The 410,243-nt window shown below is 43.6% G+C and overlaps 12 protein-coding genes, 1 long non-coding RNA gene, 2 other non-coding genes and 1 pseudogene across 61 annotated transcripts; 8 read left to right on the top strand and 8 right to left on the bottom strand.

Annotated features, from left to right (window-relative positions):
* Positions 1 to 2,771: 2,771 nt before the first annotated feature.
* Positions 2,772 to 33,107, top strand: OLFML1 (olfactomedin like 1). Its single transcript, XM_081540903.1, has 3 exons — positions 2,772 to 3,346; positions 6,088 to 6,376; positions 29,645 to 33,107. The coding sequence occupies exons 1-3, from the start codon at positions 3,218 to 3,220 to the stop codon at positions 30,433 to 30,435; spliced, it is 1,209 nt and encodes a 402-aa protein (XP_081397029.1). The 5' UTR covers positions 2,772 to 3,217; the 3' UTR covers positions 30,436 to 33,107.
* Positions 33,108 to 34,429: 1,322 nt separating this feature from the next.
* PPFIBP2 (PPFIB scaffold protein 2) lies at positions 34,430 to 209,226 on the top strand. Of its 44 annotated transcripts, none has more exons than XM_081540849.1 (29): positions 34,445 to 34,514; positions 65,817 to 66,086; positions 68,109 to 68,202; positions 89,139 to 89,353; positions 120,641 to 120,733; positions 125,037 to 125,150; positions 136,575 to 136,706; positions 145,511 to 145,693; positions 148,932 to 149,024; positions 154,174 to 154,285; positions 156,651 to 156,712; positions 158,048 to 158,123; positions 159,243 to 159,346; positions 161,412 to 161,479; positions 163,039 to 163,096; positions 164,045 to 164,086; positions 168,682 to 168,820; positions 169,951 to 169,983; positions 170,398 to 170,536; positions 171,187 to 171,315; positions 179,079 to 179,229; positions 179,518 to 179,629; positions 179,840 to 179,928; positions 180,220 to 180,342; positions 181,538 to 181,663; positions 182,326 to 182,514; positions 183,425 to 183,601; positions 185,657 to 185,722; positions 186,784 to 188,313. In XM_081540849.1, the coding sequence occupies exons 3-29, from the start codon at positions 68,139 to 68,141 to the stop codon at positions 186,853 to 186,855; spliced, it is 2,961 nt and encodes a 986-aa protein (XP_081396975.1). In that variant the 5' UTR covers positions 34,445 to 34,514; positions 65,817 to 66,086; positions 68,109 to 68,138; the 3' UTR covers positions 186,856 to 188,313. The 44 variants fall into 44 exon arrangements, 35 of the variants coding, with proteins under 35 accessions (XP_081396992.1, XP_081396990.1, XP_081396975.1 ...); XR_014068677.1 differs by lacking the exons at positions 34,445 to 34,514; positions 65,817 to 66,086 and adding an exon at positions 34,541 to 34,876 and having other exon boundaries at positions 186,784 to 187,527; positions 187,895 to 188,313; XR_014068681.1 differs by lacking the exons at positions 145,511 to 145,693; positions 164,045 to 164,086; positions 169,951 to 169,983 and having other exon boundaries at positions 34,430 to 34,514; positions 65,972 to 66,086; positions 186,784 to 186,883; positions 187,314 to 187,527; positions 187,895 to 188,313.
* Positions 103,264 to 107,006, bottom strand: LOC145526091 (uncharacterized). The gene is made up of 2 exons (XR_014068689.1): positions 105,454 to 107,006; positions 103,264 to 105,193 (listed from the first exon to the last, which is right to left on the bottom strand). It is a non-coding gene; the product is annotated as an uncharacterized LOC145526091 (long non-coding RNA).
* On the bottom strand, positions 124,112 to 124,183 carry TRNAW-CCA (transfer RNA tryptophan (anticodon CCA)). The gene has a single exon. It is a non-coding gene; the product is annotated as a tRNA-Trp (tRNA).
* CYB5R2 (cytochrome b5 reductase 2) lies at positions 193,926 to 203,657 on the bottom strand. 4 transcript variants are annotated; one of them, XR_014068688.1, is made up of 9 exons: positions 203,531 to 203,657; positions 201,565 to 201,708; positions 201,273 to 201,345; positions 198,058 to 198,164; positions 197,656 to 197,785; positions 196,981 to 197,064; positions 196,192 to 196,277; positions 194,992 to 195,087; positions 193,926 to 194,120 (listed from the first exon to the last, which is right to left on the bottom strand). XR_014068688.1 is itself a non-coding variant. In XM_081540906.1 (9 exons), exons 2-9 carry the CDS (start codon positions 201,631 to 201,633, stop codon positions 193,948 to 193,950), a joined length of 822 nt encoding a protein of 273 aa, XP_081397032.1. In that variant the 5' UTR covers positions 201,634 to 201,708; positions 203,233 to 203,657; the 3' UTR covers positions 193,926 to 193,947. The 4 variants fall into 4 exon arrangements, 3 of the variants coding, with proteins under 3 accessions (XP_081397032.1, XP_081397033.1, XP_081397030.1); XM_081540906.1 differs by having other exon boundaries at positions 194,992 to 195,091; positions 203,233 to 203,657; XM_081540907.1 differs by having other exon boundaries at positions 194,992 to 195,091; positions 201,273 to 201,420.
* Positions 209,227 to 217,825: 8,599 nt separating the features above from the next.
* Positions 217,826 to 217,932, top strand: LOC145528021 (U6 spliceosomal RNA). Its single transcript, XR_014070100.1, has one exon. It is a non-coding gene; the product is annotated as a U6 spliceosomal RNA (small nuclear RNA).
* Positions 217,933 to 224,850: 6,918 nt separating this feature from the next.
* On the bottom strand, positions 224,851 to 245,275 carry OVCH2 (ovochymase 2). Its single transcript, XM_081538292.1, has 14 exons — positions 245,188 to 245,275; positions 242,266 to 242,375; positions 240,510 to 240,601; positions 238,855 to 239,027; positions 238,414 to 238,509; positions 238,024 to 238,175; positions 236,444 to 236,641; positions 235,305 to 235,320; positions 233,518 to 233,608; positions 232,746 to 232,870; positions 231,845 to 231,985; positions 231,339 to 231,469; positions 225,765 to 225,858; positions 224,851 to 225,029 (listed from the first exon to the last, which is right to left on the bottom strand). Exons 1-14 carry the CDS (start codon positions 245,273 to 245,275, stop codon positions 224,851 to 224,853), a joined length of 1,686 nt encoding a protein of 561 aa, XP_081394418.1.
* A 20,976-nt stretch (positions 245,276 to 266,251) lies between these two features.
* Positions 266,252 to 267,190, top strand: LOC145526831 (olfactory receptor 5P4-like). The gene has a single exon (XM_081543443.1). It carries the CDS (start codon positions 266,252 to 266,254, stop codon positions 267,188 to 267,190), a length of 939 nt encoding a protein of 312 aa, XP_081399569.1.
* A 12,055-nt stretch (positions 267,191 to 279,245) lies between these two features.
* On the bottom strand, positions 279,246 to 280,181 carry LOC145525838 (olfactory receptor 10T2-like). Its single transcript, XM_081539692.1, has one exon. The coding sequence runs from the start codon at positions 280,179 to 280,181 to the stop codon at positions 279,246 to 279,248; it is 936 nt and encodes a 311-aa protein (XP_081395818.1).
* A 12,775-nt stretch (positions 280,182 to 292,956) lies between these two features.
* LOC145527168 (olfactory receptor 5P76-like) lies at positions 292,957 to 293,899 on the top strand. Its single transcript, XM_081544703.1, is given in 2 exon segments — positions 292,957 to 293,867; positions 293,869 to 293,899. Coding segments are annotated over 2 exon segments (942 nt in total).
* A 7,341-nt stretch (positions 293,900 to 301,240) lies between these two features.
* LOC145527102 (olfactory receptor 5P1-like) lies at positions 301,241 to 302,173 on the top strand. The gene has a single exon (XM_081544537.1). It carries the CDS (start codon positions 301,241 to 301,243, stop codon positions 302,171 to 302,173), a length of 933 nt encoding a protein of 310 aa, XP_081400663.1.
* An 8,375-nt stretch (positions 302,174 to 310,548) lies between these two features.
* On the top strand, positions 310,549 to 313,694 carry LOC145525253 (olfactory receptor 10Z1-like; annotated as a pseudogene).
* Positions 313,695 to 319,439: 5,745 nt separating this feature from the next.
* On the bottom strand, positions 319,440 to 320,370 carry LOC145527169 (olfactory receptor 5P6). Its single transcript, XM_081544704.1, has one exon. The coding sequence runs from the start codon at positions 320,367 to 320,369 to the stop codon at positions 319,440 to 319,442; it is 930 nt and encodes a 309-aa protein (XP_081400830.1). The 5' UTR covers position 320,370.
* Positions 320,371 to 330,343: 9,973 nt separating this feature from the next.
* Positions 330,344 to 331,276, bottom strand: LOC145527166 (olfactory receptor 5P80-like). The gene has a single exon (XM_081544701.1). The coding sequence runs from the start codon at positions 331,274 to 331,276 to the stop codon at positions 330,344 to 330,346; it is 933 nt and encodes a 310-aa protein (XP_081400827.1).
* Positions 331,277 to 376,024: 44,748 nt separating this feature from the next.
* On the bottom strand, positions 376,025 to 377,033 carry LOC145526373 (olfactory receptor 10A3-like). The gene is given in 2 exon segments (XM_081541787.1): positions 376,025 to 376,768; positions 376,770 to 377,033. Coding segments are annotated over 2 exon segments (1,008 nt in total).
* Positions 377,034 to 384,787: 7,754 nt separating this feature from the next.
* On the top strand, positions 384,788 to 393,211 carry EIF3F (eukaryotic translation initiation factor 3 subunit F). The gene is made up of 8 exons (XM_081545337.1): positions 384,788 to 385,186; positions 387,561 to 387,631; positions 387,861 to 387,940; positions 388,370 to 388,507; positions 389,847 to 389,938; positions 390,319 to 390,455; positions 390,586 to 390,699; positions 391,078 to 393,211. The coding sequence occupies exons 1-8, from the start codon at positions 384,805 to 384,807 to the stop codon at positions 391,153 to 391,155; spliced, it is 1,092 nt and encodes a 363-aa protein (XP_081401463.1). The 5' UTR covers positions 384,788 to 384,804; the 3' UTR covers positions 391,156 to 393,211.
* The last annotated feature ends 17,032 nt before the right edge of the window (positions 393,212 to 410,243 follow it).

Genomic DNA, 410,243 nt, shown 5'->3' with positions numbered 1-410,243 from the left:
ACCACCAGTGATGAAGATGGCAAAGAATTCCAAGAGGACTGGGAAACTGAGTGAGATCAGCCTCAGTGGGCTGGTTAGGCTGGGCAGCAATGTGTCCAGTTCTGACTTGTCACATAAGGAAAAATAGCAACTCAGGGCTGGGCTTACAGATCAAGGACTAGTGACTCAGATCTAGCCACACTGGGGACATAGTGGTGGTTGACAAGGGTTTAAGTTTCCTCTCTCAGGATACCAGGGCAGGAGAGCAGAAGGATCACAAGTGTTAGTAGCTCAGTCGTGCCTAACTGTTTGTGACGCCATGGACTGCAGCCCACCAGGCTCCTCTGTCCTTGGGATTTTCCAGGCAAGGATACTGGAGTGGGTTGCCATTTCCTTCTCCAGGGGATCTTCAGTTGCAAAGAAGAAAAGGGAGTCACTGTGCTTGGTCACTGTCCTCCCTAAGGAGCTTATTGCAGTAGTCAAGGCCAGAGATTAAATGTCAGGGAGGCCGAGGAGCCAAGTGAATAATTTTATCCCAACAGCGGGCTGAGGGCACCAGGCCATCTTTTTCTTTCCATGGAGTTAAGGTCTGCTCTGAATAAGAAAGGCCACAGCTGGCCACTGTATATCAGTCAAAGCTGTGACTATCTCCAAAGTGAGTTTAATTTTCCTTTGTGAGATTTCTGGTCACAAGAACATGAGGGTTTCCACTCTGGTTCTGCCTCATGGCTCATCAATCCTAATGGGTTAGGGGTTCCAGCTGCATACTTTACTGCCTTGGGAATCACGAGAGTAAAGCTCACCAAGCAAGACCAGGTGTGGGCAGTTAGAGGTCAGAGGCCAGGTGTGTCTCTACGAAGCAGGTGAATGAGGAGAGAGCGTGTGGGGCAGAGAGGGAGTGTCTGGCACGACTGAACTGAGGGCCTCTGAGGCCAAGCTCTTTGGAGCCCCTTTCAGAGGCATGTGGACAAGGGCAGCCTTGGAAGCAGCCCAGGGACACACACATAGTACAATAAGGCCTCCTGCTTCGTTCTCACTGAGTCTCCAATAATCCGCTACGTGCCGTTAGTATTGAATGTATGTGTGCTCATCTGTGCTCAGTCTTGTCTAACTCTTTATGGCCCCATGGACTGTAGCCCATCAGGCTCCTCTGTCCATAGAATTTCCCAGGCAAAATTACTGGAGTGAGCTGCCATTTCCTATTCCAGGGGACCCTCCCAACCAGGGATCAAACCCACATCTCTTGCATTTCCTGTATCGGCAGGCAGATTCTTTACCACTGTGCCATCTGGAAAGCCCCTAGTATTGAAGGTATATTTCATTGTAAAAATAATGTAAGCATGCTATAGAAAACCAAGAAAAAGTGTACCCCAAGAAAATGCCGCCTCCTAAAAATTGTGTTTCACCTCCACTGGATCTTATCCATCTTAGTTCACTATCTCACAGTTAGAAATTGAGGCATTCATCAAGAAAATCAACCAGAGCACTGTTGGTATAAGACTTTATTTTAAAAAGGCAGGCATGAGAGGTTTCCAAAAGAGCCTTCTTACTTGGGGAAGGAGGCTGAGCAGGGCAGTGTTTTTAATGAGAATTTAAGAGGAAGGGTCAGCAGAACTTCACCTATTTCAGAGAATTTCTCTGCCCCTTGATGTCCACAGAGAATTTGTTCTAGGACCAGCCCGTTCCCCATCCTGCATCCCAAAGACACCAAAATCCCACAGTACTCACATCCCTTATATGACATGACTTAGTACACTTACATCCATAGACATAGGGGCCTGAATGTCATCAAAGATAGTTCTTAGAAATAGGGATTGTCCTTAAGGATGAGGAACCGTTGTCTGCGATGATACCAAGAGGGTGAGGAGGGACAGTTAGGGGCTAAAGTCACTTGAAAGAGAGGTAGAGGAACAACTAATGGGAACAAGGACATGCAGGGGCCACGCTGGAAAATTCTTTTAGTGTCTCTTGCAGGGATCAAATACAAACCCAGGTCTTCTGACTCCTGGCCACAGTTCTTTTCACTTCTCACAGATGCCCCAACATTCTCCACTTTGGTTGGTGATTGAGAAAGAAACATGAGTATCCTGGACCCAACCACAGAAGGAGAGGTTAAAATAAGTAGGCCTGAACAGAAAAGGCAAAAAAACGCAAGATTTTACCACTTTGTACTAAGGATGTGAGTTGAGTCCTTTGTATGGCTGGCCTGTTGCTTCCAGTGAAGGGAATTCTGCTACTGGAGAGTGAAAAAACTCAAGGACCTCCTCACTGCTGCTGCTGCTGCTGCTGCTGCTAAGTGGCCTCAGTCGTGTCTGACTCTGTGTGACCCCATGGACTGCAGCCTACCAGGCTCCTCCGTCCATGGGATTTTCCAGGCAAGAGTACTGGAGTGGGTTGCCATTGCCTTCTCCGACCTCCTCACTAAGGAGTTCCATTCCTGATGGTTTGGCTCTGAAAGTGTCCCTGTATCAGTAATTGTTTGGTTCTTAATGAAACGCTTCTGAGCTTGAATTTCAGATTCCTCAGCTATCTACCTGGGTGGCTAGGCCTGTGGCCCATTGCAGCTCTCTTCCCCAAGGGGCAATGGGGCCTGTGCCCTGCCTGCTCAAAGACAGAGGTATAAGAGAGCTTTCCTTTTTTTCCTTGCTGTGCCTTTAAGAGCTGCAGGAATGCGAAGAGAGTCTGGAGGCGGGGTGGGGTCTCCCAACAGGACTTCTGGGAAAAGGATCTCGGGAATTTTGGCCAGAAGCTAAAATGAGAGTCCAGCTCTGAGAAGTTGGGGGTGGTGTGTATGGGGTCAGGGCTGTGATTGGACTGCAGAGTTCTCTAGGGAGGAGGAAAGCAAAAGTAAAAAGGAAAGAGTGGGGGAGAGGGGAGAAATCCTCCCTGCCCCCCTCCCCACCCCATGCATACTCACTCATGCCTGAAGAGGGGGCAGCCACTATCTGCAGAGGGTCCCCTTGTGTCAAAGGTGATGGCAGCAGATGCTGGACCCAGGGAGCTCTCTACCCCGAGTTGGCCTGCAAGGCCTCCGGGGACGGACTTGCCAACAGCTGGACTTGATCACCAGCTTGCAAAGTGAGATCACGCATCAGAGGGAGTAACCAGCAGACTTTGCTGTCCGGCTGTTTTTGGAGATTTTCTCAGCAGCGGCTAGAAAGCAGGAGACCACCACCTGGACCCTTGAGTCTTCGAGAAGCAGCAGCAGAAGAGATTCCCGCCCTAGGTGGTTTGCAGGATGATGCAGGCTCTTAGGCGAGTTTGTATTTTCAGGGCTCTGGTCTTCATGGCCTTCCTGCCCCCACCACAATGCGCCCAGGACCCGGCCATGGTACACTATATCTATCAGCGCTTTCAAGTCTTGGAGGTAGGTGGCATCCATGCCCCTGACCCAGGGAACCTGCCTCCCAGAAGTCACTTTATCTTACCCACACTTCCCTACCTACTGGGATGTGTTTTTCCAGATAGTGAATGATAAGATTGCTAAGGGTACACTGAATATTTTTCATTGTCTAGTGGTTTCTTGAGCAGGGCTTTCCTCTGTTGTCTGATCTGGCAGTTTTTCTCATCTGTAAAATGGACCATTAATAGAATTTACCTCTTACTAATATTCAGAAGATTTAATAAATTAATTCCTACTCAGAACATTGCCTAGCATGGTAGTAAATGTCTAAAATATTATTATTCAATTGCTCAGTTTTTAAAATAGGAAAATTAAACATTTTGGTCATGTTTTCTTCATGTTTTACTATATCAGGAGGATAGCACATTTTAGTTTTCTTTGTATCTTTTAATGGTGAGACTTTAGATCACTGTAAATAGTCATGATATTGGCTTACTGGGAAGCTCGTGCTTCTTTTGCTAAACTGGATTTGGTTTTAGAAATGAGCAGGTTTCAGCAGTATTAAACAGAGAGGAAGTTTCAGGGCCTTTTTCCCAAGTGTTGTAGCTGCCACTTCATTAAAATTTGCAAAACCCAACATTTTTGCAGCAGGGACAGACTCCCTGGGGCAATTGTAACCCTCTGTCCTAACCTTTGACACACCCTGGCATTGACATCAGCTATTTCATATGTCCCGCCTTGCTTTTGTACAAGTTAAATTTTGATAAATTATTTCCCTTCTCTGAAAGACACGCTTATCTCTGATATTTATTTTCTATATTTTCCTGAAAACTCTTTAAGTCCAAACTATTTGGTTACAGTCAGGGTAGAACACTTCCTCAGAGCAGGCTGCACTGGGTTTCTGAGGTTCAGTGAACCGAGGCCTAGGGGCTACAGATGGAATGTTCCCAGGCCAATGGCCTCTTGCTGCTGCCTCGCTGGTTCTCTCCTCAGAGACCTTCCCAGTCTCACTTCCTTACGTTTGCTAGAATTATACTCAACTGTGGTCCCTCTTCATTTACCACAGACCTGCCTTGGGGTTCAGTGCCAGTCTCATCCCTGCAAGCTTTCCACAAGACTTGAGTCTGCCTGCAGACAAGGGTATTGAGTACAGATGGATACTTTCATAGCTATGAAGGTGGACTGAAAAGAACAGGGTATGATTTATGTAGGTCTTCCCACCCTGACTGTAGTGACCTTAGTAGGACGCCAAGTCACAGGTGGCTCCACTGCGGGCCAAGGCAAACACGTGCAAAGTGATGCGATCCCACATCCAGGGGTTTGTGTGGGGTGGGGGTGGGGTAAGAATAAAAGAGGATAGATTTTAGACAATTTCTCTCTCCTCTCTCTCTTCGCCTCTCATCCTCTCTGTTTATCTCTGTCTGGCTCTCCCTCCCTCTCACACACCGTCTCTCCCTACACCTTTCTCTCTCTCAACCTCTCTCTCTTTCATTCTTCAGTGAACCGTCTTATATCCTGCTGTTTGAAGTATGTATTTTTACAGCTTTTGTGGAGAGCATTTTGGTAAACCACCAAATGGTCTTTAAGTATACATCCTGACCCAGAAACCCATCCCATTTCCATTCTTCATTCACTTATTCCTTTTCTAAAAATATATTTTTTAAATTATTTATTTTTGGCTGCTCTGGACCTTTGTTGCTTTGCACGGCTTTTCTCTAGCTGGAGCTAGTGGGGACTACTTTCCGTTGCCACGCACGGGCTTCTCCTTGTGGTGGCTTCCCTTGGGGAGCACGGGCTCAAGGTGAGCGGCCTCAGTACTTGCTCCACGTGGGCTCAGTAGTTGTGGCACACAGGCGTAGTTGCTCCATGGCATGTGGAATCTTCCTGGACCAAGGATTGAACCTGTGTCCCTGCAAGTGCAGGCAGACTCCTAACCACTGGACCACCAGGGAAGACCCCTTAACTTATTCTTTTATTCAGTAAGTTCATATTAAAGTGTGACTATGTGCCAAGTGCTGTGCAGGTGCTAGAGGTGGAGCTTATATCTGGAAATGTATCCTAAGAAAATAATCTGAGAAGTACAAACATGTAAAGACAAAGATTTTCTTCACCATTGTTTGAGTGGCGGATCATTGAAAACTACATAAATGTCCATTATGTTTATGTGTATGTCAGTCGCCCAGTCATGTCTGACTCTTTGTGACCCCATGGACTCTAGCTCACCAGGCCCCTCTATCCATGGGATTCTCCAGGCAAGAATACTGGAGTGGGTTGCCATTCCTTCTCTAGGGAATCTTCCCAATGCAGGGATCAAACCTGGGTCTCCCACATTACAGGCAGATTCTTTACCATCTGAGCCACCAGGGAAGCCCAATGTTCATTAGAAAGACTCTAATGGAATAGATAATGGGATATCAATTCAATGGAATTGTGTTATTAAAATTATGGTATAAATATATATTAATTGGTACTGAAATTTGTTCACAATATGTCAGCAAATTAAAAATGTTATAAAACACACATGTAGCAAAATCACATTAAAATGTTTATATGTGTATGACTAAATGCATAGGAAAACCTAAAGATTTGTACATTAAAGTGTCAATAGTCCTTTGAGTTAAGGAATTATTGGTGATTTTTTTCAATTTCACCCCCTCTTAGCTGTTTGTATTTTAAAAGCCTATTTCTATGAATGAGAGATATTGACATTACTTGGGCAATTTAAATAACTGGAAATAATTTGAGAATTTATTTTCTGACTGAAGCAAGGACTGGAGAAATGTACCCAAGCAACAAGAGCATACATTCAAGATTTCCAAGAGTTCTCGAAAAACATATCCGTTATGCTGGGACGATGTCAGACCTACACGAGTGAGTACAAGAGTGCGGTACACAACCTGGCACTGAGAGTGGAGCGTGCCCAGCGGGAGATCGACTACCTGGAGTACCTGCGGGAAGCTGACATGTGTGAAGAGTCAGAGGACAAGATGCTGGCAGAAAAGCTCATCCAAGAAGCTGAGGAAGAGGAAAGGATCCGGACGCTACTAAATGCAAGTAAGAGAACTGCATCTTTACCACCCCTCTGGGCACTTTCAGAACACAGACCTCACACAGGTAGGGAGACTGACCAAGTAAGAACTGGATGTGTGTTCTTGTGGGCACGTGCTAGGAGAGAAATCTTATCAAGGGACAGGTATCCAAAGGAAAATGTATTCTCAGAAAGCAGCTTTCCCTTTTCCAGAGAGTTCCTAAAACCTCCATAGAAGATCAGGGTGATGGTGTCAGAAGTCAACCCAGGAAGGGCTTGGTTTGGTAGAGGTGTGTGGTCCCACCCTTCCATGGAGAGTGGCAGGTGGGTGGATTCTCTCAGTGCACTGGGAGTAGGGAGAGCGTGCCAAGAAGCAAGATAAAATTGGAAATGGCAACAGCCAATCCTCAGGGCCAAGGACTACTGTGAATTATTATTGTTTGTGGTGTTGGGATGGTGATATATTCAAGGGATTTGTCTCCAATCTTGGGATCCATTAGAATCACTTCTAGGCCATTAAGAATAAGGATTAGGAGCTCAAATGATAATAACAAGTATCAAGCAACAAAAACATAAATGAGAAGGAAAATTTCCTGTGCATGAGTCCATCTCATTAAAAACAATGAGGAAGACAAGTCCCTGCCTCAGAGGCTGTATTCTGAGATGGTTTCATTGAAAATAGGAAAACTTTATGTGCTAACTATGCCTGCCCAAAATATGAGAAAATTCCATCAGATAAACAAGATATAAGCAGCTGAATGCTATCTTTAGGCCAAGTGTTTCATGTATCTTTTCCATGTAATCCTTGTAAAAGCACCTTCAGTCATTTATAAGAAAGGTCTTCCAAAATGAGGTGACTTCTGATCTGAGTTTTGAACATAGTAGTTAGAGAAGGATGAGCAGAAGCCAAGTCAAGTGAGAGTGGCAGCAGATCAAAAGCAAGTAGCACTTCCATACATAGATCTGCAGGGATGGCTGAGTGGAAGCTGTGTGGGGCAGGAAAGTGCTGGGGAGCAAGGCTGAAGGGTCCAGTAGCATCCAGATAGTGAAAGACCTTGCTTGCTAAGTTCAGAGGGTTGAACTTGACTAAAGAAACTATTGCAAACCATTGAACAATTTTTGAGGGGTGTTTAAGATTTTCTTTTCTTTTTCTTTTTTTTAATTTTATTATTGGAGTACAACTGCTTTTCAACATTGTCTTAGTTTCTGTTGTACAACATGAGAGAATCAGCTATATGTTCAGTTCAGTTCAGTCGCTCAGTCATGTCCAACTCTTTGTGACCCCATGGACTGCTGCAGCACGCCAGGCCTCCCCGTCCATCACCAACTCCCGGCGTCTACTCAAACTCATGTCCATTGAGTCAGTGATGCCATCTAACCATCTCATCCTCTATCATCTCCTTCTCCTCCTGCCTTCAATGTTTCCCAGCATCAGGGTCTTTTCAAATGAGTCAGTTCTTCGCATCAGGTGGCCAAAGTATTGGGGTTTCAGCTTCAACATCAGTCCTTCCAATGAACACCCAGGACTGATCTCCTTTAGGATGGACTGGTTGGATCTCCTTGCAGTCCAAGGGACTCTCAAGAGTCTTCTCCAACACCACAGTTCAAAAGCATCAATTCTTCAGCACTCAGCTTTCTTTATAGTCCAACTCTTACATCCATACTGGCTACTGACATACTCACATCCATACTGACTACTGGAAAAACCATAGCCTTGACTAGACGAACCTTTGTTGGCAAAGTAATGTCTCTGCTTTTTATTATGCTGACTAGATTGGTCATAACTTTTCTTCCAAGGAGTAAGCATCTTTTAATTTCATGGCTGCAGTCACCAACTGCAGTGATTTTGGAGCCCCCAAAAATAAAGTCTGTCACTGTTTCCACTGTTTCCCCATCTATTTGCCATGAAGTGATGGGACCAGATGCCATGATCTTAGTTTTCTGAATGTTGAGCTTTAAGCCAACTTTTTCACTCTGCTCTTTTACTTTCATCAAGAGGCTCTTTAGTTCTTCTTCACTTTCTGCCATAAGAGTGGTGTCATCTGCATATCTGAGGTTATTGATATTTCTTCCAGCAATCTTGATTCCAGCTTGTGCTTCCTACAGCCTAGCATTTCTCATGATGTGCTCTGAATATAAGTTAAATAAGCAGGGTGACAATATACAGCCTTGACATACTCCTTTTGTTCCACGTCCAGTTCTAACTGTTGATTCCTGACCTGCACACAGAGTTCTCAAGAGACAAGTCAGATGGTCTGGTATTCCCATCTCTTTCAGAATTTTCCACAGTTTATTGTGATCCACACAGTCAAAGGCTTTGGCATAGTCAATAAAGCAAAAGTAGATGTTTTTCTGGAACTCACTTGCTTTTTCGATGATCCAGCAAATGTTGGCAATTTGATCTCTGGTTCCTCTGCTTTTTCTAAAACCAGCTTGAACATCTGGAAGTTTACAGTTCACATACTGTTGAAGCCTGGCTTGGAGAATTTTGAGCGTTACTTTACTAGCATGTGAGATGAGTGCAATTGTGTGGTAGTTGGAGCATTCTTTGGCATTGTCTTTCTTTGAGATTGGAACGAAAACTGACCTTTTCCAGTCCTGTGGCCACTGCTGAGTTTTCCAAATTTGCTTGCATATTGAGTGCAGCACTTTCATAGCATCATCTTTTAGGATTTGAAATAGCTCAACTGGAATTCCATCACCTCCACTAGCTTTGTTTATAGTGATGCTTCCTAAGGCCCACTTGACTTTGCATTCCAGGATGTCTGGCTCTAGGTGAGTGGTCATACCATCATGATTATCTGGGTCTTGAAGATCCTTTTTGTATAGTTCTTCTGTGTATTCTTGCCACCTCTTCTTAATATCTTCTGCTTCCATTAGGTCCATACCATTTCTGTCCTATATGTATGTGTATATATACATATGTGTGTGTATGTATATATATCCCCTCCCTCTTAGGCCTCCCTCCACTATTGAGCAATTTTAAGCAGAGCCATGAGAGGCAGGAACAGGGCAAAATAGAGAGAGGACACTAATCAGGGAAATGCTGCAGTAAATGGACAACAAGTGATAGTCTCTGCATGAAGTGTCAGTGAGGTGGAGAAGGACAGATGGATTTGAGAGTCATTGTAAGTCGGCATACGCATGGCTTTGTAACTGATAATTGAATGTGAAAAATAAGTGAGAAGGGTAAGTCCAAGTTGCTTCCTAGGTTTGGGGCTTAGGCCATTGGGTGGTTGGTCTGAAATATGTTGAGATAGGAAACCCAGGAGACATTTTGGAGCGCTTACTACTTCACTGTTTTTTGGGTTTTTTTCCTGGAGCACTTTTTACTCTGAGGTCTTCTAGTTCATTTATTTGCTTGCTGTTCATTTTATGCCTCCCCATCTCATATAAGAGCCTGGATCCTGCATTTCGTGTTCAGTGCTGAGTCCCAGTGCCTAGAATAATGTCTATGTTCAATAAATATTTGTCAGTGAGTAACTAAGTGAACAAATGAATGAATGGACAGAGGGATTGTTAACATGGGCAGAGGAGTTATTAGGTTTTGATAGAAAAAAGAACATCTTATCTGTGAGTCAGAAGACAGAGAGGAGAGTGCCTTATCTATAATAAGAAGCACTTGGTCAAACTGGTCAAGTGAGTGGTCCTTTTCAGCCTTGTCTTGAGATGAACCTCCTCCTTCTGAGAGGAAGCGTGTGTGCATGCTGAGTCACTTCAGTCATCTCCACCTCTTTGTGACTCTGTGGACTCTACCCCTCCAGGCTCCTCTGTCCATGAGATTCTCCAGGCAAGAATACTGGAGTGGGTTGCCATTTCCTCCTCCAGGGGATCTCCCCAGCTCAGGGATGAAACCTGCATCTCTTAAACCTCCTGCATTGGCAGACGGTTCTTTACCACTAGCACCATCTGGGAATACCCTGAGAAGGAACAGCTGAGAGTAAACATGGGTGGAGGGATTAGGCAAAAGGGTAAGGATGAGCCAGTGGAAAATGAGCAACTCCCTAAAAAGCTGACCAGGAGGGAGGATTGGCTGTTAATGTAGCCTGAGCTAGAATGTGCCTGAACTTTCATGCCGAGGGTCAGGGAGGACCCCAAGCCTGAACCGTGGTGCTGGATTGGATCCCTGAGACACTCTAAACCCCTCAGGCCTTGAGGTGGCCCCTTTCTACTCCAGCTAGAGCTCAACAGAGGTCCTGAGTCTGGACTTTTTTACAACCCTTATCCTCTGTCTCATCCCTCACATCCTAGATGCCTAAAATATTCCCTCTCCCAGCTCCATGGTGAGTGAAAACTCTTTCAACTTTTTAGGAATTGCTGCTTCCATGCCTGTTGCCTCGGGAGCCCTCTTTTGGTGATCTGTCGGTTTATGATTCAATACGCACTTTTTGCCCCCGACTCTTGGGTGGGCCCTGTGCTCATAGCAGGGACAAAGGAGCAAGCAGAAACACACCTGTATCCTGCGCTGGCTTTCTCACCACTTCTCTTGCTCTGGTCTTGCCTCCTGCTGCCGTCTGCTGTCGCGTACATCTTCCCACAACACACACAGATGCTCTCACTCCTTGGTGTAGGCTGTTTTTGTTGTTTGTCATCAATTATCAACAGCAACAAAAAAATCCACTCAAATTTCAGCATTTTAGATGGGAAAGGCCCATCACAAAGTGGCCCGAGCTGACGTCCTTCTTCTTTCCCCATAATTCACCCACATGCAGTAGCAATTTTTGTGCATATATATATAGGGTAACCATTCCCTTCTCCAGGGAATTTCCTCGACTCAGGGATCGAACCTGGGTCTCCTGCAGTGCTGGCAGATTCTTTACTGTCTGAGGCCCCAGGGAAGCCCTGGTGGGGAAGCCACTCTAACATATATAATAATTTCTGCCCACCCTTTATGACTCAAAATTGCTGTGGATTCTCCATGAACATTTCTGGGGCCCCCACCAGACGGGTTGGCCCCTAGTGCTCCCAGAGCACCTCATTCAGTCTTCTGAGGCAGCACTAACACTCACTACACACATCTGTGTGTATTTGACACTTCAACCAGACTGTGAACATATCTGATGTCTTCATTCCTGTACTCATAGATCCAGGGTCAGGACTTGCTGAGAAGTCTGTAAAAATTGTCTATGGAAGAGACGCTGATAATGGCGCCCCTCAGAGCTTGGTTTAGGGAAAGATGTAAACAGTCACAGCTGTGTGGTTAGTGCTCTGACCTATTGTTTGCAGAGGTTCTGTGCCCAGGGATGGACTTTGGGATGCCAGGGTATTCCCCTTCCATGCACTGTTTGTGTTTTACATATTGTCCCCTCCCCCATTGCTTGGGCCGTTTCTCTTAGTAGCTTTGCTTATGTTAGTTATGCTAATACTGTGTAACAAATTACCACAGCTTTAGCAGTCTAAAATAGTATAAATTTACTATCTTAGAGTTTCTGTGGATTCAGGAGTCCAGGTACAGCTTATCTGGACATTTCGCTCAACAGTCTCTCGTGGGTACAGTCAAGGTGTTAGCTGGGCTACATTCTCACCTTGGTCTTGGGGCCCTCTTCCAAGCTCATTGCTGTTGACAGACTTTACCTTCCTGTGGTTGTAGGATGGAGGTCCTCAGCTTCGAGAAGCCATGCCTCTCCACAGGCAGCCCAGAATGTGGTTGTTGCTCCTTCAAGGCTGAGAGGAGAGTGCTTCTCTTTGGGAAGTGCTCAGTCCCTGTTTTTCATCTGACTTAGGTCAAGCCCACCTATAATCATCTTCCTTTTGATTAACTCAAAGTCAACTGATGTGGGACCTTTAATATTTTTTTTGCTGCACTGAGTCTTCATTGTGGCACTTGGGCTTTTTCTCCAGTTGCAGCGCATAGGCTTCTGATGCGGAACATGGGCTCTAGAGCATGTGGGCTCAGTAGTTACAGTGCCTGGGCTCTGCAGTTTGTGGCACACAGGTTCTCTAGTTGCAGTGTGCAGGCATGGTTGCCCTCAGACACGTGGGATTTTAGTTGTCTGACCAGGAATGAAATCCACATCCTCTGCAATGAAAGGCGGATTCTTAACCACAGCACCACCAGGGAAGTCCCTGGGACCTTAATTACATCTACAGAATTTCCTTAGTTTTGTCTTGTAATGTAACCTAGCAGAACTGTCCTATCCACAGGTGCTGCCCTCACTCAAGGGAAGGAAGTTTGTAGGGCATGAACCTTAGAATTCTGTGCATCCCAGCTGGTACTGTTTCCTCTACCCACCTTCTTCCCACATCTTCCTGTCTTCTAACCTTGGCCGCTGGAACTGTGCCAACTCTGGAACTTCCACTGGAATTCTTAAGACTCAAGTCAGAACCCTTGTGTAGCCAAATATGGGATTATGGGCTAGGGAGGGTCACTAGAGGTCATATTAAGAGTTTTATTCATACATACGTGCAGTCTCAGAGAGTGTCTTTGAAAAACTTAGAAAGATAGGATATTATAACTTTCTTGGAAAGTTCAACATTTTGTTTTAGGAGATTTCCTAAGAAATTTCAACCATTAGTCTAAATGGGATGCTAGGGATAATAAATAAGGTAGAGTTGCTTTGTAATTAAGCCATTTTTTTCTAGAGGTGTCCTCCAGTCTTTAGCCTTTATTTAGAAGTAATCCTCAAATGATGTTCATGTGAGGCCCACAATTCCAGTGATGTTTGGGGCTAAGGTAAAATTCTTAGAATCTTAACTCGAACCCATATAGACTCTCCTCTTTTTCTTTCTTCTTTTTTTTCCCTCTCTCTCTTTTTCTAACACACAATTTAGAATGCAGTGAGTGAAAGTTACCTGAATACAATTTAACTTATAGTTTAAAGTCACTCCGAGTCTTTGGTACTATAATTGCTATAAGTAAAAAAAGAAATTTTGCATTGCACTTGGCAACTTATGGCAAAGCACCACTGGCTCAGATGCCCAGATTAAGAATTTATCTAACTAACAGTCTTTGGCAGATTCCACAAGCTGCATTCTTGTGTGAATCAGAATAGTATTAACCTCTTTTTAACTTGTAAACAGCTTGTAAAGAAAAATTCTCAAGGCAATCAAAACAAGTCATTATAGCATTATTTTATTTCCTGTTTTAGTCCAGCTCCTTTATTTGCAAGGATGCTTGCAAATAACCTCCAGCAACCCTCTCCCTACTGAAGTAAATAACTTGTATCTTTTGTTAGAACATGTTTCAGAGAAGAAAGTGTATTGCTGCAAATTCACATGCCTCTGGGATCCACTCAGGTAGTATAAATTTGAGTGCCTCACATTCAAAACCGTTAAAAATCAAACAAAATAAAACAAACAAGCAAAAATCCCACTGGAAGCCAAATAAAACATATTTGTAAGCCAACTCCCAAGGTCCATTAGTTTGTGATGAGTGGAACAAAACGTTAAGAGATGTATAGCTCTTAAATTGTAACAGAGAAGAATATTTCCCACAAAGGAGTATACACAGGTGTAAGCATAACAGAGTATGAGAGTACTTGTGTTTGTGTTTATGTGTATTTGCACACACATACACACACACAGAAGCTGCATTCACAGGGCAGCAATACCAAAAGTGTAGGTCCAGCTTATTCTATGCTGCCTACTGGAGAGTACCATAGGTCGCTGTGCTGCATTCAAAAAGGCCAATGTACTTCTTGTGTATCCAAATGGAAGGCCTGCGATCTATGAGGATACCACTAGGACCATCACATAGGTATTAATAGAAGGTCCCAAAATTGTTTTTTTTTTAAATAGTTATTTATTATTTATTTGGCTGTGCCGGGTCTTAGTTGCAGCACACGGCATCTTCAGTCTTCGTTGGGACATGCAGGTTTACTTAGTTTCGGCATGCAAACTCTTGGTTGCAGCACATGGGATCTTAGTTCCCTGACTAGGGGTCGAACCTGGGTTTGATCTCACATTGGAAGCATAGAGTCTTAGCCACTAGACCACCAGGGAATCCCCCCTTAAGTTGTTTTATCTGATGGCTTTTGGATCCAGTTGGAGTGAACCTCCCTATTCATTCTCTCTATGACTCATTCATTTATTCATTCACTCAACAGAAGTCTAACTGAATTCCAGAAATACGTTGGCATTATGCCAGGCATTTGAGATGGAACTTTGACTAGGATAACATTCTTGTCCTCAAGAGGAGCCAAATGGGGAAACCATCTAAACCCAGAATAACAGATGGAGTGATGGCTGCTCTGATGGAGGGTGTCACAGAAGCACAGGGGCAGGCATTAGTGTGTGGACACAGCAGTCGCAGGGCGAGGGCTTGGTTGCTCTGTGGCATGTGGGATCTTAATTCCTTGACCAGGGATTGAACTTGCATCCCCTGCATTGCAAGGCAGATTCTTAACCACTGGACCATCAGAGAAGTCTCAAGCTGAGTTTTAATGTTGGAAAAGAACTGATTAAATGGAGAAAAGAATAGAGGGCACTTCAAGCAAATGACCAGCATATGGAGGTGCAAAGGCCTAATCGGGCTTAGGGTTCTGCAGACGTCTGGTGTAGAGGGAAGTGGTAGAGAGGAGATGAAAGAAACAGACAAAAGCTAAACTCCTTTGTGCTGAGCCTCTTCACCTTCTAGCTGTGGAGGATGAAAATATGATGAATAACAGTAGTTAATAGTTATTGAGTGCTTGTGATGTACCTTGTAATCTTTAAGTATTTAAAGGGTTCTTATTGGATTACATCAGGTAATTCTCACAATAAACCTATGTGATAAGTATTAGAATTAGTCCCCATTTTATACATATGGAAATCAGGGCACTGCGTGAATAAATCATGTGTGAACTGTGAGGAGCTAATCCCAGAGGAGGATTCAAACCAAGACAAGCTGACTCCTACATATACTAACCATTCCCACTGTGCTGTTTTGCTTACTCCTATGTAAGCATGGGAGTGTCCTGGCTCAGGTAGGTGTTTTTGGAAGATCATTCTGGCCCCAGTGTTCAGAATGGACTGGTAGTAGGGGAGTTTGGGTGCTCATAAGAGGGAGAGACTGGGGCCAGGCAGGCCATCTCCAGGGCTGTCACAGAGGTCCTCAGGTAGAAGCTCTCTGCTCTGAAACTAAATGCCTGCACCCAGGGGCCTTATTATTGTGGGACATGCATGAACACCATGTCACACCTCTTGGTCTTTATTTGATGATTCCTACTCATAAACAAATTGTTTTAAATCATTCTTTCAAATCCTGGCCAATAAGGGTCAATTCCCCTCTCCCTCTAACCCTTGGTTTTTAATTCCCTGCCTTTTCTTCACTTATTTTTAAACAATGAAATTCCTTTGCTTTCCCCCTGTTTGCTCAGTTAACAGAGGAGGCCCAGCACACACTCCTGTGGTGGAAATCTCAGGTGCATTCCTTTGGGCCTCATCTGATAAGTCACCATATCCAATAGATTCTTCCTTCTGAATATCTCTCAACTTTATTCTTTCCCTCTACCCTGCTCTCTCATCATCTCTAGTCCTGATTATTGCACAAGACTCCTAACTGATCTTCCTGTTCCATGTTTTCATCTTGCATTGCTACCAGGGTTATCATTGCTTTATCATCTTTCAAGGCAACTACAACCTACAGGGTAAAGCAAACCCCATAAAATAACATTAAGTCCTTTACAACCGACCCTGATCTAACTTTCTTCAAATAATTTGTTTTGTTATTCTCTCTGAAAGTAATATCTGCTGATTAAATAAAAACTATGGACATAGTATATACTGTATCTGTTATATTTACTGTTTTATAAAAGTAGATAACAAGCCAACAGTTGAACACAGCACCTTTTTTTTAGTTTTTTTAAAAAATTATTTTTTTTTTATTGAAGTATAGGTGATTCACAGTGTTTCAGGTGTACAGCAAAGTGATTCAATTTTATACATATAAAACTTTGGTTATATGTCTATATTCTTTTTCATTATAGGTTATTATAAGATATAGAATATAATTCCCTGTGCTGTAGAGTAAATCCTTGTTTTTTATTTAATACATATATTACTGTCATATCTATTAATCCCAAATTCCTAATTTATCTCTCCCTCCCTTCCCCCTTTGGTAACCATAAGTTTTGAACACAGCAGCTTTGAACATTTTCAGCTTAGTCTTGTCCCAGTACTGTCTAGCCCCATCTACCTGATTCTCTATGCTTTGTTGAACCTGCTATTCTGAAAGCTTACTTTCATGTAGTATACTAAAGTATACTCCATGCGTCTCTACACTGTTCATGCTCTTTCCTCAAGTCTAACACAGTACCTGGCACAGAGTATGGGTCAGTATTTTCTGACATTGAGGAGCAGTTTATTGGAAAGTGGAAGCAACTATTTACCAGGGATTCCATTAAGCCTCTTTTGTCTGGTATGTTGTCCAATACCCATGACAACTCAGCTAGGTAGATACTACTATGACTTCTATTCAGATGATGAAACTGTGACTCAGTTTCCTGCTATGTTGAAGAGTAAGCACCACCCCCTAGATTCATCTCAGTTTCCCTATCTGCCCACAGTTCCCATACCCTGACCCCTGCACCAGGTATCTGCCACAACAGTGCTATATGACAAACCACTTTGAAATTTAGTGGATTAAAACAATCATTGATTATTTCCCAGGAGTCCACAGGGCAGCTGGGCAGTTCTGTTAGCCTGGGCCAGTCTCAGCTGTTCTCAGCAGACTCCCTAGTACATCCACAGTTAGTGGCATGTTCCCCAGTGGATGACCAGCTAAGGACGGCCTCAGCTACAGTGGCTTGGTTCTTCTCCACGTGACATCTCATCTTTTGGAGGCAAACCTGGGCTTGTTTTCATGGTTGAGGAAGATGTCTAAGGGAGAGAGCACAAGCATACCAAGAGCTGGTTGCTTTCATCAAGTTTTTTTGGCCAAAGCAAGTTCACGTCTGGCTCTGGAGCCCATCCTTCCAGCAGAACTTCTAATAACATCTGTATGAGACTTTTGGTCTTGCTGCTATTGGAAAGAGGCAGTCATCAAGATGAGTTTTTAAGTATGCAAATGTCTCTATGAAGGCAATGGATGGAGCATTAATGTGACTGAGGGGAGACTGAAGAACCTGTCAGAGGGCTGCTGCAAAGTTTAGGATGAGGTAAGCAAGTGCTACAACAGCACACTTTGAGAAAGGATAGAACAGCGTCAGTATGGACTGATTGCATAGGAAGAATTCATGGCAAAATGTCAAAATGATTCTGTTTTCTAGCTAGATAAATGGGAGAATGGCAGTATCACACCTCGACATTGAGAACATTTTCATCCTTTTCAGTTTAAGTAAGAATATTAAAGGAAAAAAAAAAATAACCCACTATGCAGAAACCAAAACCCAGCTTAGTCTTTAAATAAAAATTAAAATAAAAGCAAAAAGTTCATAATTATAAACTTGAAATGCTTAAGATGTTGCAACAGTTAGATAACTAATGCAAAACAGAGGCTGCTTGATCAGAAATTCCCTGGAGGACTGCCCAGTTCCATGCTTCACTTGTGCATGAGTGTTAACCAGCCTGGATCCTCTAGGACAACAGTTTTCAAACTTTTATCTCAGAAACTCATTACATTTAAAAAAAAATTATTCAGGACCCTAGAGAGTTTTTGCTGATATATGTTAACATCTCTTGATATTTAACATATTCACAGTTAAAATAGAGAAATTGTAGTATGTGCCAGATGCTAATCTAGGACAGGATATCTAGCAGTGAACATAGCATATTAGACAAAAAGCCCTGCCCTCATAGAGTTAATATTCTATGAGGGGAGTCAAACAATAAATATGTTAGCATGAAAATTTACAATATGTCAGAAGTTAAATACTACAGAAGAAAACCAGCTAAGGTAAGGAGGTTATGGAAAGCTGGCCTCTTCTGAAAGGACACATGTGAAGGAGGTTGGCTGTGTTGAACTCCAGCTGTAGAGACTCACAGTGGAAGCTGTGAACTCACTCCTGCTCACAGGTCTTCCCAGCTTCCTCACACTCCATGCTGTCGAGCAGCACAGAGCCATACAAACCAACAGCCATGCACCCTCTGTTTTCTTTCTCAGACTCGATGGCTAATCACCAATAAAGGGAAGCTGGCAGGGCTCTGTACTGGGTGTCATGAAATACTTTTAGAGTTGGGAACCTAGATAAACCTTTAATGTGGTTTTGCTAGGCTTCCCAGGTGGCGCTAGAGGTAAAGAACCTGCCTGCCAATGCAGGAGACATAAGAGACACAGACAGGTTCAATCCTTGGGACAGGAAGATTTCCTAGATGAAGAAATGGCAACCCACTGCAGTATTCTTGCCTGAAAAATCCCATGGACAGAGGAGCCCGATGGGCTATAGTCCACAAGGTCGCAAACAGTAAGACATGGCTGAAGGGACTTAGCATGTGGTTTTGCTAAAGAGTTCTGTGAAACTCATCAAAATACATAGAGCATGTATTGTACGCCAGGCTCTGTTTAAGCACTCACCCTGGATTCACAGCCCTTCTGCAGAGCCAGATCTTCCCGTGGCTCACTGAGTACCATTCCATATAAGCTGGTCCTCCTGCCCTCCTGCCTTCCATCTAGTCAGGCTTTCTAGACAGTGAAATAGCACTTGCTATTGTCCACATGTACCTCTTGTTATCTGAATCTACTTGATTTCTAAGTTGGCCTAGCATGCATTGGGGTAGCACCTGACTAATACTACATTATCTGAATCTAACTGATTCCTGAGTTTGGACAGTAAGCAATAAGAATTTCAATAGTGAGTGAGATATGTACCATGTCCCAGGCCCTGTGGATAAAAAGACAAATAAAGCATAGCTTCTGCCTAAAATGCTTGCAAGGAAACAGTGAGGAGACAATTCCAATTCAGCCCCAGAATTGCCCTGGAAGAGGACTGCACAGAATGCTTTGGACACACAAGAAACAGCAAGTAGCTGCTCTGCAAGAGTCACAGATATTGTTTAAAAGGACAAGACGATGCATCCCAAGTTAGCGAAGATGAGCTAAGGAAAAGTAGAGGCAAAGTCTCAAACTTGTGAGAGGCCAGGGCAAGCTTGGTGATGACTAATTAGTCGAGTGTGGTGGGGAAGTGACAAAAGAGGTCAGATGAGGGACCCTGGATGCTATGCTGACATATCAGAAATGTATTCTGTGGGAAACAGACTCACAGAGAATGAACGTACGGTTGCTGGGGGAATGGATGCGGGGAAGGGATAGTTAGGGAGTTTGGGATGAACATGTACACACTGCTATATTTAAAATGGATAACCAACAAGGACCCACTGTAGAGCACGGGGAACTCTACTTAGTGTTATGTGGCTGCCTGGATGGTAGGGGAGCTTCAAGGGGAATGAATAAATGTATATGTATGGGTGAGTCCCTTCACTGCTTACCAAAACTATCACATCATTAACATTGTTAATCAGCTATACCCCAATACAAAATAAAAATTTTAAGTTTTATATATATATATATATAGGAAAAAGCATAACTGCCACTAATTTCCAGGACACACTAAACAACTTGAAGTTTTATAATTGACTACTCATCTGAGAGCTGTCATTTTTGACATCCTCATGTAACTGTCACTTTCTAGGTACTAACAAATGTTTATTAACAATAATACAATTCAGGTGGTTGAAGGAGTCCAGATTTATTTATTTTTGGTTGCACTAGGTCTTGCTTGCTGTGTGAGGGCTTTCTCTAGTTGTGGTGAGTGGGGACCTCTCTTCATTGTGGTACATGGGTTTCTCATTGCAGTGGCTTCTCTTGTTGCAAACCTCAGGCTCTAAGCACGTGGGCTTCAGTAGTTGCAGCACATAGGATCAGTAATTGTGATTCGTGGGCTTTAGAGAGCAGGTTCTGCAGTATGTGGAATCTTCCCAGATATTGGCAGGCAAATTCTTAACCACTGGACCACCAGGGAAGTCCCAAGAAGTCAAAATTTTACCTTTTATTGGTTGACCTCAGCACTGTCATGGCACAGGTGGGTGTGCCATTTAGCTTGCTGATGTATTACAATGAGTGTATAATGAGGGTCAAGGCCTAGTGGAAGTCAAATCTTATGCCATCTTGGGCCTGGTCAGTTCTAATCAGTTTTTGTCATATCCTCAATGTCATTCTTTTAAAGGTTGTGCCCTGTCCCCTTCCCTTCTGTCTCACAACCTGGAGTCTGGCTTATCACTCAGTTCCCACAAACTAATCAGTTACCTGACCTCTCTTTTTCTATTTCTTGAATCTGTGCCCATTTTTTCACTCCCATCACTATTTAGATTTTTCTCACCTGGATTATGCTTATAGACTCTCCACCTGTCTCCCTGTATCCCCTCTCCTCCACCTCTACCCCCAGTTAATTCTCTACTAATAACCAGCACAGTTTTTATTTTTTATTTTTAAATATTTATTTGGCTGTGCCAGGTCTTTGCTGTGGCATGTGTCATCTTTAGTTATAGCATGTGGAATCTAGTTCCCTGACCAGGGATCAAACCCCGGCCCCCTGCATTAGGAGTAGCAAGTCTTAGCTCCTGGAACACCAGAAAGTCCCACATCACTGTTTTTAAAATATAACTCTGATTGAGTCACTCCCTTACGGAGGGAAAAGTCTCACCAAGTCTGGAGAGTATTACTATTAAATAAGGGGAAAAATATTAAGAACATTCAAATAAGTGATATTTATAAATGAATTCACTCTGAGGCCTTGGGCCAAATTCTACCCTAATTGCTTGTCTACAACTCTGCCTGAGGGGTAAACCACAGATTCTCATTCTCTGGTTTGCAAAATGTCAGTATCTCTGTTAAATAATTTGCATCTTGGCTGGACTCAAAGGTTTTCAATTTATTTCCTATCCTTCCTCAACCTTTTACTTCTGTTAATCATCTCTTCTAAGAGAGGCACAGCAAGGAGTTTTAACTTCCCCTGCTACTCAAACATTGGAAGTATATTCTTCCCAAATTCCAAAAGAAGAGGATTTTATAAAAAAAAAATTATATAATATTCACCTGAATAAACTGTACAACATTCAGGCTAAACCTCTCATTTTACAGGTGGAAAAGCTAAAGGTAGATTGACCAAGCCGCTTTTAGGGAGTCACATAGAGAACCAAATGGAGTCCAGACCACTGAGATCTCTGACTCCCGGGCCCAGGTTCCAGCTACAAGGGACAGGAGAAAGCTGAAGGAAGCACACAGAGGAAAATTCTGTGCTTTCTTCCCCAGAACTGTGTTTCCATGATTAAAACCATCTAGCACTCTCTTGTTTTGCTATTTCTTCAAGGATTCTATATTAGAAAAGAGGAGTAGAAAGAGGAAGAAGAATGTTTGTATTAATTATTGCTATATTATATTATTTAAAAAAATATTTATTTGGCTGTGCCAGGTCTTAGTTGTGGCAGACAGGTTTAGCTATGGCATGTGGGATCTAGTTCCCTGATCAGGGATCGAACCCTGGCCCCCTGCATCGAGAGTGTGGAGCTTAACCAGTGGACCACCAGGAAAGTCCCATTTCTGCTATATTTTAAATGAATATTTTATCACTGATGAGACATGGATTGTGCCTTGTTCTTAGCCACAGTCCCTCATAGCTGGCTGGAAGTCTGCTGACTTTCCTCCAAGAGGAATGGGCAGGCTTGGAGCTTCCTAGTCAGGGCAGATATCTTATCACCCTGCTAATACACCCCAAGGAGTCCATTGCCCTCATCTCGCCCTCTCTAGGCATACCCAGGCTCACCCATTCTCCACCCCTTCCCACCATGTGCACACGCCCATCTACCATGTCCCTTGGGCTGGCGGGGGGTGTCCTGGCTAGGAGTGTCCTAGCTGGCCCTGCCTTCCAGCTCAGATTGAGCTCAGAGGCTCCCTTAATTGGGTGATCTATCAGGTTACTTATTCAAACCTTTGTTTTTTTTAGTTGGAAGATAGAGATAAAATATCTACCACTTACATGAACTATAAGATCTAGATAAGCAAAGAAGCACCTAATCACAGTACCAAGCATATTACATGTATTTGTAGGAATTTATTAATTTTTCAAGCTTTTGGACTTGTTCCTCAATAGGGAACAGTTTCTGAGCTTCTCTCATGGCCCATGGGACCACCCCTTTCCCATTAAAGGTATCTGTGATCACGTATAGTCCTAAATCCTTGTTCGTTCATCATCTGTCATCACAGAGCTTGTGGGAAGAGTAGAGCATTCACATGAGACAGATTCAGCTGGTGAAACTGAGAAAAGGTATACTGAGCCTTGGCAGAGATAGGTCCTGGTAAGCAAGGCAGCCCACCCCTCTCTCTTCCACACCACAGCTCATAGCCCTCAAAGTTCAGCATGGAAGGGGATCCTTCTGTTAGCTGCTCCTGCAATGCAGACAAAGGACCTTGAGTGCCATGTTGAGATATTTGAAACTTATTCTAAGCTTCCCAGCTGTCCCAGGCTTCTCTACCTTTCCTAGGGATTTGATCTCTATAACCCAGGCCAACCAGGATGAAGCTGACCCAGAGGCCATAGGGAAACAATCCCCTAGTCTGGTAAAGCAGGTCAGTAATGGGACATGGTGGAAACTGTTGGCTGAGAGACTTCCATAATGATGCTGAAAAGTCAGCCTCTGTGTACCAGTGTAGAATTAAATCTCAGAGACAGAGTTTTGGGTGAAGTAGAAAAGAATAGCTTTATTGGTTTGCCAGGCAAAGGGGACACAACTGACTGGTGCCCTAAAAAACTGTAGTCCTAACCTGGGAGGATTTGGTGGTTCTAGGGCGGTAGCTGATAAGAATCAAGGTGTGTGCAGGGCCTGCCCTCCTTTAATACAGCCTCAGGTGGTCTCTTGATGAGCTTCTCAAGGTTGTCAAACTGTGACCTTCTCTTGAATGAAGAATGCTAACATCTTCCAACCTGATCAACCTAGACCGCATGTTAAAAAGCAGAGATATTACTTTGCCAACAAAGGTCTGTCTAGTCAAGGCTATGGTTTTTCCAGTGGTCATGTATGGATGTGAGAGTTGGACTATAAAGAAAGCTGAGTGCTGAAGAATTGATGCTTTTGAACTGTGGTGTTGGAGAAGACTCTTGAGAGTCCCTTGGACTGCAAGGAGATCCAACCAGTCCATCCTAAAGGAGATCAGTCCTGAATATTCATTGGAAGGACTGATGTTGAAGCTGAAACTCCAATACTTTGGCCACCTGAGGCAAAGAGCTGACTCATTGGAAAAGACCCTGATGCTGGGAAAGATTGAAGGTGGGAGGAGAAGGGGATGACAGAGGACAAGATGGTTGGATGGCATCACCAACTCAATGTAGATGAGTTTGAGTAAACTCCGGGAGTTGGTGATGGACAGGGAGGCCTGGCATGCTGCAGACCATGGGGTCGCAAAGAGTCGGACAGGACTGAGTGACTGAACTGAAATGAACTCAGCAGCTTCCATTTGTTGGGGATTTTAGTTCTTCAGGAGAGCTCAAAGATACTATTATATGTATCTCTTGAAGTCAACCAAGACCCTGCCCCAAGGCTGCAAGATTGTTTCTTGACTTGCCTCCCTCTTCCCTGTTTAGCAACTGTTGCCTTTGCTCTTTGGAACTCAGGGAAGGTCATGGAGGCTGGAGTCTATTCCCTAGAAAAAGGGGACACAGAAATGCTTTTGAGCCCAGGAGCTCCACAGGGTTCTATTCAGTTTCAATAGATTACCCCAAAGTTTGGTCCTGGCCATGATGTGAGCCATGCAAGTCCTCTGGGAGCAGCCACAGATGGCATGACTATTGGAAGGACTGACTCTCTAGGACGTGGCTCTCCCCAACCACACCCCTGCCATATACTGCCTTGGTGACAATATTGTGTCACATTTTTAAGTAAAATAATGCATTTGAAAGTATTATAAAAACCCTAAAGTGCTTTACAAATTATTATTACTTAAGACAGATCTGCAGTCAGAACTCTGGGTGTGCAGCCCTATTTAAACCCTAGAAAAACATCTGCTTGAATGAACCTACCTTCCTTACTAATTCAGTAGATGTTTATTGAACCCACAGAGCTCTCAGGCAGTGGAGTACAATAGTAAACATGAACACAAAGGCCTTGTTTTGTGGATCTTATAGTCTAGTGGAGGAGAAGGACAGCACAGTAGTAAATAAAATAGATAACATAATTACAAAACTCAATAAATGATCTCAAGGAAATAAGAGAGATACTACAGTAGATCACTTTAAATTTAGATACAGTAGTCACAGGAAGCCTCTTAAGGAGATGAAATTGAAACTGATATTTGAAGGATGAGTAGGATCAGACTGTGGAGGATCAAAGTAAAGAACACTCCCAGCAGAAAGAATTTCAAGTGCAAGAGTCCTGAGGTGGAAACAAACTTGACAGCTCCCAGAATAGCAGGAAAGCCAATGTAATGTCCACACAGTGAGGCAAGGTACAGAGAGGCAAGGTGGGAGTGTAGGGAGGGAGTGGAGGATCAAGTCCCAGAGACAGGGAGAAGCCAAATCAGATAGATGTTTTAAGCCAAGTTAGGATTTTATTCCAAGAGTGGTAGGGAAAAGCATTTAGCAAGTCAGTCACATAATTTATGTTTTTATACAGATCACTCCTACTGCTTTGTGGAGAACATTCTGTAGATAAGCAAAAGTAAACTCAGAGAGACAAATTAGTGGTAGTGGTCCAGGCAAAAGGTGAAGATTCATAGAGTGCAGGGGGAAAGGAGGGGGTGGAAAGAGGAGGATATAGAAATATATTGAGCATTTTAATTTAAGTATAACATCATAATTTAAAGTTAGGTTTACTACCAGCACTTGCCAGTGTGGAGAGATGGAAAGAAAGGAATCAAAGATGACTTCTGGGCAGGTAATTTGATTGATGATTTTTGCTTGAAATGGGGAGAGGAAGAGAGTTTGGGGAATAAAAGCAAGAGTTCTGCTTTGTACAAAGGAAGTTTGAAGGTAGCCAAATAGGAACATGGAGTAGGCTGTTGGATGAAACAGTTTAGGGCTAAATAGACATCTAGATAAGATGTCATTCCAGATAGAAATTTTTATTTATTCATTATTCAGAATTTACAGTGCTATTCAGAGCCATGGGAAAGAATGAAGTTACTTGGAAAGTTATTGTAAATAGAGAAAAGAAAAGGTCTGAGGACAAAACACTTAAAGGTAGATGATGATAAGGGACCAGTCATGAATGCCAAGAGAAAAAAAATCCAGAAAGATAGGAGGACAAAGAAAAGCAGAGGTGTTCTACAATGAAGAGAAGAAAGAGTTTCAGGGAGAAGTAGCAATCAAGTGATCAAAGTTAACTGAGAAGTTGATCACGATGAAGACTGAGAATTGACCGTTAGATTTTGCAACATGAAAGTTGTTGGTGACCTTGAGAAAAGCTGATCCAGTGGAGCAGGCAGTGGAATTTAGACCTGTGGAGACCTGGAGCTGATCTGAGTAGCTTAGGGCATAATTGGAGGTGAGGAACCTCCTCTTTTAAGGAGTTTTATTATAAAGTGGAGCAGAGAAATGGGGTCACACTGGGAAGCTTCTAGGATGATCTTATAACCTGGTTGTTTACAGAGGGGGAGGAAGAGACTGTTGGGCAGGAGAACAGAGGTAATTTCAGGTGCTAAGTTCTTGAGTTGGTGAAAGGAACAAGATTCACTGCAGAAGTAGAGAGAGCAGGTGGGAAGGCAAATAATATGGGTTCATGTGCAATTGATTGGTTAGTTGGAAAACTCGTTCATTCAGCAAACACTGGCTTCATTGTGGGTGATGAATTGATTAAAGAACTGTGGTAGGGTTCCTCACCTCCAATTATGCGCTAAGCTACTCAGATCAGCTCCAGGTCTCCACTGGTCTAAATTCCCCTGCCTACTCCACTGGATCAGCTTTTCTCAAAGTCACCAACAACCTCCATGTTGCAAAATCTGAGTCAATTCTCGGTCTTCATCCTAACCAACTTCTCAGTAAACGTTGATTTCTTGATTGCTACTTCTCCCTGAAACTCTTTCTTCTCTTGATTGTAGAACACCTTGCTTTTCTTTGTCCTCCCATCTTTCTGGATTTTTTTTTTCTTGTCATTCATGACTGATTCCCAAATAACTGGCAGTACATGCAATTTGCTAAATGCTTACTCACCTCCACCTCTGGGACTTCTCTGGCCATACATCTTTCTTCCTTGTGTCCACTCTCTCTCCTTTCACCATATTTCTTTTCCTCTGACTCCATTTGGCCTCCAGTTGGCCTGCTGGAGAACCTATGTATTTATTAAGAACAAAATAACAACCCACTGGCACACCTAGTTTCTTATATTGAAGCTTTTGGAAGGATTTGCGGAGGCCCTTGGAATGTTCAGTTCTCCTCAAGAGACTGTTATATATTCAGCAGTCATTCCACCACCTCACCCTATTAGCAGTCAGTGAGGGAGACCCAGAGACTTCCTGTTCTTTTCTTAAGACTTTCCTCTCCTACCTACGATATAGACCTCGGCAGGATTTGAGGGAGACGTACAGGGTTTCTCATGCTTTTAGTCAGGCCACCACACCCTGCCTCTGTGACACTGCTTACTTCATAACAGACTTTCTAAACAGGGCAGTCCCAGCAACAAGCTCATGACTGGAACCGATGACCCACTTTTCCTAAAATGACGAGTGGCATTCATCTAATCTTGACCCACGTCTCTCTCTAACTTGTTCACCATGAGAATTCCAAGACCCTAAGGTCTTCTTGAAGATAGCATGTGTAAGGGCCAGGTGGAAAGGGCTTACACCACTTCTGTCCACATCCCACTGGACAGGACATAGATCAATGGGTACAGCTTATGTACAAAGGAGGCTGCGAACGTGTGACTGGAGAAGAGGAAAATGAAATGGCACTTGATGAACACACACATTTGTCTCTGTGGTGACACAGAGCTCAAGGGAGGGCTTCTCTGGTGGTTCAGTGGTAAAAAAAAAAAATCTGCCTGCTATGCAGGAAGCAGGGGTTCGATCCCTGATCCAGGAAGATCCCAGATGCCGGGAAGCAACTAGGCCTGTTCACCACAGCTATTGAGCCTGTGCTCTAGAGCCCAAGAGCCAGAACTGCTGAGCTAATGTGCCACAACTACTGAAGCCCGTGTACCCTAGAGCTCACACACTGCAACGAGAGCGTAGCCTCGACTTGCTGCCTCTAGAGAAAAGCCCGCACAGCAACAAAGATCCAGCACAGCCAAAAAATATATTAGAAATAAGTAAATATATACATATTGTTAAAAGATCAAGGGAGAAAAAAATCTTCAAGAAGGAGGAACTAATCAATATTGCCATTCTACAGAAAGATCAGCTAAGATACGGACATAAAAAGGTTAAGTTTTCAGTTAGGAAGTCCCTGGCCAAGTTATAAAGGGTCATTTTTGTGAAGTTATGGTGAAGTGAAAGAATGGGAGGTGAAGAAATGGGTGCAGAGAGTACAAACTATAGGAGAATCTAGTTCTATAAAATGGTAGAGTGAAATAAGTTGAAAAGGGTGTCTAATTGTGAGAGAATTGATATTTACAAGCTAAAGAACTAGTAGTGAAGGAGAAATCTGAGCTAGAAAGGGGAATGATTCATGGAGGAAATCTAGAAGGCAGGAAAGGATGAGACAGGAGTGCAGGTGAACTAATTAGTCTTCACAGGAGGAATGGCATGGCCGCTTCGAAGATGTGTGGGAGGGTAGCCAGGTTAGGAGTTGAAGAAAAAGTCTGTAAGTGAGGAGCAGGAAGTCGAGAAAGTTCATGTCTAATAGTATTTATGTTTGCGAAGGCATTATGAAGGATTGATGGGCTAGTTGTGGGGCAAAGGGAGGGCTTTAAGATAGCTGCCGTGTGGAAGATGGGCTGAGCATGGAGAGCAGTATAGTATTTAGGGCTCAGTTGACTCTGGAGACCCCTTAGTGTAATGACATCAATAGGCACCAATGTGAGATTTTCTCCACCAACACACAGCTCTCAAGGGCAGAGGCAGATCTTTGAATTAATCTAGGATCAAAGAAGGAAGGGTTTTTTGAGAGAGTAATAGTCTGAGTGGCAGTGAGGAGCTAGAGAAATGTAGGCCCCTTCTTTTTACTTCATCTTCCTCCACCTAGTTTAGACCCTTTCATCTGTTTGGATTATAGAAATACCTTCTGCTTGGTTTCCCTGATTTTAGTCTCTTTCCTATGTCTCTATTGTACATGTGACTACCAGCTTAATTAGTCTTGTAGAACAGCTTGGCCATGTTTCATTATTATTCAAAAGCTTCAGTAGCTCCCTACTTTCCTGGAGAATTCATCCATATTCCTTAGCTCCACCCTCAAGGTTCCAGGCACAGAACAGGTTTCAACTAGTTTGTTTTATGCATCTAGTTTTATACACAAAGGATTTAGCTTATACTGGATGAAACTCTATACTACTTCACCAAGTTTGAAGGACTTTCCCAAATGCAGTTTTGTTAACTATTGGGACAGTTTCTCCCACCCCTCTCAGAATGTCCTCCAAGGTGTCTTTCAAGGACTAACTCAAAGGCAGGTTCTCCCCTGTATCAAATGATATGTCTCTTCTCTGTCCTCTTTTTTGAAAAAAAAAATTCATTTTAAGCTTTATATCTAGAGTCATGCACCTATTAAGCAAGAACTGTATGTAATTTATCATTGTACCCCAGTCCATTGTACCCCCAGCTCATAACACCTAGCTTAGTATCTTGCTTTTTGTTGGTATCCAAAGTCGGCTGACTAAAGGCATGCATGCATTCATCATGAGTAAATGAGTAATGAGTCAATGGATATGAATTTGAGCAAACTCAAATTTAGTGAGATAGTGAAGGACAGGGAAGTCTGGCATGCTGCAGTCCACGGGGTCTCAAAGATTCAGACACAACTGAGCAACTCAACAACAACAACAACAGTGTTCTAGTAGGGTTAAGAACCAGAATCCTTCCTGGAAGGTCATCTTCTCAAGTTGTAGGGTTGATACTATAATTACTATCCTTAGTACTTAGACCTGTTCTAAGACAGTACTATAAGCTAAGTTTACAGCAGAACCCTAGTAAAATCTCGGCAAACACAATCGGATTAGGTGGTTCCATTCTCAGTGTGTCACCTTGAAGTGCTCTGGAGAGTGAACAGGGCCTAGGACACAGCAAATAGTTGTTTATATCTTGATTTGATTAACTTGACTAATGAATACTCTTATAACTGGACAGCAGGTCCCTTCACAGAGTCAGTTATTCTTTAAAATCTTTGATTCATTGAATCCTACAATCATTGACTGATCTCTGTGTGATAATTTAATATTAGACACTGAAGGAAAAAAAAAATCTGTGAGAAAAGCAGACATCTCATATGTTCATAAAGTAACCTCTACTTTTTCTCCTTTGTGGCCAGGCTGTGACAATATGCTGATGGGCATAAAGTCTCTGAAAATAGTGAAGAAGACGATGGACACAGATGGCTCTTGGATGAAAGATGCTGTCAGTGACTCTCCAAAGGTTTATGTCTTCATTGGGTCCAGAAACAACACTGTCTGGGAATTTGCCAATATACGGGCCTTCATGGAAGATAGCACCAAGCCAGCCCCCCGGAAGCTGATGCTAACACATTCCTGGCAGGGAACAGGCCAAGCGATCTACAAAGGTTTCCTATTTTTTCACAGCCAAGGGACTCCCAATGAGATCATCAAATATAACCTGCAGAAGAGGATTGTAGAAGACCGGATGCTTCTCTTTGGAGGAGCAGGAAGAGCCCTGGCCTATCAGCACTCCCCTTCGACTTACATTGACCTGGCTGTGGATGAGCATGGGCTCTGGGCCATCCACTCCGGGCCAAGCATCCACGGCCATTTGGTTCTCACAAAAATTGAGCCTGACACGCTGGGAGTAGAACATTCATGGGACACTCCATGCAGAAGCCAGGACGCTGAAGCCTCATTCCTCTTGTGTGGGGTCCTCTACGTGGTCTACAGTTTTGGAGGCCGTGGCCCACATCGCATCACCTGTGTCTACGATCCTCTTGGCACCATCACTGAAGAGACTCTGCCCAACTTGTTCTTCCCCAGGCGGCCGAGAAGTCACTCCATGATCCATTACAACCCCAGAGACAAGCAGCTCTATGCCTGGAATGATGGAAATCAGATCCTTTACAAACTCCAGACCAGGAGAAAGCAGCCTCCCCAGTGATGCATTACAGCAGGGAGGGAGATGGCCAGGGATGCTGTGTTCCAGGATGAGGGGCCAGGGCCCCTCTGTAATATCCTATAGTTTTAATATATTAATAGCATCCCACTAATGGCACACAGGGAGATGAGGGGATGTGGGGATGCACACACATCCTTTTCTGGATGGTACTGCCTTCAGTATCCTCTAAGAGCTTAGATGACGGTCTGTCATTCAGGAATTTTCAGCAACTTCCATTATCCATCCCAACGCCCTGGTGCTCAAGGCCTTCCACGTCCTGATTCAGCTTACTTCCAACCTTTTCTTTTTAGTAAAGCATTTTAGCATGTGCTTTGATAACTCTCCCTACCCTCACCTTCCCAGCCATTAGAGATGTAGGCCACACCCTCATACTCCTGGCTTTTCTCCCCTCTGGCCTTTGCCCAAGTTCTTTCCTCTTTTACAGTTGCCTGTTGATATTCTCCTGTTATTCACTGCCCAACTAAAGTACTGTTTTCTTGGATTAATTTTTATTGGAGTGTAGTTGCTTTCAATGTTATGTTAGTTTCTACTGTACAGCAAAATGAATCAGCCCTGCATACACACGTATCTCCTTCCTTTTGGACTTCCTTCCCATTCAGGTCACCACAGTGCATTAAGTAGAATTCCCTGTGCTATACAGTATGTTCTCTTTAGTTATCTATTCTATACATAGTATCAATAGTGTAAAGTAATATTTCTTGTTGATGTTTAATTTTGATTTCCCCTGGTACTGTCCCTATACCAAGCAAGGTAGTCGTAATAAGAAAGTGAAAATATTACCATTTGAATACCACTTTCCAGTTATAAAGTGTCTGCACCCGTGTTAGAACTCATCTCACCCTTACGAGATAGACAGGACAAGTCTTTATAGACAGAGGGTTTTGGTGAGCCATTCAAAGTACCAAAGCTACAAAAGGAAAGAGCTAGAAAATACCGCAAAGCCCATAATCTTGTCATTGTCCAAGGAAGCATCAAATATATATATTTGTTCACCCAACCTTTTCTAAGCAATTTGTTAATCATTTCAGCCTAAAAATAATGTCCTGCCCCTTTAGCTAGTTTCATGCCTGCACAAGACCCTCCTATAGGCCTTTGAAAAGCTACTTCCTCCAGAAAACCAGCTTAAGGGTGAGGACCCCCCTGTAGACTTATCTTGCCTTACCTTCCCCTGCTTCTTTCTTCTTGCCTGAAACATAATAAAAGTGACACTAAGCAAATAAACCTCATCAGGTTCTATTTGCCTACATGCCCTCAGCATAAAAGTCTCAGGGAGTGCTGCCTGTGCCTGGATTTACTGTGAACAATCCCCAGCCCACTGAGGCCTTCAGTAAGTATTCTGGAATCTGGATGGATGCCAGACAGCAGGCAAGGGACTCCCTGCCACAGCAGGCGTGCCACGTGGCACAGGGGACAGAGACCACCTGGGCCCGTCTGGAGGGGCTTCTTCAAACTCTTTCCCACACATTTGTTCACTGCAGGCTGGTTCGGGTCACAAGTGCAGGCTGTGGTGCCAGTCTGTGTCATGTGCTGGGGCCTCTGTCTTCCCAGGTTGGTCACATGAGAGGGTTTGCTCTGTGTGTTTGCAGCTGTTTTCCAACTCTGCCAAGACCAGGCTGGAACCATAGGCAGTGAAGAGAGGGGTAGTTGTTTTTTTCTTTTTCTTTTGCGTATTTCTTTTGCATAGCATTTGAGTAGCTGTTTGGCAGAATGGAATTGCTAACCCCATGGACATAGCACAGTTACCCACAGTTCTGACAGAGTGATACAGAGAGCTCAAATCCATTGTGGAATGAGGCAGGTATGAATAAATAAATGTGGTGATATTACCCATTCCATGGTTTGGGGGCCATTTGCTGCCCCATGGGTAAAATAACATTACCTATTTCACAGGGAAAAGGAATATGCCTCACAGACGAGGGTAGCAGGGGAATTAATCAGAGTGGGATTACACTTAAATCCTGCATACACGGTTCCTTTGGAGGCGCAAAGAGGCTGCCTGTGATGCGCTGTCTACCATTCATCTGTGATATGCTTTGCTTTGACAGTTATGCAGGGCACACCTGCCACTAACAACCCACTCTCATGCGTTAAATTTCTGCAGCTAGAATCACCTTTTTAGGTTAAGACATTTTCTCCTGGAAGCCCCCGTTAACGGGGCACTTTGTTTCTTGGGAGCCAGGGGTAAACGTGTAGATCTGTGGACACTTCTTGGGCTTCTTTCAGATGAACTTTAAGGTTCTAGTCTCTTGTTGGATTTTACTGAGGATTGAAGCTCCTAAGACCTAGACCAGTGGTTCTTAAACTTGACTGCACCTAAGAATCACCTCAGGAGCTTTTAAAAATCCTGATGCCAAGCCATACCCCCAGACCATTCAATCAGAGCCTAAGGAGGTGGGACCAGACAGTGCTGTAATTTTTAAGTTCCCTCCCTTAAAATGGTTCCAAAGTGTGAATAAGCTGGAAAGTCAATGATTTACATCATTTTTTAAAAATTGAAGTATAGTTGATATACAATGTTGTATTAGTTTCAGGTGTACAGCAAAGTGATGCATTATACATATATATTCTTTTTCACCTTCTTTTTATTATAGGTTACTACAAATATTGAGTATAGTCCCCTGTGCTATACAGTAAATCCTTGTTTATCTTATATATATATATGTATTAGTGTGTATCTGCTAATCCCAAACTCCTAATTTATCCATCACCCCCCTTTCCCTTTTGGTAACCAGAATTTATTTTCAATGTCTGTGACTTACACCATTTTTAAAGATGATTTTTAAAAAGTAATTGTATAGTTCTAAAGAACAGACTAGCATTTTCTGACGACTGCGGGTCCACTAGGGCAATAGCATGTGGGATTTGGAAACACCCATGAACTCCTGTGAACCATGGCAGCCTCCTCTATAAAGGCCTCTGAGCTGCTATTTTAAGGAAGTGAAAGATAACTGAAGAGTGTCGTGTTGTAACACAACTCTTGCGGGCCCCAGCCTTCCTCTGCTGGCTTTGCCCTTGGCCTGCCTCTGGCCAGGTTCCTGCAGTGACCAGAGTCTCATGTTTGCCAGGGTGGCTTAAGTTTTGTTTGCATGTACAAGTCTTCTGTGCACACTGGTAATTTCAGACCATCAGGATAATATAAAAAAAGATGTGGAGTTGATCAACAACAATCCAGCCTGTAGAAATGTAGATAAAAACTGAGGTTAGGGAGGTAGTGACTCCTGCCAGAGCTGGGGACTATGCCAGAGTCCTTGGTGTCGATGCCATCTGAGGCCCACAGGGATTTTAATCCGCTGAACCGAGCAACCAAGTCTTGTGGGCCCAGACAGGGCAACAATCTAGCAGTACCACCAAAGGGGATTCACGCCCTACACCGGGGGAAGGCCTTGGACTAGGTCCCCAAAGGCCCAGTCCTGCCCTGATTCTACAATCCATTCCTGCGCTCAGCAAAGCTTTTCTTGTGCTCCTGTGGAGCCCCCGCCTAAATGCTGGGCACAGGACAGGACTGCTTATCGCCAGCTGTTCACAAGAACGGGTGCCTGCGCCTTTGATTGGCGCTGACCGCTAGAGGGACCTCCACTCCAGGTCGCGGGGTTCGAAAGCGGCCAGATCCTAGGGTGACTCAGTCTTCCGAACTGGGGGCGGTCAGAGAGAAGAAATGAGATTGCCTTCAGGCCAACCTCAATTTGAACTAGATCGCCTGGGCTCAGAAGTCCGCACACCCAACGGTTGCTGCGCTGGGACTGCCTCTAAAACATTCTCTCTATGACATCTCTTTTTGCAATTCTCGACACAAGTTCCCTTTCTGCTTTTCGCTTTTATTCCCTATGGCCAAGAAACGGTGCTCAAGGGCTAGAGAAGCCCAGGGAACAGGGAGCTGAGGACCACCAGGCGTCACCCGGGGCCGGAAGGGTGCTGGAGAGGGAGGTGACAAGAGCGGGGGCGTGGCTCAGATGGGGCGTGGCCGCCAGAGAGAGGCGGGGCTTAGGGGACGATAAAGTCGGCCTAGGAGGCGGTGCCAGAGCTGGGGCGGGGCTGGGGCTGGACCGGCGAGGGCTAAGCAGGTTCGAAGGGGCGGGGTTGACGGGTCAGGTCTCTAAGGAACTAGGACTCTTGGCGGTTGGGTCCCTGCGGGCTGCCACGGAGCCTAGAGGGAGGCGGCGTGGCAGAGGGGCGGTCCCGGGGGAAGGTGGGGCGGTCTGGGAACGGGCGCTCCGGGACGAGCCTCCAGAGTCTCCCGTGGGTCCCCGCCCCCGTCACGTGGGCTCCGGACTCGGCCGCTGCCGGTCGGTCCGCTGGTTGGTCGGTTAGTTGGCCGGTGGGTCAGTGGCCTGCTGCTTGTTTTTCGGCTCTCATGTTCGGAGGTGGGGGGGACAAGTGAAAGGCCCGCACACCTGAGCTGTCCGGAGAGGAGCCCTGCACCCAGGTCAGTGGGTTCTCCCCACGCCCCCGGGGCCCGCTGCGCAGGCTGAACTGGGAGCCCCCTCAGGGGAATTGCCTTAGGAACCGAGATCCCCTAGTGTGTCCCAGACGCGGGGGCGGGGACCCTCCTCCCCTTCTCTGGCCAGATTTGGAGGAGAATATAACTCGTGGGGATTTGCTCCGCGTCTCCTGCCAGTCCTGTCCGGAGTCTGCGGACTGTCCGCGCCCCTACAGGTGCCGGGATTGCCCTGGAGATGCGCAAGGTGGCCAGTCATCCCAGTTGTGTGTAGTGAGTGTGTCAGAGCTCTGCTCAGTCGGTTGGAGCAGCGGCGTAGTCTAGAGAGAGAGCCCAAGGTGGTCGGGAAGCTTACGGTCCGTTTTGCCGAAGCAAATCGGTGTTCCACAGAGCGTGCGTCCAGCTACAGCGCCTTAGCCGAAATCAACTCTGTACTGTAATTGGAAAAATGCAACATGCTTTTCCAAACCTCAAGCCACTGCGTCCCAGTAGACGGCAAGACGGGGATGGTTCTGTTTGAAAGAGGGCTCCTCTCCTTCATGACATCCTGACTCCAGACCTGCAGTTGTTCCTCAGATGAAAATAAGATTGTATATTTAAAGACCAAGACTTCCAAAGTTTGCATAAGACCAAAACAGGCACTCTAGCCCGCATTCATTCAGTCCTCTTAAAAAACAAATCCAGAGTATTTTTACTTTTAGAGCAGCTGGATGTTTAGTATAGATATGTCTCCCTTTGCATATTTTCGTTCACTTCCTGTCTCATATCTCTTTCTCCCAGTTCCTTAATCAATTGTAATACAAATCTGCAATGTTTTCAAATTTTGTGTTGCATTCTATGAAGTTTAATGCCCAACAAAGGCAGTTGGCTGTACACAAAATTCATCTTCTGCGTGTTCAGTCTTTGATTATTATTTGTACTACATGAAAAAATACTTGATAGAGGTTATTTCTTTTTGGCTTGAGGCTTAGGTAGTCTATATATAATCTGCTTAAATTCATATTTAGATGACTTTGAAGTGGGAGATGAGGGGGACTGGTGAGCTTTTACTACATTCATTCATAATTTTTACTTAATACATTATTGTTAGTATTATTTGAGATTCAGTGATGTGCCAGTTACTAGTGTATTGCTGCTGCAGAGATAAACAGCATCATAGTCTCTTTACTGGGGTAGCTATGTGCTACAGGTGCCTGACAAGTAGAATGAAATAAATACTATGAAGGAGGCAAGAGCAAAGCATTTTGGGAATTTGCCTTTCATCTGACTGCGTAAAACCTGGGATAATTTCAGGAAGAGGGTGTCACGTGCATGTTGGACCTCGAAAGATTTCTCTAGGCAGAGGTAGGTAGAGTGTGACCTGCCCTGTGAGAACTGTGTAGGCAAGCAAGCACTTCATAGCCTGAGAAGTGGCAAGTGGCCCAGTTTGGCTCCAGTGGCAAGTGAGAGACAATAAAGCTGGTGATGAGGAAGAAACCTGTTCCCAGCGGGCCATGAAGGCCAGGTGGAGAAGTCTGGGCTTTGAAAGCATGAGCCTCAATAATGGCTTTTAAGCAGGAGATTGATTGATGGTTCTCTGAATTTAAAGTCTGGGACCTTGGCCCTTGACCCTTTCAGCCTCCCAAACCTCTAGCCCAGGGAGAAAATCCAGTAAATATTTGTGGAATGAATGATCTGGCAACACTTGGTAGCAGTGCTTTTCAACCTTTAACAAGCTTAAGAGTCACCTGGAGATCTTGTTCAAATGCAAATTCTGATTCCCAGGTCGGGGTGGAACCTGAGTTCTGCATTTCTCGGAAGTTCTCAGCAGTGCAGCCCCTTCACTTATCATAGCAAGGATTGAAAAAAAACAGTAGTTTGCAAACCTGGCTGAGCCTCAGAATCGCCTAGGGAGCTTTTAAATTACTCAGATTAAGTAGGTCTGGTATGTTTTTTACCGAATTCCTCTGTGATTATGATGAAGGCCAAGTGGAAACTGCTGGGTAAGAGACCCTGGGGTTGGAGAAGCCCAGTGGAAGATCAATTAAGATAGAAGTGACTAGGGCCTGTGCTGGAGCCCAGAGAGGATACAGGTAGGAGAGATGAGAGAGACAGAATCTATGGGCTAAGGGGCCAGATGGCGAAGTGAGGAGGGAGGAACAGTCCTGAAAGAATTGCACTTTGGACAATGAATGGCATAGCCTTTAGACTGTCACATTTGCGGTAATATTTGGAAGCTGTTTTTCACTTGGCTATCAAAAACATTTCCTTCCTGATACATAGATTTGTTCATGACACTTCTGCTTGAAATCTTCTGGTGGATCCCCTTTTGCAAAACATGGGAAGGAATAGCTAATATGAACAGCCCCGTTGAGGCAGTTAAACGTTGAAACAATAAACTTAAAGGTTTATTAAGTTCCCAGACTGAGCACCCTCATTCAAGAAGTATCACTCAGGAAAAAAAAAAAAAAATGTCACATTGTCATCACTTGGTGTGGGCACAACTAGGCTGAAACTCTTGGCAGCTTTGTATTTTCCTGAGTCACTATTTTTCCTGCTTCCTCCTTCCTCAGAGCAGTTCCACTTGTTTTCCTAGCATCATTCTTTGGTTTCAACACTATGTGTCTCAGTTTTTGCAGAAGCCACTGCTGGTCCCAGAAGGGTGGGCTGTATCCTTTATAGATTCTGAAAGCCAAGTCTTGCAGATCTTCATGAGGGCCATTCTTATCTCTCATGCAGTGAATACTCAGCTAGGAGATGCCATCTTAGAGCATCTGTTTACCTTTAGACCTAGATCTCCTCAAGGCTTTGAGAGTTCCAGGGCGCTGCTCACTCTCAGCTTTATCTTTGGGAAATGTATGATTTCTATTTAGTGCTCCTAGGTAATCCTTACTATGGTGCTTCCTGGTAATTCTTTGATTTCCTCTCTCAGTCACAAACACATTTACGCACACGAGAACCCAGTTTTCACTGTGCACAGTGCTTTTAGTCATCATGTTCCATGTTGTGTAGTAATCTTGGCTTCTGTAACACATTTGTAGATGGAAGGTCTAGACAAGATGGGATAGGCTTGCCTCTGAAAAGGATAAAGTATACCATCCTTGTTTGGCATTCAGAGTTCCACAGAGGCTGGCAATAATTTGACTCACCAGCTGCATCTCCACTGTTCTCCAAACTGAGTAGCTTAACAATTTCTATATTTTGTGCCTCTCTGCCTTTACATACACTATTTTCTCTTCCTGGGAAGTCCTTTTGTCTCTGCTCTGCAAGATGCATGAACTCTTTGCTAATCCTTCAGGAGGCAGATCAAAGTCTTGAAACACCTCTCCCTCCTCAACCCCCAAGTCATTTTTGTCATATACAGATCTCTGCAATGGTACTTAATGCACATCATTTGCATGTCTCTGTCCACGCCCTCTCCAAACTCTGAGCTGCCCTGGGGCTGCATCAGCCCTCATGTTCCACCCAACCCTCAGCAGATGTTGAGGAAGAGTTTGTGGCAGACAAGGGCCTTGAGCTGGCTGGTGTTGCAGTGTTGACTTCAGTAAAGGGGGAAAAAGGCAGATGGTTTTGTGCTGGAGATAAGGCGAGGAACAAGAGCAGACTCTGAAAGACTAGGACAAGCATGATAAGTAGCCTGCAGGGCTGGAGTCACAGAGTGGGATGGGGAGGGGACTCTAGGAGAAGTGAGGCTGGAGTCTCAGGCTGGGGAGATCCTGGAAGGTCTTGAAAGCTGAAGTTAAAGAATTTAAATGTAATGTCGATGACCTTGAGACTAGGTGAAGGCTGTGCTTTCAGGAGGATTCCAGGCTGAGAAGGGCAGGTTGGAGAGACAGGGAGGGGTTTATGAAAATGTGCTGTTGGAATAACCCTTTGTGGTAGATTAGGACCTAAATCAAGTCAATGGGTGGAGAGGAGGGAACAGAGGTGAATGAGCTTGCCAAGAAATCCTGCAGGATTTGGTGACTGATTGGATTTGAGGGAGAAAGAAAAGAGTCAAACTGGACACTGACATTTTGTGCTAGTTTGCTGGGAGAAGAATGAAGCAATTGTTAGCAGCATGAGAGCATGGAGGAGCTCCTTGGAAGGGGGAAGGGAGATGAGGGTGATTGACTCCCTTTGGAGTCAGGAGGGAGCCTTGGGTAGTTTCTTGCATGCTCCCTATATTTTACCCATGAGGATGATGACATCCAAAGAAACCTACCCAGGGTCACCCAGCTGCTGGTGGCAGAAATCAGGCCTTCTGGGCCTCTGGCCCTGGGTTCTGTCCTATGGGTTTGAACAGATGAGCACTATCGGAAAGTCCAGATGGAGACTCCATTAGGCAATGAAAAATGAGAAAGACCAGGTTTGGGGCAAATTCAGCCTGCAGAACAGCTAAGGCTGGAGACTTAAAGGTCAAAGACTCAGAGGGAAGTGTCTATAGCAGCCAAAGCCGCTGGGGGTGTGAAGGCTCATGAGATCTTTCTGTTATGTGGTGATGGGAAGTAGGGAGTGCTTTATGGTATCAGCACTCTTATACTTGTTAGTGCTTAGTGCAAGTACATGGGTATTAAATGGTTTTTCTGAGAATGCAAGCATCAATCCGTCAGTTCCATGGAAGATATATTCCAAGGGCCCAAATATCCCCCACCCTGCCCCCTCCTTATTGCCCACAAGTTTTAGGGACACATCCAACCAGTTATGAGAAGTTGCCTGTGTAGTATTGGAGTGAGGATGGCGGGGACGCCCATCTGGGGAAGGCAGTCAACTTTGAGAACCTTTTCTAGGCAAAGACCTGTGTGTGGGGCCAGTGTCAGGGATTTAGGTGGTTGAGTGAGGGACACAGCTGTCCGATAAGGAGGGAAGGCCTTGTCTAGAATCTGCACTGCTGCCAAGAGACTCAGTGGCCCTGAGGTTGGATTTCCTCCCCTTCTTATCTTTCCCTTCCACACCTCTCTACCTGGCCAGGCTCCCTAGCCTTCCAGGATGAGTCCTACCTTTGCCGTGACACAGTGGTTACCTTGGTTTGCTAAGACAGAGCTGGGTTAACATGTGTGAAGCCTTTAGATGATTGCCTGGCATATGATAATTGCCAATAAAAACAAAGACACAAGAAATGCTGGGATTCAACTTTGAGTCAATGGAGAAGGCAATGGCACCCCACTCCAGTACTCTTGCCTGGAAAATCCCATGGACAGAGGAACCTGGTAGGCTGCAGTCCATGGGGTCGTGAAAAGTCGGACACGACTGAGCAACTTCACTTTCACTTTTCATTTTCATGCATTGGAGAAGGAAATGGCAACCCACTCCAGTGTTCTTGCCTGGAGAATCCTGGAGACGAGCCTGGTGGGCTGCCGTCTATGGGGTCGCACAGAATCGGACACGACTGGAGCGACTTAGCAGCAGCAGCAACAGCAACTTTGAGTCAAACTTGCAAGCCTCTTAGTTCTTTTGAATTATGTAGCTGGGTCTGACAAGTTTCTGTTTCATCTTGTTTTGAGTGTGTGTGTGTTTTACTGAGACCAAAGTGTGTGCATGGGCCTGCTCACCCATGCTAAAGTATCAGTGACAGCCCTAGATTGCAGACTGGATATTTAAATTGTCCCTGTCTCTGAAACAGCTTATTCAGAGTCAAGTGGGTGGCAGGCCTACTAACAAACCTCCAGTAAGAGGTTGTCAACCCAGATGAGGCTATGGGGAACTGGTCCTATCACAGCCACTCCCTCACCTCTCAGGGCTGTGCTCTTGAGCACCTCTTGTTTCCTCCCAGGATGAGGACAGGTGTAGGCAAGGAAGTGACCCAAATCCCAGGATTGCTCTGCTGGCTTAGGGACACCAGTGCCTGCTGGTCACTGGGCATTTTTGGTGGGCATAGTCAGAACCCCCGCCCAGACCCCCAGCTAAAGACATAAATCCACAGTGCCTGTGAGCATGGTTGGGATGGCCCACTCAGCTGTGGCTGGGCAGGGAGCACTCTGACCAGGAGGACCACTCTTACGACTGCAGTGGGGTGTCCTGGGAGGTCTTCTGAGCAAACATCTCCAATGTGCTCCTGATAGAAAGATCCAGAGAGCCCAGCAGAAGGAACTCCTTGGGTTGACAGTATGTGTGTGTATGTGAGAGAGAGGGAGACAGAGTTGTGTAGGAGCCAGGAGATCTGCTGTAGGGACTAAGGGAGGAGAGAAGGGCAGAGCCACAGCTCAGGTTTGGAAGACCAAAAACAGGTTACTTTTGTTCCTTGCATGCACACATGACAACTCCTCTCTTCAGGGCAACTGTTTCCTTCCCGCAACAGGCTGTGTTTCCCCAAATCAGAGGTTTTTGCATGAACAGCTAGCTTGACACTGAACTGCTTCCTGGATGAAACAGAGCTGTATGTAGACTGGCCTCAGAAAGCTGCCTCCAGAGGGAAGGCAGAGAGGAACTTCTGGCTTTGGTGGGTTTTACAAAGGTCTACTCTCCTGAGGCGGGCAGTGTTATTCCCATTTATGTGAGGGGAACAGGTGCCAGGGAAGGAAAGTGTGTGCGTTTTAAGTTTCCAGAATATTCAGCTTATTGTCCAAACTGGGACTCTTCTGAGAGCGAAAGGAGGAGGCAGATGCTGAGCTGGATGGGATCCTGGGATGACCGGACTGTCTCAGGCATCCTGGGATGTATGGTGTCAAACTCCAAATTCAGTAAATAACTGGGAGAGGGGACAGGGGAGTGAGAGTTAGTGTAGGGCGGGAGCGGGGAGAAGTTAGAACTCAAATTCAGATGAGAAAGGAGGATTCTTTTAATTCAACATTTTACCAAAGCAAAGGAGTAGTTCTTGGCTCTGACACCTGACCTCGGCTGCTTGTCATGAGAAAGGTTTATTACATAATCTCTTACCGCAACCAGCCAAGACATCTGGTTCTTCGATGCAATGCGGCTCTCCCGGTAACAGCAGGCACCACTGCCCTGCACGGCCGGCTAGGTTTTCACTGCGTGGCTCACTGGAGCTGCACAAAGCCTCTGACAGAGGCGTTGCCCTGCTGCTGGAGACAAGGAAACTGACTCCTCACCCACCCCCCTGACAAGGGTATGGCGGGTGGCGGGTGACTGCCACCCTGGGGACTTGGCCTCCCTTGTCTCTGAGGGCTCTGCTAGCTCAGACAGTCCTTCATTTAAATCCTGGCTCTTCTCAGACCTGCTGTTGTTCCTTTGAGCCAGTCTCTCCCTCTCTGAGCTTGAAATTCCTCACCTGTCATATGGGAACAATAATAGGTCAGTTTCATTTGGATGTTGTGAGATGATGATGTGGATTAAGTGTTGGCTACAGTGTTTGGCTCATCATAAGTACTAAGTGGCATTATTATCCTCCTCGGCTCAGGAAGCCTGGCAAATAGACTTTGTCAAGAGGAGTGGGTTCCATCACCCAGAGGGTTTATTATGAAATTTCAGGGGGCAAGTAGTATCGTCTGGGCCTCCAGGTGTGACCCCTACAGTGGAGGTGAGCAGGAGGTCCAGGAGGCAAGAGTCCATGGCAGGGTGATTGCTGATGGCCAGTCACCAACGTGCAGGACAAGGACAACAAACAGAGAGAGCTCAGAGCCCAAACGAGCTCGATGGGAAGTGGCGAAGTAAAGGCAAAGTCCTGCCCTTAGGCTCCCAAAATCAATTAGTGCATTTTCTACCCAGCCTCGTGGAAAAGCCCACAGAACTTGGCTTGGCTTGGCTGCATTAATAGAAGTCCTGGCTTTAGACATTGCTGGGGAGGGGGTCGTCCTATTTTTCCCTGAAGTGGCCAGGGCAGGCCACACCTGGAGGTGGTACCCTGGGCACCACACTTTGGGAGCAGGTAGAGGAGAGCCCCTTACTGCATCAAAGCTGGAATCCCTGTCTTGTAAGCCCTGTAAGGTCCTAGGACTGTGACTGTGAATTTCAGCTGCCATCTGCTATGTTGCTCAGAGGGCAGGACTGAGGAGTCAAGGTGGTGACGGTAGAGAGGATTACAGAAGAGGCAGGTTTCAGTTTGATATGATGTAAGAAATTCCAAATAACTCAGGCTTCTCTCTAGGGCCAGGTGACTGTTTTAGAGCATATATTGGAATCTACCTGTAGAGGGTATTGTCCAGCCAGTATTGACTAGAGAAGAATTTGTAAAATAACAGGAGGCAGACTTTGCTGAAAGTTTGGAGGTCTTACTAAAAGTGCTATAGGATCTGGAGGGATGAATGCTGTCTTCTGAGCAGAGAAGCAGTGACTTGCAGCCAATGTAGGTGGTGGGGAACCAGGGTGGAAAGCTGGGGAAGGGTGGCCGTGAAGCTGTGAAGAAGCTTCTCCATAGGCTGAAGGTCATAGACTGAAGTCTCACCCAGTGCAGCAGTTGGGAGACTGGAAAGTCTCTGAGGACATGCCTTTGTGGGCTGAACTTTTGAGGCCATGATCCCAATGTGATTGCACTGTGTGTATTCCCTGCTGATGCCTGCCTTGGCCTGACCACCTGACTTGGGCCCAAAGGCTCTTACAGACTCATGGGCCCTTCCTTGAAGGTTGTGAGAACACAGAGTCCTGGTACCTGGAGGACCAGGGCCACATGGTCTAAGACACTGAGCTCATAGCATCCTAGAGGTAATGGTGGGTGTAGAAGGGAGAGGAGGTCCAGGAGGGCGGTGGGCACAACACTGGGAATTCTGACCAGCTGTCTGCAGCCTGGGCCACAGAGCCAGCTCCCAGCCCCGAGAGGAGGCAGGGAAGGGCTGTGGGCAGCAGGGCCTTCTTCAAGTAGGTTGAGGTTTTGGGTGGGACATGCGGTGGGACAATGGAGAGTGCTGTGGTTAAGCAACGTGGATGCCTGACAGGCACACAGTCCCAGCCAGGGTGGCAGGGAGGGGAGCCTGGTAAGGCCGGTAGGAAGCCAAGGAAGCCCCTAAATGAGCATTGTCCCACTGGATCTAGGAAAACTCTTTTAGCTGCAGAGATGGAACATAATTCCTAAGTACCTAGAGTCAATAGACTTGTGACCTCATTTATTATTTCAGTCATTTTTATGATTTTTTTTAAAATCATCTTCAATGTGGAGAACTGTTATAGTGGGAACACATGATGAGTAAGAACATGTCCCCTGCCTGGATGGAATTTAAGGAATGTACCCCCCACTCAAAGTAGACAGTAATAACGGCAGAGAAAGCACAATGGATGCTCAAGAGAAAAGAGAGATTGAGGCACCTGGCTTGCCAAGGGGAGGGCATTTGAGGCGTGTCTTGAAGGAAGGTTGAACCAGAGACACCCCTTTCTATGGAGGTAAAGGAGGGCGTTTCTAGTGGAGGGAAAGGTGATGTACAAAGATAGACATGGATGGTGAGTTAAGGGGTGTGTGTAAAACAGCCAGTGGTTTGGTTTGGCCAGTGCTGGAGGGGTGAGGGAGGTTAGTGAGGGATCCGGGGACTGGAGACTGTCATTTACTAAGCGTGCAGCGTGCATCAGGTATGCTCACTTACATCTCATAGGAGCCTGTCAGGACTCTAGCTGAGGAGGACACTGACTCAGGATAAGTGCCTTTCCCACGGTTCCCTGGCTGACAAGTGGCTGAAATAAGACTGATGCCCAATCTACCTGATCCTCAAACCCGTGATCTTTCCACTGTATTGTGCCACCACACTGAGAGTTCAGATTATTCAGAGCCTTAAGTTTATCAGGAAGATCAGCTCTTCATGTTGAGGCAGGAAGGTGGTCAGACGGCATTAGCCTGTGAGAAGCACTTGGCAGACAGGGCCAGGTTGCAGTGATGTATACTGGCCCCAACATAATATATGCACATGCTTGCATGCACACACACATTTATAAATTAAATCTCTAAAATAGCAGGAGGTTGCACAGTTGTACATGGTGTCACAGAAACTGATGTTTCCTGAGCACCATTGGCACTTGCTGATTTTCTGGCTGAATTCCTCTATTTTCTCTCCCACTCAAAATATAATCCAAGATAAGCCAGAATCTTTTCTAGTTTATACAAAAAGATTCTTGACTTTAGCTGCCTTATCATTAGTAACAAGTTCCTTATACCCCACCTGTTAGGACCCCTATGGTGTCAGCTGTCAAGGGATGTTAAGCAAGATGGTGGGTTGGAAGAGTGGGGTGAGGGTGAGAGAGAAACCTGGGTGGTAGCCTAGGTGGAGGTGTGGAGGTGGAGAGGAGAGGCCGACTATTCTGGAAGCGTTTGCTGGGAGCCTGCCTGTGCAGGGGTGTGGAGTGGGCACTGGGGTACCTGCGTGAAAGGAGAGCATTGTTCGCACTGTTCCCATAGTGTCATGTTCAGGGTCTGAGCAGGTGGGTGCTGGTGGTGGCTGCCTGCTGAAGTTGGGAGCTCGCTCTTATCCTGTGTTCTGTGGAGTCAGCTATCCTCACTGCTGATCAATCAGGCTTACACAGGGCCGCTCCTGTCCAGTTCGGCCTCCCTCCTGGAGCTGAGAACCCAGACCCAGCCCTGGCAGCCACACCCAGCTTTTGTCCTCAGGGCAATCCTGGGGTCCTTCAGGCTTCTAATCAGAAGGTTTCCCTCAGCCTGGGGAGGAAGCCAGAGAAGACTGCCTAAGAAAGCTGATGTGCTAAGGAGGGTGTATGTGGGCTGCAGTGTCTTGGGATCTCGTGTTAACAGGGCACTAAAGGGGGGACAGCGCTCTACCTTCATGTCCTGTCTGCTCGTCCTGAGCACTTGGGAAACTGGTAGGGGCTGCTCCAGGGTTACAAATCCAGGCCTCAGGTGTCATAATTACTTACATTTCAAAGAAAAGTTTACTCTTTAATTTTTTGGCCATACTGTGCAGCTTGCAGGGTCTCAGTTCTCAGACCAGGGATTGAACCTGGGTCCCAGCAGTGAAAGCCTGGAATCCTAACCGCTAGGCCACCAAGGAACTCTTGAAAGAGAATTTCAAATAAGCCTGGTTAATCAAGTGAGGAATGGGATTCACAGGAGGATTCTACAGGCCACGTGAAGCGTGCGTCTCATTGCATTCCTGTCACACACGTGTATGAAAACCATTCCTTGTGACTTGGGAGTGTTGCCTGTTTGACTCTAGGTGTCTATGAGAGTGCGATGTCCACTGGGAGCAATAGTGGGCCTCTCTGGGACACTAGTACAAGTTGGCTGTCTCCTTGCAAGGCCACTTCTGAGTTACTAAGGGCTCGCCCGACATCAGTACCTGGGGCTGGGGACCTCCGGCTCCGTGGATATGGTCAGGATTTGATCCTTCCTCTTCTCAACCCTTGGAATTCAGCCTCCATGTTTGGGATCCCCCAAGTCCATCTCCCCAGCTGTGACTTTGACAGATGCATGCCTCCAGAGGGCTCTTGAACATCATAAACTCTGCCTCTCCCCCCTCCCTAAGCTGAGTGCCAGGTGGGACTGGCAGAATGGCTGAGGAAGGCACCAAGGTGCCATAAGAGTGAGCATGTCATCAACAGGAACCTTACCTTCTGAAGGCCCTGCTAGAGAGACCTAGAAAGCCCAGAGCATGTGCCCTATGTTGTACCCCAGGGTCCCCCTAATTAATTGCATGCTGGCCTCAGGAGATTTGGCAGTTTCTTAAAGGGAGTCAATGTTGCATATATATTTTTTCTTGATCCCAACATTTAGGCCCTGCTAAGGAGTCTTGGCTAACTGGAACAGTGCAGTGGGGACACGGTCTCCAAGAGGAGCCAGGCTCTGAGCCAGGTGGTTGACTCTGTGCTGCTTCCTAACCCTCTGACCAGCCCTGTGTGAGATACCTGGTAATACCTCCAGTACACAGTAACCTAGAGGTTAACCTGTGAACCCAAGGTCAGAAACTAGCCCAGCTCTAAGTAGTAGAGCCAGGATTTAAACCCAGGTCGGTCTGACTCCAAAGCCTGGACCCTGTCGCATTGTGCAGCAAAGACCTGGAGCCCGTATTGGGCTGGGCAGTGGGCCTCTGGTGTCAGGACTGCCTTCCCCTTCTGTGGCCACTTTGCAACACACAGGCTTCCATGCCTTCCACTTTGAGACCGAGGAACTTTTCGGGTGTCTCCCATGGGGAAGTAATGGCCCTGCTTGATGGAAAAGAGCGGTTCAGAAAGATGGAAGAGAGGCCCCCCGGAGCTGTTATAGGTGCTCCCACTCCCCTGCCATCAGACTGACAGACTTCCGGGAGCCAGACCTCATGGATGCCCAGGGAGGTGACACCTCGTGCAGGGCAGTCCCCAGCCGGCTGGCCTGTGAGTGTGTGTGCAGATGGGGGATTCCTGGATCGCTTTTCTTAGGAAAGTCCCTGAGCCACTCTGGCCTAAGTGCCCTTAAGGGAGGGAAATGATCTGAGTGGCAAGTGTCTTGTGACTGGTGAGCTGAGGTTAGGGGACTGGCTTTGCCCCTCCCTTCACCCATCAAACGCTGGATTGTTGAATTGCCTTGAAGAGAAGAGGGCTGGGCTCAGGGCTCGTGGCTCCTTGAATGCAGCTTGACAGCTGGTCAAGCTGTGAGGTCTTTGGGTTTCCTACCTACAACATACCAGTGGTCTCACTGAATGGTCTTCATCCCCAGGCATGACTTGACTCAGAGCTGACTTACAAAGAAAAGAGAGAAAGCACTGCTAGAAACTGTGCTTCTCTGGATATTGTTTAAGGTCTGGAGATGCAAAGCCATCTCTCTTAGACTGAGAGGGAAGAGAAAACCAGTGGATGAGAACAGAAACCCATGACTCTGGAGAGGAGACTGCCTTCTTCCCCTAGGTTTGCCCAGTGTGCTTCCCAGATCAGATGGGGGCGTGTGTCAGTTTATTAGGGCTGCCGTAACAAAATAACCACAGACTAGGTGGATTAAGCAAGAGAACTTTTTCTTCTCATGATTCTGGAAGCTGGGAGTCCAAGATCAAGGAGTCAGCAAGATTGGTCTCTTCGGAGGCCCCACTCTTTGGCTTATGAATGGTCATCTCCTCCACGTGTCTTCACGAGGTCTTCCCTCCGTACCCGTCTGTGTCCTTATAAGGACACCAGTCATAAGGCTCACCCTAATCATGTCATTTTAACTTAATTACCCCTTTAGAGGTCTTATTTCTAAATACAGTCACATTCTGAGATCCTAGGGGTTAGGGCTTGAACATCTGAGTTTGGGAGAGGGGGACACAATCCAGCCCATAACAGGGTGTTTCCCATATTCTCAGTGAACAAGGCCAGGTGTCATGATGAGGGTTGGGGAGGCATCACCGCCAGTCCTGCCAAGGGACCAGAAGAGGCAGGTAGACTCGGCCCAGCTAGTAGAGGAAGTGTGATTGGCTTCATCCAAAGGCTCAGCCCAGAACAGGCCAGGCCAAACTATTCCCTATATGCTCTCTGGCAGCAGTGGGTTCTGCGTGGTGTCCTCACCCAATTTCCATGTACCCTCAGACCTCCGGGGAAGACAGAGCTGCTAACCCTCTGCTAACACCCTCTAGCTGGGCCCACAGAGGGAGCCCCCTTCTCCGCTGACCGAAGCCAGGGCCAGGCTGTTGCTGGTGCACATGTCCTGTCTTTAAGGAGATCTTTGGTTGTCTCCTACTGGTTTAAACTTTTTTATATACAAAAGGAAAGCTATTGCATTGTTTCAAAACTAAACTCTTTAACACATGTTGAAATGAAGGTTCAAAATACAGAATAAATGTTGATTAATTCAATTAGTATTTACCAGGAGCCTGCCAAAATTCTGGGGCCTGTGCTCCTCCCCAGGCAGCTTGGGAGGCTCGTAGGAGGTAGCTGGCTGAAGGCGAAAGTTACGCATGAGGCCTCGAAACGCTAGATGATAGAGAAAACTTGCCAGTTCAGATCTGTTTATTTCCTTGTTGCTTAGCACTCTCAAATAATAGAATCAAGAGAAATGCCTGGTTTTATCATCCATTAAGGGAAGTTACATCTTCTTCTCCCATTGGTGCTTTGTGACTATAATTGCATTCATCAGTTAGCTCATGCCAACACCAACCGTGGCCAGGTTCCTCTTATGGCAGAGCTGCTTTTGCCTCTGAGTATCAGACCACAAAGGAGGGGCTTCAGGTGTGGTGAAAGTAAGGAAGTGGATACTGGTTGTGGTTCTCTGAGAGAAGACAAGTGAATAATAGCACATCCTCCTTGCTCTCAAGCATCTTAATTTGGAAGGGGAGCCAGATATATTGAGAAATCATATAAATAGAGCTGGAAGGGAGATGATAAAGGGGAGTGCCAGTGTGTCAGGAGCAGAGTGGAGGCAGTTAGCACCTTGGGGCCCTGGGGGAGGGGTGTCAAGAAAGGCTTCTTCAGATTGGTGCATTTGTATAAAGACTTAGAATGGGTGAGTTTTGAAAGTACAGATGGAGAAAAGCGTCCCAAACAGAGGAAATAGAGAAAAAGAAAAACCTCTCTGTATTGAGGGAGTAGAAAGTGACTGAGAGGTGGCTCAGTGGTAAAGAATCCTCCTGCCAATGCAGGAGATGCAGGTTTGATCCCTGGGTCTGGGAAGATCCCCTGGTGAAGGAAATGGCAACCCACTCCAATATTCTTGCCAGGAAAATCCCATGGACAGAGGAGCTGGTTGGATGGACCACAGTCCATGGGGTCACAAAAGATTCGGACACAATTGAGTGACTAAACAACAGCAAGTGATGGAGAGCGTGATGAGAAGTGCAGCTGGGGAGGTGGGTCTTTTCCGAGAACTTTGATGGCAGAGCTACAGCATGAAGCTTTGTTCTGAGACAGTGGAGAGCCATGAGGGTCTGAGAGCAGAGGAGGAATGTCAGGAGCTTCGGGAAACTTTCCCTGCCTTCTCTGGGAAAGATGGGTTGAAGAAGGGTGAACTAGAAGCAGGAAGTTGAGGGAAAGCAGCTTTGGAAATCCAGACGAGAGACAGTGAGGGTCTGGACGGTGGTGGGTGAGAGTTTGCTCAGATGTGAGGACTTTCAGGGAGGCTGAACGGCCCTACAGAAGGAGCATCATCTGCATTGTCAGAAACTTAGGTTCATATCTCAGTTCTGTTAGTCCCCAGCAAGGGAAGGTAGAATCTGGTGTCACTCTGTGGAAAAGTTCAGATCCCTAAGTGGTGGATTAAAGAAACAAGCAAACTTGTGTTATTTTTAAAAAAGCCTCAAACGTACATACAAGTGGAAGGAATAGTTTAATGAATCTGCTTACCCAAAACCCAGCTTCAACACTAACTTCTCACTGGTTCTGTTTTTTAATGGGGTGATCTTTGAGATAAAGCTTTTGAAAGTATTCAAGCTGGCTGTGTTGCAGCATGTCTCTGAATCTGAAATGACTTGATGTCCATTTGTCTTTCTGGGGCCTAAATTTGTGTGCACGTGTGTGTGTGTGTCCATTTTCTCTGCCATGAGAGGAACTGAGAGGGTAGCTGTCTTTGAACTGTGTGTTCTGGGGCTAAGCAAACACCACCCACCCCCACCACCACCAGAGGCTTCTGTCAGTGGGGTAGAGTTCTGTCTGCCACGGGGTCAGGTGGGTGTGGACCGGGGAGAGGACAGAGATGAGGACGGTGTGGGAGGTCAGTGTGCTGGGTCAGACACCCTCATCTTCCATTCATCGGAGGCTACTTGTGGCCTGGGGTCTGATTCATGCTGACCAGACTGACAGGGCTGGGCTATAAACCAGACACCAACAGACTTATTTGCTTTGGCCGATGTCATCCAGTGGCTACTACGAATGCCTGTATTCCCAGACCGCCTTCCTGGCATGACCACAGCTGGGAAAGTGAATTACCAGGTCATCTGCAGGTGGCTGGGGAGCCAGGCTCCCAGAGAGAGGGCACCCTGTGGATGGTGGCATGTCACCCCAGGCTGCCATGGGGCTGCTTTGTAGTGATCACTGCTTGTACCCCCAGAGATGGTGTATCTGTGCCACAGACCAACCCTGACCAGTCCTTCTGTGGGCACTGTTGCTTCATCCTTCACTGAAAGTGACACTGGTTGTCAGGGTGGAGGTGTGTGTGGTAAGTGTACCACTTAAATGCCCTCTGAGTTTGGCATTAATTGAAAAATAAGACCAAGAGTCAGACAAGTGGAGACCAAGATATCAGTTATAGGGCTAATAAAGGTGTTTAGAGAATGTGACTAATAGCACTCTCAGTGTATCTTTTTTTTTTTTAATGTAAGTTTGTTTATTTGTTAATTTTTGGCTGTGCTGTGGCTTTGTTGCTGTGTGGAGGCAGTGTGTGGGAGCTACTTGTCACAGCGAAGTGCAGGCTCTAGGGCACGCGGGTTTCAGTATCTGTGGCACACGGGTTTAGTTGCTGCCCAGCATGTGGGATCTTCCTGGACCACTTCCCTCTGGCGAGGCGGCCCTGGAAACAGAGGGAAGGATAAGGCTGGGCTGCACGGCTCAGTTCCCTCTTGCATTCCCACCAACCAGACACTCAGTTGCCCTCAGTGAAAAGGACCAGGAGAGATAGACTGGCACAGTCCTCCCCCTGGCTGCCCCCATGGCCACACTAGATGGACACTGCATGAAGGTGCGAGCATGTGCTCTGGGTCTCAGCAGAAGTTCTCTTGCACAGGTAGTGGTGGGAATGCTGTCTTAGAGGAAGGAGAATCATCTGGACCTTAAAAAATTAGTTCTGTTGGACAGGCTGGAGAAAGGACCTTTAGCTTGAGAGGACAACATGAAGGGGCCTGGCAAAATGAGAGTGCTCTCCTGTGGCTGGAGTATCAGGAATTCAGAAAGATGTAGCTGGAAGCAACCAGGCGTGGAGAGGAAGTGCTGCAGAATGATTAAGAACATGACCTTGGAGGGGACTCTCTGGCAGTCCAGTGGATAGGACTCTGTGCTTCCAGTGCAGGGGGCACGGGTTCAATCCCTGGTTGGGGAACTAAGATCCTGCATGCCACATGCCACGGCCAAAAAAAAAAAGAATGACCTTAGGATCAGACTGCCTGGGTTCACATCCCGTGTCATCTGCTCCCTGGTTGTGTGATTCGACCATGGCGTTTAGTGTCTCCAAGCTTCAGTTTCCTTGTCTATAAAATTTGGATAGTAACAGTTCTGACTGTTGCTGCTGCTGCTGCTGCTGCTGCTGCTGCTAAGTCGCTTCAGTCGTGTCCGACTCTGTGCGACCCCATAGACGACAGCCCACCAGGCTCCGCCATCCCTGGGATTCTCTAGGCAAGAATACTGGAGTGGGTTGCCATTTCCCTCTCCAGTGCATGAAAGCGAAAAGTGAAAGTGAAGTCGCTCAGTCGTGTCCGACTCTTAGCTACTCCATGGACTGTAGCCTACCAGGCTCCTCCGTCCATGGGATTTTCCAGGCAAGAATACTGGAGTGGGGTGCCATTGCCTTCTCCTCTGACTTTTGAGATAGGAAGTAACATATACTTGCTTAACTCAAAGCAGGGTGAATGCTCAACAAATGGCAGCCATTATTATTACTGTCCTATGTCTAGGAGAATTTGGGATCAGGCTTGGATGCCAGACTCCTGAGCTTGGACTGCCGTGGGAGAGGCCAGATACTGCTCAGGTGAGAGGAGGCCCTCCAGTGTCTAGTTCTAAATACCTGAACCCCAGCTGGGCCAGCTAGAGTGGGAAGGTTGAGACGGAGAAGTGCACCCTTCAGAGAGCGAGCCCCAGGGACGTGGCCTCTGTTTGAAAGCGCGGGAGGCAGAGGGGAGAACCCAAGAAGTTCAGGGTATGCAGTTCCAGGAGGCTCAGAGCTCTCAAGCGGGGGCAGGACCATGCTGAGCATTCTGATCAAGCTGAATCTCAGGGGCTGCTAAGATGTAGCCCGAAAGCTGATGAGTATTTGGGTATTTAGGTCTGGAGCTTATAGGAACATTCTAGTGTTATATGAGTTATAACCACAGAGATGGAATATGGTCTGTCCAGGGGGAAACCATAGAAGGAAACAAGAATCAGCAGCCCTCCCACCCCGCCCCTCTCCCTGGGCAGTGAGAATAGTTGAAGTGTAGGACATTCAGTGAAGGAAGGACCCCGAGAACATTTGTTCCCAAATGCTAGAGGGGGAGAGTCCCTGGGGTTTGCCAAGGAAGGCAATCCCAGCTGATGCTGACTGATCACTGGTCTCATTTAACTTTCACAACCACCTTTGAGGAAGTCTTTTTATTATTCTCATCTTCTATATGAGGGAGCGGAGGCCCAGAGAGTGGGTGTCCTACCCTAGGACTTGTGCATAGCCATGAGGGTCGGGAGTGGGTATTCTAACCCAGGCAGTCTGGTTCTCCAGCTTGTGCTTTAACCTCACCCTGCACGTGCTGCCCCTCAGGGAAATCAGAACTGAAAAAGCTCACGGATGAGAGAGCCCATCAGGCGCGAAAGTGGAAATCTCATCAAGGAGGGAGTGGGAGGTGAGCCCTTTGGCAGCGAAGCAGAGAAGGAGCATGAAATGGTAGCTGTGGGATGTGGGGCCCAAGGAAGTATTTTAGGGTGGCAGAGGCTTTGATGTCTGTAGGGTTTAGGAGGAAAGAGCAGAAGCGGGGTAGAGATGAGGATTCAGCCCAGAGATGGAATAATTAAGAGGTTGAGCCTCAGGGGTGACAGATTAGGGGGTCAGAGGGGGTGCAGGGGAGGTTTGAGGTGGAAAGGGAATTGAGGGATCCCGTTTCTAAAGATGCATGGCCATTTGCTCAAGAGGAGTCTGAGAGGAAGGAAGTTCGAGGTTAAAGATCGGGCGCAAGAGTGTCTGAAGGAGCTATATGCGTGGTTTCATGTCGGAGAGCAGGAGGAAGGGGAGACACCTGGTCTCCAGCTCTCTCTGCCTTTCTGATCACGACTTGTCCTGACTCCCCCCACCCCACCCCCTTCACGTCTGGGAGGCAGAGTGAACTGGGGAACAGGTTTGGTGCAGCTGGGGGTGTGGGAGGAGAGAGGTAGGCAGAGATTTAGGGGATGGTCCTGTATGCTGACTGCAAATGGGCCGGAGTAAGAGGCCTCCATCCTCACTGTCCAGAATGAGGGTGTGGCGAAAGGGGAAGGTGAGTCAGAGAAACTGGGGAGAGTGTTAGAGGATTCCTGAGGTGGGGAAGGGGAGGGAACAGGCTGCCATAGCCTGGTTTACTCTGGAAGGAGGCTTCCATTGAGCCCTGAGAGCTGCTTCTCTGAGAAGGATCCTTCCCCCAGGTCCTTGCTTTTGTTGTTGTTCAGTCACTCAGTCGTGTCCGACTCTTTGAGACCCCGTGGACTGAAGCACGCCAGACTTCCCTGTCCTTCACTATCTCCCGGAGCTTGCTCAAGTTCATATCCATTAAGTCGGTGATGCCATCCAACCATCTCATCCTCTCTCATCCGCTTCTCCTCCTGCCCTCAATCTTTCCCAGCATTAGGGTCTTTTCCAATGAGTTGGCCCTTCACATCAGGTGGCCAGAGTATTGGAGCTTCATCTTCAGCACCAGTCCTTCCAGTGAATATTCAGGGTTGATTTCCTTTAGGATTGACTGCTTTGATGATCTCGTTGCTGTCCAAGGGACTTTCAAGAGTCTTTTCCAGCACCATAATTCGAAAGCATCAATTCTTCTGTGCTAAGTCCTTTTTATGGTCCAACTCTCACAGCCGTACATGACTACTGGAAAAACCATAGCTTTGACTCTATGCACCTTTGTCAGCAAAGTGATGTCTCTGCTTTTTAATATACTCTCTAGGTTTGTCATAGCTTTTCTCCCAAGGAGCAAGTATCTTTGAATTTCATGGCTGCAGTCACCATCTACAGTGATTTTGGAGCCCAAGAAAATAAAGTCTGTCACTATTTCCATTGTTTCCCCATCTATTTGCCATGAAATGATGGGACCAGATGCCATGATCTTCGTTTTTTGAATGTTGAGTTTTAAGCCAGCTTTTTCACTCTCTTCTTCCACTTTCATCAAGAGGCTCTTTAGTTCCTCTTCACTTTCTGCCTTAAGGGTGGTGTCATCTGCATATCTGAGGTTATTGATATTTCTCCCAGCAATCTTGATTCCAGCTTGTGCTTCATCCAGCCTGGCATTTTGCATGATGTACTTTGCATATGAGTTAAATAAGCAGGATTGCAATATACAGTCTTGGTGTACTCCTTTCCTTGCTTGCTTCTGCATTATTGCTGGAGAAGAACAGGCAGCTTCTAGGTAGCTCCTGTCAGTGGTTCCCCATGTCTGATGGATAAAGGCCAAGTTCTAAGGGTGAGATCCTGTGAGAGGCCCTTCACAGGCTAGTCCTGGGCTCATTTGCAGCCACTCTTTCCCAGTTGTTCTCTGGCCACATGGAGCTCTATGTATACCCACCCCTCCCCATACCTTGAGGGTATGCTCTTTAGTCTTTCAATGTATTTGCACCAACACCTGCAGTCCACCTGGAGAAATCTCACTTCCTCCATGAAGCCTTCTAGGATTTCCCACACTGCACTAGTCCTTCCTTCCTCCTGCTGCTGCCCTCCTCTGAGCCTGCTGAACTTCCCTCTCCCAGGAGCACACCTCCTGCTGTGTTGTTGCTTTGTGTGTGTCTGTCTGTCTGTCTGTCTGTCTTTCTCCCTGGAAATCCCCAGGGTCTCCATGGTGCCAGGCACCCAGGAGCTTCCCCCTGGATGTTGATCAGCTTGAATGAATGAATGACAAGGTGAACCTCATTGTCCATAAGATGCTCAGGAAATGGCTGATTTTTGCATTTCCACTTGTGTTTGAAACTAATACAAACTTGCTTGTTGAGCTAGTGACATCGGAGAATTGACATTTCACAGTTAATTGCCATCTGAACTTAATTTTAGAGAGGATGGGAATTTCAGGGAAATGATGTTTTTCTTCTCACAAAAGCATACCATGCTGCTTTAAAATTAGACCATTAATTTATGAATTTCTGAAGTCTAAGTTGGCAAAAGACAAAATTTGTTAGCTTTGGCTCACAGATCCCAGATAGAGGCCAAATTCTACACGAAGCCTTCATGGTCTAATTGACATGGATGAGAGATGAAAGATTTGTGGTCTGGGGGAGATAAATCACATAGTCTTAAATTCATTTTTTTTTTCCTCTCATAGCATCTACCACAGTGTTTCACTGATGAAAGGGGGGGAGGGGAAGAGTATTTGTTAAATAAATAATCCAAAAGAAATAATATATTGATTTTGGGGGGGGGTCGTACATTTTTATGAGAACTGTTTTCTGTTCTGTGTGTCTTTTCTCAGATAAGATATTGTCTTGTAACAGAGTTGGAGGAGGGCAACGGGCAGAGTCCCCATGAAGAATCGCAGAGCAGTGATTAGTCTTGTGTCTGTAGGTGGTTTGAGCTCTTTTGGTTTGGACATGGAAACCAACTTTGCCAGCTTCCAGCTCTTTACTGCATTGAGCAAATCAGCAGGATAGGGCAGCGTGGCCGGGAGAGCAGGTGCGGACTTAGGTGACGAACAGGACCTTGTGGGTAAACTTCAGCCATGTGACCTGGGCACTATTTTAATATCTTTATGTCTCAGGTGCTTCTTTTGTTCGCGGAGCTAACTGCACTACATCCCTCACAGGATACTATATTACCAAGAAGATTAAATGAGATAATGATGACAAAGTCTGTTTACAGGGGCTGCTGCCTCTGTAAGAGGGAGGAAGGAAACCCTCTGTGAGTTTCCAGACAGGTGGCTTTTACAGCTAGATGGAGACTGCACGAGCGTGGTGGGAACTGCCATCGTTTGATGGACGGTGGCCAGCCAGCAATGGGGTCTCAATTACATCTCCCATGGGGGAGCTGTTTGTTGTTTGGGCTGGTCCTTCACATCCAAGCCTTGAAGGGGACACCCTCAGACAGACTCTTCCTGAGACTCTTGGAAGGAAGGAGAAGAACCTCCCATCCTGACTTCTCTGGGTGGCTGTAGTGAGGATACGGATGTACTTGTCTTAAGCACAGTGTTGAGGAGCAAACTGATGGGGGGCTTGGTGATGCTCTGCCCGCTGGACACTGTCCAGCTCCTCATCCCACTCCTCCCAAAAGCTCAGATTCCTGCCTCATCACCTGGTCTCCCAATCCCTCTCCTTGATGGAACACCTGTATCCTTTGTCCTTTGAGATCTACCCAAGCCATTCGTTGGCAGGCCCACTTTAAGGCCCATGGCCTTGATCCCTGAGATTGTTGTGGCCTCTTTACCACACTAATAAATCCTTGAATTGGGGAAAAAGACCAGCTTGGGGGCAGAATCGGAGAAGGCAATGGCACCCCCACTCCAGTCCTCTTGCCTGGAGAATCCCATGGATGGAGGAGCCTGGTAGGCTGCAGTCCATGGGGTCGCTAAGAGTTGGACACGACTGAGCAACTTCACTTTCACTTTTCACTTTCATGCACTGGAGAAGGAAATGGCAACCCACTCCAGTGTTCTTGCCTGGAGAATCCCAGGGACAGCGAAGCCTGGCGGGCTGCCGTCTATGGGGTCGCACAGAGTCGGACACGACTGACTGACATGACTTAGCAGCAGCAGGGGGCACAATGTCAAGAGCAGAAAATGCAAAGTGAGAACAGCCAGGCAGGTAAAGCAGAAGCACTGAAGGAAACTCAATGTCGGCTCTCCCCGTCCCTTGGCCTGGACGGTCCGCTGTGCTGTCTGGGTGTGAGCCTGACAACCTCTCACCATCTCACACCAGTTTCCCAACCAGGCCCCTTGCTCCTCCTTGTGGGCGGGGCTTGTGGTGTCTCATGCTCCTGTCTTTGGGGTGGTGTTTCTCTGAAGAAGCCTGCCATTCCAAGGAGAGAAGCATGCCAGTCCTGCGTCTGGGGAACAGCTAAGCCGAGGGGAGTCAGACTCTGGTGTCTGGAGGTGAGGTTCAGTACCCGGTGCTGCTCATTCCTTTCTTCAGAGAATAATGTTCAGCTTTGGGACTGAGTCCCCTATGACACATTGGTGGAAGAGCTGTTTGGGATCATGCAGCCCTATTTAAAGGGCTGTGGTTTGGTGAGAAGGGTGAGTGCTTTTTGGGTAAATGCTAAGTGGAAGCATCTGGGTTCAGACGTGCCAAAGGAGGCTGCTGGAGGAGCAGTGACGTGTGACAGGAGCTGGGCAGGGCTTTAAATGGAAGGGCCAGAAAGCAAAAGGACTCCTTCCTGTGGGTTCAGCAGAGCCGGGCTCCCGCACAGATATTCTTAGGGATCTTTTGGAACTCGCCCAACAGGGAGTGGCTGGGAATGCCCAGTGCACATAACTCACTAACCTGGTACAGCGGGAAAAAGACACTAGGCAAGAAATATTGCATCCGTCCATTGTTGCCAGCTGGCACCACCAGCCTGCACCTAGGTTTAGGACCCTTTGGTGAGTCTGTTGGATCTTGGCACCCACTGGGCTCAGCTTAACTGTCTCACTAATTTGAAAAGTCTGATCTGTTTAGGTGGGAATGAGAAGCCTTGTGTGTGAAAAATGTTTCTGAAGCCAAAAGCTTTAAACAAATGCTTGTTATTAGAGTGACTGATACCATGATTAGACGGGGACAAGTTAAACGTGCTTGTTCACCTTAAGTGGCATTCTTTTATTTTCTCCTGTGCAGTTTTTCTTAGGCTGTTTAAGCTTCTATTCACTGATGAAAGAAATCAAGGCTCCACCTCTTCGCTTTTATTGGACTCAGAAAGGCAGTTGCCAATTCTTTCTCAGTATCCTGGTCCCTCTGCCCTGCTCTAACTCCCCTGGAGTGTCCTGACAGGATGTCTCTCTGTGTCTGGCTCCTCTGTCCTGGTGGAAAACTAATGGCCATGGCCTTGTCCTTGGGTCCTGATACTGCGTGGGTGTCTGTGGGCCCTGACATGGCCCTACAGCCAGGTGTGATGCTTTTCTGCACCATCAGGCTCGTCCCCTTGGGGACAAAGACCTCAAGGCTGGACAGGACCTCAGCTGGCCTCAGGGTCCCATGTGCAGACTTGCCTGCCATCCCTGGAGCCTCTCAGCTTCCAGTCAAGACTAGTGACCTTTATTTCTTCCATTTTTTCCCTTCTGGAATGGGAATGTCTATCCTGTCCCTGTCCAGCTGAATTTTGGAAGGAGACAACTTGTTTCACTGATACACAGACAGAAAGGAATTTTGCTCCTGGTCAGCCTCCAGCTGCCTTCCTCAGATAGATGTGTGGTTCTCTTCATCCATCCAACAAGTGTAGCTGACTGGCTGCTATGGGCCAGGTGCTGGGCCCCACTCTGGACTCAGAGACACGGCTCTGCCCACTAGGAGCTACTGGTCAGACAAAGGACCCCACATGGCTAGTGCTCTAGAGAGTTCTGTGAGGAAGTCTGGCATGAGCATGGAGAGGGGGACCAAGCCTGGGCAGTCACTTCTATCTGGGGGAAGGAGAGGATCCTGGAATCAATGATGCTGGAATTGGGCCTTGAAAGAGGAGAGGGAATGGAGCAGGTGGGATAGGGGGCTTGGCCAAAAACATTGCATCCTGAGCAAGCCTTAGAGTAAAAGCAGTGGGGGTAAAACTAGTTTGGCTGTTGTATCTAAGGAATTTTAACTTCTGTGGTTGTAAACTCTCACCCAGTTACATGCAAAGTACTTCCACATGCATTGTCTCATGGAATGTCCACAGTCCTACCATATGTATGTTCCCACCTACATTTTATAATAGGGAAATAAGCTCAGCGTGTTAGGAACTTGTCCAAGGTCTGGCCCGTGATGGGAAAAAAGAGGGCTCAAACGGAAGCCTGGCTACAGAGCACATATTCTTGACTATCTCCTGGGTTCTTAACTTCCTCTGTGGGTGGTTTCCTGGGTGACAGGAAGCAGGTGAATTGTTGTACAAGAGCTGAGGTGCTATGGTTAGATTTGTGGAAGACCCAATGTGGAGGATGAGCAGGGCGTGGGGGTGTAGCTACAGGCAAGAAAACCAACCAGGAAGCCATTGCAGCCATTCTGATGGGAGACAATGTGGCCAGAAATCAGACAGGTGAGGATGAGAGGACAGATCAGAGAGTGGGTGAGGAAGGAGACTTTACTGGACATGATAACCAACTGGATGTGGGTGAGGGGCGGGAAGGCAGGGATGACTCCCAGGTTTCTGGCTTGGAGACTGTGGTGGCATCACTGAGGCGGTTTGGGGAAGACCCTATGTATTGGGGCCTGCTGAGTGTGAGGCCAAGAAGCGGGGAGGTGGTTATCAGGTGTGGGGGAAAGGGATGGGCCACCTGCTGCCACTCCTCCAAGCCCCCACAACCTCCCAGGCTTTAGTTTCCCGCTGTTTTATGTTTGTTGTTCAGTTGCTAAGTCGTGTCCCGCTCTTTGCAACCCCATGGACTATAGTCCGCCAGGCTCAGCTGTCCATGGGATTTCCCAGGCCAGGAGGGGGATGCTCTCAGGGGCCCAGGCACATGGAAGCCTTGCGGGGAGATGGCTGCGCACAGCTGCCCTCAGCCTTTTCCTGCAAGATCAAAGATGGGAGGATCACATTTAGGTGAGCAGGTTAAGCGTGGTGCATTTTGTAAGCCTGTAAGGCCTGTGCTTGCCCAGCTTCAAGACCTAAAGAAAGAGCCCAGAGTCAACAATAGAGATACAGACATGAATAGTTAAATGGAGTAGCTTACATGTCTGAAGCAAGATCCTGGAGTGACACCCTACCCTGTACAGCAGACAGCAGGCAGGACATGGTGGCAGTCTTTGCTCCCAGGAGAAAGAGAGATTACTAATTACAGGGGGAATTGATGTCAGGTGGGCTCATTAGTTACCGGGAAACCACTAGAGGGACACGCCCCTCACCATCCCTTTGATAAGCTATCATTACCTGGGGCCTGGGGCAAGTACATAGGCAGGTCAGTCATGTACTTAAGATAAGGGTGAAGCAGGCACTGGTTGGGCAGAGGCTATACAGAGAGCAAGAGAACAGCCATCTCAAGTGACCTGACTGTACACAAGGTTTTCTGGAAGAGTTGGCTCAAAGAGAAGATGGAAAGTTAGCCGGCAAGGGCATAAAACCTAGAAAGCTGCTGGATTCAGTAAGTTAATGCTTAGAATCTGCCTGCTGATGGTAAGACATTGGTTGGCATGGGGCTGAGGTTTGCCATGGTGTATGATGGACACGTAGAGTTGCATCTGAGTAGGTTGAATCAACTTGGCAAGAAGCATAATTCTACCCTGGCTGGTGGTGGGCCCCTGAATCTCTCCACAAGCAGTTAAGTGCCCAGTTGGGAGCTATGTTTGCATTCTGTCAACTTTGGTCAGTCTCAAGATCACCTGGCCCTCTTCTTACACGAGCCTGGGCCTCTTGCGCCATTAACTCTCCAGGTGCCTCTAACAAATACCGAGGTTTGAGGAGCGTTGAGTCAGTGAGCCTTCAGTGCAGAGTGAGTGAAGAGGCTGTCTGGAGGCAGGGCAGTCAGTCAGGCTCTTGCTGTCCAAGGTGAGGTAATGCCGAGGCAGGTGACGTTGTGGAGCAGGTGAGATCACCCCCAGCAAGTCTCTGGAGAGAAGATGGCCTCTGGGCTGACTCAGCAGCACTTGGCACCCCTGGTTTTGTCCTCCGCCTCGAACTTTTCATGTGGTTTATAGTGTACCCCCATCCCAGTTCTCCTGCCTGTTCCTCCTCCATCCTGTTCATTGGTTCTCCTCTCTGACTGCACACTTGGAGTGTTTCAAAGAGTCCTGGAGCCTCTTTTTTTTTTCGGTCTTACACTACTTTTTAAGTTACTTCCTGCGGTTGTTTAAATACTGCCTTTATGCAAACGGTTCCCAGAATATCTCCAGTCCAGATTTCTCCAAATATCTTGAATTTCCAAATGGCTACTGTACTCAGCATCTCTCTCTAGGTGTCCCTGGGCATCTTAAACTGAATATTTCCAAAACCAACCTCCTAATTTCACACCCTTCCCACCCCACCCCCTCCAGCATTGTTGGCTCCTGCAGTTCTCCCCACTCTCTCAGAAGCTCAGAGCAAAAGCCTGGGTTTTCACGCTCTCCTGCCCACGCCCAGCCTATCAGTAGAGCTTACAAGCTTCGCCCTCAACATATATTAAGGATCAGAACATATACCACAAGCATTCTGGTCCAAGCTACCTTTATCTCTTGCCTGGTTTTCTTGTGTTCACTGCTGCACCCCTCCCCACCCCTTCACCCCCCAACCCCAGTTTAAGCAGCAGCCAAAATAATCCTTTTAAAAGGTAGGTTAGACCCCTCTATGCTCAAAGCCCTCCACTAGGTGGGTTCCTGCCTCAGAGGAAAAGTGGAAGGAAGGGAGGAAGAACAGGGCGAATCCTCAGGCACTTTGCATTATCTGTCTGTAAAAGGGGAGACTAATTCCTAAGTGGCACGTGGGAATTAAGAGAATGTTGGATAAACTCTTAGCAGGCAGCTACAGACACTTGCCTGATATATGGTAGCTACAAGGAGAAATGAGCACCCAGTAATCAAATCTCAACTCGGTGCCAGGCACACCACACACATTCTCTCTTTTAATCCTTCTGATTGTTTTTTTTAATCACTACTATATATATGCACGATGTGAAGGCTCAAATAATCGTATACGATTTGTTAAAGTGGCCATCTCCCCATCTACACACCCCTATTGCTCTTCCTCAGGTGGAGCCACTTCAGACTCTTAGTATTTTTATCCATGTTACTAGAAAAAATGCTTGTTCTGCTACTTTATTTTTTTTTCAGTTGTCATTATCTAGTGACTTCTGAATTCCCACCCTGGAAGATGAATCAGCTGTCTCTCCGATTTTGTTCCCATCACTCACAAGCACTTTTCCATCCCCACATCCTGTCAGTGCCATTTCTGTTAAATCGCATGTATGCGGTGTTTTGTTGCAAGGACTAAGATTATTTTTACTTTTTGGTTTTCTCGGAGTTCTTTTGTCATTGCTTGGTTTGCATTTTCTTATCATGGAATTAAATTCTTCAACTTTATAAATTTCTTAAGCTGTTTAGACGCATTAGATATTCCGTTAATTTATTACTGAAGAAATCTCTCAGAGCTTTTGGAAGCCCTCCCGTATGGACCAACTGCCCTTTCCTGCTTGCTGCATAGCTGTTGCCCTGGCATCTCCTTTGTGATTCTTATCACATTCTCCATGTCCTTGTGGGTTTATGTCTTTCAAAATGAATTCCTCTACTATTGTTTCAGTGGGTAGCTAAATTAGATGTTTGACTTCAATCTCCTGTATTTTTCTGAGCTCTGTCTCTTGTTTACTTTCACCCATAACAATGGTGTCGGTTTTATGTTGATTTTATAGATGAGACAGTTGAGGCTCAGAGAGGTTAAGTAATCTGTCTAAAGGCCCACAGTCATCATGCAGCAGAGCCCAGGTTTTAACTCAAGACTGTCAGGCTATAAACCCTACGTTCTTTCTTATTTGTCCTTTAAAAAGGACGTTAATCTTGGTTGATATGGGATGTGATAGAGAGTGTAGGCACTGCCATCAATTGTCTTTGTACATCATCCTCCATCTTTATTGTTATCATTATTTTTTAATGCTAAAAATGGCTTCTTGCTCTGTTATCCCAAAGATAAAAGTTTCCCATATACTTTTAAGAAGCCGTCTCCTCTGCTTAGGAATAAAAACAGGTATTCCTTTAAATGACCATTTGAAGAGCCAGCCACTGTGGTTTATGGATGACCAGTAAATTGTGGGGAAAGTCTCTGGTTTGTGGTGATGTGGTGATACTTCTTTACCACCTGTTGGCCACTGAAGGCTGGAAAGGTCTGAGTTGAATCTGAGTTCAGTAGTGGTGGATTCTTTGCTGAGGGTTCCTCCCCAGGTCTTGCTTTGTACAGGGATGCTGGAGCTTGTCTGGCTGCAGCTGTGAGGAGTCAGCAGACCCTGGAGGGGCCAGGACTCCAAACCTATTCCTGATTCCTCCATCCGGGACACTCTGAGCCTGCCCAAAACACTTGGCATCTCTAACCACCTTTACTGAGAGAAAAGTGGTTTACTAAATGGAACAGCAGCTTGCATTTCAGCCTGGATGGAGACAAGTTAAGATTTACTTGCTCAAGACTTACCTTAGTCAGCTGTTCCTGCCTACTTCTGATCCTCCTTTGCTGAACACAAAGGTAGTTAATACCGTATCTAAGTAACTGCCTTGGAGGCCACCAGGTGTTGGGTGGCTAATTGTGGCTCACTTTCTAAACGTCACCTAACCCTGCCCATTATTCAAGTTCAAAGTGCCAAACAGGCCTTTGTGTGGTGCAGATCACTTGACTCTGACACCTATCACAGCTGGACTCACAGCTGCAGGGTTGTTGTCTCCCTGGCTGGTAGCAGAGAGGAGGGTCTGTTGAGGGGAGCCCAACATCGGGCACCATGACAGGTAGGAGAATGACAGCGTCTAGAGAGGCCTGTGGGAGAAGAGAAGGATGCATGAGCGATGGACCACACCTTTTCTTAAACAACATTCCTTACCTTATCTCTGTAGCTCTGTGTGAACCAATTTCTTGGTGTGAGAAGACTGCCTGCTCGTCAGGGTCAAATGCAGGGCTCTGTTAATAGTCCAAGTGTCCAGAGAGAAAGAAAACTGCTATTGGCTGATTTAGCTACTGTCACTAGACAGTAGACAGTGTTAAGAGCACTGTGTCCTCCTCTGCCTGCACCTCTCTTTCTTGGGCTTGTGGGGGTGCCTTTGAGTCCCCAGGGCACACCTTCAGTTCCTCTGCCGTCTAGCCTGAGTGGCTGTCGCAGCCTGCTCTCATGGGTGGAGAACACGATTTCACTTCCCCTCCCCACCACCTGCTTGGGGGCTGTCCTGCGTTACGTGCCCCTTTGGTGTTGCCCTGGATCTTGCTCTTCTTCCTAGCCCTGGGTTTACTGCCTCTTCCCGGTACACCCTCTTCACCTTGCTTCTCTGCAGGGTCCTGCTCACCAGTAGCTGCTGGTGCTCTATGCACTTAACCCCTACATCCCCGATGAATCCAGGTTCCTGGGGAGGTGCTGTGTCACTGTGGGGATGAACAGACACACTGAGTTCAGCTGGATGACACGTTTGCTTCCGAGACCCCCAATTCCATGAGAGCAGTTACTGTCCCAGGGTGCATTGCTGATGGGGAGCTCCAAACTGATGAGGGGAGAAAATGGCTGAGGCTGCCAGAATGAGAATGGTTGGCAAATGGAATCATGGCTTCCCTGTTCAGAGTGTCCGTGTTCACAGATGGGCCTGGAGGCATCACTCCTGTGGTGTGTTTGGCCCTTCAGCGGTTCCCCTAGCACCCCACACCACTGACTCCTCACAGGGGCTGGCAGAGTCTGTTCTCCCTGCATCCTGCCATTACCTCAGACCCAGGACTGAGTTCATCAGTCACCCAAAGCAGGTTCTGGCTCCTGAGCGCTCCCAGTCTTACTGGCCCAGGTTCTGGACTGTAAAGATGATACACCTTTGACTCATGTTTCACTTCTTGCCAACTCCCACGGATCCACCCAACTTGCCATCTGCCAAGTACAAACTCATCCTTGGGTAGAGGGCCCGTGGGTTTTTATGGTCCTTCTGTTGCAGGTGTCCTAACCGGGCCGTCTGGGCTTGGCACTTTCTAACTGACCTCTCACTTTGCACCCCAGGACTAAGACCCCCAATGAAGCCAGTCTGCTGAAATACAAGGTCTTTCTCTTAAAAACTCTCTATCAAGTTTATATCTGAGGCCACTTGAGCTGCCAAGCGCACATCCAGATCCCTCATGCTGTGGGTGTGATTCCCAAGCTCCTCTTGTTGAATTGCCCTAGTCACGCTTACGTAAATCCCGTGGAGGGCTTTGACTCATAGTGAGCAGTTGGGTGCTCCTGTATAATCTCGCCAACCGTTTTGACGTTTGCCACCTACATCTTGTCTTTACACGCTTCCTTCCCTTTCACACACTGCCCCCCTCTGCCTGGAATCACCCATATGTGCTGAGAAAGTTCCTCCTCAGCCCTTACAGCCCAGGGAAACTGCATACCAGCCTCTATCAGCATACCTCACATTGTGTCCTAATTATTCCTAATTCTGTCTTCTCCACTACACTGCATGGTCTGAGGGAATAGGGTTGAGGTCTGATTAATCAGTGTCCCCTCCGCCTCCAGTGTCCAGAACAGCAGGGTTTAGGCAGTGTTGACCATATGGATCCATCATTTATTCACAACTATTTACTCTTAAGTTTCCTTGGGCCAGTCACTCTGCTGAGCACACAAGGGCGAGCAAGGCAGACAGGATCGCCAGCTTCCAGGCAGAGGGTTTGCAAGGCCAATCAGCAAGGAAACATAGATGGATGAGATACTTTGGAACCACTGTGCTACCAAGGGGCTGCTTTAGATGCAGATATGCAAGGAAGGCATCTTGGAGGAGAGACTTCAGAACTGAGGCCTGAAGGATGAGGACGGATCAGCTGTGCAGAGACCCGGGAAGGTGATCTCGGGGCAGAGGAATGGTAGGTGCACAGTTTCAGGGGAGGCAGAGGGGCTCAGAGTGCTGGGGGAGTGGACAGGGCCTGAGACTGCCAAAGCAGGAAGGTCAAGGGGGCGGGCCTTGTGGGGTTGTCCTGTCCAGATCCTGCCAAGCTGCTTCTGCAGGTCACGGTATGGACTTTGGATTTCTTCCTGGGAGCAGCTGGGGAGGCCTTGGAGGGTAGGATGGATTTCACACTTGTACTGTCTGTATGGCTAAGCAGGTGAATGTGCTGAAACCGGCCCTCTTCTTTCCTCCCCTTTTCCTGCTGCCTCTTCTCCAACCCCCACCCCTCAGCCTCGTTTCCACTCAGACCCTGAGACCTACACCTGCGTGTGCTCTGAGCCACCTGGCTGCTCCTTGATGCAGCCTACCTGGCTCCTGCCATGGCCCCAAGGTGCCAGGGAAGCTCCCACCCCTCCACGAGCCCTCGTTCTCACTCCCCTGAGCTGAATGCACCCTGGTTCTTGCATTTCTGACCCTTTCTTGGCCTTTGCCCTTGTGACTCAGAGCCCTCACCCTCCCCCTCCAACTTGCTTACCTTGCTTTGCTGTGCCTACCTCCCCGACAGGGCCAGCTTCTTGGACATACCTAGGTTCCCCCTCCCTAAACCTGACCCACTTTAAAGTTCCCTCATCCTGTGAGCTATCCTGGCACAAATACATCATTTAAAAATGGCTAATGTTTATTGAGCCCTTACTACATGCAAGGCCTGCATTTTTAATGAAAAGTTAATTACTCATTTAACTGTGACATCAGCCCTATGAGTTTGGTACTGTCATCCTCCCCACTTTACAGAAGAGGACACTGAGGTTCAGAGATCACACAGGAAATGGCAGAGCCAGCTTTGAACCCAGGGTATTTAACTGTTCCTGCCTGGTGCCATCCAGCTTGGTTCTTTGTGGTCTTGACATCTTTATCTACACCCTCTCCAAACCACTTTCCTGTGGTTGCTCACATTCCTCTCTTCACTCTGAAGATGTAACTCTATGGGGGAAAGGAGCAACAGATCTCCTGTTGCCTGACCTGCGCTACCCACCCTTGGATATAGGAGCCCTGCCTCTCTTCTCCGCAGCACTTATGCCCATTGGGCACACATGTGGGCTCTGCCGAATGAGCAGACAAACAATAGCACCTGCCTCCAGTTTACAGATGCTAATTAAGTCTCAGGATTACAACTGCTCTTGTAAGTCTCTGCCTGACACCCAGGTAGGGTGTGGGAAGCGAGAAAAATGAGATGAGGCTGCAGGAAGACAGTTAAGCTTAAAGACCTTGCTGAGAGGCAGAATTGTCTGGAGATGGAACCAATTGCCACCTCTCTCATTAGAAGGGAGGCTCAGCATCAGAGGAGTGGCTAGATAGTGTATTTTTGGAGAAATTCTTCCACGCCAAGAAGATGGGATTCTGTGCCTTGAATGGTCCTGGGTGGAGTAGGAATGACTAACATGGTAAGAGACTGTGCTCTCCCCGCAATAGCGTGCCTGAAACCTTCCTTGATGGGGCCCACTGGCCCACATGAGAAGTGAAAGTGGCAGCTGAGGCCTCTCAGCCTGGATCACACCTGCCCTAGGAGAGCACCGCAGGAGTGGGACAGATGCGGGTATAAGACCGCAAATGCCTGCTGTTACCCAGGGCTGCAGGGCACGTCCCGATGGAGTCCTAGCTAGCTGTGTGCCTTCTGCAGCCCTAGGGGAGCCTCGAGTCTTCCCCAGGGTGGCTGCAGCTTCTGGAGCCGGGACTGTGATGATGGTGGCAGCGGCAATTGTCGCCTCCCTGCCGCAGGTGACCCTGGAGAGCCCCAGTGGCTTTTCATGACAGAAGCAAGTGGGATCACCTGCTAAAGATCCATGGAGTACCCGTGCCAGGAGGTGGCAGAAACCCACTGTGGGCTACTCAGATTCCTATGAGAGTGCGGTTACCATGGTGGAATGAGAGGGCTCAGTGGTCTTGGGTATGTAACATGAAATACTCTAATTTTTCCTTTGTGCTGTGTTTGAATCTTCAGTAGGAGGAGACGAAGGAGAGAAAAGGACTCATGGCTTCTGACGCCAGTCACGTGCTAGAAGCTGCCCTGGAGCAGATGGACGGAATCATCGCAGGTATGCTCAGGGGTCCTGGCGACCTCCACACCGGGAAACCGTTTTCCTCTCATTGGACTTCTCTTTTGGGCACTGAGACAAGGCCCCTGTTGGATTTCTTTTATTTGACTGTGTTGTGTGCTCTTTTTTAACAGTACAGACTCAGATTCTTTGATAGCTGGTAAGGGTCTAGGTCTCTGCTAAGACTACGGCTGCACCATATATTAGCACGTGAATAACTGTCCCACTTTGGATTCTGGCTGCAACAGGTGCAGTGGCACTGATTTTATTGTGAAGTGTTCAGAGTACAGCGTGGTTTCAGTCGAGCTGAAACTTGCAGTCTTGCGGACTTTGCCCTCTAACACCGGTGTCATTTCCCTTCCCTGGCTGGTCTCCAGTATGTCTGTCAGGAAGTGGTTTTGTATTGATTCACTTAATCACCTGAAGAATGTTCTTTATGCCATATTGTTGCAACTGTTTGGCTTCATGTTTGTATGAGCCAGTTAGGAACCTTCTCTTGAAAAGATCCAGCAAAACTGTTTAATTGGAAAGGACTGCGGTGGGCAGTTTGGGCTGATTAACTCCTTGATGGGGGACAACTGAAGCCCGTACTGATTGGAACAAGCTGTCATTGGAAATTTTTCCCTGCAGGCCCCAGGCCTTCTTTCTGTCCTTACCTGATACAAGTCAGTGACCTTATTTGCCGACTGGGCATTTCTTTGGGACTTTGCTCCTCGTTGTGTGGAGCTGTGGCTGCAAGAGGCATGTCTGGGCTGAGTGTGACTAGAGCCCAGGGTGTGCACAGGGCGCCTGACATTGCCCGGTGCATGTCCTTCCATCCTGCAGAGACACCCGAGGCACTGAGGGCTCTGGGTGTTTGCGCCTGGGGCAGAGGACGTAGGTGTTCCGTGTCTTGAAACTTCTGCATGTGGTGGTGCACTGTCAGGTGTTCCAGCTGTCATCTGTCAGGCTGTTAATTTCTCAGTCAACAGAAAGGGTCCTCAGGAGGCCGACCACCATCCGGGTTTTCAGAGACTCCGGAGATTGGGATGTCCTGCTCCAGGTTAGGGTCCCGGAAAGCCCTATTGAGAGGAGATGATCAACAGTATGGGTTTCCTGGCAGTCTTTTCAGAGAGTCTCCCCTGGAAGTTTCCAGGGCCTCCTGTGCATCGAGATCAGAGTCAGGCTCTCAGACCAGCTCATCACAGTACAGCCGAGCCCCCAGCCCAGGGGCAAGAAGGAGACTGTGAGAGCCCCTGGAGCAGGCGGGGTGCTTAGACAGCTGGGACAGGTGAGGGGGACACCTCCTAAAGAAGGCAGCCTGTGTGGGGTCACTTCCTCCTCCTGCCTCTGAAGTTCCCCATGCAGACACCCCTGAAATGACAAAGCATCTGGCACAGTCCCCTCTGTGAGTGAGGACTATGGGTCTGAATACTTGGGGCCTTGGCTTGGTCGGGGACCTACAGTGGGTATGGTTCCTGGAGCAGATCCAGAGACTCCCATCCTGTTTCCTTTCAGCATTGCATGCTTCCCCCTTCTCCTGTTTCCTTAGGCCTCCGCCCTGGCAGACTCCTCCTGGAAGGGCTCCCTGGGCGTCTCTGGAACAGATGCAAGAGTTTTGCTGGGAGATGGTCTAAAACATTCCAAGGAGTTCTTTGGTTGGAGGAACACCTGTAGCCAGACTGCTTGTTTCAAATCCTAGCTGTGCATCAAGTTACCTGCATGATATGTGCTTCAGCTTCCTCATATTTAAAACGGGTATAATAATAGAACCCACCTAAGAAGGTTGCTGTGCTTACACTTGTAAGGGCTTAACACAGAGCCTGCCATGTAGTAAGCAGTATAAAATGTCAGCTCTTGACAAATTGAGTTCTCATGTATTCAGGTCCTTATTTCACCCATCTGTGTGCTGTGGTTTTCATTGTCTAGCTAAGGCTTATGCATGCCTCTTAAGCTTGCCTGGGGTCTACAAGATTAATGCAGAGTCTCTGAGCGGGTTCTGCTCTGCTCTTGCCCCCTTGTAGACGTCTTCCACAGAGCAGCGGAGGAATCAGATCACACCACTCTCCCCACAGCTCTTCAATGGCTTCGCATTTCAGGATAAACATCTGAAGTCTCCATTATAAGCAGCAATGCTGTATGCAGTTTGGCCTTTGGCTGCCTGTGTGGCTGCACTTCCTACACCTTCCATCTGGCTTGTCTCGCTTTAGCATAGGCTGTCCCTCTGCTGGAGTGTTGTCCAAGTACACTGAGGTCAGATCTCTGCTGAAATGTCACCATGCAGAGGCCTTTCCGGACAGTCTCTCATGTAGCATCCCTACATCCCCTCCCCCCAGCCTCGCATCCTGTTTTTATTTCTTTATAGCACTTACTACCATCTGACCCATTAGGTTCATATTCATCTGTTCATTATCTGCCTCCTGCACCAGAATGTAAGCTCTGTGACAGCAGAGGCTTTGCTGCTGCATCTCCAGTGCAACACAGAATACGTGTTTAATAGATGTTTGGGTCCCATGTGTATTTGATTTACTTTTGTGAATAAGCTCCCCTTTTCATTTATTAGGCAGCAGTTACTGGTTTCTGTACCTATCCCTTGTCTGTCTGCATGCTGGACTTCATTGATTATTTTCTTTCTTGTGTCTTTGGCTCATTCTTGTGGAATAATATATCACTTTTTTTTTTTTTTTGAAGACTCCGTGGTTATCATGTACTGTGAGCCATCTCTTAAGCAGTAATTGGCTCACCCAGACATTTGACAGGATCTATTTGGCAGATAATTCAACACTGAGGTTATTAGTGAGTGTCTGGAGGGCATATGTTCTATGCCATTTGCGAAGAAAAGAATAATAATTAGTGAATGCTTTTGTGTGGGATACTTTTCCTCAAGATTATTAAAGCCATCCTTATTTTCAAGTTGACTGGGCCAAAGATCTTAGGGATTTTTGTGGTTATTAATGTAAACTGCAGTTAGACTGTTGGAGTTCGAATCCCAGCTCAGCCACTTATTACTGGCTGTGGAGTTTTTGGGCAAATTGCTTGATCCCCTGAGCCTCAGTTTCTTCATAGTGTATAGACAGTGGTAATAACAGTGCCATCTCATGTTATTGGGAGGATTAAATTAAGGTAAAGAAGGCACTTAGAATAGTACCTGTTACCTAGTAAGTGCTCACTGGGTCTAAGTTACCTTGGTTTTGTTGCTATTACTATTGACATTATTTTTGCCACCCGAGCTATAGTGCTGGTAAATGACAGAACTAGGATTTGAGTCCAGGATATCTGAGATCCAAATGTCTTCCTGGCTCCTTTCACTCCTGGGTTGATCTCATGGTGATGTGATGTGCAGCAGAGCCCCTGGGGTTCTGCAGGGCCATCTAGGGAGTTCACTGGGAGGAGGGTCCAGTCCTGTCCTTGTCCCCAGTCTGTTGGTCACAGTGGCTTTGCTCTCTTCCCTTCTACATTCAGCTTCCAAGTAAGAGCTCGTTTCCTTGAGCGTAGAGCTAGAAGGAAGTTGAAGACTGTGGTACCAACATCATGAACCATAGATTCTGTAGAGGTTATGTCTTTGTGTGAACATTTATGTTGTCCTTTCTTTATTTCTATTCTGTTGCTAATTTGAAGTCGAAGGGTGTCAAGTGCTACTTCCAGCTGGTAAAGGACTCAAACCACTGTATCCTCTCACTTTATGAAAACACAGTTATGCTTATCTTAGTGAAGAAGTTTTTATGGGCTTCCTGTGTGCCCTAAATAGCAAGCATTTATGTAGAAACAAATGGATTCCTACTCAAATGGACACAATTTCTTTCAGTAATGATTATTAATGATTATAACACTGTATAACCAGAACTTTCCCTTATTAATTATTCTACAGTATGACAGGCTACTCTTCACTTTCCAAAACTCTTTCCAAAAGAGTTTTCAGAAGAGTGTACTTAGGGCATGTGATATCAATGTGTATATAATTAAGCCTTTAATGCAAAAAAAAAGAGTGCCCTCTTCTTCTGATCAATGTAAACAGTACAGATGATGCAAGAGATGATCACTCACAGAAGCAACCAGGCCAGGAAAACTCAGAGGACATCCTGATACACAAGTGCCAAATACGCCCTTGCAGAGGCAAGCATGGTGACCCTCATCATCGCCAGGCATTCGTCTGCTCTGGAGGCATGAGACAAAAGAAATGCCTTCTAAGCAGAAGTAGGAAATGAAGCAGAAACATGAAGTGAAACTCCTTGTAAAGCTGAATTCTTGAAATCTGAATGGGTGTATCCCGGGTATGATTGTATTTAATTAGGACCCGAGAATTTTATAACAGAAAGTTAGGACAAGGTGACTTAGAAAACCCAGAACCTTTGTCCAAATGAGTTGTTTCTAATACAAAAGACCAGTATTATAAGTTCCAGTAAGATGTTAACCTTTGATCTGGTCTTCCTCTTGATTAGTCCCTGTGATTCAGCCTACAAATAACACCATAATTGAATTACACTGTTGATGATTGAAATTAAACACTGTGCTGCTTAATTGCATCCCTGTGGATGACCCTGAGCAATGACCACATACACTAATTTTGTGTAGGACTTCATCTGTGGTCAGCGGCTGCTCCAGGAGGCTGCATGTGTGTGTGTGTGTGTGACCAGAGAACCCCTGGTCAGGACACAGAGGGCCACTTATTTCTCTTCACTGTGCAGGAGGTTACTCATGGGGTTATCTACAAGCTATACCCATTGATGGAGAACAGTTAAAAGGAATCTGATAATGACAGTTGAACAAAGAGGTTGCTCTGTCTGGGCCTTTCTTCCAAACTCTTTTTTTCTTTTTTAAAGATTTTTTTTGATGTGGACCTTTTTCTTTTTAAAGTATTATTGAATTTGTTACAATATTGTTTTTGTTTGGGTTTTTGGCCTCAAGGCATGTGAGGTCTCAGCTCCCCAGGCAGGACTGGAAACTGTACCCCTTGCACTGGAAGAAGTCTTAACCACTGGACCAGCGAAATCCCTCTGCCAACTCTGATTAGTGTCCATTTTTTGGTTTTTTTTGTTTGTTTGTTTTCAAGATTTGTGAGGGCAGAGAAAGTTCTGATCAAGACTGGAATTATTCATGTTGGCCCATGAATGATTTTAGCTGTGGCATTCAAGACTGATGATGCATCCACACTCTGAACAATTAGTTGGCCTTATCTCCAGCCTCTCCAAGGCCAATCAATATGGAGTGGTCATCAGTAACAAAGTCACCTGTTTCCCAGTCAGGACTCAGGTTGAGAGTCCTCTGCTCTGACACTGACCCAAGGAGAGTCAGGGCAGAATTTTGGAGGTGTCTAGTGGGCTGAGAGGAGAAGGCAATGGCACCCCACTCCAGTACTCTTGCCTGGAGAATTCCATGGATGAAGGAGCCTGGTAGGCTGCAGTCCATGGGATCGTGAAGAGTCGGACACGACTGAGAGACTTCACTTTCACTTTTCACTTTCATGCATCGGAGAAGGAAATGGCAACCCACTCCAGTGTTCTTGCCTGGAGAATCCCAGGGGCAAAGAAGCCTGGTGGGCTGCCGTCTGTGGGGTCGCACAGAGTCGGACACGACTGAAGTGACTTAGCAGCAGTGGGCTGAGATGTCAAAGGCTGCCCTTTGTGTAAAGAAGTTGAGATGGCTCACAGTGGGGCTGGGAGCCCTGTTGAACAGCTACATTCTGTTTTTTACCCTTGCTGGCAAAGCCTACCTCTCCAGCCTCATTTTCTATTCTCTGAAAGTGTGTGAGTAAATTTGGAATTATCATTTGTTCATTAAATACTTGCTTATAGTTTAAATTATAGGAACTGACCTGCAAAACCATCTGGACCTTGTATTTCCTCATGTCTTTTCTTAATGGTTAGGGATAGTCAGGTTTTAATTTTTTCTCTATTGAGTTCTGGCATGCTGTATTTTTCTAGATATTTGCGTATTTTACCAACATTTTCCATTTTGTTAGCATATGGTTGTCTATTGTATTTTATCTTTTTAAGGTCTGCTACACTTGTTATATCTGTTTTTATTTCTGGTATTGCTTATTTGTTTGCCTGCCCTTTATTTTTTGATCATTCTTGCCAGAGACTATTTTTTAATGTCTGTTTTCAAAGAATTATTTTTGTGGATCAATCCCCATAGTAGGTGTAAATATTATTTATTCTATAAATAGATAAATGTGTGTATGTATTAGCCCACGTTCTTCAGAGAAACAGAACCAATAGGGGTGTGTGTGTGTGTGTGTGTGTGTGTGTGTGTGTGTGTGTGTGGAGAGAGACAGAGAAAGAGACATTTATTTTAAGGAATTGGCTCACATGAATGTGGAAGTTGGCAAGTTCAAAATCTTCAGGGTAAGCCAGCAGCCTGGAGGGCCAGGGAAGATCCAGTTTTGCAGTTCAAATCCAAAGACCATCTGCTGGCAAATCTCCACTTCTTCCAGAGAAGTCAGTTATTTTTTTTTTCCTATTAAGATCTTCCACTAATTGGGTGAGGCCCACCCATGTTATGGAGGACAGTCTGCTTTGTCAAAGTCTACTGATTTAAATGTTAATCTTATTGAAAAATATATCTTCACAGAAACATCTAGAATAATATTTGACTAAATATCTGAGTATTGTGACCTAGGCAAATCAACACATACAACTAACCATCCTTATATATATATATATAGACATTATGTATTTATGCTTTATATATGTACATATTTAACTTCTTTAAATATATATTCTTTATCATTTTCTGTTCTACTTACTTGAATCTATCTGTTCAACTTAACAAATCAATAATATATAATATTATGTATTTACAATTGACTGCTAACTTAATTGTAGTGGTTAAAGTGGTTTCTGGTCCTTTTTGGAATTTATTGATTCTTGCTTTGTTGCTTTGACTAGAACGTTGTCTGTTTCTGTTTTGTAAATAAGTTTATTTGTATCATTATTTTATGTTCCACAATTTAAGTGATATCATATGGTTTTTGTCTTTCTCCTTCTGACTTACTTCACTTAGTATGATAATCTCTAAGTCCATCAATGTTGCTGTAAATGGCATTATTTCATTCTTTTCTATGGCTGAGTAATATTCCATTCTGTGTGTGTGTGTATAGAAAATCTTCTTTATCCATTCTTTCATCTGTTTATGCACACTTAGGTTGCTTCCATGTCTTAGCTATTGCAGATAGTGCTGGAGTGCCTGTATCTTTTCAAGTTACAGTTTTCATCCTTTCCAGATATATGCCCAATAGTGGGATTGCTGGATCATGTGGTAACTCTATTTTTAGTTTCTCCATTCTGTTCTCCATAAGGGCCCCACCAATTTACATTCCTACCAACAGCATAGCAGAATTCTTTTTTCTCCATACCCTCTTCAGAATATATATTTGTTGACTTTGGATGATGGCCGTTCTGACAGTTGTGAGATGGTATCTCAAGTAGTTTTGATTTGCCTTTCTCTAATAATTAGTGGTGATATTGAGCATCTTTTCATGTGCCTGTTGGCCATCTGTATATCTTATGGATAAAAGGCTAGGTCTTTTACCCTTTTTGGAATGAGTTGTTGCTTTTTTGTTATTGAGTTGTATGAGCTGTTGGTATATTTTGGAAATTAATCTGTTGTCAGCAGTATCATTTGCAAATATATTCTCCTATTCCTTAGGTTGTCTTTTCGTTGATGGTTTCCTCTGCTGTGTGAAAGCTTATGTTGACTAGGTCTCATTTGTTTATCAACTATTTTATTTTTTGATTTCTGCACTTCTCTTTCTGCACCCCCTCTTTCTTCACTTCTCTTACCCTTCTTTTAGTGTTTGAAAACATAGAATTGTTTATGTGTGTTCATATTCCAGCATCAAGGCCAAGTTCAGTGGGTGATTTTTACTAGTGATAGGCTGAGGGTATTGCCCTTTGCTTCCTGGCTTTATGCAAAGGTCTCCCATGTGACCTCTCCCTTTGCTCTGCCCCTAAACTTCGTCTCCTGTCCTCAAATGGCCCATTCAAGCCCAGATGTGTGACGGAATTGACCTACAGCAATATCAGCTCAAATGCTCTTTTTCTCTTGAGCTACTGAGCTCTGAAAATTTCCTTCAGTTCAATTTCTTTAAAAAGTATGTGTGTTTGTGTTTTTTAATTTTAGGGTGTCCTTTGGGATTTTTCTGAGTACAGCTAGTCTGTCACAGCCTGACCTATTGCAGCTGTAGTACCGTCACCTTCCTTGGTTCACAACCCCTTCCTCCATCTTCAAAGTCAGCAGTGGCAGGGCGAGTCCCCATGTCACATCTCTCTGAGCATTCTTCTGCCTCCCTTTTCTGATTTAAGAGCTCATGTGATTAAAAATCCAGGATAATATCTCCATCTCGTGATTCTTAGTCACATCTGTAGAGTCCCTTCTGCTATATTAGGTAACAAACACATCCATAGTTGCCAGGGGACAGGATTGGACATCTTTGGGAGGGTCATTATTCTACCACAAAGGTAATAACTAACATCCCTTACAGTGTTGTAAATCAACTATACTTAAATAAAAAATTTAAAAAGAATGGCATCCATTTATTCCCCTGCTTACTTTGGTTCTGCTTAAGGAACAGACAAAGGAGTCAGATAGAAAGAGATCAAAGTATCAGCTTTATCATTAGTTTAACTGACTAGGAACTTTAACTTGACCTGAAGCCACAATCAGGATCTTGAATCCACTCATCCTACACACATCCTTGAATTGAACTTGAATCCCAAACTTATAGACTTCCATCTTGCTGGGGGGCGGAGCTGGCCTCAGAAAGCTTCCTTGGAAGATAATGCCTTCATATGGGGACAGGCATCTCTAGCGAGAATTCCATCTTTCAGTTCTGTCTTCAGAAGGGGTATTCCTCTGTTGAGGAAAAACTGAGCGAGGGGAGATATGTGGAAACCGTTCTCTCCTCCCACAGAAATATGGAGACTGGAATAGTACCCATAATAGCAATTCTTTATTTTTGTTAAGATTTTCTGTATGGCCTAATCTATGGTCATTTTTGAAAAAAGGCTTTATATGTGCTTGAACACAATGTACCGTCTCTAGTGTTTAGCACATAGTTCTTTATATGTCTTTTGCTATGTATTTTGCTATATCACCACTAAAGTTTTTATTTTTGGGTCTGCTTGACCTGTAATTTCCCAAGGGAGAGGGTCTTTTTTATACAGTGTGGGATTTGGTTTGTAAATTTGTATTTAGGATTTGATATGTAGGGCTTCCCTAGTGGCTCAGACAGTAAAAAATCTGCCTGCAATGTGGGAGATCCAAGGGAGAGCGTCGTTTTTATACACTGTGAGATTTAGTCTGTAAATTTGTGTTTAGGATTTGATATGTAAGTTCATTAGTGAGAAGGCTTGTAATTTGTCTTCGTAATACTCAGAGCTGCTAAATTATTCAGTTACAGGGGTCACCATTCACAGTCTGGTCTGTAAGTTGTACTGGCAGCTATCCTTATTGAAATAGTTTGAAACAGTCCCTCTTTTTCTATACTGAACGCAAGAGTTAGATGAGAATTATTCACTTCATGAACATTGGCTAGAGCTAACTTGTAAAAGCATGTGGCCTGGTATTTTTGCTGTGGAAAAATATCAAATTATGGTTCCACTTTTTATAGGTTTGTTCAAATGGTTTTTTTAATCATTTTATCCAGTGATTGTGTGTATGTGTGATTAGTCTTAATATTTTTTTGATCAAAAGTACCTACATCAATGCATAAAGTCCTTAGTTTTATCTTTTGAATACTTCAAATTTCACTCATTCAGTGTCATAATTTTTGTATGTCTTTCTTAATATCAACTGGATTTCTTTTCCTATTACTTATATTTTTGCATTTAAATAGGTTAGTTTAGTGCATTAATAATTATAATAGTTACTAGTATATAGGTTTGTGGTTGTTCAGTCTTAAGTTGTGTCTGACTCTTTGGGACTTCATGGATTGCAGCATGCCTGGTTCCTCTGTCCTCCAATGTCTCCTGGAGTTTGCTCAAATTTATGTCCATTAAGTTGGTGATGCTATCTAACTGTCTCGTCCTCTGCCACTCCATTCTCCTTTTGCCTTTAAACCTTCCTAGCATCAGAGTCTTTTCTAGTGAGTCAGTTTTTGCATCAGGTGGCCAAAGTATTGGAGCTTCAGCTTTAGCACCAGTACTTCCAATGAATTAAATATTCATTAATTAAATATTAAAATAATATTAAAATATTAAAATAATAAAAATATTAAAATAATATAAAATAAAATAATATAAAATATTATATAATGTATATTAAATATAATATAATATAAATAAAATATAAAAATAATATAAAATATAAAAATATTAAATAAAATGAATTAAATATAAAGGGTTAATTTCCTTTGGGATTGACAGGTTCTATGTCCTTGCTGTCCATGGGACTCTAAAGAGTCTTCTCCAGCACCACAATTCAAAAGCATCAATTCTTCAGCACTAAGCCTTCTTTATGGACCAAATCTCACATCTGTACATGGCTACTAAATAAAACATAGCTTTGACTGCTGCTGCTGCTGCTAAGTCGCGTCAGTCGTGTCTGACTCTGTGTGACCCCATAGATGGCAGCCCACCAGGCTCCTCCGTCCCTGGGATTCTCCAGCCAAGAACACTGGAGTGGGTTGCCATTTCCTTCTCCAATGCATGAAAGTGAAAAGTGAAAGTGAAGTCGCTCAGTCATGTCCGACTCTTAGCAACCCCATGTACTGCAGCCTACCAGGCTCCTCCATCCATGGGATTTTCCAGGCAAGAGTACTGGAGTGGGTCGCCAGTGCCTTCTCCATAGCTTTGACTAGATGGACCTTTATCGGCAAAGTCTCTGCTTCCGAACACACTGTCTAGGTTTGTCATAGCTTTCCTTCCAAGGAGCAAGCATCTTTTAATTCCATCACTGCAATCACTGTCTGCAGTGATTTTGGAGCCCAAGAAAATAAAGTCTATCACTGCTTCCACTTTTCCCCCTTCTATTTGCTGTGAAGTGATGGGACTGGATGCCATGATTTTAGTTTTTTTTTTTTTAATGTTGAGTTTCAAACTAGCTTTTTCACTCTCCTCTTTCACCATCATCAAGAGGCTCTTCAGTTCCTGTTCATTTTCTGTCATTAGAGTTTCATCATCTGCATATTTGAGGTTGTTGATATTTCTCCTGGCAATCTTGATTCCAGCTGGTGATTTATCCAGCCCAGCATTTCACATGATGTACTCTGCATATAAGTTAAATAAGCAGGGTGACAATATAAAGCCTTATCATACTCTTTCCCAATTTTGAACCAGTCTGTCCTTCCATATCCATTTCTAATGGTTGCTTCTTGACTCGCATACAGGTTTCTCAGGAGACATGAAAGTGGTCTGGTACTCCCATCTCTTTAAGAATTTTCGTGATGTGAGAGAATAGCATTGAAACATATACATAACCATATGTAAAACAGATAGCCAGTGGGAGTTTATTGTAAGATGCAGGGAACCCAAAGCTGGTGCTTTGTGATAACCTAGAGGGGTAGGATGGGGAGGGAGGTGGGAAGTACGTTTGAGAGGAAGGGGATATATGTATACCTATGGCCAATTCATGCTGATGACACAAATGACATGAATGTGATGGTATGACAGAAACCATCATAATATTGTTAAGTCAGTTCAGTTCAGTCGCTCAGTCATGTCCAACTCTTTGCGACCCAATGGACTGCAGCATGCCAGGCTTCCCTGTCCATCACCAAATCCCGGAGCCTACTCAAACTCATATCCATTGCATTGGTGATGCCATCCAACCATCTCATCCTCTGTTGTCCCCTTCTCCTCCTGCCTTCAATCTTTCCCAACATCAGGGTCTTTTCCAATGAGTCAGCTCTTCACATCAGGTGGCCAAAGTATTGGAGCTAAAGCATCGATCCTTCCAAGGAGTATTCAGGACTGATTTCCTTTAGGATTGACTGGTTGGACCTCCTTGCAGTCCAAGGGACTCTCAAGAGTCTTCCCCAACACCACCAGTTCAAAAGCACCAATTCTTTGGCACTCAGCCTTAAGTCCAACTCTCACATCCATACATGGCTACTGGAAAACCATACCCTTGACTAGATGAACCTTTGTTGGCAAAGTAATGTCTCTGCTTTTTAATATGCTGTCTAGGTTGGTCATAGCTTTTCTTCCAAGGAGCAAGTGTCTTTTAATTTCATGGCTGCAGTCACCATCTGCAGTGATTTTGGAGCCCCCAAAAATAAAGTCGGTCACTGTTTGCATTGTTTCCCCATCTATTTACCATGAAGTGATGGGACTGGATGCCATGATCCTAGTTTTCTGAATGTTAAGTTTTAAGCCAACTTTTTCACTGTCCTCTTTCATTTTCATCAAGAGGCCCCTTAGGTCTTCTTTGCTTTCTGCCATAAGGGTGGTATCATCTGCATATCTGAGGTTATTGATATTTCTCCCATCAATCTTGATTCCAGCTTGTGCTTCATCCAGCCTGGCATTTCACATGATGTACTCTGCATATAAGTTAAATAAGCAGAGTGACAATATACAGCCTTGACGTACTCCTTTTCCTATTTGGAACCAGTCTGTTGATCCATGTCTAGTTCTAACTGTTGCTTCCTGACCTGCATACAGGTTTCTCAGGAAGCAGGTCGCGTGGTCTGGTATTCTCATCTCTTTCAGAATTTTCCACAGTTTGTTGTGATCCACACAGTCAAAGGCCGTGGTGTAGTCAATAAAGCAAAAGTAGATTTTTTTTGGAGCTCTCTTGCTTTTTCGATGATCCAGTGGATGTTGGCAATTTGATCTCTTGTTTCTCTGCCTTTTCTAAATCCAACTTGAACATTTGGAAGTTAACGATTCACATACTGTTGAAGCCTGGCTTGGAGAATTTCGAGCATTACTTTGCTAGTGTGTGAGATGAGTGCAACTGTGCAGTAGTTTGAACATTCTTTGGCATTGCCTTTCTTTGGGATTGGAATGAAAACTGACCGTTTCCAATCCTGTGACCATTGCTGAGTTTTCCAGATTTGCTGGCATATTGAGAACAGCAGTTTCACAACATCATCTTTTAGGATTTTAAATATTTGAGCTGGAATTCTGTCACCTTCACTAGCTTTGTTCATAGTAATATTTCCTAAGGCCCACTTTACACTTCAGGATGTCCAGCTCTAGGTGAGTGACCACACCATTATGGTAATCAGGGTCATTAAGACCCTTTTTCTTTCCCTTATCTTCTTTCCTCGGGTGTTTCTAAAGCCTTCTCAGACAACCAATTTGCCATCTTGAATTTCTTTTTCTTTGGGATGGTTTTGGTTACTGCCTCCTGTACAGTGTTATAAACCGCCATCCATAGTTCTTCAGGTACTCTGTCTACCAGATCTAATCCCTTGAATCTATTTGTTACTTCCACTGTATAATGATAATGAATTTGATTTAGGTCGTACCTGAATGGCCTAGTGGATTTCCCTATTTTGTTCAATTAACCTGAATTTTTCAATAAGGAGCTCATGTTCTGAGCCAATCAGTTCCAAGTCTTGTTTTTGCTGACTATATCAGCAAAAGATGAGCTTCTCCATCTTTGGTTGCAAATAATATAATCAATCTGATTTTGGTATTGACCATTTGGTGATACGATCATGGTATCCGGTCCCATCACTTCATGGCAAATAGATGGGGAAACAATGCAAACAGTAACAGACTTTATTTTGGGGGGCTCCAAAATCACTGCAGATGGTGACTGCAGCCATGAAATTAAAAGACACTTGCTCCTTGGAAGAAAAGCTATGACTTACTGAGACAGCATATTAAAAAGCAGAGACATGACTTTGCCAACAAAGGTTCATCTAGTCAAAGCTATGGTTTTTCAAGTAGTCATGTATGGATGTTAGGGTTGGACCATAAAGAAAGCTGAGTGCTGAAGATCTGATGCTTTTGAACTGGTGGTGTTGGGGAAGACTTGAGAGTACCTTGGACTGCAAGGAGATCCAACCACTCCATCCTAAAGGAGATCAGTCCTGGGTGTTCATTGGAAGGACTGATGTTGAAGCTGAAGCTCCAATACTTTGGCCACCTGATGTGAAGAACTGACTCCTTGGAAAAGACCCTGATGCTGGGAAAGATATGAGGGCAGGAGGAGAAGGGAATGACAGAGGATGAGATGATTGGATGGCATCACCGACTCGATGGACATGAGTTTGAGCAAGCTCCATGAGCTGGTGATAGACAGGGAAGCCTGGCGTGCTGCAGTCTAGGTGGCCACAAAGAGTCAGACATGACTGAGCAACTGAACTGAATTGAACTGATTTGGTGATATGCAAGTGTAGAGTCATCTCTTGTGTTGTTAGAAGAGGGTGTTTGCTATGACCAGTGTATTCTGTTGACAAAACTCTGTTAGCCTTTGCCCTGCTTTATTTTGTACTCCAAGGCCAAACTTTCCTGTTATCCCAGGTATCTCTTGACTTCCTACTTTTGCATTGCAATCCTCTATGATGAAATAGTCATCTTTTTTTTTTTTTGATATTACTTCTAGAAGGACTTGTAGGTCTTCATAGAACCAGTCAATTTCAGCTTCTTGGGCATCAGTGGTTGGGGCATAGACTTGGATTACTGTGATGTTGGATGGTTTGCCTTGGAAACGAACCAAGATCATTCTGTTGTTTTTGAGATTGCATCCAAGTACTGAATTTCAGACTCTTTTGTTGACTGTGAGAGCTCTTCCATTTCTTCTCAGGGATTCTTGTCCACAGTAGTAGATATAATGGTCATTTCAATTAAATTCACCCATTCCTGTCCATTTTAGTTCACTGATTCCTAAGATGTTGACCATCTCCTGCTTGAGCACATCCAATTTACCTTGATTCACGGACCTGACTTTTCAGGTTCCTAAGCAATATTGTTCTTTACAACGTTACTTTACTTTCAACATTGTACTCTACTTTCACCTCTAGACATATCCACAGCTGAGCATCGTTTCCACCGTGGCCCAGTGGTTTCATTCTTTCTGGGGCTATTAGTAATTGCCCTCCAGTCTTCCCCAGTGTTAACTCTTTGCAACCCCATGGACTGGAGCTCACCAGGCTCCTCTGTCCGTGGAATTCTCCAGGCAAGAAAACTGGAGTGGGTAGCCATTCCCTTCTCCAGGCAATCTTTCTGACTCAAGTGTTGAACCTGGGTCTCCTGCATTGCAGGTGGATTCTTTACCACCTGAGCCACCAGGGGATATACTGGACACCTACCAATCTAGGGGATTCATCTCCTGGTGTTATATCTTTTTGCCTTTTCATACTGTCCTTGGGATTCTCTAGGCAAGAATAGTGGGGTGGGTTGCTGTTCCCTCCTCCAGTGGACCATGTTTGTCAGAACTCTTCGCTGTGACCCATCTGTCTTGGGTGGCTGCAAGCGTGCTCATCGCTTCATTCAGTTACCCAAGCCCGTTTGCCAGGACAAGACCGTGACCCTTGAAGGGGAGTATATAGATAGGTATGTGCTTGTTTCTTCATTTTATGTTTTTGTTTCTTTTTACCTTTTTTTTTAACTTGTTTTTGGTTTTGCCTTGCTGGCCTCTGTTGTATTGCTCAAGTTGTTTTTGTATCTCTGTTAGGAAATCAAACATCTATTTCTGTATTTTTAAAGCTCACCCTTACATTTTTAGCATGAATCTTTACCACAGAGGTGAAATACAAATATCTTTATAGAATAATAATTCTGTCTTCCTCTTCAGTAGTACATGAGTCTTAGAATGCTTTAATTCCCATCACTGCCCTGTCTTCCATAGTTTTGCCTTCTGGTATCATCTTTATTTATAGTCCCCTGAGTATTATGCTATTTATTACTATTCATTGAACATTTATTTTTTATCAGATATCATAATGCATTATTTTACCTAATCTTTATGAAAATTGTGAAAGATAAACAGTGTTGCCATCTCTTTTTTACAGACAGGAAATTGAGGCATAGAAAGATTAACTGGAAAGCATAATCAGGAAAAAATACTAGATCCATTGGGTCTCAAAATCCAAGTTTTTTTTGTTTTCCCATATTTCATAAACTAGTCTTAGCTCTCAAAGAAAAATGTTGGAATAAAGCCCTTAAGTCTGAGTAGTTGTTAGAGAATGTACAGGCCATGCAGTCCAGTGGTCTCCATTCTGGGTCTTCAGTGGAGGCGTCTGATGGTGCCCAAGGGGCTGCAGATCTGAGGGTGAAGCTGCAGCTCCTCTTTCAAAGGCTCCGCCTGAGTAACAGCTGTCTATAAATTCTCCTGTCTTGTGCGTTTTGTCATACTTGTGTACCACTGAAGAGCAGCAAGAAGAAATGGAAAATAGTTCTGGAGGCTGAAAAATCTGAGATCGAGGTGCCCACAGGGTTGATTTCTGGTGAGATCTCTCTAACTGCTTGTGGACTATTTTCCTCTCACTGTGTTCTCACATGGTCTTTCTTCTGCTTGTCTTGGAAGAGAGACGGGGCGGCTGCAGCTGGCCCTGGGGAAACAGACCCTGGGTTCAACCACTCTTGGGAGCTGCCCCTCTCCCCTGCCATGTGTGTTTTTTAAACTGACAGTATTTATTTTGTTTAATGAACAATTTAAACAACTTCTCGGACATAGTTGATTCTTTTATCCCCCTCCTTTTTGGTTGGTGCATTTTTTCTGCTTCATGAAGTAGATCTTTTAAAATCACTTCAGAAATACTTTGCCAGTAATAAATTGCATACGTCATTTATGTGAAAAATGTCCTTATTTTATTCTTAAATCTTGAGTGGTAGTTTATCTTGTACAGATTATAGGTTGGTAGCTACCTGAAGATATTATTTTGTGGTCATTGGGACTTATTGCTGATGAGAAGTCTTTGACAGTCTAATTGTAGAATATCTTTTATCTCTGGTTGCTTTTAAATTTCTTTTATCTTTGTTCTTCAGTTTCACTGTGTTGTTGCTAGGATTTGTTTTAATGTATCCCTTTGGGGACTCAATGTGTGTCTTTAAACTGAGAAGACTGAAAATTTTTTTTTTTTTTTTTTTTTTTGGCTGTTCTGGGTCTGTCTTGCTGCGAAGGCTTTTCTCTAGTTATGTTGCACGGGCTTCTCGCTGTGGTGGCTTCTCTTGTTGCAGAGCACAGGCTCTGGGGCCCTTCAATAAGTGCAGCATGTGGGCTCAGTAGTTGTGGCTCCCAGGCTCTAGAGCACAGGCTCAATTTTTGTGGCTTAGTTGCTCTGCAGCACGTGGGGTCTTTTTGGATGAGGGATGGAGCCTGTGTCTCCTGCTTTCGCAGGCATCTTCACTACCACCGAGCCACCAGGGAACCCCTAATGAAGATTTTATTGGTGACAAATCCGTAACCATTTTTTCTTTCACTGTTGCCTCTGCTTCAATAGCTCCTTCTCCCTTCCACTCCAGTAATTCTCTTATCTGTTGTTTAACCTATGCACTTAATTTTCTAACCTGAGTAACTGTATTCTTCGTGTTTTGGTTTCCAGTTGGTTCTTTTTCAAATTTTCCTGTTCTTTTCTCATACTTTCATGTCTTTTCATTAAAGTTTCTACATCTTCCTTTTTTACCTTCATTTATGTAAAACATATATCCAAAATATATTCCCAAATAGGCAAGTACTCATAATATTGATTTAGTCACATGTGTACTTACAGGCATTTAATTGTAAAAAATTATGAATTTTTTGTCTCACCGGGACATTTTAAATAATACTTTTATTCAAGCATTTTACCTTTATCCGAACATACTATTTCTGTCATTATAAGAGCTAGTTTCTGAATAAAAGTGTAACATCCCAGAGCAGTTAAAGAGCATTTGGGGATGTCGATAAAATATAGAGGTGGGCCTGAGAGTCTGCATTTGCACCACACTCCCAGGTAGTGCTGGAGCTACCGACATGCATCACTCTTTTGATGTGCAGAGTTTTAGAGTCCATATTTTTACTTTTAAGTTGTTGTAAACACAGCACTTTGAAAATTCACATACAAGGCTCTCATCAGTTATTTCATCTCATGTCGAAGAACCCCATTTGTATGATAAAGATCATTTTTAAAAAGTTTACCTTGAATGTATGTATTTCTGAATTGTGTAACATATATCATGTAAATGAAGACAGGCTAAGTCGTCATGCTGCAGTAACAAACAGTCCCACAATATCAGTTGCCTTGAAACAGCTTATACCACAAGTTCCCCCACTGCCCCGGGTCTGCTTAGGGCTTGGTCTATGTCATCATCTCTTTGTAACATGGGTAGATTCAGTTCCCACCATTGCCAGAGGCCAGAGCAAGTGAAAGAGATAAAAGGAATTGTGTTCTGGTTCCTAAAGACCTTCTTTTAGAAGTGACAATGTCAGTTTTCATGTTTATTGGTCAGAGGAAGTCATGTGGCTGTGAGTGGCTTCAAGGCGCAGAAGTGTTGTCCCAGTATGAGCTTAAGTAGAGGAGATCCAAAACATTTCTGAATAATCCTAATAACTGCTACACATACTTAGGTGCTTTTGAACATGACCACTGAAAGGCTTTCAATAAAATCCTATACTTGCATTTTAGGTTGTTTCATCTCCCCCCTAACAATTATTGAATCTGTATTAAATTTGGGTTTTAACGTGCTTCAGATAAAAATTATCAGGGGTGTCCTCTCTAAACATCAACACTTGGAATTGATTAATTTGATTTGCTAGCCAGTGGTTTCCACTTAAGCTGTACACTGGAATCACCTGGGGAGCTTTTTTGTTATCCCAGATCAGCCTCAGACCAATCAAACTGGAACCCTGGAGGTGGGACTCTGGCGTCTGTAGAGGATTTCAATGTGTATATAAAACTGAAGCCCTTTGTATTAATCTATCTTCTCCAAAGAATGCTTTATTGTTCAAGATAAAGTAATTGAGAGATTGCCCCCAAAGAGAATCTCTGTTAGGGCTTGAACGGGAGGTGAGCTACTGTTTTCTGAGAGGCATTTTAGGGCTCAACACCTTGCCTTCTGTTATTGTCACTTCTGTATTGTTTTGTTAAACCCAGGTATGAGGGTATGCATTTTCTTATTTGTTGCATCTGATAGTCCTGTTTTTGTGTGTTTCCCTCTGTGATTGTAGTTTTTCCATAGCAGTCAGTTGGCTGTAGAGAATCTGTGTGGCGTGTGGAACTGAGTCTTCTGGGTAACTGTTACTTTTGCTAGTGCTAGGACTAAGGAGTTTCACCATTTTGGACTATTTTCTGAGCCTGTGTTTTGATGTAAATTGTAAAGAAATAGAAATTAAAGTCTTTTATGTATGTACACATTACATGCAAAGATGGACACAGATACACATGCACTCATACACCTTTACACACACATACAATATGTGAATAGTAAGAAAAAATCCCAAGGCTTTGGGGGCAGGGAGGGGCCCACGGAATGGGAGGGACTTGTCCAAGGCCTCACTGATAGAAAGTGAATGAAAATCTCAGTCTTCCCACATACTTCTGGCCTGACTTATCCTACATTTGTAAATGTGTGTGTGTTGGAGTGTGTTCAGGATGGAGAGGCATGACTTAGCATTTGTTTGGAGATTGGGGGTCTTGCCCTACTTCTGTCCATTTTCTTTCCTGAAGTTTTTGACTGTGACCTTTCCTAGGCAACTTTTAATTGGATTTGTACAAGCCAGAAAGTGCTGAGCACACATCAGAGTGGGGGTAACGGGGCCGTCTCCTAGCTCCCCAGAGCCATGGACTTGTTTGTGGATTGTGATCCACAATTCCCTCTAACCTGCACTTTCAGAAAGCAAACCAGCAATCTAAAAGTAATTGTTTCCTTCTGTGTGGATTTCTCTTTCCAAAGACTGCCATGGCAAGTAGGAAGTTGGCTTTGAAAAGAGTAGAGGAACCTGGAATTAGACGACAGGCCTGCAGTGTAACCGTGGATGTGGTGGCCCTACAGCCCACATTTTCCAGCAAGAGTCCTGATTTCAAATATTTTATTCTGTTGGCTTTATAAACAATCCAAATGCCCTGGAAATTCCACCATGAACCATATTTTCTAAAATGTTTCTTAACTGATGAAAGAAGCACAGAAATCCTTTGTTAGACTCTGTTGCCCCAGTTTTGGTTTAGAAAATATATCACCATCTATGCAAAGAAGACTTTTTTCCCTTCTTCTTCTCTTTTAATGGTGGGGTTTAGAAAGGCAAACACAGTCCTACTTGGGACATACCAATTTAGAAAAAGCTGACCAGTATCCCAGATCTCTGTGGAAATCCAGGCATTTTTCCTCTTAGCTATTCATCCAAGCATAGGTACAGACATTCAGCCAGTTCCCCCTCAGTCTACTGGGCAGGGGGCATGATAACTGTTTCAGCCAATGATGACAGAGGCTCTGCCCTCAGAGACTTCATAGTCCATGACGGGAGATGAAATATGGATACACACAGTGATAAATACAAGTCAAAGGTGTGAGTGTACCAGAGGATATAGAATCGCCCAACTGGGAAGACCTAGAAAGATTTTGATTGACTCCTCCTCACCAGATCCCACACAGCATCACTTCCTCTGCATCCTGTTGATCAGAGTAAGTCACTAGGCCAGCCCAGGGTGAGGATCCACCTTGGGGTGAGGGGGGTGGAATGCGCACACAAGAATGTGCAGCTCTCTGTGCATACAGTTTACCACATTAACTTCAAAGAAGACAGGTTTATTCCTCTCACAGCTGGGGCCTGTCATCTCACTGTTTCAGCACACAAGCACTTGATTGCAGGTGAGGTCTGGCTGTGCTCTCCCTGTTGTCTGAGCACATGAGCTTCCCCCAGCCAGTCACAACGGGCACAGTCATCTCCTCTCTCATGCCCAACCCAGGATGAAAGAGGATTTCTGCAAAGTTCACTTTGTGAGTGATTCTGCTGAGGCAGAAGTGGTCATCGAGGCTTCTGATCCGTCCCTCTCCCCTCCCCTTTCACTAACTTTGCTCTCTACCAGTTCCTTGCCCATGGCATCTACCATTCTCATCCAGGTTCCCACCTTTCTCTTGTTTCAGGAACTAAAACAGGGGCAGATGTTAGCGATGGTACCTGTGAGCCCGGACCGGTCTCCCCAGCCGCCTACATGAACCCCTTCCCGGTGCTCCATCTCGTCGAGGACTTGAGGCTGGCCTTGGAGATGCTGGAACATTCTCAGGAGAGGGCAGCCCTCCTGAGCCAGATCCCGGGCCCCACAGCTGCCTACATAAAGGATTGGTTCAAGGAGAGCTCGGTGAGTAGGCCCATGGCCTGGGTGGGGGAGCACAGTCATGGAGCCCGTGGAATGCCATCAGTTTTATCCGAGGTGTCCTAGCTCCTCCCCTTCAGGAGTTTGTCGATAGTCACATCCGCATGCCTTCCTCTGAACACTGATGAACTCTTTATCATGTTCATGATATGTGTTGTTCAATGTTTTCATTACATAGGCTGTCAGCTTAGGGTTCTGTAACATGCCCATGCCAGTGTGGTAGGGAGAATGATGATCCTCTGAAGATGCTTACATCCTGATTGCCAGAACCTGTGAATAAGTTTCCATACATGGTGGAAGGGAAGGAATCAGGTGGAATTAAGGTTGCTAATCAGCTGAATTTAAAGTGGGAAGAGTGGTCTGAGTTATCCAGGTGGGCCCAGTGTAATCACTGGCGTCCTTGTAAGAGGAAGGAGAGGCAGAAGAGTCAGTGTTGGAGTGATGGGATGGGCGAAGGACTCACCCCCCCAGCCGCCGACCACTGCTGGCTTTGAAGGTGGAAGGGCCAAGAACCAGGGAACACAGGCAGCCACCAGGAACTGGAAAACTGGCCTCTCCTCCAGAAAGGAAAGCAGTCTTACCCACAGCTTAATTTTAGCCCAGTAAGAACCATTTCAGACTTCTGACCTCCACAACTGTAAGATAATGAATTTCTGTCATTGCAAGTCACTGAGTTTGTGGTAATTTGTTATAGCAGCAACCGAGATTGCCCACAGAGGGAGGTGAAGGCTCCTGGGTGGGTCTTGGGTGGGCCTGTTACAGTTTTGGTTTGCAGACCAGCTTCTCATCCCTCCCCCACATGAAGGTGGTTCTTGGTGGTCCTCTCAGACTGATGATAGAAGTCCCCGCCTGCTTCTCCACAGGCTCTTTTTATTTATTTATTTGCTTCTTTATTTTTGGCTGTGTTGGGTCCATTGCTGCGTGCGGGCTTTCTCTAGTTGTGTGTGTGGGCTTCTCATTACAGTGGCTTCTCTTGTGGAGCACGGGCTCCAGAGCGTGTGGGATCCATAGTTTTGTCTCAAAGGTTCTAGAGTGAGGGCTCAGTAGTTGTGGCTCATGGGCTTAGTTGCCCTGCGGCACATGGGATTTTCCCAGACCAGGGATCAAACCCGTGCACTGGACTACTGAGGAAGCCTTCCACATGCTCTTTTAACTAGGTTGGAAGTTGCCAGGGAATGGCTTAGGTAGGTTAGTCCTCTTTTTCCCCAGCAGAAGGATCCCCTTTGCCTCCCTAGAGAGGCACTCTCTGGCTGTTACTGTGTTTGCTTTATGATGCTGGTCCTGGCTTCTGCCCTGTCATGTCTGACCATCTTCTGCTCACCTCTCCATGCAGCTGCGACTCTCTAGCTCACTTTACGCCTGGCATGGGCATCTATCCCTCCTTGTAATCCTGCTAGTACCGACTCAGGCTGCAGTGTTTACAGAAAATTTTATGAAGCCTCAAGGAAATCAAATCAGACTATCAATACATAATTTGCAGTGACTATGTATATTTACCTTGTACAGATGTGCCTGAATTTATGTAGCCATTCCTCTAATATTGAATTGAGGTATTTTTTAATCTTTCACTAATAACGTGGCGTTGCTGCAGAGACTGTCTTTGTCTAGAAATATTTATCTAAATATTTTCTTCAGATGGATTCGTGAAAGTAGAATAATAGTTAAAGCAGGCTTAACAGATAAAATGCAGAATGTTCCATTAAGTTGGAATTTTAGATAAATAATTTTTAATAAGTGTGTTTCATGCAGTTTGCTAAGTCTGGCAAACTCTGATCAAAGGTATTAATATCTTTAAGCCTTGTGACACATTTTTTCCAAACTGCTTTTCAGAAAGATTTTACCCATTTATATTTTCATTGGCAGGGCTTGAGGTACATCCTGATCAACAACAAGCACTAAGATTGAAAAAACAGCTAATTTCATAGGAAAAAGTTTCATTTTATCTTTCCATTTCTTTGTTTAGTAGAAAGGCTGAATTTTTAAATAAGCTTATTAATATTTATTCTTCTGTATGGTTTCCAAACTTTTGATCTCGTACCCCAATATGAAAAAAAAAATTCATTCTCCAAATACACATATTCATATATGGAGAATTGTCCTAATATATGTAAATTATAAAACAGTCCCAGATAGAAGATCCTTTTTAAAAGACCGGTTAAGAAAATAGTTCTAATATTTTCTTCACATACACAACCCAGCGATTATTTTGAGTCTCTTGGCTGCGGCTGCTGTAGTCTGGTCTGGTAGCATTCTGTATTCTTGTCTCCCTGACCCTATTTGGGTTTTAGTGCTTTTCTTATATTTAATGACTGTTTACCAGCTCTTTGCTTTGTGGTGTTCCTTTTCCTCACTTTTGTTTTTAAATGTTGTTTTTGGTGGGGTTTTTTTTTTGTTTTTTTTTTTTTAATTATATAAAAGAATTGTAATTTTATCAATCTTTCCTGTTTGAGCTTCTTTTCTTTCTAGAGAGTCCCCACCTGACCGCAGATCAAATAATATTTACCTGTATACTCTCTCCAGTAGGTTTATAGTTTGATTTGTATTCATCTGCAGTCTTTTTAGTGTGTGGTATGAAATAAGGATCTAACTTTTAAAATTTACCAAAAGAGATTCTTAAAAACTGTTTTGGATCTAAAAGCAGTCGTGGTGGTGTTCGGTTCTGCAAGATCCATCCCAGAAAACAGCTTGCTTTCAGATTTGCAGATCTGTTTTGGTGGCTGTTTACAACAGTTGGGGAAATGCTTGCCTTGGGATAGATGTTTCTAAAAGTTGTTGGATTCATAAATCTTTTGGAGTAATTACGGCCATCAGCAACCTATGAGTGGTGTACTTTGATGGGGGTGGGGCAGGCGGGGGGAGTCAAAAGTTCACGTAAACATTCCAAGATACCAGGGCTGGTTGTTAAGGTTTTGATTCTGGACAGAGACCACCTGTGTGTATTTTCGTTTTCCCAAATTTAAAGTCATTTTACAATCTGGTGCACACACAGTCCGTAGCAGGTATTATCTGTATGGAAATAGAATTCAAGGCGGTGAACAAACCCACAGCTCCTCTTTAGATTAATTTTAGATTGCCTTAGGTTAGTACTTTTATTTATTTATTTAAAATTTTTATTTATTTATTTTTGGCTGCACTGGGTCTTTGTTGCTGTGTGTAGGCTTTTTCTAGTTGTCGTGAGGGGGGCTACTCTCTAGTTGCCATGCGCTGTCTTCTCATTGCGGTGGCTTCTCTTTTTGTGGAGCCTGGGCTCGGTAGTTGTGGCTCACGGGCTTAGTTGCCCCGTGGCATACGGAATCTTCCCAGACCAGGGATCAACCCTTGTCCCCTGCATTGGTGGGCAGATTCTTAACCACTGGACCACCAGGGAAGTCTGGATTGGTACTTTTAATTAGAAGGTATTGCTGTTCAAATTGTAGTCTGTGGACCAGCAGCTTTGGCATCCCCTGATACTTGTCTTAAAGAAACGTTAGACCTTGCCTCTCCCCTCCCCAATCCACTGAACCATTTCCAGGTGATTCATATTCACTTTAAAGTTTATAAAGCACTGCCTTAAACCACAGAGACTCACGTGAATTATTACCTGCCCCCCCAAAAAAACCACAAAAAAACACACGTGACTCAGAATTGGAACTAATAAGATAGCTTGAAGCCAGGCTTGTGCCTTCACACTTCTCATTCATGGTATCTGTGCATCCCTTGGATGTTTGCACTGTTCCCCTTCATCATAAACCTCAGTTGTTATAATCTGGCCTAGCATGACCTAGCGCTGCCTCATGACATCTGTCAGTGGGGATTCTTTCTCAATAAAATACAAACAGTAAGGAGATTTATATGTCACTAACGTTATATATTATGTTACTAACATATAACTAATATATATGTAACTAACATATAAATAATAATACATGTATTAGTTATATGTAACTAATATATGTCCAGGGGATGGGTGGTCCCAGAGTTAAATCAGTAGCTCTGGGATGACCTCAAAGACACGGACTTTTCTTATCTTTCTCCATCCCCATCCTCAGGGGTTGGTTTTCCCTCAGGCATGTCCCCTAACACAGGGGTCCCCAACCTCCAGGCTGCAGACCAGTACTTCCTGTCAGATCAGCAGCGGCATTAGGTTAGAAATAAGGGGCACATAAAGGTAATGAGCTTGAATCATTCTGAAACCATTCACCCCACCCCCACCCGTGTAAAAATTGTCTTCCATGAAATTGGTCCCTGCTGCTAAAAAGGTTGGGGTACTGCTGCCCTAAGAAGTAGGGCAAGAAGGCTACTTGAAGCTCTGGGCAGCCTCCCTTCACACAGATACAGTTGTGTCCAGAGGTAGAACATGTCCTCTTCTTATAAACTGGGGAGGAAAATCTCTCTCTGAAACCTCCCAGCAGCTTCCTATATGGTCCCAGTGGTCAGGATTTGTTCGCATGTGCATATTCTAGCTGCAAGAGAGGCTGGCACTCTCATCACAGTGGAGGGGAGCCTCTGTCAGGGAGAAACCAAGAAGTGGGGGAAATGAGTCGCCCTTAGGAAGAGGGCTCACGGTGACTGCCACACATCCTTTAGCTTTGATGTTAGTCTTCTTGTTGATTGACAAGTTCATGTTTTCTGTGTATGTGTGTTAACCCCCAAAGGAGAGAATCTCATTGACCTAATTCAGAGTTTTTGGAAGAAATGTTAAATGCAAAAGAAATAGAAATTAAAGACATTTTCACTTACACTCAGCTATGGACTAGCTGCCTTTGGGTCAAGTGTCCACCCAAGGGCCAATAATTAGCTGTGGTGAGAAGGGAGAGGATCATGTGGTAGGAATCTCTGTCTTCTGTTCATCAGTAGCTGCAACGGGGGTCCTCAGGCTCAGATGATGGCGACTGTAGTGCACAGAAACAGGGGCTGCTGAAGGGGCCATGGCGGATGTAGGGGAGTGGTTGGTGGTTACAGCAAACAGCAGACTAGTCCTGGGCCCCTGCCCTTACATTTTAAGTGGTGAGGGAGCTCTGGTCCTAGTGCACTGTGGTCAGAAAGACTGTTTGGGCAGCTGTGTTTCTTTACAGTGGGGCTGGTTCCTCCTCTGCTGGGTGCTGGCAGGGGTGGACACAGAGTGGCCATCAGCAGCAAGGATCCTTGGCCTGGAAATAGTTAGAAACAGGCCAGACTTGTGGTAAAGATACAAGTGGAACAGAACTGCCCAGGATTCAGGGGTACTGGATTGTGAGCATATTTCCAGAGCTTTGAGGCCTAAATAGGATCCTCCCTTTCTGGGCAGCCAATAGAATGAGGAAGAGTAGGCTTTAGGTCTGGAAGGGTGTGTATGGGGGCTCTCTATGCTGGAGACACCCTCTGGGGCTTCAGTGATAAAAGGAACAAAGGGCCTGGATTCCCTTGTTGTAGGAGCAGTGCATGCTCAGTAGGGTCTGACTTTTTGTGACCACATGGATTCCTCTGTCCATGGAATTCTCCAGGCAAGAACACTGGAGTGGGTTGCCATTTCCTCCTCCAGAGGATCTTCCTGACTCAGGGACTGAACCTGTGTCTCTTGCATCTCCTGCACTGGAAGGCGGATTCTTGACCACTGAGCCACCAGGGAAAGGAACAGTACTGTTACCCAACCAGATCTGTTTGTCTGACACACAGCAAGTCAAGCACTGAAGGACCTAGTTTACAGCCAAGAAAGAGTTTATTCTCAAGGTAGCCAAGTGAGAAGACATAAGAATATGTCTCAGGTCTACCTCACTGAAGGTGAGGGAGTTGGAGTATTTATGGGATAAGCAGGGTGGTCTTAGGGGAGAGGTGACTGTGAGGAAATCCGTGTTCTGCGCAGGTGTGTTTGGGTTCTTATTTCCGCATACTGGAGACGGAGACCCTTAGCATCATCTGAGGGTGGAGTTTTCCAATCCTCTGACGTCAAAAGGCCATTCATTCAGACATCTGCACAGACTCAGCTTTAGGGTGGTGCCAACCAGCCCCTGCCCAGCTCATGCTGGTCAGGTAATGACTCCAAGTAATTGGAAAACAGCTGGGCTGCGTGAAGCTGGAAAGATATGCTATTAAGGGGAGGAAAATGGAAAGAAAGAAAAAACCAAGTGAGCTTAATCAACAAGGGCAGTTTATAAGCAAAAGAGTTTTAACAAGTTATTCCCTTATCTGTTGTTCTATAAGACAAATTCAAGAATTTCTATTACTAGCTTCTATAAACGCTGTGGGGCACAGTTTCAGTATCTGTGTCTGAACTCTGGGCTTATCCTCAAAGTTGGTGGCACACCAGGGAGCTTTGGACGGGGCTTTTGTACAGGAAAGGTTCCTGAAGTCCAAGGCAAGCAGGCTTCATGGAACCTGGCCTGCAGAGCAGCATCAATGAGGCCACGCTTTGACAGTATAAGATTGAGCCCCTCTTTCATGGCTGGCAGACCAGGCCAAGCTCAGGGTCAGGACTTGCAGGAGATGAAGCTGAGGCCCATGCCAGAAGGCTGCAGCATCTCTGCTGTCATGGGAATGCAGCCGAGTTCCAAAAAGGGGCCGCCTCTTTCCCCTCCCTACAGCTAAGCTTGTGGTGACCTGGGGGTGAAACTCTTAGGGAGAGTGGAGCCTGTAAGGGGCTGGAAACAGCCAACTAGTGAGAAGCCAACCAGTAAGACCCTGATGCTATGAAAGATTGAAGGCAGGAGGAGAAGGGGACGACAGAGGATGAAATGGTTGGATGGCATCACCAACCTAATGTCCATGAGTTTGAGCAAACTCTGGGAGTTGGTGATGGACAGAGAAGCCTGTGTGCTGCAGTCCATGGGGTTGCAAAGAGGCAGACATGATTGAGCGACTGAACTGAGTGAGAAAGGGAGGGGTGATTAGACCTAGTGAGCCTGGTTCCTAGGAGATGCCCAAGCGATACCAGAGCCAGCAGAGTCTCCAGATGGAGCATCTCTGGGGGCTTCTCTAATAGCCGGGTACACACATTCTTCATCCACAAGGCACCAGACTGTCCCATTGTTTAATCACTTCAGATGTGGGTCTATGGGATTTTTGGTGAAGACCTGAGGTTTCAGGGGCTAAAGTCTGAGGAAAGACAAGTAAACCCAGAAGCAGCAGAGGGGAGGGCGGGTAAGGGGAGAGCTTGGCAGAGACCCTCCAGAGGGACTGTATTCTGTGCTGCTTTTTGGAAGCAGGGTTCACGGAGCAGGCCTGGCCTCCCTGGGGAACCCAGGCTCTCCTTGGCCAGGCTGCAGGTGTCCTGCCCTGCGTGTTCAGGCAGGTGGTAGGGAACGGACCAGGTGAGGCAGTGTGGGAGGGAGGGATGAGCCAAAAGGCCAGCTCTGTGCCACCCGCGTGTGGACGTGGGTGAACCTCGTTTCCCTCCTCTGGGACTCAGTTTCCCTACTGGAAATGACAGCTGGTTTGACAATCCCTCTGTAGGATCTGGCCACGCATTCCAGTCGTGCAGTTTAAGGGCTTTAGAGCAGCCCTCTGGTAGCCATCAGTCCCTGCCTTCCTCAGTGTGGACTTTTGTTAAAAATATATTTATTTATTTAGCTGTGCTGGGTCTTAGTTTCGGCATGCAGGATCTAGTTCCCCGACCAGGGATTGAACCCTGGGCCCCCTGCATTGGGAGTGTGGAGTTTTAGCCCCTGGACCACCAGAGAAGTTCCTCAGTCTGGACCTTTAAGTTTGCAAAGTAGAGACAGGTTAGGGAACCTCTCTTGGTATAGCTGCTCCATGTTCAGGGCTCAGCCAAGGCCATCATCTCTGGAGTGGTGAAATGGGATGCTCTGACCGGGGAGCCTCCTCTGAGCCTGCCCGGCTGGTCCAGGGAAGTGAACCCCATCTTGGGTCTCACTTCTGTCAGTCTATATATCAGATATTCATGTGCCCTCAGTTACCTTCTTAACCAGTCTCTCCACACAAGGAAATAGACCAGGCCCAGGAGGGCTCACGGCCACCCCCCGCCCCTCACCCACTCAGCCACCTTGTCACAGATGGCGGCTCCTCAAACAAAGCCCCTGCGTTCCTGCCAGAGTTGGCCTGCAATCTTTCATTCTGGCCAGAGGAGCAAATCTGTTCACCATATTGAAAAGCCAGAGGAGTTTAGGGAAAAAAAAAAAAGGTGGGGAGAAGCTGTTTTCTGAATTATAAGCCATCAGCTTGAGTTTCTCGTGCCCTGCAATTCTCTGTATCTCTGTCCTCCACCCAGGGCCTGGAGTAAGAGATGGATGGGGTATTTGTGTGGCAAACATGTTCATTTTGAAAAGTTACAGGCAGGAGTTTTATAGGAAAATGTTGGCATTCTGGATGTTAGAAAAGGGGAAATTTGGTGATTATTTTTCATTTAAAAAAAAATGAAGGCTTTGTGAGTCAGTTTCCAGTGTGTGTCCCTCTATAGGTGTGAACTTGAGAGCTTAGACTTGTAGGTACTTTCTCTCCTGTGCTTCTCTCTCCCAATGGACTCACGCTGGGCTGGTGTGCTGGTTGGAGGAGGGCCTTTGTCTCTGTGCAGTACTGGAAAAAGCCACTAGGTGGGAGTCAGGGACAAATGCTGGAAAGTCTAAAGCTCAAGGAACCTGCTTTATGTGAGAAAATAGCTGCCTGCTTCCCCTCACCCCCCGCCCCCCCGCCAGCCACGTTGAAAGAGGACATAAGCTCCTCTCATTAATGAAGCTGCTGGACAGTGTACCTGAGTCAGCTGGCAAAAAGAATTATTTTCCTTGGAATCCAGTGGACAAATGGTAGGCCTGGGATGCCTTTACTGCTTGTGCTGCACCACTTCTCCTGGGGGGAGGAGACCAGAGGGGTGACTGCTGGTCCCGGGAGCACAGACCTGACCTTCCATTATCAAAGCTAAGAAGCTCTCTCCAGACACCTTTAATCCCAGTGCCTTTTACTGGCACACTGTTAGTTAGGATGGCTCTCTATTTCCCATTTCCTGACCTGGGTTTTTCAGGCCTTGTCCTAGAGAGGTTTCCTGTACCTTGGGGATTTTGAAAGTATTTTTTTTTTTCCTGGCATAACACCCCAAACTGGGGGCCTTTGGCCATTGCAAACTTAGCAGTTTTAATTTTCCTCACTTTGGGGATTTTTTTTTTTGTTTGCCCTCTAGTAATTGTACCTTACTAAAATTCTGGAGATCTGGATTCTTTCAGACCTGACTTGAGACTGGTTCAGTCCCTAAGAACCAATGTTTATAAATGAGCAAGAATGTGCAAACACTGGTGGAAGAGCAAATAAATCCTTCCCCACTCAATTTCCTGCTCCGGGCCCAGGGGAGATGGTGGGCGATGTTGCCGGGTTAGCATGACCTGAGGTCTGAGCATGTAGACACCCGCCCACCCTCCGCCTGCAAACAGGGCATGCCAGAACCACAGCGCTGGGTGTCCTGCCCTTTCAGGCAGGTAGGAAGGCTCAGGAGGAGTCATACTGCCAGGCAAACTGCTCAGTAGCCTGTGCTCCAAGGAACTTCTGAAAATAGTTTCCTATTACTCCTCAAATACGGTCGTTAAGACTGGCAGGATGAGCATCACTGGGGAGACTGTTAGCAATGCCCAGTCTCAGGCCCGATTCCCAACCTGCTGGGCCTGAATCTGCATTTTTACAAGAGTGCCTCTGTCCCTGGAGATTGATTATAGAGAGAGATACATCATCCTCACCCGAGGGTCCGCAATCTAGGGTCTGTATTTGGCCTGCTGCCTATCTGTTATTTCCTGAAAGCCAAGCATGATTTTTTATGATTTCCAGTGATTGATGAGAAATCACAAGAAGACTAATTTGTGATGTGAAAATGATGTAAAATTTAAATCTTACTGTTCACACACACACACAAAAAAATGTCACTGGAACACAGCCACCCTCACTGGCTTCCACGTTAGCTGTGGCTGCTTTTGTGCTGTAAATGAGAGACTCGACTGTAACAAACCATATGGCCCGCAAAGCCTGAAATTATGTTTGCCATCTGGCCCTCTACAGGCAGAGTGTGCCACCCCTTCTGTTACCCGTTTTGGAGATGGATCTTCACTGTGGGCACCTGGGCTGTGGGGCCAGGATGCTGTTGCACAAGCAGGACCTTACAGCCCAGAGGACCGGTGTCCTCAGGCCATCCCTTCTTCTCCCCAGAGGTAGGCTTACGGTGCAGCGTGCCTGGTGAAGGACATAAGCCTGTATCTGACGTATCAGGGTGTCCTGGCACCTATCACCATGGTCCAGAGGCCAAGGCTCAGCCCTGAGCTGGAGCTCAGGATGCAGGCGAGAGGTCAGCTGACTAGCTCGTGACCCTTCTCGGTCCATAGTTGTGCCTGATTCCTGACCACCAGCAGGAGGAGCAAATCTCAGAACTCCATCCACAGTCATTCCCGCATACATGGGATTCCAGCCAGATAAGCAGCTCTCCTGAGGCCTCCCCACTGGACCCTGGGACAAGTTCACTGACGACTCTGGCCTCTTAGGTGTGTTTTTACTCCCGCAAATGATCAGATGCCTGCTCTTTGCCCTCACTGGCTGCCTCATGTTCCAGACAGTAATGAGTTGAGTCTCGCTGATCTTGAGTTGCTTTTGGGAAGGCTCTGAGGGCTGTAGGTCACTATAATGAATCTTATTGGTGTATCCTGTGTGGCTCCTGAAGACTTCTCTCTTTAGTGATGGATCCAGGGAGTCCCTGAGGCTCTACCTCACAGGGCAGTGGAGTAGAAGTGGGACCATCCCAACCCTGCTTAATAAGGGCAGCCTAATCCTTTCCAAATAACTACTTAGATGGGATAAAACCCAGGCTTTCAATCTTTTGGGAGTCATGGATCATTTTGATGATCTGATGAAAACTATTTCAGAGAAATAGTGATTTATACATACTCAGAGTGCTTTGTATACATTTTACGGACGTAGTCAAGGGCCTGTCCGATCCCCCAAAGCCTCGCTGTGAGGAGCCCCTGGCTGGGTGGCCTTCTGAGTGAGGGGGTGCAGCTGTGGGTTTGATCCTAGGCCTTTAGAGTGCTATTTGTGCATTGAGTTGACTACAATATAAAATTTAGGGTTTCAAAGGAAAAAAAAAAGAACTGAGGTAAGAATTGCTACTTGAGGGTACCATAAAAATATGTCAAGAATTTAGCTGCAATTTGTCTGGATTTCCTCCCTCTTCCTTTCCGCCCTCCTCTCCTCTCTCTTCCCCTCCCACCTCCTGTCCCTCTCCTCTCCTCCCATTCCCTCCTCCCCCCTTCCCTCCCCTTCTCCCTGTCCCCTCCCACTCCTCCCTCCCCTCCCCCTCCCCTCCTCTCCCCCTCCCCTCCCCCTCCCCTCCCCCCACCAACTTCCAATTCATCACACATGAGTTTAGCTAATAGATGAAGTTGACCCTATCTCTCTCTCCTCTCTGAGTCAAGCATCTTTACCTCTGGGAAACTCATTCCCTCCAAGTAGTTTCAGACTTATCTTGCCAGTTTCACTATTTGAGCCTCATTCTTTCATTCAAAGATCATTGAAGTTGTTACCGTGTGCTAAGAATTGTGCTAGGTGTAGAAACTAAAGCTGTGAATCAGAGCTCATACACATGTCCTCCTGTCTGAAATGGGAACAGGTGTGGTTGAGTACCGCAGGGCAGGCAGTGATGTGGGGAGAGGCATGGGTACCAGGGAGCCAGCCCCCCACGGGCAGTGGGAGGCAGCTACCTTGCTGCCCAGCCCCCTCTTTTCTCCTCTCACACTGGAACCTTCCAAAGGATATCAGTCTTTCTCCAAGGGTGTACAGGCCTTTCCCCATACAGACCCTCAAACTGACTTTGCTTCTTCCTCCCCAGCACCCCAGAAATACCTTTATTACGTGCCACATGTAAATACTTCATTTGCCCAGGTTAGGAAGTTGGTTTCAGTTGCTTTGGATGCTGGGCAAATGTGTGTTGACCAAAATGAACACTTTGCCAGGTTTTTAGACAGAAAAAAAAATAAAAAGCTCTAGCTACCCCTGCAACCTTAGGGATCTTGACTAGCACATCCTGCCCTAGTCCAGGGCAGGGGACCTCGGTGAATAGGGCCCTCGCTGCACTCTGGAACTGGGCCAGAGGCCAGAAGAAGGCTCGAGAGCTCAGGGCATGGGCAGCTGAGCCTGCTTTTCCTTTCTGGCCTCTGATCTGGGTGTGTCTCCAGGAATCTACTCCTCCCCCTCGTGCCAGCAGCTGGCCAGAGCCCTTCTCCTGCCGCCTCTGTGTTGTCTGTGGACAGGGCCAGCCTGCTGGATACTGTGTGTGTTTTCTGGTTTGTCCTCAGGCCCTGCTTCTGGGCTGTGGACAGCGAAGATACCATGATAAGCAGCATGCCTTCTCTTCAGGCTGGGAGCTCCAGGAAACCCCCTGCTGACCCCCAAGGTGTGCAGGGAAGGCACACGCAGTCACAAGATGCGTGTCTGCAAGTTATTTAGGGCAGCGGAGCTCAGAGCCCTTGCGTGTAACCACAGTTCCCCTTGCACCCACATCAAAGACCGCTTTCATAACCAGTCAGAGCCAACGGCCACACGTTGCGGGCTGGGCAAGGGAGAAAAGCTGTTTTTAAGAGAGCTCTCAAAGGAGGTGGGAATGTGAAGAGGAGGGGGGCAGCATGTGGGGGCTGCTGGGGAGACCACCCTGGAAAGCCAGCATGGGACCTGTCAGTAGGAAGGCAGGCCCAGCTCCTCGTTTCTTCAGGCTACTGCCTTCCCAGGACTCCTACCTGGAGCGCTCCCTAGACCTCACGGACACACATCTGGGGTGGGGGCCACCAGCGAGGCAGGCCTGGGACTCGCTCCTTCCCACCTGTCCCCGTGCAGAATGCGGCCCCAGGGAGCCCTGGAGCGATGGCTGGCAGCAGAGGTCTCTAAGGCAGCAATACTGGATGGTGCCGCCAGCGCCCAGGATGGCAAACCCCCAGCCGGGCCAAGAAGCTGAACTGGAGCTGGTTCTGAATCTTTTCTTTTTTGGAAAGGATCAGCTTCCCTGAGGGCGCAGCCCGACGCCAGCCTGGAAGAGAAGGGGTAGGCGTGGGCTGCTGGGTGGGGGTCAGGCTGTGTGTGGGAACCAGCAGTCCTCCAAGAGCTGCACTTATTTTTAGTCCTCTCCCCAGTCCCAGATAAACCAAGAGCAGCTGGGAGCCTGTGGGTAAATGCAGAATGGAGCAGAGACAGGAAACCGGGGTCTCTCCCTAATGAGTTCCAGCCACTCCAGAAGGGGGAAGCCAGACGAGGAATTTTCTTCAGGACTGTTTCCCTCTGGCAGCCTCTGGTATTATCACCAAAAAGAATGTTCCCGTGTGTGTGTGTGTGTGTGTGTGTGTGTGTGTGTTTACGACTCTTGTCCAAGTCTGTCTTTCTCCCCCACCTTTTGCTAGGTTCCCTCGCTCTGCAGGCTCCGCGTCCCAGAGCTGGTGCCTGTGTGCGTCTGTGGGGGCGGACACGGGAGCAGCACGGTCTGGTCTGAGCTGCTGTGTCTCTGAAACCTCTCAGGGCAAGGCTGAGGGACGCAGGCCAGGGACGTGGGGAAATCTGAACACAGCTTGACGTTCCTGAGGGGGAGGGGGCAGAGGCAAGAAAGAGGAGAGAATTTGGTATCTGGCCAGAAAGAGGGCTTTTTCAACCAAGGAATCTAACTGCTGACATGGGTGCCCAGCATGGATGGGGACATTGATGTTTACAAGCATTTCGCGTGGCTGAAGAGGGTAAGTGACTGACTGCTTTGTGTGGGTCTCCGTCGAGATGAGTGAGGAGAGAAAGACTGTGTGTGTGTGTGTGTGTGTGTGTGTGTGTGTGTGTATTGAGGGGGGAGGTGTTTGTCCAGCGAAGCCCTGTTGGGGCCAAGTTCTCCATGAGAATCTAATTATAGAAACGAGGGGAGAAAACAGTCAGCTGTCTTTGTTTCTCCTCTGACATTCTAGTGAATGAGTCTCTGTGCAGAAAGGCAACAATGAAGTGAGGAAAGTTCCTTATTTTTGACTCTGGCACTTGAACAATTGGAGGGCCCAAACACCATGACCAGAAAAAGGCATCCACCGCTTTTTAGTGTGAGGACTCGGAGAGGAAGCCGCTGCCTTTCAACCACACAGGGTTCACAAGTTATCGGGCTTCTCCCCGGCTCGGAAGTTATCCAGCGTGGAGATTAGTCAGCTGTCAGCCGAAGGAGCTGCCACGTTTCCGGGGGAGGCCCTGGGGAGTTCTACATGTTTTCCAGCGGCCGAGGGTTTGGGTTTCAAGTTGCTCCTGTTGACTTTTTAGGGAGTGAGCATGAGTGTGTGGGGTGAGCGGCAGTGGGCGAATGTTAGGGGCTGGAGTCGCATCCACGTTCACAGAAACCATGCTCTTGCTTTTTTTTATCACCGTCTCTGAACTGGCAATGGCAGCCCACTCCAGTATCCTTGACTGGAGACCACATGGACACAGGAGCCTGGTGTGGGCTATAGTCCATAGGGCGGCAAAACTGTCGGGCACGACTTAGCGACTAAACAACTGAACTGGCAGAGATGGGTATCCATTTATTTTCACATGGAGGCTGGATGTTTCCAGAAGCAGGAAGGGCAAGAGCAGCTGACAGATAAGAGATCAGACATTGTAGAAGACCAGGAGGGACACGAAGTGCCCGGCTTGGAAGGTCCCCGACCCCCTCACCCCAACACTGGGCCTGCTGGCTCCTGTGGGCATCCTCTGCACCTCTCACTCAGCAAGTACTTACCCAGTTCTGGGTGCTGGGTGTCCAATCGTGAGCAAAAAAGTAGAACCAGTCTCTGCTCTTGTGGATCTTCCATACAGTGCTTGGGAAATGGCAGTTAAACAGTCCCCAGGAAATAAGCCTGAAATTTACAAGTTGATAGATACAGCCAAGAAGAGGAACTGTTAAGTGGCCATCCCAAAGGACTGTTACTGATTGAGAAGGAGCGGTCAGGACACTCTGTGGAAGTAACACTTCACTGAAAAGTGAAGGAGAAGTAGGAGTGAGTCTGGTGAAAAATGGGGTGAAGAACACATATCTGAACTCAGTGATGGAGGGGAGACGTGGGCGGGTCCCGGAGCACACAGGACAAGGACGGTGGGCAGGGTTGTGGGGGACATGGTTTGTATAATGGGAGACTTGCTGCTTGGAAGTGGCATGAGATACGTTGAGGGATCTAATTTGTATTTTGAGAAAATTACTCTAGCTGTGATGTGGTGTATGGTAAGCTGTGCTGCAAAAGCGAGGCAAATGAACCAAATTAGCTCAAGGGTTTGTTGGGATCAACTAGTACAAACCCCTCATTTAAAAAAGCCCGAGAGGCTAAGAACCTCATGGCTATTAGTGGTGCAGCCTGATCTTCAACCTTGTTCTCTGTCTCCCAGTCCAGTTCTCTACCCTCATTTCTTCGACCAAGTATGTAGGAAATTATGGGTTTAGAACCCAGCAGGAATCTTGTTTGTGCTCAGCCCCTGTCCAGCTTTGGGATGGGGTCATTGCAGCCACCAAAGAGTGTGCTGAGGTGACCAGACATTTTGGCAAAGGTTCACATCATTGTCTTAAGAATTGTAAAAACCTCACTGAAGAGGTTTTGGAGGAGATAAGCAAGAGGTGCCCTTGCATCACTTCATCTTTATTGTCCTGTATCCAACTGAGGTTCTTTATCCAGGAGGTCTTCCAGCTATGATGTGCTTGGGATCGCGCCATGTCCCAGCTGCTGGGATAGATGTTGTACCTTGTGCAGAAGTTCTGTCTTCAGAGAAATGAATCTTGCATGTGAGGCAATGTAAGAAGGCCCTTCCTGTCCTGAGGCCCAGGCTGGCAGCTCTGGCTCCCGTGGAAGGGAAGGGAAGCGCTAGGTGAGGAGACTTCAGACCCCCCATGGGTGACTCATAGCAAAGCATATTTTTCTTCTAGTTTTAAGGAGCATTTAAAAAAAAAAGCACAAAGTGTTAGATATGTCATAGGCAGTATAATTGGTATCTTTCCTATTTTCTATCTGAAACACTATTGTCAGAGTTTTCTTTTTAAAATCCCCTTTTAAAAAAAAAATTCCCTTTCATCCTGTGACCCTGATCATAAGCCCAGGACTTGCCCTTAGTCTGAATGAGAAAGCTCAGAGTTTTCTGCCTGGTGGGCTTTAAGACACTTTTTTAACCCGGCCTCAACTTACCTTTCAGTTTCATCTTTTATATCTACTCTCATGAGCTCCGTATACTCCCTGCCTTCTCTGTCCTTTGCTGACCTCATCCCTGTACTGCACCTAGTGGACTCCAGCCCGAGTCTCTAGTACTTTTCATTTGCCTGGCTCACCCACCGCTTCTCACAGGCTTTCTTAAGCCTGGGTGGCTTAGAGAGCAGGTTTCTCTTAGCCCAGGTTTGTTTTTTTTTTTTCTATTTGGCTGCACTGGGTCTTCATTGCTTTGTTGTTGTTGTTGTTGTGTGGGCTTTCTCTAGTTGCAGTGAGTGGGGGCTACTCTTCTTGTGGTTCTCGGGCTTCTCATTGCGGTGGCTTCTCTCATGGAGCACAGGCTCTAGGCGTGCAGGCATCAGTAGTGTGGCACGCAGCTTAGTTGCTTTGTGGCACGTGGAATCTTCCAAGACCAGGCATTGAACCTGTGTACCCTGCATTGGCCGGTGGATTCCTATTCACTGCGCCATCAGGGAAGTCCTTAGCCTAGGTTTTTGAAGGTGGAAACGTGCTCTCTCTTTCATGTTCCCATGCAGAAGGGGTGGTTATAGCAGAATAGGTACCTGGATGAGGTGTGACCTGGTAGGAGCGTAGGAACACTTGCTCTTGCACCAGTCCAACAGGGTAATGCCTCGGAGCAAGACAGTCTTTGAATTTGGAAGCTGTGAGGGAGATGTTTATGGCCAAGAATGCACTGAGGTAGAGGAAAACATTTGTGAGAAAAGAGACATTGTCTTGTGGCCTTTAGGGGATGGGATACTGCATATTGTTTTAGTTAAGAACATGCAATTTGAAGTAAAGCCTAGGTTGAGCTCTTGGCTTTGCTGTGTGATTTTAGGCAGATCACCTCAAATCTTAGATTTCTCCATCTATAAAATAAGGAAGATAAAAGTGCCTGCCACATACAGGTTTTATGAGGATCAAGTAAGATAATGCATGTCAAATGCTTAGCAGAGTACCATGCACGAGGGAACATTCAATATAAGTTAACTGCTACTGGCCATAACCAGGAAGGGAGATCTTGAACAGATGAGATGTTCGCCTCTCTCCTCAGAGTGCATCTTAGGCCATCATTCCTTCCATTTAGGGCCCCTTTCCACATTCTTGGTCAAAGTCTCAACCCAAAGCCCTATGGGATGCAGCTGGGACCTGGCCCACCGTGAGTAGCCAGAGGCCCCAGTGGCTACTGCTCTGGCCAGCTTGGCTATGGCTACTGAGAGAAGGCTGACCAGGGCTGGTCCTCCAGCTCCTTCCCCAACAGGCAGAGCCCTGGGATAAGGTAATCTGCCACGAGCATCCAGAGGGCCTCTACTGTTCAGCTGTCTGGTTCCTGACTGACTCACAAACCGTTCACACCTGCCCTCCTTTGAGATCAGTGGCTCTAACCCACATAGTCCTGAAAGAGCCTCATAAAATAGCTACAAGCAGGGTCTGTGGGGTTCACCCACTACCCCCTGAGCAGGAGCTTTTTCCCAGGAACAGAAACCCCAGCACTTGTCAGCATCTTCACACTGCTGCTGGTTTCTAGAACTCTGTTGAAACCGAATTCCAAACTAAAGTCACAACCCTGTCCACCACCCCTCCCCCCCCCCAAAAAAAAATGTCAAAAATGGAATCACCATGACTCCTCCATGCTACTGGCTTGGGTTCTGTAGTAGAATGTGGAATGAGGTCAGACTGTTAATGTAAGACTTTATTCTGTATCATCTGGTGCTCAAATGGTTGATCCAGTAGCCTGGCCACTTGGGCCAGAAGAGCTGGGAAGACATCCTGGCCCCAGACTTTGACTTGTCTTGCTCTCAAGTCAGACTGCAATGAAGGTGAAGTAGGCAGCGGCTTCTGTGACAGCTGCTCCTACTGGCTGAGAGCACAGATCCCTGCATCCAACTCCTTGGGTTCATATCATATCTCAGCTCTGTGTGACCTTGGATGATTGATTAATCTCCTTGATATTCAGCTCTCTTGTTTGTAAAATATGGATGTGATTCAATCTCTGTAAAGCGCTTAGAAAATGCTTCATAGGTGTTACAATGATGATCACCTTGACCACAACTGACAGCTTCTGGTTATTCCAGAGTCATGTGCCCAGCCTTGATTCTGGACAGAGAGGTATTTTCAGACCAGAAGGAGGGTGACAGAGGGAATGGCTACCCAAAGGTGGTTCTGTGCTGTGCTTAGTCCCTCAGTCGTGTCCAGCTCTTTGTGACCCCATGGACTATAGCCCTCCAGGCTCCTGTGTCCATGGGGATTCTCCAGGCAAGACTACTGAAGTGGGTTGCCTTGCCTTCCTCCAGGGAAAGGCGTGTCCCCTGTTCTAGCTGTCCCCAGTTTCCCAAGGGTACATCCCATTTTTAGCCAATGCGTACCCACCCATCATACTCCCCTATGTAATTTAGGAGCTCAAATTCTGCTATTTCTGACCACCAGCACCTGTGACTCCTGAGTACCAGCTGTTTGAAGAGGCCCTCATGCCTCTTTCCCAGTAGGGTTTAACAAAGTGGCACCATACCATGATCATTTGCTGAGCAGCTTGCAGCTTCTCCAGAGCAGTGCAGCACTGGTAGTTCTGTGAGCTGACAACAGCACTTGGGGGTGGGGTGGGGGTGGCACTTGCTTCCTCCCTGCATTCTCCGTCCACCTCACCCCTGGATCAGCTCTTTCATACTTTTCCATCGGTCCCCAACCTTGACCCCCTCTCACTTGATGTCACCACCTACTAAGAAATTTGCCACATATAGATGAATGTCTCATCTTCCCTCCCCTTCACCACAAAATGTAACAGTGTTTACAACCATTATTTTTTGGCTTCCTTTGATTTCATGGGGCAAGAGTCCCTTCTCTGCCAAGGCCATCCCAGTGTCCTGTCCTCCTGACCCAAAGCCATTCCGCATCCTCTTGTTCTCTGAGTGTTTCTTCTCTTTATTTACTCTGCCCTGCCTACTTGTCCCTTGTCCTTGGCAGAAAATGCCTCTGTAATTCTTAGAGAAAAACAAAACTCTCTCTGACTACGTTCTCTCTCTATGCTGCCTTTTAGAACTTACGTTCCTTTCACCATCGGGAATCTTGAAGTCGAAAGCAGGCTAAAATCTCACCATCTGTACTCCTTCCTGGTTACTTACCCCCAAACCCACTTCACACTGGCTTTGTCCCTAAGACAGCTTTCAAAGTCTTTCTGTACTGTTCTTATCGCCTCTAGTTCCCAAGCAACATTTCTCATTCATTTCCCCCAGAATTCATTCCCATTTGGGCATCTTGTAGGGCTAATAAAATTCTTGTGACCAAAGGACCAGCCCCTTACTTTGGCCTTTACCCACTCCCATATTTTCCACCTGTGGATCTTTCATGCCTGTTTGATTCTTGGATTGTCTGAACCTTCTATCTGAAGAGCCAAGAAGCATCAGGCAGTTTGCTTCTAATGATTCCAAGTGAATCATTAAAACAGTCACAGTGCCCCTGCTATCCCCAACCCTGACACCTGATGCTGCCCATCTCTGACAGGTGTTTTTAAATAATCATGAGTTAGGTTTGGAGTTAGCAAGATGAGGAAAGAGCACTACTCAAAGAGGCTCCTGTTTTTACTCTGCTCCTGGCTTTAATATAATCCCTTTGCAAGATACCAACACACTTAAAATTCCACTTCTACAGTCAAGTGTTGTAGGTTCCTTATGCATCCAGCCACGTGATCAAGAGAACTGAGCAGAGACTAACCTCATGCAAGGCTATTATTTTGGAACAAGATCTTGGTTAATCAAATGCATTCCTCTCTCTTCTCATCCTACTTTCCAGGATGATCAGTTACAAGCCTTCTTGTACATCACACCAGCTCCTTGGTTGGAAAGCTTCAGATAGTCTTCAAGACATCCTTTGTTTTTTGTGTTAGTTCTGGGACATCAGAGTAGCTGAAGTGTGGCGATTGTCATGGCTTCACGGATAGCCTAGCTGTATCAGGAAGACTCTCTTCAAAGGTGCTGTCCTCTCTTCTCCTGAGGGAATTCCTTCATTGTTTTCAAGACAGTCTTTCAAGTGAGGATGCCACTATAAAGCCTCTCCACTCCCTTGAAGGTGTTATCAATTTGTCCATCCTCTGTGCCACTGCTGCTGGCTTATCACATCTAACTGTACAGCTACAGAGCTTTCTCAAGGCAGGGACTGCCTAGCACAGAGCGTGGCACCTCATAGGTGTTCAGGATATTTGAGTCACTGAATAGGTAAGTGAATGAAACATGATTGCATAAACATTGGTTGAACCCCGTATTTAATTTGCTATTAGTGAATTTTGCTTTGCTCTTCCCTAATGGTGAAATATTTGATAGTGACGACCCCACCAGCAACCCCCAGTCATCTCTTACAAAATTGCAACCAAGGGCATAAGGAGGTCAAAGTCAGGATAAGATCTCTCTTGTTGGACTCCTGGTAGCTAAGGATTTGATTGTGCTCTGTTCACACTGCATTTCTAAGAAGCTCTGTGCCAAAGATAGTGGATTGGCTTAGCTGTTCCTTATCTAGAAAAAGTGGTTTTATAATAACTGCCAGAAGGCCCTTAAACTCCTTAACCAAAATATTGAGGAGAGGTTTTCCTTTTTACAAGTACCTGCCTGCACTCATTCCACTTGGTTTCCTTGCCTGTTATACCTGAACCATGTAATAGGAATTGTAGCTTTTATGATCTACTTTTCATTTTTAAATTTTTTGGTTTCCCCCTTTTTAATGTATAATTTTATAATTTTTTTTAATTTATTTATTTTTGGCAGCACTGGGTCTTTGTTGCTGCACGCATGAGCTTTCTCTAGTTGAGGTGAGCAAGAGCTACTCTCCAGTTGTGGTATGCGAGCTTCTCATTGCGGTGGCTTCTCTTGTTGCAGAGCACAGGCTCTAGGGTGCCCAGGCTTCAGTAGTTGTGGCATGTGGGCTTAGTTGCCCCGTGGCATGTGGGATCTTCCCAGACCAAGGAGTGAACCAATGTCCCATGCATTGCAAGGCAGATTATTATCCACTGGACAAGGGAAGCCCCCTCACCCTTATTTTTTAAGGTCTACATTTTCCAAGTTTCTAAAAAGCTTGATATGTGAGTGGTGGCCCTAAGCTTGAAGCATAGCCTTAGTGACTTTGACATCTCCCTAGGTCTGGCAGCCATGGCTCCCTTGAGATGGGTTTTCTGGATTTGATATGATCCCCTTGACTAGGCAGCCTGGAAACAGAACTGGAGCTGTCTCACTGGGGAGCTGACTGCTTCAGGCTTTCCCCACACTCCATGCCCACATACCAAATGACACCCCCATGTGACCTCTCCTCCACCCCACTTGACTGTTCTGGAACCAGCTCTTTCCTCATATTCAGTGAGGTGCCATACTGATAGGAAGTCCCCTAGGACATGCCCCAAAGGAATGCTGCAGAACTGCCCCCACTCAACACCCCTGAGAAGGTACCAGAGCACAGGAGGAAGGCACACCCTCCCAGCAGAGGCCAGCCAGCCTGTGAAAGAGTCAGACTCCTGGGGATTCCTCATGGCCTGCATCTGTGGCACTCACCCGCTCCAGAACTCTGTAGAGACCTAATATGGCCATCGCTTGGCCAAGCTACTCAGTACAATGGAGGGACCAGGCCAAGAGTGAGCAAGCATCAGGGAATCTGACGGGCCACTAGAGTCAGGGTGATGACTGTGAGGAGGCTGCCAGGGGCTTGGGTGGGGGTTCAGCTGGAAAACTCATGTTTAACTAATTGGCCTGAGTTTCAGGTTGGAACAGAAAAAAAAATTTAGTATTTATGATCGGTCATTATTAGCTATTGAAATTCTCTTTGTGGTGATCATAAGCATGTATGTAGCACCGAGGACTTAGTGTGGTAGTAGGATGCTCATAGGAAAGAAAGACTGTGGCCATGTAGATATGACTCTGAACGTGGGCATGTTTTCAGGGACAATGGAAAGAACAGGTTCTCAGTGTTGGCACAGGTTCTCAGCTGTTGGCACCGCAGGCATGATTCCAGAGCTCTTAGCTTACAGTGGGTTCTATGTTGTTCCTTAGGCACTTTGTTTCTTTCCAGCCCCAAAGCATTTGGGTTATTGTTCCCTTGGGTTGTTTGTTCAGATCTTTAGATACTTCATAGATGTCTATGGGAAATGTTGCCTTTTTTTTGTTCTCTTGTGCAAAAAGAGTGAGTTAGTTAAAGCCGACAGTGCAAGGGATGAGCTGTGTCTAACTATATTTTGGTCTTTTAGCTTAAACAAAGCCATTTAAATGAGTTCCATGTTTCCGCGATCATTCAAAAACTGTTTATATTACACAGAGGAAGCATTAGAGCATCTTGCTCTAAAGAGCACTATGCACATTTATTCCCACACATCTTTGTGTTTAATAACCTAACTGACCCTCTGTGTCCCTCTGTGAGGTATGACTTCCTCTATTTAAGCTTGAGATGAGGTGACCTACCTGAGCTTGTGCATGGTTAGTGCAGCCCCGCCTCCTGATTATTCCCAGCTGTCATTCTGCACAGGAGGTCCTGCCTTTTGGAGGAGGAGGCTGTAGGAATTCTGTACATGAATATGGAAGCCCCCTCCCAACAATCTCCCCAGGGAGCCCCCTGCCTTGAAGTCCAGATGAGCAAAGGGTGGGAGCAGGGAAGCTGCAGCTTTCAGACCTGGCATTTGTACAGCTATATAGGGCATATTATTCTTTCAACATAACTTCTTAAACATGTTGTTAGGTATTTTATGTTCTTTTTTTTTTTTTGGCTGTGTTGGGTCTTTGTGGTGGTGCGTGGGCTTTTCTAGTTTCGGTACATGGGTTCTGCAGTGTGCAGGCTTAGTAGTTGCTCTGCAGCACGTGGGATCTTAGTTTCCCGACCAGGGATCGAACCCACGTCCCCTGCATTGGAAGGCTGATGCTTAACCACTGGACCGCCAAGGAAGCGCCCCTGTTTTTGTGTTCTTATTGCCCTTCATTTATTCATTTCCCATCCACACTTACGTCTCTTAGCCCTATTTTAGCTTCCTGTTTATTTTTGTTGTGCTTTAACCTGTTTTTCTTTATTTCATCTCTCCTCCACACACATCTAGTTGATGCCCATGGGCCTAATGCATCTTATATTATTCCCTTCTTAACCTTCTTGCTCTACTGGGAAAGTAAGAATGGAGGCAAACAGGTAGTGGACGTAAAGTCATCTGTTTCACACACGAAGGAGAATGGGTGCCTCTTTCATCCCCATGCATCCCACACAGACACACCCTGTGCTACAAAGCAGATCCCTGTTAGCCCTTGACGATAATCCTGGTTTTAACTATAGTTGGCTCTCAACTGACAATTCTTCCTTAACAATTGCCAGTTCAAGCAATTCAGGAAACAGTAGGCAGAATCCCCTTGTAATTCAGTACTATATCCAAGTAGCAGGAATGCTTTCTAGTAAGTGTGTTTCCACAGGAGTAAATTTCACTTACTGGACTGATCACCATTTGAGACAAATGCTTTACCAGGATTTTGGTTGCATGTAACTAAAACTTGGTTTGAGCCACTACAGGCCAACAGGGGACCAACAGGAAGGGGAGGGTTATATCATTGTCTTTGGACAGCAAGAACCAGGGTGAGAATGCCACCAATCTCTTTCTTGGCTTTCATTTGTGTTTCCATGAATGCTGGCTTCATAGCTGACTCCTGTCGCAAACCAACTTCCTCCACTGACAACCTCAGAAGACATGGCCACTGACAACCTCAGAACCTTCTAGCACAACTGCTGCCATTTTCTGTTCCTCAGTTTAAAAATTCAGAGGAAGGATTCAACCATCCAAGCTTCGCATCAGAGGCTGGGAGGGGTGAGAAAATCTCCAAGAAGATGGCAGCCCTCACTTGTGCCCAGTAGTTACAGCGAAGGTAATGATCCCAGCCTGTTGCTTTCTCTCAGCAAGAAAGGAAGAGGGAAACTGAGGGTTTTGTTTTTGTTTCATACAATTAATGATGAGGGTTGAGGGGGGGCATCTTAAATATCCTCTGATAACTCATCCCTAGTAAAAATGCAATACCCCCAAGATATGGAAAACCTATGTTATTTCTCAAGTCTGCTAGCATCCAGCTCTTGGTGCGTGAGGAACTTAACCAAGGGTAAACCCTTTATTCACTGACCCATGGAAGAGGTAGAGGGCAGGACTCAGATTAAGCTTTGTGTAGCCGCAAATGACCTTTCTATAGAGACTCTGTTCATGCTGGAATCTTGGTTGTCAGTCCTATGCTCCCTGGGCCCATACAGTCCTCTCTCCACCCTCCCACTTCTCTCCTAATGACTGAGGCTGATTAGCTAGCATGCTCAACTCCATGACCCCTAACCATAGATCACCCTGCATGCCTGCTTCCTCATCATGAAGCCTCTCTCTTCCATCTAGAGATGGCTTAGAGCAGAACCCCATTATAGGCTGTTGACTGCTGGAGCTGTTCATTAGGCCTGCCCAGTCCCAGCATCAGTAGCATGTTGGGTCTTTTGGAAGGAGAGCCACAGCCTGTAGGAGTCAAGATGCTGTATTGTCTCTGTTCCTGAGGACTCAGCAATACCATTCTCTCAAGGCCTGGGAAATACTTTTTTTTTTTTAATTGAAGTATAGTTGATTTTATAATGTGTTTCTGTTATACAGCAAAGTGATTCAGTTATATAGATATTCTTTTTCATATTCTTTCATAGGTTATTACAAGATTTTGAATATAGTTCCCTGTGCTATACAGTAGGATCTTGCTGTTTATTGGTTTTATGTACATTAGTGTGTGTATGTTAATCCCCAATTCCTAATTTACCCCTCCCCCCCCTTTGGTAACCATAAGTTTGTTTCTATGTCTGTGAGTCTGTTTGTTGTTGTTCAGTTGCTCAGTCGTGTCCAACTCTTTTCGACCCCATGAACTGCAGCCATGCCAGGCTTCTCTGTCCTTCACTGTCTCCCAGAGCTTGCGCAAACTTATATTCACTGAGTCAATGATGCCATCCAACCATCTCATCCTCTGTCGCCCCTTTCTCCTGCCCTCAATCTTTTCCCAGCATCAGGGTCTTTTCCAGTGAGTTGGCTCTTCACATCAGGTGGCCAAAGTGAGTCTGTTTATGTTTTGTAAATAAGTTCGTTTGTATATTTTAGATCCACAAGTAAGTGATATTATATGATATTTGTCTTTGACTTGCTTAACTTAATATGATAATCTCTATGTCCTTCCATGTTGCTGCAAATTGCATTATTTCAATCTTTTTATGGCTGAGTAAGACTCCATTATAAGAATATGTCACATCTTCTTATCTGTTCATCTATTGATGGACATTTAGGTCATTTCTATGTCTTGGCTAGGTGTACATATATCTTTTCTCCAGATAAATGCCCAGGAGTGGGATTTCTGGATCATGTGGTAACTCCATTTTTAATATTTTAAGGAACCTCCATACTGTTTTTCGTAGTGGCTGCAGCAATTTACACTCCTATCAGCAGTATTGGCGGATTTCTTTTTCTCCACACCCTCTCCAGCATTTATTATTTGTAGACTTTTTGATGATGGTCATTCTGACCAGCATAAGGTGGTACCTCATTGTTTTTTTCTTTTTAAATTTTATTTATTTATTTAAGTCTATGCTGGGTCTTTGTTGCTGTGCCCAGGTTTTCTCTAGTTATGGTGAGCAAGGGCTATTCTCTAGTTGCAGTGTGTGGACTTATTGCAGCAGCTTCGCTTGTGGAGGGTATGGGGACTCGGTAGTTGTGGCACACGAGCTTAGTTGCCCCGTGGCATGTGGGATCTTCCCAGATCAGGAATCGAATCCATGTCCCTTACATTGGCAGGAAGATTCTTAACCACTGGACCACTGGGGAAGTCCTCATTGTAATTTTGATTTGCATTTCTCTGTTAGTGATTTTGAGCATCTGGGGAAGACCTTGATGTGGTATTTCTGAGTTGTGTTTTATATTTCCCTTGAAGTGATCTTGGTTTTACAGGATGGATTCCTTTATCCAAGACTTTGCCCAGCTTCTTGATAGCAAAGCTTTGATAGAAGCAAAGGTGGCTTGGCTTCAATAGTCGGCTAATGTTTCTGTGTTATTGACAATATACACACAAAAACACCCGATGCTGATTCATTTCTGTGATATAAGAGAGAGTATATACTTCACTGTGGCATCCTTCAGTAAGAGATGCAAGAGGACATGGCAGTGGCAGTCTGTAGTTGCCACTGCACTTCCATAGTGTACACAGATCCCTTGCCTTCACAATATCTCTTGGTCCCACAAAATATTATATCAGGTAACTCTCATGAATTGTAGTTTTAAGAATAGCTCTGATCATGGAAAGTTTGGATAAGAAGATTCAGTTTTCCCCTATGTCACATTTGTAGAAATAACCATCAAAAGAGAAGAGGAGAAAATTTGATCAAATATATGTGTATTACACCTTAGTACATCAGAATTTCATTGTATAGATCCAGCCTAGGGGCTAACAATGAGTTATCTCTTTTTTAAAAAAATTATATTCATCAATGGGATGAGCATCCTTAATAGAGTAGAGCTGTACAGAACTCTCTTGAGATCACTTGCTGTCCCAGGTGGGGAGGAATAGAAACTTAGCATTTTCTATTAGATTCCTTCAGAATTCAGTGGGACTTTCTCCTTCTCAGTGAAATGTTGACATGGTTCTCTCTCTCTGACTTCATGCATGGAGAGCTGGGCAACTGCTCCACCACAGATTTACCTAATAGAGAATATGGACCAGACTTTTCAGAGACTCCCAAACCTTAGAATCACTCAGGGATCCAGTTGATGATCTCAGTATTGATCCAAACCTTCTACTGTAATGCCACTGTTAGAATTAAGGAAGCAGGTGTACCCTCTGACAAAGCAAGCTCTTCTTAAAGTGGGGCAAAACAGAGTTGTGTCCCAACTCTGTCTTTTTAATTGTTTTTCAATAATTTTTATAACCATCTGGCTTTTTAATGCCCTGATGATACTGACATTTTATAATCCAAGAATGATGCCAACAAGTGACTCAACTTACTGCTCAATTATTGGAAGACAGAATGCATTTATTCACTAAAGCTCAAATCCACACCTTTGGCTGATGAATGTTGGCATTCAACAAGGTGATTCTAAAGTAATCTTCTTGGCCCTGTTCTCAGATGCTTTCCAGGTTCTTCAAGTAGAAGTGGTATTTTATCCTGGTCTGTGCCTGGTTAAGGCTTGTGTGCAGTTTTCCTGAGAGCTGTCAACCTTATGTAGGAGAGAAAGCACAGGACCCTAAACTTCACCAAAAGCAAAGGATGATAATACAGCAGATTTCTGTCTGGGACATTGTCTCACTGCTGTTTGCTGCTGCTGCTGTTTAATACCTTTTAAAAACTTGCTTGAAAAGAGCAGTGACTTTTGCACGCTGTATGAGAGGAAGATGTCCTGTTCCTCTAGAATGGTGACTTGGGTTGAGGGAGGGACCTTGCTGCCACGAGCAGCAGTTGCACAGGCAGACCTGCCCACAGAGGACATGCCCCTCAAGTCTGCTGTGCGTGTGTGCTCAGTCACTTCAGTCGAGTCCAACTCTGAGACCCTATGGACTACAGCCCACCAGGCTCCTCTGTCCATGGGATTCTCCAGGCAAGAATACTGGAGTGGGTTGCCATATCCTCCTTCAGGGGATCTTCCTGACCCAGGGATTGAACCGGTGGTTCTTAGGTCTCCTGCATTGGCAGGTGGGTTCTTTACCACTGTGCCACCTGGGAAGTCATTCAAGTCTGCTAGGGGAGGAAAAAAGCTCCTAGAACTACTACTCTAGTTTCTCAAACAGTGCTTCTAGACTTTGAAATTTATTTTAATTACTCGAGTAAATATATTTTTGTAAAAAGCTCAAATATTATGGTTAAAGTAAAAACCAATCTTGACCAAACCTCCCGGTCCCAACTACTCATAGCCTAGAAATTTCCCCAGAAGAGAGCACTGTTAAGGGTTGTTCTGTAACCTTCCAGACACTTGATTTATTTTCATACATATATCAATACTTATGGAACTGGATAGTATTTTTTTTAATGTTTATTTTATTTGGCTGCGCCTGGTCTTAGTTGCAGCATGTGGGATCTAATTCCCTGCCCTGAGATCGAACCTGGGCCCCCTGCATTGGGAGCACAGAGTTTCAGTCACTGGAGCCCCCGGGAGGTCCCTGGATAGTATTTTTTCTAGTATCACACTGTATGATTCTTTGACTCTTGCTGCTTTCGCTATCCAGTGTGTCTTTTATTTGTCGGATGGATCATAAATACTTGCCTCATATGTTAAGATGCTACAAGTTGTACATAATATGGGTGAACCGTAGTTGTTTTTTTTTTAAATCCACTCTTCTATTCATGAATATTTAGGTTCATAGAGCATTTTTAAGTATTATACTTTAAGTGAACTTTCATACAATCCCACTGTATGAAACAAAATTTATACTGATCTCCTCAATTAAGCCATAACAGCTGCTGCTTCTAAGTCGCGTCAGTCGTGCCCGACTCTGTGCGACCCCATAGACGGCAGCCCACCAGGCTCCCCCATCCCTGGGATTCTCCAGGCAAGAACACTAGAGTGGGTTGCCATTTCCTTCCCCAATGCATGAAAGTGAAAAGTGAAAGTGAAGTCGCTCAGTCGTGTCTGACTCTTCGCGACCCCATGGACTACAGCCTACCAGGCTCCTCCGTCCATGGGCGTTTCCAGGCAAGAGTACTGGAGTGGGGTGCCATTGTCTTCTCCGTAAGCCATAACAGAGAGCTTACTAATTTAATATGTAGTAACTTAGACAAATAATCTATTTGTGCCATGTCCATATACTTTGTGCCGCAGTTTCTTTCAGTGTAAAATTAGAATAAAAATGGGACCCTTTTAGCAGAGTTGTGGGAAGGATTAAATGAATTAGTATATGTAAAGTGGTCTCAACAGTGCCTGGTGCGTGGTGATCTCTGCCTTACTGCCTGCTTTGTGTCTAGAGCACAGTGCTTGGACCACATTGTATTAGTTTCCATGGAATTGCTTTGATCTCTGGCCCATGAATTGACTAACCTTTGACCTATTTGAGAGCATCGTAGGAGAGCAGTGAGATCTGCTTGGCTCTGTTTACTGTGAGGCTATCACCATGAATGTTGTTTATCCCACTACACAGAGTCTTTCTGTGAAAAGAAGGGAAATTTCTCCCTTCCTTAGGAAGAGTTGTGCTTCTCCTAGAGTCACCTGGAATTTATCATACTAATCTGTGCATCTTTTAACTCAGTTGTGCTTCCCTTTTTCCATTGGCTGCTAGACTAGATTCAGATCTTTTTTTAAAATCTACTTCTATGACTCTCTGGCATGCAGTTTGTGTATTAACTGAACTTAATGATGTCAACTTCCTGACTTTTTTTTTTTTGGTCAACTAGCTGCTTCTCTGGGTGATTGTGTGGGTAGATCTTTTACTGCATGAACACACCACTCCATCTGACAGAGGCCTGTGTGGTGAGGTAGTTTACTGGAGTCTTGTGGAAGGAGCCTTCCCTTCACCTCCTGTGGGACAAGTGACAGCTGCCAGTGCTGGGTGGCCCTGTGCACGTGCTGACTTTGGCGCTGGGTTTGAACATGCATAGCTTCACTTGGATGCCTGGGTCCTTTCCATTTTCTCTCTCCTCTGAAAATCGCCATCATGTGGGTTCTTGGACAGAGAAGCAATTGACCTGCTGTTAAGAACTATCTTCCTCTCTCGTTAGGGTCTGAGAAAATGTTGGTTATAATTATATCTTTGAATACTAGTCAGTGTTTGACCATGTGATGACTGAAATATTGATTAATGCAATAATAAAAAACTGCCGTCAACACAGAGAAGCCTTTGGTGATTGTCAAGGCCCTTTGTTTATGATATGAAAGAGCATCCATAACAATGAACAAGACGCAGACTGGAGAGGGGCTGGAGGAAGAGGCAGTGGAATGGCAGGGGCGCCCTTTCGGTCTGGGCTGTGTCTGGCATAGGCGCCCTGGGAAATGGCCCCTGGGCTTGCCCTCCCACTGCACCTTCAACAAACAGCTGGTACTTCTCTTACAAGTGACACTCCAAGGCTTGAATAAAGAATCCTTGGTCCCTGTTTCTTTTTTAGAGCCAGGCCTGGTGCCACCACCTGCCCTCACCTAGGCAGTGCACTGGGGAAGGGGCAGGACAAGGGAAGGAAGGTGATGTCTTTTCTTAATGAAAGAGGATTGGAAAGCTCATTCTGAAGGTTGGAATGTGGTTCTGATTTGGGCCTTAAATTCATTGTGGAGGAAGGGTGTGTGGGAGATGCTGGTCTAGTTCAGTTCCATTAGCAGCTACCTCTCTCCTCCCTGCCTACAACCCGGACAGACACACCCAGAAGGTGACTGCAGCTCCTGTCTCTAGCTCAAGACATTTTATAAGATTTGCCTCTCCTCTGCTGTATCAAACGTCCCTCACCTCTGATTTCTGTGGCTTCTGGCTTCTTTGTATTTCCTGTGTTTTCCTTCTGCTTGGCCCTGGAGACTCCTCTGGCTGTCCTTTGGGTTCGTCTCAAAATGTTTCATCTTGGCTTACCTCTCTCAGCTCTAGCACTGCAGCAACCCCGTGTGCCCTGGCTGTCACAGCCCTTCTTGAGGGGTGGGATTGTCCGCTCCTGGAAGGGAACATGGGAGTAGATGAAGAGCCTTGCGGTTGACATCCCTCATCTTTCGTGCTCTCTGCAATGTTCAGGATGGGCCTCCACACTGTAAGGTGTGCCTCGGCTTTGGAGAACCCCGGCAGGAGAGTCAGGAGACGAGGTCTGTGCCGGAGTTGTTCCCACATGGTTCCTTGGTGGATGCTATCAGCTCCCTGGTCTCCTCAAAGAGGTGGACCCTTATTGCTGTTGGTGCAGCTGGTAGGCTGTGCCTCCAACCAAACCAGACCCAACATGCCCAGTCAAGCACCGCCAGGTCTGGAGTTCCATGAGAGCCTCTCTAGCCAAAGGTGAGGTCATCCAGGGGGTGGTTTTGCCAACTTTCATGGCACACCTATCTCTGGCATCTGGTCTGGTCCTCCTTGAAGTGGTTTCGACATCTTGTGGTTTCCTGTTGAGGTGGGTTGTTTTGCGTAGATAATCAGTGAAACTGTCCTCACCAGCTGCATACATCATTTGGAAGTTGGTAAGATGTTTTGCCAGTCTTTTAAGTGTGTGTGTTTTTTCCTTTTCCCTTTAGTCCCAGGTAAATCACCACAGTGCTGCCAGTAATGAAACATACCAGGAACGCTTAGCACGTCTAGAAGGAGATAAGGAATCCCTCATATTACAGGTGAGTCCTTTCTGGTGGGAATCACTTTGTTCTGTTACCTCCAACTCTGTAGCTGCTTTAAGTGGGAGGGAAGTACTAAGGATTTTCTCTGTGGGGTATCTCCTGTTCCCAGAGTGTATGTTTCTCAAAAGACTTTTCCTGAAACAAAGCAGAAAGTAACTGGGGGCACAGTTTAACTCTGACCTTGGGTTTGGGAGGCTGTGAATGGATTCATTTATTTATCACAGACTATAAGAGTACTTGCCTCTATGCACTGGAAGCTCTGTGACCAGGCTGATTAAATGGGGCCCTGTCCTCCAGGAGTCTTGCAAAGGAGATAAGATGTGTCCTCATGTCACTAGTAAAACAAAGCCTCTTTAAAAGCCCCAGGATGGATGCTCACAGGATCAGCCTCAATTCATCTGGAGTTGGATCCAAACTGACCACTTTGAGGCCAAACCCCCTGGAGCTGTTAACATGGGTTAATAAGCCTTTGATGACTCTCTTACTTTGAAGAAAAGTGAAAGTCGCTCAGTCATGTCCGACTCTTTGCGACCCTATGGACTATAGTCCATGGAATTCTCTAGGCCAGAATGCTGGAGTGGGTAGCCTTTCTCTTCTCCAAGGAATCTTCCCAACCCTGGGATAGAACCCAGGTCACCCACATTGCCGGCGGATTCTTTACTTTAAAGAAAGGAACTCCAAAACTTTTCAGAAACAGAGTCAAAGATAGTTTCAGGTCTGAAAACTTGCTTCGCATTCTGAAAAGCTGAGTGCTGTTCACGCATCAGACACTGGGACTGGTGATTTGGAGAATAATAAGACTAATATCCTAATTCCAGCTCCTAAAAAAACTTGGAGGGTGGTGGTTAAGACTGACAGTGGAACAAAAGGGAGGAGGCAGGTGTGGGATTCTGGACAGAAGGGAGGAGGCAGGTGTGGGATTCTGGGCCCCTCCCTAGACTATGGGCCTTAGCTTAGAGCGCTATAGTTAGCACTAGTGTGTTTAGAGGCCACAGTATGTTTGGCCTTTTCCCTTCTATTTTACCTTATTTCTTTATTCATTTCACTTTATTTTATGAATGGAAGTATTGATAGAATATATGATTATTTTAGAAACTTTGGGACGTCAAAAAGAATTTAACACGTTGGCCCTTTCTTCCAATCTTTTTATTTCTCCTGTCCTGCCCCTATTTAAAAAAAATTAAGCTCAGGCCAAATATACAACTACACAATTTTGCATCCTAGGATTTTTTTTCTTCACTTCATTGATTTATTAAAAAATATTTGCATGCCCACAACTCAGTAGACACTGGTTTTAGGTGCTGGGGAGGTAGCTGTGAAGAATATAGACCAAGTCCTTGTTCTCAAGCTTCTATGCATGTGTGTGTGTGTGCGTATGTTCAATAAACCAATTCACAAAATGTTTCTGGTGATGATAAATACTGTGGAAGAAAATAAAGCAGGATAAGGACTGTGTAGTCAGGGAAGACCTCCCTGATAGGAGGAGACCTAAGGAGCTGGGGAGGGAGCCCCATGGAGCCTGGGAGAAGCACATTCCAGGCAGAGGAGGTGGTCCATCCAGCTCATACCCTGAGGTGGGAGTGATCTTGGTGTGTGGGAAGAACAGGAAGGGCCTGTGTGGCTGGAGCTGGTGACCATGAAGAAGCCTGGGAACTGCCTTCAGAGAGGTAGCAGGAGCCAGCTTATATAGAGCGGTAGAGTGCAGATGTTTTGAGGGGTGTGTAATTTTAACCTCCATCCTAATGACATGACTAATGAAAGTGTCCAATTTTGCTACAAACGGTATGAATTGCAAGCTATTGAACCAGGAACCTTCATGGCTGAAATAAGACACTCCTGTTTAGAGGACCTGGAGAAGGAAATGGTAGTCCAATTCAGTATTCTTGCCTGAGAAATCCCATGGCCAGAAGGAGCCTGGTGGGCTACAGTTCATGGGGTTACAAAAGAGTCAGACATGACTTAGCAACTAAACAACCACAACAATTTAGAGGACGACAGTTTAATACAGAAGTACTCTCTTTGATAGTTTTAAAATCCAAAATTCTTGAATAATCCTTATTAAAATAATTCTAGCATAGTCAGGAAGCTGCTTACAAGAAAAGTCAGAAGTGGATCGTTGTTGTTCAGTCCCTGAGTTGTGTCCATCTCTTTGTCACCCCATGGACTGTAGGGCGTCAGGTTCCTTCTGGCCATTGTAGTGGTTTCTATTCCTCCAGGAGCTGGCTGTCAGCCTTGCTCTTACGTGCTCACCACTGTCTCTAGAGGCTCCATGGAACAGACATGACCCCCAGCATGGGAGAGCCTTGGTTAATTCACAAAGCAGCTCAGCCAGACCCAACTCATTGGAGCCCTTGGTCCAGAATGTTCTCCTGGGTTTACCTGCAGAAGAACAAGGGGAATCAGACAGGGCAAAATACGTTGCTTCCAGAATTAAAAGCAAATAAAACCAAAATCTTTTACTAATATATCTTCATTAGAATGTAACTTCTGAATGCAAGGATTATCATCTTTTTTTTTCCTTCTTCTACTTTTATATCCCCTCGGTTTCTAAAATTATTCCTAGCATGTAGTAGGGGCTCAAAAAATATTTTTCTTGAATAAAGGTCACATTTAGAATCTTTACATATTTCATCCCAATTTTCTACCTCTTCATTCATAACTTAGACTGAGTATTCATGTTCAGAGTATTCGTAGCCCTGTGTATCTTGAGTCATATGAGTAGCTGGGCTGTAAGCTATAGGGGGCCAGAGACCATGCATCATTCTTCTGGGTACCCCAGTGCATTGCCCCACAGTTGGGTACAGACTCTCTGGGTGTCAGTCTTCACAGTAAGATTAATCACAGCATATCCTTCCCAAACAGAAACTCTGGGACCCAAGGAGCAAAGGCCACCCCTGGAATGCTACTCTTTTGAAAGTAGAGTAAGTAGTTGGAAAGGCCCGGACTGCTGATCATGTTAGGCAGCAAGGATAAGGTGCCCATTTTGGGATTATAATTGAAATGCCATGCAGCAGCTCCAGGAATATGTTTCAATAATTCATTAATCACTTAGGAACATAAAAATGAAAGGCTTAAAGCAGCCATATTTATTCAGATTAGTTCCTCTGTACAAGGGAGCCTTATAATTCATAACATTTGTTTAAATACTCATAAAGGAATTCACACTAAGGCTCGTGCTCCAGCTATCTTTCCTTTACAGACTGAGAAATAATTTACCATCATGTATATGTAAATAGTGATGAGTCAAAGGGAAGTCGCTCAGTCATGTCCGACTCTTTGCGACCCCGTGGACTGTAGCCTGCCAGGCTCCTCTGTCCATGGGATTCTCCAGGCAAGAATACTGGAGTGGTTTGCCATTTCCTTCTCCAGGGGATCTTCCCGACCCGGGGATCAAACCCAGGTCTCCTGCATTGGAGGCAGACGCTTTAACCTCTGAGCCACCAGGGAAGTCTCAGTGATGAGTCAACCATTGGTTAAAAACAAGAAAGCTGTTGAGGGTCTCAGTTTACCAGTTCTTGATTTCTTTATTTTGGCAGAGATTTTTCATGTGCTTTCTTCCTCTTTCTGCTCTGAGTCACCTTTTAATAACAAACAAGGAAAAGAGTCCTGAGGCTGTTTGCTGATAGAGAAGGCCATGAAAATCCTCGGGTACAGTTTAAATGACTTATTGTAAATGGACTTTTATGAACTAACAATTCCAATAGACAGTCTCACTGTTCTTCAGAAAGACAGTTGTTTTCCTGCCACTGTCTATGCAGTGTGGCTTGTATATATTTATGACTTAGAGTCATGTTTTGGCCTGTGAAGCGCAAAAACCTCTCTGCAGCCAAGTGTTGTCAGTGCTAATACATGCCCTTTACGTCCCACATTCCTTAATTGCTTCAGAACCCTTGCCTGATAGGTGAGCGGTCCTCACACCCTGATGAGAGGGGGAAGGTCATTGGCTCGTCTGTACAGAAGTTTGGATTGTGCTTCCACGTGAGGTGGCAGAAGCCCTGGCAAGCCAGCCGAGGGAGCCCTGTGGAGGCATAGGGAGCCAGAGTCCAGCCCGGAGGCCACTCTTGTGGCCGCTGGGTGTTTTCCCCCTGAGTCTGTCAAGAGCCGGAAATGTGACCGACCTTTTCAGGGTGGTGGCTGAGACTCCTGGCCAGGTAAGAAAATAACCTGGGTTTCCTTCATCTAGGATATTTCCACCACCTGCCACCCGCCAAAAAGAATAGCCATTCTTCTCACATCCAGAGGCAGCGGTGTGTGGGGAGCCAGTCCTGATCCTCCACCTGTGCTTTATCTCTTGGGACAGGTGAGTGTCCTCACAGACCAAGTGGAAGCCCAGGGAGAGAAGATTCGGGACCTGGAAGTGTGTCTGGAAGGGCACCAGGTGAAACTCAATGCTGCCGAAGAGATGCTTCAACAGGTACGGGCGGGTGAGGCCCAGGGCCTTGGGTCCTGCAGCCGCTCACGTGGGTGAGCCCCTTTCTGGGTCCAGGTTAAAGAGCTCCCTGCTGCCTTTCCAGTCCTGCCTGCAGGGACGGTTGGACGCCCAGCTTGCGGTGTTTACACAGCAGGTGAAACCAGAGGGGGAGGGCGGGGAAGGGCAGGCCTGAGAGGAATAACCTGTCGGGCTGGTTCCACAGATTCCCAAGGCACTTTCTCCAGGCCTGGTTCAGTGAGGAGCTCTCCGCTGGCAATTCCCCCTCACTGTATCATGCCAATCACATGGGACACACGTTAGCTAACTCCTCATGACCAAGTAGCCCACGGTTCTGGCATGGCTCTGCTACCGCTTTTGTCCTATAAGTGGCATCGGGGGTTTTTGAAAGTCAGTTAGCTTATTTTGTGCCTCTTTCCCACCCTCACTCTTTCCCTACTTGCTCTGTGTGCCTTTCTTTGATAAAATTGATCACGTATTACATAAATAATATTTTAATATAGTTTATATCAAAATGAAAAAAATTAGCTGCTCTTTTACCATTCAAAAACATCTCTTAAATGTCTTCTTGTTTCTTGTTGGTCCTTTTTGCTGTGTGTACATATGATATACAAAACATATTTGCACCAGAGATATGCTTTAGTCCTCAGATTTTCTATGCTTAACATCATAGAGGGATTGTGTTTTTCCCATTTTTAAATGTTGTTGTGTTGTTGTCTTTACTATCACTTAAATATTTTTTTTTGTAAAAATATGATAGTTAATTGACTTCCTGAACAATCTGACCCCATTGTAAGTAATGAGCAGCAATTTTTAGGAAGAGGTGTTGAATTTCGGTCAAGTGTTTTCAGAATCTGTTGAGAAGCTAATTAGAAATTGTATTTTGTGAACTCTAGTAATGTGATATATCTAGTTAATAGGTTTACTTAACTTGCATCAATTTTTGCATTTCAGTTATTTTGAAAAATAAACCATTACTGAAGTTTATGTGTGTATACTTTGTAGCTCTTGGTATAGTACCTGGCACATAAAATGTGCTCACTAATTATTTAAAGAATGAAAGTCCTTCTTTTAAAATGAGTAGGTTCAATTAGAAGACTGCTTATAATCTTTTCCCCCAAGTTTTAACTTTTTTTTTTTTCCTGGTCAGCATAAAATTCAAATTATTTCTCTACAGAATGGTAATGAACACAGGCTTTGAATATAACCTCTGGTCTCAGGATAAGTGTCTTACTTCCCAGGTATTTCTTAGCTTTGAGTGCATTTGAGGAACTTAAAAAAAAAATCAGTATTTTTATGCAAATGTCTCTGTAGAAACTAGTTCCAACAGCTCTGAAACTGTTTTTAGTTTATCCTTTCATTGCCGATTAATACGTTACCATGTTCTTGGCTTCATTTGATTTTCTGTTTAAATTGTGTGCCATTTCTCTTGCTCATCATATTCCCTGGAAATCTGAATGACACTAGTTCTTTTTATTTTTAAAAGTTGAATCTTCCTTTTGAAGACTCAGAAAAAAAAAATTGCCTGGTGGAAAAATCTCAAATAGCAGAAAAGCATTTTCACGGAAGTGCATAGGACAACCTACTAGATTATATTTTCAAGAAGGCAGAAGGTGCAGTTCTGGGACTGGGACGGGGACCAGGGAGGAAGATGATGGAATGCTGTAAAAAAAAAAAAAAACAACAACCTAGACAGACATGGATCAGGAAAACTTGCATGTGGAAGGGAACGTGTCAGGAAAATGGCAGAAGGTTAATGTTTCAGGAAAGTCGTGCCTGGTGAGTAACCAACCACATAATCGGAGGTCAGAAAATGGTCCATTGTGGTACCTGAGCTCTCTGATCACCGCCCTTCTGCTCTTCCAGGGCCCCCCGACGCCCCTCTCATGACAGTGTTTCTGCTTCCTTGGTGAGTCTCTGTACCAAGGAGTTTGATGTTGGCACCCAGCCCCACCTCAGGGAGGTTGCCTTGTCCTCCTAAGCATTATCCCATAGGCTGGATTTTAGACTTTTTAAAAAAAATTATTGTTTTATTATTTTTGGCTGTGCTGGGTCTTCATTGGTGCACAAGGGCTTTCTCTGGTTGCAGCGAGCAGAGGCTACTCACTAGTTGTGGTGCTCAGTCTTCTCATTGTGGTGGTTTCTTTCGCTGCGCAGCACAGGCTCTAGGGTACGGACTCAGTAGTTTCAGCTCTCAGACTCAGTAGTTGTGGTGCATGGGCTTAGTTGCCCTGTGGCATGTGGAATCTTCCCAGACCAGGAATCGAACCCTTGTCCCCTGCATTAGCAGACAGATTCTTATCCACTGGACCACCAGAGAAGTTCGGATTTTAGACTTTAAAAAAAAGTCGTCAGCTCAACTACCCCTTTCATCATGTTTATATTCTAAATCTTCTTTCTTTTGTGCTGTGGGTGAGGTAGCAGTCATGTGGTTTGCGTGTACCATAGGTGGATGTCTTGGCTTGGTAGATTTTAGAGGGTAGTAGCTCTTATTTGCTCCCTCTGGGGTTGAAAGATCTTCTTGAACTTAACCAAGTTATTTTTACACCCATAACTTTGACCATGTTCTCTCAGCCCTTCAAGGGTAAATGAAAGCAGTGTGCTATTGCACTCCTCTCCTGGAGGATTCTGAGTTCAGTTCTTGTGGGGCCTCTGAGGCATCGCTCCCACTGATGTGTTTGCTGGGCTTGGTGGTGCCCGAACTGGAGATGGTTGGGCTGCCAGCTCTAAGTCCCACATTGAATGTTCTGCACATGCTAACGCTTCTCTGAAATCTACTTGATGCTGTTTGAAAAGATACTTAATTCTTGCACCACAGTGCTGATGTAATGCCATTTATAGCTTGGAGTGCGTACATAAGAGTCCTCTTAACTGGGGACAGGCAGAGACTTGCCTGATCTGACTGTGATATCCTGGGCCCCCGGGCTCATGGTTGAAGCAGGCATGACTCATGTCCTTGAGGCAGAAAATGGACGCGAACAGTTGCCTCTTTCTGCCAGCCCTCGAGACCATTCTTGCCTGAGCCAACCTGGCCTCCTGCTAAAGGCCCAGGAGCTCTGAAGGAGCATGGGGCCTGCTGACTGCACATGGACACTGCTTCCCTTGGGAATGTGTTCCTAGCAGCCCTGTCCTTTGAACACGTCCTGTCTGGAGTGGCAGCTGACCACCCGTGGATGCCCAGTGTTGCTAGATATTCCAGTTTTCACAAGAAGCTGGGAATTCACATATAAGGATTTAAAGATTGATCTTTCTATTTTAACATCTTACTGACCAGAGACATATTAATATGTCTTTTGTTACCTGAATGTTATTGACTGGAGTGTTTCAATACTCACTAATATAACCAATCAGCTGCAACAGGTATTAGTGTCTATAAAAATCCCCAATAATGTGTTAAAAAAATTAGCAACCAATTTAAATGGGAAAAAAAAAAGTTTGAACCACACAATATTTACCATCAGGCTAAACTTGGCCCATGGACCTCTGACCTGCAACCTTGATTCCAGACTTGGCCCCTTGGGCCAGCTGGAAGACCACTGTTGAGGCAGGGTAGACTTAAGGAAACCCATACTCAACCACGTAACCCAAACCCTGTGCATCCATGAGCTCTAAACCCCACTGTGCTATCTCTCCCCACAACTATTCTCCTGACCAGTGTCAGCCTCCCTCCAGGAACTCAAGAGGGAAGAAGTTAATTTCACATCCGACTTGTGAGCCAAGGACCGCTCAGCCTGGTTTGGCCTGCTCCCTCTCCTAAGTACTGAGCTCTTTGTTGTTGTTGTTCAGTCACTAAGTTGTGTCCAGTTACTTATGACCCCATGAACTGCATCATGCCAGGCTTCCCTGTCCTTCATTATCTCCCAGAATTTGCTCAAACTCAAGTCCATTGAGTCACTGATGCCATCCAACCATCTCATCCTCTGTCATCCCTGCCCTCTTCTTCTGCCCTGCCATCTTCTCCTGCCCTCAATCTTTCCCAGCATCAGGGTCTTTTCCGATGAGTCGGCTCTTCCCATTAGGTGGCCAAAGTATTGGAGCTTCAGCTTCAGCATCAGTCCTTCCAGTGAATATTCAGGGTTGATTTCCCTTAGGATTGACTAGTTTGATCTCCTTGCTGTCCAGAGACTCTCTCCAGCACCACAAATTGAAAGTATCAATTCTTCAGCACTCAACCTCCTTTATGGTCCAACTCTCACATCTATACATGACTACTGATCTCTTAGCTCTCATCTGTTTTCTTCTACACACTTACCCATCTGGTCTTCAGAAAGGGAGAGCATGAAGACCTATGGGGATAGACAAGTGAACCAGGACCAAACAGAATCAGCACAGAGACAGGGCCACGTGAGATACACATCGATTATGGATACATTTGAGGGCACAATACTTCTTATCTGTATTCTGTTGCAGAACATAGAGTGGGAACAGAACATCCATAAGTACCCCTTGGGACTGCCTGTGATAACACCTACTCTGGTATGGTCTCTGACTCACTGAGCATGTCTAGATTCTCCAGGGAACCTTCCCCATTAGGAAGAGACATTTCTCAGGAAATGTACAAGTGGGTCTTCAAAGGGCCACAGCCTGAGTCTATTTTCACTGGTCTGAGTATGGAGCCCACAGGGCTCAGATTTTCCCCTTGGTTCCTTAAGCAGGTCATGAAGTCCCTGGTGGCTTTTTCTAGAGTGGCCTCCATGGGTTCTCTGGGAGGTTCCTCTGCCTCTGATTGCTGACTCTTCTCCAGAGGGTGATGATTTCAGGGAAGAAGCCAGTGCATTCAGTGGAGAAGAGCTTTCATACAGAGCTGGCAGCCAAAGGGAGTACTTTCCAGAGACTGGCCAACAGACTGATGTAATCAGTGTCAAGAACAGAAGCCACGTTTAGTGCCAAGAAGAAGAAAGGATAAGGAATCCGAAGTGAGAGGAGGAAAGGCTGCAGAGCTCCTTGGAAGACACGGTCCAGCTTTGGGGAAACTGGGAAGGACCCCTGGCTCTATATCAGGCCTCCTACCTGACCTGGAGCTCCAGGCATCAGGTAACCTCATCTGTGTTGGCTGCCTTTTAGGTGAGGTGTGTGCTATGCTTAGTCACTCAGTCACGTCTGACTCTTTGCAACCCCACGGACTGTAGCCCGCCAGGCTCCCATGTCCATGGGGATTTTCCAGGCAAGAATACTGGAGTGGGTTGCCATGCAACTAATTTGAATTAAATTTAACCCAGGGATTGAACCCAGGTCTCCTGCACTGCAGGCAGATTCTCTACCCTCTGAGCCACCAGGGAAGGTGAAGGGTGGAGAATGACAAATGGAGGGGATTTGGAGTCTGCAGACATGACTTGCTGCAGATTTAACACTTGAGATTGATCTGGATAAGTCAGTGAACCTATGTTCTTATTTATAGGGAATGCGGATGACAGTGTGGACTCTGTTCTGCCCACCTCTTAGAGCTGTAGTACAGTTCTTCCAGTTTTGTAAAAACTGGACCATCACAATGGCCAGGGGAGTGCAGGACCCAGGCCAGCTCCAGCCCCTGGGTCAAGTGAGGGACCAGTGTGCCCAGATGTGTGAACACAGCAAAGCGTCGTCAGCACCCAATTTGTAAATTCCTAAAGAGCACCTTGAGGAAAGTATTCCTGCCTCAGAAAGGACATTAAGCAGAGCTATGCACATGCTCCTGTGGGAACACAAATCTGTCCAGGGGGACGGGGCACTTGAGTCATGAGTGAAGAAAACAGGGATTTGCCAGTTATTCCCTAAAATTCCCCGTGGGAGATTCATGAGGCAGATAACTGCTTTCCTCAGGTTTATCTCATTTGCTGTTGAATCTCCAGACCACAACCTGAAGTAGGTGCTTTACACCTTTTTACAGATAAAGTAAAGGGACTGAGGTTCAGAGAGATGATTAGTTAGTGGGGACTGAGTCAAATCCAGCTTGAGTACGAGCCCTTCTCCCTGAAAGAGACTTCCCGGCAAGGCTTTGGCCTCTTACCTCAAAGGGCAAAGGGACACATTTTTCCTTTCAAGTCTTTCCATGGCCGCACTCTCATTCTGGTTTCAGGTTGCCAGTCTGGCTACAGCCCTCCATCATTGGTCAGTAACTCCCTGGGTCAGGTTCCACACTTAAAGATGGAGGTAATTGCTTCAAGATGTGGCCCTTTAAGGAGAGCCTAGTTGAAAGGCAAGCTCTTTTTATCAGCCCCACTCAGACTCTGAGCTTTGGAAAAAGGAAGTGACAGTTTGCTCTGAGAGGGAAGTTTTTTTTTCATCTCCAAGAAAGGAGATGTATTTGCCCTTCTGGAAGAGATTACTGGTCCTGGTGAAATGAGGGGGGTGGGTGATAATTTTGTTCATTGGTTTTCTTCCTAAAGTTTCATTATCCAGTTTCACGGCCCTTCATAGTAAGAAACACAAACCACCCTCGTCTCATACCACCCTCTGTTTATCCCCTGCCTTCTCTCATTTATACAGGCAGCCTTGAAACAATCAGGAGAGCAGACGTTATGAAACCTTTGTGCCTCATCTCCAGCCCCCTGCCTGCCCATACTGCCCCACCCCCACCCATTATAGTAGCTGTGTGATTGGGATAGATCCCAGCAGCATCCTGCCCTGTGGGTCTGAGTAGGTGCCAGACCTTCTAGACAAATAGGCTGGATCCAGAAATCACTCCAGTCTTGGGTATGGGCGCTCAGGATCCAAGAATGTTATTCTCAAAGGGTAACCAGGATAAAACAAGCTAGCAAATGAGAGGAAAAAGAAAAAAGGAAAGGTCAGGGAAATGGAAAGGGAGGATGGGCTGACACTGATGAGAGGATTCAGGGTGAGTCAGTGAGTTGAGAGCTGGGAAGTGAAAGTGCGCGCGTTGGTCCCCAGAGCCAGGACTGTTTCTGTATTCTGCCTGCTGAAGGGAGAAGCCGAGTTGCAGGTGTGCAGACGTTTTCTTGAGAAGTAACAGGAAGATGAGGAAGAGGCAGCAAGAGTAGGTTATTCTGTTCAGGGCTTGGCTGTGAGGGGAAGAAGGGAGTGGAAAGAGGGAGGGCCACTCACACCTCACACAGAATATGCCTGCCTAGTCCAAGCACTAGGGAGCTGATGGTGGTCGCTGGAGGGGAAGGAGGTCAAGAGGGAAGTTTCTTTCAAATGTCAGAAATTTGATCATGTTTATAGCCTGAGGGATGGAAGCTGATGGTGAGGGAGAGATTAAATGCCTGTCAGATCGGATGATTAATGGCCCTACCCTAGAGTAGCCCAGACTTGGTGGGAACTTCCTCTAAGGCAGTACAGAGGTGAGGGAGGGCCCAGGTCCCTGTGAGCAGGCTTCACTCTGCTCTACCAGCTAGAGGGAGAAACAGGACTAGGACTCAGAACAAAGCCCAACGCTACTGATTAACCAGGGAGTAACCTGAGTCTTCGTTCAAGCTGGGTGAGGATGGCATGGAGGACTGTTCCGCCACAGGAAGGTGGGTCAGGTGGGGCAATTCAGAAGAAAACTCTGGAATTGGTGTGTCTTTTAACATATGCTTTTAATATGCAACCTGGAAACCTACTGGGCTCAGGAGGCATTCTTTTCTTTTTTTTTTAATTAATTTATTTTTTAATTGAAGGATAATTGCTTTACGGAATTTTGTTGTTGTTTTCTGTCAACCTCGGAAACAGTTCTTAAGATGGTAGAACCTCACAGAGGTTCTGACGGTTGCATTCAGTCATGTCACACTAGCCTTGGAAAGGAGGTGTGGGCTTGCTTTCTCTGGGACATGATTCAAGAGAGAGAAATGAGGGATGATTCCAGGAAACTATGAAACAGAAGGACGTAAGTTCAATGACTGATCAGATGATCTTTAAAAATCTTTTCAGTAAATATGAGGAGAGGTTATTTGAGGAGAAGAGGGTGGGGTTTAGAGCTCAAAGAGAATGGAAAAGATTTGGAACAATCTCTGAAAGAAACCAGCCAGAGATGAATACAAGTTTTGCCAGGCAGTGTTGGAAGATCAGCTGTAATTAGATAGAGTAAATTTGTGTGGAAACAAATTGGCATCATTAAGTGACTTTTACTAGCAGTTCTCAGGCCGTGGGGAGTGGAAACATAGGCAAAAGTCTTTGAGGTTTGGCACGGACTGGGCACTGGTGAAGCAAACACACTTCAGACCTAGGGGCAAGAATGAGTTGGAGGGAGAATTTTCTGGTGCAGAAATGGTACAATGGAAATGATAAGCCTTAAGGTATACGGTGGATATGGAGGCAAATACTGCATAAAGGAAGTTGATAAACTAGGAAAATAGGGAGTTATTAAGTAACTAGTAGCCGCAAAAGTCGAAATTAAAGATGTTTTGAGTAAGTAAAAGCGCTAGTTGAAAGGTCAGAGGATTGTGGCTAGAGGAGAGAATTTCAGAGTTGAAGATTTTAGAAGCAGAACACATTCATTCTGGATCAAGATGAGGGTCAGGTAGTAGCTTAGATGGTAAAGAATCTGCCTGCAATGCAGGAGACCCAGGTTCAGTTCCCTGGGTTGGGAAGATCACCAGGAGAAAGGAATGGATACCCACTCCAATATTCTTGCTTGGAGAATCCCATGGACAGAGGAGCCTGGCGGGCTACAGTCCATGAGGTTGCAGAGTTGAACAGGACTGAGTGACTAAGCACACACACAACTAGGATAGAGGTCTTAGTACATAACAATGGCCGGAGGCCGTGCTGGGCCTGGCGGTGAGGAAGTGGAGCTGGGTTGGGATAAGGCTGGCGAAGGCTGATTTTGAGTTCAGGGACTAGGATGATACTTCTCAATATTAATGACAAAGACTGGGGTGATGATATGAAAGGGAGGAGCACATGCTGATAGATGCAAGCTACTTTACTAACAGTAGACTACGTGAAATTAAGCCACCCCAGGTTTCTAATTAAGGCTTTGGTGTGTCTAACTGAAATGTCCACTTGGAAGGTTAGTATGACCGATCAGAACCTGGCATTACCAATTGGAATGCTACTGGAACTTTAATGCAACCAATTTGAACATTATGTTTGTCAACTTTAACATTGGTATGACCAGTTACAATCTGGCGGTTAAAACAGCCAGAGGGGTTTTGGCAATAAAGGAAGCAGAGTAGATTCTTATCTTCAAGAGAGAGGCCTTCTGAAGCTTTTTTGAATCCTACCTGTCTTGGTAGGATTGGGTCAAGATATTGTATATTGGGTCAATATCTAGGTCAAGATAAGATATTGTCTTATATCTTGACCGCTAGTCAATAGACGACTGCATAAATACCATCTTAAAAGACTTAAGCACTCCACACTCAAGCACTGTGTTTTTAACTCTCCTATCTCTAGGCCTTGGCATCTATCTGAAAGTTGAACAAATGATTGAAGTCTCTTCCATCAAATGATGGAAGAAAATTTTCTCAGTTCTTAGCACTCCAAAGCAATTGTTATTATCCTATGGACCTGGAGTTCTATAATCATCCCTTTTTCCTTTTGCACTCCTGGCTAGGATATTCACACACATTGTACTCAATCTCTAGCTGTGAATAGAACTTTCAGTTCAGTTCAGTCGCTCAGTCGTGTCCGACTCTGTCGTCCCCTTCTCCTTCCACTTTCAATCTTTCCCATCATCAGGGTCTTTTCCAATGAGTCAGCTCTTCGCATCAGGTGGCTAAAGTATTGGAGTTTCAGCTACAGCATCAGTCCTTCTAATGAATATTCAGGACTGATTTCCTTTAGGATGGGCTGGTTGGATCTCCTTGCATTCCAAGGGACTCTAAAGAGTTTCTCCAACACCACAGTTCAAAAGCATCAATATAGATAGATTGATCATCAATAAAGAATAGAAATTTAGGGTCTGAGTTTTATGCCAAAAATCACTCTGGCTTCATCTTTCCTTACCTGCTTTAATTTTTACAATTTATTTTTTAACTTGAATTGTCTATTTGCAAACTGCCTCAAGTAGATGAAAGGACCAGTAAATCTTAGGCCTGTTTCTTCATCTTGAAATAGGGATGATAATGTTGACTGCCGAGTCCCTGGGTAGGGGTTTATTGAGACAATGTATATAAAGCACCCAGCAGTGTTGAGCACAGAGGGAGGTACTCAGTGAATCTGTGTCCACCCACCCCTGCTCTCAACACTGGGCTCCCTTATCTGGCTAACTCCTCATGACCAAGCAGCCCCACCTTTGCTCCATAAGCCAGCTTCACATCTGGCTGGCTCAGGAAGAGCTGGGCTCCTCAGCCCAGTGCAAAGCTCATTTTGCCAAATTCTTTGGGTTCTAGATACTTACTCCCTCAGATTAGCAAATGGACAGTTTATAGCCTGGCTTTCAGCGACACTGACGGCCTTTGGCCTAGGAAATCATCTTGTCCAAGTTAAAATCTGTGTCTCGTGTGGTTTGGTTTTATGAGTTGATGATGGTTCAGAACACATGAAATTGTGGCTGTAGGGGTCAGATTGTTGATATCACCATTCTTCTTGGGTTGCTTAAGATGACACAGAAAGTTCAGACCATGGCAGGATGTCCTTTCCATCTGCTCACTTCAGTGGTTACCTTCCTAGGGCCTCTGAGGGCCATATCATAGTCTCCTTGCCAGGACTTGTGTGTCCAGTGTCTGTCGGGTGGCAGGATTTGGGATTTCATGGAACACTGCCTTTTTGCCCATGGAGAAATGTTACCCCTGGACTATGGGAAATCCGCCTCGCTTTTGAGATCCTTCATAATTCCTAGTAGTGCTGAGCAGGTGTTTCGCCTATCACCTTTGTTTTTCACCTTATTTATGCTTATTAAGTGCATGCATTAATGGCAGGTGGTTGTCTGCTGCTATTTTAGGCTTGGCAGGACTACTAGGAAAGATACATATCACAGAAGATTCTACTATAACCATTCAGGAAATAATCACTGAATATCTGCTTTATGTCCTAGCTCCCTTCTAGGTTCATTGCAGTGAGGTCTTACGGTGAGATGTGTGGAAGACTGGGCTGAATATTGAACTAAGCCCAGGAGATGATATGGAGACTTTGGTTTTGAAACATATATTATTAACATTAGCTTGTTTTTTATTTGTTTGTTTATTTGGGGGCAGAGAATCTGCTGCCTTTGCTTTAAAAGTAGACATGGAGAAATTTTGTTCTCTGAGCCGACCCACCTATTTTTCTCTAACCTGGAAATAATGAATAGTGGTTTCTATGGACAAATGTATTTTTTTTTGAGAAATCTAGCTCACATTGGCTCTCAGAGCACAGAGGGTAGCATCAGGGACTGTGCAATCCCTGAGTGACCCAGCATCAACCCAGGCCTGTCCCAGATAGAAGTGTGGCTCACATGTAACGGTTTCAATGTATGATGTAGAGACTGCCTTATGTGTTATGAATGGAGTTACAGTTGTTCCTATTGCCATGGAAGTTTATGATTTTGAGATCTGTTTTTGCCTGCAGGAGCTACTAAGTCGTACATCTCTTGAGACCCAGAAGCTCAATCTGATGACTGAAGTGTCTGAGCTGAAGCTCAAACTGGTGGGCATGGAGAAGGAACAGAAAGAGCAGGAGGAGAAGCAGAAAAAAGCAGAGGTGAGTGCGATAAACCACATTCTGGGGAGAACCCACACTGTCCTAAGCTCAGATCAGAGGAAGGTATCCTAATGTGGCCTCAGGCTATCTGGTCAACCCCAAGCCTGACAGCCACTGAGTGCCAGAAACATCTGTGCATCAGAGATTCAGTGATCTGTTAATACCAAGTTATCGGGTTTTGCTGTGGCTGCAGATTTCAGCAGTGCCCAAACCACCCCGTTTTGGCTCTAAGGCTTTATCCTCTCTCAGGCTGCTGGCAAGGATGGAAAGGATCAGACAAGACTCAGAGGGACACGAGAGGTCTTCTGTGAGAGATGACCATGTGCTAGGATGGCCACTGTCATTGTTCATGGAGTCTGGAGACATTCTTTAATATGCATTTCAGTGACCCAGTTGCAACCCCTAGATTTTGTGTTTCTTTTCTCCTGATGGCTCCTGTGGGTGAGCCTCGTACACAGGCTTTCTCTTAGAGAATGTTTTCCTGTGATTTGTTTTGGTTTTATTTTCTCAGGCTTCATATGCCATTGACTGAAGCATGCCAGATACTTTTCTTTATTTTGGGATAAATGTTTTGAATAAAGTTTAGGCTCAGAGCTGAGAACAGTCTGCTTTAACATAATATAACCACCTTCTATGTGTCTCTACCCACAAGCCTCTCTATTTGTATACTGTGCATTCTGAGATGTGGCATTGTGAGATGTGACAAGAAGAGTAGCCTTTAGGTTTAGAAATGACTTGGCTCAATTAACTGACCTAACTGATTAATACCTCTTTGAATTTCAGCAAGTTAACTACTTAATCTCTCTGAGCTTCCATTTCTTTATCTGTAAAATGGGTAACTGTGTTATGAAATCAGAAAAAAAAATAACAAAAGTTAAGTCTCTATCATATGATCTGGCATCCTTGCTTCCATTCAGGCATATCTAAAATCTAAAGATGGATATTGTTCCTTTCAATTAAGCACCAACATCATCGTCCCCTGAAACCTGGCACATTTGTGTTTACTGGGTAAACACTGGCGATGGAGACACTGCTAATATGTGGGGCATATTCCTTGCGTTGCTTTTGAGAACATGCTCATTAGTAAGAAGTATAGTTGCCAAAAGACAGTTTATCTCCATTAAGCTGAGGACACTATCTTCCAGTGATTAAGAGTTCATGCTCTTGAGTCAGATCTCTTGACTGTAATCCAAGCTCAGCTACTCAGTAGCTCTGTGATCTTAGAAAAGTAATTGAACCCCCCCAAACCTCTGTTTCTTCTTCTGTAAAATGGAGATTAGTAATACTTACTATTTGCTCAGTAGTTCTGAGGAAGGAAGGAGATCATGTGTATGTATAGTCCTTAGCATAGTGCTGGATAGCAAGCTTTTATTAGTTACTCACTGATTGTGTTGTTGAGCATGTTAGAAATGGAAATGTAGACCTAACTACATTATTGACCTACTGCAAAGTTCACACAGACTGAAAGCTTATCTGTGTGAAGTGTCAATTGAATAGACTATACTTCTTAAATGTTCAGAGAGAAGCAACCGGATTTTCTCCAGATTTACAGTTCTTTTACCAATATTTCAAGACATGTGATCGCATGTGGATATACATTCAGGCTTGGGGGCGGAAGACTTAAAATCATAGAGACAACTCAAAACCACAGAAAGAAGGAAGGGAAAGAAAGGAAAGAGAGGGAGGACTATTAGGTCACACAACTGGAACAGTCTAGGGTTTTAAAAGCTGATCACATTAGATCCAGCTGGCTTCACCATGTCGTTAGAAATCAGGTTTAGTGTCTCATTTGGTTCTGTTTCAGCCTTGTTCTTGGCTTCCCAGATGGCTCAGTGGTAAAGAATCCACCTGCCAATGCATGAGGCATAAGAGATGCAGGTTAGATCCCTGGGTTGGGAAGATCCCCTGGAGAAGGAAATGGCAACCTGCTCCAGTATTCTTGCCTGGAAAATTCTGTGGACAGAGGAGCCTGATGGGCTACAGTCCACGGTGTCGCAAAGAGTTGGACACGAATGAGCATGCATGCACCAGCCTTATTCTCAGGACGGCTCTCCCATGTGTGACGAAGGTGGCCAAAGGTAGCCTTAGATCCTACTAGCCTAGCGGCCTGTGCAGAGAGAGAGAGATTCTCTTCCAAAGGTTCCCCAGAATTGCATCTCTTTGGGCTAGTTTGGCTCAAGTGCTTTCTTCTGAACCAGTCACTGTAGTGGGTGTGGGCCCACGTATATGGGTCTGTATGCATGAGCCTTAGAGTCAGTTCATGGCAGCAGAATGCTGGGTTAGCACTGAGCTGGATCAGCTCAGCTCCTTTCTGGAGAAGGAAGGGGAGCCCCCACTTCTGGGCCGGTACCACTAATGCAGTCATTTTACTGTTTGCTTTATTTTTTCTTTTCTGAAGAATTATTTTTCAGTCTGAGTTTTAGTTTTTGTTTTCCATTAGGCTGTTAATATATGGGGCACCATAAGCCCTAAGCCCCTGGCCTCAGTCCTACCAGATAACAGCCCTTCCCAGCTGCTAGTACAAGCATTAGGTTTCCACGTGGAGGAATTTTTCAGGCTGTTGAAACTTGTGATATTCAGTGAACAGACCCCTGACCTGAAACAACTTTCTCATTCTCATAATTGAACAGAATCTTTGCTGGTATGTTCAGACCCAACACTACTGTCTGTAACTATCTGGAGTGTCTGAGGCTCAGAGCCATGCAGAGGGCTGCTTAAGCTGCACTATTGTCCTGTGCATGAAGGTGTTTATTTTGTGTGAGATGTTTGGCCAGCTCAGGTCACTGAGGGTGTAGTAACATGATTAAACGGAATGTTGCTTCTCATCCTATGCTGCTGCTGTTTTTCTAGTGAATGTACTTAGCCTAAGGCCTGATTGCTTGTAGTTTGAAAGAGGCAAGACTTTTTTTTTTCTTTTGAGGTATTCAGATCTGAACAAACTTTCTCTGTGTAGCTCAGGATTTATCCTAAGCCAGTATCCTGCTGACCTATAGTTAGTTATAGAAATGATTACAAATATCCATATATAAACCCGAGGACTTTGAGGTGTAGGTTTCCTGTTGAACACAGACAATCCTGACGGCCAGGCTCACTCAGGAGTCACTGGTGACCCTTATGAGACGTGGGTGAATACTGGGTTTCCTGTTTACTGTATCTTTTCTTCTGAGCCTTTTGCAGTGGTTTTGGGTCATTTTAGAGGGCCCATGTTTGAGCCTGTTAGGTTTATGACTGAAAAGTAGGAAAAGTGACCAATGCTAAAAGTCATACTACAATTAGAAGGATGGGACATGAAAGAAAGCGATCCAGAGACAAAACCTCTGGGTGGCACACCTATCAAAGTCATGGCCCTTGGAAAGATGTTCCTTGGAGAAGGGCATCTGACTCCAGCATTGAGTATGCAGGGAGGCCTGCAGCTGCATCCCCTTCTGCGTGTAGTACCAGAGCAGCCTTCCAAAAGGGGACCAGGGACCCGGGACATGCTGGGAAATGGAGTCAGCCCGATGGATCAGGAGTATCACAAAGAGAGCCAGAAACAGTCTCTAGGATTTCCTGGCAGAAAATGGAATATCTTATAGCACAGATGCTGTTGTCATGCTTACTTTCTTCCTATGGGTGGGACCTTGGAAAGGAAGGATTCTGATTTCTGAAATGGGGCAATCGGAATGATGGACTTGGAGTGCAGTGCAAAGGCTGGGATGATTGTGTTTGCTCTGAGAGGCGCTAGCCTGACTTAGAGTTTTACTATTCTTGTTTTTATTTTACATATTTTATTTTGTTTACTCATTTTTATTTGTATAGAAAATATACTCTAACAATTCAGAAATTAAAAGTTCAGAAAGGTATAGCAGCAAAATCTCTTCTTCCATGCCTGTTCCCCGGCCAGCAGTCAGGCACCAGTGTTGTCTCTTTTGTGTCCTTCAGAGTTATCCTATGTATGGATAAGCAAATTTAGGTGGATAAATTATTTTCCTCATTTTTACACAGATACACATTACTCTAGATCTTTCTCTTTTTTAATGAGCAATCAGAGTTTGTTTCATATCAAGCACATTAAAAGTTTTTTTTTCCTCATTCATCTTTATGTTTATTATTTCACTCTCTACCCTCATTGATTTAGCCATTTCTCTCTTTTTGGGTGGACATTTGTTTCCAAATGTTAGCTCTTATAAGTAATGCTGTTGTGAATAAATTTGTAAATGTGTGAAGATATTGAAGTGAAACTGAAGGGTCAAAGGGTACATGCATTTGACCTGACAGATGTGGAGGTGGTATTCCCACCCTGATGTGTCAGAGTGCCAGGATGGTACTAAACTGAGCATGAAGGAAGAGGGAGGAAAACAACTAAGTAAAACTGAACAAGTTTAACAGGTAGGATAGGATGAGAAAGACCAATTGGGGAACTGCCCAGTAGTTTCACACAGAAAAGTACCATTAAAAAAAAAAAAGAAACTTGATGGTTAGCAAAGCAGGAGTAATAAACAAAATGAGCTAAGATTACAGAGTAGTGATTAGAACCTCATAAATGTCACTTGGACTTCATGACATGAGGCCCGAGAATGGAAACACTGCTACAAAAGGCTCCGCCATATGGGGGAGAGACAGACCTGTTGAGAGAGGAAAATGGGCTAGCTCTGAAAATAAAGGATTTTAAAGTACATTGAAGTGCCAGGCCTGAGGATGGACATACTGGAGATCACCACTGCCAAATGGATAGGAGGTTTAGAGGAGAGTGTTCCGTAGTTGCTGGGGTGCACCACGTGGTTACAGGAAGCAGAGGAGGAAAGTAGATGCACTGCTAATACAGATCCCCAGACCGATGGAGGCAGACAAGGGACAGGAATGGGAGGGAGTGACAATTTGGAGAGTTCCTAAAAGACTCCTCCAGGCTTCCCTAGTGGCTTAGACAGTAAAGAATCTGCCTGCAAGGCAGGACAACCACATTCTGTCTCTAGGTTGGGAAGATTCCCTGGAGAAAAGAATGGCAACCCACTCCAGCATTCTTGCTTGGGAAATCTCATGAACAGAGGAGCCTGGCGGGCTACAGTCCATAGGGTTTCAAAGAGTTGGACACGACTGAGCGACTCACACCTTTACTTTCCAAAGATTCCTCCAGCTAAACACCTAAGTATTGAAAGGCTGCTTTTTGTTTTTGTTTCTTCCCCACCCCTCTTGTTTTTAGTTTCTGCCCTGAATGTAGATAAACCAAGGAAACTCCCACTCTGGCTCTAACGCTAAAGCAAAGCTAGAGACTAGTTTACGAAGTAGAAATGAAGAGTGTCTTGGGAGCGAGTGGCCACTGTTATTTTGAGAATTCATGACAGTGGAGGAGGGGAAACTCACCACAGACTGACATACACTGTAGACTTTGGTAAATCTTACCTTTGAAAGTTCAGACAAAGAAGAGATGACTCAAAAATATTGAACTACTTAGAAATATAATTATTTCTGACTGTGGAACCTCACAAATAATACCAATGAAAAGGAGAAGCTTAGAGATACCTTGAGAGAAACTAGTTTTCAAAGGGGCTTGTACAAAAGGTCGAAAGGACAAATAAAAGTGCACCTGTATGAACAGTTATAGGGAAGGGCAAATCCCACTCAAAGGGACAGTGCCGAGGGCAATAGGAAGATTTCCCTTTAAAGTTACATGTTCAGTGAGAAAGTCAAAGAATGGGCTTGGTTCCCCTGATGCTTTGCACAGGTGCACAGGTGCTTGCTGTGAGTGAATTTTAAGGAATCGGAGAAATCAGTGAGTTGTTGAAAAACTAGAAGTAACCATTTTCTCCTCCTCCTCTTTTTTTCAAAATGGCAAAGAAAGAAGGGTTCTACAAAATTCAGTCTGTTGAGTTTGAAGTCAACCCTGTGATGGTTTGTGAGAAGCTAGAAGACAAAGTAGGGGGTCTGTGTCTGTTAAGAGTGAGTCATGTCTGATGGGCCTCACTGGTTTGACCAGGAGTGCATCTTGCAGCATTAGGCCTGGAAAACCCCCACTTTAGTGAGGCATCACATGTGGAAACACTGCTTGGGATAGTCTTGTGGATAAGATAGAGGAATTTAGGATGAATGCCAAAATAGGCATCAGTTCAGTTCAGTTGCTCAGTCGTGTCCGACTCTTTGCTACCCCATGGACTGCAGCGTGCCAGGCCTCCCTGTCCATCACCAACTCCCAGAGTTTACTCAAACTCATGTCCATTGAGTCGGTGATGCCATCCAACCATCTCATTCTCTGTCGTCCTCTTCTCCCACTTGCAATCTTTCCCAGCATCGAGGTCTTTTCAAATGAGTCAGTTCTTCACATCAGGTGGCCAAAGCATTGGAGCTTCAGCTTCAGCATCAGTCCTTCCAATGAATATTCAGTACTTATTTCCTTTAGGATGGACTGGTTGGATCTCCTTGCTGTCCAAGGGACTCTCAAGAGTCTTCTCCAACACCACAGTTCAAAAGCATCGATTCTTCAGTGCTCAGCTTTCTTTACAGTCCAACTCTCACATCCATACATGACTACTGGAGAAACCATAGCTTTGACTAGATGGACCTTTGCTGGCAAAGTAATGTCTCTGCTTTTTAATATGCTGTCTAGGTTGGCCATAACTTTTAAGGAGCAAGCATTTTATTGGTACCCAAATGATAATGAATAGTGCCTTAAGATTCCTACTAGGAAGATTTTTTTGTAGAGAGTCATGTCATCTGCCCTTAGTCCTCCTGCCTGGTGAGCATTTTTAGTCCATAATTTGGATGCTGAAATAGAAGGCCTTGAAGTTGTGATGACAGGAAGCCAAAGAAAAGCTAAATGGATCAGTTGACATTAGGATTCATGAAGACCCACACAGGCTGGAGTGATGGATAAGTTGGCAGAAAAGAGTAAAAGAGAGGCCAGAAGAACCTAAGTAGTTCAGAACTGCTGAAGGTAAGGAGTAAAAAGAGAGAGCCACACAGCTTGAGGACAGAGAACACGTGTATGGGTCTATCTGACCAGGAGGTGGGCACTGACCCCTTGTGTGGTGGAGACAGAGCTCCAGCTCATTTGCCTGGAGACTGGGGGTGCGGATGAGGTGATGAAAATCAGAGTCGGTGGGCCTAGACCCCTTACTTGAGAGAGATACCAATGAAGGGAACAAGAGAAGAGTGACGGCAGCAAAGTTCTTGAAACTTACATAAGAGAGAGAAGAACAGGTCTGAAGACAGGCGGGGCCAGTGACTAGGAGAGACTAAAGGTTCTGGAAGAGTGGCCAGTATGGGAAGCATGCCTGGGCTTTTGTTGTCAGTGATCAATGTCACGTGGGCCTTCACTATGTCCCGTGACCTTGAGATGTTTTTGATTGCTCTCCCAGTTCCTCTCCTTCATTCCTTAGGGGTCAAGTACTTGGTGGCAAAAGGAAAAGCATTGGGGGAAAGTGAACTCCCATTTATCGAAGGCCCCTGTGTGCCAGGCACCATGTGAGGTGTTTACCATAGTCAGCTGAGCCAGGGCGGCCCACCTTCTGACGCTGATTCTGGGTGAAGACAGTGTGGGGCCATCTCCAGGCTGATTTAGGTGAGCTGGCTCCAGGGCAGAGTGGCTGGGAGGCCAGGGGCCCACTTACAACAGCCATGCCTGCAGTGCAGCTCCCCGAGTTCAAGTGGAGTGGCTGGCATAGGGCCCTAGCCCAGTGTCCTCTCAGCCCCAAGCTGCCACCTGGACCCAACAAGGTTGGGTAAAGAAAATACAGTTTCTCCTGGGGATGGAAAACCTTGCATGCCTGGGCAGGTACCAAGGGGCAGACCCCTCAGCACAGTGCTTAGAATGTCAGTAAAGGTGTGCAGAGAGGGGCTAAACACTGTAATTGGCTGCCACCCTGACCACCCTAGGCTCTGTTTAGATCTATTGTCAGCCATCTCCTTTACCCTGCCCACAATCTTCCCCAGCCTCTTGGGTATCTTGTTGATGTGAGCAGTACCGTCATCCACCATATTTCCCAGTCCCTGACTCATCTCCTTTACCCCCACCCAGGTGAGGGGTCTATAATGTGCATACTTGACATCATAAGATTCATGACATCATGAGACTCGTCCCATCTCTGACCTGACTGAGGCAGAATTAGTCCTTCACCACTCTCTGAAAGCCCCGCCGTCTTCCTGGCATAGCACTTACAACCATTTGTGATTTTTATTTGTGTTTCTCCTCACTCACCCGTGAGTGCCACTGCTTACTGTGGCCGTGGGTCCCTGCAGAATGCCACTAAATGTCTGTGGAGTAGATAAAGGAAAGCCCAGTGGAGCTGCTAGTCCAAGAGATTCAGAACTAAGTAGGTATGAATTCTAAAAGTTGCAGTATTTTTCCAAAGTTGACATAAAAGGCCAAAATGTTCTTGAGGCTTCAGAGGAGTCAGGTGAGGTGTTGGGTGTGAGGGAGTGCTTAGGATTGGGGACCTGTGAACATGTTGTGTGCTGTATGTCCCTGATACTAGGTGTTGGTATGTTTGGGGAGGGAGTTGGTGTGTGTAGAAGGGATGTGTCCATACGTATGCCCATCTCTGCTGTTGCTGGACTCTGCACCTTGGACGCGGACATGTAATGATGGCCCCCAGTATGGCACGAAGGCACTGCCGGGGGGTTGTTCAAATTGCAAGACAGGCCTGCGGATGGGGCAGGTGAGGGAAAACACATCTTCTGGTTCCTGTGAAGAGAGCAGGTGGTCGTGGACAGTGACCCCCGGGTGCCCTGCTGCACACTTCCATCCTTCTGTTCTGCTTTCCCAGGGAGTTCCGTGTGTGAGTGCAGACTGACCCTGAGTGCTTTTTTCTCCTCTCTCTTCCTCCCTACAGTCGGTTCTGAATGTGATCAGTGAGCTGCAGGAGCAGATGTGTAGGCTGCAGCTGGACATCCACAGGCAGATGCAAGAGCGCCTCTCTCTCAGTAGGGACTACCCCGAGGAGGTGGCGGCCGGCGACGGTGCAGCCCGGCCCCAGCCCTGCGGCCAGGACTGTGCCCACGGGGAGGGGTCACCTGTAGGCACCACACTTAAGTATATGGGAGCATGTGTGTGTGGGGCGTCTCATGGCGGAGGGACCGGGGTTATCTCCTAACCAGAACTGTGTGCGCTATCTTAACATGGATCTGCAGTCACCTCTGGGCAGAACTTGGGACTCCCCTTCGGGGGACGTGAGCTGAGCTCTGTGACCCTTCCCCAGCAGGGTCTGAGCAGGAGAGGCCAGTCCTCTGACAGGTGACTGCACTCATCTCCCTCGGGGCCGGGAGTGAGGTGTGTCAGGTGCCCAAATGATGGGGCATTGGTGTAAAAGGAAGCTTCAAGAGTTCCCTTCCCAGGTCTGACTCAGACACCAGCTCTTCCCCCTGGGCTGGGAGATTAAATGAAGTTTCGTTTCATGTGATTTCTTTTTTTTTTAATTTAAGAAAAAAATAGCATCATGAAAGAATCCTTTCAAGTTTATATTTAAAGGGATTTATCCCCAGTGAGAAAATAGAACACAAGTTTCCATATATTTGACAACTGTCGTCATCTCAGTTTCTGGGGGAAATTCTCCCACATGATCACATTTGAGGGATCTCACCACCTCTGGGCCTGTGGAGTGTATCTGACTGGGATTCTGGACTTGACCCCTCACAGTGGTGTCACCAGTGTTTTGTGATGGCAGCTGCACAGCCACGAGCCTGTGCCTTCAGTAGGGGGCCTACTGAAGAGGACCGGGAAGGTCAAGGTCACGATAGCCATGCCTGTAGGAAGTTGCCGTGATATATTCAACTATGGGACGTGTTGAAAATCTCTACTCTAACTTGGGCGTGAGGGGGCAGGGCTTGGTGGGAACAAAATGAGAGTCAAGATAAGGTGCAGATTTGGAAAGGGGAGCTCTGATGAGGTGCTGGCCCCATGGAGAGCAGGTCACCCCAGAAAGACTTGTGAGAGAAATGTGAGGGGGCAGCAGTGTTTATATCTCATGATGGGCAACAAATAGCTGAGGAGAAAGAGACTGGGCCCAAGAGGTCACCAAGCCTGGAGATGGTCCTGCTCGGTGTCCCCACAATGGCCGCTCCTCAGCAGTAACCTGTACACTTTGGGTTCTGCCATCAGCAGGCCTGGCGTCCCCCTCAAGCACAGCTAGACTCAGAAAATGATCTTGGATCTGTTACAAGTCACAACAGGCCTTAAAGTCTAATGTTGCAGATCAAGGAGGCAATAATCTTAGCTTGGAAGACTTTTTTTTTTTTTTTTTTTAAGGGCAACAAAAAATGTTCACCTCAGTTATAAAAAAAAATCTTAGTAAATATCCCTACAAAGTTCAAGTGGAAGCGATGTCACTTTCCGGTGGATTGTCTCAGAATGCGAAGAGCTCCAGGCCAGTTAAAAGATGGCTTGAGTTGCATGTGTTCATTCATCAAGAAATAATGCATACTTGACTAGGTGCCAGAGGTTAGCAAAGCTCATGGAGTTCACAATATAGGAGGAGAACTAGCCATTAGCAGTCACACTGGTAAATGTTTAATTGCAGATGATGTAAAAGACGATACAGATACCACAAGAGTATAGAAGGGAGATCTGAGGAAGTGTGGAGATTGGGATAGCTTTGCTCAAGGCAGCCTGAAGGATGGGCAGGGATTAACCTGGCAGACAGCTCCAGACTGAGGGAGCTGCAGGTATGAGGACCCAAGTCAGATGGAACTAAAAAGTACGGGTGTGGCTAGAGTATAACTGGGGAGAGATAGTAATACAAGAGGCAGGCAGGGTGCAGAGTCAGGCCAGGCTGTGTTGGTCATGGGTTAAAGTTCATGACCTTTGAAGAGCAGGGAAGGCCAGGATCAGATTTGTGCTTCAATCGTATTGTTCCCCTGGATGCCATGGGGCCAGTGGATTCAAGAAGGGCAAGACGACAGAGGACCAGCCAGCAGAGAGACTGTCCAGGCTGTCAGCACTGACTGCTGGATCAGAGTAGCCACGGTAGAGTTGGAGATAAACAAGAGACTCAGCCAATTTCCTTGAAGGTAGAATTTACAAGGCTCTGTAGATTACGTATGTGGGGGAAGACCAAAGAGATGTCAAGGAGGGATCCTGGGTTTCTGACACAAGATGGAGATGCCATTTAGTGAGACAGGGATATCTAAAAGGGGGAACTGAGAGTTCCACTTGGGCCATCACAGTTGGAAGAGGCCCAGATGCCATCCATGTGGAGATGTTAAGTGGAAAGTTACATGAATGTGGAGTTCAGAAAGTCTATGGAGGTAATCATTTTATGTTAATTTTTCTGAACGAAACCAGTCAGCAGGACCATTTGTCTGTTAAAGGACCCTAGGTTTGGGACAAGGGTGCTCAGTGGTGTCTTTACTGAAGGGGTACTATAGAAAGCAGGGGTCCTGGGATCAGAAGATAACAGGCCTGATTTCCAGCTCCCCCATCAGCAAGTTGTTTAAATGTCACCTTCCCACTCAGCAACCTTCAGTGGCTTCCTTTAATACGATCTTAAAGAATGGCTTCAGAATTCTTTATATTCTCATCCAACAGCCTTTACAGTAAGGCACCACCTTATCTCCTGGCTTCATTTCCCACTAAAAGCTGCCCATCCTCTGCTCCAGCCCAACAGGCTGTCTGCCTTCATGCTTCCTGTCTGCCCTCTCCCTAGACGCCTCCCCTCTTCCTCCTCTCTTCAAGCCAACTCCCTCCTCTGAACTAGAACACCCAGGCCAGCCTTTACATTTCACACTTTAGCATTTGTCCTTGCAGTGTTTGATTTCTATCCTCCTGGCTTGTCACTTCCTCCCTGACCCTCCTTTAGGTTCCTTGACTCGCCCGGCAGAGAGATGCTCCCACTTAGCCCGCTTCCTGTCCCTTTGTCTGTAAGAAGCTGCCTCGTTTTTTGTTTGTTTGTTTTTTGCACCTCTGTTTTTCTTGCTCCCAAACCCTACCTCTCCTGTCCTTTACACATGTGTGCATGGTTTGGGCACCCCCTACAGGGAATGCAGATGTTAGAAAGGTGGGGGGGAACAGGTTCTAAAAGAAAAAGTTTTCTCTCCCTTATGTCTGAAACTCCAGGCCTTTGTTTTGTAACGGGCACACAGCCCTTCCTGAAACGAGGACCGGCCATCTTTACAGATCGGAGCCAGCCACAGCGCGGAGCCTGATGTGGTGGCTCCTGCCTTGCCGTCGTCCTCTATGCATGTGCTTACGCAGGGTTGTAGATCCTGGCAACACCCTGCTCTTTAACCATCAGAATTCTGTCTTCCTCACTCGTCTAGGAGTTACTGCAGGAGCTCCGGCACCTCAAAATCAAGGTAGAAGAGTTGGAAAATGAACGGAATCAGTATGAATGGAAACTGAAGGCCACCAAGGTAAGAGGCAGTCCTGCTGTTTATGGAGAGGCTTTGAGCCCAGTGGGGAGGGTCTGTGTCCAAGCCTGGGGTGTGCAGTAGCCTTAGCTTGAGAAATGTGAACTGACCCCACCGTATGCACAGGCAACAGTGTGCAAATTGTGTAAGCAGATGGATCTAATCCAGGAGGGCTCTTCCCCTGGAGAAAGCCCCCGAGGTTATGAGTTGCTGAAGTCACAAAGTCTCTGTGTCCCACAGCAACCCCCAGGCTGAGGCACTATGAGTGATGAGTTTTAGGGCAGATGAATGCCAACATATCTTGGCTGCATTATTTTAAATTTAGCAATCCCTCTAGTAATCAGTTTCTAAAAAGAGGCATGCTTTATTTTTAGCAATTCCTAAGAATATGTACTTGTCTTTTTTTTTTTAAACCAAACCATATTTCTATTGAACTGAGGAGCTTGCTGTTTAAAGGATACCAGTGCTATATTATTTTTGTAAAATAAGTGTTATCCTTCCCTCTTTTGTTTCTTCCTTCATTTTCTCTACTAGTTGAAATGGATTCAGCCCACACATTTATTATCTTGGCCAGAACACTGTATTTTAAAACTTTGAATTAGCTTGCACTTAAGCAATAGGAAATTTCACATTAAAATACAGAGTTAGACTTCCTTGGGGGCAGAGGAAGGACGATCTGGGGTTGAGGGAAGGAAGCCTTAAAACCCTGAAGCAGCTTTCCTGCCTGAGAAACTGGCCTGGGCTACCTAGGGTGAACACACGCATGCCTTTCCACCAAGAGGTCTGCAGCGCCACCCACAGGTGTCACCGGGTAGTCCCACAGGCATTTTCATCTTACTGTTCAGTGAAAGTCGCTCAGTCGTGTCTGACTCTTTGAGACCGCGTGGGCTATACTGGAGTGGGTAGCCTTTCCCTTCTCCAGGGGATTTTCCCAACCCAGGGATCGAACCAAGGTCTCCTGCACTGCAGGCGGATTCTTCACCAGCTGAGCCACAAGGGAAGTCCAAGAATACTGGAGTGGGTAACCTATCCCTTCTTCAGCAGATTTTCCCAACCCAGGGATCAAACCCAGCTCTCCTGCACTGCAGGAGGATTCTTTACCAACTGAGCTATCAGGGAAGCCCATTTTCATCTTAGAATTTTTTTTTTCAACATCTAGTTGATACTTTGTTTTATTTTTCTATAACTTTAAATGATTATAAAAACAATAATCACTAGAGATAAGTTTTAAATCACAAAAATTTAAAGAAGTAAAAATCACTCGTATACCACCCAGGAGTTAAGCACTATTAATATTTCCTTCCAGGCATTTGTCTTGTTTTGGAGGAGGGGGGTCTCTCTGTTACTTTTTGGTGTTGATAATTTATTCACATACTGTTCACATACTTAAAAAAAAAAACTGAATATGATGTTGATGTATATGTAAGTGTAAATAATTTTCTTAACTACTTTATTGATGAGGAAACTTAGGCACAGAGGAGTTAGGTAAGTTTCCCTAGATCTTATAGCTGGGCAGCAGCGCTGGGCAATCTGCTGGTTCACTCGCTGCTCTGTCTTTATCCAAGTGTCCCTTGTATGCTCTGTGCGTCCTAGTCCCCAGTTCTAGAAGCAGCGTTTCTCTAACATCTCAGAACCTCCCATCACCATGATCCACTCAAGCAAGTCCTGTCTTGGTGAAACCTTTGAAGTTATACACCCCGCCTTCTATTATAAAACCAAGTAGCTCTTAAATCACCAAAGCGCTCTGCCTTGCCACATACACCTTTGAGATACTATGGGTGATTTAATAACCACCAGGTCTGGAACCCCTCTTTGTGCCAGGATGTGTCAAGCCCTTTGCACATGTTTTCTCATTTGGGCCATAAAGTAATCCAGCGAGGTCTGTTGATTTATTATCTTCATTTTTCTGCTGAGGAAACTGAGGCTCAGAGTGGCCAAGGTGAGGTTTTGATCTGGGTCTGTGTCATTCTGTCATCCTAACTCCCTGCAATTGAAACCTGTCTTGTTTGTTAAAGGTCTTTAGTTTTCTGTGCAAAGCTTCTCGGTCCATAAATGTAGCAGTGCAGTGGCTATAGGGCCTGGTCCCTGGGTTTAATTAAGGGAGATGGAGCCCCCCGTCTCTTCTTGGCGCCGGTCTGCATGACTTTGTCCCAAACCTCTTGCCACACAGCTCCAGTCTCAGTGGCCATGGAAATACCATATTTTTTCTGATGGTCAGATGCAGGGCCTCTGCACTGTTGTAGACTTCCCAGCTTTGGAACAGACACCTCCCTAAGCATTAGAGAGCACCTGTCATTTCTGGCCTATTCTGTGAAAATTGGCGTACAGGAAGGGGCACGCAGCCAGTTGGTCTATAGAGCTGTAAATAAATGACCTCACCCAGATGCAGGCCTCAGAGAGAAGAGCCTGGGCTCTGCCTTGATAGATAGGCCCCTGGACATCACTGATGTCCACTGTGGGGCCTGCAGACAAGAATCAGGCATGCGGATTCCTAGCAGAAACTAGCTTTCACCTTATCTGCAAAGAAGGGGAGAAATGGGTGTAGAAGGTACAAGAAAAGTTGAGAGACTATCTTCTAAGATTAGTCTGGCCCTTATAGAAATGAGACAGTGAAGAATCTGCCTGCAATTCAGGAGACCCTAGGTTCAATCCCTGGTTCAGGAAGATCCCCTGGAGAAGGGAGAGAATGGCTACTCACTCCAGTATTCTTCCTGGAGAACTCCATGGACAGAGGAACCTCAAAGGCTACAGTCCATGGGGTCACAAAGAGTTAGACATGACTGAGCTAATACTTTCATTTTTCACTATAGGAATGAGAGGCATCTGGATCGAGTCCCAGGGCTAAGGGGTTTCCCAGGTGGCGCTTGTGATAAAAAAAACCCACCTGCCAATGCAAGAGATGTAAGAGATACAGGTTCAATCCCTGGGTCAGGAAGATCCCCTGGAGGAGGGCATGGCAACCCACTCCAGTATTCTTGCCTGGAGAATCCCATGGACAGAGGAGCCTTTCGGGCTGCAGTCCATAGGGTCTCACAGAGTCGGACACTACTGGAGCGGCTGAGCACCCATGCACACAATGGTAATGTTTTCTGAAGCCACTGTCACCATTAATTATAAGCCCATGGGCTCCAAGGCCCTGAGTTAGCTGTGAGAAGCTGCCCCCTGACTGCAAGTCTCCACAAACCGTTTGGCACATCTGGCCTCGGCTCTCCATACTCTGTGGGTGGAAGCCAAGCAAAGGGACAGTACTCTGAAGGGACTTAGGTAAGGAAACCCATTCCTTGCCACCTCTTTGTTTTTACACGGTCCCAATTAGGGGACATTAAGGAAGGTTTTTCCAGACCCTTGGAGGTAGGCTCTGGGTGCCCTAGCCCTGTAAGAGCAGCCCTCATCTACCTGTCCTCAGTCGAATCCTTCCCTGCTCCTGCTTTCTCCCCAGTGATGTACAGGGATAGTTCTTCATCCCTTGGTTTCCCGTGAGGATTGAGTGAGGGTTGATGTAAGAAGGCAGTGAGCACGGAGTCAATGGAAAGTGGACACTCAGTCCATGAGTCCTGAAACTGAACACAGGAATGTTTGGTGCAAGAGCCACCAACAGGCCAGTGCTCATTTGGTTACTTGAGTCGTTCAGAGATGACCTCATGAAACGACAAGTCCATCCCATAACCTTGCAGAATTAAGGTGGGACACCACTGGGCTACCATGGGGAAGGGGTGCTCAGAGTAGAAGCTGTTGCTGTGTGTGCTGTTGTCTGGCTGGGAGTCAGTTCTCACCCCTTTTCTTAGTCTGGCTTGATGCTCAGAGAACTAACTAGCTATCCATAAGGGAAGGAATAGGATGAGAACAGCAATAGAAGTAGTACTGACTGAGGACTTACTGTCTACCGAGCATGAGGCTAAGTTGTTTGTAACCATTATCATATTTACTCCTCACTACAGTCCGCGAGCTAAAAGCTATTCTCCTGGCTTTGTAGATGAACCAAGACTCAGAAAAGCTAAACCACTTACCCAACTAGGAAATGAGAGAATCCAAGTTTGTTTGACCCCAAAGCCAGTGTACCTCTTAGGATGGGACCCACCCAGTTCTGATTTTCTCATGAGTATGAAAGGCAGGGACAACCTCATTTGTGCCTGCATGCTCAGTCATGTGACCCCATGGACTTCAAACTGCTAGGCTCCTCTGTCCATGGGATTCTCCAGGCAAGATTACTGGAATGGGTTGCCATGTCCTCCTCCAGGGGGATCTCCCTGACCTGGGGATTGAACCCATGTCTACCTGCATCTCCTGCATTGCAGGCGGATTCTTTACCCACTGAGCCACCTGGGCAGCCCCAGGAACAACCTCATCTCCTGTTATGTGTGAAATTTAATCTGCTATACTCAGTAGAGACTTGGGGTACTGGCCGGTGCAGCTGCCTGTATGAATGTGTGTCCGCACCTGTGTTGTACTCACATGCTTGATTTACACAAGTATGTCCACTCAGCACACCTGAGTGCTTGTAGGTAATTACATTTGAGGAAAGGAGCATCGGTGCCTGAGGTTGGGCTGAGGCATTGGCTGTGCATTCAGGGTGGGAGAGTTTGAGGGAGGGAACTCTTGGCTAACTCATTATCTACTCGTGGTGATTTGCTTTCCACTGTATTTCCTGTATGGGGTGGAAAAATGAAAGATGCACATGCTTGTTACAGTGGTGTACATATATGCTGTCGCAGGAGTATCTTAGGAGGAAGAAGACCATGTCCAGAAAGAGAGTATTCATCTTTGGACCAGGGGCAGCCCTCCGATTGCTCACATTCATACCTCCTCAGGCCTCAATGGTGTGTGGACTACAGAAGGCAGGGGAGGGGAAGAGTCCAGTCCAGTAAGGGAGGAGGAAGCAGGAGAAAGAGCAGCTAGGATGGTCAGAGCAGGGTGGAGAGGTGAGGGGAGGGCCAGTGTCCAGAATGGCCAGGAAAAAGCACGTTCATTCCCCAGAGCGCCACCCTGTGGGGAGGGCGGTGAACACCTCTTACTGCTGGCCTCTGGCAACTTTGCTCCGACCTGTTAACTTCCTAATGGGTCCTAGGACCCGTGGGCCCTGGTCTTGACTGGAAGTGCCTTGTCATGGTCTGGTGGTCACTCTGAGCTGGTCAGATGTCTTTTTATCTTCCAGGCTGAGGTAGCCCAGCTGCAAGAGCAGGTGGCCCTGAAGGATGCAGAAATTGAGCGTCTGCACAGCCAGCTCTCCAGGTCAGCAGCTCTGCACAGTGACCACGCAGAAAAAGGTAACTGGCTAGGCCGTGACAGTGCAGTCGCCCCTCGGCCTGGGTTCTCTCTTATAAGTGGGCTTGTCAGTCTCTGGGTATGTGAACAGCTGTGTGAGGAGGCACGCGGTATGCACGTACATGTGTATGTGTTTGTGTGTGCACACACGGGCCTGTAAAGCCCAGCTCTCCTGTGGAGCCGCGGCCATGAACTCTTCCCTGTTCGAGGCCTCACCCCTGGAGGCTTTCCTCAGATGCACCGTCAGCACTGGAGCTCTCTGTGCCTCCGCCTCTTCCCCTTCAGTGAAAGGACTTGTCTTTGTGTCATCACCACACAAGGGGCTTTCGCAATTCATTTGGTCATGGAATGGATCCCCGCCTGATACACACTCAAGGGCTTGAGTGACGAAACACATCCGTCATTTCTTGTCCTTTGGATCTCAGCTTAAGTGTTACCTCTCGGAAAGACCTATCCTGGCCATCCTACCTCAACTAGGTGCCCCTACTTTTCTCAGACTCAGTATTCCTGTTGTTTCTTTCATAGCATTTATTATAACCAGTGTTGTGTTTTGCAAAGTCCCTTTGAATAGACTGTCATCCTCCCTTGGTGGCAGGGACTGTGTCTGTCGTACCTGAGAGCATATCCGCAGAGCCTCACACAGCATTCAGTCCATAGCCGCCAAGGAATATTTTTTGAATAAATGAAAGGATAGTGAATGGTCCCTAAAGAGTTCAAGTCTTGCTGATTAAAAATAGAGGCTAAATCCTCAAATGTTCTTATTAATGTGTATTTGATATTTGCAGCTATTTGCTTTGCATACAAAATGATCACACACCTTCCAGCTTCTCTTGCCCTGCAGAGTGTTGCTGGAGGAGGTCATGTGGCCCTGTGAACTGGCTCCACTACTGACTCTCCTCTGGGCCTCAGCACCACTTAGCTTGGATCCCTGGCTGGGGTGGGGAGCCATGCAGTCCTGAAACAGTGGCTTAGGCTTGAGAAGGAAACAGTGACACATATGCTCATCCCTCCACCAGCCTTTCTCAGTGTCTCTACCAGCCATTGAGTGTGTCATCTATTTCCCATGGTCTAATGTGGAGGGTGCAGACCACTAAGACACTCTAGACTGTCTATGATGCTAAATTTGGATAGAGAACTCCCCAGGCCATGATTTCAGGTCAGGCAGGCTTCCCCCTGCACCCTATGCCTCTCCACAGATCACACTTTCCAGGCCCTGCCTTGGGTACCTCCCAGAGCTGATCTTTAGGGCCTTGTTCCGATTAGGCCCTGCCCAAAGCATCAAGATTTGCAGTCTTCATCTGGAGCTTACCACCCTCCACTCCACAAACCCACCAAGAGCCTAAGACACCAAGCAGCAGTCTATACCTTCCTCTGAAAAATGAATCCCTACGTCTATTTACACAAAGTCCTTAAATCCATTCTTCCTGCTCTTGTTGGCTATAGCAAGCATGCTGAAGGAGATGGCGTGCCCATTTGTACCTTTGTCCCCTTGTCTCCTGTACTTCACTTGCATAGACATACCTATTCTATGTAGAACCCAGTTTGTGATAGGTATGGGGCTTTGTTTTGGAAAAACTATGTGCTAATTCCTAGACCTCCACATATTTGGCAGAATGACTCCCAGCCCCTTTAGGCTTTGTTCTTTGACCTGGCTCTCCAGACTAGTTTGTGAAGAATTCCAGAGAGTCTCTGTTGGGTCCAGAGTGGGAGAAGGCCAACTGTCATCTACCACAGACTGACAAACACCCGTGCGCCCATAGGGAAATTCTGTAGGTTTGTGATGAACTAACATTGTTTTCCTTGACTGTAGAGTTTGTTTCAATATAGTTATAGATCCAACTAAACATTGTTAGTCAATTCTGACTATGCCATTCCTAATTGAGCCAAGTACCTGGCTCTTTTTACATAATCATTCTTTTCCTCTCTCCATTTGGCTGGAGACTCTTTCTTCTCATTTTAAATTCTCCTCTGGTATAATCCATGGAACTGTGTGATTCTTGATTCTCTCTGAAACTAGTTAGCAGCCCAAGTACATGCCTACTCAAGTTATAAAGGATAAATGTCAATTTTCTTCTGGGATATCAGTTGTAAAAATTTGGGGGTTCTCCTACGACACCCTTGAGTAAATGATGTTTTGTCCCCCCCCCAATAAACTGTCTATAAAGAGAAGACAAAATACCAGGTTAATTTGTTCAGTTCTCCAACAAATATTTAATGAGACTGTGTGCCAGACACCATCATGGGCTCTTTGAAGAAGTAAGGAGTGATGTGTAATTTATTCGCACAGAAAGTTGTAGCATCTTAGCAGGTAGAACTAGTTGTCTGCATTTTATATAAATAATTCTTCCTACACTTAAATTCTTTTAGACCAAGAAATTCAGCGTCTGAAAATGGGGATGGAAACTTTGCTTGTTGCCAATGAAGATAAGGTAAGATGGCCACTGAGCGGCCCTGTCCTTTCCCTGCTGACTTTCCTGGTTCTCTTTGGTCCCTACTGGTCTCTGATACTTCAGGCAGGGTGGTGCCCATCAGGGCACTGACTCAGGGAAGTGTCAGGAGATCCGCCTCTGCTTCCTGGAGACTCGGCTCAGTCACCTGCTTTTGACTTTGATGCCTGGGAGTTTTGCCTAAATGGAATCTCCAAAAGGCAGAATAAAGCCATGTCTGTTCAGGCTGGTTTAGGGAAAAAAATACACTGAGGTTACTGCCTATGTCATAGCTATTGCTCAGACTCCTAGCAAAACTTGAGAACCATCCACCAATCCCCCATGTTCATGATCTGGTGATAGACCCTTCATAAAACTGGCGATAGACCCATCAGCCTTCTTTGTTCTTCACACTGAACCCCTGCACAATCATAACATAGCCACCTCCATACTACAAAGTACCTATCTGGCACAAAGGTCAGCTCTAAGGATCACAGCCCTGCATTTTACAGACCAGGAAACCGAGACTTAAAGTGCTTGAGTAGTGTTCAAGGTCAGGTAACAGCAGATAGCAGAGCCAAGGTCATACCCAAGGTTATCTAACTCTGAAATTTGTGTGTCCTCTCAAGTCCCCAGTCTTTGCTGGGGAAGAACTGATTCCCCTCTGGGAATTTCCTCTGCTATGTAAGGAATCTCAGACTCCTAAGGTATTGAGATAAATACGACAGCTTTATTTTAGTATTTTTCTTTTTGCATGTAGTTCCCGAGGACAGTGGGCTTCCCATGTGGCTCAGTGGTAAAGAATCCACCTGCCAAGCAGGAGACATGTGTTCAGTCCCTGAGTTGGAAAGATATGCTGGAGAAGGAAACGGCAACCGGCTCCAGTGTTCTTGGCTGGGAAATCCCACGGACAGGAGCCTGGTGGGGCTACAGTCCACTGGGTCGCAAAGAGTCAGACATGACTGAGCGACCAAACAACAACTAGAGGACAATACTCGGACCAGGAGGCAGATTCAGTGGCTACATCAGGAGGGTAGGGAGACAGTTTCCTGCTTCAGGAAATGTTTGAGCTGTTCGAAGGCTATGGCAAACAGGGATTGTTTTATAAGTAGAGATTGGACTCATAGCCTTCAGGGAGAGCAGGAGTGCTTACGGCGGCCGAGGAGGCAGACCAGTGAGAACCCAGGGCCTGGACACTCTGTTTCCCTTTGAAATGTTCTAGAGGTGCCACATAGCTTGTCATTTCTGTGTGCCCAGAACATAGCTGGGGCTCCAAATGAAATCACCTCAGGTGCCAGTGTTGTTGTTTACATGGAAATCTGTCTTGCCCTGTGACAGGACCGTCGGATAGAGGAGCTTACTGGGCTGTTAAACCAGTACCGAAGGGTGAATGAGATCGTGATGGCAACCCAAGGTAAGAGCAGCGGGGAGCTCACCATCTTCTCCCCGAGATATTCCATCTCTACTGTGTTAAATGCCGGGCAGTCCTGCCAGAAGAGTTTTCATTTTCATTTGGAAAAATGCTCTCTGGGAAGGTGGAGCTGGTTAGACTGCCCTGGATGGTGGGAAATTGGCAGCTCTTGATTTCCAGAAATTTTGTCAAATGACAGACAGTTCAGGACTTCCAGGGACTAAACTACCCAGATCATCAAGAAAAGAAAGCCTTCAGCTTGAACCATTGAGAACCCCACCCTCAGGAGATCTATGCATCTCCCTAGCATACTTCTTAGAGGCAGTGAGTGCAGTCAAACCTGGATCCGAAGGCAATTTAGTACCTTCACTGGGAGTTAGAGCCTGTCCACCTCCTGGAGAATCTAAAAGCATCCCTAGCAGTTGCCAGGACACTTGGGGGGCCTTCTTTGAGTTTCTGGGTACTTGGGTTCCCATAGGAAGTCACAGGGCAAGGAGAGTTGTTTGTGTTTCATACTTGCTGCCCAGACTGAATGCAACACTCAGGCAGCATCCGTGTTGTGTGGGCACCCTGGGGCATATACCCAATTGCCTGCCTTGTTGGTCACGCAGTTGACCCGGGCTCCCATTACAGGTCCCAAGGAAGCAGCTGTTTCACAGGAGAGGGCTGCTATGAGAGTGCTCAGGAATCTATCATTCAGGCTGAGCTGGTGCTACGTCTTGGGGAAAAGCCAACCCCTAGTTTGGGTTGTGGCTGACCAGTTGTCACCCAAGGGCCCCCACCAGCCCTGCACACATGTCACAGGCTAATTTCCTCTAATCCTTTTGGATCATGGATCAGGTCGTGGCCTGAGTGCCTGTGGCCAAGGATTGAGAAGGTTGGAGGGGAATAATTGGGAGGTGGGGACTTCTTTTGGTTCCCCAGCATGAGCTTTGACCTTGAAACAGCCTCCTGGAAGCCCTTGCTCAGATGCTCCAATGAATATTCTGAATCACACTTTTAATGTCCCTTAATGTTTTTCTTTGTCCCTCTTAATGAAGGAGAGACGTTAGAATTTTGTGGTACAATTATAGGTTTCTAAACAAGCCATGTGGTGGTAATGATCTGCATTAATGCTTCCAGGGCCTTCAGAAAGAACTCTCTCAATCAATGAGGAAGAACTGGAGGGAGGTTTCAGGAACTGGAACACTACAAATAAAGGCCCCGAAGACCTGTTTAAATCAGAGGTACTGTGTTTCCGTTAATGATGCAGGGTCTTGGCAGGCCCCAGGAGCTTGCCCTGAACCTGGCGAAGGCTCTAATCGGGAACCTGCCAGGTATAAATCTTGACAGGTAAAAAAATAAAATCAGTGGAGTCGCCCCAGAGGCTTTGGGGAGACACTAAGGGTGGGAGGAGCCAGGGCACAGGCCTGTGTTCCTGTTGGGGAGAACAGCATAGTGGATACTAGACTTCTGAGGATAGGAATTTTCTTTTCTCTTTTCTAAACTTTGCTTTTGGCCGTGCTGGGTCTTCGTTGCCATGAGGGCTTTTCTCTAGTTGTAGCAAGTGTGGGCTACTCTCTAGTTGTGGTGTGTGGGCTTCTCTTGTCGCGGAGCACAGGCTCTGGAGCGCATGGACTTCAGTAGTTGCTGCTCCCGGGCTCTAGAGCACAGGCTCAGCAGTTGGGGTGCACGGGCTTCGTTGCTCTGTGGCATGTGCAGTCTTCCTAGACCAGGGATAGAACCCATGCTTCCTGCATTGGCAGGCGGATTCTTTACCACTGAGCAACCAGAGAAGCCCCAACTTTTCTTTTTCAATTGGTTTCCTTGTTTATTTTTGCCTTTACTCTCTGGAATATGAGCATAGACCAAAGGGGTATTTTTATTTACCACTGTCTCTCCAGGATCTGCAGTGACGCCTGATAACCCAGTAGGATTCAACAGATACTTGTTTAATGAATGAATGCATCTTGCACATTTGGAGGGATAATGAACTTTTGAAGTGATACATTCCTATTTCACAGACAACCTCTCTTCCTTGTAGCCAGCATACAGATTTCCTTTTCTCTTGTTTAAAGTTTGGTCCAATTCTATGGCTGTCTCTGGACTTAATCTAGAAACACTGGGCAAATAAACTTGTAGTTACAGATCTCAGATGGAGGAAGGACTTCAGCCCAGAATTTAAAAGGTTCTTAAAACTCCAGAACAGTCACACTGAGGAGGGTCTTAGTCCAGCTCAACCCTTTTGATTAAGGGAGGGGCAAATGTGTCACCTGGTGGCCCATTTAGGTAGTCAGAGCAAGCACCCCACATTGCTGACAATAATGGCAGTAACTGATATCCAGTACCTCTGAGTCACCTCTGTGATTAGGACTGTAGTTAACTCACCTCATTTATGCCTCATGACACCCACCTTGGGATTCTTCTTTTATTGTGCTGCAGCTGGGGCTCAGAGAGGGTAAGTATTCTGCTCTAGGTCACACAGCAAGTAGGTAGCAGAACTTGGACTTGAACCCAAAAGCCCAGGCTTTTAACAACACTATGTACTATAATACCAGGGTTCTTTCTACGAAGACCTAAAAGATACTGGGCTCTAAAGAAAGACAGCCCTTAGAGTCAGTGAAGACATTAAATTGCGTCCTTCTCTACCACCATTAGCTTGCGTTCATTCCGCCTGTGATACCCTTGCTTTTCTGACCTCCTTGCTAAGCCCATTCTCATCTCAAGATTCAGCTTAAGTTTCTCCCCTCTGAAGCTTCCCTGACCTTCCCACCAGTGAGAAGAGTCCCTTCCGTTCCCATACTATTAATATATTATAGGACGTGTTGCATTGATCTTTCATCCTAATTAACTTACTACCTCCCTGATGGCCTGTCAGGCAGTAGATGCTGCTCCTGTTTGTTGATTGACTGTATGAATTACAGTGCTGCTCATTGCCAGCAGAAATCCACTCTGGCTGAGTTACACCAAGGAATGCTTTTGAAAGGGTGCACAGTGCCTCACTGAATGAAGGGAAAAGCTCCAAACCAAGCTCAAAAAGGGCAGGGCACAGGGATTCAGATGTCAGGACTCTACTGCAAGGATGTGAGCTTGGGCCCTAGAAGGAAAGGCAAGTTGGCCACTGCTTTCAATATATCTTCCTTGTTGACATCTTAAAAAAGCTAGGCACCAGTATTGTTGTGGTCCCTGTGGCTATACCCAGGGCGGGAGATGTACCTCCCCAGGAGGAATTGTCCATACAAGGGGAAAGGAATGTGACTGGTCTCTAGGCAGTAACTGTTCTTTCCAGTGACTCTTCTGGTTCCCATGCAGGTGTCTCCAAGAGGCAGCTCTCCCACGGCGGGGCCGCCCCCACTACCGCAGAAATCACTGGAAACCAGGTAGGAGGCCCAAGCGTTTCCATGGAGCTGCTGTGCCCTCAGGCCCCTCTCGGGGCTCCAGACGAGGCAGTGATGACAGCCACCAAGTCCTGGGCCCACCTGCCCTCGCATAGTCAGGGCAGCACTCCAGGCCCCAGCAGTGGCCACAACGTGGCCAAAATGGTGGCACGATCATGAGCCACGCCCACCTCCCCTGGCTGCAGAAGGGCTTCCGGCCCCACAGGCTGAAGGTCTGGGTTCTTGTCACTGAGAGGAGACCTGGCCAGGGCTTGGGGCCCCAGGGAGGAGGAGGCTGCACCTCAGAGCAGAGAGCACCCCGCGCCGTGTGCCTGTCATCCCCACCAGCCCCCCTGGAACGTCCTTCCCGCTCTCAGAGGGAGCCCAGCCCTGTCACAATAATCCACTCTCTCTCCAGGGAGGGCCTTTTCTCCTCACAGGGAGGTTGGTTCAGTTGCTTTGAGGAAGCTTCATGTAGCAATGGGCTTATTGTGGGCTGGCCTATGTGGTCACCAACTGCCTCCTGACTGATACCCTCGAAAATGAACCTACTTCTAGTTACCGATGTCAGCTCTTTAGAACACGTTTCCAAGGAACTGGGATCTGGAGCTCCACTGCCAAGGGCAGGCTGTCTTTCAGCCAACTGATGGGAGTTTTCCTAGAAGGGTTCCGAATCTCTGGAGCCTAGACACTCAGAACCCCTCATTTTCCATAAAGCCATTTTTCCTGAGCTTTTAGCCTCAGAGGAAAGCAGTCATGTTAAGGATGGCGACTGGCCAATTCTTAGTTTTGCAGAATAAGAAATTTGGTTGATGAGTTCATTCAGAATGAAGTCAACATTGAGTGACTCACACTGACTAGACTCATAAGAGACTAATGTACCAACAGATGCTGATTTATTCATATGAACTGAGAAATATCACTGCCAAAGAGACTTGCCACAGGTAACCCTTGTGACCATGGGTGGTGTTGCTGCTTCTCTATCCAATTGGTTCCCTTCTCTGCAAAATAGTGCCTGAGAAAGTCGATTCCTCTGAGCAGACTGCTCAGGGCTCACAGAGTTGGAGCAGAGGGACAGAGGATCCTAGCAGGTGATGCTTTGGAGCTGTGGCTGACGTGCTCATCTCCACTCCCAGGTGGTGCCGCCTCCCTCCCTGGGTCACTCTCACACTCACAGACAGGGCAGTATTGGCCACTTTTCCTCTCTTTTGACTCCACAGACATTGGCCTTCTCTTAGGACCACACAACAGCCCGTGCCCATTGATGCCACTGAATTGTGTATTCTTGTTTTTTGAGGACTGTCAAGAACTTTTGATTTGGATTTCAGTGATGCTCTCATGCATTACCAACACATGGTCAGACCAGGCCATCCCCAGAGTGGGCCAGTCTCATCTTACATGTAACGGTTATGATGAGAGGGTGTTGAGTTTTTTCCTGACCTTGACTCTGAGCCCAAGATAGAATACCAGTTAAACGTTGAAATGTCCTCTGCACAAATGATACTGCGTTCCTCCTTCTCCAGTAACTATTTCCTTTTTTATTTTCTTTTGTGTTTTTCCAGGACTCATAAAAAACTCTCCTGTAGTCTCGAAGACTTGAGAAGTGAATCTGTGGACAAGGTCAGTCCATCAGTCTATCCATAAAGATGCCTGAGTTATTTCTTTGAGATCAGCACAGTTCTGGGACACACAGACCAGGCGCTGTCCTTAGCTCATAGAGGCTTTTATCAAGTTGCTGGGGAGGCAGGAATTACATGAACATTTTGAGAAAACCGGTCAGCTATGGCCCAAGGCATCCTAGAGTCAGGGTGAGTCAGAACACGGTGCCTGGAGTTGATGAGAAAAGATGTTGAGGTGGGCATGGGCAGATTTGGGGAAATGGTTTGGGGAGCAGGAGGAGGTAAGGTCAGAGGCGGGAGTCAGATGGAGCCAGAGTTCTTAAATCCTGGCCCTGTTTCTCCAGGGCATTTGGAGTATTGCAGAGGTTTTGAATGAGGATATAATGTGGATAAAGGAGATGACCTTGGGAGTGGGTTATGGAATACAGTAGAAGATTGGAGAGGAAGCTTCTTAAAGAGTCTAAATAAAGACATGAGGCGGGTTTTGTGGCTCCTTATATGGGGGTAGCCCTTGACCACGTGGGTGCCCCTGTGCTGGAGAGGAGGGTCACAGATTCTCGGGCAGCGAGGTGGTTGGACACACAGGGGTGCTGCCCTGCAGAGCATCCCAGTGGCCTTACTGCATAGATCCCTTGGGGTCCAGCAGCGGGCCAGGCTCCCTGGTGATACAGTGGAAAACCAGGAAGGCCAGAGCCCGCAGTGGCCTTGTTCCATCACGTGCCTCAGGCTCCCTCCGGTCAGACTGCGGCAGCTGCCTGGGATGTCTGTCCATGCAGTTGGACAGTGACCTGTGTTCCCTCCACAGATTGTGTTGATCTGACATAAAATGGGGAGGGAGGGAGGGGTGAACCTTGCAGATTCAGGCCAGCAGGTGGCCCTGAGTTGCTGCCATGACTAACGCAGGTCTCTTTCTCTCCACATAACTGAAATCCTCCTTGCCATCCCATAGTGTGTCGCTGGGAACCAGCCCTCCCCAGTGGTAGAACCCAAGGTATTATACATGAACCGCATGTCCCTGTTGTCTGTATGAGGCTGCGCTGTTTGCTAGTCTTTTCATTTAGCAAGTTACAGCTTTAGTAACCTTAAAATATGTTACCTGTAAGGGGTGAAAGGAAAGATGAAACTTCCTCTCCCGCTTTCTTCTTCCATGCCCTCAGCTGGATCCTGTGCTTTCATCTCCCTTATCTGTGCAATAGGACTTCTTCTTATCTCCCCCATCTTATAGACTCTGAGAAATCCATCTTTAAGGCAGAGTTGTTCTGATCTCTGGAGGGAGATGTTACGATCTCAGCACACAAGCAGAGGACTGAGACAGCTCTCATCCTTTCTGTAGTGATAAGCCATGGTTAAAACACCCAGGGGCACACTCAGCACAGGGGCATGGATCCTTCTGCAGTGTCCCCGCACATGGGTGTCTGGCCTTTGCTTTCTGACTAGGAGCTCGTGACGTTGTAAGACACCCTCCGTATTCCTCTCCAGCCCCGTTAGATGCATGTCTGGACTTCCCTAGAATGTGCCTCCACTGATAGGCTCTCCCTGTGGGGTCCATGCAATGAGTCAGCCTCCCCTGCTCCTGACAGCTCTGGAATTGGAGTCCTTCAGGCCCTCTCTCAGTTATCACCTTCCCCTGTGCACAGCTCACAGACCCTTAAAGGTTCTATTCCACATCCTTGGAGCGAGCAGTGAGTCCTCTGTGTCATGCCAGGACCGCACTAGCGCCTGATGTAGATGGGTTCTGCCCCTGTCTTCCTCGCTCCAACGACTGATCTTGTCATTACTGCTGTCACTGTAGACCTCGGGTGTGTGATATTCTCTGTGCCTCTGTGTCCTCGTCTGCTAGGCCAGGGGCAGGAATTGTTAGTCTTTGTTTAGAAACAATAAAATTGAGGTTCTGAGGAACTAAAGAGAAAGAACTTGGCCCAAGTTGGTCTGACTCCCAGCCTAGGCTCTCCTGCTCAGATGCGCTGCCTCTGTGCTCTTTCAGGGCAGCGGGGTCATCAGCCATCCTGCTGCTCCTTGCCTGGGATTTCCATCCCCCTAACCAGGGTCATTCTTCTCAGAGACTGCAATGCAGGACTGGCTTTGGGCATTTCTGTTCCCCCTGTGTTGTGTCCTGATGTTGCATCGCCTTCTCCAGCAACGAGTACTTCCTTCCCAGCGTCTCTTCTTGGCTGAGCACAGCTGAGAGCCCTTTACAGTGCCCTTGCTTCTTTTACTGTCTTTGTCACGTGTCTGAGCTGCCTTTGAAGCCATCTTACACAAGGTTCTGCCCTCTGTAAGTCTCAGTTCCTCAGCGAGCTCCTAGGGCAGCCCACATGGGTATAGCCTTGGCTGTCTCTGCCCTGTCTTAGAGGAATGTGTATGATGATACGACAGGATGTCTCTTTCTGAACCCTTCCACACTCCTGTATCTCCTGTATAATGTGGAACTTGGAGTCATAACCTTCAGTTCTCGGGAATTTGTGAATGCCGCCTTCCCCATGGTCAGTGGTTCCCGGGTCTGACTGTACGTCAGAGTAGTCTGCTGCTAAGTCGCTTCAGTCGTGTCCGACTCTGTGCGACCCCATAGACGGCAGCCCACCAGGCTCCCCCATCCCTGGGATTCTCCAGGCAAGAATACTGGAGTGGGTTGCCATTTCCTTCTCCAATGCACTAAAGTGAAAAGTGAAAGTGAAGTTGCTCAGTTGTGTCCGACTCTTCGCGACCCCATGGACTGCAGCCTACCGGGCTCCTCCATCCATGGGATTTTCCAGGCAAGAGTACTGGAGTGGGGTGCCATTGCCTTCTCCGAGAGTAATCTGAGATGCGTGTTAAAAACACAGACTCCCAGGGTGCACTCCCAGAGGGGCTGATTCGTGGGTGCGGTGGGACCTGGCTTTTTATATTTACAAGTGTCCCAGGTGATTATGAACCAGCCCGTGTTTGGGCTGGTATTTGGAAACTGTTGCTGTTTAACATAAGTCTTAACAGGTCCAATCTGTCCCTCATGGCTCATCATGAACTTAAACACTGTGTGGTCTCCATCTCTTCAAGTTCCAGTTATTTCTCCACTACCAGCCAGTTCCTTCAGAATCCCTTGAAAATTTAGCCCACTATTCACATCTCTCTCCTTTCTGAGCTGATTTATATAGGATTAGTATTCAGGTTTCAATGACTAAATTGAATTTCAAACAATTTCTAAGGCATGCCTTTATAAGGAAACTGAATTCAGAAATTTACTGGGCACTTGGCTTTTAACTAAATGAAAGATGTCGCAGTCACCGAAGTCTCCCACTACTCTTCTGACTTGTTCGTTTTGAAATTGGTTTCATCTTTCTTCTTTTCTACTTCTGCGTCCAATCAAATTATCCACAGTTGATTCCCTTGGTAACATTGCTTTAATTTCTCTTAAATTTCACTCAGATGAATTTACTACTGTGTTTCCCTCAGGTTTGTGGGTTCCAGTTCAGTCGCTCAGTCGTGTCCGACTCTTTGCAACCCCATGAATCACAGCATGCCAGGCCTCCCTGTCCATCACCACCTCCCGGAGTCCACCCAAACTCATGTCCATCGAGTTGGTGATGCCACCCTGCCTTCTCATCCTCTGTTGTCCCCTTCTCCTTCCCCCAATCCTTCCCAGCATTAGGGTCTTTTCCAATGAGTCAACTCTTCGCATGAGGTGGCCAAAGTATTGGAGTTTCAGCTTCAACATCAGTTCTTCCAATGAACACCCAGGACTGATCTCCTCTAGGATGGACTGGTTGGATCTCCTTGCAGTCCAGGGGACTCTCAAGAGTCTTCTCCAACACCACAGTTCAAAAGCATCAATTCTGTGGCGCTCAGCTTTCTTCACCATCCAACTCTCACATCCATACATGACTACTGGAAAAACCATAGCCTTGACTAGACGGACCTTTGTTGGAAAAGTAATGTCTCTGCTTTTAAATATGCTATCTAGGTTGGTCATAACCTTCCTTCCAAGGAGTAAGCATCTTTTAATTTCATGGCTGCAATCACCATCAGCAGTGATTTTTGGAGCCCCCCAAAATAAAGTCTGACACTGTTGCCACTGTTTCCCAATCTATTTCCCATGAAGTGATGGGACCAGATGCCATGATCTTAGTTTTCTGAACATTGAGCTTTAAGCCAACTTTTTCACTCTCCTCTCTCACTTTCATCAAGAGGCTCTTTAGTTCTTTGCTTTCTGCCATAAGGGTGGTGTCATCTGCATATCTGAGGTTATTGATATTTCTCCCGGCAATCTTGATTCCAGCTTGTGTTTCTTCCAGCCCAGCGTTTCTCATGATGTACTCTGCATATAAGTTAAATAAGCAGGGTGACAATATACAGCCTTGATGTACTCCTTTTCCTATTTGGAACCAGTCTGTTGTTCCATGTCCAGTTCTAACTGTTGCTTCCTGACCTGCATACAGGTTTCTCAAGAGACAGGTCAGATGATCTGGTATTCCCATCTCTTTCAGAATTTTCCACAGTTTATTGTGATCCACACAGTCAAAGGCTTTGGCATAGTCAATAAAGCAGAAATAGATGTTTTTCTGGAACTCTCTTGCTTTTTCGATGATCCATCGGATGTTGACAATTTGATCTCTGGTTCCTCTGCCTTTTCTAAAACCAGCTTGAACATCTGGAAGTTCACAGTTCACATACTGTTGAAGCCTGGCTTGGAGAATTTTGAGCATTTACTAGCGTGTGAGATGAGTGCAATTGTGCGGTAGTTTGAGCATTCTTTGGCATTGCCTTTGTTTGGGATTGGAATGAAAACTGATCTTTTCCAGTCCTGTGGCCACTGCTGAGTTTTCCAAATTTGCTGGCATATTGAGTGCAGCACTTTCACAGCATCATCTTTCAGGATTTCAAATAGCTCAACTGAGTTTAGGGCCCATTAAATCCTTCTTGACCAAATAAGTGCAATTCTTCTTCATCTCTAAATCAACTTTTCTTTTTGGGACCCTTTCCATGGCCAGAGTCTGAGCACAGGGCCCACTGCCCTGGGGCTGAACCTCATGCAGACTATGATCCCAAGTTCCCAGGGAACTTCGTGCTGGCAGGTGGCCCTCTGACCCGCTTTCTGTTGACACCTCCCCTGATTGTGTGCTTACCTTCTCGCTTCACCTTAACCTGCTATCTTTCAAAATAACTATTATTGTAATATATAAATACGATCAATAGATAATATTATCTACTAAGGTAAAGCAATAGGTGTAACATTTATTGGAATTCTGGTTTGTATGCTCAGAGAGCTTTGAAGGGTAATTCTCGGCTGTTGATTCCTTAACCTCTGAGCACAAGGCCAGACGGCAAAGGCTTCGCCTCCTGTCCAGACATGGCTTCCGTCAGCCCTCGATGCGAGCTTGACTCTGTCCCCATCTCGCTGTGCAGCTTTGGGCAAGTTTCTTTCTTTCTCGGAGCTCTGGTCCTATTGCCTGGCCAAGACTAAATGACCTTTGAGGGGTCTTCAAGTTGGCCTCAATTTACAAATGGTTCTTGGAGAACAGGGAGTTGTTCCTGCATCCAGAGATTTCCTAACTGGGTTTGAGGTGGAGAGTGACAGCTAATTCAACATCTTGCTCCCTCTCCTTCCCTTAGGATGGCCCTTTCCTGGCGGAGCACAAGTACCCCACGTTACCTGGGAAGCTTCCAGGAGCCACGCCCAATGGAGAGGCTGCCAAGTCTCCACCCACCGCCTCCCCACTGGATCCCGCAGGGAGCAGCCCGCTGAGGCTGAGTGAGTGTCCAGACGCCAGGCTGGTGCCTCGGCCTTGGCACTTCCATTGTTGCACAAGGTCCCTGCACCCTGCCCACCACAGCCCATAACTGGAGAGCAGTGGGGGTGGGCGGATGGGACAAGTCGTACCGCAGGGTGGTCCCATGTCCAGAGACGATGCCTGTCTTTCTGGGCTCACTGTTCCCTTCCAGAAGCACCCCAGAGCCTTCTTTCCACCTGTAATTATTCTACCCCCATTTTCTCTTCTCCTCTGTTCCTCCTCTCTCAACTCCTTCCTGACCTTCCTATTTTTCCTCTTTCCCTCCCTGCTAGACACCACACTCCACCTTCCCTGGCCCTCCCCATTCCTCCTCTGTCCTCCTGATCTCTTTCCTGTCTCTACCTTCCTCTCTGCAGCCTCCCTCTTACCAGTTGGGTGATGATATGTGCTCTTCCAAGGAAGAGCATTTCCTTAGAGAAGTGGAGTCAGTGGTCAGTGGGCAAGGATGCCAGTCCAGCAGTAGCCTTTTGGTGCTTAGGATCTGATGGAGGTCTTTGCACAATAGGCTCTATTTCTGCAGCAGCAGATTGGGGTGGGGGCGGGGGTGGCTAGAAGGGAGCATTCTGGTCCTGACAGAGCTTTCCCCACCCCTGGGCCCTCATCCCTGGCTGAGCCAGCCAATGTACAGGCTGCTGCCCTTGTCCAGTACTGCCTTTGGCTGCAGAAACTCCAGATAAGCCTTTGAATGAATGTGTCCTAGCGACACTCAGACTGTGGACTTTCCTGCAGCTTCGGATCATTGTAGTCTGATCTGAGTGAGCTCTGTCTGGCATGTGCACAAGAGCAGTGGGCAGCCTGGCATATTCGGCCCCCACAGCTGCCCCCTCCCTCCATGTGTGTGGATGCCTTACCTGCCAGGAAGTGGCACCAGGAGCGTTTGGTCCCCTCTCACTGCAGTGACCCTGCAGGTCAGGCTCAGTCACCCTTCACCCCCATCCTTCCTTGTGGGATTATTTTTCTTTCTGTTTGAGTTTTTCCCTCTTGCTCGATGACTCTTGTTTATTTCTTTGCTTCCCTGTAACTCTGTTGGGCTGGACTTTGGCCTCTCTTGCTTCTTCATGTGGCTTCTCTGCTTCTTGGTTGGCTGGAGACCGTGGCCGGAGTGTCAGTGCCCCCGTATTAGGTACTGTACCCTTCCAGGTGAGGTGGAGAGTGAGATGCCCTTGCTTGCCTCCCGGGATACCCTCCCTTTCCCAAATATTCAGCCAGGTCCCCTTGCTGCCTGCACTCCCATGTCTCCCTGGGGGGAGAGAGAGGAAGCTCCTTGCTGGAGTTATCCTGCAAGTTCTGGGACCCCATTTGAAGACATTTTCTCACCCAGATTTGAAGCCTTAAGCTCACTAACTCCCCAGACAGAAAACCTGGAGTGTGCCTGAGCCCCTACTGGTCTTCGAGATCTTGCTGTAAAGTTCTGCCCTGAAAGCAGGGCTGGGCAGACTATTCCCGACTCCCACCGAGGGAATGGCCCAGGCTCGGGGAGAAGGTTTGCAGAGGTCAGGTTCCTTCTTGTCATGTCATTTCATTCTTTCAATCTCAGGAGACACAGAAAGTGGCTGGGATGACACTGCCGTGGCCAATGACTCATCCGTGTCATCGGGCACCGAGTCCAGCCCCCAGTCTCCCCTGACACCAGATGGTAAACGGAGCCCCAGAGGCATCAAGAAGTTCTGGGGAAAGTAAGTTGGTGGTGATGATCATTAATTACATTGTTTAGAATTAATATTCTTGGCTGAGCAAAGTGTCTCCATAACCCCCCTGTTTAATTAGATGTTGGAACAGCAGTAAGCACAGAGTGGTTACACATAGAGAGAAGACTTTGAATTATTTTTTAAGGCCCAGAGAAGGAGAACTATGAAAGGCACCCCTTAAGTATAGCCAGTTGCCTTACATGTCATTCATTTTAGGCATCAGTCCATCCCACAGACCCTGAGAACATCCTCTGCAGCTTATGCCTCATGTGCTTTGGAGAGACGCATGCATGAGACCGATTTCTTCCTCCTCAGGGCTCAGTCTGTGTCTTAAGCGATCTTTGAAGATAGAGCGCTGAGTCTTTGCTGGCCTTGCTGACCCAGTCTGCAAAATAAGGCAAAAACTGGGGCCTCCTCCCAGGCAGCAACCCACACTTTGACCCCCCAGGGTCCAAAGGGAGAGAGGCCCCATCCCAGAGGCAGGGTTAGAGGTGAGGCTGGGTCTTGATGCTGGCACTGGGAAGCAGGGCCATCCAGAGCCCTGGGTGTGGCTTGTGAGGCCCTGTGTAGGGGGAGTGCACTGACCTCGGGCTTCCAGCCTGCCCTCTGATGGTCTCCATGGATTCCTGTCCACATAGGATCCGAAGGACTCAGTCAGGAAACTTCAACACTGATGCCCCAGGGGTGGCCGAGTTTCGACGAGGTGGGCTCCGGGCAACTGCAGGGCCAAGACTGTCCAGGACCAGAGACCCCAAGGCTCAGAAAAGGTAAGGCTCCCTCCAGTCCATCTGCAAAGAACCAAGTAAAATCCTGCCAAGGATGGAGTGGGCCCAGAGCCTCCAGAGATGGAAGGCAGGAGCCCCTAGCCCAGAGCTTCTTGGCCTATCCCTTTGACAGGTGTGGACATTGCTCATGCTTATTTCTAGGTGCACTGAGGCAAAGGCAGGGGCTGCCTACAGCCAGGGTGTGGGGTGGGAGGCAGCGCTCTGACAAGTGCTTGTGAAAGTTCTTATGAGGCTCACATGAACTTCTACACATTTAACCCTGGCATCAGCTGGCCACATTCAAGGGTCCCCTTCCCCTGGGAGACTGGTGGAAAGAGAGCATGGCCTGCCTCTGGGACACCCCCTCCTTTCACACAGTCCTGCAAAAGGGTGCGGGGGCAGCAGGCAGATCTGCCCTGATCCCTCATGATACACAGTACCAAACCTGCCTGCAGGGGCAGCTTGGAAGGGCTTATAAAAGGATCAGAATGGGAAGTTTTTTCATGGCTGTTCCCATCACATCCTAATTAAAAAAAGCATTAAAAAAAAAAAAGAAACTTTTCCAGAGATCGCCCTGGTGGACACCCTCTCGCCACTAGCTTTATCCCCCAACTTTCCCCAAATCTCCCTGCTCAGAGAAGAGCCTCTCCCTTCCGACCTGCCCAGGTAAACCTTTAGTCCTGTGTCTTAGGGAAACCCTTTTCCATAACCTCTGCTCCCATCAGATGATCCCCACAATATATCATCTCCAGCGGACTATCTCCTACTAAAGTCTGAGTTTCTCAGTCATGAACAGGCTCCGGGGGGCCTTTCTCAAGATTAGACTGTGACATTTTAAATTTAGCCAAACAGTTAAAAGTAAGGATTTTTTTTGTTTTTGGCTGTGCTGGGTCTTCATTGCTATGCGCGGGCTTTCTCTAGTTGCAGTGAGTGAGGAACTACTCTTCATTGCAGTGCTCAGGCTTCTCGTGGTGGCTCCTCTTGTTTGCTGAGTACAGGCTCTAGGTACACGGGCTTCAGTAGTTGCGACGTGTGGGCTTTAGGGTACACAGGCTTCAGTAGTTGTGGTGCGTGAGCACAGTTGCTCCATGGCCTGTGGGATCTTCCCAGACTAGGGCTCCAACCTGTGTTCCCAGCATTGGCAGGTGGATTCTCATCCTCTGTACCATCAGGGAATTCCAAAATTTAAGGTTTAACCCTCTTAATTTTCATCCCCTTGAGATTGCCAGACACCAGTGCTAAGTGTACGTAATGACTAAGATGTGCACAACGTGCATACTAATTCTAGTTACAAGAGTCGAGACCTTAGTGAAGGGAGAGTGATGTTTCCCTGGTATAGCATGCTGTTCACAGACCTGCACCCCTGTGGAAGGGAGCGAGTGTGGACGTACCCTGCTTCCCCACCCAGCCCCCTCGGGTTCCCAGGCCTTGCCAGGCTCTCCCATGTACACTCTCAGGACCTTTGGTGAGTGTCCCCAGACCCATCCTCCAGATGTCTTGCAGAGAAAACGCGAGGATGCATAGCCCTCCTGGTCCTGCTCTGCAAGGGTCGTGGATCCGTGTTTACCTTCCTAGTCAGAAATGTAAATGCTCAGCAAACGTTAGTTTTTAGAGGTTAGAGAATCTAAGGATATGGTCTGAGAAGGCAGAGACCACTTCAGAGCCATTAGAAAATGAGCCACAGGAAGTTTTTCCATTTATTCCATGGGTGTTCTAATCTACTTGGCAGTCTTCTGACCTTAGACATTAATGGTTCTGGGATGAAAAAATAAAGCCATCATAAGCTTGAATGATGAAATTTTGTTCCACTTCTGGCTTTCCTGTGGATTTATTCTTCAAGAGGGGATCATTGGTTGGGTGTAAGAACTTCTCTAAGACCCTTAGGCGTTTTTCCTTAGAGCAGGACTGCGTGGTTAAGGGGCCCATTTACCATCTGCCAAGTCACTTTGGTGTGGGGTGGCCAGTGTGGGGAACTTTCTCTGCCAAAGGCAGAACTGCAGTTCCAACCACAGAGTTGCTTTGTTTGGATGTCTTTGTGCTTTGTTAACAGTAACAATGGATGACAAGGAGAATGGGAATGAAGGCCTGATGAGACTGTATGTTTATCACAGCTGTGCTTGTGGTAACAAAAATGAGCTTGCTGGTGGGAAAGAAAGGCCTTTATTACTCTTTAACAGAAATGTGATATAATTATGTGCTAATACTCTCTGGTATTTATAGCTTATAGATATTTAGGTATAGCCTTTAAAAAATATTGTCACCAATATTCCTATAGGAAAAGTTCATTGTTACTGAAAGTCTCCAGCCCCAATCCTTTCTTTTTTTTTTCCAGTGGAACAGTTGTTTGCTAATATAATATTTGATAATGACATTTCATAGGAACTCTCAGGTTATAGAAGAATCCATGTTTAAACATTTTCCTGTTCTGCTGATTTACATTCCAATGGACAGAGGAGCCTGACTGGCTGCAGCCCACGGGCTCACAGAGTCAGACATGACTGAGTGACTCACACACACACAGCACCGCTGTACAGTGAGTGCTTGTTGCACCTACAACCTTGTCAGCATTAACTATTCGCAGCTTTTCTTTGTTTAAACTTCTAGTTTTATAGGCCTTCCCAAATTACATTGTTAATTTTGTTTACATGTTTATTTCTTTTGTGAATTGTGAGCATTTCTGCCCATTTTTATTTAGTTATGAATATATTTTAATTAGTTCTTTAATTTCTATTTGTTCTCTATACAGTATAGTAAGATATTAATCCACATCTAAAAATTGTGATAGATCATTTTTCAGGTTTGTTGCCGACTTTACTTTGATATATGAAATTTTTAGGTTTGTGTACAATAAGTTACCAACTTTTCCTTTGTGATATCTTTCATTATTTTGTTTTAAAATTTTTCAATGATTATTTTTTTTAAACTGGTTTTAAACAATGAATTTTTTAAAAGTCATTTTTAAAAACTTCAAAAGTCATCTATTTGGAGATTTATTTTGGTGTGCAGTGACAGAGTTCTTTTTCCTCAAGAAAAAATAGAGTGTAAATGTTTAAGTCAGCCAGACTTTAAAGCCACATGTCTGGCCCCCGTCTCTGGAGGGGTTTTTTGAGTTCATCTACAGAGTGTATTGCCTTAGTGACTCTAGCTTATGAGGAGTCTCTGATCAGAGTGCTTCCCTGCTTCAGACCCCATTTCACTGCCTTTGTCCCAAGGTCATTTACTTGTCTGGGCCCCTGCCACAGTCCAGAGAGGGTCCACCCAATGTACCGACAAAGCCATGTGTTTTGAAATTTTTTTCATAAGTAAGACATTTCAAACACAAACAGTTTTGAGACTGCTGACTCTTTACTCCAACTTTCCCTTGGTCTACACTTAGACTAACATCAGATGACACTGGAATAGCCATGGGCATTCTTGGGATCTGACTTAGGGGAAGTTGAGTTGGGAATCCATTTAGTTCGGGTTTGGTGGAATTATGTTTATGTGGTTTGCAGTCACTTCATGTTTAGTTTACTAAGGTTTCATTAATTAGTTGTCCTACTATAAAAATGGCTTCCAGTGTGCCCAGCACTGTGACACAGAGACTCAAAGTCAGAGATCTTGTTCCAAAACGAACTTGTCCCCTGGCATTTGGTTTCAGAAGTATGGGGTAGTGGGAAAAGAAAGAACATTTGAAATATACAAAACCGGAAGCTAGTCTGTGGAAAGTCTTTCCAATCATCAGATTGGCAAAATCCTAAACAGGAGATTTGGTTCTCTTGGTGCTTATTCAAAACAGAAGTCCTCCCTTTTCAGAAAAGGACTAATGAAATACATACAATGACAAGGGCACCCCGTGTTCTCCGTCTACTATGGGAATGGCCTGTTTGATAAGTTGCACTTACATCATTTTAACTGCAATTTGGAAAGATGTTTTGGCACATGTCAGTAAAACAAGTGGTTTGGCTCTATTTGAAAGGTACTTTCTCTGTCATCTCTAAATCACTTAATACCATGTTCAGCTCCAGACAAGAGTATGGGAGACCCTGGCACTGACAGAACCCCAGGAGGTGAGAAGGTTGGGTTTGCTGCTATGGGAATACCACAGGCTTAGGAGAGCAGAGACCATTCACCAAGCGAGAAATGGGAAGGTGATTAAGGGTAGAGGAGCATGTCAGAGCTCTAGGATGTTTTGAAAAGGTCTACAGGACAGAGGCATTCAAATTACAGTCTCAAAAACACTTATTTCACCTCAGAACTAAAATCTGATATGTAGAACATTTGTTTCTTCCCAATTCCCAGAAACTTAGAAACTAAAATTAAAAGCTAACAGAATGTGAAATAAAAGTGATAAAGTGAGCACTGAAATTAAAAGAAACTATTCTGATATTAAGAAAAATATATGCACAAAAAATCCCAGATCAAACCAAATGCAATATTTCACCAAGAGCAACAGATAAATTCCAAACAAAAATAGTGAGTTTTGTTGTTGTTCAGTTGCTAAGCCATGTCTCTTTGCGACCCCATGAACTGCAGTTCACCAGGCTTCCCTGTCCTTCACTGTCTCCCTGAGTTTGCTCAAACTCATGTCCATTGAGTCAGTGACACCATCCAACCATTTCATCCTCTGTCACCCCCTTCTCTTGCCTTCAATCTTTCTCAGCATCAGGGTCTTTTCCAGTGAGTCAGCTCTTCGCATCAGGTGGCCCAAGTATTGGAGCTTCACCATCAGCATAAGTCCTTCCAATGAAATATTCAGGGTTGATTTCCTTTAGGATTGACTGCTTTGATTTCCCTGCTGTCTAAGGAACTCTCAAGAGTCTTCTCCAGCACCACAGTTTGAAAGAATCCATTCTTTGGCACTCAGCCTTCTTTATGGTCTAACTCTCACATCCGTACATGACTACTAGAAAAACCATAGTTTTGACTAGATGGACCTTTGTCGGCAAAGTGATGTCTCTGCTTTCTAATACGCTGTCTAGGTTTGTCGGCTTTTCTTCCAAGGAGCAAGTGTCTTTTAATTTCATGGCTGCAGTCATTGTCGGCAGTGATTTTGGAGACCAAGAAAATAAAGTCTGTCACTGTTTCCATTGTTTCCCCATCTGTTTGCCATGAAGTGATGGGACCAGATGCCATGATTTGTGGTTTTTGGTGTTGAGTTTGAAGCCAGCTTTTTCACTTTCCTCTTTCATTTTCATCAAGAGGCTCTTTAGTTTCTCCTCGCTTTCTGCGATTAGTGTGGTATCACCTGCCTATCTGAAGTTGTTGATATTTCTCCCAGCAATCTTGGTTCCAGCTTGTGCTTTATCCAGCCCCACATTTTGGATGATGTACTCAAAATAGTTAATAGGTTCCTTGATTGTTGTTCAATAAAGTGAATCATATGAACACATTGGCAAAAGATGAAAATTTCTTGATGATTTTACGTGATATACTAACTTTGACCAAGATGATGTTGCCTAATATGCAACAGCCACAGGGACATTAAATAAACGTCAATTCAAAAAATATTTAAGATAAACACTAGAAAGCTTGAATGCTGTGGAATTTTATAGCTTGTATCTAAAGGACACTTGATAGTTTTCCTAAATTTAATGATTCTAAAATTGTATTTAACAATACCATTTTTAAATTGTGAAGCTGAAAGTTTTTTAAAAAAACTATCAAAATAACAAATATTGGTCCATTGGGCTAGAAGGAAGGTGAAATTAAGCTTCTCACAGAAAATACAGCCCTTCCCCACCCACAGATTCAAATAACCACAGATCAGATTTCTGCTGGTTGAATCCATGGATGCAGAACTCACAAATACAGAGGGCTGAGTGAACTATGCCATTTCACCTAAAGGGTTTGAGCATCCCTGGATTTTGGTGTCTATAGGGTCCTGGAATCAATCCCCTAGCAGAATCAGAGGGACAGCTATGTTACTGAGTTGTTGACATATGAAGCAAGCAGAAATATCAAATATGAAGGTAAAGCACCATAAAAGTGTATTTGGAATTAATAGAAACATTATTTTTCTGGATTCCATGATATTTTTCCGTTTTAGTTAGATTTGTAACTTTTGTGATTTTTTTTTTAATTCTCAATATGCATTTTGTTCCTAATTTTGTATTCAAGTTGTGTATTCACATATTCCATCTGCATTCAATTCTTAAAGAGGTCCTGCCCCAAATTTTATAAGTTCCAGGTCTCAAAAAACCTAGATCTGCACTTATTTGTGATTCATTAAAAACCTAGGCTCCAGGCTGAGCGACCAGCACTTGCTCTAAGGTACACATCATCTCCTGCACTTGTTGTAAAATGGTGCTTTCTGGTCTTCCTGACTCTTTAAGAAATTCACTCTCAAGGAACTTTTAAATGCCTCATGCAGGCATTAAAAAAAAATTTTTTTTAACCAGCATTTTAGAAGTACTTTCTTAGAAGCAATCTTTTGGAATAGCCAGTCTTCTATATTCTGTGAATCCTCCTTTATTTAAAAAAAAATGGATATACAGTTGCTTTGTCAACACCCCCCCCACCCCCACCCCCTACAACTCAACTGGGATTTGAGTATGCCATTATATTCAGACTTTAAATGAAAAATTGATGTCTTTAAGAATGGATGGCTTTGTAAACCCCAGGCTTCCTGTCTAGCAACATGATCTAGCTCTTCATTTATTCATGTCCTTTTGAGATTGCTCAGTTGCGTGTCATAGTCACCACCTCCCCCATCCCCCCACACAAGGACCCACTCAGTTCTCGTAAAGGCAGCTCTTAGATATTTTATAATTTTGGTTGCTATCAGTGGGATTTAAAATTATTTTAACAAAAATATTAGTGTCTGTACATTGGTATACAGAAAATTATGTATGTCATGTAAATATTAGGAGTATGTGTATTTTATAATTAGCCACCTTACCGAGTTCTCTTGGGTTTTCTAGGTGGACAATCATGTCATTCTGAAAAGAGCAGCTTTATTTCTACCTAATAGCTATATTTTTGCTTTTTATTTGATCTCTTCTTATACTCACTGCAACTCTGACCACTGTTACTAGTGTGATAAAAAATAGTCTTTTTATTGACTTTAATGTGATGCCCCTAGTATTTCGTTAGTAAATAAGATTTTAACTATTGATAATTGGAGTTTTTTTATTTTTCTTTTAATGTTTGAGTACTGATAGTCTTTCTCTAGTTTTCTAAGCATTTTCGTAAAAATGATATTAAACACTGTGTAAAACATGATTCAGGTGTGACTCTAAATCCTAATGGAGCTGTGACTCTTGGCTTTGGTTCAAGTGAGTATGTACGTGGACTGCATGTTCATGTGAGCACAGCTTCCTGTGTATGTGTGTGTTAAGTCCCTCAGTCATGTCTGACTCTTTGCAACATCATGGACTGTAGCCCTCCAGGCTCCTCTGTCCATGGGATTTTCCAGGTAAGAATACTGGAATGGGTTGTCACTTCCTATCCCAGGGGATCTTCCCAACATAGAGATCAAACTCACATCTCCTGTGTCCCCTGCATCGGCAGGCAGATTCTTTACCACTGCGCCATCAGCAAAGCTCTTGAACACAGCTTCCTGAGGCGTGTGTAACTGCCCCAAGCTCTCAGCAGCTGCAGATCTGAGGTTCCCACCAGATGTTATCCCAGGAAACTCAAGAGTCTATCTTGAATGAGTATGTTGCGGTTCAATTGGATCCCATTACGGGGGTGGTTTGTTTAAACCTAGTCCCTTTTCATGAGGCACTATTATGTTCAGATGGAGCCCAGGCTCTCATGCTAACAGGGTCATTTCCTGCTTCCAGTGACGCCAATGCCCCCTTTGCCCAGTGGAGCACAGAGCGTGTGTGCACGTGGCTGGAGGACTTCGGCCTGGCTCAGTATGTAATCTTTGCGAGGCAATGGGTGACTTCTGGCCACACTTTACTGACAGCTACCCCTCAGGACATGGAAAAGGTACGGGCTGAGCCCTGGGTGAGGAGGCTCCTACTTCTCCCCAAACCAGTGCATGGGAAGATGAATTCCCCCCCATGCCTTCCCACCCACCACCCCGACAACATGCCCACACGTAGGAAGATGGGCAAAGGAGGCCAAGATTCTGTCACTGCAGGTTGATCCCAGGGCGGTGGGCAGAGGTCCGCTGTTATGCTCCACCCAGTGGAGAATCTCCACCCAGACACAGGAGCCTCTGAGAGCTGGGCTGCCTGCTGAGATTTCACATCTGTCTCCATCTTTCACTTTCAGGAGCTGGGAATTAAGCACCCTCTTCACAGGAAAAAGCTGGTTTTAGCAGTAAAAGCCATCAACACCAAGCAGGAGGAGAAGTCTGCACTGCTGGACCACATTTGGGTAACACGTAAGGACAGGCAGATGTGTGTATGTTTCTGGCAGCTCCCTGGGAACGTGTGCCTCAAAGGCAGTTGTCTCCTTGGGATAGGCAGACAGATTACTAAACTTTAGGGGAAACACAGCTGGAACTTGAATGATAATTTGCTGCTGCTTGCTATGTTTTTTTTTGCATCCACAGTCTCCCATTTTCACAAGTCTCACTTCCCCATTTCTGTAGGTTGGCTTGATGATATTGGCTTACCCCAGTACAAAGACCAGTTTCATGAATCCAGAGTCGATGGACGAATGCTGCAGTACTTGACGGTGGTGAGGACCCTTCCTCCAGTGTTTCAGTTGTCCCTATGAGCACCCAGCTCAACGCAGGCGTCCCCATGGAGGTTATTTGACATTTGATTCCACCACCTCTGGCATATCCTTAAGGTCTTAAAACAGTGTCATCTGTCACATAAGACGCCCCCAAATAGCAAAGTACGAACTACTGTGCCAAGGAGAACTGTTGCCGTGTCCATGTTGTATTGTATGGTCTGGAAGGGATCCTCATGGTGTGTTTGTTACTTCAGAAGCTCTGGTTCATGCACCAAAACTTTGCTCTTCCAGAATGATCTACTCTTCCTAAAAGTCACCAGCCAACTACATCATCTCAGCATCAAATGTGCCATTCACGTGCTGCATGTCAACAAGTTCAACCCTCACTGCCTGCACCGGCGGCCAGCTGATGAGGTAAGGGCAGGGCGCTACCTGTCCAGGTGGCGCTGAGGCAGGACACCTGTAAGATAGGGTGTTAGAAAACCAGGACATTTTCGTCACTAAGTGGCTGTGTTTGGGACCACGGTGCTGTGGATTCTTCCCTTTGCTAGGGCTTCATGTGCCCCAACATGCCTGTGGCCTGAACTCTGTGTCCCATCGCAGCCACTATACTTCCAATGTCCATCTCCCTGGGGGAGATACATTCTATGGGCCGGAGGGCAGTGGCAGCAAGTTTTTTAAAGACATTATAGTGATTAAAGGGGATGAGGAAGGTGGAGCAAAGGAGAGAGAGGGGAGAGGAGTGAGACAAAATGGAAAGATGGTGTCAAAGTATGCAGAGGAATGGAAAAGAGCCTATGAGGAAACCAGGTATTTCAGAACCTCTGGGTAGGCAGAACATTAACTGACCTCCAGCTCCAGATTCACAGGGAACCCATGAGCATGTTTTGCTAGAGAAGAAATTAGTAGAGGTAAACACAGCAACCCACATCATGGGGAATTCCCTGATTATCTTCCGTGAACTTCAGAGTTCTTCTACAAGATTGTCAGTAATACCCTGCCTCTTGTGTTCTGGGAACTAAGTCTAACCCTGCTTTAAGAGTACCACTCAGCTTCCCAGGGGATTGAAAACTCCTATCTGTACTCTCCATCCCCTCTTTTCTCCCTGTTCAACAAAGCATGTTTTGAATGCCTTCTATATGTCAGGCACAGTGCTGGGCATTTTGAAGACCCAGATGCCACTTGAGGGCCCTTAGGTATAAGTATCTTAATGTATATTCTAAAACATTTGGCCATGCCAGTGAGATCTTTGTTCTGTAACATACTCAGCTCATAACTGGCAGTCCTCTTTTAAAGTGCTTCTGAATCACTGAATGAATAACTCCATGCATTCATGTGTTAGTCTCGAAGTAACCAGAGAGTCAGGGAGTAACAGGATTCTGGAATTAGACATCTCCGAGTAGAAGATCCTGCACATTGAGTGAGAGCTTAATTTCTTGGAAACTAGGCAGGCTCTCAGGCATCTGGCATGGAGGCCTGGGTCAGTAGGCATGAGGGTTGGCCTGGGTGAGGCATCTAGGGCTGACTGACTCACAGGGGCTGGCTCCACAGAGGAGCCTGGTAGGACCTGGAGGCCTAACTTCTCCACTCTCCTTCTCCCCTCTCACAGAGTAACCTCTCTCCGTCAGAAGTTGTGCAGTGGTCCAACCACAGGGTGATGGAGTGGTTGCGGTCCGTGGATCTGGCGGAATATGCGCCCAACCTTCGTGGGAGTGGTGTCCATGGAGGGCTCATTGTGAGTGGTTCCTTTGGGCTAGTCCACTTGCCTCGGTGCTCCTGGGGTATTCAGGAACTGACGTCTAAGGGCTAGACATGCATCCCAGTAAGAAGGTAGATACTTCATCTGAACTCCTTGCATAAATTGAAATCTCAAAGTAGAATTTGATCCCTTGTGGCTGAGACTTAATAGGCTTTATGGAAATAAGATGGGCTCTGGAAAGACTTTCCCAGCTACAGGCCCAGAGGAGTCCAGGACAAGGGGTCTGCATGAAAACTGCCCATTAACCAGGCAGCTCCACCTGCTCCTAGAGGAACAAAGGGCTTGGGAGGGAGGGAGCACCTAGATGTCACCTCCTGCTTGTCATGGGACAATCCGTCTCAGCACTCAGAACTATCAAGAGGCAAAGTTAGCAGAGAAATGAGGAAGGGGGGTGGCTTGGACATCATCTAGAGTGGACCCTGGATGAGGAGGGATGAGAAGGGAGACAGCCTTGGCTAGGAGGGCAGAGCTCTCCACTGGTCAGTCTCAGAGTCAGGCCCCATGCCAGGAAGCAAGGTGGGTGGGGACACAGGACAAGTGCCCTGGAGGCACCCGGGTCGATGAGGGCCTGTTTCTCAGTCTCATCACCTGGAACCACTGGTGGTCATCACTGGCTGATTGGTCTGGTTTCTTCTTAGATCCTAGAGCCACGCTTCACAGGGGACACCCTGGCCATGCTTCTCAACATCCCACCACAAAAGACGCTCCTCAGACGTCACCTGACTACCAAATTCAATGCCTTGATCGGCCCTGAGGCTGAGCAGGAGAAGCGAGAGAAAATGACCTCACCTGCTTACACACCACTGACCACCACAGCCAAACTCCGGGTGAGTTGCCAGGTCCTTTCTGAGGTGGCCACAGGGACCTGCCTTCTGGCCCTTAACTTGGGCAGCAGATAAGCCAGGACCTGGTGCCAAACCCAAGTGGGCTGCCTGGATGAGGAGGCTCTCATGATGTCTGCTTTGGCTTCTACCTTTGGTTTGATCTTATATTACTCTTTGTTAGGCCAGTTCCCGGCCAATCTTGAGTCCAAGGGTGTGCAGGTTAGGTTTCTTTACACAGAAATGATGTGCAGGCAGCATCTGGTCCTCTTTTCTGATGCTACCTTGACTCGTTTTGCAAAGCAGACAAGTTCCCGAGTGTGGGTGCCCTGTGCCAGTTAGAGCTGTCTTACCAACTCAATGAGTGGCCCTGTGGGCAGCCAGCCCTGGAGGTGGCCAGCACACAGCTATCAGAGGTCCTGAGGTCATCTAAGCACCAGCACCACTCAGTGGGGCTCTGAATCTCACACATGCCCCCTGCCTGAGCTGTCCTGCCAACTCAGCACAGCTCCGGTGCTGGAGCAGGCAGGAAGGGCTATCTGTGTGGCTGCCCTAGGTGCTGTGAGAGGGCGGGGAATACTCCCCATGTGATGCCAAGTCCTGTGAGCTTGGCCTCTGTACAGACTGCAGCATCTTCAGGGAGTCCCGAGTCCTCCCAGGGAACGTCAACATCACGGGGCAAGAGTTTTGGGCACGGAGCCTTGGAGGAGCAGCTCTGCTTGCTCAGGACGATTGATCTGTTGGCCTCTCCCCAGCAGGCCAGTTGCTTCCAGGAGTGCTATTTTGTGAAGAGTTTTTCTAGAAGCAGTTTGCCTTATTCCTTCCCTCACAGGCCTACTCTAAAATGTATTGTCAGGGTAGCTGCATACCAGCTCAGTCACTTCTTTCTCATCATCTTGCATCTGCTGTGTTTTAGCCGAGGAAGCTGGGATTTTCACATTTTGGAAACATAAGAAAAAAGAAGTTTGATGAATCGACGGACTACATTTGCCCAATGGAGCCCAGCAACAGTGTCGGTGATGGTCACAGGGCTTACAGTGGCACCCGGGGCCTCAGCACACTTGATGCCCCTGAACTGGACGGGTTGGACCAGGTGGGACCAATTAGCTGATGCCTTTGTCACCTGTACTGTCTGTGCATCCTGAGAGCTCACAGTAACTCCGTGTGTGTCACCATGTAACTCACCTCACCCCCGCGTATGCGCATGACTCTCAGAGAACATTCCAGCCATTGTGCACCCCTGGGCGTCTTTCTCCGAACCCTGCGGGTGGCCAGGTATGCAGCTGCATCTTTGCTAAGGGGCCAGACTTGGGGACTCAGGAGGAAGGACACTTTAGGATGCTTGTACATTTTCGGTAAGTCTGAATGTCCACCTATAGCACTGGCGGCCACGCCTGAGCTTGGACACAGGTCCCGAGACCGCATACAATCCTGAGGGGCTCAGCTCTCAGGCCCCTCAGCTGCTCCCCCGTGGAGGGCAGTCCCAAGAGCCTTGGGCCTGTGGCCAGAGTTTTGGCTACAGGGACAGTGGAACTGTCATGACTTCATTCAGAGGTGGTCTCTGCTTTCGGTAATAAAAACCATATTTATGTAGAAAGCGAGCAGCACAGCATATCTCTAACCACGTCCAGGGGAGTGAAGTGGGCACATTGAGAGCTGCAGTGCTGCTCGAGAGCCCACACTGCTGAGCCGGGCTGTGATTTGCGGGTGTCCCGGGAGAGGGGGATGGGGCAAGGAGGCACCCCCCAGCCTTTGGAGGAGCCTCTGGCCTCACTTCAGGGTGCACCACCCAGTGGGAAGCCCAGAGGCATTTTGCCTCTCAGATTCTGCTGTCGTGCAGACCCTGAAGCTGGTTTCGGTCCTGGCCAGGGGAAACCAGCCTGCCTTGCTGGCAGGCCTCTGTTCTTGCATGTGTTGTGCGGGCTCCGCTGTGACTGCCCTCCCTGGGCCTGTGTAGGGGTTGCTCTGTATTGGTGGAGCTGGAACAGACCTGTCCTCCTGATTTAGAGGCTGACTGACTGAATGTGGGTCTTCCAGCCGGGCCTGGTCTGGCCAAGGACAGGGAAGGGATGCACCTGCCAGTCTGGGCTCCTGCTCATGAAATCCCAGTTGGGCCCAGTGCAGCTTTTGGCTCCACTGGGTCCCCTGGGCCTTGTCTGCAGAAACCCGGCAGCAGCATCATAACTGGTGGCCGCAGCAGGGCCTCACGAGCCCAGTTTGGACACTCTGGTTCTGTCCCAGATGTAGGCGATGCAAAGTACCAGCAGCCTCAGGCCATGGCCTCCCGGCCTCCTTTGAAGTCCAGTTAGCAAGGAATGTGGGCACGGGCTTGCAAGTTACTAGCACAGCTGCTGTTTGATCCCAGGGCTGGGACCACTGACAAGAGGTGCTCCCTGGGGCTGATAGCTGGGCATGGAGGTTTAGCGCTGTAGTCAGGGCAGGCGTTACCCCTTGTTCCTTTCTTATCGTGTCCTGGTGGGAGACTCTCTGCATGTGCCTGCTTTCAAACCCTGCATGGGACTGCGATGTCACTAACTCTCTGTGCGGCCTCAAGCAAGTCCTGTATCTCTTGATGGGGCCCAGTTTTCCCACCTGTAAAATGATGGGTTATATGCAATGCCCTCAAAGGGCAAATCTACAAAGTCCACAAAGGTTTAGGGGAGGAGGAGCGGACCGGCATTCCCTGAGCAGGCGGGGAGGGAGGTTCCTGGGAGTGAGGATACCTGACTATGCCTACACTGGGGCATCAGCGTCTGAGGTCCTGCTGGTGCCAGAAACTGTCAGTGTGTTCAGCATCAGAAAGGCCTTCATCCCCCCTCTCCCTGCTCCTGGAAATAGCTGGAATGCTGCACTTGTGCTGAAGGGCTACCCTGAACAGGCCCATCTCTGCCCTGTTCCTGTATCCCCTCAGAGCTGGCACTGAAGTGGGGACGCAGGAGTGTATGTGATGGTGTGGGTCAGTGGAAGCTCTGCCTTTCCCCAGGCGCGAGCAGTGCGTGCTTCACCCACGTGTCGCTCCCTAGGGCCTGGCCCACTCCTTGCCCACTCTCCCAGGGGGCAGGCCCAGGCAGGATAGGACTTGCAAGCCACGTCTGCGAATCCCGAGCTCAGTCCACGAGCGCTGACCAGGCCACTGCCCGTTTTACAGATGGCACCTTCGGAAGGCACCGTGACGCAGATAGGGCTCCTCTCCCAAGACATTCACCGCCTCACGGTAGGACTGTGACCCTCTCTCCATAGTAGGACCCATGCTGGGGAGGCCCCGGGAGTTTGGTGTGGGGCTGGCTTAGCCCCCCTGCCTAATCCAGAGCCTGTAGCACCAGCGCCCCTGCTGGGGGAGAGCAGACGGGACTGGGGGCTGATGCCGGAGGTGAGCCAGTCCTGAGGCAGACAGAGGCCCAGAGGCCTTCTCCACTGGCCTGCTGCCAGTCTTGAGCCAAAACCAGCTAAAGTGTCCTAGGTCTCAGGCCCTCTGTCCAGGCCTGGGGCTGGTGAGGAGACCAAGATACTCAGCAGTCTGGGTCACCTGCCTCATCAGCCCAAAGCCCAGGCCTCACCCCTGGCCTGATGGACAGGGCTCTGTCCTCTCCTGCCACACCTCTGACTTTACGGACATCACAGGCATGAGTCCATCCTGGAATGTCCAGTTGGGACAAACTGTACCATGTGAAGCAGCTCAGATCCAGGGGAGAGGAGCCACTCTGGAGGGAGACTGACGGTCCCTGTCTGCGACCTTGGGCAAGTCACTGTCTGTCAAGCAGGGCTGATAACGTCCTCCTTGCCAGGCCAGTAGGCAGACCGGAGCTGGCAGAAAAAGGCCAGTCAGAGAACAGAATCACATTGGTGAGGCCCGGTACCTCCCAGGGCCTGACAGTTCTGGACTGCCACAGCATCCACCTCACTGAGGTTTTTGCTGGTTGTTTGAGCAGATTATAAAGGCTGAACCCAAGGCAAGACAAGGCTGGGGGTGTGGGGGTTCCCCTGAGTCCAAACAGGATCACTTTTGTCAATTTTTTCCTTGGCTCGCACACTGAAATGAACCCACCCAGCCTTACCCTTCTCACTTCTGATAGACCTTTGGTGGCTGTGAACTGGCACCTTTAAAGGTAGGAGGAATCTACTGTTGATAGTGTTGGCGTCCCTGGGACACCATGAACTTACAGGGCGCTGGTGTCAGGGCCAACCCAGGACCCTGCTGCTCCCCAAGGAGCAGCCGCAGGGCAGCCTTGACCTGTTGAACACTGTTGAGCGGGGTGTTCGGCCATGTCCTTTCAGACGATGCTGAGCCAGGACCAGCTGCTGACCGACTCCCGCCTGGCCACTCCCAGATCTGAGGACTGGAGATGACTCTCTTCATGGCTGGCAGCCCAGAGAGGCACGTGTGTGGGTCCCGAGTCCGCTTTGATGGGAAGCTGGCCCACGGCCACCCACAGAGCCCAGACTGGGCCCCAGGGCATCCCTGACGTGGGTGCTGACAGGACAATGTGAGGCTGTGGAACAGATGTCCACAAGGTGGCCTACAGGCTTTCAACTGTGCTGTGCTCTCCACCACAGCTTTTGTACCTTTTGTACTTTTATACGTGGACTGTAGAGCGCTTTTGCAGGGAGGGCAAATGAGATGCCTGCACACACTCAATGACTCACGCCATTTCTAGTGACAGCCGGGGGCTCTTAAACCAAAGGGGAAGGGTTGTGAGTCACAAAAGCTTTGCTGGAAAAAAAAAGATTCTGAATGTTCTGAGCTGACTGAAGCCCCCTCCCGGGCTGCTTCCATATGGAAGCTTGTAGTGCATTTCCGTTCCCAGGAATCTGGCTGGAGTGACAGCAGGGAAGGAGTAATGGACTTCCTTGACAAGGCTGCCATTTTCTGCAGTGGGGTCTCAGGTTCTCAGGCCTGCAGGGCCTCCCAGCCTCTGAGCAGACATCTCTGCGGCCTTTCCTTCATCAGCCTCAGAGGCAAGTTATCTGATCAAACAGCTCCCTCGAGTGGAAGGCCCTTTCCACTGCAAGACATCTCAGGTATGTCCTACCTCAGGGAGAGGCGCCTGCTCAGTGGCCACACAGTTGCCCTCCCAGCCAGTCCTCCCCTGAGCAATGGCCCTAACTCCTCCCTCTGGCAGCTCATCTCTCTAACTTCCTGGTGGGGGGGGGGGTCCTCCCACTTGGTCCCCTCCGGGTGGTCTCTGCACCATCCCTGCAAGTACCCTCCCAAAGCACTGTTTTCATCTGGCTAAGAACTCAGTTCCACAACCACCACGGGTTAGCATTCAAAAGCCTTAGCACCTAAGACCCCTCTGAATCTTCAGCATTCGTGAACCCATGCTCTAGCCTTTGCTCCTACCTTTCCCTCACCAGAATGTATTTTTCTCCTGCTCCCTGTCACAAGGCTGAATCCTGTCTGCTGAGGTTCAGATCAGCCCCAGCCTCTTTCAGGAAGCTTTCACTGAGGGTTGGAGGTCTCCATCCACGGTGCTGTCTGACCTGAGTACTTCCTGGCTCTCCTTGAAGTATTGCGTCACCTTTCTCCCCTTCTATGCCCATGCTCAACACAAACCCACTGAGCACCCGCTATGGACAGGTTCCTGTACAGACAAGAGTAAGACCCTTCCCCATCTTCTCATTCCCTCATATGTGCAGGTTAAATACCTTCCATTCTGGGCCAAGGACCACTGGGGATACAGGGATGAATGTCAAGGTCTTTGCCTGTGTGTATGGATGGTCCAGTGTGGGAGTACAGGTCTGTGTTAGACAAGAGCATGTGCTGAACGTTACAGATGCTCCAATAGAAGTGTCGACAGCCCCAAAGAGCAAATTGTCATTTTTAACGGAGGGCTGGGGAGGGGGACTGAAAAGGCTCCAAGGAAGAGATGATTCTTGAATTTTGAAAGATGAGTCAGGGCCAAGTATGCCAGAGGGGAAAGGCACTCCAGGCAGATGGACCTGAACCATCCCAGCACGTCCAAGGAAGTACCTGAAGTTGGTATGACAAGAGCAGAGCTTCTTGACCCCTGTACTGCTGTCATTCAGGGCTGGTAAGTCACTGTGCTGGGGCCATCCCGTGTGCTCGAGGGTGTTTAGCTGCATCCTTGGTCTCTCCCTCTAGATGCCAATAGCTCCCCTCTAGTTGAGGACCACTGGGCCAGAGAATTGGGTCAAAGAGGGAGGCCCAAGGAAGGAAGGATCTGGTGAGGTCAGCTGGAGCCCAGATCAGGAAAGGCTTGGTAAGGCAGCCTCCTGGAATTGACCTTGGAGGGACTACTAAGAGCAGTGAGAGGTTTAAAGCAGGGCACGGGCATGGTATGATTTGTGTTTAAAAGAAATATCTGAAGGGAGGACCTACCTTACTCATTGCGCAGTGCCCAGCACTGTCTCTGAATAGGGACCTCACTGAGGATGAGCTCAACAGGGGGATGGATGAAGGCTAAGCTGCCACCATCTCCCCAGGCCTCACTAGCTCTCTGAGAGACTGACCTGTTAAGCCACCCTGTGGGGACTGCACCACTGTACTTCATAGCTCTCTCCAGCTGTCTTCCTCTCTCTCTCTCCTGTATCCCTTCACTCTGCCCCGCTACCCACATATACACTTGCGTAAGAAATCCAGTGACACCAAGTTCAAACAATGCTGCTACTATGCCAGTTTTTGCAAAAAGCGAACAACTTGGGGTTAAACTCAAGTTTGAAGCCCAGCTCTGCCACCTGCTGGCTGAATGACCTAGGGACAACAGCTTCATGTCTAAATTTCCACATCTGTAACTTGGAGAACAAAATCCGCATGGGATTTGTCTCAGCAGCGGGGAGAGCAGCCAAGATGGCAGAGTAACAAGACCCAGAACTCACCTGCTTTCATGAGCACACCAAAATCACAACTATATCTGCAGAACAACCATCATCAAAAAAAGACGGTAGCCTAGCATAAGAGATCTTCTACAGTTAACAACATAAAGAAGGAACCACGACGAAACAGGTAGGAAGGGTGGACTTTTGCAATACAATCAAATCCCATACCACCTCCCCAGGGTGGGTGACCCACAGACTAGGGAATATTAGATTGTCTCACAAGAGCAAGAGCTCTGAGCCTCACATCAGGCTGCCAAGCCCAGGGCTCCAGCACTGGTCAGATGAGCTCTCCAGAGCAGTTGTTTCTGAAGCTGGTGGGGCTTAACTGCAGAAGCCCCACAAGCCTGGGGGCAAATAGAGACTCCATTCTTAAAGGCACATACAAAACTCCATGTACACCGGGACACAGGGCAAAAGAAGTAATTTGTTAAGAGCCAGGGCCAGACTACCTGTTGGTCTTGGAGAGTCTCCTGCAGAGGAAGGGGTGAGTGTGGCTCACCCTGGGGACAGAGACGCTAGTGGCAGCCATACCCGGAGCATCGGGAGCTTGAACATGGTTGATGGTGGCAGCTGACGGCTTAGTAGCTCAAGGACCACACCCTGCCCAGTGGCCTACAGGCAACAGTACTGGGCCACCTCAGGCAAACAACTGAGTGGGGACCCGGCCTCACCCATCAGCAGACAGGCTATCTAAAGAACCCACAACTGCCTCTGGGTTCACCCCTTAGCATAGCCCAACTCACCAGAGGGCTAAGACCTGGCTCGTAAAGCAAGAAAACTACAATTCCCCAATGCAGGCCAGACTGTACTGTGGGACCAGGTGGGCCCTGAACACTAATAGGCCAACACAACCTTCCAGGACACCGCAGGTCCCATGCCCAGCTGCGTTAGGAACCAATGATCGCAAGCTCTAGAGTCCTTGGCCCTACAGTCAGACTCCAGGAACTAGCTCTGCCTGCCAGTAGTCTGGCACTAACCCCAGGAACTCGCTTCACCTGTCAGTGGGTGGGCAACAGCCCCGGAGACTTTGTGACCTTGATTGTGACCTTGATTCTGCCCACCAGTGAGCCAGCACTAGCCTTGCGGCCTCGTTGGGTTACCACACCCAACCAGACCAGGGGGCCAACCAAGCCCAATGGACCACAACATAAAGACCCATGCTGCCCTCTGAGGGAGAACCCTCGAACATATAGCTTGGGTAAGGAGAGGAATACACTGCTAGGATGCTTCCTACACAAGGCCACTTCTCCACGGCCAAGAAATGTAACTAACCTACCAGTTAGAAATAGCAACTCAGACAAGATGAGACAGCACAGGAAACCACCACTGCTGAAAAGAAAAGAGAAAAGAATGAAAAGAAATGAGGTGAGTTTGAGAGAACTCTGGGACAACATCAAGCACACTAATATTTGCATTACTGGGGTCCCAAAAAGAGACGAGAGAAAGGGCTTGAGAAAATATTTGAAGAGATAATAGCTGAAAACCTCCCTAACCTGGGAAAAGAAATGGTCGCCCAAGTCCAGGAAATGCAGAGAGCTCCAAAGAGAAATATACCAAGACACATTGTAATCAAAGTGACAAAAATTAAAGCTAAAAAGAGAATACTAAAAGCAGCAAATAACATTAAAGAGAACTCCCATAAAACTATCAGCTAATTTTTCAGCAGAAACGCTGCAGGTCAGAAGGGAGTGGCATGATATATTTAAAGTGTGAAAGGTAAAAACACAACCAAGAATACTCTACCCACCAAGGCTGTCATTCAGATTTGAAGGAGAAGTCAAAAACTAAAAGAATTCATCACCAAACTAGCTTTACAACAAATGTTAAATGTCTCTAGCGGAAAAAGAAAAGGCTGCCAGTGTAAATAAGAAAATTATGAAGTGAAAAACTCACCAGTAAAGGCAAACATACAGTAAAGGTACAAAATCAGCCTCCCGCAAAGCTAGTAGGGATGATAAAAAACAAAAGTGGTAAAATCATCTCTATCCACAATAAGCAGTTAAGGGATATACCAAACAACTAGATATAAAATATCAAAAAGAGTAATTGTGAGGGTGGGGAAAGTACAAATGCAGGGTATTTGAAAGAGATCAGCAACTTAATCATATATACCTACAGACTGCTATACAAAAACTTAAAGGTAACTACAAACCAAAAATCTATAATAGAAATACACACAAAGGGCTCCAAACATTAACACTTAAGATAGTCATCAAGTCACAAGGGAACAAAAGGGGAAAAAAAGACATTTAAAAACAAATCCAAAACAACACAATGGCAGTAAGAAAATATATACTGATTACTTTAAGTGTAAATGGTCTAAAGAAAAGACACAGACTGGCTGAATGGACACAAAGAGAAGATCCATGTATTTGCTGCCTACAAATCTAGGGACGCTTACAGACTGAAAGCGAGGGGAGGGGAAAAGACATTCCATGCAAATGGAAATCAAAAGAAAGCTGGAGTAGCAATACTTATAGACCAAGTAGACTTCAAGACTGTTAAAAGAGACAACCACCCAATGGATCGCTGAAGAAATCAAAAGGAAATAAATACCTAGAGACAAATATGAAAACACAATGTTCTAAAACCTAAGAGATGCAACAAAAGCAGTTTTAAGCGGGAAGTTTATAGTGATACCAGCTTACCTCAGGAAACAAGAAAAGTTCTCAAACAACCTAACCTTACACCTAAAGCAACTAAAGAAGAATGAACAAAACACAAAGTTAGCCGAAGGAAAGAAATCATAAGGATCAGAGCAGAAATAAAGAGAGACTACAAAAAAATAGAAAATATCAATGAAACTAAAAGCTGGTTCTTTGAAAAGATAACACAAAAATTGCTAAATCTTTACCAAGACTCATCAAGAAAAAAAAAGGGAGACGCCTAAATCAGTAAAATCAGAAATGAAGGTTACAACAGACACCACAGAAATGCGAAGGATTACAAGTGGCTACTTCAAGCAACTATGTGCCAACAAAATGGACAATCTGGAAGGAATGAACAAAGTTAGGTACGATCTCTCAAGACTGAACCAGGAAGAAAGAAAATATGGACAGACCAATTACCAGTACTGAAATTTGAATCAGTAATTTTAAATCTCCTCCAACAAACAAAAGTCAAGGACCAGATGGCTTCACACATGAACTCTATCAAACATTAGATAAGAGAGAACACTTACCCTCCTGAAACTATTCCAAAAAATTGGAGAGAAAGGAACACATATGAAACTCATCCTATGAGGCAACCATTATCCTAATAACGAAAATCAGACAAAATTATCACAAAAAAGAAAATTTAAAACAATTATCACTGATGAGCATAGATGCCAAAGTCCTCAGCAAAATACTAGCAAACCTACAACAATCCATTAAAACGATTGTACACCATGATGAAGTGGAAACTATCCAAGGGCTGCAGAGATTTTTTTCAATATCTACAAATCAATCAGTGTGATACACCACATTCACAAACTGAAGAATAAAAACCACAGGATCATCTCAATAGATGTGCAAAAAGCTTTTGATAAAATTGAACATCCATTTGATAAAAATTCTCCAGCAAGTGGCCATTGAAGGAATATACATCAACATAATAAAGGCTATGCATAGCTTTTCATGGCTAGGTACAGCTAGCATACTCAACAGTGAAAAGCTGACAGCATTCCCTCTAAGATCAGGAACAAAACAAAGATACCCATTCTCACCTCTTTTATCCAACTGTTTTGGAAGTCCCAGCTGCAGCAATCAAAGAAAAAGGAAATGAATCCAAATTGAAAAAGAAACTGTCACTGTTGCAGATGACTATAGAAAGTACTAAAGGCAGGACCAGAAAGTTACTGGAGGTCATCAATGAATTCAGTAAAGTTGTAGGATACAAAGTTAATATACAGGTATTTGTAGTAACCACCCCTAACCCACCCACCACTCTAGAATAGGACTTGGCATTTAGACGCACCTCTTACCTCCATTTGTTGTGCCAAGTACAAGGAATCGAGGATTCCTGGAGCCCACCTTGACAACTGGCCTGATGTGTATTTTTAACACCATTCGCATTTCCAGGGTTTCCTACAAAAGAGGGAAGAGTGCACGTGGAGGGTGCCTGAGCACTCTAATAGGTCTGACTCTAAAAACCACACTCTAGAAAGAAGGGGGTCAAGAGAGATGATCAGATGTGGACGTGACCCCACTTGGATTCTCCTGGAGTTCTGCCCCAGCATTTTTGACAGTTCTAACCTCCCAAGGACACAAGATGCCAGTTCACATGTGGAGCAAGCCAAGGCCTTCTACCTGTCTAGCGGGTCACTCTCAGACCCACACTCACGGGCTATCTGCCTTGCACTGAAGTTTATCTCACTAAACTATGGGAAAGACACTGAAAGGGAGTTCCTTCCAATCTTACCAGGCAAGGAGACCCCAGAAGCCCCCTCATCTCCAGCCTCTAGAAGAGTTGTCTTAGGCCCACACCAAAAGAGAGGAGTGCCAGCGTACCCGAGGGTACACGACAAGGGTCTTTGGATACTTCTCAGTTTAACGTGATGAAGCTGAGCTCGCTGTGAACCATGAACAGGACCAGGCAAATTTGGAAAGAGCAAGAGAGGCTTTAGTAGGTGAAAATCATGTCCTTGGTATAACCCAGTTTCTTCAGGTTAGGGTGCGCAGCCGTCTGGATCAGGGGTGGTGGGCCACACACCAGGATGAGCGTGGACCTCCCAGGGGCAGGGAGGTGCTCCTTGATCATGTCCTTGGTAATGAAGCCTGTGCTGTACTTCCAGTCTGAGGTGAAGCATAAAAAAGCTGTTGGAGGAGCCAGTTTGCATCCTTGACCCCAGGCCTCCTACCCTCCCTCCCTTAAGCCTGGGAGCTTTGTTGGCCAAAGCTCAGACATCTGTGCTACTGTTTTCTGCAGAAACCGGAGAGTAGAGGATATGGGTGGGTCCAGGCAGCCCTCTTAAGTATTTACCCCAGATCCCAGGCTCACTGCTGGGATTCTGAGTCCCTGGCTGGTGTCTGCCGGCTGTAAGCACTGATGAGGGTGAACAGCACAGCACCCACGTGTAGTGTGAAGCCAGGCAGAGAGCAGGAACTGTGCCCGGCAGAGGGCGCTGTGGTGTTTGGGGGCTGGCTCAGTTGGGTGGCGCCCTCTGCTGGCCAGTGAGCTCTATGACAAGGCAGGCATAACACCGCTGTGTGGGAGAGGCAGCCTGCCAGCAGGGTGAGGGCTCTGTGGGGTGCGGTGTGCACTGCGGTGGCTGGGTGCTGGCTGGGGCTGCGGCCGCTGTCTGCGGTTCAACTTGTGAGGACTGCTGTCCTATAGGTGAGGTGAACGGTGCCAGGTGAAGGGGTAAGTGGCCATACTGGATGCAGTGAGTGATGACTCTGTGGGATGCTGTGTGGAGTGGGTGTTCAACGTGACCCAGGGATCCCTCTGAGGTCACAGGGCAGTGTGTGGAGTGCCGCTGAGATGTTGGACACCTACCCTCTCCTGCTCTTACAAACAAGTCAGCCCAAATTGTCTCTCCATCAAATTCCTGCATTTCCCAGTAGGGACATAGCCCAAGGCCTCAGCCACCAAGCTCACAACCAATCAACCAACCAGGGACTGGTTCTTGGCTGGGTCCATGGTGGGGACGAAAGGGGACCCTACCAACAGGAGGCCTGTCCAGTGTGTACCACAGGTTGAACTGCGTTGGATGAGTTCTGGCAACTTCTTCAAGCTCGCTTCTCATCAAGATATCCTCCTCTGTCTAGGAAAAAAAAAAAAAAGCAGCGTGAGCCATTCCCTTCCAGGGCATCCTACTTGTTCCCCGCACTGAGCACGTGGGTCCGCACATTCCTGCGCCATTCATCCAGTTCTAGCTTGAGTGCTGCCTGCAGACTCTGGGGCAACAAGTTCTGCTGAGGCTCCGGCAGAACAGACACCCCCTCTGGTGGAGGGAAGCGGTGGGTGACTGCCTTCCACCTGGAAGGCTGTGTCTGAGCACTGGGCATCCAGGCCCAGCTCCTGCACCCACCCTGAGTGCCAGGCAAGGCAAACTCGAATGACCCAGGATTTCCTGCAGGGAACGCGAGGGGCTAAGGCAGTGATATGTGACACTAAAGGTAATCTACAGCTAGCAGAGGAAGACAGAGGCTGTAGCCTCCACTGGGGAAAGTGAGCAAAGCCAAAAGATCTGTTGCAGGCTCAGAGATTTGCTGCACACGAATCCTGGACCCTATAACTCGTCACAATCCTTGTCCTAACAATTTCACGTCTAGGATTCTGTTTAAGAAAATAATCTAACTGTGATCAAGCCTAGGCACAGTTATTCATCACTGTATCGTTTATAACCGTGAAAACTGAGAATAGCCTGGAGAAGGAGATTTAGTAAATGATGGTACAACTTGATATAGACTGATGAAAATATTTACAAAGAGTATTAATTAATGAGAAAAAAATGCCTGTGTGGTAATGTTGAGTGGAAAAAAATGAAAAACTATAATTGTGACTATACAGCACATATAGGACAAAGACAAAAAAAATGAAGTAAATTATTTATATGCTTCTGTATTTCCTGAAATTTCCACTAAAGGCATCTATGATTTTATATTGGGGAAAAGCACAGAACTAAGTATTAAAGAAGGAAAGCTTAGTGCTTATGGTTGGTTGGGGAGAAGAGTTTAAAAAACAAACAAAAAAAATGGAAAAACAGGCCTAGACTCAGTTTCTCTGGCTGCCAGCGGCCCTGCTTGAGCCCAGTAAGCCCTTCCACAGCCGCAGGCACAGGGTAGCGTGAGCTCGGTGAGCAGGGAGGGGCCACAAACAGCAGAACATTCTTTCCCTGTTCAGGGCTGACTCAGAACTGACCTGGTTGGCGAAGATGAGGGACATCACGGTCTTGTCACTGGGCTTCCTGCTGATGCAGCGGATGAGCTGCAGCATGGGCGTGATCCCTGGAACACAGTTAGCGGGCAGGCTGGCTTCCCCTCCCCCTCTGATGCTCACAGTCCCTGGTCTGCAGCAGCTTCACAGGTTTCCTTGATCTCGATTACTTTTCTCACTTCTGTGCCCAGAACTCAAAAAGTGTGGAAATACCCTTCATCTTAGTTTTCTCTTCTAACACTATAGTCCATCAAAATCTCTTCTCATTTTCACATGGTAGCATCAGCTTTGAAACCAGACTGCATTTTACGTTCAGCTCCCTCACTGTCTGAGCTTTTTAGTGTCCTCGTTTGTAAAACAGAACCAATGACAAGTAAATGTGATGTTTTTTTTTTAAGAAATGCCCGTTATGGTGCCTGGCACATGGTAGTTCACATTACATGATTGTTCTCCTTTCAGGCATTCATTTTCAAGAGATAGGAAGCATCAGGCTTGAATAGGATCCAGGAGCCCTTGGGAGCCCATGTGTGGGCTGGCCCAGCCTGCCCCCCCAAATTCACCTTAGAAGCTCCAGGGGCTCTTGGTGTAGCCACCATGTTGGTTAAGGGGAGCAGGGCATCAAGGGTCAGAGTCAAGAACTGTCATTGACTTTGCATCGCTATTTCAAACAGCCAGGGGGAGAATCTCTTACATCACCTCTTCCAGAACCATGACTCCAAAGTGAGAAAGGTCTCAGGGTTCACCCTGTGGATGAAGCCTCCAGTAGCCTCTTACCTGTGCCCCCAGCAATCATTCCCAGGCGATGCACCAGTTTAGTTTCAGGCTCACTTGTTTTGTATGGTTTGAATACAAACTTCCCTGAAAACACAAGAGGGTACGTCTGATGCCTACAACTTTTGACTTGCACAAACATCATCTTGGGCCTCCCAGGAAGCAAGTCCACCTAAGGGAGTGGCTGCACTATTTTAAACTAGAGGAGCAAGGCAGGGTGGCCTCCTCAGCCAGCCCTGGTCCACCAGGGCCCAAAGCAGGAATAGAACTGGGGCATTCTTGGGGAATAACTGTACCTTTTCTCCTGAGGAAGGAGGAAGGCACGCTGAAGTTAACATGGAGCCTCACAGAGCACTCTCACCCATGCTAGTGAATGAGTAAGTGATGAGTGTGTGAGCAAATGGAAGAGTGTGCATTCCTTCCATCCATCCACCCTTTATCCATTTTTCAGCAATAGCCAAGTGCTCCAGGCATTGTGCTGGAGATACAGTGATGAGGAAACACCAAATCACCCCCTTACCTTCATGAACCTTATGATTTCATAAAGTGGGCATGTGAATGAATGTATGAATACTTCAAGGACAAGTCCATGTGACTCAAATCTTAGGAATTTTCTAGAATGATGCAACAGTGGGGGTATTCCTCCCAGCTGGAGGCCTAGTGTGAAGCTCCCAGTACCTGATCCATGATAGAACAGGCTCCCAGATGGCCCTTGAAAAAGGATGGTGTCCCCAATTTTCATGTTCTCCAAGTACTGAGTCATCTTCCCCCCTTCCGGGTGATTAGGATGTACATTTTTGAAGTAGATCTGAAAAATAAAGCAGCATGGTTTTCACACCTTCAGACCCGAGACTGCAGCCACATACATCTCAAGAATATATTTGCTACCAGACACTGAGGAGCAAATCCACCATGCTCATGGTTCGTCTCAGCAAGCCCTGAAGACTTCACTAGGTCAACAGCTTCACTGTTAAATGACACTGCCAGGAAGCCCTGTCCAGGGCATGCACCCCTTCTCCACCCACTACCCTGAACAGGCTTGTGACAGTGAGGCAGCTGGACGCGGCAGGCATCCTTTACCTTGATGATTAAGTCCACAAAGCCTAGGTCATCATCACTAGACACAGGTGTGTAAGCCCTGACCACCAGAACACCATCAATTTTGGCCAAGAGATGAACATAGTTACCTACAGAAAAGATACCAGATGTTAAGACTGAGCAGGGGCCAGCCTAAACAGGACCAAGGATTTCTCTAAAGCAGCGGTCCCCAACCTTTTTGGCACCTGGGATCGGTTTTGTGGAAGAGAAATTTTCCACAGACTGGGGCAGGAGAGTGGCTCCTATGGGAATCTAATGCTGCTGCTGATCTGACAGGAGGCGGAGCTCAGGCAACAATGTGAGCGATGGGGAGCAGCTGTAAATACAGCTGTAAATACAGACAAAGCTCCACTCGCTGGTCTACCACTCACCTCCCGCTGTGCAGCCTGGGTCCTAACAGGCCATGGACCAGTACTGGATCATGGCTGGGGACTCCTGCTCTAAAGGATTGAGCTTTGAGGGGGGGGTGGGGGGGGTGCATAGTGTGGCAGGGTGCATGGGAGGAGGACCAAGAAGGGAAGGAGTCCAAGTCCAGGATGCCTGGATCCTAGGCCTGCCCTTATCACCACATATGCAACCCTGAACGAGTCACTTCGCCCCATACACCTGCCCTGACTCTGTCATAGTGTAGTTGTGAGTTTCACTTACCAGAAACCTACTGTCGTCGTGCGCTTACTGTGTCCAAGTACTCTGTGGAGCGGGAAGAGCTAACTAAAGTTGGAGGCTGAGTATTAAAAATTATACAAAGGTGTTTCCTTTTTAAAGCAAAACATGCTGCCTTCATAAAGTCATTTCTTCCTAAACTGGATGTATCACTGGGGTCTATGAATGAATCACAGCCCCCTCATCTGTATCCTGCTGCCTAGCATGGAGCAGACCTGGGCTCACAGGTATGTGGAGCCTCAGGATTTAGATATCCATAGACCATGAGTTCCAGCAGAAGCACTGTGTCTCCCTGGCCTGTGGCTCTGCTGAAGGGCAGAGTGAAGCTTTGAACCATGTAATTCTGCCTCTCCAGGGTAGACATGAACGGACCACGGTGGCCAGAGTCCTATGGATCCAGCATCACATGATGAGCTGGGCCACTCAGGTTTCTGTTGGATCCAACCTGGGAGACTTAAGTGACTAAGGCAATTAGTGGTGAGGGCAAAAGCTGCAATCAAGAGATGGCATGAGGCAAAGACAAGAGGAAGTTCTGTGCCAGAGTATCTGAGGGAGGAGAAGCTGTGTGTGCACAGGACAGAAGGAGAGCATATGCAGACAGAAGCAGAGATCCAGGGAAGAGGAGGAGAAGGGAAGGAGGAAAAGGATGGAGGGGGCATAAACCAACGTCTTGGAGGGCCCTGAAGCCTGACTATGGGCTAAGAAAGAACAGGCTTAGGATGGATAAGGAAATGGCAACCCACTCCAGTATTCTTGCCTGGAGAATCCCAGGGACAGAGGAGCCTGGTGGGCTGCCGTCTGTGGGGTCGCACAGAGTCAGACGCAACTGATGCGACTTAGCAGCAGCAGCTTCCTGTATAGCACAGCACACTATATTTAATATCCTGTGATAAACCATCATGGGAAAGAATGTGAAGAAGAAGAAGATATAGAACCGTAACACTTTGAAATTAACAGAACATTGTAAATCAATTTTACTTCAATAAAATTTAAAAAAGGACAGGCTCAATGTCTCTGGCCATGGCCTGGTTGCACACCAGGGATACCCAGGAATAAACACCAGCCGCAGCTTCCTGCTGAGAACTCATTTGATGCTGGAAACCTCAGAAAGGCTCTTTCAGATGCAGACAACCTGGGCCTGGCGTGGCAGCAACCTCAGAGGAAATGGGTCCACACAACTGGTCCCAAGCCCCCATCTCTAGCCAGCTTCATTTCAGCAGAGCTGGGAAGCGTGAGCACTGCCTGAGTCTTCATAGCTGACTCTCCCAGAAGCCTCGAAACTACTTTTTCCACTAACTGTGCACTACCCACACCAGGACCGAGGAGAATGGGTCATTTCTTAGAGTTTCTAAGAAATTCTACTTGTCAAAGGTTTTCATTCTTTAGTTTTCTTGCCAATAGCAGTGGCCTCAGAGGTCAGGCAGAGGGCTGGAAAGCAAGCTGACACTCAGCTCTTAGGGGTGAAGAAGAAGAGAGGGAGCAGCAAGGAGGCTCAAGGGCCAGGCTGGCTGCCTGGTGGGTCATTTCATCACTTGAAGAGGTGACATCAAGGTTCTGTCCCCTGCACACAGGACAAGAACGCTATGGATGAGGAGCTCCACCAGGAAGGCAAACAGCACTAGCAGTTTGTACAAAGGTTCAGGCTCTGGGCCTAGCAGAGACTAAGACTGGCTCAGCCGTCTGGTGGTGGTACAGACTGGTGTTGCTGTCATGTCATGTCAGACTCAGTTGCTCGGTCATGTCTGACTCTGTGTGACCCTATGGACTGTAGCCCACCAAGCTCCTCTGTCCATGACATTTTCCAGACAAGAATGCTGGAGTGGGTTGCCATTTCCTACTCCAAGGGACCTTCCTGACTCAGGAATCAAACCTGCATCTCCTGTGTTGGCAGTGGCTTCTTTACCGCTGTGCCCCCTGGGAAGCCTGGTGGTACAGATTAGAAACGGCATTAACTCAGAACTCTAGGACTGTTCAGGCTCGTCCCCACAATGGGTACTCTTTGTGTGCATGAGTCTGAAGCCCCTGCTGAGAATCCATGTAGTGGGGTGGGGGGGACACTAATTTCCTTCTGCCTCTCCAAACATTCAGAGCCTTTCTCCTTACAGTAGGGGAACATCAATTCTTCCCATCCCTCCCAAGTACACAGCACTTTACAGTTTGAATTTCATATCCATCCATCACTTCTCACAATACCACCAGTAGCAAACAGGCCTGGGAAACCCCATTTTATAGACAGAGGCTCAGAGAGGTGAGGGACTTGCCTACAGTTGCCCAGCAAGGAGCTGACAATGGGATCTTAGCCATTCTGACTCTAGAGTCACTTCTTTTCAGTGCTCATTACAGTATCAGTTTTGTGTCAGCCCAAATGGAACAATGAGAAAGGGAATGGATGTCCCCGAGCCCATCGCCCCACCTCTCTGAGCTTATGTGGCTGAAGAAAGGTAGCAGGGTAACCTCTGCACCTCAGCCGAGTTTCTGATAGGAGCAGAGTGCCTGCAACACCCAGGTCCTGGTGGTGACAAAACCCCACTCACCTACAGGAAGCCCTAAGACATGGTCCAGGGAGGGCAGTCCAAAGCGAAACCTCCGAGTGTTGTGGCTGATTTGCTGATAAAGTAGAGACAGGCTCTTTCAGCTTTCTGGAAGTCTTGCTGGGCAGCTCAGGTGCCTGGGAAAGGAGCTCTCCACACACATACACAGACGTGTATGCTGACGTGTATGCTCTGCCCTGGCCTCCCCAGCCACCACATGCCCCAGCACCTTGTCTTCCTCTCACATCACCCCACCCCCACCCCTGACAGCAGAGGGGGAGGGCTGCCCCATCACCTCTTTCTCAATCAAAGGCAGCGGGTACTTGGTATCAGAGTTCTGTAAGGTGATGTGACGACTCTTCATCACATTCTTGCTCTTCAGGGCAAACAGGAGCACAGTGATCCCAATAACAGTGACAGCCAAGAGCAGGGACGGGTCCTACCGGACACAATGTGAGTAGGCCCCTCAGGTGCTGCCTGCCCTGGGCAGGACAGCCCTCAGGCACGGCGGAACCCTCTCCACACCAAAGGCATGTGTGAAGCTGGACTGTGCCTGAAAGAAACTAGGCAGAAGTAAAGGTACCAGAATGGAAGGCAGGCTGAGCCTCTGGCGGACCTGGCGTGTGGGGAGGGGCCAGCTGTAGATCAGGTTTTAAACTCCCAGCCAGATGGCACAGGAGTGCTAATGTCACCGGACCTTTCAAGCCCATCTGTCTCTATTTTGGCTACAGTCAAGGGTGCAAGCCCTGGAAGTCTCTCCCTTGAGGTGGAGGGGGTGCTTCTAATACACAATTTGGAATGAAGGCATCAATCCTCAGGGACAGAGCTAAAGAAGGGGGATTAGCTGTTGACATCTAAGAGGTATAGGGCTCCCCTCCCCTACTCCCTCCTTCCAGGTCCGGCTAAGACAGATGTAAGCGTGGGGTGAGTACCTCTGGTGCCAGAGCTGCTCCAGGTCTTTGCTCAGAATCCACCAACTCCCACCTTTGGCAACAGTGTCCTTGCTCACAACCCTCCAACCCCCATCTAAGTTAGCAAGAGTGTCCTTGCTCACAACCTGCCAACTCCCACCCCACCCACCCTTAGCAGGACAAATCTTTCAGTTGAAGGGTTCAGAGATAAAGGAGGTTATATGCACACATAAAAGGGAAAAAAAAACCAGATGGAACCAGTTGAGACCACAATGGCAATGAATCTGACCTCCAACAGACCCTGAGTCCTCATTTTACTATATGAGCATATTAAATGACACAGCTATTAGTAGCTGGGCTCCCCTGGTAGCTCAGCTGGTAAAGAATCCACCTGCAGTGCAGGAGACCACTGTTTGATTCCTGGGTCGGGAAGACCCCCTGCAGAACGGATAGGCTACCCACTCCAGTATTCCTGGGCTTCCCTGGTGGCTCAGAGAGTAAAGAATCTGCCTGCAATGTGGGAGACTGGGTTTGATCCCTGGGTTGGGAAGTTCCCCTGGAGGAGGGCATGGCAACCCACTCCAGTATTCTTGCCTGGAGAATCCCAACGGACAGAGGACTATAGTCCATGGGGTCGCAAAGAGTTGGACATGACTGAGCGACTAAGCACAGCACAGCAACTGGTAGCCAGGACCAGACATTAAGGACCAAAAATGGATAAAAAGTGGGTAGCACCCCACTCCCTCATAAAAACCCCTGCCCCTTCCCCATAGACTAATGCATTTTATCGTTGTTACTCTTTAAATACATACTGCCAGGTGGGCAAGGAGTTGATCTGTGAACTTAGTTCCCTCTTCTCCATTCTTGGCCACTGAATCAAGCTTGTGCCTTATACTCACCTACTCAAACTCGAGTGGAAAAGGCACTCTCCCTGCCACCAAGCGAGGGCCCCAACTGAATTCGGTAACAGCTGATTTGGGATACTCCATTACCTTAGCACCCAGGATACACCCACACCCTTCGAGGCAGACCAGTGAGGCCTTGGCACTCACCTGCCAGGGACTCCGCGGGGCTCCCACATCCGCCCCCCACCCACCACCCCTCCAGCGAGACGCCCGCCGGCGGGTGGATTTGGGAAAGGTCCTCCCGGCCCTCTTCTCACGCTGGGGATCCCCGCCCCGCACTGGGCCTTCTCCGGCTCCGCTCCGCCCAGTGTCGGCCCCTCCTAGGCCGGCGGGATGACACCGCCCCGGGGCCGTCAAGGCCTGCGGGGTCCGGTGGACTCTGCCCGGCTTCCGCCCTGTCTTCTCTGGCCTCTTCCTGCCAGGTCCCCCGCTGCTGGGAACCCACCCGGAACCAGCCGCCGAACATGTCCAAGGGGCGCTGTCTGGGAGGCGGGGAGGACTCCGGGGACCGGAGCTAGGCCGGGAAACGGGCACCCGGGACGGGCGGTGGGCCCCTCCGTCGCCCCCACCCTGAGCCGGGGTTCCGAAGCTTCTTTCTCGCGCGGGATTCCGGCTCTGCTCCAGCCCTGTCCCCAGGACCCCAATCCAGGGGCTTCCAGGGCGGAACTGAGGCCCCGCTGGGAGCTGGGGGCCGCCTCGCTCCTAGTTTAACATCCCTTGTTTATTACGTCGCTCTTTCTGCATCCTGGTCCTCTCGGCCCACACTCTGAGCAGCTCTGGTGGAGAACTTCCTCTACTTGCTTGTTTACACTTGTGGCAATGGTGGAGGAAGGCTCTGCTGATCAAAGAAATGGGAATCCACTCCAATTCAGAGAGCACAGAAATATATATACAGCAGACATCCATAATGAGCTCCTACTCTGAGCCTAGTCCTTGACCAGGTGTTTGGAGGGGGCGGGCGGTTATTGAGTTAAAGAGGACAAAGCATTCATTCATTCTCTGCTGGGAGAGATGATAGGTACCCAACACAAGCCCAAAGACGGTGGAGAATGGCAGGCATAGATAGCTTTGGGGGGACTTCACAGCAAATTTCAGAACCTTGGTGGTCCCCACCCCCATCAATTCTCCCATTGCCAGTGGCAAGGGTAAATCCCTGCCTCTGGGGTCTGAGTAAGACAGAGAAGCCAAGAAATGGACTCCACTCCCAGCCCCACACACCACCACAGGCACATGCATAATGGAAGCCGCCCACCCCAACACCTGCGGGTGCCAGCCTATCATTGTCAGACACTTTAATTTTTGGCAATCTATTAATTGTAAAATGATGGCTTATGAACTAATTTCGTTACCTAATTACTAAGGAGGTTGAGCATCTTAAAGTTTTTTTTTCTCATGGAGTTTCTTTCTTTGAGAAAAAATGCCTGCTTAAAAAAGTCATAACTTTTGCCCATCTTTGTATTGAGTTGTCTTTTCCTCGCTGATTTTTAGGAGTCATATATATTTTAGAGATTGCTTCTTTGCCAATTATATCAGTTACAAATGTTTTCTCCTGGTCGGCAACTACTCTTTCTTCTTTTCTTCCATAGTGGTTTTTCTTTCTCCCTCCATCTTTGGATAGAAGTTTGTAATCGTAATGTGGTCAATGTATCAATCTTCAATCTTTTTCCCTTTATGGTTAGTGCTTTTTGTGACCTATCTATTCCTACCCAAGGTCAAGATATTCTATATTTTCTTTGGCAAGACTTAAAGTTTTTTCCTTTTAAGTTTTTCAGTCACCCAGAATTGATTTCTGTGTACGATGTGAAGTAGGGATCCAGTTTAATTTTTTCTATATGGATTATGCATCATCTTGGTAACATTTATTGTATTGCTCACACCTGATCACTAACCTGCAATGCCACTGCCATCATATATCAGTTGTTACATATTTATGAGTCCGGTTCTGGCCTCCCTGTTCTCTTACATTGATCTAGTTGCCCATCTCCTGTGACAATGTCATAGTTCTCTAATTTGAATAGTTTATAACAACTGTTTATATCTTTTACTCTTATTTGGGTCTCAGTTCAAATATTACTTCCTTAGAGATGCCTATTCCAATGCCCCAATTTAAGGAGATGTACATATTACATTCTATTCATAGCTGTTGACTTTGGTTTGTAGCTGCTATTTCTGAGTATTTAACTGTTAAATATCTGACTCTCACATTAGTCTGGAAATCCCACTATGGCAGAGATTTTGTGTCCCCAGGGCTTAGCACAGTGACTGTCACATAGATAACATTTAATAAATATTTAACAAAGGAGTGAATGCATTCATCTCTGCCCCATAGCATTTAGCACACTGCCTGACACAGAGTATATACTTATAAATACAATGCATGGTAGATGCTCCAGAAATACTGAAGAAAGAACCAATCCTTTCTGAAAGTACTCTGTATGCCTTGCTTGCTTAATTTGTCTCTGTAAGATGTATTACCAGATGATAAACTACATATCTTACCTACTAGCCTACTGTCTTTCTCTTCCTGCCAGGATATAAGCTCCATGAGGACAGGATTTACTTTGTCTGCTTTAACTCCTAGGGCTAGAACAGTGTCTAGGATTTGTTGCATGAATGAATAAATGAACTTCATTTTTTCCCTTTGGTTCAATTAAAAGTCTTTATTGACTTTGGAATCTAAATATGCCTCACTTTGTTCTATGGCTTTCTTAGTATTTTGCTTTTACCCTCTATTCTCTCGTCTCATGTTCCCTGCATAGCATGGTCTCTCTGTGTGACTAGAGGGGCAGATGGCACATCTTGCTTTCCTTAATCTTGGGGCAGGATGAAAGTGAAAGTGTTAGTCACTCAGTCATGTCCGACTCTTTGCAGCCCTATGGACTATAGCCCACCAAGCTCCTCTCCAGGCAAGAATACTCAAGTTTGTAGCTATTCCCTTCTCCAGGGGATCTTCCAGACCCAGGGATCAAACCCTGGTCTCCTGCATTGCAGGGAAATTCTTTACTGTCTGAGCCACAAAGGCAGGCATTTATCTGGGCTCCCAGTAATTTCAAGAGGGTGATGATTCCTGTGTCTCCTCAGTTCTTCTACACACTTTATACATGTCCCTCAGATGCTCGTGTGTGGCCAGATTTTGGTTCATCTTCTACTCATTTCCTGAAATAGGCCATGAGCACATATCTCACTCCCCACATCCCCAGCTTGGTAAGAGAGCCCAGCAAAGAGAAGCCCTTCAGCAAGTGTTTGCAGAAAAAAAAAGAAAGAATGAACATCTGTTGTCACTATTTGAGCCTATATAACAGTACTGAGCCTCTCTCATTGCTAAGAATTCCCTGGGGTAAACCGGTGCTCTGACTAAGTTGATGTTTGGAGTATGTGCTTCTTAAATCACCAGCTTGTTGTGGGCTGTTCATTAGCTTTTAACTTTGAAAATGATTTATTTCTATTTTTTCCTTCGAACAAATGAGCGACTCTGGCCATTTTAAGCTTAAATTGTGGTAGGCTCAGTAAGAGTCACCCAAATGTACCGCATCCCAATCCTGCCTGATCCACCTTATAGCTGCAGTGAAGTTAAAGATTTTGGGTTAAGACTATCCTGGACTGTCTCATGGGCCCACACAATCATGATATTCTTTATAAGAAGGACACAGGAGGGAATTTCCTGGTGGTTCAGTGGCTAAGACTCCATGCTTCCAATGCAGGTCTTGGTTTGATCCCTGGTCAGGGAATTAGGTCCCACATCCTGCAACCAGGGTCCTGCATGTCACAACTAAAAGATCTCGTATGCCACAGATAAGACCAGCGCAGCCAAATATATATATATATATATATATATATATTTTAAATAGAAGGACACAGGAAGGGACAGATAAGAAGGTGATGTGATGCCAGAAGCAGCAATTGGAGTGACATAGTTTGAAGATGGAGGAATGGGCCAGAAACCAAAGAACACAGGCACCACTAGAAGATGAAAAGGGAAAGAATTTTCCCCTTGAGTTCTTTGAAGGAAGCATCTCTACTGATATCTTGACTTTAGCCCAGTGAAACTGATTTTATAACTCTGGCTTCTAGAACTGTAAGGGAGGGACTTCACTGGTGGCAGAGTGGTTAAGAATCTGCCTTTCAACACAGGGGACACTGCTACGATCCCACATGCCATGGGGCAACTAAACCTGAGCACTGCAGCTAGAGAGGTCATGTGCTCAAGAGCCCACATGCCACAATGATTGAGCCCACACACTGCAACTACTGAGCCCTCAGGCCTCAATGAAGATCCTGTGTGCTGCAAGTAAGACCCAATGCAGCCAAATGAATATTAAAAAAAAAAAAGAACTGTAAGAGGATAAACTTGTGCTGCTTAAAGCCAGTAGATTTGTGGTAATTTGTTACAATAGCAATGGGAAACTAACACACTGAATGAACTATTGGTTTTGTCTCTTGTTATTCAGTTGCCAAGTCGTGTTCAACTCTTTGCGACTTCACGTACTGCAGCATGCCAGGCTTCCCGGTCACTCACCATCTCCCAGAGTTTGCCCAAGTTAATATCCACTGAATCAGTGATGCCATCCAACCATCTCATCCTCTGCCCCCCTCTTCTCCTTCTGTCTTCAATCTTTCCCAGCATTAGGGTCTTTTCCAATGAGTCAGCTGGCCAAAGTATTGGAGCTTCAGCTTCAGTCCTTCCAAAGAGCGTTCAGAGTTGATTTCTTTTAAGATTAACTGGTTTGATCTCCTTGCTTTCCGAGCACTCTCAAGAGTCTTCTCTAGCACCACAGTTCAAAAGCATCAATTCTTCAGCGCTCTGCCTTCTTTATTGCGCAGCTCTCCTATTTGTACATGAGTACCGGAAAGACCGTAGCCTTGACTATATGGACCTTTGTCAACAAGTCGCTTAGGACTTGTTCATTTATACTTAGATTTACTTAAAAATGTATTTCCTGTAATTTGGATAAGAGAAGGCAAGAGGTGGCACTCCCCTCTGATCTTGATGTTCTCCTTGCTCTAATTATGGGTATCTTTCTTTTTATCTTAGCAGCCTCCTGCTGCCTGGCCACAACTTCAACTTGTTGTCTCTGCCAGGCCACATGAGCAGCTCACCCACTCCACCACTTCTTCTTCATCCTGGCTCTCTCCTGTCCTCTGTGCATTGTCCAAAAATGTCATCCTGAACAAAGGACCTTGGCAGGCAAATTTAGTTGACTAGGGTGAACTTTATAAGTGAACACAGATGGAGAACTCAAGCAATCAACCATGACATAGGCAGAATACTACTTGAATTGGAGTTTCCTTGGTTTTCCTCTTGAAGGATTTTAAACTAAAGTATATTGATGCTGGGCTTCCCTGGTGGAGCTGTGGTAAAGAATCCACCTGCCAAGCAGGAGGCCTGGGTGTGATCACTGGGTGGGGAAGATTGCCTGGCAAAGGAAATGGCAACCCACTCCAGTATTCTTGCCTGGGAAATCCCATGGACAGAGGAGTCTGGTGGGCTATAGTCCATGGAGTCGCCAAAGAGTTGGACATGACTGAACAACTAAACAGCAACAATACTTATGCTACCTGATCAGAATCCAACACTGAGCACTGCAAATGGACATTAAACAATGGTAATGCTTGGCTTTCTGGAATGTTTCAACCTGGACTTGTAGAACAGAAATGTGGCATGAAAAACTTGGCAAGCTCCTGGCAATTTGGTGCTGACACAGGCCTGACAGGATAAGACTTAATAAAGACAAAAGTCTTGAGACCCTGGGAGTGACCAGAATTTGCCAAAAACAGTATCTTTGGGAGGAATCAAAAGAATAGCTTGAGACAGTGTCATGAAATAGAAACAGTCATGGACATAGAGAACAGACATGTGGTTGCCAAGGGGGAGGGGATTGGGGGTAGGATGGAGTGGGAGGTTGGGGTTAGCAGATGTAAGCTTTTATACGTAAAATGGATAAACAACAAGGTCTTACCATATAGCACAGAAAACTATATTCAATATCCTATGATAAACCATAATGGAAAAGAATGTATGCGTATATGTAAAACTGAATCACTTTGCTGTACAGCAGAGATTAGCACAACATTGTATATCAACTATACTTCAGTTAAAATATATATATAGAGAGAGAGAGAAAATAAAAACATTTCAAAAAAGGAGACTAGCTTGAGTAGTCCTTTTCTAGTTGTCCCTCCCACACCCAGAAGAATCCTCCCTGAGCAGCTTTGTGGGCAGAGCTTCACCAATGATGCTAGTCAAGTTCCCCCCAATGTTTATAGCAGTTGCTTCAGCTCTTCCCAAACAGCATCTGTTGTGGCAGGGCTGAGGTAGAGCCTCCAGAAGGTAGTGTGTAATTGTGAGTTCACAGCTTGGGCTGTGGAGACAACAGGGAGTAACTAGGACAGCAAACACAGCTTCCAGGGGTGGAATTCCACCTGCACAGACAGGTGTGGCTGCCTGCCTGGGCTGGGAGCCTCAGACCCATATTAGGAGAAAGGCTGGTCTCCAGCAAGGGAGAAGGGGAAAACGTCCCAAAGAAAGATATGAAAGAGACCATTCCTGTGTCCTAGTTGAATACAATCAGCAATTTCTGTTTTGTTTTGTTTTTTCTGTTTTTGAAAGCAATGACAAGTGAAGATGGAACAAACCAGGCTAAAGCTTCCATTCTGAGATCATGATAAAACATTCTTTCTCATGGAACTGTAGGGTTTACAAAGCATTTCCCAAAGTGGAAGATATCCCTCTGAAATTATTGTGATCCTTTTACGACCACTTTAGTTTGGAAAAAAGAACCTCCAAGAGATTCCATGTCTTGTGCAATGTCACAAAGCTAAGACACAGGGCCATGTTCCTGAATGCAGGTCTTTCCCCTATACCATGGCAACCTTTGATACAGTCAATGCATAAAAAGCATTTTGTTCATGAGCCATACAAACTTAAACTCAATTCCTGACTTCAAATTTCAAGAAACCTTCCATTTTTCAGCTGCCAAACTGAAGCCCAGAAACGTCAAATGATGCTTTTGGAGAAAGGGTTGTAATTGGGTCATTTGTACTGAGATTTCAGTCTTTCAGAGCCTGTAATTTGATTAAGAGCAAGTGTAAATTTCTTCCATGTGAAAGAGAACTCAGATGGTATAGAAATGTAGAAAGGCATCTTTTTTCTCTGCCTTCCCTCCTGTTACTGTGTTTCACCTGCCATGTTCCCATCTAAGTTCTCTTCCCCTCTGATCTGTTAAGGAACATTGCCCCAGCAACTCTTCCATCTTTTCCTTTCAGTATCAGTTCCTGCTCTCTGCTTGACAATTCCTGGCACAGTACATGTTGTCTGTAATTTTTCTCATGTTAAAAAAATTGGTGATCCAGTGGTTGAGAATCCACCTGCCAATGCACAGGACACACCTCTAGAGCCCTCAAGCTACAAATACTGTGTTCGCATGCTGCAATTGCTGAAGCCCATGCCTAGAGCCCATGTTCAGCAACAAGAGAAACCACACAACGAGAACCCTGTGCACCCCAACAAAGAGTAGCTCCCACTCTCTGAAACTAGAGAAAACTCATAGCCATCAATGAAGACCCAACATAGCCAAAAATAAATCAAATTTTTAAAAAGTCATAAATCTCTTGACTTCCATACCTACATTGAGATGCTATTCCATTTTGAGTTTCCAGTTACAATAAAATTTCTTGAAGGAGTTACCTGTACATGTTATCTTCAATTCTGTCTATCCAATTCTCTCTTGAGTCTACTCCAAAAAAGCTTTCACTCTCGCCACCATTGTTGAGATTTCAATATGCCAATGGTGCAAAACCTAATGATCAGTTCTCCAACAATTCCTTCTCGTTTCTACCCCCTGTAAACATTGAAGTGCTCCAGAACTCAAATCTCAGCTTCCTTGGCGATCTTGTCCTATGACAGTTTAAATATCAACAATATGCTTATTCTACATATGCAGGCTGGACCTTTCCCCCTGAATTCCATGTTCATATATTCAACTGTCCACTTGATATCTCCTCTTGAATGGCAATAGGCAATTCAGACTTAACGTGATCAGATACAAAGTCACAATCCTCCCCCAGAATCCTGTGCCTTATAAGCATCTAAGGAAGTTATCTCAGGAGGAGAACATCCAAGATCAATATAGTAATATGTAAATAGTTCAGATCCTTTCTTTGCCATGTTGGTTAGTGTACATTGTTCAAAACATCTCATTTCAGGAAATGGCAGCATTGTACTGCCAGTTGCTCAGGCCAAAACCACTGGGGTCATTTTTTACTTCTCCTTTCATACCTTAATTCAATCTCTCTGGAAGTCGTGTTGGCTCTTAGTTCAATGTCTATCTACTTTTCACCATGTCCACCGCTTCCACTCAGATGTCAGTTTTTTTACTCTGGTTATTGCTATAGTCTCCCAACTGATCTCCTTGCTTTGTCCCATGCCTTCTCCCAGCAGTCTAGTTTCAACATAGGAGCAAGAGTGAACTTGTTTAAATGGGTTGAGGCCCTGCTTCTCCACTTGATGTCTTTTCACTTGGAGTAAAACCCAATGTCTTTTCACTAGCCCATAAGGTCCCACACAAGCTGCTTTCCTGCCTAACTTCTCTGATCTCCCTGTGTTCATGCCTCTCCTGGCATACTGACCTTCTGGTGGGTTTCTGTATGTCTCAGACATGCTCCCACCTCAGGTCTTTAGCACTGGCCATTCTCTGTGGCTGGAGTGCTTTAGTCTCCAGATATCTGCCTAGCCTTCACCTCACCACCTTCAGGTCTTTTCTCAGATGTCTCCTTATCAGTTTTCCCTGGACCATAGATTTTTTTAAATTGCAAACATCCTTCTATTTGGCATTCACTATCGCTCGTCCCTGATTTATTTCACTCTATCATTTATTACCAATTGCTATATATATTTTTTTATTTCTTTATTGTCTGCCTCCCCATCTCCACTAGATTTTTGTCCCTTTTGCTCACTGAAGTATCCCTTGTGACTAGATACGTGGTGCAGATAGAGCCACTTACCAAATGCTGATTGATTAAATGAAGAGAGAAATCTAAGAAGAGCCTAAAGAGCACCCATATCCTATCAAAAAGAAAATCCCTACTATCCCCTTGCAATACATTATTTTAGAGTTCTTATTCTGGACATTTATATTATGAGCTGGGCAGGAATTAGTGGCATAAAAGCAAGTCAGCCTCCCCACCCCTTAAGTTAGGAAAAAAAGACCAAAACTTTTTCAAGATATGAAAAGATATATGAAATACTCCAGAGTGTATTAAAATTATTGATAAACAGCAGTGGTTCGAAATACTTATTTTTGAGTAAACTTATTATTTCAAATACATTGTCATGTTCATAATCTTATTTCAAGTCAATTTGATTTCATTCAAAACAATTTGGAACCATAGTCTTGTTGGAATGGGTTTTCAGGATGCAAACACCTGAGAACAATACAGTCGTGTAACAGTAGTTCAAATCTTCCTTATTCCACTTTTGTTAATGTATATTGTCCAAAGCAAATATTATTCTGAGAAAACTAGAATGCCTACTATGTGTGTTGGTTGTCTACAGCGGCAAACTCATGTGGCCCTAGAACTCCCAAGGATGACCTGAATTGACGCATAATGAGCGAGACTAGCTTTCTGTAACAGGTGGCACTTTATTAACCATCATTGAGTGTCTACTATATGCAGGCACTGGGCTAGTCTCATTACAATCCAGGACACTGTTTATAAATAGATGATTGTGGATATTAGGGAATACCCGAATCTGATCACATTGTGTAGGGTGCAGTATACTGTGCGTAGCATCACTCTGTGTCTATGGTTATACAGTCTATCCTGAAGACAGACTGTTAACATGAGACAGGTAGTCATGAGGCCTGAGCGAAGGGAAGTCAGAGAGCAGGGCTCAACTCTGGTGTTTGCTACCCTGCTTGGCATCAGAGCGTTCTGCTTACTGGAAGGGTGACGGGGCTGCCCCTGAGGGTGATGCCTGGTCTCTGTTGTCCTTCAAAAAAGCTTGGCAGCAGAAGTTGGGAAGAGTGGATGTGCATATCTCATATCACATATTCTATTCATTAGAAGTGAACTGCCCCAGCCCTGCATTAACACCCACCTTTGTGTTTATATATCCTTCTGTTGATCCTGGAACTCGTTTCCGAGAGCCTCCTCACCAAGAAAACCTTGACACAGTTGAGTTTCTGGTCTGACAGGGCTGAGGACCTGGACTCGTTGGGCACCTCCAGGACTTCGTTTGAGGAGCCAGACACCCTCCCTGAAACAGAAACATTTCTTTCATTGGCTCTTAAATCAAGCTTCAACAGGCATTAAGAGCTTTTTTCTTGCTTCTTTCTTCTTACTTTTTGATCTTGTGCCCAGAATCTTGTGTGTAACATAGAAATTAATCCCAATAATTATGGTGTATGGAGTATCTATAGGACATAGTTAATTTTTTTATGTAGGAATGGGTTTCAGCTTGAGTCCAAGTGGTTGCAGACTCTTCCAGGGATGTTTGAACAGGGGTGGGATGGAATTAGCAGACATCTATTTGCTTAGGGCTGAAGAGATTCCCGAGAAAGAGTTTATATTGAGAGAGAATGATTCAGGTATAAAAAGTCTGAGGAGATGACACAAACTTAATCATTTTAAGGGGTCAATTTTGAGACATTCATGGTGTCTTCCATTCTTTTTTTCCAATTAAAAAAATGTAGTAAAATACACATAACATAAAAGTTACCATCCTAACCATTTCAAGTGTACAGTTCAGTGGTATTAAATACATTATTATTGTGCAACCAACATCACCATCCTTCTCCATAACTTTTTTTCATCTTGCAAAACTGAAACTATATAATTTTTAAACAATAACTCCCCATCCCTCCCTCCCTGCTCCCAGCTCCAGTAAACTGACCCAGGGATAGAACCTGCATCTCTTGCATCTCCTGCATTGGAAGGTGGATTATTTTACCACTGCACCACCTGGGAAACCGCAATTATTAACATACAAATTTTACATATGTTAATAATAAGTCTGGTGAGAATTATTCCAATAAATGCATGATTTATTGACTATAGTCTACCTCTCCAAATAGGATGAAATAGATCTTTTGAAGCCATAGATTTGCCTGCCCTACTCTGTGCTGCAATCAGTAGTGATCTGATTCTGGAAGCAAGGAGAAAGAAAACTGAAACCCTGAGAATATAAAAGGAAGATCCTTTTCCTTATTTCCTATCTGGAGTGGGATGTTTCTGAAAATCCTAAATAAATGCTTTTATAAAGCACTATTCCATTCTCAAAAGAAGATCCTTAAAACTGTCTACAGAGGTTCCCTGAGCATCCTGAAGATTCTAACCTCCCAGAGTTCCAGCAGCTCCACCAGAGGCCCCCTTACCAAGCCACTAGGTGACAACCAGAATCTTTCCCACAGGCTGCCAGCTCCCCAGTCCCCCCATGAGCATTGTGAGAGAGGAGAGAGATGGTGGGTGGAGAGCGTACCAGCAGGAATCCTTGCCTCCCCGAGAAGGGAAGCCAGCTACAGCGCTGTCCACAGCATCCATGGAGAGAGGGACACACAAACGCCTGGCAGGCTTCAGAGGCAAGGATGACGATGCTAAGCTGCAGTAACTTGGACTTCTCTCCACCTTGAAGGCAAGAAATCTCTTTGCTAAGAACAATTTATGTCTAGAAAAAAAATGGCAGAGTACATTTTTAGGGGATATTTGGGCATTTTATTTGTAAAGACAAAGGGAAAGAGGATTCTACTGTGTGAATTAAAAGGTGTGTGATGTTTCTTGGCAAGCTGTCAAAGAAAATTATATTACCCAAAACATTTATAAGAAGTGATCGCTGTAAGAACAAGAGAGAGGACCTACTACATGATTTTAATACAGTCCCTTCAAAGAGTAAGGCTGAGAAATAAGTGGCTATTAGGATCATGCTAGTATGCTAGTCTACATCCATGAATCCTGAAGCCAGGAGCATCAGTAGCCCAGAGACTAGCCACTGTACTTGGAGACCATTCTTCAGAAAGGGAAGTCTATCTCTCTTGTGGCTTCTTTGTCAGCTCCTGTTTATTCTCCTTCTTGAGCCATCAGACCATGGAATCTTGACTTACTGAGATTACCCACAAGCTGCCAATGGCCAAATCAAAAGACCTCTTTCCCCATTCTTACAGGACTAGGTTTTGTCCAGCATTTTACATTATTGACCTTCTTGAAACCTAAGCTCTCTCCCCAGCTTCCATGCTCTGTCCTGCTTCTCCCTTCTGCTCACTCCTTCAGCTCACTCCTTCAGCCTTTCCTCAGCTTCCCCTCTCTCCCTTTGCTCCTTTTCCCTCTGAAAATAGCCTTTTCCAAGGCTGCAACCCTCACCCTCACCCGTATCTGCTACCTCTCAAATCACATCACCCCTGGCTGTTTTCCTAATCCCTAGACATCTGTAGCTGGACATCCCACAAGTATCTTTAAAGTTACCCGATACAAACTTAATTCATCTGTACCCCTCACACCCTCCCCACATCTGCTTCTGCTATGATATTTCTTTTTTGGGCCAAGAGTACATGCAGAGGCAGTATAGTACAGTGGTTAGGAGCACCAAGTTCTGATTTCAGACAGTCCTGGCTTGGAATCCCTATTAGGCCACTTACTGGAGCAAAGAAATTGATCACTGAGCTTCGGTCTCTTCATCTGTAAAATTAGGGTTAAGAATAGTACCAATTTCTCAGGTTTACTGAGAGGATTATATGCACATAAAGGGTTTGGCCCAGAGTAAGGAATCAATGCCAACTATTATTATGGTTTGAGCTTCCTGGGTGGCACTAGTGGTAAACAACTATTATGGTTAGCTTTTATCTACACAATCACTTGAGTCAGGTACCTGGAAGTTATTTGAGTATGTGTGTGACTTTTTCTTTCCTCCATTTTAAGCATTACTGGTCATCAAATCTTATTGAATCTGTGGACACAATGTTTTTTGAAACTATTTTTTCCTTTTTGTCACCCTTGTAGTCCTCAGCATATTTTATTTGGGCTCTTACGTCTATGCATCTTCTCTACTGTCAGAGTAGTTTTTCTTTAGTACAGGTCTTTCCACCCCCCTGTGCTAGAAGGGCAATAGTTTCCATCTCTTGACTACAAGATAGAGTCTAACATCTTTAGCACCAACATAAGACTCTTTACAACCAGAACTCAGGCTGTAATTTAAGGTAATCTCCACTCAATTCCCCCTGTCAAAGCGCTAGATTCATAGGACTGCCCCCTTTGCCCTGACTATCCCTCTGTGCAGCCTTTCTGACCCTTTGTTCATGCCAGTCCCTCTGAATGGAAAGCCTTCCCTTCTGTTTCCCTAAATATCTTCTGATTCTTTTAAGACCCAGTATAAGTGTCTAATCCTTAGTTAAGCCTTCCCTGATAGTTCTAGGAAGTCACTCCCTTCTCTTTGTTCCCTCTGAACACAGTTCTCACATATGTCACAGCGTTTATCACCTTGTACTGAGGACAGTTGCGCACCCTTCGTAAACCCTATGCTAGAAATCACGGGTTGTTTTATGTGCTTTTGCATCCCCAGAGCCTAACTGAGAGTCCGGCAAAAAGATGGCGCTCAGTGAAGACTTGCCCATGACCAAGGAAAATAATGAATGAACAAGGGGTCAGTTGTGGGGTGGGAAGGGTGGCACAGCACCAGGGCAGTGCGGAGTCAGTCCCAAAGCGGGGCCGTGCAAGGATGCCTGGGCCTGAGCTGAGCCTAGTGCAGGCTCTGTCTCTGCAGCTGTCTGACTCTGTCACTTCAACTTTATACGCCTCAGCTCCTTTTCGTGAACACAGGGTAAGGGTCCTCACCTGTTCACACGTCAGGGGCAGTGTGAGAAACGCTGAGAGCAGGTGTGCAAGTCAGGAGTCCGTGAAGGGCTGTGGGGATGGAAGGTTCCTGGGACACTCGTGTGAGGCCGATCGCAGACCTGGATGAGGGCCCCCATCCTGTAGCCATGCCCCACCCTGGAAGCAGCTGCCCATCGCCTCTCTCAGGCACTCGGACTAGAAGAAGGTGGTGATTCAAGTGAAGCAAGTCTACCAGCTGTGGTGGTGCCAAGTCGTAGTCCACAGGGGTGCTGCAGGAGGCAGGGTGGCTTGCGAGTTATGTGACAGACCTTTTTTAATAAGACAAAAGGAGTGTTACATAAACCCATGGAAGGAGGGAGGCTCATGGAGCTTGGGTGTTTGAATTCCCCCTGAAAAGGAAGCAGCATGAAGTGAGGGTACCTGTTCACCACGTGGGATGGTGCCAGACTGCCCCTTGTAAGTGCCCACATGGCTCCAGGCAGACAAGGGCATCAGGGAGGGATTCCTAAATGACTGTGGCTTGGTCTACAGTCTTAAGGGGCAGGAAACAAGGGAAAGCTGGCCCGTGGGCAGTGGAGGATTCCCAGGAGAGGAAGAGGGCCTCGACTGTGAAGCTAGACGCTATTGACAAGCTTGGAATGGGCTCTTAAATCCTGTTTCTCTCTTTATAAAAAGAAGGAAGACTCAGTCCAAATCCTGTACTCTGTGCCAGAAACATCTATGAATGACCAACCTCTGATCAATGCTGTGGGAGGCCCATGATCTGTGGGGCTGCGGCAGTCACAGTGATGCTGGTGGCCAGGCTGGCTGGAGAGAAGGGAGGCTTCAGGCCTCTTACCTGAGGGGAGCCATTGGCCAAATCATGGATGCTTGCTTTCACCACCCAGGTAACTAGAAAGTGAGAAGAGAAATCACAGACATGGTGCTCACTTTGGCAGCACATATACTAAAATTGGAACAATACAGAGAAGATTAGCATGGCTCCTGTGCAAGGCTGACACACAAATTTGTGAGCCATTGAATCACCAGGGAAGTCCCCTAACCGCATATTTTCTTAATGAGGCCATATCTGTGATTTTTTTATTATTAATTATTTTAATTGGAGGATAATTACTTTCCAATATTGTGATGGTTTTTGCCATACACCAACATGCGTCAGCCACGGGTATACCTGTGTCCCCCCTTCTGAACCCCACTTCCACCCCCCTCTCCACCCTATCCCTCTGGGTTATCCCAGAGCATTGGCTTTGGATGCCCTGCTTCATGTATCGAATTTTCACTGGTCAACTCTATGACACATTCCTGAGAGAATGGGAGTGAAAGAGGATGATATGTCTTAGTATTACTATGAAAGTGTTAGTCCCTTAGTCATGTCTGACTCTCTGTGAAGCCACTGACTGTAGCCTGCCAGGCTCCTTTGTCCATGGAATTCTCCAGGCGAAAATACTGGAGTGGGTAGCCATTCCCTTCTCCAGGGGATCTTCCCAACCCAGGGATTGAACACGGGTTTCCTGCATTGCAGGCAGATTATTTACCATCTGAGCCACCAGGGAATTCTGGGAAAGATTGAGGGCAGGAGAAGAGGGTGACAGAGGATGAGATGGTTGGATGGCATTACCGACTCAGTGGATATAAGTTTGAGCAAACTCCAGGAGACAGTGAATTACAGGGAAGCCTGGCATGCTGCAGTTCATAGGGTGGCAAAGAGTTGGACACAACTTAGCAACTGAACAGCAATTACTATGAAAAGCATTTTGACCTTGCAGACCCTCTAAAAAGATCTTGGACAGCCCCATCAGTCTCCAGACCACATTTTAAGAACCTCCACTGTAAGTCAATTTCAATTATGAATGTTGATGCAAAAATCTGAATGAAACATTAGTAACAGAGCCCAGCAGTACATTGAAAGATGAATGTATCATGTCCAAGTGTGATTCAGAATTGTAGGAATGTTAAATCTGCCAGGCTCCTCCGTCCATGGGATTCTCCAGGCAAGAATACTGGAGTGGGTTGCCATTTCCTTCTCCAGGAGAAGTTCCTGATCCAAGGATCAAACCCAAGTCTCCTGCTTTGCAGACCAGCTCTTTACCATCTGAGCCACCAGGGAAGCCCTTAGGAAATCTATTAACATAGATTTAATATACTAATAAGTCAAAGGAGAGAATCACTTAGTCATTATAATAGATGCTAAAAATATTTCACAAAATTCAATATTCATTTCTGATTTAAAGATCTTAGGAAGAAAGATATAATAAAATATATCTCTGTCCAACAACAAGCCTCCTGTTTAATTAAAATATACTAACTAGAAGCATATTTTAGTGTGAAATAGTGTGAAGGGGCCGAAATTTCCCAAGCACTCGGGAACTCAAGTTCTGACAGGGAAGCAGATTGCCTGTGATGGTGGTGAATGGGGAAGCAGCAGCAGACCCTAGTGGATGTCCGAGATGGTAGCTGAAAAATTAATGATCAATCAAGTTAAACCATGAGCTTCCACCATGCTCCGTTCCCCAGGGGTTCTTATGTATTGGTGAAGCAACGAGCAAGGGTGACTACCTGGTCTTCCCAGCAATGCTTGGTGGCAATCTGCACACTGACCTGCTATGGCCAAGAACTGACCATGGCCTCCTGCCTCCCACAGTCTGGCTGGGAAGGGACCTGGGAAGGGGAGAGAGAGTGGCTCTGCAAAGCCCACCTGGAAGGGGGCCAACAAAACACAACTTAGCTACCCATGAAACCTCCTCACCATCAAGTCCAGGTCTGAGCATCTCCCTTGGACTGGGAACCCTAATAATACCTGGAAATAATGAGAAATGCTTATTGAATTCTAGAAATTACATATATACACACACACACACACACACACACACACACACACACATATAACTTATATATAACTAGAAATGTTGTTTTACCCAAGAGTAAAATATCAAGCTTACTCTTGACTTTTTTTTTTTTTGGTCCCACTTATCAAGTCTTCAAACCCTTTAGATCCTATATTCACAATATATCTTGAATCCACCTTTTGTCTTTGGGCTTGGATCTTCAACACTGCTCACCTGACCTACTCTCCCTGGGGTTAATCTTTCCCTGTCCTCCTCTCACTCCCAAATTAACCATCAAACAGTGCTTGTTTTGATTACATCACTCCCCTGATTACAACCATCCAAGGGTTCCCTACAGTGTATGGAATAAAGTTGACATCCTATTTATCTTCATCAAACAGCCCCAGTCAAACAGCAGTGTCCTAATCATCTCAGAATTCATTTCTTGTATTTTCTGGTATTCAGGATTTTCTTGTATTGTGGTTTTTGGTGCACATTTCCCCATTTGTTGTCAACTTTATTAAAGTAACATCCACACAGAATACTCAAGTAATAAAACACTTTAAATGAATTTCTAAGAAGTACAGCTGGAGTCCAGATCAAGATTTAGACTATTAGAATCTCTAAAGACACTTGAGGAGTCCAGTCCAGTCACTATGCCTCCGAAGCATAACTGCTATCCTGACATCTAACACCATCTATTAGTTTTGAATGCTTTTAGTTTTACCTAAGTCTACTCTATTCCCTGACATAGGAAATGGCAACCCACTCCAGTGTGCTTGCTGGAAAATTCCATGGACAGAGGAGCCTGGTGGACTACAGTCCATGGGGTTGCAAAGAGTCAGATATGAATGAGCACACACATACTCTGTCTCTGTACATGTAACTTTCATTATTAGGATATAAATCCCTTTAAGATATCTAGGTTAGTACCTATGTAGTTCTCTGTACCTATCTCCCCCACGCCCTGGGCTCTGGTACAGAGATTTATCCAGAGAGGACACCAAATCAGTATCAAGACAGTGTGACAGAATGTCAACTGTTGAGGAATATATACAGGAGTTCATTGTATTATTCTTCCATCTGTTCTGTAGATTTGAAAAATTTCAAAATAAAAGTGAAAGACAAAATAGCTTATTGGACAACTTATGCAATCCAATAGAGGTGTGCTATTTAAAACAGGACACATGTAAACTCTTTATCTTATCCTTCGTAAGTTTTTATGTGTATTTGTATAAGGGAAGAAACCTCCAAAAGTAGGTGTGAGTTCAATGAGAGGGAACCAGGAAAGCCTCTCTTACTGGGCTTTTTATCAGGAGCTATTTGTGGATTATTTAATTTTATTAATCAAATATTTATTTGGCATTTCCTGTGTCCTGGGCACTGTGATAGGTGCTGGGAATAAAATGATGAATAAAATCTAGCCAAGAGTAGTAATGAGACTCCTTGGCAGATACCCTGTGTAGTTCAGGCTGAGAGGAGACTTTGTTGAGTATATCTCCCCTGGTGGCCAAGAGCAGGAACCACTGCAGACACACCCCAAAGAGGTTCCACCTGGGGTTTCTATGACTCATGCCGTCCAAGAAGCCAAAAAAAACAAAAAACCCCCCAAAATCAAAATCCAGAAAATTCAAACAGCTTCTATCCCTCCTCGTTAAAAGGAATACTCACCCACCACACTTTGTTTTTCTGTGCTCCATGTGTCAGATCATTTATAAAATTTAAAAAAAAATTTAGTTAAAAATAAGGTGATTTTTCTTTTGACAAAATATCAAAATGGCAATCTGAAAGTTCCCTTACCCTCAGCCTCTACTGCCCCCTCATCACGTTTCCCACAGGGACCTGATGTCACACGTGGGTGCCAGTGATGTTACAGAGGAAACAAGGAAAAAAGAAAGAACAGCTCCTCAATGCTTACCTGCATGCAGACGTAGCAGTTCATTCACTTTGTTTCCAGCGGATGGATCTTGTAAGTCAGATCAGAGCTGGCGAACTATTTACCCAACCCTACTGAATGAGTCACTTGAATTGAGAATTTGATTCTATGACTGAAAGTACTTCAGTGCTGCTTTGAGCAAAGGGACAATGACCACATCCCATCCAGCTCTATGTGATGGCTTTTTTGATGCGGCAACTTGGCCAGGCTACAGCCTCCAGTTATTCAGTAAAACATTAGTCTAGATGTTGCTATGAAGGGATTTTGCAGATGTAATTAAAGTCCCTAATCAGTTGACTTTAGGTAAGGAAGACTGTCTTGGCTTGTCTGAGTGGGCCTGACATCATTAGTTGGAAAGGCCGTAACACAGAAGCCTCCCCAGAAGAGAGAAGAAACTCAGCTTGTGGAGAATGGCCTCAGCCCACATCCATGAAATTCCAGAGTCCTGTGATCTTCCCTTTCTGACAACCTGCCTTATAGACAGACTTTCTTAGTCAGCCCCCAAATCCTGTAAGCCAGTTCCTGGTGAATTAGCTTGCTAGATCTACCATAATAAAATATCACAGACAGGGTGACTTAGACAAAAATTTATTGCATCACAGTTCTTGAGCCTACAGGTCTGAGATGAAGGTGTTGGGAGGGTTGAGTCCTTCTGAGGATGAAGATGATAATGATGGACAACCTGCTCCAGGCCTCTCCTCTAGCTTCTGGTGTTTTGCTGGCCATCTTCAGCATCCTTTGGTTCATAAAAGATGCATCACTCCAGTCTCTGCCTTCATGTCCACATGGCGTTCTCCATATGCGCGTATCTCTCTCTCCAAATGTCCCCTTTTATAAGGACATCAGTCATATTGGATTAGGGCCCATACTAATGATATCATTTTAACTTGATTGCCTCTGTAGTGTATTTAACACTATCTCCAAATAAGGTCACAAAACGTGTCCTTAGGTACTGGACATTAGAACTCCAATATTATCTTCTGGGGGTTCTTGGTTGAACCCTGGGCTAATACACTGTGTGTGCTTCTCATGGTCATGTTCTCCAAAACAGCTAACCAGAATCACTGGATTCTTCAGGTGGTACATTCCATGTCTCCTGAAACACGGATTCATTCTCTAATCCAGAGATGTTAAAATCTGGGTATAAGCATAATACAATTGCTCAGATCATGCAAACAAGGTCAGTGTTTAGAATTTATCAGAAAATTATTATTGTGAGAATTCTGGGGCATCCCGTCAGTTGGATTCTTTGGGTATTTGAACTGGAAAGTGGAGTATTTTAACTATAACCTGGGTTTGCTATAAGCAGCTATTTATCACTTAAAAAGAATGAACAACTTGAGAAGCCAATAACTAGCTTTCCAGGATTTGGAAAGAACGCTCATGGATGAGAGAGCTTGGAAGGAAGCTGAATCTTCTGGTGTCTAGGGACCAGGGGTTGGTGACAATACTTCATCTCTCTGAGCCTCCCTCATGAGTCACATGAGGTTGGCTTCTGGCCAACCATATCTCATCTGATTTAATCCTTACTACATTCTTACCATGCGTTTATTATTCTCGCATAATAAGACTGAGGAGGATGAATCTGAGAGGACACTGAGATCACACATCTAGTAAGGACAGGCCAACATTCAGACATACAGTCGATGTTCATTCTTTGTGGATTCCGAATTTTCAAATTCACCTACTTGCTAACATTTATTTGTTAATTCAAAACCAATCCTCCTGGTACTTTCACAGTCATTCTTGGACATGTGAAAAGTTTGAGTTACTTGAAGCTTGTGTCCTGGCTGAGGTCTTGGCCACACTCTGTTGTCTTGTTTCAGCTCTCACACTCTAAACAAGTGTCCTTTCATTGGTCTGCTAGCACCACTTTCTGTTTTGTCTTGCTTTTTGTATTTTTGTACTTTTATTTTTTCATTTTCAGGCATGCTGGTGTTTTTATCACCTTAATTATTTACTTTTAAAAAATGTTTTACTTATTTTTAAATGAATTTTTATTGCATTATAGTTGCTTCACAATGTTGTACTAGTTTCTGCTGTACAGCAAAATGAATCAGCTATCTATATCTATCTATAGTACATACACATACACATATATGTGAGAGTTGGACTATAAAGAAAGCTCAGCACGGAAGAATTGATGCTTTTGAACTGTGGTGTTGGAGAAGACTCTTGAGAGTCCCTTGGACTGCAAGGAGATCCAACCAGTCCCTCCTAAAGGAGATCAGTCCTGAATATTCATTGGAAGGACTGATGTTGAAGCTGAAACTCCAATACTTTGGCCACCTGATGTGAAGAACTGACTTATTTGAAAAGACCCTGATGCTGGGAAAGATAGGAGGAGGGAGGAGAAGGGGACGAGAGGATAAGATGGCTGGATGGCATCACCGACTCAATGGACATGAGTTTGAGTAAACTCCGAGAGTTGGTAGTGGACAGGGTAGCCTTGTGTGCTGCAGTTCATGGGGTCACAAAGAGTCAGACACGACTGAGCGACTGAACTGAACACATATATATTTCTTCTTTTTTGGATTTCCTTTCCATTTAGGTCATCGCAGAGCATTGAGTAGAGTTCCCTGTGCTATACAGTAGGTTCTCAATTAGTTATCTATTTTATACGTAGTGTATACATGTCAATCCCGATCTCCCAATTCATGCCACCCCATCCCTCTTGGTATTCATACATGTGTTTTCTCCATCTATGTTGCTATTTCTGCTTTGCAAATAAAATCATCGGTACCAGTCTCTAGATTCCACTTATATGCATTAATATATGATATTTGTTTTTCTCTTTCTGACTTACTTCACTCTGATAGTCTCTAGTCCACGTCTCTGCATTTTTGTGCTTTTTTCTGGTTGAAATCGCCCTAAACACAGTGCTTCAATGCCACCTAGTGTCCCTAAGTGCAAAAAGGCTGGGTTGTGCCTTACAGAGAAAATACATGTGATAGATAAACTCTCTTCAGGCACAGGTTACAGTGGTATTGGCTGTGAGTGAGTTCAGTGTTAATGAATCAACAATTTACATTAAATAAGGTGACCTGAAACAGAAATATAAATAAAACCAGAGGCTGATAGGAACCTAACTCCTCTGCATTACCCCAGGAGCAGTGGTTCAGGGTTCACAGATTCAGTGAATAAAGAGTTGACTGTACCAACGCTGAGCTCTAAAGGTTGCCCTGTTTACATCAGGAGGATGATCCTCGGAGTTGGTACGTCAGTTCTCTTACCTGTTTCATGAATGAAGGAAACTGTAGCCTGGAAGCCTCTGAAGGTCGCGTTTTCATTGGACTGGAAGCTGATGGACATTACCCTGGTGATGCTCACCAGGGGGGTGGGGACAACAAAGCCACACAGACGAGCTGGTTCAGGCCCAGCCCAGGCACCACAGGGTCAAGGGCCCAGCAAATAGACGTGGCAGTGGATAGAAGAAAAAAAATTATCCTTCAGGTAACTGTTAAGAAATAAACTTTTCCAGTGGATGTCACAATTCATTTTCAAAGTGGAAATGGCAGACTGCTTCTTTGTACTACACATTTAACCCTGCTAACATTTCAATTCTGTTTATCTCCCAAACACTTCCATGGGGAAGGCCACTAAGAGAACTAATTCCAGCCACAGGGCTTATTTCAATGGCACTTTCCCCTCTGACCCCTAGTCTATGTGGGCCTTCCACACTTTCTAATCAAATGGTTCTTTAATTTTCCCCGAAGCTCTCCCCGCTCTCACCCCATGCCTCCCTCCACAACTGGGGAGAAGGAGGAGAGGTGATGAGAGCACAGGGAGGGATGGAGATGATGCGGGGAAAGGAACACGGAGCCACATCCCTTTTATTCCCTAAAAGGATTCCCAAGAAGGACCAGATCCAGATGCAAACTAGGGAAGCCGAGGCTCCCAGGGAACACAAACCTATTTCTTTGTTTTTTAAAATTTATTTTTTAATTGAAGGATAATTGCTTTACAGAATTTTGTTGTTTTATGTTGAACCTCAACATGAATCAGCCATAGGTATGCATATATATCCTCCCTTTTGAACCTCCCTCCCATCTCCCTCCCCATCCCACGCCTCTAGATTGATACAGAGCCCCTGCACAAACCTATTTCTTTCTTTCTTTCTACATCCCTGTGCACGCTCACATAGTCGGAAGTGCAGTCTCCATTTTCTTCTATTTTTAGGTCCTGAAATGAAAGCTGAGAAAGCTCCACGTTACATTCAGAGTTAACAATATGAATACATTAACTGATTTTGATCAAGCAGAATTTCAATTGCTCAGCTTGCTCTGGAGCAAGATGAGAAAGGTAACGGGGCATTCGTGAATGAGTTATATTACTTAGGAAAAGATGCTAAACCACAGGCTCCCAAACCTCTCAAAACATGTAAGTACTCGATTATGGGCCAAATATACGGGTGGGAAAACACGCAAATATTTGAACTCCCCAGCTGCCTCTTTAGAGGAGCAAAGAAACTTCAAAGAACAATGTTCAAGCAATCTGATATCCCTAACTAATTGAGTTTAAAGAGAGGAGCAGTGGGAGAGAGAAATGATGAAGTAGCAGTCTAGATTTTATACACGCAGGTGATGGGGATTCAATGGATCCTAAACATTCAGCAAAAGACACAGAGGCCTGTATGTCTGGGACAAAAGTGGAGCCAAATGATGATTCATGGTAACAAGACATGGGGTCAAGGAGACATGTCAGAAATAGGATTCATTCAAATATTTCTTAAATCCTTCCTGAAATTCTTTCTGGAAACATACTTTCAGTTACTCTGACCATTCTGTCTTATGGAAAGGGGTTTTAAAAAAGGAGGAAAATTACATAAATCTTTTTTAAACCAGAAGTTTCCCACACAGGGGATCTATAATCCCTATAATAAATAACTTAAAGGAAATTCAAAATATTTCTAAAAGTGAGGGGGTTGCAGAGGCTGAGACAGTTACATAGCATCACTGACTCTATGAACACGAGTCTGAGCAAACTCCGGGAGATGGTGAAGGACAGGGAAGACTGCTGTGCTGCAGTCCATGGGGCTGCAAAAAGTTGGACATGACTTAGAGACTGAACAATAACAACAAACCTACTTTGTTTAATATCAATAATATTTAAAATTTAGAATTTAAAACGTTCAGAGTTGGTGAACATGCAGAGCAATAAAACTTATGATGAATAATAAAAATAGACTCTTTTCTCTTTGAGTCAAATGATATGCACATAGTCATGACCTGTCATACCAACTTACAAACGACGGTCTCAAATGGGTCCTGCAGGGTGATGCTGCCGCTGGCCGGATGTGAGTGCATCTTTTCACTGATGCACAGCACTCAGTGTACTTGGTTGCACAGGTGTTTTTGAATCACTGCTAGCTCTTGCATGTTTAGACTTTCAACTGAATTTTGTCTTCTTCTCTTTTTGGAAGTATGCTCATACTTAATATTTCCTCCTCTGTCACTATATGGTGGTGGTGCTTTAGTCACTAAGTCGTGTCTGACTCTTGCGACTCCATTGACTCTAGGCTGCCAGGCTCCTCTGTCCATGGGATTCTCCAGGCAAGAATACTGGAGTGGGTTGCCAGGCCCTCCTCCAGGGGATCTTCCCAACCTAGGGATCAAACCCGGGTCTCCTGCATTGTAGGCAGATTCTTTACCAACTGAGCTATGAGGGAAGCCCTGTCACTACATAGCTTCCCTTAATTCCACTTCTTCCTGAACTGTCTGCCTGACTCTGCTTGGGTTTCAGGAAATTTTAGGAAGACAACAGCTACATTTGCCTTACTTACTCTATGTCTTCTCACATGTAAAACCTGTGTGATCTCGTTCTACTACTGACATCTGACTTCACTTGACCTTTCAGATGCTACCACCTCCACCTCCTTTCAATTGCCCATCTCAATTATTCTACCTTCTTTGTGAGGGGTTGAAGTGGGGACTGGATAACAGGTGCTCAGTCCTCCTTATTTTTTAAAAAAGTTCTGTCTTTTCACTTTGTTAACATTTAAAAACACATCTGAAAAGAACAGGTTTCAGAGCTATACGATGGTTTGTCTGTGGCAGGGAGAGAGAAAAGAGGGAAGGAGATCAAGATCTATCAAGAGAAGAGGTGGTGGAGGGAGAGGAAGGCGAGTTAAAGAAGGGAGGAGTCCTCCTTCTCTTTAAATTCTAACTTTGTGGGGGAAATTCAAGCTATTGGCCATACCTTTTTGTTTGTTTTGGTTTTTGTTTTAAAAGCTCTCTTCTCTGGACTGTCTTAACGCTGCACCAATTTGGCTCTTCTTCTAGGTCAGATCTCTTTCTTTTAGCCTCACGTATACGAGAACTTTGAGGTCTTGTTCACCCTTGCTCCTTCCCCATTGTTTTATAATCTACTTTGTCTCCTTCATATACTTTCTTGCTTTCAATAATTAAAGAGAAAATGTTCTAAATAAATGCTTAATTCCAACCTTACCCTGACTGCAGTACCATCTACCTGAATGCATGTCTGCAGACAGCATACTAGTATTAAGTGAACAAGCATACAAACAGATGGCCAAAACGCTGCAGTCGAAGGCTGAATATATTCTGTATCCTGACATTTAAAGCCCTCCATACTTTGATCTCAGCCTCGCCTTCTATCACCCCTCCTCCTACACATTATGCTAGTCCCTGAACCTGTTCTGCACTACATTTTTGCACTACATTTTGCACTACACATACACCCCACAATGTGTTTCGGTAACAGTTTAATAAGGAAGAAATGGTTACTTCTTGAAAGGACTAGACATTGATGGAACAAGTTAACCTGGTACAAAGGTAAAGGCAGCTTCTAAACAAAAAGTAAAGTGCACAGTTGCCTCTGCAACTCAAAAACGACAAAAAGTAAAGCGCACAGTTGTACAAAATGGCAAAAAGTAAAGAACACAGTTGCCTCTGATCTCAAAAATGAATGAATGATCTCTGTTTGTTTCCAAGGCAAACCATTCAATATCCAGTAATCCAAGTCTATGCCCCAACCAGCAATGCTGAAGAAGCTGAAATTGAACGGTGCTATGAAGACCGACAAGACCTTATAGAACTAACACCCAAAAAAGATGTCCTTTTCATTATAGGGGGCTGGAATGCAAAAGTAGAAAGTCAAGAGATACCTGGAGTAACAGGCAAATTTGGCCTTGGAGTACAGAATGAAGCAGGGCAAAGGCTAACAGGGTTTTGCCAAGAGAACACACCGGTCATAGCAAACACCCTCTTCCAACAACACAAGAGAAGACTCTACACGTGGACATCACCAGATGGTCAACACCGAAATCAGATTGATTATATTTTTTGCAGCCAAAGATGGAGATGCTCTATACAGTCAGCAAAAACAAGACCAGGAGCTGACTGTGGCTCAGATCATGAGCTCCTTATTGCAAAATTCAGACTTAAATTGAAGAAAGTGGGGAAAACCACTAGACCATTCAGGTATGACCTAAATCAAATCCCTTATGATTATACAGTGGAAGTGACAAATAGATTCAAAGGATTAGATCTGATAGAGTGCCTGAAGAACTGTGTATGGAAGTTTGTGACATTGTACAGGAGACAGGGAGCAAGACCATCCCCATGGAAAAGAAATGCAAAAAAGCAAAATGGCTGTCTGAGGAGGTCTTACAAATAGCTGTGCAAAGAAGAGAAGGAAAAAGGGAAAATATACCCATTTGAATGCAGAGTTCCAAAGAATAGCAAGGAGATAAGAAAGCCTTCCTCAGTGATCAGTGCAAAGAAATAGAGGAAAACAATAGAATAGCAAAGACTAGAGATCTCTTCAAGAAAATTAGAGATACCAGGGGAACATTTCATGCAAAGATGGACTCAATAAAGGACAGAAACACTATGGACCTAACAGAAGCAGAAGATATTAAGAAGAGGTGGCAAGAAGACACAGAAGAACTATACAAAAATGATCTTTATGACCCAGATAATCACGATGGTGTGATCACTCACCTAGAGCCAGACATCCTGGAATGTGAAGTCAAGTGGGCCTTAGAAAGCATCACTATGAACAAAGCTAGTGGAGGTGATGGAATTCCATTTGAGCTATGTCAAATCCTAAAAGATGATGCTCTGAAAGTGCTGCACTCAATATGTCAGCAAATTTGGAAAACTCAGCAGTGGCCACAGGACTGGAAAATGTCAGTTTTCATTCCAATCCCAAAGAAAGGCAATGCCAAAGAATGCTCAAACTACTACACAGTTGCACTCATCTCACATGCTAGCAAAGAAAGCTCAAAATTCTCCAAGCCAGGCTTCAACAGTACATGAACCATGAACTTCTATATGTTCAAGCTGGATTTAGAAAAGGCAGAAGAACCAGAGATCAAATTGCCAACATCTGTTGGCTCATCAAAAAAGCAAGAGAGTTCCAGAAAAACATCTATTTCTGCTTTATTGACTATGCCAAAGCCTTTGACTGTGTGCATCACAACAAACTGGAAATTTCTTGAAGAGATTGCAATACCAGACCACTTGACCTGCCTCCTGAGAAATCTGTATGCAGGTCAAGAAGCAACAGTTAGAACTGGACATGGAACACCAGACTGGTTCCAAATCGGGAAAGGAGTACGTCAAGGCTGTATATTGTCACCTGGCTTATTTAACTTTTTTGCAAAGTACATCATGTGAAATGCTGGGCTGGATGAAGCACAAGCTGGAATCAAGATTGTCACAAGAAATATCAGTAACCTCAGATACGCAGATGACACCATGCTTATGGCAGAAAGTGAAGAACTAAAGAGTCTCTTAATGAAAATGAAAGAGTGAAAAAGCTGGCTTAAAACTCAACATTCAGAAAACTAAGATCATGGCATCCGGTCCCATCACTTCATGGGAAATAGATGGGGAAACAATGGAAACAGTGTGAAACTATTTTGGGGGGCTCCAAAATCACTGCAGATGGTGACTGCAACCATGAAATTGAAAGATGCTTGCTCCTTGGAAGAAAAGCTAGATAGCATATTAAAAAGGGAAGACATTACTTTGCCAATAAAGGTCCGTCTAGTCAAAGCTATGGTTTTTCCAGTAGTCATGTATGGATGTGAGAGTTGGACTATAAAGAAAGTTGAGCACCGAAGAATTGATGTTTTTGAACTGTGGTGTTGGAGAAGACTCTTGAGAGTCCCTTGGACTGCAAGGAGATCCAACTAGTCAATCCTAACAGAAATCAGTCCTGAATGTTCTTTGAAAGGACTGATGCTGAAGCTGAAACTTCCAATACTTGGGTCACATGATGTGAAGAACTGACTCATTTGAAAAGACCCTGATGATGGAAAAGATTGAAGTCAGGAAGAGAAGGGGGTGACAGAGGATGAGATGGCTGGATGGCATCACCGACTGTCTGGACATGAGTTTGAGTCAGCTCTAGGAGTTGGTGATGGACAGGGAAACAGCTGTGCTGCAGTTTATGGGGTCGCAAAGAGTCGGACACGACTGAGCCACTGAACTGAACTGAAAGCGCACAGTTGCCATCTAGTGGCAAGTGCGGGTAGCTGCAGGACAGAATATGCCGGTCTGATATCAAGTATTTATCAAGAGATTTGTGTGCCAGGTGCTAGGTTCTAGGTACAAGGGATACAGCAGCAAATGCATCAGATAAAAACCTCTGCCCTCATGGTGTCCATGTGAGCGATTCTGTGGAGATCCACAGCCAAGTAAGGGTACCTTAACTAGGTAATGTTTGGGGGCTTGAAAGACCCAGTTGCAGCTGGCCATGTCACTGTAGTCTTCAGGATAGTGAAGACTCTGTATGAGGCCTTCTTCAAACAGGATCGTTAAAGAGTCGCAGCCAGAATCTGCAATACAAGGGAGAAGGTCCAAGCAGTGGCATCACCATGGACTGAGGGGACCTCTTTGTTCTCACCCTTTTGTCCCCCACGAGAGATGCCTGAACTGACTCTTCAGGCAGAGCCATCAAGAAGGAGGAGGACTGTGCACTGGTTCTGGAGAAGTCATCAAGCTCTCTTGGCTCACGTGGGTGGGCAACAAGCATGCATTTGCAAGACTGCTTGAGGAGCCCCTGTACCCCGTGTCTCACTGACCTTGGGCTCTTCTTTGCTGTGGAGCTCAGTGGGCCTTGGGTGGTCTCCCTACCCATCATCTAATTCTTATGGGGCCTCAACTTCTGCAAAAGGTCAGCATAGTGTGTGATAAGAGCAAACGGTTTTTACCAGGAAGGTAGTTGGGTTTAAGAGCTTTATAGGTGAGATTGAACCCAACAGCATAATCTGTGTCATCAGAGATGAAGCTCAGCCTTATAGCGTTGGAGCCAACAAGAACTGATGAAGCCAGTCTCTCTCCACAGAATTTTGCTGCAACATAAGAAAGAAGAGTCTTTGTTCAGAGCCTAGAAAACAGCACCCATTAAAAGACTTACAGGGACCTGAACATTCATGATAGTGCAGGCTTGTCTGAATCAGGGCTTCTCAACCTTGGCACTACTGATGTTCTGAACTGGAACGTTCTGTGTGTTAAGGCTGTTCTGCACATTGTAGGATGTTTTGCAGCATCCCTGGCTGCAGAATTGTTTTGCAACATTCCCTGTAGTTGTGACAGCCAAAAATTGCTCCTGAGACATTGTTAAAGGTCTCCTGGGGGAAAGTGGGGATGGGCCATATCATCTCCAGTGATGGAGATGTGTGCCTCCATTTCTGTTTCTTACATAAGTAACTTTTGTCTCCTACTTGTGGTTATCTGTTGCTGTCTTCCTTCTGAGCTGGATGAGGCAGGTAAAGGTTATTTTCATGCTCAGGAGAGCAGCATTCTGCCTGAGAGGCCCTGAGAGCCACAGCTGTAGATCTGCATTTTACTCCCGATGGGCTCCAGGTCCGGCAAATGAGTCTAGAAAGCCTGGTTTCACGGGAAGCAAAGGCAGTAAGTAAAATGCACTGTGCCCTTCCAGCCCTCACACAGGCTCAGATTTCATTCTTCTCCACCATGAACTCTAAGTCTCAACAGTGGAGACAGGAAGTGTGCTGTTTATAGATGCCTTGGGGCCAGACATATTATAACCAGGCCCCGTTAAGTCTTCCTAGCATTACTGTCCATTTGACAATGTGAAAATCCACTCACCAATAAGTGTGTCTTCTAAAGAATATATCGACAGGTAATTATGGTCACAAGACTCTGCATCAAAGTGGGAGAAACTGAGGAGCACGTGCATTCCCTCTGGTACCAACAGGGTCCAGGCACACTGTCTGCAGGTAGACACATTGAGAGGGTGTTATTTTCAGATAGAAAGTGGTTGTCACAGTCCAGTGAGTGGGGCAGAGTTAAACTGGAGGTAGGACAAAGGAATGGATAAAGAAGATATGGTACATATTTATGATGGAATATTATTCAGCCATTGAAAAGAATAAAATAATGCCATTTGCAGCAACATGGATGGACCCAGAGATTGTCATACTGAGTGAAGTCAGAGAAGTAGACTATTATATGACATCCCTTATATGTGGAATCTAAAAAGAAATGATACAAATGAACTTATTTACAAAACAGATTCACAGAGAACAAACTTATGGTTGCTGGGTGGTAGGGGGAGAATAGAGGAGAGGGATAGTTGGGGAGTTTGGGATGGACATGTACACACTGCTATGTTTAAAATGAATAACCAACAAGATCTTACTGTATAAGCACAGGGAACTCTGCTCAATGTTATGTGGCAGCCTAGATGAGAAGGGAGTTTGGGGGAGAATGGATACATGTATACGTATGGCTGAGTCCCTTTGCTGTCCACCTGAAATGATCACAACATTAGTAATTGGCTATATTCCAATATAAAACAAGTTAAAGAAAAAAACTGGAAGTGGGAGTTGGGGCAGGGGTGGCAGCGGGGGCTACTCACTGCTTGCTCTCATAATATAGGAAGGGGCTTTCTGGGAAGTGCAGCTCCCCCTCAGATGCTCTGAACACACGATCCTGCTCACTGCACGTGGCTGGGAGGAAAAGCCATGAGAATTAGGACTAACAGTGACGGCTAGCCACAGCAGCCCTCTCCCTCCAGAATATACGCAGACACTGGGACCTCTTGACTCTTCTTCATGCACCCTTCCTTTCTCTATGAAATCTTTCCTGTCTTGGCTTCTGTGATTCTTTATTCTTCTTTTGTTCCTTGTAGATCTTGCTTAACTTTGAGATTCTCTGATTTCTTCTCCTTTACTCTTCTTTCTCTGACCCCATAAATCCACTCTACAGATGCAGGTATTTCCTAGGTTCTGTTCTGAATTTTCATTTCTCTCTACATGAGCCTTCTGACCTATTTCGTTCACACTCAGTTTTAATTATTATCTCTACCTAAACTTCTGATTTTTCAACCATCTCCTAGGTCTCTTCCCCTTAAACTTAACATGCTACAAATAGAATTCCTTTGGGTCTGCAAAACTGCTTCCACTTCTGATTTGAATACATTTTGTGTTCTATTCTTAGCTTTTCATGCTCAGAGATTTGCTGTCACCCTCCACTCCTTTTTTCTCACCACCCTTAACTTTAGTGACTATCCAATCCTAGTTCATCCTGTTTTTATGCCCTCCTTTTCATTCTCTGGCCATTGCCCTAAATCAAGCCTTATTTTCTTATCTCTTGAACTAATGCATAATCTCATAATTCCACTATGCATTATTTCTCCTCCAGTTTATTCCCTATGTACAGTTCTTACCGCACTTCAATATAGCTCTAATCTGTTTATCTAGTTAGTCAACTCCTATTACTCAATGAAGTACCACTTTTGACTGGTGTTCAAAGTTTCCATAATTTGGTCTCAAGTTATATGTTTAATCTTCTTTCTCATAAAACCCCTCACATAGCAGCCACTTCAGCTGCTTTGACTTACTGGGTCTCTATTACACCCTAAATTTTCCTATCTTCATCTTTTAGTATCCATCTTCTGATAAGAATGATTCCTTGAGCTGGAGTATTTTTCTTTACCTGTATCCCATCCCCACCTGACAAAATTCTATTCATCCTTTATTCTCTAAGGTTCAGGTTAAAAGATGTCTGTACTCCAAAGCCTCCCTTGTCTTTTTGTCTTTTTTTTTTTTTTTTTTCAGCTAGAAGCAGCCATTCTCTCCACTGAGCTCTCAGGGTACTCTTTGCCCACTTTGCTCTTTGGAGTTAGTTCCACAGACTCACAGAACTGCTGAGCTAAAGACGCCTTTGAGACCATCTGGTCCAAACTGTCTCCTTTTTGGATAAGGAGACTCAGCTTCAGAGGTGGAAAGGAGCTTGCCCAAAATCACAGACGGAATTCACTGCAGACTTGCAATGTAACCCTGGGGTGGGTTCCCTGTGCTTTCTGAACAAGCTGAGCTCAAAAACCTGACCACATCTGTACCACCTCACCTCCTCCCTCATGCCTGAGATCCTAATTGAGAATTTGACAACTGTTTGTTGAATTGAACTGGAGCTCTGGATTGACAAGAAGTGAACTGGGAGGGAATGTGGGGCTCCTGCTGGTGAGGGTGTGCCCTCACTGGCTGGGGATGAATGATTGAGTGCTCCAAGTGACGTTTTTATACATAGTGAGTATGGAGAACTCTTGCAGAGGAAGACTTTTGATTACAAAGGGAACCAATATTCAGAAATAGTAGAGATTAATTCATGCTCCCAGAAAAGCAGGCGATGAAAAATACCCACCTCTGGAGCTCTTTCTCTGCTTCCCTGGGAAAGAAAAAGAAAGATGGGATTCAAGATTTGTGGCATCTTGAACAATATTTCAAGAAGTTAGCATCTCCCTGGCCCAAAAGTGCAGAGGTTTTTAAGTCAGTTTGCAACTAATGAAAATATAATCTGTGGAAAGAACAGAAGGAATAAATTGACAAAGCAGCAGAGGGGTCTTTGTGTTTTAAGAAAATGATTCACTCTCTTTATTAAGTGTGTTCATTGGCTTGGGGATTACACAAAGCAAGAAGTCATTAGGGCTACCCTTCTAATTTTCCATGAAAAGAGAGACTGGAGATGGAAATAATGTACCCACAAAAGAGTTGCTGAGATAGCTACAACTTAAACTGAGGACTCAAATACCTGCCAGTGTTCCATATACTTGAACACCATCACAAGTTTTTCCTGAACTAGTTTGAATTAATCCCTTTGGGGAGAAGTAGAAGTCCTATTGAGGTTGGAAGCCACCAGTTAAGTTGGATTTGGAGGCAAAAAATGAAGTTTCAATTAACACATTGGTCAGTCTAGTAGAAGGATATATACAGACTTTGGCCTTTTCAGATTTACAATACCTGGCTCTGTGTCAGGCCTTCTCAGCCACAGCATTATTAACATTTGGGGCTGAATCCTTCTTTGCTGGGTGGGAGTGGGGGTGCTGTCCTGTGCATTGTAGGATGCTTAGCAGCATCCACGGCCCCCTACCCATTAGATGCCAGTGGTACCTCTCTCTCCTGTTGTGACAACCAAAAATGTCTCCAGTCATTGTCACCTGAAGGGGCAAATCCCCCTGGTTGATAACCACTGACCCATGCTAAAGCTTGCTGAATCTTTCTAGCACAGTGAGTGAGAAGTAAGTGGTGGAAACATATCACCAGCTGAGACAGTTTCAATTAAATGCAAATTTGACAAAGTCTAGGATGGATGTATTCATGTTTCATTGAATAGTAGTATGCTGTGCAAATCATAGTTTGTTCCTTTTTTAGACTCAGTAAATACCACAATGCCTATGTGAGACACGAAGAACGAAAGCAGAGTCTGTCTGCTCAATGGTCTTGCCTTGCCTAGACTCTGCTGATGTTCTCTTTTTCCCTAGCTTCTTGACCTTATGATTTGGCTTGATTACCAATTCGGATGTGTTTGTGGATCCAAGGAAGCACTTTAGTAAGATCTGTGAAGATCCCAGGGGATCCTTGATCATCTTTCTGCAGATTGTTTTTCCAGCCTCTACCACAGCCCAAACCCCAGGAAGTCACACCAGCCAGAGTCCAAGTCCCTTTCTTATTCCGGCACATGAGGGAACCTCCTGAGTCTCCCTGTAGGGAGAAAAGATCTCTGTTACCATCATTGTCAGTGGCTGTGTCTCACAAAAATGCTAGACAAGGATCAGTGAATTTCTCTGCTTCTAATACTTTGGACTCAAGGGCCTGAGAGAACAGGCAAGTACAATTCACATTCACTCTTGAAATACCACTGGAGTCCACCAAATCCACCTCCTTCTTCCCCATCTGGGGCTTTTATCAGACATCAGATTGTTTCCTTCTCCTGCCTCATCCTACAGACTCAGAGAAGTTCTGTCCAGTAGTTATATTGACCTTAGTTCTTGGTCAGCAGGAGGGATGGAGAGAAAGAAAAGCTCCCTTTATACACAAACTGGAAATCTCTAAGTAGGAAGAAGCTGCCTATCCTTCAGGTTGGAGAACTCTGAGTTCATTGTCGGCATCATCTTCAATATTTGGTCTTTTGGAAAGAGAACAAGACCTCCTCTGAAATCACAGTCCTGGCTAAAAACAGGTTGTTTAAACTGTCCCTTTAATTTTTTTTGTCTTTTCAAATCAGTTATTTATTGGTGATAAATAACCAAGAGATATCACTGACAGTCATCAAAAAGTTTAGAAACTAGGTATTTGATAACATATACACATTGGAAGGAGAAGGCAGTGGCACCCCACTCTAGTACTCTTGCCTGGAATATCCCATGGATGGAGGAGCCTGGTGGGCTGCAGTCCATGGGGTCGCAAAGAGTCAGACACGACTGAGCGGCTTCACTTTCACTTTTCACTTTTATGCACTGGAGAAGCAAATAGCAACCCACTCCAGTGTTCTTGCCTGGAGAACCCCAGGGACGGGGGAGCCTGGTGGGCTGCCGTTGTTGGGGTCACACAGAGTCGGACACGACTGAAACGACTTACCAGCAGCAGCAGAAGAAGCAGCAGCACAAGCAGCAGCACACATTGGAAATATCATTATGATGTCACTAATAATTATGAATACTTTTGATATTTTAAACAGATTTATAATCTTTCTGGAGCCTGAGGCTTTTTCTGTTTTTTTGAACTTTTTATCTTGTATTGAGATATGAAAGTAAAAGTCACTCAGTTGTGTCTGATTCTTTGGACCCCATGGGCTATACAGTCTATGGAATTCTCCAGGCCAGAATACTGGAGTGGGTAGCCTTTCCCTTCTCCAGGGAATCTTCCCAACCCAGGGATCAAACCCAGGTCGCTGATTAAAAATGCTGTGATAATTTCAGGTGAACAGCAAAAGAAACTGTCCCTTTGACTTGACCTCCCTTCTCACTCCTGATCCTTCTTCCCAGAGTCTAGTCTTTCCTATAGCCTTATTTCAGCCTCTCATCTGATGACAAAGCTGAGGGAAACTCTGTCTGGGACCTGTTAACCTGACCACTCCCACCTACCTGACATGCATCTCTTCCTCCATCTGGGAAGCCTGTGCAGAGAAAGGTCCTCCCACTGATGGGTTTCTCTAGGGTCAACAGAGCTGTAATACACTCATCCTGGGTCAAAATGGGCAGGTTCACTTCCTGCAAGACTTGCGGAGAGATGCCATCTAGAAAACATGGACATGAGAACCCCAGCAAGGTGCTCTTTCACCTCCCTGCACTGAAGATGCCCCATTCAGGCTTGTGTCTTTTGGAAAGATTTGAATTTTTAAGTACAATGTGACATTCTCTATTTTCAAAAATGTTTACACACTGTCTTTTACAAATAGATTAAAAATTCTATTTTCTGATTACCTACCAGCAAGTTCTGATATCAGATTAGGAGCAGAGCATGGAAGTTCTTACTTTCATTCAAGCGGCCCCAGCCTGCAGTTGTACAAATAAATCCAGGCTTAAATCGTTCCCCTGGCTCTGGAAGACACACGGGCCCCACAAACTGACCTGAAGAAAAAGAGCAAGGCAGGGCTCGTTTCATTCACGGAGGAGAGACACCACAAGCCACTCACCAATGGGCTCCCCAAAGACCTTGTGATGTCTCTGACACCTCCAGGGGTCTCCTGTCAAACAAAGAAAGACCCTTTCCTGACTCCACTTAATTGTATCTTTAAAATCACAAGCAAAATGAGTTTCAGGTAGGGGAACCCCACCTCGAATTTCAGTCTCCAAGTCCGTGATCCAGAAATGTTGGGCACATGCTACATAACTTATACTTTAGGAACTGTGCTATGGAACAGAAGTTCTGGAGAACATGGGGTGGACAATTCAGAGAAAGTTTCAAATGTTTACCAAAATGGAAAGCTCCAGCCATCTTCAAAAGAGCGATATCATAATCCATTGGTTTCTTGGTAGAGAAGTGTGGGTGTATGATGATGGTTTCAATGGTGAGGGTCTGCTCTGCCGGCTCCACATATCTCAAGTCATATTCACCAGCAGTAACGTTGAAAGTTGATACAGTATTTCTATGAGGAGGAAAGAGTAAAAGGGATAGATTTCATTGAAGCTGAGTACAGTTGTAATGGTTGACAAACTGACCTCTTCAAAATGAGATGGATGGAGAATGCACGTATGCAGCTGCTGAACAGAGAAAGTAAGAATGATTCCAAATGTTGAGGTTCCCAGTGTGAGTGGGGGACTAGTGAAAGTGGCCTCATGTGGAACTAATAATAAGATAAACTGCATACTTTGCAGTGTTATTTGTTAAGTGTCCAAGGGTTTGTGTATGCACTGTAACTCAGGGATCTAAAGCTACGCAGATGGTTGACTTGGTCTCAATATCGCTGATATCCTTTGGGAGTATTTGGTGATTCTCCATCAAGTAGTCTGCTTTAATATCAGAGATCTAATACATAATGCATACCATGAAAGACATAATAGCATCATAACTCTGATATCCCAGAGAGTATGCACACTCAGAGCTTTGGGACTGATTATAGCAATGGGAGGTGGGGATCTTCCCCTACTTCCTTCGTGTTTGTATTTTAGAGATCTAACATGACATAGGAAAGACTGCAGACCTATACTACTTCTACCTGCTGCAAAGTTATCTGAAAGGAACTTGAAAGCATGCATTGAGGTTGATTAAGACCTTAGGGATCTAAAAGGGGATCTCTGGGGATCCAAATGAGATGATTTAATACAACATTGGAAAAGGCATCATTTTCTCTTGGTATACTTCCCTGGCTCTTGGCTATACTAGCTACCAAACCCAATGCAAAGCGTCTCTCTAGCCTAACCACATGCCACACTGCAGTGAAATTATCAGTTGACTCTTCTTTAAACTATCCACTCTCGGAGGGCAGGATTCACGTCTGAGTCATCTTTGTATCTTTGATAGCTATTAGTGTACAGCTTTAAGGAAATATCCTGGAGATGTTTGCAGACATGAAACGAAAGAGGGAAAATAGGGGGACGTGATCTTGACTGCTGCTTTACGATTATCAAGAACATTGGCAACAATAGAACATTTGGAGCACACAAGAAAATGGATAAAAGATGGAAATTGTTAAAGTTCAGAGAGCCAGGATCAATAGGAAGGAAGACACAGAAGCCTTCTTCATGTTTTATTGGCCTTCTTTTGTTTTCTTTTATTCATTTATTAAGATGCATAATGAGCTGGATGATTTTTTCATTGGAATTTAAGGAAACTAAGGGAGAACTTTCACAATCTATCTTTGTGATCCTTTTTTTCCTACTTGGATATTATTCTTTATTAATCCAATCATTTTAAATATTGAAGTATTCACTCCTATAAGGAATGCATGTTTTCTATCAAGTTTAGTGCCCTTGACAATGTCTTTGAACACTATTTATATTATGCAACCAACATGTACTCCCCTAAAGCATACATTGCACCATCCCATATTTTAGTAGAGTTATTGCTGCTGATTCCCAGGAAGAAGAAAGGTAATCTGACCTTTATCAATTGGCTGGACTTTCCTTACCTGTTTGCAACGCAGTGAGCAGCCGTGATCACCCACTGTGGGGAGATGATGGTCCCACCACAGACATGCTTCTGCCTTCGTTTCAGAGACACCTGAGTTGCAAAGACCTTAAATGGGAGCAAGTTAATGCCCTGGGATCCCCCTAAACCTGGAGACTGTGCATATTCTGAAAAAGAGACCCAGATATCTTACTCATAAATATCAGAAATCATGAACTGTGGAGTGGTAGACCAATCACACTATAGTTCAGAAAGAAGAGCAAGCTGGACTCAGAATATTCCCACCCCTGGTCCACAAGAGAGGTAGTTAACTTGAGGCTTTAGTAAGTTGGTAGCAAAAATTGTGGGTATTTATTTATATGATAATGCTGAGCCAGTCTGTTACTCTAACAATATGAATGATATCTGTGACTGAAGAGAGAGAAAAAAAAAAAAACCCATAAGATACAGCATAGACCAGATGAAAAAGTTTGGGATAAAGACAAGATGAGGGCTAAGGGAGTCTTCCAAAGCCTGTTCTAATTCCTCTAGGCATCCTAGAGAAATAGTTTGGATTTACTGCTTTCTTAACATTCTTTAACTATTTGACCTTTACAACTTCTTCAATCTTATTTTTAAATCTATCTTTACAGTATATTTTCTTCTTGTCTTATCCTGCTCATGATACTTGGCTTGACTCCAACATGACTTAGAGGATACAATAAATACTTTTACTTCCATTGTTGGAATTAGAAAAAAAGCAATTTTTTAGAATTGTCTCCTTTTTGATCAAAAATTTTTCTATGAGCAATTAAAAAAATAATACAGAGAAAGGGCTAATAACAGAAAAAAGCACAAGTAAGTAAAAGTCAGTGAGTCATCCCTGACTATGATTTAAATGTCAGCTTCTGAATTGACTGGCCAACTAATTGACCAAGTAAGAAACTGATAACAAACTCTTCAACCAAATAATTAATTCATCAGTTAATCAAATAACAATGATTCAGCCATTCCATCAACCCACTGAACAAAAATTCAATCAACCAATAGTTGCTAAATATCCACTGATATAAAAGTTAGTATGACTGACTCAAGAGAAGTGAAAATAAAAACTATCAGTCTACTTACAAAATGAAGAGACAAGAATATAGCATGGGTGCCAGGGTAAAGAAAATTGGGAGACTTTCAAAGACAGTAAATGAGAAAACCATAGTCTAGGGGCAGAAACACAAACTCGTTTCTATATGCACAGAAGGACCAGGAAATTATATTGACACAGAATTCTTAGGATACTAACTGTACACTAAGGGGACTAACTATATATTATAAACTCTTGATTGTTCCCTGAAGGGCCCTATGATATAGGTATGAACCTTACATCCCAAACATAAAGTAGACCCATGGATATGACACCTTTGACTTCCCTCATCACCTTTAACTATAACAAGATAGGTATATTTTAAATATGTTTATTGAATCAGAAAATTATTTTTTAAATTATAAATTTGAAGTGGGATTTTTGTCTTAGGGACTGAAAGTTTGGGATGGCATTTCTAAATTTTGGAGTGAGCCTATAGTGCTTGTAACTGTTCTGAATCCACCTTTTCTAGAAGTCAGCTAATGAACATCAGGAGGGTCTTGGATCCTTGTACACGCTCATGAGATCTCTGATGATGAACTAAGCAGAGTAGAGCATACTGATCAGCAGCATGGGATTCTGAGGGATCCAATCTTGAGGCAGCTCATAATCCCACCAGAGAAGGTTTCCTGAGACTCACCTGCCAAGGGTAGGAACCCTTTGTCACTTGCCTTCCCCCAACGATGCGACTGAAAACGTTCAGGTAATTCAAAGGCTGTGACTTCACTGGACTCTGCCCACAAGTGGGAACTGGGGAGGGGAAAGACAAATACTTAGAGATTCGATAGCTCTTAGTTCCGAGGTCTACAGGGAACTCTGCCGAGAAAGAAATACTGTAAGACATAGAGCATGTAGAAATGGTACAAAATGGCTTTAAATTAATTGTGGGATTTACCGTGATTTGCAATATAAGCAATTGTTCAGCTTTTTCACATAGAACCTGCATATCGTGAAGATCTACTTTTCTGATATGAAGATTTAGGGCCTCAGAGGAATCGTGCCTTAGCATCGTGCCTTAGCACGAACAGAGGCCCCTTTTGATTCTGAGCCATCTGGCCCCTTTGCGGCTCCACAGAGTGCTCTGTGCTTCTGTGCCATTTATCACATTCCATTGTGGTTATTCTTTCAAAGCCACTAGACTGCTGCACAGAAGTTGCTCAATTAATTGGTTGAATGGGTGATACTATTGTTTGCCTTAAACTTTTTTTAAAATAATTTTTTAAATTTATTTACGTATTTCTTTGGCTGTGCTGGGTCTTTGTTGCTGTGTGGGCTTTTCTCTAGCTGTGACAACCAGGGGCACGCTATCTCTGGTTGCAGTGCACAGACTTCTCATTGCAGTGGCTTCTCTTGCTGTGGAGCATGGGCTCTCGGGCATGTAGGTTTCAGTAGTTGTGGTGCATGGGCTTAGTTGCTCTGTGGCATGTGGGATCTTCCTGGATCAGGGATCAAATCCATGTCTCCTATATTGGCAGGCAGATTCTTTACCACTGAGCTATTGGAGCAGCCCCTGTAGTTTGCCTTTGATTGTATTTGTGTTAGCATCTTTTCCTCTGCTTGACCCAGGAGATGAAGTCTGTGATCATGGTCAGTGGTGCCTGGCACAGTCAAATATTAGATTTAATTCTAAGAATGGAAAATAACAGATTGTTTAATAACAGTGGACTAGAAAGGAGACAGTGTCCTAATTCACATACCAGAATGGTGTTAGGGTAGAAGGGTTGCCAGGTAATGGGAGAAAGAACTCTTTCCTTTTTATGGAAAAAAATTTTATCCTTGAAAAAGCTGCATTTACTTAGTTACTCTCAATGTTTGCTCCGCTTTTTTTTTTGCTTTATTTTGGACTCCTCAGCTAAGAGATGGGCTAGATTAAGATGCTTAAAATGCATTGCTAATTTTTAGTTTGCCTAATTATCAGTGACATCAAATTTTTCAAATGTATTTACTAGTAACTAGTGTTTATTTTTCCATGTATTGAAGTTTTGTATCCTTTGCTCATATTTCTACTTGGCTGTTAATGCTTTTACCCTTTTGTGATGGAAAACTTAAAATCTCTACAAAAGTAGAGAGAACAGTATAAATGAACCTCCATGTACTCATCACTCTGCTTGGTAATCAGGGAAGATCCAGCTTCTGCCCCTACTGCAGGTCATTCTTTCCTACATGTTCTCTAGGAAGGCCTAGAATGCCCTGCCTCAAAATTGCCCCACTTCTTTACCTAGTTGAATCCCCTAATCCCTATTCTTCAGCTTGGAGATTACTTCAGTTGAGACGTCTTCCTTGATTTCCTCAAACTGTATGAAGTGTCTCTCCTGTGTAAAACCTTTTCCTCTCCCTTTTTATAGCTTTCACCATGAAATAGCGGGATAGAAAATTCTTTGCCTGTATCCCTCGTTTACTATTTGAGAGGAAAAAAATCTGTTTTATTCATCTCTACATTTCCAAGGTTTAGCACATTCCTAGCACACAGTAGACACTTAGAAAAGTTGGAAGGATGGACAAATGATTTTTCTTGAGAAAATATCCTTGAAAGCATAGCTATTTAGATCAATATGTTAAAATATACAAAACTTTTTCAAATAGCTTCTCATTTAATTTCCATTCTCTGCCTGTAAATCAAGCCCTATTATCCCCACATTACAGACAGGAAAATGAAGAATCAAAGAGATGCACAGTTAATTAATGACAAAGCATGGAGGTAACACTGTCTTTTGATTTTGAATCCAGAGCAGGCATAACACTGAATCAAAAGCTTATTTTCTAGCTGTTTCAGTTAACTGAATCATAAATACCTTTGTATACACAAAATTTAGTATTTCCTGAACTTATTGAAGCAAAGATAGAAAATACGATGATTCTTGAGTTACAAATCTATGAAGAAGATTGCCAAGAACTGTTCTCAGCTTATGTTACTTGAAGAAAAAAACATCATTTATATACAAATATACTGTAGTAAACATGCTTTACATCTACTATTTATAGCAGTATACTGTATACAGTAAACTACAGTAAGTGAAAGGCACTCAGTCGTGTCTGGCTTTTGCGACCCCATGGACTATACAGCCCATGTAATTCTCCAGGCCAGAATACTAGAGTGGGTATCCTCTCCCTTCTTCAGGGGATCTTCCCAACCCAGGGATCAAATCCAGGTCTCCCACATTGCAGGTGGATTTTTTACCAACTGAGCCAAAAGGGAAGACCAAACTACAGTAAAAAGCAGTATAACTTTTCAAAAGATTACAAATGCTTCCAAATTTATGCTGATTTCTCAAATTTGTTCCATTAAAGGAGATGGGATTGTGGAATGTGTTCAAATAAATGAATAATTCCAGTTTTTTCCAGATCAGTGCAACTTACCCAAGTTGTATTCCATAGATGTTCTATTCAGTTTAATACGATGATTGCAGGAGAGAAGTCCAAATTAATTACATGAAACTTAATTAGATCTCCAGAATATACTTGCTTCTCCTGTTCTCCCAAAGGAATATGAAGTGAAACTGTGATACCTACTGCCAGCAAAGATTATTTCTTCAAAGATAGTAATAGACTTCCTAGAACTTACCTTTGGGGAGAGAGAGAGCTGTAGATTTACTCTGTTCCAAAAAGATTATTCCAAATAGTAAAATGAGCTTCTTCTTGCTTATACGCATTTTGAAACTCAGATTTTTTTCCCTGAAATTTTAGAGAGACTGAAGAGAACCAAAATAGAAAGCCTTGTGAGAGCAGAAATATACCAGCTTAAAAGAAGTTTACTCATTAACAAAGACCTGAGGCATTCAACCATGTCCAAATGATGTTTCTGAATGTGGTTTCTTGCAAAGATCTTTGCAAGATGTGGGGAGTCAACCACAGAAGCACAGTCTTGATCAAGCAATAGTACATGTCCCTTTACACCCACATCAATTCACTGCTTCCCCCAGAGTTTGTCTGGCAAGCCAAGAGGTTGGTGACTTAAGGCTTCCATTTGCAAACAGTACTTGCTTCTTGGGACAGGTTACCATCAAAGTTGTCCTCATTTGTAGACTCTCCTACATACTTGCAAATAACCTATCAGAATATCCTGAAACATCTGTCTTTCTCTTGTTTTCCAAATGTAAATGGATGGTTATAGCCATGTGTTAGAGGAAAGATAATTTGGTAGCACACTCAGGAATTAGGATACTATCCATTGAGGTATTTGTGAACTGCATTCGTTCACCATTTTTTGTATTTGTGGAAGGCAGAATTAAATTACCTTGGTTTCTACACCTGGTAGATGATGCGGCACAGGGAGGTGGCTCTGATTATATCTGTCTTCCTTTTCCTTGGCTGAGTTTTTAGGATGCAGTCAGTGTGTAAGAAGCACTTGTGGACTGGCCAATGCCCTACATGACCACATAACAATATGAAAATTTTTCTATCAACTCTTACAAACTACCTGCCCAAAACAGCAACATCAAACTAGAAGTCTCTTTCATGCGGCAACGTATACCCATCTACAAAATAAGTCTATAAAAACATTACAGACAACTAATACACATGCAAACAAAGACTTTTTAAAACCTAAAATTTGTGAAAACTGCAAATTTAGGGAGGAGTCAAGACTTCCTCACGAAAAGAAGGACGTTCGAACATCAGTTGAGGCTTTATCCACAAACAGTAAGAAAATAATGTTTTCAAAGAGCTGAGGAAAATGACTATTAACCTAGAATTTTATGCCCAACTAAGTGATCGTTTAAGAATAAGAGTAAAATAAAGATAATTTCCAGGGAAAAAAAACGCTTAAAAGGATTTAATATCGGCAATCATTGATAGGAGAGCCAATAAATGAAGAAAGTCCAGAAAGAAGGAGAGGGATGTAAGAGGCCATGATGAATAAAGAAAAAACAAGTGGTAAGATATATATATAAATATAACCAAGCATAAAGTAACAATAGTAATGAGTAATCTGAAATTATAGAGTGAAGTTTTCTGGTTGTATACACAATGTATATTCACCCCCTTTTTTGGTAACAGAACCCTGATTTTGTTGGTTTCTTCAAAGTGCCTAATTTAAACACAAAACTAATGACATTTTCCAGCTTCCTCTGTATACGAACAGGCCTCGTTACTGAGTTCTTTTTGTTGATTTAGGGTTCAAGGGATACTCTAAAAAAGTTTAGATGGACTCAGCTGACATAAATCTTTTGGCTCTGGACTCTTCCCCTTCCTCCTTCCTGAAAAATAAACAAAATGGTCAAAGCTGGAGCAATCATTCTGTGGCCCCAAAGCAAGGTAAGGATAGCTGAGTGGAAATATAGAAGTCTAGGTACCTAAGACATTATGGAGCTGATGTATCAACTTTCTCATTATGTGCAAAAATATAACCTGTACCATAAGTCACAACTGTTAATTTTTAGTTTGCCTAATTATTGATGACATCAAATATTTCAGATGTATTTAATGGTAATTAGTATTTATTTTTCCAATTATTGTAGTTTTGTATCCTTGCTCATATTTCTACTTGGTTGTTTATCCTTTTAACTTTTTATGGTAGTAAACTTAAAATCTCTTTAAAAGAAGAGAGAATAGTGTAATAAACCTCCATGTACCTATCACTCTTCTTCAACAGTAACTTACATTTGGCCCATTTTATATCTTTTACAACTCTATAATCTTATATATATATTTGAAGTATAGTTGACTCACTATACTGTATTAGTTTCAGATGTACAACATAGTGATTCAACATTTTTATAGATTATACTCCACTTAGAGTTACTATAAAATATGGGTTATATTACTTGTGCTGCACAATATATCCTTCTAGTTTATTTTATACATAGTAGCTGTACCCCTAAATTCCTTATCATGCCCCTTCTATTTTCCCTTTCCCCACTAGTAACCACTAGTTTATTCTTCATATCTGTGAGTCTGTTTCTGTTTTGTTATATTCATTTGTTTTATTTTTTAGATTCCACATATAAGTCATAACACACAGTATTTGTGTTTCTCTGTCTGGCTTATTTCACTAAGCGTAATATCCTCTAAGTCCATTCATATTGTTGCAAATGGCAAAATTTACTTTTTTTTATAGCTGAGTAATATTTCATGGTGTGTGTATATATATATGTGTGTGTGTGTGTGTGTGTATATATATATATATATACCAATTCTTCTTTATCCATTCACCTATTGATGGACACTTAGATTGCTTTCATATCTTGACTGTTGTAAACACTGCCGCTGTGAACACTGGGATTCATGTAACTTTGTGGTTAGTATTTTCATTTTCTTTGGATATATAACCACGAGTGGAATTGCTGGATCATAGAGTAGTTCTATTTTTAGTTTTTAAAGAAACCTCCAAACTGTTTCCACTGTAAATTGGCTGCACCAATTTACATTCCCTCTAACAGTATACAAAGGCTTCCTTTCTCCACATCTTTGCCACAATTTGCTAAGTGTGGTCTTTTTGGCTATATCCATTCTGACAGATGTGAGGTCTTGATTTCCATCTCTCCAATGAGTAGCAAACTTGCACATCTTTTCATGTCCCTGTAGGCAATCTGTCTACATTTGAAAAAATGTCTATCCAGATCTTCTGCTCATTTTTTAGTTAGGTTTTTTTTTTTTTTTTATGTTGAGCTGTATCAGCTGCTTACGTATTTTGGACATTAACCCCTATCAGTCGTGTATTTTCCACCATTCAGTAGGTTGTCTTTTAATTTTGTTGATGCTTTCCTTTGCTGTGCAAAAGCTTTTCAGTTTACTTAGGTCTCCTTTGTTTAATTTTGCTTTTGTTTCCTTTGCCTTAGAAGATAGATCCAAAAAAATATTGCTATAATTTATGACAGAGTGTTCTGCCTAAGTTTTCTTCTGTCAACTTTATGGTTTTCAGTCTTCATTTAGTTCTTTAGTCCATTTGAGTCCATTTTTGTATATAGTATGAGAGAACGTTTTAATTCTCTTGTATGCAGCTATCCAGTTTCTCCAGCATCATTTATTGAAGAGACTATCTCTTCCTCATTTTATTGTCTTGCCTCCTTTGTTGTAGATTAAATGACCCTAAGTGAGTGAGTTTGTTTCTGAACTATTTATTCTGCTCTATCAATCTATGTGTCTGTTTTTGTGCCAATATTACACTGTTTTGATGACTGTAGACTTGTGGTACAGTTTGAAATCAAGGAGCATTTGTATCTCCACCTCTGTTCTTCTTTCTCAAGATTGTTTTTTCTGCTTGGGGTCTTTTTGTTGCCATACAAATTTTAGAATTATTTGTTCTAGTTCTGTGAAAAATGCCACTGGCATTTTTATAGGGATTAAATTCAATCTATATATTACTTTGGTCAGTATGATCATTTTAAAATATTAATTCTTCTAACATATGAACAAGGTATATCTTCCATATGTTTGTATTGTTTTCAGTTTTTTTGTCAGTGTACTATCATTTTCAAAGTATAGGTCTTTAAACTCCACAGAGATTTATTCCAAGTTATTTTATTCTTTTTGATGCAATGGTCAATGGGATTATTTTCTTAATTTCTCTAATAGTTCATGGTTACATATAGAACTGCAACAGATTTCTATATATTAATTTTGTATTGTGCTGCTTTACCAAATTCACTGATGAGTGCTAGTAGCATTTTGGTGTGTCTTAAGCATTTTCTATCTACAATCTTAATTTGAAACAAATCCCAGGAATTATTTTATTTCATCTACAAACAATTCAGTATACATCTTATAAGGACTCATAAAAACATGACCTCAATAGCATTGGTAGTGGTGGTTTAGTTGCTCAGTTGTGTCCAATTCTTTGTGACCCCATGGACTGTAGTCCACCAGGCTCCTCAGTCCATGGAATTTTCCAGGCAAGGATACTGAAGTGAGTTGCAATTTCCTTCTCCAGGAGATCTTTCCAACCCAGGGATTAAACTCACATCTCCTGCATTGGTGAGCAGATGCTTTACCACTGAGACCCTGGGAAACCAATAGCATTACTAACTCCCAAACTGATAATTCCTTAATATCAAGTATCTGGTGTTTGAGGGACGTCCCTGTGGTCCAGTGGTTAAGAATCCACTGTCAGTGCAGGGGACACGGGTTTGATCCCTGGTCTGGGAAGATCCCAAATGTTGTGGAGCAACTAAGCCCATGTGCAACAACTGCTGAGCCCATGCTCCGAAACAAGAGAAGCCAATGCAATGAGAAGACCAGGCACCATGATTCAGTCCCCACTCGCTGCAACTAGAGAAAGCCTGTGCTTTCAGCAATGAAGACCCAGTGCAGCCATAAATAAATAAGTCAATTTTTAAAAAAAATTTGGTGTTTGAATTTCCCCAATTGTCTTACAATTTTTTTTTACAACTGTGTTGTTAAAATCTAAAAAGGCTCTTCTCATTTCATTTAGTTGTTGTATATCACATCTTTTAAAGCTATAACTTCCTTTTCTCTTGTTCATGCAATTATTTTTGTTGAAGAAAAGGCTATTTAGTCCTCTAGAACCAAAGGCTACTTAGTCCTTTAGATGGAGAAGGCAATGGCACCCCACTCCAGTACTCTTGCCTGGAAAATCCCATGGACAGAGGAGCCTGGTAGGCTGCAGTCCATGGGGTCGCTAAGAGTCGAACACGACTGAAGCGACTTAGCAGCACCAGCAGCAGCAGCGGTCCTTCAGAATTTTCTACACTATGTGTTTCACTGATTGCATAGCTATTTCCTCAAATGTGTTCCTATGACCTCGGTGTGACCTGTGAACTGATAGGCACATCCGGATAGAGTCTTAATCAGATTGAGGTTAGATGTTTTTGGCAAGAAATTTTATAGTAAGGTTGTATACTTCCTATTGCATCATATCATGAGGCACATAATGTCTGGTTGTCCTTTCTATGATTTTAAAATTAGTAAGTAGCTTCAGACTCATTCAGTATAAAGTTCCTCGTAATTTTTCATTTAATGATTTTAAATAACACTTGATAATCATTGTCTAGTTCAGTTCAGTTGCTCAGTCGTTTCTGACTCTTTGCGACCCCATGAATTGCAGCACGCCAGGCCTCTCTGTCCATCACCAACTCCCGGAGTCTACCCAAACCCATGTCCATCGAATCAGTGATGCCACCCAACCATCTCATCCTCTGTCGTCCCCTTCTCCTCCTGCCTCCAATCTTACCCAGCATTAGGGACTTTTCCAATGAGTCAACTCTTCACATGAGGTGGCCAAAGTATTGGAGTTTCAGCTTCAACATCAGTGCTTCCAATGAACACCCAGGACTGATCTCCTTTAGGAAGGATTGACTGGATCTCCTTGCAGTCCAAGGGACTCTCAAGAGTCTTCTCCAACACCACAGTTCAAAAGCATCAATTCTGTGGTGCTCAGCTTTCTTCACCGTCCAACTCTCACATCCATACATGACCACTAGAAAAACCATAGCCTTGACTAGATGGACTTTTGTTGGCAAAGTAATGTCTCTGCTTTTAAATATGCTATCTAGGTTGGTCATAACCTTCCTTCCAAGGAGTAAGTGTCTTTTAATTTCATGGCTGCAATCACCATCAGCAGTGATTTTCGAGCCCAAAAAAATAAAGTCTGGCACTGTTTCCACTGTTTCCCCATCTATTTCCCATGAAGTGATGGGACCAGATGCCATGATCTTAGTTTTCTGAATGTTGAGCTTTAAGCCAACTTTTTCACTCTCCTCTTTCACTTTCATCAAGAGGCTCTTTAGTTCTTCTTCACTTTCTGCCATAAGGGTGGTGTCATCTGCATATCTGAGGTTACTGATAATTCTCCCAGCAATCTTGATTCCAGCTTGTGTTTCTTCCAGCCCAGCATTTCTCATGATGTACTCTGCATATAAGTTAAATAAGCAGGGTGACAATATACAGCCTCGATGTACTCCTTTTCCTATTTGGAACCAGTCTGTTGTTCCATGTCCAGTTCTAACTGTTGCTTCCTGACCTGCATACAGGTTTCTCAAGAGACAGGTCAGATGGTCTGGTATTCCCATCTCTTTCAGAATTTTCCACAGTTTATTGTGATCCACACAGTCAAAGACTTTGGCATAGTCAATAAAGCAGAAATAGATGTTTTTCTGGAACTCTTCTGCTATTTCGATGATCCAGTGGATATTGGCAATTTGATCCCTGGTTCCTCTGCCTTTTCTAAAACCAGCTTGAACATCTGGAAGTTCACGGTTCACATATTGCTGAAGCCTGGCTTGGAGAATTTTGAGCATTACTTTACTAGCTTGTGAGATGAATGCAATTGTGCGGTAGTTTGAGCATTCTTTGGCATTGCCTTTCTTTGGGATTGGAATGAAAACTGACATTTTCCAGTCCTGTGGCCACTGCTGAGTTTTCCAAATTTGCTGGCATATTGAGTGCAGCACTTTCATAGCATCATCTTTCGGGATTTGAAATAGCTCAACTGGAATTCCATCACCTCCGCTAGCTTTGTTCGTAGTGATGCTTTCTAAGGCCCACTTGACTTCACATTCCAGGATGTCTGGCTCTAGGTGAGTTATCACACTATCATGATTATCTAGGTCATGAAGATCTTTTTTGTACAGTTCTTCTGTGTATTCTTGCCACCTCTTCTTAATATCTTCTGCTTCTGTTAGGTCCATACCATTTCTGTCTTTTATTGAGCCTATCTTTGCATGAAATGTTCCTTTGGTATCTCTAATTTTCTTGAAGAGATCTCTAGTCTTTCCCAATCTGTTGTTTTCCTCTATTTCTTTGCATTGATCACTGAGGAAGGCTTTCTTATCTCTCCTTGCTATTCTTTAGAACTCTGCATTCAGATGGGAATATCTTTCCTTTTCTCCTTTGCTTTTTGCTTCTCTTCTCTTCCCAGCTATCTGTAAGGCCTCCTCAGACAGCCATTTTGCTTTTTTGCATTTCTTTTCCATAGGGATTTTCTTGATCCCTGTCTCCTGTACAATGTCACGAACCTCTGTCCATAGTTCATCAGGCACTCTATCAGATCTAGTCCCTTAAATCTATTTGTCACTTCTACTGTATACTCATAAGGGATTTGATCTAGGTCATACCTGAATGGACTAGTGGTTTTCCCTACTTTCTTCAATTTAAGTCTGAATTTGGCAATAAGCAGTTCATGATCTGAGCCACAGTCTGCTCCTGGTCTTGTTTTTGCTGACTGTATAGAGCTTCTCCATCTTTGGCTGCAAAGAATATAATCAATCTGATTTCGGTGTTGACCATCTGGTGATGTCCACGTGTAGAGTCTTCTCTTGTGTTGTTGGAAGAGGGTGTTTGCTATGACCAGTGCGTTCTCTTGGCAAAACTCTATTAGCCGTTGCCCTGCTTCATTCTGTACTCCAAGGCCAAATTTGCCTGTTACACCAGGCAATCATTGTCTAGATCCACTGCTTAATTAATGGTTATAAAATATGATGATCTAATTTTATTTTTTCTTCTGTGTTTATCAGCTAGAACTATTTATAAAGATTTTTCTTTCATCAACTTTCTAAGTACCTCACAGTATATATGATATAGGAAAGTTAAGACAAATACTTGTTTATTTTTCTTTATCAATCATTTTGAAGAATAATGAGTCATTTTCTGGCATCCTTTAAAGATGATTAACTAATATTTCTAGTATCATTGTGAAGTAATGTAACATAGTACAATCTAAATAATCCCTGTAGCATATTATCCCACTAGATATTCAAGAAAATCCCAATCTGGTTTTATCCATATTTTACAAATATGGAATATAAGATTCAAATAGACTTTCCCAAGGTCACACAATTAGTTGAATGCTGGAGTGTTGATTTCAATTCATGTCTTTTGATTTCTGGTCCTCATAGTGCAATCAGACTATTATGTCAACTAAGCCCTTGAAAGTTTCCTTATGTACCTTTTCTGTTTTTCTCTGGCAGACCAGAAGGATTCAATCTCCTTTCTGCTTTCCTTCCTTCCTCCCTCCCTCACTCCCTTTTATTTCTTTCTCTCTCTTTTCTTTCTTTTTTGGCTTTCATTAATCAATTGTCTTCAAATTTGCACAAAAGCAAGATGCATTTGCACAATTACTCTCTTTAACCAGACTTCTATGGAAAAACAATACAACCTCCTTTCTCATTTTATGCTTGTGAGAATTTTTATTTGTTGTTCTAAACTACTCTTTCTCTGGCTTTCTCACTAACCTCCATATTTTTTAGTCCTCTTCCTCTATTGTTGCACCAAAATTTCATGTTCATAAACAGTGGTATCTAGGAGAAAGCTTTCTGAGTTAGAAGCATAACACATAAAGTTTTCATCTTGAATTTTGGAGCTAGTTTTGTCTCTTCTACTTGCAAACACAATCTCTGTCCAGCTTCCTTTCCTCTACCTTCATCTTTCCAGTGTGTTAAATTTTGCTTTGCAGCCTTGCCTTGGGCAAATCCATATGCCATTTCCCCTTTTCTTGTCATACTTCTGACTTCCTCACTTTCGCCCAAGTTTGTTTCTCTGCTATACATCCCCTATGTCTATTACTTCTGGGAACACCCTTCCCACTCTTCCTTTCCCCAATATTCCTGAAATTCCTGGACATAATTAAACCTCTCTCCTCCCTGGAATCCTCTTATTTGTATTTTAAAACTTACAGTGTGAAGAGAGGGAAGCACGCCTTCCTTTTTACAGTTTCTCTCCATTAACATCTCTTATTTCCAAATCATTTCTTCCTTTTTAGATTGGATGTTTTGAAATAACAGCCTCATTGTATTTGATTGCTCTTGTTGCATTCTCTGTTTGCCCTTAATTATTTTACAATTTGTCTCACAATCTCCCTTTTTCACTTGTCTTCAGGGTCAAGTGTCCAACAGGGATTAAACAAAACATCTATAAAGACAGAGCCCATGACTGCCACCTATGGATTGGATTAAAGTGACAGCCTGAGAACATACTGTAACTTCTTGTTCCTGATCCAAATTCATGATAAGAAATGAGTATGAAATAAGTGAACTAAGAGCAATTCTAGAAAACCAGAAAAAGATATTTAATGGGTCCAAATTATTAGTATTCCTAGAAAGATAAAAAGCAGATGAAACTGAATTGGAGCAAAGTTAAGGAAAAAACTGCTGAAAAAGTTCTAGAGTGATAGAGCTTTGGAGGCAGTATCAAAGGTGAGAAGAAGAAATCTACTGGACAATAAATAGGGTCATTTTCTGAGGTTTCACAATAGAAAAATTAGGCACTTTTATCTGTTCCACTCTAACTTACTTCAAATGGGAATCTGTTTCAGTTTTTTCCCCAGAGAGGGAGATGCTAAGGATTATTTGGGTCTAAGTAGCATGGAGAAGGCAATGGCAACCCACTCCAGTACTCTGGCCTGGAAAATCCCATGGATGGAGGAGCCTGGTAGGCTGCAGTCCATGGGACCACAAAAAGCCAGACATGACTAAGCAACTAACTCTTTCACTTTTTATGCACTCAATATCAAAACATCTAAATGAAACAAGTATTGATAATCCTGAAAGGATAAATTGACAATACAATCATAGTATTTTTAAATACTCCAGGTTCAATAATGGATAGAACACCTGGACAGAAAATCAGTAAAGAAATAACAGATTTGAACAATATTATAGACCAAAGAGGGGCTTCCTTGGTGGCTCAGTCGGTAAAGAATCTACCTACAACTCAGGAGACCTCTTGCAATACAGGAGACCCGGGTTCATTCCTGGGTCAGGAAGATCCCCTGGAGAAGGAAATGGCAACCCACTCCAGTATTCTTGCCCGAGAAATCCCATGGATAGAGGAGTCTGGCAGGCTACAGTCCATGGGGTCCAAAGAATCAGACATGACTTAGCAACTAAACCAACCAACCAAACAGACCAAATGAGCCTAACAGACATACTCAGGACTTTTCACCCAACGGCAGAAGGAAACACATTTTTCTCAAGCATACACACTTCAGGACTGACCACATAAGAGATCACGAAATAGTTTTTAACAAAATTAAGAAAATTGAAGTTATACTAGTTATATATAATTATCTTTTCCAACCACAATGGAATGAAACTTGAAATCAATGACATCAAGAAAAGGAAAAAACTCATAAATACATGGAAGCTAAATAACACACTCTTGAACAAGCACTGAGTCAGAGAATATCAAAAGAAAATATATAAATATCTTGAGATAAATGAAAAGGGAAATGCAACTAACAAAACTTATGATATACAGCTAATGTAGTACCAAAGGGAAGTTTATGGTGATAAATGTCTACATTTAAAAGGAAGAAAAATTTAAAATGAAGAACTGAACTGTATATCTCAAGGGACTAGAAAAAGAAGAAAAAACCCAGCATTAGCAGAAGGAAGGAAATAGTAAAGATCACAACTGAAACAAATCAAAAAGAGAATAGAAAAATAATTTTAAAATTCTGTAAAGTTAAGAACTGAATTAAAAAAATAAATAGACAAATCTGTAGCTAGACTAAGAGAAAGAGAGGGCTCAATAAATAAAATCACAAGTGAAAGAAGAAACATTAAATGGATGCCTCAGAAATAAAAAAGTATCATAAGGGATTATATAAATGTGTGTGAACAAATTGGATAACCTAGAAATATACATAAATCCTAGAAGCAAACAACTATTAAGACTGAATCAAGAATAAATAGAAAGTTAAAACAGAACTATCATATGATTCAACAATATCACTTCTGGATATATATCTGAAGGAAATGAAAACACCTCAAAGGAGATACATGCATTCCCATGTTTACTGCAGCATTATTCACCATTTCCAAGACATAGAAATAACCTAAGTGTCCATCAACATATAAATGGATAAAGAAAATGTAATATATATACTACAGTGTTTGTGTGTGTGTATATATATATATACACACACATACAGTGTCAGACAATTGACAATTGTATTGGTCTATACAAAAGAATCAACTCAAAATGGATTAAAGACTTAAATGTAAGACCTAAGACTGTAAGAATAAAACCCCTAGAAGAAAACACAGGGGAAAAAAGATTCATGTCATTAGCTTTGGCAGTGATTTCTTTAATACCAAACAGAAAGCACAGGCAATAAAATAAAAATGGACACATGAGACTGCATCAAACTATAAAGCTTCTGCACAGCATGGAAATAACAGAGTGGAAAGACAATTATAGAATAGGAGAAAATATTTGCAAACTATACATCTGATAAGGAGTTGATTTGCAAAATATGTAAGGAATTAATACAACTCTACAGCATACAGGGGACGACAGAGGATGAGATGGTTGGATGGCATCACTGACTCGATGGACATGGGTTTGGGTAAACCCCGAGAGTTGGTGATGGACAGGGAGGCCTTGCATGCTGTGATTCATGGGGTCGCAAAGAGTCGGACACGACTGAGCGACTGAACTGAACTGAACAGCATAAACACTAATAACTCAATTTTAAAATGGGCTAAAGACTTGAATAGACTTCTCCAAAGAATACATAGAGGTAGCTACCAGGTATATGAAAAGGTGCTGAACGTCGCTAATCATTAAGTAAATACAAATCAAAACCAGAATGAGATATCACCTCACAAGTATCAGGATAGCAGCTGTTACAAAGTAAAACAAAACCAAGACAACAAGTACCAGCAAGGATATGGAGAAGGAGGAAAATCTTGTACAATTTTGTGGGAAATGAAAAATGATGCAGTTGGTATGGTAAACAGTGGGAAGGTCCCTCAGATAATTACAAATAGAACTACCATATAATCTACTAATCCCACCTCTAGATATTTACCTAAAACAAAACTGAAATCAGTATCTCAAAGAGATATTAGCACTCTCATGTTCACTGTGGCACTATTAACAGCAGCCAAAAATATGGAAGCAATGTAAATATCCATCAACAGAGAAATAGATAAAGAAATTTTGGTAGACATGGAATAATAATAGACATGGAATAATAATGGAATATTGTTGTCTTAAAAAGAAAGACATTCTGTAGTATGTAATAACATAGATGAACCTGGAGAACATTATGCTAAGTGAAATAAGCCAGTCATAGGACAGGACTGCATGATTCTAATTTATAAGGTATCTAAAAGAGTCAAGTTTACAGGAGAAGCTACAACAATGGAATGATGGTTCTCGGAGGCTGAGGTTCAAATGAAATGAGGAGACATAAATCAATAGACATAAATTTTCAGTTAAGCAACATAAGTAAGTTGTAGAGATCCACTATAAAATATTGTACCTGTACAACAATATTATACTGTATACTTTAAAACCTATTAAGAGAATAAGTCTCATGCTAACTGTTCTTATCACTATAAAATAAGCATTAAAAATGGATTTATTCACTCATTCATTCATTCATTCATTTAGTACTGCTAGGTACCAGGTACTGTGCAATATTCTAAAAATAAAGTGTTGATAAAGGTAGATAGGACTCGTTTCTCGTGGAAGTTGTAGGACAGTAGGTAAAAAAGACATTATGCAATTATTCACTCCAGTATCTAAACAATAAAAAGTGTGCAAGTGCAAAACATATTTCAGAATTCTATGAAATTGCCTGCCAGGAGAATATGACTTAGTCTAAGGTATCAGGGGAGGTTTCAGTAGTGAAATAAATATATTTAAACCTGAGATCTAAGGTGACTAGAAGTTAGTCTTTCACTGGAAGGGGTTGAGTGATGGATACAATTATAAAATGGTTTGTAGTTGGCTAAAGATAGAGATGTAGGATTATCTATATTTAAGTCACAGCACAGTGTATGACACACAGAAAGACTTTTTAAAAAATTGTTGAACACTAAATTAATAAATATCTATTTACTTCCATCTATATTCCCAAATCAAATCCAAGATGGTGGAGTAGAAGGATGTATACTCATCTTCTCCTGCGAGAACTCCAAAATTGCAATGAGCTGCTGAACAACTATTGACAGGAGAATGTTGAAACCCACCAAAAAAAGATACCCCATGACCAAGGGCAAAGAAGAAGCTGCAGTAAGATGGTAGGAGGGGGGTTTAAAATCAAACCTCAGACCCACCAGAGATGGTTGGAGGGCACAAACAAAACCATGTGCACACCAGGACCAAAGGAAAGGAGCAGTGACCCCCAAAGAGACTGAGCCAGACCTGCTTTTGAGTGTTTGAGGGTCTCCTACAGAGGCATGAGTGAGCAGCAGCCTGCTGCAGAGAAAGAGGCTTCAGCAATAGCAGTCCTGGGAGGTGTAGTGTGTAGCATGTCTTTTGAAGGAGGTAGCCATCAGTTCTACTATAGAGTTGCTGAATGGGCGACTCACAAACTGAAGAACAATCATACCAAAGAAGTTCTCACACTGCTGCTAAAGTTCACAACAGACTTCCCAATCTGGGGATCTGGTAAAGGGACTGAGCATAGCCAGGGAATTTGACTTTGATGGTCAGCAGGATTTGATTACAGAACTTCCACTGGACTGGGGAAACACAGACTCCTGCAGGACACAAACAAAACATTGTGTGCACCAGGACCCAGGAGAAAGGAGCAGTGACCCCATAAGAGACTGAGCCGGACTTGCCTGTGTGCGCTTGGGAGTCTATGGCGGAGGCATGAGTCAACAGAGGCCTGCTGCAGGGCCAGGGGCACTGACTCCACCAGTCTTGGGAGGCCCAGCCTGCTGGCATAAGTCCTTTTGGAGTAGGTCACCGTTACCACCATTGCCCCTACCACAGTTTGGCCTCAGGCCAATCTACAGGGAGGGAACACAGCCCCACCCATCAGCAGAAAATTGGATTAAAGACTTACTGAGCATGGCCTGTGCACCAGAACGAGACCCAGTTTTCCCCACAGCCAGTTCCTCCCATCAGGAAGCTTGCACAAGCCTCTTATTCTAATCCATCAGAGGGCAGACAAAATGAAAACCACAATCACAGAAAACTAACCAAACTGATCACATGGACCACAACCTCGCCTAACTCAGTGAAACTATGAGTCATGCCATGTAGGGCCACCCAAAATGGACAGGTCATGATGGTGAGTTCTGACAAAATGTGCTCCACTGGAGAAAGGAATGGCAAACCACTTCAGCATGCTGCTGAACAGTATGAAAGGACAAAAAGAAATGACACTGAAAGATTATGTTTCCAGGTCGGTAGGTGTCCAATATGCTACAGGAAAAGAGGAGAGAAATAGCTGCAGAAGGAATGAAGAAGCTGAGACAAAGCAGAAATATGCCCAGTTGTGAATGGGTCTGGTGGTAAAAGTAAAGTCTGATGCTGTAAAAAACAATAATGCCTAGGAACCTGGATTGTTAGGTCCATGAATCAAGGTAAATTGGAAGTGGTCAAACAGGAGATGGCAAGACTGAACACTGACATTTTAGGAATCAGTGAACTAAACTGGACAGGAATGGAGTAGCCCTCACAGACAACAAGAGTCTGAAATGCAGTATTTGGGTGCGATCTCAAAAACAACAGAATGATCTCTGTTTCCTAGGCAAACCATTCAATATCACAGTGATCCAAGTCTATGGCCCAATCATCAATGCTGAAGAAGCTGAAGTTGAACGATTCTATGAAGACCTACAAGACCTTCTAGACTAACACCCAAAAAAGATTTCCTTTTCATTATAGGGGACTAGAATGCAAAAGTAGGAAGTCAAGAGATACCTGGAGTAACAGGTAAGTTTGGCCTTGGAGTAAAAAATGAAGCAGGACAAAGCCCAGTGGAGTTTGCCAGGAGAACACACTGGTCATAGCAAACACCCTCTTCCAACAATACAAGAGATAACTCTACACATGGACATCACCAGATGGTCAATACTGAAATCAGGTTGAATATATTCTTTGCAGCAAAGATGGAGAAGCTCTATACAGTCAGCAAAAACAAGACCAGGAGCTGACTGTAGCTCAGATCATGAACTCCTTATTGCCAAATTCAGACTTAAATTGAAGAATGTAGGGAAAACCACTAGACCATTCAGGTATGACCTAAATCAAATCCCTTATGATTATACAGTGAAAGTGACAAATAGATTTAAGGGATTAGATCTGATAGACAGAGTGCCTAAAGACCTATGAACAGAGGTTCATAACATTGTACAGGAAGTGGTGATCAAAACCATTCCCAAGAAAAAGAAAGGGAAAATGGTTGTCTGAGGAGGACTTAAAAATAGCTGAAAAAAGAAGAGAAGGCAAAGGGAAAAAGGAAAGATATAGCCATCTGAATGCAGATTCCAGAGAATAGCAAGGAGAGTTAAGAAAGCCTTCTTAAGTGAACAATGCAAAGAAATAGAGGAAAACAATAGAATGGGAGAGAATAGAGATCTCTTCAAGAAAATTAGAGATATCAAGGGAATATTTCATGAAAAGATGGGCACAATAAAGCACAGAAACGGTATGGACCTAACAGAAGCAGAAAATATTAAGAAGAGGTGGCAAGAATACATGGAAGAACTATACAAAAAATATCTTCATGACCCAGATAACCATGAGGGTGAGATCACTCACCATCCTGGAATTCAAAGTGAAGTGGGCCTTAGGAGGCATCACTATGAACAATGCTAGTGGAGGTGATGAAATTCTGTTTGAGCTATTTCAAATCCTAAAAGATGATGCTGTGAAAGTGCTACACTCAATATGCCAGCAAATTTGGAAAACTCAAGAGTGGCCACAGGGCTGGAAGAGATCAGTTTTCATTCCAATCCCAAAGAAGTTCAATGCCAAAGAATGTTCAAACTACTGAACAATTGCACTCATTTCACTTCCTAGCAAAGTAATGCTCAAAATCCTTCAAGCTAGGCTTCAAGAGTATGTGAACTGAGAACTTCCAGATGTTCAAGCTGGATTTAGAAAAGGCAGAGAAACCAGAGATCAAATTGCCAACATCCACTGGATCATCGAAAAAGCTAGAGAATTCCAGAAAAACATCTACTTCTGTTTCATTGACTATGCGAAAGCCTTTGACTGTGTAGATCACAGAAAACTGTGGAAAATTCTTCAAGAGATGGGACTACCAGACCACCTTACCTGCCTCCTGAAAAATCTAGGTTGAGAGGCAACAGTTAGAACCAGACATGAAACAACAGACTGATTCAAAATTGGGAAAGAAGTATGTCAAGGCTGTAGATTGTAACCCTGCTTATTTAACTTATATGCAGAGTACATCATGCCAAATGCCAGGCTGGATGAATCACTAGCTGGAATCAAGATTGCTGGGAGAAATATCAATAACCTCAGATATGCAGATGACACTACCCTTATGGCAGAAAGGAAAGTGGAATTAAAGAGTCTCTTGATGAAGGTGAAAGAGGAGAGTGAAAAAAAACTGGCTTAAAACTCAACATTCAAAAAACTAAGATCATGGCATCCGGTTCCTTCACTTCATGGCAAATAGATGGTGAAACAATGGAAACCGTCACAGACTTTATTTTCTTGGGCTCCAAAATCACTGCAGATGATGACTGTAGCCATGAAATTAAAAGATGCTCCTTGGAAGAAAAGCTATGACCAACCTAGACAGCACATTAAAAAAAGAGAGACATTACTTTGCCAACAAAGGTCCATATCATCAAAGATATGGTTTTTCCAGTAGTCATATACAGATGTGAGAGCTAGACAATAAAAAAGGCTGAATGCCAAGGAATTGGTGCCTTTGAACTCTGGTGTTGGTGAAGACTCTTGAGATTCAGTTGGACAGCAAGGAAATCAAACCAGTAAATCCTAAAGCAAATCAACCCTGAATATTCATTGAAAGGGCTTATGCTGAAGCTGAAGCTCCAATACTTTGGCCACCTGGTGTGAACAGCTGACTCATTAGAAAACACTCTGATGCTGGGAAAGATTGAAGGCAGAAGGAGGAGGGGACGACAGAGGATGAGATGGTTGGATGACATCACCAACTCAATGGACATGAGTTTGAGCAAACTCCAGGAGATGGTGAAGGACATGGAAACCTGGTGTGCTGCAGTCCATGGGGTTGCAAAGAGTAGGACACAACTGAGTGACTGAACAACAATATTCCCAACACTGCATCGTTAAAGAGGGATACAAAAATAATTAGCCATAGACATTGCATTGTCACTTTAGGGACAGAGTAAGATCTTCAACTATAATGAATATTAATCAAGTGATGTGAACAAAATATTAGGAGGAGGGCAGGGGTGAAGGGAATTTAATTCTTCCAGATGTTATCTGAAAGGTTTTTGTATCTCCTATCAGCCACAGTTGGGCTTTCTTAATGCCTAATTAAGACAGATGGAACCTTGCAGCAGGTCCACTTCCTAACTTGTTGGAGTAGAGGTGTTCGAGCTGTTAGAGCCTCCTTATGTGGATTATCAGGCTTATATTCAAGCCCACAGTCAAAGGAACCTGATCTTCAAGCTCGAGAATGTTCAGCTATATGGCCATGATCTAAGAACACAGCCAGAATCAACTGTGGCCCTGTATCCTGGACAACCTGCTGGTCAGTGTGGCAGCTGTGATAAGAAAATGTGACAGAATGATAAGAAAAATGTTAGTGTGAACTTCATCGTCCTATTAGAAAGCACATGTGTTGGTAGGTCATTGGGGAGAGAGAAGACTTTGCATGTGAGCAATGTCTACTGCCAGGAGAAGGAAATGGCAACCCACTCCAGTATTCTTGCCTGGAGAATCCCAGGGACAGAGGAGCCTGGTGGGCTGCCATCTGTGGGGTTGCACAGAATCGGACATGACTGAAGTGACTTAGCAGCAGCAGCAATGTCTACTGCCAACAAGCCTGGTGTGTATCTCAAGTGCCCTAGTAAACCTATAATACATATGGAAAACTTATATGACTTTTAAAAATGTGTGTCACTTTTTATGTTGATAACAATACTCCAATTCCATTAGATGTATGTTTGTAAACTAAACTGTACTAACAAACCCAAATTATCTCTAAATACAGGTGATACGAAAATCTAGACCACTGAATATAGCCACATTTCAGAACCACAAATTGTCACAACCGTATTAGTCATGTTGATCTAATAATCAACTTCAAGGATAGTAAAATGTTATGTTTTTCAATTAAATGAAATCAAAATTTTCATTTTTTTCCATTTAACCAAAAAATAAATGGAACCTCAAGGTATTGAGAAAATATTTTATTCATACATTTTTACATAATTATGTTTACACATTATTTTTCTGTCCCAGTAGATGTATACCTATAATTTCCCTATCCCAATGGATTCTCAAAGTAGATTTCCAAAACAAGTGAAGTAATTAATTAATAATTACAGGTGACATAGGTGATTTGGGCCTTATCCCAAATGACACCAATCTTATTTAAATATGCCTTGCTGTACAGCAACAAATTCTTGGGGACTATCGCTAGTGTTGCAGTGGATATATCACTAGTGCATACTTGTTCTTTTTTAAGAATGCAGAAATATTTGATTCTCTTCTATGTATCAGAAATTACAAGTTATTTATTTCAGGTCAATTATTAGTAATTGAACATTTATTTGTTGTATAAACAGTGCTAGGAGTAATCACCAATGTCATGTGGTCTAACCCAAGAATCTCATGATGTATATATTATTTTCTCATTTTCACAGGTAAGGAAACAGAAGAGCAAACATTTCTTATAACTTGCCTATGATTTAATAGATAGAGGCAGAGCTAGGAACTAACCCTAGGTCTGCATGGCTCCAAAGTCCATGGTATTCTGCATGTCACTTTGCCTTCCACATTGGCACGCATATCTAACTTTCAAAACTTTTGTGTCTTTCATACATCTATTTTCTTTAAACATACACAATTCATTTCAGGTTTGGGTCTTTGTCTAGTTAAATGGCCAGAACTTGATCATTTATTTACATAATCCTTCCCTGGTGGTTCAGACAGTCAAGAATCTGCCTGCAATGTGGGAGACCCAGATTTGACTCCTGGATTGGGAAGATCCCCAGGAAAAGGGAATGGCTACCCACTGCAGTATTCTTGTCTAGAGAATTCCATGGACAGAGAAGCCTGGCGGGCTACAGTTCATGGAGTTGCAAAGAGTCAGATGCAAATGAGCAATCAATCCTTCACTTGTACGTAATCTTAGTACTACTCATACTATAGCATGCCATTGTCATGATTCACAGGCACTGAGTAAAATGTGTGTGGTTGCTCATTGTATGTATATACATTTTCTTGTTTTTGTTCAGTTGTTAAGTCGTCTGACTCTTTGCTACCCTATGGACCAGAGCACGCCAGGTTTCCCTCTCCTTCACTATCTCCCAGAATTTGTTCAAACTCATGTCCGTTAAGTTGGTGATGCCATCCAACCATCTCATCCTCTGTCACCCCCTTCTCCTCCTGCCTTCAATCTTTCCCAGCATCATGGTCTTTTCCAATGAGTCAGCTCTTTACAACAGGTGGGCAAAATATTGAAGCTGGAGCTTCAGCATCAGTCCTTCCAATGAATATTCAGGGTTGATTTCCTTTAGGATTGACTGCTTTGATCTCCTTTCAGTCCAAGGGAATCTCAGTCTTCTCCAGCACCACAGTTCAAAAGTATCAGTTCTTTGGCTCTCAGCCTTCTTTATGGTCCAACTCTCACATCCATAGATGACTACTGGAAAAACCATAGCTTTGACTATATGGACCTTTGTCAGCAAATTTATGTCTCTGCTTTTTAATACACTGTCTAGGTTTATCATAGCTTATATGTTTTCTTAATCCTTAAGATAGAGGTTCTTTAAAAAACAAATTATTAATAAGAATATGTTGATCATTAAATTAGAAGAGTCATGGAAATGACTGAAGGTAATTAATATTCTCACCTGCCCTTGATCTGTGTGATCCATTTTGAAGTAAGGGAGCAATATTCTGAAGTTCTAATCTTTCAGTCCAGTTTCCTAGCTTTCTTTACTTTCTCTCTATCTCCCTAACTACCCTTTCCTCTCATCCTCCTCATATGCCCCTGCTTCTTATTTCTCTGTAGTTGCTTCATAGAACTGAAGAAACCAAAACATAATTAACCCAAGTTTCCAAATCTTTCAGTTTTCTTGCATTTAATCCTTGCCCATAAAAATATATAGACTCTTTGTATTGCTTCATACAATCCCATAAGTATAAAAAGGTATGGTATAGAAGTTAAGTCCTGGAAGATTTTGCAAAACATCTAGGAGGTTTTGCTCACAACAGTAAAAGTTCTACTTCCATTTTTCATCTTGAACATGGACACCTTTTAGCCCTTGCTATCAAATATTTTTTTTTATTCCAGGAAAAAGATCAAGGAAGAAAGAGATGTCAAATTTAACATCATATTTTTTGGCCTGATCAGTTGGATAAACGGAGACAGCATTTACTAAGACAGAAATTACTGACCAGAGGTATATTTGGGATGGGGCTGCAATATCAAGAGCTGCTCTTTCTATGAACATTCACGTTATTTACAGCTCATGTTATTGCAATCAATATAGCTATAAACATTCCTTTGCATATACCCCTTGCACACAAGTAAGACTTATTCCATGGTCTACACATAGGAATAAAACAGCTGACTCCTAAGGTAACTGAGGCTTCAATTTTAATATTTTCATGGAAACTGCAAAGAAAGCTTATGTGCACAAAGTGTTCTGTAAATAAGGCAAATTTACCATTTGAAATATGTATAAGATTATATTTAGGTTATGCTTAGGTGTGCATATAAAATGTGGGGTCATTCCAGTCAATTTAATCTCCTCTGGTTCTGATTTCAATAGGCGCTGTTAAATGAATAGATGGAGGCTGCAAACCGTACAACAGTGACAGAGTTCATTATTTTGGGATTAACGGATAATGTGACACTATGTGCCATCTTCTTTGTGATTTTTCTAGGAGTTTACGTAGTTACCATGGTGGGAAACATCAGCATAATCATCTTAATCCGAAGTAGCCCACAGCTTCACACGCCTATGTACCTTTTCCTTAGTCATTTGGCCTTTGTGGACATTGGGTATTCCACATCAGTTACACCAGTCATGCTGATGAGTTTCTTAAAAGCGAGAACTGCCATCCCAATCCTTGGTTGTATAGTCCAGCTTGCCTCTGATGTTGCCTTTGGGACTACAGAGTGCTTTCTGCTGGCCACCATGGCCTATGATCGCTACGTGGCCATTTGTGCTCCCCTGCTCTACTCCACCCAGATGTCACCAGTGGTCTGCTTCCTCCTGCTGGGGGCCTCCTACTTGGGTGGTTGCATGAATGCTTCATCATTTACCAGCTGTCTGATGAATCTCTCCTTCTGTGGACCAAATCAAATCAATCATTTTTTCTGTGACCTCTTCCCACTCTTGAAGCTTTCTTGTGGCCATGTTTATATTGCTGAGGTATCTCCAGCCATCTCCTCAGCATCAGTCCTCATAAGCACACTGTTTACCATAACTATGTCCTACAGCTACATCCTCCACTCAATCCTGAAGATGCGCTCCACTGAGGGGAGGAAGAAGGCGTTCTTGACCTGCACCTCCCACCTCACTGCAGTCACTTTGTTTTATGGGACGGTTTTATTTGTTTATGTGATGCCCAAATCGAACTATTCAGCTGATCAGGTCAAAGTGGCATCTGTAATCTACACGGTGGTGGTCCCCATGTTGAACCCACTCATCTACAGTCTGAGGAATAAGGAGGTGAAAGAGGCTATGAGAAAACTAGTGGCTAGAATACACTGGTTTTTCTGAATTAAATCAGATATAAATCTATAGATAACAAACTATTCATTTGGGGGATATTTTTGCTGGATATTTTCATTGATATTTATCATGACTGAGTGACTAACATACATACACATACATACGTCACTAACTTTATTGCTTTTATAGTGAGAAGCTTCTGTAAATATAAAAGACCAATGTTTCCATGTATAAAGTTAAGTGTATCACTAAAATGGGTGTCTTTTTGGTTAAAACTATAAATATGGATTCTTCAAGTTGAGAACACCTTTGAAAAATAATTTCTATTTAAAATCCCACTTGCCAATTATAGAATCCTATTTAAATGGAGAGAGGCCTCAAAGATCAAATTTAATTGTATACCATCTTGTAAAATAACATTTGGGAAAGAAACTTCTCATCAACAACATGTAATAGACAATAATGTTGGCAAGTCAGCAGTTCAGGGTACACCCTTAAAAGCGCTGTCTTGCCTTGGTAAAGGAATAATTCAACTTTTGGAAACATTGGTGTTAGTGTCTCAGAAAAGCTTTTGTTTATTTTTACTTTACTTGAGCCAGAGCAAAGATCATGAATCCTCTGTTTGACAATTAAGAAGTCCAACCCAGGTAGCACAGAAGAAACTGTAAATTTCAGCTGATTCCTCTCACAGCCCGTCTTAGCAGATGGCTACTAGAGTAAGATTTTGGACACTGATATTTCTTTGGAGTGAGAGACTGGGTTGTTGGGACTTTCTTTTAACAACAGTTGATAGATAAGAGATATGAAATCATGGTTTAGGCAAAGAATATATGCCACCTATTTTGTACCGTTACTTAAGGAGTTGTCCACTGTCACTACTTCCATTGCCCTTTTCAAAGGTGCTTATGTTCTAGTTTGGTTATGGCAGCTGCCTCTGAACCAATTCCCTTCCTCCTATACTCCTTTCACGATGACTTATGATTAATATTTTAGATAATATATTTTATTTATATCATATCGATAATGTCAGACAAATTCTGTGTGACAGTATCCCTATCTCCAAATACAATCTTCCTTGGAGGATCAATGAACTTCTTCACTGGCCTATTCTCCAAGACTCTCAAACTCAGTGTTCCCTCACTGACTTCTTCCCAAAACTGTTTCTTCTCCTCTGTTCCTTCCTCAGTAAATGACAAATCTTTCTGAGGTTTAGTACTCCAACAAATTTGGAGTGATCCTCACTGCACACCCATCAAAATGGTCAGCTCCCCCTCCATTCCTTTCCTTCTACGCATCACACATTGACCTCTTCCTATCTAAGTCTCTTTGGGTAGACCCTTAAACACTCCCTGATAGATTATGGTAAATCCATGCAGAGATTTTTCCACTCTAAGGGAATTCAAACACTGCAGTCATCCAGACGTAGGGAGTGAGGTGTAGTACTGCTACAGTCTTTATTGGAGAGGATATACATTGATACTCATCTTCTCCTAAATTCTAAATCAGCTAAGGAAATGACAAAAAGAGAAGATATATGGGAGAGCAAAATATTACCTGTATGAATGAAAGAGTTATATTAGAGAATGGGGTACATATGTGTGAACACATATATTTTTGTGTCCTGAATCCCAGAATTTGACCCTCTTTCCTTCTCTGTTACTGGCAGTAATGGAAACAGATCTCCCCAGTGAGTTTAGGCCTTTAACCATTGGCTTATGGATGACCAAGAGCAGCCAAGGACACTGAAGCCAGGCTCAGTCGCAAGAGAAAGGGTGAAGGAGGAGGGCTGAGAAGGTTATGGGTTGAACTGTGTCCCTCCAAAATTCATATGTTGAATTCTAGCCACCAGTACCTCAGAATTTAACCTTGACTGGGAACAGGATTCTTTCAGATGTAATTAAGATTAAGTCATATTGGAGCAGGCTGGGCTTCTAATCCAATATGATTGATATCCTTCTTTTAAAAAGAACAATTTGGACACGGACAACAGACAGAAAGAACATCATGTGGAGATAAAGGCAGAAATATGGGTATGCTTCTACAAGCTAAGAAACTTCAGAGATTGCCAGCAAACCACCAGAAGCTAAGCATGAAGTGAAGAGCAGATCCCCCAGTGCTTGGAAGGAACCAACTCTGCTGACTCAATCATCTTGGACTTCTGGCTTCCAGAACTGTGAGACAATATGTTTCTGTTGCTTAGTCAGTTCAGTTGCTCAGTCATGTCCGACTCTTTGCGACCCCATGGACTGCAGCGCCAGGTCTCCCTGTCCATCACCAACTCCTGGAGCTTGCTCAAACTCATGTCCATCGAGCTGGTGATGCCATCCAACCATCTCATCCTCTGTTGTCCCCTTCTCCTGCCTTCAATCTTTCCCAGCATCCTGATCTTTTCCAATGAGGCTTAATTCTGTTAAGAATTAAATCTTAATTTTGTTGCTTAAGATAGCTCATTTATGGTATTTTGGTACCACTGCCCTCACAAATGAATACAATTGCATATCTAGTTTTCTTTTCAAAACTTACCATCAGCTAATTTACTCCTAGAGGAAGAAGTAGCAAAGGCTTAGATGTCAGGAGCGTTATGCTAGTGATGTCTCTCCAAAAGTGGGGGAAAGTATATCAGGAATGGTAAAAAGTGTCTTTCCTAAACAGTGTGCCCAAAACTAAGGATCAAGGACACCCCTGTGGAAACAATAAAAAAATCCTTTGCATGATTTTTTGGGGGAAGTTTCCTACTTACTGTGGGTTGTAGATTGTTACATATTAATAAAAGGCAGGATTTGAACTTGGAGAAACTGTAAAAGATCCTGAAGTGTTCTGATATTTAAAGACACTTAGCCTATATAAATTTCAGGAAGATGTTCATCTGAAGTGGATTAGAACTTATGAAATTACTGACATTTCCCAGATTCCATAACACACTTATCTGTAGTGGAGTGTTAGAGAAGACTGGAAGCAAAGGGGCAAGAGATACTTCCTTAGGGATGAGGAAATCACTGTATATTGTGACTGAGTTGGTGGTTTCAAAAGTGTATACGTTTGCCAAAAGTCATCAACCTATATACCTAAATTGTGCATATGTAAATTATACTTCAATAAAGTTTCTATTTTAGGTTCTACAAGAGGGTATTCTTTCTTTTTTCTGTTTTAAGCTGAGGCCATAGAAGTGGTAAGACAGTATCATCATCTACCTACCCATGTAGTTTCTTAATTATTTCTCAAAGCTATTCCTTCACCTAGGGTACCTCCTCTAGATTCCTATATATTTATTCTTTTTGGTGTCCTTCACTCCTTTCTTTAAACCTTACATTAGTTTTACTACTGCTTTTAAAAAAACCATTATTTTCTCTTTTAAGACAAGTTTGCTGGTGATGAATTTTAACAGATTTTTTTTAATCATAAAATGATCCTTATTGAACCCTCATTTTTGAGAAAGATTTCTATTTCAGGTAGAATTCTAGGTCAGTTCAGTTTAGTTGTTCAGTCGTGTCCAACTCTTTGTGACCCCATGGACTGCAGCACACCATGCTTCCCTGTCCATCACCAACTCCCAGAGTTTACTCGAACTCATGTCCATCGAGTCGGTGATGCCATCCAACCATCTCATCCTCTGTTGTCCTCTTCTCCTCCCGCCTTCAATCTTTCCCAGCATCACGGTCTTTTCCAATGAGTCAGTTCTTCACATCAGGTGGCCAAAGTATTGGAGTTTCAGCTTCAACATCAGTCCTTCCAATGAATATTCAGGACTGATTTCCTTTATGATGGACCGGTTGGATCTCCTTGCAGTCCAAGGGACTCTCAAGAGTCTTCTCCAACACCACAGTTCAAAAGCATCAATTCTTCAGTGCTCAGCTTTCTTTATAGTCCAACTCTCATATCCATACATGACTACTGGAAAAACCATAGTCTTGACTAGACAGACCTTTGTTGGCAAAATAATGTCTTTGCTTTTTAATATGCTGTCTATGTTGGTCATAACTTATCTTCCAAGGAGCAGGCGTCTTTCAATTTCATGGCTGCAGTCACCATCTGCAGTGATTTGGAGCCAAAAAAAAAATAAAATCTCTGTTTCCACTGTTTCCCCATCTATTTGCCATGAAGTGATAGGACCAAATGCCATGATGTTAGTTTTCTGAATGTTGAGTTTTAAGCCAACTTTTTCACTCTCCTCTTGCACTTTCATCAAGATTCTCTTTAGTTCTTCACTTTCTTACATAAGGGTAGTGTCATCTGCATAACTGAGGTTATTGATATTTCTCCTGGCAATCTTGACTCCAGCTTGTGCTTCCTCCAGCCCAGTGTTTCTCATGATGTACTCTGCATATAAGTTAAATAAGCAGGGTGACAATATAGAGCCTTGACATACTCCTTTCCTGATTTGGAACCAATCTGTTGTTCCATGTCCAGTTCTAATTGTTGCTTCCTGACCTGCACACAGATTTCTCAGGAGGCAGATAAGGTAGTCTGGTATTCCCATCAATTGAAGAATTTTCCACAGTTTGTTGTGATCCACACAGTCAAAGGCTTTGGCATAGTCAATAAAGCAGAAATAGATGTTTTTCTAGAACTCTTGCTTTTTCGATGATCCTTGTGGCCACTACTGAGTTTTCCAAATTTGCTGGCATAGTGAGTGCAGCACTTTCACAGCGTCATCTTTCAGGATTTGAAATAGCAACTGGAATTCCATCACCTCCACTAGCTTTGTTTATAGTGAGGCTTCCTAAGGCCCACTTGACTTCGTATTCCAGGATGTCTGGCTGTAGGTGAGTAATCACACCATTGTGATTATATGGGTTATGAAGATCTTTTTTCTATAGTTCTTCTGTGTATTCTTGCCACCTCTTCTTTATCTTCTGCTTCTGTTCGGTCCATACCATTTCTGCCCTTTATTGAGCCAATCTTTGCATGAAATGTTCCCTTGGTATCTCTAATTTTTTTGAAGAGATGTCTAGTCTTTCCTATTCTACTGTTTTCCTCTATTTCTTTGCACTGATCACTGAGGAAGGCTTTCTTATCTCTCCTTGCTAGTCTTTGGAACTCTGCATTCAAATAGGTGTATCTTTCCTTTTCTCCTTTGCGTTTTGCTTCTCTTCTTTTCACAGCTATTTGTAAGGCCTCCTCAGACAGCCATTTTGGTTTTTTGCATTTCTTTTTCTTGGGGATGGTCTTGATCCCTGTCTCCTGTACAATGTCATGAACCTCCATCCGTAGTTCATCAGGCACTCTGTTTATCAGATATAGTCCCTTAAATCTACTTGTCACTTCCACTGTATAACCGTAAGGGATTTGATTTAGGTCATACCTGAATGGTCTAGTGGTTTTCCCCACTTTCTTCAATTTAAATCTGAATTTGGCAATAAGGAGTTCATGATCTGAGTCACAGTTAGCTCGCAGTCTTGTTTTTGCTGACTGTATTGAGCTTCTCCATCTTCAGCTCAAAGAATATAATCAATCTGATTTTGGTATTGACCATCTGGTGATGTCCATGTGTAGAGTCTTCTCTTGTGTTGTTGGAAGAGGGTGTTTGCTATGACCAGTGAGTTCTCTTGGCAAAACCCTATTAGCCTTTGCCCTACTTCATTGTGTACTCCAAGGCCAAATTTGCCTGTTACTCCAGGTGTTTCTTTACTTCCTACTTTTGCATTCCAGCCCCCTATAATGAAAAGGACATCTTTTTTGGGTGTTAGTTCTAGTAGGTCTTGTTGGTCTTCATAGAACCGTTCAACTTCAGCTACTTCAGCATTATTGATTGGAGCATAGACTTGGATTATCGTGATGTTGAATTGTTTGCCTTGGTAATGATCAGAAATCATTCTGTCATTTTTGAGATTGCATCCAAGTACTGCATTTCAGACTCTTTTGTTGACTATGATGACTACTTCATTTCTTCTAAGGAACTCCAGTTCTTCTAAGAAGAACTCCATTTCTACTTAACACCATACACAAAGATAAACTCTAAATGGATTAAAGATCTAAATTTAAGACCAGAAATTATGCAACTCTTAGAGGAAAACATAGGCAGAACACTCTATGACATAAATCACAGCAAGATCCTCTATGATTTGTCTAGAAAGATGGTACTGATGAACCTACTTACAGGGCAACAATGGACTCACAGACAAGAGAACTGATTCATGGACATAGCAGAGGAGGGAGGAAGAAGAGGGTGGGATGTATGGTGAGAGTAACATGTAAATGTATACATAACCGTACGTAAAAATAGATAGCCAATGGGAATTTGCTGTATGTCTCAGAGAACTCAAACTGGAGCTCTGTAATAACCTAGAGGGTTAGGATGGGGAGGGAGATGGGGGGTAGGTTCAAAAGGGAGAGAACATAGGTATACCTATGGCTGATTCATGCTGATGTTTTGCAGAAACCAACACAATATTGTAAAGAAATTATCCTTCAATTAAAAATAGATAAGTTCTTTAAAAAAAGAAACATTTTAGAGGTTCTAGATGAGCTAATCTTCTTCCATAATGTATTCAATTTTATTCTGGCAGGAAAATAAAGCACTAGCTTGATCCCTTTGAGGAAATGAAAATATAGTGCCCAAAAGGGTCATTCAAATAAAAAAGGAACTGATGTCTCCAAGTACAGTATAATTCCGGAGCCTTTTATACAGAGTGAAGTAAGCCAGAAAGAAAAACACCAATAAAGTATACTAACGCATATATATGAAGTTTAGAAAGATGGTAACGATAACCCTATATGCGAGACAGCAAGAGACACAGATGTATAGAACAGTCTTTTGGACTCTGTGGGAGAGGACAAGGGTGGGATGATATGGGAGAATGGCACTGAAACATGTATATTATTATATGTGAAATGAATCACCAGTCCAGGTTCAGTGAATGAGACAGGATGCTTGGGGCTGGTGCACTGGGATGACCCAGAGGGATGTGATGGGGAGGGAGGTGGGAGGGGGGTTCAGGATGGGGAACACATGTACACCCGTGGCGGATTCATGTCAATGTATGGCAAAAACCACTACAATGTTGTAAAGTAATTAGCCTCCAATTAAAATAAATAAACATATTAAAAAAAAAAAAAACAAAGAGAAAAAAAAATAAAGGTACATCCTAACAGAAAGTGGTGGTGTTTCCAGTGTAGGTTGGGTGTTGTGCTTTGCTGAGGATGATCTATTTCTGGTTTGACCTTGTTCCTAGGATGTAGCAATTACTCCTAAGGTGTAGTATTTCAGGACTCTCAAAAGTATACGGTGCTATGGGTCCCCTCTACCTTAAACAGCCTATCTACCAAACTCTATCAAACCAATGCTGCAAAATGCCCAAATCTCTGCTAAGATCTTCAAGTTCTCATAAGCTGATTTCTGCTTGGTGCTTGATATCTCACCAACCCATGTGCAGCTTGGAAGTAGTCAAATTCCATGATGAGAAATTATACATAGAATTTCAGGCTCACTGCTCTATAGTTTTTGTTTTTCTTTTCCCTCCCCAGTGTCTTGGCCTCACAAGTCTTAGGTATCGTTGACCTCCAAGTTCTATGTATACCCTACCTCACTACCAAAAGCCCCAGGTTGTATCTTTTTGCTCTGTCTCTACTTCACATAATATCATTTGGCAAATGCATTTATTTGTGAAGCTCAAGGAAAGCTTTACTGGGGAAATGATATTTAAACTGAGACATGAAGGAAAAAAGGAGTTAACTGGTCATTGAGAGTTGGAAATGCAGTTGCAGAAACTTTGGTGGGTGGGTAAAAGTAGTAATGTGGGAGGTTGAACTAATTATCCTTAACTCAAAGTACAGTGTCTGGTACAGAGCAAGCATTCAACAAGTATCTGTTGGTTAAACATTAATTCTAATCTATGAATTATTTATTTAATGTCTCCTTTATTCCTAGCACTAGCTTATGAACTGAGGAAATAAAAGTTGAGTATGTATTTTTCACAGCAATCAAAGAAATGTTTCTTAAAAACACAATGGTTTCCATTCAAGTGGTATGATATAAAGTGCTAGTTGCCATGTTCTTTTTAACCTCCAAAGCAATTTTAAGACTTTTAAAATAAAAATTTTATGTGTTTAAAGTGTTCAGCCTGATGTTTTGACATACATATACATAGTGAATTGATAAATACAACCAAGCCAACGACTTGATGGACATGAGTTTGAGTAAGCTCTGGGAGTTGGTGATGGACAGGGAAGCCTGGCACGCTGTGATCCATGGGGTCGCAAAGAGTTGGACACAACTGAGTGACTGAACTGAATTGAACATATTCATCTCCTCACATCTCCTTATCTTTTTTAGGTGTGATAGGAGTAACTTAAATTGACTCTTAGAAAATTTCCAGCATAAAATACAGTGTTATGAACTATAGTTATAATACTATACGTTCAATCTCTAGAGTTTATTCATCCTACATGACTGTAACTTTATACCCTTTGACCAACATCTTCCCGTTCCCTCACCTCCCCAACCCTGGTAACTACCATTCTATTCTCTACTACAATGAATTTAACTTCCATTGTCTCCAGATACATCCATGTTGTCACAAATGGCAACATTTCCTTATTTTTTTAATGACTGAATAACATTTCATTGTGTGTATATATCATATCTATTGACCTGATCATGCAGTTTTAGCTTTCATTCTGTTTCTGTGATATATTACATTGATTTTTCATATGTTAAACCAAATTTGCACTCCAGGGATAAATTCAATTTGGTCAAAACTTGGGGACTTACAATAATTAATGAAATAAAACATATACACAATGGAATATTACTCAGCCATTAAAAAAAATACATTTGAATCGGTTCTACTGAGATGAATGAAACTGGAGCCCATTATACAGACTGAAGTAAGCCAGAAAGAAAAACACCAATACAGTATACTAATGCATATATATGGAATTTGAAAGATGGTAACGATAACCCTATATGCGAGACAGAATAAGAGACACAGATGCATAGAACAATTTTATGGACTCTGAGGGAGAAGGTGAGGGTGGGACGTTCTGGGAGAATAGCATTGAAACATGTATATTATCATATGTGAAACAGAACACCATTCCATGTTCGATGCATGAGACAAGGGCTCAGGGCCGGGGCAATGGGATGACCCAGAGGGATGGGATGGGGAGGGAGGTGGGTGGGGGGTCCAGGAAGGGGAACACATGTAAACCCATGGCTGATTCATGTCAATGTATGGCAAAAACTATTACAATATTGTAAAGTAATTAGCCCCCAACTAAAATAAATAAATTTATATAAAAAAAAAAGAAATAAAAACTTCAGATAATTATATGAGGAGTTAGAGATTTTTCACACTAACAGGGAGATTTGTGAAAATGCAGTGATGAAGTTTGTGAAATGGCTGGTTAGAGAACCTCTAGCCAAACTTTAATTCAATGTTGAGCAAAGAACCACAGACCCAATAGTCTCTGACACTACCTACAATCAATGAAACTGTGATGTGAATCCCAATTGCAAACCATTTGGGAGCTCTTTTCACCAGTACTCACTCATATACAACTCCCTGTTTTGTCTCTTCAAAATTCTCTTTCCTTGCTAAGCTTTCTCCTATAAGTTTAACTTTGATTCTGAAATCTTCTTTCTATTCCACCTATCAACTTCTCACAAAGCACATGATCTACCTCTCCATCTAAACCAAACCTAGCTATCCAAGGAGGGGACTTCTCAGCTCTACTGAAGAGAAGTTGCTCACTTCCCAATTCTACAGACACCTGCGCACAATGTTGATATTCTCCTAGCCCCTCACCACATTGCTAAATCATTTACAGGCAATCTTCATGACATAATGTTTCACTTATTGACACCAATACTATCCAGCAATGAAAAAAATATACCATTTTTTCCTCAGAGTCCTTTACTAACCACTCAGTTTCTTCTTATTTATTAAGGACTTTGCCACCAGTCCCTTGATTCTTTCTCCCATCTCAGTCCCTCAGTCAAGCTACAACATTGGGAATGTCACTCACCATATGGATGTGCTATTAGACAACGTGGCCTCAGATGCCCAGCCCTCCCTACAGCCTCTCCCTTATTTCAAGTGGCCTCAGATTCAGTTATTTACAACACCATCCACCTCTGTGGTTTGTATAAATTCAAAGGTATTTATCTTTGTCTATGCTCTAACTCAGAATTTCAATTATTTGCTTTTTGAGGACTTGTGGAAGTCCATTATGAAATCATCTAGCATACTCTTTTGTTGGGGTTGAAAAGAATAGCTCTTTGACAGGTATCTGTATTATTGCTCGAATTTGACGTGCTAAAAGTGCATATTAGTTTTGAAGTAACTTTCATCACTTTATTTTTTCAGAAATACATCTGTTCCCACCTAGTTTCCTTATTTCTTTGAATAAAGTTAAACAAATATTTTCTTTCTTTCTTTACTTTTTTAAAAAAGTTTTTTAAAATTAATTTTCTCTGGGCATACACCCAGAGAAAACCATAATTCAAATGGACACATGTATCCCAATGTTCATTACAGCACGATTTACAGTAGCCAGGACATGGAAGCAACCTGAATATCCAACAGCAGAGGAATAAATAGAGATGTGGCATATATACACAACAGAATAGTAGTTATAAAGAGGAACAAAATTGGGTCATTGGTAAGGACATGGATAGACCTAGAGACTGTCGTACAGAGTTGAAGTAAGTCAGAAAAAGAAAACAAATATCGTACATTAACACATATATGTAGAATCTGAAAAAAAAAAATTAGTATAGGCAGTCTTATCTACAAAACAGAAATAGAGAGACAGACAGAGAGAACAAACGTATGGATACCAAGGGGGAAAAGGCGATGGGGTGAATTGGGAGATTGGGACTGACATATATATACCACAGATACATAGAAAACAGGTAACTAGTGAGAACCTACTCTACTCAGTGCTCTGTGGTGACCTAAATGGGAAAGAAATCCAAAAAAAGGGAGATATTTGTATATGTATAGCTGTTTTACTTTGCTATACAGTAGAAACTAACAGAACATTGTGAAGCAACTATACTCCAGATTTTTTATTTTTATTGGAGTATAGTTGTTTTACAAGGTTGTGTTAGTTTCTAGTGTACAGGTAATGAATCAGCCTACATATACATGTAGCCTCTCCCTTGTGGGATATTAAAATGTTTTAAAATTTCTCTGTATTGTGGTCTTTCACTCCTTTCAACACTAAATTTGTGTGTTTGTGCTTTCTCCCTTTTTGATTATGTAAATTACTGATCTTTCTCTTTCTTCTCTTTCTCTCTCTTGCTCTCTCTCCCTCTTTCATTCTCTCTTATCCTTTTTAATATAATTTTCTTCCTTCTCCAAAGGAAACTAAAATTATGAAAATATAGTATTCCCAAATCATCTATACCTGAATAAAAAAAGAAAATACAATATTCTAAAACATTTTGATACACTTACTACATACATATTTGCTTGTGTGTATGCATTTACCTGGGCTTCCATGATGAGTCAGATGATAAAGACTCCACATGCATTGCAGAAGATCTGGGTTTGGCACCTGGGCCAGGAAGATCCCTTGGAGAATGGAATGACTATCCACTCCATTATTCTTGCCTGGAGAATCCCATGGACAGAGGAGCCTGGTGGGCTACAGTCCATGGTGTTGTAACGAGTCAGACCAACTGAATGACTAAGCACATACGCACACACATGCATATATATGTGTGTATATGTATGTATACATATGTATGTAATAAAAATTTTTAATGTTTTGTTTAAAAATATTTTAAAACTACATCTAATTTTACAGCAGAAAAGGAGTAAGACCAGAGCATATTAGTCATTAGAACACATTTTAATTGCTTTGTATAACAAAGTGATGATTTGTATTGGAAGTACTCCAACTGAAGGCAAAAGGAGAAGAGGGCGGCAGAGGATGAGAGGGTTAGATAGCATCACTGACTCAATAGACATGAATTTGAACCAACTCTGGGAGACAGTGAGGACAGAGGAGCCTGGTGTGCCACAGTCCATGGAGTCACAAAGAATTAGACACAACTTATCGACTGAACAAAAATAACTTCACTTTCTCTACTTTTATTTATCAATGCTTGTGCTATAAAAATTTTAGAAGTGTTCAGGGCCCTTTTATTTACTATCTAAGGGGAAAACCTACATATATTGCCTAGTACTTTCTTTAGGGCTGTTTGCATTTCTTTGTTTTTTAGACTGTAAACAATGGGATTAAGCAGAGGTGTCAGCACTGTATATGTCACAGCCATAAGCATATCTTCACGGAATGAGTCACTGTTCTTGGACCTCAAATAGACAAAGCCAGCAAATCCATAGTGTATGCACACCACAGTGAGGTGGGAGGAGCAAGTTGAGAAGGCCTTATACCTCCCCTTGGCTGAAGGCATCTTCATAACTACGGACCCAATGAAGACATAGGAAATCATAATTAAAGTAAAGCTGCCCACCAACACAAAGGCAGTGAAGGCAAGAAGAACCACTTTCTGAAAAACGGTGTAATCACAGGCAAGGGAGACTACAGGTGTAATGTCACAAAAAAAATGCTGGATGATGCTCGAGTCACAGAAAGACAAGTTGAATACTGTGAGGACAAGGCACAGTGACACCACAACCCCAGTAATGCAAGAAGCCATCATCAGCTGAAAGCAGATCTTATGGGTCATGAGGATGGAGTAGCGCAGTGGGTTGTGAATAGCAGTGTAACGGTCATAGGACATGGCGGCCAAGATGAAGCAGTTGTTGGTTCCTAAGCCAAAGAAGAAAAACATCTGTGTGGCACACTCAGGAATAGAAATGGACTTACTGTCTGATAGGAAGTCCACCAACACGCGAGGGATGATTACCACAGTGGTACAGGTTTCTGAAAAGGAGAGGCCACAGAGGAAAAAGTACATGGGAGTGTGAAGGTTGCGACTGAGCTTGACGGCCACCATTACGGATGTGTTTGCAGCTAGGATGGTCACATGGGAGAAGAAAATCATCACAAAAAGGAAACCCTGCAGGTCTGAGAGACTGGAAAATCCCCACAGAAGGAATGTGCTCACTGTAGTATGATTGCCCATTCTCTTGGTGTATGTAGCAACCCTCCTCCAAAGGTACAGAGGTTCTTGGGGTTAAGACTCTGATAAGACTGCTGAAAGTACTGAAGTACTGATGCCTTTAATCATAGACACTGACAAGACAACTCTTAACAAAAAAGCCTGAGAAATGGAAGTTAAATGTAGTTGGCTTAATTCTACGTCAGGACTCAGAGTGATGAAGAAAAAGATTCTCATAGGAGAATATATATAAATTCCATAGAGTAGGCCCAAATATATATTTTATGAGCTCCCTAATTTATCACCCCTTTCCAGCTTCTACAATAAGAATCTTCATGAATGAGAGAAATATGGAAAATGTTTATTTGCTCACCGACAAGAGTATGAGGAGTAAAGGATGTAAAATGTTTTGTGTGTGGTCTAATCATAGCTTGGCATAGAGAAGTACTTAACAATGTTGACTGAATCAATATTAGAGAAGTAAGGAAAAATTTTTGAATAGCTTCCAAACATTCTTGGAAAATAATTCTGTCCTTAGAGGTGCTCCCCAAGAGGCAGTGGCTGCTTGGCTGACAATTATGCCAGTGAATGGACTTAAGAATGAATGGGCTTTCAAACCTATGCCAGGTTAAAATGTATACTAATTTTCTATACATAACTATAAGCTGAACTAGAGTTGTTCAATAATTGTCTGTCATTCAGGCAGATCACGGAAGCAAAATAGTTATGGAGACTATTCTCATCCTGGATGGCTCATCTGGTTCATGATGCTCTGATCAATTCTTGAGCTTTCAGGAAAACTTCCAGGATAAAGCTAACTGATATCCTGGTGGACAGGGCTTCTTTGCAGCATAACTCATAAGAATTCAATGATCTCAGGTAGTCTTCATCTGTTGTTAAAATATCTACTCTCTGTTTGAGATGACAGCATGAAAGTAACATACAGGTGTTCCAAATAATACGGAGCTTGGTTTCAGGCACTGTTGTTAGGGAATGAAAGAAAAACAGTGAGAAGACATTGGTGTGGAGTTGTAGATTGGAGACAGGCTGGTAGAGACACACGGGAGAGTATTTTTGCAGGATCCACAAAGCTTGAAGAAAAGAGAAAATATACCATTATCTGGAAAGTTTGTGTGTTAAGTACTGAATTATTGGCAAAAATATACAAGGCGGTGATGTAGGTAACCAGTGTTTACTCATAATTTCAAATACACTGGAAAAAATTCTTTGTGTTTTTCTCACTAGATTTCTCCCAACAGTTATGTGTGGTAGTATTTCAATCCTGATGTTACAAAAATTGAAACCAAGATATGGGTTGCTTAATTGACTATCTAAAGTCAATGCACTGATTCCAAATATATTTAGTTACTGTATACAACATATTAGTCAATTCTCTGCATGGGAAATATAAGATAAGACACATATGACCTTTCCTATCTCAGATAGAGAAAATGCCATGAAGAGAATAAAAGGAAAGTGATATAAAAGTGAGGGACTGGGTGGCTACATTGGACTGTGGAGTCAGGAAAGCCCTTTCTATGGGACTGACATTTTGCGATTAGAATGTGGTAAGCATGTCTCATATAAGATCTAGGGGTAAAACATGATACATGCAGGAAACAGCTACTGTAAGAATCCCATGTTGAGAGTAGTTTGACATGCTTAAAAATATCTAGATATCCAATGTATCCAGAGGGGCTTCCCTTGTGGCTCAGATGGTAAAGAATCTGCCTGAAATGCAGGAAACCTGGGTTCAGTCCCTGGGTCTGTAAGATCCCCTGGAGAAGGGAATGGCAACCCACTCCAGTATTCCTGCCTGGAGAATTCCACAGACAGAGGAGACTGGTGGGCTACAGCCCATGGGGTCACAAAGAGCAAGTGAGCGACTAACACACACACACACCCCAGTATGCCTGGAGAATTCCAGGCAGGCTACAGTCCATGCGGTCACAAAGAGTCAGACGTGATTGAGTGACCAACACTTTCTAATGTACCCAGAACACCTCTTTCACATAACCTCCTAAATACCTTACAGGATAAACAGTAGTATTGTGTCCATGCTTGAGATAAGGAAACTATAGTCTAGAGAGTTACTTAATTGTGAAGGTGATAAAATTTGCTAAAGGAGGAGCTGACATTTATACCCAGACAGAGTTATTCAGGTGTAGATCTTCTGAACTGGTAGGTTAAAAAGTGTTCCTGCAAGTGCCCTAGCATGGCATTCAAGGTTTACCTGTCCATCTCATCTTCTGCCACTAAATTCCTCTACGTGAAAAGCATCCCATTGTCCCCCAAGCATGGAGTGCCCCTTGGTGGCTCTCCGACTGTGTACACATGTACACATTGTTTCTCTATTTGCAATGCTCTTCCTCTGCACTTCGTAAACCACAGTCTTTGTTTCAAACCCAGTTTAAATGTCAACTCCCTAAATGTAAATTGGTGCAACTATATGGTGTGGAAAACAGTATAGAAGTTTCTCAAAAAACTAAAAATAGAACTGCCATATGACCCAACAACTCTACTCCTAGGAATATATCCAAAAAACCCAAAAATACTAATTTGAAAAGCCACATGCACACCAGTGTTCATAGCAGCACCATTTACAATAGCCAAGATATGGAAGCAACCTGAACGTCCATCAACAGATGAATGGATAAAGAAGATGTGAGATACACACACACACACACACACACACACACACACACACACACACACAAATGGAATACTATTCAGTCATAAAAAAGAATGAAATAACGTCATTCACATCAACATGGATGGACCTACAGAATATTATGTGCCAAGTGAAGTAAGTCAGAAAGAGAAAAACAAAGGACTTCCTTGGTGATACCATGAATAAGAATCGCCTGCCAATGCAGGAAGCACGGGTCTGATCCCTGGTCAGGGAAGATTCCACATGCGTCTGAGCAACTAAGCCCATGTGCCACAACTACTGAGACTGGGCTCTAGAGCCTGCGCACTGCAACTACTGAGTCCATGTACCACAACTCCTGAAGCCTGCACATTCTAGGGCCTGTGAACCACAACTAAGGAGCCCCTGTGCCACAGCTACTAAAGCCCATGCACTCTGGAGCAAGCAAGTCGCAACTACTGAGCCCTGTGCTCTACAAGAGAAGCCACCGCATTGAGAAACCACAACTAGAGAGTAGCTCCACTCTCCACAACTAGAGAAATCCTGCATACAGCAACAAAGACCCAGTGCAGCCATAAATTAATAAATAAAGCATGTCTCTCCCCAAAATAGAGACAAATATCATATGATATCACTTACAGGTAGAATTTTTTTAAAATACAAATGAACTATTTACAAAAAAGAAATAGACTCACAGATACACACACAGAAAATAAACTTATGGCAACCAAAGAGGGAGGAATAAATTTGGAGTTGGGGATTAACAGGTACACACTATTATATATAAAAATAGATAAAGACTCACTGTATAGCACAGAGAATTATATTCAATATCTTGTAGTAACCTATAATGGAAAAGAATCTGAAGCTGTACAGCTGGAACTAACTCAATATTGTAAATAAACTAGTTTAATTTTTAAAAAGACAAGCAAAATAATAGGGAACTAGAAATGAATTTAGTTTAAATAAATTCAAGACTCAGCAAAGAAAAAAAGTACATACGAAACTATTTAATACATGCCTGTTTAATGAATAAAGTGTATTTCATATTTCTCCCTGGCCCCATCCTCCCCAATCCCTCTAAATTCTAGGAATGGTTTGCTTGGAACAGAGCAAAAAGGATTATTGCTTTCAGACCTGGACAATATATTTCATTTTCTGTGGCATCAAATAAGACACAGTTGCCATAACTGCTCCTGGTGGCATTAGTGGTAAAGAACCCACCTGCCAATGCAGGAGACATAGTGTAGCAGGTTCGATTCCTGGGTTGGGAACATTCTCTGGGGGAGGGCATGGCAACCCACTCCAGTTTTCTTGCCTGGAGAATCCCATGGACAGAGGAGCCTGGTGGGCTACAGTCCATGAGATCTCAAAGAGTCTGACACAACTAAAGGAACTTAGCACACACACATGCATGCTTCTGTAGTACGGAGCATATCAGAATCACCAAGGGAGCCTTCTTGAAAGTTATATGACCTCTTTCACATCATCCCAAGTTTCTATTAGATCTTTCCAAGAAGGGGAAAAAAAAAACTAGAAAAAAAATTGGCATGTCTAGAGTTTGATAAACTCCCACTGTGACTCTGTTACTTCCATTTCTCATTTATACTCATTAAACCCACTTTTCTCATAACACTCAAGGGAGCCAGTGATTGAAAACATGTCAATATGACAATATTCCCATTACTTCTGGTCACTCTCCAAGGGACAGAATTTGAGGGAGTTCTTTTCTGGCCCAGCATTTTGTGATAAATTCATCCTCCTTGGGCTAGACCACTTCTATAGACTAAAAGGGACATAACTAATTTATTTACCTGAAAAACCAATTTACCAGTTTGTCCATTACCCATCCTTGCAGAGAGATCTAGTGGATTTAGTTAAGTCTAATTTCTTTGAGATGGCAGTGAGACTTGCAGAAATTTTAAGGTTCTTTCTTAAGTCACCTTTCAGACTCTCTTGTTTCATCACCATATCAAAATCCTGGACAGTGGACCCTGTAAACCAATATACCTCCCAAGATGTACATCAAAACCAAGGCCAGCCTGGGGGCTTCTGGAACCCCTATGTCACTCCTCGTTCCCTTCCGGGCTGAACTAGAGGAATTTTCTGGCAGTTCCACTTAATTTCTGTTCATAGGGTAGTGTTTAAAGCTGGAGAAACAGGAAATATTTACCAACAAGTCTTTAGAAAAATGCATTTAACTTTATTCCAACCCAGTTAAAATGAAAGTCAATTTTGAGTCAGTTTTTCTATAATTTTCAGGAAAAATACTGATATTTTAAATGAGAAGATCAAGGAGTATGCTTTATTGAGTAATAGATGTGAATTTTGATAGAAAATTTAACAAAATTTACACAATTCAAGTTTCATGATGCTTATGCTTTTTCTAGTTATAAATGGCTTTTGTAGATAGAAGAAAATTTATTTCCTTACTTCTTTCAATGAGCCTATATATTAGACCCACAAAAGGAATGCTTGTTGCGTTACATAAATCACAGCTACTTAATTATGAAACCAAATGGCCACACTGAGTAGCCAAAGGAAAAATGGAGATGGGGGAGGCAAACACAAAAAATTCAATTGCCAATGGTTTACAGTAAAATTTACAATTAAATAATGGAAATGACATAGGGATTTTATACATGTTTTTCTTTATTCTTTCTTGTTTAACTGTATTGATAGAATGAAATCACTTAATTAGCCTTGAGATTAGATCTAGAATTATACAGGAGTGTATTTTTGAAAAGGGATAGTTGATAGAGGAGAGTTAGAAAGGCCTGTGATCAAATCCAACCTCTGCTTCTATTACTTACAAAAGTGCATAGTTCAGAATCCCCAATGAGCACTTCTTTCCTCTGTAAATGGCTTTAAATATACCTCCTTGCTCAGTGAAAATGTTGTGCATATAGACCTATCAGATGATAAGTATCCAGTTCCTGCTAGTTCATTTACTAAAACATCACATGCGGGTGCTCGGCAATACTGACCTGTTCTCACACGGCCTTGTAATGTGGTACCTACTCTTCTTCTGAGTTAGCTGTGTGAAGTCAGTCTTTCTCTGCATACTTCACTTTGGTCTGAAGTTTGCAAACTGTTCTCAGTTTTCAGCTTTCTAACCTTCTCTCATTGCTATTGTCCATGTGGAATAGCAAAACAACAGTATTTATCTCCAGTCCATTTTAACTCTTAGTATTTTCAGTATCTTCTATTAACACATACATCTACTTGTTTATTATTAGTGGATAGAGCACAATGTTTATGGAAAATAAAGACATAAAATAAAATCCTACCTTAATGCCAAAGAGGAATCACTGTCAATCTGTTAAAAAGAAGAAAACATTAAGTTGTATGAGGAAGTCACAGCTCCTTCACATCTGTCTACAGTTTTTTTTTTTTTTTTTAATAAATTTATTTATTTTAGTTGGGGGCTAATTACTTTACAATATTGTAATAGTTTTTGCCATACATTGACATGAATCAGCCATGAGTTTACATGTGTTCCCCTTCCTGGACCCCCCACCCACCTCCCTCCCCATCCCATCCCTCTGGGTCATCCCATTGCCCCGGCCCTGAGCCCTTGTCTCATGCATCGAACATGGAATGGTGTTCTGTTTCACATATGATAATATACATGTTTCAATGCTATTCTCCCAGAACGTCCCACCCTCACCTTCTCCCTCAGAGTCCATAAGACTGTTCTATGCATCTGTGTCTCTTATTCTGTCTCGCATAGAGGGTTATCGTTACCATCCTTCAAATTCCATATATATGCATTAGTATACTGTATTGTTGTTTTTCTTTCTGGCTTACTTCACTCCGTATAATGGGCTCCAGTTTCATTCATCTCAGTAGAACCGATTTAAATGTATTTTTTTTAATTACAGTTTTTTTTTCTAACGTCATTTAGGGGTAAATTTTTAGATCACTTTGCCCTTTGAATGTCTGTGATGCATTAACTCTACGCCTGAAATTACAGAGTGTCTTATAATAGTACTGTGGAGTCTTCTCTATTCCTCATGGCTGGAGCTAAGTTTCACACACACTCCAATAAGAATTCTATGGTCACCTGAGACCATTGCCCCTTGACATTACTTGGGAGTTTCTTCCTTTCCATTAAATATCAGGAAGATTGTTCTCTGAGGACCCAGAACTCATTGTGACATTCACAAAACATTGTTTTTATTTTGAGGTAGCATCTTGATTATTCAATAAAGTTTGTTCTTATTTGTTTGAAAAAAAATCAAGTAGTTGAAATTCAACTTCTTGAAATATATTTTGGAATGTGGATGATTATATATATTTTAAAAAGTCCTACTTAACACCAAGTCCCACAGGTATTCTATCCTATATACAAGGCTAGGGAAAGGGCCAATCATACAGGATATTGCCTAGGGAATCAGTCAGAAGAAAGATGGAAAAGAAAAAGAACACATAGAATGATTCTGATGACAGCATTCTCATGAAGTAAATCTATAGAAGGCCTTGCTGAAGAGGAAAATCCATTGTAATTGAAATCTCCATTTACTGCAGTGCCACTCAAAAATTTTCCCAGCACTTCATGAAATTTTGAAGACATAAAGTCATTCTGAAACAATTTTACTGTTAGCATCTGTATATGCACTACCTAGAGAGTTTGTAGTATCTACTGTTGTATAAGAAAGTGTTGCAGGGAGGAGCCAATTCTGACTCCATGATGGATCTGTTTCACTGACTTTAACCTTTGTTTTTTGCTGTTTTTATTACTATAATCATACATAATGGTCTGCTTCAGGGAACCCTTCTCTTCCACCTGATTGGTTTTTTAATTATAATTTAAAAAATTTTTTAATTGGAGGAAAATTACTTTAAAATGTTGTGATGGTTTCTTCCATACAACAATGCAAATCAGCCATAATTATCTCCCTCTTGAACCTCTTTCCCCTCCTCCCACTCCACTCCTCTAAGTCATCATAGAGCACCTGGCTGGACTTCCTGTGTTACACAGTAAAATCTCACCAGCTATCTATTTTACACATGTAGTGTATATATGTTTATTCTACTTTCTCCATTCGTCCCACTCTCTCCTTCCCCCATTGTGTCCATAAGACTGTTCTCTATAGTTGCCTCTCCATTCCTTCCTAGTAAATAGGCTTATCAGTTTTATTTTTCTAGATTTCATATACATGTGTTAATATGGAATACTTGTTTTTCTCTTTCTGACTTACTTCACTCTGTAAAACAGGTTCTAGGTTCATCCACCTCACTAGAACTGACTCAAATTTGTTCTTTTTTTTTTTTTTAATGGCTGAGCATTAGAGAAAAACATAGGCAGTACACTCTTTGACATAAATCACAGCAAGATCCTCTTTGTGTGATTGTTAAACTAAAAGTTCCTTTGTTTGGCTCACAGGGAGATGATCTGAACCTGCCCACCTGTGAATGGCTATAAGAATCAGTTCAGTTCTGTTCAGTCGCTCAGTCATCTCCGACTCTTTGTGACCCCATGGACTGCAGCACACCGGGCTTCCCTGTCCATCATCAACTCCAGGAGCTTGCTCAAACTCATGTCCATCGAGTTGGTGATGCCATCCAGCCATCTCATCCTCTGTTGTCCCCTTCTCCTTCCACCTTCAATCTTTCCCAGCATCAGGGTCTTTTCCAATGAGTCAATCCTTTGCATCAGGTGGCCAAAGTATTGGAGTTTCAGCTTCAGCATCAGTCCTTCCGATGAATATTCAGGACAGATATCCTTTAGGATTGACTGGTTGGATCTCCTTGCAGTCCAAAGGACTCTCAAGAGTCTTCTCCAGCACCACAGTTCAAAAGCATCAATTCTTTGGCACTCAGCTTTCTTTATAGTCCAACTCTCACATCCATACATGACTACTGGAAAATCATAGTTTTGACTAGATTATAAAATAAAGAGGTTAATACATCCCCTCCCCAAGGTTGGCCATTCCAGGAGAATATTTGCAAGATAATGGCCTTTTTACTTTGCTTTCTCAACTCCTCCTCTCTCTCTGGCATCTAAACCCCCTACAAGATGGTTGTTTTGAGAAGAACCTGGCATCTAGACCACCCCCCAACAAGATGGTTATTTTGAGACTTTAGTCTGCCATCTTCTTGGTCAGCCAGCTTTCCAAATAAAGTCATATTCCTTGCTTCAACACCTTGTCTCTTTATTGACATGTCATACAGATTTATTGGCCTGTCGTGCAGTGAGCATAGCGAGCTTGAACTTGGTAATAAACATCTTAAATGGGGATTCAGCCTTTCTGCATGTGCATGGTGATGGATTCTGTAGGTGAGCATTTCATGAGAGCCAAGTGCACACCATACCACCTTTTATTCTCTATTGCACTTGCACTACATTCTTTTCATGCAGACATTTTTGCAGTATTATCTAGTTTTAGGACATTTAAATAGATTCCAACTCTTGATGGGACAGTGACAAAGTTCTGGAAGAGCATCTGGAACTGGAATGACTGCTATCATTATTTTGGAAAACACGTTAATATTTTATTATATTTGGTTTGTTTCATCTTCTTGTGCTTTATCCATCTATTAGTTCATCTGACTTTATGACACATGTCAAAGGAAATTACAGGTATCAGTACACTTCTTCATAAGTACTTTTTTACTCATATAAATAACTAGAGTTCAATAGTTTTTACAAGTTATGCTTTATCCAATTTTACAGAAATTTACATAGAGTGAAATATGCTAATCTTAAGTATCTAATCGATATATATTGGTGAATACATTAAGCTGTGTAACTCAAACACCTCTCATCATATAGAACACTACATCAGCCCAGGAAATTTCCCCATAACCCTCTTCAGTTAATTGGAGATCCCCCATATAGAGGTATTCATTATTCTGATTTTTTTTCACCCAGGCTTAGTTTTGCAGGTTCTAAAATTTCATACAAATGAAATTATATGGTATGCCCTGTTGTTTTGTAAGGCTTCACAGGTTGGTTTTTTTTCCCCAGTATATACAAAGGCAACTGATTTTTTTTCATATTTGGTGGTATTTATTGGTTCTCTCTCCAAAATGGAACAATAAACTTGACAAAACTGTCATCAGAAACAGCCACCAAGCTCAGCCAAGCTCATCTGACGTCTCTATGTAACTAGTACTCCACAGCTGGTAGCAAAAGGGAAAGACCACTTTCAAGTGGAAGGAAGGACAAGCCAAGACCAGACCACTAGTGTCTATGAGGCATGGAAGGCAGCTGATTTTTTGTATGTTGATTTTATATCCTGAAACTTTACTAAATTAACTTATTGATTCTAACAATTTTTTTGTGAAGTCGCTAGTATTTTCCACATATAAGGTCATGCCACCTGAAAGCAGAGACAATTTTACCTTTTCCTTTTCAATTTGGATGCCTTTTAAAATTTATGATTTAAATTTTGTCTAATTTCTCTTGCTAGAACTTAAAGGATTATAAATTGAATGGGATTGGTATGTATAGGCATCCTTGGCTTTTTCCTGATATTAGAGGAAAATCTTTCAGTTTTTCACTGAGTATGATTTTAGCTGTGGGCTTGTCATATGTAAACTTTTATTATGTTGAGGTACATTGCCTCCATACATAATTTGTTGAGAGTTTTAGATCATGAAAGGATATTGAATTTTGTTGAATGCTTTTTCTGCATCTATTGAGATGATACGATTTTTATCCTGCATTCTATTAATGTAGTGTATCACATTATCAATCAATAAAATGAAAAGGCAACCTATGGAGTGGGAGAAATACTTGCTAACCATATATCTGATAATGTACCAAATATATAAGGAAATCATAAATCAGTGGACTTCCCTGGTGGCTCAGTTGGTAAGGAATTTGCCTGTAATGTGGGAGACCTGGGTTCAATCCCTGTACTGGGAAGAACCCCTGGAGAAGGGCATGGCAACCCACTCCAGTATTCTTGCCTGGAGAATCCCCATGGACAGAGGAACCTGGCGGGCTATAGTCCGTGGGGTCACAAAAAGTCGGACATGACTCAGCAACTAAGCACATAAATCAGTAGAAAAAGAAAATTAAATAATTTGATTAAAATATCATTAAAGGAATGAATAGGCATTTCTCCACAGAAGATTTACAAATAGCCAACAGCATTATGAAAAGGTGCTTAATTTCATTAATCATCAGGAAAGTGCAAGGTAAAACCATAATGAGATACCACCTCACTCCTTGTATGGTCAGGGCACTCAAGATAGCTGTTCTCTTGTTCTCTGTACATCCTCTGTTGGATCAATGTCTGCCTCACCTACACTCTACTCATAAGACTGACCTTCCTGTGTACTTGCCCCAGGATAAAGTTACTACTTAATATTTGATGTTTAGTATTACTTGACCTTAAATAGCAAAGTAAACTTTTAATCAATATTTAGCTTTAAGATAATTCATTACTTGTATTTTCAATAACTACCAGGTGAAAGTGCACAAAAATTTAATAAAAAGAAAAAAACAATTAATTCAGAATTGACAGAAACCTTAAAGATTACTTGTTTTTCTTTAAAGTAAACTGTTTTATACTCACTTGAGAATGTAATAATGACCTCTGGTGCTTTTGAATTCACATTTGAATCTCTAGAATCATCAGAGACTTATCCCCAATGACAAGCAGTAATAAAAGATAGGATGGCTGCTATATAACAATGACTCTGAATTTATTGCTACAAATGAACAAATTCTTATTTCAAGAGGTAAGACTTTGCTTTGTGAATTAATCTGTTGTACTGAGTTTCATTTACCATTTGAGAATATTTTACCCTAAAGTTGCATCTGTACTCACAAACTCGGGCAGAGATAGAGCAGCCAGCTAGCAAGTAACATTAGCTGAATTAACCAAAGTTTCTACAGTCTATTTAGTGAGTACAAACAAGCATAATTCAAGGTACTAGGATTCATCATTTTCCACCTGTAAGATCAGAAGCTCACATGGTCTTTCGACACTATCTACACTTGGCACTCAGTCATTAAACTAATAGATTCACTAGCTTTGAGATGCTTTGCAGATTTACTGTTTGTAAATATCTTGTGGAAAGATTTCCTTGGTTTATTGTTCTGTAGACTTTAACTGACAGGCAACCAGAGACTTTGGACAAAGTCAACAAAATGAATCCAGAAAATCTGGAGATGATTTTCAACCTGGCCACTCACTGGATGAAGCTGGGTAAACTTTTCAGGCTGTAATTTTATTCAGCTGTATATCATGTTGAAACTAACACTGTTTTGTTTCACAGTACTCCATGGGCAAAGGAGCCTGGTGGGCTCCAGTCCATGGGACTGCAAAGAGTTGGACGTGACTGAGTGACTGAGCACAACACAGACCTCATTCATAACTTCAATTTGAAATTTCTATTTCTTCTATTGTATTTCTCCTTTCAAAAGCATGGTCTTGTTTTGATAGAAAATGTAAATGTTGTGACTAACGAGGCACCTTGTTTATACATGAGCTGTCAGAACGTGGAAAGGTAATTTGTTATCCATCCTTATCCAAGAGATATGACTTCATCTTAAGTATTGCTTAATTTCATTTAGAGTGTAGTTTCTAAAGGAATGTACTGGCTTCAAACTACCTGAGATCCACATCTTGATTCTACCACTTGATTCTATAAACTTAGGTAAGTTTCTTAACATTATCAGTTGCTTCTTCTAAAAATAAAAGTACTTAATATTATTTCATGGAAACTAAAAATAGAACTTAATATATAAAACTCTTATTATTGTGCCCATCATTTATTAAGCATTTCATAAATATTAGCTATTGAGTCCCCTTAACATAATCCTATATGTATTTTTACATTTTAATCTTTGTTATACTGATCGTTCCTTTTTGCTCTTCTCATAAGTCTTAATTTTTTAAATCTTTAGCTTTAAAGTCTCTTCAGTATATAGTATAGGGGGAAAGAATCTACATTATTTGAAGCAGGTTTTTTTTTTTTAGTGTTTTTGCTAAAAACAATTTTTTAAATATAGAAGACACACAAGTATAAAATGTAGAATCTAAAGTTTAAAAATCCAAGCTTAGCTTATATAATTTATTTGCTTATAATAACTTCTATATGTATTTATGAAAATGGAACCACTGAATTTACAATTTCTTTAATGCAGTGTTTCATCTAGGTTCATTTTGGTAGCAGCTACTTTATCTCATGGATTCCCTGGGGGAGAGGAACGATACTGCGATGACAGGGTTCATTTTACTGGGCTTAACAAATGATCCAGTCCTTCGAATCATCCTCTTCATGATCATCCTCTGTATCTACCTGGTGACCATATGTGGGAATCTCAGTACAATCATTCTTATCAGAATCTCATCTCAGCTCCATCATCCTATGTATTTTTTCCTGAGCCACTTGGCTGTTGCTGATGTGGGCTATTCATCTTCTGTTACACCCAATATGCTTGTAAACTTCCTGGTAGAGAAAAATACTATCTCCTATCCTGGATGTGCCATCCAACTTGGTTCAGCTGTTTTCTTCGGGTCAACTGAGTGCATTCTTCTGGCTGCCATGGCATATGATCGCTTCATAGCAATCTGCAGCCCACTGCTTTATTGCACCAAAATGTCCACACAAGTCTGTGTCCAGTTACTCATAGTGGCTTACATAGGTGGTTTTTTCGATGCTTCCTCCTTTACTATTTCCTTCTATTTTTTACTCTTCTGTGGACCAAATCGAGTCAATCATTTTTTCTGTGATTTTGCTCCTTTGGTTGAACTCTCCTGTTCTGACATCAGTATCCCTGCAGTTGTCCCCTCATTTACAGCTGGCTCTATCATTGTGGTCACGGTGACTGTCATAGCTGTATCCTACCTCTACATCCTCATCACCATCTTTAGGATGCACTCCACCGAGGGGCGCCACAAGGCCTTCTCCACCTGCACGTCCCACCTCACAGCAGTCACTCTGTTCTATGGGACCATCACATTCATTTATGTGATGCCCAAGTCCAGCTACTCAACTGACCATAACAAAGTTGTGTCTGTGTTCTACATGGTGGTGATCCCCATGTTGAATCCCCTTATTTACAGCCTCAGGAACAATGAGATTAAGGGGGCTCTAAAGAGAGCTTGCCAGAAAAATACTTTCTTAGTGAGGTCTGTTATTTCATAGGATTTAATACAATAATACGCCATAGATATAATAATAAGAGGAAATTAAGTGTCTGTGATTTAAATATACCCATCCCATATCATTATCCTGGTTGCAACCTTTTAGTAAAGGTAGGGAGGATTTTCAGATACCTAATTGTAAGTCAGAGACCCATAGTAAGTTTCCTTTAATAAAATTAAACTTACAATTAAGAAAAAGATTGGTTCACATAAAAAATTTCATCTCCTGAAAATCATTTTAAAATGTTATTCGTATATATTTTTCCAAAATTGTACTCTACCGTAAGAGTATTGTATCTCCAAACATTTAAGCCTGTGTCCATTTTCTACTGCAGTTTATTATGTAATAAGGAAGATAACTATACATTTGCTAGTGAACATTCTGAGAGGAAATGACAAAGTGGAATCTGAAAGTTTCTGGAGATGTTCTTGCAGGAAGCTTATATGCTGAGCATGGACTTTAAGGATCCATAAATTCTGACCTATGTTCCTAGTCTCTGGCTCCAGTCACCACACAGAGGTTCCCCAGGGAAGAACAGAAGTCTCTGACTGACTTGTGAATTCTGTCAGGTTCAACGGTGATTTCTCTCTAGGAATTAGTAGGGTCCTGCTTGGTGTGCTGCGGTCCATGGGGTTGCAAAGAATCGGACACAAATTTGTGACTGAACAACAAAAATCTCCTCAGGGACTGAGTGGAACAACCTCTTGGAGTGACTTGTTCATGGTCAGGCTTACATCCTTCTCAGGAAGCTGGAAGGAACTGGATTGTTCCCCCTGAATTTGTGACTGTTTCCTGGAGATGCTCAATCAACCTCTATGTGTTGATGACAACTCCATTTGTTGACCTTTCCTGTCCCCCTTTTAATGTTTTAGGCACAAATTCTATATTTTTGCTCACAGAGTCATGGGGCATTAATCACCTCCTTCGTTCACTTGTTCTTTCATACATTCAAAAAGCATATTGAGTTACTCTTGTATTCCAGAGACAGTCACAGGCCAATGGAAATAAAAGTTACAAGCACCTAATATATTTTCTATCATAGTATTTATTTCATAGCATAAGCATAATAATAAAACCAACAAGTTAGTGATTCAGACTATTTGAAGGGGGTAGTGGTATGGAGAAAGAAAAGGCCGACAGAGAATGGAGCTTAACCTTCCAGGGCAGGAAGTGTCAGTGTTGACCTCATTGGGAAGATAACATCTGAGCAACATCTGAGGTAAGGACACTCACTGCCTATTGTATATGATGTTATCTGCGTACATTCCTGCAAGTCTAATATTCCACTCACATTTACCTTTAGGGTTATGACAGGGTTGGTAATTTGAATCAACCCCACAGTGACCACAACAAAAACAAATGATAGGATGCTTAAGAGATCTTAAATATCACAGAAGAGATTACAGTATAAGGAATTGCTAATGCACTGGGATGACCCAGAGAGATGGGATGGGGAGGGAGGTGGGAGGGGGTTCTGGAAGGGGAACACATGTACACCCATGGTGGATTCATGTCAATGTATGGCAAAACAAATACAATATTGTAAAGTTAAAAAAATAGACAAACTAATTTAAAAATAAATAAATAAATAAAATTAATACATTATAAATCAACCATACTTTAATAAAAAATAATAAAGTTAAAAGTAAAATCTTTAAAGGAAAGAAAAGAAGACATCCAAATAACCAACGGTAACATGAAACATGCTCTATGCTAATTACCAAGGTAATGCAAATCAAAACCACAATGAGATATTATCTCACACCTCTTAGAATGGCTATCAACAAGATAGAGACAACAAGTGTTGGCAAGGATATGCAGATAAGGAAATCTTTGTACACTGCTAGCTGAAATGCACATTGGTATGAAAAAATTAGAACTATGTATGATTCAGCAATTCCACTTTGGGGTATATATGAAAAAGGAAATGAAAAGAGGAGTTTGAAGAGACATCTGCACTCTTAAGTTTATTGCAGCATTACTCTACAATAGCCAAGACATGAATACAAACTGACCATCAACAGAGAAGTAGAGCTGAGAACAACTTGAAATTGATTCTTAACACAATCAGTCAAAAGGGATGTGCAAATTAAATTGAAAGACTTCATGCTACCCACATATTAGAATAGCTTTTTTTTTTTTTTTAACTGACAATAGCAATCCTGGAAAGGGACCAGAGCAAATAGAACTTAAATACAAACCTGGTAGGAATGCAAAATGATACAGTCATTTTGAAAAAACAACTTTTGCAGTATCTTATAAACATATACTAACCATAACACACAGCAATTACAATCATAAATTTTGTCAGAGAAATGAAAACACACGACTGCACAATGTCCTACATAGAGATATTTAGAGAAGCTTTATTCCTAATTGCCAAAACCTAGAAAATGTGCCACTGACTAAACAGGTAAAGGTGCTGCTTTCATGCAATGACTATGTTTGAGAGAGTTATAACACAGTCCAGACTCTATAACATGTCCTTCACAATAGCCAGCACATCATTCAAACTTGCTGACAAATTACAGATAAGAGAGGGGATATGTTGTCTATACTCAAGATACAGATGGAAAATGAACCTCAGGAAAGAGTGAAGCCAAAAATATAAGCTTCCATCTCAGGAAGTTTGAAGAGGAACAGCAAATAAATAAGAAAAAAACATATGGAATTCCCTGGCAGCCCAGTGGTTAAGACCCATGTTTCCACTGCTGGGATCATGGGTTCAATCCCTAGTTGGGGAATTAAGATCCACAAGCCACACAACATGGCCAAAAAAAAAAAATATGAATAAACATAAATTAAAGAAATAGAAAATATGTCCCATAGAGAAAAGATTCATTGAAAAGATTAATAAAATTGAAAAATCCATGGGAGTATTAATTAAGGAAAAGGTAAAATATTAATTATTCAAATAATACATGCAAAGAGGGGCATAGAAACACATTCTGCCCACATATTAAGATGGTTAAAAATGGATATTATGAAAAATTTATATCAATAAATTTAGTAATTTAATTGGATTGCATCACCAACTCAAAGGGCATGAGTTTGACCAGGCTCCAGGAGTTGGTGATGGGCAGGGAAGCCTGGCTTGCTGCAGTCCGTGGGGTCTCAAAAAGTTGGACACGACTGAGCAACTGAACTGAACTGAAATTTAGTAAATAATGAGAAGTAAATATTTTCTAGAGAAACACAGTTTGTGGGACTGAAAAACATCCCTGTCATTCTGCAGGCTGGAAGGATGGACATTGAATAATCCAACAACAAAATTAGTAGAAATCATTGTTACTTCAACTCTTATGCAGCAATTTTAACAATGTCATAATGATCTAATTTTTCAGTAATTACTGTTTTCTTATCAACAGTATACCCAAACCTGAAATGTTCTCACAAACTAATACAAGAGACATTCAAATGTTAAATTGTCATCATTTTATGGTAGCTTTCAACCTCAGATTAGTCCCTCCTCTTAATCTCACCACTGACAGCAACCTGTCCAGAACTGAAGCCCACGACACCTAATCCCTCTTTGGTATCCTTCAATAAGAACCCAATCCTTTCAAAAGGCATGTGCCTTCTCTCCATTGTCAGGATACATGTGATAATTATTTGGAGTGTTCTCCCTTGCTGTGCTGACCCAATAAACTTGATTTTGTTGCACTATAGGTTTATATCTGGTGGCCTTTGGCTGGTTAAGCTTTAACATGGTCATTACACATGTTTACACTTAAGTTGTGGAACAAAAAAGACAATTAGTGAAATTTATGATATGAATATGATAGGTTTCATGAAGAGACTATGCATAAAAGTTATTGGAATCAAGAAAGTAAAAGAAATTTGAGATCAAGCTGTCAGTTGAGATATTCAAATGATTAGAAGTTGCCATTGCTCGTGACAAAGACAGAGATGGAGAGGAAAATGGTCATGCAAGTGCTAAACTTTCAGGGGATGAGCAAACAGAGATCAATTAGGGTTAGGAGCCAGAGGTGCCAGAGTTGGAATGTCTTGAATCTCAAAGGAGGAGGTATCTGGGACTGAGCATAAAATAGAGTAAGTGGCAAAATGTAACACATCCAGGAGCTTTGTCCCATTTGTCACATATTTGAGACACAACAATAACTTTAGGTAACTTGTCTAGATAATTATATGTTAACCCTTTGAAATCTCATGAATAACCTATAAAATGTGAATTATAAACCCCATTTTACAGATCATAAAATTAAGTCACAAAGAGGTTAAAAACTTTCACTCAATCCATCCACCTCAAACTGACCCCAGGTCTCCTGGATACAAAAGCTACATCTAGTGTTTCTTAAACTATTTAAATAAAGGATCACTTCTCCCCGAGTGTCCATGGGTCAATACTTATTAGGAAAATAGTAAAATGAGAACTACTAACAAAATAAGAAAAACTAAAATACAACAGAATAAATCCATTTTAAAAAATTATTGGAGTCAACACACTTAAAGTTACTTTCTCAAATTGCTATAAAGAGTACAAATGGTTCCCCACAAACACTGTACTTATTTGGACCTGGACTGACAAATAGCTTGCCAGCCAGCACCTTCCCAGGGACTATTAGTATACTTTGAGTAAGAGTGGACTCTGCTTTCTTCCACTTACTTTCTGCTAAGTGACTCATAGTACTCCAGGGCTTTCCCCACTACCTGATGTTCTCAATTAAAGAAACTGTTTTGTCTACAGAGAGGAAATTGGAGCCCTGGTGGCACTGACTCTGGTCCCCATCTCCCACCAAATTTCTATTTCGACAGTTTTTCCTCCAGGTCTCTGGACAAAGCTTCCATCAGGATCTTCAGAAATATATCTTTTGTTAGGAACTGGACCTTCCATTTATGCCACCTTAATGAGATACCTGGCTCCATGAGTCACTTCTGGAGAACAGTCCGAGGAATTTATCTCAAAGGGGCAAGCAGCAACAGCCCTAGGGGATTCTATTAGAGCCTTTCTTTTCCTCCCAGCACACAAAAAGGAGACTCCATCACAGAATGTGTGCAACTATGTTCTTAAATGGAAGAGAGCATTTCATGTTAATATTGTCAGGTAGTCGGTGCACAACTGCTGTAAAAGTAAGTGGAAAATGTCTGCTTTCTAAAATTCTCTTTGAAATTCAGCAACAGCAAATCTGGCTCTAAAAGGTGAGTGCAGTAATCATGGATTTTATTTAAATAATTTAAATTTTTGTTTGTTCAATGAGAAATTAAAAATAAAAGAAACTCAATAACTTTGTTTTGTGACCCCTGAGGAAACTGTGGCCTTAGCAAGGTTTACGCTACAGGGAATAGAGACACAGACATGGAGAATAGACGTGTGGACATAGAGGAGGGAAATTGAGGGTGGGGTGAATTGAGAGAATAGCACTGAAACATATATACTACCATATGTAAAACAGAGAGCTAGTGAAAAGTTGCTGTAGAACACAGGTAGCTCAGATTGGTGCTCTGTGATAACCTAGAGGAGTGAGATGGGGTAGGAAGTGGGAGGAAGGTTCAAGAGGGAGGGGTCATATATATATATGAATGGCTAACTCATAAGGTTGTATGCAAGAAACCAACATAACATTGTAAAGCAACTATCCTCTAGTTTTAAAAAAACTTTTTTTAAGGAAAAATAATATACATACTGCAGAAAGGTCATTCCAGGCACGCAAAGCAGACTTCCTAGAAGATCTCAGAAAAGTGTGGATGGTCTATGGCAGCCAAGCTGCTGCTAAACTTGTTTAACTGCAGCTATGAAAAGGAAACCAGGAAGAAACCACCTGATATTCAAGTTGCATGAGGCTCTTCGCCTTATGACCCCTAATCATCAACAAATATGACCCAATCACTGAAGGAAAGGATTGGGGAGAGTCAGAATCTGAAGCATGAATGGGATGCCACAGAGCTCTAGAAAGATCCCTAGACTGTCAGTGGAGAGGAAGGGAAAGGCAAGAATCAGTTGTCATATTATGCATATGATTATTAATGACATGGTCCAGAACTAAGAAACCATCAGATCCTATACTTCCTGACTTCTTTTGGATTTGTGAAAAATCTCCTGATGTGTTCAAAGAAAACTTATATTCTCATAAAAATTTTACCTAATTGAAAATCTATCCACTCTTCATTTTTACTTAATGAAAAACTCTTAGCTCTGATGTATGACAAAACACCTTTAAATACTTTGCAGCTTTCATTTCTTTTAATCTCACAACAAAGATATTATATGGGGACAATTGTTCCCATTTTACAAATTAAAAAAAAATACTGGGAGTCAGAGAGATTCAAGTGTCATGTACCAGCGAAAATAACTGGCCACTGGGAGGATCTGAAATTTCCATCTCCAGTCTCCATGACTGCTGTCAGCACAGACTGAAGCTCACACTGTGTGCACAGTGAGTGCAGGATTTGCCCCCACTTAACCCTGCTTGAGTCAGAAAGCAAAGAGCACACATGCTGCTCGGTGCTTGGCTCAGTCTTCAACTGAGAGTATGTTCAGAAGCTGAGAGCAGAGCCGTGAGGGTTCCGGAAAGTATGCCACAGGTGGAATGGGCAGCTGACCTATGAATGTTAATTTTGGTAAAGGGAAGGCAGTGGAAGTGTGCTGGATGTATTCAAGTATCATTGCTTTGGTACTGAAAGGAGATGGTTTGTGTCATTAAACCCTGAAAGGAGATGGTTTGTGCCATTAGACTCGTAGAGAGCAATTGAGAAACCAAAAACAGATGTTTTTTTACATAGAATTCATAGAATTAACACCCCTGGCACTAGAGTGATTTAAGTGCACTTAAGGAAGATCAATCAAAAAGCTGGAACATATTCTTTAATGAGCAGTAGGTTCTCAGCTGTTTGTTCAAAATACCTCCATGTTTCAGACATGAGCGATTGTGTGGATTGTGGATTCCACAAACACAGGACAGGAGGAGTGGTCTAATGAAAGGATGAGTTTGGTCTGGAGGAGGCTGAGTTTGAGGTACTCGTGGGATTTCTAACTGGAGACTTCCAAGATAACTGGAACTATAGACCTGGATCTTGGAAGACAGATCTTTCTACAAATAAAGTTTGGAAAGGGGTTTTAGAATAAACATTAGATAAATAAAAGAATATAACTGAGTTCCCAGAGAGTGAGGTTGAATCATTCTTCTTTTGTGTAAAGGGACAAAAGAATCCTGTACAACACCATATTTACAGCTAGGCAGAGGGGGAAATCATTATGAATAAGTGTAACGAATAACCAAAGAACACCAAGAATGTGTAGAATGAAAACATTTTTTTAAATGAATTTTAAAATTTCCCTCAACAGGAACAATTCCCAGAGGACATGAAGTTAGGAAACCACACCAGCGTGACAGAGTTCATCCTTTTGGGGTTAACAGAGGATCCTACACTTTGTGTCATCTTTTTTGTGATATTTCTAGGAATCTATGTTATCACCTTAGTAGGCAATATCAGCATAATTATTCTAATCAGAACCTGTTCCCAGCTTCACACCCCCATGTACCTTTTTCTAAGTCATTTGGCTTTTGTGGACAGTGGGTGTACCACATCCGTCACACCTATGATGCTTATAGGATTCCTGAAACAAGGAGTGACCATCACTGCTGCTGGCTGTGAAGCTCAGCTGTGTTTTGTGGTCATGTTTGGGTCAGCTGAGTGCTTCCTGCTGGCTGCCATGGCCTATGACCGCTATGTGGCCATCTGCTTGCCCCTACTCTACTCCACACACATGTCCCCCAGAGTCTGTGTTCTCTTGATTGGGGTATCCTACCTGGGTGGGTGTGCCAATGCTTGGACATTTACTAGTTGTTTATTGACTCTGTCTTTCTGTGGACCAAATCACATAAATGACTTTTTCTGTGATTTCTCCCCTCTGTTGAAACTTTCCTGCTCAGAAGTCTCCACTATTGAAATTATCCCCTCCATCTCCTCTGGCTCTATCCTTGTGGTCACAGTGTCTGTCATAGCTCTCTCTTACATCTGCATCCTCAACACCATCCTGACGATGCGCTCCACTGAAGGGAGACACAAGGCCTTCTCCACCTGCGCCTCTCACCTCACTGCAGTCACTCTCTACTACGGAACGATTACCTTCATTTATGTGATGCCCAAATCCAGCTACTCAATTGACCAGAACAAAGTGCTGTCTGTGTTCTACACAGTGTTCATCCCCATGTTGAACCCCCTCATCTACAGTCTGAGGAACAGAGACGTAAAGGAGGCCCTGAGAAAGGTAAGTGTCCGAGTATATTCTTAGGATTTGTTCTTAACATTTCTGATGACCTATAAATTTTTGTTTACCAGTATCGCACTTAGAACCTACTAAATACTGCTTTACTGGGTGCTTAAACTGAAATCATAATATTTCTTATTCTCAGTTGTATATACTTATAATCAGCTGGTAGACATCTTGGAATTAGTAATAATGATAACAATTATTTTCACTATTACATATTAACACCTGTAGATGCCTAAGACTTTAATTTATTTAGCAAACAATAATTTCTACTTATAATATGCCCTATTCTAGCACAATGGTATATTAGCTGGCTTATTTCACATAAAAACCATGTAGTCGTTGTTCTATTATTTCTATTTGACAAATAAATTATCTGGTACACAGAGAGGTTAAGTAGATGCCCAGAATGATGCAGCTAGAAAGTTGTACAATCAGTCTCTGAATTCTCACAAAATCTCATGATGCTGATTATTAACAATTTACCTCAATTTTACAGATGAAACTGCTGAGTCTGAGAGATATTCAATAGCTTGTCTTGAGAGATATGGACTCAAGTCTCTGATTCACTTGGAATCAAGTCCTCTGATTCCATGCATTTCTTCGGCACTGTTACTAGTCTATAGAATTTGAATAGGACAAGCAAGCCTAAACCTGTGCTTTTAAATCAGTCTTCTGAACAAACTCTACTACCAAGTTAGTCTAGATTGTAAGGACTCCAAAAACAGGGATGAGAATGGGAAACCTTATGGGTTTATATCTATAGAAATTAAGGTCTAGACACCACAATTACATGATTTGACTGGAAGTCTAACCATATTTAGCTCAGATGGTAGAGAATCTGCCTGTAATGAAGGAGACCTGGGTTCAATCCCTGTGACGGGGAGATCCTCTGGAGAATGGAATCCAACCCACTCCAATATTCTTGCCTGGAGAATCACACGGACAGAGGAGCCTGGCAGCCTACTGTCCATGGACTTGTAAAGAGTTGGACATGACTGAGAGACTAACACTTTCTTCTAACGATATTTAAGGACATGTTACAAATACTCCCATTTGGCGTAATGTAGCTTTCCTTAGCTGTAGAAATTTAAAATGGTATCTTTGAAATCTAAGCATTGCAATTAATATGCTAGCAACATTCATGGTTCCATAACATAGATGTATAAAAATTAATACCCATTGATTAAACTAGAAGTGTTGCCAAAGATTGTGGTAAATGTATTTCTTACATAATAATCTACCCTTATTTACATCATCACCTGAGACTGGAAGGGTGAAGAGGGTTTTTTCTGGAGTTCAGGAGCTCTCAACTCAATGTAAATATTGAGACAACTTTTTAGAGCATCGAAAGCAGGACAGATTATAAAAGTCCTTGACTCAGTGTAATGGGGTGAAACAAGTAAGGATTGGGAAACATAGAAAGAAGCAAATGGGATGTTATTTATAATACATTGCTAAGTTAATTCTTCTAAGTATTGAGGCTTTTGAACTGTGGTATTGGAGAAGACTCTTGAGAGTCCCTTGGACAGCAAGGAGATCATACCGGTCAATCCTAAAGGAAATCAGTCCTGAATATTCGTTGGAAGGACTCACACTGAAGCTGGAGTTCCAATAATTTGGCCACATAATGCAAAGAACTGACTCATTGGAAAAGACCCTGATGCTGGCAAAGATTGAAGGCAAGAGGAGAAGGGGACAACAGAGGATGAGATGGTTGGATGGCATCACTGACTCAATGAACATGAGTTTGAGCAAGTTTAAAAAACTAAAAATAGAGCTACCTTATGACCCTACAATCCCACTCCTGGGTACATATCCAGAGAAAAACATGTTGCTAAAGGATACGTGTATCCCAGTGTTCATTGTAGCACTGTTTACAATAGCCAATACATAGAAGCAATCTAAATGTCCATTGACAGAAGGATGGATAAAGATGTGGTACATATAGACAATGGAATATTACTCAACCTTTAAAATGAAAGAAGTAATACCATTTACAGCAACACTTATGGACCTAGAGATTGTTATATTAAGTGAAATAAGACAGTGAAGAGGAAATATCATATGGCATCCCTTTTGTGTGGAATCTAAAAAGAAATGATACAAATAAACTTATTTACAAAACAGAAACAAACTCACAGACTTAGATAATGAACTTATGGTTGCCAGGGGAATTAGGGGAAGGGATAGAGAGTTTGGAGTGGACATGTACTCACTGCTATATCTAAAATAGATAAATAACAAGGACCTACTGTATAGCACATGGAATTCTGTTCACTGTTGTGGCAGCCTGGAGGGGAGAGGAGTTTGGGGCAGAATGGATACATGTATTAATATATACAAGGCTGAATCCCTTCACCGTTCACCTGAAACTATCACTACGTTGTTAATCGGTTATATCCCAACACAAAATTTCGAGTTTTTAACATTTTTATGGTGGAGTCTTATGGTTTTCTTTATATAATATCATATCATCTGCAAACAGTGACAGTTACACTTCTTCCTTTCTGATTTGGATGCCTTATATTTCTTTTTCTTGCCTAATTACTCTGGGATTCACAATTACTCATAATCCTATCAATATCCACCAATCTGTACTTATATCCATTTTTACCTCCCTTGTATTGGTTATTTAGACTTTCTATTCTTAAAAAAAAATAGCACAATAAGTCCAATACATCACCATAAAAATCAAATATTTAGCATTTTTGGTCCTCTCTGTTGTGTGGTTGGTTTTGTTTCAAGGACCTACAAATGGGTTCCTCTTATTTTTTTTTTTGTTTTTTGTCTGTTTGTTTTGGTCACTGTGTGGCATGCTGGATCTTAGTTCCCTGACCAGAGGTTGAACCGATGCCCCTTGCAATGGAAGTGTGGTGTCTTAACCACTGGACCACCAGGGAAGTCTCTGTGTGTTGATTTTTCATTTAATATCTGCTATTAGTTTTACCATTTTTTCATCCTACAATCCTGGGTTTTATTTTTCAACTAATGAAAATTAACACAAATGTTACTGACTTTAATTTTTTTCTTGTCTAGTATTTCTATTAAAAGTTTCCTTCCAAAAAACTGATATATCTGTAGTACAAGTTTTATAAGTTTTATATGTATGATTCAGTTGTTTTCTAATTTTCATTTGATTTTTTCTTTAATTGAGGGGTTCTTTAATGGTGTGCTAATTCATTTCCAAATATATGAGTGATTTCTAGTTGTCTTTTATTATTGATTTCTAGCTTTATTGCATTACATTTAGAGAGTGTTATTGAAAGCTATTAAAATAAATTGAGTCTTGCTTTATTTCCTAATTTCTGCTCAATTAAATATACTGGTAGCATATAGAATTGTGCTCAATATGTTATGTGGTGACCTGAATGGGAGGAGAGTTTGGGGGAGAATGGATACATGGGGATGTTTGGCTGAGTCCCTTAGCTGCTCACCTGAAACTATCACATTGCTTGTTAATTGGCTATACTCCAACACACAAAAAAAGTTTTAAAAAATATATACTGGTTCTTGATTAATGCTCTGTTTCCATTTCTAGGAAGATGGTTAAAAGTGTTAGCTTAAAAATCTGATGTACACATTTCCTCATAATTGAGAAGAATTACATGACTGTAGCTCCATTTTCTAACAGGAAATGACGCTGTTATTCCTATTACCCTTCCTGTAGCTAACTTACATTGCATTTGAAAGAGTAGTGGCTGAAAATAACAGTAAAGATAGACTAATGATCTAAATAGAGAGACATAGAACAGCCACAACATGCAGCCTCCTCTGCCTTCAGCAGATCATATCACAGACATCCATAGAAAATCAGTTATATTAACTCAGAATTCATAACTGTCCTCTGAATAGATGCATAAGAAAAAAGTACCAACTCTACTAATCAGAGCCATTTAGCTGGAGGCAGAAATCCTAGCACCACAAAGGACAGACGCAGTTAGTCTCATAGACAGATATTCAGTCTGTATGACTATATGACAGGCAATGATAGATAAGGGTTTCAACCAGCTCCTCACTGAGAAGGAATCTGGGCCAGTAATCAGAAAGTAAAGTCGCTCAGTCATGTCCGACTCTTTGTGACTCTGTGGACTGTAGCCTACCAGGCTCCTCTGTCCATGGGATTCTCCAGGCAAGAATACTGGAGTGGATTGCCATTTCTTCCCTCAGTAATCAGAACCAAATGCTTATACTTGATTGTTTTTAAAATTTGGCTGTGCATAATAAAGGGCCTGCCATCCTCATTTCTATGTATGCATTGAAACTGTCCCTGGACAAAATTCTCCAAAAACAGAGCCTTTGCCAGCAATTGTATGCAAGTTATTTGGTGAGGAATAATCTCAAAGAAAAACTGTAAGGAGGAGAGAAGCAGGATAGGTAAAGGAATTTTCACACAGAACAGACTTCAGAACAAGGTGTAGAATTTAATCAGGAGATGGTGTATTGAGTGGCTTGCCACAATTTTGAGGTTATGAGAGCAGATATTGGAGATAAGACTTGATAGTACATTAGGCGGAAGGTGGTAGGGAAGACTCTGAAAGCCAAAGCGGATGATAAAGGCAAACAGGAGCAATTTGTGGATATCACAATTGGCAATCCATAACTGAGGATTTTCTTTTCCAACAAGGTCTTTCCCAGCAGAGCTGCCTCATTAGAAAGTGCTCATACTGTGTTCATTCTCTTCTACTCTCTTTTTTTGAATGTTCCCCCAGCAATAGCTTCTCATGCCATGCCATTCCCTTGCCCTGTGTATTGGGAAGAGGAAACCTGAGAGATGGCAAACTTTCAGAATTATAATATAAACAATATTGTGTAGGAAGCAAAATATCCCTGAGGGAATCATCTACATCCCAAGATTTTTTCTTTTTTTAAAGTTGAGTTTCCATCACTTCAATTGTTATTCAGAATCGTAAGTGCAAACATCATTAAAAAATTCTCTATGGTATGTCAGGATTTAAAAAACATTTTTGACAATATCACATGAGATAACAGATCGACAGAACACAAGATGCCTGGTAGCTAAAGCTGCTGCTGCTGCTAAGTCGCTTCAGTCGTGTCCGACTCTGTGCGACCCCATAGACGACAGCCCACCAGGCTCCCCCGTCCCTGGGATTCTCCAAGCAAGAACACTGGAGTGGGTTGCCATTTCCTTATCTAAAGCAGTAGTCTCAAAATAATGGTCTCTGATGGCCTGAGGAATCTCTTTAAAATCTTTTTTAAGGAGTGGAGAATACAACCTTTATGTTATAGGGACTCTAATGTCAGAGGGAATACTCACAGACATTCAAAGGAAAAAAGCAGCCTTAAAACTTCCCCCTGAATTATGGAATACATGAAATCACAAGAACTGCAGAAAGCCACACCTGAATTGTGAGACTGTCAGTTCTTCCTTCAGTTTAATAAACTCATAATTTTAAGGGGCTAGAAGGTGATTATCCTGCTGTGAAAGGTGGGAATTTAAGAGCTTTTGCTCTTTAAAATTATTGTATATCTTCTAATTTTTATTCTATTGAAGAAGAAAAGTTAAAATTTTGCATAATCTCCTTCTCTTTCTGCCTCTGTAACTCAGCTTGCCCCTTGCAAAGTCTAGGTCACATAGGTCACGTAGTCTCAGAAAGTGGGGACTTGCAATACTAGGGACTGGAGTTTATCTCACTCACCCTTGTCCTGCTCTTTGCAATCGTCTGGCCCCTGCAAACTTGCTTGATCATGCCTGTCTGTGCAAAGGTCAAGCATCCCCTTCCCATCTTGACTGCTGTTCGCGTGCACGCGAAACTCCTTAGTTTAAACCAGCCTATTAAAAACTAGTGTTACCCACTATAGTCTGTCTATAAAAACTCTGTAATCCCTTTGTTCGGGGCTCAGAGCTTGGAGTGTTAACTCCTCTGGGCCCGCCGGTGTAATAAACCTGAGTTCTCCAACTCTCCGAATGTGGTGCTTGGTTTCTTGAGTACTGGTTTCTGCGACACTGTATCTTCTAATATTCTATATCTTCTAATAATCAAGTACCCATTTGGTATTAACAGCCTGTTACATTAAAGAAACTATAAGCACAGATAAGCTGGAAATTTACAGTGTTGAAATTTACAGTGTTTACAACTCCCTGGAAAATTACAGGGAATTTTCAATTCCCTCCTCCTGGTAGAGATAGAACCCAGAAAACTGCATGGGGGAAGCTTTCAAGAACAGAAAAGAGAATAGAATGGTAAACTCAAGGCAAAAGCCAGGTGAATACAGAGGGTAAGACTTGGTTAAACAGAAAAAAACATGTTATCAGCATATTTGAAAATAAAAGCATGATAAAAGTCAAAAGTTCTCAACCAAAATTAATACAGATTATGCAGGGTACCTAACCTTCATTCTGCAGACATTTCCCCTTGGAGAGGCTTGCAAAAAACTTGTAACGAATATGGGTGGAGATGCACTGTTTGCATAAAGCTTCCCTAGCCGTTCTTGCTATGCCCCTTGGTGATGACCACTTATAGAGGTCAATTGTAATTTCATACTACAGTAAATGGGATCATGTATAGAATTCAGAAATGGTAGTTTCTTTCTCCTAGATTTTAAACAACCATAGCTGGAGTTTTGAGAAGTGGTTATAAATTAAGTTCAGCAAGAATGCAGAAAGCATCTATACATGCGTTCATGATGCTACGTGATAGTATTCTTAAAACCACTTAGAGAGAAACCAACTATCTTTAGTACTAAGTAGAGCAAGTGGTGTATTGAAGAGGGGTTAATAAATGCACCGAAGTATAAGCATGGAGGCTTTCTGGAGAACATGGTTGTTCCCTGACCCACACTGCCCCCAACCCCCGCCCCGGCCCCGTAGCCTCTGAACTAACCTTAGTGAAAATTCTACTATCACTAGGCTCTAGATGCAGTTGGGGCATACAAAATTTTAAAATAACTCTCTGCTCTGTCTAAGCATACATGCACAAACCCCAAAGAGCAAAAACCTAACCTCTTCACAATAAACTGATGAGAATCTAGAAGAAGAAATGACTAACACACTTAGGAAGGTTTGAGGAGAATTTCAAGGGAAGTGACATTTTAACTGTCTTTCCAAGAATGCTCTTTTAGCAGTCAGAAAAGGGCAGGAAGAACACTATAAGAAAACATGTGCATAGTAGAAGAGTCATGAAGCATATACAATTTTTTTTTTTTAAACAGTGGGATGGTCCCCATGTAGGAGAGGTTGGAGGCAGATGAGGTGAGGGCATTTGCACTGAGGCAAGCCTAAAAATCAATTAGCCACACAAGTAAGTGACTCTCTAGGTTCTCACTGCCTCTCTGTGTTTATGAACTACATGTGCACTCACCAGCTGTATCACTTCTGGTAAATTAAGTAACTCTCTAAGGCCATAGTTTCTTTACTACAAACATCATAATAGCAGCACTTATCTCTTAGGATAGCCATGAGGATATATGAGATAGTATAGCTGAAGCATGCAATGAGGTTTAGAAGTTATTAGTATTACCTAGTTGGTAAGCAGAAGATACCTAAAAATCTAAAATGTGATGTACAGTGATTACAGATTGAACATAGAAAAGCTGGTAAGAGGTGAAGGACCAGGAGAGGGAAAGAATAGAGGCTGTGGCAAAAATCCACTTGAGTGATGGAGTAGAAAGCAGGAGACATTTTTTAGTTAGGCTCCTGGAATCTAGGAAATGTGGACAACAAGAGAGGATGAAATATCAAAGTAATTCAAGCTAGTTTCTGAAAAATGAGTAAAAGTCTAATAGAAGTAAAACAGAAGAGGGAAGACTGAGGCAGAGGGGACACCACGTGCAAAGACACAGCAGCATGAAGGATCGTGATGTGTTTGGAAAATAGAGGGCATTGCTGTCTGGTTTGAGTGTAGGGTACGCAGAGGGATGTGGTGGAAACAGCCAGGAGTGGTATCTAGGGATCCATTTGTGATGAGCATCAGATATCATACTGGGGTGTTTGGCTTTCCTCTTATGTGTGTATCTATTCACTATTTTTGATACCATTAGTGCCTTAATATATCCTCTGTTTAGAAATTGAATATCTGGTCATGATGCAGTGGATAAAAATGCAACAAATTTGTGACTAATGGAAAACTACCTAGGTATCATATTTACCCTATTGGATAGTTCCAGGACAAGAGCAGAGAGAGTGAAAACAAACAGCAACAACAGAAAGGTGATGGCAAAAGGACACCTGGAATTTTGGCAATGAATTTAAGTGCAGAAATATCAGAAAAAAACCAAAACCGGGGTCTGATGGTAGCTCCTGATGTTTGCAAGTAACTCAATCAGGAAGTACAGGAGGAAACTCTGACATGTGGGGGAAATATGACCAATTCTGTTCTGAAAATCTTACATTCAATACATAAAGGACATTTTGGCCTGGAAATGTGTCAAAGGAAATGGAAGCTTCCTATACGGTAGAAGTGAGAATTAGAGAGTCACACAAGGTAAGTGATAGTTAAAGCAATAAAGGAAAAATGTTTCCTTTAGAGGTAAATAGACAAAAACCTTCAGAGGAGAGTGGAAGGGTCTCAAAGACAAGCCATTTGGGTCTAGAAAGATTGCTTGGGTAGATGAGTTTCCCATCTTAGGGTCTTTGAATTGGTTGTGAACCATGCGGTTAATGCTCTCGAGGGCTTCCTTGACTCCACAAACGAAAGTAGCCATTCAGTTTTTCATCATAGAAATCCTATGTGTTTGGTTACATTTTGTGTCTCATGTGTGTAAATTGCCTGGCCCATCATAAGCATGTAGTCAATATGTGTTGAATAAATTCACAACTTCCATAATCACTTAACCACTCTAAAACTCACTTTATGTTTATAAAATCAAAATAGACATTCCAAGCTCCCAGACTTGTAAGGACTATGCGAAGCAGCTCTGTCTAGCCTCAGCATATTGTTTGACATATTATGGGTATTAAGTGGGTGCTGGTTACCTGTCCTGACTCCTCTTGTATTCTTTGCCCATAGCTACAGTGCAAAAAAAAAAAGTAACTCTTCAAATGTGTTAGTCTTACAGAATAATTTCCAGTTAGTGTTTCTCTATTTCTCTTGCACACTCCTTCATTTTCCACCACCAATTCCTCCCTTTTTTTCTTCTCCTTCCCCTTCAACAATGACTGAAGTTAAAATCAAAATTCTACAGAGTGTTTTCATGTCTGTCTTCACCTCTTATGAGAGCAAATGTTTAATGAAAAACTGAAATAGAAATATTATTTACAAAGTTGATCTGAGGAATTTGAGTCTATTCCATTCAGGTCTTCACTTCAAAGCAAACCACTTTGCTAGAAAATGTCCTGGAGGTTTTGCTTAAAAAGCCAAAATTTGATTAGAACATTATGATCAGAATATGCCACTCTGAGACATTGCCTTCAAAATCATTTTGACTCCAAGCTAGTGCATTAATATTTCATTAGGCATCTGGAAAAAAACCTTCAATTAGAAATTATTAAGAACTTAAAGTTACTGATATATATTTGATATATATTAAGAACTAATGATATTTTAAATCTCAAGTTTTAAATATTACCATGAATGGAAACCCAATAGAAGTTACAATATGTTAAATTCATTTATGTGGTTAGGTCATTGTCACAATCATTACTTTCAGAGCTACTGCATGGTGAAACTGATGGGAGAGGATTTCATTGAAGGAAAACTCAAAGTTCTTTTGGAAAATTTTCACTTATCTCCATATTTTTTTTTAAAGTTATATTTTAAGTGATTTAAATGATTGAATTATTCGTTCAGCAGTGATAGTTTATGAAGCACTCCTGAGTGCCAGGTTACCATTATATCTGACAGAGCATTTGCAAAATGTAGCATTACAAAATCCTGTGGGTGCGAACAAAATAATTTTACTATATTTCCCTCTTACTTGCAGATACATTTTAGAAAAGAGAGATAAGAATGCTTTTGTGAGTATAATCCGAGAAGACATTTGGGCTCACTCTGTCATTTATCCAGATTCCCACACTAGAATCATTCTCACTGTTCTAATTCCTGAACTTGACCTCAGTCAACTGGATTTAGCATCACATTCTCAGACTCTCCCACAAAGAGGTGCACTGAAGCTCAGGTCCCTCACCTTGATTGAAGTCTAGGTGACATTGGTATATAAGGATAGTTTATACTCATCTCAGAGTTTTCATTTCAATAACCTTGTACCTTTGGAGGAAAGCTGCTGTGTGCACCAGGAGGATGGGTGATCATACCAAGCTGAGCACATTCCTTCCGTGGGGAATTTCCAGTTTCTCAGACATGCAAAATCTCCTCTTTGTGATAACTTTCTTCTCCCATATGACCATCCTAGCTGCAAATGCATCCATAATGGTGGCCATAAAGCTCAATCACAACCTTTAAACCCCCATGTATTTTTTTTCTCTGTGGTCTCTCATTTTCAGAAACCTGTACCACTTACACATACACAATGGAATATTACTCGGCTATAAAAAATAATGCATTTGAGTCAATTCTAATGAGGTGGATGAACCTAGAGCTTATTATACAGAATAAAGTCAGAACAAAAGGCAGACATTATCTATTAAAGCATATATATGGAATCTATAAAGATAGTACTGATGATCCTATGTGCAGAGCAGCAAAGGAGACACAGACATAAAGGATGGACTTTTGGACACAGTAGGGGAAGGAGAGGGTGGGATGATTTGAGAGAATAGCACTGAAATATACACATTACCATGTATAAAATAGATAGCCAGTGGGAGTTTGATGTATGACGCAGGGAGCCCAAAGTCAGTGCTCTGTGACGACCTAGAGGGATGGAGTGGGGAGGGAGGGGACGCATGTGTACCTATGGCCAGTTCATGTTGCTTTATGGCAAAAACCATCACAATATTGTAAAGTAATTACCCTCCAGTTAAAAAAAGTTTTTAAAGAAACCTGTATCACTACGGTAATCATCCCCTATATGTTGGTGGGCTTGCTATCAGACAGCAAGTCCATTTCTCTTCCTGAGTGTGCCACACCGAAGTTCTTCCTGCCAGGCAATAACTGCTTCCTCATGGCTGCCATGCCTACGACTGGTACACTGCTATTCACAGCCCATTCCACTACTCCATCTTCATGACCAATAAGATCTACTTTCAACTGATGTTGGCAGATGGGGTAGTGGTTAGGTTCCTGGTTTCTGTGTGCATCGTCACCGTTGTATTCAACTTGTCTTTCTGTGACTCCAACACAATCCAGCACTTCTTTTGCGACGTCTTGCCTAAGGTCTGCCTTGCTTGTGACTATACTCTCTCGTGAAATGGCTATTTTTGTGCTCTCTGACTTTGTGTTGGTGGGCAGTTTTATTTTAATTATAATTTCCTACGTCTTCATTGGGTTCGTAGTCATGAAGATGCCTTCTGCCAAGGGGAGGTATAAGGCCTTCTCAACTTGCTTCTCACTGTGGTGTGCATACACTATGGATTTTCTGGCTTTGTCTATTTGAGGCCAAGGACAGTGACTCCGTCTGTGAAGATATGCTGATGGCATATACAGTACTGACACTTCTGCTTAATCCCATTGTTTCCTTTTAACTTCAGTGATTATGTTTTTCAGATCTAGAAATTTCCCTTGGTTATATTTTATATTTCTTTGCTGAAATTTTTTTTAACAAAGAAATAAAATTTCAATGATTGCTTGTTGAAGCTTTGTTTACTGCTGCCTTAAAATCCTTGTCAGAAAAAAAAAAAAAAAAAATCCTTGTCAGATCATTTCAGCATCCTTTTCATTTTGATGTAGGCATAAATTACCTTTCCTCATCAAACTGTGATTTTTTTAGTTCTTGGTGTGACAGTGACTTTTATTGTAACAGAGACATTTAGGATATCATATTAAGAGACTCTGGGCCAGATTCAATCTTTTTTAGGAGGATGTCCCTCATCACAGCAACTACTAGGGTGTGCGTGTATGTGTGTGTGTGACTTCAGCTTCCTGCTGAGCACACAGCTCTGGCAAAAAATGGAGTGCTGACTCCCACTGCCTCCTTGTAGTTGAGTGAGAGACAAGTTCAGCTTTTCCCACTGCCCTGTTGTCTCCTTCCCCATTGTAGGGTAACACCCCACTGCCTTGCACACCTCCTCTCTTCCAAGTAAGGTCAGTTCCTCACTGGACCCCCTGCCACTAGGGAAGGGAGGATGTGGAGAGCAGGTTCACACTACTCTGTTGTTGAAGGTAGTGGTAGAACTCAGATCCCCATTGGGCCCTCACTTACAAGGCTGGGGTCATCATTATAGGGAAGTAGAGTACCAACTAGTACCCCCTCACATTCCCTCATTGTCTCGTTGCTGCCAAATGACCAGGGGAGGTTCATTTCCCTGTTGGAACCCCCATGACAATACCCCAGCAGACGAATCAAAGGTTGGGGAGGGGGGTACTTGACCCTGGTGAATCCTGCAGGTAGGAGACAGGTATGGTTTTCCACTCTTGCTTGTCTGCAGTGGGGCAGGTATTGCCAAAAGGTTTTCTATTCTGTTAGGTCACCCTTTCCCCAGTTCCTTGGCTAGAAGGAACAGACTTATCTTTGAACTCTTTTGTCTTTTTGTGTCTCTTGGTGGTTCTGGGTTGGAGGCTTGTGCAGCATCCTGTCCAGGATATATGGAAGCAATAAGAAAGCACAGGAACTCAGGCCTATAGGATTTCCTCAAGTGTAAAGTCCCTACGAGTCTGCCTTCTTCTCCATCTTATATACAATCTTCCTAAGCTTGTTTGTTATTTTATCTAGGGATGTTTTTAATAAGAGGGAGAACCTAAAGGGTATAGAGCAACTTCATCTTCTATGAAATGAGAAGTCTATGCCTTCAAATATTTAACAATATTTTTCTAGCTTATTGATTTTGTGACAGAAATTTGGTCTAATACAAGTTTGCCTGACATATCCAGATGTAGAAGTCTGCATACTTTGAACAGAAAGGAATGAAATGTGTCACAAATGAAAGTCCCTCTAGTGGTAAAGTATTTTCAAAGAGCCCCTCATTCTGCCTGACCACAGAGAGTATGTACCTTAAAAGAAATCAGAGTATTAAGAGGATATTTGTAACCCTGAACTTTTGCTTAACTTTATGTGTCTCAGTTACATCTTCAGAAAAGGATGAATTAAAAAACACCTTTTGGGGTTATTCTGAGGATTAATTGGGTCACTGTTTGTAAATTACTAAGAACTGTAACTGGAAGGTAATGAACAAACTCCTATTGTTAGCTCCTTTGCTAACATTCTTGTTATTGCTATGTTAACATTTGTCTTGTACAAGTTCTAACTCTCCTCTGTGTCTCCAACCATGCCAAGACAAAATCGAGACACTACTCAGCAGAGTGATTACATAGCTTTTACTAAGACAGGCTGAAATGATAGTTGCCACTCTGTGTTAAACAGTGTCAAGGCACTGGTATGATCGCGGTGAGCATGGGTTTGTGTAAAGGCCAATTATAGGTATAGCAGGATCTGACATAAACATTCAGTCAATTTGTATCAGGGTGACGTTCAACAGATTCAAAGGCTGCCAAGTCAGTGGTTCATGCTAGAGCAAAAACTTCATTCATCCATTCATTTATTAATGTTTTATTCATACATTTTAAATATACATTTATGCTTACTATGTTCCAGAAATCATGTAAGAACAGACACAGAGGAAAAGCAAGACATTAAAGGTGTCTGTATGAGGAGTCCAGCATTTTGGAGAAAACAAATACTGAATCTGTAGCTGCAAGTGCCCTGGATATTCTTAAAAATATGCAGGGTGCTTCAGAGAGGTAACAGGTGTATTTAATTTGGTCTGAAGCCTGAGGAGGGTTTCCAGGAGGACGAGAAACATTTAAGTGGATACGTGTGGCCTAAGTAGATGTTACCCAGGTGAGGGGGAAAATGCATTCAAGTAGAGTTACTGCACGTGAGAGGGTCCTATGGTGGCAAAGAATGTAGACATATTTATGGTTTTTAAAAGAAGACCAATAATACATAGAGTCTGAGAGTCTGGGGAGTGCAGGAGAAGTGTTGAGAGAGAGAAATGTAACAGGGGCCACATTCAGGACTTCATAAGACATGTTAAGAATTGTTGCCTTTACTTAAAGTCTTTGGGGGATATTAACAAAGGAATTAACCTGTTAGATTTATGCCATGGTTGGTATATGGAGAATGAGTAGTAAGATAATAAGAGAGGGGAAAGGAGCGATGGTTAGAGTTCTATTAGCTGGGATTATCCAGAGAAAACAGAGTCACTGTGATGATGGTCGTGGTGCTAGTTGTTTTAAAGGAACTGGCTCACACATTTATGGGAGCTGACAATTCCAAAATGCAAGGGACAGTGCAGGAAACTGGAAATTCCAGAAAGTTGATGTCACAGTCTTGAATCCAGAGGCAGCCTGGAGACAGAATCCCTCTTTTTAAGAGGACTTAAGTTTTTTCACCTAAGGTTTTCAAATGACTGGATGAAGGCCACCCACATTTTGGACAGTAATCTGCTTTATTCAAAGTCTAAATATTAATCATATCTAAAAATTACCTTCCCAGCAACATCTAGACTCATGTTTGAACAACTGGTCACTGTAGCCTAGCAAAACTGACACATAAAACTAGGCTGTGCATTTGACCACAAACAAGTCACTTAAATAGCTTGTTTATCACCCCCTAGGAATTCAGGAACCCTGCTTATTTCCACAGAGAAATCACCTGTTTTTGATCTGGCAGAATTCACAGCAGGTTTGGTCAGGGGTATCTACTCTGTTCTTTATGAAGTCTCCTATAACTAGGCTGGAGTCAGACTTAAGAACACAAAACAGATTTTGGGGGGGTCCAAAAAGACCATCACCGACAGATATCCATGCAAAAAGAATGTCTCTAATAATTTCACTGTCTGGTTCCACTTGGTTGTCTCCTCTCAGAATATACTCAGTCATAACTATAACTATCGTACTCATTCCAGGACAAGCTACTTTTGAAATGGACCCAGTCTTAAAGGTTTGACAGTCCAATAGCCTTCCTTGACTTGTACCAGAATACAACTTTTGAAAAGATATGAATAAAACTTAAAAGAATTTTCAAAGGATTATTTTTCATGTTAACCAGTTTGGGTTACTAATTAAGAATTAAATTTCAGTTTATTTAAGGGCCTCTAGTTTACTCTCTGATATGGGAAAAATCTAGCCCTGACATTTACTAAGAGCCTTCACATTAGCTAATAACACATAGACCAATATATTTTGACCACAGACACCCTTTGTTCTTTAGTTATTATTTTATGGTACATTATTATATCAAATACTAAAAGAAAGAACAAATTAAGAACACACATTTCTAGCAAGCTCTCTCTTTACCCCCAAGCTGAGTTGCTGGCACAGCAGGAACTGTGGTCTGAAGTGCTAGGTACAAGGTCTCTGCACTGTAAGTAAGTGAAGATAGGCTAAGCACAGAGGAAAACAAAACAGTCTTCATCACACAGGAGAAGATGACTTCAAAGGTCATTTTGACCTTAGGGAGACCAGCAGGACAGCAAAGTAAAAGGACCCTGAGCTCACTTCCATCTCAGGAGCACACCAAAATCACAACTATCTGCACAACAACCATCAGTGAAAAAGACTAGAACCTACCAGAGAAGATCTTCTACAACTAAATACATCAATATAAAGAAAGCACCAAAACAGGTAACAAGGGCAAACTCAAAATATAATCAAACACCATCACCCCCCAAGCTGAGCAACGACCCACAAACTGGAGAATAATTATATTGCAGAGGTTCTCCCACAGGAGCGAGAGTTCTGAGCCCCAGCTTAGGGGTCCAGCACCAGAAACATGAGCCCCCAGAGCATTTGGTTTTCAAGGTCAACGGGGTTTAATTGCAGGAGCCCCTCACGGCTAGGGAAACAGAGACTCCACTCAGAGTGCCCACAAAATTCCACAGGCACTGGGACCCCAGTCAAGAGCAATAACTGTAAGAGCCTGGACCAGACCTACCTGCAGATCCTGGAGAGTCTCCTGGAGGGGGTGGGGGCAGCTACAGCTCGCCCTGGGGACAAAGACACTGGCAGCAGCCACTCCTGGGAGCAGAGTCTACCATGTAGATGCTGGTGCTGGTAGAGGCTGATGCTGGCAAGCACCATCTTGGAAATTTTCCTCCAGCTCATTAGCCCAACAGCCTACAGATGCTGAGACACCTGAGTACAAGCAACTAGCTGGGTGGAGACACAGCCCCAGCCTTCTGCAGACAGGCTGCTTAAAGACTAAAGAGCCCGCAGCTGCCTCTAGATGCAGCCCAGGACACAGCTCCACTCACCAGTGGGCAGACACTAGCCCCTCCCACAAGAAAGTCCTGATAAGCCTCTAGACTAGCCTCACCCATGGGGACAGACACAAGAATGTAGACCAGATCCTGACCTGGGACAAGCTGGGCCATGGCCCTGCTCACTAGCAGACCAATGCAACCTTCAGGACTCCCAAATCCCCCTACCAATGATTTGAAATCAGATCCAGGACCCCTGGACCCTGGAGTGTGGCTGCCAGAAGACCAGCACTAACCCAGGGCCTGGCTTCACCCCCCAGCAGGTGGACAACAGTCCCAGAGTCTTCAGGACCTTGGATCCACCCACCAGTGAGCTATTGCTAGCCCTGGCGTCCCATTGGGTTCCACAACCAGCCACTTCGTGACCAGGCCCTGCTAAACAGCAGCCAGCAGCCTCCATACAAGGCTGAACCTGGCAGCCAACCAGACTACTGGCATAGTCAGCCCACCACAACAGAAGGACCCACACAACCCTCTTAGGGGGATTCCTAGAGCATATAGCTTGGGGAATGAGAGGAGAGTTTACTGCTGGGATGTGTAGGATGCCTCCTACAGAGGGCCAGTTCTCCAAGGTTCAACCACAGATATGGGCTTCCCAGGAGGCACTAGTGATAAAGAACCTGCCTGCCAATGCAGGAGACCTAAGAGACATGAGTTCGACCCCTGAGTCGGGAAGATCCCCTGGAGGAGGGCATGACAACCCACTCTGGTCCCATGGGAAAATCCCATGGACAGAGAAGCCTGGCAGACTATAGTCCATAGGGTTGCATAGAGTCGAACACGACTGAAGGAACTTAGCATACACACACGTACTACAGATATAAAAACATAAATAGCAGCTTAAAGTGAGGCAGCAGAGGAATATGTTTCAGATGAAAGAACAAGATAAAACTGCAGAAGAAGTGATGTGAAGATAGGCAATTTACCCAAAAAAGAGTTCAGAGTAATGATCCTAAGAATGATCAAAGAACTTAGGAGGAGAATGGACGCACAGAGCAGGAAGTGAGTTTTTTAACAAAGCTCTCTCTTCAGAGCCCCCTTAATCTCATTGTTCCTGAGGCTGTAGATGAGGGGGTTCAGCATGGGGATCACCACCATGTAGAACACAGACACCACCTTGTTCTGGTCAGTTGAGTAGCTGGACTTGGGCATCACATAAATGAATGTGATGGTCCCATAGAACAGAGTGACTGCTGTGAGGTGGGACGTGCAGGTGGAGAAGGCTTTGTGGCGCCCCTCGGTGGAGTGCATCCTAAGGATGGTGATGAGGATGTAGAGGTAGGATACAGCTATGACGGTCACCGTGACCACAATGATGGAGCCAGCTGTAAATGAGGGGACAGCTGCAGGGATACTGATGTCAGAACAGGAGAGTTCAACCAAAGGAGCAAAATCACAGAAAAAATGATTAACTCGGTTTGGTCCACAGAAGAGTAAAAAATAGAAGCAAATAGTAAAAGAGCAAGCATTGAGAAAACCAGCTACATAAGCCACTGTGAGTAACTGAACATAAATTTGTGTGGACATTTTGGTGGAGTATAGCAGTGGGCTGCAGATTGCCACAAAGCGATCATATGCCATGGCAGCCAAAAGGAAGCACTCAGATGACCCAAAGAAAACAACGGAACCAAGCTGGATGGCACATCCAGGATAGGAGATGGTATTTGTCTCCACCAGGAAGTTTACAAGCATATTGGGTGTAACAGAAGATGAATAGCCTATGTCAGCAAAGGCCAAGTGGCTCAAAAAAAAATACATGGGATGATGGAGTTGAGAAGAGATTCTGGTAAGAATGATTGTGCTGAGATTCCCATATATGGTCACCAGGTAGATACAGAAGATGATCATGAAGAGGATGATTCGAAGGACTGGATCATTTGTTAAGCCCAGTAAAATGAACCCTGTCATCGCAGTATCGTTCCTTTGCCCCAGGGAATCCATGAGATAAGGTAGCTCCTATTGTAATGAACCTGTGATGAAACATTACATTAAAGAAATTTTTTATTGAATGGTTTCCTTGTTCTTAATACACACAGAAGTTATTATCAAAATAAACAAATTATTCAAGATGGTTTTGGACTAATTTTTTTACCTTAGAGTGAAAAAAATATATTCTTTTATTTTTATATAAATTTTAGAGTAGAAAAGTTTATTTATTTATATAATGAATATTCTATATGCTAAACATTGTTTTCAGCAGTAACACTGGAAAACCTGCTTCAAATAATGTGTATCTTTTTCTCTTTATATAATATAATAGTTAACATTTATTGAATATTTACAAAATGGCAGGCCTTGGGTTAATAATTTTCTATGTAGTTCTATTTTAATTTATATAAAATAATAGTATGTATTTTTATCTCATGTATAGATAATGAAACTGACTTTGACAATATAACAGCTAAGTTTGCACAGCAAGTGGTAAAATCAAGATGTGACTCTCATCTTGGTAGTTTGAATCCGGTCCATTCCTTCAGTAACTATATAGTATGCTATAAATGAAATTAAAGAATAGTTACTATGAAGTCAAGTCTCTTGGATATGGGTGGATAGCAAATTACTTTCCTACTTTCAGAAAAGTAAAGTATAAATGAGATACCTAGTTAATTACAAAGTTTACAATTTCTCTCAATAATACAAGATCACGTTTTTAAAAGGAGAAATACAATTTTCTTAATAGGACAAAGAAGAAATGGAAAGGAAACTTAAGGTTATAAATGAAATCAGCTATTATAAATGTATTATATTTATTTAACATTTATAATTAAATACTCTCAATTAGTTTGAAACATCAATATAATCTCTATGCAAAATGTTACATGTTTAATATCTAGGACATAATTAAACTACACACATTCAAAGAAATCTGATTATTTCCTAATGTCATGATGTTACATTGGAGTAAAATAGAACAAATAATATTAGTTTCAACATAATATACTGCTGAATAAGTTTCCAGTTTAGATAAGAAGTTTACTCAGTTTCACCCAGCAAGTTGCCAGGTTGAAACTCATCTGCAAGTTTTTTGGCTTTATATTTCCAATTTTGTCTAAAGCCTCTGGTTGCCTCTAAGCTTAAGTCTTCCGAACAATAAATAAAGGAAGTTTTTCCAAGATATTTACAAACAGTAAGTCCTCAAAGCATCTTAGTTAGTTAGTGAATTTTATCGTATAATACTTATTGGTTAAATACCAAGTTTAAATATCATTGAAAGACTATGTAATTTTCTGGTCTTATGGGTGAAAAAATGAGGAATCATTATCACTTGAATTAAGCCTATTTATACACTAAGTGGGCTTCCCCGGTAGCTCAGCTGGTAAAGAATCTACCTGCAAAGCAGGAGACCCTGGTTTGATTCTGTGGTAGGGAAGATCCCCTGGAGAAGGGATAGGCTACCCACTCCAGTATTCTCGGGCTTCCCTGGTGGTTCAGGTGATAAAGAATACACCTGCAATGTGGGAGATCTGAGTTCGATCTCTGGGCTGGGAAGATCCCCTGGAGCAGGGTATGGCAACCCCAGTATTCTTGCCTGGAGAATCCCCGTGGACAGAGGAGCCTGGCGGGCTACAGTACATGGGGTCTCAGAGAATCGAACACGACTGAGCGACTAAGCACAGCACAGCACATACACTAAGTAGACTATTGAAACTTAGATTAATTCAGCTAACGTTATTTGCTGGTCTCCCTGGTGGTTCATCTGGTCAAGAATCCACCTGCAATACGGGAGACCTGGGTTCAATTCCTGGGTTGGGAAGATCTCCTGGAGAAGGGAATGGCCACCCACTCGAGTATTCTGGCCTGGAGAATTCCATGGACTGTATAGTCCATGGGGTCACCAAGAGTCGGACATGACTTAGCAACTTTCACTCAAGGTTATTTGCTACATTACTGCTGGATAGCAGCTGCCCAATTTCTCCACTGTGACTTGTAAGTACAGATACAACTTCAGAGAGTAAAGTGTTCTCAAGTGGGTATTGAAAAATCAGTGCATGCATGCATGTGCATGCGTGCTAAGTCAGTATAACTGATTAACCTACAAAAGCCAACAATTTTACCTCTAAAAATGAGAACTCATTCAGTTCAGTTCAGTTCAGTCGCTCAGTCGTGTCCGAGTCTTTGTGACTCTATGAATCGCAGCACACCAGGCCTCCCTGTCCATCACCAACTCCCAGAGTTTACCCAAACCCATGTCCATCAAGTTGGTGATGCCATCCAACCATCTCATTCTCTGTCGTCCCCTTCTCCTCCTGCCCCCAATCCTTCTCAGCCTTAGGGTCTTTTCCAATGAGTCATTGAATGAGAACTCATTCATCTTGCAATAATAATTCAAACTCATTGTTGTAATATAACACCTGTGCTATCTCATTATTTGCCTTTGAGGATAAATCTCTGAAGATTCTCGAGATTCAAATGTGAATTCAAAAGTACCAAGGGTCATTATCACATTCTCAAGTGAATACTGAACAGTGCACCTCACACAAATGTAACTGATCTTTGAGGGTTCTGTCAATTCTCAAGCAATCGAATTTTTTGTTTGTTTGTTTTTACCTAGTTGTGCACTTCCATGTGATAATTATTAGAAATATAATAAATTATCTCATAACTAAATACTGGTTCTAAGGTTAATATATCAGGTTAAGAACAAAACTTCAAATATAAAATGGTAGAAGAAGGTGCAATCAACATAGCAGATTAGGAAGACACCAAGCTCACCTCCTCCCACAAACACATCAAAATTACAAATACAAATAGAGCAATTTTCTCTGAGGGCAACTTCAAGACTAGAAGAATTACTCTATGATCAAACAAAGAACCACACAGAGTCTAGTAGGAGAGAAATGCTCAAGTTGGGACCCACACCCCCAGTGGGCAACCCAGAGGGGGAAGAGACTATCACAGGCTCAGGGATTCTCCCTAAAAAGAAAGGGGTTCAGCCCCACATTGGGCATCCCAGCCCTGAGGTTGAGCACCAGGAAGGTAAGCCCCATTTCCTGGTTTTGAAAACCAGGGGGGCTTACCAGAAGGCTGTAGAAAACTGAGATCTGCTCTTGAAAAGTACACCCACAGACTCACTTGCTCTCCATCTCAGTGCAAAGGTGGAAGATTGAAAAGTTCCTGGTGCTCTGGCTAACCTGCCAGATTGCCCCAGAACATTCCACCCCAGTATCCAGCTACAGCCTCTCTGCCAACCCCCCACCAGTGTGTGACTGCCAGCATGTCTCAAGACTAGATGCAGCTTTCTCTAGGCTGCAGTTTAAGCCGCTCTGGCTCCAGTCATATCGCTACCAATGCAGCAACTGCCATCAATCCACAGGAGAATCCATGGTTTACACCAGGCTCTGATTTCAGCCCCTCTGTCTCCAGCTCTAATCCAAGATGATGGCTGCCAGGAGAAGTCACGGTCCTTGCTAATTTCAGAAGCCACTGAGTACACACAGACTGCAAAGGGATGCTCCCCTAGAAGCACATGCCTTCAAGACCAGGATAGGTAATGTTTTACCTAATTTCATAGACAAACAAAGAAAGTCAAACAAAATGAAAAGATGAGGAATATGTTCCAAATGAAAGAATGAGATGTGTTGTTGTTGTTCAGTCGCTCAGTCATGCCTGACTCTTTGCGACCCCATGGACTGCAGCATGCCAGCCTTCCCTATCCTTCACTATCTCCCAGAGTTTGCTCAATCTCATGTCCTTTGAGCCAGTGGTGCCATCCAACCATCTTGTCCTCTGTAATCTCCTTCTCCTCCTGCCTTCAATCTTCCCCAGCATCAGGGTCTTTTCCAATGAGTCATCTCTTCGAATCAGTGGCCTAAGTTTTGGAGCTTCAACTTCAGCATCGGTCCTTCTAATGAATATTCATGGTTGATTTCCTTTAGGACTGACTAGTTTGATCTCCTTGCAGTCCAAGGGACTCTCAAGAGTCTTCTCCAGCACCACAATTCGAAGGCATCAATTCTTCAGCACTCAGCCTTTTTTCATTGTCCAGCTCTCAGATCCATACATGACTACTGGAAAAACCATAGCTTTGTCAGCAAAGTAATGTCTCTACTTTTTAATACACTGTCTAGGTTTGTCATAGCTTTTCTTCCAAGGAGTAAGCATCTTTTTTTTTTTTTAATAAATTTATTTATTTTAGTTGGGGCTAATTACTTTACAATATTGTAATAGTTTTTGCCATACATTGACATGAATCAGCCATGGGTTTACCTGTGTTCCCCTTCCTGGACCCCCCACCCACCAAGGAGTAAGCATCTTAATTTAATTCCATGGCTGCAATCACCTTCCACAGTGATTTTGGAGCCCAAGTAAATAAAGTCTGTCACTGTTTCCATTGTCTCCCCATCTATTTGCCATGAAGTGATGGGACCAGATGCCATTATCCTAGTTTTTTGAATGTTGAGTTTTAAGCCAGCTTTTTCACTCTCCTCTTTCACCTTCATCAAGAGGCTCTTTAATTCCTCTTCACTTCTGCCATTAGGGTGGTGTCATCTGCATATCTGATGTTATTGATATTTCTCCTGGAAATCTTGATCCCAGCCTGGTATTTCTCATGATGTACTCTGCATAGAAGTTACATAAGCAGAATGACAATATACAGCCTTGATGTACTCCTTTCCCTATTTTGAAACAGTCTGTTGTTTCATGTCTGGTTCTAACTGTTGCTTCTTTTTTTTTCCCCCTTTTTTCTTTTTAATCTAATTTTATTTATTTATTTATTTTAATTGGAGGCTAATTACTTTACAATATTGTGGTGGTTTTTGCCATATATTGACATGAATCAACCATGAGTGTACATGTGTCCCCCATCCTGAACCCCCCTCCCACCTCCCTCCCCATCCCATCCCTCACAGTCATCCCAGTGCACCAACCCTGAGCACCCTGTCTCATGCATTGAACCTGGACTGGAGATCTATTTCACATATGGTAATATACATGTTTCAATGCTTTCTCTCATATTATCCCACCCTCGCCTTCTCCCACAGAGTCCAAAAGTCTGTTCTTTACATCTGTGTCTCTTTCGCTGTCTCGCATATAGGGTCATCGTTACGATCTTTCTAAATTCCATATATATGCATTAATATACTTTATCGGTGTTTTTCTTTCTGACTTACTTCACTCTGTATAATAGGCTCCAGTTTCATCCACCTCATTAGAACTGATTCAAATGCTTCTTGGTATGGACACAGATTTCACAGGAGACCTGCAGACAGGTCTGGTATTTCAAACCACCCAACATAGAAAGGGAAAGACTAGAGAACTCTTCAAGAAAATTAGAGATATCAAGGGAAAGAATGAGATAAGACCCCAAGAAAAAAAACCCTAATGAAATGGAGATAAGTAATTTACCTAATAAAGAGTTCAAAACAATGGTCATTAAAATGATCACTGAACTTAGAAAAGAATGGAGGAGCATAGTGAGAATTTCAACAAAGAACTAGAAAATATAAAAAGAACTGATGAGAATTGAAAATACAATAGCTGAAATGAAAAAAACACTAGGGAGAATTAATTGCAGACTAGGTGGTACAGGGCTTCCTCCGAGGCTCAGCAGTAAAGAATCTGCTTGCAATGCCAGAGCCTGTCTCTCTCTTCAGAACTGTGATAGGTCTAGGAGAGATAAGACTATTCCCACCCAATTATCTATCCTAGAAAATACTCTGTGTACATTTGAGAAGAGTGTTATTCTGCTACCATAGAATGGTATATTCTATATATGATGATGGTGATGATTTAGTCGCTAAGCCATATCCAACTTTTGTGACCCCATGGACTGTAGACTGCCAGGCTCCTTTGTCCATGGGATTCTCCAGGCAAGAATACTGGGGTGGGTTGCCATTTCCTTCTCCAATATTCTATATATGTCTTAGTCTATGTATGTCTGTTTAACCTAACATATGGTTCAAGTCCAATGTTTCCTTTCTGATATTCGGTCTGAATGATCCATCCATTGCTGAAGTGGAGTATTGATCTTGTACTAGTATTGTATTGTTGCCTGTTTCTCACTTCAGATCTGTTAGCACTTGCTTAGTGTATATTTAGGTGCTCCATGTATACTTATAATTATTACATTTTCTCACGAATTGATCCCGTTATCATTATATAGTGACCTTCTTTGTATCTTGTTATTATTTTTGTCTTAAAATCTATTTTGTCTGATAGAAGCAGAGCTACATCTGCTTCCTTTCGGTTTCCTATTGCATGGAATATCTTTCTTCATCCCATCACTTTGAGCCTATGTGTGTCCTTAAATCTGTAGTGAGTCTCTTACAGGTGGCATGTACTTGCCTATTATTTTTTTTTTAATCCATCTAGTCACTCTGTGCCTTTCATTGATGAATTCAACCCATTTACATTTAGAGTAATTATTAACATGTAAGGACTTGGTAATGTTCTCTTATTAATTGCTTATGGACACTCTTGGAATTCAGTTGTTTATTTTTTCCTTTGTTTCTGCTTATCCTTATAAACTGGTGCTTTTCCATGGCGCTTTTCCATGTTCTGTTTTCCCTTTCTCTATCTTTTGTGAACCTACTCTAAGTTCTGCTCTTTAGGTTATCATGGAGCTTATATAAAACATCTTCGATATATAACAATCCACTTTAAGCTGATAACTTTTTTTACATTCATAAATTCCACCGTTTATTCCCGACTTTTATATTTTTGATGTTACATTTTACTTATTTTTATATTGTGTATTCACTAACAAATTATGTTAGATTTATTTTTAATAATCTTTTCCTTTAACCTTTATCCTATGCTGCTGCTGCTGCTGCTGCTAAGTCGCTTCAGTCGTGTCCGACTCTGTGCGACCCCCTAGACGACAGCCCACCAGGCTCTGCCGTCCCTGGGATTCTCCAGGCAAGAGTACGGGAGTGGGTTGCCATTTCCTTCTCCAGTGCATGAAAGGGAAAAGTGGAAGTGAAGTCTCTCAGTCGTGTCTGACTCTTAGCGACCCCATGGACTGTAGCCTACTAGGCTCCTCTGTCCATGGGCTTTTCCAGGCAAGAGTACTGGAGTGGGGTGCTGTTACCTTCTCTGCTTTATCCTATAGTTGAGTGGTTAACACACTATCATATTATAGTTGGAGTTTTCTAAATATGATTGTTTACCTTTACCAGCTTGTTTTATATTTTCATGTGTTTTCAAGTCACTAACTGATGCTTTCTCATTTTAGCTTGAATTCCTTTCAGCATTTCTTGCAAGGCAGATGTAGTGGTAAGGAACTCCCTCAGCTTTTGTTTGTCTGGGAAATTATCTCTCCATTTCTGAAGGACAACTTTAGTAAATAGAGTATTCTTGACTGGCAATTTTTTCAACACTTTGAATATATCATTCCTTTCTTTCCCGGATTGTAGGGTCTCTGCTGACAAATATACTGGAATGAGGGTTCCTTTGTAGGTTACAGTCTTTTTCTCCTGTTGTTTTTGGTATTCTCTTTATCTTTGATTTTTGACACTTTAATTACAATATGCCTTGTCTTGTACAAGGTCTTTTTGCATTGAGATAATAGGGCGCTCAATTAGCTTCGTGAACTTGGATGTCTACATCTCTCCTCAGGTTTGGCACATTCTTAGCTATTATATTTTAAAGTAAACTTTCTTTCCCCTCTTCTCCTTCTTCTCTCCTTTTGGAACTGCAATTATTCTAATATTTGTACATTTGATGGCATCTCAAAGATCACATCATCTTTCTTTGTTCTTTGTCATGCTTTTTTCTTTCACCTCTGGATGGATTGTTTCAAAGTTCCTGCTAGCTAGATCACTTATTATGTCTCCCATTTGGTCTACTCTACTATAGATGCCTGATGCCCTCTATAGCATTATTCATTTCATTTATTGAATTATTCAGCTCCAGAATTTCTGTTGGATTCTTTTTTATATAATTTCTATCTCTTTGTTAAGACTCATTTTTTCATATATTATCTTTCTGTGTTTTTTAATAGCTTGTTGAGTTTCCCCAAGACATGTATTTCAAATTCTTTGTCAGATTTCTGTATTTTGTGCCATTGAGTTCAGTTACTGGAAGATGAATATTATTCTTTTGGTGATGACATACTTTCTTCAGTCTTCATGTGCCTTGTAATTTTACAGTGATGGTTTTGCATTTCCTATAATATCTGGGATTTTTCCCTGAACTTGTATGGATATACCTGCTCCCAGAGGCTTGTAGACTTCTTGCTTAATTACTGAATACAGTCAGCTTAATTGCCTCCCTTTACTGTCCTTTAACATTCTTATCTGCTACTTTTCTGATCTTCTTCCCACCCCAGTCATGGAGGTATTGCCTCAGTGACATTTTTTTAGATGGACTTCTCCAGCAGTGTCTTGAAATGCCAGGGAAGACAAGCACTCACTCACTGATATCCTTTTCCTATGCAGGAGAGGACACTGCTTGTGAGTTCCGCCCCAGGCACTGTTGCCTTGGGGAAACAGCAGTAATGGCAAAGCTGCGGTCTTCACTGCATCCACACTCACATTACTATTATTTTTCTCCAGCCGCATGCAGGAATCCTTCCTCTGGAAAGCTACATTTCTACAGTCTCTCTGATTCATAGGTTTCTGCCCAAGTCTGCACTCTCCAGGTTTTTCTTGGTAGGGGCCAAGAAGAATTGGGGCAAATTCACTGACTTCTGCTGGTTTTGAGGCCCATACTGGGGTCTTTCCAACTATTACTAGACGCATAGGTGGTCAAGATTCCTCCAGGATCCCTTGGTGTGTGGTTCTGGATCCCACAAAACCCACTGAGGCACTTTGTTGATGTATGGATGCCTGATTAGTTGTTTAAAGAGGGGAGGACAAAAAGGAGAGATGTCTCACACTACCGTGAAGCTAATCTCACTCTGGACTTAATGTAGTGGACAGTGGAAATATTGATTATGACTAAATAAAAAGATCACGATATAACTTGTATTAAGATTAGTCTGGTATTTATATTTATTAAAGGAAAAATAAGATTCTTAAAAATATTATCCCTTTTTATTTAAAAATATCCACATAGAATAAAACAACTGGGAGAAGAAACACAAAGAGGTCTATAAAAATACAAATAATTTTAAATTCTATAAGGGAAACCATCTAGTTTAAAGAGAGCATTTTATGGGCTAATCCAGAAGTTCCAATGAAATTATGTGCAAGAAATCTGAGAATTTCAGTATAAGAAGCAACAAGACTAGGAGGGAAAGAATGGTTTAACACACCCTATAGGAGTACGCAGCATACATTTGACAAGATTGAAACAACCTTAAAAAAAGAAACCTTACTTTCTGACCTAGAAAGGAGCCAGGTCATGTCAATTAGCCCCCAGTAGTCTTTCTTCTGGAAAGTCTTGAACATATTTTTGAGAATAGATCCCTGAAAGGGAAGAGCTAAGCTAAATGGAACTTTCAGACATCCTCTGAGATAGCTTGCTGAGACTCACCTGCAGAGGTATTGTGGGAAGAATCCTGTTGCTCAGATCACAAAGCAGCAGAAGCTTTACAACTACCAGCATCACTGATTTCAGTCCTTAGATTATCTGTACATCATGGACACCATCTCTGTCAGATGACGAGATTATGGATGGCAACACTGCTCTTTATTTCACACTCAAGGAGTTTCAGGTGCTTTCAGCAGTTATTCCCAACATTACATTCAAAGAGCACAGAATTTATTTGAAAAGATTGGTACTTGTAGGGGCAAAAAATGGTGGGTAAAGTAAGAATAAAACTTTTTTTTTTTTTTTGCTAATGTTCCTATCTTGGTGAATGTACATTTATTTTTTTACACTGAATTTTTTTCTTGGAATAGCATAATGAAATTTGTGAGTCTCGAATACTATGAATATACACTGAAATTTACTTAGTATATTATTTATTCATCTGCAGGAGAAGTCTTCATTACACAATGTTTATTATTAAAAATCAGATTACTTTAGGACTACCAATGTGTTCTAGCCATTAATTTTCTCATGGCCTCTTTAACCTCCTTGTTTCTGAGACTGTAGATGAGGGGGTTCAACATGGGGATTATGACTGTGTAGAACACAGATACCACTTTGTTTTGTTCAGCTGAGTAGCTGGACTTGGGCATCACATAAATGAATGTGATGGTCCCATAGAACAGAGTAACTGCTGTGAGGTGGGATGTGCAGGTAGAGAAGGCTTTGTGCCACCCCTCAGTGGAACACATCTTCAGGATTGAGAAAAGGATGTAGATGTAAGAGAGAGCAATGATAAACACAGTGACTACGATAATTGAGCCAGAAGAGATGGCTGGAATTATTTCAGAAGTAAAATCATGAGAACAAGAAAGTTTCAAAAGTGGTGAATAATCACAGAAAAAGTGATTGACTTTATCTGATCCACAGAAGGACAGGCTTAACAAACAGCCAGTAAATGTCCAAGCATTCACACACCCACCTAGATAGGAAGCCCCCACTAAGAGAATGCAGATTCTGGGGGACATGTGGGTGGAGTAGAGCAGGGGCAAGCAGATGGCCACATAGCGGTCATAGGCCATGGCAGTCAGCAGGAAGCACTCGGCTGTCCCAAATGTGACCACAGAACAGAGCTGAGCAACACAACCAGCAACACGGATAGAGGTTCCTTCCCTGAGGAAGCCCATGAGCATGACAGGTGTGACTGATGAGGAGTACCCGATGTCCACAAAGGCCAAATGGCAGAGGAAAAGATACATTGGGGTGTGGAGCTGAGGGCTGCTTCTGATTACCATGATTATGCTGATATTGCCCATTAAGGTAACCAAATAGATTCCCAAAAACACAATAAATAAAATGGCACAAACTGTAGTATCCTCCGCTAACCCCAAAATAATGAACTCTGTCACAGTTGTGTAGTTTCCAGTCCCCATCTATACTGAGAATGGTGCCCACTGAAAGAAAAACAAGCCGATATTAGAAGAAAATACTATAATCTGCATACTTAGTTTTACAATCGCTATATAAGAAAATACTAACATATACACTCACTGTAAATATTTGGGGAAAATGTTTTCACACATGATATCTTGCATAAGTCTTGAAAATATAAATGTTCATTGATATAAGGCCAGGAATGCTCATAAAAATCTGTTTTTTTAACTTAACACATTCAAGTCACATTTGCGTTGTGTATTTGGTTTAGGTGGTCCGTGAGGAATAGATTCACATGAGCACATCCTAGACAAGGCCACCAGACAGTATGAGGGACCCAATAACTGTATCTTCTAAGCGAAAGACATGATGAAAGGGAGTAGAAATGTTGGAATGGGCCAGGACCCATGGGAAAGAACAACTGTTCAAAATATGTGAGGTATCATTTCTTGTATGAAAGAGGATGAGCAACTGAATTTAAACTGGTATCACAGTTTTCAAGCACAACAAATATCCAGGAGGTTTGGACAGAGGCAGGATGTAGAACAAGGTGCTCAAACCATGATCAAGTCAACCTGGAGAGACTGAGTTTTGGAAAAGGAGATGGTATCATGTTAGGATCAAGTTATCTGATTCCTGACAGTGAGTCAATCCAGGTAAAGGGGACCAGACACGTTGATCAGATTACTCCAGGAAGATTCCACAAGTGCCTGAGACTTTGGATAACCTGGGGCTATGGCTGTTAGCAAAAAGGTTCCAGCTTCCTACTTCCCACAGGTACCTAGCCCCACGTGAATAGCACCTGTCTGTGAAAAATCACACCTTTAGGTCAGTTTCTAGGAAACTCTTTCCCTTATCAACTTGTTTGAGAAAAAAAAAAAAAAACATGAAAAAACAAGAAAAGCATGAGAGCTTTCTCACCATCACAGAATGCTAAGCTTCAAAATGCAGCCCCATCCATTCCATCTCTCTCATTTTATAAGGTTAGAAACTGAGATCTAAAGAAATTGGGTAACTAATTTTAGGTTAAATGTCTTTCTTACAACTGAGCTGAAGTCAAATTTCATTCCTGGAGCCTTCTAACTCATTACCACATTGATAAAACACAAATATTTTCTATACTTTCTAAAGAAGAACATAGAATATCATAATGTATATTTGGTTCATTTATATGTTCAAAAAGTTTTTCAATTACATTAATACATAAGTAATATCTTTACTCGTAAAAGGATGACTTTGAAATCTAGTAATTCATATAAATAAATGGCTACAAGGTAATGACAACACTGTGAAGCAGATGATATATGTACCCAGTACCCCGATACAGAAAATTGATGTGCTCTTGTGTTCAACTGGACTATTAGGGGTCCTTGGTAGGTAAGAAATCAAATTTAACTAGGATTTTTTTGGAGAGCAATAAAAGAGATAGATATGACGTTTGAGGGTAGATGCAAGGTAGAGAGTGAAACCACCATTATTTAAGCAGAGCATTTAAGATGAATGAGTACATGAGATGGATAAAGCCAACAAAAAAGAGTCAGGCCCCTAGGGAAATGCTTTAATTATTCTACCAAAGAGAATGAGCTAGAAAGACAGGAGATGATGATAGTTACAGTTTGAGATGCTTAAATGAGATTAAAAGCTGCAGTTATTGGCAAATGACACTGTCTAGTAAATCTGACAATGGAGTGACTGGATACAGTGGGGGAAAAAAAGAAGATCTTTGGAGGGGAAATCAAGAAACTAAGGGACCATAGTGTTCAAAGGATCTTCTCTATGAAGATATCAAAACCACAATTCCTGTCCATCAGGAATTGTGACAGGAATACCATTAAGAGAGATAGAGCAAGCCAAAGCCAAAAACTTTCCAAGGATGAGGAAGCATAATGCTAGTTAGTAGGTGACTGCAAAAGGTGGAGGAGGATAAGGAGGATTAGTTATAGAGTGATGATGTAAACTCAACTATAAGTGTTTGTAGTCCAAAGAGAAACAATGTCTGTAAGTGGCAGTGAAGGAAAAGGAATGCCATCCTCTACCAGGCCCAGGGGTATTAAGAGTAAGAGAAAAAACATATATCGCTTGAGAAGACTGTAGTGAAAAAAAAAAAAAAGTCCTTAGGGTTAGCAAAGCATTAATATCTATTGAAAAGAAGAATGAAGAGAATGCTGCTGCTGCTGCTGCTGCTGCTAAGTCACTTCAGTCGTGTCGACTCTGCGACCCCATAGACGGCAGCCTACCAGGCTCTGCCATCCCTTGGAGAGAATAGAATGCTCGAAAGAGATACTGAAGACATGAGATTTTGTTGATAATTGTGAGTACATGAAACATAGGAAAAAGGTTTCAGGAATTAAAGAGAGATGGAAGCAGGACCTCTTGATTCAAGAGAAAATAAGGAGACTTGAAAATAACCTTTCTTAACTCCAGTTGAATGGAGTTAACGTTCAAAGACCAAGTAAAGGAGATAATTTGAAAAAATAATGGATAATTATTATGTTGTGTTTAACAGCTGAATGAACAAAAAAGGTAATGAAAGCTACTCCCAAAATTGTGGAGGAGGGGTAATGGGGAAAATCAGAGCCTATTTTGAATGTTAGTAATGGCATGGACCAAAGCATTGTAAAGATATGCCATGAGCTTTGCAGCCATATAGGCCTGGAATCAGATTCTAGCTTTACCACTGATTATCTATGGAATCTTAGGCAGTTTATATAAGTTCTTCAACCCTTCATTATTTATTTGATTCTTTAAAAAATACTTCACATGATTCTTGTGTTAAATAAGATGATGTATATAATAATACAAAGTACTGCTCATAGAAATAAGTGGACTTAGGAAAGGATTATTTCCTTGAAGTAACCCAAATCTTAAGTTCTAATACAAAAATGAAAAATAAATATTATTGTATCAATAGAAAAGGAAAATTATTACCTGCAGATGTTGGTACCTCAATGATAAGGACAAATGTCAAAAACTCATTGTAAAGCAAGGCTATATTTATGAGATTCAGGGTCTTTGGGGATGTAATCCCTTGAGTACATTACATGTTTGTGAAAATTCCACTGGAAATCTATCAGGACAGAGAAAATTTCAGGTATACCTGCTCATGTAAATATGTGTCATCTCAAGAATATCTACAAACACTTTTTGTCTGTCCATTAGAGTTTTCAAAGTGAAAACTTTTGATGCATTTCTAAACTAATTCTAACTGTATTGGAACATGCAAGGAGAAAAAAAGATACAGCGTAGGAGATGTTAATTTCAATTCAAAATAGAAATCCTTCTGGGAAAAAGAAGTGCTGTGTGTGCATGTGGTGAGGGGAGGGGTTGGCTGTGGCTAGGCAGTGAATATCAAACTAATATGAAAAGAAGGGACTCAGGATGCTCATGGTACATGGTTTAAAATAGTTAATATCATCTGTGATCACCTAAAATAAAGTGCCCACTGAAGGCAAGTATTTTGATGATATAATACCCTAGACAGAATGAAGAGTTTCAGAAATTCACTTACAGTGGTGTTGGATCATCTCTTCTAATCATTCTAGAAACCTCACGGAGAATTACAGATTCATACTTGTTAATCCTTTGCCTAAATAATGGAGTGAAACCAAGAGCTATCAATGACTAAGTTGTAGTTCCTAGAGCAAACATTGATTCTGTCAGTTGATATATTACAACAACAGTGTTCAACATCTCTGTAGATATATAATGTGGAATTTAAACTTTGATCAGAAAATAATAGAAATGAGGATATACTGGAAGGTTTTGATGACTCAAATTACCCTGAACCTCTGACTCTCCTGGAGAGTTTGCCAGACAAAGAAGCTCCTCTTTGTCTGTATGGTGAGGCTGCTCCTACCTTGTTTGAGGACACTTTAGTGACTTCACCTGAGGAAGTTACCTTTCAAGGTAAATAAAAACTCCTTATGCCTCATCCTTAGTTGTTTCTTTCTCTTTTTCTTTAAAGCTCCCAACATACGCAGGAGACATTAAGTCAAAGCTGAGAATATAAGATTTACATATCAAAGAGTTTTAATATTTTCCCAATTTATTTCATACTAGTGTATAGGAATGGTATGAAGGTACCAAACTGAGGGAAGAATATACCATTAGAGTATTTGAATTTATGATGTACAGTTGACCCTTAAGCAAAGCAGGGGTTGGGAGTACTGATTTTCCATGCAGTAGAAAAATCCGTTTTTAATTTATAGTTGACCTCCCTATATAAGGTTGCGTTCTTCAATTCCGCAGTTCTGGATTCAACCAACCACGTCATGTTGTATTGTAGTATTTAAAATTGGAAAAAATCTGTGTATAAATGAATTTCCACAATTCAAACTTGGGTTCTTCAAAGGTCCACTATAATTGCAACCACCAGAGATTCTAGATATTTTAGCTAGAGTGTGTGGACATGGTTCTGTTTGTTTATTGGTTAACTAGAACCTAAACTGAAGGATTCCCTGAGTAAAGTGAATTTGGAAGCCAGGAAAAATTGCCTGGTATATGCTGCTGCTGCTGCTGCTGCTAAGTCGCTTCAGTAGTGTCCGACTCTGTGCGACCCCACAGACGGCAGCCCACCAGGCTCCTCCGTCCCTGGGATTCTCCAGGCAAGAACACTGGAGTGGGTTGCCATTTCCTTCTCCAATGCATGAAAGGGAAAAGTGAAAGTGAAGTCGCTCAGTCATGTCCGACTCTTCTCGACCCCATGGACTGCAGCCTACCAGGCTCCTCCGTCCATGGGATTTTCCAGGCAAGAGTACTGGAGTGGGGTGCCATTGCCTTCTCCGCCTGGTATATGCAGAAGTAATCAAATGTTTGGAAAGATATGGAAAGATGACCTAGGTGTATCATATGCAGCCCATTGCCCATGTATGCACCCTCCAAGAAGAGTTGAGAAGCATCTTCTACTCCATGACACTGAGAAATTCATTGGTGAAGGAGCATAATTATTTTTAAGAAGAAATGAAACAGCCCAAAGATGTGGGTGCATTCGTGTCAAGTCACTTCAGTCATCTCTGACTCTTTGCAACCTTATGGACTGTAGCTTGCCAGGCTCCTCTGTCCATGGGGATTCTCCAGGCGAGAATACTGGAGTGGGTTCCCATGCCCTCCTCCAGAGAATCTTCCTGACCCAGGGATCAAACCTGCATCTCTTATGTCTCCTACACTAGCAACAGATTCTTCACCACTAGTGTCACCTGGGAAGCCCAGAGATGTGGATGGGAGACATCAAATTGGAAATAAGATCAAATTTTGAATACCATATTATAAATAATTGCCTTATCAACATTGGTGTGGTGCTCTGAACACATGTATATGGTTGCTGCTGCTTCGAGGTTTTGGTAGCAACCACATGCATGTGTTCAGAGCACCACTCCAAGGTTGATAAGGCAATTATTTATAATTTGGTATCCAAAACATCTGGGATCTTCAGGGGTAGCTAATTAAGCATGACATTCTTAAAATCATGGATAGACAGCCCAGCCACTAATGTTTCAGGCTCCAGAATTCCATTGCAGTTCACCAGTCAGAGAGGGTGCTTATAGGAATCTTGTTGTAAGTGGAATTTTGACCTATTTTCACCTCATTGTGGGCCCAATATCACCCTGATTTATTATACATAAATAACTGAAATACATCTGGGCAACAACTGCCCCATTTAGGCCCCCACCCCATTTAGCTTTCCAATCCCTGGAAAAAGGCTAATTTCACTGCAAGGTCCAAGTGGAGACTCCTGAAATCTACTCCTAGCAGCCAATATGGTAAATCAAAGGAACATTTCTTTCTTCTGGAAAATAAGAGATAAATACATCCATCAAAGATGCAGTGTAAGACCCTGGAAGTATTGCTGAGGCAGCAAGATCCAGTTTCTGGGGCAGCAGGGAGGTGTCTTTCGTGTCCCGCATGCAGCAGTGGTTGCGCTTACAATACACGCCGAGGTCCTGATGTTGAGCAGCACCTCCAGAGGGGTGCTCACTCGCTCAATTCCTTGCAGGGGTTTGGGGCAGAGCTTTCAACCGGATGCTACTGTCTTCCTGGTGGCTCTTGATCTGCTGAAAATATAGGGAGTCTATTTTTGTTGCTTACAATTGAAAACTGTCACTGGTTCATATGCATACACTATTAGCATTATTTTTCTAAGTTAGAAATGCATGAGAATAGCAGCAGGATTGCTCACTGGAACAACAAAATTGATTAGAGTTTTTATTTAGATGGCGTTCATTGAAATAACGTGGCTCAGACGGTAAAAAGTCTGCAAGGCAGGAGACTTGGATTTGATCCCTGGGTTGAGACGATCCCCCAGAGAAGGAAATGGCTGCCCTATCTAGTATTCTTGCCTGGAGAATTCCATGGACAAAGGACCCTTGTGGGCTACAACTGAGCAACTAACACTTTCACACTTTCATTGAAATAACACCATTACATATGTAAATATGATAATATAAATGAATATAATATAATGTAGATGACATCAGGATAGTGTTAAGGAGAAAGATCTAAACTCTGGGCTCAGATTACTTGTTTCAAATTCCACCTCAGCCACTCACTTGCTTTGTAACCTTGGCCAAGTTACTTAACTCTAAATACTCATGTTCCTCCTCTATGTAAGGAAGACAGTAGAACTGTTAGAGATTAAGTGAGATAATATCTGTAAAAGGCTTAGAATAGAGTCTAACATTCAGCATGTGCTTAGTCTCTCAGTCACGTCTGACTCTTTGCGACCCTGTGGACTGTAGCCCGCCAGGCTCCTCAGTCCATGGGGATTCTCCAGGCAAGAATACTGGAGTGGGTGGCTGTGCCCTCCTCCAGGGGATCTTCCCAACCCAGGGATTGAACCCAGGTCTCCCACATTGCAGGCGGATCCTTTACCATCTTAGTTACCAGGAAAGCCCAAGAATACTGGAGTGGGTAGCCTCTCCTTCTCCAGGGGATCTTCCCAACCCAGGAATCAAACCAGGATCTCCTGCATTGCAGGTGGATTCCTTATCAGCTGAGCTACCAGGGAAGCCCAACATATGGCAAGTACTCAATAAATATCAGATACCATTAACATCATGAAAACAATAACAGTAACGCAAGAAACTTTTAGTTAGTTTTAGCCTCTCAACAACCCACTGAGAAGCATTGCTATAATCCCCACTTGACAGATAAGGAAACAGAAGCACAGGAAGGTTAAGTAATTTGCCTAAGATCATATGATTAGTAAGGGGATGAGCTTGGACTCCAACCCTGAGTAGTATGGTTCCAGAATTTTCACCCTTAGTCACAAAACTAGAATTAATTTACTACTGCTACTACTACCTACTACCTGCTACTCTTATTTTTTATCATTGTTATTCAGTCCTACTAACAGCTGACTCTGATTGAAACCATGGCTGACATCGTATTACAGTCATAAACAAACATATTTTCAAGCTCATTAGAGCAATGACTTACTTTTGATGTGAAAGTTGTTTTCCTGAAATCAGACTTGGGTTTGGATTAGTCAACTCAGAGTAAATGGTTTTAATGACTCCTTGAGGAGCAGAGCAGCCTTCCCTCATAGACAATTTTGGAGACCATGGCAAGTCTGAAGATTAGTCCAGGGATTCACATCTCCTATATCTGTAACTGAAACTGAGTTGCAAAATTTAAGACTAGCTCCAGAGGACTCATAGGTGAGACACCATCTCTGCCTCCCCAGCAAACAAATCTGCAAGTTATGCTACATCCTCAGATAAAGGGGGCATGTCATTACTCTTATCCCCAGAGTACAAGGGATGTGATTAATTCTTAAATATATATACGTATTCAAACAGAAATATAAATACTAGAGAAATACCCCTTTTTCCCCTTTGGGGACTGAAACTACCTAACTTTTTGAAATTTAACAAAACTGGCATTTTTTTATAAAATTTCTAAAATCTCTACTAATTGCTTTGCTGGTGACTGGTGACTACTGACTGAATCTGTACTTGCCCCACCACTGAGAAGGCTACTGGTCAGGTTTCATTCGAGGGTCAACAGGCTTCAAAACAATCTCCTATATGAGTCGCATTCTGAACTAAAGTGTGTTATAGAGAATGTTGACAAAGTTAAGTTTGAAGCTTTGCAAATTAAGTACTTGGGGGAGGACCATCCAAACAAATAACAGTGCAATGATAAATGCAAAAGCAACATGAAATATGTGCAAAAAAATGAATCAAAAGTTTCAAATCAAACATAAGTAAGTACCTGGACAGAAGCAAAAAGACCTTTTTATTCAACTATATGCAGTTGTGAATAAGTTAAAATAAATCAGAAAATAGAAGGGAGACAGTTATAGAATCTACTATGTAACAATAGCTTTGAAACATGAATACATTAATTAATGCTATAGTTATATTATATAGTATTATATATATATTGCCGGAGTTCCACTCCAGCTGGTCCAGGGGTCCCCAAGGGATGAACGGCGTTGGCGAAAGGAAAAGAGACAGAGAGTTTTTTTTGATGGCCCAAAGACCACACTCTTTATTGCTTTAGTCTCTATTTATATAGCATATGATCTTCTACGTAATGATTCTTACAATATTTTTCCATTTAGATCAACATCCCCTGATTCTAAGATATGTTAAAAGTTTTTTCCTAGTCTATTGTCACATTTTGGTTACATGTTTACCCCAAAACCTATTTTTATTTTACTACAACATAATCTATAAATCATATTATTCCATCTGCTTATTTTGTACAGCCTGCTACTACAGTGAGTAGAGCGTCTTGCTTCAGTGACTAAAAACTATAGCGGTGGCTAAGGGCAAAGTTTTTCATAGTACAGCCATTGTCAGTGGTGGCTTGTTTACCATCTGCCCACATACCACAAGACTATTTCTGGCAGGGGGAAGTCTTTTGCAGTTCACCTAGAAACTATTTACAATACAATTTATATATATCTTTTCCGTTTATGCTTAGATTTTGAGGGGAAAAGGCAATTGGCTTAATTTCTGTAACTTTCCCTGATACATGACCCAAGTTTTCCAGTCATCAATAACAATTTCCTCATGAGGCCAGGTCGCAATAGGCTTAGGGCTTGTTTTCCAAATGATCATGGCCTTATTCCCTGGCTGAATGTTAGGGGCCCACCAGTCAGGGGCCTCAGTAGGTTTAATCATTTTTGGAATGTTTCTCTGGGGCAAGGGATCATTTTTCTTTTTATTGGACTCTCATGATCTCATCATGGAAGCCCCTACAACTCCAACCATCAAAGAATGAAACAGAGTTAGCCACAACAAAAGCATAGAAACAGGAAGGAGGGAAGGTTCCGATCCTGGAGAGAAACTGCTTTGCAGTTTCTTCTTGAGTGGTGCCGTGACTTTGTCATCCGGCAGTAGATCCAGAACGGCTCCCAACAGAAAGAAAGAAACACAGCTAGCTACAACAGAAGCATAGAAACAGGAAGGAGTGAAGGTTCCGATCCTGGAGAGAAACGCTTTGCAGTTTCTTCTTGATTGATGCCGTGACTCTGTCACCCGGCAGTAGTTCCAAAACGGCTCCCAACAACCATCATCGCATTCATATCGATGCTCTGCTGGGACCACAAACACAAAATCTTAATGATAAAATTGATCATCTACTTCACAGCTGACTTCTGCTTTCCACAGTTTTATACAGCAGGCTTTCCCTCAGTCACCTGAGTTCAAAAAAACTATAATTACTTTGACCTCTCCTTATCATCTTCACATTTCAAAAAAGAGACAAGATTTATCCATTATTTATCTGTGCATTGATGCAAGATTGCTTGTATTAATCACCTTACTTTCCATTCCTATTACCATCCTTATCATTACTTTGCACCTGGACCTCCCTGTGTCTTTGCTTCGAATCTCCCAACCTCAAAGATGCTCAGTAGCTTCACATATATATAAATATGGTGCATGATATCAGCATTTCAGACCATTAGGGAAATGATAGACTTATCAATAGATTAGTGCAAATGCAAACCATGAACATACTTTTACGTCATACATCTTGTATCAAAGTAAATTCAAATTAACCTGATTTTAATGTAATAAATGGAAACAAAAATGTTTAAACAAAATATATATGAATATTTGCTGGTCTGGGAATAGGAAAAGCTTTTCTAAGAAAAAAACTAAGGTCAGAAAATGTGAATAAAAAGTATGACAGTTTCAGTTAAATAAAAATTTTAAATTTCTTTTACAATAATCAGTAAACACAAACATCAAATGAGAAAATATTCACAATGTATATATGACAAAATTAATACAGACAAATAAGATAAATCAATGAGTGCACATAAAAAATGTAAATAGCCTAAAAATGAAAGATGTTCAATTTCATTAGTAATCAAGGAAATATAAATTAATACAATAAACAGATCATTTTTCATCTATCAGATTGAGAAAGATATTAAAGAATAATAATGAGCAGGTGATAGTGTAGGAGAAGAGGCATACTTACAGGGTGCTTTTGGGAGCTTAAATTGGTATAAAATTTCCAGAGGGCAATTTGATTATATTCACCAAAAGACTTAAGTTAAACCTTTTTGATTCCTTTTGATGAAAATGCTCCAAAAAATGCACAAAATATCTATGCATTTTACAACTGACTATGCTAAGCTAAGTCGCTTCAGTCGTGTCCAACTCTGTGCGACCCCGTAGACGGCAGCCCACCAGGCTCCGCCGTCCCTGGGATTCTCCAGGCAAGAACACTGGAGTGGATTGCCATTTCCTTCTCCAATGCATGAAAGGGAAAAGTGAAAGTGAAGTCGCTCAGTCGTGTCCGACTCTTAGCGACCCCATGGACTGCAGCCTACCAGGCTCCTCCGTCCATGCGATTTTCCAGGCAAGAGTACTGGAGTGGGGTGCCATTGCCTTCTCCGTACTAGCGTGTGAGATGAGTGCAGTTGTGCGGTAATTTGAGCATTCTTTGGCTTTGTCTTTCTTTGGGATTGGGATGAAAACTGACCTTTTCCAGTCCTGTGGCCACTGCCGAGTTTTCCAGATTTGCTGACATATCGAGTGCAGCACTTTCACAGCATCATCTTTCGGGATTTGAAATAGCTCAACTGGAATTCTATCACCTCCACTAGCTTTGTTCGTAGTGATGCTTTCTAAGGCCCACTTGACTTCACATTCCAGGATGTCTGGTTCTAGGTGAGTGATCACACCATCGTGATTATCTGGGTCGTGAAGATCTTTTTTGTACAGTTCTTCTGTGTATTCTTGCCACCTCTTCTTAATATCTTCTGCTTCTGTTAGGTCCATACCATTTCTGTCCTTTATTGTGTCCATCTTTGCATGAAATATTCCCTTGGTATCTCTAATTTTCTTGAAGAGATCTCTAGTCTTTCCCAATCTGTTGTTTTCCTCTATTTCTTTGCATTGATCGCTGAGGAAGGCTTTCTTATCTCTCCTTGCTATTCTTTGGAACTCTGCATTCAGATGGGAATATCTTTCCCTTTCTCCTTTGCTTTTCACTTCTCTTCTCTTCCCAGCTATCTGTAAGGCCTCCTCAGACAGCCATTTTGGCTTTTTTGCATTTTTTGCATTTCTTTTCCATGGGGATGGTCTTGATCCCTGTCTCCTGAACAATGTCACGAACCTCTGTCCATAGTTCATCAGGCACTCTGTCTATCAGATCTAGTCCGTTAAATCTATTTGTCACTTCTACTGTATACTCATAAGGGATTTGATCTAGGTCATACCTGAATGGACTAGTGGTTTTCCCTACTTTCTTCAATTTAAGTCTGAATTTGGCAATAAGAAGTTCATGATCTGAGCCACATTCAGCTCCTGGTCTTGTTTTTGCTGAGTGTATAGAGCTTCTCCATCTCTGGCTGCAAAAAATATAATCAATCTGATTCCGGTGTTGACCATCTGGTGATGTCCATGTGTAGAGTCTTCTCTTGTGTTGTTGGAAGAGGGTGTTTGCTATGACCAGTGTGTTCTCTTGGCAAAACTCTATTAGCCTTTGCCCTGCCTCATTCTGTACTCCAAGGTCAAATTTGCCTGTTACGCCAGGTGTTTCAATATGCTTTAGCAAAAAGATGCTGGATCTTTACACACCCAACACAGAGCCTTGAACATAGCAGTGATTCGATGTTTTTAAATGGATGAATGTGATTTCGTGTGATCCTTGTTATAGTCAGTTATATCAGTGCTCTATCCAAAATATTTTCTGGTGATTCCAAGAAGACTCTAATGGAGGCAGTGTGACACAATAGAAGCATTAAAATAGGAATCATGAGACTCCTTTTCCCTGCCAACTAGCTACATGTTACTTCATATTTTCCTCTGCCCAGGAGTTCTCTTGTTCTGCATAGGAACTTAAATGCCACTTTTTCAAAGAAGTCTTGCCTTACTTCCAGGTCTCAAGAAAAAGAAAGAAGTCAAGTCCTCTTGTACTTATTTCTCTAGTTGTTAGAATTCAGCTGATGCCTAGAAACTCATAAATCTCTGTCTTACCTGTCTGGGCTTACTACCAACATATTTAATTTCTTTATCTTGGATTGGACTTAGGTAACATAAAGAATACACCAAGAAGTCTGCTCAGAATATCCTGCAATATCAGCTCAAAAAAGCTAGTCCCCTATCACAGGTCTTAGTCCCTGTACTTAACATACATTGGACTCTGCTCCCCTTCAGGCACTGCAGGAGATGTATGCAAAATGATTTGTTTACATGGGAATATTTTATATCATCATCACAATAACAGATGCTACTATGACTAACCATAAAATAGAAAAGCAAAGCAGAACCTAGAAAAACTAAGCGACATATCCTAGATCACATAGTGTGTGAACAGTGGAGGTCAGATTCACCCATGGAGAGGAGATGGGTCATCTGCTGTTACTTACAGAGGTGCAGGCACTGCTGTAAGATCTGAAGCACTCCTGAGAAGTTCTATAGCTTTCTTCACCAATTTTTTTTTTCACTTTCCTTTTAAGAAAAAAAAAAGAGAGAGAGAGAGAAACACAGTGACCTGGCTGGGATGTTATTGGAGCGGGGACTGGATATAGCACAGAAGCCTTCTAGTTCATGCTGGGTGTCTAAGTGATGGAGCTGGATTTGGAGGCCAAACTTCTCAGAGGTGCTGTAGTGGGCTGTAACCTATTGTTCCTATGCCCACCAGGACTGAACTGCTTCCCCACTGTTCTCACCACCGGGAAGCCCAGAGCTGGGATTAGCAGGAGAGTCGAGGACAAGCTGGCCTGGATGTCAACTGTTCACAAGAGTTACCCTAGCATAGCAAGGCTATTCACACTCAGTCTGCCATCAGCACCAGAAGCCTAACTTGCTTTTGTCCAAAGTGTTCTCAGGTTCAAAAACGTAACAAGGAGCAGAATAAAGCACATCTGTAGGCATCTGATGACTTTACATATTCTCTTCCAAACAACACACACTTAAAGGCTCCCAAGGGCAAGAGATAGCTCTCTTTCCAGGGGCTATGCTGGTAAACCATTTGCATCAGAGTAGATGTCTGAGCCCCATAATTCCTTTTACTTCAATATTCTCTATATTCTTAAACTACAGGCTCAGATTACTGGCATGATTGAAAAATCATTAGAGTGGACTCAATATTTTTGACAGTTCAAATTCTATCTGAACCTCTCAGTTTTGTAGTGAAAACCAATTTTTGAGATGTGATATATGAGGACCTAATAATTGCTAAAATTCTGGAATAAGAATAAAAAAAAGAGGGAACAGCCTCTAAAATCTTACAAACCTTTGCTTGATTAGTAAAAGAGGAACAAATAATTCAGAAACCCCTGCAAAAAAATAACTAAGAAGAACCATTTTAATTAAGAACCTCTAAAAAATAATGTTCCCCATTAAAATATCGTAAAAAACTTTGCAGAATTCAAGCATGTAATAATAAAAATATTGATTTTTAAATATTGCTTTAAAACTCAAGTTGAACTAACCAGTTAGATGTACTACACATGCCTTTTGATGATCTCAAGTCCAACTTTTTAAACTTTCTTAAGACAAATTTAACACATGTGGATTATCATTTTTAAATACTTTTCAAAAATATCTGAGGCTTTGCCCCCAGAAGTCACTTACTTGCATATCTTGTCACCAGGTTCATACTGTGGTATAAATGGGGGCAGTTTGTGGAATCTGAGTTTTAAATAACTTGAGAAAATGGGTTCATGCAACTTTCCCTGGGGATTTAATACTAATCCTGCTATTGAGAAAATTACAATGATATTATTAGGAAAGTTTACAGCACATGTACCCCCTTGAAAAAAACTGAGAATTATGGTTATAGCTTAGTCTAGGCTTTTCAGCCTTTGTAAACTCTATATCAGTCACATACTATTTCTGCTTTCCATAGATGATTTTATTTGTGTACCTTTTTTACTTATAAAAGCAGTGATAGCCTAAAATTACAAACCTAGAATAAGTAATACAAAAACAAAAATTTTAGGCCATGCTCAAAGGAAATTGCTATCGTCTCTTTCACAGGCTTCCTCCACCGCAACCAACACCTATGTTGAAAATGGTTGTTAGGTATCTTTTGCTGTCGCTGGACTATAAGCTCCTTGAGGACAGGAAATGCATCTTAGTCATCTCTGGATGCTCAGCTTCTCTCATTTTGGTTGGTGTCCATTTCATTTTCCAGTTATACACTATGGTCCTGGTTTTTGTAGAATAGTACACAGGATTCTTCATACTTCATATTCACAGAACAATTTAAAAGGAGAATGTGTCAGCAAAGGAAGCAATAAAGTTGGCAAAACAACAGATAGCAGTGCCATCTGAGAACCAGCCATGGGAGAGGGGCCCTGTGGGTTCAACCCAAATACCTGGTCCTTCTGATTTGGAGAATGGATGCACCAAGACACCAGAACCTTCTGCTAACCTTTGCGGCAGTCAAACACCCCTACTCTGATTCTAGGTTCACTAGATAATCAAGAAAAGGAGTGCTACTAGATCATTTGAACTTAGATTTCTAATTTTTCTTATTATAATTGAATAAAGTGGCATTGGAATGTATCTATAAGTCCCTTGTGAGCTTTGTGAGGGTGACTCAGAATCTATGAATCAGATCAGCTCTGGGACAAAGAGAGAGTTTCTATGCATGGATGAGGCTGAAGTCAGAAGATGGCCCCTCTTGGATGACACATCTACCTCTAAACATTCACTTTTGCATTTTCTCAGCCTGAGGCTTGGTGCTGTTTAGACAGGCTGAATTAGACATGACCCCTGGCTACAAGACTTTCACAGTCTAATAAATGAAAAGAGTATGGCAGGGTGGGGAGCAGAGAAGACTATAGTCCTGTGTGCTAAGACAGAAGATTGTATGGGCACAATAGGAGCAAAAGAAGGGAGCTATCAGTGCTACGTGTTGTGTCGAGGAGGAGCCTTGGGTGTTATGGGAGAAAGCTGTGTTTTCATAAACATCCTCTAGGAATGGGATAACATTCATTAGAAAGCAAATGGGAGGAGGCACTAACTAAAGAAAATATCAGGGAATCTTGAGGTTGATCGACTTTATAAGTTAAGTAATGTATTTACGAGGCTGTCTGATTGAAAGTAAGGACTTTAAATAACAAGCTGGAATCAAGATTGCTGGGAGAAATATCAACTGCCTCAGATATGCAGATGATACCACTCTAAATGGCAGAAAGTGTAGAGCAACTAAAGAGCCTCTTGATGAGGGTGAAAGAGGAGAGTGAGAATGCTGGCTTAAAACTCAACATTCCAAAAACTACAATCATGGCATCTTATCCCATCACTTCATGGCAAATAGAAGGGAAAAAAGTGGAAGCAGTAACAGGGTTTATTTTCTTAGGCTCTAAAATCACTGTGAATGGTGACTGCAGCCATGAAATTTAAAAACACTTGCTCCTTGGAAGGAAAGCTGTGACAAACCTAGACAGCATATTAAAAAGTAGAGACATCACTTTGCCAACAAAGGTATGTACAGTCCAACCTATGGTTTTTCCAGTAGTCACACATGGATCTGAGAGATGGACAATAAAAAAGGCTAAGGGCCCAAGAATTGATGTTTTCAAATTGTGGTGCTGGAGAAGACTCTTGAGAGTCCCTTTGACTTCAAGGAGATCAAACCAGTTAATCCTAAAGGAAATCAGCCCTGAATATTCATTGGAAGGATTGATGCTAAATCTCCAATAATTTGATCATCTGATGTGAAGAGCTGACTCATTCGAAAAGACCCTTATGCTAAGAAAGATTGAAGGCAGGAGGAGAAGGGGTCAACAGAGGATGATATGGTTGGATGGCATCACCAACTCAATGGACGTAAGTTTGAGCAAACTCCTATTTCAATTTCATAAAATAGGGTCAGTGATAGTACCAACTTCATAGGTTTACTGAGGATAAATGAGGCAGTATGTATAAAGTACTTCCAGCAGCAGCTGGCACATGATAAGCATTCAAAAAATGCCCATGTAAGTGTGGCCACTCCAATCTCGCAGATTATAGAATAAGAGATCAAGCAATTTAGTGCATGGGCACTGATTTAGTGCGTGGACACTTTCTTTTCTTTCTCACTCACTGAGGCTCTTCACAGCCAGAAAATGGAATGGAATGAAGGAGGGTGGGAGGAATGGCATGAAAAGAAAACATTACAGTGCAAGTGAAAAGAAAAAAGAATCAAACAAAGAAAAAGGAAAGAAGAGAGAAAGGAAAACCAAAACAGAGAGTAAAGAAGAGAAATGACCCAAACTCACTCTGAGTGGGACAAAAATGACGAGCGAGGATTGTGCAGTGACAGAGGCTAAAGAAATGCCTTTCCTCTTTCTTCTTGGCTTTACCACACCCGAGCCCCTCAGTTACTCTGAATTCCTCTCCTATATTTCTCAAAGTGTTATCTCATAATAGTTAACCATGCTCATTAGAGAACACTTGAAAATATCAGAAAGTACTTCAAATGATATAAATGACCTGTAATCTCATCAGGGCAGAATAACCCATTGCAAATAATATTGAGTCATTCCTTCCATTTTTTTTCTAAAATATGTATATAACATAAATAAAATTAAATTTACATTTCTGGTACAACATTAGATAAAATCAGCTGAAAGGAATTTTATAAAATTAGTAGTACATGTTTGGAATAGTCAAATTTAAGATATTGACTGTGTGGTTCACATAAAATTCACTTTTGAGTGAGTGACTGAGCTCAGTTTTAATCAGAGGAAGTGACTGTCAGCTCTAAGCACAGATTAGGTGACATATAAATTTATGTACTCTTTTATATCCTGCTATATTACTTTACATTATCTTGTGAAAGTGAAATTGTGAAAGTTGCTCAATTGTGTCTGACTCTGCAACCCCATTGGAGAAGGCAATGGCAACCCACTCCAGTGTTCTTGCCTGGAGAATCCCAGGGACGGGGGGAGTCTGGTGGGCTGCCGTCTATGGGGTCGCACAGAGTCGGACGCAACTGAAGCGACGTAGCAGCAGCAGCAGCAGTATAGTTAAAGAGGGAAAAATCTACTTCTCTGAAATGACCAATATTTGGGACCTCCTGGGCAACTCTGCCCAAGGGATAATTTTAGAAAAAAGAAAAGGAAAAAAGAAAAGAAAAGAGATGTAGAAAGACAGAGGAGAAAGCACAAACACAATTAGAATGAGGAAAAGATACATAAGCAGAGATAAAAATAAATCACTAGTTTCAGTATAATACCATTACTATTTTGTAATTTTTTTAAGAAGGGGGTTATTTTCCACATTGTTCTAGAGTAGTAGTTTCCAATCTTTTTCACATCATAGAATATGTGATGTAATTTTAAATTAACATGTTAGTAACATAATGATGTAAAATATTTCACTTGTGCCAGTAGGCACTAGGCATCAAACTCTGGACTTCTTAGCATACCTGTAACTCATTTATGGTATACTGGTTGCGACCTGTGTTCCTGAAGTCCCGGTTAAGGCAGTATTCCAAGGCCAAGAGCCAGGTGAAACAATGAGTAACGAAATGCAAAAAGGAGTAGACAAATGATTAAAATTATCGTTTTTGTGGATAGGGTTATCTAATTATATATGATAAAGGGAAAAATGGGGAACACCCCAAGATAAAACCATAAGCAGAAGAGTTAAAAAGTGATTCAGTGCAACTCTAAGTAATTTGGGATCAGTGAGTGATAACGATTATCAGAATTATTAATGGGGAAATCTCAACGTTGACCAGTCCCTTTTCCTCTGCTTATGCTGAGCAGTAGGCTACAATCTCAAGGCTAGAGCAGAGAGTGTTAACACTGGGGATAGAGATCTATGACAGTTTTCCAAGTAGCTTAGAAAAACCAAGATGGATGCACTGTACCAACAATCCAAAAATTTATAAACCATTGACATACTCCACGTGGCAATATGTTCTACTCCTTCAAACAGTAAAAAGAAGCTCATCAGAAACTATATCATAGATAAGTACACAGAGATTTTCAACCCAAAAGAGAGGTGACAATCAAGAACCACCAAGCATTAAGGAAAACCTATACTCTGAAAAAGAGAAACAATTTCACAAATAGAAAAGAGAATGCCTAATAAAAATCACAAAATTATGTTAAAGTTACTTCAATTAGTAAATCATACATTTTACAAAATGATGCTTCCGTTAAACATGAAATACTTTAGATTATGATCACTGGAAAAAAAATAGTTGAATTCATAGGTAAGAAATAGAATGAGCTGACTAAGAGAAAGAAAATGGTTGAAGAAGGGGTTGGAGGGACTTCAAAAGAAAATTGAGTCATTCTCTCCATGGTTAGGATTTGGCACTTCCACTGCAGGTGCATGGTTCCATCCTTGGTAGGGCAACTAAGGTCTCTCATGCATGCATGCTAAGTCACTTCAGTCGTTTCCAACACTTTGTGACCCCATGGACTGTAGCCCACCAGGCTCCATCTGTCCATGGGATTCTCTAGGCAAGAATACTGGAGTGGGTTGCCAGGGTCCCACATGCCGCTTGGCCAGAAAAAAGTAAAACAATACACAGAAAAAAGTTTGGAAAACATTAGAGAAAAGTTGACATATGAAAGATACGTCCAGAAACTCAACTCCTATTTAAGAGGAATTCCAAGAGGAGCAAAAAAAGAAAGTGGAACAGGGGCAATAGTCCAAGATAACCTTTAAGAAAATTTCACACAGCTAAAGGAACAAAGTCTTCAAGTTCAAAAGTCCTACTGAATGATAAGTGTGATGAATGTAGTAGAAGCCCAAATCCAGATCTCATTGAAGGAGAAGGATAATGGTACACGGAGATACTGATTACTTTTACACATCAATCTAAAATATGAGCTAAAGTTTTTAAGAATTTAACACATTCGAAAATTTAATTCATGATTGACATGTACACACTGCTTTATAGATAACCAGCAAGGACCTGTTGTATAGCACAGGGAACTATGCTCAATATTCTGTAATAACATAAATGGGAAAAGAATTTGAAAAAGAATAGATACATGTATGCCTGCGTGCTAAGTCACTTCAGTCGTGTCCAACTCTGTGTGTCCCTATGGACCGTGGCCAGCCAGGCTCCTCTGTCCATGGGATTCTCCAGGCAAGAATACTGGAGTAGGTTGCCATGCCCTCCTCCAGGGGATCTTCCCAACCCAGGGATCGAACCCATGTCTCTTATGTTTCCTGCATTGGCTAGCAGGTTCTTTATCACTATCACCACCTGGGAAGCCCAGATATATGTGCATGTATATATATACACATATATACATATATATATATATATATATATAAACTGAATCACTTTGTTGTACACTTGAAACTAACACAACTTTATTAATCAACTATACTTCATATAAAATAAAAATTTTAAAACTTAACTCACCCATTTACATTGGAATGTAAATTGCTACAACAATTTTGGAATACATTTTAGCATTACGTAGAAAAAATTTTTAAATATGCATAATCTAACTGTACTGCCTTCAACAATCACCTTATTCTGTTTCCATTTTGATTTGATAGCCCTTTTTTCTTAATTCTGGAGATAATCATCAAGGACAGATCATTTCCCCCCCCTAGAAATATTACTTCATTTCATGAAAGGGTACTTCAGAAGGTATCTTCAGCTCCCCTTCCACCCCTTCACTCCCCTTTACCAAGCCATCACTCTTGGTCATGCCATTTGCATCCTAATACCTCCCCACCTGTCTACTCTTCCTGTCCCTTAAGCTGCCACCAAGCGCAGGCCACGACACTCCTCATGTACACAGCGTCAATAGTCAACTAATTAGAATCTCTGCATCCACACTCATTTCCTTCTAATTCATTCTCTATGCCCCAGCTTCACAAAGATCTTTTCAAAACACAAATCTGTTCAAGTCTGCCCTGAGCTTAAAAGTTTTCAAAGGGGTATAGAAGAGATTTCAATTGTTATTGAATTCATGTTATTTAGAAGCATGATTCAATTACAGTGCTTCAATTGGAAGTGTTAATATGAATATTCTTTACATGCTTCTTTATACTCTGTATGTGAAATATTTTCTCACACAAGAAAACCAGCCAAAAAAATTTTAAAAACAAAACCTCAAGATAAAATATAGCAATAAAACCTTTTAATAGCTTCCTTAACATGGCATTAAGATTCTACATCCCTAATCCCTGTTACCTCTCCAGTCATATATCACACACTGAATTCTGGATCCTTAGCCTGGAGAAGGAAATTGCAACCCACTCCAGTATTCTTGCCTTGAGAATCCCAGGGACTGCGGAGCCTGATGGGCTGCTGTCTATGGGGTCGCACAGAGTCGGACACGACTGAAGCGACTTAGCAGCAGCAGCAGCAGCCTGGAATTTGCTTCTTGCTGCCATAGAATCTCTGTTGTTTCTGCCTATCATACAGTCTCTACCATCTACCTTCCATAAACTCCCTGGTTAATTCTTACTCAAACTTTAGATTTTAATGTAAATTTCACTTTCTTGGAGCTGTCTTTCTTGATTTCTCCAGTCTAGGTCAAGTTCATGTATACATGTATATTATATATATATATATACACACACATAATTCATTTGCATTATATATTCCTTTAAATATATATCTCGATTTGTAACGATATGCTGATTTGTATATTGTTTGATTTCTGTCTTTTGCTTTTACCATAAGCTCCATGTGAGCAGGAACAGTGTTTGTTTGGCCTCCCTATTTCAGGGTCTGGCATGGAAAGATTCCTCAGTAAGCACCAGTTGAATGAAGAAGTAAATGGGACATGAGGAGGGTGGGCTATGGCCAAAAACTTGGGACTTGGAGTTAAAGGGAAAGATGCTGTATTACCACTCCTGCTGCTTAGTTTTGGATGATGTGGATAAGCTCCCCACAAATAGGTGTCCTCGGGTAAAATGAAGGTCATACCTGAGCCCAAGCTCTAAGACTCTAAAAAATATTAACTGAACAAGTACAAAGCACTCACACAGTGCCCAGCCCATAGCAGGCACTCAAAGTATTATTTAATACCTTATTTTTCTTCTTCAATGTTGCAAAATTTTCCTGCTGAAATGTTCTCCCTGTCTGCTGCTCTTTTGAATATAATTTGATAATCCCTTAGGTGCTACTGAAAGTGCTTAGCATTTCAAGTCATCTATCAACCATGTGAATGACAGGAAGAGCTAAGAGTACAGACAGCACTACCGTTCTGTCTCAGAGCTGCCACACTCTTTAAGGGGCTGGGCTTAGCTGGTGCAGAACTGGATTCACAGGCTGCAGCCCTGAGCAGGGAATCCTCCTCGGAGTGACAGGATGTGTCATTGAGCTGGAGACCTTTTGCTCTACCTTTTGCTCATTCCTTTCACTTCCGTTGAGTTCTCAGCATTTTTTTTTCAAGGAAAATAAAGCTGTGTTCTGCTTATAGATGTGTTTTGTTTTTACCTTAAATTCATGCACTTATATTAGGCAAGTCTTAAAAGCCTCAGAATGTTAGCTAGAGAAAAACCCTATTGCTTTTTACTCAGAGGTAAGACTGATCAAGTTGTCAGAAATTCACAAATGACTAAGACTGTCTGAAGTTGGACCAACTTCTCCAAGTTTGACAGCCTGTGTTAACCCTTAATAAAGTCTGTGATGGCTAAAGGGGGTCAGTGAAGGGGAATACTGGATTTAAAGTAGATTTTAATTACAGCTCATACCCCTGCTCTAGACCAGTTAACCCCAGGGAGGGGCTTCAAAGTGTGCTTTCATTAGAAACTCAGGAGTCATTTTAACCTATTGCTGCCTCTGACAGCTAAACCTTTAAGAATAAACTCTTAGTCCCTGACTCCTGACACTGTTCACCCTTGGTAAGTGTTCCCCAGAGAACCTGAACACTCTTACTAATTTCAGTAAATGTTTTCATGATCTTGACTGTAGAGTTAATGCTAACAAGTTCCAGAGGAACCAATTTCCTGCTTGAAGAAACTTCTTTACCAAGTTCCCTGATTATTCCCAGGTAGTCATTGCCCTGTGAAATCCAGCGGGCCAAGGGAGGTTGTTAATGGGCCGCAGCTGGCAGCTAGTAACTTGAGTTACCTAGGAAACAGATCATCTGTACAGAGAGGCATGTTTGACATGGAGAGATCAGGGACCTGTTGCTGCTGCTGCTGCTAAGTCGCTTCAGTCGTGTCCAACTCTGTGCGATCCCATAGACGGCAGTCCACCAGGCTCCGCCGTCCCTAGGATTCTCCAGGCAAGAACACTGGAGTGGGTTGTCATTTCCTTCTCCAGTGCATGAAAGGGAAAAGTGAAAGTGAAGTCACTCAGTCATGTCTGACTCTTCGCGACCCCATGGACTGCAGCCTACCAGGCTCCTCCGTCCATGGGAGTTTCCAGGCAAGAGTATTGGAGTGGGGTGCCATTGCCTTCTCCACAGGGACCTGTAAACGCATGTATTTCTGCTTCCTCTCATTTTCTTTTAGCAAGAGGGGAGTGGTGCCCCGTAGTCAGCATATACATTCTCCTCTTAAAATCATTGGAAAACAGCCTATAGTGAGTTCACTAAATGACTATTCTCAAACTTGTTCAGTCTCAGGACCCCTTTGCATTTTGACAATTCATAGAGAACCTCAAAGAGCTTTTCCGTACACATACAAATTATAGTAATTGATATTTACTGTACTGAAAATTAAAACTATTTTAAAATACTAATTTGTTTTAAAATGACAATAATAACCCACTACAACATGTTAACAGAAATAACATATTTGATAGAAAACAATTATATTTTCAAAAAATATATAGATTTTTGCAAATTTCTTTAATGCCTGGCTTAATAGAGTACAGCTGAATTCTCATACAATTCTGCACTCAATTCTGCAGGTGATTTCTGTACTCAATCTGTTATGAGATATAATGTATGATAAACTGCAGCATGTAGCTTCTGGAAAACTCTACAATTTGAGAGAAAGAGATAAATAATATTTTAATGCTACTATGAAAATAATTTTTGATCTCACAGGACTCCTAAAAAGGTCTCAGGGTCTTTTGAAAGTCCCCAAAGCAACTTTAAGAACCTCTACTCTAAACAAAATCACAGTTAAAAAATGGCCATTGAATATCTTTATATCAGAAACATAAAGCAAAACAACTAACCAAGAATAAATTTGCAATTATTAATTGAAAGTATCTGTGCCCTATTCTTGATATTTACTGCTCTAGGCCATCCTAACCTATAAGGAGGTCCATCCTCATGCCATTGTCATAGTTCAGTCGCTCAGTCATGTCCAGCTCTTTGCAACCCCATGGACTGCAGCTCGCCAGTCTTCCCAGTCCTTCACCATCTCCCGGAACTTGCTCAAACTCATGTCCATTGAGTTGGTGATGCCATCCAACCATCTCATCCTCTGTCATTCCCTTCTCCTCCGGACTTCTATCTTTCCCAGCATCAGGGTCTTTTCCAATGAGTCAACTCTTCGAATCAGGTGGCCAAAGTATTGGAACTTCAGCTACAGCATCAGTCCTTCCAGTGAATATTCAGGGTTGATTTCCTTTAGGATTGACTGGTTTGATCTCCCTGCTGCCTAAGGGACTCTCAAGAGTCTTCTCCAACACCACAGTTTGAAAACATCAGTTCTTCGGTGCTCAGCCTTCTTTATGGTCCAACTTTCATATCCATACATGACTACAGGAAAAACCATAGGTTTGACTAGACAGACCTTTGTAGGCAAAGTAATGTCTCTGCTTGTTGATATGCTGTCTAGATTTGTCATAACTTTTCTTCCAGGGAGCAAGTGTCTTTTAATTTCATGGCTGCAGTCACCGTCTGCAGTAATTTTAAGTCCAAGAAAATAATGTCTTTCACTGTTTCCATTGCTTCCCCATCTATTTGCCGTGAAGTGATGGGACCGGATGCTTAAAATGACACATAGGATGACCCTGTTTCTGGATGATAATGAGAAAAGCAGAGAAATTGCCCTAACACCAAAAGCCAAATTTGCTATCATTTTATTTTGAAACATGACTTGTTAATATGTAAATTGCCAAATATTATTAAGTTCAAAAAGTTTATTAACAAAGGCCACCATGTTAGGAGACATGGGTTCAATTCTTGGGTCAGGAAGATCCCTGGAGAAGGAAATGGCAACCCACTCCAGTATTCTTGCCTGGAGAATCCCATGGACAGAGAAGCCTGGCAGGTTACAGTCTATGGGGTCTCAAGAGTTGGACACAACTGAGTGATTAAGCACAATGTTAGGAAAAAAAGACACATAATACTTGGAAACAGTAATAACAAAGATTTAAAGAATTTTTATAGGCAGTGAATGCCTGATTTTCCCCTCTTAACACCTAGTTAAGAAGTCAAAGAAAGGGGGAGCAAGAATTTTCTAAGAAGAAATGCCTTTTTTAGTTCCCCAAAGAAACTGTGTCTTACACTCAAATGATTCATGTTGATGGGATCATTTTGATCCCAGAAGAGCTACATGAGGATACATGATGATCTGGGGGGGGTGTTTCTGTCCTGCAAGGATAGTCGGTGTTGATCTGCCCACAATCTCTGCTCAGGATCTATTTCAAGTTGATAGTTCTATCAGATGTGGCTGCCTCCAGGAGGGTCCTCCAGCTTGGGATGTACGGTGGCAACAACAGCTCAGTGCATGGCCACAAGAGAAATACTTGGGGCCTGTAAACCTGATTTGAGCATATTTCCAGGTCCTGTGTTTCTATCATGCAAGACACAGTGAAGCAAGCATAGGGGCAAAAAGCATGAACTCTAAAGTCTAAGAAACCTGTGTTCTAATCCCGTCCAGCCACCAAATAATTTTGAATACTTGGACAAATTATTTAGTATCTCCCAGCTCCTCTATCAGAGAAGGCGATGGCAACCCACTCCAGTACTCTTGCCTGGAAACTCCCATGGGCGGAGGAGCCTGGTAGGCTACAGTCCATGGGGTCGCTAAGAGTCAGACACAACTGAGCTACTTCACTTTCACTTTTCCCTTTTATGCGCTGGAGAAGGAAATGGCAACCCACTCCAGTGTTCTTGCCTGGAGAATCCCAGGGCCGGGGTAGCCTGGTGGACTGCCGTCTATGGGGTCACACAGAGTCGGACATGACTGAAGCGACTTAGCAGCAGCAGCAGCAGCTCCTCTATTAAATGGTACTATTGTGAAGAATAAAATGAACTCATCCATATAGGGAGCTTAGCTAGGCATATACAAGTGTCCAATAAATGCTAGAAATTTTTAAAAAGTAAATTTCATTCTGTTTTTCCTCTAGGTAACATCCTTCAGTGACTACCCCATAAACTTTCAAAATTTGAGTTCAAACTCCTTCAATTAGTTCATAAAATCATTCGCAGTCTGGCTTCATTTCCTGCCACTCCTCAGGTATTCTACACAGCTGTCACACAATTCTGCTTGAGACCTTATGCATAAATCATGCTTTTCAGACACTGGTATTTCTCCAAATATAGAGTTCTCTTTTCTGTTTTTACCATATAGCTAACAATAGTGTTAGAAATGATGCTCACAATCACCTCCTCCAGGAAGCCTTCCCTGATTCCTAGTCCTAAGGGACTTACCCAGTGAAGTCTCCCAGTATAAGTCTTAACCACATTTGTAACACTCACCACACAAGGTGGTAGAAGTTAACTTATCTGCTTCAGTATTCAATTATAAGTCACTAGAAATGAGTGATTGTACCTGATCTTTGTGCTTAACATCTAGTACAGCAGCTAACACATGGTGGCTCTCCAATAAGTGATTTTTAATTTATAAAGAGATACTCAAATGAGATAACAGGTGGAATCCATGAGTGTGTAAAGTGTCAGGTGTTGATGATTATGGTGATGATGTAATGCTGGTGGTGGTGGTGGCAAAAGGAGAGAGCAATACTGGGAAAGGAGATGGGGAAGGAGGGGAAGGAGGAAGAATTCAACTCAGCACTTCTGCTTCCAAGCCTAACAAAAAAGACAGATACATCTACACCTACTAAGGACATGAAACTTGCCACTGCCTTTACCCTCCTTCCAAATCCATTGTGATGTGATTGATTCTAGTATTTCCTGTGAATTCATCAGGAATGATTGGATGAACCATGGATAAGCTTTGCTCCCTGAACCTGCTGGGGTGAGATTATAGCAATTACATGCTTGAGCCACTAGAAGGCAGTGAGAAGTTAGTCCATTTTTTGGCATAATTAACCTAACTTCTTCTGGAACTTTCCTTCATTTAGTGCTTAGAGATTGCTTCCCAGATCCACCTTCTCTGTGCCAGGTACCCTGTCCCCTAACCTCCTAATATGAGTTCCTTGGTCCCTGGAATTCCTGTAACTTCACAGCTTTCTAGTTCTTTCTCTGTTACCCATGTTTTCCCTTTGTCAATTTGTGTCTATCTTTTCCTTAAATAGAAACACATCACCCCAAAACCTGAGCCACACTGGTTCAGTATCCCTTCTTCTCTTTTGGATTCTTTCCATGCAACTCCATTCTGCAGTTTCTCCATTTTAAGAAGACCTCTCTCTAGTGCTCCATAGCTGTTTCCCTAATTCAGATCTCCACTCTGAGCCTGACCTGTATATCCCTATAAGCTATCTACTTGACTTTGATTTCACACAGACATCTCAAACTTTACTCCTCCAAAACTGGATTTCACCCCAGAAAGTCTTCTCTTCCAGCATTCCACATCTCAAAAAATGGAAGCCCCACCCACTTTGCTCCAGAAATATGAGTTCATCCTTGACACCTCTTTCTCTTCTATCCCACCCCTATATACAATCTATTACCGAGTCCTGCAATTTGATTTTTGAAATATGGGTAGAATCTTTCACACTGCTCCATTCCCACTGCCATCGTCCTAGCCCAAGCCACATCACTGTCACCTGGGCTAGAGGAATTGCTTCTTCCTTGCCTATTTCCAGTCCTGAAATCTTCCCATGAATTATCTACTCAGCAGCCAGAAAGACATTTTGAAGTACAAGTATGTCCATGTCACTGTTTTGCTCTACATTTCACTGGTCACCTGTCAGTAGTAGGTGAAGTTCAGAGTTCATACTGTAGTTATCAGACTTTGCATGTTCTGGCTTCTGCCTACCTCTTCATCTCACTGCTTCCTCTCTGTCTCCAGTCTTCTCCCTTTCCTGGAATGACATCAAGTCCCTTCACATTTTGGATGGTTCCACACTCTGCAGATGAGCCTGGCTAACTCCTATCAGCCTTTAAATGTCACTTTCTCTGGAGGCTCTCCCTGTCCTCCTCTAGGTCATTCCTCCCCCCAGCCACTCCCTCCAGATTACCTAAGGTCTTCCTGTTATAATGTCTAGTTTGCTTGTGCTTTTCCTTTGTAACAGTTAATACAACCATGTATACTTGCATGTGTGTTTAGTCAGTTGTGTCCGACTCTGCATCCCCATGGACTGTAGCCCACCAGGCTCCTCTATCCATGGTATTCTCCAGGAGTGGGTAGCCATTCCTTTCTCCAGGGAGTCTTCCCGACCCAGGGATCAAACCCAGGTCTCCTGCATTGCAGGCAGATTCTTTACTGTCTGAGCCACCAGGGAAGCTCCTAATACAACCATAATTATATCTTTATTGTATTTATTTAATAGAGTCAGGAGGAAGGAATTTTTCTCTACCCTTCCAAATGCTTCTGGCTGGTCTAAGAATTAAATTGACATGAGAAAATCAGAAAAAAATTAATAACTTATAAACATGGGAAAGACCCAGGAGAACTGATTAACCCATCAAAATAATCAAAGTCCTCCTCTTAAATACTGTGCTAGCTCGCTTGCTAAGCCACTTCAGTCATGTCCAACACTTTGTGATCCTATGGACTGTAGCCTGCCAGGCTCCTCTCTCCTTGGGATTTTCCAGACAAGAATACCAGGGTGGGTTACCATGCCTTCCTTCAGGGGATCTTCCTGACCCAGTGATTGAACCTGCATTTCTTACAACTCCTGCATTGATCAGTTCAGTTCAGGTCAGTCGCTCAATCATATCCAACTCTTTTCAACACCATGAACTGTAGCATGCCAGGCTTCCCTGTCCGTCACCAACTCCTGTGTTCTTTATCAGTAGCACCACCTGGGAAGCCCTAAATACTATCCTCAGCTAAAGACGAAAGAGGATGTTGAGAGGTTGGGGGAGAGTCAGTTATGGGAGGTTATCAGGAAAAGCACAGTAAATAAGGATAGGGTAGGGCTGTTTTGCAGTTTCAAATCCTTGCTTGGTTCATTATAAGAGTTTCAAGAGATATACTCTTCATCTTCTTCTATATCCAACCAGGAAGGCACCTTACAAATGGAAATTCCCCTTACAAATGTTTCTTACAAAAGGTAACTCCTACAAGATTTTCCGCGTTTTTCCTGTCTGCTGTTTCTTAGAAAATAACCAGCTTGAAATTTAAAAAGTGCCAGAGAGACATATTTTGGGGTGGCAAACTCTGTTTCTCTACAATAGCTGTCTCTCTCATTGCACTATCTTGTTATCTTTATGTTCTGTACACCTAGCAGTGTATCTGGTACATAAAAGTCATTCAACAACTGTTGTTGAATAAATATTAATGGCTTCTTTCCCTCTCTCAAACTGGTCCTTCTCCCTCCCACCAGTGTCTTTGCATAAGCTTCACATACACAAAATTGGCCATATACAAATAAGATCGCACTCATCCTTCCATTCTTAGTTCAAATATCACACCATCAGTGCACTGATAATGAAACACTAGAGGATGACATTGGCACTAGGAGGAGAGTAAAGGGCAGGATCAAAAGGTGTCTTAAGGATACTATTAATGAAAGCTTAAAGAGCTGAGGAAGATTATTCAGGTAGGACTTGCAGATTATTAAAGAGAAAAATCACAGGCCTAAAATGGTGTCAGCTGAGCTTAAGCCCATGATAACAAACCCGTACTACCTACCCTAATCGCACTTTTTGACTTTTGCCAGAAATGCAATCTGAATCAGCCAGTTTGAACTTTTCTGGTCAGCACCTATGAGATGCAAGCCCAAAAAGAACAAAGGGTGTAATTCCTCATCCAGTTACACAAATGGTTGTTGCAAGCAACAGTGCCCCCTAGGGGAATTTTGGATGGAAAGAACAGGATGAGATATTCTGTGCTCTCGATTAAGGGAGCGCCCCGACCCAGATATTAACAGTTAAGATGTGTATGTCAGGATGAATCTCAGTGACACCAGATTCTTGCATTTTCCATACACAAAGCACTAAAATCATTTACTTGATATATCCATTCTTTGTGATTAGCAACTTTTACCAAGATGAGGTGATTAGCACATTTTACCAAGATGTATGCTTGACTACTTTCTTAGCCAAAAATTTAAACATATGCTGGCTTCTCCCCCACCTCTTTGGAGCAGTTCACTCAGAGCTACTGAGTGGCTGTCTCTGGGCTTTTGTCCTCAGTGTGAGCGTGTTTGTGCACTCAGGCGCTCAGTCGTGTCTGACTCTTTCGTTGCCCCGTGGATTGTAACCTGCCAGGCTTCTTCATCCATGGGATTTTCCAGAAAGAATACTGGAGTAGGTTGCCATTTCCTTCTCCACGGGATCTTCTAAGCCTGGGGATAGAATCTATGTCTCCTGCATTGGCAGGTGGATTCTTTATCACTGAGCCACCAGGGAATCCCCTGGGAATAACAGTTATGTTAATGATGACAATGAAATGGTAAAACCGTATACAGGTATACAGTAAGCTCCCTGGTGGGTTGGAAGTTTCACTCTTTTTCAGTTTTCATTATATATGAAATTAGTATTAAAAAGCTGGCAAAGAATTATACTAGACAAAGTTAAATAGGTAAAAGAGACTTTACTCAAGACTATTGAAATAGGGATGAGAGACTGACTCAACCTCTGCTGAAACAAAAAGCTGGAGGGATTTTAAAACCTAGAATGAGGGGAATCATAAGCTACCTGTGCTTGTTAAATCACTACCCCCAAAGAAAAGTAAACTTTCCCATATTTTTATGACGGGATAGTTTCAAAGGAGGCAGAGAAAGATGCTTACAAATTTTCTAAAGCACTCTGAGAAAAGGAAGGTCAGAGATTGTGATCAGGAAAAAAACCTGTCTAAAGCTGATTCAGGCTAAGGCGGACAGTGAAGGCCATCTTGGTTAGAGCATTCATGTTCCTGTAAGTTTAGCGCATAGAAATAGAGAGTAGAATGGTGGTTGCCAGGGGCTGGCTGGAGCAGGATGGGGGAGGTGATTGTGGGGAGATGGGGAGATGTTGGTGAAAGGGTACAAACTTTCAGTTACAAAGTGAATAATGTACAGCATGGTAACTGTGAGGTAATTCAAATAGGAAAAAGAGTCCAGAGTGGCAGTGGCTAAAAGATAAGGAAGGGAAAATTCTGCAAAAATAGAACAAAGGAAGGTCCAAGGACCGGAGTGAGGACCTCAGGTAGAACAAACAGACTCCTGACTATCCCAGTTTACATAGGGCAAGCCTAGGGGGAGGAGAAAAAACATAAAAAAGAGGAGCCAAAGGGCCGGGGGTCCCTCTCTCTCTTCTCTTCACGTCTTTTGGGTCAGCATGCCCTCATGCCTCAAGGATGTATTTTCCTTTGTTTTCTAAATAAGACTGAGCTGTAACATGGAGCTGTTAACATTGGTCTGTCTGAGAGCTGTAACTTTGGTCCATCGCTTCAAATTTTTCTTGTGACAGGACAGAACCGAGGAAATTACACACTCCCCCCGCATCTACGGTGCTGTGACTCATATTTAACATGGCTGCACAGCATGAGCCTGACTTGGTGAAAGCTCCTGCAGTGGAAGCTGAACATGAGGAAAACAAGTGCAGGGGAAGTGACAAGAAGCCCAGCGTGCTGGAAACTGGGACAGTGAAAAACTCAGCAGAAAGCTGATGTGGCTCAGTCTCAGATTCCAGAAGACCTCTGGTTAAGGTAGGAGGTCCTCCCTCCTATGGCTGGAAGGACATATGCCTAACAAAATCTTAATTCCTTTACAATCTCTCATTTCTTGTTTCCTCAAACCCCCTGCGAACAGGTAAGTGGCAGTGGGTGCAATTGAGGGACTCTGGCAGGGTCTACTCCTCAATGTGTCCCAAAGGCTCCACTATCTGCTGGGCCCCAGTAGCTGTTACCCAAGCCAGTGGGGGCTCGTCTGTCCTTAATTTTCTTTGTGCCAAGGATCAGGCCAATAAATACTGTGAGCACAGGTCAGGTATTTAGCAGATTTTCTGGCAGGTTATGAAGGGGATTCCTTGGCATGTTTTTCCCATTGCTTTTTCCTCCCATCCTTCAGCTCCTCTCTCCCAGGACTCGAGCCCAGCTAAAACCCATGATGCCTGGCTTCAGGACCTAATGAAGTTCAGGCTCCGATGTCTTATTGGAAAACTTCAGTGAGAGACACAGCAATAGGTAAGAAGTGTATTTGTTCGGATTCAGAGAAAAGCACACTCCACAGGGTGTGGGCCATTGCAGAGGGCAAGGGTTTAGGCCATGGAATTCAGTCTGGCTAGGTTTTGCAAGATGGGTGAGTTCATATGCTAAAGAGTGGGAGGATCATCCCAACAATTGGGGAACCACCCACTCCTCCATCTTTTGACAGTGACTTGAAACTGTCCTGCCATCTCTGAGTGTTTCATTTAACTTATAGATTGAGGATTGAGGTTTACTTGAATTTGACTTGTCATCTTGGACCCAATTGATTCTAATCGGTTTATGTTATGCCCATGTGCTATTCTTTCAAAAGTTGTGCCCTGCCCCCTTCCCTCCTGTTTCATGCTCTTTTCCTGAACACCATCCAGGCCCACAATGTTGCCTCTACAATCTCCTGGAGGGACAACCAGAAAACAGCTGGCCCTTGGGAGGGAAATACTGTATAATATCCAATCCCTCTAGATATTCAGGCCTTCATCTTCCATGTTTCCTACATATGCAACATCAGCATCTCTCAGTGAACCCACTAGGGTGGGAGACAGACACACAATGCCTGCTAGAAGTCCATCTGCTGGCATCCCTTCAAAGGCAATTGGGCTCCCAGGGATAATGTTTGACATTTTGGGAGTTAACCCTGCAGGCTATTTGGGCCCAAACCCTCACCACCCTTCTCCTAAAGTTACAAACATATGCCCAGATCAAATCTCCACTCCACTTTTATGGAATATCTGGCCTGTTGCCTCTTATCAATTTGTTGTAAGCCAATTACTAACTCCTACCACTAGGACCCTGCCCCCTTTGGGGCAACATTGCTCTACCCTGCTTATTATTAAAATACTCTTAATGCCCCTAACAGGGCCAGATAACCCACTCCTTTGTCATTACTTCTGTTATTACCTAAAGTGGGTCTATGACAATGAAATGTTTACCATTGGAGACACCCTAACCTGCTCTTATGGAGGACTAGGGGAGAAAATCAGTGACTTACATTCTCTCAGAGCAGTAAGAGGATAAGGCTTATGGCTGCTTCACCAGGTTCAGGGCACAGTCTCAGGGCACAGGCTTGGATTTCTTTACATCATGATATCTATTCCCATCTGCAGTGAACAAACAGGCAATAAGTTAAAATTGCAACCCCTTAATCCTACCCAGCACTGGTCACGCTGGAGATCTTGGGGATGCCCAACTCCAGTCTGGGGGTCCCAGGAGGTCAACCTGCCTTGACCTGCCTAGGGATCTGGTCCTCAAAACGTTGTCATGCCTCAACCTGCTCACAGATCCGCCAGTCCAGGGGTCCCAGGAGGTCGACATGCCTCTACCTGCCCAGGGACCCAATTCTCGGGAGGTTGACATGCCTCACCCTGCCTGGGGATTCGATCTTCAGGAGGCTGTCATGCCTCAGCTTGCCTGGGGATCTGCACCCTGACCCAGGGACGCCTGTCTCTCAGGGTGCAACAGTACTGGGTAGGATAAGTTTCAAAAAGACTCACCCTTAAGGAAGTCCACCCATCGAAACTGAAGGAGGCCTATTAGTTTTTTCTTTTCCTCCCTGTCATAACTGTTGTTCAGATGGGAAATAACCAATCCACTTCCTGACAGATACCCATGAGATGCATCCTTGATAACTGGAAGCTGTTTGATCCTCTAACTCTAAGGAGAAGTCACTTAAATTTCTTTTGTGCCACTGCATGGCCACGGTATCCTCTAGAGGACAAGTAACACTGGCCTGAGGATGGGAGTTTAAATTACAATGCCATCCTGCAGCTAGAATTATTCTGCAAAAGACAAGGGAAATGGACAGAGATCCCCTATTCCAAATTTTCTTCCAACTAAGAGAAATGAAGGAACTCTGTCTTAAGTATGGGATTGTTGTATGCCCTAAAAGTGAACCTGCTAGGCAAATGGTGTGAGGCACAGACAGCCAAAAGAAGGAATCCCCCCCCCCCCCGTGAAGGCTCACATCCCACAGCCCCTGAGTTGCCTGGTGCTCCTTCCTTGTATCCAAACGTACCCCCATATCCAGGAGCACCCCCTCCACAAAAGCCAACTCAAGTATGTCCCTTAGTCAAAACTGGAGGAGAATTTGGACCAACCTGGGTCCATAAGCCCTTCTCCCTCTTAGAACTAAGACAGATCAAACAAGACCTGGGAAGCTATACAGATGACCCAGGCAAATATATAGATATATTCCAACACATTACCTTGGCCTTTGACTTAATGTGGAAGGACATCAAGGTCATATTTAGTCAAATTTTATCTGTCCCTGAGCATACTAGGGTCTTAAAGGAAGCCCGAAGGTATGCAATGGGGCTTCACATGTCAAGTGATAAATACCCAGTAGGGGAAACTACAGTCCCCTCCTCAGATCCTAGTTGGAATTACAATGACCCTGAGCATATCTGGGAAAGGGATCATTTTCTGATCTGTGTGAAGGCAGGACTGAAAGCAGCCCAGCAAAAAGTAATCAGCTATGCTTGGGTCTCAGCAATAACTCAGGAGCCCAACGATAACCTCATTGCCTTTCTGGGAAGGCTAAAAGAGTCCCTCCAAAAATGTACCAATCTGGGCTTAGATTCTTATGAGGGACAGGTGATTTTTAAAGGACAAATTCCTGTCCCAGTGCTCATCAGACATCAGGATAAAGCTACAACAGCTACAGCAGCAGGACCCTGATGCCTCTTTAGATGAGATGGTCCAGACAGCCACCAATACCTTTTATAACAGAGAACAGGAGAGGGAGGCCAAGGCCCAGGAGAGGGAGAAAAGGAAAGAGACAAGGCATGCCCAGATGCTGGCCGCCCTCCAGGAAAACCTTATGGCAAACACGTCTTTGAAGGACAAGGCACAAGGCAAATGCCTAATCCATAGACAGGTGGGGCATTGGGCCAAAGAGTATCCAAACCATGACAAGTCTCCTGAAAAGGCTTGCTACAAATGCCATCAATTGGGACATTGGGTGACACTCTGCCCTTGGGACCCAATAGCCTCAAGGTCAAGCCCCAAGCCTTCCCTCACTGTCATGGTCTTTATAGACCGGGACCTGGAGACTGGAGTCGATGAAAAGAAGGACTCAGGGGACCCAACTCTTGAGTGAAACAAGGGTACTTTATTTGTAGCAGCATGTGCTTATATATCTCCATACAAGGAAGCTTTAGGCAGCGAAAATAAAGTTGAACAAAAACAGAACTAAGCACATAACAATCGTAACTAGGCTAATAACAATCGTCACAGGGCCAGAAGACAATCCATATCCTGAGTAATAGGGATGTGACTGAATAGTTTACATAAAGTAAAAGGTCATTGAAGGGAATCCACGCATGTGCTGTCTCATGACCTCAGTCCTGAGAACTGCGTGCAGCTCTGCTCGTTCCTGTTTTCCAGAAACTGATAAGGAACAGAGGGCCCTTAAGAAACAGCACACAAAGGAAGAAAACAGCATATTGGATTCCTTAAAGTTGAATGTCCCCTGACACCTCACGATGGTTCAACAGGACTGAAGCGGCCCACTTCAGCCAGACCGCCTATCACAGATAACCATCACGGGGCTGGAGCCAAGGGTGCAACTGGATGTGGCAGGTAGGTCTGAGAATTTCTTGGTTGACACAGGGGGTACCTACTCTGTCCTGATCTCCTACTCTGGAGCTTTCTCCTCCCAAATCTGTACTATTTGGGGTGCTACAGGAAAAACAGTTACTAAAAGATTCACCTGAGCACTTCTTTGTTGCTGGGATGGACAAATATTTTCCCACCAGTTTCTGGTGGTTCCTGAGGGTCCTCCTCCCTTATTGGGAAGAGATCTTTCCTGCCTTTGAAATCTTGCAGCTATTGCAATTCTGATAGAAGATGCTTTAAAACTCTCTTTTGGGGGCAGAATAACTATTTTTACCAGTCACCAAATGAAACAACTTCTAAAAGGAAAAGGCCATTTATGGATGCCTGATCAAACAACCCTCAGATATCAAGTAGTGCTGATGGAAAATCCAGGCCTCACTATATCCCTTGTGAGGTTCTTAACCCAGCCACCCTCCTGCCTACCCCCGAGGGCTCTCTCCACTTTCACTCTTGCCTAGAAAACTTGGATCACTGGACAAAACCCCAAAAGGGATTGTCAGAAGATCCTCTGACCAATCCTGAGGAAATCTGGCACACTGATGGAAGCAGCTTTGTCTTGGATGAAAAAAGAAGAGCCAGATATGCAGTAGTCTCCAATTTTGAGACCATAAAGGCTAAACCTTTGCCACCAGGTACTTCAGCCCAACTAGCTGAGCTCATAGCCCTGACTTGAGCTTTAGCGCTGGGAAAAGGAAAAAGAGTAGACATTTACACGGACTCCAAGTATCCATTTCTGGTGCCACATGCACATGCTGCTATTTGGGAAGAGAGGCCACTTGACCACCCAAGGGTCCCCGATCAAATATGGTGATCAAATACTTAGACTCTTGAGGCAGTCCATCTGCCCACTGAGGTTTCAGTCTCCCACTGTAAAGGACACCAAAAAGGGAGCACAGAAGTGGCACGAGGGAACCAAGCAGCCAATCGGGCAGCTAAGAGAGCAGCATTACAGAACAATGACCTAATAGGGGTTGCCACCTAAGTTCCATAGACTAATTCACCAGAAACTCCCTCATATACTGAAGGTGAGATTCTTAAAGCTAAAAGTGAGGGCTTTCAAGAAGATCATATGGGGTGGTTCCAAAAGGAGGGACTCCTTCTTCTGCCTGGGAACCTCCAATGGAAGTTGGTTAACTCCTTAAATACAACCACTCATTTAGGGGAAAAGGCTCTCCAAAGGTTACTAGAAAGATCCTTCAGAGGAACAGGCCTCCAAACGACTATAAGGCAAGTGGTCTTCTCTTGTCCCACTTGCCAATTAAACAATCCCCAAGGAGCTTGAGGACCCCAGCTGGCCCAGCCTGTCCAACAGGATTGGCAGATGGACTTCATCCAGATGCCAGTTTCTCAAGGGTATAAATACCTATTAGTCATGATAGATACATACACAGGATGGATTGAAGTCTTTCCTACCTGGACTGAGAAGGCTGAGGAGGTGGTAAGAAAACTGTTCCATGAAATTATTCCGAGATTTGGTCTGCCCAGGTCATTGCAAAGTGACAATGGGACATCATTTACTTCTAAAGTCACCTAAGGGATCTCTAAAGCATTGGGCATTACTTATCTCCATTGCACCTGGAGGCCTCAGTCTTCAGGAAAAGTAGAAAGAACCAACCAATTCTTAAAATCAGCGATAAAAAAGATAACCCAGGAGACCTCCCTGGGATGGAAGGAGGCTTTATCAATAGCTCTCCTCCACGCCTGTATTGCCCCTAAGGAACAGATTGGTCTTAGTCCTTATGAGATGCTATATGGGAGACCTTTTGTTTATGTCAATGACCTCTTCCTAGATCCAGAGTCTTAGACCCTCTGGTCTTACACCATGGCCATTGGGCAATTCCAATAGGATATACACTTGTGGGATGTTAACCAGGACCCAAAAGATTCTAAGGAGTCACCACTATACGCTCCAGGGACTCAAGTCCTAATTAAAGTCTGGAAAGATGGGTCCCCAAAGGCTCAACTCCAGCCCACATGGAAGAGCCCCTACCCTGTAATACTTTCTACCCCCACAGCAGTCAAGGTACCAGGAAATGACTTCTGGTTTCACTACTCACGAGTCAAGCTGTGGAAGAAGACAGAAGAGGACACTCAATACACCTGTGAGCCCCTGGGAGATCTCAGATATCTATTCAGAACTACAAATGAGTGCCACTCTAATGAACACCCCCAAAATTAAGTTTCTGGGAGTAAGATTTCTCAGGACAGCTCTAAAGAGCCAACACAGCTTGGCAGGGGTTGCACTCCAAAACAGACAGGAAATAGATCTTCTGATCCCTCAACAAGGAGGGACTTGAGCCATCTTGAATGAGACGTGTTGTTTCTGGGTAAATACCTCCAGCTAAGCTAAAGAAAGTCTCACAGTCCTCAAGAAAAACATTCAGATCCTATAGGATCTCAAAAGAACGAGCTGGAGAGTTCTCAAGGTGACTACAATCCCTCTTTGGGGGATCCTCCTGGTGATGGAAATTTAGAGTTGGCTAATGCCCCTACCAGTCCTTGTTATCACTATATTGATGTTGCTTATGATTATCCATGTATTATCAATTGTCTGCCCAGGTCAACAAGCTACAACATGCAGTGCCAGTTCAACAAGGGTATATAAAACTACAGCCGACCACAGAAAATATCACTCACCCTTAGATGGATACCGCTTTAAGGACTCTGAGGCCTGAGACTAGCAAGAGGGGGAAGCCCAATGCCCCTCGCTGTCCCAGTTCAGCAGGAAGAAGCCAGAAAGACCTCGATGCCCCTATTCCCAAAGAATTGGGCCTCCCATCTCTTGAGGGGGGAATGTTAGGTAGTTAGAATAGGAAAAAGGAGGCCAGAATGGCGGTGGCTAAAAGATAAGGAAGGGAAAAGCCCATGAAAATAGAACAAAAGAAGGTCGGAGGACCAGAGTGAGGACCCCAGGCAGAACCAACAGCACTCCTGGCTATCCCAATTTACATAGGGCAGGCCGAGGAGGAGGAGAAAAAAGCATATAAAAAGAGGAACCAAAGGGCCGGGGGGTCTCTCACTCTTCTCCTCACATCTTCTGGGTCAGCATGCCCTCACACCTCGAGGATGAATTTTCCTTTATTTTCTAAATAAAACTGAGCTGTCACACAGAGCTGTAACACTAGTCCATCGCTTCAAATTTTGTTGTGATGAGACAGAACCAAGGAAATTACATACGCCCCTGACATAACTATGGTCAGTCATAATGTATTATATATTATATATATGTATTTATATATTATTTTACATATATATTTATATATAATATATATTATATATATAAATACATATAATTTATATTATATATAAATATAAACATATATAATATATATTAATATATATGTAATATATATTATATATGTAATACATATGTATTACATATGTAAATATCAATATAATATATATTTATATATACTTTTAAAATATATATATAATATATTAAAATATATGTAATATATATAAAATATATATATTAATAATTATATACATAATGACATATATAATAATATATTATATACAATAACATAATATATAATTCATAATAATATATGTAATAAAATACATAATATATATTAAATAATATATTATGTTATTAAATAATATTATATAATATATATATTAATTAATATATTATAATATTATATTATTTAATATATTATATTATATATTATATAATATATAATATTACCTTATACTCAAAAATATTATATATTCAATATTTTTATATATTATTATATATTATATTATATATAATATTATATAATATATAATAATATACAATATATATTATATATTATATATTATATGTATAATATATTATATATAATATATTATATATAATATATTATATATATTATATAAATAATATAACAAATATATTACTATATATTATTATATATTACATATTATATATTACATATTATAATTATATTATACTTATATATTATACTTATATATTACATATTATATATCATATTATATATTATATTATAATTATATATTACATATTATATATCACATTATATATTATATAATAATTATATATAATATATCATAATACATATTATAATTATATATATAATATAATATATATTATATATATAATATATTATATATCATATGTGTATTATCTATATAATATATTATAAATTATATAATATGACATATATTATATTATATATAATATATAATATATAAACTATATAATATATTATATAATATTATATATATTATTATATATTTTATATATTATATTATAATTATATATAATATATATTATATAATATATTATATAATCATTATGTGTATTATATATCACAATATGTTATAATATATATAATATATAATATATTATATAATATATTATATATTATATATAATATATTATATAGATAACATGTATATTAAATATATAATATATTATAAATTATATAATATAATATATGTATTATATTATATATAATATATTATATAATATATTATATATAATATATAATATAATATATTATATATAATATAATATATATTATATTATATATTATATATAATATATAATATAATATATAATATAATATAATATATATTATATAATATTAAATATAATATATCATTATATATTATTTATTATAATTATATTATAATATATATTTTAATTATATATTATATATTATATTATTTATATTATATATAATATGTATAATATATTATATTATAATATATTATATATAATATTATATTATAATATGTATATTATATATAATATATTATAAATTATATATAATATATATATTATATAAATAATATATAATAATATACAATATATATTATATATTATATGTATAATATATTATATATATAATATATATATATAACATAATATATATTATTATATAATGTCACATCAGAGACATTACTTTGCCAAAAAAGGTCCATCTAGTCAAGGCTATGGTTTTTCCAGTAGTAATGTATGGATGTGAGAGTTGGACTATTAAGAAAGCTGAGTGGCAAAGAATTGATGCTTTTGAACTATGGTATTAGAGAAGACTCTTGAGAGTCCCTTGGACTGCAAGGAGATCCAACCAGTCCATGCTAAAGGAAATCAGTTCTGAATGTTCATTGGAAGGATTGATGCTGAAGCTGAAACTCCAGTAAGTTGGCCACCGGATGTGAAGAACTGACTCACTGGAAAAGACCCTGGTGCTGGGAAAGATTGAAAGATTGAAGGCAGGAGGAGAAGGGGACGACAGAGGATGAGATGGTTGGATAGCATCACCGACTCAATGGACATGAGTTTGAGTAAACTCTGGCAGTTGGTGATGGACAGGGAGACCTGGCGTGCTGCAGTCCATGGGGTCACAAAGAGTTGGACATGACTGAGCAACTGAACTGAACTGAACTGAAACATCACATACTCTCTAAGATACTTAAAATGATCTTTGCTCTGAGATACTAAAACTTGTGACAGACGTATCATATTTGAAGTCAGAGAAAAGTGAACATCCCCTATAACTGGCTACACCAACATGTCAAGAGATTCCTAATATCTTGTGAGTCCCCTGATCAAATAATTTTATTGACATGGACCACATCATGAAAGAGCTGACTACAACAGAGCATTCTAGGTAACTCTGGCATAGATTTTAAAAAGAAAAACAGTTTATTGAACAATCTCTTCCACCCACTCCCCTCAGATCCCTCCTAAGATTTCCTCTCAGGGACTGTTCTACTACCAGTTCCTGCTTAACTCTTGTGTTTGTCCCATCCTGTAGGTCTGCTCCAGGACTTGAGACTAACATCTTACCTCAGATTGCCATCTTCTTATTAGTTAGAAAAGTATTATTTAGCACTTATTCTATCCCAGGCCTTGTATGAAGGAATTGGAACACAGGGGTGAAGAAATTCATATAGTCATTACCCTCAGAAAGCTTGTATTATGGAGTGTAGCAACCAAACAATACACAGATCAGACAGCTATTAATAATTATATAAGGAAAACTCAAACTAATAAGATCCTTATAATGGAAATGAGAGAAGTAGAATCTACAAAATGTATCTAAAATCAGCCAGGCAACTGTAAATTCAGAAGCAAAAAGAATATTAATCCTGTCTTTTACTACAGTTTCAAGTTACATATTTCAAAGTGGTACAAAGTCCACAAGAGGAAAGACTCAGCAGCAGCTCCTCTAAAGTCTCTAAGCCATGTGTGTGGGTCACACGCTAGAATCTCAGGGGACACCTCATAACAACCCTGCGGTCATCGGAGGGACCTGCTAGACCCTCACCCATAAGATGCTACCCCAGTAAAGGTACTTTTCTTCATTCTCCATGTTTTCTCTGCTTCCCACTGTTGGGGAAGGAAGGCAAGTGGAACTCTTCAGAGGTAAGGAAGATGAGGATGATCTGGCTTTAGAATAAAATGTGAAAAAAAAACAGATTTTATGCTGTGAAGATTAACTTCTTTGAAGCATTTGTCTTACATGAATCCAGTTAAGCTGACTGTCTGCTCCTCCTCACCTGTGTCATGTTGTAGACGTTTCTGGTTGTTGTCTTGGCAACCACGTGCAAGTTATCATGAGGAGAAGAAAACCCCATTTTGCTGCATTAAATAAAATTTAATAAAGGACTATGAGGGAAAAGACAGGATATTAGGAAAGTGAGTAATGTGGGTAGGGAAGCTGTGGTTTGGGGAGTCAAGGATGTCATCTCAAGGGAAGAACATATTTTAAGGGGAATATAAAGAAAGAATAAGAATTAATCAGTAGCAAAATGGAGTGAGAAACATATCAGATGAGGAGGAAGGCATTTTTTACCAGCTCCAGGAAAGCATGGGATAGTGACTTCATAAAACTGAAAGCAGACATTGCACCAGAAATGGGTAGATGAGTGGATGACTGTGTGAGTGGGCAGAAGTGTAGCATGAAGTAACAGAAAGAATGGGCAGGGACCAAATCAAGCTGGGCTCCATAGCCATGTTAAGATTTTATTTCCTACAAACAGCAGAAACCCATTGAGATATTTTAAGCAAGAAGAGACATCCTAATATTTACATTTTCCTCTCCACACTGATTATGGTTGGAAATTTTGGTGTCACCTGCAAGGCCAGGAGAGCATGATTTCAAGAATCTGTCTTACTAGCTGCCATGAGGTTGAAGCTGGTGTTGCCTAAATTACTACTTTTTGGAGTAGAATTATAAACTAGCTGTATTTTGTCACAGTTGGTACCAAATGGAGAAACAATGTAACTCTGAAATTATCACATGTGTGATCAAACTTTGAACCTTACCAGATCAACTTCTATTCCTCCCCCGGGATGGAGACAGAGATCAGTGTGACTTCTGTGATCTTCCAAAGTTAGTGATCATCCAATAAACTGTAAATTCATCAGGGTCAGAAACTGTATTTCCCCAGGCACAGTCTCATTAAAACTCATCTTAACAAAAACTCATTGAATGAATGAATGAGCAAATGCCAATGAATGAAAGTGTATGCCAAAAAAAAAAGAACAAAAATCAAAACAAAGCTGTATATTTGGCTTGGGTTTAGGCTTCAGAGACTTTTTTTTTTTCCTAAATGGTCTTACTTAACTGGCCTCTAAGGGCCATGAGAAGGCAATAGCATCCCACTCCAGTACTCTTGCCTGGAAGATCCCTTGGACGGAGGAGCCTGGTAGGCTGCAGTTCATGGGATCGCGAAGAGTCGGACACGACTGAGCGACTTCACTTTCACTTTTCCCTTTCATGCATTGGAGAAGGAAATGGCAACCCACTCCAGTGTTCTTGCCTGGAGAATCCCAGGGACGAGGGAGCCTGGTGGGCTGCAGTCCATGGGGTCGCACAGAGTCGGACACGACTGAAACGACTTAGCAGCAGCAGCAGCAAGGGCCATGAGAAGGAAACTTCACTCAGAGACAGCATTTGATTAAAAGGACTTCCAAATGCCTGTTTAATGCACTACTGAAAAGATTATACAAGACTCAAATGTTGCTCAAACTGGTTATAACCATTTGATGATGAAATTTCTCTATTGTATGTGTGAAATTCCAATTTTACAGTTTCATGCTCCACTTTTCTGGCAGAGGCTCTAGTAATCACAAATTATTTTTCTCACACCTGAATGACAATGGAAATAGTTTTTATCCCTTTATTACCACCACTGAAGCAGAAACTAAGGAGAGCAGAAGCTCCTATGATGTAGATTCAATAATGCACTTCCCTCTCTATGTACAGATAGCAATATTAAAGCAGGAAGCAAGCATTACATGCTCCAAATGCTGCAAGATGAGAAATTATCCTGAGGAAGATCATACCATTAATAATATGACCCAACGACCTTAGAAAATATGCACAAAAATCACTTAGTTTCCCACAATAAAAAAAAAAAGAACCATCCTATGTGGATAAACAAGGTGTCTATAATCTGAGACTATAAAGGGAAATTTAACAAAAGTCTCTAAAAACTGTGGTCTACAAGTGAAGAAAGATACTAACAGTATCAAATGAAACTTCAGGAAGTTCCCATGGAATTGTCTGGTCCCCAGCATTGGGTGACTATATGGGAAAATATCAAGAGAAATTCTGTTTTGAATTATAATCTGTGTGAGACCCTTAAGCAGAACTGTTTGGTTCCCCCCAAATAGCTAAATTTTATTTACATATTTATGGAAGATTCTCACTGCAGAAAGTAAAATCTTGTCTATTTTTTGGTCTCTTGAAGCTCTACCCTGTTACAGCAGCAGAGTGAGCCTTTGGATAAGTTTGAAGAATTACAATTATTTTGAAAAGTAATTCTGCCATAACCATAAAAATTCATAAGCACATATACTCTTCATCCATCAGACTCACTTTGAGGAATCTGTCATATAGAAATAAAATAGCAGTACATATGGACATGTGGAAAGAGAGAGAAAGTGTAAGTGTCAGTCGCTCAGTCACATCCGACTCTTTGGGACCCCATGGACTGTAGTCTGACAGACTCCTCTGTCTCTGGGATTTCCCAGGCAAGAACACTGAATGGATTGCCATTCCTTTCTCCAGGGGATCTTCCTGACCCAGGGATCGAACCCAGGTCTCCTGCACTGCAGGCAGACTCATTACTGTCTGAGCCACCAAGGAAGACCATGAACATATGGAACTAGATGTTTATTGAGCATTCATCTTAATAACAATAATCCAGTAATATCTTGGATACTTATAATAGAGAAACAGATAAACTGTTGTATTACATGTTATCAAAACATATTATCAATGAAAACTGAATGACAGCGATCAAAAGAGAGAAATTCCTAATATATTGTCAAACTTGAAAAACTAAACAAATTATATATGTTCATGTTGAGAAATGCAGAATGTTTGGTCATTTGTTAAATTTAAATAGAGTTCCGTTGAGCAGTAACCAAATACCCCATGCCTTCTCAGCACAGAATGTATGTAAATCCACTTTTCTTCTCCATAATTTCATCAAAGCTCTTTTCATCTCACTATTTCACAAGCTGTAGATCAGTGGATTCAGCAGAGGTGCGAGCAATGTGTAAGCCAAGGACATCAGCTTCTTGGTTTCTGGGGAGTAGCCAGATTTGGGTTGTAAGTAAGTCATATTGGCTGTGCCATAGAAGAGGGTAACAGATGTGAGATGGGAAGCACAGGTGGAAAAGGCCTTTTGCCTCCCAGTGGTTGATGACATCTTCAGGATGGCAAAGAGAATTCGAATGTAAGACAAGAGTATCAACGCAAAAGGAACCATGATAATCAAAATGGTGCCAGTGAATGCATAGATCTCAAACAAAAAGGTGTTTGCACACGTAAGCTCTAACACTGGGGGAGTCTCACAGAAGAGATGATTAATTTCATTGGGGCCACAAAAGGGAAAACTAAAAACCCATGAGGTCTGCGCAGTAGCCACCATGATCCATGAGACCCATGAGAACATTACTAATTTCAAGAAAACCCTTTTGTTCATGATCACTGGGTAGCTCAGAGGATGGCAGACTGCAACAAATCGGTCATAAGCCATTGCCCCCAGGAGAAAACATTCAGTCCCTCCAAAAAGAATAATGAAATACATCTGTGCAAAACACCCTGCAAAAGTGATTGTAGTTTTTTTCGTTGGAGAGGACTACCAGCATTTCAGGCACGATGACGGCACTGAAACCCACTTCCACCACAGACGGGTTCAGGAGAAATAAGTACATGGGAACGTGGAAACTCTGTTCCAGGGAGATGACGACTATAATGACGGCATTTCCCAGCAGAGTCACCAGATAATCAACCAAGAACACCTCAAAGAGCTGCCCTTGGAGTTGAGGAAAATTAGAAAAGCCCAAGAGGATGAAGTCAACCACAGAGCTTTCGTTTTCCCTTTTCATTTCAGTAGTGAAGTGTATATTCTTTTTATGGACCATGTATGTAACTTATAAAGTAAAAATCCAACAGCTGAGAGTTCGAGTATGATATTCTTGACAGACGATACAATGATGGGTTCATTCTGACAAATGAAGTTGGCAATTTTGAGAATGGCTAATATACTGGAATAGGGACTCTTCCAAGTACAAATAAAGAAGTGAAGCACTTTGGCTCAGAAATCTTGTTTCAAAAGTACAAAATTAAAAAAAAAAAAAAGTACAAAATAACAGCAGATGTTCACTAGTAATTTTTTGCTAGGTAGAAAATTTATCTTTTCCTTAAAATGTACACAGACATTATATTATTTAGAATCTATTGTCTATTATAATACACTGATGTATGCATCTCTGTTCTTTTCAGTTTCATGTTTGTATATGAACTTTCAAATTAAGTATTTCAAATAAACAAATAGCAAATAGCAAAAAACATCTGGAAAAAATTATAATTAGTAATTCAAAATTAAAACAAAATTTTGGTGAATATTTACTATAAATGCCAAGGTTCAAAATTCATTTATAATAACTTTGTTTAAAATAAAATATATTAATAATATACCCCAAAAATCCAGAAACACTTAAAAGAGGTTGAATTTAAATGCACTTATCTCAGATAAACCTAAGTAAACTGTTTCAAGCACTCCAGTTTCTAGTCAGAGTAAATCTGACTAATTATACTGAAATTTGCCTGAATGAGAAACTTCAGAGGTCAGTTCTCCATGGCCTATCCTTGTGACCATTAAAGTGACTTTCAATGATATAAAAACAGATACTATTTTTGTCATTCTGATCCAATCTCTCTCTCTCTCTCACTTCCCCACTGCTCTCTACCCCAGCATTCACTGACTCCCATTACCCTAGTTTCATTTTGCCATAACACTCATCACCAACTGAAATATCATATATTTATTAGAGTTTTATGCTTATTATTTAACTCCCCCTTCTGGAATATAAGGTCCAGGAGCACAAGAAATTTATTCTGCTATTCACTGTATCCTCAGTGCCTGGAATAGATATTAAATGATATAATAGGTAATAAACCAATATTTGCCAAATAGATGGAATAATAAATATTAAAATTAGGAAAACCCAGGGAATCGGTTTTCTGCCATTAAGGAATGTAGTGTCTAAAAGGAAATATAAATCAAATTCAAAACAAGAGCCCCAGAATTAATCCATGGCTTTAGTAGAAGTTTGAGGCTTCTTGTGGGATTGGAAATACCACTGGATTGGAGGAACGAGCTTTAGTCCAGACTCTGTCACTACCTCCAAGATGAGTCCTTGCTTCTCCCTGCACTCAGGTTCCCCTGTGTGGTTGGGAGCAGACAAATAACCCAAGACATCTCTTCTGGTTCTGACATGAGTGTTTCTCTGATTTGTTCTTTGAAAACTGCAGCCTGCAAAGCTTCCCCTCCATTCAGATGAAACACAAGCTGAAGGAAGACTGGAATCATGGTGGATGAGCATGTAGGAGGCACACATGCTGTCTGAGTCCTATGGGCTAGCCAGCCCCAAGCAGAGCTGACCATCTTCCCCCCAATCTTCCTGAGCCCCTCTGGGCAGAGCACCTCACTTCTCCCCTGATCTCCCCTCCAGTCATCCAGACCAACTCTCCCCTGCCCCTAGCATCCTTCCCACTTTTGGACGCTTTGATCTTTAAAACCTGGAGTCCCTCTGGGCTCAGCAAGTTCATCCCTACTGACACTGCTCCAGCTCACTGCCTCTTTTTCTCCCCTTTCAACCTCCCTCCCATTGTTAAATGGTTTCCAAACTGGATTCTCCAGGTTTTGTAACTTCTCCTCCGATCCATCCGTCATACCCCTGCCAAAATAATATCATCCTCCCTCCCCAAACCTTCAGAGTCTCCTTCTATCAGTAAAATAAAATGCCTTTTCTCAGCCTGTCATTTAAGGGAAACCAGAGTCAGGACAAGTACTCTAGAAATTTAAAGAGGGAAATATTACTTCTGAATGGAAAAGGAGAGTGAACAACCATAAGCACAGGATGTCATGGTAGAAGGGCCATGAAGTGGAAGGAGGAAGGCTGGCTTGCTGAAATCAAAGGCATTTATTCAATGACATCTTAGTACTAGAAATGGCCTTTGGAGAGTGCTTTCAAAACTAGCAGAATTTCACTGTAAGACATGAGAAAGCCAGGACAGAAAGAAAAGCAATCTAAAGACATGTAATGTTGTCTTGAGCTCAGATCATTAGGACAACAGCAGAGAATAAAAGGCAAGATGATTTACTGAATTTGGCCATAGTGATAAATTAAAATCAAATGTTTGTATCAACTTTAATAATTATATTTTAGATATCAAAAAATTTCCCAAATTAGTAACCTCTACAGGAAAAATTAACTTTTTAAGTACCATTTCTAGTAAATAAAAGTATATATTAAACTCCAGGTGTGTAAAACCAAATTAGTTTTAAAATAAGAAAATTTAGAATATATTAAAAATGTACAGACTCCTGGGGCTGATAAAGTTAGAAACAAATATAAATTAAAAAAAAACAAAAACCTAAACCCGAATGGTCCATCTTTTCCTTTTAATATAAACTGAAATGCTGGTCTAATTCACTGACATGTTCTTCTGACTCTAATGTTAACTTTCTGTAAGTGACCTTGGGCAAATCACTTCCTTCTCTGGATTTCATCTTTCTCTTTGACTAGCCTTATTTATGACCATCTGCCACTCCAGCTACAAACCTCTATGAACTGATGCTTAGTGCAAGCAAACTACTTAGAGCTCTAATTATTGCCCAAACTTATACTTGAATATGAAAGGTGGTGTAGTAGGCATTGTTACCTGAGCACTGATAGGCATCTCCAATTATCATCGAGAAAACTGTAAATAGTAAACCCACTGACAGGTACATAAGTAGACTCTTCAATTTCTAACCTAATGATTGCCTCTGATTTTCATCTCATTTAAACATATATTTCACTTCTTTAGTTGAGAAATGCTCCCATAAACACAACTCAGTGATTCAATGCATTGATTTTATAATATTATGTGGCATTGAATTGTTTGACCTAGGAGAATGTTTCTCTAAAGAACTTACTCCCAATTTATACAGATTTGCCCATAAGAATATCCCATATAAACCTAAGAAAATTCAGTTGCACAAACTTGGAGCAACATTCTCAGTTTCTACAGGGAATAAACACTTCATCACTCAAGAGGCTCAATTCTACCATGACCTCCCCAATTAAGAAATTCTGTAGTAATAGGAAATACGTTAAGTTGATTGAAGTTACTTTGTAGAAAGCCTGGTTCTCTGCTGTTCCTGTTTCTGTTCAGTTGCTCAGTCTTGTCTGACTCTTTGCAGCCCCATGGACAACACACCAGGCTTCCCTGTCCTTCACCATCTCCCAGAATCTGCTCAAACTCATGTCCGTTGAGTCAATGTTTCCATCCAACCATCTCATCCTCTGTCTGCCACTTCTCCTCTTGCCTTCAATCTTTCCCAGAATCAGGGTCTTTTCCAATGAGTCAGTTCTTCGCATCAGGTGGCCAAAATACTGGAGCTTCAGCTTCAGCATCAGTCCTTCCAATGAATATTCAGGGTTGATTTCCTTTCGGATTGACTGGTTTGATCTCCTTGCTGTCCAAGGGACTCTCAAGAGTCTTTTTAAAGCACCACAATTCAAAAGCATCAATTCTTTGGTGCTCAGCCTTCTTTATGGTCCAACTCTCACATCCGTACATGACTACAGGAAAAACCATACCTTTGACTATAGGGACCTTTGTCGGCAAAGTGATGTCTCTGCTTTTTAATACACTGTCTCGGCTTGTCATAGCTTTTCTTTCAAGGAGCAAGCAACTTTTAATTTCATGGCTGCAGTCACCGTCCACAGTGATTTTGGAGCCCAAGAAAACAAAGTCTGTCACTGTTTCTTTTATTTCCCCTTCTATTTGCCATGAAGTGATGGGTGGTCACTGAAGTCGGGGCTTCCTTCACTCTAGTCATTACTGGGGTGGGAGATGGGTGCACCAAGCTATAGGTCCGTCTTTAACATGAGCATGCAGCTATGACCCTGGGCTTGTCAGGCAGGACTGGCAAGCATATTCCTCAGGACAACCAGGAACCCACGTGTGATGGAGAATCTTATGTGTCAGTTTTACTGGGGCACAGGATCCCCAGATATTCCATCAAATATTCCATTCCAATTTTTCTGGGTGTGTTTGTGAGTGCTCTTGGATAAAATGAACATTTAAATTGTTAGACTGAGTAAAGCAGATTGCCTTCTGTAACGCCAAAGGCTTGAATAGAACAAAAAGGTTGACCCTCTCTCAGATTAAGTGACCTCTCCCTGCCTAAATGTTGAGTAAGTCCACGCTCATGCTCAGTCATGTCTAACTCTTTGTGACCCCATGGACTGTAGCCCACCAGGCTCCTCTGTCCATGGGATTTTCCAGGCAAGAATACTGGAGAGGGTTGCCATTTCCTCCTATGTCTCCTGCATTGCAGGTGGACTCTTTACCTGCTGAGCCATCAGAGAAGCCCTTGTTGAGCAAGAACACTGGTCTTTTCCAGCTTTCAGACTCAAATTGAAACATGGGCTCTTCTAGGGTCTGGAGTCTGCCAGCTTTGGAGCTAGAAGTACACATTGGCTCTCCTTGGCTCCAGCTCATCCACCAAAGATCTTAGGACTTGTCAGTCTCCTTAATCACCTGAGCCACCTCCTTATCCTAAATATATGTTTCCTGTTGGTTCCTCTGGAGAGCCCTAAGACTCCATACACTATGCACACAACACATTTCCCATATGTAAGGGGACAGCCCATTTTCTCTCTCCCCATGCCTTCTGCCCTTTCCTAATAAATTTGGACCCAGAGTTTCTGTTTATATGGTTCAGCCTGCCTGGATCCCTCAATCAGCCACTAAAAAGTCAGCATCTGGATGTATGAATGCCCTTGTCCCAGACAGTCAGCATCCCTGAAAGACCACACTGATGATCCCTCTCCTCCTGCCCTGAGCAGAGGAAAATCACAAAGATTGACCGGATCCTTGAGATCTCTGGGATAAGCTGGGTCCTCAGATAATGGGTCAATGCCTCTGAGGGTTCACTGTCCGTCTCTCTTCCTAACGCTGTCCATCCCCCAAGGCTGAACTCCACCCTTGCCTGGCCATTCTCAGCAGATGGTCTTGCCTCCACTTCCTTGAGAAAAGCATTTGACAGGAGTTCCTGCAACGTCCCTTCTCTCCCCCATTCAAATGTCTCTGAATCTCGATTCATCCTTTTCTCTGTCCCTCCAAAACGAAAAAGGTCCTTAAGCCCTTGATAGAAAGGCAAAGTTCCTGAGGGTGCCGTGTCCACAGCCAACCCAAATCCACACGTGGAGAAGAGGTCCCAAGGTTCTGCATGGTTATTTGGGAGCAGCAACACTTCACTGGAGAGTGGTTCTTGCCTCTGGACTTCTTCCCATGGGATGATCTCAGGGGACCAGCCCTAGCTAAGGCAGACCCCCCCCCCTCCAGGCACCCAGAAGGCAGGCCAGAGCCCAAGGCAGCCTCTAGAGCAGGTCCCTCATGCCATGCAAGACCATCCCTCTAAACTAGGCTTTTCCCATCCAGTCCTCCTTCCTCCCTTGAAGACAATTCGCCTTGTTCACACTTGTATATTCAATCTTTCTTTCTCCTCTAGATCCTTACCCTTGGTTTAAAATACACTTAAAACTCTTCCAGCCTAAATTGTCCCCATCTCAATCCTGCTGTTCCCTCTGTTACTGCTCTAGGTGTCTCCTTTCCTTCCCAGGCAGTTTCTTTGCGAGAGTAGCCAGCACTCATACCATGAGTCAACCTGACCCTTCCCTCACTCTTGAATTCTGGCTTCCAAATCCCACCCAACCTCAAGTCCACTGGCACTGCTCTACAGGGACTGCTAAACATCTAAGTCAGCAAATGTAAGAATCACTTCAATCCTCCTGGGGTTGGCTCTTCACCTGTGTTTGGAGTGTTAGCTTAAAAAATGTTCACGACCTAAAAGTTAAAAGTTATGTTTTATTCATTGGGAATTTTTAGGACTTCAAGCCCAGGAGGCAACATCTCAAGTAACCCTGATAGAACTGCTCCAAGGGAGCCAGGTTACACAGTTTTGCAACAAAGGCCTGGTAAGTCTGAATGTCAAAAGATTTTTGTTAAATAAAGAAAACCAGATATCTCAAGGAATTTAGCACTTTTATTTGTGTGGGAAGATGCAAGAGTCTAGGCTCACTGAAGTCATCCCTTTGATATGCACCCACCTATCTGGGGCCAGTATTCTGTTTTCACATCCTGAATTTCCTCAGGGTTCACAGTGGGGTGTGGTTATAGTCTGAGGCTGCTAAATGGCAGGTATTCTTTCCTTCCTAAGTTCTCTCTGGCTCATCAGCTCACCATCAGAGGTGGCTGCAAACGCTGATGGCTGTGACTTCCTTTATTTAGTGATACATCAGGAAATACTCCATTTCTCAAGGGGAATAGAAAGAAAGTTTGTACCCAGAGTACCGACAGGGGAGCAGGATCGTGGGAATTCTAATCACAAAAGGTAGATCCAAGGAGAAAGCAGTTCTTGGGCATGAGAGTTCGGGCTAAGAAGTCCAACCTCGCCCATCCACCTTGCCAGCTGGAAGCTGGCACATGACCCAACTAAAGGAATTGACAAGTTTCCTCAGAGGCAGATGTTATCATACCCCTCACACAATAAAGGAAACTGAGGCTCAGGAAGTTAAAATAAAAACCCTGTAGATTGCCCAAAGTTACACAAGGAGTGAGGACCAGAGCTCCTTCCGCACGTAATGTTGCAGAAACCAGTGATCGAGAAAGCAAGCACCAGACTCGGAGAGTTGGAGAGCTCAGGTTTGTTAAGCCAGCAGGCCCAGAGGAGTTAACACTCCAAGCTCTGAGCCCCGAACAAAGGAGTTACAGAGTTTTTATAGGCAGACTATAGTGGACAGCAGTAGCTGCCAACAGGCTGGTTTAAACTAAGGCGTTTCACACGTGCGGAAACAGCGGTCAAAACGGGGAGACGAATGGCTGATCTTTACACGGACAGGCATGATTAAGCAGGATTGCAGGGTCTGGGCAACTGCAAAGAGCAGGACAAGGGTGAGTGAGGTAAGCTCCAGTTCCTAGTACTGTAAGTCCCCACTTTCTGAGACTACGTGACCTACATGATCCAGACTCTGCAAGGAGCAAACTGAGTTACAGAGGCAGAACGAGCAGGAGGTTATGTAAAATTTCAACTTTTCCTCTTCACTAACATTCTATAAAGTACTTATTTGTCTCTCTCTACTAGAACGTAAACTTTTCAAAGACAATGGTCTTTGTTTTGCTCTCTGATATCTCCTAAAAATGTCTGGCACATATTCAAATTGTTTAATGGATGACACACACTGTATGGACACCTTAGGATGCAATCAAGAACAAAGCCCTTTCCTTGATGCCAATTATCCCATTGAAGTGCCCGCTGCGACCTTTGCACCGCTCTCTGGCTCCATCTGCTGGCAGTGTCTCTCTCCTCCCAGGGCGGTCCCAAATTTACTCGGAACTACTTAGCTTGGTCTCGCTGAGTGCGCATCGGACCAAAATCAAAGAGCACAAACTCAGAGCAGGAAATTGTAACTCTGAGAAGCAGCATCAGTAGCCAGTAAGCAGAAGCACCTGGTTCACGTGGTGCGGGTTCAGCCTATGGTGCTCCTAATGTTCTCCAACTCGCTCTCTTCCGCTCCTGGCTCCTTCTCTCTCGACAAGATGGCCACACCGGCAGTACCGGCGAGCGCGCCTCCCGCCACCCCACCCGAAGCCCCCGCTGCGGCCTCATCTCCGGCCTCGGCCCCAGCCCCAGCCTCAGCCTCGGCCCCGGCTCCAGCTCCGGTTCCAGCTCCAGCGCCGGCTCCCGCGTCATCCTCAGACCCGACAGCAGCAGCGGCTACGACCGCGGCTCCGGGCCAGACCCCGGCCTCAGCGCCAGCCCCAGCGCAGACCCCCGCACAGTCTCTGTCTGGCCCTGCTCTCCCAGGCCCCTTCCCCGGCGGCCGCGTGGTCCGGCTGCACCCGGTCATTTTGGCCTCCATCGTGGACAGCTACGAGCGACGCAACGAGGGCGCTGCCCGAGTTATCGGGACCCTGCTAGGTGAGTGGTCAGGGGAAAGTGACGTTCTCTTCTGCTTCCCACCTCCTTTTATCTTCGCAGTAGCGTTTCACTTCAAGTATGATTAGTCCCAATCGGCGAAAAACGTGTTCACACCCTTACTGGGACTCCCTAAACCCAGTGACCACTTTTTTCCCCCATACCTACTACTGGCCTTTGTTTTTCGAGTGTTAACCGAGAAGTTTTTTCTGACTAGTTGGCAACGGAGTGGGGACATCTGTAGAAAGATATCCCTCTCAGCAACTAAACCAGTTTGGCAGGAACCCATTTGAATTTCAGTATTCTGCTTTCTTAAACGTCTAAGCCTGATCCTCCTTTCCTCTCTCTCTCTAATACTAGTCACCAGTGAAATATAGACCCCCGTTCCCCCAGTGTAGTCTCTGATTCTTCGTTTGGACACAAACAATTAATACAATACAAATCTATTCTTTGTATTAACGATCACATGGAGAAACAACGTTTTCCCTGCCATGTTCCAAATTTGAGGAATGGGTATTTTATGTTAGAGTAAAACCGAGAAGCCCTAAAAAGGGATTTCTGACAATGTATCCTTTTCTCTGGGGACTTCTGGTCCCATCAAATTAATTTTCACTCCATCTTGGTCACAGATTTGGGGCACTTTTGTTATTCCACTTCAGTCACATTTATGATTTCTCTTTCTTAAACCTTGAACGTGTAATAGTTTCTATTGTAGAAGATAGTTGGTGTATTGAGAAGAGGACAATAGTTGTAGCCAGACATCTGCAAACGTTAGCGAAGTCTCTTTCCTTCGGGGACTTGCTGAAGATGTCTAACTGTGCTGACACAGACTAGGTATGAAGCAGCTGTTGGTTGCTGTCGTCCACCACATCAGGCACACTCCTGACACACACATTCTCTCTCTTATCTTTGAGAGTGTAGCATTTTACGGAAACTTCAGTTGATACATTATCTTACAAACATTGCCATAGCTATCTCAAACCAAGCCTTTGTATTCTCTTTGCCTGTCCTCCCTTATTTTTTCCTTTAAGTTCACTCATTTTCCAGGTTCCCAGGAAAAGTTTTCACTCTGTCCTTCATCCCATACCTCCACTCTATTTATAATCTCCCAAAGTGTGAAAGTGTTAGTCGCTCAGTCCTGTCCGATTCTTTGCGACCACATGAACTGTATGTAATCTAGATTTTCAGCTCCTCTTCCAGAATGGAATCGTGGTACAATGCTTGATGTTACAGAGGCAATTCTTACTGAAGAATGAAGCACAGATTCTTCCTGCTAGGAACTTAGAAATTTTAAGTTAGAAAGCAATTCATGAGACATATTCCATTTGGTTAAATTAAATCACTAGTATCTTTTATGTACCATAAAACTATTAGGTACTTAGAATTCAAAGGTTGATAAAACAAATAGTCAAGTCTGTTGACAGGAGATCAAATAAGATAAAGAGTATGTATGCATACTACTATGTATAAAATAAACAAGGATTACTGTATAGCACAGGGAACCATACTTAATGGAAAAGAATCTGAAAGAATATGTGTGTATATATACAGGTATAATGGAATCACTTTTCTGTACACTTGAATCATTGTAAATCAACTGTACTTCAATTAAAAAGAAAAAGTACCATTGGGTTTGGGGATATAGTTTCAGCTAACAGGGCAGAAACCACAGCAAAGTGGGATTAAACAGACACTGATGGTTAGGGAGCAACATTGTAGTCTCGTGGAGGGGGAAGTACCTGAAGCCTAGCGGGAGGGGCTAGTAGGTTAGGGGAAAAAAAGGAGCAATCAAGGAGTCTTAGTGAGGTCAAGAAACAATGTAGCCAGAATAAAAATGTCAGAACTAGAAAAATAAAAGTTTGTGGTATGATGTTTAGGGTTCACAGGGAGAAGTTTTCTGGATGATGGTAGGGTTAAGGTTATGACTGGGACCATATGGCTGCAGGGAGGTACAGGGAAGCTCCCTGAAAGTGTGCTCTGAGGATGGGCTACTACATGAGTGGTCTACATAGACACGATTAGGATCCTCCAGGCAGCTCTGCTGGTGAAATTATATTAAGGAGAAAGTCCAGAGGCTAAAAGACGAAGATCTTAAGAATGAAGATCTGGAGTAGGACAGGTAGCAGGAAATGAGGTAAAAGGAGACCCTGTGAAGGAAGAATAGACCCTGTTTGCTCATAGTTAAAGAAGAGAGTTGGAGATAACTCTAGAGTTTCATTTCTCTGGAAAATCCAGGTTCCATGGCTGAAACTTGAGAGCTTGTGAGTCCAGTTTGGATTTTTGTTGTTGTTCCTTGACTTTGAGGAGACCTCTTGAAAGCATTTGGGGCAATTGGAAGCCGAAAGTTTTATAACACTTGGACTCTTCTCTCTCACAGGAACCGTTGACAAGCACTCAGTGGAAGTCACCAATTGCTTTTCAGTGCCACACAATGAGTCAGAAGATGAGGTGAGTGGGGATCTGAGAGCCCCATACAGTCTATAGCTATTCATTTGCCAGACTCTGTGAGGCCCTCCTACACCAAGTGTATCATGCTCATAACTAGAACTGCAGTTCAAAGAGCTTTGTTCCATTTGGACATACTTGCCGGGCCTCTTCTCTTTGGTAGGAGTGGCCTCTTGTCCTGTTCACCCATTTTGCTGTGGACTTGTGGCTTCTTTTCTGCCCTTCTTCTTAGGTGGCTGTTGACATGGAATTTGCTAAGAACATGTATGAGTTGCACAAGAAAGTCTCTCCAAACGAGCTCATCCTGGGCTGGTGAGTTGGGATGGGGTGGAACATGTCAGTGGTTGATTGCCAGCACCTTTTGCCACCTGACTAGGTATCGTACTTCCTCTTTTGGAGACAGGGTATTAAATGTGTAGTATCTCAAGGAGCTAGGAATTCTGTGTGTTATGCTGGCAGTTCTGATCCTGTGAGGCCAAGAATACTCATTTTGAGCTGCAGCTTTTGCTGAGCAAGTCATTTTTGCCTCGCTGGTGACTTAGAGTTTTTCATGAGCTTTTAAGTCAGCCTTGTTTTATTTGATTTAATAAAATTATCTGTGGTTTTTTTTTTTTTTTTTATGTTGTCCCTGGGGGTATAACTACTGCAAGGGTGTCAGGTACCCAGAGACACCCATGCCACCATCCTGTTTAGTATTGATGTCACATGTAGACATGAGTCCACAACTCTTCCATTTTCCAGGTACGCTACAGGCCATGACATCACGGAACACTCAGTGCTGATTCATGAGTACTACAGCCGAGAAGCCCCCAACCCCATTCACCTCACAGTGGACACCAGCCTCCAGAATGGCCGCATGAGCATCAAGGCCTACGTCAGGTGACCAGGGGCTTGGGCCGCAAGGGCATGAAGGCTCCTTCGTTCATGCTACGCCTGGGTGACACCCGCCTCCACCCCATGCCGATGTCATCCTTCAGTGTGCACCTTGCTGCCTCCTAAGGAAGCCCCTGCCTCACTCTCGGCAGTTATCACTGGAGAGGTTTTACTCAGAAACTCTCCCTGAAGTTACCACTCGTTGACCCTTGTCTGCCCAGACTTCTGCTCATTGCTCATAGCCAGTTTTCAAGGGCAGCCCTTTAGGTATTTGAGCAAGCTTGCTTTCCCTGTCATCTTTTCTAGAAGCTAACTCATACACAGCTCCTACTGCCGATCCTCACATGGTGTGCTGGCCGGGATTCTTCTCCATGTTCACGGATTTTCTGAATTGCCCTTAAGTTTGTCGTTATCCCTCAAACTGTGCATAGAACACAGGGCAGTACAGATTAAAGAATGGCTGTCCTTATCTTGAACATGTCTATCAATCCTGGATATAGTACAGTTTGAGTGACAGTAACATTGCTCTGTTGGCACATTGAGCTCGCAGGCAGCTGGAATGCTGGGTGACGGGGGATGTCGGGAAGGGCTGTAATGGCAGGCCAGAAAAGCGGCGGCTGTAGGAGTTGAAAGGATTCTATTTTTCTCCTTGGAATGACGCCGTTTGTTAGTGCGTCTCTTACTACATTTAACTTTGTGCTATTTCTGTGTCTGACACTGAAGTGACCAGTTAACCATTATGCAGTGGGACAAAGGTGGTGCGTGTCAGTTCTTACAGGCCAGTTATTGTACCACTAAACTCTACCTGTTGCCTTATTTCTTAGCCTTTCCAAATATTTCAGACTCCTGCAGATCCAACGGAAGTGTATAGTTGACTAAGTAAAGGCAGTCACCTTTACTGAGATTAATTATTGCACCCAGTCTAATCTTGATGGACTAGAATAGATTTTTTTTCAGTGCTGATGAGTGCTTTTCAGTCCCAGAAGAGACCTGTCCTGTCGCTTCTTTCTGTGGGGAAGGATGTCTAGGCACCCAGTTCCACAGGGATATTCAGTGTCCTGTCCTCTTCACTGAGATTTCAGTGTGTGAAGTAATCCTCTGTAAAGGGTCCAGGCCTCATCCAAATGCTGAGTCCCATTCTCTCAGGACAAGAGTTTGGTGTGTGGAAAGAGCTAAAGGAAGAAAGTGGCTTGTTCTCTTTAGACCTCTGGGCTTCATCTGGTCCAGCCTTCTCATCTCAGAACCTTGGAAGCCATACTCTTGATATGACTGCTTTCCCAGCTGGGACCAAACATGAAAATTGCCCCCCAAAGCCATATGTTAACCTTGATTTCTGTCTCCCCAGCACTTTAATGGGTGTTCCTGGGAGGACCATGGGAGTGATGTTCACCCCTCTGACAGTGAAATACACATATTACGACACTGAACGCATTGGAGGTAAGTGACCTCCCCATTGCTAGGTCCTGGACATTTTTCAAGGGAGGGGATTTCTATATAACAAGGATGGAGGACCTTGGGTGGGTTAAGAGCAACCACTGATCTGAGGTTTGTATGGGACTCGAGGAATTATTTGAGAAGTTATTAGAGGTGGGAAGTCATCAGCCCCAGAGGCTACGTGGCCATTCATGTAAGACCAAAACCAATGATTAGCATCCTGGGTGCAGGGGTTGAACTCTCTCAGAAGGAAGAAAAGCTAGTAAGGGCAGAGCAGGGGGAGTTTGAGGAAGCTGACTGAGTCCAGAAGGAGGTAGTTAGAGCTCGCTTTCCTGATGGGATGGCTGAATTCTCTGTCTCTTTTTCCCCACCTGCTCCCACAGTTGACCTGATCATGAAGACCTGTTTTAGCCCCAACCGGGTGATCGGTCTCTCCAGTGACTTGCAGCAAGTGGGCGGGGCTTCAGCTCGCATCCAAGACGCCCTCAGCACAGTGTTGCAGTATGCAGAGGACGTGCTGGTGAGGACGGGAGGAAGACAGGAGGAGGAGGGCGTGGGTCTCCACTGTGAGATGGCAGGGGCTGTGCTGGCGAAGCCACGGTCTCAGAGACAAGAATTAACTGTGCCGCATTGACTCTTTTGGTGCTCAGTCTGGAAAGGTGTCAGCTGACAATACCGTGGGCCGCTTCTTGATGAGTCTGGTTAACCAAGTACCCAAAATAGTTCCCGAGGACTTCGAGACCATGCTCAACAGCAACATCAATGTGAGTGCCGTCCCTGGGCTTCTGGGAGCCTGTGCCTCAGCACGTACATGTGTGAAGGGGTGGGGGAGGTGGCCTGGAGAGGACAGAGGAGGCAGGCCAGTGCCTTTGGCCCCCTTGCAGTCCAGGCTGTGAGGAAGAAAGCACAGGTGCTCAGAGATTCTCCTCCTGCCATTTCTTTGCTTCCCATGGCTCAGGTGTATCAGAGATGAGAAGGTGTTCTCAGGCATTTCCTTTTTGTCTTCCTCCTCCTCTTGATCAACCTCTCCCAGCTTTCATTTGCCCAGGACTGCTTTACCCTCAGTCCATCATACAGCTGGCCAGACTTTCTGCTTGCTCTCTACGCAGCCCCGCACTCATCCTGGATTCCTTCTCTTCCAGGACCTGTTGATGGTTACCTATCTGGCCAACCTTACACAGTCACAAATTGCCCTCAATGAGAAGCTTGTGAACCTGTGAAGGGGCCGCGGGCAGCCCCTCTGCCACACTGGGCCCCAGCCAACCCCGGGACCCAGAATGGAGTGAAAGAGAAATGGTGTCTTTGTGGTCTGAGTCACACCGAGTCAGTCAACTGCTTGTGACTCTAAATAAACATAGACTACCTTTTGTAAGTGAATTCCATCTAATGTGAGTTTCCCTCTGGGTGGAAGGGAAAAGGCAGTTCTGGAGCTCACCCAGGAACCAGGAAGTGAGTACTCTGGTGGAAGCTGGTCGTGTGTGTGGCCTGAATCCAGGTCGGGATTTTTTTCTTATGCCACTGTCTGCTTCATAGTTTAGTGGCCCAGTGAAATAATCGCTCTCATAAAGCAAAAATACAACATAATGGGAACGTAAGGGCTGACCAGAGTCTGTCAGGGTCTACATAAGACATGATATCTGAGCTGATGTTTTTTGTTTTTAAACCAGGAAGTCAGGAAAGGGTGATTGGGACAAAGGAAGTACATGTAAAATTGTTTAACCTGTTTAGAATCTAAGAAGTCATATGCAGGAGCCAGACCATAAGGGCCCTCAACCTGTGGAAGTTGGATTTTTATCCTGGAAGTTGTGGGAAGGCATTGGATAATTAGATTTGGATTTCAGGAAGATTACCAGGTACTGGTATAGAGGAAGGAGGGAAAGGGAGAAAAACAGAAGGCAGAGAGATAAGCAGAGGGTCGCTGTGATTGTTGAGAGATGACGAGAGCCCAGGTTCAGGCCGGGCCTTGGGGATGGCAACGGAGACTTGGGTTCAGGAGTCAGGCTCCAAGGAGGACCTGGAGTCTGGTTGACACTTGGATGGTGAGAGATGGGGGCAGTCTGGGATATTGCCTGGTTTCTGATAAAGGTGATGGAAGGGCTGGCGATATATGAAAACCCTGGGTACTTGAGAGTGGTGGAAGCTGAAGATGCAGAGGTAGGGTTACAGGGTAGTTTACCAAATAGTGAAGTCTTAAATGCAAATAAATATGACTTATTTTGTAAACTGGGGCCACACCAGATGTTTTGAGGAAAGGCTGAAGAATGCAAGTTACCTGTTGGCTCATGTAATACGTATCAAGTGCTAACCAGTGTGCTAATAAGCAAGAGGTCCTGGTGCCTGCTTAGAACCTGCAGGGGGAACAAAGAGACCATCAATTTGGGAATCATGAGATGTTACAGGTCATGGAAGACTTCCAGTTAGGAAATGAAATCTAAGCTGGACTTGAAGAATGAGAAAGAGGCAGATTGAAAAAGAAAAGAGAGCAAAATAGGGCATTCTAGACAAAAAACAGTATGTGCAAAGGCTTGGAGGAAGGCTGTCACGGAACATTGCTCCATTGTTGCCCACCCTGGCCACAGAGTTGTTTATAAAACAAGAACACTCCTCTGTGCCTACAAGGATGCTCAAATTTTTTTTCCCCAGGCTTTGCTTATATGTGCACGTTTGTTTTTTTCTATGAAATGTGTTTTCACACATTCTCTTTGTATGTGGTTGTGCCTGTGCTGAAAACACTGCAGAGTGTGTCTGGGGGTGACATCATATGTTACTTGAGTTCTGTGATACCACACTTCCCTGATTTTCTCCCAACACCCTTAACAAACTGGTCCTTCCTCCTCTGACACCCCCATACCCCACCCCACCCCTACCAAGTTCCATTCCCCAGGATTCCATCTTGGGCCCTCTGCCTGGAGAAGCTCAGGGAAGCTTGGGACTGATTACTCCCTCAGTGTTAATGATGCCTAGGCTCCAACTCTGGCTGAAATTCAGAACTGGTTTCCTGACTCCAGAAATACCATATCTCTCACCTGGATGTCTCAGAAGCATCTTAAATTCAGCACGTTTCATATTCAGTTGACTGTCTCTTCCTCCCCCAACAAAGCACTTCCTCGGGATAACACAACCATGTACACAGTTGTTAAAGCCCAGAAACCTTGGGTGAATCCTTAATTCCCCCACCCACCATAATGCCTCAAACAGTTCATCACAACTCAGCCATCCTTCTTGCCCTCTGTGATACTGTGATATAATAAATAAATTTTTTCATCCACGTTCCTAGATTCCTGGCATGCAGTTCTTACACCCGTTGGAATTTCCTAAGTAGTAAGACCTATAAAGAGTCTTATCCCTAACCAACTTCTTTCAACTGCACCTGAGTTTTTGCTAATGGAATGATGTTTGTATAGCAGCTGGATCACCACAGGATGGGGGCTGGTTGCCAGGTAAATCAACCGTGTGATTGGAGCTTAGAACGTTCAGCTCAGGGAGGGGAGAGGGGCTGAAGTTTGGATCAGTCAATCAATGATCACTGATTTAAACAGTTGTGCCTATGTGATAAGGCCTCCATTGAAAGCCCAAAGTTTGGAGAGCTGGATTGGTGAACAGGAACATGTCCAGCAACAAGACACATACCAGGAAGACAGTGCACATAAACTTCACAGGGACAGGGACCCCTGTGCTTGAGACCCTCCAGACTTCACCTGCAGACTTCACCCTGTGCCTCTTCATCTGCTGTTGAGTCACATCCTTTAATGTCTTGTAACAAAGCAGTAATGGTGGGTAGACTTTTCCTGAGTTCTGTGAGCTGCTCCAGCAAGTTGACTGAATCTGAGGAGACAGTTGTGGGGACCTCCAGTTTATAGCCAGTGGACAAGAAGTTCTGGGGTCAACCTGGACTTGTGACTGGCATCTGAAATGGAGGTGGGAGGGGGATATGGAGGGGAGGCAGTCTTGTGGGACTGAGACTTTAGCCGTAGGATCTGGTGCTGACTCCAGGCAGATGATGTCAGAATTGAGTTAGATTGGAGAACACTCATCTGGTGTCAGCATCGCTTGGTGTGAGGAAAACAGCTGCACTTCTGGTCATAGAAGTGTTTGATGTGTAGTCAGTGTGGAGTAGAGGGAGACAGCTGCCCTATTCCCCCTCTTCCATCCGTTCTTACAGCACCCACACTGCTCTTATAAATCCAACCAGGACAAACCGCTGATGAAGTTCATAGGTGTCTACTGCCAGGGTGAAGTCACACTTCTGCCACAGTCTGTAGGCTCAGCATGGCCTTGCCTGTCTCTTTGGCTTCATCCATAAACTCACAGGCTGGACTCCCTTTGCTCTGCTCTCTGCCTGGAATACAGCACCTCTAGCTGGCTTAGTACTGCTGCTCAAGGTTAGTCTAGATGCTGCCTCCTCTTGGAAAGTGCTCCCATGCCATGATCCCACAACTGTCTCCTACTTACCATCTATCTCACCATTTTGGACTTGTCTGTTTACCCTCTGTTAGAACATAAGCTCTGTGAGGGCCAAGACTGTCTATTCTGTGGGCTGTTAGATACCAGAACAACCCAAACAGATTCAGTTCTCAGTAAATATGTGTGACATGAATAAATGAATGGATGGCTTGTAAGATAATTACCTCGAGACTCTCTGGACATAGTAAGTTCATCAGGGGCATTGGAATCCTTTGGAGAAGAGCCAGAGGGAGGGAGCACACCTGACAGGTCATTTGTTTAACTCATCCTACAAGTATCAGTATTTAGTGATGTTTATGTGTGCCAGACCTAGTGTCAGAAGTTGGGGTACAGAAGTAGATGGACCATGTTCTCAACCCCCTGCCCCGAGTTTCAGTCTTAAGGTGGAGAGACAAAAATAAAAAGGACAAAAGGGATTAATTGCTATAAAAGATAGGAATAAGTCTTGGGAAGACACAGTAGAGGGCAGGCTTAAATCTGCCTGGAAGAGAGGGGCGTCAGTCTTGAAAAACACTGGGAATTGACTGGGCACAAAAGAGGAAATGCTTTGAAGAAAGTGGGATAAAAATCAAAATATTACTCAGTTTTATAATGGTCTGTGTATAGGGAGTTGTGTTTCCAAGGATGTAGCAACCTAGAGGTAAAAATAGAGTTGCCATAACAGCCACAACAGTTTCTGTTGCCCTCTCCTCTCTGGGGACACCTGCTTCCTCAGATCCTCCCAGAATCTCAAGTTGTTTGAATCAGGAGTCAATTTTTTGAAATTTCGACTAAATTTTATGAAATGTGGACAGACTAATTTTTTAACGTTGGACATGTGGGTTATTTCCAATCTTGTGCTAACATTCCTTGGTGAACAGCTGTGTGCAGATGTGAATATCTGGCTTTACACCTCTCTGGGGTGATCTGTGTCCCCTACTCTGTGACACACATTGTCACCCAGGAAGTCCACACAGTACCGCCCAGCCTCTGCAAGGGGAAGAGACCTTTGTGAGAATAAACCACAGCTTCCACTTGTCCTCTCTCCATTGTGGAGGGAGGGAGTGAGAGGCTGAGAGGACCAGAGACCATATGACCCCAGCCTCTGTCCTCCGTGGGTCCGTAATCACCATAAACCTCCGTCAGCCCAAACCAGAGTCCTTGTGAAAAAAAAAAAAAAGTTTTGGAGAGCATGGGAGGGACATGGAAAAACGCATATGGTTCCCTGTTCCTAACTCCAGCCTGCCTCCTCAATTGAGCCTGTGGGCTGCTTGGCTATACGCAAGGCCTTGGGCTCTGCTGGAGTCCCTAGAGAGGGAATGACTAAAGCTTTGTACCTGGGAAAAGCTGGGCCAGGGAAGTGCTGGGAGGCCTTTACAAAGAGGTCTCTGGCAAGGACCAGAAAGTTCTGGATCCTGTGAAGAACATGGCCCATAATCACTGGTGGGCCTATGAGGGAAGCAGGCATAGGGTCTTACTGGATTCTTGCTCTGGCCAAGAAGGATTGAATAGATACAGTGAGTCACCCCACCTCCTCAGGTGGGGAGTCGGAGGCAAGGCTTCAGCAGGGGATGGCATCTTGTTTGGCTCTGCTCAGCCTGTTCAAGGCAGAAAAACCATTTCACCTTCCAACACCCACAGAACTTCCAGCAATGGCCAGGCTGTGCTCCAGCAAGCCCTGCTTAGGCCTCCTTGAAGAAGAAGGAACCCTTTCTTACTGCACTTTTACTCGGCACAGCCTGTGGCTGTGACATCAGTCACATCTGATGAAATCAGCATTTCTCCCACATACTAGCCATGGTCAGCATTGCCAGGAATGTTCAAACAGGGCCCAGCTGCTGGGACTGGGTTGCTTTTACACTCACTAATGTCTAGGAATCCAATCAAGCTCTTAGAGGGCTAATAGAATCCTGCTCTGTCCTCCTTTTCCCCAATGATGTCTCACAGAAGGGAAAACAGTTGCATTTGGTGCTGATCTAGACTGTGATTAGGTCTGTTTGTTCCATGATGGTCTGTCTGGTCCATCTCGGTCTATCTTCTGCCTCATTCAGGCTGCTAGTCCTGTGTTGATGTTTCTGTATCATGATGATAACCCTCAGTCTCTATGTCCATGATAATGGACCACTTTGTCCCGTGAGGAACACTGCTGTATGGCTGAGGCTTTCTGAGTGATGGCCACTAGAGGGTGCCCTGGCACCAATTGAAGTCTCTTGGTTGCCAGTTTACATTCAGTTTTCTGAGTAGGTTTTCCAAGGGCCTGGTAAAGAAAAAGCAGCTTCTGCTTTGGAGAGGCTAGCTTGGTACAAAATAGGTGAACAAAGCTCCTGGAGATGCTTCTCTTCATAAATCTCCTAGGGCCCACTTTCATTCCCATCAGATTGTAATCTACAAGTCCCTCTATACAAAAATCTTAGAGCTTCCACTTTTCAGGAGGAACTCTCGTCCAGGCCCCGACTATCAAAATGAGGTTTCTAGGGCTTTCCATCCAGGGTAAAGAGTGGTACCAAAGCTCATGAGTAGTCCTGGGCATCCTATGAAAGAGCCCAGCCTGTCAGTATGTTACTAGAGTTTGAGGCAGTTGAGTGAGGGGCCCTCTCCAAACTCTGGAGGTTGGAAGAAGATGGTACGAGGCAGGATCACATCCAAACAGTTCCAGGTAAGACTACTCAGCTGATGGGGGTGTGAGAGATGGATCAAGGTAAGGGGTAGCTGAGAAACCCCAAATTTTGACCTAAAATGCAGCTGGAGAAGGGACCTACTTAGTTTGAGTTCTCTGATAGTAAAATGTGTGGCAAGGACTTAGGGGGGAAGGTAGTTGATGGGGAAGGTGATCTGTTTTAGATTCCTAGAGTTGTCATTTAAAAAGTACCACAAACTTGCTGTCTTACTCTTGCAGTTCTGGAGGCTGGAAGTCTGAAGTCAACGGGGTTTATATTTATAGGGTTATGCTCCCTCTGCAGCCTCTGGAAGAGGTTCCTTCCTCATGTTTTCCAGTTTCTGGTAGGCCAGCTGTCCCCTGGTTTGTAGCTGCAGCACTTCAGTCTCTGCCTCTGTCGTCATACGGCATTCTCCTTGTGGCATGTGTCCATATATCCCTCTTGTAAGGACACCGATCATACTGGATTAGGTCTCACCCTACTGACCTCATCTTAATTTGATGACATCTTCAAAGGTTCTATTGCCAAATAAGGTCACATTTGCAGATACCAGGGCTTAGGACCTCAACACATCTTTGGGGAAGAGAAAGGCACAGTCAACCAGTAATATCCTCCAAGAAACAGAAGTGAATGGAGACAAGGAGGGGAAGAAATACAATCTATGGTATTAAGCTGGTCATTTCCGTCTCACTGAGAAGCCTCTAAGGAACTGTGTAAAATACCCCCTGAGAATTATCCTGCAGAAAGACTTGAAGGCTCGGACATTTAACCAGTTCTCCCATTGGTTGAAGAATTTCTTAGGAGATTGACTTCCTCATACTTGCAGGCTGCTTGCACAGGTGGACTGAGCGTACTTTTCCAGCTAATTAGGAGAGCTTGAAGCAGGATGTGAGCACTGTGCTAAGAGCTGTCCACCACAGCTGTGCTGAAGTCAGGGAGATTATGGGCCATGGCACAGGGAACCAAAAGTGTCTGCAAAGATACACCCTTTGCATCGCTCAGATCTGTTCATGACCCACAATAAGTCAGTCCACTCTGTCGTTGACTTTTTTTAGTTTTTTTTTTTCTTTTGGCTGTGCTACACAGCACATGGGATCTTAGTTCCCTGACCAGGGGTCAAACCCACTCCCCCTATATTGGAAGCATGGAGTCTTAACCACTGGACCGCCAGGGACTTTTAAAGGCAATGGTCAGCTGCAAGCTCTATGTTTAAAAGAAAAACTTTCAGCAGGAGAGTCAGTGGAATCAAGTATAGTAAGTGTAGTTTCCCTGCTGTGGTTGCTCCTAAGCCAATATTAATCTTTATCATCTCTCCTCCACAACTCAGCCACCAAAGCTGGTCTGATTGCTTGTCCTGAGGGTGTGAGCCTTTGGCTTTGCCATCGTTAGGTGGTGTTAGCTGTGGTTGCCTAGTCGCTGCCATCACCAGGCCTGAAAGCACCAAGAGCCACTCCAGCACCCAGGTGTCAGATGACCCCTCCTTTGCACCATCAGACAGACTATCCTTACCTCTTCTGGACAGTCAAGGGTGGTCACATCCTCAAATATAGCAATTCTCTTTTACCTGATGGTCCACTGGCACGGAGAGCCCAAAATGAACTTTCCATGTTAACCAGTGGAAGAGGTCCCCCCAAGGACCAGAACCAGCCACAGAAATGGGGGAACATAGTTCCTGCAAGGAGGTCCCCAGGGTCATGAAAGGGGTCAATTCTACTTCACCCCTTGACTGCTTGGCCCTGTGTGTTCTAACTACCAAGGACGCAGCACTGTTTATCAGCCGATAGCTTAATACATGTACTACATCCTGGAGGACAGTGACCTGATCCACGGTTGTCATCCCAAAGCTGGCTCCTAGGTGAAGTCTTTGAAAGGGCATTCCCACTTTCCACCCTTGGCTTCCAGGTAATGAAGAATATGGTAAGACCCCTTGTTGTACAGAACCATGGTCACAATCCTTCACCATAAAACACACCCTTCAACTGAGATTTCACTCTATAGGATCCCGGGTTGATAGTAAGACATTCTATAAATCACTGGAGAAAAGACTACAGCAGGGAAGATGAGTCCATATTCAGAAAAGCTTTCAGTTCCAGTAAAGATACCCTGCTGCCCTCTCCAGGGTGGAGGGAGTCTGATGCAATCAACTTCCTTGGTGTTGGGGCAGTCTCCTCAAGGAATAACAGCGTAATGAAGATCCAGCCTCTGCAGTGAGCATTCAGCAGCAGCAGTACGCAAATCTGCCTCGGTGAGAGGAAGCCCTGTCTCTGGGCCTATGCCGAGCTTCCATCTCTGTCACCTTCCCACTCCGTTCGTGGGCCCCAACTCTTAGTCGAGGATAGAAACTGATACCCACCAGACACGTCATTCTGTGCACCTGGTTGTTGAGGGCCCCCTCCTCTGCAACAGACACTTTCTGATGAGCATTGAGATTAAAAAATCAGCCCAGTCTGAAGCCACTCCTGTTAGTCCATCCACACCCCTTTCCCCCAGACTTCTTTCTCCAGTATTCCAGTCTTGCTTCATCCAGGCCTTGACCACCCAGTTGAGTTACTCCCCACTGCCCAGAAGTCCATGTGTATTCTCCCCTCAGGCCACGCCTCCCTACCTGCAAAGCCGATGGCCAAGTGTACTGCCCACGAGGATTTCCCTCACCATTCACATTTAGCACTCCTCCTGAGTGGGTGTGTGATATTGCTGCAATTCATTTTTGTTTTGCACATTGTATGAAGCCAATCCATCCGTAGGCCGGGGCTCAAATTTTTGTCCTCCTGTAGCTATGGCAGTCGGAAACACCCCCACAGGTGTGAATGTGAGCTGAGAGAGTAGGTTGGTGCAATAGGGGTATGACATGGAGTCTAAACCACCTTTCCTTTCCATGCAGTGTCCTTGCACTCTCTAAACCTGACCCAAAAGTACCACTGTCATCATACAATGAATCGTCCATTTAAGACTAGTGAACATAATCACCCCGCTAATGACTGGGCCAACTGAACGACTGCTGACCCAGACTACGATGGGCATTTCTGGTCATGGAGTCTTGATATCCCATTTTCAAGTCTTTACAGGCCATACCTGGGCCCCACAGCACACCATGAGCTGCTTTTTCAAATGAGTAATTCTGTGTTGCCGAAGGCATGGCTTAGCTCTCAGACCTGAAAGATCTCCTACTGGAACTTTCCACAGACTCCACTCAGTACCCTCATCTAACACAGGCCTCTGGCACTGTTGGACTTTGGGTCACTGAACTCAAGATTCAGGGCAGCTGGGACCTCAGCTTGAACCTGCGGAAGATGCCTTTCTTGCTTTAGTTCACATTTAGAGCTAGAAGAGATAATCCGTTCTCTGGTCTCATAATAAATCCTACTTCCCAAACCCCCTGTCACTCAATAAACTACCAACATAGTTCCTTTCTAAGGCTGGGTTCTCCAGAACCAGACTCGGAAGCACAAGTGATTTATTAAGGAAGTGCCCCCAGTGATGTGATGGTAAATGATCAACACCTGGCTCTTTGGAATGAAAATAAAACTTTGATATATGTGTACTAAGGTGTTTCAGTTGTGTCTGACTCTTTGTGACCCTATGGACTGTAGCCCGCCAGGCTCCTCTGTCCTTGGGATTCTCCAGGCAAGAATACTGGAGTGGGTTGCCATGCCATCTCCAGAGGATCTTCCCAACCCAAGGATCAAACCTGCATCTCTTATGTCTCCCACATTGACAGGCAAGTTCTTTACCACTAGTGCCACTTGCCATAAATACTTCCACCATGGTAAATGCTCCCATCATAGCCAATTTAAAGCTACAGACATGATGTTTCTGAACATGAAGTTGGGAAGAAATGCTAACAGTTGGCTCTTGGTTCTGGTCAGCTCCAGCGTGCTGCTGAAATGTTGCTACAGGAGACAAGGAAAGGAGTGGGTGCAGGAGGACAAGGAAGTAAAGCAAGAGTGTGATCTCAAAGTCCCGCCAAAGTTACAGTCCCCTGATGCTACTAGCAGGCTCCAGAGTACAAGTTTCACCTCAGTGATACACGTGGCCAAGACAAGGATGCTGTACGTTCATACCTGTGCACCTATTAACTGTTAGGCAAGAGCCACCCAGCATGGAAGTAAATTCCTAGGTACCTATGTCTCTTTGTGTAACTTCATAGTATGAAGGCAGTCCCCTGAGGAAGAGGCACAGGTGTTGGAGTTTAGAAGCAAAAGTCCATCAAAGCTGTTGGTGAAAGTGAAAGGTGGGCAGGACACACATAGAAACAGGAAAAAGGGACCCAAAAGGATCTGAGTGAAGCACCAATGCTGTCTGCACCAACTCACTGCAGAACCATCACTATATCCAAGTTATAGGGAGTGTAGCATCAGGGCAAACATATTAGACCAACTCCAGCTGCCCTTGCCTGAGCATACAACCCTGAATCATGGGGGAGTACTCCTAAGTCAGTAAATTCTCACCTGTCTAACCTTGTATTCCAACCTCCCCAACCCAATCCTAGCCCAGCACCCTCAAGATCTGCTCCGGCACTTGTTCTCCATGTTCCTACTATTATGTATCGGACAGGGTTAAGCAGAGGAGAACGCTTTCTCCAAAAGAGAGTGCCTTACTGAGCTAGTCATCCCTGTAGTAACTGGGGCTCACTCTTAGAAGGAAAACATGAAGAGCCATGTAGAAAGGCCAACCATCAGTCCCCCACTAACTGGGTGTTTGTCTTAGGGTAACTCTCTTACGGGCTTCCCTGGTGGCTCAGTTGTAAAAGAATCCACCCACAATTCAGGAGACCTGGATTCGATCCCTGGGTCAGGAAGATCCCCTGGAGAAGGAAATGGCAACCCACTCCAGTATTCTTGCCTGGAGAATCCCATGGACAGAGGAGCCTGACGGGCTACAGTGCATGGGTCACAGAGAGTCGGACACGACTGAGCAACTAAACAGTAACAACTCTTACACTTCCAGGCAGCACCTGTGCCTGTCTATGTACTGCATTTCCTTCAGAGAAATTTCTGAGCCAGAAAAAGCAGAAACACCATGGCAGTTTCTTTAGATGGGATGCTGGTAAAACATAGAACTCTCCACCACAGCTGCACTGAAATCAGGTAGGTCCGGAGGTGGAGACACAAGGTACTATGAACATTTGCTGCAGAGGTCTTGTCTCTAAGAGAATTTTGTCATAGCAATCCAGGTATGAGGAAACTGCATAAGGCCTCGGAGAGACTTGGAAACAAAGGCAAGATTTAAACTCAGGGTTGCTAGGCTTAGACCAAAAGGCGCTTTCTGAGGGTCTGCAATCTAAAGTGTGTGTTTACCAAAGGGAGAGGGGTTATGTGACACACACTTTTAACAGCAGGGTTGGGTGATACCGCCAGCACTACAAGGGTCTAGGATTCTGGGGTTTTCTGCCCTGGTAAGTAGAGACAACTTAGCTACTAAACAACAAACAAAAGTTCTTACGTCTCCTGTGTTGGCAGGCAGGTTCTGTACCACTAGAGCCACATGGGAAACCCATCATTCAGATCTCAGCTCAAAGGTTACTTCCTCAGGAAAGGTTTTTGCATTCTATCAGACTAGATCCCCAAATCCCACCTTCTTGCATGTATATTCTCATAGCATCCAATTCTGTCTTATCATAGCTTTTTAATTTTTTTAATTATAAAAAAATGTTAGGCCTTGCTATGCGCCTTGCAGGAGCTTAGTTTCTCAGCCAGGAACCAAACCCATGCCCCCCTGCATTGGGAGCATGGAGTCTTAACCACTGGGCAGCCAGGGAAGTCCTCTTATCATATTTTTAAACACAATTTCTAATAATATACTTGAAAACAAATGTCACAGTAATATAATAAACCTCAGATAAGCAAAAATATAACTTTCCTCCTATTTCCCTCTTACAAACATATCTCTAATACCTATTTCTACCAGTGATAGAAAATTTAATCTTTCCAATTCAGGGTAAACTCATGCTCTTCTGGAAGTAACTCAATCCTACTTCAGTGAATAGTCAATTCAGAATTCTCCTTCTGCACAGAAAGGAGTAAACAACAATAAACCTCTCTTTAGGAAGGTGTGCTTGCAAGGTTGGTGATTGGCTAGCATCTGGGAATTTGGATTTCAGGAGGGTTCCCCCCACTTCCTAATAAGAATGGCTCACTGTCACTAATGTTTACAAACAATATAGTATATGCTTTCTTTGGGGATTCCAAAGTTTGTTACGTGTGTGGCAAAAGGTGCCTATACAATCAGTCCCCAATAAAACCCCTGGGCATTGAGTCTTTGGTGAGCTTCTCTGTTAGACAACATTTTGCAGATGTTGTCACAACTTATTGCTGGGCATTTAGCTGGTCCTATGTGGAGACTCCACTGGGAGAGGACTCCACTGGGAGAGGAGCCATGGGGAAGCTCATGCCTGGTTGTCTCCAGGTTTCATCCCATGCATTTTTTTTTTCCTCTGCTGATTTTGCTTTGTATCTGAACAGAAAAGGGCTAACTTAGCAGGCCTAGGTTGCTCAAACCTTACACATTCCAAAGAAAGTCTCATTTTCCAGGCCTGTTCCTTAGCCTGGACCCTGGGAAATAAACTTTGGCCCCTCAGAATATTCTGCCTGATTAGAGGTTTGGGGCCATACTTCACCAGTTTGACCAGGTAATTTTATCCTAATAAAATGATTGATGTAGTAGACTCTTTCTGCTCTGGAGAGGCAGGGAAATTGTCACGGTAGGTCAGTCTTACAGTCATGGCACATCGATGTGAGTTACCCTCCATCATAAACCTTGGCCACCAAGGACTGGGTGAGATTCCCTAGTTGGCAACATTGTTGCTGGGAGAATTACACATGGTCTCATGAGATTCCACTGCGAGGAGTCACCTACACACTTGCAGGTGATTTCTCTTGCTTCCCCTCAATGCCCTTTCCTTGGACTGACTTTGATCTGGAGCCTTGCACTGTAATAAACCATAAAACCAGGAGGATAAGGGCTTCTCTGAGTCCTGCAAGTCCTAGTGGATCACCGATCCTAAGGGTGGTCCTTTGGACCCTGGCATAGTATCCTTTCCCTATAATAAATGATAGCAGTGAGTAATTGTATAATGAACCCTGTGAATTCTCTTTGCAAATCATCAAAACTGGGAGTGGTCTTGGAGATCCATGTTATTCTCCATCACCCTTCTTTCCCACACTCCTGAGAGAGAGGGGTTTCTTTATCGTCCTGAACGTTAGGGAAAGGAAAGTATCTGATCCCTGAGCATCATCTCTGTAAGATCTGACTTGTCTAGTTCTTGTGGCCACACTTGTCAACTTTGTTCCTGTTTGCCACCCTCCTGTAACCTCTCTGGTCACCTGATCCAGGTACTCTGAATCCTCGTCAGCCAAACATTTAAGCCTGTTTGGGTCCTCCAGCCCTTTTAGCCCTTTCATTTCCCTTATAGAAAGCCCAGAACTTTCCATGGGATTTTCTGGTGCCAGAGTAAGGAAATGAAACTCTATGAGCCCCTGATTCTAAGACCAGGGGAGATCGTCTTAACTCACCCATTATTGATGTTCCCGCCTCTGGCAATGCATGCTGGGAGCAGGGTACCTGTTTCTTACACACTAAGAGTCCCACAAACTTCACTGGGGTTTCTGTTTTCCTCCATATTATTCCACCTTGGATTATTTATATCACCATAAATAATCAGAAAGAATGCAATGTTCTTTCTAGTTATCTAGCTACTCATTATTAATATTCAGATTAACTTCCCATTTATTTTCAGATTTAACTTTTTGAAAATTCTCAATAATTGACACATTAATTTAAGAGCACTCACAGTTATCATAAATATTGCGATGCAGAGTGATGCAATTATAAATATACATGGTGGAATTTCAACCTATAAAGTACATGAAGTGATTTTTCTTCCAAGTTCTGCCTAGAAGGTTTGTCTATATTTGAAAGCAAACATTCAGATGTTAATAATACATCCAAACAAGGTGCCTTCTTCATACTCTGGATGTTATATGCAAGTTAGAGGTGATGGGACCCCCACGATCGCATGATTGTTGATCATTCACAAGTTCAGGGATGTCAGATGTGGCATTTGGTGACCTGGCCTCCAATAAAGCTGAAGTCAAACTAGAGGTTATACATAGTTCCTGTCACTGCTTTTTCTAGTGAGAATAAAACAAAAAACAAAAGTAGAACAATAACAACAAAGTGTGTAGGCAGATATTTCTCCCATACCTTTTTTTAATGTCAGACCCTGAACTCCTGATGCTCAACACACCTTTTCATTGCATAGTCAGCTCTTGCAATTGCTCTTGGACTCTCTACCAAAACTTCTAAGAGCATTTTTTGTTGTTGCTCTTGTTGGTTTGTTTACTTGTTTTGGAGCTTCAAGGTTGAACATTGACTTTGACAGCTGTCTTTTCACAGCCAGCCTTGCCTGCTCTCTTGCTCAGGCTTCCGAAAAGCTCATGACAAGTATCGCCCCCATTCAATAAGAAGCAGAGCTATCAAGTGTGAGGTTACTTACTTGGGAAGCCTGTTCCTGCCTTAGACAGTGGAGTCAGGGATGCTAAGAAAAATTACCTGTCAACTTGTACGGACTTCTTAGATCCCCATCCCCACCCCTCTCTTCATTTACAGAGAGTCCTGAGCACTCAGAGTAGGGCTGAGCAGATACTCTTGTGAAGATGTTCCTGCCTCTCTGCCCCTTTAGGATGGAGAGGAAACAGGTGGAGGTTGATGAGGGAGGTTGTCATGTGACTGTTCATTTGGGCCTCTGAAGGTGAAGCCACTATTCTGTGAGTGTGAGAGTGGGGATGGTCCATCACCTCTGTAAGGTCATTCAAAGTACCAGTCACCCAGAGATGAGGCCCAACTCTCTCAAATGGACATTTTCACCTCTTGACCTTAGGCATGCAAGTGGCAGGATGACTAGGAAAGAAATCCTGTAGGAGAGTCTACCTTTTGGAATCAGAATACAGATATCTACAGATGACCAGAGGGACTCTGCATTCACACATTTCATGTGATGGCTCTGCTTATTTTCCTGTGTTTTTTCCTCTAAATTTAATGACATCATTAAAGATCCAGCCTGTTCTAGATCTAAGAACCCAGGGACTGTGTCCACCAGGGCCAGAGTGTTAAAGGGGCGGGGGGGGGGGGCGCTGCCTATTAGGCTGACATGAGGGTAGCAGTGGGAACAGAAATTGAAGGGAGAGGATGAAACTTCAGGGTGCAGTGGAGGGTGCACCTGGTTCTAGCCAGCAGGACTTCCTTCCAGAGTTTTATTTTGGGGAGTACTCAACTTCTCTTAGGATCAGGAGTCATTGCCTTACATAGCCTTTCATCCCTGTTACACCAGAGGAGTTTTCCTTCCAGGTGTGTTCTCTGAGATGCAGACTCCCAGGTCCCTGTTCCTCACTTTGTCATGGTGGACCCTTGGTCCTTGGTCCTCTTCTGGATTTCTCTTTGCTCTCCCTGAAATGAGTTGGATGATTTGGCCTTTCCCAACTGAGGGATTCCAACCTTCCTGGAGGGTAGCCAGGATCCCAGTTCTAGGACCACTTTCCTGCACTTCTTCATAGATAGTCCCAAGTCCTTCAGCCTGTGAAGGCTACACTTTTCTTCAAAATGCAAATAGACTATTTTTATCTATCTCCTTTTATCTAGGGAAGTCTAACATGCCCTCCGTAATTTGCTGGAAGGCTTCCAGGAAGGGGTGTGTTCACTTGGTCTTTGCTTTTGCATCCCCGCTCCGAACTTCATTCTCAGCCCCCCACGAGCTGCTCAGCTTGCTGTCCTTCTGCTCCACTTTGTCTCACGTGTGGTCTGTGTTCTGCCTTCTGCATCGTCCAAGCATCATTTCAGCAAGGTGATGCTGCATACACACCAGACTTATACTGAAGACTTGGGGATAACAGTACAGCACCACAGAACAGGAACCAACTTACAGTAGCATGTGAGACATCTTTGTTCTTCAGGTGCCCTGGCCATTCCTGCCCGGGAATTTCTCATCAGCTACATTCTCTCTTAGACTCTAGCCTTCTGCCATTCTCCCTCTCCATCCCCAAGCTTTTCTCCTGTATTTTCTCTCCAGACTTATTCCTCCCACCCATCATTTAACTACCCTACAATAGCACCTACATTCTTAATGTCTTACTAAGCAGGGCAATAAGTAGCCTTGTTGTAACTCTTGCATGCAGATAAGCTGAGACCCTTCCTCGCATAAGCAAAAGGCTCATTAATCAGCTTTCAAGGAAAAAGCACCAGCTCCTTTGAGATGAATTCTTCCTGCCTGGCTATCTATGATGTAAAACAGCCACTATTTCAGAATGCTCACAACTTCTGTGGGTCAGGGGAAGGCAAGGCAAGGATGACTTGTCTCTCCTCCATGATGCCTGAGGCCTCAGCTGGGGAGACTCAAACAGACTTGAAGGGGTAGAGGATGTAATCTTCTGAAGGCTTCTTCACTCATGTCTGGTGTTTAGTTGTTGTAAACTGAAGGCTAGGTAAGCTGAGACTGTCAGTGGAAGCATCTACGTATGACTTAGAGCTTTTGCTTATAGCTTAGGCCTCCTGACAACATGGCAGCCACTTGGAAGTCAGACTTTCTTACATAGTGGCTCAGGGCTCCAGTGAACTTAATGGCCTTTTATTCTGTAACCTCAGAAATCACATAAGCATCCAGAAGCAAAATGAGATAATACAGATTTTCTTCTCAATGAGAAGAATGTCAAAGATTTTGTGACCGTGCTTTAAGACTGCTGCACAGCTTCCTCCCACAGAAAGCTGACACACAGCTCATGGTATAGATGAGTCTAGAGCCCTTTCTCTGGGGCTTTGTCAGGCTCTTCCTTCTGCCTAGTCCAGGGTTCCTCTAGGATGTCTGGGATGTAGCTTTCCTACAACTTTCAGCCCTGGTTCAGGACAACTGGTTTTGGGCTTCTTATCTGTACTTATTTGGGTGTCAGGATTATTTGGGTGTCAGGATTGGGAGGTGGAGGTTTGGGAGTCTAGTACACCTATTATTGGCTCTTACAGCTACTGAACTCTTGTCTTGTGCCAACAATCTGGTTCCTTGAGGAGATAGAATATGTATTTATTATTACTACCTCCAAGGGCCTCCCCAAGGCAGGTTACAGGGGCTTGACAGCCAGTGCCTGATGTCAGTGACTGCTGACTCAGGTCTCAAGGGCTGGAGTGGGTGATGCTGCTGGAGCAAGTCCTCTCTTATTGTGAGAGTCCCTTCTGAGGTCCTATTGCCCTTCCATCAGTCCTTTGGAGAAAAGACATCTTTGGAAGCTTGTCTTATAACACAATGGTCAGGAGCAGTGACAGTGTCTGTGGTATGTAAGTTAGTCTCTCAGTCGTGTCCAACTCTTTGCAACCCCATGGACTGTAGCCTACTAGGCTCCTCTGTCCATGGAATTTTCCAGGCAAGAATACTGGAGTGGGTTGCCATTTCCTTCTCCGGGGGATCTTCCTGACCCAGGGATCGAACTCAGGTGTCCTGTATTGCAGGCAGATTCTTCACAGTCTGAGCCACCAGGGAAGACTGTGGGACACCCCCACAAACTCACACATTCTCCAGATAGGAAAGTTCACCCATCACCCCTACCCAAACAATGAAATAAACCTTCACAGAGTCACAATGGGTTGATTCTGGAGTCCCAATCCACCACTCCTGAGGTTAGGGGTGTGCCAGGAGTCTCACCATCAAGATGTGGTTCAGAAGCAGTAGTTCTGTTTGGGAGGCTGTCCGCGCATGTCAGCCTGTAAATCCACAAAGGAGAAACAGTGTCTGCTTGCTGTATATAGCATTCTGCTGAGCACCTGGCCCTTGGCAAATCCTGGTTAATGATGCTTTGGGGCAGCTCTGAGTGGTTACAGAGATGATGAACTGCACAGTGTGGCAAATTTCAAAGCTATAGGGACCAGCAAGTTATGTAAGTGAGAGAAGCTGGCTGCCTGGGAGCCTGATGAAGAAACATGCTCCTGTAAGGACAGAAGCCACTTCTCTGTTCTGTACCTACCATGTGGAAGGAAGACCCAGAGTTGCCAGATATTCTTAGTGTTTAAATCAGAACAAAAGCCCCGTCTATCAAATTTCCCAATTTTTGTGTTGTCTGCTTAGTTACTGAAAAAAAGAAAAACCTGCTCAGGACAAATGAAAATACGTTTGTGAGCTGGATGCAACAGGTGAGCTGCCAGTGGCAAGCCCTGTGATCCGGGAGGTTAACAGGCAAGGCTAGTTTCAAGGGAGTTGACCCCGATGCTTGGATTAGTGTAGGTTGGGCCCTAGGGCGGCGGCGTATTCCACCTCCAGGGAACCTTGACACCTCCACCCGGACCCTGCCTCAGCCTGTTAGCGCAGCATCCCCACAGCTGAGGCACTGGAAGGTCCTTCTTAGGCTTCCATGACCTCTGCAAGAAGATTAAACCTGTAAATCCCCAAGCCAGGAGCCCGGGGCGGGGGAAGGGAATGGAAGGAGGGGCGGGCAGAACCACGGCGCGGTCGGCTCTCTGCACCCAGCCCGCCCCACCCAGGGGCGCCCCTCCCGTAGACACTCGTCCTTGGGCCACCCTCAGCCAGGTGTAGAGGAAGTTAAGCCAATATACCTGTTTTTTTTTTTTTTTCAAAGGATTTTGAGTGGTAATGGAGGGAAAGCATAAAGGAAAATAAACAGAAAGCGATGGACTTGAAGTGGGAGTGTTTACAGAACTTGGTCCTCAGAACCCAGGGGGCCACAATATGCCAAGGGAATCTGGCTGGGTTAGCGGGAGGAAGAAGTGGATTTTCTCTCGGGTAGGGAGGAGGCTGAGTCTCGACAGTTTTAGAAGAGAGGCCACTCTGGTGGTTAAAGGTTTTCCCTGCTGAGGGCATGGGAGCGGGGACACGGCGGGAATCTTTGAAATTCCGAGATAGGTATTCCCTTTCCTGAGAAGGGAGGCAATAGAGCGTGACAGGTTGAATGGATAAAGAGCCCACGCAAAAGAAAGGCGATGGGGGGAACATCTTCTGTCCAGGGTGGTCTGTTTTATCGGGTGTTCATCCTGGCCTCCTACGCCCGCAAAAGAAGGGAAAACCTCTAAGCAGTCCCTGTCCCGGGAAGGTTTGAAAACAGCGGTGCCCTTGTGACTCCGGAAAAGATGGAACGGTTGCTATGGAGACGTAGAGCACACATCGGAAATAAATAAATAAGCAGTTCTGGCTGCAGCAGCCGCGCCCCCGCGGGACTGGA

This window comes from Giraffa tippelskirchi, chromosome 11, assembly GCF_054371585.1.
Source record: "Giraffa tippelskirchi isolate mGirTip1 chromosome 11, T2T-mGirTip1v1.2.pri, whole genome shotgun sequence".
NCBI lineage: Eukaryota > Metazoa > Chordata > Mammalia > Artiodactyla > Giraffidae > Giraffa > Giraffa tippelskirchi.
Note: the sequence above shows the minus strand (reverse complement) of the source record. Positions and strands in the feature narration are given on the sequence as shown.

What these genes read in the sequence shown, in the direction of transcription:
- PPFIBP2 (XM_081540849.1), top strand. Translation starts at nt 68,139, where the DNA reads ATGGCTTCTGACGCCAGTCACGTGCTAGAAGCTGCCCTGGAGCAGATG. An exon ending in AGGAATCCCTCATATTACAG is followed by an intron (nt 120,734 to 125,036) that starts GTGAGTCCTTTC and finishes CTCTTGGGACAG; the next exon opens with GTGAGTGTCCTCACAGACCA. An exon ending in CCCCAGTGGTAGAACCCAAG is followed by an intron (nt 164,087 to 168,681) that starts GTATTATACATG and finishes TCCTTCCCTTAG; the next exon opens with GATGGCCCTTTCCTGGCGGA.
- LOC145527169 (XM_081544704.1), bottom strand. Translation starts at nt 320,369, where the DNA reads ATGGATTCCCTGGGGCAAAGGAACGATACTGCGATGACAGGGTTCATT.
- LOC145527166 (XM_081544701.1), bottom strand. Translation starts at nt 331,276, where the DNA reads ATGGGGACTGGAAACTACACAACTGTGACAGAGTTCATTATTTTGGGG.
- OLFML1 (XM_081540903.1), top strand. Translation starts at nt 3,218, where the DNA reads ATGATGCAGGCTCTTAGGCGAGTTTGTATTTTCAGGGCTCTGGTCTTC. An exon ending in AGCGCTTTCAAGTCTTGGAG is followed by an intron (nt 3,347 to 6,087) that starts GTAGGTGGCATC and finishes TTCTGACTGAAG; the next exon opens with CAAGGACTGGAGAAATGTAC. An exon ending in CCGGACGCTACTAAATGCAA is followed by an intron (nt 6,377 to 29,644) that starts GTAAGAGAACTG and finishes CTTTGTGGCCAG; the next exon opens with GCTGTGACAATATGCTGATG.
- EIF3F (XM_081545337.1), top strand. Translation starts at nt 384,805, where the DNA reads ATGGCCACACCGGCAGTACCGGCGAGCGCGCCTCCCGCCACCCCACCC. An exon ending in ACAATGAGTCAGAAGATGAG is followed by an intron (nt 387,632 to 387,860) that starts GTGAGTGGGGAT and finishes CCTTCTTCTTAG; the next exon opens with GTGGCTGTTGACATGGAATT. An exon ending in AGCATCAAGGCCTACGTCAG is followed by an intron (nt 388,508 to 389,846) that starts GTGACCAGGGGC and finishes CTGTCTCCCCAG; the next exon opens with CACTTTAATGGGTGTTCCTG.
- CYB5R2 (XM_081540904.1), bottom strand. Translation starts at nt 203,551, where the DNA reads ATGTTCGGCGGCTGGTTCCGG. An exon ending in CCTGTTCTATCATGGATCAG is followed by an intron (nt 197,065 to 197,655) that starts GTACTGGGAGCT and finishes TTGTGTTTTCAG; the next exon opens with GGAAGTTTGTATTCAAACCA. An exon ending in AATGATTGCTGGGGGCACAG is followed by an intron (nt 196,278 to 196,980) that starts GTAAGAGGCTAC and finishes ACTGTGTTCCAG; the next exon opens with GGATCACGCCCATGCTGCAG.
- LOC145527102 (XM_081544537.1), top strand. Translation starts at nt 301,241, where the DNA reads ATGAAGTTAGGAAACCACACCAGCGTGACAGAGTTCATCCTTTTGGGG.
- LOC145525838 (XM_081539692.1), bottom strand. Translation starts at nt 280,181, where the DNA reads ATGGGCAATCATACTACAGTGAGCACATTCCTTCTGTGGGGATTTTCC.
- OVCH2 (XM_081538292.1), bottom strand. Translation starts at nt 245,275, where the DNA reads ATGCGTATAAGCAAGAAGAAGCTCATTTTACTATTTGGAATAATCTTT. An exon ending in AGCTCTCTCTCTCCCCAAAG is followed by an intron (nt 242,376 to 245,187) that starts GTAAGTTCTAGG and finishes TCCCCTCCCCAG; the next exon opens with TTCCCACTTGTGGGCAGAGT. An exon ending in AGAAAGAAAGAAAGAAATAG is followed by an intron (nt 225,030 to 225,764) that starts GTTTGTGCAGGG and finishes GGCCTGAACCAG; the next exon opens with CTCGTCTGTGTGGCTTTGTT.
- LOC145526831 (XM_081543443.1), top strand. Translation starts at nt 266,252, where the DNA reads ATGGAGGCTGCAAACCGTACAACAGTGACAGAGTTCATTATTTTGGGA.